The sequence below is a fragment of the Ranitomeya variabilis genome, chromosome 4, assembly GCF_051348905.1.
Source record: "Ranitomeya variabilis isolate aRanVar5 chromosome 4, aRanVar5.hap1, whole genome shotgun sequence".
NCBI lineage: Eukaryota > Metazoa > Chordata > Amphibia > Anura > Dendrobatidae > Ranitomeya > Ranitomeya variabilis.
Window position 1 is genome coordinate 243572574 of NC_135235.1, and position 458777 is coordinate 244031350.

At 46.4% G+C, this 458777-nt stretch overlaps 1 protein-coding gene across 5 annotated transcripts; it reads left to right on the forward strand.

Moving 5' to 3' along the window:
• Window positions 1-113229: 113229 nt before the first annotated feature.
• LRRC4B (leucine rich repeat containing 4B) lies at window positions 113230-402920 on the forward strand. Of its 5 annotated transcripts, XM_077249338.1 has the most exons (4): window positions 113230-113504; window positions 113947-114062; window positions 338892-338977; window positions 399759-402920. In XM_077249338.1, the coding sequence occupies exon 4, from the start codon at window positions 399817-399819 to the stop codon at window positions 401740-401742; it is 1926 nt and encodes a 641-aa protein (XP_077105453.1). In that variant the 5' UTR covers window positions 113230-113504; window positions 113947-114062; window positions 338892-338977; window positions 399759-399816; the 3' UTR covers window positions 401743-402920. The 5 variants fall into 5 exon arrangements, with proteins under 5 accessions (XP_077105453.1, XP_077105454.1, XP_077105457.1 ...); XM_077249339.1 differs by lacking the exon at window positions 113230-113504 and having other exon boundaries at window positions 113628-114062; XM_077249342.1 differs by lacking the exons at window positions 113230-113504; window positions 113947-114062 and adding an exon at window positions 246196-246292.
• Window positions 402921-458777: the final 55857 nt, after the last annotated feature.

Genomic DNA, 458777 nt, shown 5'->3' on the forward strand with positions numbered 1-458777 from the left:
TGGCGTCACATGTCGCATGCAGCATGTCGCATGGTGCATGTCGTCGCATGATGCATGGTGCATGTCGTCGCATGGTGCATGTCGTCGCATGTCACATGCTGCATGTCGTCGCATGTTGTCGTCACATGTCGCATGCTGCATGTCATAGCATGTTGCATGGTACATGTGTTATGGAAATATTAGGGTTGGATAAATATATCCCTGTGTGTGCTGTGGCCGCTCCCAATTAGACTGAGTATTTTGAGCGCTCATCAAGAATGGACTGTACACAACTGTGACAGAACAACATTCCATCAATACTGATACTTTATTGTTCATACATAGTTTTATATTTTCACATAGAAAGGAGTGGTTAGGGGTTGTCAGGGGTGGTTAGTTAATTATCATATTGTCTAGCTCCTCTGTCATTGGTTATCTAAACATATATGGAATATTGTGATTAATGCTCATATGACTGCTGATCAAGCAACTAAACTCGAGTTCTCTGTCTAGGACAAAGTGGAGACACCTGACCAGCAGTCACCAAACATCTGACTCTGTTCTGCTTTTAGGGGTGGAAAACCCCATATGATCTGTCTGGGTTATATCAGGCTTATATCAGTTCAGTTCGTGTCAGCCATTTTAAACCATTGATTATAATATATATATTAGCTGTGAGCATATAAGTATATATTTGATTATAGAGGAGTATACATGCAAGTGAGATCTACATGATATATATATTTCTATCACAAGCCCCCCTTAGATATCACTTGCCCTAATCCTAGCCTCCTGTCCCAAAGCGCTGCAACTCTTTTGTGCTGTTGGCGAACTGACACAAGCCTAACGCCTGTGCCCCACTCCATACAGACTTTTCGCAAATGGGCGGTCAGGAGATCTGTCCCTAACGGGGGTTCGTTGCAATCAGTCTCTTAGTCAATAGCATGTGTAGTGAGCGATGTGTAGTCTTTATCAGGTAGGTAATCTGTTCGGTCAGGCAGGGCATCCACGACATCATTCTGGCTTGGGTGTCATCTTCTGGTAGGGGAGCTTTCTTGCCATGCGATGAGTGGATCCAAGTGGGTCTTCCATCCAGTTTCACAGAGTTTGGTGTCATCAGCAGCACTTGAGCAGGATCATCAAATCTGGGATCAAGTGGTGTTCTCCTTACAAGCTTTTTCACCAACACCCAGTCTCCTGGCTTCTAGGAGTGCATACCGGACACTGAATCTGGATCTGGCAATGAAGAAAAAAACTCGAGAATGGATGTTAGCAAGTTTCTTGGTGATTTCAATTACATAAGCAGACAAAGTATCATATTGCATAATCAGCTGCTAAGGGAAAGGATACCCCTAACCTGGGACTAGACACAAACAAAATTTCATATGGTAACAGCTTTCCTGGGCCTCTGGGAGTGTGCCTAACACTGAGTAGTGTGATTGGGAGTGTGTAGGCCTAAGTCTGACCTTACTGCTGACTAGATCTCTCATGTGAGGTCTGCTGTGAATGCAGGTCCCTGGTCACTCTCTATCACTTCTGGGACCCCATGTGTTGTGAATTTGGATTCTGGGCTCCCCCGGTGGCTACTGGTGGAATTGAACTGATGTCTTCATCTTCTCTGTTCACCTGTTCCCATCAAGATGTGGGAGTCGCTATATAACCTTGCTGCTCTGTTAGTTGCTTGCCGGTCAACAATGTTATCAGAAGCCTCTCTGTGCTTGTTCCTGCTCCTAGACAACTACTAGATAAGTTGGACTCTTGTCCATGTTTGTTTTTGCATTTTTGTTCCAGTTCACAGCTGTAGTTTCGTTACTGTGTCTGGAAAGCTCTTGTGAACAGGAATTGCCACTCTGGTGTTATGAGTTAATGCCAGAGTTTTAAAGTAATTTCTGGATGGTGTTTTGATAGGGTTTTCAGCTGACCATGAAAGTGTCCTTTCTGTCTTCTGCTATGTAGTAAGTGGACCTCAAATTTGCTAAACCTATTTTCATACTACGTTTGTTATTTCTTCTTAACTCACCGCCAATACATGTGGGGGGCCTCTGTCTCCTTTCGGGGTATTTCTCTAGAGGTGAGTTAGGACTTATATTTTCCTCTGCTAGCTTTATTTAGTCCTCCGGCTGGTGCTGGGCATCTAGAATCAACGTAGGCATGCTACCCGGCCACTGCTAGTTGTGCGTTAGGTTTAGTTCATGGTCAGCTCAGTTCCCATCTTCCAAGAGCTAGTTCCAATATATGCTGATGCTATGTTCTCTTGCCATTGAGATCATGACAGTTTGACCGGCGCACTAAAGGGTTAAAATCCTTGGCTGAGAAAGGAGAGAAATAAGTAGTCTGCTGAAATTTTTTTTTTTTTTTTTTTTTTTCTCTCATTCTAATCTTTGAATGGCTCTGTGTCCACCTGTTTGTAATGGATCTTCAGAGTGTAACTGCAGGTTTGAATAATCTCGCCACGAAGGTACAAAAATTGCAAGATTTTGTTTGTCATGCACCTGTATCTGAGCCGAGAATTCCTTTGCCGGAATTTTTCTCGGGGAATAGATCTGGGTTTCAGAATTTTCGAAATAATTGCAAATTATTTTTGTCCCTGAAATCTCGCTCTGCCGGAGACCCTGCACAGCAGGTCAGGATTGTGATTTCCTTGCTCCGGGGCGACCCTCAAGACTGGGCTTTTTCATTGACACCAGGGGATCCTGCGTTGCTCAATGTGGATGCGTTTTTTCTGGCCTTGGGGTTGCTTTATGACGAACCTCATTTGGAGCTTCAGGCAGAAAAAACTTTGATGTCCCTATCTCAGGGGCAAGATGAAGCGGAAATTTACTGCCAAAGATTCCGTAAATGGTCTGTGCTTACTCAGTGGAATGAGTGCGCCCTGGCGGCGACTTTCAGAGAGGGTCTCTCTGATGCCATTAAGGATGTTATGGTGGGGTTCCCTGTGCCTGCGGGTCTGAATGAGTCCATGACAATGGCTATTCAGATCGATAGGCGTTTGCGGGAGCGCAAACCAGTGCACCATCTGGCGGTGTCCACTGAGAAGTCGCCAGAGAGTATGCAGTGTGATAGAATTCTGTCCCGAAGCGAGCGGCAGAATTTTAGACGGAAAAATGGGTTGTGTTTCTATTGTGGTGATTCTACTCATGTTATATCAGCATGCTCTAAGCGCACTAAAAAGCTTGGTAAATCTGTTTCCATTTGCACCTTACCGTCTAAGTTTATTCTATCTGTGACCCTGATTTGCTCTTTGTCATCTATTACCACGGACGCCTATGTCGACTCTGGCGCCGCTTTGAGTCTTATGGATTGGTCCTTTGCCAAACGCTGTGGGTATGATTTAGAGCCTTTGGAGACTCTTATTCCTCTGAAGGGGATTGACTCCACCCCATTGGCTAATAATAAACCACAATACTGGACACAAGTAACTATGCGTATTAATCCGGATCACCAGGAGATTATTCGTTTTCTGGTGCTGTATAATCTACATGATGATTTGGTGCTAGGATTGCCTTGGCTGCAATCTCACAACCCAGTCCTCGACTGGAGAGCTATGTCTGTGTTGAGCTGGGGATGTAAGGGGGCTCATGGGGATGTACCTGTGGTTTCCATTTCATCATCTATTCCCTCTGAAATTCCTGAGTTCCTGTCTGACTATCGTGATGTCTTTGAAGAATCCAAGCTTGGTTCGTTACCTCCGCACCGAGAGTGCGATTGTGCCATAGATTTGATTCCGGGTAGTAAATATCCAAAGGGTCGTTTATTTAATCTGTCTGTGCCTGAACATGCTGCTATGCGAGAATATATAAAGGAGTCCTTGGAAAAGGGACATATTCGTCCATCGTCATCTCCCTTAGGAGCCGGTTTTTTCTTTGTGTCAAAAAAAGACGGCTCTTTGAGACCATGTATTGATTATCGGCTTTTGAATAAAATCACTGTTAAATATCAATACCCATTGCCGTTGCTGACTGATTTGTTTGCTCGCATAAAGGGGGCCAAGTGGTTCTCTAAGATTGACCTTCGTGGGGCGTATAATTTGGTGCGAATCAGGCAGGGGGATGAGTGGAAAACCGCATTTAATACGCCCGAGGGCCACTTTGAGTATTTAGTGATGCCTTTTGGTCTTTCAAATGCTCCGTCAGTTTTCCAGTCCTTTATGCATGATATTTTTCGCGATTATTTGGATAAATTTATGATTGTGTATCTGGATGATATTCTGATTTTTTCGGATGACTGGGACTCTCATGTCCAGCAAGTCAGGAGGGTTTTTCAGGTTTTGCGGTCTAATTCTTTGTGTGTGAAGGGTTCTAAGTGTGTTTTTGGGGTACAGAGGATTTCCTTTTTGGGATATATTTTTTCCCCCTCTTCCATTGAAATGGATCCTGTCAAGGTTCAAGCTATTTGTGATTGGACGCAGCCCTCTTCTCTTAAGAGTCTTCAGAAATTTTTGGGCTTTGCTAACTTTTATCGTCGATTTATTGCTGGTTTTTCGGATATTGCTAAGCCATTGACCGATTTGACTAAGAAGGGTGCTGATGTTGCTGATTGGTCCCCTGATGCTGTGGAGGCCTTTCGGGAGCTTAAGCGCCGTTTTTCCTCTGCCCCTGTGTTGCGTCAGCCTGATGTTGCTCTACCTTTTCAGGTTGAGGTCGACGCTTCTGAGATCGGAGCTGGGGCAGTATTGTCGCAGAAAAGTTCTGACTGCTCCGTGATGAGGCCTTGTGCCTTCTTTTCCCGTAAATTTTCGCCCGCTGAGCGGAATTATGATGTTGGGAATCGGGAGCTTTTGGCCATGAAGTGGGCTTTTGAGGAGTGGCGCCATTGGCTTGAGGGGGCCAGACATCAGGTGGTGGTATTGACTGACCACAAAAATTTGATTTATCTTGAGACCGCCAGGCGCCTGAATCCTAGACAGGCGCGCTGGTCATTATTTTTCTCTCGGTTTAATTTTGTGGTGTCATACCTACCAGGTTCTAAGAATGTTAAGGCGGATGCCCTTTCTAGGAGTTTTGAGCCTGACTCGCCTGGTAACTCTGAGCCCACAGGTATCCTTAAGGATGGAGTGGTATTGTCAGCCGTTTCTCCAGACCTGCGGCGGTCCTTGCAGGAGTTTCAGGCGGATAGACCTGATCGTTGCCCACCTGATAAACTGTTTGTTCCTGATGATTGGACCAGTAGAGTCATCTCTGAGGTTCATTCTTCTGCGTTGGCAGGTCATCCTGGCATTTTTGGTACCAGGGATTTGGTGGCAAGGTCCTTCTGGTGGCCTTCCCTGTCACGAGATGTGCGAGGCTTTGTGCAGTCTTGTGACGTTTGTGCTCGGGCCAAGCCTTGTTGTTCTCGGGCTAGTGGATTGTTGTTGCCCTTGCCTATTCCTAAGAGGCCTTGGACGCACATCTCGATGGATTTTATTTCAGATCTGCCTGTCTCTCAGAAGATGTCTGTCATCTGGGTGGTGTGTGACCGTTTCTCTAAGATGGTCCATTTGGTTCCTCTGCCCAAGTTGCCTTCTTCTTCCGAGTTGGTTCCTCTGTTTTTTCAGAATGTTGTTCGTTTGCATGGTATTCCTGAGAATATCGTTTCTGACAGAGGGACCCAATTCGTGTCTAGATTTTGGCGGGCATTCTGTGCTAGGATGGGCATAGATTTATCTTTTTCGTCCGCTTTCCATCCTCAGACGAATGGCCAGACCGAGCGGATTAATCAGACCCTGGAGACATATCTGAGGTGTTTTGTGTCTGCTGACCAGGATGATTGGGTTGCTTTTTTGCCATTGGCGGAGTTCGCTCTCAATAATCGGGCCAGCTCTGCCACTTTGGTGTCCCCGTTTTTCTGTAATTCGGGGTTTCATCCTCGATTTTCCTCTGGTCAGGTGGAGTCTTCGGATTGTCCTGGAGTGGATGCTGTAGTGGAGAGATTGCATCAGATCTGGGGGCAGGTGGTGGACAATTTGAGGTTGTCCCAGGAGAAGACTCAGCTTTTTGCCAACCGCCACCGTCGTGTTGGTCCTCGGCTTTGTGTTGGGGATTTGGTGTGGTTGTCTTCTCGTTTTGTCCCTATGAGGGTCTCTTCTCCTAAGTTTAAGCCTCGGTTCATCGGCCCGTATAAGATATTGGAGATTCTTAACCCTGTTTCCTTCCGTTTGGACCTCCCTGCATCCTTTTCTATTCATAACGTTTTTCATCGGTCATTATTGCGCAGGTATGAGGTACCGGTTGTGCCTTCCGTTGAGCCTCCTGCTCCGGTGTTGGTTGAGGGTGAGTTGGAGTACGTTGTGGAGAAAATCTTAGACTCTCGTGTTTCCAGACGGAGACTCCAGTATCTGGTCAAGTGGAAGGGATACGGCCAGGAGGATAATTCTTGGGTGAATGCATCTGATGTTCATGCCTCTGATCTGGTTCGTGCCTTTCATAGGGCCCATCCTGATCGCCCTGGTGGTTCTGGTGAGGGTTCGGTGCCCCCTCCTTGAGGGGGGGGGTACTGTTGTGAATTTGGATTCTGGGCTCCCCCGGTGGCTACTGGTGGAATTGAACTGATGTCTTCATCTTCTCTGTTCACCTGTTCCCATCAAGATGTGGGAGTCGCTATATAACCTTGCTGCTCTGTTAGTTGCTTGCCGGTCAACAATGTTATCAGAAGCCTCTCTGTGCTTGTTCCTGCTCCTAGACAACTACTAGATAAGTTGGACTCTTGTCCATGTTTGTTTTTGCATTTTTGTTCCAGTTCACAGCTGTAGTTTCGTTACTGTGTCTGGAAAGCTCTTGTGAACAGGAATTGCCACTCTGGTGTTATGAGTTAATGCCAGAGTTTTAAAGTAATTTCTGGATGGTGTTTTGATAGGGTTTTCAGCTGACCATGAAAGTGTCCTTTCTGTCTTCTGCTATGTAGTAAGTGGACCTCAAATTTGCTAAACCTATTTTCATACTACGTTTGTTATTTCTTCTTAACTCACCGCCAATACATGTGGGGGGCCTCTGTCTCCTTTCGGGGTATTTCTCTAGAGGTGAGTTAGGACTTATATTTTCCTCTGCTAGCTTTATTTAGTCCTCCGGCTGGTGCTGGGCATCTAGAATCAACGTAGGCATGCTACCCGGCCACTGCTAGTTGTGCGTTAGGTTTAGTTCATGGTCAGCTCAGTTCCCATCTTCCAAGAGCTAGTTCCAATATATGCTGATGCTATGTTCTCTTGCCATTGAGATCATGACACCCATGGCTGCATATCTCATCTCTGAGAGTAGCTTCTTTGCAGTAGTCTTTGCTGACTGGTTCCTCACTGGGAAAGCTTCTGGCCATCCTGAGAACACGTCCACGACCACAAGGGCATATTCGAATCCTCCACTTGGCGGCATCTGGATGTGGTCTATCTGGATCCTCTGGAAGGGGGTACAGTGGTCTGGCAAGACGATGTGTGGGAACTTTCTTCATTCTTCCAGGGTTGCATTTGCCACAGGTCAGACAGCTGTTTATGAACTTGGCTGTTAGGGTGGAGATTTCTGGAGCGAACCAGTAAGCACCAATCGGATCATTCATCTGTGTCTTTAATCTGTGTGTGGGCCCATGTGCCAACTGGACCACCATAGGGTACATGCTTCGGGGTAAACAGGGTTTGTAGTCTATTTAGTATACCCTTCCTTCTTCATGTGTTGCTCACTTCTGCATCCAGCATTCCTTCTTGTCCTTTGGGGCTTGCTCTTGCAACTTTTTTGAGCAGATCCCAGGATGTCATCTTGTCAGGTTTCCTGTCTTCAGCCGTCCTGTAGTAGCCGTCCGGCTCTACGACCTCTTCCACTTGTCCATATTGTCTTCCCTTGACTGTTTCTTTGGCTGCCATATCCGCCATGTTGTTGCCTCGTGCCCCTACTGTGTTCAGTTTTCCATGCGCTTTGACTTTTAGCATTGTCACCACTTTTGGAAGTTGAAGTGTGTTCAGCAGGTCCTTAATGGCTCCATTGATGCTTCACGGTTGTTCCGCTGGCTGTTATGAAGTCCCTTGCAGCCCAGATGGGTCCGAAGTCGTGTGCTATGCCATGCAAGTACCTTGAATCGGTATACATTTTCTCAGTCTTGTCTTCTGCCATCTGGTAGGCCTTCATCAGCGCTATCAGTTCTGCTTCCTGGGCTGACAGACTGGGCGGCAGACTTCTGGACCACAGGATCTCTTGATTGCTGGTCGCTGCACCTCCCGTGTGGAATCTTCCTTCATCATCTGCAAATCTGGAGCCATCCACATAGAGGATCAACTCTGGGTTGGTCAGTGGCTCTTCTGCCACCTTGGGTAGTCCTGCTGTTTCCTGATGCATGATGCTGAAGCAATCATGGTCATCCGTCCGGAGCAAATTCAGATCCCTGCAGAAGGTATCATGCAGATTTTGATCAGACTTTTTTTTTTTTTTTTTTTGAAATTCTTTATTTAAGTTTTCAATAAACATAAGAAAAACATGTTATAACAAACATAAGCTCGCGTGTCAGAAATACAGATGGTTTGTTGCTGTATAATAAGTTTATAAGACCATCAAGAGAGACTGTATTATCAATATATACTTGTTAGATAATAATAACAGTTGAGCATACAATAACAGAAAAAATAAACATTTCAGGACCATAGAAACTAGCCCTAGGTATCAATCTGAACTATATAAGAAATTTGTAAGGCTAGGAGGTGTGACCGGAAGGACTAGAATATCGCAAGTAAAGTTGTTATCAAATTGAAGAGGAGGAATGGAGGCAATGTGTAAAAAAAAAATTGTTGCAAACGTGGAGACGGGTCGGTCATCGCGTCCTGACGCTAAAATTTTCGATTTAGATTTCTTATCCCAGAACTAGGAGTGGGGGATGAAAAAGTAACCCAAGGTAGCCAAGAGGCACTAAACTTCTCGTGGGTTCGTGTCTCCCAACTGGATAATTCCTCTAAGCGATAAAGGTCTTGAACTTTAAGGCTCCATTCATTGAACGATGGAGGGGTTGTTTTTCTCCAGTGCATTGAAATCAAATGTTTTGCAGCTGCCAATAGGATGGGTAGTAAGCCGTGTTTCTTTGGGTTAAAGGAGGAGGAAGGGAGGGAAAGCAAAACATCTTGAGGAGCTAGGTCTCGATCCATTAGGCCCATACTATGGAGAGATTTGTTTATGTCTGTCCAGAATTGCTTTAGTTCCAAACAGAACCAGAAAATATGAGCTAATGAACCCACGGATCGAGAGCATCTCCAACACAGTGGGGAATCCACCAGTCCCCAATGAAATAGACTTTCTGGGGTTCGGTACCACCTAGATAGGATTTTAAATGAATTCTCTTGTAGTAGGATACACCTGGAGAACCCGTGAGAGTTGGCAAGTACCTGTTGGGTTTCCCGGGAGGACAATGTCACCCCCAACTCCGTTTCCCAAGAGGAGAGGTATAAAGGCTTAAATTGAGTTGGGCTTTTGAGGAGGTTTGCGTAAAGTTTAGAAACCAATTTGGTGATTGGGGATTTCAACTTCACTAGTAAATCGAGCCAAAGCCAATCTGATGAGTGACTTACCCTGGTTCTAAAATTCGTCAATATGCGGCATATGTGATATTTTTGGAGGAAATTAGTAGGTTGTTTCGTGGCTTTGATTGGCCAATTATCTTTGCAAGGTACTTGATTTGATAGGAATTGAGAAATTGGGGCATCTGGAAGTGATGCCCAGAGTCCATATATGTCCTCATATGTAGGGTCTACCAACCATGGAATTATCCCAATCGGAATACTGTCAAGAAAGTGACAGTGCGGGAGCTGATTTGGTATGAGGGAGCGTCTTATAAATAAAGTATTATGTAGGATCTCATCAAGTTTTTTATGTGGGCAATTAAAAGACGACCAGAGATAAAGATTAACCTCTTCGCCCAACAGGGCAAGTTCTAATTTTGTGTTGAGGTTTTCTGGATTAGGTTTTAGCAGGTTAATCCATCTAGCGAGATGTATAGCTTTATAATAAGTTTTGATATCTGGAAGGCCCAGACCGCCCCTACCTCTTGGGAGAGAAAGAATTTTAAAAGGGAGTCTGGCTTTTTTGTATTTCCATATGAATTGAGAAATCAGTTGGTTGGCTGAATGGAAAAATGAATTGGGAAGGGGTATGGGAACCATGTTCATGGTATAAAAGATTTTTGGGAATATGTAGGATTTAATGACATTTATTCTTCCCATCCAAGATAAGTAGGGTAGATCAAAGTTTTTTAGATCTGCTTGAAGCCGTGCCAGGAGGGGAGTGTAATTGCATTTGTAAAGGGAGGTGGGGTTAGCTGTTAGATAAATTCCAAGATATTTTAGTTTTTCTGAGGGCCAATTAAAAGGGGTGCTGTCTTTTAATTCTAGAATATCTGAGATCCTTGCTGAGATGTTTAATGCTTCAGATTTGTTTGCGTTTATTTTGAAGTTAGAAATCTCGCCAAAGTCATCAAACAGGGACATTAATTTCGGAAAAGATGTTTTGGGGTTGGAGGTCAAAATTAAAAGATCGTCGGCAAAAGCAGCTACTTTGACCTCTAGTTTACCTATCCTAAGGCCTTTGATCTCATTATCTTGTCTAATCTTTTCCATCAAGGTTTCCATAACCATGATAAATAGGGAGGGTGAGAGAGGACAGCCCTGCCTGGTGCCGTTAGTTATGTTAAAAGGTTCAGAAAAAATACCATTCACCCCGACTTTTGCAGATGGGTCCACGTAAAGGGACATAACAGCGTCTATAAAAGCTGTTGGGAAGGCAAATTTTTTTAGCGTGCAGACCATGTATCTCCAACTGATTCTGTCAAATGCTTTTTCAGCATCAGTCGACAGAATAGTCAGTGGAGTCTTAGTTTTCTTTGCATACGAAATAGCGTGAAGAATTTTAGTGGAATTGTCTTTGCCCTCGCGGCCTTTCACGAAACCCACCTGGTCGGGGCAAATAACCCTGCTCAAAACACCACTCATCCTTGAAGCCAACACTTTAGCCCACAATTTCAGGTCCGAATTGAGTAATGAAATAGGGCGGAAATTACTGCACAGGCTGTCATCTTTTCCCTCCTTCGGTATGATGGTAATGTAAGCCTCTAATGCTTGGCGAGGTGGAAGCTTCCCTTCTAAAAAGGAATTAAAAAGGTTTACTAGGTGGGGGAGAAGGATATCAGAGAACTTTTTGTAATAGCCCACCGGGAAACCGTCAGGGCCAGGTGCTTTCCCAATCGGGATCGTTTTTAAGATATCATTTAGTTCTTTAAGTGTGACTTTGGTCGTGAGTACTTTGCAGTCTTCAGGGGAAATTGTCGGGAGGGAAAGAGGAGCCAAAAAGGCTTGAATTTTAGCCGTGGCCGATGAGTAGTTATTCATGTCATCAGAAAGGGGCAAATTGTATAGGGATTCATAGTATTGCCGGAAGGTCTCGGCAATCCCTTTTGAGTCCACTACTCTCTTGTTTGCCGTCGTAAGGATGCTTGTTATGAATTTTTTCTCTTTTTGTTTCTTTAACAGTTGTGTAGTGAGTTTCCCACTTTTGTTGCCATGTAAATAAAAGCGGTGTTTGCAATACATAAATAGTTTAGCCGAATTTACGTTTAGCAAGTCTTTAAGTTTGCTACGAAGGAGACTAAGTTCTTGGTATGATTCAGATGATTTAGTGCTTTTATGTGCGCGTTCTGAAATAGTTATTTGGTGAAGGAGGGATTGGATTTCTTTTTCTCTTTGTTTTTTAGTATATGAGCTAAGTGAAATGAGTTCTCCTCTAAGGACAGCTTTATGTGTTTCCCATATAATGGGAGTAAGGTGTCCCGTATTTATGTTTTCAGAAAAGAATTGAGAGATGATAGTTTTGAGCTTATTTACATGTTTTGGGTTGTCAAGCAACGACTCATTAAGTCTCCAAGTCATTGCAGGTCTGGGTAATGTTGTGATAAGGATTTCAATAAAGACAGGAGCATGATCTGATAAAGTGATTGCGCCAATTTTAGAAGATTTTATTAAGTGTAAGGCCCGAGATTGTATTAGAAAAAAGTCAATGCGATGATAAGAGTTGTGTGGGGGAGAGAAAAAGGTATAATCTTTCATGGTGGGGTTAAAGCTGCGCCATGGATCTATTAGTTGTAAAGAGTTTAATTTATTTAAGAGTTTTTGTCTCGATTTTTGAGTTAGAGAGGAGGAGCCGCTGGAAGTGTCTAAAGTGGGTTGTAATGTCATATTTAGGTCTCCACCTATAATCAGTAAACCCTCCTTGAAAAGCTGTAGAGTGTCCAATGATTTGAGGATCCACTGTGTCTGATTTATGTTTGGGGCGTATAAATTAGCTAAGGTTATTCTCGTATTTGCTAGAAGTCCTTTTATAAAAATGAATCTGCCTTCCGAATCAGTCAGACTATCTTCAAGTGTGAATGGTAGACCTTTTTTAAGCGCTATACTAACCCCCTTAGAAGCGGAGGAAGAGCAGCTGTTGTACCATGTGGGAAATGAGGAGAAAGACATATTTGGAGTTCTCCCCATTTTAAAATGAGTTTCTTGAAAAAAAACTATTTGTGTTGCTTGTTTTTTAAGTAATGTGAGGATCTGACTGCGTTTTGCGGGAGAATTCAAACCTTTCACATTGAAAGACGCTACCGTGACCGCACCCACATCTACACGTTTAGCCGCCATCCATTCCTTCCTCAAAGTCCCCTGTCACACCATGGAGCCTGAAAAAATAACAGAACAGGGTGATTAACCAACTATATACAAAATAGAATTCGCTTATCGCAGGGGGGGGGGTACACGAGCCCAAACATAAGCGAAGGAAGGTCCAAGTGGTGACCTCTTATCATTAGGTTATCTCAAAGACAGAAAAAACGTGAACTTAGCAATAAAGCTATTTTCAAGGTATTGGTAAAAACACTAGTATTAAGATAAAGAAACATAAGACATCTAATAATGTAGAGGAATTCTCCGAGTCCGGGGAGAAAGAACAAAGACTCCATCATCTCCATTCATTACAATAAGAAAAGAAAAGCATTGGTATTCAGGGGTAAAACGTAAAACATGTCCTACTCAAAAAAGAACCAGACCAACATTTTTGATCCATTTCAGGTTGGAAGTACTTTAGAAGCGGTCTTCTTCGGCTTAGGAGAAGCATTTTTTTTTTTAACCAACCATTCTTGTGGTTTGGTCAGTTTAGGGAAGTTCCATCCTGTATCAGCTGGCATCCAAGAGGGAATGTCTATCGGTGATATGTCGAGAGTCGACCAGGCCTCTCCCAGATCCGCCGGGGATCGTATTGTGATTTGGCGGTTGCCCACCATAATGGCTAGTCCAAAGGGGTAGAGCCACCTGTATATCAGACCACGTGACCTCAGTTCCGCTAGGAGTGGTTTAAGCACTCTCCGTTTAGCCAGAGTAGATGGGGCGAGATCTTGGAAAAGTTGCAATTGAGCACCTTCATATGAGGTATTGTCCTTTTCTCTTGCGCCTGATAGAATTGCTGCGGTGTCAACAAAGCTCAGGAGGCCGCAGATGATGTCTCTTGGCGGCTCCCCCTGTTTAGGTTTGGGTTTAAGGGCACGATGAATTCGCTCAATGACAATGGAGTCCGCCCTTTCCTTCCCCAGGAGGTCAGAGAAGATTTCTCTGGCGACCTTATCCAGTGACTCGCGGGCAAAGGATTCAGGGACACCTCTCAACCTGATGTTTTTCCTTCTGCTGCGATTTTCCTGGTCTTCCGCAGCAAGAAGGGCAGTATTAAGTTGGTGCTGTTGTTGTAGGAGTTGGTCGCGTAAGGATAAAATAGCCTCGGTCGCTTCCATGTTGGCCGACTCTAGAGTTTCCACTCTCTGGCCCATATGCTTTAGATCTGCACGCAAACCAGAAATTTCTTCTAAGAGTGGCTGCATAGTTTGTGCAAGTAACTTTTTCATGAAGGCTCTAGAGATTGGGGCTGAGTCTTCCAAGGTGGGTTCACAGTCCGAGCCCTCTCCGCTAGAATCTGAATCTTCCAAGGTGTCTGGAGAGATGTGTCTTTTAGTTGATTTTTTTGAGGGAGTCTGAGGCATTTCTGTTCCTTTTTTAAGATATTTTTCTAAATTTCCATGTGTTTTACGAGCTTGGTTATCAGCAAGAGTTTTAGCTGAAAGTTTATCACGCTCTTTGTTTGTTCTACCCATAATAAAGCTTTTGAAAGCGTGATATGCAATGGTCACCACTTGAACATTCAAATGAAAGTTATTAAATCATTGTTGAGGGTAAAGCGAGTTTCTACTGTTAGAGCATAAGTTTGCGCTTTGTAGCTATCCGGCTTTTCCCGGGGATACAGAGCAAAATAAACAGCAAAATAAAAACTAAATATATAAAGAAAAATGTTTGTTAGAGCAGCAATTCCTCTAAATCACCAGAAGATGTCAGTGGAGTACTGCATTAATCTCACCAGTTCACTGCCTGTAGATATGAGTAGATTGCAGGGGAGATATAGTAAGTTTTATGTTTTATAGGTGAAAAAACAAATTGCTCCCTAGTTGGTCCTAGGCACAGCACAGTCCACTGAAGGGGGTCAACACTGTCCCAATTATATATACTGTTGCTCCAAAGAGATCCAGAATTGTCAGCAGTTTAATAGTTAAATATAAATGCGGTGCCTTGCTATTTGTGCCCGTCGTCTCTGGGTATGGGGCAGCAGAGGGAAGCAGATAATAAGCCTTCAGGGCAAGCAAAACAGTAGGAGATAGACCATTAAATCTCCCTGTCAATGAGTGCAGAGTCTCTTTACCGCATCCAAGACAGGTCCAAGATGGCGCCGGTGCTAAAATATTCCCGCGCTTCCCCAAGGGCACCTATGTCGGTAACCCACCACCAGAACAGAGGGGTCTCACATCAGAGGGGCAATCAGATCCCGCAACTCACCGGCTGCACCGCACCTCCCCCCCCTGGACACCCGCGTTCAGAGGACGGAAATGAGAGCCAAGAGGGTGTAAGTTCGGACTCCACCAGTCCTCCGTCCCAGTCCGCAGCAGCAGGTATGTATAAGCGCTGAGCCGGGGCGAGGGGATGGGAGCGGCGCCCAGCAGCAGCGCCTCCGTGAAGCAGCCCCCTCCGGTACAGAGCTAGTTCCAAGGCGGCACCGCGTCACACCACCACCTGCACCTCTCCCTCGGAGTTCAGCAGGTCCACGGTGTTCTCGTCAGCCAAGGGGTGCGTCGGGACCGCAGGGCACACGCCTCCTTCAGTCCTACCTTCTCCCGGTGCCGCAGGACAGACCCTGTGTCTCCTCAGGAAGCTCTAGGTGTTCCAGACAGCCAGGGCTCCAGACGTAGAGGGAGGCGAGGAGAGATCCGCTGCAGGGAAAAGACCAGCCAGTGCTCCACACTGGGCTCAGCACCCAGCCCGCCCTCGGCGGGGGGGGGATCCTCAGGCAGGTTACAAGCCCACGTGGAGGCCTCGGGGCCGAAGTTCTGAATAAGGCCGCTTTGTGGAGTAAAATAAGATGAAGGAGACTCCTGGGCTAGTTAGGAGACGGATAAAGGTCTTAAAACCAGTGAATGGTTTGTTAAAGGACGTAGATTCAGCTGGATAAGGAAGGCCAGCAGAGGAGCTTAATGGAAGCACGTCCAGCTCCCTCAGCTGCCAGCCACGCCCCTTGATCAGACTTTTTATCTGAGGATCCGTATCTGTATCCCCCCCTTGGGAGTGGGAGTAGAGTGGGCGGATTGAGGACTGTGCATCTGGAGATGGTGACATTGTTGGGCAGGAGTAGAGAGCACTGGAGGCAAAGATGCCTGGCGGTGGAGAGATGTTTTAGCTGGGTTTGGTTGAGGATTGCTGAGATGTCATGCAGAGCCAGGATTTCCAATGGTTTTTCCACTGATGTCAGTAGTCCTGTCCAGGAGGGCGTGTGCTGCAACTGCTGCTCTCATGCGGGAGGAAGAGGCTTCCCTTGCAACTGGATCCAGGCAAGCTGAAAAGTAGTCCAAAAGTCTCTGCTTTCCCCCCTGAAGCTGTGTCAGGACTCCAGTAGCAAGGCCTTCTTTTCTCATCAAGTAGAGACGGAATGGCTTCTTGTAGTCAGATAGGCCTAGTGCTGGCGCTGAGACTACAGAGCCTTTTAACTTCTTGAACGAACTGAAGGCCACATCTGTCTGGAGGAACGGGGTCACACTGACGTATTCACACAGAGGCTGCATTAGGACGGAAGCATCAGGGATCCAGGCTCTGCAATATGAAACTAGACCAAGGAAGGCCTGTAGCACCTTTGGAGTTGTCGGAGGGACCATCTTCTCCACTGTGGTCTTCCGGTCATCTGTCAGGTGTTTCGCCTGGTGAGCAATACAGTGTCTCTGGAACGTAACTTGCTTCAGACACCACTGGACTTTGTTCTTTGAGATCTTGCAGTGCTGCTCCGCCAGGTAGAGTAGGAGATATAAGGAATGGGCTTTACACGTGTCAAAGTCAACTGCACAAAGGAGTAGATTGTCCATGTATTGTAGCAGGGTTACTTCTGCTTGTTCTGTGACTCAGTTGGTGAGAACTGTGGACATTGCTTTGGTGAACTGTGAAGGGCTGTTCTGGGCCCACTGTGGCATCACTGTCCATGTGTGGTGTCCCCCCTGGTGCATTAAGGCAAACAGGAACTGGTCATCCGGGTGAAGGGGGAACACTGGAGAAAACCTTAGTCAGGTCGGTCACTGTGAACACTTTTGCTGTGGCAGGCACATTCGAGAGCAGAGTGTGCAGATTCGGCATAATTGTTTCAAACTCTGTGGCGTCATTCACAGCTCTCAGGTTATATACCATTCTGAACTTGGCTGGCTCTCCTTTTACAGTCTTTTTCTTGACGGGGAAAAGCGGGGTATTGCAAGGCGATGTGCGAGGAACAATGATTCCTATTTCCAGGTAGACCTTCAGTTGGTCACAGGCAGCTTGACTCTAGGCCTGGCCTGGGCCTTACGAGGGTACGGGGTACATGGCTTGAGTGACACCCGTACTGGGGCAACTTGAGGTTTTCTCACGTGCTGGGGACCCTTAGACCATAGACTTTCTGGTACTACATCCAGTACCTCCTTGGGTAGGCCTCATCAATTGTTTAATGTTCTTGTAGGGCCGCCAGCATGACTCTTCTCGGGTCAGGGATGAAGAAAGTGTCACTGTCCCATCTTCCTGGAACACTGTGGTTGCCTTCAGCTTCTGCAATAGGTTCGCTCCCAGCAGGTTGAGTGGCAGGTCCTTTACACCACAAACTGGGACAGGATAGAGTGCCCTGGCTGAGTGCACACGCTCAGTGGCTTTGTAAGCTGAGAATGTCTGACTTGACCATCAATGCCCATGCGAGACACAGAGGATTCTGATAGGCAGGTGGGATCAGTGAGTTCCACAGGTGTCATCACACTTCTGGCTGCACCACTTTGGATCTGACAACGCCATCCATTTTAAGGGTAATTTGAGGTAGTGGTCTTGCAGATGAAGTTTTACATGTCAGGAGCATAGTGTCTTGCGGACCTGGCTTGCTTGCCTCTGTCCTATGGACGGGGTACTTCACTGCTTTCTGCACTTCCTCCTTGACCTGTTTCTCTGGACCAACTCTTGGATTGCATGGGTCCAGTCTCTTCGGGGGCGTGGGTGCTTTTGCACTGGTTCTGGTAATGGCCAATCTTGCCACAGATGTAACCCTTGACACTTCTTCTGTCTTTGTAGGGTGGTTGCTCTTCCAGGTCAGTGGTCACCATGAGAGGGGCTGTCTTCTGCACCCCTGGTTGAGACTCAATCCTTTTGGCTACTGTGGACAACAGCATGATGGGTACTGTAGCGGCAGCGGGGTCCGGCCTGCTGATTGAAGCTGCGGTGGTAAGACGGGGCCTGCAGGTGCATTCGTGGCGAGGCCCGGGGGTGCCATGAGACCGGCGGCTGCATCCAACCCAAGGTCTTGGGGCATTACAGGGGCTGCGGCTGCATCTGCCGTCACTTCTTACCCCTGGTCTGACATAGCTTCTCCCCTTTGCTAACCTTATTGAGGTCGGTGTCTCCTCTCTGGAGTCTGCAGCGGTTCTTCTGGTGTGTTGGTCGGCACTTTGCAGCGTCTTCACCTCTGGCTCCCCTTCTGGTGTTCTCAGCAGCACGGCACCCTTTTCCTTCTTTGCGCTCTTTGTGGTGCTATAATGGCGGCAGTTTTGGTGACAATCGGCATTTTTTCTGGGTCAGTCCACTGCTATTGACCTGTTCCTAGGCCTAGCCACTATCAGTGGTTTCCTGATTGGCTGTCTCAGTCCATGCACAAAGACCTGTGTATCTGGTCATGAATGGTGAAGCCCAAGTCTCGGAATACTTGCATTACTCTGCCATGAAACTTCTTTACAGACTCTGTCTTATCTTGGCTCTTGGTTTTGGCTTGTCCTGGCAATCTGCCTTTGGCCCACTCTCTGAGCTGTTCAATTAGCTGTGGCCCTGACTCCCAAGCGTGTATGTCTGATTCTGCTGGAAGTTTGAATTGTTCCTTCATGATTGGCCAGAGTGCATCACCTGCTTCTATTTTCATTCATGGCCCAGAGATCATTCCAGCTGGCTGCATATGTTTGCTGCTTCTGCTACATTCTTAGGTAAAATGGCATAGGATGCATCCCTGGGTCTGGAAGATTGTCACCTGACTTGAAGTGCAGTGCACATAGTGTAATGGTGGTGCCTCTATCTGCCCCTGCATTCTTGGTGCCTGTGGGTTTCTTTTCTAGTACTAGACAGCATGTATGATGTTCCCTCTTCATCTTCATCAGAGGAATAGTTGTGATAGCTTGTACTGGGGTCGTACACTGACTGATTTTGAACTTAGAAGTTGCTTTTTTATGTGAGGATGTCTCCCCCCTTGCTGAAGCTATGATGGATTAGGATTATAGTTTCATGTTGGTGTGAATGTGGATGTAGGCAGCTCTGACCGGTGCTGAAGCTGTACATTATCAATACATGGTGATATCAAAGTTCATGTAAAACCTTAAGGGTTACAATATTGTTGACTGTGAAATGAGGTAACGGAGGATCTGTCAGTGAGCTCGTTCTGATATCATTCCTCCCCCCTCTGCACCCAGGGCTGAGCTGTCCGTTACCTGATGTGTCTGGGGCTGCCCACTGTGGGGGGGGCTTTCACCCTCTTTCCCCGATATCACAACTGGCAATGGCTGGACTGTGCCAGAGGCATAGAGGGAAACCTTGTGCTGTAAGCACCATATTGTTTGAATTGGGCGTTGGCCCAGCCGGCAACAAGGAGGAAAAAAGAGGAAGAAGAAGGAGGAGGGGTTGAGGAGTGAGACAAAGGAATAGTAGGAGGGGAGAGAGAGAGAGAGAGAGAGAGATAGGGAGGAGAAGAGAGGAGTGGAGAAGGAGGGGAGTGAAAGGGTGAGGAGAAGAGGGAGGAGAGAGAGAGAGAGGGGAAGAGAGAGAGAAGAGAAAAAATGTGGAGGAAGAGGAGAGGAAAGGAAAGAGAGAATGCGGAGAGAAAAGACTGACAGAGAAAAAAAAAGAAAAAAAAAGAAAGAGGATAGAGGAGAACAACAAGAATAATAGAGAGGAGCAATTATGCCTTCTCCCTGTAGGGAGAGACGGGGTGCGCCACATACTGTGCAAAAAAATAACTACCTATACCATGGATTCTGCTAAAAGCAGACTGCGCAGATTCTCCCGTCTCATACCCACAAAAATCACTTCCTGGTTTGCTCACATAACTTTCTGTACCACCTAAACGATGTAAGCTCTGCTGCCACTTCATACCATGTATTAGTATTCAGCAATCTAACATCAGCTACTGTAACTTCCCTTATTTTCCTTTCTACGTCATGCCACTCTGCAGCTTGAAGTCTGCCATTCTAATGAATTTCACGTACTTTATACCTTCCAAAATCTACACATACTTAATACCTTCGTGTTCTGTCACTTTCTACTGACTTTCCTGTTGCTCGGCCACTCTATTCCCCATGGCAAAAGCAAAAAAAAAAAAAAAAAAAATGAAAAACACATAAAAATGAAAAAAACAGTGCTAAATAATAAAAAACTTCTAAAAATGAGTATATAAAACACTAAGAAAAACTCAAAACGATAAGAAAAACCGTCAAAAACTTAGTTCACAACCAAAAACTCAAAACTTTGATACAAGAGGAAAAAATTTTTTTTTCAAAAATAAAATAAATAAAAAAAAAAAAAAGGTAAAGAGATTGAAGATTGAGGAAAACTTAATAAAAAAACTTTAAAATGCCGCAAAAAGAAAGACCCTTTAAGAGAGTAAAAAAAAATTAAAACGGCTTTTCTCTTTTTTTTTTTTCCTTTAGAATCTCTGTGCTCAAATGCAGTCAGAGACACACTTCCTCTTTTACTCCGTATGCCATTGCAATAATATCAAATGTCACTAAAATCACATTTCTGAAAACACGTAGGTCACATCAAAAAATGATAGATACAATTTAAATTTCACTTCTTCACAAAAAAACTACACATACCCAGCATTGCAGCTGAAAACAGTCAGAGAAAAAAAAAAAAAAAAAACAGTTTGATTTACAATGCATATCTCTCTGCTAAACAGCACGGAGAAAGAGGAAGTTCGGACAAGAGAACTATTTCTGCTTCTTAAAGCGGCAATAGTACATGACACAAACAGACAGATAGACAATCCGAGAGATGCCCTTTTAAATTCTGTGACACATGCAGGCTGCGCTGGGAACAGACTACTGCCAATCGCACTGGACGCACCTGCGCCCGGGCCACCTGAGTGCTTGAGAAGCACAACAAGCGGGAAATCTACCACCCCGGTCCGGACGTCCTGACTGGATCGCCGGCACTACGGGAATCTGCAGTAGCCCTCTTAAGTTATCACTACCCGTGCCTGGAACATGGGACTACCTGCCCCGGAACTCTGCGTGTTCCTCCTATGCACGGGAATCCTGCAATAACTTATCGAGCGATTTGACCTCCTGCGGTCTGTTTCTCAGCAACCACAAACAAAAGTCACTTTTTCCTTCCTCTCTCGGATTTTACACAAATACATATACACGGTACACAGCAGACACCTCCCAGGGTGGATTCGTGGCTACGGATTTTTTACACTACCTGGGAATTTGTGACCACATCTGACCGGCAAGAGGCATAGACAAGGACTGGGCACAGGGGACTTTCAGGTAAGATGATAACATTTTCTTACCTTACTTATGGAGCTGCGCAGTCTCCTGCCCCTGTGCCAGGCCACGCTACAACTTCCGTATCTCCGGTTAGAAGGATCCCGTGCGTTTCATCCGAGCCGTTGGGCGCCATTCTGTTATGGAAATATTAGGGTTGGATAAATATATCCCTGTGTGTGCTGTGGCCGCTCCCAATTAGACTGAGTATTTTGAGCGCTCATCAAGAATGGACTGTACACAACTGTGACAGAACAACATTCCATCAATACTGATACTTTATTGTTCATACATAGTTTTATATTTTCACATAGAAAGGAGTGGTTAGGGGTTGTCAGGGGTGGTTAGTTAATTATCATATTGTCTAGCTCCTCTGTCATTGGTTATCTAAACATATATGGAATATTGTGATTAATGCTCATATGACTGCTGATCAAGCAACTAAACTCGAGTTCTCTGTCTAGGACAAAGTGGAGACACCTGACCAGCAGTCACCAAACATCTGACTCTGTTCTGCTTTTAGGGGTGGAAAACCCCATATGATCTGTCTGGGTTATATCAGGCTTATATCAGTTCAGTTCGTGTCAGCCATTTTAAACCATTGATTATAATATATATATTAGCTGTGAGCATATAAGTATATATTTGATTATAGAGGAGTATACATGCAAGTGAGATCTACATGATATATATATTTCTATCACACATGTCGCATGCTGCAACATGTCGCATGTCGTCGCATGCTGTTGTGAATTCTGTTCTCGAACTCCCTCTTGTGGTTATGAATGGTACTTCGGCGAGTTCTGTCCATGGACTCCCTCTGGTGGCTGTGAGTGGAGCTGCTGGTTCTGAGATTCCTTCTCCAGCTGATCTCGTTTAGGCCTTGGCTGGCTGCTCTATTTAACTCCAGACAGATCGTTACCTGATGCCAGCTGTCAATGTCCTAGTACTGGTTCAGTTTTCTTGGATCTTTCAGATGACCTGTCTGCTTCAGCAAAAGCTAAGTCCCTGCTAGCTTATTTGTTACCATTATGTTTTTGTCCAGCTTGCTATTATGATTTTGTCTTGTTAGCTGGAAGCTCTGGGATGCAGAGTGGCACCACCGCGCCGTGAGTCGGTGCGGTGCTCTCTTTTGCACACTCTGCGTGGTTTTTTCTTAGTTTTTTATGCTGACCGCAAAGATACCTTTTCTATCCTCAGTCTATTTAGTTAAGTCTGGCCTCGTTTGCTGAAACCTATTTTCATTCCTGTGTTTGTGACTTCCATCTTTACTCACAGTCAATATATGTGGGGGGCTGCCTATTTCTTTGGGGAATTTCTCTGAGGCAAGGTAGGCTGTATTTTCTATCTTTAGGGGTAGTTAGCTCTTAGGCTGTGAAGAGGCGTCTAGGCAGAGTCAGGAACGCTCCACGGCTATTTCTAGTTGTTGTGATAGGATTAGGGGTTGCGGTCAGCAAAGCTCCCACTTCCCAGAGCTCGTCCTGTATTGCTAGTTTGCTCATCTGGTCATTTCTAGTGCTCCTAACCACCAGTTCAATCATAACAGTACAGCTGGCCCGTAAAGTGTTAATGCATCTCAATAGAGGGATAAGAGAAGTTCTGAGACCATTTTTTTTTTTTCTCTGCAGTGTGTTTTGTTTCTCTTTTCCCCTAAATCTCTGGGTGGTTCAGGACACAGGTGTAGATATGGACATTCAAAGTCTGTCCTCTTGTGTGGATCAACTCACTGCAAGGGTACAAGGCATTCAAGATTATGTAGTTCAGAACCCGATGTTAGAACCCAGAATTCCAATTCCTGATTTGTTTTCTGGGGATAGATCTAAGTTCCTGAATTTCAAAAATAATTGTAGACTGTTTTTTGCTTTAAAACCCCGCTCCTCTGGTGACCCCATTCAGCAAGTAAAAATCATTATTTCTTTGCTGCGTGGCGACCCTCAAGACTGGGCATTTTCCCTTGCGCCAGGAGATCCTGCATTGCGTAATGTAGATGCGTTTTTTCTGGCGCTTGGATTGCTTTATGATGAACCAGATTCAGTGGATCAGGCAGAGAAAATTCTGCTGGCTTTGTGTCAAGGTCAGGATGAAGCGGAGGTATATTGTCAGAAGTTTAGAAAGTGGTCTGTGCTTACTCAGTGGAATGAATGTGCCCTGGCGGCAATTTTCAGAAAGGGTCTTTCTGAAGCCCTTAAGGATGTTATGGTGGAATTCCCCACGCCTGCTGGTCTGAATGAGTCTATGTCCTTGGCCATTCAGATCGATCGACGCTTACATGAGCGCAAAAATGTGCACCATTTGGCGGTGTTTTCTGAGCAGAGGCCTGAGCCTATGCAATGTGACAGGACCTTGACCAGAGCTGAACGGCAAGAGTACAGACGTCAGAATGGGCTGTGTTTCTACTGTGGTGACTCCACTCATGCTATCTCTGATTGTCCTAAGCGCACTAAACGGTTCGCCAGGTCTGCCACCATTGGTACGGTACAGCCAAAATTTCTTTTGTCCGTTACTCTGATTTGCTCTTTGTCGTCCTATTCTGTTATGGCATTTGTGGATTCAGGCGCTGCCCTGAATTTGATGGACTTGGAGTTTGCCAGGCGCTGTGGTTTTTTCTTGGAGCCCTTACAGTATCCTATTCCATTGAGAGGAATTGATGCTACACCTTTGGCCAAGAATAAGCCTCAGTACTGGACTCAATTGACCATGTGCATGGCTCCTGCACATCAGGAGGATATTCGCTTTTTGGTGTTGCATAATCTGCATGATGTGGTCGTTTTGGGTTTGCCATGGCTACAGGTCCATAATCCAGTATTGGATTGGAAATCAATGTCTGTATCCAGTTGGGGTTGTCAAGGGGTACATGGGGATGTCCCATTGTTGTCTATTTCGTCTTCCCATCCTTCTGAAGTCCCTGAGTTCTTGTCAGATTACCGGAATGTATTTGATGAGCCCAAATCCAGTGTCCTACCTCCTCATAGGGATTGCAATTGTGCTATTAATTTGATTCCTGGTAGTAAGTTTCCGAAAGGCCGACTGTTCAATTTATCTGTGCCAGAACACGCTGCAATGCGGAGTTATATAAAGGAGTCCTTGGAGAAAGGGCATATTTGCCCGTCGTCGTCACCGTTGGGAGCAGGGTTCTTTTTTGTGGCCAAGAAGGATGGTTCTCTGAGACCTTGTATAGATTACCGCCTTCTCAATAAAATCACCGTCAAATTTCAGTACCCTTTGCCGCTACTGTCTGATTTGTTTGCTCGGATTAAGGGGGCTAGCTGGTTCACCAAGATAGATCTTCGAGGGGCGTATAATCTTGTGCGTATTAAACGGGGCGACGAATGGAAAACAGCATTTAATACGCCCGAGGGCCATTTTGAGTACTTGGTGATGCCATTCGGGCTTTCTAATGCTCTATCTGTGTTTCAGTCCTTTATGCATGACATCTTCCGAAAGTACCTGGATAGATTCATGATTGTATATTTGGATGATATTTTGGTCTTTTCGGACGATTGGGAGTCTCATGTGAAGCAGGTCAGAATGGTGTTCCAGGTCCTTCGTGCTAATTCCTTGTTTGTGAAGGGGTCTAAATGTCTCTTTGGAGTTCAGAAGGTTTCGTTTTTGGGCTTCATTTTTTCCCCTTCTACTATCGAGATGGACCCTGTTAAAGTTCAGGCCATTTATGATTGTACTCAGCCTACTTCTGTGAAGAGCCTTCAGAAATTCCTGGGCTTTGCTAATTTTTACCGTCGCTTCATCGCTAATTTTTCTAGTGTTGTTAAACCATTGACTGATTTAACCAAGAAAGGTGCGGATGTGGTCAATTGGTCCTCTGTGGCCGTTGAGGCTTTTCAGGAGCTGAAGCGTCGTTTTTCTTCTGCCCCTGTGTTGTATCAGCCAGATGTTTCGCTCCCGTTTCAGGTCGAAGTGGATGCTTCTGAGATTGGAGCAGGGGCTGTTTTGTCTCAAAGAGGTTCTGATGGCTCTATGATGAAACCATGTGCTTTCTTTTCTAGAAAGTTTTCGCCCGCTGAGCGCAATTATGATGTGGGCAATCGAGAGTTGTTGGCTATGAAGTGGGCGTTTGAGGAGTGGCGACATTGGCTTGAGGGAGCCAAGCATCGCGTGGTGGTCTTGACGGATCACAAGAATCTGACTTATCTCGAGTCTTCCAAGCGGTTGAATCCTAGACAGGCTCGATGGTCGCTGTTTTTCTCCCGCTTCAATTTTGTGGTTTCGTACCTTCCGGGTTCTAAGAATGTGAAGGCTGATGCCCTTTCAAGGAGTTTTGTGCCTGATTCTCCGGGAGTTCCTGAGCCGGCTGGCATTCTCAAAGAGGGGGTAATTTTGTCTGCCATCTCCCCTGATTTGCGGCGGGTGCTGCAGGAGTTTCAGGCTGATAGACCTGACCATTGCCCAGCGGAGAAGCTGTTTGTCCCTGATAGATGGACTAGTAGAGTTATCTCTGAGGTTCATTGTTCGGTGTTGGCTGGTCATCCTGGAATCTTTGGTACCAGAGATTTGGTGGCTAGATCCTTTTGGTGGCCTTCCTTGTCACGAGATTTGCGTTCTTTTGTGCAGTCCTGTGGGACTTGTGCTCGGGCTAAGCCCTGCTGTTCTCGTGCCAGTGGGTTGCTTTTGCCCTTGCCGGTCCTGAAGAGGCCCTGGACGCATATTTCCATGGATTTTATTTCAGATCTCCCTGTCTCTCAGAAGATGTCAGTTATCTGGGTGGTTTGTGATCGCTTCTCTAAGATGGTCCATTTGGTACCTTTGCCTAAATTGCCTTCCTCCTCTGATTTGGTTCCATTGTTTTTCCAGCATGTGGTTCGTTTACATGGCATTCCGGAGAACATCGTGTCGGACAGAGGTTCCCAGTTTGTTTCAAGATTTTGGCGGTCCTTTTGTGCTAAGATGGGCATTGATTTGTCTTTTTCTTCAGTTTTCCATCCTCAGACAAATGGCCAAACCGAACGAACCAATCAGACTTTGGAAACATATCTGAGATGCTTTGTTTCTGCTGATCAGGATGATTGGGTGTCCTTCTTGCCTTTGGCTGAGTTCGCCCTTAATAATCAGGCCAGCTCGGCCACTTTGGTTTCGCCTTTTTTCTGTAATTCTGGTTTCCACCCTTGTTTTTCTTCAGGGCAGGTTGAGCCTTCGGACTGTCCTGGTGTGGATTCTGTGGTGCACAGGTTGCAGCAAATTTGGACTCACGTAGTGGACAATTTGACATTGTCCCAGGAGAAGGCTCAACGTTTCGCTAACCGCCGTCGCTGTGTTGGTCCCCGACTTCGTGTTTGGGATTTGGTTTGGTTGTCGTCTCGTTATGTTCCTATGAAGGTTTCGTCTCCTAAGTTTAAGCCTCGTTTCATTGGTCCTTATAAGATTTCTGAAATTCTTAATCCTGTGTCATTTCGTTTGGACCTTCCAGCTTCTTTCGCCATCCATAATGTGTTCCATAGGTCGCTATTGCGGAGATATGTGGCTCCTATGGTTCCCTCCGTTGATCCTCCTGCCCCAGTGTTGGTTGAGGGGGAGTTGGAGTATGTGGTGGAGAAGATTTTGGATTCTCGTGTTTTGAGATGGAAACTTCAGTACCTAGTCAAGTGGAAAGGTTATGTGTTGTGAATTTACCTTTTTGGCTCCCTCTAGTGGTTACTAGTGATTTGACTCTGGGAATGTCTGCCATCCCTTGTATGCTCACCTGGGTCGTTAGGTCAGGGGTGTTGCTATATAAGCTCCCTGGACCTTCAGTTCAATGCCTGGCAACGTTGTAATCAGAGCTAATCTGTTGTGCTCTTGTCTACTGATCCTGGTTCCTGCTAGATTAAGCTAAGTCTGCTTTCTTGCTTTTTTCTATTTGTTTTTGTTTGCATTTTTGTCCAGCTTGTACATAATCTGTATCCTAACCTTGCTGGAAGCTCTAGGGAGGCTGGAGTTCTCCCCCCGGGCCGTTAGACGGTTCGGGGGTTCTTGAATTTCCAGTGTGGATTTTTGATAGGGTTTTTGTTGACCATATAAGTTATCTTACTACATTCTGCTATTAGTAAGTGGGCCTCTCTTTGCTAAACCTAGTTCATCTCTGTGTTTGTCATTTCCTCTTACCTCACCGTTATTATTTGTGGGGGGCTTGTATCCAACTTTTGGGGTCTATTCTCTGGAGGCAAGAGAGGTCTTTGTTTTCCTCTTCTAGGGGTAGTTAGTCCTCCGGCTGGCGCGAGACATCTAGCGACCAACGTAGGCATGTTCCCCGGCTACTTCTAGTGTTGGCGTTAGGAGTAGATATATGGTCAACCCAGTTACCACTGCCCTATGAGCTGGATTTTTGTACTTCGCAGACTTACTTGTTCCTCTGAGACCCTCGCCATTGGGGTCATAACAGTTTGCCAGGCCAGTATTAAATGTTAAATGCATTGCAGAAGCGGGATTATAAGAAAGAAAATTCTGAGTTTTTTTTTTCTCTTTCTCATTTTTTTTTCTTTTCCCCTTTACCTCTGAGTGGCTTGTGTTTACTGCAGACATGAATGTCCAGACCTTGATTACAGGTGTGGACCAGCTTACTGCTCGTGTGCAGGGCATACAAGATTATGTTATCAGAAATCCTATGTCAGAACCTAAGATACCGATTCCTGAACTGTTTTCCGGAGACCGATTTAAATTTAGAAATTTCAGGAATAATTGTAAATTGTTTTTGTCCCTGAGACCCTGTTCATCTGGAGACTCCGCTCAGCAAGTGAAAATTGTTATTTCTTTTTTACGGGGCGACCCTCAGGATTGGGCCTTCTCGCTGGCGCCAGGAGATCCGGCATTGGCTGATATTGATGCGTTTTTTCTGGCGCTCGGTTTGCTTTATGAGGAACCCAATCTTTGGATTCAGGCAGAAAAAGCCTTGCTGGCTATGTCTCAGGGCCAGGACGAGGCTGAAGTGTATTGCCAAAAATTTCGGAAATGGTCCGTGCTGACCCAGTGGAACGAGTGTGCATTGGCTGCAAATTTCAGAAATGGCCTTTCTGAAGCCATTAAGAATGTGATGGTGGGTTTTCCCATTCCCACAGGTCTGAATGATTCCATGGCCCTGGCAATTCAAATCGACCAGCGGTTGCGGGAGCGCAAAACTGCAAATTCCCTCATGGTGTTGTCTGAACAGGCACCTGATTTAATGCAATGTGATAGAATCCTGACTAGAAATGAGCGGAAAATTCATAGACGCCAGAATGGCTTGTGTTACTACTGTGGTGATTCTACACATGTTATCTCAGCATGCTCTAAACGTCTTACTAGGGTTGTTAGTCCTGTCGCCATTGGTAATTTGCAACCTAAATTTATTCTATCTGTAACTTTGATTTGCTCACTGTCATCGTATCCTGTCATGGCGTTTGTAGACTCAGGTGCTGCCCTGAGTCTGATGGATCTGTCATTTGCCAAGCGCTGCGGTTTTGTTCTGGAGCCATTGGAAAATCCTATCCCTCTTAGGGGTATTGATGCTACGCCTTTGGCAAAAAATAAACCGCAGTTTTGGACACAGGTTACCATGTGCATGACTCCCGAACATCGGGAGGTGATACGTTTTCTTGTTCTGCATAAGATGCATGATTTGGTTGTTTTGGGTTTGCCATGGTTACAGACCCATAATCCAGTCTTGGACTGGAAGGCAATGTCGGTGTCAAGTTGGGGCTGCCATGGAATTCATGGAGATTCCCTGCCCTTGTCTATTGCTTCTTCTACGCCTTCGGAAGTTCCGGCGTAATTGTCTGATTATCAGGATGTCTTCAGCGAGTCTAAGTCCAGTGCACTGCCTCCTCATAGGGAATGTGACTGTGCAATAGATTTGATTCCTGGCAGTAAGTTTCCTAAGGGGAGACTGTTTAATTTGTCGGTACCTGAACATACCGCAATGCGTTCATATATCAAGGAGTCTCTTGAGAAGGGGCATATCCGTCCTTCTTCTTCCCCTCTTGGTGCGGGATTCTTTTTTGTGGCCAAAAAGGACGGATCTTTGAGGCCTTGTATTGACTATCGGCTTTTAAACAAGACCACTGTCAAATTTCAGTATCCTTTGCCGCTGTTGTCAGACTTGTTTGCCCGGATTAAAGGTGCCAAGTGGTTCACCAAGATAGACCTTCGTGGTGCGTACAACCTTGTGCGCATTAAGCAAGGCGATGAATGGAAAACCGCATTCAATACGCCCGAAGGTCATTTTGAGTACTTGGTGATGCCATTTGGGCTCTCTAATGCACCTTCAGTTTTTCAGTCCTTCATGCATGACATTTTCCGGAAGTATCTGGATAAATTTTTGATTGTTTATCTGGATGATATTCTGTTTTTTTCTGATGATTGGGACTCGCATGTGGAGCAGGTCAGGATGGTTTTTAAGATTTTGCGTGAAAATTCTTTGTTTGTTAAAGGCTCAAAGTGTCTCTTTGGTGTACAGAGGGTTCCCTTTTTGGGGTTCATTTTTTCCCCTTCTGCTGTGGAGATGGACCCAGTCAAGGTCCGAGCTATTCATGATTGGACTCAACCCTCGTCAGTTAAGAGTCTTCAGAAGTTCTTGGGTTTTGCTAACTTCTACCGTCGTTTTATCGCAAATTTTTCTAGCGTTGTTAAACCATTGACGGATATGACCAAGAAAGGCTCTGATGTAGCTAACTGGGCTCCTGCTGCCGTGGAGGCTTTCCAGGAGTTGAAACGCCGGTTTACTTCGGCGCCTGTTTTGTGCCAACCTGACACCTCACTTCCCTTTCAGGTGGAGGTGGATGCTTCGGAGATTGGGGCAGGGGCCGTTTTGTCGCAGAGAGGCCCTGGTTGCTCTACTATGAGACCTTGTGCCTTTTTCTCCAGGAAGTTTTCGCCGGCAGAGCGAAATTATGATGTGGGCAATCGGGAGTTGTTGGCCATGAAGTGGGCATTTGAGGAGTGGCGTCATTGGCTCGAGGGTGCTAAGTATCGTGTGGTGGTCTTGACTGATCACAAAAATCTGATGTATCTCGAGTCTGCTAAACGCCTGAATCCTAGACAGGCCGGCTGGTCATTGTTTTTCTCCCGTTTTGACTTTGTGGTCTCGTATTTACCAGGTTCTAAGAATGTGAAGGCCGATGCTCTGTCTAGGAGCTTTGTGCCTGATGCTCCTGGAGTCGCTGAACCTGTGGGTATTCTTAAGGAAGGAGTTATCTTGTCAGCTATTTCTCCGGATCTGCGACGTGTGTTGCAGAGATTTCAGGCTGGTAGGCCTGACTCTTGTCCATCTGACAGATTGTTTGTGCCTGCTAAATGGACCAGCAGAGTCATTTCCGAGGTTCATTCCTCAGTGTTGGCAGGGCACCCGGGAATTTTTGGCACCAGAGATCTGGTGGCCAGGTCCTTTTGGTGGCCTTCCTTGTCAAGGGATGTGCGGTCATTTGTGCAGTCCTGTGGAACTTGTGCTCGAGCTAAGCCTTGCTGTTCTCGTGCCAGCGGGTTGCTCTTGCCCTTGCCTGTCCCGAAGAGACCTTGGACACACATCTCTATGGATTTCATTTCTGATCTTCCGGTGTCTCAGGGCATGTCTGTCATCTGGGTGATATGTGATCGTTTCTCCAAGATGGTCCATTTGGTTCCTTTGCCTAAGCTGCCCTCCTCTTCTGATCTGGTTCCTGTGTTCTTCCAGAACGTGGTTCGTTTGCACGGCATTCCTGAGAATATTGTGTCGGACAGAGGATCCCAGTTTGTTTCCAGGTTCTGGCGATCCTTTTGTGGTAGGATGGGCATTGATTTGTCGTTTTCGTCCGCTTTTCATCCCCAGACTAACGGACAAACGGAGCGAACTAATCAGACTCTGGAGGCTTATTTGAGGTGTTTTGTCTCTTCTGATCAGGATGATTGGGTGACCTTCTTGCCGTTGGCTGAATTTGCCCTTAATAATCGGGCTAGTTCCGCCACCTTGGTTTCGCCATTTTTCTGCAACTCTGGTTTCCATCCTCGTTTTTCCTCGGGACATGTGGAGCCTTCTGACTGTCCTGGGGTGGATTCTGTGGTGGATAGGTTGCAGCGGATCTGGAGTCATGTGGTGGACAACTTGAAGTTGTCACAGGAGAAGGCTCAGCGTTTTGCCAACCGCCGCCGCGGTGTGGGTCCCCGACTTCGCGTTGGGGATTTGGTATGGCTGTCTTCTCGATTTGTTCCTATGAAGGTCTCCTCTCCCAAATTTAAGCCTCGCTTCATTGGTCCTTACAAGATATTGGAAATCCTTAATCCTGTATCCTTTCGCCTGGATCTTCCGGTGTCGTTTGCCATTCACAACGTATTTCATAGGTCCTTGTTGCGGCGGTACGTTGTGCCTGTGGTCCCTTCTGCTGAGCCTCCTGCTCCGGTGTTGGTTGAGGGCGAGTTGGAGTACGTGGTGGAGAAGATCTTAGATTCTCGTCTCTCCAGGCGGAGGCTTCAGTACCTGGTCAAGTGGAAGGGCTATGGTCAGGAGGATAATTCCTGGGTGGTCGCCTCTGATGTGCATGCGGCCGATTTGGTTCGTGCCTTTCACACCGCTCATCCTGATCGCCCTGGTGGTCTTGGTGAGGGTTCGGTGACCCCTCACTAAGGGGGGGGGTACTGTTGTGAATTTACCTTTTTGGCTCCCTCTAGTGGTTACTAGTGATTTGACTCTGGGAATGTCTGCCATCCCTTGTATGCTCACCTGGGTCGTTAGGTCAGGGGTGTTGCTATATAAGCTCCCTGGACCTTCAGTTCAATGCCTGGCAACGTTGTAATCAGAGCTAATCTGTTGTGCTCTTGTCTACTGATCCTGGTTCCTGCTAGATTAAGCTAAGTCTGCTTTCTTGCTTTTTTCTATTTGTTTTTGTTTGCATTTTTGTCCAGCTTGTACATAATCTGTATCCTAACCTTGCTGGAAGCTCTAGGGAGGCTGGAGTTCTCCCCCCGGGCCGTTAGACGGTTCGGGGGTTCTTGAATTTCCAGTGTGGATTTTTGATAGGGTTTTTGTTGACCATATAAGTTATCTTACTACATTCTGCTATTAGTAAGTGGGCCTCTCTTTGCTAAACCTAGTTCATCTCTGTGTTTGTCATTTCCTCTTACCTCACCGTTATTATTTGTGGGGGCTTGTATCCAACTTTTGGGGTCTATTCTCTGGAGGCAAGAGAGGTCTTTGTTTTCCTCTTCTAGGGGTAGTTAGTCCTCCGGCTGGCGCGAGACATCTAGCGACCAACGTAGGCATGTTCCCCGGCTACTTCTAGTGTTGGCGTTAGGAGTAGATATATGGTCAACCCAGTTACCACTGCCCTATGAGCTGGATTTTTGTACTTCGCAGACTTACTTGTTCCTCTGAGACCCTCGCCATTGGGGTCATAACAGTTATGGTCAGGAGGATAATTCCTGGGTGGTTGCCTCTGATGTTCATGCTGCCGATCTTGTTCGTGCCTTTCATTTGGCTCGTCTGGATCAGCCTGGAGGCTCTGGTGAGGGTTCGGTGACCCCTCCTCAAGGGGGGGGGGTACTGTTGTGAATTCTGTTCTCGAACTCCCTCCTGTGGTTATGAATGGTACTTCGGCGAGTTCTGTCCATGGACTCCCTCTGGTGGCTGTGAGTGGAGCTGCTGGTTCTGAGATTCCTTCTCCAGCTGATCTCGTTTAGGCCTTGGCTGGCTGCTCTATTTAACTCCAGTCAGATCGTTACCTGATGCCAGCTGTCAATGTCCTAGTACTGGTTCAGTTTTCTTGGATCTTTCAGATGACCTGTCTGCTTCAGCAAAAGCTAAGTCCCTGCTAGCTTATTTGTTACCATTATGTTTTTGTCCAGCTTGCTATTATGATTTTGTCTTGTTAGCTGGAAGCTCTGGGATGCAGAGTGGCACCACCGCGCCGTGAGTCGGTGCGGTGCTCTCTTTTGCACACTCTGCGTGGTTTTTTGTTAGTTTTTTATGCTGACCGCAAAGATACCTTTTCTATCCTCAGTCTATTTAGTTAAGTCTGGCCTCGTTTGCTGAAACCTATTTTCATTCCTGTGTTTGTGACTTCCATCTTAACTCACAGTCAATATATGTGGGGGGCTGCCTATTTCTTTGGGGAATTTCTCTGAGGCAAGGTAGGCTGTATTTTCTATCTTTAGGGGTAGTTAGCTCTTAGGCTGTGAAGAGGCGTCTAGGCAGAGTCAGGAACGCTCCACGGCTATTTCTAGTTGTGATAGGATTAGGGGTTGCGGTCAGCAAAGCTCCCACTTCCCAGAGCTCGTCCTGTATTACTAGTTTGCTCATCTGGTCATTTCTAGTGCTCCTAACCACCAGTTCAATCATAACAGCATGCTGCATGTCATTGCGTGTTGTCACATGTCAACGCATGTCGCATGGTGCATGTCGTCGCATGTCGCATAGTGCATGTCGCATGGTGCATGCCGTCGCATGTTGTCACGTCGCAAGCTGCATGGCGTATGTCGTCGCATGCTGCATGTCACCGCATCTTGTCACATGCTGCATGTCGTCGCATGCTGCATGTCACATGCTGCATGTCGCATGTCATTGCATGTCGCATGGTGCATTTCGTCACATGTCGCATGTTGCATGTCATCGCATGTCACATGTCGTCACATGTCGCATGATGTCACATGGTGTATGTTGTATGTCTGTATGTTCTGTATATTTGTGTATCTGTTTTTGTTTGTTTTTTTACATTCAACACATTAGCCGGATGTTACGTGTTACGGAACTCCTCAGCACCCAGAATATGTTGTGCAGTTATATGTATGTATAATAGGTTCCATGTGAGATGCATGTCCCTAATGCATCAGCCCACAGGCTGCGCCCCTGGGCAGAGGGGACAAGATATCCCCCTTCTGACCTCCCCCACCTTTGTAATTCCCACAGTAAATATCGGCAGGCTCCGGCCCCCTGCGGCTATTGTAATGTATGTCTGGCCTGCCGCTTTTCAATTGGCCTGCCCTCTGTATCTGTGTGATATATATTCTGTGTCCTGTGAGTAAAGTGTTGTCAGACTGGAAATACGTGGAGAAGCAGTGAACTTTTATATGCGCCCATGTACCCAAGCAATTCCAGCCAGCATCCTTCATTCAGACTCCAGCCAAAGCAGAGTGGACCTCCTGAAACACGAGGTACCCCAGCACGGTAGACCCCGTTACACTGGTGGCAGACAGCGGGATGTGATACCCCGTCTACAGGAGGAAAGGAATGAATGGAAAACAACTACCAGAAGTTAAAGAAGACTACATTAAAAGATCTGGTGAAAGCCCGAGGGTTAATCGCTAAGCAACAAAACAAAAGTGGATTTGATAGCAGCCATCATGGAACACGACAGTGCAGCGTCCCCCAATGTGAACGTGGAGGAGACTGAATTCCAGAGGGAGGTAAAGAACAGACTGGCGTTCTATGGACCAATCCCTGCAGTAGAGATCATACGAGAGGTGATGGCTGATGTGCGTACTGATCTGAAGGAAAAGATGGCCGAGCGGACCAGGATAGAGCTAGCCAAGATGGAGATGGCAGAGCGGAGAGAGGAGAGTCAGCGAGCAGGGGGAGCTCTAGCCTCCGACCAGGTACCTTCAACAGTAAGCCACAAAAAGATCCAGTATAATGCCTTCCAACAGTTGGGGAAGGCAGAGGAAGACATTAATGGCTTTCTGCAGGACTTTGAGCGGCAGTGTGCCCTTCATCAAGTGAAGCCGGAGGAACGGGTTCAGATTCTGGCCAGCAAGCTGACAGGCCTGGCAGCGGACGCCTATCGCACGGTACCTGATGAGGACTGTATGGACTATGAGCGGATCAAAGAAGTGATCTTGGCCCGGTATGCGCTGACACCAGAGGCATACCTTCAAAAGTTCCACGGACTTATAAAACGCATAACCGATACCCACGCTGAATGGGCCTGTAAATTACGGTGGTCACTGCTACAGTGGGTACAAGGGAGCCAAGCAACCACTAAGGAGGACGTCCTCCAGCTCCACTTGTTAGAATGATTCTTTAATGGACTAACCCCCGAGACACAGGAATGACTTTGGGACAGGCGGCCAACGACTCTTGAGGAGGCCGCTCGTCTGGCCGATGAACATCACGATGCCAGCAGGCCTCAGTTGTCTGGATCAAAGATGGTCACTAGGGGTCCGCCCATGGACCTGGAGGGCCCCAAACCACCAAAGATTGTAGGGGGACCAGCTGAAAACCCGGCCTACCACAGTCCCCCTGGGGCGTGATGCCACACCTGCCGTCAGCTGGGCCACCTGCAAAGACAATGTCCCAACCGGACTCAGCATACCCAGTGGCCAAAGGCGGGAACAGCTACCTTCAGCCGGGCCGCTGTACACTGCTACCAAGGCGAAGCTGACCCGGCATTGGGGGCTAAGACTAACCAGGGGTTGGAAGAGATGGAGTTAGTGCTGCATGAAGTAGACCCCGTGCAGGTAGCCCGGGCAGACAATCGACAACAGCATCGACAGGTCGTGTGGGTTTATGGGAAACGTATGCAGGGACTAAGAGATTTCGGGGCAACTTTGACCCTTGTGAAGCCTCATCTCATCCGGGACCAAGAGAAGACGGACCGGACAGTGGCAGTCCGTGTAGCAGGGGGAGCCATACATGGACTGCCCACTGCCAGGATTCACCTGAACTGAGGAGTCGGGGATGGCCTTGTTGAGGTCGGCTTGATGGAGGATTTGCCTGCAGACGTCTTGCTGGGAAATGACTTGGGGCCCATGTTGTCTGCCTTCTCGGTTGCCCCTCTGGCTGAGACATATCCTGTGACCACCCGGAGACAAGCTCGAGCTGCGGAGGCAGAATCTCACTCAGAGGAGGACCAGGTAAGACATCCCAGCCCTACACGTATTCCCATAGCCAGACACATTTCTTGGGCCACCCCAGCTGAATTTAAGAGGGAGTTACCTGAGGATCCTTCATTGGAGGGATATCGTGGGAAGGCACAGGAGGGGAGAGGGGTACTGGAAGGGGAACAGTTTGTATGGAAGCAGGGACTCCTCTACCGGATCACAGAGCAGCACCACACAGGGACGAGCCCCACTATAAAACGACAGCTGGTAGTTCCCAAGAAGTATAGGCAGGAGTTACTGCGAATCTCTCATGACATACCCTTGGCCGGGCACTTCGGCGTCAGTCGCACCAGGCATCGTCTGACACAAAACTTCTTTTGGCCGGGGGTAACCTATGATGTTAGTCAGTACTGCCAGACCTGTGACAGTTGCCAGCGCATTGGCAAGAGGGGAGATCGATGCAAGGCCAAATTACGCCCCCTCCCCATTGTGGAGGAACCATTTAGCTGAGTAGCGGTCGATCTGATAGGGCCGTTAGCCAAACCCAGTCCGTCAGGGAAAAGGTATATATTGACAGTGGTAGATTATGCCACACGGTATCCAGAGGCGGTTGCGTTACCTAACATACTGGCAGAGACGGTGGCGGCTGCCCTGCTCCAGGTTTTCTCACGGGTTGGATTTCCCCGGGTGATATCGGACCAGGGTACCCAGTTTACAGCAGAGGTGACCAACTAACTGTGGAAGCTGTGCGGCGTAAAGTCCATTAGAAGCGCCCCTTACCACCCGCAAACCAATGGGTTGTGTGAACGCTTTAACGGGATGTTAAAACAACTCATTGGGACTTTTACCAGGACCTACAGGGACTGGGAGAAATTCTTGCCACACCTCCTGTTTGCCTATCGGGAGGTGCCCCAAGAATCCACGGGGTTTTCCCCGTTCGAACTGGTATACGGGAGACGGGTAAGGGGACCCCTAGACTTAGTGCTAGAACACTGGGAAGGGGAGGGCATCATAGAAGGGGTACCTATTGTACCCTATGTTCTGGAATTCCGGGACCGCCTTCAGGAGCTGACCCAGGCTGTACGTGGGAACATGCAGGTGGCCCAGCGTGTATGGTACGATCGGAGGGCCAGAGAACGCACCTTGGAAATAGGACAGAAGGTCCTGGTGTTAGAGCCCACTAGGCAGAACAAGTTCCAAGCTGCATGGCAGGGGCCCTACCAGGTAGTGGGGAAAATAGCCGACACCACCTATAATGTCGCCGATTGTGATGACCCCAGGGTTATCCACATGTTCCACGTGAATATGCTGAAGCCCTACCGGGAGCGCCCTGAAGAGGTAGTGGCCATCTGTGCACCTGAAGAAGAGGATTTAGCCGGACTTCCCTTTCCTGATGTCTTAGGGGAAAGGACTCAGTCTAAAACATGGGACCAGGTACACTTGGGTAAAGACCTAGGTCCCCGGGAGAGACAGCAGGCGGAGGCGTTGTTGAGGCAGGGACAGAGGATGTTTTCGGGGAGACCAGGGTACACTCGCCTGGCACAACACAAGGTTGAGACCCAGGATTAGACCCCCCTGCGACAACCCACCTTCCACGTCCCTGAGTCTGTATGAGAAGGGATGTGACAAGAGATACAAGAGATGTTGCGTTTAGGGGTCATTGAAGAGTCAGATAGTCCCTGGGCATCCCCCCCGTAGTGTTAGTGCCCAAGAAGGATGGGACTACACGGTTTTGTGTAGACTATCGTAAGCTCAATGAGAAAACTGTGATGGATGCGTATCCCATGCCGCGTGTGGATGAGTTGTTAGACCGGCTGGCGGGGGCAAAGTATTTGACCACCATCAATTTATGCAAAGGCTACTGGCAGATTCCCCTTAGTCCTGACGCTATTCCCAAGTCGGCATTTGTCACCCCGTTCGGCTTATTCCAGTTTCGAGTTATGCCATTCGGGATGAAGAATGCCCCGGCGACCTTCCAGAGGCTGGCTGACCAGCTTCTGGATGGTCTCCAGGACTATGCTTGTGCCTACCTGGACAACATCGCCATCTACAGCGTGACATGGGAAGAGCATCTAAATCACCTAGAGAGAGTATTGGACAAGATCCACAAGGCCGGAATCACCCTGAACCCAAACAAGTGTCACGTGGGCAAAGCAGAGGTTCAGTATTTAGGGCACTGGGTGGGAAGTGGGAAACAGCGACCAGAACCAGCCAAGATTGAGGCCATAGCCAAATGGCCCACCCCACGCACTAAAACCCAGGTCATGGCGTTTCTAGGGACAGCGGGGTATTACAGGAAATTTGTTCCCAATTACAGCAGTGTTGCCAAGCCCCTCACTGATCTGACCCGTAAGAACCAACCCTGCCAGGTAACCTGGACCCCAGAGTGTGAGGAAGCCTTCCGCCAGCTAAAGGACGCCCTCACCAATACCCCTGTATTGGCCGCACCTGATCCAACTAAACATTTCCTTGTTCACACAGACGCCTCTATGTTTGGATTGGGGGCAGTACTGAGCCAAGTCGGGCCGGACGGCCAAGAACACCCGGTAGCTTACCTGAGTCGGAAACTACTGCCCTGTGAAGTAAGCTATGCGGCCATCGAGAAGGAGTGCCTGGCGGTAGTATGGGCACTCAAAAAGTTGCAACCATATTTGTATGGACGACAGTTTTCCCTCCTAACAGACCATAATCCCCTAGTCTGGCTTAATCGGGTCTCCAGAGACAACGCCAGATTACTGCGGTGGAGTTTAGCCCTACAACCTCTGGACTTCACCATCCACTACAGACCCGGCAAACAAAACGGTAACGCCGATGGACTAAGTCGACAAACGGAACTTGTACCAACCCCATAAACTTCGGTCATCTCCAAACCGATCCGTCAAGGATCAGACTGTGTATGCCGATCGCGTCGCTGAAAAGGGGAGCCGTGTTACGGAACTCTTCAGCATCCAGAATATGTTGTGCAGTTATATCTATATATATAATTGTCTAAGGGGTACTTCCGTCTGTCTGTCCCAGAAATCCTGCGTTGCTGATTGGTCAGCCCGCCAGGCCTTGACCAATCGGTGAAGGGCACAGTACGGCTGAGAATTAGTCCCTCCCTACTTCCGTCCTGTCAGTGCCCGCTCCATACTCCCCTCCAGTCAGCGCTCACACAGCGTTAATGGCAGCGTTAACAGACCGCGTTATGCCATGGGTAACGCACTCCATTAACGCTGCTATTAACCCTGTGTGACCAACTTTTTACTATTGATGCTGCCTATGCAGCATCAATAGTAAAACAATCTAATATTAAAAATTAAAAAAAAACAAAAAACCTGCTATTCTCACCTTCCGTTGTCCGCCAATGCACGGCTTCCGAGACCGCTAAGTCATCTCGGTAATTTCGCAATGCATCTCTGGGAACGAAAGCTGGCAGCAGCCGCTCGCGCATCGGGACAGCTTCACTGGAAGACGGAGGGTTGAATATATACTGTAACTATTTTTTATTTTTATTTTTAACAGGGATATGGTGCCCACACTGCTATATATTACGTGGGCTGTGTTATATACTGCGTGGCTGCTATATACTATGTGGCCAGTGTTATATACTGCATGGGCTGTGCTATATACTACGTGGGCTGTGCTATATATTACGTGGGCTGTGTTATATACTACGTGGGCTGTGTTATATACTACGTGGGCTGTGCTATATATTACATGGGCTGTGTTATATACTACGTGGGCAGTGTTATATACTGTGTGGCCTGTTATATACTACGTGGGCTGTGTTTTATACTACGTGGCCTGTGTTATATACTGCATGGCCTGTGTTATATACTGGGTGGCCTGTGCTATACATTACGTGGGCTGTGTTATAAACTACGTGGCTGAGTTATATACTGCATGGCTGCTATATACTACGTGGCTCCTATATACTACGTGGCCTGTGCTATATTCTATGTGGCTGCTATATACATACATACATATTCTAGAATACCCGATGCATTAGAATCGGGCCACCATCTAGTGTATGTATAATAGGTTCCATGTGAGATGCATGTCCCTAATGCATCAGCCCACAGGCTGTGCCCCTGGGCAGAGGGGACAAGATATGCCCCTTCTGACCTCCCCCACCTTTGTAATTCCCACAGTAAATATCGGCAGGCTCCGGCCCCCTGCGGCTATTGTAATGTATGTCTGGCCTGCCGCTTTTCAATTGGCCTGCCCTCTGTATCTGTGTGATATATATTCTGTGTCCTGTGAGTAAAGTGTTGTCAGACTGGAAATACGTGGAGAAGCAGTGAACTTTTATAGGCGCCCATGTACCCAAGCAATTCCAGCCAGCATCCTTCAATCAGACTCCAGCCAAAGCAGAGTGGACCTCCTGAAACACGGGGTGGTACTGAAAGAGGTACTCCAGCACGGTAGACCCCGTTACACCGGATGATGGGACTACTACTGTCCCATCATTGGCTAATGTGTCACTCACTGTCACTGTAGCAGGCAGAGCCCAATGGGACTTGTAGTCCCATCGGACGATGCCTGCACACAGAGACACACATACACACACACCAATGACTACCCCCTCCCCCGCAGCAGACCCCAGCACGGCCAGCAGACCCACCGCACACACCCGCAGACCACAGCACATCCCGGCGCCGGCACGCAGACCCCCGGCGCCAGTACATCCCGGTGCCAGCACACAGACCCCTTCGCCCGCACGCAGACCCCCAGCGCCCGCACATCCCGGCACCAGCCTGCAGACCCCCGGCGCCGGCACGCAGACCCCCAGCGCCCGCACAACCCTGCCTAGTCTCCCCCACCCCCAGCACAGCCCTGCAGCCCCCAGCACCGCCCACAGCCCAGTCACTCTTGATGAGTGACCGCTGTCTGTGGAGGCTGGGTCACGCCTGCTGCTGACGTCACGTCAATTTCCAGAGTCTGGAAATTGACGTGACGTCGGCGGAAATTAGCGGCGGCTGCAGCCTGGGGGTCACGTGACCCGGACTAAGCCGCCAGCATAGCACCGCTCACAGGCGAAAACGGCAACGGAAGGTATTTACACAATTCATTAGGGGCCCCAGGGGGATACATTGGGGGGTTAAATGAAAGTAGTGGACAAACCCTCTAAGGCTATTCCTTCCTCTGCTCCTTGCCTGTCTGTCATTTGTGCTTCTGTGACTCAGATCCACCTCTTTCTGATTTACAGGCGCTCTGTATCTCCTCTCTGTGATCCTGGAGGACCGTGACCCGGAAGTCCTTCAGCACTCCATGTATTTAAGGCTATTCCTTCCTCTGCTCCTTGCATGTCTGTCATTTGTGCTTCTGTGACTCAGGTCCACCTTTGTCTTTGCACTGCCTGTTCTGAGTCTCTGCTCTGTCCAGCCAGTTCAGCTTCTCTGCCTTTCCCAGTCTTCCTTGTCTCCTTGTCCAGTCCAGCTTTCCCAGTGTCCGCTCCGTGCTCTGTTAGTCTGGTGTCTCTGTCCTGTCCTGCTTCCTTAGTGTCTTCCCCTTCCCAGTGGTCCTTTGGTTTCGCCTGTACTCAGCTCTTACCAAACTGTACTTCACCTTACCCCGCTCTGTCCGTCCTACGCCCAGCTTCTGTATTTTGTACCTCCTACTACCTGTCTCCGGGTTGCAGGTTCTGCGGCAATGGTGTCAGGAATCTGAACATTTTTTACCTTTTGTGCATTACTGCCCTCTTCCAAGATGGCGTCTTTGGTCTCATGTGCACTGTGTCTTCCTGCTATAAAACTCCACCCCAGCCTTCAGTCTGTGCTAGAGTATTCTGCCTTGCATCCAGCTCCTGACCTCTGATTACTCCCTGGCTATACACCTGCTCCTGTGAACCTGTGTGGTGATCCTGCTACTCTGCTCTGAGTTCCTGCTGCATACACAAGTTTCCAGTAATCCTTCATCTGCTGCTCGTGTTTACTTCATCTGCATTTGCTGGACATGTAAGCTGCTGCTGCTTTTCATTAACCTGAGACTATTATCCAGGCCTCCCTGGTTGAGCTAAGATATGATTTGAACTGCCTATAAGCATATCTATCTGTGTCTGGACTAAGACAAGGATTTATTCGTGTCAAGTATCCTCAAGAATAACTGTGCTTCATAGACTTTCTGCTTGATTGCATTTTTCTCTGAAGATTGCTGTCACGATTCACACCGTGACCGTCACCCCTACGTCACGGATTAGGGTGACTTTAGGCCGACCGACGGCTATCACATGTGCAGGGGGGCTTATCTTAGTTATCCCTCCACTGCTACAATGTGATAAAAAAAGCACACAAGGCTATTGACCTCTTAGTTTACAGCAGGGGCTTATTTTAGGTATCCCACTGCTCTTCAATATACCACGAACTGCAGGGATCTATGAATATCCCGCTTACAGTTCCACTTAAAACTTGCAGCTCTCTGGCGCCCCCGTTACTCTCAGGTCAGATTAGGTACTGCACCTAGGGTAATTAGTCGCCAGACAGGCTGCCTGCTATGTACTGGCTATTGGGCACGCTGCAGCGACGTGATAAACTACTCCCACTCAGGCAGGAACAATAATTATCAATGCCGCAGTCGCTACAACAACACCCAAAGGCCTGCACACTGTAAGCTGCCACCAGCTTCAATTATATGGGTCCGAAGCTAACCCAAAACAGTAGCGTAATTCCCTTCAGGAGACAGGGTACGTTTTTGAGCATGAACAACGAACTAGTATTAACTATTATAACCCATAAAAGTTTTTAAGGCAGTGTTTATAAAAAGTTATATAAAGATGTTACAATATGAGACAATTGCAAATATGTACAAGGTAATTATAAAAAAACAGGGATTACAATAAGAAATAACACTTACATGTGGTCAGATCATTTGAGGCAACCAGGCTAGTGGAGTTTCCATCTGTCCACTGCATTAGGACTCTGGGTAGCAACAGCTCTTCAAGTCAGACTCCAGCAGACAGACCCTTGCTGGAGTCTGGCCAAAAAACTTATAGCTGCAGCCTGTGACATCACCAAAAGGGTTGAGTTAAGATCGCCCTCCTCTTTCTTCAGTCTTAGTAAATGTCACACAAGTTTGTCTAATACCAATATCTCTGCTCCAGAACATGTCATAGTCATAACAAACCCAGCATTCATCTCGTCTTAATATTGGCATTCTAATGAGATCAGATATGTCCTATTTGTGATGCATAATTACAGAGAAATCCCTACTTCTTTACCAGATGGAGTTAGAAGCCCGTGCTTACCGTGGCGGATAGATCCAGGGAGATTAAGACTATGTATTTTCCTGTTCCTATCTTAAATGGTTGGCCCAATATCTTACAATAATGGAACAAAAGACCCTCATGGATTCTAGAGATTTCTAATCCAGTTCTAGCTGGCAAAGCTTTCCAATGCAGCTATGCCGGTCGTAAATTCCTTTCTTCAATAAAACTCCCCCCACCTACATTGGCAAGGCAGCTCTTGGCTGAGTGAAAGGGAAGGGGGGTTTGTAGCCCACAGCCTGGGCTTAACAAGAGAAACTCAACTTATTTGATATTTCATACAATATCGTGACACCTCCCCCTTTTGGTGTGCGCTACGGAGGCAGAACCTCTGGGTATGCCACCATGCACACCTCAGTAGGCTCACCCTGGCGGGACCGTCCATCGGCATTTCCATGCTCCCTGCTCGTTTTGTGTTCAATGGTGAAGTCAAACTGCTGAAGGGCAAGGCTCCAGCGTAGCAACCTGCCGTTGGTTCCACACATGGCGTTTAACCAGCGCAGAGGGTTGTGGTCGGTCACCACGGTGAAGGTGCGACTGTACAAGTAGGGCTGCAAGCGCTGCAGGGCCCAGACTATGGCCAGGCACTCCTTCTCAATGGTGGAGTAGGCCACTTCCCTTGGCAAAAGTTTCCGGCTCAGGTACAACACGGGGTGCTCTTGGTCCTCCGAGTCATCCTGGCTGAGCACAGCACCGAGGCCAAACTCGCTGGCATCAGTCTGTACCAAGAACAGTCGACTGCTGTCGACTGCTTTCAACAAAGGGGCGTTGCACAGTGCGGTTTTCAACGCCTGGAAGGCTCCCTCGCAGCCATCTGTCCAGTTGACGATGTGGGGTAGCTTCTTCCTGGTGAGGTCCGTCAAAGGTTTTGCCAGGCTACTATAGTGCTGTACAAAGCGCCTATAGTACCCTGCAGTGCCCAGGAAGGACATCACCTGTTTCTTGGTCCTGGGAGTGGGCCAGTTCACGATTGTGCCCACTTTCTCAGGCTCTGGCTTTAGGGTGTCTCCGCCTACCCGGTGCCCCAGGTAGTGGACCTCTCTCATGCCCATCTGGCACTTTCCCGGCTTGATAGTCAGTCCTGCTCGGTGAATTCGCCTGAGCACCTCCTTGAGATGCTGCAGGTGTTCCTCCCAGGGGGGACTGAAGATGGCAATGTCATCCAAGTACTCCACTGCGTACTTCTCCAGTCTCTGAAGCAGGAGGTTGACCATCCGCTGGAAAGTGGCAGGGGCATTCTTCATGCCGAAGGGCATGACCGTGGACTCGTACAGTCCAAAGGGTGTGATAAAGGCGGACTTCTCCTGCGCCTCGGGGCTCAGGGGAATCTGCCAATATCCTCGACTCAGATCCATTATGGTCAGGTATTTTGTGCCAGCTAACTTCTCAAGCAGCTCCTCGATGCGCGGCATTGGGTGCGTGTCAGAGGCTGTAATGGCATTGAGACCCCTGTAGTCCACGCAGAACTGAGTGGTCCGGTCCTTCTTTGGCACGAGAACTACAGGTGAGGCCCACGTGCTCTTTGACCGTCGAATCACCCCCAGCTGTAACATCTCATTGATCTCCTGGCGCATAACCTGCTGCACCTGGTCGGAGATTCGATAGGGTGTTCGCCGTAGTGGGGAATGATTGCCGGTGTCCACCTCGTGGACTGCTAACTCAGTCCTTCCAGGCCGGTTGGAGAACACGACCCAGAAGGGTTCCAGTGTGGTTTGCAACTGCAACCGCTGTGGTTCAGCTAGCGAGGCGTTTACCTCCACGTCCTCGATGGACCCACCGGCCTTGGCTTGGGCCAGCATGTCCAGGAGGGTGTCTTCCTCCCCGTCTTCGGGTACACTGCAGACCGGTAGGACGAAAGGTTCACGTTCGTGATGAGCCTTCATCATGTTGACGCGAAAGGCCTTTCGCCTACCCCGAGCGTGGTCAAGCGTGACCACGTAGGTGACCGGGTTGAGCTGTTGGTGGACGACGTACGGGCCCTCCCAGGCTGCCTGAAGCTTATCCATTGGTACGGGGACCAGCACCCACACCTTCTGACCCACGTGGTAGGTCCGCTCCTGGGTGTTCTGGTCGTACCAGTGCTTCTGATCAGCCTGAGCCCGCGTCATGTTGTCATGCACCAACAGCGTCAAGGTCTGCATCTTGTCACGGAAGCGCATGACATACTCCACTATGGACACTTCAGAAGGGTTCGGCTCCTCTTCCCAGGATTCTCTTACCAACCCAAGGGGTCCCCGGACTCGCCTGCCGTACAGGAGCTCGAATGGGGAGAACCCCGTCGAGGCCTGCGGAACCTCTCGGTAAGCGAACATCAGGTGTGGGAGGTACCGCTCCCAGTCGCGCCCTTGTGTCTCAACCAGCATGCGTAGCATCTGTTTGAGGGTACCATTGAAGCGTTCACACAAGCCATTGGTCTGTGGGTGATACGCACTCGATACCAGGTGCTTCACCTGCATTCTCTTACAGAGTGCCTCCATTACGCGAGACATGAATTGGGTCCTTTTATCAGTAAGCATCTCCCTGGGAAATCCTACACGTGCAAAGATAGCCAACAGGGCATCCGCCACCTTATCTGCCCTAGTTGACGACAGAGCTACTGCCTCTGGGTACCGGGTAGCGTAGTCTACCACAGTAAGGATATATCGCTTTCCAGAGCTGCTGGGGACAGCCAGCGGGCCCACAATGTCCACCGCGATCCTCTGGAAAGGCTCCTCAATCACTGGCAAAGGGATAAGGGGAGCCTTAAGAGCAGGTCCCGCCTTCCCCACTCTTTGACAGGTGATACAGGAGCGGCAGTAGTTTGACACATCTGTCCCCATCTTAGGCCAATAGAAGTGTTGAGACAGCCGGGCCGTTGTTTTGCTGATCCCCAAGTGTCCAGCTAGCGGGATCTCATGGGCAATCCTTAACAACTCACCCTGGAATTGCTGCGGAACGACCAGCTGTCTTTCCCTCAACCACTCCTTTTGTGATTCTCCGGGTACTGTCTCCCGGTACAACCTTCCTCATTCCCAGACCACCCTCTCCTTATCAGTCTCGGAGATGGTCGTCTTGGCGAGTTGTCTCAAACTCTCTAGGCTCGCATCTGTGTGCAGAGTGGCCTGAAACTCCTGGCTAGGGGAAGCCAGAAGCGATGTCAGGGCCCCTTCCCCACGGGAACCCTCTTGGACCTGCTTTGGGTCCACCTCTAGTTCAGTCACAATGATGACTGAGGAGGGTCCGGAAGGCAAACAGTTATCTGCGTTCCGGGCACTCTGACTGCGGGTGACAGCAGCTACGTAGGCTGTCTCCCCGGGGATTTCTACCAACCCATCAGCCAACGCTGCTATGGGCTCTACCTCCCCATCAACCCCCAACACTTCAGGGGCAGTGCTACTTATGGGCCAGTTACCTTCTTCGGTGGCACTGGTCAATTTCATGGCGTCACCTTTCTCACGGTTCCCATGCATCTCCCCATTTCCTGTAGCACCGACACTTGCCCCTGCTAGGGGTTCCTCAGCCGTCTCACTCCGCAGAGCGACGTGGCTGAGCATTCCTGTACCTATGGACACATCAACTTTCACAGAAAAATCATTATCAGGTTCAGTTGGCACAGGTGCAACATTTCCACCATCAATCCTAGGGAAAAAATGGTTATCAGATGCATCATTACAAGATAAAGCATGGTCAGGTAACACATGCGATTTCCCATCATCATCCTCATCATCAGGGTTAATGTTACCCTTATTAGCAGATTGGGGAGGGATGTCAGGGACGTAGTATGCAAGCATCCTCCCCAAATCAGTCCCCAACAAAACATCAGTGGGCAAATTATCAGACAGCCCCACTTCCTTCACCCCGCTCCCGGCACCCCAATCAATATAAACCCGGGCCATCGGTAAGGGACAGCTGATGCCCCCAATCCCAGTGACAGTTAGGGATTTCCCTGGAATGATTTCTTCAGGGGCCACCAGTTCGGGTCAGATGAGGGTTCGTTCAGCCCCGGTGTCCTTGAGGCCTGTAGCAACATGGCCTCCCACGGTGACGTGCTGTACGTTGTCACACCTCCTCCCAGCCACACCACCCACCAAAAGAACGGCTGCATTAGGCCCTGGGGCCTTGGCTGGGGAGTTCTTCGGCTTGTCTGGACAGTAGTGACTGATATGACCAGGCCGCCTGCAGTGGAAACACAGGCGAGGGTCGGTGGTAGGTCGGGTGCTGTTGGCCACGGGGACAGGACCTCTGGTGTGTTGGCTGGCAGGGGTACTGGCGTTGGTTGCAGGCTTACCCCCTCTCCAGCTGGTGGTGACTGGCTTCCACGCTTCCGATCTACGGTTGGCCTCATAGGCATCGGCAATCTGCGCTGCTTTCGTCACGTCTTTGGGGTCTCTGTCCATCACGAACTGTCGCACCTCAGCTGGGCAAAGATGGAAGAACTGGTCTTTGATCATCAGGTCTCGCAGCTGTGCAAAGGTGGTCACTGACAGTCCTTGGGTCCACTGGTCAAAGTGGGTCCCCAGTCCATGCACCACATCACTGTAACTGTCGTGTGGGCCACGTTGGAGGGTCCGGAACTTTCTATGGTACACCTCGAGTGTAAGCTGGTACTTGGCTATCAGAGCCTGCTTGATGGCCTCATAGTCACCATCTTGTTCTTGAGGGAGGGCAGCAAACGCCTCCAGAGCTTTGCCTCTCAGCCCTGGTGTCAGGTACCGGGCCCATTCATCTGTAGGCAGCCGGTACTGTCTGCAGGCTTTCTCAAAGGCCCGCAGAAAAGTGTCCAAGTCCCCGTCCTTTTCCATAACAGGGAAGTGATCGGGCCGGGGCTTCGGTATCTGAGCGCTGCTGGGCTCACGGCTGGACTGGGACGACCCCTGCATTTGCAGTCGGGCAAACTGCAGCTGGTACTCTCGCTCTGCTTGCCGCTCAGCTCGCTGGGCCTGGGCCTCTCGCTTGGCTTGGGCCTTGGCCTCCTGCCGGTATTGCTGAATCAGCTGCCGACGTCCCTCATGGTCGTCAGTGGGGAATTCTTTCAATGCCGCCAGCAGGTGGGGGTCCAATTCGCCCTGGTTGCTAGTCGGGCCCGTATTCAGTGGTTGGACCTCTGCTGCAGCACCATGTTCGCTTGTGCTGTCTTCTGCAGCCACTGGGCTCTGAGAGTGGTCTAGAGCGGCTTCCCATTGCACCAGAACTGCGACCAGTTGGGTTTTGTTTTTGCCTGCAAAGTCAATGTGCTGTAGTTTTTAGTGAGAGGAATGATTGCTCAAACCGAATCACTAATGCTCTAATATCCCACCGCCTTGCCACCAATTTGTCACGATTCACACCGTGACCGTCACCCCTACGTCACGGATTAGGGTGACTTTAGGCCAACCGACGGCTATCACATGTGCAGGGGGGCTTATCTTAGTTATCCCTCCACTGCTACAATGTGATAAAAAAACACACACAAGGCTATTGACCTCTTAGTTTACAGCAGGGGCTTATTTTAGGTATCCCACTGCTCTTCAATATACCACGAACTGCAGGGATCTATGAATATCCCGCTTACAGTTCCACTTAAAACTTGCAGCTCTCTGGCACCCCCCTTACTCTCTGGTCAGATTAGGTACTGCACCTAGGGTAATTAGTTGCCAGACAGGCTGCCTGCTATGTACTGGCTATTGGGCACGTTGCAGCGACGCGATAAACTACTCCCACTCAGGCAGGAACAATAATTATCAACGCCGCAGTCGCTACAACAACACCCAAAGGCCTGCACACGGTAAGCTTCCACCAGCTTCGATTAAACGGGTCCGAAGCTAACCCAAAACAGTAGCGTAATTCCCTTCAGGAGACAGGGTACGTTTTAGAGCATGGAGAATGAACTAGTATTAACTATTATACCCCATAAAAGTTTTTAAGGCAGTGTTTATAAAAAGTTATATAAAGATTTTACAATATGAGACAATTGCAAATATGTACAAGGTAATTATAAAAAAAAACAGGGATTACAATAAGAAATAACACTTACATGTGGTCAGATCATTTGAAGCAACCAGGCTAGTGGAGTTTCCATCTGTCACAGTGCATTAGGACTCTGGGTAGGAACAGCTCTTCAAGTCAGACTCCAGCAGACAGACCCTTGCTGGAGTCTGGCCAAAAAACTTATAGCTGCTGCCTGTGACATCACCAAAAGGGTTGAGTTAAGATCGCCCTTCTCTTTCTTCAGTCTTAGTAAATGTCACACAAGTTTGTCTAATACCTATATCTCTGCTCCAGAACATGTCATAGTCATAACAAACCCAGCATTCATCTCGTCTTAATATTGGCATTCTAATGAGATCAAATATGTCCTATTTGTGATGCATAATTACAGAGAAATCCCTACTTCTTTACCAGATGGAGTTAGAAGCCCGTGCTTACCGTGGCGGATAGATCCACCTGGGGAGATTAAGACTATGTATTTTCCTGTTCCTATCTTAAATGGTTGGCCCAATATCTTACAATAATGAAACAAAAGACCCTCATAGATTCTAGAGATTTCTAGTCCAGTTCTAGCTGGCAAAGCTTTCCAATGCAGCTATGCCGGTCGTAAATTCCTTTCTTCGATAAAACTCCCCCCACATACATTGGCAAGGCAGCTCTTGGCTGAGTGAAAGGGAAGGGGGGGTTTGTAGCCCACAGCCTGGGCTTAACAAGAGAAACTCAACTTATTTGATATTTCATACAATATCGTGACAACTGCTAAGCTGCGTTTATTATTTGCACCAAGTGTTGTGGACTTGAGTTTCTCTCTGCACCTGTTTGAATCACCGTGTGATAATATAGACTTTACCACTTATAAAACTGTGTCCTGTAGTTGTCTTGTTCCATGCAAAGAGTCTCCTGAGTTATCCCCTATAATTATTACACCTTGGTTGAGGACTCACGAGCCTTGTATTGACTGGCGGTCTGGCGAAATTCTGCATTGGGGACTCTTTTGCCAGAGTAACTGTCTGCTTCCTGTTTTGCCAAGAAAACCTTCTCGTCCAATTTCGGTGTCTTCAAATTTACCTTCTCAGTATTTGTCTTTCCTGGATGTCTTCAATAAGAAAGAGGCAGAGACTTTACCTCCGCATCGACCCTACGACTGCCCAATTGATCTTGTTCCGGGCTCTACTCCTCCCCGAGGTCGAATCTACCTGTTGTCTCCTACGGAGACTCAAGCCATGACTGAATGCGTCCGGGAGAATTTATCCAAAGGTTTTATTCGCAAATCCTCCTCCCCTGCAGGTGCGGGTTTCTTCTTCGTTAAGAAGAAGGACGGGTCCCTTCGTCCTTGTATTGACTACCATGATCTCAACAATCTCACGATCAAGAACAAGTACCCGCTACCTCTCATTCCTGAGTTGTTTGATCGCCTGAGGGGAGCCTGAATTTTCACGAAATTGGATCTTCGCGGAGCTTACAATCTAATCCGTATTCATTCAGGAGACGAATGGAAAACCGCTTTTAACACTTGAGATGGCCACTATGAGTATTTAGTCATGCCTTTTGGCTTGTGTAACGCTCCAGCGGTGTTCCAGGAATTTGTGAATGATGTTTTCCGTGATCTACTCTACTCCTGTGTAGTGGTATATTTAGATGACATTTTGGTGTTCTCCTCAGATCTTGCTTCACGCAGAAGGGATGTCCGCCAAGTGCTGTCTCGTCTTAGAGAGAACCATCTTTATGCCAAACTCGAGAAGTGCATTTTTCAGCAGTCTTCGCTACCATTTCGTGGCTATATCATTTCTGACCCTGGCTTGCAAATTGACCCGGAAAAAAACTGTCTGCTGTGCTTAACTGGCCACGTCCTCAGGGAGCAAAAGCTATCCAATGCTTCGTCGGGTTCGCAAATTACTACCGGCATTTTATCCCACATTTCTCCACTCTGGTCGCCTCAATTTCTGCTTTGACTCGCAAGGGGTCCAACCCCCACATCTGGTCTTCTGAAGCTGAAGATGCTTTTCCCTCTCTGAAACAAGCCTTTGCTTTGGCTCCTGTACTCCGTCGGCCTGAGGTCAACAAGCCTTTCATTCTTGAGGTAGACACTTCTGCCATTGGTGCTGGTGTGGTACTTTCCCAAAGATCCTCTTCCGGACATCTGGCTACTTGTGGTTTCTTTTCCAAGATCTTCTCCGCCTCGGAGAGGAACTACACCATCGGTGACAAGGAACTATTGGCCATAAAATTGGCGCTGGAGGAGTGGCGTTATCTGTTGGAAGGAGCTGTTTACCCTTTCAAGATCTTCACAGATCATAAGAATTTGGAATATATCCGTTCGGCGCAAAGATTGAATCCTCGACAAGCCAGATGGTCGTTGTTCTTTGCCCGTTTTGACTTCGAATTACATTTTTGTCCTGGAAACAAGAACTTCAAAGCCGATGCTTTGCCCAGGTCAGTTCTCGCATCCAAAGTTGAGGAGGAGCCGGCACACATCGTGGATCCCAGCAAAATTATTCTTGTGGCTCCGGTCACCATGTCTTCTTTACCACCAGGTAAAACCTTTGTCCAGGCGAACGAAAGGTCTCGAGTCCTACGTTGGGGCCATGCCTCAAAACTAGCAGGCCATGTAGGATACAAGAAGACACTCGCTCTCATCACGCGCCACTATTGGTGACCGTCTCTTCTTCTGGATGTTCGAAGTTTTGTCACCTCATGTCCTTCCTTTGCATGAAACAAGATCCCCAGACATCTGCCCTCCGGTCTCCTACATCCGCTTCCAGTTCCTTTGGCTCCCTGGCAGCTTATCGCTATGGATTTTATTATCGACCTTCCTCGGTCTTCTGGTCATATGGTCATTTTTGTAGTCATGGATCGATTCTCCAAGATGGCTCATATCGTCCCTTTGCCAGGATTACTTTCCGCTCCTGAATTGGCGAGAATCTTCATTGCTCATATCTTCCGGATTCACGGTTTTCCGTTGCACATAGTCTCTGATAGAGGAGTCCAGTTCACCTCTCGTTTTTGGCGAGCTCTATGCAAACTGATGAATGTTACCTTGGATTTCTCTACAGCTTATCATCCTCAGACTAATGGACAAGCAGAGCGCACAAACCAAATACTGATGACTTATATCCGTCATTTTTCCAATGGTCATCAAAATGACTGGTCTGATTTGCTTCCGTGGGCTGAGTTCGCATACAATAACCACATCAATGAGTCTTCTTCCAAATCTCCCTTCTTCATTGTCTATGGGCAACATCCTGGTATCCCTGTACCGGTATTTCCTATCTCGGGTGTGCCAGCGGCTGATCTTCTGTCCGAGGAGTTCTCCAGGGTCTGGCAGGAGACCAAAATTGCCTTGGAACGCGCACAGGCCAGGATTAAGAGACATGCTGATAAGAGACGTCTGAATCCTCCCTTAGGGTACTGTCACACAGTGGCACTTTTGTCGCTACGACGGTACGATCCGTGACGTTCCAGCGATATCCATATGATATCGCTGTGTCTGACACGCAGCAGCGATCAGAGACCCTGCTGAGAATCGCACGTCGTAGCAGATCGTTTGGAACTTTCTTTCGTCGCTGGATCTCCCGCTGTCATCGTTGGATCGGTGTGTGTGACACCGATCCAACGATGCGTTCGCTTGTAACCAGGGTACACATCGGGTTACTAAGCGCAGGGTCAGTCAGAGCGGGAAGCAGACGGCTAGGGACCTGACGGACACCGGAATGTGAGTATGTACTGTTTGTTTTTTTTTACTTTTACGATGGTAACCAGGGTAAACATCGGGTTACTAAGCGCGGCCCTGCGCTTAGTAACCCGATGTTTACCCTGGTTACCCGGGGCCTTCGGCATCGTTGGTCGCTGGAGAGCGGTCTGTGTGACAGCTCTCCAGCGACCACACAACGACTTTCCAACGATCACGGCCAGGTCGTATCGCTGGTCGTGATCGTTGGAAAGTTGCAGAGTGTGACAGTACCCTTATACCGGCCAGGTGATAAGGTGTGGCTGTCCTCCAGGTTTATTCATTTAAAGATCCCCTCGTATAAACTGGGTCCACGCTACGTAGGTCCTTTCAAGGTTTTGTCTCGTATCAATGATGTTGCCTACAAATTGAAATTGCCCACCTCACTTTGCATTCCCAACTCTTTTCATGTCTCCCTTCTAAAACCTGTCATTTTCAATCAGTTCCGTGTTTCTCCTGCTCAAACTCCTTTACCTGTCTCCGACCCAGATGTCTTTGAGGTTAAGGACATTCTTGCCATGAAAAAAGTCTCGAGGTAAAACTCTCTTTTTGGTTGATTGGAAGGGTTTTGGTCCCGAAGAGAGGTCTTGGGAGCCCCGTGAGACCATACAAGCTCCTCAGATTTTATCCAGGTTTCTGTCTGGTCTTAGAAAGGAGGGGAGTAAGGTGAGGGGTATTGTCCCGGCCACTCCTTCTGCGGCTGTGTCTGCTGCCAGGACCACCGCTGCTCCTCCCGCTCATACTTACCCACTGCGGCGCGCTCCTCCTGCAGGCGCGCGTCCTCTCCTTCATTCTTTTCCGCTCCCTGGTTCTCGTCAGGTGTGCGTGTGCACCGCCCACTCCAGCACTTCCTCTTTCTGATTTACAGGTGCTCTGTATCTCCTGTCTGTGATCCTGGAGGACCGTGACACGGAAGTCCTTCAGCACTCTATGTATTTAAGGCTATTCCTTCCTCTGCTCCTTGCCTGTCTGTCATTTGTGCTTCTGTGACTCAGGTCCAACTTTGTCTTTGCACTGCCTGTTCTGAGTCTCTGCTCTGTCCAGCCAGTTCAGCTTCTCTGCCTTTCCCAGGCTTCCTTGTCTCCTTGTCCAGTCCAGCTTTCCCAGTGTCCTCTCCGTACTCTGTTAGTCTGGTGTCTCTGTCCTGTCCTGCTTCCTTTGTGTCTTCCCCTTCCCAGTGCGTGGATATCTGAGGTAAATCATTATTCTGTGGATATCTGTAATAAATCATCATTCTGTGGCTATCTGTGATAAATCATCATTATTCTGTGGATATCTGAGGTAAATCATCATTATTCTGTGGATATCTGAGGTAAATCATCATTATTCTGTGGATACCTGAGGTAAATCATCATTATTCTGTGGATACTTGAGGTAAATCATCATTATTCTGTGGATATCTGAGGTAAATCCTCATTATTCTGTGGATATCTGTAGTAAATCCTCATTATTCTATGATAAATCCTCATTATTCTGTGGATATCTGTGATAAATACTCATTATTCTGTGGATATCTGAGGTAAATCCTCATTATTCTGTGGCTATCTGTGATATATCATCATTATTCTGTGGATATCTGTGATACATCCTCATTATTCTGTGGATATCTGTGATAAATCATCATTATTCTGTGGATATCTGAGGTAAATCCTCATCATTCCGTGGATATCTCTGATATATCATCATTATTCTGTGGATATCTGTGATAAATCCTCATTATTCTGTGGATATCTGAGGTAAGTCCTCATTATTCTGTGGATATCTGTGATAAATCCTCATTATTCTGTGGATATCTGTGATAAATCCTCATTATTCTGTGGATAGCTGTGATAAATCCTCATTATTCTGTGGATATCTGTGATAAATACTCATTATTCTGTGGATATCTGTGATAAATCCTCATTATTCTGTGGATATCTGAGGTAAATCCTCATCATTCTGTGGATATCTCTGATATATCATCATTATTCTGTGGATATCTGTGATAAATCCTCATTATTCTGTGGATATCTGAGGTAAGTCCTCATTATTCTGTGGATATCTGTGATAAATCCTCATTATTCTGTGGATATCTGTGATAAATCCTCATTATTCTGTGGATATCTGTGATAAATCCTCATTATTCTGTGGATATCTGTGATAAATCCTCATTATTCTGTGGATATCTGTGATAAATCCTCATTATTCTGTGGATATCTGTGATAAATCCTCATTATTCTGTGGATATCTGTGATAAATCCTCATTATTCTGTGGATATCTGAGGTAAATCCTCATTATTCTGTGGATATCTGTGATAAATCCTCATTATTCTGTGGATATCTGTGATAAATCCTCATTATTCTGTGGATATCTGTGATAAATCCTCATTATTCTGTGGATATCTGTGATAAATCCTCATTATTCTGTGGATATCTGAGGTAAATCCTCATTATTCTGGGGATATCTGTGATAAATCATCATTATTCTGTGGATATCTGTGATAAATCATTATTCTGTGGATATCAGAGGTAAATCCTCATTATTCTGTGGATATCTGTGATAAATCATCATTATTCTGTGGATATCTGAGGTAAATCCTCATTATTCTGTGGATATCGGTTGTGATGGTGTGATATGCTATGTGGGTATCATTTTTGTGTATATTTCTATTTTACTGATTATCATGGTGTAAAGGTACCGTCACACATAACGATTTCGTTAACGATATCGTTGCTTTTTGTGACATAGCAACGATATCGTTAACGAAATCGTTATGCGTGACAGCGACCAACGATCAGGTCCCTGCTGGGAGATCGTTGGTCGCTGCGAATGATCAAGACCTTTTTTTGGTCGCTGATCACCCGCTGTCATCGCTGGAGCGGTGTGTGTGACACCGATCCAGCGATGTTTTCACTGGTAACCAGGGTAAATATCGGGTTACTAAGTGCAGGACCGCGCTTAGTAACCCGATGTTTACCCTGGTTACCATTGTAAATGTAAAAAAACAAACACTACATACTTACATTCCGCTGTCTGTCACCGTCCCTCGCCGTCAGCTTCCCGCACTGACTGTGAGCGCCGGCCGTAAAGTAAAAGCAGAGCACAGCGGTGACATCACCGCTGTGCTGTGCTTTACGGCCGACACTGACACAGTCAGTGCGGGAAGCTGACGGCGAGGGACGGTGCCAGACAGCGGAATGTGAGTATGTAGTGTTTGTTTTTTTACATTTACAATGGTAACCAGGGTAAACATCGGGTTACTAAGCGCGGCCCTGCGCTTAGTAACCTGATATTTACCCTAGTTACCTGGGGACTTCGGCATCGTTGGTCGCTGGAGAGCTGTCTGTGTGACAGCTCTCCAGCGACCACACAACGACTTACCAACGATCACAGCCAGGTCGTATCGCTGGTCGTGATCGTTGGTAAATCGTTAAGTGTAATGGTACCTTTACTGTATAGGTACCTTCACACTAAACGATATCGCTAACGATCCGTGACGTTGCAGCGTCCTGGCTAGCGATATCGTTGTGTTTGACACGCAGCAGCGATCAGGATCCTGCTGTGATATCGCTGGTCGTTGATTAAAGTTCAGAACTTTATTTGGTCGTCAGATCGCCGTGTATCGTTGTGTTTGACAGCAAAAGCAACGATACCAGCGATGTTTTACAATGGTAACCAGGGTAAATATCGGGTTACTAAGCGCAGGGCCGCGCTTAGTAACCCAATGTTTACCCTGGTTACCAGTGTAAAATTAAAAAAACAAACAGTACATACTCACCCTCTGATGTCTGTCACACGTCCCTCGCCGTCCGCTTCCTGCACTGACTGTGAGCTCCGGCCGGCCGCAAAGTGAAAGTACAGCACAGCGGTGACGTCACCGCTCTGCTGTTAGGGCCGGCGCTCAGTCAGTGCAGGAAGCGGACGCCGGGGGACGTGAAGGTGAGTATGTACTGTTTGTTTTTTTACATTTTACACTGGTAACCAGGGTAAACATCGGGTTACTAAGCACGGCCCTGCGCTTAGCAACCCGATGTTTACCCTGGTTACCCGGGGACCTCGGCATCGTTGGTCGCTGGAGAGCGGTCTGTGTGACAGCTCTCCAGCGACCAAACAGCGACGCTGCAGCGATCGGCATCGTTGTCTGTATCGCTGCAGCGTCGCTTAAGGCCCCGTCTCACACAGCGACGCTGCAGCGATACAGACAACGATGCTGATCGCTGCAGCATCGCTGTTTTGTCGCTGTGTGGTCGCTGGGGAGCTGTCACACAGACAGCTCTCTCCAGCGACCAACGATCAGGGGAACGACTTCGGCATCGTTGAAACTGTCATCAACGATGCCGAAGTCCCCCTGCAGCACCCGGTAACCAGGGTAAACATCGGGTTACTAAGCGCAGGGCCGCGCTTAGTAACCCGATGTTTACCCTGGTTACCAAAAAAAACAAACAGTACATACTCGCCTTTCGGTGTCCAGGTCCCTTGCCGTCTGCTTCCTGCTCTGACAGTGCCGCTGTACACTGAGAGCAGAGCGCAGCGGTGACGTCACTGCTGTGATCTGCTCTCACTTTCCGGCCGGCAGTCAGAGCAGGAAGCGGACGGCAAGGGACCTGGACACCGAAAGGCGAGTATGTACTGTTTGTTTTTTTGGTAACCAGGGTAAACATCGGGTTACTAAGCGCGGCCCTGCGCTTAGTAACCCGATGTTTACCCTGGTTACCAGTGAAGACATCGCTGGATCGGTGTCACACACACCGATTCAGCGATGTCAGCGGGGCCTCAACGACCAAAAAAAGGTCCAGGCCATTCCGACACGACCAGCGATCTCGCAGCAGGGGCCTGATCGCTGGTACGTGTCACACATAGCGAGATCGCTACTGAGATCGCTGTTGCGCCACAAAACTTGTGACTCAGCAGCGATCTCGCTAGCGATCTCGCTATGTGAGACGGGGCCTTTAGTGTGATGGTACCTTAAGGCCCCGTCTCACTAAGCGATTTACCAACGATCACGACCAGCGATATGACCTGGCCGTGATCGTTGGTAAGTCGCTGTGTGGTCGCTGGGGAGCTGTCACACAGACCGCTCTCCCCAGCGACCAACGATCAGGGGAACGACTTCGGCATCGTTGAAACTGTCTTCAACGATGCCGAAGTCCCCCTGCAGCACCCGGGTAACCAGGGTAACATCGGGTTACTAAGCGCAGGGCCGCGCTTAGTAACCCGATGTTTACCCTGGTTACCAAAAAAACCAAACAGTACATACTCGCCTTTCGGTGTCCAGGTCCCTTGCCGTCTGCTTCCTGCTCTGACTGAGCCGCCGTACTGTGAGAGCAGAGCGCAGCGGTGACGTCACTGCTGCGCTCTCACTTCTCACTGTACGGCCGGGAGTCAGTGAGAGCAGGAAGCAGACGGCAAGGGACACCGAAAGGCGAGTATGTACTGTTTGTTTTTTTTTGGTAACCAGGGTAAACATCGGGTTACTAAGCGCGGCCCTGCGCTTAGTAACCCGATGTTTACCCTGGTTACCAGTGAAGACATCGCTGGATCGGTGTCACACACACCGATTCAGCGATGTCAGCGGGGCCTCAACGACCAAAAAAAGGTCCAGGCCATTCTGACACGACCAGCGATCTCGCAGCAGGGGCCTGATCGCTGGTACGTGTCACACATAGCGAGATCGCTATGGAGGTCGCTGTTGCGTCACAAAACTTGTGACTCAGCAGCGATCTCGCTAGCGATCTCGCTATGTGAGACGGGGCCTTTATCTTGTAGGATGAGTTGTTATTTGCCATCTGATATTCTCCCCACAGTTCTGTATTGTTATCTCTCCACAGGGTCAGTGAATAATGTTGTTTGCTAATATGCTAATGACATGTTGACCTAGCTTGTTGAAACAATGACCCCCTGAGACCTTCCCCCTCCTGGCCTGTGAATGAGGGGGGAGACTTGTAAATATCAGGGAGGTGAGACACAGAGATCAGTCTGATGTGGAACCATGATGTGAAGAGCATATCAGAGAGAAAGAAGGGAATATGGACTGTTATCCTCTGTGCTGGATTGTTGGACTTTTATCCTGTTACTGAAATGCATTCGTGTTCTGGAATATTTTATCCTTTGTGTGATGATGGATCGTATATATGCACCTTTCGTGTTTTGCCTAAATAAAGGTCTTGGAATTGTTCACTATTCTCTTGCTCTGTTGATTGTGTGATATCGGCGAAGGAACCCGTGACAACTGTGATAAATCCTCATTATTCTGTGGATATCTGTGATAAATCCTCATTATTCTGTGAAAAATCCTCATCACTCTGTGGATATCTGTGATAAATCCTCATTATTCGGTGGATATCTGAGGTAAATCCTCATTATTCTGTGGATATCTGTGATATATCATCATTATTCCGTGGATATCTGTGATACATCCTCATTATTCTGTGAATATCTGTGATAAATCCTCATTATTCTGTGAAAAATCCTCATTATTCTGTGGATATCTGATAAATCCTCATTATTCTGTGGATATCTGAGGTAAATCCTCATTATTCTGTGGATATCTGTGATATATCATCATTATTCTGTGGATATCTGTGATACATCCTCATTATTCTGTGGATATCTGTGATAAATCCTCATTATTCTGTGAAAAATCCTCATTATTCTGTGGATATCTGTGATAAATCATCATTATTCTGTGGAGATCTGTGATAAATCCTCATTATTCTGTGGATATCTTTGATAAATCATCATTATTCTGTGGAGATCTGTGATAAATCCTCATTATTCTGTGGAGATCTGTGATAAATCCTTATTATTCTGTGGATATCTGTGATAAATCCTCATTATTCTGTGGAGATCTGTGGTAAATCATCATTATTCTGTGGATATCTGTGATAAATCATTATTCTGTGGATATCTGTGATAAATCCTCATTGTTCTGTGGATATCTGTGATAAATCCTCATTATTCTGTGGATATCTGTGATAAATCCTCATTATTCTGTGGATATCTGAGGTAAATCATCATTATTCTGTGGATATCTGTGATAAATCCTCATTATTCTGTGAAAAATCCTCATTATTCTGTGGATATCTGTGATAAATCATCATTATTCTGTGGAGATCTGTGATAAATCCTCATTATTCTGTGGAGATCTGTGGTAAATCCTCATTATTCTGTGGATATCTGTGATAAATCCTCATTATTCTGTGGATATCTGTGATAAATCCTCATTATTCTGTGGAGATCTGTGATAATTCCTCATTATTCTGTGATCTGTGAGAAATCCTCATTATTCTGTGGATATCTGTGATAAATCCTCATTATTCTGTGGATATCTTTGATAAATCATCATTATTCTGTGGAGATCTGTGATAAATCCTCATTATTCTGTGGAGATCTGTGATAAATCCTTATTATTCTGTGGATATCTGTGATAAATCCTCATTATTCTGTGGAGATCTGTGGTAAATCATCATTATTCTGTGGATATCTGTGATAAATCATTATTCTGTGGATATCTGTGATAAATCCTCATTGTTCTGTGGATATCTGTGATAAATCCTCATTATTCTGTGGATATCTGTGATAAATCCTCATTATTCTGTGGATATCTGAGGTAAATCATCATTATTCTGTGGATATCTGAGGTAAATCATCATTATTCTGTGGAGATCTGTGATAAATCCTTATTATTCTGTGGATATCTGTGATAAATCCTCATTATTCTGTGGAGATCTGTGATAAATCATTATTCTGTGGATATCTGTGATAAATCCTCATTGTTCTGTGGATATCTGTGATAAATCCTCATTATTCTGTGGATATCTGTGATAAATCCTCATTATTCTGTGGATATCTGAGGTAAATCATCATTATTCTGTGGATATCTGAGGTAAATCATCATTATTCTGTGGAGATCTGAAGTAAATCATCATTATTCTGTGGAGATCTGAGGTAAATCCTCATTATTCTGTGGAGATCTGTAATAAATCCTCATTATTCTGTGGATATCTGTGATAAATCATCATTATTCTGTGGATATCTGTGATAAATCATTCTGTGGATATCTGAGCTAAATCCTCATTATTCTGTGGATATCTGTGATATATCGTCATTATTCTGTGGATACCTATGATAAATCATCATTATTCTGTGGATATCTGAGGTAAATCTTCATTATTCTGTGGAGATCTGTGGTAAATCCTCATTATTCTGTGGATATCTGTGATGAATCCTCATTATTCTGTGGATATCTGTGATAAATCCTCATTATTCTGTGATAAATCCTCATTATTCTGTGGATATCTGTGACAAATCCTCATTATTCTGTGGATATCTGTGATAAATCCTCATTATTATGTGGATATCTGTGATAAATCCTCATTATTCTGTGGATATCTGTGATAAATCCTCATTATTCTGTGGATATCTGTGATAAATCCTTATTATTCTGTGGATATCTGTGATAAATCATCATTATTCTGTGGATATCTGTGATAAATCATCATTTTTCTGTGGATATGTGATAAATCCCCATTATTCTGTGGATGTCTGTGGTAAATCCTCATTATTCTGTGGATATCTGTAATATATCATCATTATTCTGTGGATATCTGTGATAAATCATCATTCTGTGGATATCTGTGATAAATCATTATTCTGTGGATATCTTTGATAAATCATCATTATTCTGTGGATATCTGTGATAAATCATCTTTAGTCTGTGGATGTCTGTGGTAAATCCTCATTATTCTGTGGATATCTGTAATATATCATCATTCTGTGGATATCTGTGATAAATCATCATTCTGTGGATATCTGTGATAAATCATCATTATTCTGTGGATATCTGTGATAAATCATCATTATTCTGTGGAGATCTGTGGTAAATCCTCATTATTCTGTGGATATCTGTGATAAATCCTCATTATTCTGTGGATATCTGTGATAAATCCTCATTATTCTGTGGAGATCTGTGATAATTCCTCATTATTCTGTGATCTGTGAGAAATCCTCATTATTCTGTGGATATCTGTGATAAATCCTCATTATTCTGTGGATATCTTTGATAAATCATCATTATTCTGTGGAGATCTGTGATAAATCCTCATTATTCTGTGGAGATCTGTGATAAATCCTTATTATTCTGTGGATATCTGTGATAAATCCTCATTATTCTGTGGATATCTGTGATAAATCCTCATTATTCTGTGGATATCTTTGATAAATCATCATTATTCTGTGGAGATCTGTGATAAATCCTCATTATTCTGTGGAGATCTGTGATAAATCCTTATTATTCTGTGGATATCTGTGATAAATCCTCATTATTCTGTGGAGATCTGTGGTAAATCATCATTATTCTGTGGATATCTGTGATAAATCATTATTCTGTGGATATCTGTGATAAATCCTCATTGTTCTGTGGATATCTGTGATAAATCCTCATTATTCTGTGGATATCTGTGATAAATCCTCATTATTCTGTGGATATCTGAGGTAAATCATCATTATTCTGTGGATATCTGTGATAAATCCTCATTATTCTGTGAAAAATCCTCATTATTCTGTGGATATCTGTGATAAATCATCATTATTCTGTGGAGATCTGTGATAAATCCTCATTATTCTGTGGAGATCTGTGGTAAATCCTCATTATTCTGTGGATATCTGTGATAAATCCTCATTATTCTGTGGATATCTGTGATAAATCCTCATTATTCTGTGGAGATCTGTGATAATTCCTCATTATTCTGTGATCTGTGAGAAATCCTCATTATTCTGTGGATATCTGTGATAAATCCTCATTATTCTGTGGATATCTTTGATAAATCATCATTATTCTGTGGAGATCTGTGATAAATCCTCATTATTCTGTGGAGATCTGTGATAAATCCTTATTATTCTGTGGATATCTGTGATAAATCCTCATTATTCTGTGGAGATCTGTGGTAAATCATCATTATTCTGTGGATATCTGTGATAAATCATTATTCTGTGGATATCTGTGATAAATCCTCATTGTTCTGTGGATATCTGTGATAAATCCTCATTATTCTGTGGATATCTGTGATAAATCCTCATTATTCTGTGGATATCTGAGGTAAATCATCATTATTCTGTGGATATCTGAGGTAAATCATCATTATTCTGTGGAGATCTGTGATAAATCCTTATTATTCTGTGGATATCTGTGATAAATCCTCATTATTCTGTGGAGATCTGTGATAAATCCTCATTATTCTGTGGATATCTGTGATAAATCATTATTCTGTGGATATCTGTGATAAATCCTCATTGTTCTGTGGATATCTGTGATAAATCCTCATTATTCTGTGGATATCTGAGGTAAATCATCATTATTCTGTGGATATCTGAGGTAAATCATCATTATTCTGTGGAGATCTGAAGTAAATCATCATTATTCTGTGGAGATCTGAGGTAAATCCTCATTATTCTGTGGAGATCTGTAATAAATCCTCATTATTCTGTGGATATCTGTGATAAATCATCATTATTCTGTGGAGATCTGTGATAAATCCTCATTATTCTGTGGAGATCTGTGGTAAATCCTCATTATTCTGTGGATATCTGTGATAAATCCTCATTATTCTGTGGATATCTGTGATAAATCCTCATTATTCTGTGGAGATCTGTGATAATTCCTCATTATTCTGTGATCTGTGAGAAATCCTCATTATTCTGTGGATATCTGTGATAAATCCTCATTATTCTGTGGATATCTTTGATAAATCATCATTATTCTGTGGAGATCTGTGATAAATCCTCATTATTCTGTGGAGATCTGTGATAAATCCTTATTATTCTGTGGATATCTGTGATAAATCCTCATTATTCTGTGGAGATCTGTGGTAAATCATCATTATTCTGTGGATATCTGTGATAAATCATTATTCTGTGGATATCTGTGATAAATCCTCATTGTTCTGTGGATATCTGTGATAAATCCTCATTATTCTGTGGATATCTGTGATAAATCCTCATTATTCTGTGGAGATCTGAGGTAAATCATCATTATTCTGTGGATATCTGTGATAAATCCTCATTATTCTGTGAAAAATCCTCATTATTCTGTGGATATCTGTGATAAATCATCATTATTCTGTGGAGATCTGTGATAAATCCTCATTATTCTGTGGAGATCTGTGGTAAATCCTCATTATTCTGTGGATATCTGTGATAAATCCTCATTATTCTGTGGATATCTGTGATAAATCCTCATTATTCTGTGGAGATCTGTGATAATTCCTCATTATTCTGTGATCTGTGAGAAATCCTCATTATTCTGTGGATATCTGTGATAAATCCTCATTATTCTGTGGATATCTTTGATAAATCATCATTATTCTGTGGAGATCTGTGATAAATCCTCATTATTCTGTGGAGATCTGTGATAAATCCTTATTATTCTGTGGATATCTGTGATAAATCCTCATTATTCTGTGGAGATCTGTGGTAAATCATCATTATTCTGTGGATATCTGTGATAAATCATTATTCTGTGGATATCTGTGATAAATCCTCATTGTTCTGTGGATATCTGTGATAAATCCTCATTATTCTGTGGATATCTGTGATAAATCCTCATTATTCTGTGGATATCTGAGGTAAATCATCATTATTCTGTGGATATCTGAGGTAAATCATCATTATTCTGTGGAGATCTGTGATAAATCCTTATTATTCTGTGGATATCTGTGATAAATCCTCATTATTCTGTGGAGATCTGTGATAAATCCTCATTATTCTGTGGATATCTGTGATAAATCATTATTCTGTGGATATCTGTGATAAATCCTCATTGTTCTGTGGATATCTGTGATAAATCCTCATTATTCTGTGGATATCTGTGATAAATCCTCATTATTCTGTGGATATCTGAGGTAAATCATCATTATTCTGTGGATATCTGAGGTAAATCATCATTATTCTGTGGAGATCTGAAGTAAATCATCATTATTCTGTGGAGATCTGAGGTAAATCCTCATTATTCTGTGGAGATCTGTAATAAATCCTCATTATTCTGTGGATATCTGTGATAAATCATCATTATTCTGTGGATATCTGTGATAAATCATTCTGTGGATATCTGAGCTAAATCCTCATTATTCTGTGGATATCTGTGATATATCGTCATTATTCTGTGGATACCTATGATAAATCATCATTATTCTGTGGATATCTGAGGTAAATCTTCATTATTCTGTGGAGATCTGTGGTAAATCCTCATTATTCTGTGGATATCTGTGATGAATCCTCATTATTCTGTGGATATCTGTGATAAATCCTCATTATTCTGTGATAAATCCTCATTATTCTGTGGATATCTGTGACAAATCCTCATTATTCTGTGGATATCTGTGATAAATCCTCATTATTATGTGGATATCTGTGATAAATCCTCATTATTCTGTGGATATCTGTGATAAATCCTCATTATTCTGTGGATATCTGTGATAAATCCTTATTATTCTGTGGATATCTGTGATAAATCATCATTATTCTGTGGATATCTGTGATAAATCATCATTTTTCTGTGGATATGTGATAAATCCCCATTATTCTGTGGATGTCTGTGGTAAATCCTCATTATTCTGTGGATATCTGTAATATATCATCATTATTCTGTGGATATCTGTGATAAATCATCATTCTGTGGATATCTGTGATAAATCATTATTCTGTGGATATCTTTGATAAATCATCATTATTCTGTGGATATCTGTGATAAATCATCTTTAGTCTGTGGATGTCTGTGGTAAATCCTCATTATTCTGTGGATATCTGTAATATATCATCATTCTGTGGATATCTGTGATAAATCATCATTCTGTGGATATCTGTGATAAATCATCATTATTCTGTGGATATCTGTGATAAATCATCATTATTCTGTGGATGTCTGTGATAAATCCTCATTATTCTGTGGATATCTGTGATAAATCATCATTATTCTGTGGATATCTGTGATAAATCCTCATTATTCTGTGGATATCTGTGATAAATCATTCTGTGGATACCTGAGGTAAATCCTCATTATTCTGTGGATACCTATGATAAATCATCATTATTCTGTGGATATCTGAGGTAAATCTTCATTATTCTGTGGAGATCTGTGGTAAATCCTCATTATTCTGTGGATATTTGTTATAAATCCTCATTATTCTGTGGATATCTGTGATAAATCCAAATTATTCTGTGGATATCTGTGATAAATCCTCATTATTCTGTGGATATCTGTGATAAATCCTTATTATTCTGTGGATATCTGTGATAAATCCCCATTATTCTGTGGATGTCTGTGGTAAATCCTCATTATTCTGTGGATATCTGTAATATATCATCATTATTCTGTGGATATCTGTGATAAATCATCATTCTGTGGATATCTGTGATAAATCATCATTATTCTGTGGATGTCTGTGGTAAATCCTCATTATTCTGTGGATATCTGTAATATATCATCATTATTCAGTGGATATCTTTGATAAATCATCATCATTCTGTGGATATCTGTGATAAATCATCATTATTCTGTGGATATCTTTGATAAATCATTATTCTGTGGATATCTGTGATAAGTCCACATTATTCTGTGGATATCTGTGATAAATCATCATTATTCTGTGGATATCTGTGATAAATCATCATTATTCTGTGGATATCTGTGATAAATCATCATTATTCTGTGGATATCTGTGATAAATCATCATTATTCTGTGGATATCTACGAAGCTGAAGTTGGTTTCTTAGGCTACTTTCACACTAGCGTTAACTGCATTACGTCGCAAATCGTCTTTTTTCATTAAAAACCGCATCCAGCAAAAGTTTTTGCAGGATGCGTTTTTTCCCCATAGACTTGTATTGGCGACGTATTGCGACGGATTGGCATACGTCGTGTCCGTCGTACGACGTATGCGTCGAAATTTGGAGACACGTCGGCAAAAAACGTTGATTGTAACGTTTTTTGTCTCCGCCTAAAAAACGTGTCGCAACGCATCCTTCGGCATGCGTCGTTGGCTACAATGGAAGCCTATGAGCGACGGATGCGTCGGGACATGTCGTACGACGCAATGCAGCGCTGCAATACGTTTTTTTACACTGAGCATGCTCAGAAGGATTTTGTTGCCAATTGGCCAGACACCCCCAAATCTATATAAACCTGGCCTGGGCCTTCAACCCCACATATGCCAGCAAGACCCAGATAGGAGAAGAGACTGCCAGCAAGAGCCAGCCAGCCACAAGACCCCAGCCAGCCACAGGACCCCAGCCACAAGACCCCAGCCACAAGACCCCAGCCTGACACAGGAGCCAGCCACAGGAACCAGCCACAGGACTCCAGCCACAGGACTCCAGCCACAAGACTCCAGCCACCATAGAGCCAGTGTGAGTATTGCAATTTTTGTGTGCATCTGTGTGCCTGTGCATTTGTGTGTGTATGAGGTACTGACTACAGCAAGAGCTTAAAACCTGAAGAGAACCAGAGGCCTGCCATCGTCCTGCACCAGCCAGTGCCATGCTAGAGTCCAGATCCACCCTGATGCCAGCCACTGTGAAGACATGCAGCTCCAGCCACAGGATTGTCAGCCTTTTTTACGTGTGTGCGTATGCGTCTTCTGATTGGGTTCACCTTTGTGCCTTTGTTGTACATATGTGTATTTGCATAAAGCTTATGTGCTTTTGTGTGTGTATGTGTGTGTGTGTGTGTGTGTGTGTGTGTGTGTGTGTGTGTGTGTGTGTATTTTTGTACGGCTGTGTGCTTTTGTAAGTATGTCTTCATGTGCCTGCACCTTATTATGCCTTTGCCAATCTTATGCCTGTTCATGTGGGAGGGTTTGTGTCCACGTTCAGGATTTCATCAGCATTTGGTCAGGATTTTTCATCAGTATTTGTGTGGGTGATAAATACAGAAGTGGTGCATATGTTTCTATTATACTTTTCCTCTAATTGTTCCACTCCTGGTTTTGGATTACAAATACTGATGGAAAATCCTGACCAAATCCTGATGCAATCCTGAACGTGGACACATACCAGGCATGTTTGTGCGCATCATGTTGATTGCATGTGCATTTGTCCATGCCTAATTGGTCAATTGCCTTTTTCGTATGGATTTATTAAGTATAGTGGTCTGTGCAGCCTGTGGTTTAAATGTGTTTTTTTTTTTTCTTATTTTATTTATTTATTTATTTATTTTTTAAATCTGATGTATTTTTGCAAAGTCTAGTCTGCAGCTTGTGGTTTGAATGTGTGAGTGTGTTTTTTTTGTTTTTTTTCTTATTTTATTTATTTATTTTTAAATCTGATGTATTTTTGCAAAGTCTAGTCTGCAGCCTGTGGTTTAAATGTGTTTTTTTTTTTTCTTATTTTATTTTATTTTTTTTTAAATCTGATGTATTTTTGCAAAGTCTAGTCTGCAGCTTGTGGTTTGAATGTGTGAGTGTGTTTTTTTTGTTTTTTTTCTTATTTTATTTATTTATTTATTTTTAAATCTGATGTATTTTTGCAAAGTCTAGTCTGCAGCTTGTGGTTTGAATGTGTGAGTGTTTTTTTTTTTTTTCTATTTCAAAGTGTTGATTTTCTGTTGAAACCATTTGCAGTTGATGTACCGTACTTGTATTTAAAATAAAGAGCATTTCAGCTCCCAATTGTGATGTGAAGAAAAAAAAAAAGAAAAAAAAAAAAGGATAATAAAATGTTTGTTAATAAAAATGTCCGTAGTATTATTTCATAAAGGTAAATTTAAAACTGGTTTATGTACCAAAGGTTACACATGCAATAAAGAGTTGGTTGACATCTCATTTTTTAATAAAGGTTATACTTTAAAGGTTTTTTGGGGGAGGTGATTTTTGAAAATAAAATGTGTTAAATATATTTTTACATGGTGGGTTCACATTTCAATTTTTTTTTTTTTTTACACGGAAATGGTTAGGTGCACTTGTTTTTGGGTTTGGGTGTTCACCTTCATGAACATTTATCACATCATTTTAGGAGGGTGGTTATCGTTAAACATTACCTAGTTCAGGGGGTGGTCTAAATATAAATTCATTATACTTACAGGTACACCAGGGACCACAGCCACCGGCCATCACACAGGACCACAGCCACCGGCTATCCACCAGGACCACATTTTATATTTAAAAGTAAGTTTTGAAGACCCCAAATCTGCTACTGCAATGTGTAGAGCAGATTGCAAGTGTCTTTGTAACTTACAGAGCCACCAGGACCACAGCCACCGGCTATCCCACCAGGTCCACAGCCACCGGCTATCCCACCAGGACCACAGCTACCGGCTATCCCACCAGGACCACAGCCACCGGCTATCCACCAGGACCACATTTTATATTTAAAAGTAAGTTTTGAAGACCCCAAATCTGCTACTGCAATGTGTAGAGCAGATTGCAAGTGTCTTTTTAACTTACAGAGCCACCAGGACCACAGCCACCGGCTATCCCACCAGGACCACAGCCACCGGCCTTTGGACATCAACAATGTCCTCTTCTGACAGCCCTCCTCCACAGCAACAGCGTGTATTGGTAAGTTAACACAAATTTTTTTTTTGTTTGTTTGTTTTTTCATTTACGTTTTTGTTGATCACTACATGCATAAATTATGTTTAAACAGGAAGCTGAATCAGATGAGGAGCTGTCAGAAGGGGGCGAGACGGGTGGAGAGATGCAAGTGGAGGAGGAACCAAGTGTAAGTAGTGGTGAAACAGTTGTTTCACACATCACACTGCACCATACACAAAACAGATTTTCATACATAACTAAACACCGAAAATATGCCTACATTACAGAGAATTTGTTTCCTTTATTTCAGTCTCCTGCTGCTGCTGCTGACCAGTCAGCAAATTGTGAAGGTCCTCCCAGACACTCCCAGAGTCGGCGTAATCGTCGCCGCGGTCGGCCATCAGTGAGTATTTTTTTGGGAGGGTGATTCTATTGGTACTTTAGTGTTTCAGTGTACTAATTTGTTTGTTTTTCTTCTTCTTTTTTTGCACAGGCTTCACAGCGTGCTCCCGCCGAAAACTTTGATGACGACATAGATATCGACTGTCTCATTGAGGAGGTTCGCGAGCGGGAGCCGCTGTGGAACATGGCTGACCGCAGCCATGCCGATACCGGTGTCACCCGTCGGCTCTGGGACGAAGTATGTCGTAACATCTTTCCAAGGTGGGAGGACCTTCATCCACAGCAGCAGAGCAAAATATGTAAGTATTCACTTTTCAGTGATGTTTTGAGCTGACTGTAATGTATTGCATTTACCAATTTTTTTTTTTTTTTCTTTTCATTCTTGTCTTCACAGGTGGAAAGGTTAGGAAGCGGTGGCGGTCACTGAGGGATCGCTTTAAGAGGGAATTTAACGAGGAGATGCAGGCCCCGAGTGGCTCAGCAGGAAGGAAGAGGAGCAAATATAAACACGGCCCTGCCCTCTCCTTCCTGAGGCGAACAATGCTGAGTAGAGTGTAAGTATTCTACAGTCCACTAATAACCATGTTAACCTGTCTAATTTAGTTGGGTTTCAGTCAGGGCTTTTTCATATCAATATATTAATTTCTTTTGTTTTTTCTTTCACAGCACCTTCTCCAGCCACCGGGCGCCTGCATCTTCCTCTGCACCCTCTGGAGCGATCCCTCCTGAGTCCGCCACTGAGGGCCACGTCGGTAGGCCCCACACCACTGACCCCTCCTCTGACCCCTCTGTCCCCTCCACCTCATCTGCCCCAAGCAGTGGAGCATTATTGCAGCCTTCATTGCTCGCATCTGATGCTGAACAGATAGCGTTTCCTTTACCCCACCCCTCTGATCCTGCCACCTCGAGACCACCATTAGGTTCGTGGCGGCAGCGACAGAGGGGTCAGGAAAAGAGCTATGCTCCTGAGTTCTTACATCTGAATGCATCCTTCCAAAGCTCTTTCAAGATTTTGGGAGAGCAAGTGACTGCTGGTTTCAACATGGTGCAATCACGCATCAGTGAAAGCAGCCATGAAACCAGCAGTCGCTTGGATAGGCTGCATTCAGATGTAAGTTAGTCTCCGGCCAATCTTTTTTTTCAATCCATGCTCAGGAGCATGGAGAAGCTTTCTCTTCAGCAACATATGCGGGTAATGAATACCTGCCATAATGCTCTAATGAAGGCCCTTAATGAACCCGAATCTACCCACACATCCATTACAATCCCACCCCAGGCCCCATTTCCACACCATGCCCCACCCCAGGCCCCATTTCCACACCATACCCCCCATTACCAAACCCAGCCCCAATACCCACACCAGCCTCATTCCCCACACCAGCCACATTACCAAACCCAACCCCAATCCCCACACCAGCACCATTACCAAACCCAGCCACAAACCCCACACCAGCCCCATTACCCAACCCAGTCCCACTACCCAACCCAGTCACAATACCCAACCCAGTCCCCATACCCATCCCGGCCCCCAAACCAAATTCCTTCCCCACTGTTTTCTTCCTTGCCCAGCTTACCTTCCCCAGTAAGTATTCCCCCTACCCCAACACCACCCCCCTCTGGTCAGCCTACTGGTTTTACCCCCCCTTCCACTGCACCCCAAACAAGTAGGGTTTCCCCACCTATCGACGTGGTCCAACCTTCCTGCCCCTCCTCCCCTCGTATCTCCACCCCACACTTTGAAGACTTGTAATTTTTTTTTTAAAATGTTAATGTAAATATTAGCTACAAAAATGTGCACATTTTTTTTTAAAAAAAATTGGAAAATAAAAAATATCTTGGCAAAAAAAAATGTATTTAAAAAAAAAAAGAGTTAAAATAAAATGTTCTCTGATTTAAATTCTAGTCTTTGTGTGTGTGTGGATTTATTAAGGTAATATAAATAAAAAAGGTAAAATAAAAACAAACACCAGACGTGTGAAAGGTATAACATATTGGTTTTACTAGCAAGAAAACCACACTTTTGGGCCCTTTTTTTTATTTTTTTTGTTTTTTTTTTGTTTTGGGAGAAACACATTTTTTACATAAACAAAACACATGTAAAACAGGTTACACAATCATGTCTTGCCATGGGATCCGCCCGACAGGTGACACAAAATAATCAGCAAACTGGTCCCTCATCCTTGTAAGGCCGGTTTCACACGTCAGTGGCTCCGGTACGTGAGGTGACAGTTTCCTCACGTACCGGAGACACTGACACACGTAGACCCATAAAATTCAATGCATCTGTGCAGATGTCATTGATTTTTTGCGGACCGTGTCTCCGTGTGCCAAACACGGAGACATGTCAGTGTTCGTGGGAGCGCACGTATTACACGGACCCATTAAAGTCAATGGGTCCATGTAAAACACGGACCTCACACGGACGTTCTCCGTCTGGGGTCCGTGTGCGTGCAGGAGACAGCGCTACAGTAAGCGCTGTCCCCCCCACATGGTGCTGAAGCCGCCATTCATATGTTCCCTGCAGCAGCGTTTGCTGCAGAGAAAATATGAATAATAGTGTTTAAAATAAAGATCTATGTGTCCGCCGCCCCCCCACCCCCTGTGCGCCCCCCCGCTGTTCAGAAAATACTCACCCGCTCCCACGTTGGCTGTCACTCCTTCCTCTCTGCCCCGCGCCTCCTACTGTATGCGGTCACGTGGGGCCGCTCATTTACAATCATGAATAGTCGGCTCCGCCCCTATGGGAGGTGGAGCCACATATTCATGACTGTAAATGATCGGCCCCACGTGACCGCATACAGGAGAAGATGGGGCCAGACCAGGAAGGAGCGACAGCCAACGAGGGAGCGGGTGAGTATTTTCTGAACAGTGGGGGGGGCGCACAGGGGGTGGGGGGGCGGCGGACACATAAATATTTTAAACACTATTATTCATATTTTCTCTGCAGCAAACGCTGCTGCAGGGAACATATGAATCGCGGCTTCAGCACGATGCAGGGTACCACACGCGTGGGTACCACACGCTCCGTGTGGTACCCACTCGCCATACGGGTGGCACACGTGTGCCGCACGTATGGCCTACGTGAGTTCCCAGGCACACGGACACAGATAACTCCGGTACCGATTTATTCCGGTACCGGAATTATCTGGACGTGTGGGACAGCCCTAACAGAACCTGTAGAGCGAACTGAGCTGCTGCGGTAGTCCCACAAGGTTGTCTCCAACTCTTCGTCATCCAAGGAAATGGGCTCCTTTGAAAGGACAAAGTTGTGGAGCACCACACAGGCTTTAACAACCTCGTCTATAGTTGTGGTTTTCAGTTTGATTGCCGTCAGTAGAACTCGCCACTTCGCCGTCAATATACCGAAAGAACACTCCACTACTCTTCGTGTCCTAGTAAGCCGGTAATTAAATACCCGCTTGGTACGGGTTAAGTTCCGGCTACTGTACGGTTTCAGTAGGTGCGGCGACAGTTGAAAGGCTTCATCACCTACACAAACATATTCCATGGCTGGTTCACTTGTTCCTGGCAGTGGTCTGGCTGAAGGGAAATCGTAGGTCTCTCCATAAAGACAACGACCCATTGGAGAGTTTTTAAACACTTGCGAATCGTTGGACCGTCCATACGCTCCTATGTCCACGGCAAGGAACTTGCAGTTGGCGTCTGCAATAGCCATAAGAACGATGGAAAAATACTTCTTGTAAGGCCGGGGACACACTTAACGTATAAAAAAATGATCCGTTTTTCACGGCCGAGAATCGCACAAATGTTTCAAAAACAGTGATCCGTGTGCAGTGCGAGGATGCGATTTCCTCGCATCAAATGATCCGTGTGACATCCGTGTGACATCCGTATGGCATCCGTATGCCGATATTTTCTCGCAAGCTTGCAAAACCGACATCTAATGGATTTATGTGCTCAAATGTTCGGGAAAACATATATACAGTATATATATATATATATATATATATATATATATATATATATATATATATGTCATTGAGACACACATATATATATATTCTGTATTTATATTTCATTCAGCGCGATATCTGTGAAAAGCCGGTAATTCAATTGCCGGCTTTGCATTTCTCCTTCACAAACCCGACAGAATATGAGACATGGTTTACATACAGTAAACCATCTCATATCCCCTTTTTTTTTGCATATTCCACACTACTAATGTTAGTAGTGTGTATGTGCAAAATTTGGCCGCTGTAGCTGCTAAAATAAAGGGTTAAATTGCGGAAAAAATTGGCGTGGGCTCCCGCGCAATTTTCTCCGCCAGAATGGTAAAGCCAGTGACTGAGGGCAGATATTAATAGCCAGGAGAGGGTCCATGGTTATTGGCCCCCCCGTGGCTACAAACATCTGCCCCCAGCCACCCCAGAAAAGGCACATCTGGAAGATGCGCCTATTCTGGCACTTGGCCACTCTCTTCCCACTCCCTGTAGCGGTGGGCTATGGGGTAATGAAGGGTTAATGCCACCTTGCTATTGTAAGGTGACATTAAGCCAGATTAATAATGGAGAGGCGTCAATTATGCCACCTATCTATTATTAATCCAATTGTTTGAAAGGGTTAAAAAACACACACACATGATTTAAAAGTATTTTAATGAAATAAACACAGCGGTTGTTTTAATAATTTATTGCTCTCTCAATCCATTTCCAGGCCCTCGCTTGGCAAAATAATAAACGCACAAGATACATACCCTCAGCTGAACCGTCACGTCCCACGAAGTAATCCATCTGAAGGGGTTAATTATTTTACAGGCAGGAGCCCTGCAAATGCAGCTGTGCTCCGTGCCTGTAATCCCCGGCGAATGAATGAAATGTAGGTCATTGACCTACATTTCCTTCAGTCGCGGTGATGCGCCCCCTGGTGGATGTCCTCATATGACCTGGAGCGTGGGAAAAAGTTCCCAGGCTGCAGTTCATGAGAACATCCAGCAGGGGCGCATCACCGCGACTGAATGTAAGTATAGATCACTGCTTTCCTTTCAGCACCCGGGGATTACAGGCACGAGCGAGTGGTTTCTCTCAGCTCGTGCCTGTAATATTAGTTAACCCCTTCAGATGGATTACCTCGTGGGACGTGATAGGACATCAGAGAAGGTATGTATATTGTGTGTTTATTGTTTTGCCAAGCGAGGGTCTGAAAATGGATTGAGAGAGCAATAAATTATTAAAACAACCGCTGTGTTTATTTCATTAAAATACTTTTAAATCATGTGTGTGTGTGTTTTTTAACCCTTTCAAACAATTGGATTAATAATGGATAGGTGACATAATTGACGCCTCTCCATTATTAATCTGGCTTAATGTCACCTTACAATAGCAAGGTGACATTAACCCTTCATTACCCCATAGCCCACCGCTACAGGGAGTGGGAAGAGAGTGGCCAAGTGCCAGAATAGGCGCATCTTCCAGATGTGCCTTTTCTGGGGTGGCTGGGGGCAGATGTTTGTAGCCACGGGGGGGCCAATAACCATGGACCCTCTCCTGGCTATTAATATCTGCCCTCAGTCACTGGCTTTACCATTCTGGCGGCTAAAATTGCGCGGAAGCCCACGCCAATTTTTTCCGCCATTTAACCCTTTATTTTAGCAGCTACAGCGGCCAAATTTTGCACATACACACTACTAACATTAGTAGTGTGGAATATGCAAAAAAAATGGGGATATGAGATGGTTTACTGTATGTAAACCATGTCTCATATCCTGTCGGGTTTGTGAAGGAGAAATGCAAAGCCGGCAATTGAATTACCGGCTTTTCTATAGAGCAGCGCTGCGTATTTCTCGCAATGCACACGCATGGTCCGTGTGTAATCCGAGTTTTTCTCGCACCCATAGACTTGCATTGGCGAGTCTCGGCCGAGATACGCTGACAATCGCAGCCTGCTGCGAGTTCCCTCGGATCCGAAATACGGTGGAGAAAATATCGGATGATGGGAGCTGAACCATAGATTAACATTGGGCCGAGTGCTATGCGATTTTTTTATCGCATAGCACTCATCCGTATTACGGTCTAGTGTGACCCCGGCCTAATTATAGTACTCCGATCCTGTTCCTGCCGGTTTCGCAATCCTTATGTTTCCCGTCAACTGCACCCACACAATTTGGGAAATTGCAAAATTGCTGAAACTCTTCGGCACTTCTCAACCAGATTTCCATGGATGGTTGGGGGATATACTCTGGCTGTAAATTGGTCCAAATAGCCCGACATGTGTCCTTCACTATTCCTGAAATAGTGGAAATGCCCAGCCGGAATTGGTAATCGAGCGAAGTCATCGATTCACCAGTAGCTAGGAAACTTTAAAAAAAAAAAAAAAAAATGTTATAAAAAATTGCACAGACCAAAAAGTTTAAATAAATGGCACTGTGAAAATTTTTTTTAGGACGGGACACACAATAAAACCTGCATGGAACCGATGTAAAAAAGCAGTGGAATGGCCGCAAAGAAAACCAAAATTACATGCTGCAGAAAACAGTGCGCAATATGTCAGCGCAGTATTGTCTGCAGCATGTAATATAACATTAAAAATGACCAATGACAGGAAAAAAAGCAATGGAATGGCCGCAAAGAAAACCAAAATTACATGCTGCAGAAAATAGTGCGCAATATGTCAGCGCAGTATTGTCTGCAGCATGTAATATAACATTACAAATGACCAATGACAGAAAAAAAAGCAGTGGAATGGCCGCAAAGAAAACCAAAATTACATGCTGCAGAAAATAGTGCGCAATATGTCAGCGCAGTATTGTCTGCAGCATGTAATATAACATTAAAAATGACCAAAGACAGAAAAAAAAGCAGTGGAATGGCCGCAAAGAAAACCAAAATTACATGCTGCAGAAAATAGTGCGCAATATGTCAGCGCAGTATTGTCTGCAGCATGTAATATAACATTCAATATCAGCCATCACAGAAAAAAAAGCAGTTGCATGTCAACAACCCCCCCCCCCCAAAAAAAAAAAATGCAGAAAATGCAACGCAATATTTCAGCGCAGTATTTTCTGCAGTCTGTTATAGGACATTCAATATGAGCAATGACATAAAAAAAAAGCAGTGGAATGGCCGCAAACAAAACAAAAATTACATGCTGCAGAAAATAGTGCGCAATATGTCAGCGCAGTATTGTCTGCAGCATGTAATATAACATTCAATATCAGCAATGAAATAAAAAAAAGAGGCTTACCGCAGGGTCACCATCAGCCGCTCCGCCAGTGTGATGGCAAGCCTCATCCTTGTGTCCTGTCTTCGGATGACATCCTCCAGTTTTTGAAGCAAAAAGTCGAAATGTTCCATCCTCATCCGCACGTAATTGTAGAATTTGTGTGGATTGTGCCGCAACTCCAGGTACAGAGTGGACTGGACACCCCGGGTCATCCGTAGTTCATTAATCGGATGTATCCAGAGTCGCCTCCGTCTCCGTTGCTGCAGAAGCATCCTCCGTCTTTCCGCTACCGCCTCCTTCTCCCGTACTATGATATCCAGGCGATTCGTCTCAAAGATAACGTCGGTAACCAAACTCGCAATCCTCACAAGAACACTTTCCATCGCTGCCACAAAACTAAAACCCTCAAAGATGGGCTGTAAAAACAGTAACTATATAGTTTTCCATATTTTCCAGTAGCCAATCAAATTTGGGAGCCTCCCATTTTAAAAACGGATCCGTCGTAAAAACGGATGCAACGGATGTTAAAAACGTATGCAACGTATGCAACGCATCCAGTATTTCGACGGAAACGTTTAGCGGATTTGCGACGGATCCGTCGAAATGCTGTATGCGTTGCATACGTTTTTCACTTTTTTGACGCATCCGTTTTTTCGGCATAAAAACGGATTTGAGACGTAATGCAGTTAACGCTAGTGTGAAAGTAGCCTTATTCGTCAGTTTCTTATTCATCAATTTTTTGTTTTCTGTTTTTATAGGTTTAACAACAAAAAATAATCGTCACAATAATAATATACAATACAGTTAGGTGCCCTGATGTGAATACACGTAAAAAGAACTACAAAAATTATAAGGGTATATGCACACGTTTCAAATTTGACTGCAGATCCGCAGCGGATTTGGCCCTGTAGTTCCGCAGCAGTTTTCCATGCGGTGTACAGTATCATGTAAACCTATGGAAAACAAAAACCGCTATGCACATGGTACGGAAAATTCCATGCATAAGCGCAGAGGTTTATTTTCCGCAGCAAGTCAATTCTTTGTGCGGAATCCGCAGCGTTTTTACATCTATTCCATTATAGGAATCCACAGGTGTAAAAATGCAGGCGAAATTCACACAAAATCTGCATAAAATCTGCAGGGAATCCGCAGGTAAAATGCAGGTCATTTTACCTGCAGATTCTGCAGAATTGGCTCAGAAAAATCCGCAATGGAATCTGCAACGTGTGCACATGTAAGGAGGTTGCTTTCCCTGCTCCTTACCTGGAACCACTTAGTCAGCTGGGTTGTCGGGGGGGAAGACTTTCTGCCCTGGACAGAAGGGACCATGTGACTGCAGGGGGAGAGAGGAAGAGAGGGGGGCGTGGTAAGAAAAGTGCGGGAGAGCAGAGCGCGCGATAGAGAGGGGACAGCGTGCCAGAGAGAAAGTAGGCTGCAGCGCCGTGCTCCCCATGACAGAGTGCTCCCCGTGAGGGCACTAAGGCTGGAGTGAGAGTGGGGACTTGGAAGGCTCCATAATCAGGGACGACGTATCCCCTTACAGTGACCTGAGCGCGCAGCCCCGGTGACCGCACTGACAGAGACTGTGTACAGAGACTCACAGCAAAGCGGCTGTGTGATTTCCTGCTTGCAGCTTCACTGGGAGAAAAGTCTTAACCCTGGAGTTTCCAGTTCCCAGGAAACAGAGAAGAGACTTCTGTCCCCTGGTCCCCGCAGTATCAGTACAGAGACTGTGATTCTTGGTGAGAGACTTAACAGTGCGGAGCCCCTGATTCCTGGCTGTGCTGTAAAAGCTAAAGACTTCATCTTGTGAGTACATGAAAGCGGACTCTGCTGGTGACTGTACCCACGCTGGAATTAGGACCCTCCAGTCAGGACCTCCCTGGACTGATAAGTTGCAAGAACACTCATTAACCCTTTTATTTTTGCTTAACTGTCTACTGTTTGATTTACCTCTATTAACCCCCTGTTTACTCCCTGCGAGGAGAATCTTACTCCTGTTAATAATTTCCCCTCAACCGTTGGTATGTCTGTTCCGTGGTGACATACTCAAGCCTGCACTCTATTACACTTGGCGTAGTTGGCAGGATGTCACACGGTAGTGCAGAAGCGGCAGACCAAGCAGTCGAGGGAGGCCCCAGGTCTAGCATCTCCCTGGGAGCCATGTTAGTTAACCTGCCAAAATTCTCGGGGAGCAATGTCATGTTGTGGAGTTGGACGGAGCGCATCCAAGGGATGATGCGGATGCATCCTATGACACCGGCTCTGTAGGCGGAAATAGTGGTGATGGCCCTAGAGGAGGATGCCCAGGACTCTGTTATGCTCAGACCCCCCCAGGCGAGAGATACCCTGGACAAAGTATTACGTATACTTGAGGAGACGCATGGGGACCCCACTGACGTAGGAGAGCTGTGCATGCGACTGTTCCGCCAGGTACAAAGAGAGGGGGAGACCGTGACACAATATATGAACGCACTGCAGGAGCTTCATACTGCCATTATACGGAAGGACGGCGTAGGTGTGGGGTCAATTGACGTTGTGCTGCAGGACCAACTGGTGACAGGCTTGCGAGATGTGTTGGTGAAACAGGCCCTGCGAGAGCGCATGCACGTAAAGCTAGATATGACGTTCTCTGAGGTTGGGAGTGAGGCACGCACGCGCGAGCAAGAACAAGGGGTGGTAGTGCCAGTGGGAAAGGTATGGAGCGGGGAGGTAACAGCCCCTCAATGGGCAGAAGACTTGAAGAAGGAGCTTAAGCGAGTCCGTGAGGTGGTGGCTGAATATAAGAAGATCCCTGCTGCAGAGTACAGCCCTCCGGTGCGAGAAAGAGAGACCGCCCCCCAAAGTGAGACTAGTGCCACTCAGCGAAGAAGACTGCCTGCATGCTACAACTGCGGAGCACCTAGTCAGAATGAAGAGGAGATGACATGGACTCGGGATTCCCGTTTGAAGATAAGAAGAATCTGGGAAGAGATTGAGAGTCTGTGGAAAGCCCTGACTGCCGTTTTGGGGACCAACGGCATACCCCGAGGTAACGTGCGGAAGCCGCCAGAAAGAGATAGAGGAGAGGTGCGCAGCATGAAGAAGGCTTCAGTGGTGGCCCCAGAGTGTAACTCCATATCCTGGGGTGAAGAGCAACCGCAGATGAGAGATGTTCCCCGCCGAGGTCGACGATCCAGACTAGGGTTGAGCGAAACGGATCGTTCATTTTCATAAGTCGCCGACTTTTGGCAAAGTCGGCGTCTCATGAAACCGAGCCGATCCCTGTGTGGGGTCTGCCATGCGGTACGCGACTTTCGCGCCAAAGTCGCGTTTCAATGATGCTAAAAGCGCCATTTCTCAGCCAATGAAGGTGGACGCAGAGTGTGGGCAGCGTGATGACATAGATCTCAGTCCCCACCATCTTAGAGAAGGGTATTGCAGTGATTGGCTTGTGTCATGAATCCCCAATGGCTAGGGATAGCACAGGACAAGCAAAGTACAAATAAATAACGGACGAGCTCTAGGGTGATGGAACCTGGGCTGACCGCTGCCCTACGCCTGACAAACGCAACTAGAGATAGCCAGGGAGCGTGCCTACGTTAGTTCTAGACGCCACGCACCAGCCTAAGAGCTAACTAGTACTGCAGAGAAAATAAAGACCTCACTTGCCTCCAGAGGAATGAACCCCAAAAGATATAGTTGCCCCCTCACATGTATTGACGGTGAAATGAGAGGAAGGCACACACATAGAGATGATATATATAGATTTAGCAAATTGAGGCCCGCTGTAAACTAGAAAGCAGAACGATACAAAAGGGGACTGAGCGGTCAGCAAAAAACCCTAATCAAAAAAACCATCCTGAGATTACAAGAACCCATGTGCCAACTCATGGCACATGGGGAGAACCTCAGTCCACTAGAGCTACCAGCTAGCATAGAGACATAATAAGCAAGCTGGACAAAAAACCAAACAACTGAAAATCAGCACTTAGCTTATCCTGAAAGATCTGGGAGCAGGTAGGCAGGAACCAAACAGAGCACATCTGAATACATTGCTAGCCGGCAAGGGAATGACAGAAAGGCCAGGTAAAATAGGAAACACCCAGCCACTGATGGACAGGTGGAAACCAAAGGCCGCAACCCACCAAAGTCACCCAGTACCAGCAGTAACCACCAGAGGGAGCCCACAAACAGAATCCACAACAGTACCCCCCCCTTGAGGAGGGGTCACCGAACCCTCACGAGGACCCCCAGGGCGATCAGGGTGAGCTCTATGGAAGGCGCGGACCAAATCAGTCGCATGAACATCGGAGGCGACCACCCAGGAATTATCCTCCTGACCATAACCCTTCCACTTAACCAAATACTGGAGTTTGCGTCTGGAAACACGAGAATCCAAGATCTTCTCAACAACATACTCCAATTCTCCCTCCACCAGCACCGGAGCAGGAGGCTCAACCGAAGGAACAACGGGCACCTCATACCTCCGCAACAACGACCGATGGAACACATTATGAATAGCAAACGATGCTGGGAGATCCAAACGAAAAGATACAGGGTTAAGAATCTCCGAGATCCTATAAGGACCGATGAACCGAGGCTTGAACTTAGGAGAAGAGACCTTCATAGGGACAAAACGAGAAGACAACCACACCAAATCCCCAACAAGAAGTCGGGGACCCACGCGGCGACGGCGATTAGCAAACTGCTGAGTCTTCTCCTGAGATAACTTCAAATTGTCCACCACCTGATTCCAAATCTGATGTAGCCTGTCCACCACCATGTCCACTCCAGGACAATCCGAAGACTCCACCTGACCAGAGGAAAAACGAGGATGAAACCCCGAATTACAAAAAAAAGGAGAGACCAACGTGGCAGAACTAGCCCGATTATTAAGAGCAAATTCGGCCAGTGGCAAAAAAGCAACCCAGTCATCTTGGTCAGCAGAAACAAAACACCTCAAATAAGTTTCCAAGGTCTGATTAGTTCGCTCCGTCTGGCCATTCGTCTGAGGATGGAATGCAGACGAGAAAGACAAATCAATGCCCATCTTGGCACAAAACGTCCGCCAAAATCTAGACACAAACTGGGATCCCCTGTCCGAAACGATATTCTCCGGAATCCCATGCAAACGAACCACGTTCTGAAAAAATAAAGGGACCAACTCAGAGGAGGAAGGCAACTTAGGCAAGGGCACCAAATGAACCATCTTAGAAAAGCGGTCACACACAACCCAGATAACGGACATTTTCTGTGAAACCGGGAGATCAGAAATAAAATCCATGGAAATGTGCGTCCAAGGCCTCTTCGGGATGGGCAAGGATAACAACAACCCACTGGCCCGAGAACAGCAAGGCTTAGCTCGAGCACACACTTCACAAGACTGCACAAAGGTACGCACATCCCTAGACAAGGAAGGCCACCAAAAAGACCTGGCCACCAAGTCTCTAGTACCAAATATTCCAGGATGACCAGCCAACACAGAAGAATGGACCTCGGAGATGACTCTACTGGTCCAATCATCCGGAACAAACAGTCTTTCTGGTGGACAACGATCCGGTTTATCCACCTGAAACTCCTGCAATGCACGTCGCAAGTCTGGGGATACGGCGGACAATATTACCCCATCCCTAAGGATACCAGTAGGCCCAGAGTCTCCAGGAGAGTCAGGCACAAAACTCCTGGAAAGAGCATCTGCCTTCACATTCTTTGAACCTGGCAGGTATGAAACCATGAAATTGAAACGAGAAAAAAACAACGACCAACGAGCCTGTCTAGGATTCAAACGCCTGGCAGACTCAAGGTAAATGAGATTCTTGTGATCAGTCAAGACCACCACACGATGTTTAGCACCCTCAAGCCAATGACGCCACTCCTCAAATGCCCACTTCATGGCCAAAAGCTCCCGATTACCCACATCATAATTGCGCTCGGCGGGCGAGAATTTTCTAGAGAAGAATGCACATGGCTTCATCACCGAGCCATCAGAACTTCTCTGTGACAAAACCGCCCCCGCTCCAATCTCGGAAGCATCAACCTCAACCTGAAAAGGAAGTGAAACATCTGGTTGACACAACACAGGAGCAGAAGAAAACCGACGCTTAAGTTCCTGAAAGGCCCCCACAGCCGCAGGAGACCAATTAGCAACATCAGCACCCTTTTTAGTCAAATCAGTCAAAGGTTTAACAATACTGGAAAAATTTGCAATGAACCGACGATAAAAATTAGCAAACCCCAAGAACTTCTGTAGGCTCTTAACAGATGTAGGTTGTGTCCAGTCACAAATTGCCTGAACCTTAACGGGATCCATCTCAATAGTAGAAGGAGAAAAAATGTACCCCAAAAAAGAAATCTTCTGGACTCCGAAGAGACACTTTGAGCCCTTCACAAACAGAGAATTGGCCCGCAGAACCTGAAACACCTTCCTGACCTGTAGAACATGAGACTCCCAGTCATCAGAAAACACCAAAATATCATCCAAATACACAATCATAAACTTATCCAGATATTCACGGAAAATATTGTGCATAAAGGACTGAAAGACTGACGGAGCATTGGAGAGTCCAAAAGGCATTACCAAATACTCAAAATGGCCCTCAGGCGTATTAAATGCGGTTTTCCACTCATCACCTTGTTTTATCCGCACCAGATTATACGCACCGCGAAGATCTATCTTAGTGAACCACCTAGCCCCCTTAATGCGAGCAAACAAGTCAGTTAATAATGGCAATGGATACTGATATTTGACTCTAATCTTATTTAGAAGGCGATAATCTATACAAGGCCTCAGGGAACCATCTTTTTTTGCCACGAAAAAAAAACCTGCTCCCAGAGGGGACGAAGATGGACGAATATGTCCCTTTTCCAAGGACTCCTTAATATAATTCCGCATAGCAGTATGCTCTGGTAGTGACAGATTAAATAAACGACCCTTAGGGAACTTACTGCCAGGAATTAATTCTATAGCACAGTCACACTCTCTATGAGGAGGGAGCGAATTGAGCTTAGGCTCCTCAAAAACATCCCTATAGTCAGACAAAAACGCAGGGATCTCAGAAGGAGTAGATGAAGCGATTGAAATCGGAGGTGCATCACCATGAACCCCCTGACATCCCCAGCTTAACACAGACATTGTTTTCCAGTCCAGGACAGGATTATGAGTTTGTAACCATGGCAGACCAAGCACTAGTACATCATGTAAATTATACAGTACAAGGAAGCGAATCACCTCCTGATGAACGGGAGTCATGCGCATGGTCACTTGTGTCCAGTACTGCGGTTTATTCATAGCCAATGGTGTAGAGTCAATTCCCTTCAGAGGAATAGGAACTTCCAGAGGCTCCAGACTAAAACCGCAGCGTTTAGCAAATGACCAATCCATAAGACTCAGGGCAGCGCCTGAATCCACATAGGCATCGACGGAAATGGAAGACAGTGAAAAAATCAGAGTCACAGACAAAATGAACTTAGGCTGCAGAGTACCAATGGCAAAAGATTTATCAACCCTTTTTGTGCGTTTAGAGCATGCTGATATAACATGAGCTGAATCACCACAATAAAAACACAATCCATTTTTCCGCCTATAATTTTGCCGTTCACTTCTGGACTGAATTCTATCACATTGCATAGTCTCAGGTGCCTGTTCAGAAGACACCGCCAACTGGTGCACGGGTTTGCGCTCCCGTAAACGCCGATCAATCTGAATGGCCATAGCCATAGACTCATTCAGACCTGTAGGCGTAGGGAACCCCACCATAATATCCTTAATGGCCTCAGAAAGACCATTTCTGAAGTTTGCAGCCAGGGCGCACTCATTCCACTGAGTAAGCACCGACCATTTCCGAAATTTTTGACAATATATTTCCGCTTTATCATGCCCCTGAGAGAGGGCTAATAAAGCCTTTTCAGCCTGAATCTCCAGGTTAGGTTCCTCATAGAGCAATCCCAATGCCAGAAAAAACGCATCCACACTGAGCAATGCAGGATCCCCTGGTGCCAATGCAAATGCCCAATTCTGAGGGTCGCCCCGCAGGAAAGATATTACAATCTTGACCTGTTGAGCAGGGTCTCCAGAGGAGCGAGATTTTAAAGAAAGAAACAATTTACAATTGTTCCTGAAATTCAGGAAGGTAGATCTATCTCCAGAAAAGAACTCTGGAATAGGAATTCTAGGTTCAGACATGGGAGTGTGAACAACAAAATCCTGTATGTTTTGAACATTTGCCGCGAGATTACTCAGGCTGGAAGCCAAACTCTGGACATCCATGTTAAACAGCTAAGATCAGAGCCATTCAAGGGTTAAGAGGAGGTAAGAAGCAGCTAGACAGCAATTAAGGGCTAGGCAGCAAAACTCTGAAGGAAAAAAAAAAAAATTTCCCTTAAACACTTCTTATTCTCCTGCTTCAGCCCAAACAATTAACACTTTGTGGGCCGGCTATACTGTCATGAATCCCCAATGGCTAGGGATAGCACAGGACAAGCAAAGTACAAATAAATAACGGACGAGCTCTAGGGTGATGGAACCTGGGCTGACCGCTGCCCTACGCCTGACAAACGCAACTAGAGATAGCCAGGGAGCGTGCCTACGTTGGTTCTAGACGCCACGCACCAGCCTAAGAGCTAACTAGTACTGCAGAGAAAATAAAGACCTCACTTGCCTCCAGAGGAATGAACCCCAAAAGATATAGTTGCCCCCTCACATGTATTGACGGTGAAATGAGAGGAAGGCACACACAGAGATGATATATATAGATTTAGCAAATTGAGGCCCGCTGTAAACTAGAAAGCAGAACGATACAAAAGGGGACTGAGCGGTCAGCAAAAAACCCTAATCAAAAAAACCATCCTGAGATTACAAGAACCCATGTGCCAACTCATGGCACATGGGGAGAACCTCAGTCCACTAGAGCTACCAGCTAGCATAGAGACATAATAAGCAAGCTGGACAAAAAACCAAACAACTGAAAATCAGCACTTAGCTTATCCTGAAAGATCTGGGAGCAGGTAGGCAGGAACCAAACAGAGCACATCTGAATACATTGCTAGCCAGCAAGGGAATGACAGAAAGGCCAGGTAAAATAGGAAACACCCAGCCACTGATGGACAGGTGGAAACCAAAGGCCGCAACCCACCAAAGTCACCCAGTACCAGCAGTAACCACCAGAGGGAGCCCACAAACAGAATCCACAACAGGCTTGCTTTCTGCGGTGTCACAGGGGCTATAAAGGGGCGTTCCCGCCGACCGCCATCTTACTGCTGCTGATCTGAGCATAGGGAGAGGTTGCTGCCGCTTCTTCAGAAGCAGGGATAGTGATAGGCAGGGTACATAAAGCCACAAACCGCTTGTGCTGTAGCGATTTCCACTGCCCAATACCACCTTTTGTTTGCAGGGACAGTGGAAGCTACATTTTTTTTTCCTCAGCGCTGTAGCTCATTGGGCTGCCCTAGAAGGCTCCCTGATAGCTGCGTTGCTTTGTGTGTACGCCGCTGTGCAAACCAACTGCTTTTTTCAAAGCACAAATCCTGTTTTTCCTTCCTTTCTGCACAGCTATCTTGTGTGTTTGTCCCCACTTTTGTGTGCAGCAGTCCTTTTTATAGCTGCCTGCCATACTTTTCTGACATTACTGCAGGGAGATAAATATTGGCAAGTCTGCCTCTGTGCCATTGCTGTGTGTGGCATCTGTCTCTCATTGTGTGCCACCGAAAACCACTGTGTAATACTTGGCCATTTTTTTTGGGGGGGGTAAATTCTCCCTTTTCCAACAAAAATAATTAGTGGGAGATAAATATTGGCAAGTCTGCCTCTGTGCCATTGCTGTGTGTGGCATCTGTCTCTCATTGTGTGCCACCGAAAACCACTGTGTAATACTTGGCCATTTTTTTTTTTTTTTTACAAATTCTCCCTTTTCCAAAAAAAATAATTAGTGGGAGATAAATATTGGCAAGTCTGCCTCTGTGCCATTGCTGTGTGTGGCATCTGTCTCTCATTGTGTGCCACCGAAAACCACTGTGTAATACTTGGCCATTTTTTTTGGGGGGGGGGTAAATTCTCCCTTTTCAAAAAAAAATAATTAGTGGGAGATAAATATTGGCAAGTCTGCCTCTGTGCCATTGCTGTGTGTGGCATCTGTCTCTCATTGTGTGCCACCGAAAACCACTGTGTAATACTTGGCCATTTTTTTTTTTGGGGGGGGGTAAATTCTCCCTTTTCAAAAAAAAAATAATTAGTGGGAGATAAATATTGGCAAGTCTGCCTCTGTGCCATTGCTGTGTGTGGCATCTGTCTCTCGTGTGCCACCGAAAACCACTGTGTAATACTTGGCCATTTTTTTTTTTTTTACAAATTCTCCCTTTTCAAAAAAAAAATAATTAGTGGGAGATAAATATTGGCAAGTCTGCCTCTGTGCTATTGCTGTGTGTGGCATCTGTCTCTCATTGTGTGCCACCGAAAACAACTGTGTAATACTTGGCCATTTTTTTTTTTGGGGGGGGGGAATTCTCCCTTTTCCAAAAAAAAAATTAGTGGGAGATAAATATTGGCAAGTCTGCCTCTGTGCCATTGCTGTGTGTGGCATCTGTCTCTCATTGTGTGCCACCGAAAACCACTGTGTAATACTTGGCCATTTTTTTTTTTTTTTTACAAATTCTCCCTTTTCCAAAAAAAATAATTAGTGGGAGATAAATATTGGCAAGTCTGCCTCTGTGCCATTGCTGTGTGTGGCATCTGTCTCTCATTGTGTGCCACCGAAAACCACTGTGTAATACTTGGCCATTTTTTTGGGGGGGGAGGAAATTCTCCCTTTTCCAAAAAAAAAAAATTAGTGGGAGATAAATATTGGCAAGTCTGCCTCTGTGCCATTGCTGTGTGTGGCATCTGTCTCTCATTGTGTGCCACCGAAAACCACTGTGTAATACTTGGCCATTTTTTTTTTTGGGGGGGAGTAAATTCTCCCTTTTCAAAAAAAAAATAATTAGTGGGAGATAAATATTGGCAAGTCTGCCTCTGTGCCATTGCTGTGTGTGGCATCTGTCTCTCGTGTGCCACCGAAAACCACTGTGTAATACTTGGCCATTTTTTTTTTTTTTACAAATTCTCCCTTTTCAAAAAAAAAATAATTAGTGGGAGATAAATATTGGCAAGTCTGCCCCTGTGCTATTGCTGTGTGTGGCATCTGTCTCTCATTGTGTGCCACCGAAAACAACTGTGTAATACTTGGCCATTTTTTTTTTTGGGGTGGGGGGGAAATTCTCCCTTTTCCAAAAAAAAAATTAGTGGGAGATAAATATTGGCAAGTCTGCCTCTGTGCCATTGCTGTGTGTGGCATCTGTCTCTCATTGTGTGCCACCGAAAACCACTGTGTAATACTTGGCCATTTTTTTTTTTTTTTTACAAATTCTCCCTTTTCCAAAAAAAATAATTAGTGGGAGATAAATATTGGCAAGTCTGCCTCTGTGCCATTGCTGTGTGTGGCATCTGTCTCTCATTGTGTGCCACCGAAAACCACTGTGTAATACTTGGCCATTTTTTTGGGGGGGGAGGAAATTCTCCCTTTTCAAAAAAAAAAAAATTAGTGGGAGATAAATATTGGCAAGTCTGCCTCTGTGCCATTGCTGTGTGTGGCATCTGTCTCTCATTGTGTGCCACCGAAAACCACTGTGTAATACTTGGCCTTTTTTTTTTTTTTTTTTTACAAATTCTCCCTTTTCCCAAAAAAATAATTAGTGGGAGATAAATATTGGCAAGTCTGCCTCTGTGCCATTGCTGTGGGTGGCATCTGTCTCTCATTGTGTGCCACCGAAAACCACTGTGTAAGGCCGGCGTCACACTCGGCGTAAGACAATACGGTCCATATTTTACGGCCGTAATACGGCCGTAATACGGAGAAATGTTCCCAAAATAGTGATCCGTAGGCAGGGTGTGTCAGCGTATTTTGCGCATGGCATCCTCCGTATGTAATCCGTATGGCATCCATACTGTGATATTTTCTCGCAGGCTTGCAAAACCGACATCTAATGGATTTATGTGCTCAAATGTTCGGGAAAACATATATACAGTATATATATATATATATATATATATATATATATATATATATATATATATATATATGTCATTGAGACACATATATATGTATAGTCTGTATTTATATTTACTACAGCGCGATATCTGTGAAAAGCCGGTAATTCAATTGCCGGCTTTTCATTTCTCCTTCCCAAACCCGACAGGATATGAGACATGGTTTACATACAGTAAACCATCTCATATCCCCATTTTTTTGCATATTCCACACTACTAATGTTAGTAGTGTGTGTATGCAAAATTTGGGCGCTGTAGCTGCTAAAATAAAGGGTTAAATGACGGAAAAAATTGGCGTGGGCTCCCGCGCAATTTTCTCCGCCAGAGTGGTAAAGCCAGTGACTGACGGCAGATATTAATAGCCTAGAGAGGGTCCATGGTTATTGGCCCCCCCGTGGCTAAAAACATCTGCCCCCAGCCACCCCAGAAAAGGCACATCTGGAAGATGCGCCTATTCTGGCACTTGGCCACTCTCTTCCCATTCCCGTGTAGCGGTGGGCTATGGGGTAATGAAGGGTTAATGCCACCTTGCTATTATAAGGTGACATTAAGCCAGATTAATAATGGAGAGGCGTCAATTATGACACCTATCCATTATTAATCCAATAGTTTGAAAGGGTTAAAAAACACACACACACATGATTTAAAAGTATTTTAATGAAATAAACACAGCGGTTGTTTTAATATTTTATTGCTCTCTCAATCCATTTGCAGACCCTCGCTTGGCAAAACAATAAACCCACAATATACAGTTAGGTCCATATATATTTGGACAGAGACAACATTTTTCTCATTTTGGTTATAGACATTACCTCAATTTAATTTTAAACAAAACAATTCAGATGCAGTTGAAGTTCAGACTTTCAGCTTTCATTTGAGGGTATCCATATTAAAATTGGATGAAGAGTTTAGGAGTTTCAGCTCCTTAACCTGTGCCACCCTGTTTTTTAAAGGGACCAAAAGTAATTGGACAATTGACTCCAAGGCTATTTCATGGACAGGTGTGGGCAATCCCTTCATTATGTCATTCTCAACTAAGCAGATAAAAGGCCTGGAGTTGATTTGAGGTGTGGTGTTTGCATTTGGAAGGTTTTCCTATGAAGTAAACATGCGGTCAAAAGTGCTCTCCATGAAGGTGAAACAAGCCATCCTTAAGCTGTGAAAACAGAGAAAAAACCCATCCGAGAAATTGCTACAATATTAGGAGTGGCAAAATCTACAGTTTGGTACATCCTGAGAAGGAAAGAAAGCACTGGTGAACTCATCAATGCAAAAAGACCTGGGCGCCCACGGAAGACAACAGTGGTGGATGATCGCAGAATAATCTCCATGGTGAAGAGAAACCCCTTCACAACAGCCAACCAAGTGACCAACACTCTCCAGGAGGTCGGCATATCAATATCCAAATCTACCATAAAGAGAAGACTGCATGAAAGTAAATACAGAGGGTTCACTGCACGGTGCAAGCCACTCATAAGTGTCAAGAATAAAAAGGCTAGACTGGACTTTGCTAAAAAACATCTAAAAAAGCCAGCACAGTTCAGGAAGAACATTCTTTGGACAGATGAAACCAAGATCAACCTCTACCAGAATGATGGAAAGAGAAAAGTATGGCGAAGGCGTGGTACAGCTCATGATCCAAAGCATACCACATCATCTGTAAAACACGGCGGAGGCAGTGTGATGGCTTGGGCATGCATGGCTGCCAGTGGCACTGGGTCACTAGTGTTTATTGATGATGTGACACAGGACAGAAGCAGCCGAATGAATTCTGAGGTCTTCAGAGACATACTGTGTGCTCAGATCCAGCCAAATGCAGCCAAACTGATTGGTCGTCGTTTCATACTACAGATGGACAATGACCCAAAACATGAAGCCAAAGCAACCCAGGAGTCTATTAAAGCAAAGAAGTGGAATATTCTTGAATGGCCAAGTCAGTCACCTGATCTCAACCCAATTGAGCATGCATTTCACTTGTTAAAGACTAAACTTCAGACAGAAAGGCCCACAAACAAACAGCAACTGAAAACCACCGCAGTGAAGGCCTGGCAGAGCATCAAAAAGGAGGAAACACAGCGTCTGGTGATGTCCATGAGTTCAAGACTTCAGGCAGTCATTGCCAACAAACGGTTTTCAACCAAGTACTAGAAATGAACATTTTATTTAAAATTATTGAATCTGTCCAATTACTTTTGGTCCCTTTAAAAACAGGGTGGCACATGTTAAGGAGCTGAAACTCCTAAACCCTTCATCCAATTTTAATGTGCATACCCTCAAATGAAAGCTGAAAGTCTGAACTTCAACTGCATCTGAATTGTTTTGTTTAAAATTCATTGTGGTAATGTCTATAACCAAAATGAGAAAAATGTTGTCTCTGTCCAAATATATATGGACCTAACTGTACATACCTTCTGCTGACCCGTCACATCCCACGAGGTAATCCATCTGAAGGGGTTAAAATAATTTACAAGCAAGAGCCCTGCAAATGCAGCTGTGCTCGTGCTTGTAATTCCCCGGCGAATGAAGGAAATGTAGGTCATTGACCTACATTTCATTCAGTCGCGGTGATGCGCCCCCTGGTGGATGTCCTCATATGACCTGGAGCGTGGGAAAAAGTTCCCAGGCTGCAGTTCATGAGAACATCCAGCAGGGGCGCATCACCGCGACTGAAGGAAATGTAGGTCAATGACCTACATTTCCTTCATTCGCCGGGGAATTACAAGCACGAGCACAGCTGCATTTGCAGGGCTCCTGCTTGTAAATTATTTTAACCCCTTCAGATGGATTACCTCGTGGGACGTGACGGGTCAGCAGAAGGTATGTATATTGTGGGTTTATTGTTTTGCCAAGCGAAGGTCTTCTGATGGATTGAGAGAGCAATAAAATATTAAAACAACCGGTGTGTTTATTTCATTAAAATACTTTTAAATCATGTGTGTGTGTGTGTGTGTGTGTTTTAACCCTTTCAAACAATTGGATTAATAATGGATAGGTGACATAATTGACACCTCTCCATTATTAATCTGGCTTAATGTCACCTTATAATAGCAAGGTGGCATTAACCCTTCATTACCCCATATCCCACCGCTACACGGGAATGGGAAGAGAGTGGCCAAGTGCCAGAATAGGCGCATCTTCCAGATGTGCCTTTTCTGGGGTGGCTGGGGGCAGATGTTTTTAGCCACAGGGGGGCCAATAACCATGGAACCTCTCTAGGCTATTAATATCTGCCGTCAGTCACTGGCTTTACCACTCTGGCGGAGAAAATTGCGCGGGAGCCCACGCCAATTTTTTCCGCCATTTAACCCTTTATTGTAGCAGCTACAGCGCTGAAATTTTGCACATACACACTACTAACATTAGTAGTGTGGAATATGCAAAAAAAAAAGGGGATATGAGATGGTTTACTGTATGTAAACCATGTCTCATATCATGTCGGGTTTAGGCAGGAGAAATGAAAAGCTGGCAATTGAATTACTGACTTTTCACTAACACCGCTGCGTATTTCTCGCAAGTCACACTGCTGGTCCGTGTGGAATCCGTATTTTTCTCGCCCCCATAGACTTTCATTGGCGATTGTTTTGCGCAATACGCTGACAAACGCAGCATGCTGCGATTTTGTACGGCCGTAGAACGCCGTATATTATGGATCCGTAATATACGGCTTATAGGACGAGACCCATTGAGAAGCATTGTGCCGTATGTTATGCGAGTTTTACACACGTAGTTTCTGCGCTCTTACGTCCGTAAAACTCGCATGTGTGACGGCGGCCTAATACTTGGCCTTTTTTTTTTTTTTTTTTTACAAATTCTCCCTTTTCCAAAAAAAATAATTAGTGGGAGATAAATATTGGCAAGTCTGCCTCTGTGCCATTGCTGTGTGTGGCATCTGTCTCTCATTGTGTGCCACCGAAAACCACTGTGTAATACTTGGCCTTTTTTTTTTTTTTTTTTTTTTTTTACAAATTCTCCCTTTTCCAAAAAAAATAATTAGTGGGAGATAAATATTGGCAAGTCTGCCTCTGTGCCATTGCTGTGTGTGGCATCTGTCTCTCATTGTGTGCCACCGAAAACCACTGTGTAATACTTGGCCTTTTTTTTTTTTTTTACAAATTCTCCCTTTTCCAAAAAAAATAATTAGTGGGAGATAAATATTGGCAAGTCTGCCTCTGTGCCATTGCTGTGTGTGGCATCTGTCTCTCATTGTGTGCCACCGAAAACCACTGTGTAATACTTGGCCATTTTTTTTGGGGGGGGGGTAAATTCTCCCTTTTCAAAAAAAATAATTAGTGGGAGATAAATATTGGCAAGTCTGCCTCTGTGCCATTGCTGTGTGTGGCATCTGTCTCTCATTGTGTGCCACCGAAAACCACTGTGTAATACTTGGCCTTTTTTTTGGGGGGGGGGTAAATTCTCCCTGTTAAAAAAAAAATTAAGAGTGGGAGTCTGGGAGATAAAGATTGGCAAGTCTGCCTCTGTGCCAGTCCTGTGTGTGGCATCTGTCTCATTGTGTGCCACAGAAAACCTAGTGTGTAATATTTTTTTTTGTTTGTTTGTTTGTTTTTTAATTCTCCCTGAAAAAAAAAAATAGTGGGAGATTAAGATTGGCATTTCTGCTTGAGTGCCGGTCCTGTGTGTGCCATCTGTCTCAAATTATTGGGGCACAGAAAACCAAGTGTGTAACATTGGGCCTGATTTTCCTTTCAGTGTCAGGCACCTGTAAAGGTATATATAAATCCTACAGAAGTTTGAGTTCACCTTATAAGTTACAGTAACCGTTACTTTGGTTACGTTTTGCAAACAATGAGGAAGTCTAGTGGAAGAGGTCGTGGCCGTGGGCGGTCATTGTCAGTTGGTAATGATGGTAGTGGTGGTGGAGCATCAGGTGGTCGTGGTAAAAGCAGTACAGCACCTAAGTCTCGAGTTGTTGAGCCAGGTTCATTGTCTGGCTACACAAGGCCTCGAACGCTCTCTTTTCTGGGAGTAGGAAAACCACTTTTGAAGCCGGAGCAGGAGGAACAAGTATTGGCTTTCATAGCTGACTCTGCCTCTAGCTCTTTCGCTTCCTCCTCGGAAAGTGCCAAATGTCAGAGCAGTGCATCGTCAGTGGATGCTCCCAGTCGGGAACAAGTCGCTTACTTGTGTCCTTCACCCAGAACAACAGTGAAGGATGCGTCAGTCGACACAACAGGTTACTCCATGGAGCTCTTTACACATACCCGACCTGCTCCTCAAAGTGCGCAGACTTTGCTCGCATATCTGCCGTTCGCCCGTACACTCCAGCCGTATGCAGAACTATCAGCGTTCTTTGAACCTTCTTCAGCATCGTCTAATCATCGACGTTGCAACAAGGTGGAACTCCACACTGCACATGCTTCAGAGAGTGTGCGAACAGAGGCGTGCTGTTATGTATTTGTGGGAGGATACACAGGCAGGCAGTTGGATGGCAGACATGGAGTTGTCAGGTGTGCAGTGGTCGAAGCTACAATACCTGTGTCAAGTCCTTCAGTGTTTTGAGGAATGCACACGGCTGGTTAGTGCAGACAACGCCATAATAAGCATGAGCATACCCCTAATGCGTCTGCTGATGCAAAGTTTGACGCACATAAAGGAGCAGGCGTCTGCAGCCGAGGAAGAGGAAAGCCTTGATGACAGTCAGCCATTGTCTGGTCAGGGCCATGTAGAGGACGCGGTAGCGGGCGAAGAGGAGGAGGAGGACGAGGAGGATGATGGGGATGAGTACTTTTTTAATGAGGAAGCTTCTCCTGGGCCAACAGAAATTAGTGGCATTGCAAGGCCGGGTTCTGTTTTTTTAAGGGAGACAAGTGACGTAGATTTACCTGTAACTGCCCCTCAAACCAGCACAACCGCAGATTTGACAACTGGAACTTTGGCACACATGGCGGATTATGCCTTACGTATCCTCAAAAAGGACACACGCATTATTAAAATGATGAGCGATGACGATTACTGGTTGGCCTGCATCCTTGACCCTCGCTATAAAGGCAAATTGCAAAATATTATGCCACATGAGAACCTCGAACAAATATTAGCAACCAAACAAGCTACTCTTGTAGACCGTTTGATTCAGGCATTCCCAGCACACAGCGCCGGTGATGGTTCTCACACAAGCTGCAGGGGGCTACAGGGCAGAGGTGTTAGAGGTGCACAGATCAGAAGTGGCGTTGGACAGAGGGGTTTTCTGACCAGGTTGTGGAGTGATTTCGCAATGACCGCAGACAGGACAGGTACTGCAGCATCTATTCAAAGTGACAGGAGACAACATTTGTCCAGTATGGTTACTAACTATTTTTCATCCCTTATCGATGTTCTCCCTCAAGCGTCATTCCCATTTGATTATTGGGCATCCAAATTAGACACCTGGCCTGAATTGGCAGAATATGCATTGCAGGAGCTTGCTTGCCCAGCAGCTAGTGTGCTATCAGAAAGAGTATTCAGTGCTGCTGGTTCAATATTAACCGAAAAAAGGACTCGTCTGGCTACCCAAAATGTGGATGATCTCACCTTCATTAAAATGAACCATTCCTGGATTTCAAATTATTTTGCCCCACCTTTCCCGGCTGACACCTAGCTTTCCTATAAAAAGGTCTTGCTTGTGGACTGGTCTTACTGAGTGTTCCAATCTCTTAATTTGCAGCAGCTGTTTGTCCAGCATACGACATGTTTACACCTCCCCCAATGGGAAAACTCCCCCCACGGGGCCGTGGTCTCGCCACTTGTCGCAAGCACCCGTTACAGTGCTGTTTGTCTGAAGAGGTGGGTGTGCCCGCTTTTGGTCGACAGCACTGCCACTGGGTCCCTCATAGTACAATGTAGTGTCTCTGGCGGTGGTGGTGCGCACCCAACGTCAGACACACCGTTGTAACATGAGGGGCCCTGGGACGGTACCGCCGGCCACAAGAGAGTTCCCCCACCCCCCCAGCTCAAACTGTGCTCTACCACGTGCAAAATTATCTCGCACAGCTCCACCAATGTTTAGTCTATGCGCTGACATCATTCAATGCCTGGCACTGACAATACCAATTTGTTGACATCTATGATGCTAGTTAACCCCTTAAGCCCCGAGGGTGGTTTGCACGTTAATGACCGGGCCAATTTTTACAATTCTGACCACTGTCCATTTATGAGGTTATAACTCTGGAACGCTGCAACGGATCTTGGCGATTCTGACATTGTTTTCTCGTGACATATTGTACTTCATGTTAGTGGTAAAATTTCTTCGATATAACTTGCGTTTATTTGTGAAAAAAACGAATATTTGGCGAAAATTTTGAAAATTTCGCAATTTTCCAACTTTGAATTTTTATGCCCTTAAATCACAGACATATGTCACACAAACTACTTAATAAATAACATTTCCCACATGTCTACTTTACATCAGCACAATTTTGGAACCAAAATTTTTTTTTGTGACGGAGTTATAAGGGTTAAAAGTTGACCAGCAATTTCTCATTTTTACAACACCATTTTTTTTTAGGGACCACATCTCATTTGAAGTCATTTTGACGGGTCTATATGATAGAAAATACCAAAGTGTGACACCATTCTAAAAACTGCACCCCTCAAGGTACTCAAAACCACTTTCAAGAAGTTTATTAACCCTTCAGGTGTTTCACAGGAATTTTTGGAATGTTTAAATAAAAATGAACATTTAACTTTTTTTCACACAAAATTTATTTCAGCTCCAATTTGTTTTATTTTACCAAGGGTAACAGGAGAAAATAGACCCCAAAAGTTGTTGTACAATTTGTCCTGAGTACGCTGATACCCCATATGTGGGGGTAAACCACAGTTTGGGCGCATGGCAGAGCTTGGAAGCAAAGGAGCGCCATTTGACTTTTCAATGCAAAATTGACTGGAATTGAGATGGGACGCCATGTTGCATTTGGAGAGCCCCTGATGTGCCTAAACATTGAAACCCCTAACAAGTGACACCATTTTGGAAAGTAGACCCCCTAAGGAACTTATCTAGATGTGTGGTGAGCACTTTGACCCAACAAGTGCTTTACAGAAGTTTATAATGCAGAGCCGTAAAAATAAAAAATCATATTTTTTCACAAAAATTATCTTTTCACCCCCAATTTTTTATTTTCCCAAGGGTGAGAGAAGAAATTGGACCCCAAAAATTGTTGTGCAATTTGTCCTGAGTACGCTGATACCCCATATGTGGGTGTAAACCATTGTTTGGGCGCAGGGCAGAGCTCGGAAGGGAAGGAGCGCCATTTGACTTTTCAATGCAAAATTGACTGGAATTGAGATGGGACGCCATGTTGCATTTAGAGAGCCCTTGATGTGCCTAAACATTGAAACCCCTAACAAGTGACACCATTTTGGAAAGTAGACCCCCTAAGGAACTTATCTAGATGTGTGGTGAGCACTTTGACCCAACAAGTGCTTTACAGAAGTTTATAATGCAGAGCCGTAAAAATAAAAAATCATATTTTTTCACAAAAATGATCTTTTCACCCCCAATTTTTTATTTTCCCAAGGGTAAGAGAAGAAATTGGACCCCAAAAATTGTTGTGCAATTTGTCCTGAGTACACTGATACCCCATATGTGGGTGTAAACCATTGTTTGGGCGCAGGGCAGAGCTCAGAAGGGAAGGAGCGCCATTTGACTTTTCAATGCAAAATTGACTGGAATTGAGATGGGACGCCATGTTGCGTTTGGAGAGCCCCTAATGTGCCTAAACATTGAAACCCCCCACGAGTGACACCATTTTGGAAAGTAGACCCCCTAAGGAACTTATCTAGATGTGTGTTGAGCACTTTAACCCAACAAGTGCTTCACAGAAGTTTATAATGCAGAGCCGTAAAAATAAAAAATCATATTTTTTCACAAAAATGATCTTTTCACCCCCATTTTTTTATTTCCCCAAGGGTAAGAGAAGAAATTAGACCACAAAAGTTGTTGTGCAATTTGTCCTGAGTACGACGATACCCCATATGTGGGTGTAAACCATTGTTTGGGCGCATAGCAGAGCTCAGAAGGGAAGAAGCGCTATTTTACTTTTCAATGCAAAATTGACTGGAATTAAGATGGGATGCCATGTTGCGTTTGGAGAGCCCCTGATGTGCCTAAACATTAAACCCCCCCACAAGTGACACCATTTTGGATAGTAGACCCCCTAAGGAACTTATCTAGATGTGTTTTGAGAGCTTTGAACCCCCAAGTGTTTCACTACAGTTTATAACGCAGAGCCGTGAAAATAAAAATTATTTTTTTTTTTCACAAAAATGATTTTTTAGCCCCCAGTTTTGTATTTTCACAAGGGTATCAGGATAAATTGGACCCCAAAAGTTGTTGTCCAATTTGTCTGGAGTACGCTGATACCCCATTTGTGGGGAGGGACCACTGTTTGGGCGCATGACAGAGCTCGGAAGGGAAGGAGCGCCATTTGGAATGCAGACTTAAATGGATTGGTCTGCAGGCGTCACGTTGCATTTGCAGAGCCCCTGATGTACCCAAACAGTACAAACCCCCCACAAGTGACCCCATATTGGAAACTAGACCCCCCAAGGAACTTATCTAGATGTGTTGTGAGAACTTTGAACCCCCAAGTGTTTCACTACAGTTTATAACGCAGAGCCGTGAAAATAATTTTTTTTTTTTTTTTCACAAAAATGAAATTTAGCCCCCAGTTTTGTATTTTCACAAGGGTATCAGGATAAATTGGACCCTAAAAGTTGTTGTCCAATTTGTCCTGAGTACGCTGATACCCCCTATGTGGGGGGGAACCACTGTTTGGGCGCATGACAGAGCTCGGAAGGGAAGGAGCGCCATTTGGAATGCAGACTTAAATGGATTGGTCTGCAGGCGTCACGTTGCATTTGCAGAGCCCCTGATGTACCCAAATAGTACAAACCCCCCACAAGTGACCCCATATTGGAAACTAGACCTCCCAAGGAACTTATCTAGATGTGTTGTGAGAACTTTGAACCCCCAAGTGTTTCACTACAGTTTACAACGCAGAGCCGTGAAAATAAAACATATTTTTTTTCCCACAAAAATGATTTTTAGCCCCCCAAATTTTTATTTTCCCAAGGATAACAAGAGAACTTGGACCCCAGAAGTTGTTGTTCAATTTGTCCCTAGTACGCTGATACCCCATATGTTGGGGTAACCCCCTTTTTGGACGCACGGGAGAGCTCGGAAGGGAAGGAGCACTGTTTTACTTTTTCAACGCAGAATTGGCTGGAATTGAGATTGGACGCCATGTCGCGTTTGGAGAGCCCCTGATGTGCCTGAACAGTGGAAACTCCCCAATTCTACCTGAAACCCTACCCCTAACCTCACCCCTAACCGTTTACTGAACATTTTCTGACAGTCATAAGTGCCACGTATATAAGTGCCACGTATATAAGTGCCACGTATATAAGTGCCACGTATTTAAGAGCCACGTATTTAAGTGCCACGTATTTCAGTGCCACGATATTTCAGTGCCACATATTTCAGTGCCACGTATTTCAGTGCCACGTATTTCAGTGCCACGTATTTCAGGCACTGAAAAATACGTGGCACGTAAATACTTCAGTGCCACGATATTTCAGTGCCACGATATTTCAGTGCCACGTATTTCAGTGCCACGTATTTCAGGCACTGAAAAATACGTGGCACGTAAATACGTGGCACTTAAATACGTGGCACTTAAATACGTGGCACTTAAATACGTGGCACTTATATACGTGGCCACTGAAATATTGTGGCACTTATATACGTATATAAACGTATATTTCAGTGCCACGTATTTCAGTGCCACGTATTTCAGGTTAGGGGTAGGGTTAGGGGTAGGGTTTTTTGTTTTTTTCTTGTTTTCTTGTGTTTTTCTATAAAAACGCATGCGTTTTACCGCGTTTACATGCATTTTTTCACACATGCGGTTTTTTTAAAAAACACATGCAGATAAAAACGCAAGTGTGAAACCAGACTAAAAGACGCTTTTCATAGCAAAAAAGTTTTTGCGTCTCCACATTTTGAGACCTATAATTTTTCCACATTTTGGTCCACAGAGTCATGTGAGGTCTTGTTTTTTGCGGGACGAGTTGACGTTTTTATTGGTAACATTTTCGGACATGTGACCATTTTTTATCACTTTTTATTCCGATTTTTGTGAGGCAGAATAACCAAAAACCAGCTATTCATGAATTTCTTTTGGGAGAGGCGTTTATACCGTTCTGCGCTTGGTAAAATTGATAAAGCAGTTTTATTCGTCGGGTCAGTACGATTACAGCGATACCTCATTTATATCATTTTTTTATGTTTTGACGCTTTTATACGATAAAAACTATTTTATAGAAAAAATAATTATTTTGGCATCGCTTTATTCTGAGGACTATAACTTTTTTATTTTTTTGCTGATGATGCTGTATGGCGGCTCGTTTTTTGCGGGACAAGATGACGTTTTCAGCGGTAACATGGTTATTTATATCCGTCTTTTTGATCGCGTGTTATTCCACTTTTTGTTCGGCGGTATGGTAATAAAGCGTTGTTTTTTGCCTCGTTTTTTTTTTTTTTTCTTACGGTGTTTACTGAAGGGGTTAACTAGTGGGCCAGTTTTATAGGTTGGGTCGTTACGGACGCGGCGATACTAAATATGTGTACTTTTATTGTTTTTGTTTGTTTTTTTTAGATAAAGAAATGTATTTATGGGAATAATATTTTTTTTTTTATTATTTATTTAGGAATTTTTTTTTTTTTTTTTTTTTTACACATGTGGAAATTTTTTTTTTTACTTTTTTACTTTGTCCCAGGGGGGGACATCACAGATCGCAGATCTGATAGTGTGCACAGCACTCTATCAGATCTGCGATCATACTTTCATCGGAGCAGGCTGCAGCTTTCATCTGCAGCCTGCTCCGACCCGGAAGTGCTCCCTGCAGGACCCGGATACAGCCCCTCGGCCATTTTGGATCCGGGGCCTGCAGGGAGAAGACGTTCGGTACGAGGTGAGTACATCACCTTGTACCGATCGTCTCAGGGAAGCACGCAGGGAGCCCCCTCCCTGAGCGATGCTTCCCTGTACCGCCGGTACACCGCGATCATGTTTGATCGCGGTGTGCCGGGGGTTAATGTGCCGGGGGCGGTCCGTGACCGCTCCTGGCACATAGTGCCGGATGTCAGCTGCGATATGCAGCCGACACCCGGCCGCGATCGGCCGCACTCCCCCCGTGAGCGCGGCCGATCGCGTATGACGTACTATCCCGTCACCGGGAATTAAGGCCCACCCCACCTCGACGGTATAGTACGTCATACGGGCTTAAGGGGTTAAAGTAGTCTGGGTCAGTGTCCTATATTGACACCAGTAAATACCAAGTTACTGCCAAATTACTTTGTCAGAAACTCAGCAGATGAGCCCACCCCTGTACCTAAGTATGCAACCTTTTTTTTTGTTGTTGTTGTTTTGCGAGACATTAACATCTATTTATTTTTGTGAGTACTAACTGTCAGACACTCCTTGCATTCCTCCTCCGCTGACCACAATGCTGCCTGTGTATCCATGTAACCGATTTAAAACTGCTATGAGCCTATTTTTTGTTATGTTAGGCCTTCGTTAGCCTGTCTGCGGTCCCTCCTTGCAATACTCCTCCACTGACCACAATGCTGCCTGTGTATCCATGTAACCTATTTAAAACTGCCATGAGCCTATTTTTTGTTATTTTAGGCCTTCGTTAGCCAGTCTGCGGTCACTCCTTGCAATCCTCCTCCGCTGACCACAATGCTGCCTGTGTATCCATGTAACCTATTTAAAAATGCCATGAGCCTATTTTTTGTTATTTTAGGCCTTCGTTAGCCTGTCTGCGGTCACTCCTTGCAATCCTCCTCCGCTGACCACAATGCTGCCTGTGCAGGCTCGGACTGGCCCACCGGGGAATCGGTGGATCCCCCGGTGGGCCCAGGCACTGACACCTGCTGGCAGGGCCCCCACTGCTCCAGGGGCCCCCACTGCTCCGGGGGCCCCCCTGGCCGCCCCCCACCCACCCTCCTTGAAGACGATACTCACCCTGCTCCAGCGATGGTCTCGGCGTCTGCTCTGCACTGCATCTTCTTCCTGCTTGTGCGGTCACGTGGTACCGCTTCATTAAGGCCATGAATATGCGCATATTCATGACTTTAATCAGTATCACATGACCGCACAAGCACAAGCAGGAAGAAGATGCAGTGCAGAGCAGACGCCGAGACCATCGCTGGAGCAGGCAGCAGGGTGAGTATCGTCTTCAAGGAGGGTGGGAGGGTGGCGGCCGGAGGGCCCCCAGAGCGGCCCCCGGAGCGGCGGGTGCCCCTGGAGCAGTGGGGGACACTGGAGGGGGGGGCAGAATGCTGGACACCCACTGGGGGCAGATTGCTGGAGACACACTGGGACAGAACGCTGGACAGACTGGGGGCAGAACGCTGGACAGACTGGGGGCAGAACGCTGGACAGACTGGGGGCAGAACCCTGGACAGACTGGGGGCAGAACGCTGGACAGACTGGGGGCAGAACGCTGGACAGACTGGGGGCAGAACGCTGGACAGACTGGGGGCAGATTGTTGGACACATGGGGGTAATATGCTGGACACACTGGGGCAGATTGCCGGACACACTGGGGCAGATTGCCGGACACACTGGGGCAGATTGCCAGACATACTGGGGCAGATTCCTGGACACACTGTCTGGGGGCAATGCTGGACATACTGGGACAGATTGCTGGACACTGGGGCAGATTGCCGGACATACTGGGGCAGATTGCTGGATACACTGTCTGGAGGCAATGCTGGACACACTGGGGCAGATTGCTGGACACACTGGGGGTAATATGCTGGACATACTGGGGCAATATGCTGGACATACTGGGGCAGGTTGCTGGACACACTGGGGGTAATATGCTGGACACACTGGGGTAGATTGCTGGACACACTGAGGGCAGGACTGGAGGCATGGGCAGAATGTAGATACAGGGCATGATTGGAGACACGGGGCAGAATGAAAGACATGGGGCAGGATTGGATCATGGGGCAGGATGGATACGATGGAGACAGATGGGGCAGGATGGGGAGATCATATGGGGTAGAATGGATACTCATGAGGGCAGGATGCGAGAACATATGGCTGGAGCCAGGAATGAGATAAACGGGGCCAGGGTGGGGAATATTATTACCATAGGGGCTAATTAAGGGATATTATTACTGCAGTGATGTATTTATTTTATTTTTTGAGTATACTGTTTTAATTGGGGGGGCGGTCCTGTTACTGTGTAGAGTGACACTATGTCGCCTCTTTTTCTTCATGTGGTGTAATGCAGAAGTTGTGAAAAATTAAGTAATGTGTTCTGCAAGTGGAGCTCGAGATAACTGTGTTATTTCCTGCAGAAATGAGTCCTGGCTGGAAGAAATGATGGCGGTCTGTGCTGGATGAAAGATGAAGGACTTCACCTAGAGACGTCACTGGTGAGTCAGTGTTACCTATACACTGACACTATACACTGTATACTATATACAGAGGTCCTGTGTACAATGTCACCAGTGATCACTGTATTACCTATACACTATATACAGAGCTCCTGTGTATAATACCACCAGTGATCTCTGTATTACCTCTACACAGACACTGCATACTAAGTACAGATCTCCTGTGTATAATGTCACTTAGGCTGCCGTCACACATTCAGTATTTGGTCAGTATTTTACATCAATATTTGTAATCACACGTAATTGCTCTATGTTTTTACAAAGACAAATCCCTTCAAAACGAAGGGTATATGTACCACCCAGCAAAACTTCCACATATAGTGGGATCTATGCAATAAAGCGATCTCCACTATGGTACTAATATAAAATAAATTTTATTGAACATAATGTTAAAAACACAAATAGGATAAAATTACTACATGTAAGAAAGGTACACAATCCAATAAAAGGGACTATACTGCCATGGGAGATTGCAAGATGGCTCAGGCTGAATGCAGTATATATACAATGAGAAATACCTATGCTATGATATGAGAGTCCATGGATGGAAAGCTGCCTCTATCAACGATACCTAGCTTAATAATATGGTGTCCTAAATCAGACCCCTCAAAAATACATGGCATATGCTAGAGGGACGCCGGGGTCATTGCAGCAGGCGAACAGTAAGGTAATATCCTTTTACTACCTCTAGCATATGCCATGTATTTTTGTGGGGTCTGATTTAGGACACCATATTATTAAGCTAGGTATCGTTGATAGAGGCAGCTTTCCATCCATGGACTCTCATATCATAGCATAGGTATTTCTCATTGTATATATACTGCATTCAGCCTGAGCCATCTTGCAATCTCCCATGGCAGTATAGTCCCTTTTATTGGATTGTGTACCTTTCTTACATGTAGTAATTTTATCCTATTTGTGTTTTTAACATTATGTTCAATAAAATTTATTTTATATTAGTACCATAGTGGAGATCGCTTTATTGCATAGATCCCACTATATGTGGAAATTAGTATTTGTAAGCCAAAACCAGGAGTGGGTGATAAATGCAGAAGTGGTGCACATGTTTCTATTATACTTTTCCTCAAATTGTTCCACTCCTGGTTTTGGCTTACAAATACTGATGTAAAATACTGACCAAATACTGCTAGTGTGACAGCAGCTTTATGGTGATAGTATTGTGTTTTTTTTTGTTTTTTTTATTTCTGATCAGTATTGTAGTATTCAGTCACTATGTGGTGGTAATATGTGGTCTGGAAATGGTGTTGTGGTATTTGTCCCTTGTATGTGCTATTTGGTCACCAAGTGGTGGTAATATGTGGTGTTGACACGGTGCGGTGGTATTTGTCCCTTGTATGTAGTATTATTCGGTCACTATGTGGTCTGGTCATGGTGTGGTGGTATTTCTTCCTGTATGTGGTATTATTGGTCTTGGTATAGTGGATTGTGTTGTGTATGGCAGTCATTTGTTCTCTCTGATATTAATTAGGAGAAGATTCTTTATTTCCATTAGAGTTTTAATGCTTTGTACACAGCGGCGGAGATGCACTTACAGGGGTTTCCTGTGGAAAAAAGTAATCACCTCTCCACAGGATAAGTGATAACATATTGATTGGTGGGGGTCTGACTGCTTGGACCCACTCAGCAAAATGTGGAACTTTTCATCCCCATTAGACTGGAGTGGCATGTCCGACTAGATCACTGATCCATTCATTCCCTCAGTGGCTGCACTTGTTTTTTTCTGGAAGCCCCAAAGAGAATGAATGGAGCTGCGGTCAGAAATCCCACCTGCCGCTGCATTTTAAAATAGTGATAAAAGTGTCCTGTCAGGGATAAAACTTCCCCAGTTTCTAATGGTCGGATCTAAGCGATCACCAATCCTGTGGAGCCCATGGATCAGTGATAACTTGTTTTACCTAGAACCACATTAATGTAAACTACCGTAATTATACATCCCAGTTATTGGGGCACACGGTAGATGTGCAGCAGTCGCCGGTGTTTTACAGCCGATGCTCCACTATAATGACAGATATTTGCATATAGCTGTAGGGTGGGCCCCTAGAGTCCATTCCTCTGGTGGGCCCCAGACACCCCAGTCCGACGCTGTGCCTGTGTATCCATGTAACCGATTTAAAACTGCCATGAGCCTATTTTTTGTTATGTTAGGCCTTCGTTAGCCTGTCTGCGGTCCCTCCTTGCAATACTCCTCCACTGACCACAATGCTGCCTGTGTATTCATGTAACCTATTTAAAACTGCCATGAGCCTATTTTTTGTTATTTTAGGCCTTCGCTAGCCTGTCTGCGGTCACTCCTTGCAATCCTCCTCCGCTGACCACAATGCTGCCTGTGTATCCATGTAACCTATTTAAAACTGCCATGAGCCTATTTTTTGTTATTTTAGGCCTTCGTTAGCCTGTCTGCGGTCACTCCTTGCAATCCTCCTCCGCTGACCACAATGCTGCCTGTGTATCCATGTAACCTATTTAAAACTGCCATGAGCCTATTTTTTGTTATTTTAGGCCTTCGTTAGCCTGTCTGCGGTCACTCCTTGCAATCCTCCTCCGCTGACCACAATGCTGCCTGTGTATCCATGTAACCTATTTAAAAATGCCATGAGCCTATTTTTTGTTATTTTAGGCCTTCGTTAGCCTGTCTGCGGTCACTCCTTGCAATACTCCTCCACTGACCACACCAATGCTGCCCGTGTACCCCTGGAACCTATTTAAAAGTTCATAGAGCCTATTTATATATTTTATTTAATATTAATAAAGCCATGATGGACTACGCTGTACCACGCTACGAGCTACCCAGTCGGCACTTCTTTTCTAGAAAAGCCATCCCAACCCTCCACCAGCATGTAAAATACCGCATTGTCCATGCACTCTGGCAATCTGTGAGTACAAAGGTGCACCTGACAACAGACGCATGGACCTGTAGGCATGGCCACGGAAGGTTACGTGTCCATTACGGCGCAATGGGTTAATGTGGTGGATGCATGGTCCACAGGGGACAGCCTACTAAGTCTGTCTGCAGTCCCTAATTCAAATTGTCCTCCACTGTCTAAATCTGAGCTTCAACCTTCAGGCTCTCATTAAGTGCTGTTTTTTAAAAAATTGGTGGTTAGGGCCTACTAACGGTGTCTGCCCCTCCCTGGTGTTTTCCCTCAACTGAATAAAGCTGAGCTTCAACCTTCTGGCTTTCGGCCTATAGTATCAGATATTAAACTGCATTTGGCCTTCAACTTTGGTTACGGCCTACTAACAATGTCTGCCCCTCCCTGGTGTTTTTCCTCAACTGAATAAAGCTGAGCTTCAACCTTCTGGCTCTCATTAAGTGCTGTTTTTTTAAAAATTGGTGGTTAGGGCCTACTAACGGTGTCTGCCCCTCCCTGGTGTTTTTCCTCAACTGAATAAAGCTGAGCTTCAACCTTCTGGCTCTCATTAAGTGCTGTTTTTTAAAAAAATTGGTGGTTACGGCCTACTAACGGTGTCTGCCCCTCCCTGGTGTTTTCCCTCAACTGAATAAAGCTGAGCTTCAACCTTCTGGCTTTCGGCCTATAGTATCAGATATTAAACTGCATTTGGCCTTCAACTTTGGTTACGGCCTACTAACGGTGTCTGCCCCTCCCTGGTGTTTTTCCTCAACTGAATAAAGCTGAGCTTCAACCTTCTGGCTCTCATTAAGTGCTGTTTTTTTTAAAAATTGGTGGTTAGGGCCTACTAACGGTGTCTGCCCCTCCCTGGTGTTTTCCCTCAACTGAATAAAGCTGAGCTTCAACCTTCTGGCTCTCATTAAGTGCTGTTTTTTAAAAAATTGGTGGTTAGGGCCTACTAACGGTGTCTGCCCCTCCCTGGTGTTTTTCCTCAACTGAATAAAGCTGAGCTTCAACCTTCTGGCTTTCGGCCTATAGTATCAGATATTAAACTGCATTTGGCCTTCAACTTTGGTTACGGCCTACTAACGGTGTCTGCCCCTCCCTGGTGTTTTCCCTCAACTGAATAAAGCGGAGCTTCAACCTTCTGGCTCTCATTAAGTGCTGTTTTTTAAAAAAATTGGTGGTTAGGGCCTACTAACGGTGTCTGCCCCTCCCTGGTGTTTTCCCTCAACTGAATAAAGCTGAGCTTCAACCTTCTGGCTCTCATTAAGTGCTGTTTTTTAAAAAATTGGTGGTCAGGGCCTGCTAACGGTGTCTGCCCCTCCCTGGTGTTTGTCCTCAACTGAATAAAGCTGAGCTTCAACCTTCTGGCTTTTGGCCTACAGTAGCAGATATTAAACTGCATTTGGCCTACTAGTGTGGTTGGGCCGTTAAAACAGTGTCTGCTGCTCCTGGGTTTACTACTCCACTGAACAAAGCAATGCCGCCTGTTTAGTCCTGTTACCAATTTTGAACTGCATTTAGCCTACTTTATTCTTTGGCCCTATATCTCTTTCCTCCTCATCCTGCCCATTGCCCAGCCACTGCTAGATGAGTCTGCTGGTACATTGACCTAGACCACTACATTCCCCTTGCACTCTACACAGCCAGAATCTGACCCTGCTGAAAGTAAGGTTCCCTTTCCCGCATGTTATACCACCTTACACAGGGACAAAGAGGAAGGTGCAGATGAAAGTGCAGGTTCCTTCATCAGGTGGGGGGGCATACTCGTTGGCGACGTCACTGGCACAGGGCCCCTCAGAGTACGCAAAAGTGTCGCTGCTGGTGGGAGGCGCCCCCGCCGTGCAAACACACCGCTGTACTTTGAGGGGCCCTGTGCCAGTGCCAATGCGAACGAGTGGGCCCCCCCTGCTTGCTCAGGATCACAGCACTTGCAACGTTGAAATACTTACCTCTCCCTGCTCCACCGCCGTGACGTAGTCCACGTTTCCTGGGCCCACTAAAACCTTCAACCAGCCCTACCCCCCACAACTTTTGCCAAATGACCCCCAATTTCCAATGCCCAACTATTATTATAAAGTTAATTAAGATTGACAAGCTTCAGAAACAAGAATGGATGTTTTTGGCATTAAAATGGGCACTGTAGGTGTTTTCCTGGCCTCCACTCACTGCCGACTATGCTTCCCCATTGACTTGCATTGGCTTTCGTGTTTCGGTCGATCCCCGACTTTTAGCGATAATCGGCCGACTGCACTCGACTCGACTCTGGACAAAGTCGGGTTTCACAAAACCCGACTCGATCTTAAAAAAATGAAAGTCGCTCAACCCTAATCCAGACTGAAGCGCCCTCCAGATAGACGCAGACGTGAGTGCTGAGCGTGCAGAAAGGTGGGACACATGTCCAGAAATTGCCCCACCCGACGAGAGCGGTGGCAGAGATCGGCTCACCCCTCTGAGGGTCCTGCTAACTGGAGGGAATGTCGCCCCTGGAGAGAATGGTACGGCAGGAAGAGAAGAGTTCCACCTAAGGCAAGACAGTACCACAATGTCAGACGCCAAGGAGAGGTGGAGAAGGAGTCAAGCATCTCTGGTGGAATGACTGCGCTGTCCCAACGCGTAAAGGCAAGCCTGGTGGATCTACAGCCTGGGTCTGCAGGTTTTGTTGGTGAGACTCAGCCCAGAGGAAAGAAAGTGATGTTCACTCGAGAAGACCACCGAAGTGCTTTACTACCTTGCCCGGCACGAGTTCCCGAAGAAGGAGAGAAAGTGCCAAGTGTTCCTGCGACACTCGTTTTCAAGGTCCTAGCCGATGAGAAGGAGGAACCACTGATGTCATCCCCTGAGGTGAAGAATGTGCTGGCCGTCATCTCACCAGTTCCTGATTGGACAGGGGAAATGGAACAGCTGTGTGAGACAGGGCGTGTGGCTGAGAAGCCCTGGGAAGTGATGCCCGCAGAGCCCGGGGAGGAGGAGGAAGAAGAGTAAGAAGACTCAACCTGACCGATGTACAACTCCTGGACCATTTAGTTTGGCAGTATGTGAAAGAAGAAAGGCAGAAGGAGATGCAATAATTGCAGTTATCTGACTCCCCTCAAATGAACAAAGAGAAGCATGAAGAGTCCTCGCCCGTGGAATGGCGAGATTCAAGAGAGGGGGAATGTAAGGAGGTTGCTTTCCCTGCTCCTTACCTGGAACCACTTAGTCAGACAGCTCGGTTGTCGGGGGGAAGACTTTCTGCCCTGGACAGAAGGGACCATGTGACTGCAGGGGGAGAGAGGAAGAGAGGGGGGCGTGGTAATGCTACTTTCATACTAGCGTCGTGCACTGCACGTCGCTATGCGACGTTGCGGCGCACCGACGCTAGCTGTGAATGCGACGCACAACGGGGGCAGCGGATGTAGTTTTCCAACGCATCCGCTGCCCTATTGTGAAGTGCGGGGAGGAGGGGGCGGAGTTCCAGCCGCGCATGCGCGGTCGGAAATGCTGCAGACGACGCACCAAAAAACGTTACAAGCAACATATTTTGGTGGCGACAGTCCGACGCAACACAACGCAACCATCGCACGACGGTTGCGACGTGTGGCAATGCGTCGCACTGCGTCGCTAATAAAAGTCTATGGAGAAAAAACGCATCCTGCAAGCACTTTTGCAGGATGCGTTTTTTCTGCAAAACGACGCATAGCGACGTGCAGTGCACGACGCTAGTGTGAAAGTAGCCTAAGAAAAGTGCGGGAGAGTAGAGCACGCGTGAGAGAGGCGACAGCGTGCCAGAGAGAAAGCAGGCTGCAGCGCCGTGCTCCCCATGACAGAGTGCTCCCCGTGAGGGCACTAAGGCTGGAGTGTGAGTGGGGACTTGGAAGGCTCCATAATCAGGGACGACGTATCCCCTTACAGTGACCTGAGCACGCAGCCCCGGTGACCGCACTGACAAGCCAGGACCCCGGAGTGTGACTAAGGAAACTGCTCAGTGTGTGTGTGTATTCTTGCTGCAGAGAGAGATACTGTCAGCCTGGTGTACAGAGACTCGCAGCAAAGTGGCTGTGTGATTTCCTGCTTGCAGCTTCACTGGGAGAAAAGTCTTAACCCCGGAGTTTCCAGTTCCCAGGAAACAGAGAAGAGACTTCTGTCCCCTGCTCCCCGAAGTATCAGTACAGAGACTGTGATTCTTGGTGAGAGACTTAACAGTGCGGAGCCCCTGATTCCTGGCTGTGCTGTAAAAGCTAAAGACTTCATCTTGTGAGTACATGAACGGGCTCTGCTGGTGACTGTACCCACGCTGGAATTAGGACCCTCCAGTCAGGACCTCCCTGGACTGATAAGTTACAAGAACACTCGTTAACCCTTTTGTTTTTGCTTAACTGTTTACTGTTTGATTTACCTCTATTAACCCCCTGTTTACTCCCTGTGAGGAGAATCTTACTCCTGTTAATAAATTCCCCTCAACCGTTGGTATGTCTGTTCCGTGGTGACATACTCAACCCTGCACTCTATTACACACATACCCTAAAACTGACACATAAGTGGGCATCAAAGTGGGCACCGAAGGGCGTTAATTAAAGGGTTAAATGACTTTGGGCCACTGAAATCACAATGCATACACATAGAACAGGGAGCCCCACATCAAAACCAGGTCTCTTCAGCCTAGCCCAAATGCACTCTGGGCATCAGAACTGGCATCAAAGTGCGCAGTCGATTTTTGGCCATTTGAATAAGTAACATGTTTTTAAGGGGTACACTACAGGACTATAGACAGTGCTAAAAAAAACACCATAAGAGGAAAGACCTCCACTATTCTAAACAAAAAAAAAAAACAGTATACAGGCAGAGATGCTTACCTGTTCAAGGCCTCCAGCAATTGCACTAACCAAGGTGCAGCGGACCCAAGTTAAGATGGCAAATACACAGGTGCAATAATACCGATAATGCAGCCACCCTACAATCAGGAATTGGCCGCTTGGTGCACCTGTGCAAACAAGTAGTCTGTATGTGGCGTGTTCACACAGGAATGCAAAGTATATGGCTCAAAGCCTATTAATGACGCCATGTAGCGGGCTCACCATAATGCATCCTATGTGAACAGAGGCCACAGTGTACAGAGCCATCTAGGGCCCAGCCGCACCCTGGAAAAATATACAGTGCACCAAAAACATAACAATGTATGCAAGGTATTGGTCGATATTATGGCCACAATATTTAAGCTGCCAACCCGCGTCAAGGGTCCTTACATATTGGCAGTCCTAATCTAAAAAAAAAACACCATAAGGCCTGTCCCACACGTCCAGATAATTCCGGTACCGGAAAAATCGGTACCGGAGTTATCCGTGTCCGTGAGCTCACGTGGCACATCAGTGTGGCACACGTGCGGCAGCCGTGTGCCGCCTGTGTGCCGACTGGGTACCACACGGACCGTGCAGGAGACAGCGCTAAAGTAAGCGCTGTCCCCTGCTTTGGGTGCTGAAGCCGCCATTCATTTCTTCTCTCCAGCAGCGTTCGCTGGAGAGAAATGAAAAATCTTTTTTTTTTTTGCGGTAGAAATAAAGATCTTTGTTTCCCCCCCTCCCACCCCCTGTGCGCCCCCCGCTGGAAAGGAAATACTCACCTGGCTCCCTCGAAGCGTCCTCTCTGCGCCGCAGCTTCTCCTGTATGAGCGGTCACGTGGTGCCGCCCATTACAGTCATGAGTATGCGGCTCCACCTTCCATAGGGGTGGAGCCGCATATTCATGACTATAATGGGCGGCACCACGTGGCCGCTCATACAGGAAGAAGCTGCTGCGCGGAGAGGACGCTTAGAGGGAGCCGGGTGAGTATTTCCTTTCCAGCGGGGGGGGGGGGCGCACAGGGGGTGGGAGGGGGAGGGAATCAAAGATCTTTATTTCTACCGCAAAAAAAAAAAAAAAAGATTTTTCATTTCTTCTCTCCAGCGGACGCTGCTGGAGAGAAGAAATGAATGGGGGCTTCAGCACCACGCTGGGGGGACAGCTCTTACTGTAGCGCTGTCTCCTGCACGGCACACGGACTGCACACGGACAGCATCTGAGTGCAGTACGTGTTTTACACGGACTCATTGACTTTAATGGGTCCGTGTGATCCGTGCGCTCCCACGAACACTGACATGTCTCCGTGTTTTGCACGCGGACACACGGTCCGCGAAAACACTCTGACATGTGCAGAGACACATTCATTTTAATGTGTCTACGGGTGTCAGTGTCTCCGGTACGTGAGAAAACTGTCACCACACGTACTGGAATCACTGACGTGTGAAACCGGCCTAAGAGGAAAGACCTCCACTATTTTAAACAAAAAAAAAAACCAGTATACAGGCAGAGATGCTTACCTGTTCAAGGCCTTCAACAATTGCACTAACCAAGGTGCAGCGGACCCAAGTTAAGATGGCAAATACACAGGTGCAATAATACCGATAAATTATTTTGTTGGAGGCCTTGAACAGGTAAGCCTCTCTGCCTGTATACTGTTTTTTTTTTTGTTATCTATTTATCTATTATCCATTACCTATCTATCTATGTATCTATCTATTATCAATCTGTTATCTGCCTATCTATCCAGCTATCTGCCATCTATTTATTATCCAGTATCTATTATCTATCCATCTATCTATTTATCATCTATTTATCTGTCTATTATCTATCTATTATCTATCAATCATCTATCTGCCATCTATCTGTTTATTATCTGTTATCTATTTATTTTTATATATTATATATCATCTATTATCTATATATCTAGTATCTTTTATCTATCTACTATCTATCTATTATCTATTATCTATCTACTATATATATCTGTCTATCTATATCTACTATCTACTATCTATCATCTAACTACTATATCTGTCTATCTATTATCTAGCTACTATCTATTATCTATCTATCTGAATATATATTATCTATCTATCTATCTACTATATCTATCTGTCTATCTATTACCTATCTATTATCTATCTAGTATATCTGTCTATCTATTATCTTATCTATTATCTATCTATCTACCCACCCATCATGCGTTTTATCTCGCAGTGCATCCTTGGTCAGTCTCTTAGTGCCAGTAGTGCGTGGTCCTGTGATATGTCCCTGCCGGTGGTGACCCTTGATGGATGCTGGGCAGTGCTGGGTTCCTCCTCCTCCTCCGGCTGACACATGTGCACATGCTCATAAGAACACACACTTCTCCACTAGCCACTTAATTACAATGCAGATGTAATCCAGGGCTAGAGGAACCAATGTCCACATCTGCATTCTGGGGGCTTCCACGTTCTGGATGTGCTGCAGTTACGGGAAGGGTAAGCTCGCCTCCATCCAGCCATGGCTTCCAAGCTATTCCCTGCTGGCCGTATCCTCTATGGCTGCATCCCTCTGCCTGCCTGCAGCCTCCATCCCTCCCTCCCTCTCTCTTTCTCGCTCCTTTTTCTTTCCCTGTCTCTGTCCTCTCCGCTCCCCAGGATCTCGCATGAATGTCTCACTGGCTGATGATGTATTAGTATTCAGTCCATGTCCATCCCAGCTTTACAAATGCTCTGCAGCATCACAAGGGATGGCAGCGCAGGAGAGGACGGATGCAGTGCCTGCACCCATAGCCTGCCATGAAGACCATGTGCCAATTAGCATTGCTTTCTCCTCTGAGTCAGAGCTTCTCTCCTTGTGTCTGAGCTATAATTAAAAACAGAAAAGCTGCTGTATCCGAGGTGCCGAAGCCACTGATTATTCCTGTCTGTTGGTCTACAGATTCCTGCCATCCTGTGACCTGCATCCGGCCAAGCTTCTGGAGATCCATACACCGCTGCAGAGGTGCTCACCGGATTCTGCCATGGACCGAATGCCTTAATATCTTCGATGTCACCGTAAGTGGATCCTTCTTGTATTCTGGTGACATTTCCACTATGACAAGATGTATAATGATGGAGGGGTGGAAAGGTCATGTTATGTCAGATATAATATTCCTAAGCGCTAATTGTGCATTGTGCCCTTGATACCCTACGAATGTGCAGAAAGTGTGAGACAGGAGTGTAGATTGCCGCCTGCTCGTTGTTCTAGGCCTCTGTATGTGGCCGTTCCACACATCGGAGACACAAGCGCTGTCAGCAATCGGGTATCGGGAGGTGGAGGAACTGTTTGTGGATTGTATTGGTGTAGATGGATGCCTTGTCCTGCTGTCAGGGATCCTCCACAGAAGACATCATTTGTCTATTACTGTACCGTGATCTTCAGATGTTGGGCCACACACAGATACGAGGCCCATAGCCCTACCTTATGATAATACACTGATCACCGTGAAGCTGTAGGCCCCACCGTCCCACTGACGACCAGTGATCTACTGGATTTCAGCCCTGGACCTTATTGTGGTAATGTAATGTGTCTCCTGGTGCAATGTTGTGTAAAAGGAGCAGTCACCTGTGGACACTCTCACTACCTGTGCTCCATCATCGTAAAAGCTACCAACCCAAATGCAGTCACCAAGTCACAATCCACAAACTGATCCTGAGCGGGATCATAGACAACACAAGGAATGAGAATAAAATCCTTGATATCAGATTGCTACAGTCCTGAAATCCTGATATGGAGATCACAGGGAAATGTTCCACATCATTTCTCACTTTCATTACAGAAGTCCTTAGATCATGTTAAGGCAGTGTAAGAAATCACATTCAGAAAATGAAGGGCCCGCGTCGCAGTAAAGAATCACACTAAACCCCATACTGATGACTGAACCAGGGTCATACATAGAAATCATGGGCCACATAGCAGAAGTCCTACCTGGACCCTAACCCCCATCCCCACCCCCCCCCCAAAAAAAAAAAAAAAAAAAGTAATTGTCAGGATCACAGAAAAGCTTTTCTCACAACTTTCCAGCCTTTACATAGAATAATATTTGGAATTGAGAGTCCTCAGTGGTTGATACCTTTTAATGGCTAACTGAAAAGATGGTAACAAATTGCAAGCTTTCAAAACTACTCAGGCCTCTTCATCAAGCATAGACTAATACAACATCTGTAGAATCACATATTTATACACAACACAGCACAGATCTGTCTTTATGGGAGAGTGATAAACAGTTGTGTCCATAAATATTGGAACCGTTCGCAGATAAGGAGTGAATGTTTTATTGTCCTCTGATTGGGGTCTGTTTCTTTGTTATGATGCCCCATAAGGTCTGAGGAGCAAATTCCTTAATTGATGTAAAAAGACATAAATCCATGCAACACATTCATTCGTGCACTAAGTGTGCCAGCCTTTACATAGTAATTTTCCTTGTAGTGAAGTCTTAGATTCTTCTTTCATTGCCCCCTTAAAGTATGATGCCAACAAAAGTGCCCCCCTACACAGTATGATATTCTCATGGTGAATTCCTCCACATTAGCCTCTAGACGCCCAGTATGATGACTCTACTGTACCCCAACTGAACTCCTCAAGAAAAGTATGGTGACCTCAACAGTACACACTGTATAATGGCCCACACTAGCCGGCCAAATAATATAATGACCCCCACACAGCCCTCCACACAGAATAATAGACCCCACACAACAAACCTTTAGACTATGTAATTGCTTCCTTACAGTATAATGGTCCATCACATAGCTCTCCAAATATAATGGCCCCACATAACCTTCCACATAGTATAATGAGCCCCCATGGCCCTCCATATAGTATAATGCGCCCCCCATAATCCTCCATATAGTATCATGCGCCCCCATAATCCTCCATATAGTATAATGAGATGCCCATAATCCTCCATATAACATAGTGCACTTACCATAGTCCTCCATATAATATCATAATATAATTCACCCCCCCATGGTTCTCCATACAGTATAATGCACCCTCCATAGTACTCCATACAATATAATACACGCACCCATGGTCCTCCATACAATATAATGAACCCCGATAGTCCACCATACAATATAATACATGCCCCCATGGTCCGCTATACAATATAACACACACCCCCATGGTCCTCCATACAATATATTGCACCCCCATGGTCCTCCATACAATACAATGAACCCCTATGGTCCGTTATACAATATAATACACGCCCCCATGGTCTGCCATACAGTATAATGCATTCACCATGGTCCTCCATACGCTATTATGGCCACCAGTTACTGATTTAAAAAAATAAATACTCATGTATCCTCATTCCACCTGACGTGTTGTGAAGAGCCACACATATCAGAACAGTGGACGCACTGTAATTACGTCAATGTGCCCGCTGCTCTGACATGTCAGACGCCGAGGCAGAATGATGGAGGTGGAAGCATCTGCTGAGGTTCCCTCCTCCATCATCATTGCGAGCAGTGCAGGCGCTGAGGGGTGAAGAGTGGGCCTGGTGCGTGTGAGGGCTCTGATGGTCGGAGGGAAAGGCCTGGTGCCAGTGTGGACTCTGATGGTCGGAGGGAGGGACCTGGTGCAAGTGCAGACTCTGATGGTCGGAGGGAGGGGCCTGGCTTGAGTGCGGGCTCTGATGGTCGGAGAGAGGGGCCTGGTGCGAGTGCGAGCTCTGATGGTCGGAGGGCGGGGCCTGATGCAAGTGCAGACTCTGATGGTCAGAGGGAGGGGCCTGGTGCAAGTGCAGACTCTGATGGTCAGAGGGAGGGGCCTTGTGCGAGTGCAGACTCTGATGGTCGGAGGGAGGGGCTTGGTGCGAGTGCAGACTCTGATGGTCAGAGGGAGGGGCCTGGTGCGAGTGCGGGCTCTGATGGTCGGAGGGAGGGGCCTGGTGCGAGTGAAGACTCTGATGGTCGGAGGGAGGGGCCTGGTGCGAGTGCAGACTCTGATGGTCGGAGGGAGGGGCCTGATGCGAGTGCAGACTCTGATGGTCGGAGGGAGGGGCCTGATGCGAATGCAGGCTCTCATGGTCGGAGGGAGGGGCCTGGTGCAAGTGCGGGTGCTTATGGTCGGAGGGGCAGTTCGCTGCGGGTGTTGACACCGGTCCCCCAGGCTCTCCGGCCTCATAGCAGATGTGTGGCCTGCCGCCATTGGTGGTACGCCACTGGGCTGAATGATGGTAGCTAATCCACATGACTACCCCATACACAGGAGCGCTCATTCTGTTGAGTTCACCACAAGCCACTGCAAGACATCTCTTAAGATGGCTTATCTCGCCGAGAACAAAAGGATCGGCAGACAAAAATTTTACATGTTGGAAACTTATCTCCTCCAACATCATCTCTGAGAGACCACCATATACATTACAAGGCCAGCTGAACCAGTCAGTAGGTAGGATATTATGGTCACATCCAGATCACAATTAGGCTAAGTGCACACGTTGCGGATTTAGATGCGGATCCGCAGAGTTTTGGGACGGGCAGAATTGCATCAAATCCGCAGTGTAGTGCATAAGCAATGTTAGTCTGTGTGAAATTGACATTTGTTGTGCATATGCTGCGGAAAAAAACGTGCGGAATCTACGCTTTTTTTTTCGCAGCATGTCAATTCTTTTTGTGGATCTGCAGCGTTTCTGCACTCATTAACTTTCATTGTGTTAGGCCAATCCGCAGCAAAACTGCAGGTTTAAAAAAGATCGGGAGGGGGGACAGTGTGTGGGCGGATACTTTGTGTGTGCAGCGAAGATGTACGGGGCTGTGTGTTGGTGTTTGTGTGTCTGCGTGTGGAGCGCCTGCCAGGGCCATGGGGTACTCGGGCCCTGGGTGTCCAATAAAAGAGTCAATGTAATAAAAGGGGAATTGTAAATGTTCGTGACGCCACCTGTGGTACTTGGCAATAAAGGTGTTTGCCAATGCTGCCTCAGAGTCCGCTGGGGCTGATGGTGATGCAGCAGAGTTGGCACAGCTCTCCACAGGCAGAGCTAAACCCCAGGGCAACTGTATGAATAGGTGATGTGATGATGGTGGTTGTGGTAGGCCAGGCAGGTGTTGTAGAAATAACGCAAAGGACACAGTAAAGTGCAGTTTCCACTGTTTACTCACAGTTCTCCAGTACACAAACGCTAGCCAAATGCTGCGTTCTCCTGGTCAGTGATCCAGCAAACTCCCAGGTAAATTGGAATGCACCTTTCCAGGACTCCTTTCTATGTTCCTTTCTCTGGCCGTCTCACTACGCTGGCTTCCACCCTCCTGCCCCGCGCCTTCACACAAAGTTTTCCAATCCAGCAGCCTCGGATCTTGTCGGGCGACCCTCTCTGTTGGTCCCCTGGATCCTATGTGGCTGCCTTTTCAGCGAATGTGTTGGGGCGCCACATGTGTGTCTGCATGGGTGTGCAGGGCTGTGTGTGTGTGCGGAGAAGATGTGTGTGGAGGTGTTAGTGTGCATCTGTGTGTGTGCGGGGCTGTATGTGTGTGTGCGGGTCTGTGTGTAGGAAGGCATCGTCCGATGGGACTACTAGTCCCATCCGGCTATGCCTGCTACAGTGACAGGTAGCCAGATGATGGGACAGCAGTAGTCCCATCATCCGGCTACTGTGTTCAAGTATAAAAAAAAAAAAAAAACTCACATACACACATATACAATACACACATATAGACATACAGTACATACAACACACGACATGCAGTATATACTCACCAATCACCTAGTCCCTGAAGCCATCGATCACCTGTAAAAAATTTTAAAATAATAAACCAACAGTATCCTGATCCGTTGTAATCCATGTAATAACGAGTGTCCCACGACAATCTCCCATGGAGAGCTGTTATATCGGCAGATGCGGCCACTCTCCAGGGGCTCCGGTGATACAATGATGGAAGGTATCCTTCCGCACTGTATCCCTCCGCCGCTGTGAGTATAGTATAGTTCATACTGTCACTTGCGGCACTGCTGCGTGGGAAAATTCTCACACAGCAGTGCTGTAAAGTGAGAGGGCATTGAACCCTCAGTAATAACACTGCAGGAGCCATTGTCTCCTGTCAGTGTGTCACTGGAGGTCTATAGAGCTGTCACATCATCTGATGTCACTGTTCTATAGGGAAGATCGTTGTGGGACAATCGTTATTAATTGGACTGCGTCGGACCAGGGAGTATACTGTTGGTTTATTATTTTTTATTTTTTGCAGGTGATCGATGGCTTCGGGGAATTAGGCATGATTATAAGTATGGTAAAATGAACCCCTTAAAGACCACCAATACGTCTTTTAACTGACCTGAGATATAAGAGAATAGCCTCCCCGTACAGGTGACAATCCAGCAGCTGTTGTCGGCTGTACACTATAGCTGACAACTTGCTGCATCAGCCACGATCAGTGTTTGCACCATCCTAATCTGTTTAACCCCTTAGATGCTGCTGTCAATAGTGACTACATCATGTAAATGGTTAACAGAGTGTGGGGGCTTCCTCTTTATCCCAATTGGCGCCCTCAGATCATGATTGTGTTGTCCTGATATTTGTCATGGCAACTTATGACCAAATAGCGGCCTTACAATCTGCCGGCTGTTGTAACCTGTTCAGAAGTTAGCAACATTTAGGTGGTAAAAATACACTTTTTCATTTCTGTCATGCCACTTTGCATTAATTCCTGAAGATCACCTGAAGGGTTAATAAACTACCTGACTGCAGTTTTCAATATTTCAGGGCGTGCTGTTTTTAAAATGGTATAACTTTTGGGGGTTTCCCAATATGTGAGACCCCTAAAGGCACTTCAAACCTGGATAGGTCCCTAAAAAATAAATTTTGCAAATTTCCTAGAAAAAAATAAAAATTACTGCTACATTTTTAAACCTCCTAAAATGCTAACAAAATAAAATAACATTTTACAAATGGTGCTGATGTAAAGCAGACATGAGGGAAATGTAATTTATTAATGTTTTGCTGTGGTATGACTATATGGAGTAAAGGGATAATCATTCAAAGTTTGAAAATTTGGATATTTTTTATAAATGAGCACAAAACATATCGACCTAAACTTACTATTATCATAAAGTACAATGTGTCACGAAAAAACAATCTCAAAATCACTGGGATTTGTTGAAGCGTTACAGAGTTATTACCAAATAAAGTGACACTGGTTAGATTTTAAAAATTTGGCTCCGTCACTAAGGGGTTACGAATATTAAAATACATTTTTTCTGGCTGTGTCTTTATTTAACTCTTTCACTACTATAGGATTAGTAATGGATAGGTGTCTTATTGACGCCTCTCCATTACTAACTGGGCTTAATGTCACCTTAATAATAATAATAATTTTTATTTATATAACGCCAACATATTCCGCAGTACTTTACAATTAAGCGGGGACATGTACAGACAATAACATTAACCCCCTATTACCCCATATGCCACTGCTGCAGGGCAGTGGGAAGAGAGAGGCTGTGCCAGAATTGGCACATCTTAGAGATGTGCCATTTCTGAGGCGACTGCAGGCTGGTATTTGTAGCCGGGGGGTGGGGGGGGAATATCCATGGCACCTCTCTAGGCCATGAATATCAGCACGCAGCTGCCTGCATAGCCTTTTCTGGCTATTAATTTTAGGGGGACCCCACCTGATTTTTTTTTTGGGGGGGTCCCCTATTTTAATAGCCAGTTAAGGCTAAATATACAGCTGCAGGCTTATATTCATAGCCTGGGAAGATCCATGGGTATTAACCCCTTCCCATGCTAGAAACATCGTCCCCCAGCAGTTGGCTTTCCCTCTCTGGGGCAGAAAATTATGCGGGAGCCCACGCCATTTTTTTTCCCTATTTATAAAATTAAAGATATTGCGTGCAGATTTTGTGTGTGTGTGTGTCTTGATTTAACTATTAATATACCATTTTATTAGGTTCATTACTAAACATCAGCCTTGGTATTATCTATCTATCTATTATCTATCTGTCTATCATCTATCTGTCTGTCTATATCTGTCTGTGTGTGTAAACACTGTTCTTCAATGGAGTATATAAAGTAAGAGGTTGGACACAAATTATATCACAATTCTTTTTTGGGGGTAAATAATAGATCTTTATTTAGGTTACAAGAACGCATGAAAAAAAGCATGAAAATCAACACAAAAAACGCATCAAAAACACGTCAAAAATACATAAAAAACGAGCTGATTTTTACCTACTTTTCTGCCAAGAGATGCAGATTCTGTGGAGAAAATTCTGCAGACACATCTGCAACGTGTGGACATAATCTTACTCTTGACACCTCTGACTTTAGATGGACGTCATATTGACATTGCTGTGTCTGTGAAAGCTGTTTGTGTATAACTGTCTACATGATGTGTATAAAGAATACAGATACATCACTATCAATGTGTACAGACCCCTGATGTGTACAGAGATCACAGATACATCACTATCACTGTGTACAGACCACTGATGTGTATAGAGATCACATATACATCACATACATCACTATCACTGTGTACAGATCTCGGATGTATAGAGAGATCACAGATACATCACTATCACTGTGTACAGACCACTGATGTGTAGAGATCACAGATACATCACTATCACAGTGTACAGACATCTGATGTGTACAGAGATCACAGATACATCACTATCACTGTGTGCAGACCTCTGATGTGTATAGAGATCACATATACATCACATACATCACTATCACTGTGTACAGACCTCTGATGTGTATAGAGATCACAGATACATCACATACATCACTATCACTGTGTACAGATCTCGGATGTATAGAGAGATCACAGATACATTACTATCACTGTGTACAGATCTCTGATGTCTATAGAGAATCCAGATACATCACTATCACTGTGTACAGACCTCTGATGTGTATAGAGGTCACAGATACATCACTATCACTGTGTACAGACCTCTGATGTGTATAGAGATCACAGTTAGATCATTATCACTGTGTACAGACCTCTGATGTGTATAGAGACCACAGTTACATCACTATCACTGTGTACAGACCTCTGATGTGTATAGAGAATACAGATACATCACTATCACTGTGTACAGACCTCTGATGTGTATAGAGAATACAGATACCTCACTATCACTGTGTACAGAGCTCTGATGTGTATACAGATCACAGATATATCATTATCACTGTGTAAAGACCTCTGATGTGTAAAGAGATCACAGATACATCGCTATCACTGTGTACAGACCTCTGATGTGTACAGAGATCACAGATACATCACTATCACTGTGTACAGACCTCTGATGTGTATATAGATCACAGATACATCACTATCACTGTGTACAGACCTCTGATGTGTATAGAGAATACAGATACATCACTATCACTGTGTGCAGACCTCTGATGTGTATAGAGAATAGAGATACATCACTATCATTGTGTACAGACGTCTGATGTGTGCACAGATAATAGATACATCACTATCACTGTGTACAGACCTCTGATGTGTACAGATCACATATACATCACTATCACTGTGTACAGACCTCTGATGGGTATTGAAATCAGAGTTACATCACTATCACTGTGTACAGACCTCTGATGTGTATAGAGATCACAGATACATCACTATCACTGTGTACAGACCTCTGATGTGTATAGAGAATAGAGATACATCACTATCATTGTGTACAGACGTCTGATGTGTACAGAGATCACAGATACATCACTATCACTGTGTACATACCTCTGATGTGTATAGAGAATACAGATACATCACTAACACTGTACAGACCTCTGATGTGTGCACAGATAATAGATACATCACTATCACTGTGTACAGACCTCTGATGTGTATAGAGATCACAGATACATCACTATCACTGTGAACAGACCTCTGATGTGTATAGAGATCACAGATACATCACTATCACTGTGTACAGACCTCTGATGTGTATAGAGAATAAAGATACATCACTATCATTGTGTACAGACGTCTGATGTGTACAGAGATCACAGATACATCACTATCACTGTGTACATACCTCTGATGTGTATAGAGAATACAGATACATCACTAACACTGTACAGACCTCTGATGTGTGCACAGATAATAGATACATCACTATCACTGTGTACAGACCTCTGATGTGTACAGATCACATATACATCACTATCACTGTGTACAGACCTCTGATGGGTATTGAGATCAGAGTTACATCACTATCACTGTGTACAGACCTCTGATGTGTATAGAGATCACAGATACATCACTATCACTGTGTACAGACCTCTGATGTGTATAGAGAATAGAGATACATCACTATCATTGTGTACAGACGTCTGATGTGTACAGAGATCACAGATACATCACTATCACTGTGTACATACCTCTGATGTGTATAGAGAATACAGATACATCACTAACACTGTACAGACCTCTGATGTGTGCACAGATAATAGATACATCACTATCACTGTGTACAGACCTCTGATGTGTATAGAGATCACAGTTACATCACTATCACTGTGTACAGACCTCTGATGTGTATAGAGATCACAGATACATCACATACATCACTATCACTGTGTACAGAGCTCTGATGTGTATAGAGAGCACAGATACATCACTATCACTGTGTACAGACCTCTGATGTGTATAGAGAATAAAGATACCTCACTATCACTGTGTACAGACCTCTGATGTGTACAGAGATCACAGATACATCACTATCACTGGGTACAGACCTCTGATGTGTATAGAGATCACAGATAAATCAATTTCACTGTGTACAGACCTCTGATGTGTATAGAGATCACAGATACATCACTCACTGTGTACAGATCTCTGATGTGTACAGAGATCAGATACATCACTATCACTGTGTACAGACCTCTGATGTGTATAGAGAATACAGATACATCACTGTCACTGTGTACAGACCTCTTATGTGTATATAGATCAGATACATCACTATCACAGTGTATAGACCCATGATGTGTATAGAGAATACAGATACATCACTATCACTGTGTACAGACCTCTGATGTGTACAGAGGTCACAGATACATCACTTTCCCTGTGTACAGACCTCTGATGTATACAGAGATACAGATACATCACTATCACTGTGTACAGACCTCTGATGTGTACAGAGATACAGATACATCACTATCACTGTGTACAGGCCTTTGATGTTTATAGAGAATACAGATACATCACTATCACTGTGTCCAGACCTCTGATGTGTAGAGATCACAGAAACATCCCTATTACTGTGTACAGACCTCTGATGTGTATAGAGAATACAGATACATCACTATAACTGTGTACAGACCTCTGATGTGTACAGAGATCACAGATACATCACTATCACTGTGTACAGACCTCTGATGTGTACAGAGATCACAGATACATCACTATCACTGTGTACAGACCCCTGATGTGTATAGACAATACAGATACCTCACTGTCACTGTGTACAGACCTCAGATGTGTATAGAGAATAGAGATACATCACTATCATTGTGTACAGACGTCTGATGTGTACAGAGATCACAGATACATCACTATCACTGTGTACATACCTCTGATGTGTATAGAGAATACAGATACATCACTAACACTGTACAGACCTCTGATGTGTGCACAGATAATAGATACATCACTATCCCTGTGTACAGACCTCTGATGTGTACAGATCACATATACATCACTATCACTGTGTACAGACCTCTGATGGGTATTGAAATCAGAGTTACATCACTATCACTGTGTACAGACCTCTGATGTGTATAGAGATCACAGATACATCACTATCACTGTGTACAGACCTCTGATGTGTATAGAGAATAGAGATACATCACTATCATTGTGTACAGACGTCTGATGTGTACAGAGATCACAGATACATCACTATCACTGTGTACATACCTCTGATGTGTATAGAGAATACAGATACATCACTAACACTGTACAGACCTCTGATGTGTGCACAGATAATAGATACATCACTATCACTGTGTACAGACCTCTGATGTGTATAGAGATCACAGATACATCACTATCACTGTGAACAGACCTCTGATGTGTATAGAGATCACAGATACATCACTATCACTGTGTACAGACCTCTGATGTGTATAGAGAATAAAGATACATCACTATCATTGTGTACAGACGTCTGATGTGTACAGAGATCACAGATACATCACTATCACTGTGTACATACCTCTGATGTGTATAGAGAATACAGATACATCACTAACACTGTACAGACCTCTGATGTGTGCACAGATAATAGATACATCACTATCACTGTGTACAGACCTCTGATGTGTACAGATCACATATACATCACTATCACTGTGTACAGACCTCTGATGGGTATTGAAATCAGAGTTACATCACTATCACTGTGTACAGACCTCTGATGTGTATAGAGATCACAGATACATCACTATCACTGTGTACAGACCTCTGATGTGTATAGAGATCACAGATACATCACTATCACTGTGTACAGACCTCTGGTGTGTATAGAGAACACAGATACATCACTATCACTGTGTACAGACCTCTGATGTGTACAGAGAATACAGATACATAATTATCACTGTGTACAGACCTCTGATGTGTATAGAGATCAAAGACACATCACTATCACTGTGTACAGATTTCTAATGTGTATAGAGATCAAAGACACATCACTATCACTGTGTACAGACCTCTGATGTGAATAGAGATCACAGATACATCACTATCACTATGTACAGACCTCTGATGTGTATAGAGATCAGATACATCACTATCACTGTGCACCGACCTATGATGTGTATAGAGGTCACAGATACATCACTATCAATGTGTACAGATCTCTGATGTGTATATAGATCAGATACATCACTATCACTGTGTACAGACCTGATGTGTATAGAGAATACAGATACACCACTATCACTGTGTACAGACCTATGATGTGTATAGAGATCACAGATACAATAATATCCCTGTGTACATACCTCTGATGTGTACAGAGATCACAGATACACCACTATCACTGTGTACAGACCTATGATGTGTATAGAGAATACAGATACATCACTATCACTGTGTACAGACCTTTGATGTGTATAGAGAATTCAGATACATCACTATCCCTGTGTACAGACCTCTGATGTGTACAGAGATACAGATACATCACTATCACTGTGTACAGACCTCTGATGTGTATAGAGATCACAGATACATCACTATCACTGTGTACAGACCTCTGATGTGTATAGAGATCACAGATACATCACTATCACTGTGTACAGACCTCTGATGTGTATAGAGAACACAGATGCATCACTATCACTGTGTACAGACCTCTGATGTGTACAGAGAATACAGATACATAATTATCACTGTGTTCAGACCTATGATGTGTATAGAGATCAGTTACATCACTATCACTGTGTACAGACCTCTGATGTGTATAGAGAACACAGATACATCACTATCACTGTGTACAGATCTCTGATGTGTTCAGAGATCACAGATACATCACTATCACTGTGTACAGATCTTTGATGTGTATAGAGAATACAGATACATCACTATCCCTGTGTACAGACCTCTGATGTGTACAGAGATACAGATACATCACTATCACTGTGTACAGACCTCTGATGTGTATAGAGATCACAGATACATCACTATCACTGTGTACAGACCTCTGATGTGTATAGAGAACACAGATACATCACTATCACTGTGTGCAGACCTCTGATGTGTATAGAGAATACAGATACATCACTATCACTATGTACAGACCTCTGATGTGTATAGAGATCACAAATACATCACTATCACTGTGTACAGAGCTCTGATGTGTATACAGATCACAGATATATCACTATCACTGTGTACAGACCTCTGATGTGTATAGAGGTCACAGATACATCACTATCACTGTGTACAGACCCCTGATGTGTATAGATATTACAGATACATCACTATCACTGTTTACAGATCTCTGCTGTGTATACAGATCACAGATACATCACTATCACTGTCTACAGACCTCTGATGTGTACAGAGATCACAGTTACATCACTATCCCTGTGTACAGACCTCTGATGTGTCTAGAGATCCCAGATACATCACTATCACTGTGTTCAGACCTCTGATGTGTATAGAGATCACAGATACATCACTATCACTGTGTACAGACCTCTGATGTGTATAGAGATCACAGATACATCACTATCACTGTGTACAGACCTCTGATGTGTACAGAGAATTCAGATACATAATTATCACTGTGTACAGACCTCTGATGTGTATAGAGATCACAGATACATCACTATCACTGTGTACAGACCTCTGGTGTGTATTGAGAACACAGATACATCACTATCACTGTGTACAGACCTCTGATGTGTATAGAGATCACAGATACATCACTATCACTGTGTACAGACCTCTGGTGTGTATTGAGAACACAGATACATCACTATCACTGTGTACAGACCTCTGATGTGTACAGAGAATACAGATACATAATTATCACTGTGTACAGACCTCTGATGTGTATAGAGAATACAGCTACCTCACTGTCACTGTGTACAGACCTCTGATGTGTATAGAGATCAAAGACACATCACTATCACTGTGTACAGACTTCTAATCTGTATAGAGATCAAAGACACATCACTATCACTATGTACAGACCTCTGATGTATATAGAGTTCACAGATACATCACTATCACTATGTACAGACCTCTGATGTGTATAGAGATCAGATACATCACTATCAATGTGTACAGATCTCAGATGTGTATATATATCAGATACATCACTATCACTGTGTACAGACCTGATGTGTATAGAGAATACAGATACACTACTATCATTATGTACAGACCTCTGATGTGTACAGAGATCACAGATACACCACTATCACTGTGTACAGACCTATGATGTGTATAGAGAATACAGATACATCACTATCACTGTGTACAGACCTTTGATGTGTATAGAGAATACAGATACATCACTATCCCTGTGTACATACCTCTGATGTGTACAGAGATACAGATACATCACTATCACTGTGTACAGACCTCTGATGGGTATAGAGATCACAGATACATCACTATCACTGTGTACATGCCTCTGATGTGTATAGAGATCACAGATACATCACTATCACTGTGTACAGACCTCTGATGTGTATAGAGAACACAGATTCATCACTATCACTGTGTACAGACCTCTGATGTGTACAGTGAATACAGATACATCACTATCACTGTGTACAGACCTATGATGTGTATAGAGATCAGTTACATCACTATCACTGTGTACAGACCTCTGATGTGTATAGAGAACACAGATACATCACTATCACTGTGTACAGATCTCTGGTGTGTACAGAGATCACAGATACATCACTATCACTGTGTACAGACCTTTGATGTGTATAGAGAATACAGATACATCACTATCCCTGTGTACAGACCTCTGATGTGTACAGAGATACAGATACATCACTATCACTGTGTACAGACCTCTGATGTGTATAGAGATCACAGATACATCACTATCACTGTGTACAGACCTCTGATGTGTACAGAGAACACAGATACATCACTATCACTGTGTACAGACCTCTGATGTGTACAGAGAATACAGATACATAATTATCACTGTGTACAGACCTCTGATGTGTATAGAGAATACAGATACATCACTATCACAGTGATAGTGATGTGTCTTTGATCTCTATACACATCAGAGGTCTGTACCTCTGATGTGTATAGAGATCAAAGACACATCACTATCACTGTGTACAGACTTCTAATGTGTATAGAGATCAAAGACACATCACTATCACTGTGTACAGACCTCTGATGTGTATAGAGATCACAGATACATCACTATCACTGTGTACAGACCTCTGATGTGTACAGAGATCACAGATAAATCTCTATCACTGTGTGCAGACCTCTGATGTGTATAGAGAATACAGATACATCACTATCACTGTGTACAGACTCTGATGTGTATAGAGATTAAAGACACATCACTATCACTGTGTACAGACCTCTGATGTGTATAGAGATCACAGATACATCACTATCACTGTGTACCGTCCTCTGATGTCTTTAGAGATCACAGATACATCACTATCACTGTTTACAGACCTCTTATGTGTATATAGATCAGATACATCACTATTACTGTGTACAGACCTCTGACGTGTATAGAGATCACAGATACATCACTATCACTGTGTACAGACCTCTGATGTGTATAGAGATCACAGATACATCACTATCACTGTGTGCAGACCTCTGATGTGTATAGAGAATACAGATACATCACTATCACTGTGTACAGACCTCTGATGTGTATAGAGAATACAGATACATCACTATCACTGTGTACAGTCCTCTGATGTCTTTAGAGATCACAGATACATCACTATCACTGTTTACAGACCTCTTATGTGTATATAGATCAGATACATCACTATTACTGTGCACAGACCTCTGATGTGTATAGAGATCACAGATACATCACTATCACTGTGTACAGACCTCTTATGTGTATAGAGATCACAGATACATCACTATCACTGTGTACAGACCTCTGATGTGTATAGAGATCACAGATAAATCACTATCACTGTGTGCAGACCTCTGATGTGTATAGAGAATACAGATACATCACTATCACTGTGTACAGACCTCTGATGTGTATAGAGAATACAGATACATCACTATCACTGTGTACAGACTCTGATGTGTATAGAGATTAAAGACACATCACTATCACTGTGTACAGACCTCTGATGCGTATAGAGATCACAGATACATCACTATCACTGCGTACAGTCCTCTGATGTCTTTAGAGATCACAGATACATCACTATCACTGTGTACAGACCTCTTATGTGTATATAGATCAGATACATCACTATCACTGTGTACAGACCTCTGATGTGTATAGAGATCAAAGACACATCACTATCACTGTGTACAGACCTCTGATGTGTATAGAGATCACAGATACATCACTATCACTGTGTACAGACGTCTGATGTGTACAGAGATCACAGATAAATCACTATCACTGTGTGCAGACCTCTGATGTGTATAGAGATCACAGATACATCACTCACTGTGTACAGATCTCTGATGTGTACAGAGATCAGATACATCACTATTACTGTGTACAGACCTCTGATGTGTGTAGAGAATACAGATACATCACTAACACTGTGTACAGACCTCTGATGTGTACAGAGATTACAGATACATCACTATCCCTGTGTACAGACCTCTGATGTGTAGAGATCACAGAAACATCACTATTACTGTGTATAGACCTCTGATGTGTATAGAGAATACAGATACATCACTATAACTGTGTACAGACCTCTGATGTGTACAGAGATCACAGATACATCACTATCACTGTGTACAGACCTCTGATGTGTATAGAGAATACAGATATATCACTATCACTGTGTACAGTCCTCTGATGTCTTTAGAGATCACAGATACATCACTATCACTGTGTACAGACCTCTGATGTGTACAGAGATCACAGATACATCACTATCACTGTGTACAGACCTCTGATCTGCATAGAGATCAAAGACACATCACTATCACTGTGTACAGACCTCTAACGAGGGAGGGAATGAGTAGGCCAGGTGAAGTCCCAGATCCTCAGGAAGGCGTCCATTATAAGAGGTTTTTTCTCTGGATTTAAAGAACAGAATTGACTTACTTTTCTGTTTCTCCAAGTGGCAAAGAGGTCTACCTTCGGCAGACCCCACGGTCAATCTGTTTGAAGATGGCTCCTTTTAAAGACCATTCTCCCTGCCTTAGTATGTTGCGGCTTAGAAAGTCTGCCTTGGCATTGTCTTTTCCACTTATGTGTAATGCTGTTAAAGATAGTAAATGTCCTTCCTCCACTTGGAAAAGGCGTTTTGTAATGAACCTAACAGGGACATGGCTTGCCTAAGGGTCATAGAGGACCTATTTGCTGGCCGTAAAACTTGGTGATAAGGCGAATAATATTGTCTGGTGGTAGGCGACATTCTTGATTTACCGAATCTAACACGAGACCGAGGAATAGTTGAACTTTTACTGGTTGTAAATGTGATTTTTCTGAGTTTATTAGCCAACCTAATTGTTCCAGAGTGGACCTCAATCTTGCTACCTGTGAAAGGCAAGGATCAGCCGAACTGCCTATGATTAGGAAGTCGTCTAAATAGGGGACAATTAGGATGTCTGACTCCCGATGGTGGGCCATGACCTCGGCAATTAATTTAGTGAAGACTTGTGGAGCAATTGACAGGCCAAAGGGGAGGGCTACAAACTGAAAATGACTAACCCCCCCCCCCATGGACACTGCCACTCTCAGGAATCTCTGATACTCTGAGTGAATAGGCACATGATAATATGCATCCTTTAAATCTAATACCGCCATGAAACAGTTTTGAAATAAAATTTTTATTGCTGAGCCAACTGTTTCCATTTTAAAGAGGCCAGTGATAAGAAATTTATTGAGGAACCGGAGGTTGATGATGGTCCTGTAAGAGTTATCCGGTTTCCGGACCAAAAACAGGGGAGAGTAAAAACCTCTACCCTTTTCGGATTCCAGAACCTCCACCAGGACCCCTTTATGACACAACTTAACTATTTCAGCCTCCAGGGCAGACTGCTCTAGATGGGAAGAGCGGAAGGGAGTTAATTTGAATTTATCCACTGGAGTAGAGCAGAATTCAAGTTTGAGTCCTGATGAAATCACACCCTGCACCCAGTCACTGTTGGTGATTCGTGACCAGGGTAGATAGAAGGCTGACAATCTTCCCCCTACGAGGACCGCTAGTCATTGGGATGGTTTTTGGCGTTCCTGAGAAGAACGTCTGAACATGAAGCCTGTACCTCCCTTCTTCCTGTCATCCAATCTGGGACGGTCCCTTGTGGGTCTCCTCTGGCCTAACTTTGTCCTACTGAAGGGGCGCCGGTAAGAAGAGGATAAGTTGAGGAATCTCTTCTTTTCTTCTCCCACCTTATCCAGCAGTTCATCCAAAACCGATGTGTATAGAGATCACAGATACATCACTATCACTGTGTACAGACCTCTGATGTGTATAGAGATCACAGATACATCACATACATCACTATCACTGTGTACAGACCTCTGATGTGTATAGAGATCACAGTTACATCACTATTGCTGTGTACAGACCTCTGATGTGTATAGAGATCAGATACATCACTATCACTGTGTACCGACCTATGATGTGTATAGAGGTCACAGATACATCACTATCAATGTGTACAGATCTCTGATGTGTATATAGATCAGATACATCACTATCACTGTGTACTGACCTGATGTGTATAGAGAATACAGATACACCACTATCACTGTGTACAGACCTATGATGTGTATAGAGAATACAGATACACCACTATCACTGTGTACAGACCTTTGATGTGTATAGAGACCACAGATACATCACTATCACTGTGTACAGACCTCTGATGTGTACAGAGAATACAGATACATAATTATCACTGTGTACAGACCTATGATGTGTATAGAGATCAGTTACATCACTATCACTGTGTACAGAACTCTGATGTGTATAGAGAACACAGATACATCACTATCACTGTGTACAGATCTCTGATGTGTACAGAGATCACAGATACATCACTATCACTGTGTACAGACCATTGATGTGTATAGAGAATACAGATACATCACTATCCCTGTGTACAGACCTCTGATGTGTACAGAGATACAGATACATCACTATCACTGTGTACAGACCTCTGATGTGTATAGAGATCACAGATACATCACTATCACTGTGTACAGACCTCTGATGTGTATAGAGATCGCAGATACATCACTATCACTGTGTACAGACCTCTGATGTGTATAGAGATCACAGATACATCACTATCACTGTGTACAGACCTCTGATGTGTATAGAGAACACAGATACATCACTATCACTGTGTACAGACCTCTGATGTGTACAGAGAATACAGATACATAATTATCACTGGGTACAGACCTCTGATGTGTATAGAGAATACAGATACCTCACTGTCACTGTGTACAGACCTTTGATGTGTATAGAGAATACAGATACATCACTATCACTGTGTACAGACCTCTGATGTGTATAGAGATCAAAGGCACATCACTATCACTGTGTACAGACTTCTAATGTGTATAGAGATCAAAGACACATCACTATCACTGTGTACAGACCTCTGATGTGTACAGAGATCACAGATAAATCACTATCACTGTGTGCAGACCTCTGATGTGTATAGAGAATACCGATACATCACTATCACTGTGTACAGACTCTGATGTGTATAGAGATCAAAGACACATCACTATCACTGTGTACAGACCTCTGATGTGTATAGAGATCACAGATACATCACTATCACTGTGTACAGTCCTCTGATGTCTTTAGAGATCACAGATACATCACTATCACTGTGTACAGACCTCTTATATGTATATAGATCAGATACATCACTATCACTGTGTACAGACCTCCGATGTGTATAGAGATCACAGATACATCACTATCACTGTGTACAGACCTCTGGTGTGTATAGAGATCACAGATACATCACTATCACTGTGTACAGACCTCTGATGTGTACAGAGATCACAGATAAATCACTATCACTGTGTGCAGACCTCTGATGTGTACAGAGATCACAGATACATCACTATCACTGTGTACAGACCTCTGATGTGTATAGAGATCACAGATACATCACTCACTGTGTACAGATCTCTGATGTGTACAGAGATCAGATACATCACTATCACTGTGTACAGACCTCTGATGTGTATAGAGAATACAGATACATCACTGTCACTGTGTACAGACCTCTTATGTGTATATAGATCAGATACATCACTATCACTGTGTACAGACCCATGATGTGTATAGAGAATACAGATACATCACTATCACTGTGTACAGACCTCTGATGTGTACAGAGATCACAGATACATCACTATCCCTGTGTACAGACCTCTGATGTATACAGAGATACAGATACATCACTATCCCTGTGTACAGACCTCTGATGTGTACAGAGATCACAGATACATTACTATCCCTGTGTACAGACCTCTGATGTGTATAGAGAATACAGATACATCACTATCACTGTGTACAGACCTCTGATGTTTATAGAGAATACAGATACATCACTATCACTGTGTCCAGACCTCTGATGTGTAGAGATCACAGAAACATCACTATTACTGTGTACAGACCTCTGATGTGTATAGAGAATACAGATACATCACTATAACTGTGTACAGACCTCTGTTGTGTACAGAGATCACAGATACATCACTATCACTGTGTACAGACCTCTGATGTGTATAGAGATCACAGATACATCACTATCACTGTGTACAGACCTCTGATGTGTACAGAGATCACAGATACATCACTATCACTGTGTACAGACCTCTGATGTGTATAGAGAATACAGATACATCACTATCCCTGTGTACAGACCTCTGATGTATACAGAGATACAGATACATCACTATCCCTGTGTACAGACCTCTGATGTGTACAGAGATCACAGATACATCACTATCACTGTGTACAGACCTTTGATGTTTATAGAGAATACAGATACATCACTATCACTGTGTACAGACCTCTGATGTGTATAGAGAATACAGATACATCACTATAACTGTGTACAGACCTCTGATGTGTACAGAGATCACAGATACATCACTATCACTGTGTACAGACCTCTGATGTGTATAGAGAATACAGATACATCACTATAACTGTGTACAGACCTCTGATGTGTACAGAGATCACAGATACATCACTATCACTGTGTACAGACCTCTGATGAGTACAGAGATCACAGATACATCACTATCACTGTGTACAGACCCCTGATGTGTATAGAGAATACAGATACCTCACTGTCACTGTGTACAGACCTCAGATGTGTACAGAGATCACAGATACATCACTATCACTGTGTACAGACCTCTGATGTGTATAGAGATCACAGATACATCACTATCCCTGTGTACAGACCTCTGATGTATACAGAGATACAGATACATCACTATCCCTGTGTACAGACCTCTGATGTGTATAGAGAATACATATACATCACTATCACTGTGTACAGACCTCTGATGTGTATAGAGAATACAGATACATCACTATCACTGTGTACAGACCTCTGATGTGTATAGAGAATACGGATACATCACTATCACTGTGTACAGACCTCTGATGTGTATAGAGAATACATATACATCACTATCACTGTGTACAGACCTCTGATGTGTACAGAGATCACAGATACATCACTATCACTGTGTACAGACCTCTGATCTGTATAGAGATCAAAGACACATCACTATCACTGTGTACAGACCTCTAACGAGGGAGGGAATGAGTAGGCCAGGTGAAGTCCCAGATCCTCAGGAAGGCGTCCATTATAAGAGGTTTTTTCTCTGGATTTAAAGAACAGAATTGACTTACTTTTCTGTTTCTCCAAGTGGCAAAGAGGTCTACCTTCGGCAGACCCCACGGTCAATCTGTTTGAAAATGGCTCCTTTTAAAGACCATTCTCCCTGTCTTAGTATGTTGCGGCTTAGAAAGTCTGCCTTGGCATTGTCTTTTCCACTTATGTGTAATGCTGTTAAAGATAGTAAATGTCCTTCCTCCACTTGGAAAAGGCGTTTTGTAATGAACCTAACAGGGACATGGCTTGCCTAAGGGTCATAGAGGACCTATTTGCTGGCCGTAAAACTTGGTGATAAGGCGAATAATATTGTCTGGTGGTAGGTGACATTCTTGATTTACCGAATCTAACACGAGACCGAGGAATAGTTGAACTTTTACTGGTTGTAAATGTGATTTTTCTGAGTTTATTAGCCAACCTAATTGTTCCAGAGTGGACCTCAATCTTGCTACCTGTGAAAGGCAAGGATCAGCCGAACTGCCTATGATTAGGAAGTCGTCTAAATAGGGGACAATTAGGATGTCTGACTCCCGAAGGTGGGCCATGACCTCGGCAAGTAATTTAGTGAAGACTTGTGGAGCAATTGACAGGCCAAAGGGGAGGGCTACAAACTGAAAATGACTAACCCCCCCCCCCCCCATGGACACTGCCACTCTCAGGAATCGCTGATAGTCTGAGTGAATAGGCACATGATAATATGCATCTTTTAAATCTAATACCGCCATGAAACAGTTTTGAAATAAAATTTTTATTGCTGAGCCAACTGTTTCTATTTTAAAGAGGCCAGTGATAAGAAATTTATTGAGGAACCGGAGGTTGATGTTGGTCCTGTAAGAGTTATCCGGTTTCCGGACCAAAAACGGGAGAGTAAAAACCTCTACCCTTTTCGGATTCCAGAACCTCCACCAGGACCCCTTTATGACACAACTTAACTATTTCAGCCTCCAGGGCAGACTGCTCTAGATGGGAAGAGCGGAAGGGAGTTAATTTGAATTTATCCACTGGAGTAGCGCAGAATTCAAGTTTGAGTCCTGATGAAATCACACCCTGCACCCAGTCACTGTTGGTGATTCGCGACCAGGGTAGATAGAAGGCTGACAATCTTCCCCCTACGAGGACCGCTAGTCATTGGGATGGTTTTTGGCGTTCCTGAGAAGAACGTCTGAACATGAAGCCTGTACCTCCCTTCTTCCTGTCATCCAATCTGGGACAGTCCCTTGTGGGTCTCCTCTGGCCTAACTTTCTCCTACCGAAGGGGCGCCGGTAAGAAGAGGATAAGTTGAGGAATCTCTTCTTTTCTTCTCCCACCTTATCCAGCAGTTCATCCAAAACCGTGCCGAAAAGGTATTCCCCCTCACATGGAATCGCACAGAGCTTGGATCTTGTTTGGTTATCTCCTGGCCAGCATTTTATCCACAGAGCTCTGCGGGCCGCGTTGGAAAGACCCGCTGCTCTTGTAGTCATCCTGAGTCCACTGAGGCATATGATAGGAATGCCGCGGCTTCCTGGATTATTAGAAGGGCTCCCAGAATTGACTTCCGAGATGTACCCTCCTTTAGCTGAGTCTCAAGCTGGTCCAACCAGACCATCATTGTTCTAGCCGCACAGGTGGATGTGACTGCTGGTCTTAGTGATCCGGCCGCCATCTCGCAAGTTCCCTTAAGGAAGACATCCGTCTTTCTGTCTAGGGGATCTTTCAGGGTCCCCATGTCCTCAAAGGGTAGGGAAGATTTCTTTGATGCCTTGGGTACCGGTACCGCTGCATCTGCAGCGCCCCAGAGTCCTGGTCGTTGCAGTAATGTCATTCTTCCACCAGGGGGAGTGATGTTACATCTGAAGGCAATAAAGGAGATCTCTTTACCAGGTATCACAAACCATACACTACACTTCACACTCCAGTCCACCAGGGGGAACTATGCTCCTATTTATTAGGGCACTCTTCACAATTAGGTAAAACTGGTGGGCTGGATAGGAAGTTAGGCAGAAGCGGACTGGGCTTTGGCTCAGACAGGCAGAAGCGAGCTGGGCTTCACCCAGTAAGCTGCTATCTGAGCTCCGCTCAGGTAGTGGGTCCCTGACAGGGGTGGGATCCTGTCAGAGGCCTAGACAGAAGGCCATGGAGCTGCGCCTGCCCCACGTGCGGCAGCATCCTAAGAAAGAGACATTGGAAGAGAATTGTATTGTAGAGAGTGAGCAATAAGGTCATAGCAAAAGGAGAGGAAACCAGAAGGAGTTCTGCCCTGCAAAAGGCTGCCTCCTTTCTGAGGCGCGGGATCCGGTAGCCGGAACACCGAGGGAGTCATCGTCTCCAAGCCTGGCTCCAGAGACCGGCAGGACAGCTAATTCCATATTAGTTGCCCGACCCATACCCAGGTGGCACGGTGGCAACTGTGGGGTGCTGGGGCGTGATAGTCCCTGTAAAAAGCCTCAGGCCATCAGTCATACAGGTTTGTCCTATCCTTACCATCAGGGGGACAGAGAGAGAGACATAACGTCTAGAACACCAACAGCAGTTGTGAGGACCTTACCGAGGCGCTCAGCAGGAAGGTACTACAACACCCAGGCGCAAGAGGAAGGCTACTGATTTCCACCTGGATATGGGGACTCTGGATTTGCCTTCAGACCGTCCGGACTCCGCCTACCCTGTGGTCTGTGCTCTGGACTGTGGACGCTGAAGCCTTCAGTAAAGAGACTGCAACCTTGTGTCCTCGTTCTTCACTGCACCTCACACCATCCACCATCTACACTCTGGGAAGCCCTGGGGATACACTTCACCTGTGGGAAGGTATACCATCTAGCTGCCATAACATCACCCCAGCGGACCCCTCACAGCACCGTCGGTCCCCTGACCGATTACCACAGGTGGCGTCACGAACATTATCCCTTTAAAGATCTTTCCCCCATTTACAACGGACGTCCCTAGGGCCACGGACCGGGTCAGCCACCGTGACATCCCCCTTCCGAAGGACCCAGTACTGAGTACCCCGCTCCCCTACGGCGGCGATCCACATCTAACCTAGGGGATTTATCAAATGTATTAATGGCCGTGTCATCAAAGGAGCCTTTTTTTCCGGCCTCTTCCACTCACGGAGAATCAGTCCCTGAATTTTTTCATTCAAGGGATAGGATTTACATTTCTTTTGATCCAAACCATTGAACATGACGTCCTTTAAGAATAGATCTGGCCTGGGCTCTACTATCCCCACTGCTCCCCTAACCGCCTTTACAAGTTTGTCCACGCGGTCTAGGGGCAGGCAGAAGTGACCCGAGTCTTCCTCTGATGAAGAAGCAGAGGGGGATGAATCAGAGGAATTCTCAAATTCCTTTTGACCCGCCGATGAATCTGATTCCGGAGGATCCATCCCCCTGGAACTTTCCCCTTGAGTCAGGGATTTTATGGACTCCCTCACTTCTGACCTGATGATGTCCTTCAAACTCGCGGTGAAATTAGGAGTCTCTTCTGCCACCTGAGGGGGAATAGTAAGGGGCAGTATAGTCTACCTAGAGGCTAATGCCGCTCCCCCTCCCCCTGAGACCTCACTCTCTGCTGGATACAGGGGGGTATAACTTTTTTGGACAAGAACTTGGAAGGGGGGCATCCACAGAGGGCGCATTCCCTGTGCTTTGCCTTACTCATACATTTCTTCCCCTAAAAACGAAACATAAGGGGGAGCTGCATCACTGAGTGAATATTCACGGAGATCACTTACCAGTGTCTGCAGAAATAGGTACCGGATTAGGAGGGGGGATTTATCAGCCGATGCTACTGACTTCCATCTGGAATAACTCCCGCGTCTGAATCGGTCACTCATCTGACCATGACCGACACCATCCCGTGCTTTCTGCTGGGCCCGAAGCTTCCGTGTGGCGTGCTGGCTAGCAGACTCCTCTGGTTGTGGTAGTTGCTGCTGCTCACCCTCCATTGTGGTCCAGAAGCATGATTCTCTCTGCATGCCGGCCATATATACCTCCCCCCGGTATCCGGGTCAGCAGGTGATGAGGCACCCCTCCCCAGCATCCCCTGCCCCCGCAGGTGTCAAGGTCTCAGCAACCGAGACCCGAAATCAGGGCTCCTGTTTCCAGCGATGGCAGCCGTCATTTTTCCGGCGTCCGCACATGCACAGAAAGGATGCTGGCAGCTGTGACCCAGAAGCGCCTGCCGACTCCGTCACCCGGCAACCCCCTATGATGAAGAACGCATCAGAGGCTGCCCCGGAACGCCGAGGAGAGAGCCACGATGCGCTTCGCCACCCGCCGGACCCGGAAACTGCAGCTGGAGCCCACTTCCACACCGTGGGGAGCCGCAGGGACCTAGGGAGCATACTGACCCCGGTGCTGGCCACTTCCGGAGACGGCGATCCTCTGGACCCTGCTGTTCGCTCACAGTCGTGCCGTGCATCGAGGACCACCGTGGCACTTCCAGGACCCCCAGACCGGTCGAGGCAGGAGGCCCCACTGCTACGTGAGTCGACCGGCCGGGCCTGGGATCCGACGTCCTGTAGTCTGTAGGAACCAGTCCCATCAGGAAGAGGAAACCAACTGATGCGTGGGAGAGGTGTCGCCTTTTTGTATCTGTAGGTTTCCTGTTCCTGAAGGGCTGCATAGATATGGGACAAGAACCAAGCTTACCGCCTACAATGATACTGTAACAGAAACAAGCTGACTACATAGACATGAGAACGGAACCAAGATTACTACGTAGATAAGGGAACTGAAAGGAGCTTACTACAGAGATGTGGAAGCAGAACCGAGCTTACTACAGAGATATGGGAGAAGAACCTAGCTTACTACAGAGATAAGGGAGCAGAAGAGTGCTTACAATAGAGATAAGGGAACAGAACCAAGCTTACTGCAGAGATAAGAGAGCAGGACAGAGCTTACTACAGAAATAAGGGAGCAGAACCGAGCTTACTACAGAGCTATGGGAACAGAACTGAGCTTACTATAGCGCTATGGGAGCAGAACTGAGCTTACTAGATACATGGGAGCAGAACAGATGCTTACAGAGATAAGGGAGCAGAACCGAGTTTACTACAGTGATAAGGGAGCAGAACAGAGCTTACTACAGAGATAAGGGAGCAGAACCAAGTTTACTACAGAGATAAGAGAGTAGGACAGAGCTTATTACAGAAATAAGGGAGCCGAACCGAGCTTACTACAGAGCTATGAGAACAGAACTGAGCTTACTTCAGAGCTATGGGAGTAGAACCGAGCTTACTACAGAAATAAGGGAGCAGAACTAAGCTTACTACAGAGATATGGGAGCAGAACCGAGCTTACTGCAGTAATAAGGGAGCAAAACAGAGCTTACTACAGAAATATCAGACCAGAACCTAGCATACTACAGAGATAAGGGAGCAGAACCAAGCTTACTACAGAGATATGGGAGCAAAACTGAGCTTGCTACAGAGATAAGAGAGCAAAACTGAGCTTACTACAGAGATATCGGAGCAGAACTGAGTTTACTACAGAGATATGGGAGCAGAACCGAGCTTACTACAGAGATATGGAAACTGAAAGGAGCTTACTACAGAGATATGAGAGTAGAACAGAGTTTATTACAGAGATAAGGGAGCTGAACTGAGTTTACTAGAGAGATAAGGAAGCAGAACCGAGCTTACTACAGAGATATCAGACCAGAACCAAGCTTACTACAGAGATAAGGGAGCAGAACCAAGCTTAATAAAGAGGCATAAGACCAGAACCGAGCTTAGCACAGAGATATCAGACCAGAACCGAGATTACTACAGAAATAAGGGAGCAGAACCAAGCTTACTGTAGAGACATGGGAGCAAAACCGTGCTTACTACAGAGATATGGGAGCAGAACCGAGCTTAGTACAGAAATATAGGCACTGAAAGAGGCTTACTATAGAGATGAGGAAGCAGAACTGTCAGGAAATAGGAAAGTTCTGATTGCTTCAGCTAAAACTGGAATAGAAAGCATGAGCTTCTATTGTTCTTGTAAGGTTATATATAGGCACCGATCAGGGCTAGAGATATGAGGATTATATATTCTGGATGTCCATCGAGGGATCTATAGCTCCCTGAAAGCCCTAGAAGCTAAACCCAACGAGTGCAAAGAGCGGGTTTCTCCACAAGCGGGTCAGGTAACTACGCCCAGTTTACACTAAAAAGAATCCCCTTGATGTGGGGCACATCCTGATCATTGTGTCTTTCGTATACGAGTTTCATACAGCGAGCTAGGTATAAAAATGGTTGCCATAACTCTAAAAAAAAGGGAAGGACTCAGCCTCTAAGTGAGGTCACCACAGGGGAGTGCCTTGGTTTTCGGCTAGGAAATAAGTGAGTGAAGCAGCAGTCTTCATGTGTCTTTGTCCGATGGACAATGGAGGACTATTCCCACAGCCACTGTGGATCTGAACTTTGGTTTTGGGGTCAGGCGATGTGTGGTTGGGGTGATGGGTGGTCTGCTTGCAGATGTTCTCCTGGGCAATGATGTGGGAGAGCTATGATGCCAATTCATGGCTGCATGAAGCCACATGTAAGTTACGCTCTGCCTGTGTGTACTTAACCAGCGACCTGTAGAGGTCCCTAGTACGTACACAAATTGTGAGGGGAAGGGATTGTCATGATATGTACTTTTGCCCTGTCCTGTATTTGAATAATATGCCATTTGATGTATGTAACTGTTCTCTGGTTTCTATTAGCTGTAATTTATGTATTTTCTTGTGCTGGGAGTTCACCTGTAACAATATGTCTCCTTCCCCCAATACTTGCAGCCCTAAGCAATAATGTAATTAAGCTTTGTCAACACCACTAGTGAAGAATAGCCATTCTTCCTCACAGCAGGTGGCTAGTCAAATGTACATACTAGATAGACTAAGCGGAGCCGATCAGTCTAGAATCTTCTGGTGGACCCAACCATTGAATAGAAGGTGTGACCCCTACCTCCCTTCATGGGCGGATCCCAGGAGCTCAGACAATCCATTCTTATTTTTGAGATCAGATGTGAGTTGATCCTTAAAGGAGAAGGAGTGGGGATTCTTAGCTGAGGCAAGACCCCACGTCCATCTGTGACTGCGGAAGCGAACGGGGCGAGACTTGAGCTGAGGACATATGTCGTCGTTCGTGAGATTGTTTTGGGATCCCTTGGACTCATGTGGACTATTGCTTTGTTAGCTGGCACAAGGATTATCGGGAGGTGCCCCCAAATCTGTTCTGTTGGACTCGTGGAAGGACTATTGTTTCGTTTATCGGGTGCGGGATCACTGGAAAGCACCTCCAGATATATTTCTTTACTTGGACTTATTGTGGAATTCTCGTGGACTTGAAGGACATAATGGATATTTGATGTTGTATGCTCCCTGCTTTAATAAATCTCGTTGGATCGTTCCTCGGCCTGTTGTCCCTTCCTGCTCTGCCGTACACCCCGTCACAAACTGGTTGGCAGCAGTGGGATCAGAGCAGAAGGAATGTAGGCCAATGGCCCAACATCGGGAACCAGCACCGCAGAGTACAAGAACTGGACTTTGGGGAGCCTACAATCAAGGGCCCGTGAAGTAGGAGTCCGTTTTAAAGGACTCTCCAAGGAGCAGCTAATTGAGGCTTTGGAAGGAGTTCGCCTGCAAGATGACGCTGAGGAAGGATCCTCACAGCAAATGGAGGAAAGACTGCAGCCGGAGGTAAATACCCAAAAAAGTCAGTGGGTTGTGTGGTACGAGGAGGAGTTGGCATTGCTGGGAGAAGAGGCCACCATAGACGATAAGAGGGAGGCCATTCACTGAGCCGAGGAGAGGGAGGCCATTCACAGAGCCGAGGAGATGGCATTGCTGGAGAGGCAGATCGCTTTGGAAGCAGCTAGAAGCTCCAGACAGACTGTAACCTCAGCACCCACCATGAGGGAACTCCCCAGAGTGTCCCGCAAAGACTTCAAGCCGTTTAATGAGGCTGCAGGCGACATTGAGGGCTTCTTCCAGGACTTTGAGCATCAGTGTCGATTAATGGAAGTCCTGGAAAAGGAGCGAGTCCAATATCTTGTGGGGCTCTTAGAGGGTGGAGCTGCCGAAGCCTATAGAGCTATGGACCCTCGGGGGAACCGTGAGTATGCGAAGATTAAACAGACTATTCTAGAACATTATGCTGTGACGCCAGACACTTACAGGACTCAGTTCCGTACTTTAGCCTGTGATGAGGAAGTGTCTTTTAAGATATATGTTCATAGACTCAAACAAATATGTTATCGCTGGCTGGAGGCAGAGGAGGCCATAACCTGGAACACCTTTCTCCAGGTTATCCTAAAAGAACAATTCTTTGCCCAGTGCCCCGTTGAGATCAGGGAATGGGTGCGTGAGAGGAGACCAGCGACAGTGGAAGAAGCTTCATCTCTCACTGATGAGGCTCTCACCATCAATCCTCAGTGGAGGGTTCTATTAGAGGATCGAGAGAGACCTACCAGCTCCACAATACCAGTGGCCCCCAGTTCTTCTGTCCCCATTGTTCCCCGTTCCTCTAAGACACCACCTCATGCTGATACCCGTGTAAATGTGCCTTCAGTTGCTTCTACTGCGTTTTCTGGAATACGACGAGGAGAGGAAGTAGCAGAGCGCAGGTGTTATGGTTGTGGGCATCCGGGGCATCTGCAGGCCTCATGCCCAGCCAGCCCATGGAGGAGTCATCCTCAAACCCCTACAGCACCTTCAGGTGGGAGCCGGCCTCCAGGTTCCCTTACCCCTCGCCCAAGAGGACGCCTTGGATGCAGTGAGACCCAGCACAGATGCTATCGATGTGGGCAGCCGGGGCATCTGCAAGCCTCCTGCTCAGCTGTTCAAATGAGGATTGATCCTGTACCCAGTCGTATTATTAATTATGTACAGCCAAGTGCCATGGAGGAAGACGTGTCACCACTAAGTGAGGACTGGCCTGGTGCCTCACCCACCCATGTTGCACCACTAGGAGTTTATGGTGTGCGACCCGCAGCTATGACGACTTCTGCTCATCGAGGAAAGCACTTGCAGGAGGTCGTGCTGGATGGACAGAGACTTATTGGATTTTGTGACTCAGGGGCTTTCCTCACACTGGCTGATTCCCGAGTGGTTCGGCCTGCGGCAATTCATAGAGGACCTGGGATTGTCATTAAACTGGCTGGTGGACAATGGAGGACTATTCCCACAGCCACTGTGGATCTGAACTTTGGTTTTGGGGTCAGGCGATGTGTGGTTGGGGTGATGGGTGGTCTGCTTGCAGATGTTCTCCTGGGCAATGATGTGGGAGAGCTACGATGCCAATTCGTGGCTGCATGAAGCCACATGTAAGTTACGCTCTGCCTGTGTGTACTTAACCAGCGACCTGTAGAGGTCCCTAGTACGTACACAAATTGGGAGGGGAAGGGATTGTCATGATATGTACTTTTGCCCTGTTCTGTATTTGAATAATATGCCATTTGATGTATGTAACTATTCTCTGGTTTCTATTAGCTGTAATTTATGTATTTTCTTGTGCTGGGAGTTCACCTGTAACAATATGTCTCCTTCCACCAATACTTGTAGCCCTAAGCTATAATGTAATTAAGCTTTGTCAACACCACTAGTGAAGAATAGCCATTCTTCCTCACAGCAGGTGGCTAGTCAAATGTACATACTAGATAGACTAAAGGCTGAGTCACACATAACGATATCGTTAACGATATCGTTGCAACGTCATGCTTTTGGTGACGTAGCAACGATCCCGCTAACGATCTCGTTATGTGTGACAGTGACCAACGATGAGGCCCCTGCTGGGAGATCGTTGGTCGATGGGAATGATCAGGACCTTTTTTTGGTCGCTGATCACCCGCTGTCATCGCTGGATCGGCGTGTGTGACGCCGATCCAGCGGTGTGTTCACTTGTAACCAGGGTAAATATCGGGTTACTAAGCGCAGGGCCACGCTTAGTAACCCAATATTTACCCTGGTTACCATTGTAAAAGTTAAAAAAAAAAACAGTACATACTCACATTCTGATGTCTGTCACGTCCCCCGGCGTCCACAGGGTTAAAACTGCTTTTGGCAAGAGCGCTGCTAATATGCACGCGCTGCTGCCGAGAGCTTCCCTGCACTGACTGTGTCAGCGCCGGCCGTAAATCAGAGCACAGCGGTGACGTCACCACTGTTACTGCCGGCGCTGACACATTCAGTGCAGGGAAGCTCTCGGCAGCAGCGCGTGCATATTAGCAGCGCTCTTGCCGAAAGCAGTTTTAACCCTGTGGACGCCGGCGGGGGACGTGACAGACATCAGATTGTGAGTATGTAGTGGTTTTTTTTTTTACTTTTACAATGGTAACCAGGGTAAATATCGGGTTACTAAGGGCGGCCCTGCACTTAGTAACCCGATGTTTACCCTGGTTACCCGGTTGCTGCAGGGGGACTTTCGGCATCGTTGAAGACAGTTTCAACGATGCCGAAGTCGTTCCCCTGATCGTTGGTCGCTGGAGAGAGCTGTCTGTGTGACAGCTCCCCAGCGACCACACAACGACTTACCAACGATCACGGCCAGGTCGTATCGCTGGTCGTGATCGTTGGTAAGTCGTTTAGTGTAACGGTACCTTAAGCGGAGCCGACCAGTCTGGAATCTTCTGGTGGACCCAACCATTGAATAGAAGGTGTGACCCCTACCCCCCTTCATGGGCGGATCCCAGGCGCTCAGACAATCCATTCTTATTTTTGAGATCAGATGTGAGTTGATCCTTAAAGGAGAAGGAGTGGGGATTCTTAGCTGAGGCAAGACCCCACGTCCATCTGTGACTGCGGAAGCGAACGGGGCGAGACTTGAGCTGAGGACATATGTCGTCGTTCGTGAGATTGTTTTGGGATCCCTTGGACTCGTGTGGACTATTGCTTTGTTAGCTGGCACAAGGATTATCGGGAGGTGCCCCCGAATCTGTTCTGTTGCACTCGTGGAAGGACTATTGTTTCATTTATCGGGTGCGGGATTACTGGAAAGCACCTCCAGATCTATTTCTTTACTTGGACTTATTGTGGACTTCTCGTGGACTTGAAGGACATTATGGATATTTGATGTTGTATGCTCCCTGCTTTAATAAATCTCATTGGATCGTCCCTCGGCCTGTTGTCCCTTCCTGCTCTGCCGTACACCCCGTCACACTATGCATCTAGATGTGTCCCCTCCTCCACAGCATACGGTCAGCCATGAGATAAGATGACATAACGAAATGTAAGTGTTTTTTCAACTTTAAACCCATTTTATTTGTAATTGAACGGTACATACGATACTTCTTTATAATATATTTTTATACTTCTGTAAACACTGCCTACCCTTTTTTGGAGTAAAATATAAAATTACTAGCTTGTCTGTTCTTGCTCTATAATGTACGGTCACGTCCTCTGAAGTGAATTACGCTACTAATCTGGGTTGGCTCCGGACCCGTTAATAATTAAAAATCGAAGCTGGTGGCAGCGGATTTGTCCTGGGCATTTGGGAGTCTTTTCAGCGACTGGCGGCTTTGATAATTATTGTTCCTGCCTGAGTGGGAGTAGTTATAAGGGGGGAGCCACAGGGTAAGGGGGCGCCAGAGAGCTGCAAGTTCCAAACCGCAACTGGGAAGTGGGATATAGATAAATCCCCTTCAGAAAGAACCAGGGGCAACCAAACAACCCCGTTTCATTACAAATTGGTGTGAGTGGTGGTGATGATAAAGGTATCCTCCCCGTGAACTGTGACAGGAACCAGGCTTACTAAAGAGATATGGGTGCACAATCGAGCTTAATACAGAGATATGGGAGCAAAACTGAGTTTACTACAGAGATATGGGAGCAGAACCGAGCTTACTATAAAAATAAGGGAGCAGAACTAAGCTTACTACAGAGATCTCAGACCAGAACCATGCATACTACAGAGATAAGGGAGCAGAACCAAGCTTACTACAGAGATAAGAGTGCAGAACTGAGCTTAGTACAGAGATGTCAGACCAGAACTAAGCTTACTGCAGAGACAAGGGAGCAGAACCAAGCATACTACAGAAATAAGGGAGCAGAGCCAAGCATACTACAGAAATAAGGGAGCAGAACCGAGCTTACTACAGAGATATCAGACCAGAACCAAGTTTACTGCAGAGATAAGGGAGCAGAACCTAGCATACTACAGAGATAAGAGAGCAGAGAAGAACCAAGCTTACTTCAGAGATAACGGAGCAGAAGTGAGGTTACTACAGAGCTATGGGAGCAGAACCGAGCTTACTGCAGAAATAAGGGAGCAGAACAGAGCTTACTACAGAGATAAGGGAGCAGAACTGAGCTTACTACAGAGATATCAGACCAGAACCATGCATACTACAGAGATAAGGGAGCAGAACTGAGCTTAGTACAGAGATGTCAGACCAGAACCAAGCTTACTGCAGAGACAAGGGAGCAGAACGAAGCATACTACAGAAATAAGGGAGCAGAACCAAGCTTACTTCAGAGATATCAGACCAGAACCAAGTTTACTGCAGAGATAAGGGAGCAGAACCAAGCATACTACAGAAATAAGGGAGCAGAACCAAGCATACTACAGAAATAAGGGAGCAGAACCGAGCTTACTACAGAGATATCAGACCAGAACCAAGTTTACTGCAGAGATAAGGGAGCAGAACCAAGCATACTACAGAGATAAGAGAGCAGAACTAAGCTTACTACAGAGATAACGGAGCAGAAGTGAGGTTACTACAGAGCTGTGGGAGCAGAACCGAGCTTACTGCAGAAATAAGGGAGCAGATTAGAGCTTACTACAGAGAAAAGGGAGCAGAACTGAGCTTACTACAGAGATATCAGACCAGAACCATGCATACTACAGAGATAAGGGAGCAGAACTGAGCTTAGTACAGAGATGTCAGACCAGAACCAAGCTTACTGCAGAGACAAGGGAGCAGAACCGAGCATACTACAGAGATAAGAGAGCAGAACCAAGCATACTACAGAAATAAGGGAGCTGAACCAAGCTTACTACAGAGATAATGGAGCAGAAGTGAGGTTACTACAGAGCTATGGGAGCAGAACCGGGCTTACTGCAGAAATAAGGGGGAAGAACAGAGCTTTCTACAAAGATAAGGGAGCAGAACTGAGCTTACTACAGAAATATCAGATCAGAACCAAGTATACTACAGAGATAAGGGAGCAGAACCAAGCTTACTACAGAGATAAGGGAGCAGAACTGAGCTTACTACAGAGATAAGGGAGCAGAACTGAGCTTACTGCAGAGATATCAGACCAGAACCAAGCATACTACAGAGATAAGGGATCAGAACCGAGCTTACTACAGAGAAAAGTAAACAGAACAGAGTTTACTACAGAGATAAGGGAGCAGAACAGAGCTTACGGAAACAATACCAAGCTTAAAGCATACATATGGTACCAGAATCTAGATTACTACATTGATACAGTACCAGAACCAAGCTTGCTGCTTAGATATGGTACGATAACTGAGCTTACCTACAAACAAATAACACGAACATCTAAACACACAGTACGGAGGGGCGTTGCTAGGGTCCTAAAAGATCAGAGGTCCAAGCCCCAAATTGCATGTTTCCCCATGTAACCCCCCTATAGCCATTTAAAATAGCATCTGTACATATTGTGAGATAGCGCTACCTGAGTGTGTTAGGGGACACTCGCTTGGCAACAGGATTAAAGCACTCAGGCATGTTTTCTGACAAAAAAAAGTCCATCCGGTTTATTAAACATCATAAACCGCACCACGATCAGTTCATTATTTACATCAATGGAACATCATAAGCACTGACAGTCTGTTCCAATGGCAGATACTACTCTGATGGCAGATACAACCACCTTTATCTGGAGTTACCTTACAGGAGCTCCTGCTCCACAAGCTGACTCCTGTCAGTCTGGGTTCTCAGGGAAGCTGCCTAACTGGGATCACCATCCTTGTGACCAGGGCACTTTAGATAGTCCAGACACTCAGAAGGTTCGGTAGCTTCCCCAACACAGTAGCCATCACAGGCCCTGCAGATACGGCCTCTACGTGCGCTATTCAGGAAGTCCAGTTCCAGGCACTTCCAACACACAGGCCATCAGTCCATGGCCTCACCATGTGCTTCCAGGAATCCAGTCCACTCCAGGACATTCCAACACACAGGCCTTCAGTCCACGGCCTCACCATGTGCTTCCAGGGATCCAGTCCACTCCAGGACATTCCAACACACAGGCCATTCACAGAACCTCATACTCTGAACATTCAGGTCCATACACTCTGAACCATGTGACCCAAACTCTGGTCACATTATGTAGCTGTAACCACCCTCATAGGTGGGAGGTGTGTGTGGTTAGACAGACCCACCAGCTCTCCGACTAACCCTGCAAGACTCTCTTTTAACTATACAAATACTTGTGGGACTACAGGTCCCAGAACAACAATACTACAGGCTTACAGCACAGACTACCTCTGCAACACATACGGCCATTTACAATCATGCTGGACACTTTCATTATCACCATTACAGATACGCCTCCATGCCTATCCTGAGGAGCACATACAGCGCCCCTTGGCTGTAACATGGGTCACTGCATCACATACCCTCTCCCTCTGTTCAAACTTGTGGGATTGAACACTTCACATAAACCAGGGGTCCCGAAACCGGGTACCCATGTCACCTTTCCCTACAAGTCAAGAGGACCGTCTCATTCGGTTTTGGGCGTCATTCAGCATCACACCTTTGTTATGCCTCCCACGCTCCCAGCGGTCAGTTTGTAGGCCTTGGGCTTCAACCCTTGTGTCACCATCTGTCTGTGTCACCAGACCCTTTTTAGTCAATCCACTTTCAAGTGTGCCCCTTCTCGTGACCTTTCTTTCCATGGCCGCCGCCCACGGTTGTTGTGGTCATGAGTCCACCGTTCAGTCGAGCCTAGTGCCTGATCTGAGTCTGACTCTTCGTTACTACGTCTGCTACCGGGTCTCCCGCCTGGGTCACTCAGCCCTGAGCTAACAGAGGTGTCACTGCTCTGAACTCTTTTATTCTTTAGGGTATCTTTTCGTATCTCCAGACCCCTGATTGAAAGTGGTCCCCATCTTATATTCTGCAGCTGTTTATTAATCTGCAGACGGTCCAGTCTTAGCTGCTCTATCTCCCTCAGGTATGTCACCCGGTATTCAAGAAGCATTCGAATGTTCCTAAGGCTTTCTACTGAGCCAGTTACGACAAATGGAACCATGCCATCTTCACCAGCTACCTGGACTTCACTTTCATCTGGAATCCTCACTCTCGCCACACCACATCTATTCACCAGTTCCTGCATCACTTTTGCAAATCTTCCAACGACTTTCCCCACCAGATTTCTGAGTACTTGAACTATGTCTTCCACAAAGCCCAGCCGACTTTGAGCGTTAATGGCCTGCTCCAAACGTCGAGCGGCTTCCTTATTCCTCAACAGGATCATCTGTTTCATGTGGAGACATTGTAGGTGCATATCCTTCAGGATAACCACCTTCTTCACTGTGATTTCCTTAGTCAACAGTATAAGCAACTATTTCGTCTCTGGTGCCCAGTTCACACTACATCCTTCTATTGCTTTTTTTAAAGGCCTCATGCACATCCACACTGATACATGCTTCTCTCACATCTTCGGGTACATCTATCACGGACGTGAAGAGCGGAGCCTCATTGTCTTCATGGACGGACAGCCCCTGCTTTGCCATGAACCTTTCCATCAAGACACATGCCACGACCGGGTGACTGTCTTGTTTGTTCAGCTCTTAGCTCAAACTCTTCCTCCGCTTTATCTTCTGCACAAGCCTCTGACAAGATGGGCATTGGCAGCTCCACCTCGTTACCACTCTGGCACCGCCGCTGTAAGTCTGCAACCACCATATTCTCCTCTGGCAGAAGACCACTTAATGCTTCTCTGCGCACTTCCACATCTTCCCTTAAGGCCATATTCACACTTTGCCATGTTGACAGGTGACCTCTAAGCTCAGAGACTTCCTTCTCCAGCTCATCCACCCTGTGCGCAGCTGCTTGTCTCAAATGCTTTAACTTGGCCTGTAAATCTGTCACCTTTTGCTTCTCATGAGACAACTCATTGGCGACATCCTGGACCTCGTGTGCTTCCTTCTCTCCGAGCTGAGCCTTGTCTTCCGAGAGCTCAAACTCCTGGTGATGCACCTGATCCAACTGTGCGGAGTTGGTGGCTTCCATACTCGACACTTTCATCCTCTCATTCGCCAGCTGTTGACAGATCTCCTCTTGTTGTCGGGTGACAGCGGTCAAATTCTCCTCTTTATCAATCTTCTCAGAGGATGCAATTTGTTCAGCCCTTTTGCCTCTTTTACATCTCTGGCGATGGGAGGAAGACTTGCCACTTGTACCCGAGTCAGCTTTACTGCACTCTTTTCCGCTTTCGTCACCGTCTGAATGGGAGTCAGCACCACCCGATCGGTCATCAGGGAAGCATCGGTCCCCATTTCTAACGGTGTCGGACCCCTTTCTTTTAATTACTCCGTTTTAAATGGTCCCACTGTTGGTCACCTCTGCTAAATCCCAGAGTTGGTCAGACCCACATTTCCTCCAGTCATCCTGGATTCACCTTGTGGAGCACTGTCGTTCCACTGTGTCAGTGCTTCTGTCAGCACACCATTATACTCAGCCCTAGCAGTTGCTACTGGCGATGACACGTCACAGTCACCCCCGGAGTCTGAGTCTCACCCCACAGTATGGTGAGCCCTCAAGTTCTTCTTTATCTGGGTGTCAGCTACCCTCTTTTTAATTACCATATCATTATCAGACATCTTGTGGTACACTTCAGGTGACAACATGTCAGTAAGTTGGGCAGACGCACCCTTCCCACTTGTCAACCCGACGTCTGACCTGTCAATTTTGGGAGGTATTACTGCCTTTATGTATGCCCTCGCAACAGTAAAGAGACCTCCATCCTCCTGCTGTAGAGGAACACCCTCCTCCCACAAGTCTGAGAACAGCCTAGAGTCCCAGCCTACTATCACCGGACAGGTTGAGTTTGGGACTAGGGCAGCCTCAAGACTTGTATGGCCCCTGACCGTCTCGAGTTGCACCCAGGCCACTGAATAAACCTTAGTGTCCCCAAGGATACAGGTGACCTCTATCTTCCTTTAGGACATTACAAATGTATCTTCCACAGCCCTTGCTAGGGTCACCGAGCTCCCCGAATCGACCAGACCAAATACATCCTCTACCTCTGCTTTCAACTCCAGAACACACCCACGTAGCCTCTTGCCAGGAGTTTAGTTCTTATGGCAAATTGGACACACATAATACCATTGTCCCTGGCAACCGTCCATCTGTGCCACCCCTTTAACTTCAGGAGGCTCCGCCCTTTTTTGGGTAACTACCACTTCCCGGGACTCTTACTGGCCGAGCAATTCACAGCACAGCATGGACCTACAAAGCATGAACTACGTTGTTCCCAGCTACAGTCCAATGGTGCATTTGCCGCCGCCTCTTTTTTTGCCACCACCCCTATTTGAGTTACCGCCCCTTTTGGAACTCTGCCCCCTTTAGGTCACCACCCCCCTTTGGGACTCCACCCCCTTTTGGGCAACTACTCCCTTTTGGGATGCCGCCCTTTTGGGACTCCACCCCTTTTGGGCTACTACCTTTTGGGATGCCGCCCCTTTTGGGACTCTACCTCTTTTGGGCAACCATCCCTGTTAGGATCACCACCCCCTTTTTGGGACACCACCCCATTTAGGGACACCACCCCACTCTGGGGTACACCCCGTGGACTCCCCCACGGCACTCTTTAGGTCAGCATTAGCCCTTTAAGAGTCTGCACAATCTGGACCAATGTCCTCTCAAGACACCTCACCAGCTCCTGCTGGTGCTACCACAGCTCCTGCTGCAGTTACAAACCGCCAGCACCTCCAGTGTTGATCACAAGCTGCTGCTACTGCCACTGCAGATCCTGCTGCTGCAGAACCTCTTGCTGCAACTGCAGCTCCTCTCCGCAAGGCTCTGCACGGCTCCACACCACAGACTTTGTGGACCCCCCGATCCACAGCAACTCTTCGTAATCCCGCCGAGTTACAGCCAGACACTTGTAAACTTCGTGGACCCGCCGATCCACAGCAAACTTCGTAACCCTGCTGAGTTAGAACAATCACCTCCACACGTGCTTCCTGGACCGTTGCCAGCAGTCTAGCACCATATGTGAGATAGCGCTACCTGAGTGGGTTGGGGGACACTCGCTTGGCAACGGGATTAAAGCACTCAGGCATGTTTTCTCACAAAAACAGTCCATCCGGTTTATTAACCCCTTTACCCCCAAGGGTGGTTTGCACGTTAATGACCGGGTTAATTTTTACAATTCTGACCACTGTCCCTTTATGAGGTTATAACTGAAACGCTTCAACGGATACTGATGATTCTGACATTGTTTTCTCGTGACATATTGTACTTCATGATAATGGTAAAATTTATTTGATATTACCTGCGTTTATTTGTGGAAAAAATGGAAATTTGGCAAAAATTTAGAAAATTTCACAATTTTCCAACTTTGAATTTTCATGTTATTAAATCACAGAGATATGTCACACAAAATACCTAATAAGTAACATTTCCCACATGTCTACTTTACATCAGCACAATTTTGAAACTAAATTTCTTTTTTGTTAGGGAGTTATAAGGGTTAAAAGTTGACTAGTGATTTCTCATTTTTACAACACCATTTTTTTTTAGGGATCACATCACATTTGAAGTTACTTTGAGAGGTCTATATGATAGAAAATACCAAAAAGTGACACCATTCTACAATCTGAACCCCTCAAGGTGCTCAAAACCACATTTCAGAAGTTTATTAACCCTTCAGGTTCTTCACAGGAATTTTTGGAATGTTTAAAAAAAAAAGAACATTGAACTTTTTTTCACAAAAAAATTAATTCAGATCCAATTTGTTTTATTTTTCCAAAGGTAATAAGAGAAACTAGACCCCAAAAGTTGTTGTACAATTTGTCCTGATTATGCTGATACCCCACCCCATATGTGGGGGTAAAGCACTGTTTGGGCGCATGGCAAAGCTCAGAAGGGAAGGAGCACCGTTTGACTTTTCAATGCAAAATTGGCTGCAATTGAGATAGGACGCCATGTCGCATTTGGAGAGCCCCTGATGTGCCTAAACAGTGGAAACTCCCCACAAGTGACACCATTTTGGAAAGTAGACCCCCTAAGGAACTTATCTAGATGTGTGGTGAGCACTTTAAACCCCCAAGTGCTTAACAGAAGTTTATAATGTAGAGCTGTAAAAATAAATAATCATATTATTTTCACAAAAATGATCTTTTCGCCCCCAATTTTTTATTTTCCCAAGGGTAACAGGAGAAATTGGACCCCAATTATTGTTGTGCAATTTGTCCTGAGTACGCTGATACCCCATATGTGGGGGTAAACCACTGTTTGGGCGCATTGCAGAGCCCGGAAGGGAAGGAGCACCGTTTAACTTTTTCAACAGAATTGGCTGGAATTAACATCAGACTCCATGTCGCATTTGGAGAGCCCCTGATGTGCCTAAACAGTGGAAACCCCCACAAGTGACCCCATTTTGGAAACTAGACCACCTAACGAACTTATCTAGATGAGTGGTGAGCACTTTGAACCCCCAAGTGCTTCACAGAACTTTATAATGTAGAGCCGTAAAAATAAAAAATCATATTTTTTTCACAAAAATGATCTTTTCGCCCCAAATTTTTTACTTTCCCAAGGGTAACAGGAGAAATTGGACCCCAATGGTTGTTGTGCAATTTGTCCTGAGTGTGCTCATACCCCATTGTCACGATAATGTATAAAATGGAGCAGGATTTTTCATATTCCCTGTTAGCACACCACTGTGGGCTCCGACCCCCCCTTCTCTCTATACTTCTGCTGTGTGTGAACCTATTCCTCTATGCTCTGCCCTTCCTCCAAGCCAGGAATTTTTATTGCACTTGTAGCTGCACAAATCTCCCTCCAGCTGAAACTGGTCTGATAGCTCTCTCAAGACATGAGGTTCTTTGTTCTATTATAGTAAGATGTTGGGCCACCAATTTGGGCTAGAAAAATAATAATTGCATATACATATTAGTCCTTACAAAGTAACCTAATCATCCATAGGTCACACTCCGAATATCTCACTTCGACTCAGAACCAATCAAGGAACAAGGAGTGTATATATAAAATCACTTAAGTTTATTCAAAAATTTGCATAAAATATTGAACAAGTATATTCTGGATGCCTCAAGCCAAACTAGACGACCAGCATAAGCTAATACACAAAAAATTCTAAAGTATTCAATTCTGCACACTTCATTTGAAATAAAGTTTAAATATTATTTACTTGAGAACAACCAAAGTCTATAATGGATTTACTCATATCACATATATAGTATTAGTGCTATACTAGTTGTTCTACCAATACACATTGGTGCATCTAATTAGACTCCTTAATAAAGTGCATAGTGCTTTTCTACTGCCTAAATGTGCATATATTCAAGTGAATACCTCGATAGCGTGTCAGCTCAGCTGTGTCTCACCCCGACGCGTGTTTCGCCTATTCTTCCGGGGGCCTGGTCACAGAGCCGCAGAAGCCAGCACGGGCAGAGGTGGTGCTGCAGCAGAGGTCCAACCACTGAATGCCGGCCCTACTAGCAACCAGGGCGAACTGGACCCCCACCTGCTGACGGACTTGGAACAACTCCCCGCTGATGACCGTGAGGGATGTCTGCAGCTGATTCAGCAATACCGGCAGGAGGCCCAGGCCCAGCGAGCAGAGCGAGAGGCCCAGCGAGCCAAACGAGAGGCCCGAGACGAGCAAGAGGCCCAGGCCCAACGGGAGGTGGAGACAGCCAAGCAGCAAGCGGAGCGGGAGTACCAGCTGCAGTTAGCCCGACTGCAAATGCAGGGGTCGTCCCAGTCCAACCGTGAGCCCAGTATCGAGCAGATACCAAAGCCCCGGCCCGAGCACTTTCCTGTGATGAAAAAGGATGGGGACTTGGACACTTTTCTACGGGCCTTTGAGAGAGCCTGCATACAGTACGGGTTGCCTGGGACCAATGGGCACGATACCTCAGACCCCAGGGCTGAGAGGCAAAGCTCTGGAGGCATTTGCTGCCCTCCCTCAAGAACAAGATGGTGACTATGAGGCCATCAAGCAGGCCCTGATAACAAAGTACCAGCTTACACCTGAGGTTTACCGTAGAAAGTTCCGGAACCTCCAACGTGGCCCACACGACAGCTACGGCGATGTGGTGCATGGACTCAGGACCCACTTTAACCAGTGGATCCAAGGACTGTCAGTGACCACCTTTGAGCAGCTGGGAGACCTGATGATCAAAGACCAGTTCTTACATCTTTCCCCAGCTGAGGTGCAACAGTTCGTGATGGACACAGAACCGAAAGACGTGATGAACGCAGCGCAGATTGCCGATGCCTATGACGCCAACCGTAGATCGGAAGTGCGGAAGCCAGTCACCACCAGCTGGAGAGGGGGTAAGCCTGCAACCAACGCCAGTACCCCTGCCAGCCAACACACCAGAGGTCCTGTCCCCGTGGCCAACAGCACCAGACCTACCACCGACACTCGCCAGTGTTTCTTCTGCAAGCGGACTGGTCATATCAGTCCCCACTGTCCAGACAAGCAGAAGAACCCCCCAGCCAAAGCCCCAGGACCTAACGCAGCAGTTCTTTTGGTGGCTGGGGTGGCTAGGAGGGTGTGTTACAACGTACAGCACGTGATTATAAAGAACCTGGCACTCAACTTGAATATGAGATTTTTCATTTTTCTGTAGTACGATCAAAACGTTTCGGCCTGGTATGGCCTTCGTCAGTTACGTACAGTAGAGTAACTGAGAGTCCACTCAGTAGATCTGATGGTTCTATGTGTAGCAATATGTTATATGTTCATGTGGCCTCTAGGGGTCTCACTACTTTTATGTGTGTTCTATATTCGTTGTTTTGGAACTTGTTGGATGTTGTTGTACACTGGGTTCATGTAATGGAGGTTGAGAGACGATGTGAATAAAGAGCCTGGAGATACTCAAAGAGTGTGATTCATGACAGGATTCATCAAACAGAACATGGTGGCAGCCGGGCACAGAACCTGCAAATTCTCAGAGCTTATATGAGGCTGGAACTGCACAGATCACTGCAACTGTAAGTACAGATTCCCTGACAGTACAGCAAAATGGAGACTGGATTATGCTTTTTGAGGCGAGCAGAAAGCACGTCTGAGTGCTGATGTTGTGCGAGTCTTGACGCGGTGTCCACCGCTGTCGGCGTGATGCCCGAATGTCATCTTGACAAGACCCGCACAACATCAGCACTCAGACGTGCTTTCTGCTCGCCTCAAAAAGCATAATCCAGATAAATCATAGAACCATCAGATCTACTGAGTGGACTCTCAGTTACTCTACTGTACGTAACTGACGAAGGCCATACCAGGCCGAAACGTTTTGATCGTACTACAGAAAAATAAAAAATCTCATATTCAAGTTGAGTGCCAGGTTCTTTATAATCACATACATATGGTTTGGGAACCTACCTGTGCACCACTATAGCTGTGCTCACGTGTTTTGATCCACAACGTACAGCACGTCACCATGGGAGGCCATGTCGCTGCAGGCCTCAAGGACAACTGGGCTGAACGGACCCTCATCCGACCTGAACTGGCGGCCCCTGAAGAGATCATTCCGGGGAAAATCCTAACTGTCACCGGGATTGGGGGCATCAGCTGTCCCTTGCCAGTGGCCCAGGTTTATATTGATTGGGGTGCCGGGAGCGTGGTGAAGGAAGTGGGGCTGTCTGATAATTTGCCCACTGATGTTTTGTTGGGGACTGATTTGGGGAGGATGGTTGCATACTACATTCCTGACACCCCTCCCCAATCTGCTAATAAGGGTAACGTTAACACTGATGATGATGATGGGAAATCGCATGTGTTACCTGACCATGCTTTATCCAGTAATGATGCATCTGATAACTATTTTTTCCCTGGGATTGATGATGAAAATGTTGTAAATGTGCCAACTGAACCTGATAACCATTTTTATGCAAAAGTTAATGTGTCCATAGGTACAGGAATGCTCAGCCCCGTCGCTCTGCGGAGTGAGACGGCTGAGGAACCCCTAGCAGGGGCAAGTGTCGGTGCTACAGGAAATGGGGAGATGCCTGGGAACCATGAGGAAGATGAGGCCATGGAATTGACAGCCTACGTAGCTGCTGTCACCCAGAGTCAGAGTGCCCGGAACGCAGATAGCTGTCTGCCTTCCGGGCCCTCCTCAGTCATCGTTGTGACTGAACCAGAGCAGGTCCCAGAGGGTTCCCGTGGGGAAGGGACCCTGACGTCGCTTCTGGCTTCCCCTAGCCAGGAGTTTCAGGCCGCTCTGCACACAGATGCGAGCCTGGAGAATATGAGGTACCTCGCTGAGATGCCCACCTCCGTGACTGATAAGGAGAGGGTGTTCTGGGAATGAGGGAGGTTGTACCGGGAGACAGTACCTGGAAAATCACAAAAGGAGTGGTTGAGGGAGAGACAGCTGGTCGTCCCGCAGCCATTCTGGAGTGAGTTGTTGACGATTGCCCATGAGATCCCACTCGCTGGACACTTGGGGATCAGCAAAACTAAGGCCCGGCTGTCTCAACACTTCTATTGGCCTAAGATGGGGACAGATGTGTCAAACTACTGCCGCTCCTGTGTTACATGTCAAAGAGTGGGGATGGCCGGGCCTGCTCTTAAGGCTTCCCTGATCCCTTTGCCATGATAGAGGAACCTTTCCAGAGGATCGCGGTGGACATTGTGGGCCCGCTGGCCGTCCCCAGCAGCTCTGGAAAGCAATGCATCCTTACTGTGGTAGACTACGCTACCCGATACCCAGAGGCAGTAGCTCTGTGGCGAACACCCTATCAAATCTCCGACCAGGTGCAGCAGGTTATGTGCCAGGAGATCGATGAGATGTTACAGCTGGGGGTGATTCGACGGTCAAAGAGTGCGTGGGCGTCACCTGTAGTTCTCGTGCCAAAGAAGCATCGGACCACCCGGTTCTGCGTGGACTACAGGGAGCTCAATGCCATCACAGCCTCTGACTGGCAGATTCCCCTGAGCCCCGAGGTGCAGGAGAAGTCTGCCTTTATCACACCCTTCGGACTGTACGAGTCCACGGTCATGCCCTTGGGCATGAGGAATGCCCCTGCCACTTTCCAGCGGATGGTCAACCTCCTGCTTCAGGGACTGGAGAAGTACACGCTGGCATACTTGGATTACATTGCCATCTTCAGTTCCTCTTGGGATGAACACCTGCAACATCTCGAGGAGTTGCTCAGGCGAATTCGCCGAGCCGGTCTGACTATCAAGCCGGGAAAGTGCCAGATGGGCATTAGTGAGGTCCACTACCTGGAGAACCGGGTAGGTGGGGGCACCCTAAAGCCAGAGCCTGAGAAAGTGGGAGCGATCATGAACTCGCCCACCCCCAGGATCAAGAAACAGGTGATGTCCTTCCTGGGCACTGCAGCGTACTATAGGCGCTTTGCACAGCACTATAGTAGCCTGGCAAAACCCTTGACGGACCTCACCAGGAAGAAGCTACCCCACATCGTCAACTGGACAGACGGCTGTGAGGGGGCCTTCCAGGCGTTGTAAACAGCACTGTGCAATGCCCCTGTGTTGAAAGCAGTCGACAGCAGTCGACCGTTCTTGGTATAGACTGACGCCAGTGAGTTTGGCCTTGGTGCTGTGCTCAGCCAGGTTGACTCGGAGGACCAAGAGTGTTATGACCCCAGTGGACAGGGTCTCAGAGGAACGTGTAAGTCTGCAAGATACAAAAATCCAGCTCATAGGGCTGTGGTAACTGGGTTGACCAAATAGCTACTCCTAACGCCAACACTAGAAGTAGCCGGGGATCATGCCTACGGTGATCGCTAGATGACTCGCGCCAGCCGGAGAATCTAACTACCCCTAGGAGAAGAAAACAAAGACCTCTCTTGCCTCCAGAGAAAGGGACCCCAAAGCAAGATACAAGCCCCCCACAAATAATAACGGTGAGGTAAGAGGAAATGACAAACACAGAAATGAACCAGGTTCAGCAAAGAGAGGCCAGCTTACTAATAGCAGAATATAGCAAGATAACTTATCTGGTCAACAAAAACCCTATAAAAATCCACGCTGGAGATTCAAGAACCCCCGAACCGTCTAACGGTCCGGGGGGAGAACACCAGCCCCCTAGAGCTTCCAGCAAAGGTCAGGATACAGATAGGAACAAGCTGGACAAAAATACCAAACAAAACAAAAGCAAAAAGCAAAGACGCAGACTTAGCTTGAAAAACAGGAACCAGGATCAGAGAACAAGAGCACAACAGATTAGCTCTGATTTCAACGATGCCAGGCATTGAACTGAAGGTCCAGGGAGCTTATATAGCAACGCCCCTGAACTAACGGCCCAGGTGAGGATATAGGAAAAGACAGACGCTCCAGAGTCAAATCACTAATGACCACTAGAGGGAGCAAAAAGCAAAATCACAACAGTACCCCCCCCCTTAGTGAGGGGTCACCGAACCCTCACCACGACCACCAGGGCGATCAGGATGAGCGGCGTGAAAGGCACGAACTAAATCGGCCGCATGAACATCAGAGGCGACCACCCAGGAATTATCTTCCTGACCATAGCCCTTCCACTTGACCAGGTACTGAAGCCTCCGCCTGGAGAGACGAGAATCCAAGATCTTCTCCACCACGTACTCCAACTCGCCCTCAACCAACACCGGAGCAGGAGGCTCAGCAGAAGGAACCACAGGCACAACGTACCGCCGCAACAAGGACCTATGAAACACGTTGTGGATAGCAAACGACACAGGTAGATCCAGGCGAAAGGATACAGGATTAAGAATTTCCAATATCTTGTAAGGACCAATAAAACGAGGTTTAAATTTGGGAGAGGAAACCTTCATAGGAACAAAGCGGGAAGAAAGCCACACCAAATCCCCAACACGTAGTCGGGGACCCACACCGCGGCGGCGGTTGGCAAAGCGCTGAGCCCTCTCCTGTGACAACTTCAAGTTGTCCACCACAAGATTCCAGATCCGCTGCAACCTATCCACCACAGAATCCACCCCAGGGCAGTCAGAAGGTTCCACATGACCCAAAGAAAAACGAGGGTGGAAACCAGAGTTGCAGAAAAACGGCGAAACCAAGGTGGCGGAACTAGCCCGATTATTAAGGGCAAACTCAGCTAACGGCAAGAAGGTCACCCAATCGTCCTGATCAGCAGAGACAAAACACCTCAAATAAGCCTCCAAAGTCTGATTAGTTCGCTCCGTCTGTCCATTAGTCTGAGGATGGAAAGCAGACGAAAACGACAAGTCAATGCCCATCCTACTACAAAAGGATCGCCAGAATCTGGAAACGAACTGGGATCCTCTGTCTGACACAATATTCTCAGGGATGCCGTGCAAACGAACCACGTTCTGGAAAAACACAGGAACCAGATCGGAAGAGGAAGGCAGTTTAGGCAAAGGAACCAAATGGACCATCTTGGAGAAGCGATCACATATCACCCAGATAACAGACATGCCCTGAGACACCGGAAGATCAGAAATGAAATCCATGGAGATATGTGTCCAAGGTCTCTTAGGGACAGGCAAGGGCAAGAGCAACCCGCTGGCACGAGAACAGCAAGGCTTAGCTCGAGCACAAGTCCCACAGGACTGTACAAATGACCGCACATCCCTAGACAAGGAAGGCCACCAAAATGATCTGGCCACCAGATCTCTGGTGCCAAAAATTCCTGGGTGACCTGCCAACACCGAGGAATGAACCTCGGAAATGACTCTGCTGGTCCACTTATCAGGCACAAACAGTCTGTCAGGTGGACAAGAATCAGGCCTATCAGCCTGAAATCTCTGCAACACACGTCGCAGATCAGGAGAAATAGCTGACAAGATAATACCATCCTTAAGAATACCAACAGGTTCAGCGACTCCAGGAGCATCAGGCACAAAGCTCCTGGAAAGAGCATCGGCCTACACATTCTTTGAACCTGGTAAATACGAGACAACAAAGTCAAATCGGGAGAAAAACAATGACCAGCGGGCCTGTCTAGGATTCAGGCGTTTAGCAGACTCGAGATACATCAGATTTTTGTGATCAGTCAAGACCACCACACGATGCTTAGCACCCTCGAGCCAATGACGCCACTCCTCAAATGCCCATTTCATGGCCAACAACTCCCGATTGCCCACATCATAATTTCGCTCCGCAGGCGAAAACTTCCTAGAGAAAAAGGCGCAAGGTCTCATAACAGAGCAACCAGGGCCTCTCTGCGACAAAACGGCCCCTGCTCCAATCTCTGAAGCATCCACCTCAACTTGAAAGGGAAGCGAGACATCAGGCTGGCACAAAACAGGCGCCGAAGTAAACCGACGTTTCAACTCCTGGAAAGCCTCCACGGCAGCAGGAGCCCAATTAACCACATCGGAGCCCTTCTTGGTCATATCCGTCAAAGGTTTCACAATGCTAGAAAAGTTAGCGATAAAACGACGGTAGAAGTTAGCGAAACCCAAGAACTTCTGAAGACTCTTAACTGACGAGGGCTGAGTCCAATCAAGAATAGCTCGGACCTTGACTGGGTCCATCTCCACAGCAGAAGGGGAAAAAATGAACCCCAAAAAGGGAACCTTCTGTACACCAAAAAGACACTTTGAGCCCTTGACAAAGAATTTTCACGTAAAATTTTAAAGACCATCCTGACCTGCTCCACATGCGAGTCCCAATTATCAGAAAAAACCAGAATATCATCCAGATAAACGATCAGAAATTTATCCAGATAGTTCCGGAAAATGTCATGCATAAAGGACTGAAAAACTGAAGGTGCATTAGAGAGCCCAAAAGGCATCACCAAGTACTCAAAATGACCTTCGGGCGTATTGAATGCGGTTTTCCATTCATTCCCTTGCTTAATGCGCACAAGGTTGTACGCACCACGAAGGTCTATCTTGGTAAACCACTTGGCACCTTTAATCCGGGCAAACAAGTCAGACAACAGCGGCAAAGGATACTGAAATTTGACAGTGATCTTATTTAAAAGCCGATAGTCAATACAAGGCCTCAAAGATCCGTCCTTGTTAGCCACAAAAAAGAATCCCGCACCAAGAGGGGAAGAAGACGGACGGATGTGTCCTTTCTCCAGAGACTCCTTGATATATGAACGCATAGCGGTATGTTCAGGTATCGACAGATTAATCAGTCTTCCCTTAGGAAATTTACTGCCTGGAATCAAATCTATTGCACAGTCACATTCCCTATGAGGAGGCAATGCACTGGACCTGGACTCGCTAAAGACATCCTGATAATCAGACAAGTACTCCGGAACTTCCGAAGGCGTAGAAGAAGCAATAGACACAGGCAGGGAATCCTCATGAATACCACGACAGCCCCAACTAGACACTGACATAGCCTTCCAGTCAAGGACTGGATTATGGGTCTGTAACCATGGCAGCCCCAAAACAACCAAATCATGCATTTTATGTAGAACGAGAAAACGTATCACCTCGCGGTGTTCAGGAGTCATGCACATGGTAACCTGTGTCCAATACTGCGGCTTATTTTCTGCCAATGGCGTAGCATCAATACCCCTAAGAGGGATAGGATTTTCTAATGGTTCAAGAATAAAACCACAGCGCTTAGCAAATGAGAGATCCATAAGACTCAGGGCAGCACCCGAATCTACAAACGCCATGACAGGATAAGATGACAGTGAGCAAATCAAAGTTACAGACAGAATAAACTTAGGATGCAAATTACCAACGGTGACAGGACTAACAACCTTAGATATACGTTTAGAGCATGCTGAGATAACATGTGTAGAATCACCACAGTAGTAGCACAAGCCATTCCGGCGTCTATGAATTTTCCTCTCATTTCTAGTCAGGATTCTATCACATTGCATCAAATCAGGTGTCCGTTCAGACAACACCATGAGGGAATTTGCGGTCTTTCTATCACATTGCATCACATCAGGTGTCTGTTCAGACAACATGAGGGAATTTGCGGTTTTGCGCTCCCGCAACCGCCGGTCAATTTGAATAGCCAGGGACATGGTATCATTCAGACCTGTGGGAATGGGAAAACCCACCATAACATTCTTAATGGCCTCAGAAAGGCCATTTCTAAAATTAGCGGCCAGTGCACACTCGTTCCAATGTGTCAGCACGGACCATTTCCGAAATTTTTGGCAATACACCTCAGCCTCGTCCTGGCCCTGAGACATAGCCAGCAAGGCTTTCTCTGCCTGAATCTCAAGATTGGGTTCCTCATAAAGTAAACCCAGCGCCAGAAAAAACGCATCAATATCAGCCAATGCCGGATCTCCTGGCGCCAACGAAAAAGCCCAATCCTGAGGGTCACCCCGTAAGAATGAAATAACAATTTTTACTTGTTGAGCAGAGTCTCCAGACGAACAAGGTTTCAGGGACAAAAATAATTTACAATTATTCCTGAAATTCCTAAACTTAAATCGGTCTCCTGAAAACAGTTCAGGAATCGGAATCTTGGGTTCAGACCTAGGATTTCTGGTAACATAATCTTGTATACCCTGCACACGAGCGGCAAGCTGGTCCACACTTGTAATCAAGGTCTGGACATTCATGTCTGCAGCAAGCTTAAGCCACTCTGAGGTAAAGGGGAAAAGAAAAAAAAAAAATGAGAGAGGGAAAAAAAAAACCTCAAAATTTTCTTTCTTATAATCCCACTTCTGCAATGCATTAAACATTTAATACTGGCCTGGCATACTGTTATGACCCCAGTGGACAGGGTCTCAGAGGAACGTGTAAGTCTGCAAGATACAAAAATCCAGCTCATAGGGCTGTGGTAACTGGGTTGACCAAATAGCTACTCCTAACGCCAACACTAGAAGTAGCCGGGGATCATGCCTACGGTGATCGCTAGATGACTCGCGCCAGCCGGAGAATCTAACTACCCCTAGGAGAAGAAAACAAAGACCTCTCTTGCCTCCAGAGAAAGGGACCCCAAAGCAAGATACAAGCCCCCCACAAATAATAACGGTGAGGTAAGAGGAAATGACAAACACAGAAATGAACCAGGTTCAGCAAAGAGAGGCCAGCTTACTAATAGCAGAATATAGCAAGATAACTTATCTGGTCAACAAAAACCCTATAAAAATCCACGCTGGAGATTCAAGAACCCCCGAACCGTCTAACGGTCCGGGGGGAGAACACCAGCCCCCTAGAGCTTCCAGCAAAGGTCAGGATACAGATAGGAACAAGCTGGACAAAAATACCAAACAAAACAAAAGCAAAAAGCAAAGAAGCAGACTTAGCTTGAAAAACAGGAACCAGGATCAGAGGACAAGAGCACAACAGATTAGCTCTGATTTCAACGATGCCAGGCATTGAACTGAAGGTCCAGGGAGCTTATATAGCAACGCCCCTGAACTAACGGCCCAGGTGAGGATATAGGAAAAGACAGACGCTCCAGAGTCAAATCACTAATGACCACTAGAGGGAGCAAAAAGCAAAATCACAACACAAGAGCACCCCATGTTATACCTGAGCCGGAAACTTCTGCTGAAGGAAGTGGCCTACTCCACCGTCGAGAAGGAGTGCCTGGCCATAGTCTGGGCCCTGCAACACCTGCAGCTCTACTTGTATGGCTGCGCCTTCACTGTGTTGACTGACCACAACCTCTGCTCTGGCTAAACGCCATGTGTGGAACCAACGGAAGGTTGCTACGCTGGAGCCTTGCCCTTCAGCAGTTTGACTTCCCCATTGAACAAAAAATGGGCAGGGAGCATGGCAATGCAGATGGACTGTCCCGCCAGGGTGAACCTACTGAGTTGCGCATGGAGGCATACTGAGGAGTTCTGCCTCCGTTCCACAGAACAAAAGGGGGAGGTGTCACGATCATGTATAAAATGGAGCAGGATTTTTCATATTCCCTGTTAGCACACCACTTTGAGCTCTGACCGCCCCTTCTCTCTATGCTTCTGCTGAGTGTGAAGCTATTCCTCTATGCTCTGCCTTTCCTCCAAGCCAGGAACTTTTATTGCGCTTGTAGCTGCACAAATCTCCCTCCAGCTGAAACTGGTCTGATATCTCTCTCAAGACATGAGGTTCTTTGTTCTATTATAGTAAAATATTGGGCCACCGATTTGGGCTTGAAAAATATTAAGTATATATTGCTAACTTCCATCGGTAGATCTGTCCAACACTGTAAGCGCGAGCAGCTAAACACAACAAGTACAAAGTGCTGATTTCTCCTGAACTGTGTGGAACAATAGGACGAATTTGGTACCAATAGAAAGCTAATTTTAATACAAGATGGATGAGGTGTGTGTTATGACTCTGCCAGATTCTCGAGCGAAGATATGAGAGTTATAAGAATTGTTGGAAAAAACTGTACAGCTGAGGAGAGGGGAGGGTGATGTTAACTCAACCCCTTTAGTGATGTCACAAGGCTGCAGTTCTAAGTTTCTGCACTTCACCCAGCATTCATTCTCACCTGGGTTCTCACTATAGAAAGACTATCTCATGAATTGGGATATTTGGCTCCGCCTACCAGCATGGTTTTGCCTGCAATGATCTGAGCACATGTGAGTTTTATTCTTTCTTCTTTAATCCATGTTATTTTATAGTTGCTTTGTACATACTTTGTCTCATTGTAACATCGCTATATACCTTTTTATAAACACTGCCTGATCTTTATGGAGTAAAATACTTAAAATACTAGCTTCATTCTCCTGCTCTAAAACGTACCCTAAGTCTTCTGAAGGGAAATACGCTACTGTTTTGGGTTAGCTTCGGACCCGTTAATCGAAGCTGGTGGCGGCATATCTTGTCCTGCGCTTTTGGGAGTCGTTGTATTGACGGCGGCGTTGATAATTATTGTTCCTGTCTGAGTGGGAGTAGTTATATCGCCCTTGCTGCAGCGTGCCCAATAGCCAGTACATAGCAGGCAGCCTTTCTGGCGACTAATTACCCTAGGTGCAGTACCTAATCTGACTTGAGGGTAAGGGGACGCCAGAGAGCTGCAAGTTCCAAACCGGAACGGGGAAGTGGGATATAGATAAATCCCCTTCAGAAGGAACCGGGGCAACCAAACAACCCCGGTTCATAACAAATTGGTGTGTGTGAGTAAGGGGGACGATAAAGGTATGCTCCCCGGAATATTGTTGGGATCCGTGACCTATTGTTGGCAGCACAGTGTGAACTGTGACAGACAGTTTTATAGGTTGGGTCGTTACGGATGCGGCGATACTAAATATGTGTACTTTTATTGTTTGTTTATTTACATAAAGAAATGTATTTATTGGAACAATATATATATATATTTTTTAATGTAGGAATTTAAAAAAATATATTTTTACACAGTGTAATTTTTTTTTTTTTACTTTTTTACATTGTCTCAGCGTGGAACATCACTATATAGTGTCATATCGCTGATCTGACACTTTGCACAGCACTGTGTCAGATCAGCGATCTGATAGGCAGTGCAGAAGGCTTGCCGGCGCCTGCTCTCATCAGGCACCGACCAGCCGCCTCCCTGCAGGACCCGGAAGGACCCCATGGCCATCTTGGAGGGAGGAGACGCTCGGAACAACACGATCACATCACATTGTTCTGAGGGTCTCAGGGAAGCAAGCAGGGAGCCCCCTCCCTGCGCGATCCTTCCCTATGCCACCGGAACACTGCGATCATGTTTGATTGCAGTGTTTCAGGGATTAATGTGCCGGGAGCGGTCCGTGACCGCTCCTGGCACAGTGCCGGATGTCAGCTGTGATAATCAGCTGACACCCGGCTGCGATTGGCCGCGCTCCCCCCGTGAGTGCGGCTGATCGCATATGACGTACTATCCCGTCTATGGTCATACGGGTCCAGGTCACCTCGACAGGATAGTACGTCGGATGTCAGAAAGGGGTTAAGCATCATAAACCGCACCACAATCAGTTCATTATTTATATCAGCGGAACATCATATTCACTGACAGTCTGTTCCAATGGCAGATACTTCTCTGCCCGCAACCCCCTTTATCTGGAGTTACCTTACAGGAGCTTCTGCTCCACATGCTGACTCCTGTCAATCTGGGTTCCCAGGGAAGCTGCCTAACTGGGGTCACCATCCTTGTGACCAGGGCAGTTTAGATAGTCCATACCTGCAGAACGTTTGGTAGCTTCCCCAACACAGTAGCCATCACAGGCTCTCCAGATACGGCCTCTCTGTGCGCTATTCAGGAAGTCCAGTCCCAGGCACTTCCAAAACACAGGCCTTCAGTCCATGGCCTCAATATGTGCTTCCAGGAATCCATTCCACTCCAGGACATTCCAACACACAGGCCTTCAGTCCATGGCCTCCCCATGTGCTTCCAGGAATCCAGTCCACTCCAGGACATTCCAACACACAGGCCTTCAGTCCATGGCCTCACCATGTGCTTCCAGGAATCTAGTCCACTGCAGGACATTCCAACACACAGGCCATTCACAGGACCTCACACTCTGAACATTCAGGTCCATACACTCTGAACCATGTGACCCAAACCCTGGTCACATTATGTAGCTGTAACCACCCCCATACGTGGGAGGTGTGTGTGGTTAGTCCAACCCACCCAGCTCTCTGACTAACCCTGCAAGTCTCCCTTTTAACTATACAAATACTTGTGGGACTACAGGTCCCAGAACAACAATACTACAGGCTTACAGCACAGACACCCTCTGTGACACATACCGGCCATTCACAATCATGCTGGACACTGTTTCATTATCACTGTCACGATATGGTATGAAATATATAGGTTTAGTTTCTCTTGTCAGCCCAGGATGTGGGCTAAGAAACCCCCCCTTCTCTTTTACTTCAGAGTTGAGATGCCTTTCCACTGTGCATGGGGGAAGAGAGTTTTATTGACGAAAGGCATTTACGACCGGCATTTCCTGTAGTAGAAAGTGCTCAGCTTTAACTGTTAGAGAAGATTCTAGAATCATGAAAGTCCTTTGTTCTGTTTTTGAAAGATATTAGGCAAACGATTTAAAATACAAACACAAAAAATGTATTGTCATAATCACACTCGGAGGATCTACCCATCCCTCGAAACACAGGTTTCTAGCTCCATCTGGTACAGAGGTAGGGATTTCTCTGTCAGTGTGCGTGACAGGTGGGACATGTTTGGTCTCACTAGAATGCCGGCGATGATACGAGATGAATGAGGGGTATGGTGCGATTATGATATGTTCAGCAGCGGAATTACAAGTCTTAGAAAGATTTAGCTTATACTTAGTCAGAATGCAGAGAGAGGAGGGACTGGGATAGCCAGCCTTTTTGGTGATGTCACCAGGTTAAGCTATAACTGTTTTGGCCGGACTCCAGCAGTCAGTCTGTTGCTGGAAGAACATGTGGGTCTGACCTGAAGAGCTGTACCTCATGCATTGGGATTTTTGGGAGACCCTCCCCCTAGCATGGTGTTTGCCTGAACTGATATGAACTAAGAACATGTGAGTTATCTTTTCTTCCTTTAATCCTTTTATTTTCATAATTACCTTGTACATATTTGCAATTGTCTCATTTATACCATCTTTGTAAAATATTTTGATAAACACTGCATAAACTTTATGGGTATATTATTTCATGCCAGTTATTTCTCCATGCTCTAAAAACGTACCCTGTCTTTGAAGGGAATTTACGCTACTGTATTGGGGTTAGCTTCGGACCCGTTTAATCGGAGCTGGTGGCAGCTTACCGTGTGCCGGCTTTTGGGGGGTCACTGTAGCGACTGCGGCTTGATAATTATTGTTCCTGCCTGAGTGGGAGTAGTTATCGCATCGCTGCAGCGCGCCCAATAGCCAGTACATAGCAGGCAGCCTTTCTGGCGACTAATTACCCAGGGTGCAGTACCTAATCTGACCTGAGAGTAAGGGGGGCGCCAGAGAGCTGCAAGTGTTAAGTGGAACTGTAAGCGGGATAGACACAAATCCCTGCAGTTCATGGTATATTGAAGAGCAGTGGGATACCTAAAATAAGCCCCTGCTGTAAACTAAGAGGTCAATAGCCTCGTGTGTTTTTTCATCACATTGTGGCAGTGGAGGGATAATTAGGATAAGCCCCCTGCACATGTGATAGCTGTCTGTTGGTTTAAAGTCACCCCAATCCGTGACATATTGTGGGCAGCGGCTAAGGGATCTTGACAGTCACGGTGTGAATCGTGACATATTGGTGGCAAGGCGGTGGGATATTAGAGCATTAGTGATTTGGTTTGAGCAATCATTCCTCTCACTAAAAACTTGCAGAAAGTTCTTGCGAGAACTCTGCGCAAATAAGTTTGGAGAAAGAACTCAGTGTTTATTAGTTGTGAGAATTGTGTACTGGTAATTATCCCCTCCCTTTTTCTTCGTTTTTCTATCCTACCTTTAATTTGGCAACCATGGTTGGGCTGGGAGAAGCCTTTTATGAACAGCAGACCAGAGAAACCCTTGTTGCCTTATGCAAGTCACAGCACATTGACTATGCAAGCAAAAACAAAAGCGAACTGGTCGCAGCCCTGATGCAATGGGAAGCCGCTCTAGACCACTCACAGAGCCCAGAAGCCGCAGATGCCAGCACCAGCGAACATGGTGCTGCAGCAGAGGTCCAACCACTGAATGCTGGCCCTGTTAGCAATCCGGGCGAATTGGACTCCCACCTGCAGGCGGCCTTGAAAGAATTCCCCACTGACGACCATGAGGGACGTCGGCAGCTGATTCAGCAATACCGGCAGGAGGCCGAGGCCCGAGCCGAGCGAGAGGCCCAGAGAGCCGAGCGAGAGGCCCAAGCGCAACGGGAGTACCAGCTGCAGATGGCCCAACTGCAAATGCAGGGGTCGTCCCAGAGCCGTGAGCCCAGCAGCGCTCAGACACCAAAGCCCCGGCTCGACCACTTTCCTGTTATGGAAAAGGATGGGGACTTGGACACTTTTCTGCGGGCCTTTGAGAAAGCCTGCAGACAGTACCAGCTGCCTTCACAAGAATGGGCACGATACCTGACACCAGGGCTGAGAGGAAAAGCTCTGGAGGCGTTTGCTGCACTCCCTCAAGAACAAGATGGTGACTATGAGGCCATCAAGCAGGCTCTCATAGCTAAGTACCAGCTGACACCCGAGGTGTACCGTAAAAAGTTTCGGACCCTCCAACGTGGCCCACACGACAGTTACAGTGATGTGGTGCATGGACTGGGGACCCACTTTGACCAGTGGACCCAAGGACTGTCAGTGACCACCTTTGCACAGCTGCGAGACCTGATGATCAAAGACCAGTTCTTCCATCTTTGCCCAACTGAGGTGCGACAGTTCGTGATGGACAGAGAACCCAAAGACGTGACGAAAGCAGCGCAGATTGCCGATGCCTATGAGGCCAACCGTAGATCGGAAGTGCGGAAGCCAGTCACCACCAGCTGGAGAGGGGGTAAGCCTGCAGCCAACGCCAGTACCCCTGCCAGCCAACCCACCAGAGGTCCTGTCCCCGTGGCCAAGAGCACCAGACCAACCACCGAACCAACAGCACCAGACCAACCAGTGATACCACGGCAGGCAGACTGGACACCTCAGTTACCGATGTCCAGCCAAGCAGAAGAACCCCTCATCCCAGGCCCCAGGGCCTAATGCAGCAGTTCTTTTGGTGGGTGGTGTGGCTGGGAGGGGGTGTGATAACGTACAGCATGTCATTGTGGGAGGTCGTGTTGCTACAGGCCTCAAGGACACCGGGGCTGAACGAACCCTCATCCGACTCGAACTGGCGGCCCCTGAAGAAATCATTCCGGGGAAAACCCTGGTGGTGATGATGATGATGATGGGAAATCGCATGTGTTACCTGACCATGCTTTATCTTGTAGTGAGGCATCTGTTAACCATTTTTTCCCTAGGATTGATGATGAAAATGTTGTACCTGTGCCAACTGTATCTGATAATGATGTTTCTGTGAAAGTTGATGTGACCATAGGTACAGGAGTGCTCAGCCACGTTGCTCTGCGGAGTGAGACGGCTGAGGAACCCCTAGCAGGGGCAAGTGTCGGTGCTTCAAGAAATGGGGAGATACATGGGAACCGTGAGGAAGGTGATGCCATGCAATTGACCAGTGCCACCGAGGAAGGTAACTGGCCCATAAGTAGCAATGCTCCTGAGGTAACGGGGGTGGATGGGGAGGTAGAGCCCATAGCAGCATCGGCTGTTGGGTCTGTAGAAATCCCCGGGGAGACAGCCTATGTAGCTGCTGTCACCCGCAGTCAGAGTGCCCGGAACGCAGATACCTGTCTGCCTTCCGGACCCTCCTCAGTCATCAGTGTGACTGAACCAGAGGTGGACCCAGAGCAGGTCCAAGAGGGTTCCCGTGGGGAAAGGACCCTGACATCGCTTTTGGCTTCCCTTAGCCAGGAGTTTCAGGCCGCTCTGCACACAGATGCGAGCCTAGAGAGTTTAAGACAACTCGCCGGGACGTCATTCTCCGAGACTGATAAGGAGAAGGTGTTCTGGGAAGGAGGAAGGTTGTACCGGGAGACAGTACCCGGAGAATCCCAAAAGGAGTGGTTGAGGGAAAGATAGCTGGTCGTCCCGCAGCAATTCCGGGGTGAGTTGTTGCGGATTGCCCATGAGATCCCGCTAGCCGGACACTTGGGGATCAGCAAAACTAAGGCCCGGCTGTCTCAACACTTCTATTGGCCTAAGATGGGGACAGATGTGTCAAACTACTGCCGCTCCTGTGTCACCTGTCAAAGAGTGGGGAAGGCGGGGCCTGCTCTTAAGGCTCCCCTGATCCCTTTGCCAGTGATAGAGGAGCCTTTCCAGAGGATTGCGGTGGACAATGTGGGCCCGCTGGCCGTCTCCAGCAGCTCTGGAAAGCGATATATTCTTACTGTGGTAGACTACGCTACCCGGTACCCAGAGGCAGTAGCTCTGTCGTCAACTAGGGCAGATAAGGTGGCGGATGCCCTGTTGGCCATCTTTTCACGGGTAGGATTTCCCAGGGAAATGCTTACTGATCGAGGGACCCAATTTATGTCTCACCTAATGGAGGCTCTCTGTAAGAAAATGCAGGTGAAGCACCTGGTATCGAGTGCGTATCACCCACAGACCAATGGCTTGTGTGGACGCTTCAATGGTACCCTCAAACAGATGCTACGCATGCTGGTTGAGACACAAGGGCGTGACTGGGAGCGGTACCTCCCACACCTGCTATTCGCTTACCGAGAGGTTCCGCAGGCCTCGACGGGGTTCTCCCCCTTCGAGCTCCTGTACGGCAGGCGAGTCAGGGGACCCCTTGGGTTGGTAAGAGAATCCTGGGAAGAGGAGCCGAACCCTTCTGAAGTGTCCATAGTGGAGTATGTCATGCGCTTCCGTGACAAGATGCAGACCTTGACGCAGTTGGTGCATGACAACATGACGCAGGCTCAGGCTGATCAGAAGCACTAGTACGACCAGAACGCCCGGGAGCGGACCTACCACGTGGGTCAAAAGGTGTGGGTGCTGGTTCCTGTACCAACGGATAAGCTTCAGGCAGCCTGGGAGGGCCCGTACGTCGTCCACCAACAGCTCAACCCGGTCACCTATGTGGTCACGCTTGACCACACTCGGGGTAGGCGAAAGGCCTTTCACGTCAACATGATGAAGGCTCACCACGAACGTGAACCTTTCGTCCTACCGGTCTGCAGCGCACCCGAAGACGGGGAGGAAGACGCCCTCCTGGACATGCTGGCCCAAGCCAAGGCCCGTGGGTCCATTGAGGATGTGGAGGTAAGCGCCTCGCTAGATGAACCACAGCGGTTGCAGTTGCAAACCACACTGGAACCCTTCCGGGTCGTGTTCTCCAACCGGCCTGGAAGGACTGAGTTAGCCGTCCACGAGGTGGACACCGGCAATCACGCCCCACTACGGCGAACACCCTATCGAATCTCTGACCAGGTGCAGCAGATTATGCGCCAGGAGATCGATGAGATGTTACAGCTGGGGGTGATTCGACGGTCAAAGAGCGCGTGGGCCTCACCTGTAGTTCTCGTGCCAACGAAGGACCGGACCACCCGGTTCTGCGTGGACTACAGGGGGCTCAACGCCATTACAGCCTCTGATGCGCACCCAATGCCGCGCATAGAGGAGCTGCTTGAGAAGTTAGCTGGCGCAAAATACCTGACAATAATGGATCTGAGTCGCGGATACTGGCAGATTCCCCTGAGCCCCGAGGCGCAGGAGAAGTCCGCCTTTATCACACCCTTTGGACTGTACGAGTCCACGGTCATGCCCTTCGGCATGAAGAATGCCCCTGCCACTTTCCAGCGGATGGTCAATCTCCTGCTTCAGGGACTGGAGAAGTACGCTGTGGCGTACTTAGATGACATTGCCATCTTCTGTCCCTCCTGGGATGAACACCTGCAGCATCTCGAGGAGGTGCTCGGGCGAATTCACGGAGCAGGACTGACTATCAAGCCGGGAAAGTGCCAGATGGGCATGAGGGAGGTTCACTACCTGGGGCACCGGGTAGGTGGAAACACCCTAAAGCCAGAGCCTGACAAAGTGGGCGTGATCGTGAACTGGCCCACTCCCAGGAACAAGAAACAGGTGATGTCCTTCCTGGGCACTGCAGGGTACTATAGGCGCTTCATGCTGCACTATAGTAGCCTGGCAAAACCTTTGACGGACCTCACCAGGAAGAAGCTACCCCACATCGTCAACTGGACAGATGGCTGTGAGGGGGCCTTCCAGGCGTTGAAGACAGCACTGTGCAACGCCCCTGTGTTGAAAGCAGTCGACCGTTCTTGGTACAGACCGACGCCAGCGAGTTTGGCCTCGGTGCTGTGCTCAGCCAGGTTGACTCGGAGGACCAAGAGCACCCCGTGTTGTACCTGAGCCGGAAACTTTTGCCGAGGGAAGTGGCCTACTCCACCATTGAGAAGGAGTGCCTGGCCATAGTCTGGGCCCTGCAGCGCTTGCAGCCCTACTTGTACGGTCGCACCTTCACGGTGGTGACCGACCACAACCCTCTGCGCTGGCTAAGCACCATGTGTGGAACCAATGGCAGGTTGCTACGCTGGAGCCTTGCCCTTCAGCAATTTGACTTCACCATTAAACACAAAGCGGGCAAAGAGCATGGTAATGCAGATGGACTCTCCCGCCAGGGTGAACCCACGGAGGTGCGCATGGAGGCATACCGAGAGGTTCTGCCGCCGTAGCGCACGCTAAAAGGGGGAGGTGTCACGATATGGTATGAAATATATAGGTTTAGTTTCTCTTGTCAGCCCAGGATGTGGGCTAAGAAACCCCCCCTTCTCTTTTACTTCAGAGTTGAGATGCCTTTCCACTGTGCATGGGGGAAGAGAGTTTTATTGACGAAAGGCATTTACGACCGGCATTTCCTGTAGTAGAAAGTGCTCAGCTTTAACTGTTAGAGAAGATTCTAGAATCATGAAAGTCCTTTGTTCTGTTTTTGAAAGATATTAGGCAAACGATTTAAAATACGAACACAAAAATATATTGTCATAATCACACTCGGAGGATCTACCCATCCCTCGAAACACAGGTTTCTAGCTCCATCTGGTACAGAGGTAGGGATTTCTCTGTCAGTGTGCGTGACAGGTGGGACATGTTTGGTCTCACTAGAATGCCGGCGATGATACGAGATGAATGAGGGGTATGGTGCGATTATGATATGTTCAGCAGCGGAATTACAAGTCTTAGAAAGATTTAGCTTATACTTAGTCAGAATGCAGAGAGAGGAGGGACTGGGATAGCCAGCCTTTTTGGTGATGTCACCAGGTTAAGCTATAACTGTTTTGGCCGGACTCCAGCAGTCAGTCTGTTGCTGGAAGAACATGTGGGTCTGACCTGAAGAGCTGTACCTCATGCATTGGGATTTTTGGGAGCCCCTCCCCCTAGCATGGTGTTTGCCTGAACTGATATGAACTAAGAACATGTGAGTTATCTTTTCTTCCTTTAATCCTTTTATTTTCATAATTACCTTGTACATATTTGCAATTGTCTCATTTATACCATCTTTGTAAAATATTTTGATAAACACTGCATAAACTTTATGGGTATATTATTTCATGCCAGTTATTTCTCCATGCTCTAAAAACGTACCCTGTCTTTGAAGGTAATTTACGCTACTGTATTGGGGTTAGCTTCGGACCCGTTTAATCGGAGCTGGTGGCAGCTTACCGTGTGCCGGCTTTTGGGGGGTCACTGTAGCGACTGCGGCTTGATAATTATTGTTCCTGCCTGAGTGGGAGTAGTTATCGCGTCGCTGCAGCGCGCCCAATAGCCAGTACATAGCAGGCAGCCTTTCTGGCGACTAATTACCCAGGGTGCAGTACCTAATCTGACCTGAGAGTAAGGGGGGCGCCAGAGAGCTGCAAGTGTTAAGTGGAACTGTAAGCGGGATAGACACAAATCCCTGCAGTTCATGGTATATTGAAGAGCAGTGGGATACCTAAAATAAGCCCCTGCTGTAAACTAAGAGGTCAGTAGCCTCGTGTGTTTTTTCATCACATTGTGGCAGTGGAAGGATAACTAGGATAAGCCCCCTGCACATGTGATAGCTGTCTGTTGGTTTAAAGTCACCCCAATCCGTGACATATTGTGGGCAGCGGCTAAGGGATCTTGACAGTCACGGTGTGAATCGTGACAATCACCATTACAGATACGCCTCCATTGGTATTCTGAGGAGCACATACAGTGCCCCCTGGCTGTAACATGGGTCACTGCATCACAATATATAATTACAGTACACCACTGTTGCTAACCATCAAAACACAATGCAAAGACCAATATTATCAAAATGACTACTATACAAGACCAAAACAATAAAGCTACACAATGTCCACTACCGTCACCACTACACAGCGAGTACATAATACTATGACCATTACCTCTACATAACGAAACACTCTATACAAAGACCATTGATACCACCATACACCTTCTACTACATAATGACAAACAATTAAGCTGTTACTAAATAAAAAAAGAAAAAAACTACTAAAAAGAGCAATATTACCACCTTACAGTAACTGTATATTGGTAGACACCAATGCCGCAGAACATACACGTGATTACAGTACAGTTATATGTAGTAACTTACACATGACGTTCTTTCTGATTCGGGTCCTTCACTTTTCCAACCTTTTTCATCTGGCCCTGACCTCCATTACAACTACCCCAGCCACAGCTTGATTGCACAGATTACAACAAAAACACATTTCCAGCGACGTCGCCATGTATTTCCAACCTCCAAATACTCCCCGTTTTGTGTGCATTTGCGCTGTGGAACACTGACCCCAATATTTAAAACATTGTCCCATTATTGGGATTACTCCCTCACGAAAAATGATAGTGTCCCATAGAAAGTATTAATGCCCCTACTGTGCAAATGCCTGTATTCTATATAATATCCCAAGTGCCTCCTTCCAGCAACAAATACCCTTGAGTGTCCACTTAATGCCCCCCAACAAAAATAAATAAATAATGGAACATGCGTGCCCTGATCAAAACGAATATTGTCCCCATTTGTAACAAATAATGTCCTCTGAGTGTCCACACAGCTCTGTATATACAGAATGATGGACATACAGCCTCAAATACACAATGTGATGGTCCCCAAAGCCCTTTATCATACATTGAAGACCCCAGAGCTCCCTATATATAGTAAAATGGCTACATAGCCCCTATATACAATAGGATGCCCCCACTGCCCCTATATATAGTATGATCATCATCACTGCCCCTATATATAGTATAACAGTCCCCACTGCCCCTATATATAGTATGAAGGTCCTCACTGCCCTATATATATATTATGATGGCCCCACTTCCCCATATATATAATGTGAAGGTCCCCACTGCTCCCACATGATGGTCCTCGCTGCACCATATATATAGTAGGATGGCTCTAGTTCCCCCATATATATAGTAGGATGGCCCCAGTTCTCTCATATATATAGTATGATGACCCCAGTTCTCCCCAACAGAAAATATGATGGACCCAGTTCTCATATATAGAGTATGATGGCCCAAGTTCCCCCATATATATGGTAGGATGGTTCCAGTTCCCCCCATATATATACACTGCTCAAAAAAATAAAGGGAACACTAAAATCCCACATCCTAGATATCACTGAATGAAATATTCCAGTTGTAAATCTTTATTCATTACATAGTGGAATGTGTTGAGAACAATAAAACCTAAAAATGATCAACGTAAATCACAACTAATATCTAACGAAGTTCTGAAGTTGGAATGATGCTCAAAATCAATGTGGAAAATGAAGTTACAGGCTGATCCAACTTCAGTGGAAATGCCTCAAAACAAGGAAATGATGCTCAGTAGTGTGTGTGGCCTCCACGTGGCTGTATGACCTCCCTACAATGCCTGCGTGTGCTCCTGATGAGGCGGCAGATGGTCTCCTGAGGGATCTCCTTCCAGACCTGGACTAAAGCATCCACCAACTCCTGGACAGTCTGTGGTGCAACATGACGTTGGTGGATGGTGCTAGACATGATGTCCCAGATGTCTTCAATCGGATTCAGGTCTGGGGAAAGGGTGGGCCAGTCCATAGCTTCAATGCCTTCATCTTGCAGGAACTGCTGACACACTTCAGCCACATGAGCTCTGGCATTGTCCTGCATTAGAAGGAACCCAGGGCCAACCGCACCAGCATATGGTCTCCCAAGGGGTCTGAAGATCTCATCTCGGTACCTGATGGCAGTCAGGCTACCTCTGACGAGCACTTGGAGGGCTGTGCGGCCCTCCAAAGAAATGCCACAACATATCATTACTGACCCACTGACAAGCCGGTCATGCTGAAGGATGTTGCAGGCAGCAGATCGCTTTCCACGGCGTCTCCAGACTCTGTCACGTCTGTCACATGTGCTCAGTGTGAACCTGCTTTCATCTGTGAATAGCACAGGGCACCAGTGGTGAATTTGCCAATCCTGGTGTCCTGTGGCAGATGCCAAGTGTCCTGCACAATGTTGGGCTGTGAGCACAATCCCCATCTGTGGACGTCGGGCACTCAGACCATCCTCATGGAGTCAGTTTCTAACCGTTTGTGCAGACACATGCACATTTGTGGCCTGTTGGAGGTAATTTTGCAGGGCTCTGGCAGTGCTCCTCCTGTTCCTTCTTGCACAAAGGCTGAGGTAGCGGTCCTGCTGCTGGGTTGTTGCCATCCTACGGCCCCCTCCACGTCTCCTGGTGTACTGGCTTGTTTCCTTGTAGCGCCTCCAGCCTCTGGACACTACGTAGACAGACACACAAACTGTCAGGACATTTTTTGATTACCTTTTGTGCATTACTGCCCTTTTCCAAGATGGCATCTTTGGTCTCATGTGTACTCTGTCTTCCTGCTATATAACTCCACCCCAGCCTTTAGTCTGTGCTAGAGTATTCTGCCTTGCATCCAGCTTCTGACCCTGGTGGCTTCCTGGCTTTGTACCTGCTCCTGTGAACCTGTGTGGAGATCCTGCTACTCTGCTCTGAGTTCCTGCTGCATACACCAGTTTCCAGTAATCCTCCTTCATCTGGCTACTTGTGTTTACTTGCATCTGCTATTGCTGGACATGTAAGCTGTTGCTTCTCTGCTTAAACGTGAGATTATCACCCAGGCCTTCCTGGTTGAGATAAGACTTTGCTTGAACTGCCTTATAAGCATATTTATCTGTGTTTTGAACTAATCAAGGACTTATTTGTGTCAAGTATCCTCAAGAATAACTGTGCTTCATAGACTTTCTGCTTGATTGCATTTTCCTCTGAAGTTCCCTATAGACTGCTAAGCTGCGCTTAATATCTCTCTGCACCTGTTTGAATCACCATGTGATAATATAGACTTATAAAACTGTGTCCTGTAGTTGTCTTGTTCCATGCAAATAGTCTCCTGAGTTATCCCCTGTTACGTGTTACGGAACCACTCAGCACCCAGAATATGTTGCACAGTTGTATGTATGATAGGTTCCATGTGAGATGCATGTCCCTAAGGCATCAGCCCCAAGGCTGTGCCCCTGGGCAGAGGGGACAAGATATCCCCCTTTTGTCCTCCCCCACCTTTGTAATTCCCACAGTAAATATCGGCAGGCTTTGGCCACCTGCGGCTATTGTAATGTATGTCTGGCCTGCCGCTTTTCTATTGGCCTGCCCTCTGTATCTGTGTGATATATTCTGTGTCCTGTGAGTAAAGTGTTGTCAGACTGGAGAAGCAGTGATCTTTTATATGCCCCCATGTAACTAAGGAATTCCAGCCAGTGTCCTTCATTCAGACTCCAGCCAAAGCAGAGAGGACCTCCTGAAACACGGGGTGGTACTGAAAGAGGTACCCCAGCTTGGTAGACCCCGTTACATCCCCTATAATTATTACACAAACCTTCTTGCCACAGCTCGCATTGATGTGCCATCCTGGATGAGCTGCACTACCTGAGCATCTTGTGTGGGTTGTAGAGTCCGTCTCATGCTTCCACGAGTGTGAAAGCACAACCAACATTCAAAAGTGACCAAAACATCAGCCAGAAAGCATTGGTGCTGAGATGTGGTCTGTGGTCCCCACCTGCAGAACCACTCTTTTATTGGGGGTGTCTTCATAATTGTCAATAATTTCCATCTGTTGTCTATTCCATTTGCACAACAGCATGTGAAATTGATTGTCAATCATTGTTGCTTCCTAAGTGGACAGTTTGATTTCACAGAAGTTTGATTTACTTGGAGTTAGATTCTGTTGTTTAAGTGTTCCCTTTATTTTTTGAGCAGTGTATATATAAAGTTGAGTGTATGTGTGTGTGTGTGTGTGTATGTATCAAGCCACGCCCACTCCACATAGCAGGCATAGGCCACATCTAGCTCCATCGTGTCTAGAATGGAGTTGCTCCTGTGAGGCATTATATCAAGGGAAAGGGAGGAGCCTCATGGATAGAGATGTGATGGGGAAAATGAGAGAAGTGAGGTGGTGCTGCAGTATGAGGCTGTGTATAGAGAAGAGTGGAGGCTGTGTATAAGGCCACATTCGCACATTCAGTATTTGGTCTGTATTTTACCTCAGTATTTATAAGCCAAAACCACGACTGGGAGAAGAATACAGAAGTGGTGACTAGGGTTGAGCGAAACGGATCGTTCAGTTTCATAAGTCGCCGACTTTTGGCAAAGTCGGCGTCTCATGAAACCCGACCCGATCCCTGTGTGGGGTCGGCCATGCGGTACGCGATCTTGGCGCCAAAGTCGCGTTTCGCGCCATTTTTTCAGCCAATGAAGGAGTGTGGGCAGAGTGATGACATAGGGGTTAGGGGCGTGTACGCCTATCATCATTTTATCGCTTGTGCGCAGTAGGGATTTGCAATGTGTAAAACGAAATTTTCTGTGCTGGGACGGAGGGGAGAGAGAGAGAAAAAAAAATCATCCCCATTGACGTGCATAGGGTTTCGTGTTCCGGCCGATCCTCGACTTTTCGCAGTAATCGGCCGATTTCGCCCGACTCGACTTTTCAAAAAGTCGGGTTTCGCGAAACATGACTCGACCCTAAAAAAGTCAAAGTCGCTCAACCCTAGTGGTGACGTGTTTCTAATATACTTTTCCTCTGATTGTTTTACTCCCAAGTTTTAGCTTACAAATACTGAGGTAAAAATACTGACCAAATAACGTGTGAACGAGGCCTAAAGGAGAAAAGTGTTGTGTTGCCGAAGAAGTAGGCTGTGTATACGATACGCTTTATTGCAATTTCTCTCGGAATCAAGTGTTTCCAATTGTATATGGAAGAGGAGTGTGAGGTGCTGCTGTAGGAGGCGACTATAAAGGAGAAAAGCTGTGCTGCAAAAAAATGCTGTGTATTAAAGGAGGAGCGTGAGGTGCAGGAGGAGGCTGTGTAAAAGGAATGTGAGATGCAGGAGGAATAAGACCCCTTAACTGCCACCGTTAAGTCGTATCGGCAGTCATTAAGGGGTTAATATATATTGTGTTAAACCCTTTTTCTTCAACAAAATGGTGCTGGTAAACCTGCGAGACGCGACACAAACCGCAGAGCAGGATATACTATATACAGGGGAGATGACATACAGGTTTATAGTGTATACAGAGGAGATGAGATACAGGTATATATTATATACAGGAGAGATGAAGTGAAAATAAAGAGGTGTGAGTGCAAAATTAGAGGAGTGAGGGGAAAATAGTGGAGTGATTGGAAAATGACAGGTGTAAGGTAAAAATTACAGGTCTTGGGGAGAAAATGTGAGAGATGTGAGGGGGGAAAATGAGGTGTGAGGGGGAATAAGGTATAAGGAGGAAAATGAAAGATGTGAGGGGGAAAATGAAAGAAGTGAGGTGCTATAGCTAACCAGTTAGTTACTATGCCTGGGCAACATCAGCTCTTCAGCTAATACACAATAAAAATGTAGTTATTTAACATTTTTGATAAAAAAACGTAAAAGCCATCCTGCCATGACAGTGTGACCTTGGTCCCACCTTCACATGTGCCCAGGAAGCCTCAAATGAAATGAGGGCGAGATAGGACCCAGGCTCAGCTTGTGATGAATCCTTTTTGGGAAAGATGGGTGTATAAGGGTGCACGACTTAGGAGGGGGGCACTCCCAATACAAATGACAAAAAAGGATCTGCACAACTTTAATAAGTAATATTCAGGTGTGGTTACTTAATAAATTACACTAAAAAGCGTCAGCTGCTTAGTTAACAAGAGTACAAGAAACAAGTAAAAGCCAACGAGCCATGAAGTATACCTCCAAATGGAAGGCCCCTAAGTAGTGATTCACCTCTCCATGTGCCCATTTGTTTGTTCTATAATTGTAACTTGTAACATAGGGTACCGTCACACAGTCACACTTTGATCGTTACGACCGTACGATTCGTGACGTTCTAGCGATATCCATACGATATCGCAGTGTCTGACACGCAGCAGCGATCAGGGACCCTGCTGAGAATCGTACGTCGTAGCAGATCGTATGGAACTTTCTTTCGTCGCTTGATCACCCGCTGACATCGCTGGATCGTTGTGTGTGACAGCGATCCAGCGATGTGTTCGCTTGTAACCAGGGTAAACATCGGGTAACTAAGCGCAGGGCCGCGCTTAGTAACCCGATGTTTACCGTGGTTACCAGCGTAAAAGTGAAAAAAAACAAACAGTACATACTTACATTCCGGTGTCTGTCCTCCGGCGTCTCAGCTTCTCTGCACTGTGAGCGCCGGCCAGCCAGAAAGCGAGCACAGCGGTGACGTCTGATGTCACCGCTGTGCTTTCCGGCCGCTGTGCTTACACAGTGCAGAGAAGCTGAGACGCCGGAGGACAGACACCGGAATGTAAGTATGTACTGTTTGTTTTTTTAACGTTTACCCTGGTAGCCAGGGTAAACATCGGGTTACTAAGCGCGGCCCTGCGCTTAGTTACCCGATGTTTACCCTGGTTACCCGGGGACTTCGGCATCGCTCCAGCGCCGTGATTGCAACGTGTGACCGCAGTCTACGACGCTGGAGCGATAATCATACGATCGCTGCGACGTCACGGATCGTGCCGTCGTAGCGATTAAAATGGTACTGTGTGACGGTATCCATACTATCTCTCAGGACCATCCTAGTGGAATAATATAACCACCATGTTTCTGAGCAGATTGCTACCATCCTAGACACACCTAACGGTAGATCCAACATTCAGGTTGGGGTTACATTTCTGTGGTTTCCTAAGGCTGAAAATCCTGGGGTTCAAACCACAGAAGGACATTTGTTCCCCATTCACAGACATATCTGTGGATGTAGAGACGGCCATGAAATATTGCACTTTCATTGATTAACCCCAATGTCCTTGGTGTGGGCAGTAGACAGCCAGTCTATACAGGAGCAATTGACTTCACCTGCTCCTCAGTATTTCTCAGTTAGTGAGGAAACACAGAGAGGACATTTGCTCTTGCTGTAGACCGTTGATTCCTTACTAATATGGCTATCTCCATACTGATGATGAGCCTTGCAAATGGGCAGTGATATGGAATTTTTATTCGCATACCCAATAATACTCCCAGTGACATCAGAAAAATGTCTTCTCCTCTACCAACACTACATGAGTCCACAGAACTGAAAGCATTATATCAGACCTGTGCACCTTGTCCACCTTCTGTGATGATCTCCTACCATCTATTGCACTAATGTCACCAGTTCGGCACAGACACAGTGAGTCTTCCATGCAATGACGCAGGCCTCCACTTCCATCTCCATTTGTGGCTATGTATTAAAATGACTGGGCAGCTTCTCACCCTTCGTCCTTTTTCATCATGTAACCAACCCTGCAAGCTCACAACGAGCAGGAAGCAGTTGTGATAATCTGTTTCCATGGCAACAACAGAGAGTAGAAAATTCTTCTGAAAATGAATAGCAACAGGCACAGGACTATAAAGCCAGGGACAAAGGGTGGGAAATGAGAACAGACATGGGGCAGGAATATAGGAGAAGTGGTGGGAAGCCAATGAAAATAGCTCTAATGAAGTATGAGGAATAACAAGAGTGAGGAATTAAGAAAAATAAGTGATCAGGAATTACAGTGATAAGAAAGGTATTGGTGACGACAGAACGAGAGCGAGAATGAGAAATCCAAGGAAGTGATGAAGAGAGAACGAGGGAGGGGAATGAGAAGAGATGGCGAGAAGGACAAGGAGAAATCCAAGGAAGTGATGAAGGGAGAATAAGGGAGAGGAATTACAAAAGGTGAGGAGCAGGACAAGGAAACATCCAAGAAAGTGATGAAGAGAGAACGAGGGAGAGGACTGAGAAGAGGCGGCCAGCAGGACAAGGAGAGATCCAAGGAAGTGACGAAGTACGAATGAGGGAGAGGAATGAGAAGAGGTGGGGAGTAGGATAATGAGAGATCCAAGAAAGTGATAAAGGGAGAATAAGGGAGAGGAATAAGAGATGGAGAGCAGGACAATGAGACATCCATGTAAGTGATAAAGGTAGAATGAGGGAGAGGAATGAGAAGGCTGGGGAGCAGGACATGTGGAGCGCCCCCATGGGGCCGTGGGGTACTCGGTATCGGGTCCTGCGGTTCACAGGGGGATGTCACAGTGGCTGACCCAGTCCGCGGCCCTGGGATGTCCGTGTAAAAGGGAAAGGTCTTTAAAGGGCTAAAGTTTGTGTTCGTGACATCACCTGTGGTATTCGGTCAGGGTGACCGATGCTGCTTTAAGGGGTCCGCTGGGGTGATGTTATGGCAGCTAGATGGTATACCTTCCCACAGGTGAAGTATGTCCCCAGGGCTTCCCGGTGTGTAGATGGTGGTATGGTGAGAGGCGCAGAGAAGAACGAGGACACAAGGTTGCAGTCTCTTTACCTTTACTGAAGACTTCAGCATCCACAGTCCAGGGCACCAGATCACAGGGCTGGCAGAGTCCGGACGGTTTGGAGGCAAGTCCAGAGTCCCCTTTGTCCAGGTGGAAATCAGTAGCCTTCCCTTGCGCTGCAGTGTTGTAGTCCCTTACTGCTAAGCTTCTCATAAGGTCCTCACAACCGTTGTAGGTGTTATGTCTCTCTCTCTGTCCCCCAGATAGGATAGGACAAACCCGTATGACTGGTGGCTTGAGGCTGTTTATAGGGACTCTATCATGCCCCAGCCTCTAAGGGGTGCCACCGTGCCTCCTGGGTGTAGGGGCGGACAGGTAACGTGAAATTAGCTGTCCTGCCGGTCTCTGGAGCAAGGCATAAAGGTCGTTACTCCCTCAGTGTTCCGGCTACCGGGCTTCTGTGCCTCAGAAGGAGGCAGCCTGTGTAGGGCTGGTCCCCTTCTGGTATCCACTCCTTTGCTACGACTTCATTGCACGCTCGCTGCAATACAATTCTGCCTTCGATGTCTCTTTCTAGGAGCTGCAGCTCTGAGGGCATGCACAGCTCCGTGTCCTTTCTCCTTCGTTCTCTGACAGGATCCCACCCCTGCCAGGGACCAACTAGCTGAGAGGAGCTCAGCCAGCAACTGACTCACTTTTCCTACAGGTGACCAGTTTTACCTATGTGGGGAGTGACCTAATAAATAGGAGCAAGAGCTCCCCCTGGTGGCCTGGAGTGTGAAATGTGTTGCATGTTTGTGATACCTGGATGCAGTTATCCTTCTTTGCCTCCAAATGTAGCATCACTCTCGCCGAGAGGAAGCAATGCCACTGCGACGACCAGGACCCTGGGGTGCCGCACTTGGAGAGATCCAAGGAAGTTATGACTTGAGAATAAGGGAGAGGAATGAGAAGGGGGTGGGGAGCAGAGGACATGGAGAGATCCAAGGAAGTGATGAAGGGAGAATGAGGGATAGGAGTAAGAAGAGGTGTTGAGCAGGACAAGGAGACACCCTTGGAAGTGATGAAGGGAGAATGAGGGAAAGGTTAAGAGGTGGGGAGCAGGACAAGGAGAGATCCAAGGAAGTGATAAAGGAAGAGTGATGGAGAAGAATGAGAAGGGGCGGGGAGCAGGGCATGGAGAGATCCAAGGAAGTGATGAACGGAGAATGAGGGAGATGAATAAGAGGTGGTGAGCAGGGCAAGGAGACATCCATGGAAGTGAGGAAGGGAGAATGAGGGAGAGGAATGGGAAGAGGTGAGGAGCAAGACAAGGAGACATCCATGAAAGTGGTGAAGGGAGAATGAGGGAGAGGAATGAGCAGACATGGCAGGCAGGACAAGGAGAGATCCAAGGAAGTAATGAAGGGAGAATGAGGGAGAAGAGTAAGAGGGGGGAGCAGGACAAGGAGAGACACAAGGAAGTGATAAAGGTAAAATGAGGGAGAGGAATGAGAAGGTATGGGGAGCAGAGGATATGGAGAGATCCAAGGAAGTGATGAAGGGAGAATGAGGGAGAGGAATAAGAAGAGCTGGAGAGCAGGACAAGGAAAGATCCAAGGAAGTGATAAAGGTAGAATGAGAGAGAGGAATGAGGAGACGTGGCAGGACAAGGAGGGACAAGGAGGGATTCACAGTGGGAGAAAAAAAGTATTTAGTCAGTGTAGCATTTCACCCGCTACGGGTCTAGGGGACACTCGATTAGGTGCGGCGGATGACACTCAGGAGACACGTTTCCTTAAAAGTTCACAGGGTTTATTGCTCCATAAACCACATTGTAACAGGAACAACAGGTAAACAGTCTTACGTCAGACAGATGATTCCTCATTGTCCATAGTAGAGCTCCGCTCTCTCTCACGTCTGTGGGCACACAGACCGTGCTATGTCCAGCACGTAGGCTCTCCAGCCTAAATGGTCTCTGTGTGTTGTTCAGGACGTCTGTCCCCACGTGGAACCGTCCAACACACAGGCCACTCTGTAGTGTCCAGCCAGGACACACGGAAGTGTGTCCACCATGACACACACCCACACACACACTCCATGTGCTACACACACCTCCTTACATAGGTGTAACCACACCCAGGTACCTGTCATTTGGCTAGTCAGGTGAGCGTGACATCACCACAGGTCCTTACACACAAAACCTTCTTACGTGTTCAGACACGCCTCTTTGGGTGGGTTTGTAGGTGACTGAACCCACCCATCTCTCCAATCACCTGGAAGCCTCCCAACGTAAACAAATCCCTCAGCAGTAGATCTGCTTGAGCAAAACATACCCGGCTTCCATCACAGGGCCCCCCACCTCTGCGATAGATACCGTCCATTAATCACACGACCAGTCGCTATGCCACATATTCCCCCCCTCTGCCTAAAGCCGTGGGGTTTGGCACTTTCTATTACCCGACCAGAGATCCTTCTCTGTCGTCCCTGACAGTCAAACCGTCTGTCAAAGTCAGGGCCTGTTACTGAACCCTTTAGTCGGCATTCGTCAACCTATTCCGTCACACCCTTTGATAAAGATGACCCCTTGTCATCTCGTCTCAGTCGGATTTGGGCAACATGGTCAATCTGGCGTCGCAATCCCCTTGCACCCATACAACCTGTCTGGACTGACTCTTTGTCAACACGTCTGCTACCGGGTTTCCCACGTAAGTCACTCAGGGTAGCTACCCTCTTAGCTGTGACATCAGTTGTGGACAGCATCACTAACTGATTAGTTTCTGGGGACCAATTCACCTTACATGCCGCCACAGCCTTCTTGAACTCTTCATGCATAGACTCCCTGGCACAGGGATGTCTCAAGTCCTCAGGTACGTCTATCATACATCTAAACAAGGAACTCTCCTTCTCTTCAGCTGTCATCAGACACCCATTTTGTTCAGGTTTCAGGGCCAACTTCCTCTGAACATCACCAGCTTCCAGACGTATCCACCATCTCTTGCATGGCATGACCATTCCTTCCAATGACTTTCTTCTATTAGGCTCTCACACGGCACTCAGCAGCCTATTTCCAAAGCTCCTCTTGCTTTAACCAGGTTTCTACTTCAGGCCCCACTCCATTGGTGGCCTCTTCTTTACTGTACTCCCTTTTCCTGAGAGTCACAGTCACCCGCATAATCTGTGTCACACCTCATAGAATGGCGAACCCCAAAGTCACACTCTTTCCGGGAGTCAGCTCCACACATTCTATCCATCACACCACTAACAGTCATATTGTGGCACACATCAGGTGACGTCATGTCCGTAAGTTGGGACCCTCCACCATTTTCCTTGGTCACGCCTGACTTAGGACTGTCAACTATAGGGGGTGCATTCTCTGCATTAACTTTCACACACAATAATTCATTTGCCCGGGACAACAGTCCGACTGAGTCACGCTTTTGGGATGCTCCGCCCCCTTTTGGGAAACCACCATCCCATGGGACTCCACCCCCTTTTGGGCAACTACTACCTTTTGGGTTACTGCCCCCCTTTGGGGACTCCGCCCCTTTTTTGGAAACCACCACTTGGCGGAACTCCACCCCTTTTTGGGCAACTACTACCTTTTGGGTTACCACTCCCCTTTTGAGACTCAACCCCTTTTTTGGAAACCACCATTCGGCGGAACTCCACCCCTTTTAGACACTGGCGTTCCCAGGGTTACCGCCCTCTTTAGGGACACCACCCCCTTTAGGGTTACCCCCCCTTTTTGGGCAATTTTCTCCTTTAGGGCCACCACCCCCTTTAGGGACACCACCCCACTCTGGGGTACACCCCGTGGACTTCACCACAGTACTCTCAAGCCCCAACAGTTCCACAATATATATCTCTTTAGGTCGGCACTGGCCCTTTAAGAGTCTGCACGACCCAGTCCAGCAATGTCTCTCTTTTTATTTATTTTTTATTTTTTCCTCTTTGCTGCAACTGCAGCTACACTTCACAAGGCTCTGCACCGCAAACTTCGTGGACCCGCCAATCCACAGCAAGCCGCTTGTCACCTTCGTGGACCCGCCGATCCACAGCAAGCCGCTTGTCACCTTCGTGGACCCGCTGATCCACAGCAAACTTCGTAACCCCACCGAGTTACCACCAGACGCCTTCAGTCTTCGTGGCCCCGCCGAGCCACAGCAAGTTGATCAAAGAAAAAAAAAAGAAATACATGGACTCGCTGGTCCACAGCAAGCACCTGCACACGTGCTTTATATAAAAAACACAGTCTCTCACTGACCCCGGTCAGCATAATACACGGTTTTCAGACCGTTACACACCCGGCTTTACAGCCCAAACACAATTTCTCACTGATCCCGACCAGCATAATACACGGTTTTCAGACCGTTACCCGTTGGCAACTTTTACGGGTTCCTGGACACCCCTCAGCCTCAGAGGTGCCCAGACGCAATGTCTCTCTTTTCCAATCTGACCCCGGTCAGTACACCACGGATCTCCATCCATCACCTGTCATTGCCACACAGGTTCCCGGATCCCTCTTCTCCTCAGAGGTATCCCATAAACAGCAGTTCTCACTGACCCAAGTCAGTATTTACTCACGGTTGTCAAGACCGTCCTCTCCTCTGGCTCAGACCAGCCAGCGCTGCAACCTGTGTTCCTTGGAAGCATTGCCCGCATTCGAAACACCAATTGTAGCATTTCACCCGCTACGGGTCTAGGGGACACTCACTTAGGTGCGGCGGATGACACTCAGGAGACACGTTTCCTTAAAAGTTCACAGGGTTTATTGCTCCATAAACCACATTGTAACAGGAACAACAGGTAAACAGTCTTACGTCAGACAGATGATTCCTCATTGTCCATAGTAGAGCTCCGCTCTCTCTCACGTCTGTGGGCACACAGACCATGCTATGTCCAGCACGTAGGCTCTCCAGCCTAAATGGTCTCTGTGTGTTGTTCAGGACGTCTGTCCCCACGTGGAACTGTCCAACACACAGGCCACTCTGCAGTGTCCAGCCAGGACACACGGAAGTGTGTCCACCATGACACACACCCACACACACACACACTCCATGTGCTACACACACCTCCTTACATAGGTGTAACCACACCCAGGTACCTGTCATATGGCTAGTCAGGTGAGCGTGACATCACCACAGGTCCTTACACACAAAACCATCTTACGTGTTCAGACACGCCTCTTTGGGTGGGTTTGTAGGTGACTGAACCCACCCATCTCTCCAATCACCTGGAAGCCTCCCAACGTAAACAAATCCCTCAGCAGTAGATCTGCTTGAGCAAAACATACCCGGCTTCCATCACAGGGCCCCCCACCTCTGCGATAGATATCATCCATTAATCACACGACCAGTCGCTATGCCACATCAGCCAACCAATTGTGCAAGTTCTCCCACTTAAAAAGATGAGAGAGGCCTGTAATTGACATCATAGGTAGACCACAACTATGAGAGTCAAAGTGAGAAAACCAATCCAGAACATCACCTTGTCTGATTTGCCAAGATTTTTTTTGCAAATTATGGTGGAAAATAAGTATTTGGTCATTAACAAAAGTTCATCTCAATAGTTTGTTATATTTCCTTTGTTGGCAATGACCGAGGTCAAACGTTTTCTGTAAGTCTTCACAAGGTTGGCACACACTGTTGGTGGTATGTTAGCCCATTCCTCCATGCAGGTCACCTCTAGAGCAGTGATGTTTTGAGCCCGTCGCTGGACAACACAGACTTTCAGCTCCCTCCAAAGTTTTCTATGGGGTTGAGATCTGGAGAATGGCTAGGCCACACCAGGAACTTCATATTCTTCTTTTGAAGCCACTCCTCTGTTGCCCTGGCGATGTGCTTGGGATCATTATCATGCTGAAAGACCCATCTCCATTTCATCTTCAATGCCCTTGCTGATGGAAGGAGGTTTGTACTCAAAATCTCACGATACATGGCCCCATTCATTCTTTCATGTACACGGATCAATCGTCCTGGTCCCTTTACAGAGAAACAGCCCCAAAGCATGATGTTACCACCTCCATGCTTCACAGTAGGTATGGTGTTCTTTGGATGCCACTCAGCATTCTGTCTCCTCCAAACACGACGAGTTTTGTTTCTACCAAACAGTTCTACTTTGGTTTCATCAGACCATATGACATTCTCCCAATACTCTTCTGGATAATCCAAATGCTTTCTAGCAAACTTCAGACGGGCCTGGACATGTACAGCCTTAAGCAGGGGGACACATCTGGTACTGCAGGATCTGAGTCCCTGGAGGCATAGTGTGTTACTGATGGTAGCCTTTATTACGGTGGTCCCATCTCTATGCAGGTCATTCACTAGGTCCCCCTGTGTGTTTCTGGGATTTTGGCTCACCGTTCTTGTGCTCATTTTGACCCCACGGGGTGAAATCCCAGATCAAGGGAGATTATCAGTGGTCTTGTATGTCTTCCATTTTCTTATTATTGCTCCCACAGTTGATTTCATCACACCAAGCTGCTTGCCTGTTGCAGTTTCAGTCTTCCCAGCCTGGTGCGGGGCTACAATTTTGTTTCTGGTGTCCTTCGACAACTCTTTGGTCTTCACCATAGTGGAGTTTGGAGTGTGACTGTTTGTGGTTGTGGACAGGTGTCTTTTATACTGATAACAAGGTCAAACAGGTGCCATTACTACAGGTAATGAATGGAAGACAGAGGAGCCTCTTAAAGAGGAAGTTACAGGTCTGTGAGAGCCAGAAATCTTGTATGTTTTTAGGTGACCAAATACTTATTTTCCACCATAATTTTCAAAATAAATCTTGCCAAATCACCTCTTAAGGGGACACCCTGATTGTGATTTATACCCTAGTGACAAAGTGACATACCCGGCACCACGGAGAAAGGGGATACTATGCCCTTCATGTTAAACAGTGCCATGGACAGCATAATTACTCCCGTGTAGCCACTGAAAATGGAACGCAAACCCAGGCTACACAAACCCCAAATGCTGAACAATTTTCAACAGAGTCACCAGTTGTGACACCCATTAATGGACTTCCCCAGTCAGAAACCTGTACGCACCAGGACCTGCCCTGGAAGAAGCAAAAGTAAAGGACATTCACCTGCGTGAACTAACTGCTGTATATATGTTGTTTTGATGTTTGTTTCTTTACAGTAAATATGGATAACTGTTTTCCTGGAATTTGCTTTCCCAAATAGTTTGGCACCTGTTCCGGTGCCTCTTTTGCTTAGATATTGCCACATGCTGGAAGCATGAGCAGAACTGTATGTGTATACCTGTTTTGCTTTACAGGAGCAGAACTGCATGGCACAGAAGAGACCAGGACTGGTCAATAGGGTTGAGCGACTTTCATTTTTTTAAGATCGAGTAGGGTTTTGGGAAACCCGATTTTGTCCAGAGTCGAGTCGAGTGCAGTCGGCCGATTATCGCTAAAAGTCGGGGATCGACCGAAACACGAAACCCAATGCAAGTCAATGGGGAAGCATAGTCGGCAGTGAGTGGAGGCCAGGAAAACACCTACAGTGCCCATTTTAATGCCAAAAACATCCATTCTTGTTTCTGAAGCTTGCCAATCTTAATTAACTGTATAATAATAGTTGGGCATAGGGAATTGGGGGAAAGTTGTGGGGGGAGTAGGGCTGGCTCAAGTTTTTCGTGGGCCCAGGAAATGCGGACTACGTCACGGCGGTGTTGCAGGGAAAGGTAAGTATTTAAAAGTTGCAAGTGCTGTGATCCTGAGCAAGCAGGGGGGGGGCCCACTCGTTCGCATTGCCACTGGCACAGGGCCCCTCAAAGTACGGCGGTGTGTTTGCATGGCGGGGGCGCCTCCCACCAGCAGCGACACTTTTGCGTACTCTGAGGGGCCCTGTGCCAGTGACGTCGCCAACGAGTATGCCCCCCCACCTGATGAAGGAACCTGCACTTTCATCTGCACCTTCCTCTTTGTCCCTGTGTAAGGTGGTATAACATGCGGGAAGGGGAACCTTACTTTCAGCAGGGACAGATTCTGGCTGTGTAGAGTACAAGGGGAATGTAGTGGTCTAGGTCAATGTACCAGCAGACTCATTTAGCAGTGGCTGGGCAATGGGCAGGATGAGGAGGAAACAGATATAGGGCCAAAGAATAAAGTAGGCTACATGCAGTTCAAAATTGGTAACAGGACTAAACAGGCGGCATTGCTTTGTTCAGTGGAGTAGCAAACCCAAGAGCAGCAGACACTGTTTCAAGGGCCTAACCACACTAGTAGGCCAAATGCAGTTTAATATCTGATAGTATAGGGCGAAAGCCAGAATGTGGAAGCTCAGCTTTGTTCAGTTGAGGACAACACCAGGGAGGGGCAGACACCTTTAGTAGGCCGGAAAAGCCTATTGCATTTTTTAAAATGGTAATTTGGAGCAGAAGGTTGAAGCTCAGCTTTATTTAGTTGAGGGCAACACCAGGCAGGGGCACACAGACAGACACCTTTAGTAGGCCGGAAAAGCCTATTGCATTTTTCAAAATGGTAATTTGGAGCAGAAGGTTGAAGCTCAGCTTTATTTAGTTGAGGGCAACACCAGGGAGGGGCAGAAGCCGTTAGTAGGCCCTAACCACCATTTTTTTTTTAAAACCACTTAATGAGAGCCGGAAGGTTGAAGCTCAGCTTTATTTAGTTGAGGACAACACCAGGCAGGGGCACACAGACAGACACCTTTAGTAGGCCTGAAAAGCCTATTGCATTTTTCAAAATGGTAATTTGGAGCAGAAGGCTGAAGCTCAGCTTTATTTAGTTGAGGGCAACACCAGGGAGGGGCAGAAGCCGTTAGTAGGCCCTAACCACCATTTTTTTTTTTAAAACCACATAATGAGAGCCGGAAGGTTGAAGCTCAGCTTTATTTAGTTGAGGACAACACCAGGGAGGGGCAGAAGCCGTTAGTAGGCCCTAACCACCATTTTTTTTTTTAAAACCACATAATGAGAGCCGGAAGGTTGAAGCTCAGCTTTATTTAGTTGAGGACAACACCAGGGAGGGGCACACAGACAGACACCTTTTGTAGGCCTGAAAAGCCTATTGCATTTTTCAAAATGGTAATTTGGAGCAGAAGGTTGAAGCTCAGCTTTATTTAGTTGAGGGCAACACCAGGGAGGGGCAGAAGCCGTTAGTAGGCCCTAACCACCATTTTTTTTTTTAAAACCACATAATGAGAGCCGGAAGGTTGAAGCTCAGCTTTATTTAGTTGAGGACAATACCAGGGAGGGGCAGAAGCCGTTAGTAGGCCCTAACCACCATTTTTTTTTTTAAAACCACATAATGAGAGCCGGAAGGTTGAAGCTCAGCTTTATTTAGTTGAGGACAACACCAGGGAGGGGCACACAGACAGACACCTTTAGTAGGCCGGAAAAGCCTATTGCATTTTTCAAAATGGTAATTTGGAGCAGAAGGTTGAAGCTCAGCTTTATTTAGTTGAGGGCAACACCAGGGAGGGGCAGAAGCCGTTAGTAGGCCCTAACCACCATTTTTTTTTTTAAAACCACATAATGAGAGCCGGAAGGTTGAAGCTCAGCTTTATTTAGTTGAGGACAACACCAGGGAGGGGCACACAGACAGACACCTTTTGTAGGCCTGAAAAGCCTATTGCATTTTTCAAAATGGTAATTTGGAGCAGAAGGTTGAAGCTCAGCTTTATTTAGTTGAGGGCAACACCAGGGAGGGGCAGAAGCCGTTAGTAGGCCCTAACCACCATTTTTTTTTTAAAACCACTTAATGAGAGCCGGAAGGTTGAAGCTCAGCTTTATTTAGTTGAGGACAACACCAGGGAGGGGCAGAAGCCGTTAGTAGGCCCTAACCACCATTTTTTTTTTTTAAAACCACTTAATGAGAGCCGGAAGGTTGAAGCTCAGCTTTATTTAGTTGAGGACAACACCAGGGAGGGGCAGAAGCCGTTAGTAGGCCCTAACCACCATTTTTTTTTTTAAAACCACATAATGAGAGCCGGAAGGTTGAAGCTCAGCTTTATTTAGTTGAGGACAACACCAGGGAGGGGCAGAAGCCGTTAGTAGGCCCTAACCACCATTTTTTTTTTTAAAACCACATAATGAGAGCCGGAAGGTTGAAGCTCAGCTTTATTTAGTTGAGGACAACACCAGGGAGGGGCACACAGACAGACACCTTTAGTAGGCCGGAAAAGCCTATTGCATTTTTCAAAATGGTAATTTGGAGCAGAAGGTTGAAGCTCAGCTTTATTTAGTTGAGGGCAACACCAGGGAGGGGCAGAAGCCGTTAGTAGGCCCTAACCACCATTTTTTTTTTTAAAACCACATAATGAGAGCCGGAAGGTTGAAGCTCAGCTTTATTTAGTTGAGGACAACACCAGGGAGGGGCAGAAGCCGTTAGTAGGCCCTAACCACCATTTTTTTTTTTTAAACCACTTAATGAGAGCCGGAAGGTTGAAGCTCAGCTTTATTTAGTTGAGGACAACACCAGGCAGGGGCACACAGACAGACACCTTTAGTAGGCCTGAAAAGCCTATTGCATTTTTCAAAATGGTAATTTGGAGCAGAAGGTTGAAGCTCAGCTTTATTTAGTTGAGGGCAACACCAGGGAGGGGCAGAAGCCGTTAGTAGGCCCTAACCACCATTTTTTTTTTTTAAAACCACTTAATGAGAGCCGGAAGGTTGAAGCTCAGCTTTATTTAGTTGAGGACAACACCAGGGAGGGGCAGAAGCCGTTAGTAGGCCCTAACCACCATTTATTTTTTAAAACCACATAATGAGAGCCGGAAGGTTGAAGCTCAGCTTTATTTAGTTGAGGACAACACCAGGGAGGGGCAGAAGCCGTTAGTAGGCCCTAACCACCATTTTTTTTTTTTAAAACCACTTAATGAGAGCCGGAAGGTTGAAGCTCAGCTTTATTTAGTTGAGGACAACACCAGGCAGGGGCACACAGACAGACACCTTTAGTAGGCCTGAAAAGCCTATTGCATTTTTCAAAATGGTAATTTGGAGCAGAAGGTTGAAGCTCAGCTTTATTTAGTTGAGGGCAACACCAGGGAGGGGCAGAAGCCGTTAGTAGGCCCTAACCACCATTTTTTTTTTTTAAACCACATAATGAGAGCCGGAAGGTTGAAGCTCAGCTTTATTTAGTTGAGGACAACACCAGGGAGGGGCAGAAGCCGTTAGTAGGCCCTAACCACCATTTTTTTTTTTAAAACCACATAATGAGAGCCGGAAGGTTGAAGCTCAGCTTTATTTAGTTGAGGACAACACCAGGGAGGGGCACACAGACAGACACCTTTAGTAGGCCGGAAAAGCCTATTGCATTTTTCAAAATGGTAATTTGGAGCAGAAGGTTGAAGCTCAGCTTTATTTAGTTGAGGGCAACACCAGGGAGGGGCAGAAGCCGTTAGTAGGCCCTAACCACCATTTTTTTTTTTAAAACCACATAATGAGAGCCGGAAGGTTGAAGCTCAGCTTTATTTAGTTGAGGACAACACCAGGGAGGGGCACACAGACAGACACCTTTAGTAGGCCTGAAAAGCCTATTGCATTTTTCAAAATGGTAATTTGGAGCAGAAGGTTGAAGCTCAGCTTTATTTAGTTGAGGGCAACACCAGGGAGGGGCAGAAGCCGTTAGTAGGCCCTAACCACCATTTTTTTTTTTAAAACCACATAATGAGAGCCGGAAGGTTGAAGCTCAGCTTTATTTAGTTGAGGACAACACCAGGGAGGGGCAGAAGCCGTTAGTAGGCCCTAACCACCATTTTTTTTTTTAAAACCACATAATGAGAGCCGGAAGGTTGAAGCTCAGCTTTATTTAGTTGAGGATAACACCAGGCAGGGGCACACAGACAGACACCTTTAGTAGGCCTGAAAAGCCTATTGCATTTTTCAAAATGGTAATTTGGAGCAGAAGGTTGAAGCTCAGCTTTATTTAGTTGAGGGCAACACCAGGGAGGGGCAGAAGCCGTTAGTAGGCCCTAACCAAAGTTGAAGGCCAAATGCAGTTTAATTTCTGATACTATAGGCCGAAAGCCAGAAGGTGGAAGTTCCGATTTAGACAGTGGAGGACAATTTGAATTAGGGACTGCAGACAGACTTAGTAGGCTGTCCCCTGTGGACCATGCATCCACCACATTAACCCATTGCGCCGTAATGGACACGTAATCTTCCGTGGCCATGCCTACAGGTCCATGCGTCTGTTGTCAGGTGCACCTTTGTACTCACAGATTGCCAGAGTGCATGGACAATGCGGTCTTCTACATGCTGGTGGAGGGTTGGGATGGCTTTTCTCGCAAAAGAAGTGTCGACTGGTTAGCTTGTAGCGTGGTACAGCGTAGTCCATCATGGCCTTATTAATAGTAAATAAAATATATAACTAGGCTCTATGAACTTTTAAATAGGTTCCAGGGGTACACGGGCAGCATTGGTGTGGTCAGTGGAGGAGTATTGCAAGTAGGGGCTGCAGACAGGCTATCAAAGGCCTAAAATAACAAACAGTAGGCAGTCATGGCAGTTTTACATCGGTTACATGGATACACAGGCAGGCACTCCAGGCAGCATTGTGGTCAGTGGAGGAGTATTGCAAGTAGGGGCCGCAGACAGGCTATCAAAGGCCTAAAATAACAAACAATAGGCTCATGGCAGTTTTACAGCGGTTACATGGATACACGGGCAGGCAGCTTGGTGGTCAGTGGAGGAGTATTTAAAGTAGGGACCGCAGACAGGCTATCAAAGGCCTAAAATAACAAACAATAGGCTCATGGCAGTTTCACAGCGGTTACATGGATACACGGGCAGGCAGCTTGGTGGTGGTGAGTGGAGGAGTATTTAAAGTAGGGACCGCAGACAGGCTTCAAAGGCCTAACATAAGAAAATGGGCTGGCTGTAGGCACTTTATAATTGGTTCCAGGGGTACACGGGCAGCAGTGGTCTGGTCAGTGGAGGAGTATTTAAAGTAGGGACCGCAGACAGGCTATCAAAGGCCTAACATAACAAACAATAGGCTCATGGCAGTTTCACAGCGGTTACATGGATACACGGGCAGGCAGCTTGGTGGTGGTGAGTGGAGGAGTATTTAAAGTAGGGACCGCAGACAGGCTTCAAAGGCCTAACATAAGAAAATGGGCTGGCTGTAGGCACTTTATAATTGGTTCCAGGGGTACACGGGCAGCAGTGGTCTGGTCAGTGGAGGAGTATTTAAAGTAGGGACCGCAGACAGGCTTCAAAGGCCTAACATAAGAAAATGGGCTGGCTGTAGGCACTTTATAATTGGTTCCAGGGGTACACGGGCAGCAGTGGTCTGGTCAGTGGAGGAGTATTTAAAGTAGGGACCGCAGACAGGCTATCAAAGGCCTAACATAACAAACAATAGGCTCATGGCAGTTTCACAGCGGTTACATGGATACACGGGCAGGCAGCTTGGTGGTGGTGAGTGGAGGAGTATTTAAAGTAGGGACCGCAGACAGGCTTCAAAGGCCTAACATAAGAAAATGGGCTGGCTGTAGGCACTTTATAATTGGTTCCAGGGGTACACGGGCAGCAGTGGTCTGGTCAGTGGAGGAGTATTTAAAGTAGGGACCGCAGACAGGCTATCAAAGGCCTAACATAACAAACAATAGGCTCATGGCAGTTTCACAGCGGTTACATGGATACACGGGCAGGCAGCTTGGTGGTGGTGAGTGGAGGAGTATTTAAAGTAGGGACCGCAGACAGGCTTCAAAGGCCTAACATAAGAAAATGGGCTGGCTGTAGGCACTTTATAATTGGTTCCAGGGGTACACGGGCAGCAGTGGTCTGGTCAGTGGAGGAGTATTTAAAGTAGGGACCGCAGACAGGCTTCAAAGGCCTAACATAAGAAAATGGGCTGGCTGTAGGCACTTTATAATTGGTTCCAGGGGTACACGGGCAGCAGTGGTCTGGTCAGTGGAGGAGTATTTAAAGTAGGGACCGCAGACAGGCTATCAAAGGCCTAACATAACAAACAATAGGCTCATGGCAGTTTCACAGCGGTTACATGGATACACGGGCAGGCAGCTTGGTGGTGGTGAGTGGAGGAGTATTTAAAGTAGGGACCGCAGACAGGCTTCAAAGGCCTAACATAAGAAAATGGGCTGGCTGTAGGCACTTTATAATTGGTTCCAGGGGTACACGGGCAGCAGTGGTCTGGTCAGTGGAGGAGTATTTAAAGTAGGGACCGCAGACAGGCTTCAAAGGCCTAACATAAGAAAATGGGCTGGCTGTAGGCACTTTATAATTGGTTCCAGGGGTACACGGGCAGCAGTGGTCTGGTCAGTGGAGGAGTATTTAAAGTAGGGACCGCAGACAGGCTATCAAAGGCCTAACATAACAAACAATAGGCTCATGGCAGTTTCACAGCGGTTACATGGATACACGGGCAGGCAGCTTGGTGGTGGTGAGTGGAGGAGTATTTAAAGTAGGGACCGCAGACAGGCTTCAAAGGCCTAACATAAGAAAATGGGCTGGCTGTAGGCACTTTATAATTGGTTCCAGGGGTACACGGGCAGCAGTGGTCTGGTCAGTGGAGGAGTATTTAAAGTAGGGACCGCAGACAGGCTTCAAAGGCCTAACATAAGAAAATGGGCTGGCTGTAGGCACTTTATAATTGGTTCCAGGGGTACACGGGCAGCAGTGGTCTGGTCAGTGGAGGAGTATTTAAAGTAGGGACCGCAGACAGGCTATCAAAGGCCTAACATAACAAACAATAGGCTCATGGCAGTTTCACAGCGGTTACATGGATACACGGGCAGGCAGCTTGGTGGTGGTGAGTGGAGGAGTATTTAAAGTAGGGACCGCAGACAGGCTTCAAAGGCCTAACATAAGAAAATGGGCTGGCTGTAGGCACTTTATAATTGGTTCCAGGGGTACACGGGCAGCAGTGGTCTGGTCAGTGGAGGAGTATTTAAAGTAGGGACCGCAGACAGGCTTCAAAGGCCTAACATAAGAAAATGGGCTGGCTGTAGGCACTTTATAATTGGTTCCAGGGGTACACGGGCAGCAGTGGTCTGGTCAGTGGAGGAGTATTTAAAGTAGGGACCGCAGACAGGCTATCAAAGGCCTAACATAACAAACAATAGGCTCATGGCAGTTTCACAGCGGTTACATGGATACACGGGCAGGCAGCTTGGTGGTGGTGAGTGGAGGAGTATTTAAAGTAGGGACCGCAGACAGGCTTCAAAGGCCTAACATAAGAAAATGGGCTGGCTGTAGGCACTTTATAATTGGTTCCAGGGGTACACGGGCAGCAGTGGTCTGGTCAGTGGAGGAGTATTTAAAGTAGGGACCGCAGACAGGCTTCAAAGGCCTAACATAAGAAAATGGGCTGGCTGTAGGCACTTTATAATTGGTTCCAGGGGTACACGGGCAGCAGTGGTCTGGTCAGTGGAGGAGTATTTAAAGTAGGGACCGCAGACAGGCTATCAAAGGCCTAACATAACAAACAATAGGCTCATGGCAGTTTCACAGCGGTTACATGGATACACGGGCAGGCAGCTTGGTGGTGGTGAGTGGAGGAGTATTTAAAGTAGGGACCGCAGACAGGCTTCAAAGGCCTAACATAAGAAAATGGGCTGGCTGTAGGCACTTTATAATTGGTTCCAGGGGTACACGGGCAGCAGTGGTCTGGTCAGTGGAGGAGTATTTAAAGTAGGGACCGCAGACAGGCTTCAAAGGCCTAACATAAGAAAATGGGCTGGCTGTAGGCACTTTATAATTGGTTCCAGGGGTACACGGGCAGCAGTGGTCTGGTCAGTGGAGGAGTATTTAAAGTAGGGACCGCAGACAGGCTATCAAAGGCCTAACATAACAAACAATAGGCTCATGGCAGTTTCACAGCGGTTACATGGATACACGGGCAGGCAGCTTGGTGGTCAGTGGAGGAGTATTTAAAGTAGGGACCGCAGACAGGCTATCAAAGGCCTAAAATAACAAACAATAGGCTCATGGCAGTTTTACAGCGGTTACATGGATACACGGGCAGGCAGCTTGGTGGTCAGTGGAGGAGTATTGCAAGTAGGGGCCGCAGACAGGCTATCAAAGGCCTAAAATAACCAACAATAGGCTCATGGCAGTTTTACTGCGGTTACATGGATACACAGGCAGCTTGGTGGTGAGTGGAGGAGTAGTGCAAGGAGTGTCTGTCCCAGTACTCCCAAAATATAAATAGATGTTAATGTCTCGCAAAACAACCAAAACAAAAAAAAAAGGTGGCATACTTAGGTACAGGGGTGGGCTCATCTACTGAGTTTCTGACATAGTAATTTGGCAGTAACTATTTAATGGTGCCAATATAGGACACAGACACAGACTACTTTAAGTTGCATCATAGATGTCTACAAATTTGTATTGTCAGTGCCAGACATTGAATGATGTCAGCGAATAGACTAAAGATTGGTGGAGCTGTGCGACATAATTTTGCACGTGGTAGAGCACATTTTGAGCTGGGGTAGGGGGGAACTCTCTTGAGGCCGGCGGGACCGCCCCAGGGCCCCTCATGTTACAACGGTGTGTCTGACGTTGGGTGCGCACCACCACCGCCAGAGACACTACATTGTACTATGAGGGACCCAGTAGCAATGCCGTCAACCAAAAGCGAGCACACCCACCTCTTCAGACAAACAGCAGTCTCACGGGTGCTTGCGCCAAGTCGCGATACCACGGCCCCGTGTGGGGAGTTTTGCCATTTAGGGAGGTGTAAACATGTCGTATGCTGTACAATCAGCTGCAGCAAATTAGACATTAGAAAAGTAATTCACAGGCAAGAGCTTTTCATAGGAAAGCTAGGTGTCGGCCGGGCAAGGTGGGGCAAAAGATTTCGAAATCCAGTTGTGGTTCATTTTAATGAATGTTAGATCGTCAACATTTTGGGTAGCCAGACGAGTCCTTTTTTCGGTTAATATTGAACCTGCAGCACTGAATACTCTTTCTGATAGGACACTTGCTGCCGGGCAAGCAAGCTCCTGCAATGCATATTCTGCCAATTCTGGCCAGGTGTCTAATTTGGAGGCCCAGTAATCAAATGGGAATGACGGTTGAGGGAGAACATCGATAAGGGATGAAAAATAGTTAGTAACCATACTGGACAAATGTTGTCTCCTGTCACTTTCAATTGATGCAGCAGTACCTGTCCTGTCTGCGGTCATAGCAAAATCACTCCACAACCTGGTCAGAAAACCCCTCTGTCCAACGCCACTTCTGATGTGTGCACCCCTAACACTCCTAGTCTGCTGCCCCCTGGAGCTCGTGTGAGAACGATCACGTGCGCTGTGTGCTGGGAATGCCTGAAGCAAACGGTCAACAAGAGTTGATTGTTTGGTTGCTAATATTAGTTCCAAGTTCTCATGTGGCATAATATTTTGCAATTTGCCTTTATAGCGTGGATCAAGGAGGCAGGCCAACCAGTAATCGTCATCGTTCATCATTTTCGTAATGCGTGTGTCCCTTTTTAGGATACGTAAGGCATAATCCGCCATGTGGGCCAAAGTTCCAGTTGTCAAATCTCCGGTTGTGATTGGTTGAGGGGCAGTTGCAGGCAAATCTACGTCACTTGTGTCCCTCAAAAAACCAGAACCCGGCCGTGACACGCAACCAAATTCCTGTGCCCCCGGGAAAGGTTCGGCATTAAAAATATACTCATCCCCATCATCCTCCTCGTCCTCCACCTCCTCTTCGCCCGCTACCTCGTCCTGTACACTGCCCTGACCAGACAATGGCTGACTGTCATCAAGGCTTTCCTCTTCCTCTGGTGCAGACGCCTGCTCCTTTATGTGCGTCAAACTTTGCATCAGCAGACGCATTAGGGGGATGCTCATGCTTATTACGGCGTTGTCTGCACTAACCAGCCGTGTGCATTCCTCAAAGCACTGAAGGACTTGACACATGTCTTGTATCTTAGACCACTGCACACCTGACAACTCCATGTCTGCCATCCTACTGCCTGCCCGTGTATCCTCCCACAAATAAATAACAGCACGCCTCTGTTCGCACAGTCTCTGAAGCATGTGCAGTGTTGAGTTCCACCTTGTTGCAACGTCTATGATTAGGCGATGCTGGGGAAGGTTCAAAGACCGCTGATAGGTCTGCATACGGCTGGCGTGTACAGGCGAACGTCGGATATGTGAGCAAAGTGCACGCACTTTGAGGAGCAGGTCGGAGAACCCAGGATAAGTTTTCAATAAGCACTGCACCACCAGGTTTAAGGTGTGAGCCAGGCAAGGAATGTGTTTCAGTTGGGAAAGGGAGATGGCAGCCATGAAATTCCTTCCGTTATCACTCACTACCTTGCCTGCCTCAAGATCTACTGTGCCCAGCCACGACTGCGTTTCTTGTTGCAAGAACTCGGACAGAACTTCCGCGGTGTGTCTATTGTCGCCCAAGCACTTCATAGCCAATACAGCCTGCTGACGCTTGGCAGTAGCTGGCCCATAATGGGACAACTGGTGTGCAACAGTGTCATCTGCCGATGGAGTGGTTGGCAGACTGCGTTCTGTGGAAGAGCTGTAGCTTCTGCAGGAGGACGAGGAGGAGGAGGAGGAGGGGGTGCGAACGCCTACAGCCAACTGTTTCCTAGACCGTGGGCTAGGCACAACTGTCCCTAAATTGATGTCGCCTGTGGACCCTGCATCCACCACATTCACCCAGTGTGCCGTGATGGACACATAACGTCCCTGGCCATGCCTACTGGTCCATGCATCTGTAGTCAGGTGCACCTTTGTACTCACAGATTGCCTGAGTGCATGGACGATGCGCTGTTTAACATGCTGGTGCAGGGCTGGGATGGCTTTTCTGGAAAAAAAGTGTCGACTGGGTAGCTCGTATCGTGGTTCAGCGTACTCCATCAGGGCTTTGAAAGCTTCGCTTTCAACTAACCGGTAGGGCATCATCTCTAACGAGATTAGTCTAGCTATGTGGGCGTTAAAACCCTGTGTACGCGGATGCGAGGATAAGTACTTCCTTTTTCTAACCAGAGTCTCATGTAGGGTGAGCTGGACTGGAGAGCTGGAGATCGTGGAACTTTCGGGTGTGCCGGTGTACATGGCAGACTGAGAGACGGTTGGAGACGGTATTGTTTCCGCCGGTGCCCTAGATGCAATATTTCCTCCTACAAAACTGGTGATTCCCTGACCCTGACTGCTTTTGGCTGGCAAAGAAACCTGCACAGATACTGCCGGTGGTGCGGAAAATGGTGGCCTTACAGTGACGGAAGGGATGTTGCGTTGCTGACTAGCTTCATTGGCCGAGGGTGCTACAACCTTGAGGGACGTTTGGTAGTTAGTCCAGGCTTGAAAATGCATGGTGGTTAAGTGTCTATGCATGCAACTAGTATTTAGACTTTTCAGATTCTGACCTCTGCTTAAGCTAGTTGAACATTTTTGACAGATGACTTTGCGCTGATCAGTTGGATGTTGTTTAAAAAAATGCCAGACTGCACTCTTCCTAGACTCGGATCCCTTTTCAGGGATTGCAGACTGAGCTTTAACCGGATGGCAACGCTGTGCTCCAACAGGTTTTGGCTTTGACACGCGTTTTGGTCCAGATACGGGCCCGGCAGATGGAACCTGTTGCGATGTTGATGCCTGCTGCGGCCCCTCCTCCACCTCCGCTTCTGAACTACTGCCGCCTGCACCCTGTTCCCCCAATGGCTGCCAATCGGGGTCAATAACTGGGTCATCTATTACCTCCTCTTCGAGCTCGTGTGCAACTTCGTCTGTGTCACTGTGTCGGTCGGTGGTATAGCGTTCGTGGCGGGGCAACATAGTCTCATCAGGGTCTGATTGTGGATCTGTACCCTGAGAGGGCAATGTGGTGGTCTGAGTCAAAGGAGCAGCATAGTACTCTGGCTGTGGCTGTGCATCAGTGCACTCCATGTCAGAATATACTTGTAATGGGCATGGCCTGTTAAATGTTTCACTTTCTAAGCCAGGGACGGTATGTGTAAAGAGCTCCATGGAGTGACCCGTTGTGTCGCCTGCTGCATCCTTCTCTCTTGTTGTAGTTTTTGCTGAGGAGGACAAGGAAGCGACTTGTCCCTGACCGTGAACATCCACAAGCGACGCGCTGCTTTTACATTTACCAGTTTCGGAAGAGGAGGCAAAAGAGCTAGAGGCTGAGTCTGCAATGTAAGCCAAAACTTGCTGTTGCTGCTCCGCCTTTAAAAGCGGTTTTCCTACTCCCAGAAAAGAGAGCGTTCGAGGCCTTGTGTAGCCTGACGACGAAACTGGCTCCACAGCTCCAGACTTAGGTGGAATATTTTTATCCCCACGACCACCTGATGCTCCACTACCACTACCATCATTACCAGCTGACAATGAACGCCCACGACGACCTCTTGCACCAGACTTCCTCATTGTTTTAAAATCTTAACCAAAGTAACTTTATTTGTTGCTGTCAAACAACTTACACGGTGAGCTATAACTTCAGTATGATTTCAATATCCCTTAACAGGTTGGTGAGACCACAAGGAAAATCAGGCACAATGTTACACACTCTGTTTTCTGTGGCACAAAATCACAGAGATGACACACACGCAGGACTGTCACTCAAGCACTAATGTCAATATTAATCTCCCACCTAATTTATTTTTTTTTTTTTCTCAGGGAGACTTTAGAAACCAAATAATATTAAAAAAAAAAAAAAAAAAAGGCTTTCTATGGCCCACAATTAGAGAGAGAGAGGTGGCACAACCAGGAGTCAAGACTGGCGCACAAGCTGAAAGGGCAATATTACTCTCCCACTGTTTTTTATGTTTTTTTTGTTTTTTTCAGGGAGACTTTAGAAACCAAATAATATTAAAAAAACCAAAAAAAAAAAAGGCTTTCTATGGCCCACTGAATGAGAGGGAGAGAGGTGGCACACCCAGGAGTCAAGACTGGCACACAAGCTGAAAGGGCAATATTACTCTCCCACTGTTTTTTTAGGTTTTTTTTTTTTTTTCAGGGAGACTTTAGAAACCAAATAATATTAAAAAAAAAAAAAAAAAAAAAAAATAGGCTTGCTATAGCCCACTGAATGAGAGATAGCACACACAGCAGTGGCACACAAGCCCTGACTGAGGCCAATATTTTTCTCCCACTGATTGATGTAGTGTTTTTGTGTTGAGGTAGAATTTAGAACACAAATCACGGAAAAAATAAATAGGCTTTCTATGGCCCACTGAATGAAAGGGAGAGAGGTGGCACACCCAGGAGTCAAGACTGGCACACAAGCTGAAAGGGCAATATTACTCTCCCACTGTTTTTTTATGTATTTTTTGTTTTTTCAGGGAGACTTTAGAAACCCAATAATATTTAAAAAAAAAAATAAATAGGCTTTCTATGGCCCACTGAATGAGAGGGAGAGAGGTGGCACACCCAGGAGTCAAGACTGGCACACAAGCTGAAAGGGCAATATTATTCTCCCACTGTTTTTTTAGGTTTTTTTTTTTTTTTTCAGGGAGAATTAGAAACCAAATAATATAAAAAAAAAAAAATAAATAGGCTTTCTATGGCCCACTGAATGAGAGGGAGAGAGGTGGCACACCCAGGAGTCAAGACTGGCACACAAGCTGAAAGGGCAATATTACTCTCCCACTGTTTTTTTAGGTTTTTTTTTTTTTTTCAGGGAGACCTTAGAAACCAAATAATATTAAAAAAAAAAAAAAAAAAAAAAAATAGGCTTGCTATAGCCCACTGAATGAGAGATAGCACACACAGCAGTGGCACACAAGCCCTGACTGAGGCCAATATTTTTCTCCCACTGATTGATGTAGTGTTTTTGTGTTGAGGTAGAATTTAGAACACAAATCACGGAAAAAATAAATAGGCTTTCTATGGCCCACTGAATGAAAGGGAGAGAGGTGGCACACCCAGGAGTCAAGACTGGCACACAAGCTGAAAGGGCAATATTACTCTCCCACTGTTTTTTTATGTATTTTTTGTTTTTTCAGGGAGACTTTAGAAACCCAATAATATTTAAAAAAAAAAAATAAATAGGCTTTCTATGGCCCACTGAATGAGAGGGAGAGAGGTGGCACACCCAGGAGTCAAGACTGGCACACAAGCTGAAAGGGCAATATTATTCTCCCACTGTTTTTTTAGGTTTTTTTTTTTTTTTTCAGGGAGAATTAGAAACCAAATAATATTAAAAAAAAAAAATAAATAGGCTTTCTATGGCCCACTGAATGAGAGGGAGAGAGGTGGCACACCCAGGAGTCAAGACTGGCACACAAGCTGAAAGGGCAATATTACTCTCCCACTGTTTTTTTAGGTTTTTTTTTTTTTTTCAGGGAGACTTTAGAAACCAAATAATATTAAAAAAAAAAAAAAAAAAAAAAAAAAATAGGCTTGCTATAGCCCACTGAATGAGAGATAGCACACACAGCAGTGGCACACAAGCCCTGACTGAGGCCAATATTTTTCTCCCACTGATTGATGTAGTGTTTTTGTGTTGAGGTAGAATTTAGAACACAAATCACGGAAAAAATAAATAGGCTTTCTATGGCCCACTGAATGAAAGGGAGAGAGGTGGCACACCCAGGAGTCAAGACTGGCACACAAGCTGAAAGGGCAATATTACTCTCCCACTGTTTTTTTATGTATTTTTTGTTTTTTCAGGGAGACTTTAGAAACCCAATAATATTTAAAAAAATAAATAAATAGGCTTTCTATGGCCCACTGAATGAGAGGGAGAGAGGTGGCACACCCAGGAGTCAAGACTGGCACACAAGCTGAAAGGGCAATATTACTCTCCCACTGTTTTTTTAGGTTTTTTTTTTTTTTCAGGGAGACTTTAGAAACCAAATAATATTAAAAAAAAAAAAAAAAAATAGGCTTGCTATAGCCCACTGAATGAGAGATAGCACACACAGCAGTGGCACACAAGCCCTGACTGAGGCCAATATTTTTCTCCCACTGATTGATGTAGTGTTTTTGTGTTGAGGTAGATTTTAGAACACAAATCACGGAAAAAATAAATAGGCTTTCTATGGCCCACTCAGTGAGAGATGGCACACACAGGGATGGCACTGTAGCAGAAATGCCAATCTTAATCTCCCACAAAAAAAAAACAAAAAAAAAAAAAAAACTGTCCTACAATTACTATCTCCCTGCAGTAATGTAAGCCAGGTATGGCAGGCAGCAATAGGAGTGGACTGATGCACAAATTAAATAAAAAGTGTGGACAAACAAAAAAGATAGCTGTGCAGAAAGGAAGGAACAAGAGGATATGTGCTTTGAAAAAAGCAGTTGGTTTCCACAGTGGCGTACACACAGCAATACAGCTATCACGGAGCCTTCTAGGGCAGCCCAATGAGCTACAGCGCTGAGGGGAAAAAAAAAAAAAAATAGCTTCCACAGTCCCTGCACACCGAAGGTGGTGTTGGACAGTGGAAATCGCTGCAGCACAAGCGGTTTGGTGGTTAGTGGACCCTGCCTAACGCTCTCCCTGCTTCTGACGAAGCGGCAGCAACCTGTCCCTAAGCTCAGATCAGCAGCAGTAAGATGGCGGTCGGCGGGAACGCCCCTTTATAGCCCCTGTGACGCCGCAGACAGCAAGCCAATCACTGCAATGCCCTTCTCTAAGATGGTGGGGACCAGGATCTATGTCATCACGCTGCCCACACTCTGCGTTCACCTTCATTGGCTGAGAAATGGCGCTTTTCGCGTCATTGAAACGCGACTTTGGCGCGAAAGTCGCGTACCGCATGGCCGACAAGCACAGGGGTCGGATCGGGTTTCATGAGACGCCGACTTAGCCAAAAGTCGGCGACTTTTGAAAATGATCGACCCGTTTCGCTCAACCCTACTGGTCAATGTGCCTTGCTTACTACAATGTTTGCAATTTTACCTGTGTGCACTCATGTTTAATGTTATTTTTGCAACGTTCAAGAATCATACCTCCCATAAAGGGATACTTAAATGAACTTGTTCACCTGTTGACATGCATGTCTCAAAATCGTCTTAACCTGTAATGCCTGTTTTTCTTTTCCCAGTCCAGGAGTACTGGTGTTAATAGGGGGGGTGCAGCACCCCAGGTAACCGGTTTCTGCAGTGATGTTGCTTTTCCTTCGGTGAAGGTAATGTCATGCTCAGAGGCAATGGGGTTCTTTTCACCAGGTAAGGCACACACATGCAACACATTCTGAATCCAGGCCAGGAGGGGGAGTTCAGGACCCAGATTCAGGCGAGCCTCCCTAAAACATGGATATATCCTGGTCTGGAGAAGGAGAGAGAGTAGTTAGTTAGAGACACTGAAGTGGAAGGACGTCTGGAGCAGATGTGAGAGGCCTGGCAGCTACGAGGGAGCTGCAGCCTCTGGGAAAGGAGAAACAACCTGGAGGGTTGGATGTGGAGTACCTGAAGAGGAAAGGAGTAAAGGAGAGGAACATGGCTCAGAGGGGAACAGCGATCGGACACCCTCAGAGCCATAGCGCAGAGGCTGGGTACCGGGAGCCCGAGGCCTCAGTGGAACTGTACGACACTTGGCAGAACCGGAGGGCATAAGATCATACAGACATTGCCCACACCACACCTGAGACACAGCAGCACCTGAGGAGCCCGGGGCATGATAGAGTCCCTGTAAAACGGCTCAAGCCGCCTGTCGTGCAGGTACCTGTCCCAGGACAGGGGGAAACTGGAGGATCCTGTTGGAAGCTTCAGGCAGCACGGACCTCACCTGGAGAAGGGGACTCTCCGTTGCCTCTGAGCTGGCCGGGCCATACCACCACCCTTGCCTGGTGTCCTGGACTGTGGCCAGCTAACTACAGTAAACCATGCAAAGACTTACTACTTGTCTCCTCCATTTATTCATCGGCACATACCATCATCTTGGCCACACACAATAGGACCCCTGGGGACTCCACTTCACCTGTGGGAAGTGTAACACCCATGCTGCCTCAACATCCCCCAGGGGACCCCTTCAATGCAGCGTCGGTCCCACTACTGACTGAAAACCATAGGTGGCGTCACGAATAGACTACATCATACCAAATCCCTTTACTTGAGTCCCAGGGCCACGGACCGGGTCGCAGCCACCATGAAATCCCCTTTAAGAAGTAACCGGACCCGGTACCGAGTACCCCAGGCCCTGGTATGGGCGACTCATATGCGCTCGACTACTGCCTGGAAAAATGAGTGATTTGGCAATTTACTTGCATCTAAATGCATCCTATCCAGACATGTGCTCAACTCAAGCACACTGTTGTTCATTAGGTTGAATCCAGCAGTGATTTGCTCTGACAACAGTTTGAGTGAGTTCTGGAAGGCATGCATTTAGATGCAAGCACTCGGGCGCATAGCTCTTTTCCTGACCCATCTGGCGCTGCCGCCCAGAACCCAAAGGTGTTCTATAGGTGGCAGCAGTGTCAGAGAGGTGGGGTAAAGGAAAAGCTACATCCTCACCAGCAGCTTCATGTAACGAAGTCTGCCACGATTCTCCAGCACTGGTGGATGGGACCGAGAAACCAGATCGGAGGGAAGCTAGGGAAGATGCTGATGGGTCAGGTCTGTCGAAGTGGTCCCCGGTGGTGGACTCCTCAGGGATCGCTCCAGAAGGGTTCAACTCTGCAGGCTCTTGAATGCTGCAGACAGTGCTGTGGAACAAAGAAAAAAAAATAATATATTGTTATTGCTTGGCCCTGGCTGAAACCAAAAAATAAGGTTAGACGTGTAAACATTTTGTATTAAATGGGGAGGGCAATATTTACCTTCTGCTAACCGTAGTCGACTGGAGGAATGACAGGGGTGTAGCATATTTGTACTTGCTCCTGCGTCCTCCCGATCCACTTGGGGCCAGCATCTCCTTGTTGAACTCCTTCTTGAAGCCATCCCTGAGTGACCACCACCACTTCATAACTCTGTCCCCTGTGAAGTGAAACCACAAATTATGGAATCACCGGCCTTGGAGGATGTTCATTCAGTTGTTTAATTTAGTAGAAAAAAAAGCATATCACAGACATGGCACAAAACTAAAGTCATTTCAAATGGCAACTTTCTGGCTTTAAGAAACACTAAAATAAATCAAGAACAAAAAATGTGGTAGTCAGTAATGGTTACTTTTTTTAACCAAGCACAGGGGAAAAATTATGGAATCTCTCAATTCTGAGGAAAAAATTATGGAATCACCCTGTAAATTTTTATACCCAAAAACAACACCTGTATCAAATTAGATGTTCTCATTAGTCTGCATCTAAAAAGAAGTGATCACACCTTGGAGAGCTGTTGCACCAAGTGAACTGACATGAATCATGGCTCCAACACAAGAGATGTCAACTGAAACAAAGGAGAGGATTATCAAAATCATCACGCAATGTTGCAAAAGATGTTGGTTGTTCACAGTCAGCTGTGTCTAAAATCTGGACCAAATACAGACATGAGAAGGTTGTTAAAGGCAAACATACTGGTAGACCAAGGAAGACATCAAAGCGTCAAGACTGGACACTTAAAGCAATAAGTCTCCAACACAGGAAATGCACAACAAAACAGATGAGGAACGAATGGGAGGAAACTGGAGTCAACGTCTGTGACCGAACTGTAAGAAACCGCCTAAAGGAAATGGGATTTACATACAGAAAAGCTAAACGAAAGCCATCATTAACACCTAAGCAGAAAAAACAAGGTTACAATGAGCTAAGGAGAAGCAATCGTGGACTGTGGATGACTGGATGAAAGTCATATTCAGTGATGAATCACAAATCTGCACTCATTAAGTCCATGCCTTAGAGACTGCAAGCTGTTATAAAAGCCAGAGGTGGTGCAACAAAATACTAGTGATGTTTTGGAGTTTTTTTTATTTGTTTTTCATGATCCCATAATTTTTTCCTCATAATTGAGTGACTCCATAATTTTTCCCCTATTCTTGGTAAAAAAAAGTAACCATTACTAACTACCACATTTTTTTGTTCTTGATTTCTTTTAGTGTTTCTTAAAGCCAGAAAGTTGCCATTTGAAATGACTTTAGTTTTGTGCCATGACTGTGATCTGCTTTTTTTCTACAAAATTAAACAACTGAATGAACATCTTCCAAGGTCGGATATTCCATAATTTTTGCCAGGGGTTGTACAACACATTACATCCAGCAACATACAGTGGGGCAAAAAAGTATTTAGTCATTCAGCAATAGTGCAAGTTCCACCACTTAAAAAGATGAGAGGCGTCTGTAATTTACATCATAGTTAGACCTCAACTATGGGAGACAAACTGAGAAATAAAAATCCAGAAAATCACATTGTCTCTTTTTTTTATCATTTTATTTGCATATTATGGTGGAAAATAAGTATTTGGTCAGAAACAAACAATCAAGATTTCTGGATCTCACAGACCTGTAACTTCTTCTTTAAGAGTCTCCTCTTTCCTCCACTCATTACCTGTAGTATTGGCACCTGTTTAAACTTGATATCAGTATAAAAAGACACCTGTGCACACTCTCAAACAGTCTGACTCCAAACTCCACTATGGTGAAGACCAAAGAGCTGTCAAAGGACACCAGAAACAAAATTGTAGCCCTGCACCAGGCTGGGAAGACTGAATCTGCAATAGCCAACCAGCTTGGAGTGAAGAAATCAACAGTGGGAGCAATAATTAGAAAATGGAAGACATTCAAGACCACTGATAATCTCCCTCGATCTGGGGCTCCACGCAAAATCCCACCCCATGGGGTCAGAATGATCACAAGAACGGTGAGCAAAAATCCCAGAACCACGTGGGGGGACCTAGTGAATGAACTGCAGAGAGCTGGGACCAATGTAACAAGGCCTACCATAAGTAACACACTACGCCACCATGGACTCAGATCCTGCAGTGCCAGACGTGTCCCACTGCTAAAGCCAGTACATGTCCGGGCCCGTCTGAAGTTTGCTAGAGAGCATTTGGATGATCCAGAGGAGTTTTGGGAGAATGTCCTATGGTCTGATGAAACCAAACTGGAACTGTTTGATAGAAACACAACTTGTCGTGTTTGGAGGAAAAAGAATACTGAGTTGCATCCATCCAACACCATACCTACTGTAAAGCATGGTGGTGGAAACATCATGCTTTGGGGCTGCGTCTCTGCAAAGGGGCCAGGACGACTGATCCGGGTACATGAAAGAATGAATGGGGCCATGTATCGTGAGATTTTGAGTGCAAACCTCCTTCCATCAGCAAGGGCATTGAAGATGAAACGTGGCTGGGTCTTTCAACATGACAATGATCCAAAGCACACCGCCAGGGCAACGAAGGAGTGGCTTCGTAAGAAGCATTTCAAGGTCCTGGAGTGGCCTAGCCAGTCTCCAGATCTCAACCCTATAGAAAACCTTTGGAGGGAGTTGAAAGTCCGTGTTGCCAAGCGAAAAGCCAAAAACATCACTGCTCTAGAGGAGATCTGCATGGAGGAATGGGCCAACATACCAACAACAGTGTGTGGCAACCTTGTGAAGACTTACAGAAAACGTTTGACCTCTGTCATTGCCAACAAAGGATATATTACAAAGTATTGAGATGAAATTTTGTTTCTGACCAAATACTTATTTTCCACCATAATATGCAAATAAAATGATAAAAAAACAGACAATGTGATTTTCTGGATTTTTTTTTCTCATTTTGTCTCCCATAGTTGAGGTCTACCTATGATGTAAATTACAGACGCCTCTCATCTTTTTAAGTGGTGGAACTTGCACTATTGCTGAATGACTAAATACTTTTTTGCCCCACTGTAATTTACTGAACTGTGAATACTTACGCACTTGATTCTGGGCCCGAACCTCAAGGTCCTTCCAATTGTCCAGAGCTTCATGACAATACTTCCTCCCAGAGCCGTTGGGTCACACCAAGATCTGTCTGGCGGCGGTCCCCGATGTTCCACAGCGGCTCCCGCTCTCGGACTAGATCGATGAGGAGGTCGATATCTAGACCGGCCTCCTCACCATCAGAGCCCGAAGTACGCTGTGAAGCCTGTTACAAAAGACAAAAAAAACAAAAACATTAGACTCAAATAATCAACATGAAGTGGAAAAATACAAAAAATAAAAATAAAAAAGGTACTTACTCAGTGGCGACCGCCCCGACGCTCACACTGACGACCCTGGGTGGTGCTTTGAGGACCTCTATGTTGAGCCCCAGAATCGGAAGACTAAAAAAAAAACAAAAAACAAAAAAAAACACATTATGTGCTTGGATGTAGGCTTATGTGTTGTGTGTACTGTGATGTCTGTGATGATCTGTTTTTTTATGTGTTGTGTGTACTGTGATGTCTGTGATGATCTGTTTCTGCGATGCATGTAAGAAACTTACTAAACACGAGCCCGCTCTGGGTATTTCTCCTTCTGGAAGCACCTCGGTTGCTGCAGCTTCCTTTAAACAAGAATTAATGTATATTGTTAGATGAACATCACCAAAAAGAAAATTATATATATTTACCTTCGTGACATGCGCAGTACTAGTGTGGCGCATGTCACATCTCCCCCTGTGAGCCCACTTCAAAGCCGGGACATGTCAGCTGTTTTGAACAGCTGACATGTGCCCGCAATAGCGGTGGGTGTAATTGTGATTCACCCGCCACTATTAATTAGTTAAATGCCGCTGTCAAACTCTGACAGCGGCATTTAACTGGCGCTTCTGGCCATCGGGCCGGAATTGCGGGCGTTGCTGACCCCCGTCACGTGATCGGAGGTCAGCGATGCGTCGGCATGACAATCAGAGGTCTCTTGAAGACCTCTATGGTTGTTGATGCCGGATTGCTGTGAGCGCCACCCTGTGGTCGGCGCTCATAGCAATGCAACAATTCTACTACATAGGAATGATCTGAGCAGGCTATGCCAGCTTCTAGCCTCCCATGGAGGCTATTGAAGCATGGCGAAAAGAAAAAAAATGTTATAAAAAATATGAAAAAAAAGCCATATAAAAGTTTAAATCACCCCCCCTTTTGCCCCATTCAAAATAAAACAATAAAAATAAAATGAAACCTATACATATTTGGTATCGTCGCGTTTAGAATCGCCCGGTCTATCAATAAAAAAAAAGGATTAACCTGAACGCTAAACGGCGTAGCAAAAAAAAAAATAAAGGGCGATCAAAAGAATGTATCCACACCAAAATGGTATCATTAAAAATGTCTGCTCGGCACGCAAAAAATAAGCCCTCACTCAGCCTGAGATCCCGAAAAATGGAGACGCTACAGGTCTCGGAAAACTGAGCATTTAAATTTTTTTTTTTTTTTGGCAAAGTTTGGAATTTTTTTTCACCACTTAAATAAAACTTAAATAAAAAAGAACCTACACATGTATGGTGTCGTTGAACTCGTAATTACCTTGGGAATCATAATATCAGGTCAGTTTTAGCATTTAGTGAATCTAGCAAAAAAGCCAAACAAAAAACAAGTGTGGGATTGCACTTTTTTGGCAATTTCACCACAATTGAAATTTTTTCCCCGTTTTCTAGTACACGACATGGTAAAACCAATGGTGTTATTCAAAAGTACAACTTGTCCCGCAAAAAATAAGCCCTCACATGGCCATATTGATGGAAAAATAAAAAAGTTATGGCTTTGGGAAGGAGGGGAGCGAAAAATGAAAATGCAAAACTGAAAAAGGACTGTGACTTGAAGGGGTTAAACAAAAATGAATGCATATTGTTAGGTGAACATCACCAAAAAGAAAAAAAAAATATATATTTACCTCACAGCACTGACGATGTGAGGGAAGGCTCCCAGAAGAAGACATTGAGACCGGCTGGCCTGGCTCTGTGCCTGGTAGGCTGTGGCTGGCTTGTCTTGTAGGCTGTGGCTGGCCTGGTAGGCTGTGGCTGGCTTGTCTTGTAGGTTGTGGCTGGCTTGTCTTGTAGGTTGTGGCTGGCTTGCCTGCTAGGCTGTGGCTGGCTTGTCTTGTAGGTTGTGGCTGACTTGCCTGATAGGCTGTGGCTGGCCTGGTAGGCTGTGGCTGGCAGGTTTTAGCTCTGGCGGCAGGTTTTAGCTCTGTGTCTTGCTGGCTGGCTGATACATGAATGATTGAAGCACTACCTGGCAGGCGTTATATACCTTTTCTAATTGGGGGCTGGCCAATTGTATCTTAATGAAATCGGAGAATGCGCAGTTAAAAAAAAGATAATGGAATCCGGCACCGGATTCCGTCATGTGACGGATCCTGCGCCCATAGGCTTCCATTCTAGCAAACGCCGGACGGTGCCGGATACGGCACTGTCCAATTTTTCGCTGGAGACAAAAAACGTTACTTTGTCCGTTTTCTCCAGCCGCCGGATAAACAATTTTCATTGGATCCTGCGAACAACGGATGAAACGTGAGGCCATCCATCACAATCCGTCGCTAATACAAGTCTATGAGAAAAAAACGGATCTGCCGGCATCATTCGCCAGATCCGTTTTGTTGAAAATTCGACGGATTGTGACTGACACCAAAAAACTGATGTGTGAAAGGGGCCTAACCCAGCAGATGGACACCCAACCAGGAGTCTTCAAATTTTAAAAAATTAGGGCCTGTCACCCCCGAAGTGGCATCAATTTCATGAGAGTAAAAATAGTATAATTGGGACTGACAGGTATTCCACTACATGATGGAGTGCATTATATTGTACTAGATGGTGGCCCGATTCTAACGCATCGGGTATTCTAGAATATGCATGTCCACGTAGTATATTGCACAGCCCACGTAGTAAATTGCCCAGCCACGTAGTATATTGCCCAGTGACGTAGTATACAGCACAGAGCCACATAGTATATTGCCCAGTTATGTAGTACATTGGCCAGTTACATAGTACACAGCACAGAGCCACGTAGTATATTGCACAGCCCACGTAGTATATTGCCCAGCCACGTAGTATATTGCCCAGTGACGTAGTATATTGGCCAGTTACGTAGTATACGGCACAGAGCCACGTAGTATATTGCCCAGCTACGTAGTATATTGCCCAGCCATGTATGACACAGCTTAAAAAAATAAAAAATAAACATATATTCAGCGTCGGACTGGGGTGTCTGGGGCCCACCAGAGGAATGGACTCTAGGGGCCCACCCTACAGCTATATGCAAATATCTGTCATTATAGTGGAGCATCGGCTGTAAAACACCGGCGGCTGCTGCACATCTACCGTGTGCCCCAATAACTGGGATGTATAATTACGGTAGTTTACATTAATGTGGTTCTAGGTAAAACAAGTTATCACTGATCCATGGGCTCTACAGGATAGGTGATCGCTTAGATCCGACCATTAGAAACTGGGGAAGTTTTATCCCTGACAGGACACTTTTATCACTATTTTAAAATGCAGCGGCAGGTGGGATTTCTGACCGCAGCTCCATTCATTCTCTTTGGGGCTTCCAGAAAAAAACAAGTGCAGCCACTGAGGGAATGAATGGATCAGTGATCTAGTCGGACATGCCACTCCAGTCTAATGGGGATGAAAAGTTCCACATTTTGCTGAGTGGGTCCAAGCAGTCAGACCCCCACCAATCAATATGTTATCACTTATCCTGTGGAGAGGTGATTACTTTTTTCCACAGGAAACCCCTGTAAGTGCATCTCCGCCGCTGTGTACCAAGCATTAAAACTCTAATGGAAATAAAGAATCTTCTCCTAATTAATATCAGAGAGAACAAATGACCGCCATACACAACACAATCCACTATACCAAGACCAATAATACCACATACAGGAAGAAATACCACCACACCATGACCAGACCACATAGTGACCGAATAATACTACATACAAGGGACAAATACCACCGCACCGTGTCAACACCACATATTACCACCACTTGGTGACCAAATAGCACATACAAGGGACAAATACCACAACACCATTTCCAGACCACATATTACCACCACATAGTGACTGAATACTACAATACTGATCAGAAATAAAAAAAACAAAAAAAAACACAATACTATCACCATAAGGCTGCTGTCACACTAGCAGTATTTGGTCAGTATTTTACATCAGTATTTGTAAGCCAAAACCAGGAGTGGAACAATTTGAGGAAAAGTATAATAGAAACATGTGCACCACTTCTGCATTTATCACCCACTCCTGGTTTTGGCTTACAAATACTGATTTCCACATATAGTGGGATCTATGCAATAAAGCGATCTCCACTATGGTACTAATATAAAATAAATTTTATTGAACATAATGTTAAAAACACAAATAGGATAAAATTACTACATGTAAGAAAGGTACACAATCCAATAAAAGGGACTATACTGCCATGGGAGATTGCAAGATGGCTCAGGCTGAATGCAGTATATATACAATGAGAAATACCTATGCTATGATATGAGAGTCCATGGATGGAAAGCTGCCTCTATCAACGATACCTAGCTTAATAATATGGTGTCCTAAATCAGACCCCTCAAAAATACATGGCATATGCTAGAGGTAGTAAAAGGATATTACCTTACTGTTCGCCTGCTGCAATGACCCCGGCGTCCCTCTAGCATATGCCATGTATTTTTGAGGGGTCTGATTTAGGACACCATATTATTAAGCTAGGTATCGTTGATAGAGGCAGCTTTCCATCCATGGACTCTCATATCATAGCATAGGTATTTCTCATTGTATATATACTGCATTCAGCCTGAGCCATCTTGCAATCTCCCATGGCAGTATAGTCCCTTTTATTGGATTGTGTACCTTTCTTACATGTAGTAATTTTATCCTATTTGTGTTTTTAACATTATGTTCAATAAAATTTATTTTATATTAGTACCATAGTGGAGATCGCTTTATTGCATAGATCCCACTATATGTGGAAGTTTTGCTGGGTGGTACATATACCCTTCGTTTTGAAGGGATTTGTCTTTGTAAAAACATAGAGCAATTACGTGTGATTACAAATACTGATGTAAAATACTGACCAAATACTGAATGTGTGACGGCAGCCTAAGTGACATTATACACAGGAGATCTGTACTTAGTATGCAGTGTCTGTGTAGAGGTAATACAGAGATCACTGGTGGTATTATACACAGGAGCTCTGTATATAGTGTATAGGTAATACAGTGATCACTGGTGACATTATACACAGGAGCTCTGTATATAGTATACAGTGTATAGTGTCAGTGTATAGGTAACACTGACTCACCAGTGACGTCTCTAGGTGAAGTCCTTCATCTTTCATCCAGCACAGACCGCCATCATTTCTTCCAGCCAGGACTCATTTCTGCAGGAAATAACACAGTTATCTCGAGCTCCACTTGCAGAACACATTACTTAATTTTTCACAACTTCTGCATTACACCACATGAAGAAAAAGAGGCGACATAGTGTCACTCTACACAGTAACAGGACCGCCCCCCCAATTAAAACAGTATACTCAAAAAATAAAATAAATACATCACTGCAGTAATAATATCCCTTAATTAGCCCCTATGGTAATAATATTCCCCACCCTGGCCCCGTTTATCTCATTCCTGGCTCCAGCCATATGTTCTCGCATCCTGCCCTCATGAGTATCCATTCTACCCCATATGATCTCCCCATCCTGCCCCATCTGTCTCCATTGTATCCATCCTGCCCCATGATCCAATCCTGCCCCATGTCTTTCATTCTGCCCCGTGTCTCCAATCATGCCCTGTATCTACATTCTGCCCATGCCTCCAGTCCTGCCCTCAGTGTGTCCAGCAATCTACCCCAGTGTGTCCAGCATATTACCCCCAGTGTGTCCAGCAACCTGCCCCAGTATGTCCAGCATATTGCCCCAGTGTCCAGCAATCTGCCCCAGTGTGTCCAGCATTGCCTCCAGACAGTGTATCCAGCAATCTGCCCCAGTATGTCCGGCAATCTGCCCCAGTGTCCAGCAATCTGTCCCAGTATGTCCAGCATTGCCCCCAGACAGTGTGTCCAGGAATCTGCCCCAGTATGTCTGGCAATCTGCCCCAGTGTGTCCGGCAATCTGCCCCAGTGTGTCCGGCAATCTGCCCCAGTGTGTCCAGCATATTACCCCCGTGTGTCCAACAATCTGCCCCCAGTCTGTCCAGCGTTCTGCCCCCAGTCTGTCCAGCGTTCTGCCCCCAGTCTGTCCAGCGTTCTGCCCCCAGTCTGTCCAGCGTTCTGCCCCCAGTCTGTCCAGCGTTCTGCCCCCAGTCTGTCCAGGGTTCTGCCCCCAGTCTGTCCAGCGTTCTGCCCCCAGTCTGTCCAGCGTTCTGCCCCCAGTCTGTCCAGCGTTCTGCCCCCAGTCTGTCCAGCGTTCTGTCCCAGTGTGTCTCCAGCAATCTGCCCCCAGTGGGTGTCCAGCATTCTGCCCCCCCCCTCCAGTGTCCCCCACTGCTCCAGGGGCACCCGCTGCTCCGGGGGCCGCTCTGGGGGCCCCCCGGCCGCCACCCTCCCACCCTCCTTGAAGACGATACTCACCCTGCTGCCTGCTCCAGCGATGGTCTCGGCGTCTGCTCTGCACTGCATCTTCTTCCTGCTTGTGCTTGTGCGGTCATGTGATACTGATTAAAGTCATGAATATGCGCATATTCATGGCCTTAATGAAGCGGTACCACGTGACCGCACAAGCAGGAAGAAGATGCAGTGCAGAGCAGACGCCGAGACCATCGCTGGAGCAGGGTGAGTATCGTCTTCAAGGAGGGTGGGTGGGGGGCGGCCAGGGGGGCCCCCGGAGCAGTGGGGGCCCCTGGAGCAGTGGGGGCCCTGCCAGCAGGTGTCAGTGCCTGGGCCCACCGGGGGATCCACCGATTCCCCGGTGGGCCAGTCCGAGCCTGCATATACTCACCTTCCGCAGGCGCGTTGTAGCTCTGTCGCCTGTGTGGGGTGCAGGCGGCAGCTTCCGGTCCCAGGGTGTGATGACGTCGCGGTCACGTGACGATGTCATGGTCACATGACCATGACGTCACGGCAGGTCCTTGTCGCGCAGGACCTGTGATGACGTCGCGGTCACATGACCGTGCTGCGGTCACATGACCGTGAGGTCACGGTAGGTCCTTTCCACTCAGGCGCGCAGGACTTGTGATGATGCATTCCTTTCATTAACTGCTCAAACAGATCTGAGTAGTGAGGTCTCGGTAGCATAACTTTTCCTTTTTGGCAGCATTGAGTAAACTGATTGTCAGATGGATTTTCATCAATGAAATTCAGAGAGTCGCATTTAGAGCAAACTGCATTCATATTCCCACAGTAGTGGTCATGAATTGTACTTTCATTGTCTGTTACGTAATGTGCAAGTTGTTGAATATTGTCCTGGTCGTGCCTTAGTTGGTAGAGCATTCGTTTTTTATGAATTTGGCGATCATGTTGTTCCTGTCGTACAACAGTTTGTTGTGGTGTCTCCGGTTGGTTACGGTGTCTGTGAGATTCCGCATCGTGGGCTTGTCTAGCAGCAGTTTGTTGTGATGTCTCCAGTTGGCGACATAGTCTGTGAGATTCCACATCCTGGGCTTGTCTGGCGGCAGTTTGTTGTGGTGTCTCCTGTTCCCGATGTTGTCGTTTTCTTGCTGCTGCTTTTCTGTCATCCTCATTGGCGTATTTTCGTTTACGACCCATTCTAAGATAGAAACACAGGGAGATGCCGCCCATACTGGAAGACGCAGGCACACACCCTACACAATGGCGGCACTTGACAGCAGTGGAGGACAATGATGATTCCAGAATTCGCGGCAGACTGTGCCCGTCGCTGATTGGTCGAGGCCGGCTGGCCTCGACCAATCAGCAAGGCGGGATTTCCGAGACAGACAGATTAGACCCTTAGACAACACAATGGCGGCACTTGACAGCAGTGGAGGACAATGCCCGTCGCTGATTGGTCGAGGCCTGGCGGCCTCGACCAATCAGAGACGCGGGATTTCCAGGACAGACAGACAATTAAACCCTGAGACAATTATATATATAGATGGAGGACCGTGTGCGGCGCATTATATTGTATGGAGGACCGTGGGGGTGCATTATATTGTATGAAGGACCGTGGGGGTGCATTATATTGTATGGAGGACCGTGGGCCGCACATATTGTATGGAGGACCATGGGGGCACATTATATTGTATGAAGGACTATGAGGGGGAATTATATTGTATGGAGGACCATGGGCCGTACATTATATTGCATGGAGGACCATGGAGGCGCATTATATTGTAAGTAGAACTATGGGTGGCTCATTATATTATATGGATGACTATTGGGGCGCATTATATTTTATGGAGGACCAGGAGGGGTGCATCATATTTTATGAAGAACCATGGGGGGCACTTATATTGTATGGATGACTATGGGGGTGCATTTTATTGTATGGAGGACCATGGGGAGTACATAATACTGTATGGAGGACCATGGGGGGTCCATTATATTGTATGGAGGACCATGGGGGGGTGCATTATGTTGTATGGATTACCATGGGGTGCGCATTATATTATATGGAGGACCAGGAGAAGGACATTATAAAGTATGGAGGACTATGGGGCTCATATTGTATGGCGGACCATGGGGAGTGCATTATATTGTATGGATGACCATAGGGGCGCATTATATTGTATGGAGGACCATGGGGTGCATTATATTGAATGTAGGACCATGGGGGGTGCATTATATTGTATGGAAGACCACGGGGACACATTATATTGTATGGAGGACCATGGGGTGCATTATATTGAATGGGGGCCCATGTGGGGTGCATTATATTGTGTGGATGACCATGGGGGTACATTATATTGTATGGTGGATCTTGGGGGTGCATTATATTGTATGGAGGACAATGGGGGCGCATTATATTGTATGAAGGACCATGGGGGACGTATTACATTGTATGGAGGATTATGGGGGGCTCATTATATTGTATGGAGGACCATGGGAGGTGCATTATATTGTATGGATGACCATGGGGCCACATTAAATTTGTGGAGGTGCATTATATTATATGGAGGACCAAGAGAAGCACATTATATTGTACTAGATTGTGGCCCAATTCTAATGCATCGGGTATTCTAGAATATGCATGTCCCCGTAGTGTATGGACAATGATGATTCCAGAATTCGCGGCAGACTGTGCCCGTCGCTGATTGGTCGAGGCAACCTTTATGACATCATCGTCGCCATAGCAACCATTATGACATCTACGTCGATACTGTGCCCTTCGCTGATTGGTCGAGGCGAATTCGCGGCAGACTGTGCCCGTCGCTGATTGGTCGAGGCAACCTTTATGACATCATCGTCGCCATGCTGTGCCCGTCGCTGATTGGTCGAGGCCTGGCGGCCTCGACCAATCAGAGACGCGGGATTTCCAGGACAGACAGACAGACAGACGGAAAAACCCTTAGACAATTATATATATAGATAGATGGAGGACTATGGGGCTCATTATATTGTATGGAAGACCATGGGGGGTGCATTATATTGTATACTTGACCATAGGGGGTGCATTATATTGTATGTAGGAAAATGGGGGTGCATTATATTGTATGAAGGACCATGGGGGACGTATTACATTGTATGGAGGATTATGGGGGGCTCATTATATTGTATGGAGGACCATGGGAGGTGCATTATATTGTATGGAGGACCATGGGGGCGCATTATATAGTATGGATGACCATGGGAGGCACATTAAATTTTGTGGAGGACTATGGGGGGTGCATTATATTGTATGGAGGGCCATGGGGAGTGCATTATATTGTATGAGGGACCATGGGGGCGCATTATATTGTATGGATGACCTGGGGGTGCATTATATTTTGTGGAGGACTATGGGGGATGCATTATATTGCATGGATGGCCATGGGGCGTGCCTAATACTATATTGAGGATTATGAGGGGCAAATTATATTATATGCAAACCATTATACTATATGGGAGGCTATGTAGGACCTTTATATTTGAAGGTCTATGTGTTGGGGCCATTATATTGCATGCAAGCATTTATACAGTATGAAGATTTGTGTGGGGTCCATCATACTGTATGGAGGGCTGTCGGGGGCCATTATACTATTTGGAGTGCTACTGTATGAAGGGCTGTTTGGGGGGGGTCACAGTTGGGGGGATCATGCTATCTTGGGGATCACCATATTTTGCCTTGGGAGTTGAGGTGTGGGGTACAGTAGAGTACTGTGCATGTGGAGGAATTCACCATGGGAATTTCATACTGTTTGAGGGGCATTTTTGTTGGCATCATATTTTATGGGGGCAATAAAAGAAGAATCTTGGACTTCAGCAGAAGGAAAATTACTATGTGTCATGAATCACAGGGAGGATATTTTTATCATCCCCACCGCTCACACCAATATGTCATGAAACGGGGTTGCTTGGTTGCCCCTGGTTCTTTCCAGAAGGGGATTTATCTATATCCCACTTCCCAGTTCCGGTTTGGAACTTGCAGCTCTCTGGCGCCCCCCCTTACCATCAGGTCAGACAGGGTACTGCACCTAGGATAATTAGTCGCCAGAAAGGCTGCCTTATTTTGTACTGGCTAATGGGCATACTTCAGCGAGGGCGATATAACTACTCTCACTCAGGCGGGAACAATAATTATCAATGCAGTCCTTTGCTACCAGGTTTCTTAAAGGCACAGGACAAATCTGCTACCACCAGCTCCGATTTCTTAATTAATAACGGGTCCGGAGCCAACCCACTTAGTAGCGTAATTCACTTCAGAGGACGAGAAAGTACGCTATAGAGCAAGGGGAAACGAAGCTAGTAATTTTTTATATTTTACTCCAAAAGATAGGCAGTGTTTACAAAAGTATAAAAAGATATTATAAAAGAAAACGATTGTATATACAGACGATTACAAAATAATCACCCCCAGCTGTAACATCTCATCGATCTCCTGGCGCATAACCTGCTGTACCTCGTCGGAGATCCGATAGGGTGTTCGCCGTAGTGGGGCATAATTCCCGGTGTCCATGTCGTGGATCGCTAACTCAGTCCTTCCAGTTGGATAACATGGCCTGGAAGGGTTACAGCCTGGTTCGCAGCTGCGACCACTGGGGTTCAGTTAGCAAGGCGCTTACCTCCACGTCCTCGATGGACCGACCGGCCTTGGCTTGGACCAGCATGTCCAGGAAGGGATCTTCCTCCCCGTCTTCGGGCAGGCTGCAGACCGGTAGGACACAGGCTTCACGTTCGTGATGAGCCTTCATCATATTGACGTGAAAGGCCTTTCACCTACCCGAGCGTGGTCAAGCGTGATCACGTATGTGACTGGGTTGAGCTGTCAGTGGACAACATACGGGCCTTCCCAGGCTGCCTGAAGCTTATCCTTTGGTACGGGGACCAGCACCCACACCTTTTGACCCACCTGGTAGGTCCGCTCCCTGGTGTTCTGGTCGTACCAGTGCTTCTGATCAACCTGAGCCTGCGTCATGTTGTCATGCACCAACTGCGTCAAGGTCTGCATTTTGTCACGGAAGCGCATGACATACTCCACTATGGACACTTCAGAAGGGTTCGGCTTCTTTTCCCAGGATTCCCTTACCTACCCAAGGGGTCCCCGGACTCGCCTGCCGTACAGGAGCTCGAAGGGATGAACCCCGTCGAGGCCTGCGGAACCTCTCGGTAAGTGAATGGCAGGTGTGGGAGGTACTGCTCCCAGTCGCATCCTTGGGTCTCAACCAGCATGCGTAGCATCTGTTTGAGGGTACCGTTGAAGCGCTCACACAAGCCATTGGTCTGTATGTGATACGCACTCAATACCAGACGCTTCACCTGCATTTTCTTAGAGAGAGCCTCCATTAGGCGAGACATGAATTGGGTCCCTTGATCGGTAAACATCTCCCTGGGAAATTCTACCCGTGAAAAGATGGCCAACAGTGCATCCGCCACCTTATCTGCCCTAGTTGAGGACAGAGCCACTGCCTCTGGGTACCGGGTAGCGTAGTCTACCACATTGAAAACTTGGGCCCAGCGGGCCCACAATGTCAACCGCGATCCTCTGAAAAGGCTCCTCTATCCCTGGCAAAGGGATCAGGGGAGCCTTAAGAGCAGGCCCACCTTCCCCACTCTTTGGCAGGTGATACAGGAGCAGCAGTATTTTGTCACATCTGTCCCCATTGTAATACGCCAGGTAACCGGTTGTTACAGTGACGTTGCCTTCCTTTCGGGGAGGGTGATATCATGCTTGGAGGAAAGGAGGATTCCCTTTACCAGGTAACGCACCTACATACAACACATTCTGAATCCAGGCCAGAAGGAGGAGCTCTGAACCTGGATTCAGGGGAGCTTCCTTCAGATAGATATATATCCTGGTCTGGAGGAGGAGATAGCTAGTGGTTCAGAGACACTGAGGAGTGAAGAGTAGACAGCGGAGCCGTGCAGCCAGGACTGAGCTGCAGCTCTAGGAAAGGAAGACAACCTGAGGGGTTGAATGTAGTGAAGCATCAGAGGAAAGGAGTAAGGATGGAGAAAAGGGACTCCGAGTGGATCTGTGACCGGGCACCCTCAGAGACAAAGTGCAGGAACTGGGCACCAGGAGCCCGAGGCTGTGTTGTACTCCAGGACACATGGCAGAACCGGAGGGCATAGGACTGTATGTTATTTGCCCGCACCACGCCAAGAGGTGAAGCATCACCTGAAGAGCCCGGGTCATGATGGAAACCAGATAAAATGGCTCAAGCTGCCCACCATACAGATACCTGTCTCAGGACAGGAGAGAGAGGACTTTGCCAGCAAGCTACAGGCAGCAGGGACCTCGCATACTAGCGCGAGTAGGAAGGCTTACGGACCTCACCTGGGAGAGGGATCCACTATTGCCTCCAGGCCGGCTGGACCATTCCACCACCTGTCCCTGGTACCCTAGACTGTAGACTGCTACTGCCAGTAAACCAGGTAAAGACTTTAAAACTCTGTGTCCTCCACTTATTTACCGGCATACACCATCCTTGCCCACACACCTTGGGAGCCTTGGGGACCCCGCTCCACCATCTTGCTGCAACAACATCACCCCAGAGGACCCCTTTAAGGAGCGTTGGTCCCTCTGACCGAGAACCACAGGTGGCTTCATGAATAACTTTATTCCAAAATACCCTTTAAAAACCTTTCCCCTTAACTTGAGTGCCCAGGGCACAGACCGGGTCGCTGCCACCGTGGCCACCCCCTTAATTGTGACCAGACCCGGTGCCGAGTACCCCAGGCCCTGGTAGGGCGACTCACCATCTTGGGCCAATAGAAGTGTTGAAACAGCTGGGCCTTAGTTTTGCTGATACCCAAGTGTCCAGCGAGTGGAATCTCATGGGTAATCCGCAACAACTCACCCCTGAATTGAAAATAATAAAGTTGTAGCATACATTTTACACATATGGAGACAAGAATCTTAGTACATCAAATAGGATGCAAAGAAAGATATCCCATATGTGCATGTTAGGACAAAAAATAGGGACAACTGCAAACCAGATATCCTAAACACCACAGAAAGAGCAGTCAAAAAATCCCATAAAAAATCACTTTTATTAAATATATAATAAAAACACAATACATAGGAAACAGGTACACAGGAAATGGTGGTGACAGTGAAACACTGTATAGCAGTAAAAAGATAACACACAGGGCTACAAGGTACCACCCACCGCACAAATATCCCAGACAATACTATATTCAGGCTGACAGACCATAAGTATGGTGAAATAGATGTATAGATAAAGTCATTAAAAAGCAGCCATTGCCATAATAAAGTGCTAAATTAGGCGCAGAGTACCTGATGCATGTAGCGGTGGGGGACCCAGAGCCCACCCCGAAGCGCGTTTCGGAGCACAACAGGGCTCCTTCCTCAGGGGGCGTGGAGAGCTGGTGCCGAAAGGCATCCATATATACAGCCGAGACCGGAACTAACCATTGTTGTGCGGCACACCGCCCGCATGTTCTGCCAGCCACCGCGCCGCTGCCATCCGGAACCGGAAACACACGGGCCCCACGTGATCCGGTATCACGTGGCAGCGGCAGCGCCGACACAGACAGACCGCAGGAGGGCGCCTGTGCAACAATAAAAATGCAACCGCCATTAATAGTGTGGGCAAACAAGTGGGCAGCATAAATAACTAATGTACTAATGTGCCTGACTGATAAAAACAGAACCCAGTAATCCATGCAAGGACAGCATACTAGTATATACAAAGTCAGGCTAGCACAATAAACAAATATTGTAGAAAGTAAATAAACATGCGTCGACGTCACAGAACGATACAATATTATGCATACAAGCATCATGTGTAAATAATACACAAGACAACAGTATTCTGTATCTCACAGCAAAGAGAAATAATAAACAAACAACAATATGTAGGAAATATACAGAAAAAGACACGCATGTATGAACAGACTACATAAATTGCCCACAATCATATAAACAAAAACACGCACAATAATAATAAAAGACCATATATATACTGTATATATATATAAAGAAAACAATGAAACAAAAAAAACACAAGCAAGCTCCGGTAAGGCTGATAGATGTATCTCTTCAGAATTCGAATATATCTTCAGTAATCACACATCATCAGCACATATCGTACACCTACCTAAATAAAGAAATAAATAAAACATAAGTAAAAACAACATACATGCCAACAATAAATTCCACTGTGGTGTCACAAGTGGAGGATCACAGAAACGGGGCAAACGAAATATTCTCGTTTAATCCGTTGGGATGGATTGTCTGCAATGTCCAGATCCATCTGGATTCCAATTGCGCTAGACGTTTCGAAAGATTCCCTCCTCTAATGTTAATTTGCAGTAGATCAATTCCACGTACCCTCAGAAGTGTATCATCACAAAGATGGAATTCCTTGAAGTGACGCGGCAAGGTTTTTAGGGTGGACGTGTCTGTGCAGGAGGTCGCCGCCCGTATCCCCAATACGTGCTCCCGTACGTGAACCTTGAGTTGTCGCGTGGTCAACCCTATATAGATTAGACCACACGGACATGTAGCATAATATATCACGTATCGGGAGACACAGGAGATACGTTGTCTGATAGTAAACTGTTTCGTGCCATCCGAGGTAGAAAAAGAGGCACATCTCTCAATATTGGGGCATGCGACACACCGAACGCACGGTACACATCCACCCTCCGGCCGCAACGCATCAAGGAATGTGGGCACCGCCTGACCGACATAATGACTACGTGTCAATTGATCACGGAGATTTCTAGCGCGTCTAAATGCAATAGGAGGATTCTCTGGGAGGAATTTTACAATAATTGGATCAGCCTTCAAGATAGGCCAGGCATTCCTAATAGCTGTACGTAACTTCTCATGTTGGGGGTTATAAGAAGTAAGAAATCTTACCATACTGTTAGTATTAGACTTTTTAGTCATTTTATTGTATAGCAAGTTATTCCGGTTGGAGTATTTAGCCCGGTGATAAGCCTTCTTGACACTCCGACCGCTATACCCCCTAGATAGAAACCGTTGTCTCAACTCCTCCGCCCGGGCCTCAAAGTTGGCATCAGTCGAACAAATACGGCGAAGGCGGAGGAACTGACCCACTGGAATGGCTTGAATCATATGGTGCGGATGGCAGGAAGAGGCGTGAAGCAAAGTGTTGGTGGCCGTCTGTTTACGAAAAATATCAGTCTGAATTAGGCCGGATCTATCCTTATGAATGGTGACATCAAGAAAATCGATTTTCTCTGAATCCCACATCGGGGTCAGACGTATATTGAGATCGTTGCCGTTCAGAGAGGCTATAAATTGCGCAAGGTCGACGGCAGTGCCCTGCCAGACAAAGAAGAAATCGTCGATATAGCGTGTCCATAAAAGGACGCGATCTGTTGTGATTCGGTTCGTGGGCTCCCCCGGTGGTCTCTTGTGGTACTGGTGTCCTGCAAGCTTTGCCTTCTCAGTTCACCTGTTCCTATCAGGATGTGGGAGTATCCTATTTAACCTTGCTCCTCAGTCATTCTAATGCTGGCCATCAATGTATCCAGAGTGATTCTGTTGCATGTTCCTGCTCCCAGTTTTCTGCTCAGCTAAGTTGGACACTTTAGTCCTTAAGTCTATTTTTGTATGTTTTGTCCAGTTTGCACTTATGTGAATCTCTGCAGCTGGAAGCTCTTGTTGGGCTGAAATTACCACTCCAGTGGCATGAGTTGTCACATGAGTTAAGGTAATTTCAGGATGGTGTTTTGAAGGGTTTTGCAGCTGACCGCGAAGTCCTCTGTTGTATCTTTCTGCTATTTAGTTAGCGGGCCTCTCTGTGCTAAATCTGCTTTCATACTACGTGTGTCTTTTCATCTGCTCTCACCGTTATTATATGTGGGGGGCTGCTATCTCCTGTGGGGACATTCTCTGGAGGCAAGCCAGGACTGTGTTTTCTTCTACCAGGGGTAGTTAGTTCTCTGGCTGGCGCGCGGCATCTAGAGACAACGCAGGAATGCCCCCTGGCTACTTCTAGTGTGGTGTGTAGGTTTAGCATCGCGGTCAGCTCTAGTTTCCATCACCCGAGAGCTTGTCCGTTTATTCTATGCTTCTGATGTTTCCTTGCCATTGGAAACCATAACAGCGATCCATCGACCCCTGTTTGTCCGACAGGAAGAGATCCCTCTCCCACAGCCCCAGGAACAGGTTGGCATAAGATGGCGTGAAAGCCGCACCCATCGCTGTGCCCTGGAGCTGTAGGTAGAAGGATCCCAGTGTCCTTGAGGCCTGTAGACATGGCCCCCCCACGGTGACGTGCTGCACGTCGTCATACACCCAGCAAAAGAACTGCTGCATTAGGCCCTGTGTCCTTGGTTGGGGGGTTCCTCTGCTTCTCCGGACAGTTGGCTGGCATCCGGACTTCCGATTTAAGGTTGGCCTCATAGGCATCGGCAATCTGTGCTGCATTCGCCACGTCTTTGGGCTCTCGGTCCATCATGAGCTGTCGCACCTCAGCTGGGCAAAGATGTAAGAACTGGTCTTTGATCATCAGGTCTCACAGCTGTGCAAAGATGGTCACTGACAGTCCTTAGGTCCACTGGTCAAAGTTGGTCCCGAGTCCATTTGACACGTCACTGTAACTGTCGTGTGGACCACGTTGGAGGTCCTGGAACTTTCTACGGTAAACCTCAGGTGTGAGTTAGTACTTTATCAGGGCCTGCTTGATGGCCTCATAGTCTTCATCTTGGTCTGGCAGAAGAGAAGCAAACGCCTCCAGAGCTTTGCCTTTTAGCCCTGGGGTCAGGTATCATTTCTAGAATTCGCCCTTTTCTTACTTTCGACTCTGCAAAAACTCTTACTGTTTCACTTATTCATTCTCGTCTGTACTGTTGTAACTCTCTACTAATCGGCCTCCCTCTTACCAAACTCTCCCCGCTCCAATCTGTCCTGAATGCTGCAGCCAGGATCATATTCCTCACCAATCGTTACACCGATGCCTCTACCTTGTGCCAGTCATTACACTGGCTACCCATCCATTCCAGAATCCAGTACAAAACTACTACCCTCATCCACAAAGCACTCCATGGCTCAGCACCACCCTACATCTTCTCTCTGGTCTCAGTCTACCACCCTACCCGTGCCCTCTGCTCCGCTAATGACCTCAGGTTAGCATCCTCAATAATCAGAACCTCCCACTCCCGTCTCCAAGACTTTACACGTGCTGCGCCGATTCTTTGAATGCACTACCTAGGTTAATACGATTAATCCCCAATCCTCACAGTTTTAAGAGTACCCTAAAAACTCATTTGTTCAGATTGGCCTACTGCCGCAACGCATTAACCTAACTATCCCTATGTGGCCCATTAAAAAAAAAAAAAAAAAACATAATCAGATTCCTCGCATCATACACTTCTTGCAGTTAATAGCCCTCTGTGTCTGTACTGTTACATACTTAGGCAGTTAACTGGTTCATTCAGCTTTACATGAACACCTGAGCCTTACACTATGGCTGGTCCGAATAACTAAAACAATTGTTACCATCCACCTCTCTTGTCTCCCCTTTTTCCTCATAGATTGTAAGCTTGCAAGCAGGGCTCTCATTCCTTCTTGGTATCTATTTTGAACTGTGATTTCTGTTATGCTGTAATGTCTATTGTCTGTAAAAGTCCCCTCTATAATTTGTAAAGCGCTGCGGAATATGTTGGCGCTATATAAATAAAATTATTATTATTATTATCAGGCCCATTGGTTACCAAGCAGTCGATACTATCTGCAGGCTTTCTCAAATGCCTACAGAAAAGTGTCCAAGTCTGTGTCCTTTTCTATCACAGGAAAGAGCTCTGGCCAGGGTTTAGGGATCTGAGCGCTGTTGGGCTCCCCACCGGACTGGGATGATCTCGGCTCCTGGAGTCGGGCTAACTCCAGCTGGTACACCCACTCTGCTTCCTGCTCGACTCTCTCCACTTCTTGGAATTGCAGGACCAGCTGCAGACGTCTGTGTCATGTGCAGAGCATTGTTGCAGAGCCAGGTGCAGGCGGCGGTCCACGCTAACCTGGTTGCAAGTAGGGTCAGCCTGCCCTGGTTGGACCTCTGCAGCAGCACCACCTGCGCTGATGCTGGCTTCTGCATCCAATGGGCTCTGAGAACCGGCTTGGTCCGCTTCAAATTGCACCAGTTCCGTGACCATTTGGGCCTTGGTTTTGTCATGGGGGTCCAGGCCGTGGTACGTGCATATTCCCACAAGAGTGTCCTTATTCTGCTTGGTGTTCCAGCACTCTCCTTTTACGGCCATCATTGCCAAATAAAAGATAGGATAGAAAATCAAAGAAAAAGGGAGGGGGTAATCGCAAGTACACACAATTGCCTAAGGACTAGTAAACACTGAGCTTGTTCTCCAAAACTTTTTTGCACAGAGTCCTCACAAGAACTGTGCAAGTTTTTAGTGAGAGTAATGATTGCTCAAACCAGATCACTAATGCTCTATGATCCCACCGCGCTGCCACCAATATGTCACAAATCACAGGGAGGATATTTTTATCATCCCCTCTGCTTACACCAATATGTCATGAACCGGGGTTGCTTTGTTGCCCCTGGTTCTTTCTGGAAGGGGATTTATCTATATCCCACTTCCCAGTTTCAGTTTGGAACTTGCAGCTCTCTGGCGCCCCCCTTACCCGCAGGTCAGACAGGGTACTGCACCTAGAATAATTAGTCACCAGAAAGGCTGAGTTATTTTGTACTGGCTAATGGGCACAATGCAGCGAGTGTGATAGAACTACTCCCACTCAGGCGGGAACAATAATCAATGCCGTCCATCGCTACCAGGTTTCCCAAAGGCACAGGACAAATCCGCTGCCACCAGCTCCGATTCCTTAATTAATAATGGGTCCGGAGCCAACCCACTTACTAGCGTAATTCACTTCAGAGGACGTGACAGTACGTTATAGAGCAAGGAGAAGCGAAGCTAGTAATTTTATATATTTTAGTCCAAAAGATAGGCAGTGTTTACAAAAGTATAAACAGATATTATAAAAGAAGACGATTATGTATATACAGACGATTACAAATAAATAGGGATTAAAGTTGAAAAAATACACTTACAGTTCTCATATCATTTCAGATCATGGCAAACCATGTGGCTGAGGGAGGGTCAAACATCAGAATGCATCAGAGCAGCTTGCAGAGCTGCTGTTGGCTCTTTTCCTGGGCAAAGACTAGTGAAAAAGGAGCTCTCACAGTCTTATACCCCCTGGTCGTGACATCACTGAGTGGGCAGAGCTATGGAATGCACTACTACTTTCTCAGAGGGACTCAGAGTTATGGAACATTTATATCCACTGTAGCTCCAGGATGCAACCTCATATAGCGATGACCAATGGTAATTCGATCTTGTTTTGCGACTAGCATTCTGTTAAACCAAACATGACCTGCTTATGCCACGCGGGTAAGCAGTAATTTGTTTCTTGGATACCAAGGGTACAGGAAATTGGAAAACGCACTGGTGGTGGCCTGGCCGATGCAGAGGCCAATAATGCATTTGTCCTGCTTCCAGACCTAAGCTGCTCGATTGTGTACCAGTTTAAGAGAACAACGGGATGGCCCCATCGGCCATGTGCTTTTTACAGGCAGCTGAGTAGGCCTACTCACAGCACACTGGTTTCACATTTCAGCTGTATGCAGGGGGCAGGGAGTTTCCTGCAGGCCAAGAGATAAGAAGAGCTTTCTAGGCAGTGTGAAGAGGGGTGTCTGCCACCATGGTACCTTCTGAAAAATTAATTAGAACATGGCATTTTTACATTATCGTGACACTATGTAAAGGCTGAAAAGTGTGCTCTTCTGTGACCCCGACGAGTATTATTATTTTCTTTGGGGGGGGCAATTAGAACTTCTGCTATAGGGCCACATGATTTCTATGTACGCCCTGCTGCACAATATACACAATGTACACAATGTACAGCACTGGCAGTTGGTGATCATGTGCAGTGGTGTAACTCGAACAGCATGAGCCCCAGTTATTGAAAGTTTCTAATAGCATTGGTCTTTTCATATAAGCCAAAAGGACTTTTGGGGCCCGTTAGGCTCCAGGGCCCAGGTGTGATTGCAACCCTTGCACCTACTGTAGTTACCCCCTGTGAGTGCAAGTATGTGATTTGCATACATGCAGTCACGTGCTGACTAGATGTGCTCGGCATCACTCAACACATGTGAAATTAGCAAAGCCGAGTAGAATTAGTCGGAATGTGGCCAGAAGTGTGAAAATTGCATTCACATGATGGCTGCTCCCAATGCCGACACCAGAGAATCTTCAGTGTGCGCTCTGAAGAGTCAGAAGTCTGAAGTTACATAGACCTTAACCTCAACTGCTTTAGCGATCAGTATGGTGGTATTATGAATACTGTATAACTGTAGATGGTAATACTTGGGGGCGAGGACTGCATGGGCTTGTGCGACTTCAAATGGTGGGGCTGAAGTTCAATCTCAGTCCCCGTCCCTGGACTAGATGCTCCAAACAATTTCAGAGTGAGATCTCCCCGATTGTACGACGTTAGTAACCAAAGAAACACTTCTATGACGTGCTCTGCTGTTTTTATGTGGACCTTAGTAATGGCACAAAAAACAAAATTCTTCTGGAAGGTCAATTTTACAGCCACACAGGACTCTAGCTAGCTACACTATCTAAGAAACAACCGCCTAGCTAACTTGCTAAAATCTATCATCAAACAGTGGCAGCGTCAGGACCAGCCTCTCTACGCTGTATCAGTGTCAAAATGTCGCTAAAACAACATGTCCGCTCTTTATATGGAGAGGGACATGTGATTTCAGCAGCCAATGACACAAGCAGGACATAGTGGGTGTTTCCTGCGCCCTGATTGGCTGGCCGCAATGTGCACACATAAAGTTAGAAAAAAAGTTTACAAGTATGCCACTCCTCTGAGCTCTGCCCACCCCCTCCCCTCATCAAACACGTGCCCCACGCTCATCATACACCACCATTATCAGAACCAAAAAAGTGCTCAAAATACGTTACTGGCAACGCAAATATTTTCTCATACTTTTTACCTAATGTTTCCGATTTTATAAAATGTTGCTCGTCTTTCCGATCACACATCCAAATGTTTTCTGAACAAATTTGCTCATCACTATTGAGAAGCCTAGCTGGCTGTTCGCTCTCTGGAATTGTAATGTGCACTTCAGAGAATTAGGAATACATTTATTTTTTAGTTTGCATTAATAAAAGTGAATTTTGAGAAGTGGAAGTTGTTAGGTATTTTTTGCCCAATTATGTATTTGTAAATCATTTCTAAAACTTTACTCTGCTTCAATCTTCTGCAACCTACCAATTCCCTATCATGACCCTGGAAAGGTCGACTCCCCGTGACTTTCACCCCAGACGCCTACCCCCCTTTCTCCCGATGTTCCTCCCCCCCCCCCCGAATATAAGACAAGCCACAACCATTAGTCTTTTTGGATAAGAATGGCCACAGCAGCCAATTTTTTATTAATAATTAAAGACACTTGGTGCAGCCCTCGAAGCTACCACGGTCCTGGTCTGGTGATTGTTCCATCGGCATTGCCCCTTCCCTCCCAGCCTTACTTCCAGCCATGTTTTTTCCCAGGCTCAGAAGCACCATGAATCAAGGGAAGAGGTTGCCTCCACACCGTTAACCTGTACCCGACTTCCATCGTCGGGTACCCAACCATCTCTACCGCACACCCGACCTCCAATGTCGGGTGGCCCCCGGGTCTCATAATAATGTGCCCCCGACTTGCCTCGTTGGGTATCACCAAAGTCTCACCAGACCACCAACAACCCATAACCATCCAATGAAGGGGATTTCCGCAATGCAAGAATCCCCTATTCCATAATTTTTTGCCAGCTTCGAGGACCCACCAACGCTCAAATTACACTGGTCAACAGCATTTTTGGTGCCAAAGATATTTCATCGAATTTAGGGTATTTTTGGGGTGCTGATTCTGAATATGTCATCAGTTTTGCCAGATTGGCTCAAGTTTTTGAGATTTTTGGTATCTTATTTATAGCACTTGTTGGTAAATGCGACGCATCATCTCATTAATTTCTTTGGATTAGTACTTGAACTGAGCAGTTCTCAATATAGTTTTGTGTTAATTAGTGTTCTAAAAGTTTGTTCATAGCTTGATTTTTGCACTAACTTTATGTTGTTGTCTGTTTTCCAGTGAAAAGCATGAACTCATCAAGAAGAAGTTGTCTTAACGATCCAGACTCATTCTGTTACATTTGTGGTGAATACACACTGCCAAAACATAGAAGAAACATAACAGACTTCGTAAAAAAAGTGTATTTTGCCTGTTTTGGGGTTATGCTTGGGGACCAAGACAAGTTTTGGGCACCACACATAGTGTGCAAAGCATGTATCGAATTATTACGAAAATGGAGCAAAGGACAAAGAAAAAGCTTCAAATTTGGTGTTCCAATGGTGTGGAGAGAGCCAAAAAATCATCATGATGACTGTTATTTATGGTAAACACAGGTACAGGCACATCTTCACAATGAGGGACAGGCCTTCTTGCAGATTCCATGTTACTCCCATTTTCGTTTCTTATGCTTATTGAATCCTTGCACTTGCACTGCACAGAAATAACAGTCATCATGATGATTTTTTGGCTCTCTCCACACCATTGGAACACCAATTTTGAAGCTTTTTATTTGTCCTTTGCTCCATTTTTGTAATAATTCGATACATGCTTTGCACACTATGTGTGGTGCCCAAAACTTGTCTTGGTCCCCAAGCATAACCCCAAAATAGGCAAAATACACTTTTTTTACGAAGTCTGTTATGTTTCTTCTATGTTTTGGCAGTGTGTATTCACCACAAATGTAACAGAATGAGTCTGGATCGTTAAGACAACTTCTTCTTGATGAGTTCATGCTTTTCACTGGAAAACAGACAACAACATAAAGTTAGTGCAAAAATCAAGCTATGAACAAACTTTTAGAACACTAATTAACACAAAACTATATTGAGAACTGCTCAGTTCAAGTACTAATCCAAAGAAATTAATGAGATGATGCGTCGCATTTACCAACAAGTGCTATAAATAAGATACCAAAAATCTCAAAAACTTGAGCCAATCTGGCAAAACTGATAGCATATTCAGAATCAGCACCCCAAAAATACCCCAAATTCATTAAAATATTTTGGACACCAGAAAATTTTTTTTTTTTTTGTTGACCTGTGTTATCATTAAGTTGAGTATAACAGAACCTCCGGCTCACGAAGAGCCAATTGCCGCCGGTCAGGAGAGGAAAAAATCCCTGTGGGGGAAACCTCCATTGCGACGAATTGCCCTTCCCCTGGGCTTAAAAGGTAACTGCCAAAATAACTCCACATGTATATGGTATTATTAACATCGTTATTAACATCGTTGATGCGGCCTCTGCAACCTGGTCGCTCTTCTCCTCCTCGGGGGTGGGTGGGCGTTCCTTGTTGTCCGGACGTCCTGGGTAACAAAGAGGGCTATGGCCCCTCCCACATCCTTTTTGTTCCCCCTGACCCTCCTCTGTCTGTCACATCCCCTATGTCATTTCCTGTATGTAATTTCCACCCCCCCTTCCCTCGCTTTTTCTCCCCCTCGCTTTTCCAATTTCCCCTATATCATCACTTGCTCCCTGCCCCGAGTCATGTCCGCCTACTTCCCACCATCCGGGTCTCGTCCGGCGGCTACTTGACCCTGGAAAGGTCGATTCCCCGTGACTTTCACCCCAGACGCCTACTCCCCTTCCTCCCGATGTCCCCCCTCCCCCGAATAAACGACAAGCCACAACCATTAGTTTTTTGGTTAAGCAGCCAATTTTTTATTAATAACTAAAGACACTTGGTGGGGCCCTCGAAGCTACCATGGTCCTGGTCAGGTGATTGTTCTATCGGCATTGCCCCTTCCCTCCCAGCCTTACTTCCAGCCGCATTTTTTCCCAGGCTCGGAATCACCATGAATCGAGGGAAGAGGTTGCATTCACACCGTTAACCTGTACCCGACTTCCGTCGTCGGGTACCCAGCCATCATTACCGCGCACCCGACCTCCAACGTCGAGTGGCCCCCCCGGGTCTCATAACAATGTGACCCTGACTTCCCTCATTGGGTATCACCCAAGTCTCACCAGACCACCAACAACCCATAACCATCCAATGAAAGGGATCCCGGCAATGCAAGAATCCCTCATCCCATAATTTTTTCCAGCTTTGAGGACCTACCAATGCCACACTGAGAGCAGCTTGACCCCCCTTTCAAGTGCTCGAGACCCCACCAACCAGCCCTGCTGCGGTCCTCCGTATCCCCTCCCGAAATCCCTCCATCCACAAATCCATCCCCAGTGCGTTTAAATGCACCCCATCTGCTAACAAGTAATCTTTTTCCGTAAAATCTAACCCTGCATGACGTATCGCCACTTCCCCATTCCGCACCACAAACTTGGATACCTCTTTGTTGACCTTAAACCGAGCTTTGTTAATCTTTTCCACTGATCGTGCCCCACGCCAATTCCTTCTAGGTACCATGTCAGACTACACCACTCTCATACTTGGGCACGTCAATCCCAGCTGCTTTACATCCCTTATGATGTTGACACTCAGTCCCTTTCCCGAGCTAGATCCCAAATCATTACCCCCTACATGTAAGACTACTACATTTGGGACTCCATAGAGGTACGCTTGCCGATAAAACTCGGGGAGCACCCGCCCCCATGTCAAACCCCTATACCCCAGCCACCTAATCACGGCCCTCTCCCTTGTGAAACACTCTAATGAATTGGTACTTGGACAAGAAGGACCCATCCTCATGACACAGCAGCGGTCCACCCTGTTGAGGCCTGGTGGCCATGAATCCCACAAAACATCTCCAAAGACACATGACAGAACCGCTTACCTTTCCCAATAGCACCCTTTTTCCTTTCCCCACCAGATCTGTTTTTGATCTTCTGATCCAAAATTTTAATCCCTTTTGAGTAGCCCTGATGTCTTCGGATAAAATGCCCCCAGCTATCGCTCTGCCTGGTGCTACTAATTCCCCTATCCTCATCACCCCAAAGAATGCCAACAAGAATGCCAGCCTAAACAAGGGTGCCTCAAAACGTGACCTGCACACCGTCTCTAACTGTAATCCTAGGTTCTCCAATAAACCAAATGACACTGGCCGCCTGCTATCCTTCCTGCCATTCCCTTTCCGGTAACCCTTAATGGCCTGTCTTACTAAAAAATTCTTTGTCAAGTCCGTTCTGTTCCTCAGTTTAAACCCGAATGCTAGCCTTGAAATTAATTGACTTATGTTTGCTGTAGACCACCTACTATCCACGGCCTGCCTAATTCCTATCAATAAAACCCCAATTTGTTCTTCCTCAGTCAAGTCCTCCCTCCCTTGTCCCAACCATTGTTCCCACAGTTGCCATGTCCGTAAATAAGCTGCCCATGTGCTACTTGGTGAGGATGACTTTATCAGCAGCCCTGATGCCACGCTCCAGAGTCCGGGAGGTAAGGGTAGGCCCTCTTCTTCCGCTTCCGGGGCCAACGCCCGAAACCGCATCCACTGGAAACGAGAAAGTGCATGAGCTACTGAGTTAAATTCACTCGGTACATGCGATGTTGTAAAATGAGCGTTAATGGACAAGCATTCTAACACCAGCTGGCGCAACACTCGAATTACTGGCGGCAAAGACGCAGTGATATTAATTATGCCTATTGCTAAATATGCTTATTTCGCACATTTATTTAATCATGACTCTTTACCAGATCCAATATTCTTGAAGAAAAATGTCATGATATTTTCATAAAAAATGTAGTGGTTTATTGGAGTGTCCACAAAAAACCCACATTGCAGCAAAACCTAAAATAGGTGAAGTAGTTACAAAGTGAATTTACCATAAAAAGAACACTGGCGCACTACCAATAAACCAATCCACATTAAAAGGGGTGCAGAAGAGTGGTGACATGACATGACAAAAAAAGGAAGAGAAAAGGAACCACTCCAAAATACTGCACACCACTATTCAGTATAAATATGTAAAAAGGCAAACTTTTATTGATACAACAATGTTAAAACCATCTAAAAAATCCCATAATCCCCAAAACGATCCCGCCAAAGTCATAGAGGTCAAGAAAAATACGTGTACTCTACAAACAGTTTATGAGATAACAAAATATATTGCAAAAATAGCTCATACAAAATGACCTCTTATATAATTGCACAAATTGCCAATAACCCCCCCGGGAGTTGGAAATATAAACAGGAAAATATTTATACCTAGGAAGGACATGGACCCGTATGAAATGGGTGACTGAATAGACACATAATACATTAAATGCACAGTATTGTGAATAATCTTTACCTGTATTGTATTGTTTAGTTTGGAAAAACGAAGACTAAGGGGTGATCTTATTTTAATGTATAAATATATGAGGGGACAGTACAAAGACCTTTCTGATGATCTTTTTAATCATAGACCTGAGACAGGGACAAGGGGGCATCCTCTACGTCTGGAGGAAAGAAGGTTTAAGCATAATAACAGACGCGGATTCTTTACTGTAAGAGCAGTGAGACTATGGAACTCTCTGCCGTATGATGTTGTAATGAGTGATTCATTAATTAAATTTAAGAGGGGACTGGATACCTTTCTGGAAAAGTATAATGTTACAGGGTATATATATTAGATTCCTTGATAAGGCGTTGATCCGGGGAACTAGTCTGATTGCCGTATGTGGAGTCGAGAAGGAATTTTTTTTCCCATGGTGGAGTTACTCTTTGCAACATGGGTTTTTTTTGCCTTCCTCTGGATCAACATGTTAGGGCATGTTAGGTTAGGCTATGGGTTGAACTAGATGGACTTACAGTCTTCCTTCAACCTTAATAACTATGTAACTATGTATGCCAGAATAATATAAATAACCCTGTAATATAGACACAATAGTGCAAATAAGCGTTGAACCACAAACTATAGATACAATAGTGCCGAAGGGCCGAAGGATGTTAGGTCACCACTATAACCAAAGAGCGGTATCAATCTAGGCCACAATGTCCAGCCATATAGTAAACCCACGATATCAAAATACTGATACCGGGGGAGGAGAGAGAATGCAGGAATAAGCGTGGGGAGAAAAACCCTACGCGTGTCGCCGTTACACGGACGGCTTCATCAGGGGAGAGTGCTAAAAGAGCGATCAATGCCAGTTAAATACCTTTCGGTGTAATGAAGTCAGCGAGCGAGGTACGCACAGAGCCGGAACCGGAAGTGACGTGTAAAGGGCAAAGAATACAGGCAGACGTCTCTGCCAATAGTGCACAATGCGCACGTGCAGGGGCGGATTATAAAAGGGTCAATATGGGTGGTAGCCCAGGGCCCAGTAGTGTGGGGGGGCCCTGGGCTACCGCACAGATTGCCCGCCGCCATCAGGGCATTACTGCCCGTGCCCTGACTGGCGTATCATTTATGGGCCCGGTGGGCAGAGAGAGGGGGCCCGCATCGGGCCCCGTCTCATCTGCTCACCGGGCCCCTACCAGCGCTGCGGCGGTTTCCTATTGACGTGCGGGCGCGCGCCCACACTTCAATAGTTAACAACAGCCGCCAGCCAATTGGAGTCTGGCAGCTGAAGTCGGCCGCAGGCGCAGCGCACACGTCGCCGGCGTCTGACGTCATTTTCAGTCGCTGGCGAGTGCGCGCTGCTGGAGGGAGCTCGCCGCCTGGAGCGCCGGTCAGGTGAGGTGAACTCGGTTTGTTTGTTTTTTGTTTGTTTTTTGCTAACCTAACGGCAATCCGGGCGGGCCAGAATGCTGGACAGTCAATGACACTGTCTGACTGGGGGCAATATGCTGGAGCCGGAGGACACACTGGGGCAGATGATAGCTGGACACACTGGGGCAATGCTGGAGACACTGGGGCAGATTGCTGGGCACACTGGGGGCAATGCTGGAGGACATACTGGGGCAGATGATTGCTGGACACACTGGGGCAATGCTGGAGACACTGGGGCAGATTGCTGGACACACTGGGGCAGATGATTGCTGGACACACTGGGGCAATGCTGGAGACACTGGGGGCAATGCTGGAGGACACACTGGGGCAGATGATTGCTGGACACCCTGGGGCAATGCTAGACACACTGGGGCAGATTGCTGGACACACTGGGGCAGATTGCTGGACACACTGGGGCAGATGATTGCTGGACACACTGGGGCAATGCTGGACACACTGGGGCAATGCTGGACACACTGGGGCAGATGGCTGGACACACTGGGGCAATGCTGGAGACACTGGGGCAGATTGCTGGACACACTGGGGGCAATGCTGGAGGACACACTGGGGCAGATGATTGCTGGACACACTGGGGCAATGCTGGAGACACTGGGGCAGATTGCTGGACACACTGGGGGCAATGCTGGAGGACACACTGGGGCAGATAATTGCTGGACACACTGGGGCAATGCTGGAGACACTGGGGCAGATTGCTGGACATACTGGGGCAGATTGCTGGACACACTGTCTGGGGGCAATGCTGGACACTCTGGGGCAATATGCTGGACATACTAGGGCAGATTGCTAGACACACTGGGGGTAATATGCTGGACACACTGGGGGTAATATGCTGGACACACTGGGGCAGGTTGCTGGACACACTGGGGGCAATGCTGGACATACTGGGGCAGATTGCTGGACACACTGGGGGTAATATGCTGGACACACTGGGGCAGATTGATGGACACACTGTCTGGGGGCAATGCTGGACACACTGGGGCAGATTGCTGGACACTGGGGCAATATGCTGGACATACTGGGGGTAATATGCTGGACACACTGGGGGTAATTGCTGGACACACTGGGGGCAGGATTGGAGGCATGGGCAGAATGTAGATACGGGGCATGATTGGAGACACGGGGCAGAATGAAAGACATGGGGCAGGATTGGATCATGGGGCAGGATGGATACGATGGAGACAGATGGGGCAGGATGGGGAGATCATATGGGGTAGAATGGATACTCATGAGGGCAGGATGCGAGAACATATGGCTGGAGCCAGGAATGAGATAAACGGGGCCAGGGTGGGGAATATTATTACCATAGGGGCTAATTAAGGGATATTATTACTGCAGTGATGTATTTATTTTATTTTTTGAGTATACTGTTTTAAATGGGGGGGGCGGTCCTGTTGCTGTGCAGAGTGACACTATATCGCCTTTTTTTCTTCATGTGGTGTAATGTAGAAGCTGTGGAAAATTAAGTAACGTGTTCTGCCATCGGAGCTCGAGATAACTGTGTTATTTCCTGCAGAAACGAGTCCTGGCTGGAAGAAATGATGGCGGTCTGTGCTGGATGAAAGATGAAGGACTTCACCTAGAGACGTCACTGGTGAGTCAGTGTTACCTATACACTGACACTATACACTGTATACTATATACAGAGGTCCTGTGTACAATGTCACCAGTGATCACTGTATTACCTATACATTATATACAGCACTCCTGTGTATAATACCACCGGTGATCTCTGTATTACCTCTACACAGACATTGCATACTAAGTACAGATCTGTGAATACTGGCATTTATGGTGATAGTATTGTGTTTTTTTTTGTTTTTTATTATTACTGATCAGTATTGTAGTATTCAGTCACTATGTGGTGGTAATATGTGGTCTGGAAATGGTGTTGTGGTATTTGTCCCTTGTATGTGCTATTTGGTCACCAAGTGGTGGTAATATGTGGTCTTGACATGGTGCGGTGGTATTTGTTCATTGTATGTGATATTATTCGATCACTGTGGTTGTAATTTGTGGTCTGGTCATGGTGCGGTGGTATTTGCTCCTTGAATGTGATATTGGTCAAAATATACCTAAATTGTATTGCATATTTTAACAAATATTTAATAGGTTACAGTAGAGTAGGGACTGGCCATTTTTCTGGAATAATCTGGTTCAGGTATATCATGACCCCCGTCACATGACCCCCGTCACATGTCTCCCGTCACATGACCTCCGTCACATGACCGGGGGGGCCCACAGTGTCTGAACAGCCCGGGGCCCTGGCTACCCTTAATCCACCCCTGCGCACGAGCCAGGTTTATTCAGCGCGGCGCATCATGACATTGTGAATAGAGCGGAGATCCAGACTTATTTAGCGCGGCGCATCATAACATTGTAGATAGAGCGGAGATACGTTAAGATAATAGAACAAAAAAGGCCTAGCATAGGCAGCGATGCAAAAACTTATATGGTAGAAGAAATATACAGACTAAAAGCCAGTCTGAGGTGAAAAAATAAATAAGACCACACTTAAACATATAAACAGGACCACAGACACTATGAGAGCAAAGGGGAAATAAGTGGCAAAAACATAAGATGAATGTTATTACTCCTTTGCCACCATGTGAGTATGTAATCCAACCTGTGGAAAGAAAACAATTAGAAAAATATATATTGTGTCAATCATAATGTCTATTGCACCGTTGTGCAGATTATGCTTTTTTGTATATACATCTTTATGTGTCACTTCATGGTCATTTGTTTATCCCTATGTACCATCTCATTGTCATCTTTTTTTCTTTTTCAATAAATACAGTTTGGTGCAATAAATAGACATTATGATTGACACAATATATATTTCTGCATTCTCTCTCCTCCCCCGGTGGCAGTATTTTGGTATCATGGGTTTGCTATATGGCTGGACATGGTGGCCTAGATTGATACCTCTCTTTGGTTATAGTGGTGACCTAACATCCTTTGGCACTATTGCATCTATAGGTTGTAGTTCAACGCTTATTTGCACTATTGTGTCTATAGTACAGGGTTATTTATATTATTCTGGCATACAGGTACAGATTATTCACAATACTGTGCATTTAATGTATTATGTGTCTATTCATTCACCCATTTCATATGGGTCCATGTCCTCCCTAGATATAAATATTTTCCTGTTTATATTTCCAACTCCCAGCCGGGGGGGTGTATTGGCAATTTGTGCAATTATATAAGAGGTCATTTTGTATGAGCTATTTTTGCAATATATTTTGTTATCTCATAAACTGTATGCATAGTACACGTATTTTTCTTGACCTCTATGACTTTGGCGGGATCATTTTGGGGATTATGGGATTTTTTAGATGGTTTTAACATTGTTGTATCAATAAAAGTTTGCCTTTTTACATATTTATACTGAATAGTGGTGTGCAGTATTTTGGAGTGGTTCCTTTTCTCTTCCTTTTTTTGTAGTTACAAAGAGATTGTCCATTTGAGATTCTGAATGGTAAATGGTGTCTCGTTGTCATGGAGTAGAAGTCATCATGGCTACCAGCTGTTCATTCCTTATGTGAGTAGTCTGAAGTCCTTGGAGAGTGAAGGAGCAGGCAGGAGGTGACAGCGCCCACCCTCCTGTGAGTCTCGGTTATATGTCCCATAGAGCACGTGTTCTCTCTATATGGTGTTAATTTATATTCTGAGCTAAATATACAGGAATAGCTTCTGTAATGTAAGCGAAAGGCAATGTGCTCAGTACAGAATTGAAAATAAGAATAAGTAAAAAATTAATAATTAATATGTAACAATTCCCCCTTTTGAGGGTGACAGACATTGATTGGAACCCTCAAAGTAAATATATTAATAATAAGATCTTTTTTTCTTCTTTTCTTCTTCTTTGGCAAAATAATTTAATGTTAATAATAATAATGATATTGTTATACGTACTCAATAACATAATGATATATAAATTCATGTTATGGTAAGCCGTGACCAATATTCATATAAAATATATAATTATACTTCCCTATACATAATCAAAGCATCTCAGGTCCGATTATAATCATCTGATGTAATCGGGTCTTCATCTTGATGTATTCTGTCTTCTTCTTGGTTCTTTTAAAAGAATCTTTATTATAATTCTTTTGAAATAGATGATAGCATGTAGATATTGTAGAAACCATGTGTCAATCAAAGTCCATAAATTCACATGTTGATAAGAAAACAAAGTCAATAGATAAAATGTAGCGTTAACCCCTTAACCTCCATGGGTGGTTTGCACGTTAATGACCGGACCAATTTTTAAAATTCTGACCACTGTCCCTTTATGAGGTTATAACTCTGGAACGCTTCAAGGGATCCCAGAGATTTTGACATTGTTTTCTCATAACATATTGTACTTCATGTTAGTTGTAAAGTTTCTTTGATATTACCTGCGTTTTTTTGTAAAAAAAACCCGGAAATTTGGCAAAAATTTTGCAATTTTCCAACTTTTAATTTTTATGACCTTAAATCACAGAGTTATGTCACACAAAATACTTAATAAGTAATGTTTCCCACATGTCTACTTTACATCTGCACAATTTTGGAACCAAGATTTTTTTTTGTTAAGGAGTTATAAGGGTTAAAAGTTGGTCAGCGATTTCTCATTTTTACAACAAAATTTACAAAGCCTTTTTTTTTTAGGGACCACCTCACATTTGAAGTCACATTTAGGGATCTATATGGCAGAAAATACTCAAAAGTGACACCATTCTAAAAACTGCACCCCCCAAGCTGATCAAAACCACATTCAAGAAGATTATTAACCCTTCAGGTGCTTCACAGGAAGCAATGTGGAAGGAAAAAATGAAAATTTAAAAATTTAAAATGATCTTTTGCAACAATTTTTTTATTTTCCCAAGGGTAAAAGGAGAAATTGGACCCTAAACGTTGTTGAGCATTTTGTCCTGAGTACGCTGATACCCCATATGATGTGGGGAACCACTGTTTGGGTGCACGGCAGGGCTCGGAAGTGAAGGAACGCCGTTTAATTTTTTCAACCTAAAATTGGCTGGAATTGCAATCGGACGCCATGTCGCGTTTGACGAGCCCCTGATATGCCTAAACAGTGAAACCCCCCCACACAAGTGACCACATTTTGGAAACTAGACCCCCTAAGGAACTTATCTAGATGTGTGATGAGCACTTTGAACAGGGGCTTCATTAAAGTTTATAATGCCCGGGCGTTAAAAAAAAATAAATTATATTTTTTTCCCCACAAAAATGATTTTCTAGTCCCCAATTTTTAATTTTCCCAAAGGTAACAGGAGAAATTGGACCTCAAATGTTGTTGTCCAATTTGTCCTGAGTACGCTGGTACCCCATATGTGGGAGAAAACAACTGTTTGGGCGCACTGCAGGGCTCGGAAGGGAAGTAGTATTGACATTTTGGAATGCAGGCTTTGATGGAATGTTCTGCTGCCGTCATGTTCCATTTCACGAGCCCCTGATGTGCCTAAACAGTGGAAACCCCCCACAAGCGACCCCAATTTGGAAACTAGATCATCTAGGGAACTTGTCTAGATGTGTGGTGAGAACTTTGAACCCCCAAGTGTTTCACTAAAGTTTATAATGCCCGGGCGTGAAAATAACAAATCCTATTTTTTGCCTACAAAAATGATCTTTTACTCCTTATTTTTTATTTTCCCAAGGGTAACAGGAGAAATTGGACCTCAAATGTTGTTGTCCAATTTGTCCTGAGTACGCTGGTACCCCATATGTGGGAGAAAACTACTGTTTGGACACACGTCAGGGCTCGGAAGGGAAGTAGTGACGTTTTGGAATGCAGGCTTTGATGGAATGTTCTGCGGCCGTCATGTTCCGTTTCACAAGCCCCTGATGGGCCTAAACAGTAGAAACCCCACAAGTGACCACAATTTGGAAACTAGACCCTCTAAGGAACTTGTCTAGATGTGCGGTGAGAACTTTGAACCCCCAAGTGTTTCACTAAAGTTTATAATGCCCGGGCGTGAAAATAACAAATCCTATTTTTTGCCTACAAAAATGATCTATTAGTCCTTAATTTTTTATTTTCCCAAGGGTAACTGGAGAAATTGGACCTCAAATGTTGTTGTCCAATTTGTCCTGAGTACGCTGGTACCCTATATGTGGGAAAAAACTATTTGGGCACACGTTGGGGCTCGAAAGGGAAGTACTGACGTTTTGGAATGCAGACTTTGATGGAATGGTCTGCGGGCGTCATGTTCCATTTGCAGAGCCCCTGATGTGCCTAAACAGGAAAAAAAAACACAAATGACATCATTTTGGAAAGTAGACCCCCAAAGAACTTACCTAGATGTGCCCCCTTTGGAACTAATCTCTTTCCTGTAAAGTAAATTAGTAGTGCATAGAGGTGCGGTACAATTTAAAGCAATCCTTCATACACAGGCCAGGTTTTTCGGGGCTGGTGTCGCATTGATAGATGGTGTCCTTGCATATTCCCCTTTTGTAGCACACTCGGCACCTTTTTTGCGGCTTACCTTTTCTTCCAGTTGGCGGGACCACCCCCGGAAAATGCTGACCTGGTACGATACGAGCACCTTCAGTTCCAGAGGTACTGGGGCCCGTTCTTTCCGGAGTGCCAAACAGGGCCTTAACCACTACCTCCTGGAAATGAAGGTATGACATATCGGTGTGGCGTGCACATCGTGACAGCAGGAAAGCGATGAGCATTGCCATTTGTAAAATGTACACGAACAGCTTTTTGTACCACACCCCGGCCTTTCTCAAAGCACTGTACGGTTGGAGGAGTTGATCGGAGAGATCAACGCCCCCATGTTTTTGTTGTACCCCAGTACACTGATCGGTTTGCTGACCTCTGTAGAGGTACCCCGTACAGTGCTGAGGCCGCTGCCATCACTGTGTATGGTTGTCAATAGAAGAACATCCCTTTTGTCCTTGTACTTGACCACCAGCAGGTGATCGCTACATTGGGCTTTGCTCTCACCTTTTCTGAGCATCTGCCCAAGTAGCGTCTTCGGGAGGCCTCTGATTTTTGCGGACAGTACCGCAGGCTGCGGTACCTTGCGCAGAGAGGGATTTGTTGAGTGGGATGCTGGTGTAAAAGTTATCGGTATAGAGGTGATAACCTTTATCTAGCAGTGAGTGCACCAAATCCCATCAATTTTCCCACTCACTCTCAGGACAGGAGGACACTCAGGCGGTTCAATCCTGGTGTCCTTCTCTTCGTAGACTCTAAAGCTTAAGGTGTACCCTGAGGTACTCTCACACAGCTTGTAGAGTTTGATTCCGTACCTGGCTCTCTTGCTGGGCCGCACCTTAAAATGAATAAAGGACTCATCCACGCAGATGTCCCTTTGACGCACGTACACTTCAGCAAACTTTTTGTTGAAGTGTTCGATGACCGGCCGACGCTGTGCATTATCGTTATAATGCAGGAACTTATGGATGGCCTCAAAACGCGTCCGGGTCATAACCATTCGGAACACTGGAGTGTTGTATAAAATGTCAACACTCCAATATTGCCGAAGTTCTGTCTTCTTCAGAATCCCCATGTGGAGGACCAGGCCCCAAAACTGCATCATTTCAACTGCGTCTACAGGAGACCAGTTAGAATATGATGAACCTGAGTTTTGTTCCAAAAATTGACGAGCATACAAATTAGTTTGCTCCACCATGAGGTTAGCAAAAGCCTCAGAGAAAAAGACTTTGAAAAAGTCTAGTTCTGTGAGGCCGGTGGTGTCAAACTTGATTCTTGATTCTGCCACAAAATCAGGAATCTGGCTCGTAATTTTTGGGCGGCGAGGTCCATATGGGGTCCGCAGTGGGGTGCGCTGGTTCATCTTCAGCAATGGTGGGTGCTGTTTCATCTTCATCTTTATCAATGATGGGCACTGCCTCATCTTCTGTCCTGCGGCGTCTGTGTGGCGGTTCCGCAGGACCGGAGGAGGAAGATGATGGGGAAGAGGATGAGGAAGCATCGGAAAAATAAAGAAAAGTGGGATTTTCTCCCTCGCTATCAGTGTCGGAGGCAAGGAAAGAATATGCCTTCAATGAATAGCGCTGTTGGGACGAACGGGACAAGCGGGACTTTTTTGTGAGTATGGTGCTTGGGTGTACTTTATTGGTAACTGTGTACGTGTGGGGGGGATAGTGTTTGGTGCAAACTATTCTGAAATGAAAAAGCTATAGGAAAAAAAAGCAAATAGGGAAAAAAAATACCTGTGAAAGGAAAAGCCTAAAACAGCAGGCCCTAGCGCTGATAAGTGAACCGCGTCACTTATCAAAGTTCGGCGGCTGCTGTGTGTGCGAACGGGATGTGGAAAAAAAAAAAGAAAACGGCAGGCACGAGAGCTTTGATACGTGAACCACATCACTTATCAAACTTCGGCCGCTGCTGGGTGTGCGAAAGGGGATGTGAGAATAAAAACGGCAGGCACGTGAGCTTTGATAAGTAACCCGCGTCACTTATCAAACTTCGGCGGCTGCTGGCTGTGCGAAAGGGGATATGAAAAAAAAAGAAAAGAAAACGGCAGGCACGAGAGCTTTGATAAGTGAACCGCATCACTTATCAAAGTTCAGCAGCTGCTGGCTGTGTGCACAGGTATGGTGCAAGGAGGGGGGTGAAAAAAAAAAGGAAAATGGCAGGCACAAGCTCTGATAAGTGAACTGCGTCACTTATCAAAGTTTGGCAGCTGCGGGATGTTTTTACAAAGTTGGCGCAAAGGGGGCTGAGGAAAAAAAAGCGAGCACGAGTGTTGATCAGTGAACTGCGTCACCAATCAACGCTCGGCGGCTGCAAAACGTGTGCACGGAGGCGGCTCAAAGAGGGATGGAAGGGGGTAAAAAGAGGGGTGGGTGGGGTGGATGAAGAGAGATCGGGTAGGGATCAGGGATAACACTTATGGTTGTAGTCTCTCTTTCTTCTTCTGTCCTCTTTCTTCTGTCTTTTCTAAAGCAGAGATTGTGGTATTACAGGCTTTTGTAGCACCACAAGGCCCAGCAAGAGGAGATCTGGCTGTGTGACCGCTCTGCAGGAATCCTCAGCTAGAGTGAGGACCCTTGCAGAGTGGTAAGACAGGCCAGAGGCAGGTGACAGACAGGTCACAGAGCGGTCATACCTGCTGTGAGCTGTCATTGGTGGGATTGAATGATCACATCAATCCCACCAATCCCTGCAGGTCCTGGTGACCATGGCAACTGCCTAGGATCACTCCGATCCTAGGCAGGTCACCAGGAGGGCACACAACGGTCACAACGTGATCGCCGCTGTGCCCTGTGATTGGCGCGATAGTCGATAACATTGATCGCGCCAATCAGCTCCTGCAGGCCCTCCTGGGCCTGTCCTAGGCTCTGGCCTAGGATCGGTGCTATTACAGCACCGATCCAGGCCGGTACAGGCAGGGCACAGCACGGTAATACCGCTGCTGCGCTCTGCGATTGGCGCAATCGATATGATTGGCGATCGCGCCAATCCGGTGGGTTTTTGCCTGGCGTTGCCAGGCACCGGCCTAGGATCGAGTACATCGGTACTCCATCCTAGCCTGGGCCTTCATCGTTTCAGCCAATCTGATTGGCTGAAACATTGAGAAACGTTGTGATTGAATGTTCATAATTGAACAGCCAATCACAGCGATCGGGAGGCTTGGGGGGCGGCTCCATATCCCAGGATGCCGATGCCATCTTCCGTGAGGTAAGATGGTGTCGGAAATTTAATGCGATCACCGCGACTTAAGTCGCGATGTCGCATTAAATAGCATGACGTACTATCCCGTCACTGGGTATTAAGTCCCAGTTCACCTTGACAGGATAGTATGTCATATGGGATTAAGGGGTTAATATCTGTGCAGTGTCACCTTTAGAGACCTGGACTTACATTGGCTCGCCTTGGATATTTCTGGAATTCTCCATGTCATCCGCACTGGTCTTGGAACAGGTGTGATGTCTTTGGTCAGCACAGCAAAGGTTAAATTGACTCTTCCTTGCTAAACATAGCACCATAACACATGTCAGGGTTGTAGCGTCCTGACAATTACCTGATTGTTCACCATCTTTCATAGAAGCTTTATAGGTGATAGGAAACCACTGGAACGTGATAAAACGTGATAACACAGTTCATCTTAGCATCATAGGATCATTGTCCTCTCGAATTGTGGTTGTCAGTTAGATGCTGCAGTTGTGGTTGTCAGTGGTGACATGAATTGTAATTGACACAGTGTATTATTACTCAGAAATCATAGCATTGTTACCTTGTGGAACTTCCTGATATCGACTTTTTCTTCTTGCAACTTTTAAGAATCAATTGAATTTAGAAATACGAAAAGTCTTTATTAACGTAACTCCAGTATCTTGATTGAAGTCTTCATTGCCTAATTCTATACCAAATCTTGTAATTTTGCTAACCTATAATATCACAGCGTACCATAGCAATCAATAATACCCATATACAGTTATATGAAAAAGTTTGGGCACCCCTATTAATCTTAAGCTTAATGTTTTATAAAAAATTGTTTTTTTTTCTACAGCTATTTCAGTTTCATATATCTAATAACTGTTGGACACAGTAATGTTTCTGCCTTGAAATGAGGTTTATTGTACTAACAGAAAATGTGCAATCTGCATTCAAACACAATTTGACAGGTGCATAAGTATGGGCACCCTTATCATTTTCTTGTTTTAAATACTCCTACCTACTTTTTACTGACTTACTAAAGCACTTTTTTTGGGTTTTGTAACCTCATTGAGCTTTGAACTTCATAGCCAGGTGTATGCAATCATGAGAAAAGCTACTTAAAGTGGCCACTTGCAAGTTGTTCTCCTGTTTGAATCTCCTCTGAAGAGTGGCATCATGGGCTCCTCAAAACAACTGTCAAATGATCTGAAAACAAAGATTATTCAACATAGTTGTTCAGGGGAAGGATACAAAAAGCTGTCTCAGAGATTTACCCTGTCAATTTCCACTGTGAGGAACATAGTAAGGAAATGGAAGAACACAGGTACAGTTCTTGTTAAGGCCAGAAGTGGCAGGCCAAGAAAAACATCAGAAAGGCAGAGAAGAAGAATGGTGAGATCAGTCAAAGACAATCCTCAGACCACCTCCAGAGAGCTGCAGCGTCAACTTGCTGCAGATGGTGTCACTGTGCATCGGTCAACAATACAACGCACTTTGCACAAGGAGAAGCTGTATGGGAGAGTGATGCGAAAGAAGCCATTTCTGCAAGCACGCCACAAACAGAGTCGGCTGAGGTATGCAAAAGCACCTTTGGAGAAGCCAATTTCTTTTTGGAAGAAGGTCCTGTGGACTGATGAAACCAAGATTGAGTGGTTTGGTCATACAAAAAGGAGTTATGAATGGCGGCCAAAAAAAACACAGCATTCCAAGAAAAACACGTGCTACCCACAGTAAAATTTGGTGGAGGTTCCATGATGCTTTGGGGCTGTGTGGCCAATGCCGGCACCGGGAATCTTGTTAAAGTTGAAGGACGCATGGATTCCTCTCGGTATCAGCAGATTCTTGACAATAATGTTCATGAATCAGTGACAAAGTTGAAGTTACGCAGGGGATGGATCTTTCAGCAAGACAATGATCCAAAACACCGCTCCAAATCTACTCAGGCATTCATGCAGAGGAACAATTACACTGTTCTGGAATGGCCATCCCAGTCCCCAGACCTGAATATCATTGAACATCTGTGGGATCATTTGAAGAGGACTGAAATAGCTGTTGCAAAAAAAAAAATGTTTTTTTATAAAACATTAAGCTTAAGATTAATAGGGGTGCCCAAACTTTTTCATATAACTGTAATTATTATCAGAATAGTAATATGGAATTCATTTTTGGAAAAATAAAATATTAATAAATGATAATACATTATTAACCATATTCTTCATGTGATAGAACGTTTCTATGTTATAGGTGTAATTTCTTTTTATACCCATAGATGTCAGTGTATTTTTTATATAACAAGTGTTTCCATCTTTATTACCAAAACTTTATTAATAAACTATATTTATTAGACCAATAATATGTAAGAATGTATAGCCATGAACCAAAATAAGTATATATAAATAAATGAATGAAAGAATTGTTGTATTTAACTCCGAATTGAAACATTTCTCCTATAATGAAACCATATGATCACTATATTTAATGAAGCAATATTCTTGTTCTAGACATTACTTTATTAAATATTGATTTTTTTCTTCATGAGATAAAAAATAAAATTAATAAAAATGAAGAAAAAATTAAAAATGAAAAATAAAAATGAGAATAAAAATAAAAATAAGGCGTTTATATGTTGATGATAACTGTAGAGGTTATGTCTCAGTAACACATTCCCTTTAATATTTCCATTGTCATAACCTTGTATTACCAAAATATTGAAATTATGCAAATTTGCATGTAATACCCTTCATTAGAATAAAAAAAGACTCATAATACTTAATGTTATTATACCCAATATTACCTTATTAATATTTCTTCTTTATTAAAGTGTGTGAAGAAGAGGTATTGATGAAATGTGATGATGTAATCAGGATGAAAAACACATTTCTCCCTTAATACCAAAAAATATTATTTTATGAAAAAAATTAATTTGTAAAAACCAAAATTAAAATTAAAAATAATTAATTATTTTATAACTGTCATATCAGCTTTACCTATCTATATAATCGCCTAAGGGGTACTGCCGCCTGTTTGTCTGATTGGTGGCCGGCAGGCCGCGACCAATCAGCGACAGGCTTAGTCCGGCCACGAATTAGCCCCTCCCTACTCTCCTCCAGTCAGTGTTCCCCTCCCTACTCCCCTCCAGTCAATGCCAGTGTGTCCCGGACCAACTTATTACTATTTATTGATGCCTATGCAGCATCAATAGTAAAAAGATATAATGTTAAAAATAATTAAAAAAAAAAAAAAATTGTGCTATTCTCACCTTCCGCCGTCCACCGATGGGCGTGATGCTGCCGCCAGCTTCCGTTCCCAGTGATGCATTGCGAAATTACCCAGATGACTTAGTGGTCTCGCGAGTACCACCATCTAGTACCATATATTTGTCTGAAGATGTGTACCCATTTATGTAACCATTAAAAAAACACTGAACACCATAAAATTATCATTTGGAAAAAATGTTCTAAATTTAGATTTTCTTGATAAACCACATTGATGTGTGATTGCACTTATCCACTATTAACTAAATCAAGAAATAATAATTACTAAAGAAATATAGAAATATATGTTTAGCTAATATTTAAATATATCTTAATATTCTAATAATTTAACTGAATCGCATTATTTCCCATAAACACAAGTTTTTTTTGCTTTTTTCCAACATACCATAAATCATGAGGCCTCTTTCATACAGACATTCCACATTAGTCTTATGTTAAATTCACTCTTAGCAGCTGCTCATACACGCATCTGTCATCTGTCACTCAGACTGTGACACACATATATATGTTGCAACTACATATTCTACATACAAAGATGTGAATACATATATGTTAACCCAAATTATTGTATCCTAATTATCAATGTGCATTGTAAACTATTACATTTAATATCTTAATATTTCTTTGAATATTCCCCAAATACACATTACCTAACACTTTGTAAACCAGTCTATAGTTCGAAGGACTCATAAGAAACTTGGGTAACCTTATATTTGGTGCAAGGGTTTGCAATTGTAACCAAACCCTGAAACTTTGGCCTAAAGAATTCCTTTGACTTGCAAAGGCTGAAGGCTTCTCAAAAGTTCTTCTTAGGCCAGTCTCACACGTCCAGATAATTCCGGTACCGGAAAAAAATCGGTACCGGAGTTATCCATGCCCGTGTGTCCGTGAGCTCACGTAGGCCATCCGTGTGGCACACGTGCGGCAGCCGTGTGCCGCCTGGGTACCACACGGACCGTGCAGGAGAGACAGCGCTAAAGTTTAGCGCTGTCCCCTGCATCGTGCTGAAGCCGCGATTCATATCTTCTGTGCAGCAGCGCTTGCTGTAAAGAAGATATGAATAATCAATTTTTTTTGTGGTATTTCGTGTTTAAAATAAAGCTCCATGTCCCCACCCCCTGTGCGCCCCCCCCCCCGCTGTTCTGAAAATACTCACCCGCCTCCCTCGCAGTGTCCTGTCCTGGCCGCAGCTTCTCCTGTATGCGGTCACATGGGGCCGCTCATTTACAGTAATGAATATGCGGCTCCACCCCTATGGGAGGTGGAGCCGCATATTCATGACTGTAATCGGCGGCCCCACGTGACCGCATACAGTAGAAGGTGCGGCCAGGACAGGAAGCAGCGACAGCCAACGAGGGAGCCGGGTGAGTATTTTCAGAACAGCGGGGGGGCGCACAGGGGGTGGGGACATGGAGCTTTATTTTAAACACGAAATACCGCTAAAAAAATGGATTATTCATTTCTTCTTTACAGCAAACGCTGCTGCACAGAAGATATGAATCGCGGCTTCAGAACCATGTGGAGGGGACAGCGCTTACTGGAGGGCTGTCTCCTGCACGCCACACGGAGAACGTCCGTGTGCGGTACGTGTTTTACACGGACCCATTGACTTTAATGGGTCCGTGTAATACGTGCGCTCCCACGAACACTGACATGTCTCCGTGTTTGGCACACGGAGACACGGTCTGCAAAAAATCAATGACATCTGCACAGATGCATTGATTTTAATGTGTCTACGTGTGTCAGTGGCTCCGGTACGTGTTGAAACTGTCACCTCATGTACCGGAGCCACTGACTTGTGAAACCGGCCTGAGATTACCAGCTTTAGGCTGTGAGCACACGTTCTGGATTTTTCACGTTTTTTCGTTATAAAAATGCGAAAAAACGCATCCATTAAGCATCCTATTAATAGAATGCAATCAGCAATTTTTGTGCATATGTTGCATTTTTTCCACGATAAAAACGCATCGCTGAAAATAACGCAGCATGTTCATTAATTTTGCGGATTTTTTGCTGATTTCCCGCTTTTTAATGCATTGGGAAGCTCTGATGAAAAACGTGATAAAAACGCGCAAAAACTCATGCGGATTTCCTGCGGAAAAAGTCCGGTTTTGTTCAGGAAATTTCTGCAATAATCCTGACGTGTGCACATAGCCTTAAACTGAAACAGGAGTGTATGGTATCCTTATTATTAGCCCACAGTTCAGATGTCACCTGTTGTGACATGTCATTTCATGCCATGCAGTAAAGATATATATATTATTACCATGCAAAGAATTATATCTGCATTATGTTACAGAAATGTTAAAAGTACACACATTTTAGATTGTTAGTTATGTATTATTTATTTTAAGTGTTAAATATATATGAAATCATGCAATTATTATAACTTCCTGTGTAAATAAAGACATAAATCCATGTAAGAGTTTTTTTTTTTTATCAATTCCTGCTTTGAAATGAAAATTCTAAGGAAAAATAAAAGATAAAGGTTAATTTCATATTCATTCAGAAACAAAATAATTTAAATATCTTATACATACAGTATGTATATATTTAATATATGTATTTAATATAGTTCTAAATATTATTACTGGAGTGAATTTTGATTATTTCAATATACATATAAAAATACAGTTATACAATCTCTACTTATACAAATATGCTACAGTATCTACTGTATACTGTATGAATATATAGAACTGCAGAATTATACTGTTTAAAATGATTACAAATTGCTAAATAATACATTGTATAACACATTTACACAACATATAATATAATTACATTTTTAGCCAATTCCTAAACCAAATCTTATCTCCCTGTCGATAATGCCTTGAAAAGCTCGATTTAAAATTGTCATTTTAAGGGTATGTTTCCACGGTCAGTAAACGCTGCTTGTTTGACGCTGCAGCGTCAAACAAGCAGCGTCCAGATGTTCCAGCATAGTGGAGGGGATTTTATGAAATCCCGTCTCCACTATGCGTGGAAACCCGCACGCGGCGGCCCTGCGACTCCGGACATGCTGCGCGTCTTTTCAGAACGCAGCATGTCCGTACACCTTGCGGGGACGCAGCGTCCCCGCAAGGCATATCACAGGGCCCTATGGCGAGGGGTGCGATGATCCCGGATGTGTACTGTACACATCCGGCACCATCGGGTCCCAGAAAGGGGGCGGGGCTTAGCGCCGAGCGGCTTCGCCGCTGCGGCGATCCCGCCGGCGAAACGGACCGTGGAGACGTACCCTTTGACTTATGGATTCTTTGAAAAGCTCTGATAATGGAGTCTTCAGCTTACCTTCCATAATGTGGCTTTGTAAAGACACCTGCTCCTGTCTGTCAATTTCGCCATTTGTCTTACAGAACCTTGAATTTTTAACTCTTTCTGTGCAACTTCTTCAGTGGTCTCTTGCATCTTTTGTTAGGGCTTATAACAAATATGTAATTTTCTTCGTACTTCATAGATTTGATTTTGGGGATAACTCAGTTTTGGAGATTTTGATTTTGGCTTTTGGTAAAATGTTACTCTGTCTGTTTTCAAAAACTCAGCATCCTTTCAAGATTCTCAAGTTTCTTAGCAAAGTCAAGGGATTGCGCACATTCAAATAAAGAATATTTTTGTGACGCAATAACACGAGATACAGAATTTAGGAATCCAAATTTTTTTACAAAACAATTTATAATTGATTGTGTATTGAAATTTGTAATGACAGTTTTGTACAACCTTTCAAATATGGACATGAATGTAAAAGTACATTCTTTCCGGCTAATCCTTAGTTTTAGAAGAATATCAATATCTGGATAATTTTCCAGATATTCCACGCAAAACAGCTCAAAAAATCAGATCTGGCTGGCTTGGCCAAATGTTAAATATGCTTATTTCGCACATTTATTTAATCAGGACTGTTTGCCAGATCCAATATTCTTAAAGAAAAATGTCATGGTATTTTCATAAAAATGTTGTGGTTTATTGGATTGTCCACAAAAAACCCACATTGCAGTAAAACATAAAATAGGTGAGTTAGTTACAAAGAGATTGTCCTTTTGAGATTCTGAATGGTAAATGGTGTCTCTTTGTCATGGAGTAGAAGTCATCATGGCTACCAGCTGTTCATTCCTTCTGTGAGTAGTCTGAAGTCTATGGAGAGTAAAGGAGCAGGCAGGAGGTGACAGCGCCCACCCTCCTGTGAGTCTCGGTTATATGTCCCATAGAGCACGTGTTCTCTCTATATGGTGTTAACTTATATTCTGAGCTAAGTATACAGGAATAGCTTTTGTAATGTAAGCGAAAGGCAATGTGCTCAGTACAGAATTAAAAATAAGAATAAGTGAAAAATTGATAATTAATATTTAACACCCATTACCACGCCCCCATGTTATCACACTTAAACCGTACCTTTTTGTTTTTTAGCCATCCCCCATAGTGTTACCGCAACCAGGATAGGAAAAATCTCTAGTAATGCAACGTTTCTGACCAGACCCGAGCGCACCCATTCCTCTGGCCATTCGACCACGCACCACTGCGCCTGACAGTATGCTCCAAAACCATAACTGCCCACTGCCTCCGTGTATAAGTCAATGTCTGAATTACAAATTCATAAGAAACAGCCGCACACAAATTCTTGGAATTTTTCAAATGCACAAAAGGAGTAATTTATTGTATTCACCACAGAAGTATAGCGAAGTTGAGGTAACGTTTCGGCCCCGTAGTGGGCCTTTGTGAAACCTCACTAGAAAAATAATGAAAATTACAATATATTAGTTTGTGGGAAAAGGTTTTTGTAAAAAGGAGAGTGCTGTACAACAAAAACAAATATAAAAAATTACAATTTTAACGACTACAAATATAATAGTGTAGACTGAACAGCAATAAGGTCCCTAAAGGGTATGAGACTATACCCAATGACAATTTTTCACATGGTGAGCATACAAAACATATAATATATACATATATAAATATACCTATAAATACAAGTTGCCCATTGCATAGTTAGGATGGCGTACAATCAATGGTGCAAGCGTAAGTATGGCGTAGGCGCAGGAGGACGGCATCAAAAATATGCATAAATACTCTAGTAACACTGTACATGCTTGCAGAGTGAAGAAATAGCAAAACACTAGACTGACCTTGTTGTAGAGATAATAGAAGAAGGTCTGGTAGAAAAAAGACCCCGCATAGACGGGACAGACAATTATGATGAGCAGGCTCCAAGAAGGGCTGTGGGGAAGAAATCATACTGTGAAAAGGAAAAAAAAGAAAAGAAAAAAGGGGGGAAAAGGAAAAAGGGGGGGGGGGGCAAAGAAAAGGTCATAGAAGGTACAGGTATAACATACCGCTTGGCGATGTGTGGAGTAATTGGACTATATGGAATGAACAATGGGGAAGTGTTAGGCAGCAGAACGTATGGCCACAAAGAGGGCATGAAGAGAAAGAGGGAAGGCCATGGATTACCTGCGGGTCCGGGTTGTTGGAGTCCCTGTGGTGATGTGTGCAGGCATAGGCGGTAAGCTGGAACTTTATAGTGCCAATACAGGAAGTGCCGGGTGGCGCCTGCACGGTGAAGGAATGCAGGAGAGATGGTAGAAACACAGACCGGCGTCTGTGTATGGTGAGGGTAACATGGAGCGGCGCACGCGCAGTATGAGGGCACTGGAGGAGAGCTCCGGCATCTGCGCAGTGAGCACAAAGCGCAGACGCTGAGGGTATAAGAGTGGAGCTGCGCATGCGCAATAAGAAGGTGCTGGAGTGAGGGATCCGGCGTCTGCGCAGTGAGCACAAAGCGCAGACGCTGGGAGTGGCAGCGTGTGATGTGGAGCGGCGCACGCGCAATGGAGAAGGGATCAGGCATCTACGCATGGTGCTATACTAGGGAGATACTAGAGAGACACAGGAGACATACTAAGGAGATACTAGAGACATTGGTGCTATACTAGGGAGATACTAGAGAGACACAGGAGACATACTAAGGAGATACTAGAGACATTAGTGCTATACTAGGGAGATACTAGAGAGACACAGGAGACATACTAAGGAGATACCAGAGACATTGGTGCTATAATAGGGAGATGCTAGAGAGACACAGGAGACATACTAAGGAGATACTAGAGACATTAGCGCTATACTAGGGAGATAACAGAGAGACACAGGAGACATACTGAGGAGATACTAGAAGCATTGGCGCTATACTAGGGAGATACTGGAGAGACACAGGAGACATACTGAGGAGATACTAGAAGCATTGGCGCTATACTAGGGAGATACTAGAGAGACATAGGAGACATACTGAGGAGATAGTAGAAACATTAGCGCTATACTAGGGAGATACTAGAGAGACACAGGAGACATACTAAAGAGATACTAGAGGTATTGGCGCTATACTAGGGAGATACTAGAGAGACACAGGAGACATACTAAGGAGATACTAGAGACATTGGCGCTATACTAGGGAGATACTATAGAGACACAGGAGACATACTGAGGAGATACTAGAGACATTGGCGCTATACTATGGAGATACCAGAGAGACACAGGAGACATACTTAGGAGATACTAGAGGCATTGGCGCTATATTAGGGAGATACCAGAGAGACACAGGAAACATACTTAGGAGATACTAGAAGCATTGGCGCTATACTAGGGAGATACTAGAGAGACACAGGAGACATACTGAGGAGATACTAGAGACACTGGCACTATACTAGGGAGATACTAGAGACACAGGAGACATACTGAGGAGATACTAGAAGCATTGGCGCTATACTAGGGAGATACTAGAGAGACACAGGAAACATACTGAGGAGATACTAGAGGCATTGGCGCTATCTCCCGCTATACTAGGGAGTTACTAGAAAGACATTGGTGCTATAATAGGGAGATTCTAGAGAGACACAGGAGACATACTAAGGAGATACTAGAGACATTGGCGCTATACTAGGGAGATACCAGAGAGACACAGGAGACATACTGAGGAGATACTAGAGACATTGGCGCTATACTAGGGAGATACTAGAGAGACACAGGAGACATACTGAGGAGATACTAGAAGCATTGGCGCTATACTAGGGAGATACTAGAGAGACACAGGAGACATACTGAGGAGATACTAGAGGCATTGGTGCTATACTAGGGAGATACTAGAGAGACACAGGAGACATACTGAGGAGATACTAGAGACATTGGCGCTATATTAGGGAGATACCAGAGAGACACAGGAAACATACTGAGGAGATACTAGAAGCATTGGCGCTATACTAGGGAGATACTAGAGAGACACAGGAGACATACTGAGGAGATACTAGAGACATTGGCACTATAATAGGGAGATACTAGAGACACAGGAGACATACTGAGGAGATACTAGAAGCATTGGCGCTATACTAGGGAGATACTAGAGAGACACAGGAGACATACTGAGGAGATACTAGAGGCATTGGCGCTATCTCCCGCTATACTAGGGAGTTACTAGAAAGACACAGGAGACATACTGGGGAGATACTAGAAGCATTGGCACTATATTAGGGAGATACTAGAGAGACACAGGAGACATACTGAGGAGATACTAGAGACATTGGCGCTATACTAGGGAGATACTAGAGAGACATAGGAGACATACTGAGGAGGTACTAGAGGCATTGGCGCTATACTAGGGAGATACTAGAGAGACACAGGAGACATACTGAGGAGATACTAGAGACATTGGCGCTATACTATGTAGATACCAGAGAGACACAGAAGACATACTAAGGAGATACTAGAGGCATTGGCGCTATATTAGGGAGATACCAGAGAGACACAGGAGACATACTGAGGAGATACTGGAAGCATTGGCGCTATACTAGGGAGATACTAGAGAGACAAAGGAGACATACTGAGGAGGTACTAGAGGCATTGGCGCTATACTAGGGAGATACTAGAGAGACACAGGAGACATACTGAGGAGATACTAGAGACATTGGCGCTATACTATGTAGATACCAGAGAGACACAGAAGACATACTAAGGAGATACTAGAGGCATTGGCGCTATATTAGGGAGATACCAGAGAGACACAGGAGACATACTGAAGAGATACTAGAAGCATTGGCGCTATACTAGGGAGATACTACAGAGACACAGGAGACATACTGAGGAGATACTAGAGACATTGGCGCTATACTAGGGAGATACCAGAGAGACATAGGAGACATACTTAGGAGAAACTAGAGGCATTGGCGCTATATTAGGGAGATACCAGAGAGACACAGGAGACATACTGAGGAGATACTAGAAGCATTGGCGCTATACTAGGGAGATACTAGAGAGACACAGGAGACATAGTGAGGAGATATTAGAGACATTGGCGCTATACTAGGGAGATACTAGAGACACAGGAGACATACTGTGGAGATACTAGAAGCATTGGCGCTATACTAGGGAGATAGCAGAGAGAAACAGGAGACATACTAAGGAGATACTAGAGAAATTGGCGCTATACTAGGGAGATAGCAGAGAGACACAGGAGACATACTAAGGAGATACTAGAGAAATTGGCGCTATACTAGGGAGATACCAGAGAGACACAGGAGACATACTAAGGAGATACCAGAGACATTGGCACTATACTAGGGAGATACCAGAGAGACACAGGAGACATACTGAGGAGATACTGGAGACATTGGCGCTATACTAGGGAGATACTAGAGAGACACAGGAGACATACTGAGGAGATACTAGAGGCATTGGTGATATACTAGGGAGATACTAGAGGGACGCCGGAGACATACTGAGGAGATACTAGAGACATTGGCGCTATACTAGGGAGATACTAGAGAGACACAGGAGACATACTGAGGAGATACTAGAGACATTAGCGCTATACTAGGGAGATACTAGAGACACAGGAGACATACTAAGGAGATTCTAGAAGCATTGGCGCTATTCTAGGGAGATACTAGAGAGACACACGAGACATACTGAGGAGATACTAGAAGCATTGGCGCTATACTAGGGAGATACTAGAGACACAGGAGACATACTGAGGAGATACTAGAAGCGTTGGCGCTATACTAGGGAGATACTAGAGAGACACAGGAGACATACTGAGGCGATACTAGAAGCATTGGCGCTATACTAGGGAGATACTAGAGAGACAAGGAGACATACTGAGGAGATACTAGAAGCATTGGCGCTATACTAGGGAGATAGCAGAGAGACACAGGAGACATACTAAGGAGATACTAGAGAAATTGGCGCTATACTTGGGAGATAGCAGAGAGACACAGGAGACATACTAAGGAGATACTAGAGAAATTGGCGCTATACTAGGGAGGTACCAGAGAGACACAGGAGACATACTGAGGAGATACTAGAGACATTGGCGCTATACTAGGGAGATACCAGAGAGTCACAGGAGACATACTGAGGAGATTCTAGAGACATTGGCGCTATACTAGGGAGATACTAGAGAGACACAGGAGACATACTGAGGAGATCCTAGAGGCATTGGTGCTATACTAAGGAGATACTAGGGGGACACAGGAGACATACTGAAGAGATACTAGAGACATTGGCGCTATACTAGGGAGATACTAGGGAGACACAGGAGACATACTGAGGTGATACTAGAGACATTTGCGCTATACTGAGGAGATACTACAGAGGCACAGGAGACATACTGAGGAGATACTAGAGGCATTGGCGCTATGCTAGGGAGATACTAGAGAGGCATAGGAGACATACTAAGGAGATACTAGAGACATTGGCGCTATACTAGGGAGGTAATAGAGAGGTACAGGAGACATACTGAGGAGATACTAGAGGCATTGGCGCTATACTAGGGAGATACAGGAGACATACTAAGGAGATACTAGAGACATTGGCGCTATACTAGGGAGATACTAGAGAGGCACAGGAGACATACTGAGGAGATACTAGAAGCATTGGCGCTATACTAGGGTGATACTAGAGGGACACAGGAGACATACTGAGGAGATACTAGAGACATTGGCCCTATACTGAGAAGATACTAGAGAGATACAGGAGACATACTGAGGAGATACTAGAAGCAGTGTCTCTATACTAGGGAGATACTAAAGGGACACAGGAGACATACTGAGGAGATACTAGAGGCATTGGCGCTATACTAGGGAGATACTAGAGAGGCACAGGAGACATACTAAAAAGATACTAGAGGCATTGGCGCTATACTAGGGAGATACTAGAGAGGCACAGGAGACGTACTAAGGAGATACTAGAGACATTGGCGCTATACTAGGGAGATACAGGAGACATACTACGGAGATACTAGAGACATTGGGGCTATACTAGGGAGATACTAGAGAGACACAGGAGACATACTGAGGAGATACTAGAGACATTGGCGCTATACTAGGGAGATACCAGAGAGTCACAGGAGACATACTGAGGAGATACTAGAGACATTGGCGCTATACTAGGGAGATACCAGAGAGTCACAGGAGACATACTGAGGAGATACTAGAGGCATTGGTGCTATACTAAGGAGATACTAGGGGGATACAGGAGACATACTGAAGAGATACTAGAGACATTGGCGCTATACTAGGGAGATACTAGAGAGACACAGGAGACATACTGAGGTGATACTAGAGACATTGGCGCTATACTGAGGAGATACTAGAGAGGCACAGGAGACATACTGAGGAGATACTAGCGGCATTGGCGCTATGCTAGGGAGATACTGGAGAGGCATAGGAGACATACTAAGGAGATACTAGAGACATTGGCGCTATACTAGGGAGATAATAGAGAGGTACAGGAGACATACTGAGGAGATACTAGAGGCATTGGCGCTATACTAGGGAGATACAGGAGACATACTTAGGAGATGCTAGAGACATTGGCGCTATACTAGGGAGATACTAGAGAGGCACAGGAAACATACTGAGGAGATACTAGAAGCATTGGCGCTATACTAGGGTGGTACTAGAGGGACACAGGAGACATACTGAGGAGATACTAGAGACATTGGCGCTATACTGAGGAGATACTAGAGAGACACAGGAGACATACTGAAGAGATACTAGAAGCAGTGTCTCTATACTAGGGAGATACTAGAGGGACACTGGAGACATACTGAGGAGATACTAGAGGCATTGGCGCTATACTAGGGAGATTGTTGTGATCCTAGTGGCAAGGATCGCAAGTTTGACTAGCTAAGTAACTAAACCGACGACCAGCTCTGGGGAAGTGGTATCTGGATTGACCGCAACCTGATCCTATCCGCAAACAACTATAGGCAGCCGTGGAACGTTACCTGAAAATCCTAGACGTCTCTTCACGGCCTGAGAAACTACCTATTCCTAGAGGGAAAGTTAAGTCCTTACTTGCCTCAGAGAAATGACCCCAAAGATATAGAAAAGCCCCCCACAAATATTAACGGTGAGTTAAGGGGAAAGCACAAACGCAGAGATTAAATAGATTTAGCAAATGAGGCCCGCTAACACTAGATAGCAGAAAATAGGAAGGGAGCTATGCGGTCAATAGAAAACCCTAAGCAAAATATCCACGCAGAGATTGCTCGAGCCCCCGCACCAACTAACGGTGCGGGGGAAGCAACTCCGTACCCCAGAGCTTACCAGCAGCAAGAACTCACATATTAGCAAGCTGGACTAAACTCATCATACACTGAAATAATATTGCAGACTGATGAGCAAAAAATAATCAAATAGAAACTTAGCTTCTCCAGAAGAGACTGAAAACAAAGATAATCAGGGGAGATCAGAATAGCACTGAATACATCGACAGCCGGCAACAAGTGGAGGTGAAGCAGAGCTGAATAGGAAAGTCCCTAGTGCATAACGAGGCAGCTGATCCAGCCACAGATCCGCAGGATAACAAACAAAGCCACCAGGGGGAGCCCAAAAAGAAAACTCACACAATACCACCTGTGACCACAAGAGGGAGCCCGAAAACAGAGTTCACAACAGAGATACTAGAGAGGCACAGGAGAAATACTAAAGAGATACTAGAGGCATTGGTGCTATACTAGGGAGATACTACAGAGACACAGTAGACATACTGAGGAGATACTAGAGACATTGGCGCTATACTAGGGAGATACTAGAGACATTGGCGCTATACTAGGGAGATACTAGAGAGGCACAGGAGAGGTACTAAGGAGATACTAGAGACATTGGCGCTATACTAGGGAGATACAGGAGACATACTAGGGAGATACTAGAGACATTGGGGCTATACTAGGGAGATACTAGAGAGACACAGGAGACATACTAAGGAGATACTAGAGACATTGGCGCTATACTAGGGAGATACTAGAGACATTGGTGCTATACTAGGGAGATACTAGAGACATTGGCGCTATACTAGGGAGATACTAGAGAGACACAGGAGACATACTGAGGAGATACTAGAGACATTGGCGCTATACTAGGGAGATACCAGAGAGACACAGGAGACATACTGAGGAGATACTAGAAGCATTGGCGCTATACTAGGGTGATACTAGAGGGACACAGGAGACATACTGAGGAGATACTAGAGACATTGGCGCTATATTAGGGAGATACTAGAGAGACACAGGAGACATACTGAGGAGATACTAGAGACATTGGCGCTATACTATGGAGATACCAGAGAGACACAGCAGACATACTTATTTGCACATTAGAGGGACCCTGTCCCAATAAACTGTATGTTACAATGTGTTGAATGTGTTGATGAAAGGTAATAAATGATCGGTATTAGTGACTGTATTGAAGGTCTCTGATGTGGTCAGGAGAGAGCAGGCCACTGAAGCCTCTGAGATCCTCTCTTACAAGAAATGTGGCATCGTGTACACATGGATTCCATCATGGTGCTTTTATAGTGGACTCCTTTACTCTGTAACGCTCATGATGGTAATGCTTGAAGTGGCTGCTTTCTCAGGGTTGCATCTTTGGATGCAAGTATAATATAAATTGGCGGTGTCGTTTTGTCTCTGCGCCGTTTCCAGTGTACTCCATGTCCAGCGCCTTTCCTCGTCTTGTCCCTCTCTTCCCATGTATACAGGTCATCTCTTCAGCCTCCGCCTTCCTGGTAGGAGGAACATGGTCTGTACCACAGAGAGGGATTTGATCCCTCTTTCTCTTGCAGCCGCTTCTGCACCTCATTTTCGCGAATAGTAGCATGACAGCCAATCAGAAATATTCCTGCTGGAAATGGCTAATTAGATAATGGGATTTAATTTGTTGATTGAAGTGCACAGAAGGGCTTCTCCGCACGTCTGAAGGAAAGGTGGCGTTTTATGGTCCCCGGGGCCTGTGCTGAAAGATATTGGGGTGTCCTGCAGATAAAAGACAGCCATCAGACCTCCCCGCCACTACTGGAAGGGACTGTAAGGAGGAGATTGAACGATCCCATCGACTGTGATGGGGGCAGGTTGCAGCAAGCATCTATTCATTTGGCGTTAAGCGATTCGTGGCGGTGGGTGTCGGGCTGGGAATGATGGGCTTTTCTTGCAAGATGGAATCGTAGTGCAGCTGCACAGACAAACGGCTGTGAGAAAAACAAGAGGACATTGGCAGAGAGAAGGATGGAGGGGAAGGCGAGCTGTGAGAGGTTCCCTGCACTGCTGTGTGACTAGAAACCATAATTACATCACAAAGGAGAAATTATTTCACTCGGAAAACAGAGCTGCCAGGGGGTGGGCTGGAAGATCTCCCCTCAGTGACTGTGAGTCCGGAGAGGGGGCGGCAGGAGAACAGAGCCATCCACCACAAGTAGCCTGGCCACCGGTGACTCCAGGATGCAGCACCTGGATCTGGTCACTACCTCTGGACAGTGGGGGCAGAGGGCAGCAGTGTTTGGGGGGCCTGCACCCCTCTGTTATGGGCCCTGCAGCTGCTGAGCAGACATTTGTGCCTCCTGGTTTGCAGCATTATTTCTTCTGACTTCTCTGCACTGAGGAATTAAGGACAGGAACCATAGTTGCTCATTCACATTGGACCTTCGCCCCAGTATTTGTTACCGAATTCTCTTTTATTTTCTCTGGAAGCAAAGGGGGAGAGTTGGTCGTGATTGAATCCCCTCAGAGATGCAGGAGGGAGGAGGTGGAGGAGGAGGCGAGAGGAGCATTTCTAAGGATGTGAGCCAGACCTGGAGATGGGTGAGTGGTGGTAACCATAGAAATGGTTCCAGTGGAGAGAACAGGCGAGGGCGATGGGGACACGTTTCTCCTGGATGCATGCATTCTGCCCTCAGCCTGTGTTATACGTGATGAGATGATGTGCTGTCAGTGCAGCCATGTTGGCCACAAACCATCCTCCCCATAGTGCATGGCATTAGCAAGTTCATGACCATAAAGCTAGACGTGTACTCTTCATTGATGTAACGTGATATAAGCCACAGGCCATCGCTTCATCCTTCCACCTCATAAATGTGTTTTCTTTATGATCCCATTGCTTGGTTGAAAATCTGAGCTTCTTTAGGGCAGCAAGAGTAGGCCATCTCCGAGCTCCATTAACCTGCACATTGACAATTAGGTCATCATCTGGACCTGAGCGGCATTCGTCTTGTCTCTACCCACATGTGACTAAAAATCTGCACACAGCTGTAATAACCTTTCCTCTCCTAGAGAAGAAGCAGCTGCTGAGAGCTTCTGGCTGCTTCCCTCCCACGCTGCATCTTCATTCTCCATTACCACATCCCAGCAGATTCTCTCCTCCCACAGCCTCGTACCAGAGATCCCCACAGATCCTCTTCTCCCACAGATCCTGGCAGACCCTCTTCTCCTAGTCTTCTACCACAGATCCTGGCAGACCCTCTTCTCCCAGTCTTCTACCACCACAGATCCTGGCAGACCCTCTTCTCCTAGTCTTCTACCACAGATCCTGGCAGACCCTCTTCTCCCAGTCTTCTACCACCACAGATCCTGGCAGACCCTCTTCTCCCAGTCTTCTACCACAGATCCTGGCAGACCCTCTTCTCCCAGTCTTTTCTACCACAGATCCTGGCAGACCCTCTTCTCCCAGTCTTCTACCACAGATCCTGGCAGACCCTCTTCTCCCAGTCTTCTACCACAGATCCTAGCAGACCCTCTTCTCCCAGTCTTCTACCACCACAGATCCTGGCAGACCCTCTTCTCCCAGTCTTCTACCACAGATCCTGGCAGACCCTCTTCTCCCAGTCTTCTACCACAGATCCTGGCAGACCCTCTTCTCCCAGTCTTTTCTACCACAGATCCTGGCAGACCCTCTTCTCCCAGTCTTCTACCACAGATCCTGGCAGACCCTCTTCTCCCAGTCTTCTACCACAGATCCTGGCAGACCCTCTTCTCCCAGTCTTCTACCACAGATCCTAGCAGACCCTCTTCTCCCAGTCTTCTACCACCACAGATCCTGGCAGACCCTCTTCTCCCAGTCTTCTACCACAGATCCTGGCAGACCCTCTTCTCCCAGTCTTCTACCACAGATCCTGGCAGACCCTCTTCTCCCAGTCTTCTACCACAGATCCTGGCAGACCCTCTTCTCCCAGTCTTTTCTACCACAGATCCTGGCAGACCCTCTTCTCCCAGTCTTTTCTACCACAGATCCTGGCAGACCCTCTTCTCCCAGTCTTCTACCACAGATCCTGGCAGACCCTCTTCTCCCAGTCTTCTACCACAGATCCTGGCAGACCCTCTTCTCCCTGTCTTTTACCACTGATCCTGGCAGACCCTCTTCTCCCAGTCTTCTACCACAGATCCTGGCAGACCCTCTTCTTCCCACAGTCTTGTACCATAGATCCTGGAAGACCCTCTTGTCCCCCACAGTCTTGCACTAAAAATTCTGGAAGATCCTCTTCTGTCACAGTCTTCTTCTATGGATATCCTATTTTTCCACAGTCAAGTAATATGAATTCTTGCATATTCATTTTTCACAGAGACTTGTAGTGTTGGTTCTGGCACATCCCTATTTTCAATCGCAGTGGAAATTTGCCAATGAATATAGAGCAATGGCTTTTATATTCGTGGCTTTGATCAAGGAGAGGCCATCATTTCATTTTGCAGAAAATGCGTGGTTGAAGTCACCTCCATTATTACCCCAGATGTGATAACATTACTGATTCATGAAACAATTATTACAGATAGTGTATGGATTAGGGATAGCACGATGACGAGATGAGGGTCAAAACTATCATTACGTTCACAATTCAATACAATGTATTAATCTCATCTTCATTATACCTAAAAAAAAATTAATCATTTCTCCCTATTATGTCTTTTTTACTGTTCCTTAACATATCATCATCACTATATATTGATATTACGTCCTATTCAGTACTAACTTTTCATTCTCATCACTATTCAACAGTTATTTATTTTTTGGTAGCTAAAAATGCATTGACTATAATCAATAAGTTTCTGTGTTAAAATTCAACTTTCATCAAAAATACAATGTTTTACATAGAATTCAAAATCAACATAATAATATGGCAAAAGTGAAGGTACCAATATACTTTACTACATAGGACCAAAACCAAAGATATTGTAATCTCTGAGTTACAGTTGTGCTCAAAAGTTTGCATACCCCGGCAGAGTTTTTGCTTTCTTGGCCTTTTTTCAGAGAATATGAATGACTAGACGGTGGCCCGATTCTAATTCGGGTATTCTAGAATATGCATGTCCACGTAGTATATTGCCCAGCCACATAGTATATAGCACAGCCACGTAGTATATTGCACAGCCCATGCAGTATATAGCCCAGCCACGTAGTATATTGCACAGCCCACGTAGTATATTGCACAGCCCATGCAGTATATTGCACAGCCCACTTAGTATATTGCACAGCCACGGAGTATATTGTACAGCCCATGGAGTATATTGTACAGCCCATGGAGTATATTGCACAGCCCATGGAGTATATTGCACAGCCCATGGAGTATATTGCACAGCCCACTTAGTATATTGCACAGCCCATGCAGTATATTGCACAGCCCACTTAGTATATTGCGCAGCCACGTAGTATATTGCACAGCCCACGGAGTATATTGTACAGCCCACGGAGTATATTGTACAGCCCACGGAGTATATTGCACAGTTCATGGAGTATATAGCACAGACCACGGAGTATATAGCACAGAGCCACGGAGTATATTGCACAGCCACGTAGTATATAACAGTCACGTAGTGTATTGCACAGCTACGTAGGCCCACGTAGTATATAGCAATGTGGGCACTATATGCGTGGTTAAAAAAGACCTAAAATAAAAAAAACATACTCACCTTCCGAAGGCCCCTTGAAGTCCTGGCGCCTGTGTGCGGTGCACGCGGCAGCTTCTGGTCCCAGTGTTGGTATGAGCGCAGGACCTGTGATGATGTCGCGGTCACATGACCATGACGTCATGGCAGGTCCTTCTCGCATAGCATCCTTGGCACCGGAACCTGCCGCTTGCACTGCCGAGGACAGCACGCGACGTCGGAGGGTGAGAATAAGGCTTTTTTATTATTATTATTATTTGTAACATTAGATTTTTTTACTATTGATGCTGCATATGCAGCATCAATAGTAAAAAGTTGGTCACACAGGGTTAATAGCTGCGTTAACGGAGTGCGTTACACCGCGGTCCGTGAACGCTGGCATTAACCCTGTGTGAGCACTCAGGGCTGACTGCAGGGCAGTAAAGCAGCGGCCATTTCGCTGCCAGACTATGGCCATCGCTGATTGGTCGTGGCAATGGTCGTGGGCGTTTTGCCACGACCAATTAGCGACTTGATTTCCATGACAGACAGAGGCCGCGACCAATGAATATCCGCGACAGACAGACAGAAGGGACAGACGGAAGTGACCCTTAGACAATTATATAGTAGATAAGGCCAAAACCTTTTTTCCGCTCATGGTTAGTGGTTTGGTTGAAGCCATTTATTGTCAAACTACTGTGTTTTCTCGTTTTAAATCATAATGACCAAAAAACATCCAAATTACCCTGATAAAAGTTCAAATACCCCATTTCTTAATACCGTGTGTTGCCCCCTCTAACATCAATGACAGTTTGAAGTCTTTTGTGGTAGTTGTGGACGAGGTTCTTTATTTTCTCAGATGGTAAAGCTGCCCACTCTTCTTGGCAAAAAGCCTCCAGTTCCTGTAAATTCCTGGGCTGTCTAGCATGAACTGCCTAGAGTGGCTCAATGATATTGAGGTCAGGAGACTGAGATGGACACTCCAGAACCTTCACTTTGTTTTGCTTTAGCCAATGATAGGTCAACTTGGCCTTGTGTTCTAGATCGTTGTCATGTTGGAACGTCCAAGTATGACCCATGTGCAGCTTCTGGGCTGATGAGTGCCAATTTGTCTCCAGTATTTGCTGATAATGTGCTGCATTCATCTTTCCTTCAATTTACTTCAGCTGTGACCAAGTTTCCAGTGCCTTTGTAGCTCACATATCCCCAAAACATCAGCGATCCACCTCCGTGCTTTACAGTAGGAATGGTGTTCCTTTCATCATAGGCATTGTTGACCTCTCTCCAAATGTAATGTTTATGGTTGTGGTCAAAAAGTTCAATTTTGATCTCATCTCTCCAAATTACCTTGTTTCAGAAGTTTTGAGGCTTGTATCTGCTGTTTTGCGTATTGTAGGCGAGATACTTTGTGGCATTTGCGCAGTAATGGCTTTCTTCTGGTGACTCAACCATGCAGCCCATTTTTCTTCAAGTGCCTCCTTATTGTACATCTTGAAACATCCACACCGCTAGTTTTCAGAGAGTCTTGTATTTCAGCTGATGTTATTTGTGGGTTTTTCTTTGCATCCTGAACAATTTTCCTGGCAGTTGTGGACGAGATTTTTGTTGGTCTAACTGACCGTGTTTTTGTTTTACAGAGCCCCTGATTTTCCATTTGTTAATCACAGTTTGAACGCTGCTGACTAGCCTGATCAATTCCTTGGTTATCTTTTTATATCCCTTTCCTGCTTTATACAGTTCAACTACCTTTTCCAGTAGATCCATTGACAATTATTTTGCTTTCTCCATGACTCACAATTCAGAAACGTCAGTGGCTGGATGAAAGATGCAAGAGTCTGTATTGATCCCAGAAACTCACTCAGCTTTTATGCACACACACTGATTACAAGTAAACAGGTCACAGGGCAGGATGTTACTGTCACAATACCCGGGTATTAATGCTGCAGGGGAAACTACACCCAGCAGCAACGGAACTGGACCAGAAACTGGGTAACTAGCATGAACACCAACGGGACCTTTCACATGAGACAGAGTGAACAGGTAAAGCAAAAGGACCTAAGATCATGTGGGAGGCGGTCAGGGGGGCGGAGCCAGACACCAGGGAAACAGAGACGGGACAAGCATAAAAGAATAGTGAAACAAGCAGAGGTCATAGCCAGGAGATTACAAAATACTAACAGGGAGAGTCAGAGAATAGTCAGAAGCCAAGCCAGGGGTCAGTAATCCAGGAAAACGAATAAAGCAGGTGACAGCAAGACAATATGCAAGCTAGCACACACTTCAGAGGTCAAGCATACAGACTGCAGAAAAACCTATAGCTGACAAGGATACCAGGTTAGGAGTGAATATAAATAGTATCAAAACATCCAGAAAAAACAGAAAAGGTGGCACTCACCCAAGCGATATGTGACATACTTGGACCCGTTGAAGCGCAGTCCGCGTGAAACGGCCGTCGTCCGGTTCTCTCCCTGCACCCTCTCGTTTTAACTGCAGCCCGAAAGGCATGTCCGTACTCCTATTTATGGTTGAATAAAGGATTTTTTATGTATATCGCTTGGGTGAGTGCCACCTTTTCTGTTTTTTTCTGGATGTTTTGATACGAATTACTGTTTGGTTGTGCACCGCAGTGCGATAATTGTCCACGGTTGGTCTGCCTGCCACATGAAACTCTGACTATTGCAGCAAGTCGCCCACTTTAATTGCCATCAAAAACCATTTATCCTGGTGCCGTCATACTTTCTTTTTTTCTATGGAGTGAATATAAATAGCCCTCCCATCTTGAAAGAGAGGCTAAGAACATTAACACTGAGAGCACAGGACATTAACCTTGTCCTAACCATGACAGTTACCTTTAGTAGCCATTCACACCTATTTGTGCCAACTCATGTTCCAGGGTATGTGAAATTTTGATCAGGGTCATTTGGATGTTTTGGGTTGTCATTATAATTTAAAAAGAGAAAACACAGTAGTTTGACAATAAATGGCTTCACCCAACCACTAACCATGAGTGGAGAAAAAGTTTTGGTGTTCTCATTCGTATTCTCTGAAAAAAGGCAAGAAAGCTAAAATTCTGCCGGGGTATGTAAGCTTTTGAGCACAACTGTAAGTGCAATCTAATAACATTTCCTATTAATAAAGCTCAAAGAACGGGAGAAAGTACTGCGACAGGGCAGCTAAAAACTATGGATCTAATGCTCCTATGTAGAGTATCTGACTCTCTTTATTATCGACCATCTCTATGTACTGTATCTACCATCCCTATGTATCTACCACTTCTATGTATCTATCACACCTATGTATTTACCACACCTCTGTATCTACCACACCTAGGTATCTAACACCACTATGTATCTAATACTCTTATGCAGTGGAGTAACTAGAGTCCGGTGCACCCCGTACAAGATTTGTACCGGGCCCCCCTCCCATCCAATGGAGGTGGTCTTTGTTGTCCTTTCTCATTCTTGGGTCCTCTACCAGAGGCCTAGGAGTTTGAGGGTTCTGCGCAGCATCTTAGAGGTTCCCAGCATTGCGCTTTTCTGGACAGAGAGCTCAGATGTTGCTCCTGGGATCTGTGGTAGCCATTCTTCCACGTTAGAGGTCACTGCTCCAAGTACTCCTATCACCACTGGAATCACTGTTGCTTTCACCTTCCACATCTTCTCCAGTTTTCCTTTGAGGCCCTGGTATTTCTCCAGCTTCTCATATTCCTTCTTTCTGATGTTACTGCCACATCTATTATCATTGCTGCCTTCTGATTCTTGTCTACTATCACAATGTCTGGTTGGTTAGCCAACACCTGCTTATCCATCTGGATCTTGAAGTCCCACAGGATTTTAGCACTTTAACTCTCCACCAGTTTTTCTGTGGTCTCCCACTTGGACTTAGTCCCCATGATGTGCAGATGTTCCTGTATACAATTCCCGCTACTTGGTTGTGGCGTTCGGTATACGCTGTTCTTGCATTTTGCATCCTGCCACTATGTGTTGGACGGTTTCTGAGGTGTCTTTGCATAGTCTGCACCTTGGGTCTTGTCTTGTGTGGTAGATTCCTGCTTCTATGGATCTGGTACTTAGTGCTTGCGCTATGATTGGTGCCTGTGTGCTGCATCGGAGTCCAGCATTCTCCAGCCATTGGTAGGATTTGTCCATGTCAGCCACCTCTATTATCTGACGATGGTACGTCCCATGCTTGTCTTGCCATGGTGCTTCATGTTCCCCTTCTTCCTTCCAGATCTGTTGTTGGTGCTGCCTTAGGAGGGATATATATATATATATATATATATATATATATAATCTCCCTCATCCTGGTATGTAATTCTACTTACATTTCATCAGATCCCATGCTCTGTGGCGCCCTCTTCTTAAATCAGCTGCAGACTTAAGTGTGCAAGAGATGGGAACACTTGACGTCTCTGAAATGTGCCCCCAATCACTTGCACGAGGGTGTTGGCTGCTGACCTGTTTGGCCTGCAGTAACTATAAACATGCACAGATACTATGGGTCTCCTCCACAATACACTTTGGCTGACACACATCCAGTGGAGCTTTGTGCTGGTGTCGGTGAGCTCCCATCCACACAGGCCCACCCTGTCACTCTATGAGCTCTGTGCTGTGAGAGCGGTCACACTATAGAGCTCTGTGCTGTGAGAGCGATCACACTATAAAGCTCTGTACTGTAAGAGCGGTCACACTGTAGATCTCTGTACTGTAAGAGCGGTCACACTATAGAGCTGTGTACTGTAAGAGCGGTCACACTATAGATCTCTGTACTGTAAGAGCGGTCACACTACTGTATAGAGATCTGTACTGTAAGAGCGATCACACTATAGAGCTCTGTGCTTTGAGAGCGGTCACACTATAAAGCTCTGTACTGTAAGAGCGGTCATACTATAGAGCTCTGTTCTGTAAGAGAGGTCACACTATAAAGCTCTGTACTGTAAGAGAGGTCACACTATAGATCTCTGTACTGTAAGAGCGGTCACACTATAGAGCTCTGTACTGTAAGAGCGGTCACACTATAGAGCTCTGTACTGTGAGAGCGGTCACACTATAGAGCTCTGTGCTGTAAGAGCGGTCACACTAGAGCTCTGTACTGTAAAAGCGGTCACACTATAGAGCTCTGTACTGTAAGAGCGGTCACACTATAGAGCTCTGTGCTGTGAGAGCGGTCACACTATAAAGCTCTGTACTGTAAGAGCGGTCACACTATAGAGCTCTGTACTGTAAGAGCGGTCACACTATAGATCTCTGTACTGTAAGAGCGGTCACACTATAGAGCTGTGTTCTGTAAGAGCGGTCACACTATAGATCTCTGTACTGTAAGAGCGGTCACACTATAGAGCTGTGTACTGTAAGAGCGGTCACACTATAGAGCTCTGTACCGTAAGAGCGGTCACACTATAGAGCTCTGTACTGTAAAGGTACCTTCACACGAAACGACGCTGCAGCAATAGCGACAACGATGCCGATCGCTGCAGCGTCGCTGCTGGAGAGCTGTCACACAGACCGCTCTCCAGCGACCAACGATGCCGAGGTCCCCGGGTAACCAGGGTAAACATCGGGTTGCTAAGCGCAGGGCCGCGCTTAGTAACCCGATGTTTACCCTGGTTACCAGCGTAAAATGTAAAAAAAAAAAACAGTACATACTTACATTCGCGTCCCCCGGCGTCCGCTTCCTGCACTGACTGACTGACTGAGCGCCGGCAGTAGCAGGGCACAGCGGTGACGTCACCGCTGTGCTGTGCTTTCACTTTGCGGCGATCAGTCAGTGTGGGAAGCAGACGGCGGGGGATGCGAATGTAAGTATGTACTGTTTTTTTTTTTTTTACATTTTACACTGGTAACCAGGGTAAACATCGGGGTACTAAGCGCGGCCCTGCGCTTAGTAACCCGATGTTTACCCTGGTTACCAGTGTAAAATATCGCTGGTATTGTTGCTTTTGCTGTCAAACACAACGATACACGGCGATCGGACGACCAAATAAAGTTCTGAACTTTATTCAGCGACCAGCGACATCACAGCAGGATCCAGATCGCTGCTGCATGTCAAACTAAACGATATCTATAGCCAGGACGCTGCAACATCACGGATCGCTAGCGATATCATTACAAAGTCGTTTCGTGTGAAGGTACCTTTAGAGTGGTCACACTATAGAGCTCTGTACTGTAAGAACGGTCACACAATAGAGCTCTGTGCTGTGAGAGCAGTCACACTATAGATCTAAATACTGTAAAGGTACCTTCACACTGAACAACTTAACAACGATAACGATAGCGATCCGTGACGTTGCAGCGTCCTGGATAGCGATATCGTTGTGTTTGACACGCAGCAGCGATCAGGATCCTGCTGTGACATCGTTGGTCAGAGCTAGAAGGCCAGCACCTTATTTCGTCGCTGGATCACCCGCTGACATCGCTGAATCGGCGTGTGTGACGCGGATTCAGCGATGTCTTCACTGGTAACCAGGGTAAACATCGGGTTACTAAGCGCAGGGCCGCGCTTAGTAACCCGATGTTTACCCTGGTTACCATTGTAAATGTAAAAAAAAAAAACACTACATACTTACATTTCAGTGTCTGTCGCGTCCCCCGGCGTCAGCTTCCCTGCACTGTGTCAGCGCGCCGGCCGGCCGTAAAGCAGAGCACAGCAGTGACGTCACCGCTCTGCTTTAGGGCCGGCGCTTACACAGTGCAGGGAAGCGGACGCCGGGGGACGTGACAGACACCGAAATGTAAGTATGTAGTGTTTGGGTTTTTTTACATTTACACTGGTAACCAGGGTAAACATCGGGTTACTAAGCGCGGCCCTGCGCTTAGTAACCCGATGGTTACCCGGGGACTTCGGCATCGTTGGTCGCTGGAGAGCTGACTGTGTGACAGCTCTCCAGCGACCACACAACGGCGAAACAGCGACGCTGCAGCGATCGGCATCGTTGTCTATATCGCTGCAGCGTCGCTTAATGTGATGGTCCCCTAAGAGCGGTCACACTATAGAGCTCTGTACTGTAAGAGCGGTCACACTATAGAGCTCTGTGCTGTGAGAGCGGTCACACTATAGAGCTCTGTACTGTAAGAGCGGTCACACTATAGAGCTCTGTACTGTAAGAGCGGTCACACTATAGAGCTCTGTACTATGAGAGCGGTCACACTATAGAGCTGTGAACTGTAAGAGCGGTCACACTATAGAGCTCTGTACTATAAGAGCGGTCACACTATAGAGCTCTGTACTGTAAAAGCGGTCACACTATAGAGCTGTGTACTGTAAGAGCGGTCACAATATAGATCTCTGTACTGTAAAAGTGGTCACACTATAGAGCACTGTACTGTAAGAGCGGTCACACTGGATATCTGCACTGTAAGAGCTGTCACACTATAGAGCTCTGTACTGTAAGAGCGGTCACACTATAGAGCTCAGTACTGTAAGAGCGGTCACACTATAGAGCTGTGTACTGTAAGAGCGGTCACACTATAAAGCTCTGTACTGTAAGAGCGGTCACAATATAGAGCTCTGTACCGTAAGAGCGGTCACACTATAGAGCTCTGTACTGTAAGAGCGGTCACACTATAGAGCTCAGTACTGTAAGAGCGGTCACACTATAGAGCTCTGTACTATGAGAGCGGTCACACTATAGAGCTTTGTACTGAAAGAGCGGTCACACTATAGAGCTCTGTACTATGAGAGTGGTCACACTATAGAGCTCTGTACTGTAAGAGCGGTCACACTATAGAGCTCTGTACTGTAAGAGCGGTCACACTATAGAGCTCTGTACTGTAAGGGCAGTCACACTATAGAGCTCTGTACTGTAAGAGCGGTCACACTGTAGAGCTGTGTACTGTAAGAGCGGTCACACTATAGAGCTCTGTGCTGTGAGAGCGGTCACACTATAGAGCTCTGTACTGTAAGAGCGGTCACACTATAGAGCTCTATACTGTAAGAGCGGTCACACTATAGAGCTCTGTACTATGAGAGCGGTCACACTATAGAGCTTTGTACTGTAAAAGCGGTCACACTATAGAGCTGTGTACTGTAAGAGCGGTCACACTATAGATCTCTGTACTGTAAAAGTGGTCACACTATAGAGCACTGTACTGTAAGAGCGCTCACACTGGATATCTGTACTGTAAGAGCTGTCACACTATAGAGCTCTGTACTGTAAGAGCAGTCACACTATAGAGCTCAGTACTGTAAGAGCGATCACACTATAGAGCTGTGTACTGTAAGAGCGGTCACACTATAAAGCTCTGTACTGTAAGAGCGGTCACAATATAGAGCTCTGTACCGTAAGAGCGGTCACACTATAGAGCTCTGTACTGTAAGAGCGGTCACACTATAGAGCTCAGTACTGTAAGAGCGGTCATACTATAGAGCTCTGTACTATGAGAGCGGTCACACTATAGAGCTTTGTACTGAAAGAGCGGTCACACTATAGAGCTCTGTACTATGAGAGTGGTCACACTATAGAGCTCTGTACTGTAAGAGCGGTCACACTATAGAGCTCTGTACTGTAAGAGCGGTCACACTTTAGAGCTCTGTACTGTAAGGACAGTCACACTATAGAGCTCTGTACTGTAAGAGCGGTCACACTGTAGAGCTGTGTACTGTAAGAGCGGTCACACTATAGAGCTCTGTACTGTAAGAGCGGTCAAACTATAGACCTCTGTACTGTAAGAGCGGTCCCACTATAGAGCTCTGTACTGTAAGAGCGGTCACACTATAGAGCTCTGTACTGTAAGAGCGGTCACACTATAGAGCTGTGTACTGTAAGAGCGGTCACACTATAGAGCTCTGTACTGTAAGAGCGGTCACACTATAGAGCTCTGTACTGTAAGAGCGGTCACACTATAGAGCTCTATACTGTAAGAACGGTCACACTATACAGCTCTGTACTGTAAGAGCGGTCACACTATAGAGCTCTATACTGTAAGAGCGGTCACACTGTAGAGCTCTGTACTGTAAGAGCGGTCACACTATAGAGCTCAGTACTGTAAGAGCGGTCACACTATAGAGCTCTGTACTATGAGAGCGGTCACACTATAGAGCTTTGTACTGAAAGAGCGGTCACACTATAGAGCTCTGTACTATGAGAGTGGTCACACTATAGAGCTCAGTACTGTAAGAGCGGTCACACTATAGAGCTCTATACTGTAAGAGCGGTCACACTATAGAGCTCTGTACTGTAAGGGCAGTCACACTATAGAGCTCTGTACTGTAAGAGCGGTCACACTGTAGAGCTGTGTACTGTAAGAGCGGTCACACTATAGAGCTCTGTACTGTAAGAGCGGTCAAACTATAGACCTCTGTACTGTAAGAGCGGTCCCACTATAGAGCTCTGTACTGTAAGAGCGGTCACACTATAGAGCTCTGTACTGTAAGAGCGGTCATACTATAGAGCTGTGTACTGTAAGAGCGGTCACACTATAGAGCTCTGTACTGTAAGAGCGGTCACACTATAGAGCTCTGTGCTGTAAGAACGGTCACACTATAGAGCTGTGTACTGTAAGAGCGGTCACACTATAGAGCTCTGTCCTGTAAGAGCAGTCACACTATAGAGCTCTGTGCTGTGAGAGCGGTCACACTATAGAGCTCTGTACTGTAAGAGCGGTCACACTATAGAGCTCTATACTGTAAGAGCGGTCACACTATAGAGCTCTGTACTATGAGAGCGGTCACACTATAGAGCTGTGAACTGTAAGAGCGGTCACACTATAGAGCTCTGTACTATAAGAGCGGTCACACTATAGAGCTTTGTACTGTAAAAGCGGTCACACTATAGAGCTGTGTACTGTAAGAGCGCTCACACTGGATATCTGTACTGTAAGAGCTGTCACACTATAGAGCTCTGTACTGTAAGAGCAGTCACACTATAGAGCTCAGTACTGTAAGAGCGATCACACTATAGAGCTGTGTACTGTAAGAGCGGTCACACTATAAAGCTCTGTACTGTAAGAGCGGTCACAATATAGAGCTCTGTACCATAAGAGCGGTCACACTATAGAGCTCTGTACTGTAAGAGCGGTCACACTATAGAGCTCAGTACTGTAAGAGCGGTCATACTATAGAGCTCTGTACTATGAGAGCGGTCACACTATAGAGCTTTGTACTGAAAGAGCGGTCACACTATAGAGCTCTGTACTATGAGAGTGGTCACACTATAGAGCTCTGTACTGTAAGAGCGGTCACACTATAGAGCTCTGTACTGTAAGAGCGGTCACACTTTAGAGCTCTGTACTGTAAGGACAGTCACACTATAGAGCTCTGTACTGTAAGAGCGGTCACACTGTAGAGCTGTGTACTGTAAGAGCGGTCACACTATAGAGCTCTGTACTGTAAGAGCGGTCAAACTATAGACCTCTGTACTGTAAGAGCGGTCCCACTATAGAGCTCTGTACTGTAAGAGCGGTCACACTATAGAGCTCTGTACTGTAAGAGCGGTCACACTATAGAGCTGTGTACTGTAAGAGCGGTCACACTATAGAGCTCTGTACTGTAAGAGCGGTCACACTATAGAGCTCTGTACTGTAAGAGCGGTCACACTATAGAGCTCTATACTGTAAGAACGGTCACACTATACAGCTCTGTACTGTAAGAGCGGTCACACTATAGAGCTCTATACTGTAAGAGCGGTCACACTGTAGAGCTCTGTACTGTAAGAGCGGTCACACTATAGAGCTCAGTACTGTAAGAGCGGTCACACTATAGAGCTCTGTACTATGAGAGCGGTCACACTATAGAGCTTTGTACTGAAAGAGCGGTCACACTATAGAGCTCTGTACTATGAGAGTGGTCACACTATAGAGCTCAGTACTGTAAGAGCGGTCACACTATAGAGCTCTATACTGTAAGAGCGGTCACACTATAGAGCTCTGTACTGTAAGGGCAGTCACACTATAGAGCTCTGTACTGTAAGAGCGGTCACACTGTAGAGCTGTGTACTGTAAGAGCGGTCACACTATAGAGCTCTGTACTGTAAGAGCGGTCAAACTATAGACCTCTGTACTGTAAGAGCGGTCCCACTATAGAGCTCTGTACTGTAAGAGCGGTCACACTATAGAGCTCTGTACTGTAAGAGCGGTCATACTATAGAGCTGTGTACTGTAAGAGCGGTCACACTATAGAGCTCTGTACTGTAAGAGCGGTCACACTATAGAGCTCTGTGCTGTAAGAACGGTCACACTATAGAGCTGTGTACTGTAAGAGCGGTCACACTATAGAGCTCTGTCCTGTAAGAGCAGTCACACTATAGAGCTCTGAACTGTAAGAGCCGTCACACTGTAGAGCTCTGTACTGTAAGAGCGGTCACACTATAGAGCTGTGTACTGTAAGAGCGGTCACACTATAGATCTCTGTACTGTAAGAGCGGTCACACTATAGATCTCTAGTGCAAGAGCAGTCACACTATAGAGCTCTGTATTGTAAGAGCGATCACACTATAGATCTCTGTACTGTAAGAGCGGTCACACTATAGAGCTCTGTGCTATAAGAGCGGTCACACTGTAGAGCTCTGTACTGTAAGAGCGGTCACACTATAGAGCTCTGTACTGTAAGAGCGGTCACATTGTAGAGCTCTGTACTGTAAGAGCGATCACACTATAGAGCTCTGTACTGTAAGAGCGGTCACACTATAGAGCTCTGTACCATAAGAGCGGTCACACTATAGAGCTGTGTACTTTAAAAGCGGTCACACTATATAGCTGTGTACTGTAAAAGCGGTCACACTATAGAGCTCTGTACTGTAAGAGCGGTCACACTATAGAGCTCTGTACTGTAAGAGCGGTCACACTATTGAGCTCTGTGCTGTAAGAGCGGTCACACTATAGATCTCTGTACTGTAAGAGCGGTCACACTATAGACCTCTAGTGCAAGAGCGGTCACACTATAGAGCTCTGTATTGTAAGAGCGATCACACTGTAGATCTCTGTACTGTAAGAGCGGTCACACTATAGAGCTCTGTGCTATAAGAGCGGTCACACTGTAGAGCTCTGTACTGTAAGAGCGGTCACACTATAGAGCTCTGTGCTGTAAGAGCGGTCACACTGTAGAGCGCTGTACTGTAAGAGCGGTCACACTATTGAGCTGTGTACTGTAAGAGCGGTCACACTGTAGAGCTGTGTACTGTAAGAGCGGTCACACTATAGAGCTGTGTACTGTAAGAGCGGTCACACTATTTAGCTGTGTACTGTACGAGCGGTCACACTGTAGAGCTCTGTACTGTAAGAGCGGTTACACTATAGAGCTGTGTACTGTAAGAGCGGTCACACTATAGAGCTGTGTACTGTAAGAGCGGTCACACTATTTAGCTGTGTACTGTAAGAGCGGTCACACTATAGAGCTCTGTACTATGGGAGCGGTCACACTATAGAGCTCTGCACTGTAAGAGCGGTCACACTATAGAGCTCTACTATGAGAGTGGTCACACTATAGAGCTCTGTACTGTAAGAGCGGTCACACTATAGAGCTCTGTACTGTAAGAGCGGTCACACTATAGAGCTCTGTACTATGGGAGCGGTCACACTATAGAGCTCTGCACTGTAAGAGCGGTCACACTATAGAGCTCTACTATGAGAGTGGTCACACTATAGAGCTCTGTACTGTAAGAGCGGTCACACTATAGAGCTCTGTACTGTAAGAGCGGTCACACTATTGAGCTCTGTGCTGTAAGAGCAGTCACACTGTAGAGCTCTGTACTGTAAAAGCGGTCACACTATAGATCTCTGTACTGTAAGAGCGATCACACTATAGATCTCTAGTGCAAGAGCGGTCACACTTTAGAGCTCTGTACTGTAAGAGCGGTCACACTTTAGAGCTCAGTACTGTAAGAGCGGTCACACTATAGAGCTCTGTACTGTAAGAGCGGTCACACTATAGAGCTCTGTACTGTAAGAGCGGTCACACTATAGAGCTCTGTACTGTAAGAGCCATCACACTATAGAGCTCTGTACTGTAAGAGCGGTCAAACTATAGAGCTCTGTACTGTAAGAGCGGTCACACTATTGAGCTCTGTGCTGTAAGAGCAGTCACACTGTAGAGCTCTGTACTGTAAGAGCGGTCACACTATAGATCTCTGTACTGTAAGAGCGATCACACTATAGATCTCTAGTGCAAGAGCGGTCACACTTTAGAGCTCTGTACTGTAAGAGCGGTCACACTTTAGAGCTCAGTACTGTAAGAGCGGTCACACTATACAGCTATGTACTGTAAGAGCGGTCACACTATAGAGCTCTGCACTGTAAGAGCGGTCACACTATAGAGCTCTGTACTGTAAGAGCGGTCACACTATAGAGCTCTGTACTGTAAGAGCCATCACACTATAGATCTCTAGTGCAAGAGCGGTCACACTATAGAGCTCTGTATTGTAAGAGCGATCACACTATAGATCTCTGTACTGTAAGAGCGGTCACACTATAGAGCTCTGTGCTATAAGAGCGGTCACACTGTAGAGCTCTGTACTGTAAGAGCGGTCACACTATAGAGCTCTGTACTGTAAGAGCGGTCACATTGTAGAGCTCTGTACTGTAAGAGCGATCACACTATAGAGCTCTGTACTGTAAGAGCGGTCACACTATAGAGCTCTGTACCATAAGAGCGGTCACACTATAGAGCTGTGTACTGTAAAAGCGGTCACACTATAGAGCTGTGTACTGTAAAAGCGGTCACACTATAGAGCTCTGTACTGTAAGAGCGGTCACACTATAGAGCTCTGTACTGTAAGAGCGGTCACACTATTGAGCTCTGTGCTATAAGAGCGGTCACACTGTAGAGCTCTGTACTGTAAGAGCGGTCACACTATAGAGCTCTGTACTGTAAGAGCGGTCACACTGTAGAGCTCTGTACTGTAAGAGCTATCACACTATAGAGCTCTGTACTGTAAGAGCGGTCACACTATAGAGCTCTGTACTGTAAGAGCAGTCACACTATAGAGCTGTGTACTGTGAAAGCGGTCACACTATAGAGCTCTGTACTGTAAGAGCGGTCACACTATAGAGCTCTGTACTGTAAGAGCGGTCACACTATAGATCTCTGTACTGTAAGAGCGGTCACACTATAGATCTCTAGTGCAAGAGCGGTCACACTATAGAGCTCTGTATTTTAAGAGCGGTCACACTATAGAGCTCTGTACTGTAAGAGCGGTCACACTATAGATCTCTGTACTGTAAGAGCGGTCACACTATAGAGCTCTGTACTGTAAGCGGTCACACTATAGAGCTCTGTACTGTAAGAGCGGTCACACTATAGAGCTCTGTACTGTAAGAGCGGTCCCACTATAGAGCTCTGTACTGTAAGAGCGGTCCCACTATAGAGCTCTGTACTGTAAGAGCGGTCACACTATAGAGCTCTGTGCTGTAAGAGCGGTCACACTGTAGAGCTCTGTACTGTAAGAGCGGTCACACTATAGAGCTCTGTACTGTAAGAGCGGTCACACTATAGAGCTGTGCACTGTAAGAGCGGTCACACTATAGAGCTGTGTACTGTAAGAGCGGTCACAATATAGAGCTCTGTACTGTAAGAGCGGTCACACTATAGAGCTCTGTGCTGTAAGAGCGGTCACACTGTAGAGCTCTGTGCTGTAAGAGCGGTCACACTGTAGAGCTCAGTGCTGTAAGAGCGGTCACATTATAGAGCTCTGTGCTGTAAGAGCGGTCACGCTATAGAGCTCTGTGCTGTAAGAGCGGTCACACTATAGAGCTCTGTGCTGTAAGAGCGGTCCCACTGTAGAGCTCTGTACTGTAAGAGCGGTCACACTATAGAGCTCTGTGCTGTAAGAGCGGTCACACTGTAGAGCTCTGTACTGTAAGAGCGGTCACACTATAGAGCTCTGTGCTGTAAGAGTGGTCACACTATAGAGCTCTGTACTGTAAGAGCGGTCACACTATAGAGCTCTGTACTGTAAGAGCGGTCACACTATAGGTCACTGTACTGTAAGAGCGGTCACACTATAGATCACTGTACTGTAAGAGCAGTCACACTATAGAGCTGTGTACTGTAAGAGCGGTCACACTATAGAGCTCTGTACTGTAAGAGCGGTCACACTATAGAGCTCTGTACTGTAAGAGCGGTCACACTATAGAGCTCTGTGCTGTAAGAGCGGTCACACTATAAAGCTCTGTACTGTAAGAGCGGTCACACTATAGAGCTCTGTACTGTAAGAGCGGTCACACTATAGAGCTCTGTGCTGTAAGGGCGGTCACACTATAGAGCTCTGTACTGTAACAGCGGTCACACTATAGAGCTCTGTGCTGTAAGAGCGGTCACACTATAAAGCTCTGTACTGTAAGAGCGGTCACACTATAGAGCTCTGTGCTGTAAGAGCGGTCACACTATAGAGCTGTGTACTGTAAGAGCGGTCACACTATAGAGCTCTGTACTGTAAGAGCGGTCACACTATAAAGCTCTGTACTGTAAGAGCGGTCACACTGTAGAGCTCAGTGCTGTAAGAGCGGTTACACTATAGAGCTGTGTACTGTAAGAGCGGTCACACTGTAGAGCTCTGTGCTGTAAGAGCGGTCACACTATAAAGCTCTGTACTGTAAGAGCGGTCACACTATAGAGCTCTGTGCTGTAAGAGCGGACACACTATAGAGCTCTGTGCTGTAAGAGCGGTCACACTATAGAGCTCTGTGCTGTAAGAGCGGACACACTATAGAGCTCTGTGCTGTAAGAGCGGTCCCACTGTAGAGCTCTGTACTGTAAAAGGAGTCACATTATGGAGCTTTTTACTGCATCTCCAGATCATCACCGATCCTCCACAAAATTTCACAGTGCAAAACACTGTGGCTTGTACGCCTCTCGAGATCTCCGTCCAACCATTAGACGACAAGGTGTTGAAATGGGGAGGCTTCAGCAAGGCTGGAATTTGGCAGGTTGTTCTTTGTGAAGGACGTATGAATCAATCCGCATACAAGGTTATTCTGGAAACACAGTTGATTCTTTCTGCTCAGGCACTGTTCCCCAACTCTGAGGACTGTTTTTTTCAGCAGGACAATGCACCATGCCACACAGCTAGGTCATTCAAGATGTGGATGAAGGACCGCCACATCACATCCCTGTCATGGCCGCCCAATCTCCAGACCTGAACCCCATTGAAAACCTCTGGAATGTAATCAAGAGGAAGATGGATAGTCACAAGCCATCAAATACAGAAGAACTGCTGACATTATTGTACCAGGGGTGGCATAAGGTCACCCAGGAGCAGAGTGAGAGACTGGTGGAAAGCTGCCAAGACTCTTGAAAGCTGTGATTAAAAATCATGGTAATTCCACAAAATATTGATTTCTGAACTCTTCCTGAGGTAAAACATTAGTATTGTTGTTTCTAAATGATTATGAGCTTGTTTTTTTTTTGTATTATTTGAAGTCTGCAAGCAATGCATTTTTTTGACCATTTCTCATTTTCTGAAAATAAATAAAAAATTTATTGCTTGGAACTTCGGAGACATGTGGTCAGTAATTTATAGAATAAAAGAGAAAACAATGTCAGAATCACTGGGATCCGTTGAAGCGTTGCAGAGTTATAACCTTATAAAGGGACAGTGGTCAGAATTGTAAAAATTGGGCCGGTCCATAACGTGCAAACCACCCTTGGGGGTAAAGGGGTTAAGAGTCCTAGCTCCTACAGACCAGTTAGATGCTCCAAATCAACTCGTTACCTGCATTAAGGACAGAAGGACAGCAGTCTTACATTGTTACCTTTATAAAAGACTCCTGTCGACAGACTCAATTAATCAGTCAGACTCTAACCTCGACAACATGGGCAAGACCAAAGAGCTTTCTAAGGATGTCAGGGACAAGATCATAGACCTACACAAAGCTGCAATGGGTTACAAAACCATAAGTAAGACACTGGGTGAGAAGGAGACAACTGTTGGTGCAGTAGTAAGAAAATGGAAGAAATACAAAATGACTGTCAATCGACATCGATCTGGGGCACCATAGAAGATCTCACCTCGTGGGGTATCCTTGATCATGAGGAAGGTGAGAGATCAGCCTAAAACTACATGGGGCAGGGGGGGACTTGTTAATGATCTCAAGGCAGCTGGGACCACAGTGAGCAAGAAAATCATTGGTAACACATTATGCCGTAATGGCTTAAAGTTCTGCAGTGCACGCAAGGTCCGTCTGCTCAAGAAGGCTCATGTGCGGGCCTATCTGACGTTTGTCAATGAACCCCTGTATGGTTCTGTGAGTGACTAGGAGAAGGTGCTGTGTCAGATGAGACAAAAATGGAGGTCTTTGGCATTAACTCAACTCGCCGTGTCTGGAGGAAGAGAAATTCCGCATATGACCAAAAGAACACCGTCCCCGCTGTCAAGCATGGAGGTGGAAACATTATGTTTTGGGTGTGTTTCCCTGCTAAGGGCACAGGACTACTTCACCACATCAATGGGAGAATGGATGGAGCCATGTACTGTAAAATCCTGAGTGACACCCTCTTTCCTTTCCACCAGGACATTAAAGATGGGTGAGGGTGGGTCTTTCAGCAAGATAATAACCCAAAACATACAGCCAAGGCAACAAAGGAGTGGCTCAAAAAGAAGCACATTAAGGCCATGGAGTGGCCTAGCCAGTCTCCAGACCTTAATCCCATAGAAAACTGAATGAAGGGAGCTGAAGCTCCGAGTTGCCAAGCGACAGCCTCAAAATCTTAATGATTTATTTAGAGATGATCTGCAAAGAGGAGTGGACTAAAATGTCTCCCGAAATGTGCGCAAACCTCATCATCAACTACAAAAACGTCTGACTGCTGTGCTTGCCAACAAGGATTTTGCCACCAAGTATTAAGTCTTGTTTGCCAGAGGGATCGAATACTTATTTCTCACTGCAAAATGCAAATACATTTATACAATGTGATTTTCTGGATTTTATTTTTGATATTCTATCTCTCAATGTTAAAATTAACCTACCCTTAAAATTATAGACCGTACATGTCTTTGTCAGTGGGCAAACTTACAAAATCAGCAAGGGATCAAATACTTATTTTCCCCGCTGTACATACCTATCCTGCAGTACATCACTATCCTCCACTGTAGATGTCAGGAAATATGAAGAATCTCTTAGGGTGTGTTTCCACGGTCAGGAAACGCTGCGTGTTTGACGCTGCGTAGAGCCGCAGTGTCAAACACGCAGCGTCAAACACGCAGCGTCCAGATGTTACAGCATAGTGGAGGGGATTTCCTGAAATCCCGTCTCCACTATGCGTGAAAACATGCATGCGGCAGACCCGCGGAAACGGACATGCGTCTCATCTTTTCAGAACGCAGCATGTCTTTACAATGCGGCAACGCTACTTCGCCGCGCCATAAATTACCCATAGATAACCATTAGATGTGGTAAAATCGCATCTAATAATTAGTCACATGCGTAGTAACTGCGTAAACGCAGCTTACTACGCATGTCTCCTAATTTACATGCAGGTTTACCTGCCCCGCCGCCGGAAGTCTGACCCACTGCAGTTCTCGCGATAAGTTATCGCGAGAACTGCCATGCACGTGACTGGGGGTTATCTCCGGTCACTAGTCTGTTTCTCACAATCAGCTGATCAGCTGATTGTGCGAACGCTTCAGTGTAGGTGATCGCTGGAGAATTATCTCCGGCAAACATCTACAGGCTCTGCTACATCTGGATGTCAGGCATCCAGATGTAGCAGAGCCGGACTCGTCTAGACTGTGTGCACATACAACACACAACATACACCATGCAACATACACCATGCAACATACATCATGCAACATACATCATGCAACATGCACCATGTAACATGAAACATACACCATGCAACATACACCATGCAACATACATCATGCCAGTGAGTTTTCTAGGGTCCAGAACCAGCACAATCACAGAAATGGATTTCTGCTTAACTGGGTCATACTTCCCACACCATGTTTAGGGTAAGTTCACACAGGACGTTTTTGCTGAGTATATTTGCTGCTTTTTTATGCTAATTTTCAGCTGCTTTTTACAGTATCAGCAAAGCCTATGAGATTTCAGAAATCTCATGCACACACATTGTTTTTTTGTTTGATCAGTATTTTGTGCTTTGCTGCGTTTTTTTTTTACATAGAGCATGTCACTTCTTTCAGCGTTTTTGCTGCGTTTTTTCACCCATTGACTTGAATGGGTGTTGAAAAAAATGCAGCAAAAATGCAGGTATCATTATTTGCTGCGTTTTTGCTGCTTTAGCCTGGACAAAGAGAAAAAAAAACCGCACCAAAAACACACCTAAACCTGCGTATTTGATGCAGCTTCTTTCCTGCCAAGATGACCAGAAAAATAAAACAGCAAAAACGCCCTGTGTGAACTTACCCTTAGACTTAATAGAAAATGAATTTCAAAACCAGAATGATGATGGTCTCGCCATTGCTCAACGAGACTTCCCACCCAAGTTATGGAATTAATAAGGTTTCAGTCCTTGTGAAAAGGGGAGTGCATTCCATAGATCTGCCCACCCCATGAGGTCTTCCGGGGGGGGGGGGGGGGGAGACCTTTAGTTTTTTGGCAAAGGTATAAAACTCAGAGGCCCAATGTCATGATAATGTAATATACCATAGCAGAGGGATTTTTGCACATGTGACCATGGTCCTGAAAGCACATGGCAGCTTTGACCCCCCTCTCTCTCCCTCCTGAATACAACAAACAAGCCATATGGCCCAGACATTGGGAAGCTTGAAGCTAGTGTGTGAGCAGGGTGTGGCTTTGGAATGCAGGCGACCAATCCTGTAAAGCCTCTAACCCTCCCTCTCCCCTGCTATATAGTGTAATAGGAGACCAGGGTGCAGCAGCCCCTCCCACTAAAAGGAATTTCTTTGACTCCAGACTCTAAGGCCATGTGCACACGTTCAGTATTTTTCACATTTTTTTTGCGTTTTTTTGCTATAAAAACGTGATAAAAATGCGAAAAAAAACGCTTACATATGCCTCCTATTATTTACAGTGTATTCCGCATTTCTTGTGCAAATGTTGCATTTTTTTCCGCGAAAAAATCGCATCGCGGAAAAAAAAGCAACATGTTCATTAAATTTGCAGAATTGCGGGGATTCCGCACACCTAGGAGTGCATTGATCTGCTTACTTCCCGCACGGGGCTGTGCACACCATGCGGGAAGTAAGCAGATTATGTGCGGTTGGTACCCAGGGTGGAGGAGAGGAGACTCTCCTCCACGGACTGGGCACCGTATAATTGGTAAAAAAATAAGAATTAAAATAAAAAATAATCATATACTCACCTTCGATGGCCCCCGCAGTCTTCCCGCCTCTCACATGATGACGATGACCGCGACGTCATCGAAGGTCCTGCACACACACACACCATCTATAGGAACGGACGCCGCTGAGGAGATCGGCTGTCTGCAGGTGAGTATAACCATTTTTTTATTTTATTTTTTATTATTTTTAAACATTCTTTTACTATTGATGCTGCATAGGCAGCATCTATAGTAAAAAGTTGGTCACACATGTCAAACACTATGTTTGACAAGTGTGACCAACCTGTCAGTCAGTTTTCCAAGCGATGCTACAGATTGCTTGGAAAACTTTAGCATTCTGCAAGCTAATTACGCTTGCAAAATGGTAAAAAAAAAAACGCGAAAAAAACGCAAAAAAAAAAAATGCGGATTTCTTGCAGAAAATTTCCGCTTTTCTTCAGGACATTTCTGCAAGAAATCCTGACGTGTGCACATACCCTAAAGGTATGTGCACACGATGCAGAAAACGCTGCGGATCCGCAGCGTTTCCGCAGCTGTGGGTCCGCAGCAGTTTCCTATGAGTTTACATTACAATGTAAACCTATGGGAAACAAAAAATGCTGTGCACATGCTGCGGAAAAAAACGCGCGGAAACGCAGCGGTTTAAATTCCGCAGCATGTCACTTTCTGCGGATTCCGCAGCGGTTTTACACCTGCTCCAATAGAAAACCGCAGTTGTAAAACCGCAGTGAAATCTGCAGAAAAACCGCGGTAAATCCGCAAAAAATCTGCAGCCAAAACACAGCATTTTTGCCCTGCAGGTTTATCAAATCCAAATCCGCAGTGGACCATTCTACGTGTGCACATACCCTTAAAGTGTAAATATCTCTGAGAGAGCAGTGCATATCATTAACCAGCCCACTTAGTGATGTCACGAGCAGAGGGATATCTTTATGCTAGCTGAGTGTGTGTGGGAATCGATCTAGCAACAGCTTTTTAAGCTGTTTCCATGCATCTGGATGTGTGTATCTCCGGAGCACAAGGCCGCCATGAGGATATGAAATGATATAACGACCTGTAAGTGTACTTTTCTATATTAATCCTATTTTATTTTGTAATCTGTCATGTATATACGAATCGTTTCTAATATGTTTTTATACTTTATAAACACTGTCTACTTTTTCGGAGTAAAATATATAATTCTACTAGCTTGTCCCTTCTGCTCTATTACGACTGTGCCCTCTGAAGTGAATTACGCTACTGATTTGGGTTGGCTCCGGACCCGTTAACCTTTGGTGCAATCGGAGCTGGTGGCAGCATACTTCGTCCTGTGCATTCAGGCGTCTTTGCAGCGACCGGCAGCGTTGATAATTATTGTTCCCGCCTGAGTGGGAGTAGTTATATCGCCCTCGCTGCATCGTGCCCAATAGCCAATACATAGCAGGCAGCCTACCCTAGGTGCAGTACCCAGACTGACCTGAGAGTAAGGGGGGTGCCAGAGAGCTGTAAGTTCCAAACCGGAACTGGGAAGTGGGATATAGATAAATCCCCTTCAGAAGGAACCAGGGGCAACCAAACAACCCCGGTTCATGACAAATTGGTGTGAGTAGTAGGAACGATAAATATATCCTCCCGGAATCCCTCACATACTGCTGGGATCCGTGACACAGTGTTGACAGATTTTGGGAAAGTCCCCTCCCCCTGCCACCATATGGCATACCATTGAATGATATGAAATAACTGTAAGTTGATTTTCACCTTTAATCCCTGTTATTTTTGTAATTGTCTGTACATACGATACTTGTCTCGTTTTATAATATCTTTTTATATGTTTGTAAACACTGCCTACCTTTTGGAGTAAAATATATAAAATAACTAGCTTCGTTTCTCCTTGCTCTATAACGTACTGTCATGTCCTCTGAAGTAAATTATGCTACTAATTGGGTTGGCTCCTGACACTGACACAAATTCAGGAATAGGAGCTGGTGGCAGCGGAAAGTGTCCTGAGCCGTTGGGAAAACTGGTAGCGACGGACGGCGTTGATAATTATTGTTCCCACCTGAGTGGGAGAAGTTATATCGCCCTCGCTGCAGTGTGCCCAGTAGCCAGTACATAGTAAGGCAGAGTTTCTGGCGACTAATTATCCTAAGTGCAGTACCCTGGCTGACCTGGGCGTAAGGGGGGCAACAGAGAGCTGCAAGTTCCAAACCAGAACTGGGAAGTGGGATATAGCTAAATCCCCTTCAGAAAACGACCGGGGCAACCAAACAACCCCAGTTCATGACATATTGGTGGCAGCGGTGAGATGATAAAAATATCTCCCTGTGATTCGTTACAGTAGATTATATACGTCCCTATCCTGCAGTACATCATTATCCTCCACTATGGAGTATATACGACCCTATCCTGCAGTACATCACTATCCTCCACTATAGAGTATATACTGTACGTCCCCATCCTGCAGTAAATCATTGTCCTCCACTGTAGAGTATATACGTCCCCATCCTGCAGTACATCACTATCCTCCACTATAGAGTATATACGTCCCCATCTTGCAGTACATCACTATCCTCCACTGTAGAGTATATACGTCCCTATCCTGCAGTACATCATTATCCTCCACTATAGAGTATATACGACCATATCCTGCAGTACATCACTATCCTCCACTATAGAGTATATATGTCCCATCTTGCAGTACATCATTATCCTCCACTATAGAGTATACACGACCCTATCCTGCAGTACCTCCACCATAGAGTATATACTGCACGTCCCCATACTGCAGTAAATCACTGTCCTCCACTGTAGAGTATATACGTCCCCATCCTGCAGTACATCACTATCTGCCACTGTAGAGTATATACGTCCCCATCCTGCAGTAAATCACTGTCCTCCACTGTAGAGTATATACGTCCCCATCCTGCAGTACATCATTATCCTCCAATGTAGAGTATATATGTTCCCTATCCTGCAGTACATCACTATCTTCCACTGTAGAGTATATAGGTCCCCATCCTGCAGTACATCACTATCCTCCACTGTAGAGTATATACATCCCTATCCTGCAGTACATCACTATCCTCCACTGTAGAGTATATACGTCCCCATCCTGCAGTACATCACTATCCTCCACTGTAGAGTATATACATCCCTATCCTGCAGTACATCACTATCCTCCACTGTAGAGTATATACGTCCCCATCCTGCAGTACATCACCATCCTCCACTGTAGAGTATATATGTCCCGATCCTGCAGTACGTTACTATCCTCCACTATAGAGTATATACGTCCCTATCCTGCAGTACATCACTATCTACCACTGTAGAGTATATACGTCCCTATCCTGCAGTACATCACTATCTACCACTGTAGAGTATATACGTCCCCATCCTGCAGTACATCACCAACCTCCACTAAAGAGTATATACGTCCCTATCCTGTAGTACATCATTATTCTCCACTGCAGAGTATATACCACCCTATCCTATAGTACATCACTATCCTCCACTATAGAGTATATACATCCCTATCCTGCAGTACATGACTATCCGCCACTGTAGAATATATATGTTCCCTATCCTGCAGTACATCATTATCCTCCACTGTAGAGTATATACGTTCCCATCCTGCAGTAAATCACTATCCTCCATTATAGAGTATATACCTCCCTATCCTGCAGTACATCACTATCCTCCACTGCAGATGTCCCACCGTGCTGCCACCAACATGTCACAAATCGGGGTGGCCTTTGGCCAGCACATGGTTATCATATGTGCAGGGGGGCTTATCTTAGTTATCCCTCCACTGCTACAATGTGATGAAAACACAACAAAGCTACTGACCTATCAATTTACCGCAGGGGCTTTTTTTAGTTATCCCACTGCTGCTACAATATAACACAAACTGCAGGGATTTATGTATATCCTGCTTTTCAGTTCCGCTTTGGAACTTGCAGCTCTCCAGCACCCCCCTTACCCTCAGGTCAGTCAGGGAACTGCACCTAGGATAATTAGTCGCCGGATGGGCTGCTTCGCTGTGGACTGGCTAGCAGGCACGCTGCAGCAAGGGAATTATAAATGCTTAGGCTGCAGCCAGACAATAGCTTATAAAAGCCCATTTCGCCGCTGCCAGCAGTCCTCACCTAGCCCAGAACACACTTCGCTGCCACCAGCTCAGATTTTATAGTTTACTCCCCAAAAATTAGGCAGTGCTTATAAAAGGTAGTTTTTCCACACGGTTCAGGAGAAATCCGCACTTTGTACTCGTTGCGTTTAGCCGCTAGTGCTTACAGTTATTGACAGATCTACCGATGGGAATTCGCAATATGTACTCCTTATTTTCCTAGCCCAAATCGGTGGCCCAATATCTCACTATAATAGAACAAAGAACCTCATGTCTTTTGAGAGAGACTATACCAGTTTTAGCTGTTACTAGATGGGAGGAGGGAGAAATGAGCAATGTAGGGAGATCAGCTTGCAGCTAGAAGCCATAAACATTCCTGAAGTGGGAGGAAATGAGAGGTTTGGGATTCACACACACACACACACACACACACACACACACACACACACATATCAGCTGGCAGAAGCAAAGAGAGAAGGGGGGTCAGAGCCCACAGCGTGCATGATAACAGGGAAAATGAAAAATCCTACTCCATTTTACACATTTTCGTGACACCTCCCCCTTTTGGTGTGTGCAACGGAGGCAGAAACCCTCGGTAGCCTCCATGCTCACCTCAGCAGGTTCACCCCGGTGGGACAACCCATCCGCATTGCCATGCTCCCTGCCCGTTTTGTGTTTGATGGTGAAGTCAAACTGCTGAAGGGCAAGGCTCCAGCGTAGCAACCTTCTGATGGTTCCACCCATGGCGTTTAGCCAGCGCAGAGGGTTGTGGTCAGTCACCACAGCGAAGGTGCGACCGTACAAGTAGGGCTGCAAGCACTGCAGGGCCCAGACTATGGCCAGGCACTCCTTCTCGATGGTGGAGTAGGCCACTTCCCTTGGCAGAAGTTTCCGGCTCAGGTACAACACAGGGTGCTCTTGGTCCTCCGAGTCCACCTGGCTGAGCACAGCACCGAGGCCAAACTCGCTGGCGTCGGTCTGCACCAAAAACGGTCAACTGCTTTCAACACAGGGGCATTGCACAGTGCTGTTTTTTACGCCGGGAATGCCCCCTCACAGCCGTCGGTCCAGTTGACGATGTGAGGTAGCTTCTTCCTGGTGAAATCCGTCAATGGTTTTGCCAGGCTATTATAGTGCTGTACGAAGCGCCTATAGTACCCTGCAGTGCCCAGGAAGGACATCACCTGTTTCTTGGTCGTGGGGGTGGGCCAGTTCATGATCGCATCCACTTTCTCAGGCTCTGGCTTTAGGGTGCCCCCGCCTACCTGGTGACCCAGGTAGTGGACCTCACTCATGCCAATCTGGCACTTTCCCAGCTTGATAGTTAGTGCGGCTCGGTGAACTCACCTGAGCAACTCCTCGAGATGCTGCAGGTGTTCATCCCAGGAGGAACTGAAGATGGCAATGTCATCCAAGTACGCCACCGTGTACTTCTCCAGTCCCTGAAGCAGGTGGTTGACCATCCGCTGGAAAGTGGCAGGGGCATTCTTCATGCCGAATGGCATGACCGTGGACTCATACAGTCCAAAGGGTGTGATAAAGGTGGACTTCTCCTGCGCCTCGGGGCTCTGCCAGTATCCTCAACTCAGATCCATTATGGTCAGATATTCTGCGCCAGCTAACCTCTCAAGCAGCTCCTCGATGCGCGGCATTGGGTGCACGTCAGAGGCTGTGATGGCGTTGAGCCCCATGTAGTCCACGCAGAACTGGGTGGTCCGATCCTTCTTTGGCACGAGGACTACAGGTGAGGCCCACGCGCTCTTTGACCATTGAATCATACCCAGCTGTAACATCTCATCGATCTCCTGGCGCATAACCTGCTGCACCTGTTCGGAGATTCGATAGGATGTTTGCCGTAGTGGGGCATGATTCCCAGTGTCCACCTCGTGGACTGCTAACTCAGTCCTTCCAGGTCGGTTGGAGAACACGGCCCGGAAGGGTTCCAGCTTGGTCCGCAAATGTAACAGCTAGGGTACTGATAGAGAGGCGCTTACCTCCACGTCCTCATTGGACCCACTTGCCTTGGCTTGGGCCAGCATGTCCAGGAGGGGGTCTTCCTCCCCGTCTTCGGGCAGGCTGCAGACCGGTAGGACGAAAGGATCACGTTCGTTATGAGGCTTCATCATGTTTACTTGAAAGGCCTTTTGCCTACCCTGAGCGTGGTCAAGTGTGACCACATAGCTGACCGGGTTGAGCTGTTGGTGGATGACGTATGGGCCTTGGCAGGCTGCCTGAAGCTTATCCTTTGGTACGGGGACCAGAACCCACACCTTTTCACCCACGTGGTAGGTCCGCTCCTGGGGGTTCTGGTCATACCAGTGCTTCTGGTCAGCTTGAACCTGCGTCATGTTGTCATGCACTAACTGCATCAAGGTCTGCATCTTGTCACAGAAGCACATGACATACTCCACTATGGACACTTTAGAAGGGTTTGGCTTCTCATCCCAGGACTCCCTTACCAACCGAAGGGGTCCTCGGACTCGCCTGACGTACAGGAGTGTCAGGACTCTGAACATTTTTTATTACCTTTTGTGCATTACTGCCCTTTTCCAAGATGGCGTCTTTGGTCTCATGTGCACTGTGTCTTCCTGCTATAAAACTCCACCCCAGCCTTCAGTCTGTGCTAGAGTATTCTGCCTTGCATCCAGCACCTGTCCCTGGTGACTCACTGGCTTTGCACCTGCTCCTGTGAACCTGTGTGGTGATCCTGCTACTCTGCTCTGTGTTGCTGCTGAATACACCACTTTCCAGTAATCCTCCTTCATCTGCTGCGTGTGTTTACTTCCATCTGCATTTGTTGGACATGTAAGCTGTTTCTGCTCTGCAAAGACCTGAGACTATTACCCAGGCCTCCCTGGTTGAGCTAACATATTATTTGAACTGCCTTATAGCATAGCTATCTGTGTTTGGGACTAAACAAGGACTTATTCGTGTCAAGTATCCTCAAGAATAATTATGCTTCATAGACTTTCTGCGTGATTGCATTTTCCTCTGAAGTTCCCTATAGACTGCTAAGCTGCGTTTCATATTTACTCCAAGTGTTGTGGACTTGAGTTTCTCTCTGCACCTGTTTGAATCACCGTGTTATAATATAGACTTTACCACTTATAAGACTGTGTCCTGTAGTTGTCTTGTTCCACACAAAGAGTCTCCTGAGTTATCCCCTATAATTATTACAAGGAGCTCGAAGGGGAAGAACCCCGTCGAGGCCTGCAGAGCCTCTCAGTAAGCGAACAGCAGGTGTGAGAGGTACCACTCCCTGTCGCGCCTTTGGGTCTCAACCAGCATGTTTAGCATCTGTTTGAGGGTACTACTAAAGCGCTCACGCAAGCCATTGGTCTGTGGGTGATACGCACTCGAAACCAGACACTTCACCTGCATTCTCTTACAGAGAACCTCCATTAGGCGAGACATGAATTGGGTCCCTCGATCGGTAAGCATCTCCCTGGGAAATCCTACATGTGAAAAGATAGCCAACAATGCATCCTCCACCTTATCTGCCCTAGTTGAGGACAGAGCCACTGCCTCTGGGTACCGGGTCATGTAGTCTACCACAGTAAGGATGTATTGCCTTCCAGAGCTGCTGGGGACGGGAGAGCCCACAATCATACCTCCCAACCGTCCCGGATCCCGCGGGACTGTCCTGATTTTGACAGTCAGCCCCGGGATCCCGGGCGGGACACTAATGTCCCGCACTACGTGCCTAGGGCGGGGACAATGCAGGGGGCGGCACCTGAGTAGCTTAGGTTTGCGGCTATTTTTTTTTCTTATACATGCTGGGTCTCCTCCCGACCGATCCTGCCCCCCCCCCCCCGCCCCCTGTGTGTGCGGCGCTGCGCTGCCACGCTGAGGCAGAGAGCCAGCAGCGATCAAGATGAGAGGTCAGCGACTCACTTCCTCCTGTGTGTGCACGGAGCTCCGGCTTCTCCTGCTCTTAGCTGCTATCCCGGCAGAGAAGGAGAGACGGGGGAGGTGCCGGGACAGTGCAGAGCTGTGAGCAGCCGGAGGAACTGAAGAGCTGCACATGGACAGATCAGCCGCCCCTGCAACACAGAGGAGAGAGTGTGTGTGTGTGTGTGTGTGTGTGTGTGTGAGATGTGTGTGTGTGTGTCTGATGCTGCATGTGTGTGTCATTGTGTGTGTGTGATGCTGCATTTGTGTGTGTGTCATGTGTGTATGAGGTATCTGGTGTGTGTGATGGCTGGGTGTGTGTGATGGCTGGGTGTGTGTGTGATGGCTGGGTGTGTGTGTGTGATGGCTGGGTGTGTGTGTGATGGCTGGGTGTGTGTGTGATGGCTGGGTGTGTGTGTGTGTGATGGCTGGGTGTGTGTGTGTGATGGCTGGGTGTGTGTGTGTGATGGCTGCGTGTGTGTGTGCGATGGCTGGGTGTGTGTGATGGCTGCGTGTGTGTGTGATGGCTGCGTGTGTGTGATGGCTGCGTGTGTGTGATGGCTGCGTGTGTGTGTGTGATGGCTGCGTGTGTGTGTGATGACTGCGTGTGTGTGTGTGTGATGACTGCGTGTGTGTGTGATGGCTGTGTGTGTGTGATGGCTGCGTATGTGATGCATTTGTGTCAAAGCTTCATGTGTTTGTGAGCTGCGTTTGTGATGCTGCGTGTGTATGTGTGATACTGTGTGTGTGATGCTGCATGTGTGTGAGCTGCGTGCGTGTGTGAGCTGTGTGTGTGCTGCGTGTGTGTGAGCCGTGTGTGTGAGCTGTGTGCGTGTGCATGTGTGTGAGCTGCGTGCCTGTATGTCATTATACAGTATGGAGAACTGTGGCCATTATACAGTATGGAGCATCATGTGCGGTCATTATACAGTATGCAGCATCATGTGCGGTCATTATACAGTATGAAGCATCATGTGCAGCCAGCATACAGTATGGAGCATCATGTGTGGTCATCATACAGTATGGAGCATCATGTGCGGTCATTATACAGTATGGAGCATCATGTGCAGTCATTATACAGTATGGAGCATCATGTGCGGTCATTATACAGTATGGAGCGTCATGTGTGGCCATTATACAGTATGGGGCATCATGTGCGGTCATTATACAGTATGGAGCATCATGTGCGGTCATTATACAGTATGGGGCATCATGTGCGGTCATTATACAATATGGAGCATCATGTGCGGTCATTATACAGTATGGAGCATCATGTGCGGTCATTATACAGTATGGAGCATCATGTGCGGTCATCATACAGTATGGAGCATCATGTGCGGTCATTATACAGTATGGAGCATCATGTGCAGTCATTATACAGTATGGAGCATCATGTGCGGCCATTATACGGTATGGAGCAGCATGTGCAGTCATTATACAGTATGGAGCATCATGTGCGACCATTATACGGTATGCATGCCGTCATTATACAGTATGGAGCGTCATGTGTGTTCATTATACAGTATGGAGCGTCATGTGTGGCCATTATACAGTATGGGGCATCATGTGCGGTCATTATACAGTATGGAGCATCATGTGCGGTCATTATACAGTATGGGGCATCATGTGCGGTCATTATACAATATGGAGCATCATGTGCGGTCATTATACAGTATGGAGCATCATGTGCGGTCATTATACAGTATGGAGCATCATGTGCGGTCATTATACAGTATGGAGCATCATGTGTGGCCATTATACAGTATGGAGCATCATGTGTGGCCATTATACAGTATGGAGCGTCATGTGCGGTCATTATACGGTATGGAGCATCATGTGTGGCCATTATACAGTATGGAGCATCATGTGTGGCCATTATACAGTATGGAGCGTCATGTGCGGTCATTATACGGTATGGAGCATCATGTACGGTCATTATACAGTATGGAGCGTCATGTGCGGTCATTATACGGTATGGAGCATCATGTGCGGTCATTATACGGTATGGAGCATCATGTGCGGTCATTATACAGTATGGAGCATCATGTGCGGTCATTATACAGTATGGAGCATCATGTGTGGCCATTATACAGTATGGAGCATCATGTGTGGCCATTATACAGTATGGAGCGTCATGTGCGGTCATTATACGGTATGGAGCATCATGTGTGGCCATTATACAGTATGGAGCATCATGTGTGGCCATTATACAGTATGGAGCGTCATGTGCGGTCATTATACGGTATGGAGCATCATGTGCGGTCATTATACAGTATGGAGCATCATGTGTGGCCATTATACAGTATGGAGCGTCATGTGTGGCCATTATACAGTATGGGGCATCATGTGTGGTCATTATACGGTATGGAGCACTGTGTGGCCATATTTTTTTGTTTATAACTATTGTATATGAAACAGTGTGATCAGCAGTGCTAAATGGATGTGGTTGGGACGTGGATATGGGTGTGACTAATTATGAATGGGTGTGGTCAGAGGCGTGGCCAAAAATTTGCCGCGGCGCGCCGCAAAATTTGTCCCTCTTTCCCATCTTCAAAAGTTGGGAGGTATGCCCACAATGTCCACCGCATTCCCCTGCAAAGGCTCCTCTATCATGGCAAAGGAACCAGGGGAGCCTAAAGAGCAGGCCCCGCCTTCCCCACTCTTTGACAAGTGACACAGGAGCGGCAGTAGTTTGACACATCTGTCCCCATCTTTGGCCAATAGAAGTGTTGAGACAGCCGAGCCTTTGTTTTTTGATCCCCAAGTGTCCAGCGAGCGGGATTTCATGGGCAATCCGCAACAACTCACTCCGGAATTGCTGCGGGACCACCAGCTGTCTTTCCCTCAACCATTCCTTTTGCGATTTTCCGGGTACTGTCTCCCGGTACAACCTCCCTCGTTCCTAGAACACCCTCTCCTTATCAGTCACAGAGGTGGTAGTCTTGGCAAGTTGTCTCAAATTCTCTAGGCTCGCATCTGCGTGCAGAGCGGCCTGAAACTCCTGGCTAGGGGAAGCCAGAAGCGACGTCAGGGTCCCTTCCCCACGGGAACCCTCTGGGACCTGTTCTGGGTCCATCTCTGGTTCAGTCACGCCTGTGACTGAGGAGGGTCCAGAAGCCAGAACGTTATCTGCGTTCCAGGCACTCTGACTGCGGGTGACAGCAGCTACGTAGGCTGTCTCCCCAGGGATTTCTACAGACCCATCAGCCGGAGCTGCTATCGGCTCTACCTCCCCATCCACCCCCATAACCTCAGGAGCCGGGCTACTTATGGGCCAGTTACATTCCTCGGTGGCACTGGTCAGTTGCATGGCGTCACCTTCCTCACGGTTCCCATGCACTTCCCCATTTCCTGTAGTACCGACGCTTGCCCCTGCTAGGGGTTCCTCAGCCGTCTCACTCCACAGAGCGATGTGGCTGAGCACTCCTGCACCTATGGGCACATCAACCTTTTCAGAAAAATCATTTACAGGTTCAGTTGGCACATTTACATCATTTTTAGCAACATCCCTAAGGAAAAAATGGTTATCAGATGCATCATTACTAGATAAAGCATGGTCAGGTAACACATGCGATTTCCCATCATCATCATCATTCGATCGGGGAGGAAAGTCAGGGACATAGTATGCAACCATTCTCCCCAAATCAGTCCCCAATAAAACATCAGTGGGCAGCTTTGCGGACAGCCCCACTTCCTTCACCCCGCTCCCGGCACCCCAATCAATGAAAACTCGAGACATCAACAAGGGACAGCTGATGCCCGCAATCTCGGTGACAGTTAGGGTTTTTCCCGGAATGATCTCTTCAGGGGCCGCCAGTTCGGGTCGGATGAGGGTTCGTTCAGTCCCAATTTCCTTGAGGCCTGTAGCAACATGGCCCCCCACTGTGACGTGCTGCACGTTGTCACACACCCTCCCAACCACCCCACCCACCAAAAGAACTGCTGCAATAGGCCCTGGGGCCTTTGCTGGGGGGTTCCTCTGCTTGTCTGGACAGTAGGGACTGATATGACCAGTCCGTTTGCAAACAAAACACTGACGTCTTTGGGTTCTCTGTCCATCACGAACTGTCGCACCTCAGCTGGGCAAAGATGTAAGAACTGGTCTTTGATCATCAGGTCTCCCAGCTGCTCAAAGGTGGTCACTGACAGTCCTTGGGTCCACTGGTCAAAGTGGGTCCCAAGTCCATGCGCCACATCGCTGTAACTGTCGTGTGGGCCACGTTGCAGGTTCTGGAACTTTCTACGGTAAACCTCAGATATAAGCTGGTACTTGGCTATCAGGGCCTGCTTATTGGACTCAGTCACCATCCTGTTCTGGCTGGAGAGCAGCAAACTCCTCCAGAGCTTTGCCTCTTAACCCTGGGGTCAGGTATCGGGCCCATTGGTCCCCAGGCAGCCGATACTGTCTGCAGGTTTTCTCAAAGGCCCGCAGGAAAGTGTCAAAGTCCCCATCCTTTTCCATCACAGGAAAGTGCTCTGGCCAGGTTTAGGGGTCTGAGCGCTGTTGGGCTCGCTGCTGGACTGAGACAACCCCTGCACTTGGAGTCGGGCTAACTGCAGCTGGTACTCCCGCTCCGCTTTCCGCTCGGCTTGGGCCTCCTGCCGGGCTCTCTCAGCTTGGGCTTCCTGCCAGTATTGCTGAATCAGCTGCAGATGTCCATCATGGTCATCAGGGGGGAGTTGTTCCAATGCCGTCAGCAGGTGGGGGTCCAATTAGCCCTGGTTGCTAGTAGGGCCGGCATTCAGTGGTTGGACCTCGGTTGCAGCACCATCTCTGTTTGGGTCGAGTTCTGCGCCCGCTGGGCTCTGACAGTTTTCCTGTGGCACCAGAGCCGCGACCATTTGGTCTTTGTTTTTGTTCATGACATCGATCCGCCACACCTAGCAAAGGGCAATAAGAGCGTCCTTCTTAAGCTGCTTATACCACACTTCTCCCATCGCAGCCATGGTTGCCAAATAAAAGATAGGAAAGAAATACCAAGATAAGGGTAGGGGATAATTACCAGTACACACAATTGTCTCAGGACTAATAAACACTGAGTTCATTCTCCATAATTATTTATGCAGAGTCCTAGCAAGAACTTTGCAAGTTTTTAGTGAGAGGTATGATTGCTCAAACCAGATCACTAATGCTCTATGATCCCACCGCTGCCACCAATATGTCACGAATCGGGGTGGCCTTTGGCCAGCACACGGTTATCACATGTGCAGCGTGGCTTATCTTAGTTATCCCTCCACTGCTACAATGTGATGAAAACACCACAAGGCTATTGACCTATCAATTTACCGCAGGGGCTTATTTTAGTTATCCCACTGCTGCTACAATATATCACAAACTGCAGGGATTTATGTATATCCCGTTTTTCAGTTCCGCTTTGGAACTTTCAGCTCTCCAGCGCCCCTCTTACCCTCAGATCAGTCAGGGAACTGCACCTAGGATAATTAGTCGCCGGACAGGCCGCTTCACTGTGGACTGGCTAGCAGGCACGCTGCAGCGAGGGAATTATAAATGCTCAGGCCGCAGCCAGACAATAGCTTATAAAACCCGGTTGCTTCGCTGTCAGCAGTCCTCACCTAGCCCAGAACACACTTCGCTGCCACCAGCTCATATTTCTCCTCAAAGGGGTTCGAGCCAACCCAAATTAGTAGCGTAATTACTTCAGGTATGGAAAAAATTTGCATAGAACATGAAGAAGACGAACTAGTAGTTTTATAGTTTACTCCAAAAAAATTAGGCAGTGTTTATAAAAGGTATATAAAGATTTTATAATATGAGACAAAGTATATACAAGGCAATCACAAAATAAACAGGGATTAAAACAAATTAACACTTAAATGTGCTCAGATCATCCTAGCTAACCATGCTGGTGGGCGGAGCCAAATATCCCAGTTTTTCAGGGAGTCTGGATAGTGTGAAATCCCAGGCAAGAATGAATGCTGGACTCACTGGCAGTAACTTATACTGGTAGGCTGTGACATCACTAAAGGGACTGGTTTACCTGCACCCTCCCCTCTCCTCAAAGTTACAGATTTTACCAGCAATACTTATAATTATCATATCTTGGCTTCGGAAAATGGCAGAGTCACAGCACACCCATCATTCATCTTATATTAAAATTTGCTCTCTAATGATACCACACTCGGACTAGTTGTTCCACATGGTTCAGGAGAAATTTGCACTTTGTACTCGTTGCGTTTATCTTCTAGCGCTTACAGTGATTGACAGATCTAATGGTAATTCGCAATATGTACTCCTTATTTTCCTACCCAAAAATCGGTGGCCCAATATCTCACTGTAAGAGAACAAAGAATCTCATGTCTTTTGAGAGCGACTGTACCAGTTTTAGCTGCTACCAGACGGGAGGAGGGAGAAATGAGCAATGTAGGGAGATCGGTTTGCAGCTAGAAGCCATAAACATTCCTGAGGTGGGAGGGAATAGGGTTTGGGATTCACACACACATACACACACACACACACACATCAGCGGGCAGAAGCAAAGAGAGAAGGGGGGGTCAGAGCCCACAGTGTGCGTGATAACAAGGAAAATGAAAAATCCTTCTTCATTTTATACATTATCGTGAGAGTAGAGTGTATATTTCCCTATCCTGCAGTACATCACTATCCTCCACTGTAGAGTTTATGCGTCCATATCCTGCAGTACATCACTATCCTCCACTGTGGAATATATACATCCCTATCCTGCAGTACATCACTATCCTCCACTGTAGAGTTTATACGTCCCCATCCTGCAGTACATCACTATCCTCCACTGTAAAGTATATACGTCCCTATCCTGCAGTACATCACTATCCTCCACTGTAGAGTATATACATCTCTATCCTGCAGTACATCACGATCCTCCACTGTAGAGTATATACGTCCCCATCCTGCAGTACATCACTATCCTCCACTGTAGAGTATATATGTCCCCATCCTGCAGTACATCACTATCCTCCACTATAGAGTATATATGTCCCCATCCTGCAGTGCATCACTATCCTCCACTGTAGAGTATATACGTCCCCATCCTGCAGTACATCACTATCCTCCACTGTAGAGTATATACATCCCCATCCTGCAGTACATCACTATCCTCCACTGTAGAGTATATATGTCCCCATCATGCAGTACATCACTATCCTTCACTGTAGAGTATATACCTCCCTATCCTGCAGTACATCACTATCCTCCACTATAGAGTATATACATCACCATCCTGCAGTACATCACTATCCTCCACTGTAGGGTATATACCTCCATATCCTGCAGTACATCACTATCCTCCACTGTAGAGTATATACATCCCCATCCTGCAGTACATCACTATCCTCCACTGTAGAGTATATACATCCCCATCCTGCAGTACATCACTATCCTCCACTGTAGAGTATATACCTCCATATCCTGCAGTACATCACTATCCTCCACTGTAGAGTATATACATCCCCATCCTGCAGTACATCACTATCCTCCACTATAGAGTATATACATCCCCATCCTGCAGTACATCACTATCCTCCACTGTAGGGTATATATGTCCCTATCCTGCAGTACATCACTATCCTCCACTGTAGAGTATATACGTCCCCATCTTGCAGTACATCACTATCCTCCACTGTAGAGTATATACATCCCCATCCTGCAGTACATCACTATCCTCCACTATAGAGTATATACATCCCCATCCTGCAGTACATCACTATCCTCCACTGTAGGGTATATATGTCCCTATCCTGCAGTACATCACTATCCTCCACTGTAGAGTATATACGTCCCCATCCTGCAATACATCACTATCCTCCACTGTAGAGTATATACGTCCCCATCCCACAGTGCATCACTTCTGCCTCCTGTATGACAATAACCAATCATAAGCAGGCAGCAGCAAACAAGTACAGAAGGACCTGTGATGATGTCATCAGGTTAGCATTGTTAGTAGGGTGATGTAGCGCAGTTAGCGGTGATATTTAGCTGCTATTGCAGAGTTAGCAGTGTTCTTAAGATGATGTTATCGATCTTAATAGTCTGATGTTTTAGGGTTAGCAGTGTTTATAGGCTGAAACAGCAGAGTTAGCAATGTTAACAGGCTGACGTAGCAGAGCTCTCAGTGTTATTTGGTTGATGGAGCAGATTTAGCAGTGCGAATCGGCTCATTTATTATCTATCAGTGTTACTAAATTGATGTAGCAGATTTAGCAGTGTGAATAAGCTGACATAGCAGAGCAATCAGTGTTATTAAATTGATGTAGCAGATTTAGCAGTGTGAATAAGCTGACATAGCAGAGCAATCAGTGTTATTAGGTTGATATAGCAGATTTATTAGTGTGAATTGGCTGACATAGCAGAGCTAACAGTATTGTTAGGTTGATGTAGCAGATTTTGTAGTGTGAAAAGGATGATGTAGAAAGCCTACAGCCTGCACTGACCCCGCAGCCTCCTCATCACTACCGGAGCTACCGCCTCACCAACACCGGAGCTCCTGCAACCCTCAACCTATTGTCTCCTTCCCCACCATCCTGTAGAATGTAAGCCCGCAAGGGCAGGGTCCTCGCCCTTCTGTATCAGTCTGTCATTGTAAGTTTGTCTACTGTAAGTGATATCTGTAACTTGTATGTAACCCCTTCTCATGTACAGCACCATGGAATCAATGGTGCTATATAAATAAATAATAATAATAATAATAATAATAATAATGTAGCAGAGTTAGCAGCTTAAGTAGCAGTGTTGAAGTTGTTGTGACTGGTTTATATATTACCAATGAATCCTGCTGGACAAGTATTGAATGTGTCAGATAGTTTCCATACTGTCTGTCCATGATAAATCAGAATAAGTGCGGCCTGCCGTCCATGGCACACCCTCTGAATGCTGACATGGTGGACATTCGCTGCATCCTCGCAAGTTTCCGTCAGGATATATCTGACGCCCACCCACACTCCTCTTTGCTTCTAGACAGGATTTTTACATGGAACCCTATTGAAAAGACATCCTGCGGGAAAGGAGAACTTGCCGGTATCTATGGAGATTTCCATAGCAACTGAGACCATCACTCTCACCTCCCCAGTAACGTCACATCACGTGGTGAGCTGAGCGCTCGCTTTAGGCTGCACTCTTCTGGGAGCAATAGATATAAAGCTCAATTTCTGCAGCTCATCAACAAATAGCATAGCCCCCAGAGATGTGCTGGCTAAACTCTGCAAAGTTACCTCCTATTGTGGTAACTATGTGATAATGATGTCAGCCAGCACGAGGCTGGGCCAGAGAAAGGAGGCATGGACGCTCTCTGTGTCCAGACACTTATCTGCTCTCCCTCCACCAGGGCCTTCTCTCAGCCCGGAGCCTGCCTGATATGTGTCTACCTCCACCAGGCCCTTCTCTCAGCCTGGAACCTGCCTGACATGTGTCTGCCTCCACCGGGCCCTTCTCTCAGCCTGGAACCTGCCCGACATGTGTCTGCCTCCACCGGGCCCTTCTCTCAGCCCAGAGCCTGCCTGATATGTGTCTACCTCCACCGGGCCCTTCTCTCAGCCTGGAACCTGCCTGACATGTGTCTGCCTCCACCGGGCCCTTCTCTCAGCCTGGAACCTGCCCGACATGTGTCTGCCTCCACCGGGCCCTTCTCTCAGCCTGGAACCTGCCCGACATGTGTCTGCCTCTACCGGGCCCTTCTCTCAGCCTGGAACCTGCCCGACATGTGTCTGCCTCCACCGGGCCCTTCTCTCAGCCTGGAGCCTGCCCGACATGTGTCTGCCTCCACCGGGCCCTTCTCTCAGCCTGGAACCTATCCGACATGTGTCTCTCTCAACCGGTCCCTTCTCTCAGCCTGGAACCTGCCCGACATGTGTCTGCCTCCACCGGGCCCTTCTCTCAGCCTGGAACCCGCCCGACATGTGTCTGCCTCCACCGGGCCCTTCTCTCAGCCTGGAGCTTCCCGACATGTGTCTGCTTCCACCAGGCCCTTCTCTCAGCCCGGATCTTGCTAGACATGTGTGTGCCTCCACCAGGCCCTTCTCTCAGCCCGGATCCTGCCCGACATGTGTCTGCTTCACCCGGGTCCTTCTTTCAGCCCGGAGCCTGCCCGACATGTTTCTGCTTCTACCAGCCCTTCTCTCAGCCCTGAGCCTTCCCAACATGTGTCTGCTTCACCCGGGTCCTTCTTTCAGCCCGGAGCCTGCCCGACATGTTTCTGCTTCTACCAGCCCTTCTCTCAGCTTGGAACCTGCCCGACATGTGTCTGCTTCCACCGGGCCCTTCTCTCAGCCTGGAACCTGCCCGACATGTGTCTGCTTCCACCGGGCCCTTCTCTCAGCCTGGAACCTGCCTGACATGTGTCTGCCTTCACCAGGCTCTTCTCTCAGCCTGGAACCTGCCCGACATGTGTCTGCCTCTACCGGGCCCTTCTCTCAGCCTGGAACCTCCCGACATGTGTCTGCTTCCACCGGGCCCTTCTCTCAGCCTGGAACCTGCCCGACATGTGTCTGCCTTCACCAGGCTCTTCTCTCAGCCTGGAACCTGCCCGACATGTGTCTGCCTCTACCGGGCCCTTCTCTCAGCCTGGAACCTCCCGACATGTGTCTGCTTCCACCGGGCCCTTCTTTCAGCCCGGATCTTGCCAGACATGTGTGTGCTTCCACCAGGCCCTTCTCTCAGCCCGGAGCCTGCCCGACATGTGTCTGCTTCACCCGGGTCCTTCTTTCAGCCCGGAGCCTGCCCGACATGTTTCTTCTTCTACCAGCCCTTCTCTCAACCCAGAGCCTTCCCAACATGTGTCTGCTTCCACCGGGCCCTTCTCTCTGCCCGGAGCCTGCCTGACATGTGTCTGCTTCCACCGGGCCCTTCTCTCAGCCTGGAACCTGTCCGACATGTGTCTGTCTCCACCGGTCCTTCTCTCAGCCTGGAACCTGCCCGACATGTGTTTGCCTCCACCGGGCCCTTCTCTCAGCCTGGAACCTACCCGACATGTGTCTGCTTCCACCGGGCCCTTCTCTCAGCCCGGATCTTGCCAGACGTGTGTGCCTCCACCAGGCCCTTCTCTCAGCCCTGAGCCTGCCTGACATGTGTCTGCTTCACCCGGGTCCTTCTTTCAGCCCGGAGCCTGCCCGACATGTTTCTGCTTCTACCAGCCCTTCTCTCAGCCCAGAGCCTGCCTGATATGTGTCTGTCTCCACCAGGCCCTTCTCTCAGTCCGGAGCCTGCCCGACATGTGTCTGCTTCACCCGGGTCCTTCTTTCAGTCTGGAGCCTGCCTGACATGTGTCCCCCGCTTTGATCTCATCTCACTTTCAAATAAACTGTCACAATAATGCAGCCCCCCTACAGAATATAATGTATACCCCTCATGTAGTATAATGCAGCCCCCCTCATAGGGTATAATGCAGCCCCCCTCATAGGGTATAATGTAGCCCCCCTCCACTTCCATCATTGTTCTATCCCTCCACCACCATAATTGTCCTCATCACCACCTCCATCATTGCCTTCGCACCCACCACCCCCATCATTGCCCTTTCCACCACCTCCATCATTGCTATCTCCCCACCACCTCCATCATTGCCTCCTCCCCCACCACCATCATTGTCCTTTCCAACACTACCATCATTGTCCTTTCCACCACAACCATCATTGCCTTCTTCCCCACCACCCCATCTTTGCCTTCTCCCCATCATTGCCCTTTCCACCACCTCTATCATTGTTTTCTCCCCACCACTCCCATAATTGCCTTCTCATCTCCTGCATCATTGCCTTTTCCCCACCACCCCCATCATTGCCCATTCAAACACCTCCATCATTGCCTCCCCCTTACCACCCCATCACTGCTCTCTCTATCACCTCCATCATTTCCCTCTCCAACACACACACACACACACAGCACCACACCACATACACACGCATGCAGACAGACAGCACCACTCACCTCTCCGCACGTTACCCGCAGCCGCAGCACATCATGGCAACATCTTCTTCGCAAGCACCTTTCTCTCTGAAACAGTCGTGCGCTGAATTATGTCATTCAGCTTCTGCTGTGTCAGACAGGAAGCAGGACGGCATCGGATCCCTGCAGCTCCGCTCCAATGCCATTGTCCACCGATTGCCCTCAGTGTTAGCTGCCCTGCAGGGGCCCACCTCTGGGGCCCGATGCAGCCACTCCAGCTTTATATGCGGGCAGTGTTAACCTCAGCCTGCAGCTAACACTGACCGCTATTAAAGTGAAATGAATGTTCACTCCTCTCCATGCCCATGGGGACATGGGGAAGCGTGAATATTCATTTCTCTTTAGCAGCAGGGACAGACTCCTGTCTCCAGCTGCTGCTCCGCTGGCACCGTGCGGGCCCCCCTGACTCATGGTCCCCATAGCAGCTGCGTGTGCCGCTATTAGCGACACGCCAATGACTGTGGGACCCTGGAGCAGCGGGGGCCCTAGGCAGCTGCCGGCCCTGTATTCCAGCAAGTGTAAGTGTCTGGGCCCACCGGAAAATCCTAGTTTCCTGGTGGGCCATTCCGACCCTGACTGAAGATGTCTGGCATCTTCTATCCAGGGTCGGACTGGCCCACCAGGGAACCAGGCACTTACACTTGCTGGCATACAGGGCTGGCAGCTGTCTAGGGCCCCCTGCTGCTCCACAGGTCCCCAGCCAGTGGCGTGGCACTAATAGCGGCAAACCCAGCTGCTATGGGGCCTGTGAGTCAGGGGGACCCACCCAGTGCCAGTGGAGCAGCAGCTGGAGACAGGAGCCTGTCCATGCTGCTAAAGAGAAATTAATATTCATGCTTCTCCATTCCCCATGGGCATGGAGAGGAGTGAATATTCATTTCACTTTAATAGGGGGCGTTGTTAGCTGCAGGCTGAGGCTAACACTGCCCACATGTAAAGCCGGAGCGGCTGCATCCGGGCCCCTGCAGGGCGGCGAACACTGAGGGCACTCAGCAGACAATTGCAGCAGAGAGGAGCTGCAGGGATCGGGATGCCATCCTGCTTCCTGCTTGGCGCTTCCTGTCTGACACAGCAGCAGCTGGATGACATCATCATTCAGCACGCGGCTGTTTCAGAGACAAAGCTTCCGGCGATGAAGATGCTGCCGGGATGTGCTGCAGGGAACGTGTGGAGAGGTGTGTGTGTGTATGTGGTGCGCGTGTGTGTGTCTGGTGCGCGTGCGTGTGTGTATGTGGTGCACGTGCGTGTGTGTGTATGTGGTGCGTGTGTGTGTGTGGTGCGCGTGCGTGTGTGTATGTGGTGCGCGTGTGTGTATGTGGTGCGCGTGCGTGTATGTGGTGCGCGTGTGTGTATGTGGTGCGCGCGTGTGTGTATGTGGTGCGCGTGCGTGTATGTGGTGCGCGTGCGTGTGTGTGTATGTGGTGCGCGTGCATGTGTGTATGTGGTGCGCGTGTGTGTATGTGGTGCGCGTGCGTGTGTATGTGGTGCGCATGCGTGTGTGTATGTGTGTGTGTATGTGGTGCGCGTGTGTGTGTGTATGTGGTGCGCGTGCGAGTGTGTATGTGGTGCGCGTGCGTGTGTGTATGTGGTGCGCGCGTGTGTATGTGCTGCGCGTGCGCGCGTGTGTGTGTTGCGCGTGTGTGTTGCGCGTGTGTATGTGGTGCGCGTCCGTGTGTGTGTTGCACGTGTGTGTGTGTGTATGTGGTGCGCGTGCGCATGTGTATGTGGTGCGCGTGCGTGTATGTGATGCGCGCGTGTGTGTGTTGCGTGTGTGTGTGTATTGGAGAGGGCAATGATATGGGTGATGGAGAGAGCAGTGATGGGGGTGGTGGGGGAAAAAGCAATGATAGAGGTGGTGGAAAGGGCAATGATGGTTGTGGTGGTTGAGAAGGCAATGATGGAGGTGGTGATGAGAACAATGATGGGGTGGAAGAGGGGAGAACAATAATAGCGGTGGAAGGGAGCAGCATTAAACCCTATGAGGGGGCTGCATTACACCCTATGGGGGCTACATTATACCCTATAAAAGGGGGGCTGCGTTATATTCTATGAGTGGGGCTGCGTTATATTCTATGAGGGGGTACCCCAATCCTTGCTACATAATTAAGACGTGTACCACCTTATATTATACCCTGATATTAGCGTGCTTTATCACACAATTGGTGGTCTAGTATTTATTTCTATGTAGCTACAAAGTGGGCCGCAAAAATGGTTTTCTCTGGTGGGCCCAAGGTGCTCCAGTCCGACGCTGTTGGAGCTCCCGCAGAATAGTCATGGCTACCATATAAAACATACTATTATACCCTGTGTGATGCAGCAGTAGGACCATACACAGTGAAACGGCAGTGAACCAAGCAAGTTCAAACAAAACATTCTTTTATTGTGTTACATTCACACAGTCAATATAGTATACAGCTTCTTCATACAGTCCATTAATAATGAATGGCTATATGATGCAGTCAATACACAGGCCGAACTTCCCTCTGTCCAGTTTTCCTAGGTGACCGCACGCCGGAAACAAGTCTCTGTACTCACTCAGCAAACTGCACTCTTTATCCTCTGGAGTGCAGCCGGGTACACATAAGACAGCCCAAGACGCAGGGTGTCAGCCTCTCTGGTTCATTTAGCCTCTGTGTTACTCCACACAGAGAGAGCTCTGCAGCAGACAACTGCCCTATCTGCTTCCAAGAATACACTGACACACCTCCCCCACTACTACAAGGCTTTTTAATCAGTCACTGCTTCACTATTCTAATTACAGCCACACCTGTGTCTGTAGTATGCCCTCACTACGCTTCATTGCACATTCTGCAGAGCACATACAGCGCCCCCTAGCTGTACCAGGGGTCACTACCTCACATATTCTCCCCCCTGTTCATACCTGTGGGGTTGAACATTTGTTACCCCGTAAGGGCGAAAGACAGGGCATCGGTATGCCCCCCCGACATCCCCGCTCATTACCTTAAGAAACCAAAGTAGGGACCGGAACCATCGATCAACACCCGCATCCCTCCCCTTTGCGTTTCTCCTCCATATTTCATTACGGGGCCACCCACCCCGATCTCCATTGCAGAAGCCAAACCCTCTTTTCTGGTTAACCGCAGACTTGGGCCAGTTTTGGGTGGTCTTTACTTTGTTTACTTCAGGTTCACTAACCCCACGGGTCATCCTGTCACCTAAGTATCTGCTTTCGGGCCCCTGGTACCGCTTTCTCTGTACCCTTACCCGTGCCTCAGTGACTATATCACGCTGAAACGCCACAGACTGCGCTGGCAACTCTGAGCATATATCTGTACTACGCCGCACCTGAACCGGAGCCTTCCGACACTGCTGTCTAGGAAGCGCTCTATCTAATTTACCCTGATCCCCGGCCCCATCCTTGACCAGTGCCAGACGGTTCCTCGTGCGCACATCCCCAGTCGCCTCTGCGATCATACACTCTCGGCTCTTCTCATACCTGCGTCTTTTATATCTGCGTCTCCGAAAGAGACCCTGGATCTGAGCTGTCACAACCTTACCAGGGAACACCTCCAGCTCAGGGTTCAATGGGGTCCCCACAACCTCTAGAGGGAGCCTATCGGGATTACACTCTAATCCTAAATTGGCGACCCCTGTGGCATTCATCTTAGGATCTTCGGGTTCTACGCCCAAAACATCTTTAGCTTCTCCTGCCGCTACCTCTAGGGGGAGCCTATCGGGATTACACTCTGTCCCTAGGTTGGTGACCCCTATGGCAGGTATTTCAATATCTTTGGGTTCTGCACCTGGTATACCTTTTTCCATGAGAAGGTCTACCTTGGTGTCCCACAGGGACCAAAACAGGGGAAAATCTTTTCCCAACACAGTCCCATAGGGAAAGGTCTTTGCCACTCCCACCACATGTCTAATGTCTCCACATGGTGTAGAAACATTGACCTCCGCGGTCGGGTACTCCCGGATTTCCCCATGGATACCCATCACCTCCACTTTCTGTCTGTTGGTGTTGTCCCCAGCAACAAGGGAACAATGGACCAGAGTCACTTTACTCCCCGTGTCCAGGAGAGCCTCTGTTCGGCACCCATTCACAAGTACCTGGCACAATTCTGGTTCGCCGTCAGCTGTGCCCGTAGTGGTGATACAGACAGGCTGGGCACACATAGACTCCTGACCAGTGTTCCCACAGTCCTTGGGCTTAGATGTTACCGAACAGTTACTAGCCCCATGCCTGGATTCTGGTGCCATGTCCTGAGTGGACTTATACCGCTCAATCAATTCTATTAGCAGTTCCAGGTGGCCTAGGTCCCTCAGCCCGACCCAAAGCTGCATGGCGGCCGGCAGAGCCCTCACCATCCGATCAGCCACGATTCTCTCCATCATCTCATACGGAGAACAGAACTCAGGCTGGAGCCACTCCTCCACCAATTGCAACAAGTCACTTGCTTGAGACCTGGCAGACCGAGTCTCTACATAGGACCACTGGTACACCCAATGATCGCCCCTTACCTTTGGGGTCTCTTCAGGACTCTGCTGTTCACCCCTCACATTAGAGGTCTCCACTTTATATCGTTGAAGCTCTGCTAGCTCCCTCTGCAGTGTCTCCTGCTGCAGCTGCTGCTGCTGCAAAATCTCTTGCTGGGAATGTTGAAACTGCAGCGTCTCTTGTTGAAGCCTTTGCTGACTGAGCACAACCTGCTCCAAAAGTTCCTCCATTTTTCCAGCAGACTCGCACAACAATCTGCAGCACTCTCTGGGGGTACGCCTTAGTTCACTGCCCGCATTCTCCACCATATGTGATGCAGCAGTAGGACCATACACAGTGAAACGGCAGTGACCCAAACAAGTTCAAACAAAACGTTCTTTTATTGTGTTACTTCACACAGTCAATATAGTATACAGCTTCTTCATACAGTCCATTAATAATGCATGGCTAAATGATGCAGTCAATACACAGGCCGATCTTCCCTCTGTCCAGTTTCCCTGGCTGACCGCACGCCGGTAACAAGTCTCTGCACTCACTCAGCAAACTGCACTCTTTATCCTCTGGAGTGCAGCCGGGTACACATAAGACACCCCAAGACGCAGGGTTTCAGTCTCTCTGGTTCCTTTAGCCTCTGTGCTGCTCCACACAGAGAGAGCTCTGCAGACAACTGTCCTGTCTGCTTCCAAGAACACACTGACACACCTCCTCCACTACTACAAGGCTTTTTAATCAGTCACTGCTTCACTATTCTAATTACAGCCACACCTGTGTCTGTAGTACGCTCTCATGGCCTCACTACGCTTCCATGCACATTCTGCAGAGCACATACAGCGCCCCCTAGCTGCACCAGGGGTCACTGCCTCACACCTGATATCTGGTGGATAGTCCAGTGAAGATGTTCTGTATCTGGGATCACCTGCAGGATAGTCATGGCTACCATATATAACATACTATTATACCCTGATATCTGGTGGATAGTCCACTGAAGATGTCCTGTATCTGGTATCTCCTACAGCATAGTCATGGCTACCATATATAACATACTATTATACCCTGATATCTGGTGGATAGTCCAGTGAAGATGTTCTGTATCTGGGATCACCTGCACGATAGTCATGGCTACCATATATAACATACTATTATACTCTGATATCTGGTGGATAGTCCAGTGAAGATGTTCTGTGTCTGGTATCTCCTGCAGGATAGTCATGGCTACCATATATAACATACTATTATACCCTGATATCTGGTGGATAGTCCAGTGAAGATGTCCTGTATCTTGTATTTCCTGCAGGATAGTCGTGGCTACCAAATATAACATACTATTATTCCCTGATATCTGGTGGATAGTCTAATGAAGATGTTCTGTATCTGGTATTTCCTGCACGATAGTCATGGCTACCATATATAACATACTATTATACTCTGATATCTGGTTGATAGTCCAGTGAAGATGTCCTGTATCTCGTATCTCCTGCAGGATAGTCATAGCTACCATATATAACATACTATTATACCCTAATATCTGGTGGATAGTCAAGTGAAGATGTCCTGTATCTTGTATCTCCTGCAGGATAGTTATGGCTAGCGTATATAATATACTATTATACCCTAATATCTGGTGCATAGTCCCGTGAAGATGTCCTGCATCTGTGATCACCTGCAGGATAGTCGTGGCTAACATGTATAACATACTATTATAATCTGATATCTGGTGGATAGTCCAGTGAAGATGTCCTGCATCTGGGATCACCTGCAGGATAGTGATAACCACCATATACAACATGCTATTATACCCTGATATCTGGTGTATAGTCCAGTGAAGATATCCTGTATCTGGTATCTCCTGCAGGATAGTCATTGCTACCATATAAAACATACTGTTATACTCTGATATCTGGTGGATAGTCCAGTGAAGATGTTCTGTATTTGGAATCACCTGCAGGATAGTCATGGCTACCATATATAACATACTATTATACTCTGATATCTGGTGGATAGTCCAGTGAAGATGCTCTGTATCTTGTATTTCCTGCAAGATAGTCATGGCTACCATATATAACATACTATTATTACTCTGATATCTGGTGGATAGTCCAGTGAGGATGTCCTGTATCTGGTATCTCCTGCAGGATAGTCATGGCTACCATATATAACATACTATTGTACTCTGATATCTGGTGGATAGTCCAGTGAGGATGTCCTGTATCTGGTATCTCCTGCAGGATAGTCATGGCTACCATATATAACATACTATTATACCCTGATATCTGGTGGATAGTCCAGTGAGGATGTCCTGTATCTGGTATCTCCTGCAGGATAGTCATGGCTACCATATATAACATACTATTATGCTCTGATATATGGTGGATAGTCCAGTGAAGATGCTCTGTATCTTGTATTTCCTGCAAGATAGTCATGGTTACCATATATATCATACTATTATACTCTGATATCTGGTGGATAGTCAAGTGAGGATGGTCTGTATCTTATATCTCCTGCAGGATAGTCATGGCTAGCATATATAACATGCTATTATACCCTGATGTCTGGTGGATAGTCAAGTGAAATGTCCTCTATCTCGTATCTCCTGCAAGATAGTCATGGCTACCATATATAACATACTATTATACCCTGATATCTAGTGGATAGTCCAGTAAAGATGCTCTGTGTCTTGTATTTCCTGAGGGACAGTCATGGCTACCATATATAACTTACTATTATACCCTGATATCTGGTGGATAGTCCAGTGAAGATGTCCTGTATCTGGTATCTCCTGCAGGATAGTCATGGCTACCATATATAACATACTATTATACCCTGATATCTGGTGGATAGTCCAGTGAAGATGTCCTGTATCTGGTATCTCCTGCAGGATAGTCATGGCTACCATATATAAAATACTATTATACTCTGATATCTGGTGGATAGTCCAGTGAAGATGCTCTGTATCTTGTATTTCCTGCAAGATAGTCATGGCTACCATATATAACATACTATTATTACTCTGATATCTGGTGGATAGTCCAGTGAGGATGTCCTGTATCTGGTATCTCCTGCAGGATAGTCATGGCTACCATATATAACATACTATTGTACTCTGATATCTGGTGGATAGTCCAGTGAGGATGTCCTGTATCTGGTATCTCCTGCAGGATAGTCATGGCTACCATATATAACATACTATTATACCCTGATATCTGGTGGATAGTCCAGTGAGGATGTCCTGTATCTGGTATCTCCTGCAGGATAGTCATGGCTACCATATATAACATACTATTATGCTCTGATATATGGTGGATAGTCCAGTGAAGATGCTCTGTATCTTGTATTTCCTGCAAGATAGTCATGGTTACCATATATATCATACTATTATACTCTGATATCTGGTGGATAGTCAAGTGAGGATGGTCTGTATCTTATATCTCCTGCAGGATAGTCATGGCTAGCATATATAACATGCTATTATACCCTGATGTCTGGTGGATAGTCAAGTGAAATGTCCTCTATCTCGTATCTCCTGCAAGATAGTCATGGCTACCATATATAACATACTATTATACCCTGATATCTAGTGGATAGTCCAGTAAAGATGCTCTGTGTCTTGTATTTCCTGAGGGACAGTCATGGCTACCATATATAACTTACTATTATACCCTGATATCTGGTGGATAGTCCAGTGAAGATGTCCTGTATCTGGTATCTCCTGCAGGATAGTCATGGCTACTAAATATAAAATACTATTATACTCTGATATCTGGTGGATAGTCAAGTGACGATGTTCTGTATCTTGTATGTCCTGCAGGATAGTCATGGCTACCATATATAACATACTATTACACCCTGATATCTAGTGGATAGTCCAGTGAGGATGATCTATATCTGGTATCTCCTGCAGGATAGTCATGGCTACCATATATAACATACTATTATACCCTGATTTCTGGTGGATAGTTCAGTGAAGATGTCCTGTATCTTGTATCTCCTGCAGGATAGTCGTTGCTACGATATATAACACTATTATACTCTGATGTCTGGTGGATAGTCCAGTGAAGATGTCTTGTATCTTGTATCTCCTTCAGGATAGTCATAGCTACCATATATAACATACTATTATACTCTGATATCTGATGGATAGTCCAGTGAAGATGTCCTGTATCTGGGATCACCTGCAGGATAGTCATGGCTACCATATATAACATACTATTATACCCTGATATCTGGTGGATAGTCCAGTGAGGATGTCCTGTATCTGGTATCTCTTGTAGGATAGTCATGGCTGCCATATATAACATACTATTGTACTCTGATATCTGGTGGATAGTGCAGTTAAGATGTTCTGTATCTTGTATCTCCTGCAGGATAGTCATGGCTGCCATATATAACACACTATTATACCCTGATATCTGGTGGATAGTTCAGTGAAGATGTAATGTATCTAGTATCTCCTGCAGGATAGTCGTTGCTACGATATATAACATACTATTATACTCTGATGTCTGGTGGATAGTCCAGTGGAGTTGTCCTGTATCTGGTATGTCCTGCAGGATAGTCATGGATAACATATATAATATACTATTATACTCTGATATCTGGTGGATAGTCAAGTGACGATGTTCTGTATCTTGTATCTCCTGCAGGATAGTCATGGCTACCATATATAACATACTATTATACACTGATATCTGGTGGATAGTCAAGTGAAGATGTCCTGTATCTTGTATCTCCTGCAGGATAATCATGGCTAGCGTATATAATATACTATTATGCCCTGATATCTGGTGGATAGTCCAGTGAAGATGTCCTGTATCAGGGATCACCTGCAGGATAGTTGTGGCTACCATATATAACATACTATTATACCCTAATATCTGGTGCATAGTCCCGTGAAGATGTCCTGCATCTGGGATCACCTGCAGGATATTGATGGCTACCATATATAACATACTATTATACTCTGATATCTGGTGGATAGTCCAGTGAAGATGTTCTGTATCTTGTATCTCCTGCAGGATAGTCATGGCTACCATATATAACATACTATTATACTCTGATATCTGATGGATAGTCCAGTGAAGATGTCCTGTATCTGGGATCACCTGCAGGATTGTCATGGCTACCATATATAACATACTATTATACCCTGATATCTGGTGGATAGTCCAGTGAGGATGTCCTGTATCTTGTATCTCCTGCAGGATAGTCATGGCTGCCATATATAACATAATATTATACTCTGATATCTGGTGGATAGTGCAGTTAAGATGTTCTGTATCTTGTATCTCCTGCAGGATAGTCATGGCTGCCATATATAACATACTATTATACCCTGATATCTGGTGGATAGTCCAGTGAGGATGTTCTGTATCTTGTATCTCCTGCAGGATAGTCATGGCTACCATATAAAACATACTATTATTCTCTGATATCTGGTGGATAGTCCAGTTAAGATGTTCTGTATCTTGTATCTCCTGCAGGATAGTCATGGCTGCCATATATAACATACTATTATACCCTGATATCTGGTGGATAGTCAAGTGACGATGTTCTGTATCTTGTATCTCCTGCAGGATAGTCATGGCTACCATATATAACATACTATTATACACTGATATCTGGTGGATAGTCAACTGAAGATGTCCTGTATCTTGTATCTCCTGCAGGATAATCATGGCTAGCGTATATAATATACTATTATGCCCTGATATCTGGTGGATAGTCCAGTGAAGATGTCCTGTATCAGGGATCACCTGCAGGATAGTTGTGGCTACCATATATAACATACTATTATACCCTAATATCTGGTGCATAGTCCCGTGAAGATGTCCTGCATCTGGGATCACCTACAGGATATTGATGGCTACCATATATAACATACTATTATACTCTGATATCTGGTGAATAGTCCAGTGAAGATGTCCTATATCAGGGATCACCTGCAGGATAGTCGTGGCTACCTTATATAACATACTATTATACCCTGATATCTGGTGGATAGTCCAGTGAAGATGTCCTGTATCAGGGATCACCTGCAGGATAGTCGTGGCTACCATATATGACATACTATTGTACCCTGATATCTAGTGGACAGTCAAATGAATATGTTCTGTATCTGGTATCTCCTGCAGGATAGTCATTACTACGATATATAACATACTATTATACCCTGATTTCTGGTGGATAGTCCAGTTAAGATGTCCTGTATCTCGTATCTCCTGCAGGATAGTCATGGCTGCCATATATAACATACTATTATACTCTGATATCTGGTGGATAGTCCAGTGAAGATGTTCTGTATCTGGTATCTCCTGCAAGATAGTCATGGCTACCATACATAATATACTATTATACCCTGATATCTGGTGGATAGTCCAGTGAAGATGTTCTGTATTTGTATCTCCTGCAGGATAGTCATGGCTACCATATATAACATCCTATTATACCCTGATATCTGGTGGATAGTCCAGTGAGGATGTCCTGTATCTGGTATCTCCTGCAGGATAGTCATGCTACCATATAACATACTATTATACTTTGATATCTGGTGGATAGTCCAGTGAAGATGTCCTGTATCTTGTATCTCCTGCAGGATAGTCATGGCTACCATATATAATATACTATTATACTCTGATATCTGGTGGATAGTCCAGTGAAGATGTTCTGTATCTTGTATCTCCTACAGGATAGTCATTGGCTACCATATATAAAATACTATTATACTCTGCTATCTGGTGGATAGTCCAGTGAAGATGTTCTGTATCTTGTATCTCCTGCAGGATAGTCATGGCTACCACATATAACATACTATTATACTCTGATATCTGGTGGATAGTCCAGTGAAGATGTTCTGTATCTTGTATCTCCTGCAGGATAGTCATGGCTACCACATATAACATATTATTATACTCTGATATCTGGTGGATAGTCCAGTGAAGATGTTCTGTATCTTGTATCTCCTGCAGGATAGTCATGGCTACCATATATAACATACTATTATACTCTGATATCTGGTGGATAGTCCAGTGGAGATGTCCTGTATCTGGTATTTCCTGCAGGATAGTCATGGATAACATATATAACATGCTATTATACTCTGATATCTGGTGCATAGTCCAGTGAAGATGACTTATATCTTGTTTCTCCTGCAGGATAGTCGTGGCTACCATATATAACATACTATTATACTCTGATATCTGGTGCATAGTCCAGTGAAGATGACATGTATCTGGTATCTCCTGCAGGATAGTCATGGCTACCATATAAAACATACTATTATACCCTGACATCTGGTGGATAGTCCAGTGAAGATGTTCTGTATCTTGTGTCTCCTGCAGGATAGTCATGGCTATCATATATAACATACTATCATACTCTGATATCTGGTGGATAGTCCAGTGAAGATGTCCGGTATCTTGTATCTCCTGCAGGATAGTCATGGCTACCATATATAACATACTATTATATTCTGATATCTGGTGGATAGTCCAGCGAGGATGTTCTGTATCTTGTATCTCCTGCAGGATAGTCGTGGCTACCATATATAACATACTATTATACTCTGATATCTGGTGGATAGTCCAGTTAATATGTTCTGTATCTTTTATCTCCTGCAGGATAGTCATGGCTGCCATATATAGCATTCTATTATACCCTGATATCTGGTGGATAGTCCAGTGAAGATGTCCTTTATCAGGGATCACCTGCAGGATAGTCGTGGCTACCATAAATAATATACTATTATACCCTGATATCTAGTGGATAGTCCAGTTAAGATGTTCTGTATCTTGTATCTCCTGCATGATAGTCATGGCTGCCATATATAACATACTATTATACCATGATATCTGGTGGATAGTCCAGTGAAGATGTTCTGTATCTTGTTTCTCCTGCAGGATAGTCGTGGCTACCATATATAACATACTATTATACCATGATATCTGGTGGATAGTCCAGTGAGGATGTTCTGTATCTTGTTTCTCCTGCAGGATAGTCGTGGCTACCATATATAACATACTATTATACCATGATATCTGGTGGATAGTCCAGTGAAGATGTCCTGTATCTTGTTTCTCCTGTAGGATTGTCGTGGCTACCATATATAACATACTATTATACTCTGATATCTGGTGGATAATCCAGTGAAGATGTCCTGTATCTTGTTTCTCCTGCAGGATAGTCATGGCTGCCATATATAACATACTATTATACCCTGATATCTGGTGGATAGTCCAGTGAAGATGTCCTGTATCAGGGATCACCTGCAGGATAGTCGTGGCTACCATATATAACATACTATTATACCCTGATATCTGGTGGATAGTCCAGTGAAGATGTTCTGTATCTGGGATCACCTGCACGATAGTCATGGCTACCATATATAACATACTATTATACTCTGATATCTGGTGGATAGTCCAGTGAAGATGTTCTGTATCTTGTATCTCCTGCAGGATAGTCATGGCTACCATATATAACATACTATTATACTCTGATATCTGGTGGATAGTCCAGTGAAGATGTTCTGTATCTTGTATCTCCTGCAGGATAGTCATGGCTACCATATATAACATACTATTATACTCTGATATCTGGTGGATAGTCCAGTGAAGATGTTCTGTGTCTTGTATCTCCTGCAGGATAGTCATGGCTGCCATATATAACACACTATTTTACCCTGATATCTGGTGGATAGTCCAGTTAAGATGTTCTGTATCTTGTTTCTCCTGCAGGATAGTCGTGGCTACCATATATAACATACTATTATACCCTGATATCTGGTGGATAGTCCAGTGAAGATGTCCTGTATCAGGGATCACCTGCAGGATAGTCGTGGCTACCATATATAGCATACTATTATACCCGGATATCTGGTGGATAGTCCAGTGAAGATGTCCTGTATCAGGGATCACCTGCAGGATAGTCGTGGCTACCATATATAGCATACTATTATACCCTGATATCTAGTGGATAGTCTACTGAAGATGTTCTGTATCTGGGATCACCTGCACGATAGTCATGGCTACCATATATAACATACTATTATACTCTGATATCTGGTGGATAGTCCAGTGAAGATGTTCTGTATCTTGTATCTCCTGCAGGATAGTCATGGCTACCATATATAACATACTATTATACTCTGATATCTGGTGGATAGTTCAGTGAAGATGTCCTGTATCTTGTTTCTCCTGCAGGATAGTCATGGCTGCCATATATAACATACTATTATACCCTGATATCTGGTGGATAGTCCAGTGAAGATGTCCTGTATCAGGGATCACCTGCAGGATAGTCGTGGCTACCATATATAGCATACTATTATACCCTGATATCTAGTGGATAGTCTACTGAAGATGTTCTGTATCTGGGATCACCTGCACGATAGTCATGGCTACCATATATAACATACTATTATACTCTGATATCTGGTGGATAGTCCAGTGAAGATGTTCTGTATCTTGTATCTCCTGCAGGATAGTCATGGCTACCATATATAACATACTATTATACTCTGATATCTGGTGGATAGTCCAGTGAAGATGTTCTGTATCTTGTATCTCCTGCAGGATAGTCATGGCTACCATATATAACATACTATTATACTCTGATATCTGGTGGATAGTTCAGTGAAGATGTTCTGTATCTTGTATCTCCTGCAGGATAGTCATGGCTACCATATATAACATACTATTATACTCTGATATCTGGTGGATAGTCCAGTGAAGATATTCTGTATCTTGTATCTCCTGCAGGATAGTCATGGCTACCACATATAACATACTATTATACTCTGATATCTGGTGGATAGTCCAGTGAAGATGTTCTGTATCTTGTATCTCCTGCAGGATAGTCATGGCTACCATATATAACATACTATTATACTCTGATATCTGGTGGATAGTCCAGTGAAGATGTTCTGTGTCTTGTATCTCCTGCAGGATAGTCATGGCTGCCATATATAACACACTATTTTACCCTGATATCTGGTGGATAGTCCAGTTAAGATGTTCTGTATCTTGTTTCTCCTGCAGGATAGTCGTGGCTACCATATATACCATACTATTATACTCTGATATCTGGTGGATAGTCCAGTGAGGATGTTCTGTATCTTGTATCTCCTGCAGGATAGTCATGGCTACCATACATAATATACTATTATACCCGGATATCTGGTGGATAGTCCAGCGAGGATGTTCTGTATCTTGTATCTCCTGCAGGATAGACTTGGCTACCATATATAACATACTATTATACTCTGATATCTGGTGGATAGTCCAGTGAAGATGTCCTGTATCAGGGATCACCTGCAGGATAGTCGTGGCTACCATATATAACATACTATTATACCCTGATATCTAGTGGATAGTCCAGTTAAGATGTTCTGTATCTTGTTTCTCCTGCCGGATAGTCGTGGCTGCCATATATAACATACTATTATACCCTGATATCTGGTGGATAGTCCAGTGAAGATGTCCTGTATCAGGGATCACCTGCAGGATAGTCGTGGCTACCATATATAGCATACTATTATACTCTGATATCTGGTGGATAGTCCAGTGAAGATGTCCTGTATCTTGTTTCTCCTGCAGGATAGTCATGGCTGCCATATATAACATACTATTATACCCTGATATCTAGTGGATAGTCCAATGAAGATGTTCTGTATCTGGTATCTCCTGCAGGATAGTCGTGGCTACCATATATAACATACTATTATACCCTGATATCTAGTGGATAGTCCAGTTAAGATGTTCTGTTTCTTGTATCTCCTGCTGGATAGTCATGGCTGCCATATATAACATACTATTATACCATGATATCTGGTGGATAATCCAGTGAAGGTGTCCTGTATCTTGTTTCTCCTGCCGGATAGTCGTGGCTACCATATATACCATACTATTATACTCTGATATCTGGTGGATAGTCCAGTGAGGATGTTCTGTATCTTGTATCTCCTGCAGGATAGTCATGGCTACCATACATAATATACTATTATACCCGGATATCTGGTGGATAGTCCAGCGAGGGTGTTCTGTAGCTTGTATCTCCTGCAGGATAGTCGTGGCTACCATATATAACATACTATTATACTCTGATATCTGGTGGATAGTCCAGTGAAGATGTCCTGTATCAGGGATCACCTGCAGGATAGTCGTGGCTACCATATATAACATACTATTATACCCTGATATCTAGTGGATAGTCCAGTTAAGATGTTCTGTATCTTGTTTCTCCTGCATGATAGTCGTGGCTGCCATATATAACATACTATTATACCCTGATATCTGGTGGATAGTCCAGTGAAGATGTCCTGTATCAGGGATCACCTGCAGGATAGTCGTGGCTACCATATTTAACATACTATTATACCCTGATATCTAGTGGATAGTCCAGTTAAGATGTTCTGTTTCTTGTATCTCCTGCTGGATAGTCATGGCTGCCATATATAACATACTATTATACCATGATATCTGGTGGATAGTCCAGTGAAGGTGTCCTGTATCTTGTTTCTCCTGCCGGATAGTCGTGGCTACCATATATAACATACTATTATACTCTGATATCTGGTGGATAGTCCAGTGAGGATGTCCTGAATCTGGTATCTCCTACAGGATAGTCATGGCTTCCATATATAACATACTATTATACTCTGATATCTGATGGATAGTCCAGTGAAGATGTCCTGTATCTGGTATCTCCTGCAAGATAGTCATGGCTACCATATATAACATACTATTATACTCTGATATCTGGTGGATAGTCCAGTGAATATGCACTGTATCTTGTATCTCCTGCAGGATAGTCATGGCTACCATATATAACATATTATTATACTTTGATATCTGGTGGATAGTCCAGTGAGGATGTTCTGTATCTTGTATCTCCTGCAGGATAGTCATGGCTACCATATATAACATACTATTATACTCTGATATCTGGTGGATAGTCCAGTTAAGATGTTCTGTGTGTTGTATCTCCTGCAGGATAGTCATGGCTGCCATATATAACATACTATTATACCCTGATATCTGGTGGATAGTCCAGTAAAGATGTCCTGTATCAGGGATCACCTGCACGATAGTCATGGCTACTATATATAACATACTATTATACTCTGATATCTGGTGGATAGTCGATTGAAGATGTCCTGTATCTTGTATCTCCTGCAGGATAACATACTATTAGACCCTGATATCTGGTGGATAGTCCAGTGAAGATGTCCTGCTGTATCTGGTATCTCTTGCAGGATAGTCATGGCTAACATATATAACATCTACTATATAATTGTCTAAGGGTCACTTCCGTCTTTCCTTCTTTCTTTCTTTCTGTCTGTCACGGATATTCATTGGTCGCGGCCTCTGTCTCCTTACTCCCCGCAGTCAGTGCCCGGCGCCCGCATACTCCCCTCCGGTCACCGCTCACACAGGGTTAATGCCGGCGGTAACGGACTGCGTTATGCCACGGGTAAAGCACTCCGTAAGTGCTGCTATTAACCCTGTGTGTCCCCAATTTTTTACTATTGATGCTGCCTATGCGACATCAATAGTAAAAAAATGTAATGTTAAAAATAAAAAATAAAAAAAAAACCTGCTATACTCACCCTCCGTAGTCCGCCAAGCTGCTCGCGCTGGCCGCCATCTTCCTTTCCCGGCGATGCATTGCGAAATTACCCAGATGACTTAGCGGTCATCGGCGGAGCTTCAATGGATCCCAGGGGGTGAGTATATAACTATTTTTTATTTTAATTATTTTTTTAACAGGGCTATGGTGCCCACACTGCTGTATACTATGTGGGCTGTGTTAGATACCGCGTGGCTGCTATATACTACATAGGCAGTGTTATATACTATGTGGGCTGTGTACTGCGTGAGCTGTGCTATATATTACGTGGCTGCTATATACTGCGTGGGCAATGTTATGTAGTACGTGGCTGCTATATACTGCGTGGGCAGTGTTATATACTACGTGGCTGCTATATACTGCGTGGGCAGTGTTATATAGTACGTGGCTGCTATATACTGCGTGGGCAATGTTATATACTACGTGGCTGCTATATACTACGTGGGTAATGTTTTATAGTTCGTGGCTGCTATATACTGCGTGGGCAGTGTTATATACTACGCGGCTGCTACATACTGTGTGGACTGTGTTATATACTACGTGGCTGCTATATACTGCGTGGGCAGTGTTATATACTACGTGGCTGCTAAATACTGCGTCGGCTGTTATATACTATGTGGGTGCTATATACTGCGTGGGCAATGTTATTTACTATGTGGCTGCTATATACTGCGTGGGCAGTGTTATATACTACGTGGCTGCTATATACTGCGTGGGCTGTGTTATATACTACGTGGCTGCTATATACTGCGTGGGCACTGTTATATACTACGTGGCTGCTATATACTGCGTGGGCAGTGTTATATACTACGTGGCTGCTATATACTGCGTGGGCTGTGTTATATACTACGTGGCTGCTATATACTGCGTGGGCAATGTTATATACTACGTGGCTGCTATATACTGTGTGAGCTGTGTTATATACTACGTGGCTGCTATATACTGCGTGGGCAGTGTTATATACTACGTGGCTGCTAAATACTGCGTCGGCTGTTATATACTATGTGGGTGCTATATAGTGCGTGGGCAATGTTGTATAGTACGTGGCTGCTATATACTGCATGGGCAGTGTTATATACTACGTGGCTGCTATATACTGTGTGGGCTGTGTTATATTCTACGTGGCTGCTATATGCTGCGTGGGCAGTGTTATATACTACGTGGCTGCTAAATACTGCGTCGGCTGTTATATACTATGTGGGTGCTATATACTGCGTGGGCAATGTTATTTACTACGTGGCTGCTATATACTGCGTGGGCTGTGTTATATACTACGTGGCTGCTATATACTGCGTGGGCTGTTATATACTACGTGGCTGCTATATACTGCGTGGGCAATGTTATATACTACGTGGCTGCTATATACTGTGTGGGCTGTGTTATATACTACGTGGCTGCTATATGCTGCGTGGGCAGTGTTATATCCCACGTGGCTGCTAAATACTGCGTCGGCTGTTATATACTATGTGGGTGCTATATACTGCGTGGGCAATGTTATTTACTACGTGGCTGCTATATACTGCGTGGGCTGTGTTATATACTACGTGGCTGCTATATACTGCGTGGGCTGTTATATACTACGTGGCTGCTATATACTGCGTGGGCAATGTTATTTACTACATGGCTGCTATATACTGCGTGGGCAGTGTTATTTACTACGTGGCTGCTATATACTGCGTGGGCAGTGTTATATACTACGTGGCTGCTATATACTGCGTGGGTTGTGTTATATGCTACATGGCTGCTATATACTGCGTGGGCACTGTTATATACTACGTGGCTGCTATATACTGCGTGGGCAGTGTTATATACTATGTGGCTGCTATATACTGCGTGGGCAGTGTTATATACTACGTGGCTGCTATATACTGCGTGGGCTGTGTTATATACTATTTGGGCTATGTTATATACTGCATGGCCACTGTTATATATTGCGTGGCCTGTATTAACACATCGGGTATTCTACAATATGTATGTATATAGCAGCCACATAGTATATAGCACAGACCACGTAGTATTTGTCTGCTATATACTACATGGCTCCTATATACTACGTGGCCCGTGCTATATACTATGTGGCTGCTAAATACATACATAAATAAATATTCTACAATACCCGATGCGTTAGAATCGGGCCACCATCTAGTACTATTATACTCTGATATCTGGTGGATAGTCCAGTGAAGATATTCTGTATCTTGTATCTCCTGCAGGATAGTTGTGGCGAACATATATAACATTCTATTATACCCTGATATCTGGTGGATAGTCCAGTGAAGATGTCCTGTATCTGGTATCTCCTGCAGAATAGTCATGGCTAACATGTATAACATACTATTGTCACGATTCACAGGAAGGATAACTTTATCATCCCCACCGCTCACACCAATATTTCATGAACCGGGGTTGCTTGGTTGCCCACTTCCCAGTTCCAGTTTAGAACTTGCAGCTCTCTGGCACCCCCCTTACCCTCAGGTTAGACAGGGTACTGCACCTAGGATAATTAGTCACCTTACTTTGTACTGGCTAATGGGGACACTACAGGGAGGGCGAAATAACTACTCCCACTCAGGCGGGAACAATAATTATCAATGCCTTCCGTCGCTACAAGATCTCCCAAATGCACAGGACAAATCAGCTACCCCCAGCTCCGATTCCTTAATTAATAACGGGTCTGGAGCCAACCCAAATTAGTAGCGTAATTCACTTTGGAGTACGTGACAGTACGTTATAGAGCAAGGAGAATCGAAACAAGTAATTTTATATATTTTGCTCCAAAAAGGAAGGCAGTGTTTGCAAAAGGGTAAAATAATATTATAAAAGAAGACAAGTGTTACCTCTCCTCTTCCTCCGGGCTCCCTGCTTGCTGCCGCCGGTACTGGGTCCACTGCCACCCACGCCACTTCTTCCTCTGTTCTTCGGTCTCCTGTCCGCGCTCTGTCCGGTGTCGGTGCGGCTGTCCCAGCGCGCTCCTTCCCTGCCGTCGGCCATGCGCTCCTATGGTTTGCGCAGGTGCCTTAGGGCTTGACCGCTTGTGCCCTCCTCACTTTTCCCTCTTCTGCGTGACCTGACCTGGCAGTCTTCCTGTCCAATAGAGGACAAGCATCAGGTATTTCAGGCCGCCCTCCCTTGCTATTGTAGGGCCTCCTTATTGCCGCTTTCTTCGCTTTCTGGTTAACCCTTGTTGTCCTCCCTTTCTTCCAGATCCTGCACCCGTCCTGTGTTTACCTGGTTCCTGCCTTCAGTTCATTTTTTCACCTTCTCATCCGCTCTCCTCAGCCTATTACCGGTTCCTGTACCCCAGTCGTCTCTTCCATTTCCCCTTTCTCTGTTTCTCCTCACTCTCTTCCTTCCTGGTTCCCTCCCTGCTTAGTTCCTTCTCCGTTTCTCTCCTTGATATCCCTGAGCCGATCCCTGGTCCTAGCATCCGTGGTTCCAGAGGACCCTGAGCTTGCTCCCAAACGATCCCTGTGTAGGGGTTTGTTTATCTGGTGCGCTCGCTTGGGGGAGGGTCGGTTCCACGGTCCAGTGGGTCCACTCTTGGAACTCGTCGCCTCTGGAGTAACAACAAGTATCGTATGTACAGTACAATTACAGATAAAAAGAGATTGTCAGGAAATAGGAAGAGTTTCTTATTACTTCAGTTACACATACAGAGCTCTCAGCTGAAGTTTCCTCTGCCTGCATGTGCCTCGGTGCGATTTCACCTTTCCTCCTCCCTCCCCCCTGCTATATAGCTGTAATGTGAGACCAATCTTCATTGGGAGTTTTATGGCCTTAAACTGAAAGTACAAGTAGAAGCACATGGAAAAACCAAGGTTTCTTTGTCCTTGCAAATGTAAATATCATAGCACCGATTGATGATAGAAGTGGGACAAATACATTTTTGACATGTGCTTCGGTAGAACTATCAGCCAGTGAGTTTTCTAGGTTCCAGAACCAGCACAATTGAGAAACAGATTACTACTTAACTGGGTCACCCAGCTACCCCATGTCTATACTTAAAGGAATCCCTTGGTCACGCTGAGCATAATGACACAGGTGTCATCTTTCTACGAGGTTATACGCCAAGATATGCAGGATGATGGTTTTTCAGATACTCAAGAGAGAGGAGTGCATTCCATAGCTCTGCCCACCCTATGAGGTTATCCAGGGGGGAGACCCTTAGTTTTGGGCAAAGGTATAAAACTCAGAGGCCCAGACAAGGTAGAGTCTTTTGCCAGGGGATTCAGCTAAGACAGGCTGTGCAATCTGACCTGAAAATAAGTGGGGAAGGTTCCCTCCCCCGCCACCACACAGCATACCATTGAATGACATGAACGAACCATAAGTTGATTTTCACCGTTAATCCCTTTTTATTTGTAATTGTTTGTACATATGATACTTGTCTTCTTTTATTATATCCTTTTACCCTTTTGTAAACACTGCCTACCTTTTTTGAGTAAAATATTGTTTTTTCAGGATAACCTTGTATGCGGCTTAATTCATACGTCCTTCACAAAGAACAACTTGCCCAATTCCAGCCTTGCTGAAGCATCCCCAGATCAAAACCTGGTTGTCTAATGGTTAGAAGGAGTCCTGGAGAGGCGTACAAGCCACAATGTCTTGCACCCACTGTGAAATTTGGTGGAGGATCGGTGATGATCTGGGGAGGCTTCAGCAAGGCTGGAATAGGGCAGGTTGTTCTTTGCGAAGGACTTACGAATCAAGTCACATACAAGTTTATCCTGGAAAAACAGTTGATTCGTTCTGCTCAGGCAATGTTCCCCAATTCTGAGGACTGGTTTTTCCAGCAGGACAATGCGCCATGCCACACAGCTAGGTCAATCAAGGTGTGGATGAAGGACCACCACATCACATCTCTGTCATGGCCAGCCCAATCTCCAGACCTGAACCCCATTGAAAATCTCTGGAATCTAATCAAGAGGAAGATGGATAGTCACAAGCCATCAAACAAAGAAGAACTGCTGACATTTTTGTACCAGGAATGGCACAAGGTCACCCAGGAGCAGTGTGATAGAGTGGTGGAAAGCTGCCAAGAGACAGGAAAGCTGGGATTAATAATCATGGTTATTCCCCAAAATATTGATTTCTGAACTGTTCCTGAGGTAAAACATTAGTATAGTTGTTTCTAAATTATTTTGAACTTGTTTTTTTTGCATTATTCGACAGTTTTTTTTTGTTATTTTGACCATTTCTCATTTTCATAAAATAAATACAAAATGTATTGCTTGGAACGTCGGAGACGTGTTGTCAGTAGTTTATAGAATAAAAGAACAATTTACATTTTACTGCTGAAAGACTTATGACCTGGGATGCAAACCCAGATTTCTGACACTACATTACATTTTCTGACACTCTGCCGCTACATTGCGATCCAAAATCCAATGATAATCTTCAGATTTTGAGATACCTCGCACACAGTCAAGGCACGCCGTGCCAGATGCAGCAAATATTTTCTTTGTAGGCGTCATTCTGATTTTGGTAAACAGTAGAATGATATGCTTTACCAAGAAGCTCTGCCTTGGTCTCTTCTGTACACAAGATGCTTTCCCAGAAGGATTTTGGCTTACTCATATACATTTTAGAAAAGCTTTTTTATGTCTCTGTTTCAGCAGTGGGGTCCTCCTTGGTATCCTGCTATAGCATATAATTTCATTCAAACGTCGACAGATAGTTCACACTGACACTGATGCACCCTGAGCCTGCAGGACAGCTTGAATTTCTTTGGAACTTGATTGGGGCTGCTTATCCACCATCTTAATTATTATACATTTCTCTATTCATCAATTTTTCTCCGCCTTCCACTTGCCGGGGGATTAGCTATCGAGCCATGGATTGTAAACTTTGTGATTATATTGCACTCTGTCGACAAAGGAACATCAAGATCTCTGGAGATGGACTTGTAGTCTTGAGATTCTTGATATTGTTCAACTATTGTTCAACTTTGGTTCTCAAGTCCTCAGACAGTTCTCTTCTATATATGTTCTCCATTCTTAGTGCGGCACACAGACACAATGCCAAGGTTGAGTCAACTTCTTCCCTTTTAATCTAGTTTCAGGTGTGATTTTCAGATTGCCCACACCTGCTACTTGCTACATTTGAGTTAGAAAGAGCATCACTTGCTTGAAACAAAGTTGTTTACTTACAGTTTTGAAAAGGTGCCAACAATTTTGTACTGCCCATTTTGGGGGTTTTGTGTGAAATTATGGTATGTCCAATTTTGCAAAAGTTTTCTAGGAGAAATACTTCATTTTCTGGAATAATTTCAAGGGTGCCAACACTTTTGACCATGATTCTATATAACATTGTGTAGACCGTGCTAGCCTCCAGACGAAGCGGTGGGCGAAACGCGCGTAGGGGCGTGTGTCTGCACCATGGAGAGGGAGAAGGGTAAGAAACCTGAGACGTAGTGTTCCTCCTGCATTTGGGAAATGTGATCACTGTATTGCTATGCTGGCTTATGATTAGCGCTAGTGCAGTGGTGGTTCACTCTAGTGATTGAAATTGTCATATGGACTAAAATTAGTTTTGACCCAGTTGTGGTAATCATGTGACCTTATCCCCTTCTTTTCTTTCCCTCTCCATGCTGTGACACGTAGCGTGTTCTTTTGGTGCACCTGCACCCAATATTCTAAGCACTCTGTAGCGGATTATTCTCTTTATATGTTTCATGAATTTGTTCTGTATGTTTTTGTATTTCATTTAATAAACTTACTTTTTTGATTAAATTAACATCTTTTATGAGCTTGTTTATACTTCAATTTCTTGTGGTTGTTATCTATATAACATTGTGTGTGGCAGCAGCCATGGGCGAGGTACTCGTTGTCCATGCCTTGCACCATAGGTGAAAATTGGGAACCTGGCTGATTGTGCATATGCTCTTACAGACTGCATGGTGCCGTTGTATTCAGCCGGCCAAGACCAGATGTAACCATGTTCAGTGAGGGAGACCATAGCTCATTAATTAATGTATTTTTATGGAAGAATAAGTTATGAGGAAATATGTATGGCAGATCATAGAAATTCATCTTCTTGGACACTTTGGTTTTGACATGGAACATCATCTTGCATTTTCCCTTCTCTTTCCTTGAGACACTCTCCCTCTCAACTTCGCTTAGCTCCTCTGTCTCAGCCTAGCACACCATTCTGTGAGTCTCCTCATCCCCACTATAGTCAAGCAAGAATGCTATACTTCCAACCGCAGTTCCGTGTACCCTTAGGGAAGTTTTCTATGTCAATATGACCACCCCTAAGCTTTCCACTTTATTGATGCCTCTGGACTATCACGCAAAGCATTTCCTCTTCCTCTCGCTTATCCTTCCTTCTCTGTCTCATCAGGCTAGCAAACAACTCCGTCCCGTCCCAGTAGGGTCCTTGCCCCATCCCTCCATACTTCTTCCTTTTCTTTCTTTTGCACTGGGCCAACTCTGGACACTACTCACTTCCTTCTCGCTGTCGCTTCTCTCGTAGGAGCTTGCTACCTACCTCTGTCATCCCTCTTGCTACAAAAGCATCCACTACATGTGATTCTGCTACTCCACCAGACCTGAGGTCTGTTACTACTGCAGGCGCATTTCTATCTGACATTCTGACAGAGAACTCACCACTGTCTTCCAACTTAGCCTCTCCCATTCTGCGCTAGTTCCCAATTATTAACCCTGTCTTTTCCTGTTAGCTACCTAGTACTGGGCAGAACACAACCCTATCGTTAACTATACAAACCATTAAACTTTCCAAACACCATAATGCATTACATCATTTCACGTATCTCCAAGGGGGAGTGTGTTTAACACCTCCACTCTACATATTCAGCTGATGCAGCACTCCTCAGCACCCCCATGTATCTGCTGGCAGGGTGTGTGGTGCCTCATGCTCAGCGTGTACATGCCTCCTACTGAAGTACCTTGCAGATAAGTCATGTTAATGTAAATGCTTGGAGTTGTGATACTGGAGTTGTGCTACTGGATGTGACCCCTACAGGGAGGTGCCCACTGCCTATTAAAGGGAATCTGTCAGCAGGTTTCTGCTACCCCAACTGAGAGCAGCGCCATCTAGGCAAAAAGCAGCTGTGCGCTTCTAGATTTACAGTGTAGCAGAGCTGAGAAATGCTCTCCGTGTACAGCGTCCATAGACAGTGAGGTGCTTAGTTGCTGGACTAGTCCAGCAATTCTAGTCTCTTAAATCCTTCATAGTTATTACACCACAACATCCACTATGCCAAGTAACACATCCCTGAAGTGTGGATTTCAGCCGCGATCTCCTACTGGCCTCGGATTACATAGCAATAAGCTGCTGACAAATTCCCATTGCACACAATGGTGTTGTGATGTCTTCAAACAACTGATCATCCAGATGCCGACAGTTGGGTTTCCAATGATCTGGTATTGATGGCCTACATGGATGAATGAATTACAAAAATTTGCCCTCAATGACAACAATGGAGCTTTGATTGTAATGGGTGGAATCTAATCACAACGTTTATTAAAAAGTTGCAGCTTTTTCATGTAGTTGAGAGACTAAGCTTCCATAATTCTGGTTCAGATTTCAAATAAATCCTGAAGCACAAATCCAGCCGAATGTTTCTGCCCAGTGTCCAGATGCTGCGGCGCGTCCTATTTTTGTAGACTAACATTTCTGCATATGAACTGTGTTCTCCATCTTTGATTCTGTTGGTGAACGCCATGTCCCCTCATTGACAAGTTTCTCTTCTGCTATTTGCCATTACAGCACTGCTGCCCCTCAAATTTATTCGTCCTTTCATTGCCAGAGAATGAAGATATCTTGAAAAATGAAAATTTTTTATTTTTAAAAATGTAGAAAATATAAATAAATCATGTATTTGGATTTTCCTTAGGAGTTTGATAATACCAAGCTTCCAGAACTGTCATGTACATTGAATATTGAGAGGGATGAAGAACCAGAGAACCCCAGAAATACAAGGTAAGTCACTATGATTGCTCATCACTAACACATATGTCAGTAAGTACACCAATATGTCAGGGAGCAGCACCGTCGCCTCCAGTCATCAGGACAATAACACAATTGACGAGTGATGTACGAGGCCACGTCTGTTTTCCTTGCGAGGCCGGTTATTGGGGGACTCGCAGTGAGCCTATAGTATATACGCCTTCGATTCCAATACATGGAGTCTATATATAACAAATAAAAACTACCTGCTGCCACTACCAGTCATTTTTACAGGCCGATTGGACACCTGACAAGTAGCATACTGTGTCAGGGGTGCAGTTTAAAGAGCAAGAGGAACAAAGCTATTACATTTTATATTTTGAATCCAAAGAGTAGGCAGTGTTTATAATAATATACACAGAGGTTACAAAATGGACACAACAATACAGTATATACAATTAATTAAAATAAAAATGATAAACAGAAGAAATGTACTAAACTTGACATCGCAGGGTTTGATCTGGCTGTTATGAAGGGGTTAGGGTTAAACTGCATCTCCCAGGACTGAGAAAGATTATAATTTGGCATTTGCTTTTACTAACACAAGCCCATAGAACTCCCTTTCAGTGACTCGCAACAGGGCTGGTCTTCTGAAAACCATGGAATGTGCCGGAGTCTTAAAAAATTAGGGGATTCACAAATTTTACTATGTCTTCACCCCTGGAGGTCCCAGGCGGGAGATATTACTGTCATATTTCCAGTCGCAATCTTACCTTTATATAGATAGGAATCATGGCATGGATAGCATCATCCATCTATGTATCCGTCGATATTTAATTTGAATGTGTTATGGTCACTGCCCTGTGACGTAACACAATGCGTTTCATTCACCATTTCGTCAAGACTCTGACAACACGACTCTCATATGTATCATATCTATGCTGTTAAAAATGTCAATATTCATAAAAATTTGAATGGAACAAAGAAGTTCAGTCAGTCTGTTTGCAGTTGTGAGACGCATGCGCTGTACTCACGTTCATGGAACGCACGGTGCCTCGCTCTCTGGTGGTCATTGGGCACATGTCTCCTCGCTTTATGGCAGTACCGCTTTTATTGACAGGAGAAAACGCCTTTATAATACAGAGAAAGAGTACATCACCGCAAAAGCGTTCACACTCTACTCCTCAGACTTTCTATGTGCGCAGTGACTGCCTATAGGCAGAAGATAAGGATGGTGGTAGTAGTAGTTGGAGCATTTAACACAGTCATGAAGCAGCCATAACAACTTGAAAGAGAAGTATTTTTAACGAGATACCACACTGTTCGATATGTGGCCTGCATTTTTTACTTTTTTAAACTAAAATAGTACCCAACTAGGGTAACAGACAGCAAATACTGTGTAAAAAAGGCCTAAAATGGGCTAACTTGGAGCACGCACATATAGGAGTCCTGTCACGGAAATTACACACTGCCAAATAGGTGGGGGTTTTTAAATGCAAAATAGTGCTGTATATAATTAGTGTTTCAGACAGCAAAAAAAGTGGTCCACACATGCAGACAAGGACCATAAATCTGTTACCCTCCACATTCTTAGGCAAGCTGGTGATTTGCTTCCATCAGATTCCAATTTTAATTACCTCTTTGCAGGAGAGAGAGAGTTGGATGGTCTCAGACCTAGACAAGTCATATAAAGGTTAATAAACAGCTTTTTGCACCATTTAATCCACGCTTCAATATTAATATAAGAACTTGATAGATTGTTCCAATTATAGTTATAGCAACATACATTAACCCCTTTCTGTCATTGGACGTACTATTCCGTCCATGTGGGGTGGGCCCTACTTCCCAAGGACGGAATATTACGTCCAGCGCGATCGGCCGCGCTCACGGGGGGAGCGCGGCCGGGTGTCAGCTATCGCAGCTGACATCCGGCACTATGTGCCAGGAGTGGTCACGGACTGCCCCCGCCACATTAACCCCCGGCACACTGCGATCAAACATGATCGCAGTGTTCCGGCGGTAAAGGGAAGCATCGCGCAGGGAGGGGGCTCCCTGCGACGATCGGTACAAGGCGATGTGCTCACCTTGTACCGAGCATCTCCTCCCTGCAAGCCCCGGATCCAAAATGGCCACATGGCTGCATCCGGGTCCTGCAGGGACCGCCAAACAAAAAGTGGAATAACATGCGATCAAAAAGATGGATATAAATAACCATGGTACCTCTGAAAACGTCATCTTGTCCCGCAAAAAACGAGCCACCATACAGCATCATCAGCGAAAAAATATAAAAGTTATAGTCCTCAGAATAAAGCGATGCAAAAATAATTATTTTCTCTATAAAATAGTTTTTATCGTATAAAAGCGCCAAAACATAAAAAAATGATATAAATAAGGTATCGCTGTAATCATACCAACCCAAAGTATAAAACTGCTTTATCCATTTTACCAAACGCGGGACGGTATAAGCGCCCCCCCCCCCCCCCAAAGAAATTCATGAATAGCTGGTTTTTGGTCATTCTGCCTCTCAAAAATTGGAATAAAAAGCAATCAAAAAATGTCACGTGCCCGAAAATATTACCAATAAAAACGTCAACTCGTCCCGCAAAAAACAAGACCCCACATGACTCTGTGGACCAAAATATGGAAAAATTATAGCACTCAAAATGTGGTAACGCAAAAAAATTTTTTTGCAATAAAAAGCGTCTTTTAGTGTGTGACGGCTGCCAATCCTAAAATCCGCTAGAAAACCAGCTATAAATAGTAAATCAGATCACCCCTTCATCACCCCCTTAGTTACGAAAATTAAAAAAATTAAAAAAATGTATTTATTTCCATTTTCCCATTAGGGTTAGGGCTAGGGTTAGGGCTAGGGCTAGGGTTAGGGTTAGGGCTAGGGCTAAAGTTAGGGTTGGGGCTAAAGTTAGGGTTAGGATTACATTTACAGTTGGGAATAGGGTTGGGATTAGGGTTAGGGGTGTGTCAGGGTTAGGGGTGTGGTTAGGGTTACAGGTGAGATTAGAGTTAGGGGTGTGTTTGGATTAGGGTTTCAGTTATAATTGGGGGGTTTCCACTGTTTAGGCACATCAGGGGCTCTCCAAATGCTACATTGCGTCCGATCTCAATTCCAGTCAATTCTGCGATGAAAAAGTAAAACAGTGCTCCTTACCTTCCAAGCTCTCCCGTGCGAACAAACAAGGGTTTACCCCAACATATGGGGTATCAGCGTACTCAGGACACATTGGACAACAACTTTTGGGGTCCAATTTCTCCTGTTACTCTTGGGAAAATACAAAACTGAGGGCTAAAAAATAATTTTTGTGTTAAAAAAAAATATTTTTTATTTTCACGGCTCTGCGTTATAAACTGTAGTGAAACACTTGGGGGTTCAAAGTTCTCACAACACATCTAGATAAGTTCCTTGGGGGTCTAGTTTCCAATATGGGGTTACTTGTGGGGGGTTTCTATGGTTTAGGTACATTAGGGACTCTGCAAATGCAACGTGACGCCTGCAGACCAATCCATCTAAGTCTGCATTCCAAATGGCGCTCCTTCCCTTCTGAGCTCTGCCATGCACCCAAACGGTGGTTCCCCCGCCACATATTGGGTATCAGCATACTCAGGACAAATTTGACAACAACTTTTGGGGTTCAATTTCCACTGTTTCCCTTAGAAAAATACAAAACTGGGGGCTAAAAAATAATTTTTGTGGAGAATAAAAGAATTTTTATTTTCACGGCTCTGCGTTATAAACTGTAGTGAAACACTTGGGGGTTCAAAGCTCTCACAACACATCTAGATGAGTTCCTTAGGGGGTCTACTTTCCAAAATGGTGTCACTTGTTGGGGGTTTCAATGTTTAGGCACATCAGTGGCTCTCCAAACGCAACATGGCATCCCATCTCAATTCCAGTCAATTTTGCGTTGAAAAGTCAAATGGCGCTCCTTCCCTTCCGAGCTCTGCCATGCGCCCAAACAGTGGTTTACCCCCACATATGGGGTATCGGCGTACTCAGGACAAATTGTACAACAACTTTTGGGGTCCATTTTCTCCTGTTACCCTTTGTAAAATAAAACAAATTGGAGCTGAAGTAAATTTTTTGTGTAAAAAAGTTAAATGTTCATTTTTATTTAAACATTCCAAAAATTCCTGTGAAACACCTGAAGGGTTAATAAACTTATTGAATGTGGTTTTGAGCACCTTGAGGGGTGCAGTTTTTAGAATGGTGTCACACTTGGGTATTTTCCATCATATAGACCCCTCAAAATGACTTCAAATGAGATTTGGTCCCTAAAAAAAAATGGTGTTGTAAAAATGAGAAATTGCTGGTCAACTTTTAACCCTTATAACTCCCTAACAAAAATTTGGGTTCCAAAATTGTGCTGATGTAAAGTAGATATGTGGAAATGTTACTTATTAAGTATTTTGTGTGACATATCTCTGTGATTTAATTGTATAAAAATTCGAAGTTGGAAAATTGCGAAATTTTCAAAATTTTTGCCAAATTTCCATTTTTTTTCACAAATAAACGCAGGTAATATCAAAGAAATGTTACCACTATCATGAAGTACAATATGTCACGAGAAAACAATGTCAGAATCACCGGGATCCGTTGAAGCATTCCAGAGTTATAACCTCATAAAGGGACAGTGGTCAGAATTGTAAAAATTGGCCTGGTCATTAACGTGCAAACAACCCTTGGGGGTAAAGGGATTAAAATTGATTAAAGGGCTCACTCACATGGATGAGTGCCATGCAATGTTTTAGCAGGTAGCACTTGGCCTGTTGTTATGCTATGGGGCACTGCAAATCTGGCATGAGAATGCAATCACAGCATGCTGGGAGTGCCTTCGATGATCGAATCACATGCACCCATACAAGTCTGTGGGTACATATGAAACATCGGACTGCACTCAGATGACAACTGAGTGCAATCCGATGTACATGCACAGAGACCGTAGAGAAGAAAGAGATATTAAATTCTCCATGTTCTCTGTACGTGTGTTGTGATTCTCTGATGCAAGACATAATCGTCCTGATTCTCTCACACAAGAGAATATATGGCATTGGGAGCGTACCCTAAGGCCGGGGTCACACTAGACCGTAATACGGACGAGTGCTATGCGATAAAAAATCGCATAGCACTCGGCCCAATGTTAATCTATGGTTCAGCTCCCATCATCCGATATTTTCTCCACCGTATTTCGGATCCGAGGGAACTCGCAGCAGGCTGCGATTGTCAGCGTATCTCGGCCGAGACTCGCCAATGCAAGTCTATGGGTGCGAGAAAAAATCGGATTACACACGGACCATGCGTGTGCATTGCGAGAAATACGCAGCGGTGTTCTATAGAACACAATTTATAGCAATAAATTATTAAAACAACCGCTGTGTTTATTTCATTAAAATACTTTTAAATCATGTGTGTGTGTGTTTTTTAACCCTTTCAAACAATTGGATTAATAATGGATAGGTGACATAATTGACACCTCTCCATTATTAATCTGGCTTAATGTCACCTTACAATAGCAAGGTGGCATTAACCCTTCATTACCCCATATCCCACCACTACACGGGAGTGGGAAGAGAGTGGCCAAGTGCCAGAATAGGCGCATCTTCCAGATGTGCCTTTTCTGGGGTGGCTGGGGGCAGATGTTTTTAGCCACGGGGGGCCAATAACCATGGACCCTCTCCTGGCTATTAATATCTGCCCTCAGTCACTGGCTTTACCACTCTGGCGGAGAAAATTGCGCGGGAGCCCACGCCAATTTTTTCTGCCATTTAACCCTTTATTTTAGCAGCTACAGCGGCCAAATTTTGCACATACACACTACTAACATTAGTAGTGTGGAATATGCAAAAAAAAGGGGGATATGAGATGGTTTACTGTATGTAAACCATGTCTCATATCCTGTCGGGTTTGTGCAGGAGAAATGAAAAGCCGGCAATTGAATTACCGGCTTTTCACAGATATCGCGCTGAATGAAATATAAATACAGAATATATATATATGTGTCTCAATGACATATATATATATACGGATGCCATACGGATGTCACACGGATCATTTGATGCGAGGAAATCGCATCCTCGCACTGCACACGGATCACTGTTTTTGAAACATTTGTGCGATTCTCGGCCGTGAAAAACGGACCGTTTTTTTATACGTTAAGTGTGTCCCCGGCCTAATAGAAAGGCAAGCAATTTTGAAATGATACCAGTATTCCTGGATGAGAGCAAAGTGATCGTGGAGAGGAGAATGAAGTCGCTATGTAGATTAGAGCAATGTGTTCATGATATGATCTTGGAGTGAGTGGAAAGTAAAATTACTTTGGAGGATAGAGCGAACTGATCATGGAGAGGAAAGCGATGTGATTGTCAGAAAGACAGCAAAATAACCATGCGGAGGAACGTTATGTGATTGTGGAGAGAAAAGAGATGTGATCATGTAGAGAGGAGAGTGATGTGATCATGTGGAAAGGAGAATGATGTGATCATGTGGAGAGGAGAATGATGTAATCATATAGAGAGGAGAATGATGTGATCATGTGGAAAGGAGAATGATGTGATCATGTGGAGAGGAGAATGATGTGATCATGTGGAGAGGAGAATGATGTGATCATGTGGAGAGGAGAATGATGTGATCATGTGGAGAGGAGAATGATGTGATCATGTGGAGAGGAGAATGATGTGATCATGTGGAGAGGAGAATGATGTGATCATGTGGAGAGGAGAATGATGTGATCATGTGGAGAGGAGAGTGATGTGATCATGTGGAAAGGAGAGTGATGTGATCATGTGGAGAGGAGAATGATGTGATCATGTGGAAAGGAGAATGAGGTGATCATGTGGAGAGGAGAATGATGTGATCATGTAGAGAGGAGAGTGATGTGATCATGTAAAGAGGAGAGTGATGTGATCATGTGGAGAGGAGAATGATGTGATCATATAGAGAGGAGAATAATGTGATCATGTGGAGAGGAGAGTGATGTGATCATGTGGAAAGGAGAGTGATGTGATCATGTGGAGAGGAGAATGATGTGATCATGTGGAAAGGAGAATGATGTGATCATGTGGAAAGGAGAATGATGTGATCATGTGGAGAGGAGAGTGATGTGATCATGTAGAGAGGAGAGTGATGTGATCATGTAGAGAGTAGAATGATGTGATCATGTGGAGAGGAGAATGATGTGATCATGTGGAGAAGAGCGATGTGATCATGTGGAGAGAATGATGTGATCATGTGGAGAAGAGCGATGTGATCATGTGGAGAGAAGTAATGTGATCATGTGGAGAGGAGAGTGATGGGATCATGTGGAGAGGAGAGCGATGTGATCATATAGAGAGGAGAGTGATGTGATTATGTGGAGAGGAGAATGATGTGATCATATAGAGAGGAGAGTGATGTGATCATGTGGAGAGGATAGCAATGTGATCATGTGGAGAGGAGAGTGATGTGATCATGTGGAGAAGAGCGATGTGTGATGCAGTGACCACTGTGGCAGCTAGGGGGCACTGTGTGTGCTCCTTGGGATGTGCATTGAGACATCTGTTGTTATGATGGTGGTGAAACTGTGATTGGCAGAATTATGAGTGGCCGATATGTGTCGCAGAGGGAGTCTGCGTGGTAAGTCTGATGCAATGTTGTTGTTCTGGGACCTGTAGTCCCTCAAGAGTGTGTATATGTATGGTGTAGTTGTAAGGGAGACTTACTAGGCTAGTTGTGTGAGATGGGCGGGACAAACTAGCCACACATCTACACTCCCACCTGTGGGAGTGGTTAAGGGTATATAATGTGACCAGGGTTTAGGTCACATGTTCCTGTGTGGTTCCTGTGTGGTTCCAGTGTTTGGACCTGAGTGGTGAAGTATGTGTTGGATTTCCTGGGAGTAGGAGTCCTGAAGAGCACATGCTAATGGTGCAAGGTCCTGGAAGCCGCTGTTGGATTTCCTGGGAGTAGGAGTCCTGAATAGCACATAGTGAGGCTTCAGACCTGGTGGCCTGGGGTGTTGGACTGATGTCCTGAATAGCACCTGGACAGGTCATATGCCTGGGGTGTTGGACCAAGGTCCTGAATAGCACCCGGACAGGTCACATGCCTGGGGTGTTAGACCAAGGTCCTGAATAGCACCTGGACAGGTCATATGCCTGGGGTGTTGGACCACGGTCCTGAATAGCACCCGGACAGGTAACATGCCTGAGGTGTTGGACCGAGGTCCTGAATAGCAGCTGGACAGGTCATATGCCTGGGGTGTTGGACGAGGTCCTGAATAGCACCTGGACAGGTCACACGTGCCGTTCCTGTGTTGGATTTCCTGGGAGTAGGAATCCAGAGGAGCAGATGCCAGTGTGTTGGACGGTCCCATGTGGGATGGACGTCCTGAATAGCACACTGGGCAACCTGTGTTGAAAGACCTGGGAGTAGGCTTCCTGAATAGCACAACCTGTGTTGGATTTCCTGGGAGTAGGAATCCTGAAGAGCACATGCCAGTGTGTTGGACGGTCCCCTGTGGGATGGACGTCCTGAATAGCACACAGTAAGACTGTGATTCTGGATGGTCTGTGTTGAGGAAGCTATCGTCCTTCGGTGGCTCTGGACTGACTGTTGTGTGCCGGCCAGGCAAGTTGGTGAACCCCGTAAAGGCAGTTTCCCCAGGAAGAGTGGACTGACAAGGAGTCAGCAGGTGGAGCAGGAGCTCCCGTCAGGTACCTATACAGACTGTTGGTGCTTGTAATGTTCTATGAACTGTGTGGTCTCCCACGGCAACTGAACGGAGTGAGGTTCGGCGTGTTTAGAGTCCGCGACCCAGTGTCATATGCGCTGTATGTGACTTGAGACATTGGTGAACTGTATGGCGTACAGACACCCATGGGAACTGGATGAAGTGAGAGGTCCAGCATGTTTAGTGTCCGTGAGTCAAAGCAGTAAAATGAAGTGTTTAAGATAAAGCAGCAAGTTAATATCACCAGTTGGTGCCTGTTGTGTTTCATGAAATGTATATAATGAACTGTGCATAACCCGGTTTATGACACTTTAATAAACCGTATAGACTGTGTTTAAGCTAAAAATCGTGCCTGACTACGTTAATCCCGTGCCAAGCGAGTATCCCCCAATACACTCAGTAAGTGCAACCTTACAGATGTGATCATGTGGAGAAGAGCGATGTGATCATGTGGAGAGGAGTGATGTGATCATGTGGAGAGGAGAGTGATGTGATCATGTGGAGAGGAGAATGATGTGATCATGTAGAGAGGAGAGTGATGTGATCATGTGGAGAGGAGAATGATGTGATCATGTAGAGAGGAGAGTGATGTGATCATGTGGAGAGGAGAATGATGTGATCATGTAGAGAGGAGAGTGATGTGATCATGTGGAGAGGAGAATGATTGATCATGTGGAAAGGAGAGTGATGTGATCATGTGGAGAGGAGAGTGATGTGATCATGTGGAAAGGAGAGTGATGTGATCATGTGGAAAGGAGAGTGATGTGATCATGTGGAAAGGAGAGTGATGTGATCATGTGGAGAGGAGAGTGATGTGATCATGTGGAGAGGAGAGTGATGTGATCATGTGGAGAGGAGTAGTGATGAGTGAGCACTAAAATGCTCGGATGCTCGGGTCGAGCAGATTGTAATACTCGGGTACTTGGCCAGAACAACGAGCCAAATGTAAGTCTATGGGAGACCCGAGTATTTTTACCGCGATCTCCCCGGGGGTCAATTTAAGGTCTAAAAACTTCTGAAAATGATGGAAACACTGCTCAAATGACACAGGGCATCATGGGGATCGCCCCTGGAAGTATTCCTAACTCCTAGTTCACAGCCTTAATCAGTTTTCTCCGAGATTCATGCCATTTTTCCCGGTGCCACAAGAAACACATGAAAACGAAACCAAAACTGGTTTTGCTTGGAAATTCGTCAAGGTACATCCTTTGCAGGTTAATGACTTGCCTGTAAGGCCAAATATTTAACCCCAGACCGAAAATTTCCTCTCCCACTTAGGCTTAGTTCAGACGCAGCATTTTTGAAGCGTTTTTCAACTTTAACATTGCTTTCAACCACTACAAATGCATTCACTGGGAAATGTCATTGTAACATGTAACACCCCTAGCTGGCCATGTGGTGTGTGACACATAAGCAGACCCATCTTGTTTCATTTACGAAGGAGGGATTCTTAAAGTCACAGAGCCTATTTTTACTGGTGCATCAGGCGGCATTAATCTTCTTAAAGGGCCATTATGAAACAGTGGGTCTCCTAAGCTGTTGTAGCCTATGCTGTGAGTGGATGGGCTGCCAAGAATTACGACGCACCACAATACCCCTGTCATAAGATGTCCAGGGGGGACTCCTGAAAAAGTGTTGCATTGAATTCAAGGCCTGCCCTGCTACCAATTCATATGCTCCCCAATAAGCCTTTGAACCGGATGGGCCCATGAAAATCCACTTCCCAATATGCATTTTGTGCTCCATACTCCTTTGTTTTATACATTGGCAGGAAGGCGAGCCCTGCTGCATAGTCATATGCACCCCATTAGGCCTTGGAACCCACATGCTGGATGGGCCCATGAAAATCCACTTCACAATATGCATTTTGTACTCTCGTACTCCTTTGCTTTACACATTGGCAGCAAGGCCAGCCCTGCTGCATAGTCATATGCACCCCATTAGGCCTTGGAACCCACATACTGGATGGGCCCAGGAAAATTCACTCGTATTTTTTAATGGTATGATGGTTCCCTCTTTGCACAATTAAGAGGAGAATTTGGCAATTTTATTTGCCATGTTTTTAACACTAAGGTTCAGATACGGCTTTAAAAAAGGCAAATACATGCAATACAACGCAATACAATGCAATTTTATTGCTAACAACAAAATTCAAGGAATAATATGATTGAATAGTGTCAGTGCGTACACTTTTGTATATGTTAACATACAAAGGTTAATAAGTACATATAAGGATTAAATAAATAAATATAGTGATTACGTATATATGAAGATTAACTACATACAGTATAGTTAGATCATCACCAAGAGGCTTTTAAACATCATCCGTCTGGAATATCAGAGAAGCAACACCAAGATAGATAAACCCCTAGAAAATAAAAGCCACAAGGATTTAGATCAAACCACCACCGGCATAGTTTCAGTAAACCTTAATGTTTTACAATGACAAAAAGCAAACAGATAGAGGCTTAGAACTGTTTGTGAAGTGAATAAACAAACATTTATCAAGATTGTGTCACTATGAGCATTTTCTGTCACATCTGTAAATGTTTTACAAGAAATGTAGCTATGTGATTGTCTGAATGCATTCGGTATACAGTATTTCAATCTTGGTTACAAATCGCCATTGTATATTTGCCATTTGTACATTTGAGGCAGCCAAAGTTATGGCTCTCGAGGAGAGAAACTAATGTAGTCGACAAAGAAATATTTTTAAATGAACTACTGAGCCAAACTAACAGCATTGCTTTATCAAATTTATATGAAGTGTATTGTGAGCAACCCAGCAACACAAAAAGGAGCTTTTCAAGGGAGCTCTTTAAGGTACACAATTGTTATGAAGTCTTTGCCAACAAGGATGGGTTTTCACAAATGTGGGGTACCTTTTTTAAAAATATACTAGTGCCATCGCAGGCCCCTTGTCCATAATTCACTGGCCTATAACAGTACAGAGCACATTCACCCTGGTGATCTAGTGGCAGTTAAAGGACACATAGCAGGAGACAGATTTTAAGAAGTAGGCCCAATGTAATGTAATGCCCAATTCCCCAATCTGGTGTCCTTTTTGGAATTATTAAAATAGTGCCATCACAGCCCCCTAGCCCAAAATTCAGTGGCCTATAAGAGTACAGAGCACGTCAACCCTGGTGATCTAGTGGCAGTTAAAGGAGACATTGCAGGAGACAGGTTAAGAAGTAGGCCCAATGTAGTGGTGTGGTGTCTGACACTTGTATTGGAGTGCATGGCCTGACAAGCAATTGCTCATGGGGGGTAAATGTTTAAAAAATATTTCATGGGGATCATAGACACCCTTGCCCAAAAATTGACTGTCTTTAGCAGCACGGAACACGTGAAGCCTGGTGATGTAGTGGTGGAGAATGATGAGAGGTGGAGGAAGGCCTCATTAAAACCTATTCCCATTGTAAAGGAGCGGGTCTCCTACACTTGTAATGCCCATAGACTAAGTGCATAGGCTGTGAAACATTTCCTCATGGGGGGTGAATTTTTAAAAAAAATTTGTTAACGGGCATCATAATTTATAAACACCTTGCAAAACTGTAAATTGGTTTCCTACATAGTTGCTGCTGGGAAGGTTCAGCTTTTTACTAAAAATATGGCGGACGAATCATTGGATAAAGTGATCAGGAAAAGGGGCATGGTGATGACAGGAATAGGAACGTATATGATTAATAACAGCGGTGGCTATGGGAGGTATGAGATCCAGGATACAGCCTACAATGATTAGTAGTTTAGCCACCACCAATTACCATAATGTGTTTCATGCCCGTCAGAAGATCTGTGTAATAGATGGGCGTGTTAGACTCGGCCTAAAAAATTCCTGTCAAAAAAATGTTGCCAAAGATGCACGTGTCTGTCTAAAGGGCAAAGTGCAACATGTTCGAGAGATGCTGAATTAGAGAAAGCAGATCAGTGTGGTAGGAAAACCAAACAAACTGATGGATGCTTGTGAAAAACAAAGTTTAAAGAGCAGTGCATCGTCCATAACTATAAACACACCCATGGCACAAGCTTCTTCATCTTCACCCATACATTTTACCAATAATATCCAAGTGTCACAGTCAACAATTATTTTTTCTAGTGTAATGAACACTGTTAAAGGAATGTACATAACCACGACTCTGGGAAACACCAGATTTCCTCTTTCCGAGATATGGACGATCATGGTATTGATGAACACTTTGAAATTTACTACATCCACACCAAGAAGATGAAGATCACAGCTGCAAGAAAGGCCAGGAATGTCTGGGAAATAATTTTATCTTGGGCAAACTTTCCCTCTTACTAAAGTTGTACCGAATGATGCATACACAGCTCTCATGTCTATTTAGCCTGAGATGGTTGAAAGATGATGTATTCTGTTTGGTCCATGTCCACTTTTTGAAAGCGAGCACAAAAGAAGGATGAATTAGAGGGAAGACATGTGATCTTGGATGGTAAGGAGGTGATGTCAGGTACAGATAGGTAGATACGCCTGTCATTGGCGTACTGATGAGATTGCAAACCGTGCCATTACATCAGCTGGCCAAGGCCGAAGGTGTAGATGGAGAAGAGTAGGGGTCCTAGAACGGAGCCTTGGGGAACATCAAAAGACCGGGGTCGAGGTGAGGAGGTGGTGTGGGAGAGGGAGACACTGAATGTCCCCGTAACAGCCTGGTTGTTTTTTAAAGACTGCCGATAACCCCAAAAAGGCCATTTGCACCACTGGCCATGCCCGCATCAGCAGGGGTAGCAAAACTCCCATCCTAACCACCACAAGCATGATCAGGCACATGGCAGGAAAGCGCCCGACTTTGTGGGTTGAACACAAGGCTCCATGAACAATGTACAGATAAGAAAAAACAATGCAGTCTTAGAATCCAATAAAAACCACTTTTATTAAGAGTAGATTAAAACACATAATGACAAAGAAAATAACACAACCAGACAAGCAGTGTGCGGTAGGGCTAGCAGATGTTACAAAAAGTGCCAAACGCAGCATACAAAACAACAGCCCAAGGGACGGTGGACCCCGCTGGTACTCCTGGTACAACTCATAGATATTGAAAAACACTAGACACTGAGCCAATAGAAAAGTACATATATATAGTGGCACCAGCACATATCTCTATAGCCCATCTGTATATATAATAGTAGTTTAACAGCAAGCATGTAAGCAGATGTAATTACATATTACCTGATGTAGTACCCAGGACCGGCGTAAGGGACACCGAACCACCCCGACGCGCGTTTCGGTAATTATACCTTCCTCAGGGGGCGCATGGCAATAACCGGGCACACAGAAACTATTTATAATGGTCCCACCATTGGTAACAAGCTGCGCCGTAATAAATGACTTCCACCCGCCCAGTGTGTCTGACCAGCTGACGACCGGAAACACGTGGGGCCCCACGTGATCCAGAAGTACGTGATCAGCACCTGGGACAGGCCGGTACAAGGCGGCGCATGCGCAGCTATGCATAGTGTGTAAAGCGGCCATATTTAAAAAGGGCAAAGCCAAGGGTCGACGTGACAGAAGAGCCAAACGAATTGCAAGGGCTGTATAACAGCGCAAAAGGTACAGAACGGCGTGTAATAATGTGGAGAAACAGATTACAACTCTTATGCGAATATAGCATGAACCCACATACCCAAAATATTACATTGATCGTTCTCTATAAAATGTGAAGTCACATATGACACCTAGTGGACAAACTACACAATGCAAGTATAATATTAGTACTGTGGTCACAGGGCATATATATACATACATGCCAAATGTAAGACGTATATGATGAAGAGGGTCCACAAAATGTTGAGTCCGTATTGCATATAACAGAATAATGGATAGTTCAAACGACGCTTCTTTCCACCTCTGGCTCCACATCTCCTCCTTCAAAGTCTTGCCAAATACATAAGACAGCCAGCATACAGTATACCAATGGAAGAATCCTAAATAGCAAGAAATAAAATAAAAAATTAAAACCAAATAAAATCAGTATGATGCGGCAAGGCACAAGATGCACAGCAGTGAGACGGCTACAGAAAAGGGGCATAACTTATATTCTCATTTAAGCCTGATGGATGTATTGTATTTAACAACCACATCCATCGCGTTTCTAATTGGCCTAGACGTTTAAAGAGATTCCCGCCACGAATATTGACATTCAACATGTCAATGCCACGGACCCTAAGCAACGAACTATTACTATGATGAAAAGCATGGAAATGTCTTGGAATAGTTTTTAATAGAGAGGCGTCTTTCTGGGTCACGGCCGCCTCAATACCCAACACATGCTCCCTAATCCTCACTTTGAATTGTCTAGCGGTCATACCGATATAAATCAGTCCACACGGACAAGTGGCGTAATAGATTACATATCTGGAAGTGCATGTAATGCGCTTCATGATAGTGTACTCCTTGGACCCACTGGAATTAAAAAATGTGCCACACCTGTCAACATTCGGGCATGCAATACAGCGTCCACATGGGGCAGAGTCCCCCGGCGCTGGTATATCATCCAAGAATGTTCTAGGACCTTGCCCAACATAGTGGCTGTTAGTTAGAAGGTCTCTTAAATTTTTGGCCCATCTGAACGTTAGAAGAGGTCTCTTGGGGAGGAATTTACTAATGGTGGGATCGGTTTGCAAAATCGGCCAGGCTTTGGTGAGTGCTAGCCTGTGGACTAAACGTTGTAATGAACCGAAGCTGGTCACCACCATTACTTCTACCCTCACCCCGTGGTTTGTAAAGTAAGTTATTCTGGCTGGAATACTTAGCCCTATGGTAGGCTTTTTTAATACACCGTCTACTGTAACCCCGTTCAATAAACCGTGTCGATAACTCAATGGCACGTTTCTCAAAATCCGAGTCCGTTGAGCATATCCGCCACAAACGGAGGAACTGCCCAACAGGTATTGATGAGATCATGTGCCGGGGGTGACAGGATGAGGCATGTAAAACCATATTGGTAGATGTTTCTTTACGAAAAATATCAGTAAAAACCTCCCCTGCCTCATCTTTGCCAATCATCACATCCAGGAAGCTGATCTATCAATCTGTGAGTTGTACCAGGAGTACCAGCGGGGTCCACCGTCCCTTGGGCTGTTGTTTTGTATTCTGCGTTTGGCACTTTTTGTAACATCTGCTAGCCCTACCGCACACTGCTTGTCTGGTTGTGTTATTTTCTTTGTCATTATGTGTTTTAATCTACTCTTAATAAAAGTGGTTTTTATTGGATTCTAAGACTGCATTGTTTTTTCTTATCTGTACTATGTGTTGGCAGTTGTCCTTATTGTCCATGCATGGGTGGTGCATGGTTTTGATTGGATATTAAGGCACTTATATGCACCACCAATAATGCTTATTGGAATTTCTTTCCATGAACAATGTGTGCGGGTGATGCCACTGCTTCTTCCGATGTTGCGCATGCAAGCCAATCCCCTGTCCATGCTGCATCCAAACATGCCTCATGCCCTGCATCTGCAGTTGCACACAAACTCAACTACCACAATCAACAAGCACGTCCTTGTCCCAGCGCACCGTTCAGTTGTCCATACCCCAGTCCTTGGAACGCAAGTGGAAATACACAGGCAACGCCACAGTACTAAATTCACACATTTTAGGCGCTCAAAATGTTGCATTTTAGGCCCGTGTGAGACCTAAGCTTTTAGCAACCTGATGGCCGTGACCATCACAAGGTACTCGCTACCCAGAAACCACAATTTTGCCCGGTCTGCCGTCACGACATTACACAAGCAACGACATGTCCCACAACATTACCCAGGCCCTCAACAATGCTGTTATAAAGTGCACCTAACCACGGACACGTGGACAAGTGCTTGTGGGCAGGGACGGTACATCTCACTGATGGCATGCTGGGTTAGCGTAGAGGAAGCCATGACCCAGTTGGACATTGGGAGACCATGTTACAGATGTATGGAGACAGGTTGTGGAAGGCTTTGCATGTCATAGGGTTTTGATTTTGAACTGTAGCCTCTCTGCAATTGGAAGTCAGTGAAGGGCCTAGGAGAGAGGAGAGGCCGGGGAATAACCGAGCAACAGTTGGATTACTCAGGCATCAGACTTTAGGATAGATTGGAGTGGTGTAAGAGTACTAGAGGGGAGGCCAGACAGTAGAAGGTTGCAATAGTGGAGGTGGGAGATCATGAGGGCGTGCACAAACATTTTTGCAGTTTCTTGGAATGTACGGATCCTAGAACTGTTTTTGAGTTGTAGTGGGCAGGAGGAGGCTTGGATATGTATATTGAAAGAGAGGGCAGAGTCGAGGATCACCCCGAGGCCACGAACATGCGGGACTTTTTGTGCGGCATCCCGGAATTACACAGGCACGTGTCCCAAAACATTACCCGTGCACTCCAAGATGCTGTTATTGGCAAAGTCAACCTAACCACAGATACGTGGACAAGTGGTTGTAGTCAGGGACGGTACATCACATTAACAGCACGCTGGGTTAACATAGTGGAAGCCGGGACCCAGTCCGACCTTGGGATGGTGCACGTCCGACTAACCATGAGTATTGCGGGCCCTTCGTCAATCTGGGTTGCCCCCACAGTCTTCAGATCCTGCACCTTCTCCTCTTCAGCCTCCATTTCCGCAAATAGCACATCAGTCAGAAGCTGGAAGCACTGCAGCATTGTCTCAGCCAAGCGGCATTAGGCTGTGCTGAAGCTAATATGCTTAGGTGACAACTTGCACAATGATGAAGATTTGTGGACACTGGACAGCTCTGAAAGAGCAGGCCGATCTGCTGTGGCTGACACCGCTGAACCTACAGCCAGCCATGGTTGTGTGGGACAATGGCTGGAACCTGGTGTCTGCTCTGTGTCGAGGCGAGCTCACACACGTGCCATGCCTGGCCCCTGTGCTTAATCTCATTGTTAACATTTTATGAAAGCAACACGGAGGTGCCTGATCTGCTAGGAAAAGTACAAAGCTCTGCGTACACATTTTAGAAAGTCAGCTAGAGCTTCATCCGCCTTTGACGTGCTTCTGCAGCACTTGCAGCTTATGTCTCACCGACTGTTGTGTTATGTCCTCCCCATGCATTGGAACTCTACACTGCATATTTTGGAAAGGATTTGTGAGCGGAAGAGGGCAGTTGTTGACTACCAGCATCAACAAGGCCGTCGGTGTTCAGTTCTGACTTCACACATAACAGCTCAGGAGTGGACTTGGATGTCAGACATATGTACCATCCTCCAATACTTTGAGGAATTCACCAAGATGGTGAGCGGCAATGACGCCATAATTAACATCTCCATCCTGCTTCTCTGTGTTCTAATTTAATATTTATAGTTATTTATATAACGTAAACATATTTACAGTTTCAAACACAACAGTCCTAAGTAACAACGATAACAATAATACAATAATTAAACAGAAATAAAACTACCCTGCTCGTGACAGCTTAGAATCTACACTAACTTATAACGATAACAATAATTAAAACGGAAAAAAAAAAAAAGGGTGACAACTTAAAATCTACAATGAGGTGGGGGAAATAAAAACTACCGGGGAATGTATTTACAATGATGTATTTGCAATGATATTACTGAGGTTTGTCGAAAGTAGTGGAGAACTGAGGACAAGGAGGAGGGGGAGACCATGGTCAGTTGTGCTTTTGGTGAGGACACGGAAGTATCGACTGTTTGCAGTCTATGACGCATGACTGAGTTTAGGTTACGCTGCCTTTCCTGTCACCCTTGTGTTTTTTGGCTGACAGGCAATACTGATTGGTGTTCTTGACACTTCTAGACCCACGCTACAAGGAGAACTTCATATCTCTTATTCCAGAGGCAGACAGGTGTACTACAAGGTTGTAGGACCATAGGGCCCTTCTTGCTGAATTATTTAAAAAAATCCCATCTGAAAACGCTGGCAGAAGAGGTCACAGTTCGTTGGCCAAGTACAGGTGAGAGAGAACTACAATCCAGCACAGGCAGTGGAACACTGGCAAAGTTCACGGAGAGTTTTCTCAGACCCTCCCATCGCCCTGAGGCATGGTGGACTCTCACAAGGAGTGCAAAGTTTGGGAAAATGCAGAGGGAGTACCTTGCTGACCATACCAACGTCCTCTGTGCCCTTTAATTATTGTTTAGCAAAGCTGAACACAGAGTATGAACTGTCTCTACTGCAAATGTGCGCTGTTCTCACATTCAGCGCACGGTGCCTCGCTCTCTGGCGGTCATTGGGCACATTGGGCTCTCCTCGCTTTATGGCAGTTCTGCTTTTATTGGAGGAAGAAATCTTCATAATACAGAGACAGTACAACACCACCCAAGCGTTCACACTCTGCTCCTCAGACTTTCTATGTGTGCAGTGACTGCCTGTAGGCAGAAGATGAGGATGGTGGTAGTAGTAGTTGGAGCATTTAACAAAGTCATGAAACAGCCATAACAACTTGAAAGAGAAGTATTTTTAACGAGATACCACACTGTTCGATATGTGGCCTGCATTTTTTACTTTTTTAAACTAAAATAGTGTACCGAACTAGGGTAACAGACAGCAAATACTGTGTAAAAAAGGCCTATAATGTGCTAACTTGGAGCACGCACATATATGAGTCCTGTCACGGAAATTACACACTGCCAAATAGGTGGGTTTTTTAAATGCAAAATAGTGCTGTATATAATTAGTGTATCAGACAGCAAAAAAAGTGGTCCACCGGCCGAAAATGCGCTAACTTGGAGCACACAGATATATCAGGGCTGACACGGAAATACCACACTGGCGAATCTGTGGCCTTTGAATTTTTTTTTATGCGAAATAGTGCTGTATAGAATTTGAGTATCACACAGCCAAAAAATAAGTACACCGTCCTCCAATGCCCACATTTGGAGCACAGAGATATATGACAGCTGTAACGGAAATACCACACTGGAAAATCTGTGGCCTTTGAATTTTTTTATGCGAAATAGCGCTGTATAAAATTTGAGTATCACACAGCCAAAAAATAAGTACACCGGCCTCCAATTACCAAACTTGGAGCACGCAGATATATGAGGCCTTTTTCGGTGAATTTAGAACACCAAAAAAAAAAGGGGGGCACAAGGGTAGCACACACAACTATGCTTCGTATGCCTGACAAACTATAACTTTTCAACAGGCCTCAGTCTGACAGAATAGGCTGTATTTTTTTTTTTGGGGGGGGGAGATTTTTTTTTATTTTTAAAATGTACATAGACAGTAAATAAGCTGCAGCAGCAGGCAGGTATGGAGCTTTGGGAAGGATGCAGTGGGACCAATGGACGTACATACAGTGCCTGCAGGCCTTGCACTGATGTGGATATGCTGTGCCCTGCCTACCTAACGCTGCAATATTGGGACCTACAAATTAGCCCCAAAAAGGACTTTTGGTTTCGGAGGAGTTGTGGATGTAAGAGTTGCAGACCTACACTAACTCTAAAACCACGATTCTGACCCTATCTCGGCAGCAGCTCTCCTTACTCTCGCTGAAACAGTAACAGAATGCGGCGAGCAGGGTGGCGCCAGGTCTCTTATACTCGGGATAATGCTGTACGGTCTAGCCAATCACTGCACGACCACAACAAAGATGGCTGCGGCGTTTCATGGCCTGGCAGACAATCCCTGCACTGTTATTGGGTCTCTAAAGTCTGCCAAAACTGCTGGTTGGATACTGCAGTTACCGCCGAATAATACCGGAAATGCTCGCTGCTCGCCGAGTACGCTGAGTATAGCGATAGTCGGGCGAGTAACGTGTAGTGGCGAGCACGTTCGCTCATCACTAGAAAGGAGAGTGATGTGATCATGTGGAGAGGAGAGTGATGTGATCATGTAGAGAGGAGAGTGATGTGATCATGTGGAGAGGAGAGTGAAGTGATCATGTGGAGAGGTTTAGGGTTAGGGTGATCACTGATGTCACGACCAAGGGGTATAAGACCCTAAGAGCTCAGTCTTCACTAGCCTTTGACCAGGAAGCTAGCTGAGAGACGCTCTGTAATGCATCTTGATGTATCGCCCCTCCCCCCGAGCCACATGGTCTGCCATGAGCTGAAATGATATAACGAACTGTAAGTGTTTTTCAACTTTAATCCCATTTTATTTGTAATTGTACTGTACATACAATACTTGTCTGCTTTTAGAATATCTTTTTGTACTTCTGTAAACACTGCCTACCTTTTAGGAGTAAAATGTATAAAATTTCTAGCTTTGTTTCTCCTTGCTCTATAACATACTATCACATCCTCTGAGGTGAATTACGCTACTAATTTGGGTTAGCTCCGGACCCATTATTAATTGAGAAATCGGAGCTGGTGGCAGCGGATTTGTCCTGTGTGTTTGGGAGACTTTGTAACGACGGACGGCATTAATAATTATTGTTCTCGCTGAGTGGGAGTAGTTATATCGCCCTCGCTGCAGCGTGCCCATTAGCCAGTACAAAGTAAGGCAGCCTTTTTGGCGACTAATTATCCTAGGTGCAATACCCTGTCTGACCTGAGGGTAAGGGGGTGACAGAGAGCTGCAAGTTCCAAACCGGAACTGGGAAGTGGGATATAGATAAATCCCCTTCAGAAAAGAACTGGGCAACCAGTGAGCGGTGGGGATGATAAAGGTATCCTCCCTGGGATCTGTGACACTCAGCATGACATGGGGGTTCATTTAAGTACATAAATGGCTTGGCTATGAGCCTCAGTTAAGCAGTAATCCATTTCTCGCATTCTGTTGGAGTTGGAGCTTAGAAAACGCACTGGTGTGTAGCCCTATTGTTGCACATCCCAAATATGTAACTTTCATAACTATCACTAATTGGGGTCGATTTATTCCATCTGGATTAACTCTATTCTACAACAAAGAGACGAATGGCTAGCAGCAGAGAACTGGTTTTGCTAGTTTCACATTCTTGGGGGAGGGAGCAGAGTGTCTTAGAACTTCACCTTGCTGACAGGAAGAGAGGCATAGCTGCTTGGTGCTGCTGTGGGGGAAAAAAGAGGGGGATTGAATCTGCAGCGTGTGTGTGTGCCATGGAACCTTCTAGAACTATACTCAGACTATGGCATATTTATGACACCTCCCTCTTTTGGACTGGGCTACGGAGGCAGGACCTCTCGATATGCCTACATGCGCACCTCGGCAGGCTCGCCCCAGCGGGAAAGCCCATCTGCATTGCCATGCTCGCTGCCCTTTTGGGACAAATATTTTGCACCAGCTAACTGCTCAAGCAGCTCCTCGATGCGTGGCATTGGGTGTGCGTCAGAGGCTGTGATGGCGTTGATCCCCCTTTTAGTCCATGCCGAACCAGGTGGTTTGATCCTTCTTTGGCACGAAGACTACAGGTGAGGCCCACGCACTTTTGGACAGTTGAATCACCCCCTGCTGTAACATCTCTTCAATCTCCTGGCACATAACCTGCTGTACCTCGTCAGAGATCCGATAGGGTGTTCGCCATACTGGGACATGATTCCCAGTGTCCACCTCATGGACAGCTAACTCCGTCCTTCCAGGTCAGTTGGAGAACACGACTCGGAAGGGTTCCAGTGTGGTCCACAACTGCAACCGCTGGGGTTCGGACTGCAAGGTGCTTACCTCCACATTCTCGATGGACCCACCAGCCTTGGATTGGTCCAGCATGTCGAGGATGGGGTCTTCCTCCCTGTCTTCTGGCAGGTTGCAGACCGGTAGGACTCAGTCTTCACGTTCATGATGAGCCTTCATCATATTGACGTGAAAGGTCTTTCGCCTACCCCAGGCATGGTCAAGCGTGACCACATAGGTGACTGGGTTGAGCTGTTGGTGAACGATGTATGGGTCTTCCCAGGCTGCCTGAAGCTTATCCTTCGGTACGGGGACCAGAACCCACAACTTCTAACCCACTTGGTAGGTCCGCTCCCGGGCGTTCTGGTCGTGCCAGTGCTTCTGGTCAGCCTAAGCCTGCGCCATGTTGCCATGCACCAAATGCGTCAAGGTCTGCATTTTGTCACGGAAGCGCATGACATACTCCACTATGGACACTTCAGAAGGGTTCGGCTCCTCTTCCCAGGATTCCCTTACCAACCCAAGGGATTCTCGGACTCATCTGCCATACAGGAGCTCGAAGGGAGAGAACCCCGTCGAGGCCTGCGGAACCTCTCCGTTAGCGAATAGCAGGTGTGGGAGGTACCGCTTCCAGTCGCATCCTTGGGTCTCAACCAGCATGAGTAGCATCTGTTTGAGGGTACCATTGAAGCGCTCACACACATCATAGGTCTGTGGGTGATACGCACTCGATACCAGACGCTTCACCTGCATTTTCTTACAGAGAGCCTCCATTAGGTGAGACATGAATTGGGTCCCTTGGTCGGTAAGCATCTTCTTGGGAAATCCTACCTGCGAAACGATGGCCAACAGTGCATTTGCCACCATATCCGCCCTAGTTGAGGACAGAGCTATCATCAGCATTCATTCGAGGAGGTGAGTCAGGGACATAGTATGCAACCATTCTCCCCAAATCAGTCCCCAATAAAACATCAATGGGCAAGTGTCACGAAGTGACAGTCCTGGCGTGACACGACCCAACGGGTGGTCGCTCACAAAACAGCGAAACACACACAAGGGTACACCGGGGACACTTTAACAACGGTGGGACCTGCGATAGGGAACGGGGAAATGGACACCTCCTGCACTCTCCTAAGGATGTGCCCTAATCTTCCTGACGTCCCTATACAGGTTCTTTCAAACTGTTGCCGAGCTGGATACCTCAGCCCTCACTCGCCCTGCACCTATCCCTAAGTAGGGAATTGGCAGGTGAGAGCACTGGTCCCACCGCTGCACTAATACAACACAAGGTAAGGTAAGAAAAGGAAACACAAAACAACACTTAGCTTTGTCTGCTGCAATGCATCGCACAGCAGAGTAAGGCACCAAATGGCTGAATTCAACAGAAGCACCACTGAACCCAGCAAGCTCTTTCTCCAACTTGGTTGATCTCCAGAAGGACCTGTATAACCAACAGTCAGCTGATGCATCAGGTGAAATTATGAAGCATGGTAGGAGTGGTCATCACCAACTTCAGCTGACCCAGCAGCAATGCACCAGCGGCCACCGGGGGGGGGGGGGGGGGGGGTAACTGCATTAACCCCAAATGACCAGGAAGGAAAAAAGGTTTTAATCAAAGGAAAACCAGATCTGCCACAGATCCAAACATGGATCGTGACAGTACTCCCCTTTCAATGAGGGTCCTCTGGACACTCAACACCGGGCCTCAACCAAGCGAGTCCTAAAACAATGGGTGTTGTTCCCCTGAAGACGTAACACGACAGGGACTCCTCATGACGAGTCCCTATATGCAGGTGTATATTATCCATGACCTGGATCACCCACCCCTGGCTGAGTGGTACGGAGTCAATGGCCTGGATGCTTAGGGGTTTAGTTAATGTCCTACACCTCAGGCCATTGGTTTGGACAAAAAGAGCATCCACCAGATTGACACCTGCTCCACTGTCCACAAGCACCGGTATACACTCAGTTACCCCGCCAACCACTACTTCAGCTGACAGGGTACACTGAGGAGAAGAAATGGAGGAAATATACACTCCCTAGTCGCCTCCCTTCACACAACCAGGGGGACGCGGCTTCTTCGGTGGTACAGGTATTTTGTCACGAGCTGGGCAGACACCGATAGAATGACCAGTCTGCCCACAGTAAAAACATGCCCCCACACCACAGCGAACCGCAGGCAACCCTTTTTGGGAAACAACTCTTCCCACCTGCATGGGTTCGTCCGCCTGCTCTGGTGTGTCCCCCTCCCTAGCAAGGACTACCGGGGGCACTTTTGGTGTATGTCTCTCCCTCAAGCGCCTATCTACCCGGATGGCAAGGGACATAGCGGCCTCCAATGACCTGGGGGCGGCGTACTGCACCAGAGTATCTTGCAACCTTGGGGACAGACCCTGCACAAAATGGCTCTTAAGGGCAGGGTCATTCCACTGTGTATCTGTGGCCCACCTCCTGAACTCCGAGCAGTACTGCTCAGCCGGCCGACCTTCCTGCTTGATTTTATGCAGTCGGGATTCCGCCAGGGAGACGCCATCAGGATCCCCATACACAAGCACCAAAGCTGCAAAAAACTCGTCCACCGACCTTAAAGATGGATAACCGGCTGGCAGGGAGAAGGCACAGGATTGGGGATCACCCTTAAGAAGGGAAACGATGATTCCCACCCGTTGTTCCTCATTCCCTGAAGAACGAGGGCGGAGCTTGAAGTATACTTTACAGGCCTCCTTAAAAACCAAAAATGTATCTCTCCCTCCAGTGAATCTGTCAGGGAGAGATATCTTGGGTTCTGGTTGAGCCGAGGCCCAGAACCCCAACAACTGCTGCAGCTGTTGCACAACTTCACCACGCAGCACCTTAAACTCGTCGGTGAGGGTCTGAAGCAGTTGGGCAAAGGCCTGCATTTGAGCCATGGCTCACCAGAAGAAATGGGACGGTTGGTTATAATGTCACGAAGTTACAGTCCTGACGTGACACGACCCAACGGGTGGTCGCTCACAAAACGGCGAAACTCACACAAGGGCACATCGGGGACACTTAAACAACGGTCGACCCTGCGATAGGAAACGGGGAAATGGACACCTCCTGCACTCTCCTAAGGATGTGCCCTAATCTTCCTGACGTCGCTATACAGGTTCTTTCAACCTTTCGCCGAGCTGGATACCTCAGCCCTCACTCGCCCTGCACCTATTTCTAAATAGGGAATTGGCAGGTGAGAGCACTGGTCGCACCGCTGCACTAATACAACACAAGGTAAGGTAAGACAAACACCAGGGGAAAAGGAAACACAAAACAACACTTAGCTTTGTCTGCTGCAATGCACCGCATAGCAGAGTAAGGCACCAAATGGCAGAATTCCTTCCTCGCCATCACCGAAACCTGGCTCACCCCTTCTGACACAGCCTCTCCTGCTGCACTTTCATATGGTGGCTTCCACCTTTCTCACACACTCCGCCCCAGCAGCAAGCATGGTGGAGGAGTTTGTTTTCTCCTGTCAGATAACTGCTCCTTCACCTACATCCCACTGCCACCCTCTGTTACCCTCCCTTCCTTTCAGGTGCACTCTGTGCGCACCTACTCCCCCTCCAACCTCCAACTGGCTGTCATTTACTGCCCCCTGGGCTAGCCACCACCTTCTTTGACCACTTCCCCACCTGGATACTTCATTGCCTTTCTGCGGACATCCCCACTATCATCATGGGCAACTTCTATATGTCCATTCACACAACCCCTCAGCTGCCACTAAACTTCTCTCACTTCCTCCTTCGGCGTCACTCAATAGTATTCTGCAGCCACTCATAAAGATGGTCACACACTGGACCTCATCTTCACCTGCCTCTGCCCCCTATCTAACCTTTCTAACTCACCTCTTTCTGACCACAATCTACTCACATTTTCGTCCCTCTCCACTCCTTGTCTACAATCCCCACCCCACAAACTTGCACACCCTCGCAGAAATCTTAAACACCTTGATCTACACTCACTCTCTGAATCCCTCCTCCCTCTCACAGACATAAGTTCCCTACACAATGCGGATGATGCTGCCTCTCTATATAACACCACAATAGCAGTAGCTTTGGAATCTCTTGCCCCTCTCACACATACTAAAGCTCGCAAAGTCAACAGACAGCCCTGGCACACCAGCCTGACCAAAGAACTGAGGCGAGCTTCCAGGGCTGCTGAGCGGAGATGGAAAAGATCCCTCTCACCACAGCAAAACAAACCTACTTCTCATCTCTCATATCCTCCCTGTCTCACAACCCTAAACAGTTATTCAACACCTTCAATTCTCTCCTCCGTCCCCCAGCACCCCCTCCCTCCCCACTCATCTCTGCTGAAGACTTTGCCTCATTTTTCAAGCAGAAGATTGAAAACATCAGAGACAGTTTTAGTCGACAACCCCCAGAGCCCTTCCTTCCAACTACCCAGCCCTCCACCTCCAAAACCATCTTCTCCACCATTACAGAAGATCGACTCTCCACTCTACTCTCAAGATCGCATCTCACCACCTGTGCACTTGACCCGATCCCTTCCCACTTCATCCCAAACCTCGCCACAGTCTTCATCCCAACCCTAACCCATCTCGTCAACCTATCACTAACAACTGGTGTTTTCCACTCAAGCTTTAAACATGCCTCAATCACACCTATCCTCAAAAAGCCCTCTCTTGACCCATCCTCTGTATCTAGCTATTGCCCTATATCACTTCTCCCCTATGCCTCAAAACTACTGGAACAACACGTCCATCTTGAACTGTCCTCCCATCTATCTTCCTGCTCCCTCTTCGACCGCTTACAAACAGGCTTCCGGTCACACCACTCCACTGAAACTGCCCTAACTAAGGTCACCAATGACCTATTAACCACCAAGAGCAAGTGACACTACTCTATCCTCCTTCTCCTGGACCTGTCCTCTGCCTTTGACACAGTGGACCATTCCCTGTTGCTGCAGACCCTCTCATCCCTTGGCATCACAGACTTGGCCCTATCCTAGATCTCGTCATACCTAACTGACCGGACATTTAGCCTCTCCCACTCACACACCACCTCCTCACCTTGCCCCCTATCTGTCGGAGTCCCGCAAGGTTTAATTCTAGGGCCCCTGCTCTTCTCCATTTACACTTTTGGCTTGGGACAGCTCATAGAATCTCACAGTTTTCAGTATCATCTCTATGCTGACGACACACAGATCTACATCTCTGGACCAGATATCACCACCCTACTAACCAGAATCCCTCAATGTCTATCTGCTATTTCATCCTTCTTCTCCGCTAGATTTCTAAAACTTAACATGGACAAAACAGAATTCATCGTCTTTCCCCCATCTCACGCGACCCACCCATTGAACCTATCCATTACAGTAAACGGCTGCCCACTCTCCCCAGTCCCACAAGCTCGCTGTCTCGGGGGTAATCCTTGACACTGATCTCTCCTTCAAACCACATATCGAAGCCCTTTCCACTTCCTGCCGCCTTCAACTCAAAAATATTTCACGGATTCGTACATTCCTAAACCAAGAGTCTGCAAAAACCCTAGTCCATGCCCTCATCATCTCCCGCCTCGACTACTGTAACCTCCTGCTCTGTGGCCTCCCCTCTAACATTCTCGCACCCGTCCAATCTATTCTAAACTCAGCTGCCCGACTAATCCACCTGTCCCCCCGCTATTCCCTGGCCTCTCCCCTCTGTCAATCCCTTCACTGGCTCCCCATTACCCAGAGACTCCAGTACAAAAGCCTAACCATGACATACAAAGCCATCCACAACCTGTCTCCTCCATACATCTGTGACCTCGTCTCCCGGTACTTTCCTACACGCAACCTCCGATCCTCACAAGATCTCCTTCTCTACTCCCCTCTTATCTCCTCTTCCCACAGTCGCATACAAGATTTCTCTCGCGCATCACCCCTACTCTAGAACACTCTACCACAACATGTCAGACTCTCACCTTCAAAAAGAACCTGAAGACCCACCTCTCCCGACAAGCCTACAACCTGCAGTAACCACCAATCGACCAAACCACTGCACGACCAGCTCTCTGTTCTCCTACTGTATCCTCACCCATCCCTTCTAGATTGTGAGCCTTCGCGGGCAGGGACCTCTCTCCTCCTGTACCTGTTGTGACTTGTATTGTTCAATATTATTGTACTTGTTTTTATTATGTATACCCCTCCTCACATGTAAAGTCCCATAGAATAAATGGCGCTATAATAATAATTCAACAGAAACACCACTAAACCCAGCAAGCTCTTTCTCCAACTTGGTTGATCTCCAGAAGGACCTGTGTAACGGGCTCTACCGAGCTGGGGTACCTTTTTCAGTACCACCCCGTGTTTCAAGAGGTCCACTCTACTTTGGCTGGAGTCTGAATGAAGGACGCTGGCTGGAATTCCTTGATTACATGGGCGCATATAAAAGCTCACTGCTTCCCCATGTATTTCCAGTCTGACAACACTTTATTCACAGGACACAGAATATATCACACAGATCCCGAGGGCAGGCCAATTGAAAAGTGGCAGGCCAGACATACATTACAATAGCCGCAGGGGGCCAGAGCCTGCCGATATTTACTGTGGGAATTACAAAGGTGGGGGAGGTCAGAAGGGGGATATCTTGTCCCCTCTGCCCAGGGGCGCCGCCTGTGGGCTGATGCATTAGGGACATGCATCTCACATGGAACCTATTATACATACATACAGGGGTGGGATTCAGCCGGTACGACCCGGTACGGGGCAGCCGTTTTCTAAAATTTCCATCTGCCAGCGTTCCGGTTACCACGCCCCCGGTCATCGGGCCCCCCCTGGCAGTGGCGTAGGAAGGGGGGGCGGGGGGGGGCGGGCCGCCCCGGGCGGCACAATGCGGGGGGCGGCACAATGCGGGGGGCGGGTCGCCGGCGGCGCAGAATTTACCTGTTCGCATCTGGGCTTCAGAAAAATGGCCGCCGCGATCTCCATCTGCGCATGCGCGGCATCCCGCGGCCATTTTCCTGAAGCCCCGGGCAGCAGAGCACTCCACCTGCGCACGCGCGGCCTCAGGAAGATGGCCGCCCCCACCGATAAGCAGATAGAGCAGGATCGCGGTCAGGTAAGAAGAACTTTTTTTTTTTATTATTATTATTGAGAGCGGCGATCGGGGGGGGGGCAGGGCAGAAAGCTGGACACAGGGGGGCAGAAAGCTGGACACAGGGGGGCACAAAGCTGGACACTGGGGGGCACAAAGCTGGACACTGGGGGGCACAAAGCTGGACACAGGGGGGCAGAAAGCTGGACACAGGGGGGCAGAAAGCTGGACACAGGGGGGGCAGAAAGCAGGACACGGGGGCAGAAAGCTGGACACGGGGGCAGAAAGCTGGACACGGGGGCAGAAAGCTGGACACGGGGGCAGAACGCTGGACACGGGGGCAGAACGCTGGACACGGGGGCAGAACGCTGGACACTGATGCAGAACGCTGGACACGGGGGCAGAACGCTGGACACTGATGCAGAACGCTGGACACTGGGGCAGAAAGCTGGACACTGGGGCAGAAAGCTGGACACTGGGGCAGAAAGCTGGACACTGGGGCAGAAAGCTGGACACTGATGCAGAACGCTGGACACTGATGCAGAACGCTGGACACTGGGGCAGAAAGCTGGACACTGGGGCAGAAAGCTGGACACTGGGGCAGAAAGCTGGACACTGGGGCAGAAAGCTGGACACTGGGGCAGAACGCTGGACATTGGGGCAGAACGCTGGACACTGATGCAGAACGCTGGACACTGGGGCAGAAAGCTGGACACTGGCGCAGAAAGCTGGACACTGGGGCAGAAAGCTGGACACTGGGGCAGAAAGCTGGACACGGGGGCAGAACGCTGGACACGGGGGCAGAACGCTGGACACGGGGGCAGAACGCTGGACACGGGGGCAGAACGCTGGACACGGGGGCAGAACGCTGGACATTGGGGCAGAAAGCTGGACACGGGCAGAAAGCTGGACACACGGGCAGAACGCTGGACACTGATGCAGAACGCTGGACACTGGGGCAGAATGCTTGACACAGGGGCAGAATGGAGACACGGGGCAGGATGACAGACATGGCGTCATGACTGGAGACACTGGAGGCAGGATTGGAGACAGATGGGGCAGGATCATGGGGCAGGATGGATACGATGGAGACAGATGGGGCAGGATGGGAAGATCATATGGGGCAGGATAGATACTCATTAGGGCAGGATGGGAGAATATATGGCTGACGCCAGGAATGAGACACACGGGGGCCAGGATGGCGAATATTATTACCATAGGGGCTAATTAAGGGATATTATTACTGCAATGATGTATTTATTTTATTTTTTGAGTATACTGTTTTAAATGGAGGGGCGGTCCTATTACTGTGAGAGTGACACTATGTCGCCTTCTTCATGTGATGTAATGTAGAAGTTGGGAAAATTAAGTAATGTGTTCTGCAAGTGGAACTCGTGATAACTGTGTTATTTCCTGCAGAGACGAGTCCTGGCTGGATGAAGTGATGGCGGTCTGTGCGGGATGAAAGATGAAGGACTTCACCTAGAGATGTCACTGGTGAGTCAGTGTGTTACCTATACACTGACACTATACACTGTATACTATATACTGAGGTCCTGTGTATGTCACCGGTGATCACTGTATTACCTATACACAGACGCTGCATACTAAGTACAGATCTCCTGTGTATAATGGCACTTATGGTGATAGTATTGTATTTTTTTTTATTATTGATCAGTATTGTAGTATTCAGTCACTATGTGGTGGTAATATGTGGTCTGGTCATGATGTTGTGGTATTTGTTCCTTGTATTTGATATTATTCGATCACTGTGGTGGTAATATGTCATCTGGTCATGGTGTGGCGGTATTTGTGCCTTGTAGATAGTATTATAGGTCACTGTGGTGATATGGTGTCTGGTCTGTCTATTGAACTGGGCGTGGCTTATTAGTATGGGCGGGGTTATTGAAAATGGGCGTGGCCAAAATTCCGGCCGCCGCGACTTAGAGGACCTGTTGTTAAAAATTTGAATCCCACCCCTGCATACATATAACTGCACATATACATACATATAACTGCACAACATATTCTGGGTGCTGAGGAGTTCCGTAACATGTAACAACCTGTATAACCAACAGTCAGCTGATGCATCAGGTGACGTTATGAAGGATGGTGGGAGTGGTCACCACCAACATCAGCTGACCCAGCCGCAATGCAATGCAATAACACCAGCAGCCGCCGGGGGGAAAACTGCATTAACCCCAAATGACCAGAAAGGAAAAATGTTTTTAATCAAAGGAAAACCAGATCTGCCACAGATCCAAACATGGATCGTGACAGCAAGTTATCGGACAGCCCCACTTCCTTCACCCTGCTCCCGGCACTGAATCTTTATAAACCCGGGCCATTGGCAGGGTACAGCGGATGCCGCCAATCCCAGTGACAGTCAGGGTTTTCCCCAGAATGATCTCTTCAGGGGCCGCCAGTTCCGGTCGGATGAGGGTCGGTTCAGCCCCGGTGTCCTTGAGGCCTGTAGCGACATGGCCCCCCACGGTGACATGCTGCACGTTGTCACACACCCTCCCAACCGCCCCACCCATCAAAAGAACTGAAAGAACTGCTGCATTAGGCCCTGGGGCCTTGGCTGGAGGGTTCTTCTGCTTCTCCGGATGGTTGACGCTGATATGACCAGTCCGTTTGCAGGAAAAACAATGGCGAAGGTCAATGGTAGGTGTGCTGCTGTTGGCAATGAGGACAGAGCCTCTGGTGAGTTGGCTGGCAGGGGTACTGGCGTTGATTGCAGGCTTACCTCCTCTCCAGCTGGCTGTGACTAGCTTCAGCACTTCCGATCTACGGTTGGCCTCATAGGCATCGGCAATATGTGCTGCTTTAGTCACGTCTTTGGGTTCTCTGTCCATCATGAACTGTTGCACCTCAGCCAGGCAAAGATGTAAGAACTGGTCTTTGATCATCAGGTCTTGCAGTTGTGCAAAGGTGGTCACTGACAGTCCTTGGGTCCACTGGTCAAAGTGGGGCCCAAGTCCATGCGCCACATCACTGTAACTAACTACAGGTGAGGCCCACGTGCTTTTTGACCATTGAATCACCCTCAGCTGTAACATCTCATCGATCTCCTGGCGCACAACCTGCTGCACCTGGTCGGAGATTCGATAGGGTGTTCGCCGTAGTGAGGCATGACTCCCGGTGCCCACCTTGTGGACCGCTAACTCAGTCCTTCCAGGTCGGTTGGAGAACACGGCCCTTAAGCGTTCCAGCTTGGTCCGCAACTGCAACCGCTGGGGTTCGGTTAGTGAGGCGCTTACCTCCACGTCCTCAATGGACCCACCGGCCTTGGTTTGGGCCAGCATGTCCAGGAGAGGGTCTTCCTCCCCGTCTTCAGGCAGGCTGCAGACCGTTAGGACGGAATGTTCACGTTCGTGATGAGCCTTCATCATGTTCATGTGAATGGCCTTTCGCCTACCCCTAGCGTGGTCAAGCGTGACCACGTAGGTGACGGGGTTGAGCTGTTGGTGGAAGACGTACAGGCCTTCCCAGGCTGCCTGAAGCTTATCCTTTGGTATGGGGACCAGCACCCACACCTTTTGACCCATGTGATAGGTCCACTCCCGGGCGTTCTGGTCGTACCAGTACTTCTGATCAGCCTGAGCCTGCGTCATGTTGTCATGCACCAACTGCGTCAAGGTCTGCATCTTGTCACGGAAGCGCATGACATACTCCACTATGGACACTTCAGAAGGGTTCGGCACCTCTTCCCAAGATTCTCTTACCAACCCAAGGGGCCTGCGGAACCTCTCGGTAAGCGAACAGCAGGTGTGGGAGGTACCGCTCCCAGTTGCATCTTTGGGTCTCAACCAGCATGCGGAGCATCTGTTTGAGGATACCATTGAAGCGCTTACACAAGCCATTGGTCTGTGGGTGATACACACTCGCTTCACCTGCATTCTCTTACAGAGAGCCTCAATTAGGCAAGACATGAATTGGGTCCCTTGATCAGTAAGCATCTCCCTGGGAAATCCTACACGTGAAAAGATAGCCAACAATGCATCTGCCACCTTATCTGCCCTAGTTGAGGAAAGAGCCACTGCCTCTGGGTACCGGGTAGCGTAGTCTACCACAGTAAGGATGTATTGCTTTCCAGAGCTGCTGGGGATGGCCAGCGGGCCCACAATGTCCACCGCGATCCTCTGGAAAGGCTCCTCTATCACTGGCAAAGGGATCAGGGGAGCCTTAAGAGCAGGCCCCGCCTTCCCCACTCTTTGACAGGTGACACAGGAGCGGCAGTAGTTTGACACGTCTGTCCCCATCTTGGGCCAATAGAAGTGTTGAGACAGTCGGGCCATAGTTTTGCTGATCCTCAAGTGTCCAGCGAGCGGGATCTCATGGGCAATGCCCAACAACTCACTCCGGAATTGCTGCGGGACGACCAGCTGTCATTCCCTCAACTGCTCCTTTTGCGATTTTCCGGGTACTGCCTCACGGTACAACCTCCCTCGTTCCCAGAACACCTTCTCCTTATCAGTCATGGAGGTGGGCGTCTCGGCAAGTTGTCTCAAGTTTTCTAGGCTCGCATCTGTTCGCAGAGCGGCCTGAAACTCCTGGCTAGGGGAACCCAGAAGCAACGTCAGGGTCCCATCCCCACCGGAACCCTCTGGGACCTGCTCTGGGTCCATCTCTGTTTCAGCGATGACTGAGGAGGGTTTGGAAAGCAGACCGTTATCTGCATTCCAGGCACTCTGACTGCGGGTGACAGCAGCTACGTAGGCTGTGTCCCCGGGGATTTCCACAGACCCATCAGCCGGCGCTGCTATGGGCTCTACCTCCCCATCCACCCCCATTACCTCAAGAGCAGTGCTACTTATGGGCCAGTTATCTTCCTTAGTGGCACTGGTCAGTTGCATGGCATCACCTTCCTCATGGTCCCCATGCACCTCCCCATTTTCTTGAGCACCGATGCTTGCTCCTGTTAGGGGTTCCTCAGCCATCCCACCCCGCGGAGTGACGTGCCTGAGCACTCCTGCACCTGTGGACACATCAACCTTGGCGGAAAAATGGTAATCAGGTTCAGTTGGCACATTTACATCATTTTTAGCATCATCATTACTAGATAAAGCATGGTCCGGTAACACATGCGATTTCCCTTTATCATCATTCGATCGGGGAGGAGAGTCAGGGACATAGTATGCAACCATCCTCCCCAAATCAGTCCCCAATAAAACATCAATGGTCAAGTTATCAGACAGCCCCACTTCCTTCACCCCTCTCCCGGCACCCCAATCTATATAAACCCAGGCCATTGGCAGGGGACAGCGGGTGCCCCCAATCCCAGTGACAGTCAGGGTTTTCCCCGGAATGATCTCTTCAGGGGCCGCCAGTTTGGGTCGGATGAGGGTTCGTTCAGCCCCGGTGTCCTTGAGGCCTGTAGTGACATGGCCCCCCACTCTGACTTGCTGCACGTTGAACCGCCCCACCCACCAAGAGAACTGCTGCATTAGGCCCTGGGGCCTTGGCTGGGGGGTTCCTCTGCTTATCTGGACAATAGGGACTGATATGACCAGTCCGTTTGCAAACAAAACACTGTCGGTTGGTGGTAGGTCTGGTGCTGTTGGCAACAGGGACAGGGCCTCTGTTGTGTTGGCTGGCAGGGGCACTGGCGTTGTTTGCAGGCTTACCCCCTCTCCAGCTGGCAGTGACTGGCTTCTGCACTTTCGATTTACGGTTTGCCTCATAGGCATCGGCAGTCTGCGCTGCTTTCGAAACATCTTTGGGCTCTCTGTCCATCACGAACTGTCGCACCTCAGCTGGGCAAAGAGGTAAGAACTGGTCTTTGATCATCAGGTCTCGCAGCTGTGCAAAGGTTGTCACTGACAGTCCTTGGGTCCACTGGTCAAAGTGGGTCCCGAGTCCATGCGCCACATTGCTGTAACGGTCATTGGAGGTTCCGGAACTTTCTATGGTAAACCTCAGGTGTAAGCTGGTACTTGGTTATCAGGGCCTGCTTGATGGCCTCATACTCACCATCTTGCTCGAGGGAGAGCAGCAAACGCCTCCAGAGCTTTGCCTTTTAGCCCTGGGGTCAGGTATCGGGCCCATTCTTCTGTAGGCAGCTGGTATTGTCTGCAGGCTTTCTCAAAGGCCCGCAGAAAAGTGTCCAAGTCCCCGTCCTTTTCCATCACAGGAAAGTGCTCGGGCCGGTTCTTCGGTATCTGAGCACTGTTGGGCTCACGGCTCCAGGTGGTGGAGGACATCCCCCTGCTGCCGGACCATCTCCAGTTCATATTCTCGCTGGGCTTGGCGCTCGGCTCTCTCAGCCTCCCGCTCGGCTCGGGCCTCCTGACGGTACTGCTGGATCAGCTGCAGACGTCCCTCACAGTCGTCAGCGGGGAGTTGTTCCAAGGCCGTCAGCAGGTGGGGGTCCAATTCACCCTGGTTGCTAGTGGGGCCGGCATTCAGTGGTTGAGCTCGGCTGCAGCACCACCTCTGTTTTGGCCGAGTTCTGCGCCCATTGGGCTCTGGCCGTTTTCCCGTTGCAGCAGAACCGCGACCGGTTTTTGTTCATGATGTCGATCCGCCACACCCCGCAGAGGGCAATAAGAGCGTCCTTCTTAAAGGGAACCTGTCACCCCCATCATCGAAGGTGAGCTAAGCCCACCGGCATCAGGGGCTTACCTACAGCATTCTGTAATGCTGTAGATAAGCCCCCGATGTAACCTGAAAGATGAGAAAAAGAGGTTAGATTATACTCACCTGGGCAGCCGGTCCGATCCGATGGGTGTCGCGGTCCGGTCCAGGGCCTCCCATCTTCATAGGATGACGTCCTCTTCTTCACGCTGCGGCTCCGGCTCCGGCGTACTTTGTCTGCAATGTTGAGGGCAGAGCAAAGTACTGCAGTGCGCAGGTGCTGGGCTTCTCTGACCTTTCCCGCAGCGTGAAGACAAGAAGAGGACGTCATCGTAAGAAGATGGGAGGCCCCGGACCAGATCGCGATGCCCATCGGACCGAACCACAGCGGGACCACTCCTGGGTGAGTATGATCTTACCTCTTTTTCTCATCTTTCAGGATACATCGGGGGCTTATCTACAGCATTCTGTAATGCTGTAGATAAGCCCTTGATTCCGGTTGGCTTAGCTCACCTTCGATTTTGGGGGTGACAGGTTCCCTTTAAGCTGCTTATACCACTCTTCTCCCATCGCAGCCATGGTTGCCAAATAAAAGATAGGAAAGAAAAACGAAGAGAAGGGTAGGGGATAATCACCAGTACATACAATTGTCTCAGGACTAATACACACTGAGTTCGTTCTCCAAACGTATTTGTGCAGAGTCCTCGCAAGAACTTTGCAAGTTTTAGTGAGAGGAATGATTGCTCAAACCAGATCACTAATGCTCTATGATACCACCGCTCTGCCACCAAAATGTCACGATTCCCACCGTGCTGCCACCAATATGTCACGGATCGGGGGTGACCTTTGGCCAGCACATTGCTATCACATGTGCAGGGGGGCTTATCTTAGTTATCCCTCCACTGCTACAATGTGATGAAAACACAAACAAGGCTATCAATTTACCGCAGGGGTTTATTTTAGTTATCCCACTGCTGCTACAACATATCACGAACAGCTGGGCTTTATGTATATCCCGCTTTCCAGTTCCGCTTCGGAACTTGCAGCTCTCTGGCACCCCCCTTACCCTCAGGTCAGTCAGGGAACTAGACCTGGGATAATTAGTCGCCGGACGGGCCGCTTCACTGTGGACTGGGTGGCAGGCACACTGCAGTGAGGGAATTATAAATGCTCAGGCCGCAGCCAGACAATAGCTTATAAAACCCTGTTCCATCACTGCCAGCTGTACCAGCTAGCCCAGAACACACTTCGCTGCCACCAGCTTAGATTTCTCACAGAGAGGGGTTCAAAGCCAACCCAATTTAGTAGCGTAATTAACTTCGGAACCTTAGGGTACGTTTTAGAGCAAGGGAACGAAACTAGTAAATATTATAACTTTTACGCCATAAAAAGATTAGGCAGTGTTTATAAAAGGTATATCAAGATTTTACAATATGAGACAATTTAAAGTATGTACAGCAATTATAAAAAAAACACTGATTAAAGAAAGATAAAACTCACATTTGCTTAGATCATGTCAGCTAACCATGCTGGTAGGCAGAGCCAAATATCCCAGTACATCAGGAGGTCTTTATGTAGTGAAATCCCAGGCAAGAATGAAGGCTGGGTTGAGTGCAGTAACTTATACCTGCAGGCTTGTGACATCACTAAAGAGGCTGGTTTGCCTGTGCCCTCCCCTAGCTGCCAGGGTGCACATTTTAGTACGAAAATTTATAAAACTCCTAGATGTGCTTGCGAACCTAGCAGAATCGTGGCACACACATCCCTCATCTTAGAGCGAAATTAGCTTTCTTTTTAATCCAAATGTGATCTAACTATCCCACACGGTTCAAGAGAAATCCATTTCTCTGTTTCTCTTGGGGCCAGAGTCCCGCACGGGGCCCCATTGTGAAGCTCTATTAAATCACATTCCAAATATGTATCCGGAATATTCCTGTCATACACTGGCGCCGCCGTAAGGCTTATTGAATATCTCTCCCATACACAGCAACCACATGGAGTTAGACAAAGAACTTCCTATGGGAGGGGTGGGGGAAGGAGCAGAGAGGAGTTTCAAGGTCTCATGCTTCTTGTGGACAGAGCCAGCTCTGGGTTAATTAACATTCTGACGAGAGGGGGAAAGAGCAGAGAGGAGTTTCAAGGCTCCCTGCTGGGTTTCAGTTACACTGGGATTGTGCCTAGGCAAAGCGAAGGCAGTGGGAAAAGGAAGGGGGGTTGGAGCCCACAGCATGTGTGCTAACAGGGGAACATGAAAAATCATACGCCATGTTATACATTAACGCGACATGGGGTCATTGTCCTGTTGACAAATAAATGATGGTCCAACTAAACGCAAGCCGGATGGAATAGCATGCCGCTGCTGTGGTAGCCATGCTGGTTCAGTATGCCTTCAATTTTGAATAAATCCTCAACAATGTCACCAGCAAAGCACCCCCACACCATCACACCTCCTCCTCCATGCTTCACGGTGGGAACCAGGCATGTAGAGTCCATCTGTTCACCTTTTCTGCGTCGCACAAAGACACAGTGGTTGGAACCAAAGATCTCAAATTTGGACTCATCAGATCAAAGCACAGATTTCCACTGGTCTAATGTCCATTCCTTGTGTTCTTTAGCCCAGACAAGTCTCTTCTGCTTGTTGCCTGTCCTTAGCAGTGGTTTCCTAGCAGCTATTTTACCATGAAGGCCTGCTGCACAAAGTCTCCTCTTAACAGTTGTTGTAGAGATGTCTCTGCTGCTAGAACTCTGTGTGGCATTGACCTGGTCTCTAATCTGAGCTGCTGTTAACCTGCGATTTCTGAGGCTGGTGACTCGGATAAACTTATCCTCAGAAGCAGAGGTGACTCTCGGTCTTCCTTTCCTGGGGCGGTCCTCATGTGAGCCAGTGTCTTTGTAGCGCTTGATGGTTTTTGCAACTGCACTTGGGGACACTTTCAAAGTTTTCCCATTTTTTCGGACTGACTGACCTTCATTTCTTAAAGTAATGGAGGCCACTCGTTTTTCCTTACTTAGCTGCTTTTCTCTTGCCATAATACAAATTCTAACAGTCTATTCAGTAGGACTATCAGATGTGTATCCACCAGACTTCTGCTCAGCACAACTGATGGTCCCAACCCCATTTATAAGGCAATAAATCCCACTTATTAAACCTGACAGGGCACACCTGTGAAGTGAAAACCATTTCCGGTGACTACCTCTTGAAGCTCATCAAGAGAATGCCAAGAGTGTGCAAAGCAGTCATCAAAGCAAAAGGTGGCTACTTTGAAGAACCTAGAATATAAGACATATTTTCAGTTGTTTCACACTTTTTTGGTAAGTATTGTCACGAATCTCACCGTGCTGCCACCAATATGTCACGAATCGGGGGTGACCTTTGGCTAGCACACAGCTATCACATGTGCAGGGGGCTTATCTTAGTTATCACACCACTGCTACAATGTGATGAAAACACAACAAGGCTTTTGACCTACCAATTTACCGTAGGGGCTTATTTTAGTTATCCCACTGCTGCTACAACATAACACGAACTGCAGGGATTTATGTATATCCCGCTTTCCAGTTCTGCTTTGGAACTTGCAGCTCTCTGGCGCCCCCATTACCCTCAGGTCAGTCAGGGAAGTACACCTAGGATAATTGGTTGCCGGGTGGGCCGCTTCACTGTGGACTGGCTAGCAGGCACACTTCAGCGAGGGAATTGTAAATGCTCAGGCTGCAGCCAGACAATAGCTTATAAAACCCCTTTCCGTCACTGCCAGCTCACCTGCCTAGCCCAGAAAACACTTTGCCTCAACCAGCTCAGATTTCTCTTCACAGAGGGGTTCAGAGCCAACCCAAATTAGTAGCGTAATTAACTTCAGAAGACTTAGGGTACGTTTTAGAGCAAGGGAGCGAAGCTAGTAAATATTATAACTTTTACTCCATAAAAAGATTAGGAGTGTTTATAAAAGGTATATCAAGATTTTACAATATGAGACAATTTAACCCCTTCCCGACATTTGACGTACTATCCCGTCGAGGTGGGGTGGGCCCCCATGACCGCCGACGGGATAGTACGTCATACGCGATCGGCCGCGCTCACGGGGGGGGCGCGGCCGATCGCGGCCGGGTGTCGGCTGCATATCGCAGCTGACATCCGGCACTATGTGCCAGGAGCGGTCACGGACCGCCCCCGGCACATTAACCCCCGGCACACCGCGATCAAACATGATCGCGGTGTACCGGCGGTACAGGGAAGCATCGCGCAGGGAGGGGGCTCCCTGCGTGCTTCCCTGAGACGATCGGTACAAGGTGATGTACTCACCTCGTACCGAACGTCTTCTCCCTGCAGGCCCCGGATCCAAAATGGCCGAGGGGCTGTATCCGGGTCCTGCAGGGAGCACTTCCGGGTCGGAGCAGGCTGCAGATGAAAGCTGCAGCCTGCTCCGATGAAAGTATGATCGCAGATCTGATAGAGTGCTGTGCACTCTATCAGATCTGCGATCTGTGATGTCCCCCCCTGGGACAAAGTAAAAAAGTAAAAAAAAAAATTTCCACATGTGTAAAAAAAAAAAAAAAAATTCCTAAATAAATAATAATAAAAAAAAAAATATTATTCCCATAAATACATTTCTTTATCTAAAAAAAACAAACAAAAACAATAAAAGTACACATATTTAGTATCGCCGCGTCCGTAACGACCCAACCTATAAAACTGGCCCACTAGTTAACCCCTTCAGTAAACACCGTAAGAAAAAAAAAAAAAAAACGAGGCAAAAAACAACGCTTTATTACCATACCGCCGAACAAAAAGTGGAATAACACGCGATCAAAAAGACGGATATAAATAACCATGTTACCGCTGAAAACGTCATCTTGTCCCGCAAAAAACGAGCCGCCATACAGCATCATCAGCAAAAAAATAAAAAAGTTATAGTCCTCAGAATAAAGCGATGCCAAAATAATTATTTTTTCTATAAAATAGTTTTTATCGTATAAAAGCGTCAAAACATAAAAAAATGATATAAATGAGGTATCGCTGTAATCGTACTGACCCGACGAATAAAACTGCTTTATCAATTTTACCAAGCGCAGAACGGTATAAACGCCTCTCCCAAAAGAAATTCATGAATAGCTGGTTTTTGGTTATTCTGCCTCACAAAAATCAGAATAAAAAGTGATAAAAAATGGTCACGTGTCCGAAAATGTTACCAATAAAAACGTCAACTCGTCCCGCAAAAAACAAGACCTCACATGACTCTGTGGACCAAAATGTGGAAAAATTATAGGTCTCAAAATGTGGAGACGCAAAAACTTTTTTGCTATAAAAAGCGTCTTTTAGTCTGGTTTCACACTTGCGTTTTTATCTGCATGCGTTTTTTAAAAAAACCACATGTGTGAAAAAATGCATGTAAACGCGGTAAAACGCATGCGTTTTTATAGAAAAACACAAGAAAACAAGAAAAAAACAAAAAACCCTAACCCTACCCCTAACCTGAAATACGTGGCACTGAAATACGTGGCACTGAAATATACGTTTATATACGTATATACGTATATAAGTGCCACGATATTTCAGTGCCACGTATTTAAGTGCCACGTATTTAAGTGCCACGTATTTAAGTGCCACGTATTTCAGTGCCACGTATTTCAGTGCCACGTATTTCAGTGCCACGTATTTACGTGCCACGTATTTACGTGCCACGTATTTTTCAGTGCCTGAAATACGTGGCACTGAAATACGTGGCACTGAAATATCGTGGCACTGAAATATCGTGGCACTGAAATATCGTGGCACTGAAATATCGTGGCACTGAAGTATTTACGTGCCACGTATTTTTCAGTGCCTGAAATACGTGGCACTGAAATACATGGCACTGAAATACGTGGCACTGAAATATCGTGGCACTGAAATACGTGGCACTTAAATACGTGGCTCTTAAATACGTGGCTCTTAAATACGTGGCACTTATATACGTGGCACTTATATACGTGGCACTTATGACTGTCAGAAAATGTTCAGTAAACGGTTAGGGGTGAGGTTAGGGGTAGGGTTTCAGGTAGAATTGGGGAGTTTCCACTGTTCAGGCACATCAGGGGCTCTCCAAACGCGACATGGCGTCCAATCTCAATTCCAGCCAATTCTGCGTTGAAAAAGTAAAACAGTGCTCCTTCCCTTCCGAGCTCTCCCGTGCGTCCAAAAAGGGGTTTACCCCAACATATGGGGTATCAGCGTACTAGGGACAAATTGAACAACAACTTCTGGGGTCCAAGTTCTCTTGTTATCCTTGGGAAAATAAAAATTTGGGGGGCTAAAAATCATTTTTGTGGGAAAAAAAATATGTTTTATTTTCACGGCTCTGCGTTGTAAACTGTAGTGAAACACTTGGGGGTTCAAAGTTCTCACAACACATCTAGATAAGTTCCTTGGGAGGTCTAGTTTCCAATATGGGGTCACTTGTGGGGGGTTTGTACTATTTGGGTACATCAGGGGCTCTGCAAATGCAACGTGACGCCTGCAGACCAATCCATTTAAGTCTGCATTCCAAATGGCGCTCCTTCCCTTCCGAGCTCTGTCATGCGCCCAAACAGTGGTTCCCCCCCACATAGGGGGTATCAGCGTACTCAGGACAAATTGGACAACAACGTTTAGGGTCCAATTTATCCTGATACCCTTGTGAAAATACAAAACTGGGGGCTAAATTTCATTTTTGTGAAAAAAAAAAAAATTATTTTCACGGCTCTGCGTTATAAACTGTAGTGAAACACTTGGGGGTTCAAAGTTCTCACAACACATCTAGATAAGTTCCTTGGGGGGTCTAGTTTCCAATATGGGGTCACTTGTGGGGGGTTTGTACTGTTTGGGTACATCAGGGGCTCTGCAAATGCAACGTGACGCCTGCAGACCAATCCATTTAAGTCTGCATTCCAAATGGCGCTCCTTCCCTTCCGAGCTCTGTCATGCGCCCAAACAGTGGTCCCCCCCCACAAATGGGGTATCAGCGTACTCCAGACAAATTGGACAACAACTTTTGAGGTCCAATTTATCCTGATACCCTTGTGAAAATACAAAACTGGGGGCTAAAAAATCATTTTTGTGAAAAAAAAATTAATTTTTATTTTCACGGCTCTGCGTTATAAACTGTAGTGAAACACTTGGGGGTTCAAAGCTCTCAAATCACATCTAGATAAGTTCCTTAGGGGGTCTACTTTCCAAAATGGTGTCACTTGTGGGGGGGTTTAATGTTTAGGCACATCAGGGGCTCTCCAAACGCAACATGGCATCCCATCTTAATTCCAGTCAATTTTGCATTGAAAAGTAAAATAGCGCTTCTTCCCTTCTGAGCTCTGCTATGCACCCAAACAATGGTTTACACCCACATATGGGGTATCGTCGTACTCAGGACAAATTGCACAACAACTTTTGTGGTCTAATTTCTTCTCTTACCCTTGGGGAAATAAAAAAATGGGGGTGAAAAGATCATTTTTGTGAAAAAATATGATTTTTTATTTTTACGGCTCTACATTATAAACTTCTGTGAAGCACTTGTTGGGTCAAAGTGCTCAACACACATCTAGATAAGTTCCTTAAGGGGTCTACTTTCCAAAATGGTGTCACTCGTGGGGGGTTTCAATGTTTAGGCACATTAGGGGCTCTCCAAACGCAACATGGCGTCCCATCTCAATTCCAGTCAATTTTGCATTGAAAAGTCAAATGGCGCTCCTTCCCTTCTGAGCTCTGCCCTGCGCCCAAACAATGGTTTACACCCACATATGGGGTATCAGTGTACTCAGGACAAATTGCACAACAATTTTTGGGGTCCAATTTCTTCTCTTACCCTTGGGAAAATAAAAAATTGGGGGTGAAAAGATCATTTTTGTGAAAAAATATGATTTTTTATTTTTACGGCTCTGCATTATAAACTTCTGTAAAGCACTTGTTGGGTCAAAGTGCTCACCACACATCTAGATAAGTTCCTTAGGGGGTCTACTTTCCAAAATGGTGTCACTTGTTAGGGGTTTCAATGTTTAGGCACATCAGGGGCTCTCCAAATGCAACATGGCGTCCCATCTCAATTCCAGTCAATTTTGCATTGAAAAGTCAAATGGCGCTCCTTTGCTTCCAAGCTCTGCCATGCGCCCAAACTGTGGTTTACCCCCACATATGGGGTATCAGCGTACTCAGGACAAATTGTACAACAACTTTTGGGGTCTATTTTCTCCTGTTACCCTTGGTAAAATAAAACAAATTGGAGCTGAAATAAATTTTGTGTGAAAAAAAGTTAAATGTTCATTTTTATTTAAACATTCCAAAAATTCCTGTGAAACACCTGAAGGGTTAATAAACTTCTTGAAAGTGGTTTTGAGTACCTTGAGGGGTGCAGTTTTTAGAATGGTGTCACACTTGGGTATTTTCTATCATATAGACCTGTCAAAATGACTTCAAATGAGATGTGGTCCCTAAAAAAAAATGGTGTTGTAAAAATGAGAAATTGCTGGTCAACTTTTAACCCTTATAACTCCGTCACAAAAAAAAATTTTGGTTCCAAAATTGTGCTGATGTAAAGTAGACATGTGGGAAATGTTATTTATTAAGTATTTTGTGTGACATATGTCTGTGATTTAAGGGCATAAAAATTCAAAGTTGGAAAATTGCGAAATTTTCAAAATTTTCGCCAAATATTCGTTTTTTTCACAAATAAACGCAAGTTATATCGAAGAAATTTTACCACTAACATGAAGTACAATATGTCACGAGAAAACAATGTCAGAATCGCCAAGATCCGTTGAAGCGTTCCAGAGTTATAACCTCATAAAGGGACAGTGGTCAGAATTGTAAAAATTGGCCCGGTCATTAACGTGCAAACCACCCTTGGTGGTGAAGGGGTTAAAGTACAGTATGTACAGCAATTATAAAAAAAACAGGGATTTAAATACAAAGTAAAACTCACATGTGCTCAGATCATTTCAGCTAACCAGGCCGGTGGGCGGAGCCAAATGTCCCAGTTCATCAGAGGGACCTGCTGTAGGCTCCTCAGGCAAGACTGAAGGTTGGGTTGAGTGCCGTGCCTTATACTTGCACGCTTGTGACATCACTAAAGGGGCTGGTTTACCTGCACCTTCCCCTCTCCTCAAAGTTACAGATTTTACCAGCAATACTTATAATTCTCATAACTTGGCTCGCGAATCTAGCAGAGTAACGACACACACCTTACTCATCTTATTTTGAAATTAGCTTTCTAATGATACCACATTTGTACTAGTTGTTCCACACAGTTCAAGAGAAATCCACACTTTGTACTCATTGTGTTTAGCTGCTAGCACTTACAGTGGTCAACAGATCTACCGATGGAAATTCGCAATATGTACTCCTTATTTTTCTAGCCCAAATCAGTGGCCCAATATCTTACTATAATAGAACAAAGAACCTCATGTCTTTTGAAAGAGACTATACCAGTATTAGCTGGTACTAGATGGCAGAATTGTCTACCCCAGCTACAGGGGCAATAAACATTCTTTTGGTGGGAGGGAATGAGAGGTTTGGGATTCACACACACACAGCAGCAGAAGCAAAGAGAGAAGGGGGGTCAGAGCCCACAGCATGTGTGATAACAGCAGGAAAATGAAAAAATCCTACTCCATTCTATACATTATCGTGACAAGTATATAATTCCACATGTGTTAATTCATAGTTTTGATGCCTTCAGTGTGAATGTACAATTTTCATAGTCATGAAAATACAGAAAAATCTTTAAGTGAGAAGGTGTGTCCAAACTTTTGGTCTGTACTGTATATATACAGGACAGGAGAAGTGGTACTGTGCAGTATATATTTAGGACAGGAAGAGTGGTACAGTGCAGTGTATATGTACAGGACAGGAGGAGTGGTACTGTGCAGTGCAAATATACAGGACAGGAGGAGTGGTACTGAGCACTGAATATATACAGGGCAGGAAGAGTGGTACTGTACAGTGTATATATACAGGACAGGAGCAGTGCTACTGTGCAGTGTATATATACAGGACAGGAGGAGTGGTACTGTGCAGTGTATATATACAGGACAGGAGGAGTGGTACTGTACAGTGTATATATACAGGACAGGAGGAGTGGTACTGTGCAGTGTATATATACAGGACAGGAGGAGTGGTACTGTGCAGTGTATATATACAGGACAGGAGGAATGGTACTGTGCAGTGTGTATACAGGACAGGTGGAGTGGTACCGTGCAGTGTATACATACAGGACAGGAGTAGTACTGTGCAGTGTATATATACAGGAGGAGTGGTACTGTACAGTGTATATATACAGGACAGGAGTAGTGGTACTGAGCACTGTATATATACAGGGCAGGAAGAGTGGTACTGTACAGTATATATATACAGGACAGGAGGAGTGGTACTGTGCAGTGTATATATACAGGACAGGGGAGCGGTACTGTGCAGTGTATATATACAGGACAGGAGGAGTGGTACTGTGCAGTGTATATATACAGGGCAGGTGACGTGGTACTGTACAGTATATATATACAGGACACGAGTAGTGGTACTCTGCAATATGTATATACAGAACAGGAGGAGTGGTACTGTGCAGTATATATACAGGACAGGAGGAGTGGTACTGTGCAGTGTATATATACAGGACAGGTGACGTGGTACTGTACAGTATATATATACAGGACAGGAGGAGTGGTACTGTGCAGTGTATATAGTGCAGTGTATATATACAGGACAGGAGGAGTGGTACTGTGCAGTGTATATATACAAGACTGGAGGAGCGGTACTGTGCAGTGTATATAGACAGGACAGGAGGAGTGGTACTGTGCAGTGTATATATACACAGGAGGAGTGGTACTGTGCAGTGTATATATACAGGAGGAGTGGTACTGTGCAGTGTATACAGGTCCTTCTCAAAAAATTAGCATATAGTGTTAAATTTCATTATTTACCATAATGTAATGATTACAATTAAACTTTCATATATTATAGATTCATTATCCACCAACTGAAATTTGTCAGGTCTTTTATTGTTTTAATACTGATGATTTTGGCCTACAACTCCTGATAACCCAAAAAACCTGTCTCAATAAATTAGCATATCAAGAAAAGGTTCTCTAAACGACCTATTACCCTAATCTTCTGAATCAACTAATTAACTCTAAACACATGCAAAAGATACCTGAGGCTTTTAAAAACTCCCTGCCTGGTTCATTACTCAAAACCCCCATCATGGGTAAGACTAGCGACCTGACAGATGTCAAGAAGGCCATCATTGACACCCTCAAGCAAGAGGGTAAGACCCAGAATGAAATTTCTCAACAAATAGGCTGTTCCCAGAGTGCTGTATCAAGGCACCTCAATGGTAAGTCTGTTGGAAGGAAACAATGTGGCAGAAAACGCTGTACAAGGAGAAGAGGTGACCGGACCCTGAGGAAGATTGTGGAGAAGGACCGATTCCAGACCTTGGGGAACCTGAGGAAGCAGTGGACTGAGTCTGGTGTGGAAACATCCAGAGCCACCGTGCACAGGCGTGTGCAGGAAATGGGCTACAGGTGCCGCATTCCCCAGGTAAAGCCACTTTTTTTCTACAGAGAAGCAGCACTGGACTGTTGCTAAGTGGTCCCAAGTACTTTTTTCTGATGAAAGCAAATTTTGCATGTCATTCGGAAATCAAGGTGCCAGAGTCTGGAGGAAGACTGGGGAGAAGGAAATGCCAAAATGCCTGAAGTCCAGTGTCAAGTACCCACAGTCAGTGATGGTGTGGGGTGCCATGTCAGCTGCTGGTGTTGGTCCACTGTGTTTCATCAAGGGCAGGGTCAATGCAGCTAGCTATCAGGAGATTTTGGAGCACTTCATGCTTCCATCGGCTGAAATGCTTTATGGAGATGAAGATTTCATTTTTCAGCACGACCTGGCACCTGCTCACAGTGCCAAAACCACTGGTAAATGGTTTACTGACCATGGTATTACTGTGCTCAATTGGCCTGCCAACTCTCCTGACCTGAACCCCATAGAGAATCTGTGGGATATTGTGAAGAGGAAGTTGAGAGACGCAAGACCCAACACTCTGGATGAGCTTAAGGCCGCTATTGAAGCATCCTGGGCCTCCATAACATCTCAGCAGTGTCACAGGCTGATTGCCTCCATGCCACGCCGCATTGAAGCAGTCATTTCTGCCAAAGGATTCCCGACCAAGTATTGAGTGCATAACTGAACATTATTATTTGATGGTTTTTTTGTTTGTTATTAAAAAACACTTTTATTTGATTGGCCGGGTGAAATATGCTAATTTATTGAGACAGGTTTTTTGGGTTATCAGGAGTTGTATGCCAAAATCATCAGTATTAAAACAATAAAAGACCTGACAAATTTCAGTTGGTGGATAATGAATCTATAATATATGAAAGTTTAATTGTAATCATTACATTATGGTAAATAATGAAATTTAACACTATATGCTAATTTTTTGAGAAGGACCTGTATATACAGGACAGGAGGAGCGGTAATGTGCAGTATATATATATACAGGACAGGTGAAGTCGTACTGTGCAGTGTATATATACAGGAGGAGTGGTACTGTGCAGTGTATATATACAGGACAGGAGGAGTGGTACTGTGCAGTGTATATATACAGGACAGGAGGAGTGGTACTGTGCAGTGTATATATACAGGACAGGAGGAGTGGTACTGTGCAGTGTATATATACAGGAGGAGTGGTACTGTGCAGTGTATATATACAGGACAGGAGGAGTGGTACTGTGCAGTGTATATATACAAGACTGGAGGAGCGGTACTGTGCAGTGTATATATACAGGACAGGAGGAGTGGTACTGTGCAGTGTATATATACAGGATAGGAGGAGCGGTACTGTGCAGTGTATATATACAGGATAGGAGGAGCGGTACTGTGCAGTGTATATATACAGGACAAGAGGAGTGGTACTGTGCTGTGTATATATACAGGACAGGAGAAGCGGTACTCTGCAGTATATATATACAGGACAGGGGGAGCGGTACTGTGCAGTGTATATATATAGGACAGGAGGCGTGGTACTGTGCAGTGTATATATACAGGACAGGAGGAATGTTACTGTGGAGTGTATATATATATATATGACAGGAGGAGTGGTACTGTGCAGGGGATATATACAGGACAGGAGGAGTGGTATTGTGTAGTGTATATATACAGTACAGGAGGAGTGGTACTGTGCAGTGTATATATACACAGGAGGAGTGGTACTGTGCAGTGTATATATACAGGACAGGAGGAATGGTACTGTGCAGTGTATATATACAGGAGGAGTGGTACTGTGCAGTGTATATATACAGGACAGGAGGAGTGGTACTGTGCAGTGTATATATATAGGACAGGAGGAGTGGTACTGTGCAGTGTATATATACAGGACAGGAGGAGTGGTACTGTGTAGTGTATATATACAGTACAGGAAGAGTGGTACTGTGCAGTGTATATATACAGGAGGAGTGGTACTGTGCAGTGTATATATACAGGACAGGAGGAGTGGTACTGTGCAATGTATATATACAGGAGGAGTGGTACTGTGCAGTGTATATATACAGGACAGGAGGAGCGGTACTGTGCAGTATATATATACAGGACAGGGGGAGCGGTACTGTGCAGTGTATATATGCAGGACAGGTGAAGTGGTACTGTGCAGTGTATATATATAGGAGGAGTGGTACTGTGCAGTGTATATATACAGGAGGAGTGGTACTGTGCAGTGTATATATACAGGACAGGAGGAGTGGTACTGTGCAGTGTATATATACAGGAGGAGTGGTACTGTGCAGTGTATATACACAGGACAGGAGGAGTGGTACTGTGCAGTGTATATATATAGGACAGGAGGAGTGGTACTGTGCAGTGTATATATATATATAGGACAGGAGGAGTGGTACTGTGCAGTGTATATATACAAGATAGGAGGAGCGGTACTGTGCAGTGTATATATGCAGGACAGGTGAAGTGGTACTGTGCAGTGTATATATATAGGAGGAGTGGTACTGTGCAGTGTATATATACAGGAGGAGTGGTACTGTGCAGTGTATATATACAGGACAGGAGGAGTGGTACTGTGCAGTGTATATATACAGGAGGAGTGGTACTGTGCAGTGTATATATACAGGACAGGAGGAGTGGTACTGTGCAGTGTATATATATAGGACAGGAGGAGTGGTACTGTGCAGTGTATATATATATATAGGACAGGAGGAGTGGTACTGTGCAGTGTATATATACAGGATAGGAGGAGCGGTACTGTGCAGTGTATATATACATACAGGACAGGAGAAGTGGTACTGTGCAGTGTATATATATAGGACAGGAGGAGTGGTACTGTGCAGTGTATATATACAGGACAGGAGGAGCGGTACTGTGCAGTGTATATATACCGGACAGGGGGAGCGGTACTGTGCAGTGTATATATAGGACAGGAGGAGTGGTGCTGTGCAGTGTATATATGCAGGACAGGTGAAGTGGTACTGTGCAGTGTATATATACAGGAGGAGTGGTACTGTGCAGTGTATATATACAGGAGGAGTGGTACTGTGCAGTGTATATATACAGGACAGGAGGAGTGGTACTGTGCAGTGTATATATACAGGATAGGAGGAGCGGTACTGTGCAGTGTATATATACAGGACAGGAGAAGTGGTACTGTGCAGTGTATATATACAGGACAGGAGGCGTGGTACTGTGCAGTGTATATATACAGGACAGGAGAAGTGGTACTGTGCAGTGTATATATACAGGACAGGAGGCGTGGTACTGTGCAGTGTATATATACAGGACAGGAGGAGTGGTACTGTGCAGTGTATATATACAGGACAGGGGGAGCGGTACTGTGCAGTGTATATATACAGGACAGGAGCAGTGGTGCTGTGCAGTGTATATATACAGGACAGGTGAAGTGGTACTGTGCAGTATATATATACAGGAGCAGTGGTACTGTGCAGTGTATATGCGATATCCCTCAGGCTAGGGAAACCCTGTCTGTCCCATTCCCAGAAGTTACACTAAAGGTGTGCATGTCTGGGCCGCCAGGCCTGACCCTGTCTCCTGTTTTAGCCCTAAGCTGAAACCACCACCCGCCACCCAGTGAAGAGACCACACACCAATCCCCACAGAAAGCACAGGCAGGGAAAACAGAAAAAGGCACCACGCCGCAGACACACAGGAATACACTATAATGTGCACAGGGCAAAACAAATACAAATATAGGAAGGAGGAATATGACACAGGATAATACACCACCAGATACGATATTTCTTCTCCTAGACCACCACTCCAGACCGAAATCACCAGGCACAAGACACAAGCTATAATCGGCGACGCCCAAAGTCCAGCACGACTATTTAAAGGCCGTGGGCGTGACCCAGCCTCCAACCAAATTACCAGCTAGATTAACCCCGAGCAAGCTGGATAAAGTCTAGCCGACGCCACTGAGCGTGTAGTGGATGTAAGTGGAATTACCGCTGTCTGTCGGACGACCTAGTGTGAACAGCGTCCGACATGGCACCATTACTACAGGTAATGAATGGAGGACAGAGGAGCCTCTTAAAGAAGAAGTTACAGGTCTGTGAGAGCCAGAAATCTTGCATGTTTTTAGGTGACCAAATACTTATTTTCCACCATAATTTGCAAAATAAATCTTGCCAAATCAGACAAGTTGATTTTCTGGATTTGTTTTCTCATTTTGACTCTCATAGTTGTGGTCAGCTAGAGGCCCCTCTCATCTTTCTAAGTGGGAGAACTTGTACAATTGGTGGCTGACTAAAAACTTTTTTTCCCCACAGTAAATACAGGACAGTGCAGTGTATATTGTTAGGGTACTGTCTCACAGTGGCACTTTTGTCGCTACGATGGTACGATCCGTGACGTTCCAGCGATATCCATACGATATCGCTGTCTGACACGCAGCAGCGATCAGGGACCCTGCTGAGAATCGTACGTCGTAGCAGATCGTTTGGAACTTTCTTTCGTCGCTGGATCTCCCGCTGTCATCGCTGGATCGTTGTGTGTGACAGCGATCCAGCGATGCGTTCGCTTGTAACCAGGGTAAACATCGGGTTACTAAGCGCAGGGCCGCGCTTAGTAACCCGATGTTTACCGTGGTTACCAGCGTAAAAGTAAAAAAAAACAAACAGTACATACTCACATTCCGGTGTCTGTCCCCCGGCGTTCTGCGTCTCTGCACTGTGAGCGCCGGCCAGCCGGAAAGCGAGCACAGCGGTGACATCACCGCTGTGCTCACTTTCCGGCTGGCGCAGACACAGTGCAGAGAAGCAGAACGCCGGGGGACAGACACCGGAATGTAAGTATGTACTGTTTTGTTTTTTTTACTTTTACGCTGGTAACCACGGTAAACATCGGGTTACTAAGTGCGGCCCTGCGCTTAGTAACCCGATGTTTACCCTGGTTACCCGGGGACTTCGGCATCGTTGGTCGCTGGAGAGCTGACTGTGTGACAGCTCCCCAGCGACCACACAACCACTTACCAACGATCACGGCCAGGTCGTATCGCTGGTCGTGATCGTTGGTAAATCGTTATGTGAGACGGTACCCTAAGGGGTTGACACACTCAGCTGCTTCCTCAGGTAGAAGCAGGAACCATTCTGGTAGAGAATCACCTGCTGGTTTATTGTGGATAGCATAAACCTTGGCAGGGTTCAGCAAAATAAAAAGAGCCTTGCTGGCATAGCGATAAAACACTGGGCGAAGAAAGTAAAGGACATTTGATGGGACGGCGAGTGCCATTCCTTTATTCGCCCAGTGGATTTGATCATTCTCTTTGCATTTCTTCATTTGATTTGGCACCCATGTCCCTGGAGTCGGCACCGTGTTGAAATACTCGAATATTGTAGCTGTGCCAAGTCATTTGTGTTATTTTCTGGCACCTTTTCATTGATAATGATAAAACAAACAAAAACACAGTCCTTATCATTTATTCCCTGCAGGGTCCACCTGCAGACACTATACACTGCCCTCAGCTCCTCCGGGAGCTATGTGGGAGTTCCTGCTCTCCCAATACACATCAACACACTGACTCTCATGGCCAGGTATTTAACATCCATGTGATGGTCACATGACCTTAACCTCAAACAGGTCCTTTCGGGACTCTGCATGTGGAGATACAGTGGACCTCCGTCCACCCACTCTATGAATGTCCACTAAAACCAGCCCATAACATAGGTTCCTATTAACCCTCTCAGCACTTAGTGTGCTGGAGGAAAAAACACTCGGGTTTTACATCACTGACCACAGTAAGCGCAGCAGCACTTATCTCCCTTCACATACTAGGCCAGTGACTCTGTCACATATTCCCCCCCTTTGCTCAAATCCACGGGTTTTGGCACCTTCAGATATCAGACAGGGAATTTGGGAGAGAGCATCTGCATTACTATGTAACTTCTCTGGCCTATGGTCTATGTGGAAAGTGAAGTCTTGAAGGGCTAAGAAACACCTAGTGACCCTGGCGTTCATACCCTTCTTCTCACTCTACCATCGCAGAGGTCCATGGTCCGACACTAACTTAAACCTATGACCTAGCAGGTAGTACTTCATGGTGTCTACGGCCAACTTTATAGCGAAGCACTCTTTCTCAACTATGGCATAGTTCTTCTTGCAAGCAGAGAGTTTTCGGCTCAGGTACAGGATGGGATGCTCTTCATTTATTTCCTGTGACTGCACGGCTCCCAACCCACCCACTAAAACATCGGTCTGGACCACAAATTCTTTGCTAAAGTCTGGTGCAATCAGAACTGGGTGCTTACACACAGCCTGCTTCAGTTCTTGAAACACCATCTCTGTCAGGAGTCCATTTCACCCTCGTCGACTTTGTCCCAGAAGGAGATCCGTTAATGGTGCTGCAATTATGGCAAAGTTCGGGATAAAATACTGGTAATACCCCACAATCCCCAGAAACGCCTTCACTTGTTTCTTGGATAGCGGTTGAGGCCACTTCTGAATGGCCTCCATCTTATTCAGCTGGGGCTTGATCTCTCCTCTCCCAACGAAGTACCTGGCCTCCTCCTTCCCTATCACCCACTTCTTTGGATTTATGTTAAACCCCGCTTTCCTCAATGCATCGAGGATCGCCTGTTACTTGGGCAGGTGTGAGCTCCAGTGAGGGCTAAAGATGACAAAATGTCATCCAAGTAGGCTGCGACATATTTCTTATGTGGAGCCAAGATTCGATCCATTGCCCTCTGGAAGGTAGCTGGGGCCCCCTGCAGTCCTAAGGGCATCCTGGTGTACTGAAAACACCCATCCGGCATCGAGAATGCCGTCTTCTCCTTGGTGCTCTGGGAAATGGGGATCTGCCAGTACCCCTTTGTCAGGTCGAGGGTTGTGATGTACCTTGCGGGTCCCAGTTGCTCAATGAGTTCATCCACATGGGGCATCGGGTACGCATCAAAACGGGACACCTCATTGAGTTTGCAGTAGTCATTACAAAACCGCCACTGGGCTTTGGTACAAGGATGAAGGGACTTGACCAGCCACTTCTTGATTCCTCTGTCACCCCAAGGTCCAGCAGTCTCTTCACCTCCTTGGAGATTATCTCCAGGCCTGCTTCAGGGAGTCTGTAGAGTTTGAGGTTTTTCCTTACATGTGGCTCCATTAACACATTGTGTTCCACGACCAGTGTGCGCCCTGTTAACTCCGAGAACAAGTCAGTGTTCCGCTGCAGCAGTTCTCCACACTGTTCCTTCTGGGCTGGCGTTAGGGTCTAAGCGATCACGACCTACTCGAACTTGGCTTCGGGATGGGCCCCAGGCAAGGAGCTTTCAGCAGTTCACGGTCCCGCCAAGGTTTGAGTAGGTTCACATGGTATACCTGGTGTAGCTTCCTGTGACCGGGCTGGTGTACCTTGTAATTCACGTCCCCGAGTTTTTCCAGTATCGCATGTGGGCCTTGCCACTTTGCCAAGAACTTGCTCTCCACCGTAGGGATAAGTACTAGCACGCGGTCCCCGTGCTGGAATTGCCTTAGTCTCGCTGATCGGTTGTATACCCTCGCATGGGCCTCCTGTGCCTGGAGATGTTCCCTTACGATAGGCATTACATGTGCCATCCTTTCTTGCAGCTGGGCGACATGCTCAATCACACTCCAGTGCGGTGTGACCTCGGCTTCCCAAGTTTCCTTGGCGATATCCAGTAGACTGTGACTGTGGACTGACTGTCATATCATCTCCTGCAGATAAGCCACTGCCAGACATGTCAGGTGATGCCTCTCTCCTTTACAAAACAAATGACTGCTCAATTGAAGGCGGGTCCGCTATCTGCCACTAGCCTGGTACTTTCAGGAATAGTCACTAGTGCTCACCAATAATGTTTCATGTAGTACTTGTCACTAACCCTGAAGGACATAAGATTTTCATTTTTGCATTATTTTCCGCACTCAATATCTCCTCTACTATTTACATATTAGTATTTAGTAAAATTGAAGAATTTCATACTTAAACCGAAAATTCATGGATGTGGAGCGCCCCCACTGCCGCAGGGCCGAGGGGTACCCGGTACCGGGCCTCTCTGTCTCAGTTCTGGGGTTGTCACGGTGGCTAGACCCGGCCCGTGACCCTGCTGAGGGGCGTCCAATGAAGGTGGAGAGTGATGTGAGGTTGTGGTGCGGTGCAGGTTGCAGTAAATAACGAGGACACCAGGTTGCAGTCTCTTTACCTCTTTACTGAAGGCTTCAGGATCCTCAGTCCGGAATACGGTTAACCGGGCTGCGTGAATCCGGCCGGTCCGATGGCACCTCCAGAGTTCCCTTTGCAGATGGAAATCTGTGCCTACCTTCTAGCGCTTGTGTGTTGTGGTCCTCCCCTGCTGTGCTTACGGGATAGTCCCCACAACTGTTGTGTCTGTTTCTGAAGTTCCCTCACAACTCGATTTTGATGTTCTTCTTCGTCCCCCCAGATGATATGGCTAGGACGCACCCGTATGACGGGTAGGCTCGGAGCTCTTCCGGGACCCTAGTGTCGCCCCTCTCCAACTGTCGCCCCCTATGTCTTCTTAGGTGATTTGAGTGAGACAGCCCGCCTATAACTGACTGTCCTGCCGTAGGTTTGAACTAAGGCCTGGAGCTCAATACTTCCTCGGCGTTTCCGGCCACCGGCTACGCGCCTCAGTAGGATGTTGCCTCGTCTTACAGCACGACTCCTACTGGTGTTTCTCCTTGTTGCGTTGATCTCGTTTCTCACTCAGCACAATAAACCTCGCTTCTTGTCCTTTCTTGGGGTACCGCCGCGATGAAGTGCAGGCGCGGTCCCGTAACATTCTTTCTGTTCGCTAGGCCTCTGTCAGGATCCCACCCCTGACAGGGACCCCCCTGAATCTTCCCCTGCAACACCCTCTGCCACAGGATGTTGCCTGGTTCCAACCCAGTCAGCTTCTGACTAACTTCCTACCTAACCCCCAGTTTTACCAGATTGTGAGGAGTGGCCTAATACATAGCACCCTTAGCTCCCCCTGGAGGCCAGACTGTGAAGTGAATTGGTGTCTGTGATACCTGGTCAGGTGAACTCCTTCAGTGCCATCAGACGTACCATAGCCCCCCTTAGCGGCGGAGCATCAGTACTGCAACGACCAGGACTCTGGGGCGCTGCACTCCCCCCGGTTAAATCCAGTACTCCTGGACTGGGAAGAAAACAACAATACATGTCAGCAAAAAGACATACAATTTTGAAATGCAATAACAATAAGCAAATTTGAACAGAGCTTCCCTTTATGGGAGGTGAGGACACTTGAACGTTACAAACATGGTTAAATACTTTAAATAACATACTATAAATAACTTTTCTTACCCAACCGGGTATTCTACTAAGTGCAAATTTTTTGAACAATAATTTAACGTTGCCTTTAAGGACGTACACACTGAATCCACTAAAGACCTTCTTATAAAACACTATAAGGCTAATCAACTTTTCTTCATTTTCCACCTTTACATCTGCAGGACCGCCTGTCTATCTGCCCCAGCCCTACTGCCTCTCGCTCTGTTGCAGGACCGCCCCGTTCCTCATCCGGGCCTACTGCCTCTCTGCTACTATACACAGTATAGAACTCATCAACCTTCTCTCAGTTTAGGATCGCTGAGCCATCTCTGTACGGCTCCTAGGAGGACTCACCGACTAACCCCGTACGGGTTCACTTCCTGTCCTCATTCTCTAACACATTATTAGGCATTTCTTACAATTAACTAGCTATCTACATATAACTTTGACATGTAAGCATTATTCGACTTTAAGTGCTATTGGTGAACGTCCCCTTTAAGAGGGGACCAAGTCTCTTGGAGGTAGTGCAACTTCTCAAGCTGCAAGTCCGTATACAGCAAGGACTCCGGTGCTGTTTCCAAGAACAGTTTCTTTGCAAAGAGTCCTTTTCTTTGTAAAACCAGTAGGGAGCACATTTAAGAAGGTGCAAACTATTTACAATAAGTTTGTAATCATGCAGTGTTCATGATCCAGCAGTTCTTTTCCAAATAGGGGGTTAAAAGGAGCAGAAAGGGAAAACAAAAACAGAAATAAAAAGCAATAGGGATCCCGGGTAAACAAAGGGATCCCTTTAAGAATAACCCTAGTCGGGTTTAAAGCAGCAAAAAGCAGGGAAACAAACAGTTAACTATTTACATATCCATGGCATCGAGGTTTACTCTCGCTCTGGTGGCCGTAGCTCCGCTTAGACCTTAGGATGTTGCCTCGTCTTACAGCACGACTCCTACTGGTGTTTCTCCTTGTTGCGTTGATCTCGTTTCTCACTCAGCACAATAAACCTCGCTTCTTGTCCTTTCTTGGGGTACCGCCGCGATGAAGTGCAGGCGCGGTCACGTAACATTCTTTCTGTTCGCTAGGCCTCTGTCAGGATCCCACCCCTGACAGGGACCCCCCTGAATCTTCCCCTGCAACACCCTCTGCCACAGGATGTTGCCTGGTTCCAACCCAGTCAGCTTCTGACTAACTTCCTACCTAACCCCCAGTTTTACCAGATTGTGAGGAGTGGCCTAATACATAGCACCCTTAGCTCCCCCTGGAGGCCAGACTGTGAAGTGTATTGGTGTCTGTGATACCTGGTCAGGTGAACTCATTCAGTGCCATCAGACGTACCATAGCCCCCCTTAGTGGCGGAGCATCAGTACTGCAACGACCAGGACTCTGGGGCGCTGCAGATGATTCATGGGTGCTGGAAAGTGTTGGCCATAACCAGACCTTGGTTATCAGTAACAGCAATCCCCCATCTGAGCTCATTTGGGACATTTCTTCTATTGGAAATGCAGCAAACCTTAATCACTTGTCCTATCTTACATATGTTTATATTATACTAGATGGGGGCCCGATTCTAACGCATCGGGTATTCTAGAATATGCATGTCCACGTAGTATATTGCCCAGCCACGTAGTATATTGCCCAGCCACGTAGTATATTGCCCATCCACGTAGTATATTGCCCAGCGACGTAGTATATTGCCCAGCGACGTAGTATATTGCCCAGCCACGTAGTATATTGCCCAGCCACGTAGTATATTGCCCAGCCACGTAGTATATTTCCCAGCCACGTAGTATATTGCCCAGCCACGTAGTATATTGCCCAGTGACGTAGTATATTGCCCAGTGACGTAGTATATTGCCCAGTGACGTAGTATATTGCCCAGCCACGCAGTATATTGCCCAGTGACGTAGTATATTGCCCAGCCACGTAGTATATTGCCCAGTGACGTAGTATATTGCCCAGTGACGTAGTATACAGCACAGAGCCACGTAGTATATTGCACAGAGACGTAGTATATTGCCCAGCCACGTAGTATTTTGTCCAGCCACGTAGTATATTGCACAGCGGCGTAGTATACAGCACAGAGCCACGTAGTATATTGCCCAGCCACGTAGTATATTGCCCAGCCACGTATGTCACAGGTTAACAAATAAAAAATAAACATACTCACCTTCCGATCCGAGGGCCCCTTGTAGTTCTAACATACTCACCTTCTGATCCGAGGGCCCCTTGTAGTTCTGTCGCCTGTGTGCGGTGGAGGCGGCAGCTTCCTTTCCCAGGGTGTGATGACGTCGCGGTCACATGACTGTGACTTCATGGCAGGTCCTTCTCGGGCAGGCGCGCAGGGCCTGTGATGACGTCGCGGTCACATGACCGTGACATCATGGCAGGTCCCTCTCCCATACCATCGTTGCCACCGGAACCTGCCGCTTGCATGGAGAGGTCACCGGAGCGTCGCGAGGAGCGGGAAAAGCGGCGGAAGGTGAGTATATAATAATTTTTTATTTTTTTTAATTATTTTTAACATTAGATCCTTTTACTATTGACGCTGCATAGGCAGTGTCAATAGTAAAAACTTGGTCACACAGGGTTAATAGCGGCGGTAACGGAGTGAGTTACCCACGGCATAACGCGGTCAGTTACCGCTGGCATTAACCCTGTGTGAGCGGTGACTGCGGGGAGTATGGAGCGGGTGCCGGGCACTGACTGCAGGGGAGTAGGGGAGGGACTAATCGGACTGTGGCTGTTGCTGATTGGTCGCGGCAGCCATGACAGGCAGCTGGCGAGACCAATCAGCGACTTGGATTCCATGACAGACAGAGGCCACGACCAATGAATATCTGTGACAGACAGACAGAAGGACAGACGGAAGTGACCCTTAGACAATTATATAGTGGATTACATAAATGGTGCTTTCTTATTTGTTTTAGTAATGACTGCATTTTTGCATCTTTTGACTCTTAATCAGAACTTTATAAATTATGACTGATAAAAGTTAGGATAGTAGAACACGGCACTCCGGGTATCTGGGAGGTGCTCAAGTTAGGTATCCAACCCGTAGTAAATCAAAAAATATACTTGGCACTCAGGAGAATTTTTTGTAGTGAAGTCAAAACATCATTTATTCAGTGCATCCAGTTCAACATGAACGTTTTCGGTCCAAACATAGGACCTTCATCAGACAGGATTTTTGAATACTGGAATACACAGTGTGTCTGTATGGGCCCACGTGAGGAGCCAGTGTCAGACAAAATCCAGGAGGTATGGTCCCGCCTTATGCAGTATGTGAGAATGCGCTGCCAGAGGGCGAGATGCTCGCTGATGCAGAGAGCGCTTATGCAGTATGTGAGAATGCGCTGCCGGAGGGCGAGATGCTCGCTGATGCAGAGAGCGCTTATGCAATAGACGGGTCTGGGCTGCAGAAGGGCGAGGTACTCGCTGTGGATGAGAGTGCTGATGCTGCAGTGGAAAAAGGCGCCGTACAGAGTGTCCTCCAGGAGGACACTCTGTACGGCGCCTTTTTCCACTGCAGCATCAGCACTCTCATCCACAGCGAGTACCTCGCCCTTCTGCAGCCCAGACCCGTCTATTGCATAAGCGCTCTCTGCATCAGCGAGCATCTCGCCCTCCGGCAGCGCATTCTCACATACTGCATAAGCGCTCTCTGCATCAGCGAGCATCTCGCCCTCTGGCAGCGCATTCTCACATACTGCATAAGGCGGGACCATACCTCCTGGATTTTGTCTGACACTGGCTCCTCACGTGGGCCCATACAGACACACTGTGTATTCCAGTATTCAAAAATCCTGTCTGATGAAGGTCCTATGTTTGGACCGAAAACGTTCATGTTGAACTGGATGCACTGAATAAATGATGTTTTGACTTCACTACAAAAAATTCTCCTGAGTGCCAAGTATATTTTTTGATAAAAGTTAGGATATTGTGCTAAAAACAAAGATTCTCCTCTCTTTATAGAGAGTTCTCCCCTATTCTGCTCATTCATGTCATGTTGTGGTGATATGTTGTCCTTCTTTCTGTTTTTGCTGCTGCTGATCTCTGTGTGCTCCTTTATCACAGTGGGTTGGATAGAAAGCTCGTTACTGTATCATTGTCGATTAAAAATACACACATGATATTCGCTACATGTATGGGACTGTTCTCCAGATTTCTCACAACTTGTATTTCTTTTCTTTTTTAGGCTTTTATAAGTGAGATGATAAACCTGAGAAAATTGCATTAAACTATGAAAATAGAAGATGACGAGCAGCCACTGCACCCACAGGATGCTTGGTGTGAAGATCTTTAGAATGATTTTGAAGCAAGTTTTACTTATCTCATGGGTCTCATCTCTGGCCCTGGGAGGAACATCTCCAACATCCTGTCCTGCTGCCTGTTCTTGCAGCAATCAGGCTAGTCGAGTCGCATGCACACGGAAAGAACTGGTAGAAGTGCCAGAAAGCATCTCAGTTAATACGCGATACCTGAACCTTCAGGAGAACAATATTCAGGTCATCAAAACAGACACTTTTAAGCACCTACGACATTTGGAAATACTGCAGCTCAGCAAAAATCTTATTCGAAAGATTGAGGTTGGCGCTTTCAATGGACTCCCAAACTTGAGCACATTGGAGCTTTTTGATAATCGCTTGACCACTGTTCCTACCCAAGCCTTTGAATATCTCTCCAAGCTACGGGAGCTGTGGTTAAGAAACAATCCTATTGAAAGTATCCCATCATATGCTTTCAACCGAGTTCCTTCATTGAGACGACTTGATTTGGGAGAGCTGAAGAAATTGGAGTACATTTCTGAAGCTGCTTTTGAGGGTCTCGTAAACTTAAGATACTTAAATCTGGGCATGTGCAATTTAAAAGATATACCCAACCTTACAGCTTTGGTCAGACTGGAAGAGTTAGAGTTGTCTGGAAATCGTCTAGAAATGATTCGTCCTGGGTCCTTTCAAGGGTTGACAAGCCTGAGAAAGTTATGGCTGATGCATGCTCATGTTGCCACTATAGAACGTAATGCCTTTGATGATTTGAAATCTTTAGAGGAATTAAATCTTTCTCATAACAATTTAATGTCTCTTCCACATGATCTTTTTACTCCTCTTCACCGCCTGGAGCGAGTACATCTGAACCATAACCCTTGGCATTGCAACTGTGACGTTTTGTGGTTAAGCTGGTGGTTAAAAGAGACTGTACCGAACAATACAACCTGTTGTGCACGTTGCCATTCACCACCAAACCTAAAAACTAGATACATTGGGGAGCTAGACCAGAGTCATTTCACATGCTATGCCCCAGTTATCGTGGAGCCTCCCACTGACCTCAATGTAACAGAAGGTATGGCTGCCGAGCTCAAATGCAGAACTGGTACATCGATGACATCTGTCAACTGGTTAACACCAAATGGGACATTGATGACTCATGGTTCCTATCGAGTCCGTATCTCTGTTTTACATGATGGCACATTGAATTTTACAAATGTTACAGTACAGGATACAGGACAATACACATGTATGGTCACTAATTCAGCAGGAAACACAACAGCATCTGCTACTCTCAATGTCTCTGCTGTAGTTGATCCTGCTACCACTGATTATACTTACTTTACAACTGTTACAGTGGAAACTATGGATTCAGTCCCAGAAGAAGTAAAACCTGCAGAGAAAGAGCCTGGGCCAACTACCACAGTTCAATGGGGGATTACATATTCTACCACATCACTTACTCCACGAAGCACCCGATCCACAGAGAAGACATTTACTATATCTGTAACTGATGTGACGGAAAACATCATGAAAGATCTGGATGATGTCATGAAGACAACCAAGATCATCATTGGGTGCTTTGTGGCCATCACATTTATGGCAGCTGTTATGTTAATTGCATTTTACAAACTTCGTAAGCAGCACCAGCTACACAAACATCATGGACCAACACGAACTATTGAAATCATCAATGTGGAAGATGAAATACCAGCTACTGCCCCTGGAGACAACCATATGGCACTTCCTGCTATTGAGCATGACCACCTTAATCATTATACAGCATTTAAGTCCCATTATAACAACAATTCAGGAACACTTAACTGTGCCAAAAACCCCATGCTGAACTCTATACATGAACCCCTTCTGTTCAAAACCAGCTCAAAGGAAAATGTGCAAGAAACCCAAATTTAGCTTCACCAAGAAAGAAGAAGGCCTACCTACAAACCGTACGAGGGTGGTATCTTGGGGCTCTTATCACACAATGCTCATCTTCCTGTTTCCACACACACCCTAAGATAGCGGTGCCCCAAATTACTGACGTAAAATAATACGAAGACTCTTTTGATAACTCTAAAGCGATTATTCACTCTCTGACTACCTGATATCTTACTAAAAAACAAAAAGGAAAAAAACACAAGAGAAAGTTATGGAAAGAAAAAAGTATACAAAGGCTTATTTTGTCGTACAGCTATTTATGTGTAAAATCTATTTGAAATTATTTTCATCAAAAATGTTGAGAACAGGAAAATCAAGAGATTTTTTTTAATGGTGTCACTCGAGAGTTTGTGTTGAACCCTCCTGGTCTGTGACGAAGCTGACATCTTTTTCCACCTAGTAATAGATTTTTTCCATTGTCTCCTGACCATGGGTGCCTGCTATTACTGAGAAGTAACACCGCACGGGCCCCAGTGATTGTAATTTGGTTCCTTTGTAATAGCAACTTGGACAATGTGTAATAAGTCAGATGTGAGTATTACAGGAAGGGATTGTGAGAAACTCGTACCTTGCCACTTGATATCACCGTCCTTCTCTGAGGATTTTCATTACACTTTTTTTAAGAAAAAAAATTAAATATCAAGAGGTGTTTACAACCTTGAAGAGAACTTTATTTTCAAAGGTACTGTGCCATATAACCCTTTACAGATGTGCCAATTATCTTCAGAACTTTACATAAAATAAAAACTGTCTGAAAAAAAAAGAAAAAAAAAGAAAAAAAAACAGTTTTTACTAAATATTTTTGTTTTTGAAAAGGAGCGCGGAGAACGTTACGATTTTGAAAGTTCTGCAACAGGAATATTTGGGCCAGTTATTTTATCTGGATTTCTATCAAAAGTGTAAGGTGTGTGAAATAATGAGGTTATCATGAACTTTTTAAGTCCTCCCTCCTTTTTTTCTTGGGTGGGTGATTAGTTGATTTAAAATTTTTTTTTTTTTTTGAAGATTTTGATTGGGTGGGAAATGTATTCTTGTTATAAGAACAGAAAAGATAATTTGTGTGTGGCTCTTTATCGAGGCAGAAAGTAACAAGCGAAGTTGGGGCCATTGCCAGGAGTCTGCAACAAAAGTATAATAAAAATAAGAAAAAGACAGTCTTTGTGCTGATTGAGATGTATAAAAGGACATTTTAAAAATGGTCGACCTCTGACACACGGACACATCATTTCTGCACTATTCCCTATGGTAAAATCATGTTCTAGCAAATATAGGGAACCTGACAGTGCAGCCCCCCTCTAAGGTATTAGGAGACCCTTATCAGCTCCCTGTCCTCCTCCGTGCACAAGGAGGGATATCAATGATGCCGCTGTGGTCGTGATACTGCCACGACTTTGGAATAAATGACCGTACCGGCGCCTGCACAGCCACAGAAAATCATTGCAGCCATAAGTATCAGACAGGGTAAGGTAAAACCTGTACAAAGACAGGGTTAAATCCTTCTGTCGGGTTCCTATTGAAACAAATACATTCCTGTCCAGAACATTTTTGGATCATTTGGGTCCAAGCAGTCACATTTTCTTTTGTATGGAGCAAGAAAAGCCTTGCCATAGAGGTTGATGTTAGAAGATTCTCCTGCTGCCCAGACGTGTAAGTTAGCAGTGCTTCTGCCTGCATCCATATGATGTCCTTGTGCCCCGCTATACAGAACACAATCGCTTATTAAGGGGGCAATCTATCATGAGGGTCTCCTTCATGTCTGTTTTGAGTGCTGCCATTGTTTGCGGAGTATTTATCTCAGTGTAGCATGATGTGTGATACTTTTCATGCACCGCAGACATCATACTTCAGATATTGAAGATTCTCCTGATTTTAGGATACTTCACTACTGGAGTGAGTTCATGACTTTAAAAAATTGTCCCTGAGAAATCTGATAGCCTCTCATTTGCATGGCTTACCACATCCAGTTTTAATCCAATTTTCAAAAGAAAAGTACATTTTTTCAAAAAGTGTTGTGAAACAAAATGTGTATATTTTTGAACCCAGAAAACTGACAAAGAAGCCTTGATTATAAACCCCTAAATTTCTTTTAGAGCCTCATCTCATCATGCAGGGGGTGCGGCCTGGTGAAAAGTCATGAGGTTAAGGGTGTGCAAAACTCTGGAGCAAAAACAAAGGTGAAAAGTAGATAAATCAGGAGTAGGAATAAAGTATAAGTAGACCATCCAGAATGACCCATTGTGATAAGTTTCATTGTTAGCAGAGTCATTTCAGTTCACTGAAAGCTGGCAGAGGTCTTACAACTGAATAACAGGCACACAGCCCATTATTGTAGGGCATTCACATAAAAGCAGAAGCGTCGCTCAGTAAAGACCCAGCGTCAAATTAGGACTTTGTCACGAGAAGATGTTAATGGAATCACATGGACATTAGAGAGGAGCAAGTCTTTTGAAATTGAAATTTGCCAGCTACGCTGAATATTTCTTGAAAATTTGGTTTGCAGGGAATTGATTTGCAGTGAATCCCAAGTACTACATGGTCTCTATTGGCCTGAAAATGTGTATGTAACACCCTAAGGTCTCCCAGGACTGTATTCAGCCTCTTCTAAGTTCTGTGACATCATCACAGCGTAAAGGTCCATGTACACTGCCTGATTATTGCTAGGAACGCTCCTGGTAGTGGAGTAAATGGGCTGCAGGTCACAGCAAAGGGCTTCTTGGTCTCCAGCAAAGATCGTCATTTTGGACAGTGTCTCGTCCCATGTAACATGTTGGGGCATGTTAGGTTAGGCTATGGGTTGAACTAGATGGACTTAAAGTCTTCCTTCAACCTTAATAACTATGTTACTATGTTACTAAGTCTGTGCTTCCAAGATCAAAGCAACAGCAGCCTGTTCGCACTAGTAGAGATGGGTCAGTGTACACGGGCGTCCTGTGCCAATGCACCATTAGTCATTTCAGTGGGACCTGAACATCTGTAGGTGACAGTCTGATTAGTGACACGCTGCTCGGAAACACTATAGAGAACAAGGAAAGGGGGTTGTAAAAAGTCATTAAAAAGTGTCCCCTTCATGGAGCCCAGAAACAAGTTTTCTGTTAGGAAAAGGATGAAACTTGGACTTTGTAAAATGCCGCAGCTTTCTGAGGGTTGTATCATGATTCACCTGTGCAGGGTTCCCTACATAAGTGCAGCATAGCTACAGAGGACAACGAACAGGCAGGAGATGAGCTGCTGCCAATTACAGGCCACACTCACATTGTGGAATATTCTGGAACAGCCAGGAGATGAGCTGCTGACAATCACTCGCCGCAGTCACATTGTAGAATATTCTGGAACAGGCAGGAGATGAGCTGCTGACAATCACTCGCCGCAGTCACATTGTAGAATATTCTGGAACAGGCAGGAGATGAGCTGCTGACAATCACTGGCCGCAGTCACATTGTGGAATATTATGGAGCAGGCAGGAGATGAAATGCTGACAATCACTCGCCGCAGTCACATTGTAGAATATTCTGGAACAGGCAGGAGATGAGCTGCTGACAATCACTCGCCGCAGTCACATTGTAGAATATTCTGGAACAGGCAGGAGATGAGCTGCTGACAATCACTGGCCGCAGTCACATTGTGGAATATTATGGAGCAGGCAGGAGATGAGCTGCTGATAATCACTGGCCGCAGTCACATTGTAGAATAATATGGAGCAGGCAGGGGATGAGCTGCTGACAATCACTGGTCGCAGTCACCTTGTAGAATATTCTGGAGCAGGCAGGAGATGAGCTGATGACAATTACTGGCCGCTGTCACATTGTAGAATACTATGGAGCAGGCAGGAGATGACCTGCTCACAATCACTGGCCGCAGTCACATTGTAGAATATTATGGAGCAGGCAGGCGATGAGCTGATGACAATCACTGGCCGCAGTCACATTGTAGAATATTCTACAGCAGGCAGGAGATGAGCTGCTGACAATCACTGGCCGCAGTCACATTGTAGAATATTATGGAGCAGGCAGGCGATGAGCTGCAAACAATCACTGGCCGCAGTCACATTGTAGAATATTATGGAGCAGGCAGGAAATGAGCTGCTGACAATCACTGGCCGCAGTCACATTGTAGAATATTATGGAGGAGGCAAGAGACGAGCTGCTACCAATCAATGACCCCAGTCACATTGTAGAATATTCTGGAGCAGGCAGGAGATGAGCTGCTGACAATCACTGGCCGCAGTCACATTGTAGAATATTCTAGAGCAGGCAGGAGATGAGCTACTGACAATCACTGGCCGCAGTCACATTGTAGAATATTATGGAGCAGGCAGGAGATGAGCTGCTGACAATCACTGGCAACAGTCACATTGTAGAATATTATGGAGCAGGCAAGAGATGAGCTGCTGACAATCACTGGCCGCAGTCACATTGTAGAATATTATGGATCAGGCAGGCGATAAGCTGCTGACAATCACTGGCCGCAGTCACATTGTAGAATATTATGGCGCAGGCAGGAGAGGAGATGCTGACAATCACTGGTCCCAGTCACATTGTAGAATATTCTGGAGCTAGCAGGAGATGAGCTGATGACAATCACTGACCGCAGTCACATTGTAGAATATTATGGAGCAGGCAGGAGATGAGCTGCTGACAATCACTGGCCGCAGACACATTGTAGAATATTATGGAGCAGGCAGGCGATGAGCTGCAAACAGTCACTGGCCGCAGTCACATTGTAGAATATTATGGAGCAGGCAGGCGATGAGCTGCAAACAATCACTGGCCGCAGTCACATTGTAGAATATTATGGAGCAGGCAGGAGATGAGCTGCTACCAATCAATGGCCCCAGTCACATTGTAGAATATTCTGGAGCAGGCAGGAGATGAGCTGCTGACAATCACTGGCCGCAGTCACATTGTAGAATATTCTAGAGCAGGCAGGAGATGAGCTGCTGACAATCACTGGCCGCAGTCACATTGTAGAATATTATGGAGTAGGCAGGCGATGAGCTGCAAACAATCACTGGCCGAAGTCACATTGTAGAATATTATGGAGCAGGCAGGAGATAAGCTGCTGACAATCAATGGCCGCAGTCACATTGTAGAATATTATGGAGCAGGCAGGAGATGAGCTGCTGACAATCACTGGCCACAGTCACATTGTAGAATATTATGCAGCAGGCAGGAGATGAGCTGCTGACAATCACTGGCCGCAGTCACATTGTAGAATATTATGGAGCAGGCAGGCGAAAAGCTGCTGACAATCACTGGCCGCAGTCACATAGTAGAATATTATGGAGCAGGCAGGGGATGAGCTGCTGACAATCACTGGTCCCAGTCACATTGTAGAATATTCTGGAGCAAGCAGGAGATGAGCTGATGACAATCACTGACCGCAGTCACATTGTAGAATATTATGGAGCAGGCAGGAGATGAGCTGCTGACAATCACTGGCCACAGTCACATTGTAGAATATTATGGAGCAGGCAGGCGATGAGCTGCTGACAATCACTGGCCTCAGTCACATTGTAGAATATTATGGCACAGGCAAGAGAGGAGCTGCTGACAATCACTTGCCGTAGTCACATTGTAGAATATTATAGAGCAGGCAGGGGATGAGCTGCTGGCGATCACTGGCCGCAGTCACATTGTAGAATATTCTGGAGCAGGCAGGAGATGAGCTGATGACAATTACTGGCCGGAGTCACATTGTAGAATATTATGGAGCAGGCAGGAGATGAGCTGCTGACAATCACTGGCCGCAGTCACATTGTAGAATATTATAGAGCAGGCAGGAGATGAGCTGCTGACAATCACTAAACACAGTCACATTGTAGAATATTATGGAGCAGGCAGAAGATGAGCTGCTGACAATCACTGGCCACAGTTACAGTACATTGTAGAATATTATGGAGCTGGCAGGAGATGAGCTGCTGACAATCACTGGCCGCAGTCACATTGTAGAATATTATGGAGCCGGAAGGGGAAGAGCTGCTGACAATCACTGGCCGCAGTCACATTGTAGAATATTATGGAGCAGGCAGGAGATGAGCTGCTGACAATCTCTGGCCACAGTCACATTGTAGAATATTATGGAGCAGGCAGGCGATGAGCTGATGACAATCACTGGCCGCAGTCACATTGTAGAATATTCTAGAGCAGGCAGGAGATGAGCTGCTGACAATCACTGGCCGCAGTCACATTGTAGAATATTATGAAGCAGGCAGGAGATGAGCTGCTGACAATCACTGGCCGCAGTCACATTGTAGAATATTATGGAGCAGGCAGGCGATGAGCTGCAAACAATCACTGGCCGCAGTCACATTGTAGAATATTATGGAGCAGGCTGGAAATGAGCTGCTTACAATCACTGGCCGCAGTCACATTGTAGAATATTATGGAGCAGGCAGGAGACGAGCTGCTACCAATCAATGGCCCCAGTCACATTGTAGAATATTCTGGAGCAGGCAGGAGATGAGCTGCTGACAATCACTGGCCGCAGTCACATTGTAGAATATTCTAGAGCAGGCAGGAGATGAGCTGCTGACAATCATTGGCCGCAGTCACATTGTAGAATATTATGGAGCAGGCAGGAGATGAGCTGCTGACAATCACTGGCCGCAGTCACATTGTAGAATATTATGGAGCAGGCAGGAGATGAGCTGCTGACAATCACTGGCCACAGTCACATTGTAGAATATTATGGAGCAGGCAGGAGATGAGCTGCTGACAATCACTGGCCGCAGTCACATTGTAGAATATTATGGAGCAGGCAGGCGATAAGCTGCTGACAATCACTGGCCGCAGTCACATTGTAGAATATTCTAGAGCAGGCAGGAGATGAGCTGCTGACAATCACTGTCCTCAGTCACATTGTAGAATATTATGGAGCAGGCAGGAGATGAGCTGCTGACAATCACTGGCCGCAGTCACATTGTAGAATATTATGGAGCAGGCAGGAGATGAGCTGCTGACAATCACTGGCCGCAGTCACATTGTAGAATATTATGGAGCAGGCAGGAGATGAGCTGCTGACAATCACTGGCCGCAGTCACATTGTAGAATATTCTAGAGCAGGCAGGAGATGAGCTGCTGACAATCACTGGCCGCAGTCACATTGTAGAATATTATGGAGCAGGCAGGAGATGAGCTGCTGACAATCACTGGCCGCAGTCACATTGTAGAATATTATGGAGCAGGCAGGCGATAAGCTGCTGACAATCACTGGCTGCAGTCACATTGTAGAATATTATGGCGCAGGCAGGAGAGGAGCTGCTGACAATCACTGGCCGCTGTCACATAGTAGAATATTATGGAGCAGACAGGGGATGAGCTGCTGACAATCACTGGCGCCAGTCACATTGTAGAATATTCTGGAGCTAGCAGGAGATTAGCTGATGACAATAACTGGCCGCAGTCACATAGTAGAATATTATGGAGCAGGCAGGGGATGAGCTGCTGACAATCACTGGCCACAGTCACATTGTAGAATATTGTGGAGCAGGCAGGAGATGAGCTGATGACAATCACTGGCCGCAGTCACATTGTAGAATATTATGGAGCAGGCAGGAGATGAGCTGATGACAATCACTGGCCGCAGTCACATTGTAGAATATTATGGAGCAGGCAGGAGATGAGCTGCTGACAATCACTGGCCGCAGTCACATTGTAGAATATTATAGAGCAGGCAGGAGATGAGCTGCTGACAATCACTAAACACAGTCACATTGTAGAATATTATGGAGCTGGCAGGAGATGAGCTGCTGACAATCACTGGCCGCAGTCACATTGTAGAATATTATGGAGCCGGAAGGGGAAGAGCTGCTGACAATCACTGGCCGCAGTCACATTGTAGAATATTATGGAGCAGGCAGGAGATGAGCTGCTGACAATCTCTGGCCACAGTCACATTGTAGAATATTATGGAGCAGGCAGGCGATGAGCTGATGACAATCACTGGCCGCAGTCACATTGTAGAATATTCTAGAGCAGGCAGGAGATGAGCTGCTGACAATCACTGGCCGCAGTCACATTGTAGAATATTATGAAGCAGGCAGGAGATGAGCTGCTGACAATCACTGGCCGCAGTCACATTGTAGAATATTATGGAGCAGGCAGGCGATGAGCTGCAAACAATCACTGGCCGCAGTCACATTGTAGAATATTATGGAGCAGGCAGGAAATGAGCTGCTTACAATCACTGGCCGCAGTCACATTGTAGAATATTATGGAGCAGGCAGGAGACGAGCTGCTACCAATCAATGGCCCCAGTCACATTGTAGAATATTCTGGAGCAGGCAGGAGATGAGCTGCTGACAATCACTGGCCGCAGTCACATTGTAGAATATTCTAGAGCAGGCAGGAGATGAGCTGCTGACAATCATTGGCCGCAGTCACATTGTAGAATATTATGGAGCAGGCAGGAGATGAGCTGCTGACAATCACTGGCCACAGTCACATTGTAGAATATTATGGAGCAGGCAGGAGATGAGCTGCTGACAATCACTGGCCGCAGTCACATTGTAGAATATTATGGAGCAGGCAGGCGATAAGCTGCTGACAATCACTGGCCGCAGTCACATTGTAGAATATTCTAGAGCAGGCAGGAGATGAGCTGCTGACAATCACTGGCCGCAGTCACATTGTAGAATATTATGGAGCAGGCAGGAGATGAGCTGCTGACAATCACTGGCCTCAGTCACATTGTAGAATATTATGGAGCAGGCAGGAGATGAGCTGCTGACAATCACTGGCCGCAGTCACATTGTAGAATATTATGGAGCAGGCAGGCGATAAGCTGCTGACAATCACTGGCTGCAGTCACATTGTAGAATATTATGGCGCAGGCAGGAGAGGAGCTGCTGACAATCACTGGCCGCTGTCACATAGTAGAATATTATGGAGCAGACAGGGGATGAGCTGCTGACAATCACTGGCGCCAGTCACATTGTAGAATATTCTGGAGCTAGCAGGAGATTAGCTGATGACAATAACTGGCCGCAGTCACATTGTAGAATATTGTGGAGCAGGCAGGAGATGAGCTGATGACAATCACTGGCCGCAGTCACATTGTAGAATATTATGGAGCAGGCAGGAGATGAGCTGATGACAATCACTGGCCGCAGTCACATTGTAGAATATTATGGAGCAGGCAGAAGATGAGCTGCTGACAATCACTGGCCGCAGTAACATTGTAGAATATTATGGCGCAGGCAGGAGAGGAGCTGCTGACAGTCACTGGCCGCAGTCACATTGTAGAATATTATGGAGCAGGCAGGGGATGAGCTGCTGACAATCACTGGCCGCAGGCACATTGTAAATTATTCTGGAGCAGGCAGGAGATGAGCTGCTGACAATCACTAACCACAGTCACATTGTAGAATATTATGGAGCAGGCAGAAGATGAGATGCTGACAATCACTGGCCACAGTTACATTGTAGAATATTATGGAGCTGGCAGGAGATGAGCTGTTGACAATCACTGGCCGCAGTCACATTGTAGAATATTATGGAGCAGGCAGGGGACGAGCTGCTGACAATCACTGGCCGCAGTCACATTGTAGAATATTATGGAGCAGGCAGGAGATGAGCTGCTGACAATCTCTGGCCGCAGTCACATTGTAGAATATTATGGAGCAGGCAGGAGATGAGCTGCTGACAATCACTGACGCCAGTCACATTGTAGAATATTCTGGAGCTAGCAGGAGATGAGCTGATGACAATCACTGGCCCCAGTCACATTGTAGAATATTATGGAGCAGGCAGGAGATGAGCTGCTGACAATCACTGGCCACAGTCACATTGTAGAATATTATGGAGCAGGCAGGCGATGAGCTGATGACAATCACTGTCCGCAGTCACATTGTAGAATATTATGGAGCAGGCAGGAGATGAGCTGCTGACAATCACTGGCCACAGTCACATTGTAGAATATTATGGAGCAGGCAGGCGATGAGCTGCTGACAATCACTGGCCGCAGTCACATTGTAGAATATTATGGCGCAGGGAGGAGAGGAGCTGCTGACAATCACTGGCCGCAGTCACATTGTAGAATATTATGGAGCAGGCAGGGGGATGAGCTGCTGACAATCACTGGCCGCAGGCACATTGTAGAATATTCTGGAGCTGGCAGGAGATGAGTTGATGACAATTACTGGCCGCAGTCACATTGTAGAATATTATGGAGCAGGCAGGAGATGAGCTGCTGACAATCACTGGCCGCAGTCACATTGTAGAATATTATAGAGCAGGCAGGAGATGAGCTGCTGACAATCACTAACCACAGTCACATTGTAGAATATTATGGAGCAGGCAGAAGATGAGCTGCTGACAATCACTGGCCACAGTTACATTGTAGAATATTATGGAGCTGGCAGGAGATGAGCTGCTGACAATCACTGGCCGCAGTCACATTGTAGAATATTATGGAGCAGGCAGGGGACGAGCTGCTGACAATCACTGGCCACAGTCACATTGTAGAATATTATGGAGCAGGCAGGACATGAGCTGCTGACAATCTCTGGCCGCAGTCACATTGTAGAATATTATGGAGCAGGCAGGAGATGAGCTGCTGACAATCTCTGGCCGCAGTCACATTGTAGAATATTATGGAGCAGGCAGGAGATGAGCTGCTGACAATCACTGGCCGCAGTCACATTTTAGAATATTATTGAGCAGGCAGGCGATAAGCTGCTGACAATCACTGGCCGCAGTGACATTGTAGAATATTATGGCGCAGTCAGGAGAGGAGCTGCTGACAATCACTTGCTGCAGTCACATTTTAGAATATTATGGAGCAGGCAGGGGATGAGCTGCTGACAATCACTGGCCGCAGTCACATTGTAGAATATTATGTAGCAGGCAGGAGATGAGCTGCTGACAATCACTGGATGCAGTCACATTGTAGAATATTATGGAGCAGGCAGAAGATGAGCTGCTGACAATCACTGGCAACAGTTACATTGTAGAATATTATGGAGCTGGCAGGAGATGAGCTGCTGACAATCACTGGCTGCAGTCACATTGTATAATATTTTTAGCAGGCAGGGGACGAGCTGCTGACAATATCTCGGCCGCAGTCACATTGTAGAATATTATGGAGCAGGCAAGAGAGGAGCTGCTGACAATTACTGGCCACTGTCACATTGTAGAATATTATGGTGCAGGTGGGAGACGAGCTGCTGACAATCACTGGCCACAGTCACCTTGTAGAATATTCTGGAGCAGGCAGGGGATGAGCTCCTGATAATCACTGGCCACAGTCACATTGTAGAATATTATGGCACAGGCAGGAGATGAGCTGCTGACAATCACTGGTCGCTAGAATATTATGGAGCAGGCAGGGGATGAGCTGCTGACAATCACTGGCCACAATCACATTGTAGAATATTATGGAGCAGGCAGGAGATGAGCTGCTGCCAATCACTGGACGCAGGCACATTGTAGAATATTATGAAGCAGGCAGGAGATGGGCTGCTGACAATCACTGGATGCAGTCACATTGTAGAATATTATGGAGCAGGCGGGAGATAAGCTGCTGACAATCACTGGATGCAGTCACATTGTAGAATATTATGGCGCAGGCAGGAGAGGAGCTGCTGACAATTACTGGCCGCAGTCACATTGTAGAATATTATGGAACAGGCAGGGGATGAGCTGCTGACAATCACTGGTCGCTAGAATATTATGGAGCAGGCAGGGGATGAGCTGCTGATAATCACTGGCCGCAGGCACATTGTAGAATATTCTGGAGCAGGCAGGAGATGAGCTGATGACAATCACTGGCCGCAGTCACATTGTAGAATATTATTGAGCAGGCAGGAGATGAGCTGCTGACAATCACTGGCCGCAGTCACATTGTGGAATATTCTGGAGCAGGCAGGAGATGAGCTGCTGACAATCACTGGATGCAGTCACATTGTAGAATATTATGGCGCAGGCAGGAGAGGAGCTGCTGACAATTACTGGCCGCAGTCACATTGTAGAATATTATGGAACAGGCAGGGGATGAGCTGCTGACAATCACTGGTCGCTAGAATATTATGGAGCAGGCAGGGGATGAGCTGCTGATAATCACTGGCCGCAGGCACATTGTAGAATATTCTGGAGCAGGCAGGAGATGAGCTGATGACAATCACTGGCCGCAGTCACATTGTAGAATATTATGGAGCAGGCAAGTGATGAGCTGCTGACAATCACTGGCCACAATCACATTGTAGAATATTATGGAGTAAGCAGTAGATGAGCTGCTGCCAATCACTGGCCAGTGTCACATTGTAGAATATTATGGAGCAGGCAAGAGATGAGCTGCTGCCAATCACTGGCCGCAGGCACATTGTAGAATATTATTGAGCAGGTAGGAGATGAGCTGCTGACAATCACTGACCGCAGTCACATTGTGGAACATTCTGGAGCAGGCGGGAGATGAGCTGCTGACAATCACTGGCCACAATAACAATGTAGAATATTCGGGAGCAGGCAGGAGATGAGCTGATGACAATCACTGAACACAGTCACACTGTAGAATATTATGGAGCAGGCAGGAGATGAGCTGCTGACAATCACTGGCCACACTCACATTGTAGAATATTATGGAGCAGGCAGGAGATGAGCTGCTGCCAATCACTGGCCGCAGTCACATTGAAGAATATTCTGGAGCAGGCAGGAGATGAGCTGCTGACAATCAATGGCCGCAGTCACATTGTAGAATATTATAGAGCAGGCAGGAGATGAGCTGCTGACAATCACTGTCCTCAGTCACATTGTAGAATATTATGGAGCAGGCAAGTGATGAGCTGCTGACAATCACTGGCCACAATCACATTGTAGAATATTATGGAGCAAGCAGTAGATGAGCTGCTGCCAATCACTGGCCAGTGTCACATTGTAGAATATTATGGAGCAGGCAAGAGATGAGCTGCTGCCAATCACTGGCCGCAGGCACATTGTAGAATATTATTGAGCAGGTAGGAGATGAGCTGCTGACAATCACTGACCGCAGTCACATTGTGGAATATTCTGGAGCAGGCGGGAGATGAGCTGCTGACAATCACTGGCCACAATAACAATGTAGAATATTCGGGAGCAGGCAGGAGATGAGCTGATGACAATCACTGAACACAGTCACACTGTAGAATATTATGGAGCAGGCAGGAGATGAGCTGCTGACAATCACTGGCCACACTCACATTGTAGAATATTCTGGAGCAGGCAGGAGATGAGCTGCTGCCAATCACTGGCCGCAGTCACATTGAAGAATATTCTGGAGCAGACAGGAGATGAGCTGCTGACAATCACTGGCCGCAGTCACATTGTAGAATATTATGGAGCAGGCAGGAGATGAGCTGCTGACAATCACTGGCCGCAGTCACATTGTAGAATATTATGGAGCAGGCAGGAGATGAGCTGCTGACAATCACTGGCCGCAGTCACATTGTAGAATATTATGGAGCAGGCAGGAGAGGAGCTGCTGACAATCATTGGTTGCAGTCACATTGTAGAATATTATGGAGCAGGCAGGGGATGAGCTGCTGACAGTCACTGGCCGCAGTCACATTGTAGAATATTATGGAGCAGGCAGGAGATGAGCTGATGACAATCACTGGCCGCAGTCACATTGTAGAATATTATGGAGCAGGCAGGAGATGAGCTGCTGACAATCACTGGCCGCAGTCACATTGTAGAATATTGTGGAGCAGGCAGGAGATGAGCTGCAGGCAATCACTGGCCACAGTCACATTGTAGAATATTATGGAGCAGGCAGGAGATGAGCTGCTGACAATCACTGGCCGCAGTCACGTAGAATATTATGGCGCAGGCAGGAAAGAAGCTGCTGACAATCACTGGCCACAGTCACATTGAAGAATATTATGGAACAGGCAGGGGATGAGCTGCTGACAATCACTGGTCGCTAGAATATTATGGAGCAGGCAGGGGATGAGCTGCTGACAATCACTGGCCGCAGGCACATTGTAGAATATTCTGGAGCAGGCAGGAGATGAGCTGACGACAATCACTGGCCGAAATCACATTGTAAAATATTATGGAGCAGGCAGGAGATGAGCTGCTGACAATCACTGGCCGTAGTCACATTGTAGAGTATTATGGAGCAGGCAGGAGATGAACTGCTGACAATCACCGGCCGCAGTCATATTGTAGAATATTATAGAGCAGGTGGGAAACCAGCTGCTGACAATCACTGGCCGCAGTCACATTGTAGAATATTATGGAGCAGGCAGGAGATGAGCTGCTAACAATTACTGGCCACAGTCACATTGTAGAATATTCTGGAGCAGGCAGGGGATGAGCTGTTGACAATCACTGGTCTCTAGAATATTATGGAGCAGGCAGGGGATGAGCTGCTGACAATCACTGGCCGCAGGCACATTGTAGAATATTCTGAAGCAGGCAGGAGATGAGCTGATGACAATCACTGGCCGCCGTCACATTGTAGAATATTCCGTAGCAGGCAGGAGATGAGCAGCTGACAATCACCGACCGCAGTCAAATTGCAGAATAATATGGAGCAGGCAGGAGATGAGCTGATGACAATCACTGGCCGCAGTCACATTGTAGAATATTATGGAGCAGGCAGGAGATGAGCTGTTGACAATCACTGGTCTCTAGAATATTATGGAGCAGGCAGGGGATGAGCTGCTGACAATCACTGGCCGCAGGCACATTGTAGAATATTCTGAAGCAGGCAGGAGATGAGCTGATGACAATCACTGGCCGCCGTCACATTGTAGAATATTCCGTAGCAGGCAGGAGATGAGCAGCTGACAATCACCGACCGCAGTCAAATTGCAGAATAATATGGAGCAGGCAGGAGATGAGCTGCTGACAATCACTGGCCGTAGTTACGTTTTAGAATATTATGGAGCAGGCAGGAGATGAGCTACTGACAATCACTGGCCGTAGTTACATTGTAGAATATTATGGAGCAGGCAGGAGATGAGCTGTTGACAATCACCGGCCGCAGTCACATTGTAGAATATTATGGAGCTGGCAGTAGATGAGCTGCTGCTAATCACTGGATGCAGTCACATTGTAGAATATTATTGAGCAGGCAGGAGATGAGCTGCTGACAATCACTGGCCGCAGTCACATTGTAGTATATTATGGAGCAGGCAGGAGATGAGCTGCTGACAATCACTGGCCGCAGTCACATTGTAGAATATTATGGAGCAGGCAGAAGATGAGCTGCTGACAATCACTGTCTGCAGTCACAATGTAGAATATTCGGAAGCAGGCAGGAGATGAGCTGCTGCCAATCACTGGCCACAGTCACATTGTGGAATATTATGGAGCAGGCAGGAGATGAGCTGCTGACAATCACTGGCCACAGTCACATTGTAGAATATTATGGAGCAGGCAGGAGATGAGCTGCTGACAATCACTGGCCACAGTCACATTGTAGAATATTATGAAGCAGGCAGGAGATGAGCTGATGACAATCACTGGCCGCAGTCACATTGTAGAATATTATGGAGGAGGTGGGAGACGAGCTGCTGACAATCACTGGCCACAGTCACATTGTAGAATATTCTGGAGCAGGCAGGATATAAGCTGCTGACAATCACTGGCCACAGTCACATTGTAGAATTTTATGGAGCAGGCAGGAGATGAGCTGCTGACAATTACTGGCCACAGTCACATTGTAGAATATTATGGAGCAGGCAGGAGATGAGCTGCTGACAATCACTGGCCACAGTCACATTGTATAATATTCTGGAGCAGGCGGGAGATGAGATGCTGACAATCACTGGCCGCAGTCACATTGTAGAATATTATGGACAAGGCAGGAGATGAGCTGCTGACAATCACTGGCCACAGTCACATTGTAGAATATTATGGAGCAGGCAGGAGATGAGCTGCTGACAATCACTGGATGCAGTCAATTTGTAGAATATTATGGAGCAGGCGGGAGACGAGCTGCTGACAATCACTGGCTGCAGTCACATAGTGGAATATTCTGGAGCAGGCAGGAGATGAGCTGCTGACAATCACTGGCCGCAGTCACTTTGTAGAATATTATGGAGCAGGCGGGAGACGAGCTGCTGACTATCACTGGCCGCAGTCACATTGTAGAATATTCTGGAGCAGGCAGGAGATGAGCTGATGACAATCACTGAACACAGTCACATTGTAGAATATTATGGAGCAGGCAGGAGATGAGCTGCTGACAATCACTGGCCACACTCATATTGTAGAATATTATGGAGCAGGCAGGAGATGAGCTGCTGCGAATCACTGTCCGCAGTCACACTGTAGAATATTCTTGAGCAGGCAGGAGATGAGCTGCTGCCAATCACAGGCCGCAGTCACATTGTAGAATATTCTGGAGCAGGCAGGAGATGAGCTGCTGACAATTAATGGCCGCATTCACATTGTAGAATATTATAGAGCAGGCAGGAGATGAGCTGCTGCCATTCACTGGCCACAGTCACATTGTAGAATATTCTGGAGCAGGCAAGAGATGAGCTGCTGATAATCACTGGCAGCAGTCACATTGTAGAATATTATGGAGCAGGCAGGGGATGAGCTGCTGACAATTACTGGCCGTAGTCACGTTGTAGAATATTCTGGAGCAGGCAGGAGATGAGCTGATGACAATCACTGGCCGCAGTCACATTGTAGAATATTATGGAGCAGGCAGGAGATGAGCTGCTGACAATCACTTGCTGCAGTCACATTGTAGAATATTGTGGAGCAGGCAGGAGATGAGCTGCTGACAATCACTGGCCCCAGTCACATTGTAGAATATTATGGAGCAGGCAGGAGATGAGCTGCTGACAATCACTGGCCGCAGTCACATTGTAGAATATTATGGCGCAGGCAGGAGAGGAGCTGCTGACAATCACTGGCCGCAGTCACATTGTAGAATATTATGGAACAGGCAGGGGATGAGCTGCTGACAATCACTGGTTGCTAGAATATTATGGAGCAGGTGCAGCGCCCCAGAGTCCTGGTCGTTGCAGTACTGTGGCTCCGCCACTATGGGGAGCCATGGTGCGTTCGATGGCACTGAAGGAGTTCATCTGATCAGGTATCACAGACACCAATATATTTCACCGCAGGGCCTCCGGGGGGAGCTAAGGGTTCTATTCATTAGGCCACTCCCCACCATAGTGGGTAAACTGGGGGTCAGGCAGGAAGTTAGAAGAGCAAGCTGACTGGATTGAACGAAGCAACACCTAGTGGCAGAGGGTGTTGTGGAGTAAGAGACAGTAGGGTCTCTGTCAGGGGTGGGATCCTGACAGAGGCTTGGCAACGAGAAGAACGTAAAGGGACCGCGCCTGCTCCGGGTAGCGGCGGTGCCCAAGAAAGGACTAGAAGCGAGATAGATTGTGCTGAGTGAGAAACGAGATCAAGCGATAGGAGAATATCAGTAGGGGTCGTGCTGTAAGACCGGAGCAACATCCTACTGAGGCGCAATACCGGTGGCCGGAACGCCGAGGGAGTGGAATAGCATACAGCTTCAAGCCATACTCCAAACAGCGGCAGGACAGTCGGTCTCAGGCGGGCTGCCTAACTCAAATCACCTATGAAGTCTTGGGGGGCAAATGCGGGAGAGGGGCGTCTCTAGGGTCCCGGAAGAACTCCAGGCCTACCTGACAAACGGGTGCCGTTCTAACCAGAAATAAGGAAGGGATGGAAGATTAGAAGAACATCATTTAATACAGTTGTGAGGGAACTTAAGAAACAGACACAACGGTTGTGGGGACTTTCCGTGAGCACAGCAGGGGAGGACCGCAACACATAGCGCTAGAAGGAAGGCACCGATTTCCACCTGTGAAGTGAACTCTGGAGGTGCCATTGGACCGGCCGGACTTGCGCAGCCTGGTGAACCGTATTCTGGACTGAGGACCCAGAGATCTTCAGTAAAGAGGTAAAGAGACTGCAACCTGGTGTCCTCGTTATTTACCGCGACCTGCACCCCACAACCGCACCGTTACAACACCACTATTTGCACCGGACGTCCCCCACTGACAGACAGGGCCACGGACCGGGTCTAGCCACCGTGACAACCCCAGGACTGAGACCCAGAGGCCCGGCTCCGGGTACCCCTCAGCCCTGCGGCGGTGTGGGGGCGCTCCAAATCTTGGCGTCACGAACAGGATCTACTTAAGCCTGAAGAATCAGGTCATGTGTGCCTTGGAACTGTAATTTGTTGTGCTTGGACTGTACTTTATTGCAAAGACTGTGCTGCGCCATTTGCTGCCAAAAGTGCCCGCCAAAAACCGCCGCCATTGCTACGCCAGAGAGAGAGGAGGGCGTGCCATGGGAGGAGACTACCAAAGTGGCGCCAGAAACGGTGATCGCCCCCTGCGCCGCTTGTTGCAAAGCGATGACCTGCCCCAAAGCGGAGGACTGCCCCCTGATTTGCAACGGCGGGAAGCAGGAGACGGAGAAGTTCGACCTCGGAGAAATGGCGGAGCCCGATGCATGCATTACCACCGATCAGCAGACCATGATGATGAACAGCAAGTGCCTGAGCGAGGAAGAAGCGATTCCGGCTTGCCCTCCTTCACCAGAGGCGGACCTACGTCCACGGCAGCGGAAGGATCTGAATTCTTTGGAACCGGCCGCGGAGTTGAGCTTATCGATCCCGTCCTCGGAGTCAGCGGAGGAGGAACCGTGGTGGGCGGAGCCGCATCCGAGGACCCCATTGGAGGAGCCGCGGTTCGGGCTGCGGCCGACTCCAGCGTCCTTGTTAGCGGATCGGAGCGACATCGGTGGAACCACATCAGGCGCAGGTATGGAAGACGCCCCTGCTCCCCCGCTCGATCCCGCTCCCGCGACCGGTCCGCGCCTCAGTAAAAGTCGTCTCCGCTCGGCAGAGTTAATGGTGATACCTCCTGATGCAATGGGGAAGCTGGTACCGCCGCTGCCGACTAGGATGGGAGAACCCATAGACGTGGGGCCGGATGGGGTGATCCTCCAGTGGGACACCCCCCGGGTGGGGCCAGATGGAGCTCGGGAAGAAGGATTCACCCTTGCTGTACTTACTTGGGAGCAATACAAACAATGTCTGATCCTACATTGGAAAAGGCAGAAAGAGGCAGAGCTGACTGTCCCACCGAGGGCGCAGCAACCCCCTCCTGCATGTGATGACCGGGATATGTTGAGGCGAGGCACGGTACTGGCCTTCCACCCGAAGAGAGGATGGGGCTCCATACAGGAACCGGGGCTCTCAACTGACGTCTTTGTTGCCAGCTGTAACGTGAAGACTCCCTGCTGCGGTCGGAGAGGTGATCCATTGCAAAGGGGGGATCCAGTGACCTATACCTGTCATCGGAATGCATACGGGTGGTATGCCAGGAACGTGCGTCGCTGTGAGCTCGGGGGAGCGTCATCTGCTACTTCAACCATGATGGAACCAGGCGTGACGGATCTTACCAATATTGCCGCTGTACGTCTCATTGCAGCCACTGAGCTGGCGGCTAGAGTCCGCCTTCAGGTTCAGACGTCGGGTGGTCTGACTACACCCGAGAAACCCCCCAGTGATACTGGCGCTGCGTCAGCCGCTGACCTCGGGTCAAAGCCTGCACAGCCGGAAGGTGCCCACTTTCGGCTGATGTCTTGTGATTTACTATGAAGATAAACCTCGGAAACCCGAAAATGTATATAGTTACTGTTTTCCTGTTGTTGACTGTTGCTAAACCCGTCCTGGGTTATTCTTAAAGGGATCCCTCTGCTGATCTGGGATCCCTATTGTCTGTTTGTTTTTCCAAAAGTTTGCACAAAGTTGAAAGAACTGCAGTAATCATGGACCGTGCATGATACAAACTTTTCCCTTGTAAATAGTTTGCACCTTATTAAAGGCGCTCCCTACTGGTTTTACTCAAAGAGACTCTTTGCGAAGATACCGTACCGGAGCCTTTGCTGAGTATGGACTGGTAGCTAGAAAAGACGCGCTACCTCACAGAGACCTGGCCCCTCTTAAAGGGGATGTTCATTTGTTGATAATGCTTTAAGGCCAATAGCTATAACGCTGATAAAGAAAAGTGATGATAACATTTACATGTAAAAGTTATGTGTATGCAATTAGTTAAATGTAAAGAAATGCTGATAATGTTTTCGGAAAGAAGATAGTTAATAATGTTGGTAAGAAAAAGAAGGGGGGGGATAGAAGGTAGACCCTGCGTTCCCCATCGAAAGTTAATAATGTGTTACTAAGGACAGAAAGTGAACCCGTAGGGGTTAGTGAGTGAGTCCTTCTAGGAGCCAAATAGAGCCGGCTCAGTGTTCTCAAACTGAAAGAAAAGTTATGTTCTATACTGTGTATAGTAGTTGAAAAGGCAGTAGGCCCTGGCTGAACGGGGCGGTCCTGTAATAGAAAGGAGAGGCAGTAGGTCTGGTGCCGATAGGACAGGCGGTCCTGCAGATCCAAAGTAGGAGAATGAAAAAGTTAAAGTGCCTTATAATGTGATTATAGGAAGGTCTTTAGTGGATTTAGAGTGTGAGTCCTTAAAGGCAATGTTAAATTATTGTTCAACAATTTTGCACTTAGTAGAATACCCGGTTGGGTAACAGGAGTTATTTATAGCCTGTAAATTATAATGTTAACCATGTTTGTAACGTTTAAGCGTCCTCACCTCCCATAAAGGGAAGCCTGTTCAAGAATACTTATTGTTTTGCACTCAACAAAATTGTATGTCTTTTTGCTAACTTGTATTGTTGTTTTCTTCCCAGTCCCGGAGTACTGTGTTTAACCAGGGGGGAGTGCAGCGCCCCAGAGTCCTGGTCGTTGCAGTACTGTGGCTCCGCCACTATGGGGAGCCATGGTGCGTTCGATGGCACTGAAGGAGTTCATCTGATCAGGTATCACAGACACCAATATATTTCACCGCAGGGCCTCCGGGGGGAGCTAAGGGTTCTATTCATTAGGCCACTCCCCACCATAGTGGGTAAACTGGGGGTCAGGCAGGAAGTTAGAAGAGAAAGCTGACTGGATTGAACGAAGCAACACCTAGTGGCAGAGGGTGTTGTGGAGTAAGAGACAGTAGGGTCTCTGTCAGGGGTGGGATCCTGACAGAGGCTTGGCAACGAGAAGAACGTAAAGGGACTGCGCCTGCTCCGGGTAGCGGCTGTGCCCAAGAAAGGACTAGAAGCGAGATAGATTGTGCTGAGTGAGAAACGAGATCAAGCGATAGGAGAATACCAGTAGGGGTCGTGCTGTAAGACCGGAGCAACATCCTACTGAGGCGCAATACCGGTGGCCGGAACGCCGAGGGAGTGGAATAGCATACAGCTTCAAGCCATACTCCAAACAGCGGCAGGGCAGTCAGTCTCAGGCGGGCTGCCTAACTCAAATCACCTATGAAGTCTTGGGGGGCAAATGCGGGAGAGGGGCGTCTCTAGGGTCCCGGAAGAACTCCAGGCCTATCTGACAAACGGGTGCCGTTCTAACCAGAAATAAGGAAGGGATGGAAGATTAGAAGAACATCATTTAATACAGTTGTGAGGGAACTTAAGAAACAGACACAACGGTTGTGGGGACTTTCCGTGAGCACAGCAGGGGAGGACCGCAACACATAGCGCTAGAAGGAAGGCACCGATTTCCACCTGTGAAGTGAACTCTGGAGGTGCCATTGGACCGGCCGGACTTGCGCAGCCTGGTGAACCGTATTCTGGACTGAGGACCCAGAGATCTTCAGTAAAGAGGTAAAGAGACTGCAACCTGGTGTCCTCGTTATTTACCGCGACCTGCACCCCACAACCGCACCGTTACAACACCACTATTTGCACCGGACGTCCCCCACTGACAGACAGGGCCACGGACCGGGTCTAGCCACCGTGACAACCCCAGGACTGAGACCCAGAGGCCCGGCTCCGGGTACCCCTCGGCCCTGCGGCGGTGTGGGGGCGCTCCACAGGCAGGGGATGAGCTGCTGACAATCACTGGCCGCAGGCACATTGTAGAATATTCTGGAGCAGGCAGGAGATGAGCTGCTGACAATCACTGGCCGCAGGCACATTGTAGAATATTATGGAGCAGGCAGGAGATGGGCTGCTGACAATCACTGGATGCAGACACATTGTAGAATATTATGGAGCCGGCGGGAGATGAGCTGCTGACAATCACAGGCGGCAGTCACATTGTAGAATATTATTGAGCAGGCAGGAGATGAGCTGCTGACAATCACTGGCCGCAGTCACATTGTGGAATATTCTGGAGCAGGCAGAAGATGAGCTGCTGACAATCAATGGCCACAGTCACATTGTAGAATATTATGGAGCATGTGGGAGATGAGCTGCTGACAATCACTGGTCACAGTCACATTGTAGAATATTATGGAGCAGGCAGGAGATGAGCTGCTGATAATCAATGGCCACAGTCACATTGTAGAATATTATGGAGCAGGCAGGAGATGAGCTGCTGACAATCACAGGCTGCAGTCACATAGTGGAATATTCTGGAGCAGGCAGGAGATGAGCTGCTGACAATCACTGGCCGCAGTCACTTTGTAGAATATTATGGAGCAGGCGGGAGACGAGCTGCTGACAATCACTGGTCGCAGTCACATTGTAGAATATTCTGGAGCAGGCAGGAGATGAGCTGCTGACAATCACTGGCCACAATCACAATGTAGAATAATCGGGAGCAGGCGGGAGATGAGCTGATGACAATCACTGAACAAAGTCACATTGTAGAATATTATGGAGCAGGCAGGAGATGAGCTGCTGACAATCACTGGCCACACTCACATTGTAGAATATTCTGGAGCAGGCAGGTGATGAGCTGCTGCAAATCACTGGCCACAGTCACATTGCAGAATATTATGGAGCAGGCAGGAGATGAGCTGCTGACAATCACTGTCCTCAGTCACATTGTAGAATATTATGGAGCAGGCAGGAGATGAGCTGCTGACAATCACTGGCAGCAGTCACATTATAGAATATTATGGAGCAGGAAGGCGATGAGCTGCTGCCAATCACTGGCCACAGTCACAATGTGCAATATTCTGGAGCAGTAAGGAGATGAGCTGCTACCAATCACTGGCCACAGTCACATTGTAGAATATTATGGATCAGGCAGGAGATGAGCTGCTGACAATCACTGGCCGCAGTCACATTGTAGAATATAATGGAGCAGGCAGGAGATGAGCTGCTGACAATCACTGGCCACAGTCACATTGTATAATATTCTGGAGCAGGCGGGAGATGAGATGCTGACAATCACTGGCCGCAGTCACATTGTAGAATATTATGGACAAGGCAGGAGATGAGCTGCTGACAATCACTGGCCACAGTCACATTGTAGAATATTATGGAGCAGGCAGGAGATGAGCTGCTGACAATCACTGGATGCAGTCAATTTGTAGAATATTATGGAGCAGGCGGGAGACGAGCTGCTGACAATCACTGGCTGCAGTCACATAGTGGAATATTCTGGAGCAGGCAGGAGATGAGCTGCTGACAATTAATGGCCGCATTCACATTGTAGAATATTATAGAGCAGGCAGGAGATGAGCTGCTGCCATTCACTGGCCACAGTCACATTGTAGAATATTCTGGAGCAGGCAGGAGATGAGCTGCTGACAATCACTGGCCGCAGTCACATTGTAGAATATTATGGAGCAGGCAGGGGATGAGCTGCTGACAATTACTGGCCGTAGTCACATTGTAGAATATTCTGGAGCAGGCAGGAGATGAGCTGATGACAATCACTGGCCGCAGTCACATTGTAGAATATTATGGAGCAGGCAGGAGATGAGCTGCTGACAATCGCTTGCCGCAGTCACATTGTAGAATATTGTGGAGCAGGCAGGGGATGAGCTGCTGACAATCACTGGCCCAGTCACATTGTAGAATATTATGGAGCAGGCAGGAGATGAGCTGCTGACAATCACTGGCCGCAGTCACATTGTAGAATATTATGGCGCAGGCAGGAGAGGAGCTGCTGACAATCACTGGCCGCAGTCACATTGTAGAATATTATGGAACAGGCAGGGGATGAGCTGCTGACAATCACTGGTCGCTAGAATATTATGGAGCAGGCAGGGGATGAGCTGCTGACAATCACTGGCCGCAGGCACATTGTAGAATATTCTGGAGCAGGCAGGAGATGAGCTGATGACAATCACTGGCCGCAGTCACATTGTAGAATATTATGGAGCCGGCGGGAGATGAGCTGCTGACAATCACAGGCGGCAGTCACATTGTAGAATATTATTGAGCAGGCAGGAGATGAGCTGCTGACAATCACTGGCCGCAGTCACATTGTGGAATATTCTGGAGCAGGCAGAAGATGAGCTGCTGACAATCAATGGCCACAGCCACATTGTAGAATATTATGGAGCATGTGGGAGATGAGCTGCTGACAATCACTGGTCACAGTCACATTGAAGAATATTATGGAGCAGGCAGGAGATGAGCTGCTGACAATCAATGGCCACAGTCACATTGTAGAATATTATGGAGCAGGCAGGAGATGAGCTGCTGACAATCACAGGCTGCAGTCACATAGTGGAATATTCTGGAGCAGGCAGGAGATGAGCTGCTGACAATCACTGGCCGCAGTCACTTTGTAGAATATTATGGAGCAGGCGGGAGACGAGCTGCTGACAATCACTGGTCGCAGTCACATTGTAGAATATTCTGGAGCAGGCAGGAGATGAGCTGCTGACAATCACTGGCCACAATCACAATGTAGAATATTCGGGAGCAGGCGGGAGATGAGCTGATGACAATCACTGAACAAAGTCACATTGTAGAATATTATGGAGCAGGCAGGAGATGAGCTGCTGACAATCACTGGCCACACTCACATTGTAGAATATTCTGGAGCAGGCAGGTGATGAGCTGCTGCAAATCACTGGCCACAGTCACATTGCAGAATATTATGGAGCAGGCAGGAGATGAGCTGCTGACAATCACTGGCAGCAGTCACATTATAGAATATTATGGAGCAGGAAGGCGATGAGCTGCTGCCAATCACTGGCCGCAGTCACATTGTAGAATATAATGGGGCAGGCAGGAGATGAGCTTCTGACAATCACTGGCCACAGTCACATTGTAGAATATTATGGATCAGGCAGGAGATGAGCTGCTGACAATCACTGGCCGCAGTCACATTGTAGAATATAATGGAGCAGGCAGGAGATGAGCTGCTGACAATCACTGGCCGCAGTCTCATTGTAGAATATTATGGAGCAGGCAGGAGAGGAGCTGCTGACAATCATTGGTTGCAGTCACATTGTAGAATATTATGGAGCAGGCAGGAGATGAGCTGCTGACAATCACTGGCCGCTGTCACATTGTAGAATATTATGGCGCAGGCAGGAGAGGAGCTGCTGACAATCACTGGCCACAGTCATATTGTAGAATATTATGGAACAAGCAGGGTATGAGCTGCTGACAATCACTGGTCGCTAGAATATTATGGAGCAGGCAGGGGATGAGCTGCTGACAATCACTGGCCGCAGGCACATTGTAGAATATTCTGGAGCAAGCAGGAGATGAGCTGATGACAATCACTGGCCGAAATCACATTGTAGAATATTATGGAGCAGGCAGGAGACGAGATGCTGACAATCACTGGCCGTAGTCACATTGTAGAATATTATGGAGCAGGCAGGAGATGAGCTGCTGACAATCACCTGCCGCAGTCATATTGTAGAATAATATAGAGCAGGTGGGAGACGAGCTGCTGACAATCACTGGCCGCAGTCACATTGTAGAATATTATGGAGCAGGCAGGAGATGAGCTGCTAACAATTACTGGCCAATTTCATATTGTAGAATATTATGGAGCAGGTGGGAGACGAGCCGCTGACAATCACTGGCCACAGTCACATTGTAGAATATTCTGGAGCTAGCAGGAGATGAGCTGCTGACAATCACTGGCCACTGTCACATTGTATAATATTCTGAAGCAGGCAGGAGATGAGCTGATGACAATCACTGGCCGCAGTCACATTGTAGAATATTCCGGAGCAGGCAGGAGATGAGCAGCTGACAATCACCGACCGCTGTCAAATTGTAGAATAATATGGAGCAGGCAGGAGATGAGCTACTGACAATCACTGGCCGTAGTTACATTGTAGAATATTATGGAGCAGGCAGGAGATGAGCTGCTGACGATCACCGGCCGCAGTCACATTGTAGAATATTATGGAGCAGGCAGTAGATGAGCTGCTGCTAATCACTGGCCACAGTCACATTGTAGAATATTATGGAGCAGGCAGGAGATGAGCTGCTGCCAATCACTGGACGCAATCACATTGTAGAATATTATGGAGGAGGCAGGAGATGAGCTGCTGACAATCATTGGCCGCAGTCACATTGTAGAATATTATGGAGCAGGCAGGAGATGAGCTCCTGACAATCACTGGCCGCAGTCATATTGTAGAATATTATGGAGCAGGCAGGAGATGAGCTGATGACAATCCCTGGCCGCAGTCACATTGTACAATATTATGGCGCAGGCAGGAGATGAGCTGCTGACAATCACTGGATGCAGTCACATTGTAGAATATTATGGCGCAGGCAGGAGAGGAGCTGCTGACAATCACTGGCCGCAGTCACATTGTAGAATATTATGGAGCAGGCAGGAGAGGAGCTGCTGACAATCACTGGTAACTGTCACATTGTAGAATATTCTGGAGCAGGCAAGAAATGAGCTGCTGACAATCACTGGCCACAGTCACAAGGTAGAATATTCGGGAGCAGGCAGGAGATGAGCTGCTGCCAATCACTGGCCACAGTCACATTGTAGAATATTATGGAGCAGGCAGGAGATGAGCTGCTGACAATCACTGTCCACAGTCACATTGTAGAATATTATGGAGCAGGCAGGAGATGAGCTGATGACAATCACTGGCCGCAGTCACATTGTAGAATATTATGGAGTAGGTGGGAGACGAGCTGCTGACAATCATTGGCCACAGTCACATTGTAGAATATTCTGGAGCAGGCAGGATATAAGCTGCTGACAATCACTGGCCACAGTCACATTGTAGAATATTATGGAGCAGGCAGGAGATGAGCTGCTGACAATTACTGGCCAAAGTCACATTGTAGAATATTATGAAGCAGGCAGAAGATGAGCTGCTGACAATCACTGGCCGCAGTCACATTGTATAATATTCTGGAGCAGGCGGGAGACGAACTGCTGACAATCACTGGCACCAGTCACATTGTAGAATATTATGGACAAGGCAGGAGATGAGCTGCTGCCAATCACTGGCCGCAGTCACATTGTAGAATATTATGGAGCAGGCAGGAGATGGGCTGCTGACAATCACTGGATGCAGTCACATTGTAGAATATTATGGAGCAGGCGGGAGATGAGCTGCTGACAATCACAGGCGGCAGTCACATTGTAGAATATTATTGAGCAGGCAGGAGATGAGCTGCTGACAATCACTGGCCGCGGTCACATGGTGGAATATTCTGGAGCAGGCAGGAGATGAGCTGATGACAATCACTGGCCACAGTCACATTGTAGAATATTATGGAGAAGGCAGGAGATGAGCTGCTGACAATCACTGGCCACAGTCACTTTGTAGAATATTATGGAGCAGGCAGGAGACGAGCTGCTGACAATCACTGGTCGCAGTCACATTGTAGAATATTCTGGAGCAGGCAGGAGATGAGGTGCTGACAATCACTGGCCACAATCACAATGTAGAGTATTCTGGAGCAGGCAGGAGATGAGCTGCTGCCAATCACTGGCCGCAGTCACATTTAAGAATATTCTGGAGCAGGCAGGAGATGAGCTGCTGACAATCAATGGCCGCAGTCACATTGTAGAATATTATAGAGCAGGCAGGAGATGAGCTGATGACAATCACTGAACACAGTCACATTGTAGAATATTATGGAGCAGGCAGGAGATGAGCTGCTGACAATCACTGGCACACTCACATTGTAGAATATTCTGGAGCAGGCAGGAGATGAGCTGCTGCCAATCACTGGCCGCAGTCACATTTAAGAATATTCTGGAGCAGGCAGGAGATGAGCTGCTGACAATCAATGGCCGCAGTCACATTGTAGAATATTATTGAGCAGGCAGGAGATGAGCTGCTGCCATTCACTGGCCACAGTGACATTGTAGAATATTCTGGAGCAGGCAGGAGATGAGCTGCTGCAAATCACTGGCCACAGTCACATTGCAGAATATTATGGAGCAGGCAGGAGATGAGCTGCTGACAATCACTGTCCTCAGTCAAAATGTAGAATATTATGGAGCAGGCAGGAGTTGAGCTGCTGACAATCACTGGCCACAGTCACAATGTGCAATATTCTGGAGCAGTAAGGAGATGAGCTGCTACCAATCACTGGCCACAGTCACATTGTAGAATATTATAGAGCAGGCAGAAGATGAGCTGATGACAATCACTGGCCGCAGTCACATTTAAGAATATTCTGGAGCAGGCAGGAGATGAGCTGCTGACAATCAATGGCCGCAGTCACATTGTAGAATATTATAGAGCAGGCAGGAGATGAGCTGATGACAATCACTGAACACAGTCACATTGTAGAATATTATGGAGCAGGCAGGAGATGAGCTGCTGACAATCACTGGCACACTCACATTGTAGAATATTCTGGAGCAGGCAGGAGATGAGCTGCTGCCAATCACTGGCCGCAGTCACATTTAAGAATATTCTGGAGCAGGCAGGAGATGAGCTGCTGACAATCAATGGCCGCAGTCACATTGTAGAATATTATAGAGCAGGCAGGAGATGAGCTGCTGCCATTCACTGGCCACAGTGACATTGTAGAATATTCTGGAGCAGGCAGGAGATGAGCTGCTGCAAATCACTGGCCACAGTCACATTGCAGAATATTATGGAGCAGGTAGGAGATGAGCTGCTGACAATCACTGTCCTCAGTCAAAATGTAGAATATTATGGAGCAGGCAGGAGTTGAGCTGCTGACAATCACTGGCCACAGTCACAATGTGCAATATTCTGGAGCAGTAAGGAGATGAGCTGCTACCAATCACTGGCCACAGTCACATTGTAGAATATTATAGAGCAGGCAGAAGATGAGCTGATGACAATCACTGGCCGCAGTCACATTGTAGAATATTATGGAGCAGGCAGGAGATGAGCTGCTGACAATCACTGGCCGCAGTAACATTGTAGAATATTATGGAGCATGCAGGAGAGGAGCTGCTGACAATCATTGGTTGCAATCACATTATAGAATATTATGGAGCAGGCAGGGGATGAGCTGCTGACAATCACTGGCCGCAGTCACATTGTAGAATAATATGGAGCAGGCAGGAGATGAGCTGATGACAATCACTGGCTGCAATCACATTGTAGAATATTATGGAGCAGGCGGGAGATGAGCTGCTGACAATCACTGGCCGCAGTCACATTGTAGAATATTGTGGAGCAGGCAGGAGGTGAGCTGCTGACAATCACTGGCCACAGTCACATTGTAGAATATTCTGGAGCAGGCAGGAGATGAGATGCTGACAATCACTGGCCGCAGTCACATTGTAGAATATTATGGCGCAGGCAGGAGAGGAGCTGCTGACAATCACTGGCCACAGTCACATTGTAGAATATTATGGAACAGGCAGGGGATGAGCTGCTGACAATCACTGGTCGCTAGAATATTATGGAGCAGGCAGGGGATGAGCTGCTGACAATCACTGGCCGCAGGCACATTGTATAATATTCTGGAGCAGGCAGGAGATGAGCTGATGACAATCACTGGCCGAAGTGACATTGTGGAATATTATGGAGCAGGCAGGAGATGAGCTCTTGACAATCACTGGTCGCTAGAATATTATGGAGCAGGCAATGGATGAGCAGCTGACAATCACTGGCCGCAGGCACATTGTAGAATATTCTGAAGCAGGCAGGAGATGAGCTGATGACAATCACTGGCCGCAGTTACATTGTAGAACATTCCGGAGCAGGCAGGAGATGAGCAGCTGACAATCACCGACCGCTGTCAAATTGTAGAATAATATGGAGCAGCCAGGAGATGAGCTGCTGACAATCACTGGCCGTAGTTACATTGTAGAATATTTTGGAGCAGGCAGGAGATGAGCTACTGACAATCACTGGCCGTAGTCACATTGTAGAATATTATGGAGCAGGCAGTAGATGAGCTGCTGCTAATCACTGGCCACAGTCACATTGTAGAGTATTATGGAGCAGGCAGGAGATGAGCTGCTGCCAATCACTGGACGCAATCACATTGTAGAATATTATGGAGCAGGCAGGAGATGAGCTGCTGACAATCATTGGCCGCAATCACATTGTAGAATATTATGGAGCAGGCAGGAGATGAGCTGCTGCCAATCACTGGACGCAATCACATTGTAGAATATTATGGAGCAGGCAAGAGATGAGCTGCTGACAATCACTGGATGCAGTCAATTTGTAGAATATTATGGAGCAGGCAGGAGATGAGCTCCTGACAATCACTGGCCGCAGTCATATTGTAGAATATTATGGAGCAGGCAGGAGATGAGCTGATGACAATCCCTGGCCGCAGTCACATTGTACAATATTATGGCGCAGGCAGGAGATGAGCTGCTGACAATCACTGGATGCAGTCACATTGTAGAATATTATTGAGTAGGCAGGAGATGAGCTGCTGACAATCACTGGCCGCAGTCACATTGTGGAATATTCTGGAGCAGTTAGGAGAGGAGCTGCTGACAATCACAGGCCGCAGTCACATTGTAGAATATTATGGAGCAGGCAGGAGAGGAGCTGCTGACAATCACTGGCCGCAGTCACATTGTAGTATATTATGGAGCAGGCAGGAGATGAGCTGCTGACAATCACTGGCCGCAGTCACATTGTAGAATATTATGGAGCATGTAGGAGATGAGCTGATGACAATCACTGGCCGCAGTCACATTGTAGAATATTCTGGAGCAGGCAGGAGATAAGCTGCTGACAATCACTGGCCACTGTCACATTATATAATTTTCTGGAGCAGGCAGGAGATGAGCTGACAATCACTGGCCACAGTCACAATGTAGAATATTCTGGAGCAGGCAGGACATGAGCTGCTGACAATCACTGGCCACAGTCACATTGTAGAATATTATGGAGCTGGCAGGATATGAGCTGCTGACAATCTCTGGCCACAGTCACATTGTAGAATATTATGGAGTAGGCAGGAGATGAGCTGCTGCCAATCACTGGCCACAGTCGCATTGTAGAATATTATGGAGCAGTCAGGAGATGAGCTGCTGACAATCACTGGCCGCAGTCACATTGTAGAATATTATGGACAAGGCAGGAGATGAGCTGCTGACAATCACTGGCCGCAGTCACATTGTAGAATATTCTGGAGCAGGCAGGAGATGAGCTGCTGACAAACACTGGCCACAGTCCCAATGTAGAATATTCTGGAGCAGGCAGGAGATGAGCTGATGACAATCACTGAACACAGTCACATTGTAGAATATTATGGAGCAGGCAGGACATGAGCTGCTGACAATCACTGGCCACAGTCACATTGTAGAATATTATGGAGCAGGCAGGAAATGAGCTGCTGACAATCACTGGCCACAGTCACATTGTAGAATATTATGGAGCAGGCAGGAGATAAGCTGCTGACAATCACTGGCCGCAGTCACATTGTAGAATATTATGGAGCAGGCAGGACATGAGCTGCTGACAATCACTGGCCGCAGTCACATTGTAGAATATTATGGACAAGGCAGGAGATGAGCTGCTGACAATCACTGGCCGCAGTCACTTTGTAGAATATTATGGAGCAGGCAGGAGATGAGCTGCTGACAATCACTGGTCACAGTCACATTGTAGAATATTCTGGAGCAGGCAGGATATGACCTGATGACAATCACTGGCCGCAGTCACATTGTAGAATATTATGGACAAGGCAGGAGTTGAGCTGCTGACTGTCACAATTCACACCGTGACTGTCAAGTTCCCTTAGCCGCGGCCAGCAGTTTGTCACGAAATCCACAGGGATTCCTGACCACTGCCACCAATAGGTCACGGATTTGGGTGACTTTAGACCTACAGACGGCTATCACATGTGCAGGGGGCTTATCTTAGTTATCCCTCCACTGCCACAATGTGATAAAAAAAACCACACACCAGGTTATTGACCTCTTAGTTTACAGCAGGGGCTTATTTTAGGTATCCCACTGCTCTTCAATATACCACGAACTGCAGGGATCTATGAATATCCCGCTTACAGTTCCACTTAAACCTTACAGCTCTCTGGCGCCCCCCTTTCTGTCAGGTCAGATCAGGTACTGCACCTAGGGTAATTAGTCGCCAGAAAGGCTGCCTGCTATGTACTGGCTATTGGGCCCACTGCAGCGACGCGATAACTACTCCCACTCAGGCAGGAACAATAATTATCAAGCCGCAGTCGCTACAGTGACCCCCCAAAAGCCTGCACAGTATCGCTGCCACCAGCTTCGATTAAACGGGTCCGAAGCTAACCCAACACAGTAGCGTAATTTCTCTTCAAGAGACAGGGTACGTTTTTAGAGCAGGGAGAAAGAACTGGCATGAAATAATATACCCCACAAGGAGTAGGCAGTGCTTTATAAAAATATTTTACAAAGATGTTACAAATGAGACAATTCCAAATATGTACAAGGTAATTATAAAAAAAACAGGGAATAACATGAGAAATAACACTTACAGTTGTTCAAAGCATTGCAGGCAACAGGCTAGGGGAGTTTCCATCTATCCCAGTGCATCAGGGCGTGCACTCTGGGCTCTTCAGGTAAAAACTCAAATCTGACCCTCTTGGACGCCGGCCAGCACTTAAAACCTACAGCCTGTGACCTCACAGAAAGGGCTGGCTTTTCCAAATCCTCCTACCTTTTCCATCTGACTAAGTGTAAGCTAAATTTTCTAAGACTTGTAATTCCGCTACCGAGCATGTCATAGTCCTAACAAAACCAGCATTCATCTCGGATTAACGTGAGCATTCTTATGAGATCAAATATGTCCTATTATTTACAGAGCAATCCCTACTTCTTCACCCGATGGAGTTAGACGCCCATGTTTAGAGTGATGCGTAGATCCACCGATGGAGAATAAGAAGATATATCTACCATTTTCCTATCTTACATCGTCTGCCTAATATCTTACAAAAATGGAACAAAAGACTTCCATGATTCCGGAATCTTCTCTAACAGTTCCAGCTAGAGCAGTTGGGAGGGGGCGAGTAACTTCCTTCAGAGCCTGGAATTTATGGCATGGCCATAAAACCCCCTACTGCCTTAGATTCAGAAACGCACAGGGAAGCAAAGAGAACCAGAGAGAGGGGGTGGGTTTAGCCCCCGCATGCTAGCAAGAAAACTAACTTATGATATTTCATACCATATCGTGACATTATGGAGCAGGCAGGAGATGAGCTGCTGACAATCACTGGTCACAGTCACATTGTAGAATATTCTGGAGCAGGCAGGATATGACCTGATGACAATCACTGGCCGCAGTCACATTGTAAAATATTATGGACAAGGCAGGAGTTGAGCTGCTGACAATCACTGGCCACAGTCACATTGTAGAATATTATGGAGCAGGCAGGAGATGAGCTGCTGACAATCACTGGCCGCAGTCACGTTGTAGAAAATTATGGAACAGGCAGGAGATGAGCTGCTGACAATCACTGGCCACAGTCACATTGTAGAATATTATGGAGCAGGCGGGAGATGAGCTGCTGACAATCACTGGCCACTGTCACATTGTAGAATATTATCGAGAAGGCGGGAGATGAGCTGCTGACAATCATTGGCCGCAGTCACATTGTAGAATATTATATAGCAGGCAGGAGATGAGCTGCTGACTATCACTGGCCACAGTCACATTGTATAATATTCTGGTGCAGGTAGGAGATGAGCTGATGACAATCACTGGCCGCAGTCACATTGTAGAATATTATGGAGCAGGCAGGAGATGAGCTGCTGACAATCAGTGGCCACAGTCACAATGTAGAATATTCGGGAGCGGGCAGGAGATGAGCTGCTGACAATCCCTGCCCGCAGTCACATTGTAGAATATTATGGAACAGGCAGGAGATGAGCTGCTGACAATCACTGGCCGCAGTCACATTGTAGAATATTCTGGAGCAGGTAGGAGATGAGCTGATGACAATCACTGGCCGCAGTCACATTGTAGAATATTATGGACAAGGCAGGAGATGAGCTGCTGACAATCACTGGCCGCAGTCACATTGTACAATATTATGGAGCAAGCGGGAAACGAGCTGCTGACAATCACTGGCAGCAGTCACATTGTAGAATATTCTAGAGCAGGCACGAGATGAGCTGATGAAAATCACTGGCCACAGTCACAATGTAGAATATTCTGGAGCTGGCAGGACATGAGCTGATGACAATCACTGAACACAGTCACATTGTAGAATATTATGGAGCAGGCAGGACATGAGCTGCTGACACTCACTGACTGCAGTCACATTGTAGAATATTATGGAGCAGGCAGGAGATGAGCTGCTGACAATCACTGGCCACAGTCACATTGTAGAATATTATGGAGCAGGCAGGAGATGAGCTGCTGACAATCTCTGGCCGCAGTCACATTGTAGAATATTATGGAGCAGGCAGGAGATGAGCTGATGACAATTACTTCCCGCAGCCAAATTGTAGAATATTATGGAGCAGGCAGGAGATGTGCTGCTGACAATCACTGGCCACATTCACATTGTAGAATATTATGGAGCAGGCAGGAGATGAGCTGATGACAATTACTTCCCGCAGCCAAATTGTAGAATATTATGGAGCAGGCAGGAGATGTGCTGCTGACAATCACTGGACACAGTCATATTGTAGAATATTATGGAGCAGGCAGGAGATAAGCTGCTGCCAATCACTGGCCACAGTCACATTGTAGAATATTATGGAGCAGGCAGGAGATGAGCTGCTGACAATCACTGGCCGCAGTCACATTGTAGAATATTATGGAGCAGGCAGGAGATGAGCGGCTGACAATCACTGGCCGCAGTCACATTGTAGAATATTATGGAGCAGGCAGGAGATGAGCTGCTGACAATCACTGGCCGAAGTCACATTGTAGAAAATTATGGAGCAGGCAGGAGATGAGCTGCTGACACTCACTGGCCGCAGTCACATTGTAGAATATTCTGGAGCAGGCAGGAGATGAGCTGCTGACAATCACTGGCCGTAGTCACATTGCAGAATATTCTGGAGCAGGTAGGAGATGAGCTGATGACAATCACTGGCTGCAGTCACATTGTAGAATATTATGGAGCAGGCAGGAGATGAGCTGCTGACAATCACTGGCCACAGTCACAATGTAGAATATTCGGGAGCAGGCAGGAGATGAGCTGATGACAATCACTGGCCGCAGTCACATTGTAGAATATTCTGGAGCAGGTAGGAGATGAGCTGATGACAATCACTGGCTGCAGTCACATTGTAGAATATTATGGACAAGGCATGAGATGAGCTGCTGACAATCACTGGCCGCAGTCACATTGTACAATATTATGGAGCAGGCGGGAAACGAGCTGCTGACAATCACTGGCCACAGTCACATTGTAGAATATTCTGGAGCAGGCAGGAGATGAGCTGCTGACAATCACTGGCCGCAGTCACATTGTAGAATATTCTGGAGCAGGTAGATGAGCTGATGACAATCACTGGCCGCAGTCACATTGTAGAATATTCTGGAGCAGGTAGGAGATGAGCTGATGACAATCCCTGGCCGCAGTCACATTGTAGAATATTATGGAGCAGGCAGGAGATGAGCTGCTGACAATCACTGGCCGCAATCATATTGTAGAATATTGTGGAGTAGGTAGGAGATGAGCTGATGACAATCACTGGCCGCAGTCACATTGTAGAATATTATGGAGCAGGCAGGAGATGAGCTGCTGACAATCCCTGGCCGCAGTCACATTGTAGAATATTATGGAGCAGGCAGGAGATGAGCTGCTGACAATCAATGGCCGCAGTCATATTGTAGAATATTCTGGAGTAGGTAGGAGATGAGCTGATGACAATCACTGGCCGCAGTCACATTGTAGAATATTATGGAGCAGGCAGGAGATGAGCTGCTGACAATCCCTGGCCGCAGTCACATTGTAGAATATTATGGAGCAGGCAGGAGATGAGCTGCTGACAATCACTGGCCACAGTCACAATGTAGAATATTCTGGAGCAGGTAGGAGATGAGCTGATGACAATCACTGGCCGCAGTCACATTGTAGAATATTATGGAGCAGGCAGGAGATGAGCTGCTGACAATCACTGGCCGCAGTCACATTGTACAATATTATTTAGCAGGCGGGAAACGAGCTGCTGACTATCACTGGCCGCAGTCACATTGTAGAATATTCTGTAGCAGGCAGGAGATGAGCTGCTGAAAATCACTGGCCGCAGTCACATTGTACAATATTATGGAGCAGGCGGGAAACGAGCTGCTGACTATCACTGGCCGCAGTCACATTGTAGAATATTCTGGAGCAGGCAGGAGATGAGCTGCTGACAATCCCTGGCCGCAGTCACATTGTAGAATATTATGGAGCAGGCAGGAGATGAGCTGATGAGAATCACTTCCCGCAGCCAAATTGTAGAATATTATGGAGCAGGCAGGAGATGAGCTGATGACAATCACTGGACACAGTCATATTGTAGAATATTATGGACAAGGCAGGAGATGAGCTGCTGACAACCACTGGCCGCAGTCACATTGTACAATATTATGGAGCAGGCGGGAAACGAGCTGCTGACTATCACTGGCCGCAGTCACATTGTAGAATATTATGGAGCAGGCACGAGATGAGCTGCTGACAATCACTGGCCACAGTCAGATTGTATAAACAACTCAAGGCAGAGGATGCACAAATACTACACAAGTACTCAAATATTTGAGATATATATATATATACGTAGCATAGGTACCCCAAAACTGGACAAAGTAGCGGACAACTCGGAAAAATAAATATGCGAAAACAGAGAACAGAAAAAAACGAACTAATGCCCAAATAATCAATTGAATAAGTTTATTTTGAAAGAATATTAATACATAAATTGGTAGGGGAAAAAGAAACCAAAAAAGGGGCACAAAAATGGTACCAAGGAGACACAGTAGTATTCTGAACACAGTCCCGGAATATTACAGTACTGACATAATATAAATAAATAAATAATTGAATAAATACATATATATCATTAAATATAGGACTGGTAGATATTAGTGTTGCTTTATTTAAACCAGCATAATGTGCATAGAAAAATAAGTTACAAAAGTGCAGAAATAAGTGCAAATATAAAGTGCACAGGTGCAAACAATTAACTGCTGGAGCAACTAGAGCAACTGTTTAATACAGGTAACCGCTATCTGCTACATTGGGCACTGAAGGAGATATCATTCATAGTGCTTTCCATAAAACATGGAGTATAGTAAACATGTTCAAATTCAAGAAAAGTGCCTGGAGCCAAGTATACCTGAAGAGCTGTCGTCTCCTTGGATGTGCCAGTCCCCGACGCGCGTTTCGGCGTCTGCCTTCGTCAGGGGGTCACTTTTCTTGAATTTGAACATGTTTACTATACTCCATGCTGGTTTAAATAAAGCAACACTAATATCTACCAGTCCTATATTTAATGATATATATGTATTTATTCAATTATTTATTTATTTATATTATGTCAGTACTGTAATATTCCGGGACTGTGTTCAGAATACTGCTGTGTCTCCTTGGTACCATTTTTGTGTCCCTTTTTTTTGGTTTCTTTTCCCCCTACCAATTTATGTATTAATATTCTTTCAAAATAAACTTATTCAATTTATTATTTGGGCATTAGTTCGGTTTTTTCTGTTCTCTGTTTTCGCACAGTCAGATTGTAGAATATTATGGAGCAGGCAGGAGATGAGCTGCTGACAATCACTGGCCGCAGTCACACTGTAGAATATTATGGCGCAGGCAGGAGATGAGCTGCTGACAGTCACTGGCCACAGTCAGATTGTAGAATATTATGGAGCAGGCAGGAGATGAGCTGCTGACAGTCACTGGCCGCAGTCACACTGTAGAATATTATGGAGCAGGCAGCAGATGATCTTCTGACAATCACTGGCCACAGTCACATTGTAGAACATTATGGAGCAGGCAGGAGATGAGCTGATGACAATCACTGGCCATAGTCACATTGTAGAATATTGTGGAGCAGGCAGGAGATGAGCTGCTGACAATCACTGGCCGCAGTCACATTGTAGAATATTATGTTGCAGGCAGGAGATGAGCTGCTGACAATCACTGGCCGCAGTCACATTGTAGAATATTATGGAGCAGGCAGGAGATGAGCTGCTGACAATCTCTGGCCGCAGTTGCAGCGCCCCAGAGTCCCGGTCGTTGCAGTACTGATGCTCCGCCGCTAAGGGGGGCTATGGTACGTCTGATGGCACTGAAGGAGTTCATCTGACCAGGTATCACAGACACCAATACATTTCACAGTCTGGCCTCCAGGGGGAGCTAAGTGTACTATGTATTAGGCCACTCTTCACAATCTGGTAAAACTGGGGGTTGGATAGGAAGTTAGACAGAAAGCTGACTGGGTTGGAACCAGGCAACACCTTGTGGCAGAGGGTGTTGTAGGGGAAGATTCGGAGGGGTCCCTGTCAGGGGTGGGATCCTGACAGAGGCCTAGCAACCAGAGAGAACGTTACGGGACCGCGCCTGCACGATATAGCGGCGGTACCCCAAGAAAGGACAAGAAGCGAGGTTTATTGTGCTGAGTGAGAAATGAGATCAACGCAACAAGGAGAATACCAGTAGGAGTCGTGCTGTAAGACGAGGCAACATCCCATTGAGGCGCATAACCGGTGGCCGGAACGCCGAGGAAGTATAGAGTTCCAAGCCAAACTTCAAACCTACGGCAGGACAGTCAGTTATAGGCGGGCTGTCTCACCCAATTGACCTAGGAAGACACAGGGGGGTAACAACAGGATGGGGCGACGCTAGAGTCCCGGAAGAGCTCCGAGCCTCCCCGTCATACGGGTGCGTCCTAACCATAAGATCTGGGGGACGTGGAAGAACATCAGAATCGAGTTGTGAGGGAACACGAGAAGCAGACACAACAGTTGTGGGGACTATCCCGTAAGCACAGCAGGGGAGGACCACAACACACAAGCGCTAGAAGGTAGGCACAGATTTCCACCTGCAAAGGGAACTCTGGAGGTGCCATCGGACCGGTCAGGCTTGCGCAGCCCGGCTAACCGTATTCCGGATTGAGGACCCTGAAGCCTTCAGTAAAGAGGTAAAGAGACTGCAACCTGGTGTCCTCGTTATTTACTGCACCGCACTACTACCACCATCCACACCTATTATTGGGCTCCCCTCAGCAGGGTCACGGACCGGGTCTAGCCACCGTGACAACCCCAGAGCAGAGACTCAGAGGCCCGGTACCGGGTACCCCTCGGCCCTGCAGGAGTGGGGGCGCTACACAGTCACATTGTAGAATATAATGGACAAGGCAGGAGATGAGCTGCTGCCAATCACTGGCCGCAACCGCATTGTAGAATATTATGGAGCAGGCAGGAGATGAGCTGCTGACAATCACTGGCCGCAGTCTCATTGTAGAATATTATGGAGCAGGCAGGAGATGAGCTGCTGACAATCACTGGACGCAGTCAATTTGTAGAATATTATGGAGCAGGCAGGAGATGAGCTGCTGACAATCTCTGGCCGCAGTCACACTGTACAATATTCTGAAGCAGGCAGGAGATGAGCTGCTGACAATCACTGGCCGCAGTCACATTGTAGAATATTATGGAGCAGGCGGGACATGAGCTGCTGCCAATCACTGGCCACAGTCACATTGTCGAATATTATGGAGCAGGCAGGAGATGAGCTGCTGCCAATCACTGGCAGCAATCACATTGTAGAATATTATGGAGCAGGCAGGAGATGAGCTGCTGACAATCACGGGACACAGTCACATTGTAGAATATTATGGAGCAGACAGGAGATGAGCTGCTGACAATCACTGTCCACAGTCACATTGTAGAATATTATGGAGCAGGCAGGAGATGATCTGCTGCCAATCACTGGCCGCAACCGCATTGTAGAATATTATGGAGCAGGCAGGAGATGAGCTGCTGACAATCACTGGCCGCAGTCACATTGTAGAATATTATGGAGCAGGCAGGAGATAAGCTGTTGATTATCACTGGCCGCAGTCACATTGTAGAATATTATGGAGCAGGCAGGAGATGAGCTGATGACAATCACTGGCCACAGTCACATTGTAGAATATTATGGAGCAGGCAGGAGATGAGCTGCTGACAATCAGTGGTAACACTCCCATTTTAGAATATTATGGAGCAGGCAGGAGATGAGCTGATGACAATCACTGGCCGCAGTCACATTGTATAATATTCTGGAGAAGGCAGGAGATGAGCTGCTGACAATCACTGGCCGCAGTCACATTGTAGAATATTCTGGAGCAGGCAGCAGATGAGCTTCTGCCAATCACTGGCCGCAGTAACATTGTAGAATATTATGGAACAGGCAGGAGATGAGCTGCTGCCAATCACTGGCCATAGTCACATTGTATTATATTATGGAGCAGGCAAGAGATGAGCTGCTGCCAATCACTGACCGCAGTGATATTGTAGAATATTCTGGAGTAGGCAGGAGGTGAGCTGCTGCAAATCACTGGCCGCAGTCACATTGTAGAATATTCAGGAGCAGTCAGGAGATGAGCTGCTGACAATCACTGGCCACAGTCACATTGTAGAATATTATGGAGCAGGTAGGAGATGAGCTGCTGACAATCACTGGCCGCAGTCACATTGTAGAATATTCTGGAGCAGGCAGGAGATGAGCTGCTGACAATTACTGGCCGCAGTCACATTGCAGAATATTCTGGAGCAGGTAGGAGATGAATTGCTGCCAATCACTGGCCACAGTCACATTGTAGAATATTCAGGAGCAGGCAGGAGATGAGCTGCTGACAATCACTGGCCGCAGTCACATTGTAGAATATTCAGGAGCAGGCAGGAGATGAGCTGCTGACAATCACTGGCCGCAGTCACATTGTAGAATATTATGGAGCAGACAGGAGATGAGCTGCCGCCAATCACTGGCCGCAGTTGCATTGTAGAATATTATGGAGCAGGCAGGAGATGAGCTACTGACAATCACTGGCCCCAGTCACATTGTAGAATATTATGGAGCAGGCAGAAGATGAGCTGCTGCCAATCACGTTCCGCAGTCACATTGTAGAATGTTATGGAGCAGCTGTCCTCCACTGAACAAAGCTCTGCCGCCTGTGTACTCCAGTTACCAATTTTGAACTGCATTTAGCCTACTTTTTTTATTTTAGGCCTACTAAGTCTGTCTGCGCCACTCCTTACACTTTACCTCCACTGAACAAACCAATGCCGCCAGGTTACTCCTGTTACCAGTTTTGAAGTGCATTTAGCCTACTTATTAGGGCCTACTAACTGTGTTTGCCTCCCTTTACAGATGTCCTCCAATGCACAAAGCTGAGCCGCCAGTTTACTCCTGTTTCGACTATTAAACTGCATTTGGCCTACTTGTTTGGTTGGGCCAACTAACGGTGTCTGCCGCTGCTTGTTGTTCTCCTCCACTGACCAAAGCTGAGCCTCAATTTTCATCCTGTGTCAAATATTAAACTGCATTTGGCCTACTTGTTTACTTGTTTGGTTGAGCCTACTAACGGTGTCTGACGCTCCTTTTCTCCTCCACTGAACAAAGCTGAGCCGCCATGTCATGAATCCACACCGCTGCCACTAATTTGTCATGATTCACCCCGTGACTGTCACCCCTACGTCACGGATCGGGGGGACCTTAGGCCAACAGACGGCTATCACATGTGCAGGGGGCTTATCCTAGTTATCCCTCCACTGCTACAATGTGAAGAAAAAAAACACACTCAAGGCTTTTGACCTCCTAGTTTACAGCAGAGGCTTATTTTAGGTATCCCACTGCTCTTCAATATACCACGAGCTGCAGGGATTTATGTATATCCCACTTTACAGCTCTGCTTGAACTTGCAGCTCTCTGGCACACCCCTTACCCTCAGGTCAGATTAGGTACTGCACCTAGGGTAATTAGTCGCCAGAAAGGCTGCCTGCTATGTACTGGCTATTGGGCACGCTGCAGCGAGGCGATATAACTACTCCCACTCAGGCAGGAACAATAATTATCAGCGCCGCAGTCGCTACAACGACACCCAAAGGCCCCGCCCACAGTATACTGCCACCAGCTTTGATTAAACGGGTCCGAAGCTAACCAAAAACAGTAGCGTAATTCCCTTCAGAAGCCTTAGGGTATGTTTTATAGCATGAAGAACGAATCTAGTATTTTAAATATTTTACTCCATTAAAGATTAAGGCAGTGTTTATAAAAAAATATAAAAGATGTTACAAAATGAGACAATTGAAAATGTGCAAGGTAATTATAAAATAAAGGGATTAAATGAGAAAAGGTAACACTCACATGTTCTCAGGACATTGCAGGCAACCAGGCTAGTGGGTGGAGTTCCCATATGTCCAAATGCATCAGGACTGGCAGTCAGGACTCCTCAGATAAGACTCAGACAAAGGCTCTCACAGACTCTGGAGGCTGGGTAAAGTGGAGTCACTTAAATAACCACAGCCTTGTGACATCACGAACAGGGCTGGCTTCCTCAGACCCTCCTATCTCTTCAGTCTTAGTAAATTTAACACAAGTTTGTCTAATGCCTGTATCTCCGCTACAGAACATGTCAGAATCATAACACACCCAGCATTCATCTTGTATTAACATTGGCATTCTAATGAGACCAAATTTGGGTTTGATGGGATGCGTAGTTCCAGAGAAATCCATACTCTGGCCCTGTTGGAACTAGAAGCCCGCGTTTACCGTGGCCGATAAATCCGCCGATGGAGATTCACAAACTGGAAGTATTATTTTCCTAGCTTAAACCGTTGGCCCAATATCTTATCATATTAGAACAAAGACCCTCATGGATTTTGGAGAACTTCTATACCAGTTCTAGCTGGAGTTAAGTTTGAGCCAATACAAGCGATAGTAAAAATTCTTTTGGGAGGGGCATGAAGAGTAAGTTGCTCAAAGTCAGGGATTTACAGCCAGAGCAATAAAAGCTCTTCTACACCCATTGAAAAGAAAAGCTAAATCCTGAAGTGAAGGGGGATGTCAGGACTCGGCTCCAATATCTGATAAGATGGCAGGGATATCCCCCTGAGGAACACTCTTGGGAACCTGTGGAAAACATAAATGCCCAACAGAAGATTTCTCGTTTTCATCAGAGATTCCCTGAGAAACCAGGTCCAGGATCGTCCTGAGGCCGCTTCTAAGGAGGGAGTAATAGTAATATCAGGACTCTGAACATTTTTTACCTTTTGTGCATTACTGCCCTTTTCCAAGATGGCGTCTTTGGTCTCATGTGCACTGTTTCTTCCTGCTATAAAACTCCACCCCAGCCTTCAGTCTGTGCTCGAGTATTCTGCCTTGCATCCAGCTCCTGACCTCTGATTACTCCCTGGCTATATACCTGTTTCTGTGAACCTGTGTGGTGATCCTGCTACTCTGCTCTGAGTTCCTGCTGCGTACACCAGTTCCAGTAATCTTCCTTCATCTGCTGCTCGTGTTTACTTCCATCTGCATTTGCTGGACATGTAAGCTTTGCTGCTCTGCAAGAACCTGAGACTATTACTCAGGCCTCCCTGGTTGAGCTAAGATATGATTTGAACTGCCTTATAAGCTTATCTATCTGTGTTTGGACTAAGACAAGGATTTATTCGTGTCAAGTATCCTCAAGAATAACTGCTTCATAGACTTTCTGCTTGATTGCATTTTCCTCTGAAGTTTCCTATAGACTGCTAAGCTGCATTTAATATTTACACCAAATGTTGTGGACTTGAGTTTCCCTCTGCACCTGTTTTAATCACCGTGTGATAATATAGACTTTACCACTTATAAAACTGTGTCCTGTAGTTGTCTTGTTCCACGCAAAGAGTCTCCTGAGTTATCCCCTATAATTATTACAGGGGGTCAACGACCACCCTGTCACGATCCACACCGTGACTGTCAGGATCCCTTAGCCGCTGCCCACAAGATGTCACGGATTGGGGTGACTTTAGACCAGCAGACGGCTATCATATGTGCAGGGGGCTTATCCTAGTTATTCCTCCACTGCCACAATGTGATGAAAAGAACACACACAATGCTATTGACCTCTTAGTTTACAGCAGGGGCTTATTTTAGGTATCCCACTGCTCTTCAATATACCATGAACTGCAGGGATTTGTGTATCCCGCTTACAGTTTCACTCAACACTTGCAGCTCTCTGGCACCCCCCTTACTCTCAGGTCAGATTAGGTACTGCACCTAGGGTAATTAGTCGCCAGAAAGGCTGCCTGCTATGTACTGGCTATTGGGCGCGCTGCAGCGACGCGATAACTACTCCCACTCAGGCAGGAACAATAATTATCAAGCCGCAGTCGCTACAGTGACCCCCCCAAAAGCCGGCACACGGTAAGCTGCCACCAGCTCCGATCAAACGGGTCCGGAGCTAACCCCAAAACAGTAGCGTAATTCCCCTTCAAGAGACTTAGGGTACGTTTTTAGAGCAGGGAGAAAGGACTGGCATGAAAAATATACCCCACAGAATGTAGGCAGTGCTTTTTATAAAAATATTTTACAAAGATGTTACAAATGAGACAATGGCAATTATGTACAAGGTAATTATGAAAATAAAAGGATTAAAGGAAGAAAGATAACTCACATGTTCGTAGTTCATATCAGTTCAGGCAAACACCATGCTAGGGGGAGGGGCTCCCAAAAATCCCAATGCATGAGGTACAGCTCTTCAGGTCAGACCCACATGTTCTTCCAGCAACAGACTGCCTGCTGGAGTCCGGCCAAAACAGTTATAGTTTAGCCTGGTGACATCACCAAAAGGGCTGGCTATCCCAGTCCCTCCTCTCTCTGCATTCTGACTAAGTATAAGCTAAATCTTTCTAAGACTTGTAATTCCGCTGCTGAACATATCATAATCGCACCATACCCCTCATTCATCTCGTATCATCGCCGGCATTCCAGTGAGACCAAACATGTCCCACCTGTCACGCACACTGACAGAGAAATCCCTACCTCTGTACCAGATGGAGCTAGAAACCTGTGTTTCGAGGGATGGGTAGATCCTCCGAGTGTGATTATGACGATATATTTTTGTGTTCGTATTTTAAATCGTTTGCCTAATATCTTTCAAAAACAGAACAAAGGACTTTCATGATTCTAGAATCTTCTCTAACAGTTAAAGCTGAGCACTTTCTACTACAGGAAATGCCGGTCGTAAATGCCTTTCGTCAATAAAACTCTCTTCCCCCATGCACAGTGGAAATGCAGCTCAACTCTGAAGTAAAAGAGAAGGGGGGGTTTCTTAGCCCACATCCTGGGCTGACAAGAGAAACTAAACCTATATGATATTTCATACCATATCGTGACACCTCCCCCTTTTAGCGTGCGCTACGGCGGCAGAACCTCTCGGTATGCCTCCATGCGCACCTCCGTGTGTTCACCCTGGCGGGAGAGTCCATCTGCATTACCATGCTCTTTGGCCGCTTTGTGTTTAATGGTGAAGTCAAATTGCTGAAGGGCAAGGCTCCAGCGTAGCAACCTGCCATTGGTTCCACACATGGTGCTTAGCCAGCGCAGAGGGTTGTGGTCGGTCACCACTGTGAAGGTGCGACCGTACAAGTAGGGCTGCAAGTGCTGCAGGGCCCAGACTATGGCCAGGCACTCCTTCTCAATGGTGGAGTAGGCCACTTCCCTCGGCAAAAGTTTCCGGCTCAGGTACAACACGGGGTGCTCTTGGTCCTCCGAGTCAACCTGGCTGAGCACAGCACAAAGGCCAAACTCGCTGGCGTCGGTCTGTGCCAAGAACGGTCGACTGCTGTGGACTGCTTTCAACACAGGGGCGTTGCACAGTGCTGTCTTCAACGCCTGGAAGGCCCCCTCACAGCCATCTGTCCAGTTGACGATGTGGGGTAGTTTCTTCCTGGTGAGGTCCGTCAAAGGTTTTGCCAGGCTACTATAGTGCTGCACGAAGCGCCTATAGTACCCTGCAGTGCCCAGGAAGGACATCACCTGTTTCTTGTTCTTGGGAGTGGGCCAGTTCACGATCACGCCCACTTTGTCAGGCTCTGGCTTTAGGGTGTCTCCGCCTACCCGGTGCCCCAGGTAGTGAACCTCCCTCATGCCCATCTGGCACTTTCCCGGCTTGATAGTCAGTCCTGCTCGGTGAATTCGCCCGAGCACCTCCTCGAGATGCTGCAGGTGTTCATCCCAGGAGGGACTGAAGATGGCAATGTCATCTAAGTACGCCACAGTGTACTTCTCCAGTCCCTGAAGCAGGAGATTGACCATCCGCTGGAAAGTGGCAGGGGCATTCTTCATGCCGAAGGGCATGACCGTGGACTCGTACAGTCCAAAGGGTGTGATAAAGGCGGACTTCTCCTGCGCCTCGGGGCTCAGGGGAATCTGCCAGTATCCGCGACTCAGATCCATTATTGTCAGGTATTTTGCGCCAGCTAACTTCTCAAGCAGCTCCTCGATGTGCGGCACTGGGTGCGCGTCAGAGGCTGTAATGGCGTTGAGCCCCCTGTAGTCCATGCAGAACCGGGTGGTCCGGTCCTTCTTTGGCACGAGAACTACAGGTGAGGCCCATGCGCTCTTTGACCATCGAATCACCCCCAGCTGTAACATCTAATCGATCTCCTGGCGCATAATCTGCTGCACCTGGTCAGAGATTCGATAGGGTGTTCGCCGTAGTGGGGCGTGATTCCCGGTGTACACCTCGTGGACCGCTAACTCAGTCCTTCCAGGCCGGTTGGAGAACACGACCCGGAAGGGTTCCAGTGTGGTTTGCAACTGCAACCGCTGTGGTTCATCTAGCGAGGCGCTTACCTCCACGTCCTCAATGGACCCACAGGCCTTGGCTTGGGCCAGCATGTCCAGGAGGGCGTCTTCCTCCCCGTCTTCGGGTGCGCTGCAGACCAGTAGGACGAAAGGTTCACGTTCATGATGAGCCTTCATCATGTTGACGTGAAAGGCCTTTCGCCTACCCCGAGTGTGGTCAAGCGTGACCACATAGGTGACCGGGTTGAGCTGTTGGTGGACGACGTATGGGCCCTCCCAGGCTGCCTGAAGCTTATCCGTTGGTACAGGAACCAGCACCCACACCTTTTGACCCACGTGGTAGGTCCGCTCCCGGGCGTTCTGGTCGTACCAGTGCTTCTGATCAGCCTGAGCCTGCGTCATGTTGTCATGCACCAACTGCGTCAAGGTCTGCATCTTGTCACGGAAGCGCATGACATACTCCACTATGGACACTTCAGAAGGGTTCAGCTCCTCTTCCCAGGATTCTCTTACCAACCCAAGGGGTCCCCGGACTCGCCTGCCGTACAGGAGCTCGAAGGGGGAGAACCCCGTCAAGGCCTGCGGAACCTCTCTGTAAGCGAATAGCAGGTGTGGGAGGTACCGCTCCCAGTCGCGCCCTTGAGTCTCAACCAGCATGCGTAGCATCTGTTTGAGGGTACCATTGAAGCGTTCACACAAGCCATTGGTCTGTGGGTGATACGCACTCGATACCAGGTGCTTCACTTGCATTTTCTTACAGAGAGCCTCCATTAGGTGAGACATAAATTGGGTCCATCGATCAGTAAGCATTTCCCTGGGAAATCCTACCCGTGAAAAGATGGCCAACAGGGCATCCGCCACCTTATCTGCCCTAGTTGACGACAGAGCTACTGCCTCTGGGTACCGGGTAGCATAGTCTACCACAGTAAGAATATATCGCTTTCCAGAGCTGCTGGAGACGGCCAGCGGGCCCACAATGTCCACCGCAATCCTCTGGAAAGGCTCCTCTATCACTGGCAAAGGGATCAGGGGAGCCTTAAGAGCAGGCCCCGCCTTCCCCACTCTTTGACAGGTGACACAGGAGCGGCAGTAGTTTGACACATCTGTCCCCATCTTAGGCCAATAGAAGTGTTGAGACAGCCGGGCCTTAGTTTTGCTGATCCCCAAGTGTCCAGCTAGCGGGATCTCATGGGCAATCCGCAACAACTCACCCCGGAATTGCTGTGGGACGACCAGCTGTCTTTCCCTCAACCACTCCTTTTGGGATTCTCCGGGTACTGTCTCCCGGTACAACCTTCCTCCTTCCCAGAACACCTTCTCCTTATCAGTCTCAGAGAATGACGTCCCGGCGAGTTGTCTCAAACTCTCTAGGCTCGCATCTGTGTGCAGAGCGGCCTGAAACTCCTGGCTAGGGGAAGCCAAAAGCGATGTCAGGGTCCCTTCCCCACGGGAACCCTCTTGGACCTGCTCTGGGTCCACCTCTGGTTCAGTCACACTGATGACTGAGGAGGGTCCGGAAGGCAGACAGGTATCTGCGTTCCGGGCACTCTGACTGCGGGTGACAGCAGCTACGTAGGCTGTCTCCCCGGGGATTTCTACAGACCCATCAGATGACGCTGCTATGGGCTCTACCTCCCCATCCACCCCCATTACCTCAGGAGCATTGCTACTTGTGGGCCAGTTACCTTCCTCGGTGGCACTGGTCAATTTCATGGCATCACCTTCCTCACGGTTCCCATGTATCTCCCCATTTCCTGTAGCACCGACACTTGCCCCTGCTAGGGGTTCCTCAGCCATCTCACTCCGCAGAGCGATGTGGCTGAGCACTCCTGTACCTATGGACACATCAACTTTCACAGAAAAATCATTATCAGGTTCAGTTGGCACAGGTACAACATTTTCACCATCAATCCTAGGGAAAAAATGGTTATCAGATGCATCATTACAAGATAAAGCATGGTCAGGTAACACATGCGATTTCCCATCATCATCATCATCATCATCAGGGTTAACGTTACCCTTATTAGCAGATTGGGGAGGGGTGTCAGGGACGTAGTATGCAACCATCCTCCCCAAATCAGTCCCCAACAAAACATCAGTGGGCAAATTATCAGACAGCTCCACTTCCTTCACCCCGCTCCCGGCACCCCAATCAACATAAACCCGGGCCATTGGCAAGGGACAGCTGATGCCCCCAATCCCAGTGACAGTTAGGGTTTTCCCCGGAATGATTTCTTCAGGGGCTGCCAGTTCGGGTCGGATGAGGGTTCGTTCAGCCCCGGTATCCTTGAGGCCTGTAGCAACATGGCCTCCCACGGTGACGTGCTGTACGTTGTCCCACACCCTCCCAGCCACACCACCCACCAAAAGAACTGCTGCATTATGCCCTGGGGCCTTGGATGAGGGGTTCTTAGGCTTGTCTGGACAGTGGGGACTGATATGACCAGTCCGCTTGCAGACGTAACACTGGCGAGGTTCGGTGGTAGGTCTGATGTTGTTGACCATGGGGACAGGACCTCTGGGGTGTTGGCTGGCAGGGGTACTGGCGTTGGTTGCAGGCTTACCCCCTCTCCAGCTGGTGGTGACTGGCTTCCGCACTTCCAATCTACGGTTGGCCTGATAGGCATCGGCAATCTGCGCTGCTTTCGTCACGTCTTTAGGTTCTCTGTCCATCACGAACTGTTGCACCTCAGCTGGACAAAGATGTAAGAACTGGTCTTTGATCGTCAGGTTTCGCAGCTGTGCAAAGGTGGTCACTGACAGTCCTTGGGTCCACTGGTCAAAGTGGGTCGCCAGTCCATGTGCCATATCGCTGTAACTGTCGTGTGGGCCACGTTGGAGGTTCCGGAACTTTCTACGGTACACCTCGGGTGTAAGCTGGTACTTGGCTATCAGAGCCTGCTTGATGGCCTCATAGTCACCATCTTGTTCTTGAGGGAGGGCAGCAAACGTCTCCAGAGCTTTGCCTCTCAGCCCTGGGGTCAGGTATCGTGCCCATTCTTGGGCAGGCAGCTGGTACAGCCTGCAGGCTTTCTCAAAGGCCCGCAGAAAAGTGTCCAAGTCCCCGTCCTTTTCCATAACAGGAAAGTGATCGGGCCGGGGCTTCGGTATCTGAGCGCTGCTGGGCTCATGGCTCTGGGCAGTGGAGGGCATCCCCCCTTGCCGGAGCATCTCCAGTTCATATTCTCACTGGGCTTGGCGCTCGGCTCGCTGGGCCTGGGCCTCTCGCTCGGCTCTCTCAGCCTCTTCGAATTGCAAGACCAGCTGCAGATGTCTCTCTAGGTCATCTGCGGAGCATTGTTGCAGAGCCAGCTGCAGGCGGAGGTCTGTGCTCCCCTGGTTGCAAGTAGGGCCAGCATTTAGTGGTTGAACCTCTGCTGCAGCACCACCTCTGCTCGTGCTGGCTTCTGCGGCCTCTGGGCTCTGTGGACTGGCTTGGTCTGCTTCAAATTGCACCAGGTCAGCGACCATTTGAGCCTTGGACTTGCCCTGGGAGTTCAGGCCATGGTACATGCATATCCCAGCAAGAGTGTCCTTCTTCTGCTGGATGTACCAGGCTTCTCCTTTAGCAGCCATGGTTGCCAAATAAAAGATAGGATAGAAAAACACAATTGTCTCAGGACTAATAAACACTGAGTTCGTACTCCAAACTTATTTGCGCAGAGTCCTCACAAGAACTTTGCAAGTTTTTAGTGAGAGGAATAATTGCTCAAACCAGATCACTAATGCTCTAAAATCCCACCGCCTTGCCACCAATGTGTCATGAATCCACACCGCTGCCACCAATTTGTCACGATTCACCCCGTGACCGTCACCCCTACGTCACGGATCGGGGGAACCTTAGGCCAACAGACGGCTATCACATGTGCAGGGGGCTTATCCTAGTTATCCCTCCACAGCTACAATGTGATGAAAAAAACAAACACAAGGCTATTGACCTCCTAGTTTACAGCAGGGGCTTATTTTAGGTATCCCACTGCTCTTCAATATACCACGAGCTGCAGGGATTTATGTATATCCCGCTTTACAGCTCTGCTTGAACTTGCAGCTCTCTGGCGCCCCCCTTACCCTCAGGTCTGATTAGGTACTGCACCTAGGGTAATTAGTCGCCAGAAAGGCTGCTGCTATGTACTGGCTATTGGGCACGCTGCAGCGAGGCGATATAACTTCTCCCACTCAGGCAGGAACAATATTTATCAACGCCGCAGTCGCTACAACGACTGTTGTGAATTTACCTTTTTGGCTCCCTCTAGTGGTTACTAGTGATTTGACTCTGGGAATGTCTGCCATCCCTTGTATGCTCACCTGGGTCGTTAGGTCAGGGGTGTTGCTATATAAGCTCCCTGGACCTTCAGTTCAATGCCTGGCAACGTTGTAATCAGAGCTAATCTGTTGTGCTCTTGTCTACTGATCCTGGTTCCTGCTAGATTAAGCTAAGTCTGCTTTCTTGCTTTTTGCTATTTGTTTTTGTTTGCATTTTTGTCCAGCTTGTACATAATCTGTATCCTAACCTTGCTGGAAGCTCTAGGGAGGCTGGAGTTCTCCCCCCGGGCCGTTAGATGGTTCGGGGGTTCTTGAATTTCCAGTGTGGATTTTTGATAGGGTTTTTGTTGACCATATAAGTTATCTTACTACATTCTGCTATTAGTAAGTGGGCCTCTCTTTGCTAAACCTAGTTCATCTCTGTGTTTGTCATTTCCTCTTACCTCACCGTTATTATTTGTGGGGGGCTTGTATCCAACTTTTGGGGTCTATTCTCTGGAGGCAAGAGAGGTCTTTGTTTTCCTCTTCTAGGGGTAGTTAGTCCTCCGGCTGGCGCGAGACATCTAGCGACCAACGTAGGCATGTTCCCCGGCTACTTCTAGTGTTGGCGTTAGGAGTAGATATATGGTCAACCCAGTTACCACTGCCCTATGAACTGGATTTTTGTACTTCGCAGACTTACTTGTTCCTCTGAGACCCTCGCCGTTGGGGTCATAACAGTTTGCCAGGCCAGTATTAAATGTTAAATGCATTGCAGAAGTGGGATTATAAGAAAGAAAATTCTGAGTTTTTTTTTCTCTTTCTCATTTTTTTTTCTTTTCCCCTTTACCTCTGAGTGGCTTGTGTTTGCTGCAGACATGAATGTCCAGACCTTGATTACAGGTGTGGACCAGCTTACTGCTCGTGTGCAGGGCATACAAGATTATGTTATCAGAAATTCTATGTCAGAACCTAAGATACCGATTCCTGAACTGTTTTCCGGAGACCGATTTAAATTTAGAAATTTCAGGAATAATTGTAAATTGTTTTTGTCCCTGAGACCCTGTTCATCTGGAGACTCCGCTCAGCAAGTGAAAATTGTTATTTCTTTTTTACGGGGCGACCCTCAGGATTGGGCCTTCTCGCTGGCGCCAGGAGATCCGGCATTGGCTGATATTGATGCGTTTTTTCTGGCGCTCGGTTTGCTTTATGAGGAACCCAATCTTGAGATTCAGGCAGAAAAAGCCTTGCTGGCTATGTCTCAGGGCCAGGACGAGGCTGAAGTGTATTGCCAAAAATTTCGGAAATGGTCCGTGCTGACCCAGTGGAACGAGTGTGCATTGGCTGCAAATTTCAGAAATGGCCTTTCTGAAGCCATTAAGAATGTGATGGTGGGTTTTCCCATTCCCACAGGTCTGAATGATTCCATGGCCCTGGCAATTCAAATCGACCGGCGGTTGCGGGAGCGCAAAACTGCAAATTCCCTCATGGTGTTGTCTGAACAGGCACCTGATTTAATGCAATGTGATAGAATCCTGACTAGAAATGAGCGGAAAATTCATAGACGCCAGAATGGCTTGTGTTACTACTGTGGTGATTCTACACATGTTATCTCAGCATGCTCTAAACGTCTTACTAGGGTTGTTAGTCCTGTCGCCATTGGTAATTTGCAACCTAAATTTATTCTATCTGTAACTTTGATTTGCTCACTGTCATCGTATCCTGTCATGGCGTTTGTAGACTCAGGTGCTGCCCTGAGTCTGATGGATCTGTCATTTGCCAAGCGCTGCGGTTTTGTTCTGGAGCCATTAGAAAATCCTATCCCTCGTAGGGGTATTGATGCTACGCCTTTGGCAAAAAATAAACCGCAGTTTTGGACACAGGTTACCATGTGCATGACTCCCGAACATCGGGAGGTGATACGTTTTCTTGTTCTGCATAAGATGCATGATTTGGTTGTTTTGGGTTTGCCATGGTTACAGACCCATAATCCAGTCTTGGACTGGAAGGCAATGTCGGTGTCAAGTTGGGGCTGCCATGGAATTCATGGAGATTCCCTGCCCTTGTCTATTGCTTCTTCTACGCCTTCGGAAGTTCCGGCGTATTTGTCTGATTATCAGGATGTCTTCAGCGAGTCTAAGTCCAGTGCACTGCCTCCTCATAGGGAATGTGACTGTGCAATAGATTTGATTCCTGGCAGTAAGTTTCCTAAGGGGAGACTGTTTAATTTGTCGGTACCTGAACATACCGCAATGCGTTCATATATCAAGGAGTCTCTTGAGAAGGGGCATATCCGTCCTTCTTCTTCCCCTCTTGGTGCGGGATTCTTTTTTGTGGCCAAAAAGGACGGATCTTTGAGGCCTTGTATTGACTATCGGCTTTTAAACAAGATCACTGTCAAATTTCAGTATCCTTTGCCGCTGTTGTCAGACTTGTTTGCCTGGATTAAAGGTGCCAAGTGGTTCACCAAGATAGACCTTCGTGGTGCGTACAACCTTGTGCGCATTAAGCAAGGCGATGAATGGAAAACCGCATTCAATACACCCGAAGGTCATTTTGAGTACTTGGTGATGCCATTTGGGCTCTCTAATGCACCTTCAGTTTTTCAGTCCTTCATGCATGACATTTTCCGGAAGTATCTGGATAAATTTTTGATTGTTTATCTGGATGATATTCTGTTTTTTTCTGATGATTGGGACTCGCATGTGGAGCAGGCCAGGATGGTTTTTAAGATTTTGCGTGAAAATTCTTTGTTTGTTAAAGGCTCAAAGTGTCTCTTTGGTGTACAGAGGGTTCCCTTTTTGGGGTTCATTTTTTCCCCTTCTGCTGTGGAGATGGACCCAGTCAAGGTCCGAGCTATTCATGATTGGACTCAACCCTCGTCAGTTAAGAGTCTTCAGAAGTTCTTGGGTTTTGCTAACTTCTACCGTCGTTTTATCGCAAATTTTTCTAGCGTTGTTAAACCATTGACGGATATGACCAAGAAAGGCTCTGATGTAGCTAACTGGGCTCCTGCTGCCGTGGAGGCTTTCCAGGAGTTGAAACGCCGGTTTACTTCGGCGCCTGTTTTGTGCCAACCTGACACCTCACTTCCCTTTCAGGTGGAGGTGGATGCTTCGGAGATTGGGGCAGGGGCCGTTTTGTCGCAGAGAGGCCCTGGTTGCTCTACTATGAGACCTTGTGCCTTTTTCTCCAGGAAGTTTTCGCCGGCAGAGCGAAATTATGATGTGGGCAATCGGGAGTTGTTGGCCATGAAGTGGGCATTTGAGGAGTGGCGTCATTGGCTCGAGGGTGCTAAGCATCGTGTGGTGGTCTTGACTGATCACAAAAATCTGATGTATCTCGAGTCTGCTAAACGCCTGAATCCTAGACAGGCCCGCTGGTCATTGTTTTTCTCCCGTTTTGACTTTGTGGTCTCGTATTTACCAGGTTCTAAGAATGTGAAGGCCGATGCTCTGTCTAGGAGCTTTGTGCCTGATGCTCCTGGAGTCGCTGAACCTGTGGGTATTCTTAAGGAAGGAGTTATCTTGTCAGCGATTACTCCTGATCTGCGGCGTGTGTTGCAGAGATTTCAGGCTGGTAGGCCTGACTCTTGTCCATCTGACAGATTGTTTGTGCCTGCTAAATGGACCAGCAGAGTCATTTCCGAGGTTCATTCCTCAGTGTTGGCAGGGCACGCGGGAATTTTTGGCACCAGAGATCTGGTGGCCAGGTCCTTTTGGTGGCCTTCCTTGTCAAGGGATGTGCGGTCATTTGTGCAGTCCTGTGGAACTTGTGCTCGAGCTAAGCCTTGCTGTTCTCGTGCCAGCGGGTTGCTCTTGCCCTTGCCTGTCCCGAAGAGACCTTGGACACACATCTCTATGGATTTCATTTCTGATCTTCCGGTGTCTCAGGGCATGTCTGTCATCTGGGTGATATGTGATCGTTTCTCCAAGATGGTCCATTTGGTTCCTTTGCCTAAGCTGCCCTCCTCTTCTGATCTGGTTCCTGTGTTCTTCCAGAACGTGGTTCGTTTGCACGGCATTCCTGAGAATATTGTGTCGGACAGAGGATCCCAGTTTGTTTCCAGGTTCTGGCGATCCTTTTGTGGTAGGATGGGCATTGATTTGTCGTTTTCGTCCGCTTTTCATCCCCAGACTAACGGACAAACGGAGCGAACTAATCAGACTCTGGAGGCTTATTTGAGGTGTTTTGTCTCTTCTGATCAGGGTGATTGGGTGACCTTCTTGCCGTTGGCTGAATTAGCCCTTAATAATTGGGCTAGTTCCGCCACCTTGGTTTCGCCATTTTTCTGCAACTCTGGTTTCCATACTCGTTTTTCCTCGGGACATGTGGAGCCTTCTGACTGTCCTGGGGTGGATTCTGTGGTGGATAGGTTGCAGCGGATCTGGAGTCATGTGGTGGACAACTTGAAGTTGTCACAGGAGAAGGCTCAGCGTTTTGCCAACCGCCGCCGCGGTGTGGGTCCCCGACTTCGCGTTGGGGATTTGGTATGGCTGTCTTCTCGATTTGTTCCTATGAAGGTCTCCTCTCCCAAATTTAAGCCTCGCTTCATTGGTCCTTACAAGATATTGGAAATCCTTAATCCTGTATCCTTTCGCCTGGATCTTCCGGTGTCGTTTGCCATTCACAACATATTTCATAGGTCCTTGTTGCGGCGGTACGTTGTGCCTGTGGTCCCTTCTGCTGAGCCTCCTGCTCCGGTGTTGGTTGAGGGCGAGTTGGAGTACGTGGTGGAGAAGATCTTGGATTCTCGTCTCTCCAGGCGGAGGCTTCAGTACCTGGTCAAGTGGAGGGGCTATGGTCAGGAGGATAATTCCTGGGTGGTCGCCTCTGATGTGCATGCGGCCGATTTGGTTCGTGCCTTTCACACCGCTCATCCTGATCGCCCTGGTGGTCTTGGTGAGGGTTCGGTGACCCCTCACTAAGGGGGGGGTACTGTTGTGAATTTACCTTTTTGGCTCCCTCTAGTGGTTACTAGTGATTTGACTCTGGGAATGTCTGCCATCCCTTGTATGCTCACCTGGGTCGTTAGGTCAGGGGTGTTGCTATATAAGCTCCCTGGACCTTCAGTTCAATGCCTGGCAACGTTGTAATCAGAGCTAATCTGTTGTGCTCTTGTCTACTGATCCTGGTTCCTGCTAGATTAAGCTAAGTCTGCTTTCTTGCTTTTTGCTATTTGTTTTTGTTTGCATTTTTGTCCAGCTTGTACATAATCTGTATCCTAACCTTGCTGGAAGCTCTAGGGAGGCTGGAGTTCTCCCCCCGGGCCGTTAGACGGTTCGGGGGTTCTTGAATTTCCAGTGTGGATTTTTGATAGGGTTTTTGTTGACCATATAAGTTATCTTACTACATTCTGCTATTAGTAAGTGGGCCTCTCTTTGCTAAACCTAGTTCATCTCTGTGTTTGTCATTTCCTCTTACCTCACCGTTATTATTTGTGGGGGGCTTGTATCCAACTTTTGGGGTCTATTCTCTGGAGGCAAGAGAGGTCTTTGTTTTCCTCTTCTAGGGGTAGTTAGTCCTCCGGCTGGCGCGAGACATCTAGCGACCAATGTAGGCATGTTCCCCGGCTACTTCTAGTGTTGGCGTTAGGAGTAGATATATGGTCAACCCAGTTACCACTGCCCTATGAGCTGGATTTTTGTACTTCGCAGACTTACTTGTTCCTCTGAGACCCTCGCCATTGGGGTCATAACAAACGACACCCAAAGGCCACGCACACGGTATGCTGCCACCAGCTTCGATAAAACGGGTCCGAAGCTAACCCAAAACAGTAGCGTAATTCCCTTCAGAAGCCTTAGGGTATATTTTACTCCATTAAAGATTAAGGCAGTGTTTATAAAAAATATAAAAGATGTTACAAAATGAGACAATTGAAAATGTGCAAGGTAATTATAAAATAAAGGGATTAAATGAGAAAAGGTA

Excerpts from the sequence above, each read along its gene's own strand:
- LRRC4B (XM_077249338.1), top strand. The coding sequence starts at position 399,817 with ATGACGAGCAGCCACTGCACCCACAGGATGCTTGGTGTGAAGATCTTT.